The 576,716-nt window shown below is 40.7% G+C and overlaps 18 protein-coding genes, 1 long non-coding RNA gene and 1 pseudogene across 39 annotated transcripts in view; 11 read left to right on the top strand and 9 right to left on the bottom strand.

The window, feature by feature from the left end:
- LOC140362894 (glutaminase liver isoform, mitochondrial-like) overlaps positions 1 to 1,626 on the bottom strand; it is a 23,090-nt gene extending 21,464 nt beyond the window's left edge. For both annotated transcript variants that reach the window (XM_072449175.1, XM_072449176.1), the window contains exon 1: positions 1,300 to 1,626. In XM_072449175.1, the coding sequence (XP_072305276.1) occupies positions 1,300 to 1,499 (200 nt within the window). In that variant the 5' untranslated portion in view covers positions 1,500 to 1,626. The remainder of the gene's footprint in view (positions 1 to 1,299) is intronic.
- An 11,752-nt stretch (positions 1,627 to 13,378) lies between these two features.
- Positions 13,379 to 31,878, top strand: col2a1a (collagen, type II, alpha 1a). Of its 3 annotated transcripts, none has more exons than XM_072449172.1 (54): positions 13,379 to 13,733; positions 15,446 to 15,652; positions 16,295 to 16,311; positions 16,391 to 16,423; positions 16,919 to 16,951; positions 17,039 to 17,092; positions 17,215 to 17,316; positions 18,016 to 18,093; positions 18,420 to 18,464; positions 18,554 to 18,607; positions 18,687 to 18,740; positions 18,913 to 18,966; positions 19,046 to 19,099; positions 19,184 to 19,237; positions 19,496 to 19,540; positions 20,043 to 20,096; positions 20,186 to 20,230; positions 20,318 to 20,371; positions 21,238 to 21,336; positions 21,699 to 21,743; positions 21,826 to 21,924; positions 22,191 to 22,244; positions 22,322 to 22,429; positions 22,520 to 22,573; positions 23,132 to 23,230; positions 23,352 to 23,405; positions 23,736 to 23,834; positions 24,239 to 24,292; positions 24,367 to 24,420; positions 24,499 to 24,552; positions 24,621 to 24,674; positions 24,761 to 24,805; positions 24,922 to 25,020; positions 25,120 to 25,227; positions 25,364 to 25,417; positions 25,492 to 25,545; positions 25,621 to 25,674; positions 25,804 to 25,857; positions 25,942 to 26,049; positions 26,380 to 26,433; positions 27,123 to 27,176; positions 27,368 to 27,529; positions 27,684 to 27,791; positions 27,990 to 28,097; positions 28,207 to 28,260; positions 28,345 to 28,452; positions 28,526 to 28,579; positions 28,663 to 28,770; positions 28,858 to 28,911; positions 28,989 to 29,096; positions 29,211 to 29,499; positions 29,658 to 29,842; positions 29,924 to 30,157; positions 30,238 to 31,878. In XM_072449172.1, exons 1-54 carry the CDS (start codon positions 13,640 to 13,642, stop codon positions 30,382 to 30,384), a joined length of 4,461 nt encoding a protein of 1,486 aa, XP_072305273.1. In that variant the 5' UTR covers positions 13,379 to 13,639; the 3' UTR covers positions 30,385 to 31,878. The 3 variants fall into 3 exon arrangements, with proteins under 3 accessions (XP_072305273.1, XP_072305274.1, XP_072305275.1); XM_072449173.1 differs by having other exon boundaries at positions 27,368 to 27,533; positions 27,688 to 27,791; XM_072449174.1 differs by lacking the exon at positions 15,446 to 15,652 and having other exon boundaries at positions 13,380 to 13,733.
- Positions 31,879 to 32,546: 668 nt separating this feature from the next.
- Positions 32,547 to 39,577, bottom strand: aaas (achalasia, adrenocortical insufficiency, alacrimia). Its single transcript, XM_072449171.1, has 17 exons — positions 39,443 to 39,577; positions 38,386 to 38,513; positions 37,380 to 37,504; positions 37,254 to 37,309; positions 37,075 to 37,166; positions 36,784 to 36,830; positions 36,614 to 36,712; positions 36,048 to 36,191; positions 35,198 to 35,318; positions 35,004 to 35,128; positions 34,514 to 34,574; positions 34,342 to 34,432; positions 34,135 to 34,234; positions 33,983 to 34,050; positions 33,079 to 33,160; positions 32,893 to 32,977; positions 32,547 to 32,765 (listed from the first exon to the last, which is right to left on the bottom strand). Exons 2-17 carry the CDS (start codon positions 38,491 to 38,493, stop codon positions 32,610 to 32,612), a joined length of 1,560 nt encoding a protein of 519 aa, XP_072305272.1. The 5' UTR covers positions 38,494 to 38,513; positions 39,443 to 39,577; the 3' UTR covers positions 32,547 to 32,609.
- Positions 39,578 to 40,599: 1,022 nt separating this feature from the next.
- On the top strand, positions 40,600 to 53,373 carry map3k12 (mitogen-activated protein kinase kinase kinase 12). 2 transcript variants are annotated; one of them, XM_072449170.1, is made up of 14 exons: positions 40,600 to 40,861; positions 41,946 to 42,435; positions 43,202 to 43,385; positions 43,640 to 43,831; positions 46,432 to 46,590; positions 46,694 to 46,852; positions 47,859 to 47,967; positions 48,183 to 48,287; positions 48,362 to 48,483; positions 48,647 to 48,778; positions 49,165 to 49,879; positions 49,948 to 50,015; positions 50,610 to 50,889; positions 51,933 to 53,373. In XM_072449170.1, exons 2-14 carry the CDS (start codon positions 41,991 to 41,993, stop codon positions 52,074 to 52,076), a joined length of 2,814 nt encoding a protein of 937 aa, XP_072305271.1. In that variant the 5' UTR covers positions 40,600 to 40,861; positions 41,946 to 41,990; the 3' UTR covers positions 52,077 to 53,373. The 2 variants fall into 2 exon arrangements, with proteins under 2 accessions (XP_072305271.1, XP_072305270.1); XM_072449169.1 differs by having other exon boundaries at positions 48,183 to 48,292; positions 48,367 to 48,483.
- An 890-nt stretch (positions 53,374 to 54,263) lies between these two features.
- Positions 54,264 to 61,675, bottom strand: pcbp2 (poly(rC) binding protein 2). The gene is made up of 12 exons (XM_072449168.1): positions 61,491 to 61,675; positions 60,093 to 60,232; positions 59,985 to 60,017; positions 59,182 to 59,298; positions 58,598 to 58,729; positions 57,556 to 57,684; positions 56,880 to 56,954; positions 56,649 to 56,690; positions 56,285 to 56,357; positions 56,140 to 56,195; positions 55,660 to 55,829; positions 54,264 to 55,416 (listed from the first exon to the last, which is right to left on the bottom strand). Exons 2-12 carry the CDS (start codon positions 60,183 to 60,185, stop codon positions 55,380 to 55,382), a joined length of 957 nt encoding a protein of 318 aa, XP_072305269.1. The 5' UTR covers positions 60,186 to 60,232; positions 61,491 to 61,675; the 3' UTR covers positions 54,264 to 55,379.
- A 1,166-nt stretch (positions 61,676 to 62,841) lies between these two features.
- On the top strand, positions 62,842 to 207,000 carry LOC140362888 (6-phosphofructo-2-kinase/fructose-2,6-bisphosphatase 2-like). Of its 2 annotated transcripts, XM_072449166.1 has the most exons (16): positions 192,382 to 192,493; positions 192,979 to 193,059; positions 196,092 to 196,217; positions 198,263 to 198,359; positions 199,348 to 199,414; positions 199,482 to 199,556; positions 199,634 to 199,690; positions 200,142 to 200,266; positions 200,854 to 201,061; positions 202,328 to 202,474; positions 202,995 to 203,099; positions 203,182 to 203,311; positions 204,171 to 204,233; positions 204,311 to 204,375; positions 205,560 to 205,754; positions 206,697 to 207,000. In XM_072449166.1, exons 2-16 carry the CDS (start codon positions 193,002 to 193,004, stop codon positions 206,748 to 206,750), a joined length of 1,572 nt encoding a protein of 523 aa, XP_072305267.1. In that variant the 5' UTR covers positions 192,382 to 192,493; positions 192,979 to 193,001; the 3' UTR covers positions 206,751 to 207,000. The 2 variants fall into 2 exon arrangements, with proteins under 2 accessions (XP_072305268.1, XP_072305267.1); XM_072449167.1 differs by lacking the exons at positions 192,382 to 192,493; positions 192,979 to 193,059 and adding an exon at positions 62,842 to 62,847.
- Positions 78,843 to 186,864, top strand: dlgap4a (discs, large (Drosophila) homolog-associated protein 4a). 4 transcript variants are annotated; one of them, XM_072449162.1, is made up of 13 exons: positions 78,843 to 79,089; positions 99,626 to 99,815; positions 166,324 to 167,576; positions 168,533 to 168,768; positions 169,784 to 169,861; positions 170,949 to 171,087; positions 172,527 to 172,743; positions 179,308 to 179,774; positions 180,310 to 180,407; positions 182,680 to 183,092; positions 183,760 to 183,851; positions 184,012 to 184,164; positions 184,815 to 186,864. In XM_072449162.1, exons 3-13 carry the CDS (start codon positions 166,371 to 166,373, stop codon positions 185,034 to 185,036), a joined length of 3,321 nt encoding a protein of 1,106 aa, XP_072305263.1. In that variant the 5' UTR covers positions 78,843 to 79,089; positions 99,626 to 99,815; positions 166,324 to 166,370; the 3' UTR covers positions 185,037 to 186,864. The 4 variants fall into 4 exon arrangements, with proteins under 4 accessions (XP_072305263.1, XP_072305264.1, XP_072305262.1 ...); XM_072449163.1 differs by lacking the exon at positions 99,626 to 99,815 and having other exon boundaries at positions 166,324 to 167,564; XM_072449161.1 differs by lacking the exon at positions 99,626 to 99,815.
- A 2,923-nt stretch (positions 207,001 to 209,923) lies between the features above and the next one.
- On the top strand, positions 209,924 to 226,080 carry LOC140362885 (C4b-binding protein alpha chain-like). Its single transcript, XM_072449160.1, has 16 exons — positions 209,924 to 210,041; positions 210,115 to 210,294; positions 213,348 to 213,447; positions 213,631 to 213,704; positions 214,721 to 214,918; positions 216,543 to 216,737; positions 217,493 to 217,589; positions 217,668 to 217,741; positions 218,066 to 218,242; positions 219,834 to 220,031; positions 221,039 to 221,233; positions 221,432 to 221,528; positions 221,608 to 221,681; positions 223,042 to 223,218; positions 225,223 to 225,402; positions 225,912 to 226,080. The coding sequence occupies exons 1-16, from the start codon at positions 209,987 to 209,989 to the stop codon at positions 225,932 to 225,934; spliced, it is 2,094 nt and encodes a 697-aa protein (XP_072305261.1). The 5' UTR covers positions 209,924 to 209,986; the 3' UTR covers positions 225,935 to 226,080.
- Positions 226,081 to 228,446: 2,366 nt separating this feature from the next.
- On the bottom strand, positions 228,447 to 375,544 carry scube3 (signal peptide, CUB domain, EGF-like 3). 4 transcript variants are annotated; one of them, XM_072449156.1, is made up of 23 exons: positions 375,389 to 375,544; positions 347,264 to 347,386; positions 339,967 to 340,092; positions 316,624 to 316,779; positions 287,467 to 287,604; positions 282,828 to 282,944; positions 277,382 to 277,429; positions 269,543 to 269,659; positions 263,622 to 263,744; positions 253,951 to 254,067; positions 240,069 to 240,191; positions 239,869 to 239,985; positions 239,219 to 239,314; positions 238,636 to 238,752; positions 237,398 to 237,559; positions 236,617 to 236,820; positions 235,042 to 235,203; positions 234,370 to 234,537; positions 231,864 to 232,025; positions 230,601 to 230,798; positions 230,072 to 230,224; positions 229,915 to 229,994; positions 228,447 to 229,353 (listed from the first exon to the last, which is right to left on the bottom strand). In XM_072449156.1, the coding sequence occupies exons 1-23, from the start codon at positions 375,486 to 375,488 to the stop codon at positions 229,201 to 229,203; spliced, it is 3,060 nt and encodes a 1,019-aa protein (XP_072305257.1). In that variant the 5' UTR covers positions 375,489 to 375,544; the 3' UTR covers positions 228,447 to 229,200. The 4 variants fall into 4 exon arrangements, with proteins under 4 accessions (XP_072305257.1, XP_072305258.1, XP_072305259.1 ...); XM_072449157.1 differs by having other exon boundaries at positions 316,645 to 316,779; XM_072449158.1 differs by lacking the exon at positions 277,382 to 277,429.
- A 5,682-nt stretch (positions 375,545 to 381,226) lies between these two features.
- LOC140362578 (specifically androgen-regulated gene protein) lies at positions 381,227 to 391,902 on the bottom strand. The gene is made up of 5 exons (XM_072448662.1): positions 391,796 to 391,902; positions 387,347 to 387,489; positions 384,716 to 384,849; positions 384,272 to 384,327; positions 381,227 to 383,810 (listed from the first exon to the last, which is right to left on the bottom strand). The coding sequence occupies exons 2-5, from the start codon at positions 387,449 to 387,451 to the stop codon at positions 382,396 to 382,398; spliced, it is 1,710 nt and encodes a 569-aa protein (XP_072304763.1). The 5' UTR covers positions 387,452 to 387,489; positions 391,796 to 391,902; the 3' UTR covers positions 381,227 to 382,395.
- Positions 391,903 to 392,214: 312 nt separating this feature from the next.
- LOC140362405 (uncharacterized) lies at positions 392,215 to 393,996 on the top strand. Its single transcript, XR_011927084.1, has 3 exons — positions 392,215 to 392,282; positions 392,994 to 393,096; positions 393,328 to 393,996. It is a non-coding gene; the product is annotated as an uncharacterized lncRNA (long non-coding RNA).
- A 2,077-nt stretch (positions 393,997 to 396,073) lies between these two features.
- On the bottom strand, positions 396,074 to 466,240 carry LOC140362882 (ankyrin repeat and SAM domain-containing protein 1A-like). Of its 5 annotated transcripts, XM_072449148.1 has the most exons (28): positions 465,888 to 466,240; positions 455,764 to 455,844; positions 455,480 to 455,636; positions 454,231 to 454,293; positions 446,709 to 447,005; positions 444,331 to 444,406; positions 444,126 to 444,227; positions 443,970 to 444,056; positions 434,000 to 434,169; positions 433,632 to 433,694; positions 433,265 to 433,397; positions 432,378 to 432,424; positions 431,647 to 431,743; positions 423,461 to 423,939; positions 415,502 to 415,555; positions 414,614 to 414,683; positions 412,464 to 412,573; positions 405,997 to 406,095; positions 404,654 to 404,800; positions 404,059 to 404,166; positions 402,937 to 403,092; positions 402,728 to 402,865; positions 402,578 to 402,649; positions 402,084 to 402,170; positions 401,836 to 401,973; positions 400,871 to 401,053; positions 399,911 to 400,021; positions 396,074 to 398,325 (listed from the first exon to the last, which is right to left on the bottom strand). In XM_072449148.1, the coding sequence occupies exons 1-28, from the start codon at positions 466,085 to 466,087 to the stop codon at positions 398,209 to 398,211; spliced, it is 3,642 nt and encodes a 1,213-aa protein (XP_072305249.1). In that variant the 5' UTR covers positions 466,088 to 466,240; the 3' UTR covers positions 396,074 to 398,208. The 5 variants fall into 5 exon arrangements, with proteins under 5 accessions (XP_072305249.1, XP_072305251.1, XP_072305250.1 ...); XM_072449150.1 differs by lacking the exon at positions 399,911 to 400,021 and having other exon boundaries at positions 465,888 to 466,239; XM_072449149.1 differs by lacking the exon at positions 415,502 to 415,555 and having other exon boundaries at positions 465,888 to 466,239.
- Positions 466,241 to 466,819: 579 nt separating this feature from the next.
- taf11 (TAF11 RNA polymerase II, TATA box binding protein (TBP)-associated factor) lies at positions 466,820 to 469,985 on the top strand. 2 transcript variants are annotated; one of them, XM_072449154.1, is made up of 7 exons: positions 466,820 to 466,890; positions 468,818 to 469,012; positions 469,110 to 469,212; positions 469,345 to 469,441; positions 469,514 to 469,601; positions 469,675 to 469,771; positions 469,851 to 469,985. In XM_072449154.1, the coding sequence occupies exons 2-7, from the start codon at positions 468,857 to 468,859 to the stop codon at positions 469,979 to 469,981; spliced, it is 672 nt and encodes a 223-aa protein (XP_072305255.1). In that variant the 5' UTR covers positions 466,820 to 466,890; positions 468,818 to 468,856; the 3' UTR covers positions 469,982 to 469,985. The 2 variants fall into 2 exon arrangements, with proteins under 2 accessions (XP_072305255.1, XP_072305256.1); XM_072449155.1 differs by lacking the exon at positions 466,820 to 466,890 and having other exon boundaries at positions 468,778 to 469,012; positions 469,357 to 469,441.
- On the top strand, positions 467,326 to 468,421 carry LOC140362577 (centrosomal protein of 55 kDa-like). Its single transcript, XM_072448661.1, has one exon. The coding sequence runs from the start codon at positions 467,330 to 467,332 to the stop codon at positions 468,419 to 468,421; it is 1,092 nt and encodes a 363-aa protein (XP_072304762.1). The 5' UTR covers positions 467,326 to 467,329.
- A 1,346-nt stretch (positions 469,986 to 471,331) lies between the features above and the next one.
- On the bottom strand, positions 471,332 to 486,145 carry bltp3a (bridge-like lipid transfer protein family member 3A). The gene is made up of 21 exons (XM_072449147.1): positions 485,919 to 486,145; positions 485,258 to 485,420; positions 484,571 to 484,609; positions 484,399 to 484,490; positions 479,331 to 479,520; positions 478,686 to 478,826; positions 478,432 to 478,602; positions 478,171 to 478,351; positions 478,010 to 478,096; positions 477,570 to 477,722; positions 477,357 to 477,490; positions 476,416 to 476,557; positions 475,747 to 475,940; positions 474,217 to 475,367; positions 473,967 to 474,139; positions 473,749 to 473,894; positions 473,496 to 473,646; positions 473,154 to 473,407; positions 472,813 to 472,921; positions 472,679 to 472,752; positions 471,332 to 472,235 (listed from the first exon to the last, which is right to left on the bottom strand). The coding sequence occupies exons 1-21, from the start codon at positions 485,960 to 485,962 to the stop codon at positions 472,119 to 472,121; spliced, it is 3,906 nt and encodes a 1,301-aa protein (XP_072305248.1). The 5' UTR covers positions 485,963 to 486,145; the 3' UTR covers positions 471,332 to 472,118.
- Positions 486,146 to 487,286: 1,141 nt separating this feature from the next.
- Positions 487,287 to 493,388, top strand: LOC140362879 (protein ILRUN-like). The gene is made up of 5 exons (XM_072449146.1): positions 487,287 to 487,568; positions 488,491 to 488,645; positions 488,723 to 488,920; positions 490,304 to 490,593; positions 492,098 to 493,388. The coding sequence occupies exons 1-5, from the start codon at positions 487,411 to 487,413 to the stop codon at positions 492,131 to 492,133; spliced, it is 837 nt and encodes a 278-aa protein (XP_072305247.1). The 5' UTR covers positions 487,287 to 487,410; the 3' UTR covers positions 492,134 to 493,388.
- Positions 493,389 to 497,750: 4,362 nt separating this feature from the next.
- Positions 497,751 to 509,051, top strand: LOC140362878 (SAM pointed domain-containing Ets transcription factor-like; annotated as a pseudogene).
- Positions 509,052 to 509,360: 309 nt separating this feature from the next.
- On the bottom strand, positions 509,361 to 547,311 carry pacsin1a (protein kinase C and casein kinase substrate in neurons 1a). Of its 2 annotated transcripts, none has more exons than XM_072449145.1 (10): positions 547,231 to 547,311; positions 526,026 to 526,155; positions 522,266 to 522,422; positions 521,456 to 521,691; positions 520,642 to 520,797; positions 520,334 to 520,509; positions 517,852 to 517,972; positions 517,662 to 517,768; positions 512,093 to 512,289; positions 509,361 to 511,589 (listed from the first exon to the last, which is right to left on the bottom strand). In XM_072449145.1, the coding sequence occupies exons 2-10, from the start codon at positions 526,083 to 526,085 to the stop codon at positions 511,480 to 511,482; spliced, it is 1,320 nt and encodes a 439-aa protein (XP_072305246.1). In that variant the 5' UTR covers positions 526,086 to 526,155; positions 547,231 to 547,311; the 3' UTR covers positions 509,361 to 511,479. The 2 variants fall into 2 exon arrangements, with proteins under 2 accessions (XP_072305246.1, XP_072305245.1); XM_072449144.1 differs by lacking the exon at positions 547,231 to 547,311 and adding an exon at positions 529,459 to 529,662.
- Positions 547,312 to 555,718: 8,407 nt separating this feature from the next.
- smim29 (small integral membrane protein 29) lies at positions 555,719 to 560,464 on the top strand. The gene is made up of 6 exons (XM_072449143.1): positions 555,719 to 555,824; positions 556,428 to 556,709; positions 558,578 to 558,603; positions 558,695 to 558,800; positions 559,324 to 559,386; positions 559,452 to 560,464. The coding sequence occupies exons 2-6, from the start codon at positions 556,602 to 556,604 to the stop codon at positions 559,458 to 559,460; spliced, it is 312 nt and encodes a 103-aa protein (XP_072305244.1). The 5' UTR covers positions 555,719 to 555,824; positions 556,428 to 556,601; the 3' UTR covers positions 559,461 to 560,464.
- Positions 560,465 to 561,514: 1,050 nt separating this feature from the next.
- hmga1a (high mobility group AT-hook 1a) lies at positions 561,515 to 566,794 on the bottom strand. 4 transcript variants are annotated; one of them, XM_072449138.1, is made up of 5 exons: positions 566,639 to 566,794; positions 565,699 to 565,820; positions 564,917 to 564,994; positions 564,222 to 564,281; positions 561,515 to 563,265 (listed from the first exon to the last, which is right to left on the bottom strand). In XM_072449138.1, exons 2-5 carry the CDS (start codon positions 565,798 to 565,800, stop codon positions 563,200 to 563,202), a joined length of 306 nt encoding a protein of 101 aa, XP_072305239.1. In that variant the 5' UTR covers positions 565,801 to 565,820; positions 566,639 to 566,794; the 3' UTR covers positions 561,515 to 563,199. The 4 variants fall into 4 exon arrangements, with proteins under 4 accessions (XP_072305239.1, XP_072305242.1, XP_072305240.1 ...); XM_072449141.1 differs by having other exon boundaries at positions 565,717 to 565,820; XM_072449139.1 differs by lacking the exon at positions 566,639 to 566,794 and adding an exon at positions 566,413 to 566,571.
- Positions 566,795 to 576,716: the final 9,922 nt, after the last annotated feature.

The raw sequence follows: 576,716 nt of genomic DNA, 5'->3' as shown, positions 1-576,716 counted from the left end.
CATGTGTGTATACATTCAAACAGAGTAAAAACGTGTTAAATCATTATTACCATCATCACAATGCTATCATATATTGTTGTACATGTAGATGTAGTCATAATCTTAAAGTGGCAGTGTCTCCACTTGGGACAGAGATGCTGTGCTAAGGAGCCCACCTCTCGTCGGTCCTCCTACTACACTGTGGTGCTTTAAAACACAAGAAATGATCGAGGGGTGTATTTTCAGGACAGGACAACAGTTATGATATAGCAAAAGTGATATAAATGATGACAGTGATAATAGTACTAACGACAGCAACAACAACAACAACACATGTATGTGTTAATGACATGTTTGTGTGGCAGGGTGGTGGTTGTGTAGTTGTGTAGGAGTTGGCTCACAGACAAACATATAAAGGCCATGTTTGAGGTTTAATGGGCCACAGGCAAATATTGAGACAACTATAAATTGTCCATAATAATGCACTGGTTTTCACAATATCTGGAAAAAATAAATTATTTTCACATAAGAAGTTACATTGTAGAAAAACACTGGACACTCCTGGACGAATGAGGGATTACACCGACATAAGAATCTACAGTATAAATCAAATGTACTGTTTATTAGTGATCCTCTTTAGATACGTTTAGACTACATTAGGAGTCAATAAGATCATAGCTTAGTTTATGAAATATTTTTGCATATATTTTATGCATAATTCAGTTAAAAGTATTAAAATTACGTAACTTTTCTGTGGTCAGCCACCTGCTCGTCTCCATGGAGATGGTATTGCTTTGCTTGAAACGTTCCACAATATGGCATTAAATATATTTGATTTGTGGTTAATTATTAAACGTGTGTTTTTTTTATTGCTCAAAAATATCTTTATAATCATGCATCATTACTGTGAATGGGCTCGCTTCTCCACAGATCTGACCTGTAACTTGGCCTGGTGACGACACTAACCTGTGTCCATGGAGATGGTAATACAATATTGTGGAACATTCTAGGCACAACTCCATGCAACAAACCGGGGTCGAACCCTTCACTACGAAAAATTACAATCGGACATCTTTTGTAGTTTTGCAGTTTTAACAAATACAGTTTGATGTGGAGCAACTGTGACAAATACAAATCTACATTTCATCTATATTTTTATTTCTGGGTTTTATGCTTTATACTAAAATTAAATCATATTGTGACTTTGTACGAAGTCAGTTGAGTGTAACCTGTTGGTCCTTGTTCACACGTTGTTAATTGAGTGTTTTCAACATTTTTATGACAGATTAATCCTGGTGCAGACAGTTTGTTGTGACCTACTTGGTGCGTCCTTGGTCTTGGGAGCAGGTCTGATGCAGGGCTCGATGGGGGTGAGGAGGTGATGAAGGCAGAGGAGCAGGGAGCAGTATCCGGCACACCACTGAGCTACTCTCACATCCAAGCCTGGAACTGGCCCCTGCATTTTTGATCAGCTGCAGGAGTCCCGGGTTTGCTGTCCTCAGACTTTTCAGGCAGTGCATTGGGATGAAAAAAGTGTTGGCGAGTGAATGTCAAGAGAGCTGAATATAGACTCTTTTGTCCTTGTTTCCGCTGGAGAGGAGACTTGTGGCCAGAGCAGTTGGTCTTCAGTGAGTTTAAGCAGGTGGCGTTTTACAGTGATAGGATCAAATACACAGAGAGCTGGAGGCGGGACTCAGCCATATGACAGATACAGTCACCGGGGCAGCTGAGCGCAACATGACGAGGAGTTCACACTAGAGACACATGCTGGTTACGTTCGGTTTTGGCCTGTAATTAAATCAACTGAACTTATAATTATATGCATAATTCATGTTTTGTATGATAATAATTGATCAAATCCCAGATGGATCATTTAAAAGTGCACTATGTAACTTTTCTGGTAGGGGGTCTTCTACCTGCTTGTCTCTATGGAGCTGTATTAGCTTTGAATTTTCTGCAGAATGGCATTAAGCTTGTCTATCTTACATTTTTTCAATAACAGGTGTTTTAATATATACGTGTATATTTCAACCTGTGTGTTGGCCTTTATATTTAAGTAATCGTCTTTATATTATTTAGAAGGCATCTTAATATTAAATCATAAATCAAAACATAAAACTGGTTAACACACTAAACAGACAGTAGTTCCCAACCTTTTTCTCCCAGTGACCACTATTTTATCCGTGGATCCAAACATCCTTCTCCTGTACCTGAGAAACTCCCATCGTATGAGGAAAAACATCATTATTATCTGGTTAAAATAGAACAGCAATGATTATAATACTCAATAGACAAAATCCCATCAATTCATTAAAATTCATACGATCTAGTTTGAATCTCTTTCATAAGAACTCCTGGAACACACTGAGGATTTTTTCCTGACCCCCAAGTTGAGAATATCCTACTGTCTGAACTAAACACAGGAATCCAATCATGTGAAGTCAACTAGCTCATTGCACAAACTAAAATAATGTACTTTATAAATTGCCACAACAGGAGAAATAAGAAATATGAGCAAATAAGAAAAAAATGCACATGAGGAGAAAATAAACGTAAACTTTGAATAAAACTACGAGTACAAGGAATTTGCCAATATGTGTAGTCTTGTTGCCTCAAGCTTGTTACAATGAATATCCAGTCCAAGTGTAAAGTCACTTGTCCTCATCATCAACGTAGTCGTCTGTAAACACGGTGACGTTATAATACATTGACTCAACACTAAATATGACAGTGAATTGGGGTAAGGACTGGAGTGAGGGGCTTGATGCGTCCTCTTCCATGGCCCGTCAGTAATTTGGACTTGTTTTCTTGTACAATGGCGACACCGTGTGGTCACTATGCTGCATGTGCACTGGACGCACACGTGTAGTACCTGTGCTGTCCTGTGTGTGGCGCAGTGGCTCCAGGACCTGCTCTGTGTCAGGTCAGTGCATCTGAGCATCAGGGAGAGTGTCTGTGGCACTTGTTGTGTGGAGCTCACAGACTTGTGTCTGAGCTTTTGACTCGCTTTTGGCAGCATTCCTGAATCAGACATGAATCCTCAAAGAAAGATGTCCTGTTGTGCTTCCTGTCTTTGAAGTTAGCTCCTGTTAGCTCCACTTCCGTTTTGAATTGTATTAAACCTTTTTTGAGTTTACTTTGGAAGACTATCACTGTCTCAGCAGATTTATAGTCATATATTGTTGAACAATCTTTCAACGTGGACTGAACAATGTGCCTATCATTTAGGATGAAATAATAACATGGTTAATTCAATGGGGGAAAGTATTTAAAATAATGTGGTGTCAAGAGTATGCTTAAAAATCGACACTTTGGCCTCTTATTGTGTAGATCGGGGGTGTGAAACTGTGGCCATGAGGCTAGAAGTGGCGCTCAGACAATCTTTTCGAGGCCCTCAGTCCTCCTGGTAAATTGATGCACATTATCCTGAGAAGTATTTTTTACTACATATTTAACATCTTACATCTTGCTAACTTCAATAATCAATGTTTTGTTGTAGGACAGAACTGATATTAAGGTTTTGGGACTGAATTGCTCTATTGCTCTATGTTTCAATATGTGTCCCTCAATGAAAAAAGGTTTGGGCACCCTTGTTCTAGATGTTTGCTGGGACAGTAAAACAGTAAAGAAAAAGTATCTGACTTTTGAAAACACTCTTAAAATGAACAGGACCAAGAGCTGCTCTATAATAGATCATTCAGTAATTATTTGGCTCATAATGGTTCTCAATTATTTAAAAGATGTATTCATGTGCTGTCAAAAGTTAACCTATAGAGGAAGCATAGACTCCTGTTCTAAAACACTGTGTAGATTCATTAAAGTACATTTATACAGTGGCCTGAATATGATCTTATCCTAAGACCAGAGGCCTTGCTTCAGGCAGAACAAGCTCCATATCAATCAGAACTGACTTTAATGAACAGTATTTTCAATGGTGTGCTGTCCTTGATTGTAGTATTTCCTGTGGAGTAACATTTCACTCACAGCACAGACCGAACAGGGGCTGAGCCAGTGGTGGTCGTCTCCGTGTTTCTAAGTGGGACTCCTCCAAATGGGTGCTGCTCAGTGCTCACCCATGGCCTTCTTGTGCTACCTCTGCCAGTTGTAGCTTCTCTGTTTTCAGGAGAAAATGTTTTCCATTCCTGGGCCAATGAATGCCACCTTTGTCCCTTCAGCCTCCATCTTGTGTGAAAAAGCCCCCCTCGCCACACTCACCAAGCCTGCACAAACTTAACCTCTTCCCCCTCAGCTCGCACAGGAAAAGAAACATACCCAGACTGCGCTTTGATTTGTCCTCACTAATCTCAAGGTGTGGGGAGAGGCTCCGGGTCTTCAACACCAGCAGCTTAAAAGTGTGTTGGGGATGATGATGCTAATTTATAACACTGTAAAGACATTCTTGATCTTGACTAAACGCATGTCCCGAGCATCATAAGTGGAATGAAACTGTCCAATCACGGCCCAAACCCCAGCTCACTCCGAGCTTTCTCCTTTCTGCTGTGGTCCATGCAAAGCCTTGTAATTCTAATAAATGATCAGTCGGCTAAAATATGGTCGACTATAAGACGCCGTCGGCCGATTAATCGAGTGAATGACTAAAGGACTACAGCCCTATAATGTTCATGTCTTAAGTTCAACCTTTATTTTGTCACAAAGGGAGCTAATTATTAGGTTAATTTATATATATATACATATAGATTAATTTAGTCATTGATCACTCTTTTCTGAACCATACACAGACTCCAAAACGTGCAATGTTCAGAAAGAAGATGTTTTATGTATAACTACATCAAAATTACACAAGAGGCAAGTAAAATGTGTGTTTTTAACTGATGTTTTTGTTGTTTTAGATATAATCTTTGCAGACATTCTCCAGCAGCATCGCTTTAGCTTCACCTTAGTCAAATCAATGAATCTGTTATAGCCCACAGATTTGATTTTTTTTGTTCTAATTTATTATATGCCTCGGTTGTATGTTTTGAGTTTTTAGCATTGTAAAAATTGTGCTCACAAACACAGCACTCAAAATTGGGATTCAATTGGACTTTTGGACTCGACCAATTGAACCAGAACAAATAAAGTCTACATGAAGATTAAACTGGGCTCCAACCAGGACCAAGCAAGGACAAGTTTCAACCCAATCGCTGTCAGTGTGCCTTTGAAAATTGAGTGAGTGGCAGTTAGATATGTCTTAAACATTATTATAACCATAAATGTCACCAATATTATGCATAAAGTGCTTAATGTAGCCTAATAAAATGTTTGTTTTTAGGTCTGGGAGGCTCTGGTTCAAAGAGGACGCTGGTCAGGTGGATGTGTCATTGGGTCTCACTAAAGAGAGTAAAAGCATTCATTTAAAATACTCTCACATAATGCAAACTCTTGTCTGCCATTTTCATCCTTTAAGTCAAACTATAAAAATAGATTTTATTTTTTTCTCTTGTGCCACGCCCCTTAGTCGATTAATCAATGCACAGGGCATTTCTTTAATCAACCAGGAATTAACTCCATGGCTGCTTGATCCAACCAGATAATTAGAAACTAGACATAAAGGAATCTAATAGTATATATTATTATTTTTTAACTGATCTTTCCATTTTCAGATTGCCAACATCATCTGCTCAACCATAGCATCGTCACTGCACTATTCACTGCTCTCCCTAAGACTTGTCTTAGGGAGAGCAGTGACAAGTCTGAACCAGAGCAGGACCAGATTAGAGCCAGACCCTCACCTGGGTCAGTGTACCGGGACCTATCCACCCTGTAGACCCCTGGAGCCTGGCCTGGTACCGTCACTACCCTCTCATTCCCCTTCTCGACCCCCTCCGCTCCAGCAGCAGCAGCAGCAGCAGCAGCAGCAGCAGCTATCCCACTGCCCTGCCATCTCACAGCATTCCGCGGCCGCACACACAGAGCCCTATTGTGTGAGGAGCCGCCAGCAGGTAATATACAGTCAGAGGGCCCGAGAAAGAGGACATGTAACCAAACTGAACACTGGATTCTTAGTGTAAAATCAGGCTCTAAATACACATATGCCATATAGAAATCTTGAGACATAATGGGCTTGTTGTTATTCACTTCCACAAAGAAATGTCATTTGTTGATAACATTATTTGGTTGAACAGAAGCAAAGTGTAATACTTTTCTAAGTAATTATGTTATAACATAATTCAAATGCACATTGTTTGTCATTTCACAACAAATTGGCGGCTGGTTAATGAACAAAAAGAAAGTCTGAGAGTCCCTGCTTAGACTGCTGCCCCGGGCCCCGGCCCCGGATAAAGCAGAAGAAGATGGATGAATGGAAATATCAAAGATTATTTAATGTTGAGATGTCTACAAACTTCAGAACATGGTTATGAAAGAAAAATTACATTTATGAATTCATCTTTTCCCCATTTGTCCCATGATGAGCTGGTGAATGTATTTTACGTTACACTAGATCAGTGGTTCCCAAAGTGGGGTTCGGGACCCAGGTTTGTAAGATGACTTGGAACATGTTGATTTTATAATTATAACATACACTCAAATGTATAACTTGAAATTATCACAGATGACAATTTCATTTAGCTTGGGAAACCCCTGCACTACATTTCCATGACAATGTTACTGCTTTGTCTGGGATGTTGCACAGTATGGTATTGAACTTCTCCATGTCCGTGCCATGCAGAGAGCAGCTAACAGGCTTAGTTACAGGTCAGATCTGTGCAGAGGCGAGCTTGTTCACAGTAAGAATAGCTCTTTTTCAATGTATTATGTTTATTTTTAACAACAAAACACTGGTAACTGAATAAATGCAGGGTAGATGAGATTAGAGCTATACTGTGGAACTATTCATTTACAAACCATAATATTGTAAATATTGTAACAGTGGGTTAGCATTTATTTGAAACTACAATGACTTGGTCTGACTCAGCAAACTGTACCGTGTGAGAAGGCCGTGTCCACACCTCTATTGTCCGAGTGGTGCACACAAACATTATTGGTTCAGCTGGCTCTTTAAATTCTTCAAATATTTTTCTTGGTGGCGTCTAAACACCACTGTTTGTTGAGTGGTGCTGAAATTACTAAAGAAAAAACAAAAAAAGAGAGTGAGAGTTCACTTGTATCATAGTTTTATGTTGAACATTTGGACATTTATTTTGATGCACTTTTTAATTTGTTTCAATATATATAGTTTAATATCTACCAAGAGTTAATCATTTGACTTGGTAAGATGGCTTTTATCACCACAGCTACAACTGCTACTTCCAAGCTAAGGTTTGGGCCTGGTTAGCACTGGTTTGGGAGGTGCCACAGTGAGGCAGCAGTGGCTCCATTGCAAACTGTTGTGTTCTGATGGCTCGTGGTGGGTGGAGGGGCTGATGGAGCAGTCTGCCCCAGGGCAGCTGTGGCAGCTGTGGCTACACCACCACCAAGTATGGAGTGAATTAATCATGTAAAGCACTTTAGTTAAGGTTAAGGCACACTGGCATCTCCTCCAAAACCCGGGGGCCCATCTCAGGTCTGTGTGCTGGGCTCTTTACACGACGCGCTCCTTGCACTTTGGATTCAGGGGTTTCAGAACGATGAGAAATCTGGACTGTAGCCATAGCAATTAATGATTGAAAACTAAATATTATATCTTTTGGAAAAAAGTCTTGAAATGTATCTATAAACATAAATATAAAGGCACGTCACAAATCCAATTCATTACTATTACTACGGTAGTATTATTATAATTATTATTATAATGATTACTATTGCTACTACTGCTGGTACTACCACTACTTCTACTAACACTATTACTGTTTTTTCTTTGTTTTTTATATCCTAACCCAGAGTAACCAATGAGAAAAGCTGTGCCTCACGGTCAACTCCAGCACGACTGAGAATCCTTGCTGCCCTGGGCCAGTGAGCACAGGTGCCAGCTTCTAGGCAGGTGACGGATACTACTGCTACTACTCCTACTACTATTAATACTACTGCTACTACTCCTACTACTATTAATACTACTGCTACTACTCCTACTACTATTAATACTACTGCTACTACTCCTACTACTATTAATACTACTGCTACTGCCGCTACTACTATTAATACTACTGCTACTACTCCTACTACTATTAATACTACTGCTACTACTCCTACTACTATTAATACTACTGCTACTGCCGCTACTACTATTAATACTACTGCTACTACTCCTACTACTATTAATACTACTGCTACTACTCCTACTACTATTAATACTACTGCTACTACTCCTACTACTATTAATACTACTGCTACTACTCCTACTACTATTAATACTACTGCTACTGCCGCTACTACTATTAATACTACTGCTACTACTCCTACTACTATTAATACTACTGCTACTACTCCTACTACTATTAATACTACTGCTACTACTCCTACTACTATTAATACTACTGCTACTACTCCTACTACTATTAATACTACTGCTACTGCCGCTACTACTATTAATACTACTGCTACTACTCCTACTACTATTAATACTACTGCTACTACTCCTACTACTATTAATACTACTGCTACTACTCCTACTACTATTAATACTACTGCTACTGCCGCTACTACTATTAATACTACTGCTACTACTCCTACTACTATTAATACTACTGCTACTGCCGCTACTACTATTAATACTACTGCTACTACTCCTACTACTATTAATACTACTGCTACTACTCCTACTACTATTAATACTACTGCTACTACTCCTACTACTATTAATACTACTGCTACTGCCGCTACTACTATTAATACTACTGCTACTACTCCTACTACTATTAATACTACTGCTACTACTCCTACTACTATTAATACTACTGCTACTGCCGCTACTACTATTAATACTACTGCTACTACTCCTACTACTATTAATACTACTGCTACTGCCGCTACTACTATTAATACTACTGCTACTACTCCTACTACTATTAATACTACTGCTACTACTCCTACTACTATTAATACTACTGCTACTACTCCTACTACTATTAATACTACTGCTACTGCCGCTACTACTATTAATACTACTGCTACTACTCCTACTACTATTAATACTACTGCTACTACTCCTACTACTATTAATACTACTGCTACTGCCGCTACTACTATTAATACTACTGCTACTACTCCTACTACTATTAATACTACTGCTACTACTCCTACTACTATTAATACTACTGCTACTACTCCTACTACTATTAATACTACTGCTACTGCCGCTACTACTATTAATACTACTGCTACTACTCCTACTACTATTAATACTACTGCTACTACTCCTACTACTATTAATACTACTGCTACTGCCGCTACTACTATTAATACTACTGCTACTACTCCTACTACTATTAATACTACTGCTACTACTCCTACTACTATTAATACTACTGCTACTACTCCTACTACTATTAATACTACTGCTACTACTCCTACTACTATTAATACTACTGCTACTACTCCTACTACTATTAATACTACTGCTACTGCCGCTACTACTATTAATACTACTGCTACTACTCCTACTACTATTAATACTACTGCTACTACTCCTACTACTATTAATACTACTGCTACTACTCCCATTACTATTAATACTACTCCTACTGCCGCTACTACTATTAATACTACTGCTACTACTCCTACTACTATTAATACTACTGCTACTACTCCTACTACTATTAATACTACTGCTACTACTCCCATTACTATTAATACTACTGCTACTACTCCTACTACTATTAATACTACTGCTACTACTCCTACTACTATTAATACTACTGCTACTACTCCTACTACTATTAATACTACTGCTACTGCCGCTACTACTATTAATACTACTGCTACTACTCCTACTACTATTAATACTACTGCTACTACTCCTACTACTATTAATACTACTACTACTACTCCCATTACTATTAATACTACTCCTACTGCCGCTACTACTATTAATACTACTGCTACTGCCGCTACTACTATTAATACTGCTACTGCTACTGCTACTGCTACTACTACTGCTGCTACTGCTGCTATTAATACTACTGCTACTGCTACTACTACTACTACTGCTACTGCTACTGCTACTGCTACTACTACTGCTGCTACTGCTGCTGCATCTAGCACTACTATCTACCTGCAATTTTCTTTCTCCGTTACTATTTACTTGAAATTTACTTCACAAATTCCTTCAAAGTTGCCAGACCCTAAACAAATATTATCAAAACTCAAATGAAGACAAATATTCTAAAGTCACATAATAATAATAATGATTACACTTTTGTTGTGTATAATATATACTTTTTAAGATGTCAAATGTTATTTGCTTATTTGTGTCTTGATAGGTCAATGAACTGTGCTAAAAGGCCAAACGCTAAGATGGCGTCTCGAATGGTTCAGTTCTGTATGTGGAATGAGGGGGGCTCGGGAAAAGGTCGTGACCCTGGAATTACTGTGCCTCTGCGGATGACAAAGACCCCCTTTCAACCACATTCACCTGGGCCTATATGTGCAGGAGTACGAGAAGCATCACACACAGATTTACAGAATACCTGAGTTCAAAGCTCATTTCACCCTCTCACCATCTTTTATTGTGTATCAATAAATTAATTACATGGCGTTAAGTGTATTATTTGATTTCTCAGCTTATTGTCATTATTTAAATAAGTCACAAAAATATGTTGACAAGATCTAAAGAAGCAAAATGAAAAAATTAAAAAAAATGAAGAAGAAAAAAAATATTTGTTACAGCATGATTTTTACTTTTTCCAATGGCAAAGCTCTTCTTCTCAGAAAGAACATCAATAAAACTAAAACCATTTATTTGATTTGCTATTTATAATTTTGACAAAATGGTGCAGCCCACCCGTGCTTAACAAATTAAAGGTGCACTATGTAACTTTTATAGTGGAGGGTCCGACACCTGCTTAACTCCATGCATGGACATGTGATTGTTTCTCCTGGAATGTTCCACAGTATGGTATTAAATGTATCTATCTCCAAAGAGACAAGTAGGTGCCTCAACTAGACCAATTTACAGATCAGATCTGTGGAGAGGTGACCCTGCTCACAGTAAGAATGCTTATTTTTCTATATATTTTTGTGCAATAAAACACCTATAAATGAATACATGTGGAAGTGTGGAACTTTCCCGGCAAAACAATTACATCTCCATGGAAACAAGATCGCAGCAGTCCTTCCACATGAAAAGTTGCCTTGTGTGAGCCTAAAAGTTGCTATGATAGAAGTTTGTCAGTTGCCTTAAGAGCTACTAAGAATTAGGGTTAGTCTGTGCCTCCTCTGTCCTGTCTCTCCTCTGTCTCTCCTCTGTCCTCTGTCACTCCTCTGTCCTCTGTCTCTCCTCTGTCGCCTGTCTCTCCTCTGTCCCTCATTTGTCCCTCCTCTGTCCTCTGTCCTCTATCCCTCCTCTCTCTCTCCTCCATCTCTCCATTGTCTTTCCTCTGTCCCTCATCTGTCTCTCCTCTGTCTCCCCATTGTCCCTCCTCTGTCCCTCATCTGTCCCTCATCTGTCTCTCTTCTGTCTCTCGCCTGTCTCTCCTCTGTCCCTCATTTGTCCCTCCTCTGTCCTCTGTCCCTCCTCTGTCCTCTATCCCTCCTCTCTCTCTCCTCTGTCTCCCCATTGTCCCTCCTCTGTCCCTCATCTGTCTCTCTTCTGTCTCTCCTCTGTCCCTCCTCTGTCCCCGCCGTACGCGCTTCTGTCCTGGTTCCCCTTAAGCTCCCTGTAAATTTATAAGGTTTTGCTTTTATTTTTGGTAATGTCTTATGTCACCGGAAGTAACAGTGAAACAAAATCTACTTGAGTCAAAGAAAAGAGGCAAAGTAAAGTGATGCTACGGTTAACGGTGAAAACATAAAAAAACATGGTGAAAATGATAAAAACCCAAAGATCAAGCTACAGTCGACAGGAAAACAAGGCTGTATTATTGACCAATTTTAAATGTTTATTTTACAAATGTATGGAATACAGTTATGCTAATGTAATGAGCTAGTAACAGTGATTATACAGATAAAATGGTAACTATTCTTTATTTGTACTTGCCTAGCTCTGACATTGGTTGAATGACACGCCCCTTTTAGAATCTAACCTTTGAACTTGCTCTGCTACTGACCCTCATGTGACGATATAAAGCATATGCAAAACTGATGCGTGCCCATTAGATTCCTTTCCATTTTATTCCAATGTGCTTTAAAGACAATGAAACATAAACGCAGAGGTACGAGTTTAACATTGTTTAATCTCTTTGTTCTCAAGTGTGGGCCGTTCACAGCCAGTTGGTGGTCTCCTGTGCGCGCCCAGTCCCGTAGATGCACGGCTACCGAGCAACGACATCAGTGGAAATATCAAAGCCTAAAGAATGAAGCCTAAAGAATAAAGCTTTACGGCGGAAACGCTGAACATCACAGACAGAGAGGAAGATAAAGAAGAGTCAGCCCTGGAATAAAGCCGGTCGGACTCTGAAAAAGCAATGGAATAAGAACTTTTAAGGACTACGACAAAGTCTGAGGGGAAGAAGAACTTCTAAAGGATACAACAACAAAGACATCTCATGACCTCATGGGCTTTGTAACACCAAAGCAATGGATGAAGAACTTTTAAGGAATACGACAAAGTCTGAGGAATAAAGTCTGGCGGTAATGCAACGCTCGGATGCCAACCGCCACAAAACAACAACAACAACAACAACAACAACAATCTCTTTGTTGTGGGCCGTTCACAGCCAGTTTAAAATCTAATGCCAAGTTGAAAACCTTGCCAGGAATGTGACCGGTTGGTACAAAGCTGTTTTACTAATAGAAGGAAAGTTTTGGGATATCCTGGAACTATTATAGAAATTAGTACAATTCATATTTTGGTATCCTGCTTTGGGTGAAGTTGGGCCATTTATGTAAGACGCCACAATGAATGGATGTTGGGCACAATAATACATGAAACTGGGCATGTTATACCATAATAGTCATAATAATTCTTAATACACGTCGATAGGCCAGCGAAAGGGACACATTGACTTTACTGTCTGTCTGATTTAGAAACAGTGTGCAGGATTTTTTCCCCTAGTATATTTAGCATCACTTATGCCTTTTTCCTACGCACCTGCTACAGTATCTGATGTCCTGATATCTACTGTCTGTCTGATTGCCGTTTGTAATTCACTCGTATTAGCTTGTGGCTGCATTGAGGCCCAGTTTGGCCCTGGGGCTGATGCCCTTTCTGTAAAAGTGAAGGAGCATCCAATAGTCAGACCAGGCCACACAGGTCAGCAGAGGAAGGAGGGCCGGGACTTAAAAAAGTGCCTGGGAGAGGGAAGCTGCTGGCCGGAGCTGAGGGGAGGGAAAGGGCTTCAGGTTTCAGCCTCACAGGGGGTCAGGGGGAAGGACTGGCATCTCTGAATATACCAAGATCCATACAAGGCACAGTGGACATAAAACCGCGGTACTTGCCCTGACGCGGTGGGTGCAGAGTGGCAGCCGGGGCCCCGCTTCTTTTGGATTCCTCTTAGATTTGGGAGGTCGGTCCATGGTGCTTTAAGTCTCTGGATCTCACACCATACTCCACTGACTGACCATCGACTGGGCTCAACGTATCTTCACTTCTTACCCTGAGCTATTGCATGTCTAATATTTAGACATGTTTGGCTTTGTGGACTCACGGATTCTTCTGCTACTTGTAGCATCCCAAATAGTTTTACTCTCTGTGGTGAGATGTCAAGAGGAGGACGACCGTAAGTTTGATTTATTCTTGCTTTAATGTGTTTGTATTGTCACGTTTTTCATTTTGATTTATGTCTGCATTTGTGTTTGTTGATTTCTCTGTCCTTCTTGTCTATTTGTAAAGTCAAAGTCCTCTGTCTTATAGCCACCTGTTGTTGTGGCTGATTGACAGCTGTATAGCTCTAACATAACACAATTTATTAGTTTAATCTCCCAGCCTATAGAGCCTAAATAGTAGGCATGAGCATTCTATTGTAGTTTTATCTGCTCATTTTCCATGGATGAGTGAGGATGTCATATCTCACTGGTGTAACACAGAGGAGGGGAACAACAGACTGTATTCACCTCACGTAGCCTTCATTAAGTTATCAGACTTTTGCCAATTTAGTTTTTCCAAACGCTTAACCCTAATCCTTGCTGGAGTAGTTTAAGGACTGATTGTAGAAAGTTGTCCTGATTTCTGACAGAAGTTCCCATGAACAGTGAGGTTATTGTTACACTTTAGAGCCGCAGATTTGGCCCTCGCTGGGTGTGACTGCTGATGATGTGAAGTGATGAGGTCAGACAAGGCTTGACCTCAGTCCTACAGGCTCACAGGGAGCAGAGACACAAGACACACTCAGCAGGAGGTCAACAGATGAAGGTCTTATTTTTAGTAACACGGACAATACCTGCCTTACATTTACTCCTTACATTTCACAGCACCTGGCTCGGTGTCATAAAAAGACATTGACTTGTATCCAAGGACATTAATAGACTTTTTTGCTCTATGAGAAAAAATTAATTTTAATAACAAAAAGCCAAAGGAATACTGGGGAAATGTCACTGTTGCAATGCAATAAACAAGAATGGCAAAGAATCAAGTTATGCAAGATAACGTTGAACAAAAACATTGAAATATACTTTGCATGAAATAATTCAAATAAATGGTGTAGAATAAAAGGAATAGGAATAACATTATGATACAATCTAAGTCAAGTCAATCAAGTGTATATATATATATATATACTGTAGTATTATAATAAAACTGCTAAGTAGTGATACAGTTAGGATAATATTAAAGTATACATAACTTAGTTAAAACAGTCTTCACAATTCCCTGCCGTGTTTGAACTGGCACTTGATCCCAGTCTGAGTTCCAGATGGAGACTTTTCGAAGGACCCCATGTTTACTTAGGGCAGCAGCTTGTCAATTGGGCCCAGTATCTGGATGAGAGGGCCTCATTCATGCTCCCAGCAGGGCAGGCCCGGCAGGTCACATTTACCTACACCATGCGGAAAAACTGCAGACTGCTACTTTAGAAACAAAAGCTAACTGTTCTTAACTTACATTTTTATCAGATTTAGACAGTATAATATGGCTCCACAGGTATGAATGAATCATTGTCGCGTTCAAGTGTGTTTTGTTTTGTTTTTGCTTGCTTTGCTTGAAATGCACACTTTTGTCTATATTAACTCCTCTTTTATGCTGCTTTATTCATGTGTCCATTTAAAACAGGATAACCTCAACTTCTTACATACCTTGACCACCTTCTCTCGTAGCTCCTCCCCGTTTGCTTTGGCTCCTCCCTCATACCTTCTAACCCCCCCTCTCATCTCCTCTTCATAATTGCCCCTAAATACCCCCCTTTACCTCCACCCTTTCCACATATTTTAACATGCTCTGCCATTGTTCTGCCTCCCTCTCATCCGCCTCTGTTGCCCCCCCTGCTGGACGGTGCAGAGATGGCAGGCGGCTGCATCCAGGACGCGCAGCAGTACAATGATAAGGATGTGTGGAAGCCAGAGCCGTGTCGCATTTGCGTGTGCGACAGCGGAGCGGTGCTTTGCGATGAGATAATCTGTGAGGACGTCAAAGAGTGTGACGATCCCTTCATCCCGCCGGGAGAGTGCTGCCCCATCTGCCCCGCTGACGCAACTGCACCCATTGGTTGTAATTTATTTATTCACAAACTTATGAATAAATTACTGTCGCTTTCACCTCAAAAGGAAACATCACCTGGTATAAAAAAAAGTAAAGAGTGATAATCTAAGTGTTTCTCTCTCTCGCCTGTTTATCAAGTGGTGATGTTTTCTGTTTGGGTGTGTGCTTTGGATGGTTACCAGGGCTGCATCGTGCAAGAGCATTTCATTACAATGGAAATGGCCCCTGTGATGCGTGGACTGGTCCCCATTCAAAGCAATACAAACAGCTTTTACCCAACTTAACAAGCTGCTATGTACACAATGTTTGCTCTGATACTTGCTTTGTATTTGTGAGGGAATTCATTTGGATCCAGGCCTGAAACTATGCAAGACTTCCTGCATTAATCATTCAATTTAAGCGTGGTTCATGGTTAGAATTGAGAGTACGTTCAGCCAAAGAGAGATCCAGAAAAGATTTGCCAATTTATGCATCCAAAATAGATATTGCTGTTTTGTTCATTCATTTGTTTGCTCTGACAGTCACCATTGATATCATTTAGGAGGCTTCTTTTGGAAATGGTTCTCTACAGCTGATAATATCCATCACATGTTTCTTTGTTAATCTTATTTTTTTCTCTTTTTCTCATCATTTACCTGGCAACAACAGAAACGCTTGGTGCTAAGGTAGGTTTGTCCCTTACACACACACACTATATGCATAAAACAGCATAATAATAGCAATTTATGTGTGTGATATTTGCAGGGACAAAAGGGTGAACCAGGAGATATTGCAGATGTAAGTATAAGTACAATCAACAGTTCACAAATCATACCCACAATAATACGACGCAACCAAAACCATTAGAATAGCTTTCCTTTTACCGAAATGTACAGACTTTATGTAGGTCTACTCTTCAGTGCAGCTTCAGTTGACAAACGTACCTCCTGGTGCAGTGGGGTGACACTCCTCTTCTATTAGAAAGCTAATTAACAATGATAGGTCTAATTTGATATCTCGTTAGTGGAAAACTCTACATTCCTGCAACACAATGAACTCGATCAAATCCTCTTAGATCTCCTGAGCACCTGTCGCACAAATGCACACGTCAAAAAGAACAATGTCCGACTGAGCAGAGGTTAAGATGAGGTGATGTTTTTAGCCAAGCCAGACTTGTCTCTTCACATTCATGTTACAGTTTGTCGCCACGAAAGGATTTAGTTTACAGGGTTTTGAATCTGCACTACTTTACACACGCAACAGCCTCTCTAATTATACGTTTATGTTTTATAGGTTGTAGGACCAAAAGGACCAGCAGGGCCTATGGTAAGAAGATTTAATATTTCTTTGATTTAACACAATACATTGACTAAACTTTTCATTTGAAGTGACTGATTTTAATTAAACTTTCAGGGCCCATCAGGCGAACAAGGACCACGAGGCGGAGCTGGCCCCAAAGGTGATATGGTAAGAAATGAACACACAAGCTCAAGGATTTACCATTCATTTGGATCATTAAGGCGAATCGACCGTAGCTCCAGTTGTGTCGATGATCCTACTCCAGTCGATCCTTTACACTTTGTTCACAGGGAATTCCCGGACCCCGAGGAAGAGATGGAGAGCCTGGCATCCCTGGAAACCCCGGCGCCGCTGGCCCCCCCGGACCACCCGGACAACCAGGACTTGGAGGGGTGAGTCTGAATTCAAGAGCAAAAGACAGATCAGCACTTATTTTATAGTCTTCATTTCAAAACGCTGAGACTGTAACTTACGGTTAAGCAACTAGACAAGCGATTATTTCTATAGTGAATCGAGATTTTCAAATGTATTAATATCCAGATTAAGGTCAAATGATGTTGTGAAAAGGCTGTGTAATATTGATCAAAATCCCAATTGCTTATTCTTTTGCTGCAGTTTTTATGATAAAACTTTTTTAGCACATGTTTTAGAGTCAATTATTAAAATGGTCACAAATGATTTAGTAGTCAGTATTCTGATGAATGGTTGCAGTATGTGGTAATAATCTAGAGTGTCATTGGGGATTGCTGCAGTGGCCATTATCACTTCCCCTTAACGGTTCACACAGTAATTGTGTGAGTAATTAGTCTTTGTGGATTATCCTGAGCTAAATTACAAAGTAAACTACAACACACTCAAATGTGGCATCCATTAAAGTAACATTTTCTGTAGATGTTGTGCTGCAATTATTTAAAAGGAAATGTGCCATAACTCAAACTCAGAAAAGGTTGAAAACAATGTTTGAAAGTGTTTATTGTAATGCATTATGGCACTTACCAGTACAATTACCTATAAATAAGGCCTGATAGTTGCTCCATGATTCCTCAGAGGTCCCATGAGGCCAAAGTCTCATCAGAGTTTGTCTTTTACAGAACTTTGCTGCTCAGATGGCTGGAGGATTTGATGAGAAGGCTGGAGGTGCTCAGATGGGCGTGATGCAAGGACCGATGGTAAGAACATGTGGCATTCTCCATAATTCTTCATAAATATCTTTACTTTGAGGTCAAATTTAGCCAAGTGTTCCTCTTGCTCTTGAATACATCTCAGTGCTGTCCCCTTGTGGCTCTATTTCCTCACAGCATAGATGCCCATTTGGAAAAAAATATATATATTAGACTATTCAGAAATCAAGAAATGTACAAAAGTGATGACAATGTTTAAATCCAAAAATATGCTTTTTAATTGTTACTGTTATCTTACACAAGAGTAAAATTAACTTTGAATATTAAATGTTTTAATAATTAATATAATATATTCATATTTTTGTTTTCTCCAGGGACCTATGGGACCACGTGGACCCCCTGGACCTAGTGGAGCTCCTGTAAGAGCCAAACTTACAAACTGTTGAAAATAAAGTCATTGGTTTTTTTGTTACATTTGCTAAATATATTTTTGTCTTATTCCCCACAGGGACCTCAGGGTTTCCAGGGTTCACCTGGTGAGACCGGAGAGCCCGGACCTGCTGTAAGAACCAGAACACCTCCTTGAATATATCTATTTATCATCTCATTCATTAATTCATTCTATCATTATTGAATCGCAGGGACCAATGGGACCTCGTGGACCAGCTGGACCTTCTGGAAAACCAGGAAGTGATGTGAGTGTTTTCTCTTTCGACCTCAGTAAAAGCAGCATAACTCTGATATTTTCATTTCAATTCATATTTTGCTGACTTGAGTAATGTGCTGATCATATGAATGAATACTCTCTGATTTTTGTGGTTTCACACACATATTTACATAGACACATATTTGTTTGATTGCTTTTAGGGTGAGGCTGGAAAACCTGGCAAAGCTGGTGAGCGTGGACCTGCAGGGCCACAGGTAAGGACCTAAAGGTTCAATATCATTATCAGAATTCACTTTTGGTGAATCGAAGATAACAAAATCGTTTATCTCATAGGGAGCTCGCGGATTCCCTGGAACTCCTGGACTTCCTGGAATCAAAGGACACAGAGTAAATCACCTCATACTCTTTATATTATTAATTAATGTTAAATGTGATGAATGATGAATCTGATGCGTTGTGATGTGTTTCTAGGGTCACCCCGGTCTGGACGGAGCAAAGGGAGAAGATGGTGCTGCTGGAGCCAAGGTATGACTAAAACGTCTTTATTTGATAGTGACCATTAGAACCAAACATAATTGTGCTTTTAGGGAAGAAAGCTTTGTTTATTTGTAGAGCACAATGTGTAAAGTACAAAATATGTATTTAGTAGTGCAGACAAAATCATTTCAGTTATAGTTATAGCCTAGACTTGTACATTGTCAGAGTAGCGGCCTGTCTCACATGTCTTTTACTATTAAATTGTATTGTTTTGTACCTCATTTGTTATTATTTCTTCCTTTTTAGGGTGAGACTGGTTCTTCTGGAGAGAATGGAGCCCCTGGACCAATGGTGAGTTTGAATTTTGAAAACTTACAATACATTTTCATTAGTTACAGTGTGTTACTCTGGCGGATGACACAGTGTGATGGCATCAGGCATGAACAATAACAGACAGAAGTGCGTTCACATTTGCACATAAACTCTGTCACTATCCTCAGAGCTCTGCCTGGACTAAACTAAAAAGGCTCAAATCAAGACTGGAACAGGACCAAACCAAGTCCACACTTAAATGGAGTTTTGGGTTCCAGTTATTATGGAGCTCTGGTCAAGTCTTGTTTTAGTGTTGGGTTTAGTCCTGTTTTAGTCCCACCCTTAATCTTCTTTAGGACTAAACAGACACGGGGTGCATTCATATAGATATAATAATGATATTTATTTTTTTATGTGACAAACAATCATTTTCTAAAACTTGATAAACTGTTACAAAATGCTGATGATGATTTGGAGTCAGCTTTAGTGCATTAACAAACTAACAGATACACAGCTAAAGTGTATCTCTTCTTGTGTTTAGGGCCCCCGTGGTCTCCCCGGTGAGAGAGGTCGTCCCGGAGCCGCTGGAGCTGCTGTGAGTGAAACGATGTCCCCAAAACAATCACATTTAATCTTCACCTGTTTCACAAAGACTCAAGACATATTTATTTTTCTACATTTTAGGGAGCTCGTGGAAATGATGGCTTGCCTGGTCCTGCTGGTCCACCTGTAAGTGCCCAAATCAAATTCAACCGTTTCTGTGTTTTTCTTTTTAATGGAAATGAATAATAAGTAACACAATGTATTTGAATTCAGGGGCCTGTTGGGCCTGCTGGAGCGCCCGGTTTCCCAGGATCCCCAGGAGCTAAGGTTTGTTAAGGAACACATACGTATTATGCATTTTGTGGCTATTTAGTTTCACCATGATTTAATATTTTGTTCATTGTAAACGGCAGTATTGATCTAAAAGGACTTTCATTGTAGCAGCAGATTTACATGTGTGATTTATTATAACAATTTTGAACCCTACACATATCAATTTTCTGTGCACCTTGAATATAGAACAGTACAGGATTATTCAAACATGCACAAATGAACCAAAATGGTACTTTGAGTTAGCTAATGATGAGGGATCATCGTTATAACATGGTTAAAAGCTATAATATATGTCTTCTTTAGATTAATTTATATATTTCAGTTTTTAAATATGTCACTCATATCCAAAAGAAAAAGTGTAATTCATGTTTACCCATTCATCACTAAGCATGGGACAATATTTAAATATTGTGGCACAAATATCATGACAACACGTCACAGTACCTGTTAAAATAGCTGACAATTTCCCATCAAGAATAAGTTCTGTGTTTGAACAACTATTATAGAAGTGTTCTCTCCTGTAAGTGAAAACAACAATGAGCTCGAGGAGAAGATAAGTAGCTTTTTCCTGCAGAATCTGGTGAAGAAATGGTGATTATCACTATATTCATCAAATCCCACCACAAATCAGAATATTCTACAACAGGCCTCAAAAGGCAAAGCCTCCATCATCTAAATTCAACTTTACATGTCTTTATGTCTCCTGAAACTCTGCCTTTTAGAAATTAGAATTTAGATGGTCAAATGGTCAGAGATTTTAGCCACATATATAAACTTTTTGAATCTTATTTATACATTTTAGCCTTAGCAAGACAAATAAGATGAATATGATTGATAAAGTGTATTTTGTTGTTTCTTAGGGAGAAGCTGGCCCCACTGGCCTTCGTGGAACTGAGGGAGCACAGGGGCCCCGAGGAGAGGGTGGTACCCCTGGATCTCCTGGACCTGCTGGAGCATCTGTGAGTAACTGTTGTCACTGAGCATTTCATTTAAAATAGAAATAAACGCTGTTGTCCACTGTTTCTAAGTACAGTAGTACATTTGATTACTTAAGGGGACATGAGAGTACCCAGAAGTAGTCAAAAAAATGTATCCTAAAGTATACCTCCCAATCCCAATCCCAATCTCTATAGAAATGATTAGTTTTAGTAAATATGTGTTGGTTGAGATTGTAATCATCCTCATAATGTTTTACTTTACATTTATTTACCCTTAATTTGGAAGGAATAAAAGCTAATTGTGATTCCTAACGACCACTTGTTTAGTGTCTTGTCTTTGCCCGCATGAACCTCATCACATTTCCTCTGTTCTTGTGCTTTAGGGAAACCCTGGTACTGATGGTATTCCTGGAGCTAAAGGATCTGCTGTAAGTCTTTATCTCCTCTTTTTGTCCTGTGATATTTTAGTTTAGCTTTAAGCTTGGCCTGATTTTTTATTTTGTGTTTTAGGGTGCCTCTGGTATCGCTGGAGCTCCCGGTTTCCCAGGCCCTCGTGGACCACCCGGACCTCAGGGAGCCACCGGACCTCTGGGACCAAAAGGACAGTCTGTGAGTCTTTATGTCAACATTGCATCAAGAACAACCTCAGAAAATAATCATGTTTTTAAATACCTCTTTAAATGAACCCTATCATGTCTGTACTTGGACTAAACCAGTGTGAAACAGGCAGTTAACCAGATCCAAACAAGGTCTAATAACACAGCCAAACCAGCTGTAAACTAGCCAAAAGAATACCCTCAGGAGCAGCTAGTACAACTAAAGTTTCAGAAGCACTGACAATGATTTGGTATTAATCACACGTGTTCTCTTTTTAGGGAGAGCCTGGTCTTACTGGATTGAAAGGTGAAACTGGTCTCAAAGGAGAGCTCGTAAGTGTATTTTTTAAGATCTTAGATGTTAATGTCTCTTAATTCAGATTTTTAACTTAAATCTTGCTCTTCTCCAGGGCCCATCTGGTCCTCTAGGCCCCCCTGGTCCCACTGGTGAAGAGGGAAAGAGAGGAGCCAGAGGAGAACCTGGAGCAGCCGGACCCCTCGGACCTCCAGGAGAGCGAGTAAGCCATCATGAATACTCTAAATTATACATGTTTATGTATCTTTATATACACTGACAACATCTTGACCATTTCTTTGCTGTGTTTTAGGGTGCTCCTGGTAACCGTGGTTTCCCAGGTCAGGATGGTCTTGCTGGTGCTAAGGTGAGTCTAACCACAAAAGGACAAATTATAGAGACAAATGATCAACCCAGATTATGATCTTCTGGTGTTAGAATATTTAAAAACAAATATATTTTTGTAAACTTCAAAAATCCACACTGCATATTTTAGGGATTGACTTTACAAGCCACATCACATCTTTGTGGCTTAACACTTTACATTTGTAAACAGGTGAAAACATTATGGTTTTTACACTTATATACTACATTACAATCCATCATATAATTCCAATCTGTTCTCCAGCTCAGTTTAAACCTATTGAACCTATTCTGGAAGCCATTACAAATACATTTTAGACAGATGTCAAAGGTGTTTTCAAAACCGTGTTGGACACAAATGAACCTACTTCATATGATATTTTAGGAGTGAAACTTTTCTCTTGTTCTCTTTTGAGAACAGAAGTGTGTTAAGTCTCTAAATATATTTATAACATGAACACAAATTATACTATACATTAGTTATCTCTTAGTTATATTGAGCTCATAATGTTTCGGTGTCACTGTGTCATGGCTGGTAACTTATCTTGTCTCTCTTGGTTAGGGGGCCCCTGGAGATCGTGGTGTTGCTGGAGTGGCTGGACCCAAAGGTGCTACTGGAGACCCCGGCCGCACAGGAGAATCCGGCCTTCCTGGAGCCAGAGTACGTGCCGAGTTTAAATGTCTGTCCTGTGCTCATTTGTGCCCAGTTATAGTCAAGGGACAGCAGAGTTAAACCAAGAGCACGTTCAAGCACTAAATGTGTCCGCTGTTGTGTTCTGTAGGGTCTCACTGGACGTCCTGGAGATGCTGGTCCTCAGGGAAAAGTTGGATCTTCTGTAAGTTCATATCTTGTTTCAGGAGTCACTAGATACTGCATGTAGTTTAGCTCATTTTCACTTAATTATAAAATATGGTAGTTTTAGACGTTAAATTTGTTTAGATAAAAATGACTGAAGGAAAAATATGTAATGAAGCAATTAGTGTATATATGCAAATATTAAATATTTACCTGCACCACTGCAGACGAATGAAAACAGTTCTAGACAAATTCTAGGCTATGTTCAAACAGATGTGGTAAATAATTAAGATGCAGTGTAACAGTCAATAGTCAAATTTAGATAAAGAAAACCCCATGTACAGTATCTAACAGTGTTGTTTTCCTTCAGGGAGCTCCTGGTGAAGATGGCCGCCCTGGTCCTCCTGGTCCTCTGGGAGCTCGTGGACAGCCTGGAGTCATGGGATTCCCTGGACCCAAAGGAGCCAACGTAAGAGTCAGGGAGAATTGAAAGGATAAACTGTGACTTGTAGATTTGACCATTTCTGGCCGAAGACTACAAGGTATAATATGTTTTGAACACACTCTGTCCTGTAGTGATGGCTCTCCAGTTATTATTATTGTCTAGTAGTTAGCTCATTCCTTTAGTAGGAGGAGGGAGTGTTTACTAGTATAGCGACTACTACTAATATATGAATTAAACCACCATGTCATCTATTCAGCTTTCTGTTTTAGGGGCCATCTTTAGTACTTTTCAACAGTCATACATATATATATATATATTTATATTGTATTGCTATGGCAAAAGTGCTGATTGCTATGGTAACAGTCCTTGATAAACCCGGGCAGGTGTAATGTGACAACTCATACTTTTTCGTTTGTTATTATTTCTAGGGTGAACCTGGAAAACCTGGTGAGAAGGGACTTCTGGGTCGTACTGGCCTGAGAGTGAGTACAACTATAATATTGTGGAAATCAATTGTCAATCATCATTTGTAACTGGGGGGAATCTCTCTGAACAGGGTCTGTCTGGAAAAGATGGTGAGACTGGCCCCAGTGGACCTCCCGGACCTGCTGTGAGTCTTGCATCTAGCTTTGTCTTAATGACATTATCAAAAAGACGTAATGATAAACCAATACTATGATTATTACAGGGACCTGCTGGAGAGAGAGGAGAGCAAGGACAGTCTGGACCCCCTGGCTTCCAGGTACATGTGTGACCTGGAGTAATCTGCAGAAATCTAAGTGCATCAAAACTCACTGTGTTTGTGTGCAGGGTCTGCCCGGACCGACTGGAGCCCCTGGAGAAGGTGGAAAGCCTGGAGACCAGGTGGGTTAATAACAGGCTTTCTCATTCTTCATTCTCCACATAGGTGTATGGTACATGCAATGACCTGGTTCTAAATGTCTTTTTAGGGTCTTCCTGGAGAGGGTGGAGTTCCTGGTGCTGTTGGATCTAGAGTGAGTAAACACATTCTCACAAGTCTTTTCATACATGATTCTATCAATTTACAGAAATAGTGATAGTAAACAAATGCACCTGTCCCCTGACTCCATGCTGTCTCTCTGTTGAACAGGGTGAGCGTGGTTTCCCTGGTGAGAGAGGCGGAGCCGGAGCTCAGGGTCTGCAGGGACCTCGTGGACTTCCTGGAACTGCTGGAACTGATGGACCGAAGGTCAGAGGGGGTTTACTTTCCATTTATGTTATATTGTAGATCCTTCATAGAAAAGCTTCTGGGAAGTCAAGTACCGGTATTAACTTTTCTGTTTCATAGGGAGCTATTGGACCAGCTGGTGCTCAAGGTGCTCAAGGACCCCCTGGTCTGCAGGGAATGCCTGGAGAGAGAGGCACTGGTGGTATCCCAGGACCTAAAGGAGACAGAGTGAGTGCTAATGTTACTGTGGGCCTCTGGAAAGCACAGTTGTTTTTGGAGCAAAGATAAAGGCCTGCATTTGTAGCATTAACGGTACATGAGCTTTTAATGTTGCAAGTGATAAACTTCTGTTCTCTTTGATCAGGGAGACAATGGTGCAAAGGGACCTGAAGGAGCACCTGGAAAGGATGGATCTAGAGTAAGTGTTCTTCTTCTTGCTCATTTTCACAATGATCTCTGTGTCTTTCCATTCTTAATCTGTGATCTCCCCAGGGTTTGACTGGTCCTATTGGTCCTCCTGGTCCATCTGGTCCTAATGGCGCTAAGGTACGATTCTGCTGTTCTTTCCTGAATATAAATCCTATTTTGCTTTTCCAGCTTAACTCTTTCTCCTGTTAACAGGGTGAGACTGGACCTGGCGGCCCGAGCGGTGCTGGTGGAGCTCGTGGTGCCCCTGTAAGTACTTTACCATTACAGTAATACGTAGCTAAAATTATGTAGTCTATATGTGTTTAATAAAGACTAGTCTGAAGCTTTATTTAAAGACTGAACTAAAAACCAAATCTGTGCTGATGTCCTCTTCAGGGTGACCGTGGTGAGGTTGGTCCTCCTGGTCCTGCTGGTTTCGCTGGGCCACCTGTAAGTACAACTTCACTATTTATCACTACTACCGTCTGTCATTGTCTCTATGTTGTAAACTGTCATGTGTTATGTGTCTCACAGGGTGCAGATGGTCAGCCCGGAGCTAAAGGCGAGGTTGGAGAGGGTGGACAGAAGGGAGAAGCTGGCTCCTCTGGACCTCAGGGACCCTCCGGAGCTCCTGGACCAGTTGTAAGTAGTGGAGAGAAGTTTATTTGTCTTATTCACGTGTAATGAGCAAAACTTACACAAAGTTCAAAGTTGGCCTATATTTAAAGTAATTTGGTCATTATTGACATCTGAAGCAGTAATAGTATACAGTACCATTGCATCTATCCATGTCAAATTGCCAAAAGACACACATTAAAATCAGGTACAAAACTGTTATGTTCTATTTGGATATGATGTCTAATGACAATACAAATAATGATAATGGTCCTTGTCTTTAATTAATGATGTTTTTTGTGTATCCAGCATGTTGCCAAGAGGAAATCGTTTGAGTTTTGGTGTCTTTTTTTCTAGGGACCAACTGGTGTATCTGGACCTAAAGGAGCTCGTGGAGCTCAGGGCGCTCCTGTAAGTGTCACATTTTTTATAGTTGCTTTGTTGTGTAACGTGACTAAAAAACATCTGTAACTAATTTACCCAGTCAGTGATAGGACTGAAATGCCATCAGCAGCAGTTATTACCAGTTTATTTGGTGAGACAGTGCATGTTAATGAACATACATGCAATGTACATGCACAATGAAGGCAAGTGTCTGGCCCAACGACTCAACGGCAGTTTGCACTTGATCTGGTATTATCAGTGGCCCAGCATCCAAGTACTAACCAGATCCACACCTGCTCAGCTTCTGAGACAAGAGTATGTATTAGCAACAATTCTGAAATGTTCAAATAAAACCTGCAAAATATAAACTGTATTGCAAAAAACATTTCAAGCAGGAAAGTCCTAAATAACACGCTTGGGCACCTAAAAACACATGAAAGGAGAGAATGATGGATTTGTTAGGGAAAATGTCTGACACAGATGATGGTGAAGAGGATAAAAGAATGAGGAGGCTGATGGTGCTTCTGCAGTGGAGAGCAGGTGGAAGAGGGTTGCAGCTGAAAAGGAGTGATGAGCAATGACATTTAAATCAATCTGAGAGATGATTGGCTGAGATGCAAAGATAAAGACAGGTGATAGGATCCTGGTTAGAAAGAAGCATGTTTCGTTAAAGTCAAGTTAAAACTGTGTTTTCTAAAAAGTTATTTTCCTGACAGGGTTCTACTGGTTTCCCTGGTGCTGCTGGAAGAGTCGGATCTCCTGGACCTAATGTAAGTATAAGTTAAGACAATATACAAATAATAATGTGAAGCTTTTATTTATAACACACTTTTAATTCCACGCTATCTCAGTGTGCACAGAGTAAAATAAATGAATTAGCTGTTAAATGTTAAAAGAAAACTAAAATAGACTAAAATCAACAATTAAAAGATGTCTTTGCATCCACTTTACTCCATTTCAGGGCAACCCTGGACCTGTTGGGCCTCCTGGTCCTGGTGGTAAAGATGGACCTAAAGGTATTCGTGGTGATGCTGGACCCCCAGGCAGACAGGGAGACGCTGGTCTGCGTGGAGCAGCCGGAGCTCAGGGCGAGAAGGGAGAAGCTGGAGAGGATGGACCCCCTGTAAGTGCTTTTATCATACAGTAGGCACGCCTGTTTGCTTCAGCCGACTCCTGTTGATTTTTATATCTCATTATATCTCTAATCAAATGCTTGTAAGATGATACTATTTTGTTCATTTATAAGACGATAACAGACGCTGATGTCCTGTGTTTAGGGAGCTGATGGACCTTCAGGACCTCAGGGTTTGGCTGGATCTCGTGGTATTGTGGGTTTGCCTGGACAGCGTGGAGAGAGAGGCTTCCCTGGTCTGCCTGGACCTTCTGTAAGTGTCTATACAAACTGTAGCTTTAGTTTAAACCACATCATCCTAAAATATGATTGATAGTGAAATACAACTCATCAATATTTTTATTCTTGTTACTACACCAATTATAATATTTGTCATCATAGTTAACATTTTACAACTGCATGAATGAATGAATTGTACCTTTGCTTCACTACTGTCTGTGGTTGTGTTCAGGGTGAGCCTGGTAAACAGGGAGCCTCAGGAAGCGCCGGAGACCGTGGACCCCCTGGACCTGTCGGACCCCCTGGACTCTCAGGACCTTCTGGAGAGCCTGGAAGAGAGGTCAGATCAGGAGCCAAACATGAACTTGCATATTAGCAAATTAATAGGGCTCAAGTCTGGCATTTTGTTACAGTAGATTTATTGTTTACTGTTGTTTTTTAAACCTCAGGGAAATCCTGGATCAGATGGACCTCCTGGCAGAGATGGATCTACAGGAGTCAAGGTGGGTCACACAGTTTATCATTATTACCATTATCTATTATTGACAAGAATATTTATTGTTTACACTGACTCTGCTGTTCTTCAGGGAGAGCGTGGTAACACTGGACCTGCTGGAGCACCTGGTGCTCCTGGATCCCCCGGTGCACCAGGACCTGTGGGACCTCTGGGCAAACAGGGAGACAGAGGAGAGGCTGTAAGTATGATACCAAAAGTGTGAGGATAAAGATGATGACACATGCCAATACTAACTGTTGATGGTGATTCAGGGAGCTCAAGGACCTGCTGGACCCGCAGGACCTGCTGGAGCTAGAGGCATGGCTGTAAGTATCCTAGATTAACCATCAATATAATTTGTATTAATATTTTATTTTGGCTTTTTAAACATTTACAATCCATCCTGCAGGGACCTCAAGGACCCCGTGGAGACAAGGGCGAGGCTGGAGAGGCTGGAGAGAGAGGACAGAAGGGTCACCGTGGGTTCACTGGTCTGCAGGGTCTTCCTGGACCTCCTGTGAGTAAATGGGGCTTATAATTTCATTTGCTCTGCTGTCTTTCTTCTGTTATGTATCAGCTAATATTAATGTGCTTATAAACCCAGGGCCCCGCTGGAGATTCTGGGGCTTCTGGACCTGCCGGACCAAGTGGAGCTAAAGTGAGACAAAGAAAACAACTAGTAACTAAAATAGTCAGAGCACTTTCAAACAACTTGACCATTCTAATCCTGCTCAGGGCCCTGCCGGACCTTCTGGACCCGCTGGTAAAGATGGATCTAATGGACAGCCCGGTCCCATTGGACCTCCTGGACCCCGTGGCCGCTCTGGAGAGTCTGGTCCTGCTGTAAGTAACCAATTTTGACTGCTCTACGACTAAGATGGTTTTCAGTTTTAATCCAGAACAGTTGAGCAGACTTACAGTACTAACTGTACTAAACTCCTGCTCCTCTGCTCTTAGGGTCCTCCTGGTAACACCGGGCCCCCTGGTCCTCCTGGACCCCCTGGCCCTGGCATTGACATGTCTGCTTTCGCTGGTCTGGGTCAGACTGAGAAGTCTCCTGATCCTCTGAGGTACATGAGAGCCGATGAGGCCTCCACATCCCTCCGGCAGCACGACATCGAGGTGGACTCCACTCTCAAGTCCCTCAACAATCAGATTGAGAACCTGCGCAGCCCTGATGGCTCCCAGAAGAACCCATCCCGCTCTTGCAGGGACCTGAAGCTATGCCACCCCGAGTGGAAGAACGGTGAGTCCCGGGCTACACTAGCGCTGCTTAATGTCATGTTATGTAGAAAGTTTTTACTTTATGGCTATGTTCAGGAGAAAGTGCCATCAACATCACTTGGTTTAAGAGGTTTATAAATGCTTGATATGGAGTGAAGACTCATTTTACAATATCTTCAGGTGAATACTGGATCGATCCCAACCTCGGCAGCACAGCTGATGCTATCAAGGTCTTCTGCAATATGGAGACTGGAGAGACTTGCGTCAACCCAACTATCGCTAGTCTACCAAAGAAGAACTGGTGGACGGCCAAGAGCAAGGACCGCAAGCACATCTGGTTTGGAGATATGGATGGAGGATTCCAGGTACATAAATACAATATTATTTTTGTAATATTTGATGTTTCTCATGCTCAGAGTTTACTTATATGTGACATGCTCCTACAGTTCAGCTACGCTCAGAACAACCCCTTCGCCACCGTGCAGCTCAACTTCTTGAGGCTGTTGTCGACTGAAGCGTCTCAGAGCGTCACGTACCACTGCAAAAACAGCATCGCCTACATGGACCAAGCCTCAGGAAACCTGAAGAAGGCTCTGCTGCTCGGTGGCTCCAACGAGGTGGAGATCCGCGCAGAGGGCAACAGCCGCTTCACCTACAGTGTGCTGGAGGATGGCTGCAAGGTAAAGCAGTAACCAATAAGAGCAGTATTGCACTTATTATTGTAACCTGGTTTAACCTATGTTTTTGTTTCTACCTACAGAGACACACAGGCCGGTGGGGCAAGACTGTCTTTGAGTACAAAACAACAAAGACCTCTCGTCTGCCAATTCTGGACATTGCTCCTAAAGACATCGGAGGAGCTGATCAGGAGTTTGGAGTGGATCTAGGCGCAGTCTGCTTCTTGTAAAGTGAAAGATCACAAGCCCCTCCCAGACAAAAAATACAGGAAATAGATAAGCTCCACCATGAACTATTAAACCACATTCCGACAATAAAGAAGACTGGAAACTCCAAAGAAAATTGATACTTTTTCTGTCATAACGAAGTGCTCTCCAAGTTGTACTCCCTGGATGTTAGCACTGAAGGGCACGGGCAATATCTGTACATTAAACACCATTCTCTGTCAACCTACTTCCTGAGATCCAGTCATGTTTCCCATGGCAACTGTTGACGGGAATGAGCCAGAAGAAGAGGGACCAGGAGGAGTTACTGTTTGGAGAAACATGACTTGATGTCACTTATTTATTGTCTAACATTAACGGGCAGAGTTGAGGTAGGACTGGACAGATACATTTTGTAATTAAGCCACGGCCTTTTCCACTACAGGACAGCAGCACCGCCTTCGGGCCAGTCCTACCCCAGCTCCCTATGTCGCTCCTCAGATCAAAACGGCAGAAATCCAAAAGAAAGCCTTAACTGTGTATGATAAACCCTGTTCTGTTGTTGTAAAAGTGTGTGTTTATAAGCAGCCAGATTGTTATATTTGTGTCTATATGCACACCAACACTTTTTATGAAAGTGAGGTCTCATTGGGATGTATGTTTCAACTGCCTAGAATAAGACATTGTTACCCTGTTTCCAAGCAAATTTAGATTGTAAAATAATTAGAGACATTTTGCTGTTGTCATTCTTTTTAATGCTACCTCACGCTTAAAATCAAAGTGAATTTCATCCAAATTGTTTTTTTAGCCTGATAGTGAATCCGGCGGCTGCTATGCCAACTTTGCTTTGGGTCGCTCACTTTTTCATTTCTAAAAAGGTGCTATGAGTTTATTTTCCCTCCTCAAACCCTTCTCCCCTGTGTCCCACTAGCCTCACATCTTACACAGACACTCCACTCTGGACCAGGAGGGGGCGCACTTAGCTGACTAAGAGGGAGGGGTACAATAAATGACTTTTGCTGTCCAAAGCTGGTTGTGGGACTTGGAGGGCGGGCCTGAACCAAACTAGGGTGGCGTGTCTGTGTTTAAGTGAGGGCATGTACATTTTTTAATTAATTTTATTATGGTATTTTTTTTTTGTTTTTATTTTTTGTTACACTTCTATTTGATGTAAATTGGAAATAAAAGGAAAACACAACTAAGAAGGATGTTGATTTTTTGTATAAAACTGATATGGCGTGGGGACATAGTGCTTTTTTTCTATAGATTTATCCATGTTGTCATAGCTGTGATTGGGTGAATGAATGTGTGTGTTAATAGAAGTCTTGTACAAGCGTTCTTTCCTCTTCAAAATTAAGTACATTACTGTATGTTAGGTCAAAGATGATTGAAAACAAATACTGTGGCAATCATTCTGTAGAGTGACGTAATATCTACAACAGAGAAATCGTGCATCACTACTTGTCTGTTCTGTGGCCAGCTTTTCCGGTCTGTCCTGAGCAATAAAGTCTGACTTAAAAGAAGCATGCTTTCATTTACTCCCGATAGAATCATTTTGCAATAGCACAATTTTACACAATAACATGGCATATCACATCACTGAAGAAGTAAGGTTCACACTATTGGATAAATTAGACTTTTTTATGGTGATCATGGTGGTTATATTTCCAAAGATAGCAGTTATTTGATGCTTGCAGTAACAGAGCAAATGGTGGTGCATGAAAAAATGCATTAAAAAAAACATAGAAAATTTAGCTTTTCAACTTAAAAACAATCAGTGCATCTTAGGCCCATAGCCGTTTGCTGTATTTGGAAAAGACGAGAAGAGATTCAGACTCAGTACATACTGTTGTGTCCATGGGCAGGACTCACTCATTGACTAGCACTCTGGCCTCACAGAAGGAAGGTTCCAGGTTCGACTCCCGGGCTGAGAATTTGCATGTTTCTCCTTGTGTCTGAGTGAGTTTCCATCAACTCAAACCATGCATATGCAAATGCTCCAGTGAAGGTAGCCCTGACCAAACCTAGCTCCAGATTGGGATCTACAGGATGATAAAGTGTAGCTTAACCTTAATTCACTGTGATTGGCAGTCACATTTTTGTCAGTCAGCCACAAGGCAGATGAGGTCGCTCACTTACATGCTTCAAGACAGGAAAAAACGATTTACTGATTACTGTACCGGTAAACAGTATGTCATGTTTATTTTAGAAACTTTACAGTGAAAATAAGACATTTGCATTAGTGAATATTTTAGGAAAGCATTTCTGTGAAAAGTGACTGGTTGGCAAAGTCAGCTGGTCTTTCTTGGGGGCGTGGCAGTGATGGACTTCCATTGAGGCCAAAATGGGGAACATCAGCGCTCAAAAAATAGAAGGGAACATGGGTGATTTTTCCACTGGACCAACACTGAAAGAATAACAAAACAACTGTTTAAAGTAGCAGAAAAAACAAATCTAATCAATTATTTAGAAAGAATTTGTGAATCAATAATTCATAAAAGTGGATTTTATTTCAGGAAAAAAAGACTACTAACCACAGTGAGGAGAGCTCCATGTTGAAAATGTGGGTGAAATTGTATGAGCCTTGGTTCAGCTCCCGGCTCCCCCTGAACAAATCCACTAGGGGAAAAAAGAAAGAAAAGGAGGAAGGAAGTGAGTATAAATGAACTATAGCTCTCTTGGGATGGGAAGGAAATTTGAAAGTTGACAAAATGACAAACCAAGGCAGAAGCTCAAAGATGGGGCTGGTTCTGGTCTTGAACACTGCGATCATGGCAGGACGCTCTGCAGTTTGTGGGTCTCCTAAAGTCAATCATAAAGAATTGAGAAGAATTTACAAGAGCTGAAAATTCTCAGGCGTATTTCACACAGACCTTTCATTCATTTTCCTTTAAGATATTATTAAAATAATCTCGCACATGTGGCCTTTTTAAAGGAATTACATTTAAAAACTGAGAAAATTGAGGTGTGATTATGTTTTGCAACCACACATCTGAATTTCTCCAAAGGGGGATCAATATAGTATTTATTTATCCATCTGAAATTGGAAGTAATTACGAGGTAGAGGAAAGTAATGAAGTCCCAATTGTGATGCATACAAAACACCAGCAGGGGGCACAACAAGTATACAAGGGCTGCACTGTGGAAAAGGCTAAAAATAGAAGATGGTTAGCCTTGGACTGAAGTGGAAAATTACAAACTAATGATGTAGAAAAGTGCATTAGCGTGTTTTGATCTTGGCAAAAAGTAGGGCTTTAAAATGTATGTTTTGTGCAGTTTTTCAGGTGTTTAAGTGTTAAGGGAGTTAAGTAGATCATCACTGGCTTTGTTTTCATGCACACAAAAAAACAGACCATTATCCGATTTCTGGAGTAATCAGTTCCATCAGATGTGAGTAATCTGATTTCTTTCTTAGTGTTATGAAGAGGAAGATTAGGCACACACACAAAAAAGGCAAACTAATGTGGCAAAAACAAAAATGAAAGCGTTATTTAAAATACATTGCAGCTCGTCTTCTGACTAACTGACAAATGTCACTGGGTTTTTTGGATTATTCGAATTTTTAAGTTTTACAATTGAAATATAACCAAATATCAAATTAATTAGAACCAAGGAACAAAGTACCTTGCAGAAGCACGGCAAGTCTTTCCCCTTTAGGGTCCCAGGCCAAACACTGGATCTCACCGCCAACACTATCAGAGACAAAACATACACGCAAATGTTAAGGTACAAATATTCTCATACTCAGACATTCTTTTTCCAGAGAATCACAATACTTGTATGTATCTCCATCTTGTGTGTCGAAGGTCGTCTCTGAAAGGTCAGCCACAACAGTCGCTTCTTGTGGTCCACTGATGGGGCAGTTTGAAGACAGGCCTGAGGATATTTAAACATGTTAAAATCTATAGCTTGCATTGGCTGGTTAGAACAATCACAGATGTACAAATAAAACAGATATATAAAGCTCTAAATGACTAAATGACCTGGAGTGGCAGTGAATGTCAGGGCGTAGATGACACTTTCTCCTTGAACGGTGAAAAGAAGCCGACTTCCATCAGGACTCCAACATCCCGACTAAACGACAGAAAAGCAAGAGAAAGTGACTCAGAGGAAGGCTAAAGCTACAGGTAAAATAAACAAAGCGGAGATTATTACTTGGCAACGTCCTTTAACACAAGGCCACCGCTCACACGTCCACATTCTCGTCTCCCAAACCCTAAAAAATGCATAATAGCCGTTTCTCAGATGACACACAACATTCTATAGGGTAGAGAGTAGATGATGAGGGTAATTATCTTTTTTAATATGCACCAGTATGTTTGGTGTAAATGGATGAATGTAAGAGGAATAATAAATCTAATCAGTAATACAAATGATCAAGTTAAATATGACACATAATTACTTCATCGACAAATACATGATCGATAGAATAATATGCTTTGGGGTTCAATATGTATCATGATTAGGGCTGTAATAATTAAAACAATAATCAGGACTAACTGACTTAGACAGGCCAAATATGATATATGAATATAATATGATACAACCAGTATAATGATACTGTATTAGTTCCCGTCTGAGAGTGTGACGTAAGCAATTCACAACATTAAAAGGGAATCATCTTCACTTAAATATGTCCTCGTACCTGAACAGAGCCGCGGGCGTAGAAGCCAAAACATGGCTGCCATCCGGAGACCAGCAGAGAAAGGTGACTCCTCCTCCTCCCACTCGCTGCAGAGGCACACAGCTTTCTGCCGCCACGTCCCAAACCTGCCACAGTAAACGCAGTAAACGCCTCGTGCTCAGGTAACAGTAAGAACAGTAAGAACCTGCCCTTACCAACATGGCCGTGTCCATAGGTGATGCAGAGACCAGGAGCGATCCACTTGGAGACCAGGCGATGGAGGTGACAGGCGAGTGACCAGGGTGGGACAGGACTTGAGCACAACCAGAGGACGGCCTGGGGACGGGTCAGGAACAAGAGAAACAGGTTAATAATCAGACACAGTGATATATAATAAATTGTTACAGTATTACATTATTTAAACAATTTAGACAAGTTGGTTTGATGTGGCAGATCAGGCTCTTTTTGAATTCTTACATATTCAGCTTTATTGAACAAAGCAAACAGCTGCTCCAACTGTTCTGAATGAGTCCTTGAGAGGATTTTGTTAAAAAGAGCCATTATGGATTTCCTCCAGTGCATTGGGATGTCAATAATCCCCTATTAGTATTCAAGAAAAATATTTTAAATGTGTTTATGTGCGGAAAGCCCCTTGAGACGTACCATCTCATTGTCAAGAGGGTCCAAAACACACAGACAGAGCATTATACACACAATACAATAGACAGTATACAATACTTACAGTTTACATTACACAGACACAGATACAAGACAAACTTTCTCCCATTAATATCTCTCCTTTCGCCAGAGAACTTTTTATAACAAAGAATTTATAAAACAGAATTACATATGAATTTGCAGTCCCTCAATAGTCCAGGATGCATTGCAGAAAAAAGCACAAAAGGCAATCATCTGGACAGACTGATGATTTTAAAAACATTGTCCAGACTAAACATTTAGAATTCCCCTATGATATACATACAGGAATGGGAAGAACACTAATACACTGCAAAGAGACTTTCTATTCGAGTTACTTAAACCCAAACATAGCACATAGAGATGTACCTCGTTGACAAAGAGCATGGATCCACGTGCCACACCAGGATACAGCTGTGACAGGCCACAGCCAGCGCCGAGGCACACAGAGGCTTCCACTGCACCGCCGCCACGCTCCTCTGCAGGCGGTGCTTCAGCGTCGGCGTGTTGGCGCTGAGGACAGAGCGGGCACACAACAGCACCGTCAAAGAGAAGGACCAAACCAATCGAACAAGCGCCATGAAATGAGGAGAATTGCAAAGGGGTTGAAAGGAACATTTTGACAACGAGGTCAATTAAAACTAATAATAATAACTAGACATTTTGCATATTGTACTATAAGTCCAGTAATAAACACAGATCTTCATTTTAGGGTCTTTGAAGACAAATCCTTTGAAAAAACAATTACAAACAAAACGCTGGCTGGCTGCAAGGATTTGGGCAAGTTTAATTAAATAAATAAATAAGATGCAATTTAAGGAAAATGGTAAATAGTTATAGAAATTGTAACGGCCCTTTTTTAATATTCTAAGTCCAGTCATAAACTCCTGTCTTTACTTTAGGATCTGTGGAGACAAAACATTCAAACATTTGACCTTTTGGGATTGTAAATCTTGATAGAGTCGTCTAGAAGAGCAACAGCAAACTTGTCGGCGTGTGGGTGCCAGGCAAAGGCTCGCACGACACAGTCAGGCCTAACCAAACATTTAAAACATTAGTGTGAGAATTCCAGGTTATGGCAAATCTTAAAAGATGAGGGCCTTACCAATTTAAAACTTGTGAAAATTCAGCAATCATGTCTTCACTACTCAGCTATGAAAACAAAGATGACATTGATTATTGATAGTTTAGCATGTCCTGAGGGCTATTTTACTTATACTTTAAAGCTGCATGTGCATGGTTATATTATTGTGGGATATTCAGCAATAACATCTCCATTAACAATGATTTTCTTTGTACATTAAGACTTTTTAAATACATTATTGAAATATGTTGACCTGAGCCTTAGACAGTGCACCTTTAAAGTTTAGAAATATAAAATAGCAAACTTTATTACTGTAACATGAGGAAACAGGGATCCATAAAAAGAGACGATGCGCCTGAGCAGCGCAAGAAGACACGCTGAGCTCACCGCCAGACACTTGGGCACTAAAAAAGTATTGAAATACAATATACAATGCTTCATTTTAATGTTATTCTCTAATCTGTGGCCCTAGAATGCAGCTAATTGTTCACCTTCTGTGCCTGAGTTGGCTATTTCATTGAGCAGCCCAGTAGCTCCCCCATCTCTCCTGTATAAAGATTCATTAGTCTTTAATATTTAAATTCACATAGATATTGTGTGTGTTTTCTGCGTTGTACCAGGCCGACGCGCTCCTCATCCACAGCGTCTCCGAGTGATCCAGAAAAGCCGCTTTACTGCTGCTCTCAGTGCGACTGTGCAGCTTCAGAGAGTCTCGCGGGAAATACAAGTTCAAAAAATTGTCCTAAAAATGTAATGCATCATTAATTTAAGTGAACACAAAGACCAACTTTCAATGTAATCAATAGACTTTAGGGCTGATACATTATTATAGTTTATCAGCAGCTAGACTGTTGCCATACCAACGATTTAAAGCAATATATTATATATTTTGAATGGAACTCACTCTGCATGCAGGATGACAGAGGAAGTTGTAATCCATGAATAACAGACAACAAATATATTTTTGTTGAGTCAAAAAAAAAAAAGAAAAAGTTTTTGATCACTAAATTTGTTAGTTCAAAAACTGCTTCAATCACTTATTTCAGCTCTAGATGTCAGGTTTACTCAAAAGGAAATTTGAAAATAAAATTAATGGATGAAAGAGGACAGAAGTGGGAAGTATAAAGAAAGGTTGGTCAGGTCTAGGGATGTCACGATATCAAATGTTAGTGTTAAGATTATTGTGAGAAAAAAAAATCCCAATTTGACGATCATTCATGATTATTGAGACTGCTACTTCTGAAATATTTACAAAATTTAACTTTCTGAAAAACAAAAAATGACCAAAAAAAGGCTTATTCTTTGGACAATAGATTGAAATAAAAATACTTAGTTTTGCCTCAAAAAATTTCACAATTATAATCATTTGTTTTTTACGATTACATTGTTACATGAATAATCAAGATTACTGATTCAACTGATGATCTCGACATCCCTAGTGCGGGCAGTAGCTGGATTTGACCTATGATGCAGGTTTTGAGTTGATGGAGAAAACCCACTCAGAGGCCCAGGAGTCGCGCAACCTTCTCGCTATGAGGTGAGAGTGCTAACTGCTCTGCTACACTCCTGGATCACACTGAATACTTGAATACTACAATTCAAATTTGACAAAAGTAGCCTCACCTGGACAGTCTGGTCACTGTTGTGTCCCGACAGCAGCTCGTTGTTGGACTCGCACAGAGTGATGTTTCCTGAAGGCAGCGGAGGAGGAAACAGCGCCAGAGAGGACATCTTTAGACCCACAACAGGCCCTGAAAGACACAGACAAGTGATGTACGTGTGATCCAAATGGAGAGACATTCACACTTAATGCCTGGGCCACTTTTGATTGCACTGCAGACATTTAGGATGGATTATGCTACTGCTGCTGATGAATGTAAGCGTCTGACGTTTGCGTGAATAATGACATATTTCAAACAATTCATTTTTTTTTTTTTTTATAATTTGCACTGAAATGAAGCTATGGTCATGGTCAGTAACATCTCCAAGGAGACAAGTAGGTGGCAGATTAGAAAGGTTACTTGGTTCAACTTTAAACACAGTACTTTGATAGTTCTGTAACCCAACCCACGGTAAATATATTGCGGGTAGTTTCAGAGGGAACATCACTGCTTTATAGAACGTATCTGATTATATATTAGAAGGATATTTTCATAATCACATACTTTGAAGCGTGGCTGCCGTTACACATAGATTTTGTTCAGACTTAAGTGGCACAAATCATTTTTATAATTATAATCTTCTCTTTCGAACAATTATTACTCAAATTTCATGTTTAACCAGCCTTTTCCACGGTTTGGTTAGTTTATGACAATACAATGAGCAAAAAAGTGATTTTGTGGTGCTAATGTATAGAACTATGGAGGTGATATTTAGATTTTGGGATAGCTTTTATTAATGGAACACTTTACTCACACTTGTCAGAAGAAATGCAGTGATTGCCACAAGTCGTTTCAAAACTAACTGATTATAAGCTAAGTATTTCGTTTTATACTTGAAAGACATGGCCATTAATGTAAGGAATGTGACAGTGACACGTTTAATTTCAGTACTTTCAAATAACAACACTGCAGCTAATATTTTGTGATAGCTAAATTGCTACTGGCTAGTTTTAGTTGATAAGAATGTTGTTATATTTCAGTTGCCTCTTCGTCTCTCATCGCAGATCAATAAATCTTACCCCTTTCCGGCTCCGCTGTGTTTCTTGGTGTGGGTTTATTAAATGTACAGTTTTAAAAGAGACAAAACAAGAGCAGTTCAGACGAAACACATTTGAGTAGAGAAATCGCGCCGAGAAAGCAACTACAGCGAGCGAGATGGACAAAAAGAGTCGGCGCTGTTTTTGACAAACACGGCGGAAGAGGCAGAAACGCCCTCTTGTGGACTAAGTTAGAACTACAACCCTAAGCAACATTGGATTTTCGTTTTGCTTTTTAAATGTGCTTCCTCAAATGATGGGTCAATATAGACAAGTGTATTCATATGGTGCTTTGGGGATTAGAAAAAAATCTTTATTTTCTAAGACCATTGCCAGGGGTGGGTGCTCAGTTACATTTACTTGAGTAACTTGTTAAAGAAACTTGTATTTCTCAGAGTATTTTTCGAACGCACACTTTTTACGTTTTCTTGGGTAATATGTATAGTTTTTTCTTTTTTTTTAGTATTATCCTCGCTTGAGGTAAAGTTTCTGTTTGTCTACAACGGGGAGAGCTAGACATATGTGTTTGTGTTTGTATGATTTAGTTCTTTCACATTTCTCTGTCTTTCCTTTAAAAATACCGGATTTTGTGTTATTTCCCGATATGCTTTTTTGTCCTTCTAATTAACCTAGATTGACTTCAAATTTACTTGAGTTGTAGTTTCCCAAAATACGTTTTTATTCTTAGTTAATTAATTAACGTAATTTCTTGGACCACTACTTTGTACTTCTACTTGAGTAATATTATCATTAAATAACTATATTCCTACTTGAGTATATTTTGGCTACTTACCCACCGCTGAAAAAATGCAAAATCCAATGCAATTCAAATGCAAAATTGAATCTCACAATTTTAATCTCACAATTAATAAAATTACCTTTTCTCATTACACGAGCAGCCAGGCACTAGTAAGAGATTTATAAATTAATTCACTTATTAACTGACAACAAGTCTTGCACGTGTAAACACACATCAAAAATCAGGTCTAATCACGGGGTTATCTGATTGTTTTAGTTCTAAGTTTGCTGGCCATGTACATGTGCCCACTTAGGGAGGTAGGGTTGAACTCTGAGCATGTGTACTTTACGTGAGGGTAACAGCGCCCCCTCAGGCGAACGTTGCATTTCCGTGACGTCAATTCAGCACTGGGCAGGAGACAGCTCCCTCCCCCAAAACCCAGCGCGCTCCTCACGTTGCATGGCTCCGGTTATTGATAAAACGATTTTCCCACTGGGATCCATCCCAGAAACGTGAAACTCGTGGATTTAAGGGGCTGGATGTAGGTCTACTATACAAGATACAACGAAGCAGCCGAGGAACAAACAACGAACTGTCCACGAGAAATAGCAAGACGGAGCCCATCCTTGCACTTGACAACGCGACATCACCGGGGCAGAAAGGTATGGGAATGTCATAGTATACGCTTAAACCGCGATTGGAGCAGAAATCAGGTTGTGATAAGTGTGGGTTTATGTGTAAAGCCGCGGCTGCTGCTGCTGCCGCTGCTGCTGCCGCTCTCACTGCACCAATCAGACCAAGCATGCTCGACCAGCGCCGCACAAAGTGTGATTTCTGTAACCAGAAAATGTCTCTCATTATGATACATTTGCCCACATCAAGCAACGCACAGACGCTGCGGCAATCTGACTCGGACCATGTAGGACTGGACTGGACTGGGTTTAGGGCTCGTTATTCATGCACGTCGGCAGTGATGCTGCGAGTGTCATCGTCACATCCTCGGTTATTTAAAGATTGATCTTCCTGCGTAAGCGTGTGCGCGCGTGTGCACGCTGCACCCGACGAGGCCCAGCACTTGTTTATTGGCCGTTTTCACGCGGCTCTCGCTCAGCCGTGCACGCTGGTGCAGTACAGGACGCTGCTGCTGCTGCTGCTGCTGCTGTGTGTGGATGTACCACGGTGCTTTCGGTTTCTACATCACTGCTGTCTTCACACTCACGCACTGAACGGCGCTCATACTGTCGCTTGTTACGCAATTTGGCGTATCCTTCTGATGCACAGTGTCTTGATGCATGACGGACGAGAAATGGGGCAAAAGGGCCGTAAGAACAGTTAATAGTGAGGATGGGTGCACCCTCCAGTGACTGATTCATTCATAAAGCCCCTCTAGTGTGTGTGTCCCATTCACACACAAACACATGACTGCATATGCAGCTGTAAACAAGCGAACAAAACACAACTTTAGGCTAAAGCTGCACTTCAGCACCGAACAGCTCCTGGTTCACAGTCCAATACAACACCAATTATATAAAAAAAAATGTCAATCACGTGTTGGCTCATGGATAAGTGTAAATGTCATCACATTAAACTAAGTGCAGGAGAACATTCTCATTAGTGGCCCTTGATTTGAGGAACCACTGAGTTAAATTAGTTTTCAGCCTCTTCATGTGATGAACCCAGGAGGAACTTCTGTGTATTATGTTTGTTGCATACCTGTGACTAACTTTTATGTTTTACTAATTTCAGGTAGTTTCCTCATCTGACGCCGCTCCACTCTTCACCTCTGTGTTGATGAGTGGGACCTGTCTCCATGAGCCCCGTGCCCCCTCCCCCTCCCTCTCAGGCTTCAGCACGCCCCTCTCAGAGCCCTACCGCAGACTGGACGCTGGCACTCCCGCCCTCACACCCGAGACGGACCTGACCCCCACACAGTGTGTGCTGCGTAATGTCCTGTCCATAGACACCCAGGGCGCCCCCGGTGGCAGCAGCCCTACTCCCAGCGATGGACCTCAGTTTGATAACAGTGTGTTAACTCTGCATGAACATGAGGCGTGTCAATGTGGTGGAGCCGAGGCGGGACACAGCCCGGAGGCCAGTGCTGTCCGCAGACAGTCCGAGAGCTTCAGGCTGCAGGCCGGAAGTGGAGGCTTTTTGGAGGGACTGTTTGGCTGCCTCAAGCCTGTGTGGACCATGATCGGAAAGGCCTACTCCACTGAGCATAAACACAACCAAGAGGGTAAGTGATGTCTCTTTGTTAAAAAGAGGTAGATTAGGGTGAAAGAGCCGCTGTTGTGATGCATTGTCTTGGAGACGTACCAGCTTCTCTCAGTGCAGACAGTGTATATGCTGTCTCCATCATGTCCTGGGGCAGCAGACTTTAGCAGTGCACTTGTCACTCTGCTCTCTGAATGTGTGGAGTGCAGTCTTCTCTCTTCAGTGATCTGACTCCAACACTGCGTCTTATAAAGAATTGATCGGCCTGACTATTGAGAACGAATTCCTCTGAAGTGACTGTCTGTCTATGTCACATAGAGCCAATGTCTGTTTGACGGATCACAGGCAGATTAAGACACATCTTGTACTATTCTTTGTGCATTTGACTAGACAAGGTCCAACTACTAACCTTAGGTCATCGGTTATTGTCACATGGACTGTCACATTTCTGGTGCATTTAGAAAGTTATTGCCTTCAAGCAAACACGTACCGTAAGAGAGAAAGTTGTGTAGACCTTGGAATCCTACATGATAGGTAAGCAGCAGGTTGAAGGGTTGCAGGCAGCAATGCACCTGGAGTTACAGTAACTACAATTCATATTGGTAATTAAAATGTAACACATACATAAAAAAAAAAAACTTTGGTTGTTGTATTATTGACTAACCTAGACTCCTGTCCCTGAATACTTTGAAGCTGGATACTACAATATATTCTTGATCCTGTGGAGATCAGGTTGCTTCATTACTTTAACATTACTGAATTAATCAAACTGTTTGTCTTCTGTGCAGAGTCTTGGGAGATCCCGTTCGAGGAGATCTCTGACCTGCAGTGGGTGGGCAGCGGGGCACAGGGAGCAGTGTTTCTGGGAAAGTTTCACGGAGACGACGTGGCAGTGAAGAAAGTGAGGGACATAAAGGAGACCGAGATCAAGCACCTGCGTAAACTCAAGCACCCCAATATCATCACATTCAAGTAAGGACACTCATTACGCTTCCAGGGCAAGGAATGTAGGGGACCCAAATCTCACAGTATGGCAACTTCACTGGTGTAATATTTATTGCAGGCTCATGATAAGGTAGAAATGATATCTCAAGATTGATACTGAAAATTTTGTGTTGGTTTTAATGCTCTTTATCATATCACTGCAACAAAAAGAATATAGATGCCAATATAGATGCATCCCTTCTTATAATAATGCCCTATCTAATGGCTCTGTTTGTTTTTAGGGGTGTGTGCACGCAGGCGCCATGTTACTGTATCCTGATGGAGTACTGTGCCCAAGGCCAGCTGTACGAGGTGCTTCGAGCGGGACGTAAGATCACCCCGTCCCTCATGATAGACTGGTCCATGGGCATCGCAGGAGGAATGAACTACCTGCACCTACACAAGATTATCCACCGAGACCTGAAGTCCCCAAAGTAAGATTAGGTCGATGCACACAATTGAGCCTAGATCAGCAGCAGCACCACAACAAAAGAGAGAGAAAAAGTCACATTTAGAACCTCGACTGAACTAAGTTGGGTCCTAGTGTGCGTTCACCAATCAAAATATGGACGAAATCAGGACTAAACCAAAACCAGACTAAACCAGGACTAGAACTGGACCAAACCAAATCCACATTTTTCTCAAAATGATGTCAAACAAGGACCAAACCTGTACAAGTGACCAAACCAAGTCTACATTTAGACTCAAATGGTCTCAACTTAGGGCCAAATAACAGCAACTGTGAACTAAACAGCACAAAACTATGCTGCGAGTCCGACAAGGACAATCAGTTCTTTCAGCTTTCAAATGATTTACTATTGTTACTAAAGCACTTTTGGACTGATGGAGGAGTAAAGGGAACAAGACGAAACAACTGAACTTATCCGAAATATTTCCTTGATACTTACTTACTTAATCAGGGTGCGTTCATACTCGTTAAAAAATAGACAAAATCAGGATTAGAACAATCAATAAATCCATTTAACTTTACTCCTCCTGAGGGGCAATTTAAGCACTTTGAGCAGTTAAAGTTCAACCATAAATAGAAATATAGCCGCAAGCGGCAATGATCGGCCCTCGCTACGCCGCCGCCACGCCGCAAGAGGAGGGGGCGCTAACGCGCCCCAATTGTCCTTTTATTACGCCTACTGCTGAATCTGTGACGCTGTCACATCTTCTCCCCTTTGTTTTACCATCAAAAAGCAATTTTATTTTGAATTCTTGGCAAAATGTGCGGCTTTGCCGCACAGACACCGTGACTCTTTGAATGAAAATGTGGATAACTTTTGATGGTCTTGAAGATGAGTCTCACCAAATTTCAGGTTAATAGGGCTGACGCCCTGGGAGGAGTTTGTGAAAGTCTAAAGTGTAAACATGTTCTGGCGATTTCCCCATTGGAATAACATGAAAGGTTTCGGTCATCGTTACGGCAACGCCATAACAATTATGACATGAGTCATTGACTTTTTTGATGGGGATGCTAAAATTGAGTTGTGTGTCAAATTTCATATAATTTCGCAAAACTAAACATTTAACCTCCATATAAAATCTGTAGGGGGCGCTGTGGCGCCAAATGAATTTATTTCACTTCAAGTAGGTTTAGGGCAAAGAGTTTAACAACTGATTCTAATTTGACGCAATTCGGACTTTATCTGCGCAAACGGCAGAAATTTTAAATATGGGAGATTTCTGAAATTCTAGCTACAGTTTGCGGCTTCGCCGCACAGAGACCGTGAGAGGTATCAATGTAATTTGGATAACTTTTGATGTCCCACTCCTCAGTAGCATTTTCACCAAATTTCAGCTTTTTAGGGCCAACGCCCTGGGAGGAGTTCGTAAAAGTACGACGTTTGGAAAAACTCCGAAGTCATGTTTAGCCATTTTTGAAGCAATATGGCCGACATTTGGTTGGGCGGACGGCGTTGCCGTAATAATATTTTTTACTTCTCTTGTCACCATCTACCTCTGCGCCAAATTTCATGATTCTACGATCAGATTTTTTTTGGGTCATTTCCCATCTCTCAATGCATTTTTGGTACATTTGGGGGCGCTGACGCGCCAATTTTTTTAATTTTAGAAAAGGGAAATAGCCAGAATGTAGAGAGGCACGATTTTTAGAGGCGTGCAAATTTTTGTGACTTTTCGTCAATGTTCACTGGGTGAAAAATAGGGGGGTTGGTCCCGAGAAGAAGAAGAAGAAAGAAAGAAAGAATAATATTCCGATGCGAAAACAATGTTTCCCATTTTTCAAATATCATAAACTATACATTTTCGGAAAGCTCGCGCTTTCCTACCTCATGGTGTGGGTCCCTGGTCACTGACGGGTACTTTCGATAATTTTGAGTGGGCTCCGCCCACTTTGTGTTTTTGGCCCTCTATACAGTAATAATGTTCAATTTTTGCCTTACATGCTTATATGCACGGAACATGCAAGAGATGGGGAACGTATTCGTGAGCTACTTAGCGCAAATGAGTGCTTTATATGGGGATGACGACCGCGAAGCGGTCGTCATCCCAATGTAAAGTGCTCGTTTAGTGCGAACTTTTGCACGGGCTTCGCCCGTTTACAACGGTAATGTTCCATTTTCCTACAACTAATTAGTATGCACGGGGCGTGCATGAGTGGAGGAGTGCGTTAGTGAGTGTTTGGAAGTGGGCGAGCGCTTCGCGCTCGATTTTGTGCGCACTACGTGCGCACTTTCGCAGCCGTGCTTCGCACGGCCTTACGAGATTAATAGGCCTCTCGCCAGCTTGTGGCGCTCGGGCCTAATAACTCAATACAGCCTAACAGGACTCATCTGGAAGGGAAAAGACCAAATCAACTGCATGGGTTAAAAAACATCTATTTTTTTTAACATAAAACAACAAGAACAGACAAACTGACACCAAAACAAAATGTACATGTACCACAGTTTGAGAAACGCTGGTCTAGACTCAACAGATGCATTATAATAATACTACATTTTAAGAATCAGGCCCTTGAAAAGAAAGGCAAAAAAAGCATAAGTGAAAATGTTTTCGTTGTTTTTCGCAGCATGTTGATAACACACGATGATCTGGTGAAGATTTCTGATTTTGGCACTTCGAAAGAGCTGAGTGACAAAAGTACAAAAATGTCATTTGCTGGCACCGTGGCTTGGATGGCTCCCGAAGTAATAAGGAACGAGCCAGTCTCTGAGAAAGTGGACATTTGGTGAGTCAAACCATCATGAGAGAAAAACAGCCTCTTTTTATTAGCTTGGCTTGTCTCATGATTTTATTACCTGCTGTATTTACTCATGCGTCTCTTTCTGCAGGTCGTTTGGAGTAGTTCTGTGGGAGATGCTGACGGGAGAGGTTCCTTATAAAGACGTGGACTCCTCGGCCATCATTTGGGGCGTCGGGAACAACAGTCTGCAGCTGCCTGTTCCCGAGAGCTGTCCCGACGGCTTCAAGATCCTGCTCAGACAGTGCTGGTGAGTGACTCTATATCTGACTGGAAGAAAGACACGTTTTGGTTTAAAATTACACAACTTTCTATTGGTTTTGTAGTGTTTACTTGAGATGTGAGAAATGTAAAATGCAGTAGTGGAGAGAGTAAAAGTACAGTTACATGGCAAAAAAACAACAACTTAATTACGAATACAAGTAATATAATTTAAAATCAAAAAGTATGTATGAAAAATACTAATTACTTACTTTTCAAGCATTTTTTGTTGCATTTCATATCAGCATTTTAACCGTTTTAAGCTGAATTAAGATTTAAACTGCAATCCTCATATTCAAAACAGGCGATACAGGGCCGCAATTCTTTTGGTTTTCTTTGTAAGTAGAGCAGAGACAGAAAAGGCCGAGCATTGGAGCTGCTATCTAAGCTCGTAAAATTATATTGGCTAGAAGTGTAATACAAGCAGAGATGTAATGAAATGCAAATCTCACGGTACGTTATTATTATGATATAGGTTAACAGAATTGTAGAAATGATACTTCTCCTTTTAAAAGGCCTTGACAAGACTTTGGTATGAATAATTACAGTCATAAGTCAAAGAATCATGACGTAAACATGCTTAATAACATTATTTCTTAATCTTGTCTGCATTGAATTGGAGCAAAAGGATTATGGTCTATGTCTTTCTTCTGTTTCTTTAGCTGTGTTGCATTTGAGCAAAGAACTTTAACTTTTTACGAGATTATAGCCAGCAATGTCGATTCATTCCACTTGTGTTCTGAAAAATAGATCACAAAAAGGGTCCAGCAGAAACATCATCAAATAATATAACTTTTTAACATCTGTAACCTGAGTATGGTTGTAATATTACATAATCATTGGGGTTTGCACGCTTGCATAGAAGGTCTTGGATTCAGTTCCCGTTGCATGTGGCTCTGTGTCGAGTTTGTATGTTTTCAGTAGAACATAAGCTAATTTAGAAAGTACAGTTGATTTTTTTTGTTTTCTCTCATTTTTACCATTTGTTTCTGCAGGAATTGTAAACCAAGGAACAGGCCATCTTTTCGTCAGATCCTTCTTCACTTGGATATAGCATCCGCTGATGTTTTGTCCACACCTCAAGAGACTTACTTCAAGTCTCAGGTTTGTAACATGAGCACATTTACATATATGGATCACTCTGGTTACTTTGGTGCCCAGCAAACAGCATACAGAATACGCCCAGCACCTCCTAAACCAGGAAATAACCATATCATTCCTGATTGCTCAGCTAACTAAGCCTGTATTTTCCAGGCATTGGGTTGGGTAGTATGTATGATACACAGAAGGCCCTGTTAACAGAAGTGTGCTTTGAACAGGCTGAATGGAGAGAAGAAGTGAAGCAGCACTTCGAGAAAATTAAATCGGAGGGCACTTGTCTGCACCGACTGGACGAGGAGCTGATCAACCGCCGCCGAGAGGAGCTCAGGTCTAATATAAAGACAAGCAGACTGATCATATTGGACCAGGAGAGCACATTTTAATAACCGTCTCTAACCTTAGACATGCGCTGGACATCCGTGAGCACTACGAGAGGAAATTGGAGAGGGCCAACAACCTGTACATGGAGCTGAGTGCCGTCATGTTGCAGCTGGAGCTCAAGGAAAAGGAGCTGCAGAGGTAAAGTATCATCACTACTACTACTACTACTCTGGTTCAATTGTCTATTGTATATTATAAATATATCTGAATATATATAGTGTGTTTTGAAAGTGTGTGTGTGCGTGTGTGCATGTTATAGAGAAATGCATCGTTAACAGGATCTAATCTGGGTGTTTTGCAGAAGAGAGCAGTCTTTGGACAAGAAGTATCCAGGTTTGTTCAAGCACCACAGCTCTAGACAAAGCTCCACTAACTCCATGGACAAACTCATCAAGAAGAGGAATGTCCCACAGAAACTGCCGTCAGGAAAGAGGTAAGTCCCGTTTTATTCATGGGGCCAAAGTATGTTGCAGGGATGACACCTATTTAGTCAAATAAAAAGTTACTAGGCAATGCTGTACAATATATCACAGTTGACTCAAAATCACATTTTGAGTTGGTACAATTATCAAATCGCAAAGGCTACAATTATTTATATACAAGAAAATTTTGAAACTGTAGTTTGGACCTCTACAAACTAAAATGCATGTGATTCTAGTTTATCGGTACATTGTTCAGTCTTCTCTCAAATGTCAAAATACTCCTGGATGTGTTTACAATGTGCACTGCTTATCAGAGAAATTACAATTCGATTTATTTTTCCAAAACTGTGCTGTCCAACTAAGCGATTACAATAAACTATTTTTCTACGTATTCTAGGCCTGACATTCTGAAGTCTGAGGTGATCATTCCTAAGATGGATTCCTCTATGATGCAAGTGACAATCCCCACATGTCAGAACAGGACCTCTCCAAACCGTGCTCGGAGGGTAAAGACTCGGCACCGTAAGCCTGGGAAAGGTAGCAGCGGGGATCTGGCCGGTCTGAAGGCCAGTCAGTCCTCCCCTCATCGCGATGCCTCCTCCCAGGCCGACCCCTCCAGCACCGCCCCCTCACAGCACCTCCTGGAGCCCTCGGCTGCTCTCAGGGGTCTGAGCCACGAGCAGCAGCAGAGGCAGCTGTCCTCCTCCAGCCCCGACCTGATCAGCACCACGCTGGAGGCCGAGGCCCAGGGAAAAGGGGAGGGCTCTGGGGGGGCTCTTGAGCGCGGGGGCAGCTTGAGCGCCTCTGCAGGGCTGGGGGGCTCAGAGCTGGGGGCCGCTGCTCTGGATGACCTAACAGAAACACCTCCACGCAGTGACACTCCCAGTGAAGACCCCTCTTTCCCCTTCTCAAGCAGCCCCGACTCCCCGTGCGGGAGGGGGGCTGGAGTAGGCCGGGGGTCTCTAGGATCACCAAGACTACCTCACGATGGAGAGGACAAGGATGAGGGGACAAGCTCTGTCCGGATCCCACGAGGGGCGTCTGGAGGCATCGGGAGTCAGCACCTCACCCCTTCAGCCATCCTGTATCGCGCCGCCATCACACGCAAACAGGTACGAACACAGATCCACAGTGTCACAGAGTCTAACAGCACCGAGCACTGACGGCTTTTCTCACACAGAGGCGTGGAGTGTCATCAGAAGAGGAGGAGGGGGAGGTTGACAGTGAGGTTGAGTTGCCACGGAGACGGTGAGTAACTTGCTGTCCTTTTGTCACTGCATTATTCTTTCAATAATTTTCTCAGCTTCAACATCTATCCATTTCCACAACAATGAACTCCATAGTAATTTAAATACTCATTGCAGTGCATTCAAACAAAATGTATGGTTTTAAGTAAAACCACACTAAAACCAAGCCACCAACATATTAACATCACATCATTTAGTACTAGCGTTCAAGATAGGAGTGGTTCAAAATACTATTGTTAATCTGCTTATTTTGTGATGTGGTTGAATAAAAACAATACAGGATCAAATTAATGGTCAGTTTTAACATTTGTGTTTTTTCCATGTGTGTTTTACTCATGAAAGGACTATAAAATCATTCAATAATTATTTTATTGTTTGGTCAACTGAACAACTCAACATCTCAATCATCAGACAAATCAAAATTACCGTTTGGTCATGACCAGAGCTATATTTGTTTGTTTGTTTATTTGTTTGGTCGGGTTAGAGGGACTTTCAGTAGATTTTCAAAACTGATAACTCTAAATTGCGTTCATATGACGTACATCCTCCATGAATCTGCTGTGGTTTAAGTGTGTATCTCCTCCGTTCTGCGCAGACGTCCCACCAGTATCACCAAGTGCCAGTCGGTGTCCACATTCAGCTCAGAGAACTTGTCTGTTTCGGACGGGGAGGAGGGACACACCACAGACCACTCCCACAGCGGCACACCCGACGTGGTCAGTACCAACACGGACGACAGGCTGGACGATCGCAGTGACGACCTCCTCTCCCAAGGCTCCGAGATCCCGGCCGACAACACAGACGGGCTGTCAGAGCGAGAGGGCGCCGTGGGCCAGGCCAAAGCAACGCTGGACCTGGGGCAGAATTCAAATGAGGTGAGTGTTTTGGGGGTCGGTTGGGCTGACCTGGAACAAGAAATGCATGAGAAATGCATGCACAAAATATTCATGGTAGATACTGACAGGAAAAAAAAGGAAATACGGATGGCTGAAGCTTAATTTGTAGAAACGTTTGGTTCTGAAGCTGGTTGGTGCAAGTGCAGGTTGATATTGTGTCCTTGGGCAAGACTCTTCACTCATCACGCATTGTTTACATCCACTTGTGTAAGAAATGGTCAGTGTGTGTGAAGGTGTGAGGGTTTTTATTGACCAATGGTGATACAAAAGCAGCAGGTAAAGTGATCTATTTAGAATTTACCTGAGGTTGGTAGAGTAGATAAAACTATACTCAAGTAAGAGTAAAGTTACTTCAAAATTGTATTACTCAAGTAGAAGTACAAAGCAGTGGTCAAAAAAAAAAAACTCAAGTATGAGTAAAACCAGTTTTTGGGAGTATGAGACGAACTGTCTGGACATAACATCTGATTTATGATTTGAGTCACTGTTACATTGTGTTTGAAATGTAACTGAATACTTCCACCCACTGCAATTTAGAAAAGAAAAGGAAGGTGGAATTAGTTTCAACAAGATTACTGGCACTCCATACTTATTATTTTGCATATTGTACCTTGTCAAAGCTCATTATAGAAATTTGATTCATAAATAATTACAGATGAAAATGAAAACATATATACTATTCCAACTTTATGAACAACATGAGATGAATTTATAGTAAATATAGTTATGATATAGTTTAGTATAGTTATAATATAGTTTGAAATAATTAAATGATTAATTACAAAGGGACCACAAATCTAAATCAGCTATTAACAGGTCTATGTTTCCACAGAGTCAATATAACTGAGACTGTCCATACATAGTCAATTTATCTTGTCAAAACCTATTTTTGAAAATCCTACACGATGGGAATATTAAGATTTTGTAATTATAAGTAAGATACAACACATGGACAGGTGCAGTACTACAAGAAATACAATCAAAGTGATCAAAATAACCTTCTGTCTTTGGCTTCCATTTAGAGATTATGCGACGACTCTGACTGCGACAGCGCCGAGTTGGACCAGTCCGGCAGCGGTGAGCCCAGTCGCCCCCCGAGCGCCGGAGCCTGGGCCTCTCCCTCCCAAACACAGGTCTACCAGACCCCCCACACCGGACCCCTGTAACTCTGTGGCCCCCCAACAGAGACTGGAGCTGCCCTAGAGAAGAACCACAACAACACCACACACGCCAAACAATCTGTGCAGGACTGGACTGTTGCCACGGCGATTTTAAGCACTCACAAACTATAACGAGCCAAACGAAATAGTCTCTTCTGCTCCGATGAACAAGTAATAGATATTTGGCAGCTTTCTAACATCACATTAAGTGTCATTTACTTTCACTATATGGGTCATTTTTGCCAGAATTGTCACCATGTTGTCGAGTAAAGCGGAACTAATGTTCGTCTGATGTTCCCACACGGACATTTAATGCAATCGCAAATGAGACATGAAAACATGGTAAACGCGTCTGCTGCTCGACTGCAAAAACCATTCCATTCACGCACGCACAAATTACACTTTAGTCCTGAATACTTCGCCACTAATGCATCAAATACTAATGAATAATAATGTAAATAGATACTCATTCCATACCACATGACAAATATGTAACTTTATTTTATTTGTAAGATATTATATAAGACTAAACGGTATGCAGCCCCTGTGAACAAATGCATGACTATAAATGTTTATAATTTATGGTTCAGATGTGTCCGTTTTATATTTTGTGAGAGTTTACACTTTTTTAAATCCTGAAAGTATTCTGTTATTTTTGATTTTGTTAATAATAAATGTCGACACTGAAAAAAAATATATGTATCGAATGAAAATTACACCAAGTGTCATAATGCATATTTAGATGGTCTTGGTAAGCTTCTACCTAGGAATAAAACACACATAGGTTTTTATAGAGTTTATCGGATGTAAACAGGAAACTTGGGATTCATCAAAAGGAACTTGTACTAGAATTGTACTGAACTTACTGGAGGCCTTTTCCTGCAGAATGCATGTCTGAAGATGGTGCAACGGTGTCAGATGTTTTAAAATATGGTGCTCTACTGATGAACAAATGTTTCCTTTGGGTGAGCTTGATAAAAAACCCTTTACCCTTTAAGAGTTTTACAGAAGTAGCCAAAAGGCCCGACTAGAGCACTCTGTGGTTTCAAGTAGAAGAATATAAGTATCCTTTGGGTTTGAATAGACATGTTCTGTTTTTATACAGCATTGCACATCGTACCTGTAACATAGGAATTATATCAAAAAGCAAAAATACTATGAACAATAAATAATGTATTGGTTTAAAAAACGAAGTGTGATGTTTGTTTAAACAGAAGCCTTGTAATAGCTTCAGTTTGTGCTGTTGCTATGTCACTCAACGACAGATGGATGAGAAATAAATTACTATTTTCAACAACTTTAAGTTTGTGCAAATCTTGGAGTGTCACTTTATTGGTTGTGTTCAGACTTTATAACATGATTATTTCCCTCACTGATTGAGAACGGGAACTATCTTCTTGAAATTAAGGGCTACACAATATACTGCTAGAATTTAGATATTGCACAAACTAGATATATTGCAATAACACAAAGATTCTTCATCAGACAGGAATGTATTGTCTTCTAATGGAAAATGTTTTTTTTAAAAGGCAAATTTTATTGATGATTTAGCAGTCCAAAATTAACCTATTTTTCTGTAAAATGTTAACACACTACTTGGGCTGCTTCTGGTAGTACACACCCTGTAATCTAGTTGTATTAGTTTGATATAGTTAATATCCACATTTGTCCTATTTTGGGTTTAGTCCCAGTTTAGAACTACTTAACCCATGGTTTAAATCTATAAAAGATCAGGTTTTAGTGCTAATTGTTTACTTACATAATCCTGTTTTAGATCAAATTTAGATCTGGTGGTACTCAAGAGGGCCAAATATTTACTTGATCCTTGATGTGAAAAGTTTGAGAACCACTGGGCGTTGAGGAATTGAGATCAAGCCCGTTCTAATTGACAACGATCAGGTTTTTAAATGGAAAAGTCTATTCTGTTAGTAAATGCATGTGGTTTGAAGCAGAGTTCAGATTTTAGAGAAAGAACTTGAAATGACCATTTTCGTTATCCAGTCAACCAATTATGTGTTACAGTTGATCTTTGGCGGGGTACATCCGGGACAGGGGTCAGCTCGTTGCAGGGTTAACAAAGACACACAGACAAACATTCACTCTCACATTCATCCACTATGGCCAATTTACAGTTGCCAGTTTACCTAACACATAGATTCTATTTATTTGACTTTATAAAACCAATGAAGGCCATTTTAGCATTTCACATATTTTTATTTCTGCATTTCAATTCTTCAACAATTCAATTGCACCCAGATCTACAATAGTTTTGAAAACGTGCACAAAAATGTGTTTCTTCATCCTGCAAAGAATAATAAAAAATAAAAATCTGACCCAAGCAAAAACAGATAGCAGGAAACTAGTGTTATTTCTATATTTCTCATTCTAGTTTATCTTAATTTAATTCCTCATAATATATTTATAAAGACCAATAAGTCTCATGTTGAAGTTCTGCCCCGGTAGCATTCCCCAAACCCAGCAGTTAAAAAAAATATTTTCTCTATTTAAAACAAACATTTCAATGTTATTTTCATCATTATTGTGGTCTTGTAATTGCTGAAAAAGAAAATGTTTCCTCTCACTCTGGACCTCCGGCTGACGCACGGTCCATTCAAAAATCCATTACAACAACACTCAAAAGTCCTGATCAATAAAAAACAAGGTGGAAACAGGAATGACACAAAACAATTACTTTGCAGATTAGAGGTGAGACAAAAATGTTGCTTATTATTTCTCCTTAAAACTCCAACACAAGTTAAATTGCCTTCAGTATGATATTTCACCAGCATACAACTTCAACTGGAAAATCTTACACCTGCTTTCGCCTTCGCCCAATGCCTTATTCAAAAAGTACAACTCCAAATAGGTGTCAAATATCAATGCACTGTTACTGTGTAGACGTTGTGTATTAAATAAAAATAAATATTTAGTTAAAAGGAAAGAACAGTCTATCAATGTTATTATGTGTTTTTTCTTCATTTTTACATTTTCTAAGAAAAATCTGACATAAAAAACATTTTCAGATTTTTCTAAAACTTTTACCTATTATAAAGATCATACAGATATACAGCAAAAAATGAGAACACATTAGGAATTGGGTCTCTGGAAACTAAATGGTAAGGAATTTAAAAACATAATAAATAAATAAAATACCCATATTATAATGAGGAGAGGATGTGATTTCAACTCAGTATTACATGTATCCAAAGCAAAGGACAACAGTGAGTTTACTTGGTTTTTGCATTAATCGAGTGTGGGGCTTCGGTAAAAAGGAGATGGGTGACTTCAGGTGCAGATGAGACCTCCGTGTCAGTTGGCTGCCAGTCCAGTGGCTTCTGAGGACAGCCTGAGGAACATGCACACGTTTAGTCCATAAAACACCAATCCAACAATCAGAATGGTCTTCATCAAGCTGCAATACATCGTTACTTAGTTTGTCTGTTCATTCTGTACGTCAATTCTTCTAAATGTGTTTAAAATGTGAACTTTGAACCGAGCCCCATTATTAAAGCATTAATTAATCTAATTGCAATGACAATTATTGTGATTACGATTCGACTTGAAGTGCCTAAAACTCTGAGAGTTTTACCGGGCATTGATGAGGTACTCGGCCAGGCTGATGCTGGCGTGGGAGCCCGTGATGGTGACCTGCCGGTCAGTGGAGCCCTCCACTGGGTTGGCAATCTTGATCTGAGCCCCTGACATCTGACGGATCTCATTGATCTTTGCTCCTTGGCGTCCAATGATGCATCCAATGAGCTGGAAATGACGCGAACAGATAAATGAGACAAGAACCTCAGATATAAACACACAGAAATAGCTTTAATCTAAAAAGGTGATATTAATAATATTGCAATTGTTAAGAATATAAACCCAAATCTCATCTGGACTTCAAAATATTAAAAAGGACCTCAAAATTAGAATCATTTTATGTTATTGTGGTTAATGTTAGTCCATTCACGTTTTGGGCAAAAATTGGACCTCAACAAGACATTTAGAGGCACATTTTAGCACCTTCTGATGCTTTGAATCACTATCGCAATAAAGCAAGAAAATAAAGGTGACATACATCGTTTGGAATGGTTAGCTCATGAGAGCCCGTTTGTGCAGAGGCATCCATCCCAGCTGAAACAACACAAAGACAGCACATCAGAGAGTTGATTAGGAGGATTAGAATCAACAGCGTCACATTCTGTTTGGAGCGGCGCATGTACCCTGGAAGCCCTGGTTGCCATGTGCAATGGGAAAGGGGCTCTGCTGCATGGCCAGCTGGTGAAGTTTGGTGAGCTGTTCAAAAGAGTGACAGACAAACAGAAGGATTCGTGAGCACAAAGCCATCTTAATACCATCAGTAAATTGCATACTGTTAATCCCTTTAAATTGGTGTGATTATGGAAAGAACAGTGAAATGGCACGTGCTACTGGTAATTAGAATAAATTCAACTATAGTGGCGTTTCTAGAATGAATGCAAAAGGTAACTGGAAACAAAGAGAAAGGGGTGAATTAAGAGGGCGACATGGCTCCCCAGGACGGATGAGCAGATATATTGGATCACTTACAGAGGGCCCTTCACTTACATCAGGCTGTGGAATGGCGTGCTGCCCTTGGACAGCGTAAGCCTGCAAGGAGAGAAGAGCACTTAACCAGGCGTGTCAGGGCACTTCAATATCCATCAGCCCACAGCATTTGGTCCGCTAAAGGAACAAAGCCTGGAGTGGGCCGGACTACAATCGGCATTTCTAAAATAAAAAAGGTACTAATACAGTCTGCAAAAGGTCACATCAGAACTAACAGAAAAGTGTCCTTACCTGACCACCTGCGAAGATGACCGGGGAGCCTGAGGGTTTGGGTCTGTACGGGATAGTCACTCCTTTTGGTGGAGACTGAAACCAGAAACATCACAAAACAGAAATAGTAGCTGATGATTTGAATGAAAAATAATAATCGAGTGGTTAAGATTAATTTATTACATGCTGGTATATTGCACTTATACTATTTATAACTGATTTTCATTGGCAAGTGGTGTAGAATTTAATGCTGCCTTGTATAACTTTTCTGGTGGAGGGTACAATTTCTGCTGGTCTCCATTGCCGAGAATGTTCTACAGTCATCATATCGACTGAACTATACAGACTTAAAAAACACAACGAAAAAGGAGCTGTAACATTTTAGAGAAAACTTAGCGTAATTTGAACCGTTTCAGATCAATATTCTCCAGCTAGAAGCCTTTAGTCAACATAACATTTATTTGGTAAAAAGTTTATTTGAAAAATATGTAGAATCGCTGTCTAGTCACTACTACAATAGCGGCAGCCCTACATCGAATACCTCAATGTAGAACATTAAACGCAGCATGTAAGTTACACAGTGCCTCTTTGACGCCAAAAAAAAAAAAAGGTCTAAAAGTAAAATCATCCTGGTCTAGCACTTCTCACGGTAGAATTCACTAAAGTGATGACCAAAACGTGCTGTGAGTGGCAGTACCTCGAGCATGACGACACAGATCTGTTTGACACACTCGATGATGGACTGGGGGGTCCCTGCAACAGTGATGGCACGCTCTGTGGAGTTGGGCAACATGTCCCCTGCTACTTGTACCTGAGCTCCGGCCGACTGCAACAGCAACAACATGCAAAAAACGTTAGAAAGAGACATTTTTGAACACGGCACATCTTGCCTGGTAAAATCAATGGCAAGCTTGTAATACAAAACATCCATGAGATGAATTAGCTGAAACAATAAAATTATATAAAAGAAGGAAAAGTGGATAAACATGGTATAGATGAAGTCAGCATTTTGTCAGTCACTTTTTCCTGGCAAATGATGTGCATTTTAAGCACAAATAATATAAATAATAAAAGGTTGAGTCAAAATTGAGTCTTAACAGAGGTTGTTGACATCTCAGAAGAGTAAACTGTTCTGTAGATGTTGTAGCAAGAGATGCTAGTATTAGCATTAGGCTGTGGGACCACTTTATTCTCGTCTTTATATCTGTATTTAGCGCAATAGAACTCTTAAAGTCTGCCTTCGCTCTTGTAGTTGCTGAACAGCAGCACTTCTACATTAAAATTTGCCGTTGCCAGTTCACAGAAATCCCTACAGAGAACCGGTACTCTACAGATGCCGACTGCATCTATCCATGAGTGATGGAAAAGTGTGACTGTTCATTGCCATAGCATTTAACAATTCCAAACAACACATTCCCTTTCAAAGGGGCAAAAGTCCTCAAAATGGCACCTATAACAGGAAGCTGAAACCCATACATGGTGTCAGAATTGTGTTAGCAGACAAACTCTTGTTGATTTACTGTTATACTTTGGACAAGTGTCTGAATAATCTGTCGCCGCTTGAGAACACATTCCCAATCACTGATCAACGGCAGATTTTGTTGAATAAAACAAACAGGGACAGTGAACCTTGCGACGGATAAGAAATCAGTTTGAGAATGTGGACTGTTTGGATACTGTAATTGAACACTGGCCCAGTCGAGAGATGACGTCACCACATTTTAGAAGAGAGCACAAACCTCTCTGATCTCCTTGATCTTGCAGCCTCCTTTGCCAATGAGTGAGCCACACTGACTGGCAGGCACGACGAGACGCATGGTGACAGGAGGCTTGCTGGTGGCCGTACTGTTTGACATAGAGTTGCTTATGTCCTGGAAGTACAACAAATACCGATGTGAATTGGGCTTTCTCTAGCCGTTTTACAATTTATAACAAAGAATCAATGGATTTTTAATTTTTCCACACCAAGGGCCACCTTGCACCGCTTTCTTTTGAAACACATTTTAGCTAGAATACTTAAGCTTTCATTTGTTTGTATTGTGATTTATATGCATATGTCCATATAATTCATACACAAAGAAGGAATTCTTTGTGTATGAATTATGCACTTGACTTGCCTCTTGACTTCCCAAGTATCAACAAGGCGTCTGACTAAAACAGGGTTAAACTATGCCAAACTTAAGACTAAACAATGCCTAAATTTGGTATAATTCAGACTAAATGTTCAATCTTGAGTGAAATGTACTTTTGTAGGATTTGTTCACCCACCAAGGCAACTGCTGTTGTGATTTTGGGAGTAAAAATAAATGGAAATTGCTCTTGCCTCCTCGAGTTTCTCGATGATCATGGAGAAGGCTTTGAAGATGGAGGTGGTGGGCCCTGCCAGTGTTATGATCCGCTCGGGACAGTTGCCCTCTGAGATATTGATGCGAGCTCCACTCTACAGAGAAAACAGGATACACAAAATCTTATAAAAAAACAAGAAGAATTGTTACATCACATAACACACCAGTTAATGCGACTGAAACGGTAAAGATGAACCATTTCACCGTAATTTTTGTTTTTTTTTACAGTGGAGTGGACCCTATAAAATATTCTTATCTTTTGTCCATAAAAAACTGAACATGGATTTGGCATAACAACCAACACTTCTTCATTAAGTGTGAAATGTATTTAATAATTGGATTCCACCAGAAATATTATAGACGTAGAGCTGCACCAACTAATCAGATTAATCGCAATTTATAAATTACTGAAAATAATTGGGAAAAATATCAAAACGAAGTTGCCATTATCAGGATTATAGACTCAAACACATACAAATATATGTTCTATTAACAAAGACAGCGGCATTGTTAAATCAAAACGTCAAAATTCTGATTTTCGTCAATAATACACTTTATTTGTAAATATTCTCCATCTAGAAGCATTCAATCATCATTTTAAGGTTGATAATGTATTTAAAAAGTTGTCGACTATATCAAATTAACTCGCTGGGTGCTGGGACGTTATGACTTAAAACAATAGCAAACAGAGCAATAACCTCACAGGAAACATTTATATTTTATTAAATTGAGTTGCAGCCCAACATGAAGTATTGCATCATGCAAGTCAGCAGCCTCTTACCTCCTCTCTCATCTTCTTCACCGACTCGCCTTTCTGTAAAAATTTGAGTAAATGTTTTAACATTAAGAACCCCAACAAATAAAAACATTGATGTAAGTCAAACCATACTTTGCCAATAATGCTTCCGACCTCCTTCCCATGCATAAGAAGCCTGATAGTTAAGGTGACATTAAGTCCCCCTTCAACCAGACTGGATTCCATAGTTGACACTGTACTGGCCCACGAAATAAGTCTTTGGTCACTGGTAGCTGCAACAGATGAAACATCAAACAAGAATACAGTTAAGGAGACGTATTATGCTTTTACCCCAGTATTTAAATATTAAACGAGAAAATTAATAGATTATTATTTAAACTTTTGCTCAGTGTAAACGACAATATTGATCTAAAACAACTTAATAATTGATACTGTTCTTTGACTTCCTGTTCAAAACGGCAGAATTGAGAAGCCCCGCCTCTTCATAGTGAAATTTCCCTTTAACAAGCAGATGGTTTAAATGTGCACGATTTTATTGTTGAAAAATTGATGTGATCATTTTTAAACTCAATTTGTACTGCAAAGAGTCTTTTTTTTTAAATAATGCAGGTGATGATGTGTGAAACAGACATTTCCTAAAAACTCAAGCCTCACGTGCAGGACAATACCTGATTACTCGGCGATGCGTGAACCAATTGAATTAAAAGATGACGGTGAAGAAACACAATTAAACAGCTCATAATTTATATTTTACGTGCCGTTTCCCCTTTAACACAAACATCAACACGGCTGCAAGAACCTAAATGTGTGTTTACATGAAAAAGTGATCCTCGTATAATATACGTTATACGAGGATCACTTTTTCATGTACAGACTCAAGTAATTGCTCTGTTAAAATAAGAACATTAGCAGATAAAGCTGAAGAAAGAGCTGAACTCGTTGCGGTAAAGCACTGGCCCGAGTCCATTCATTCAGCATTAGCACAATGAGCCACTGTTCCCGAGCGGCGCCGTCTATGTGCTGGAGAAGATGCGGGGGACGAAGCGACGCACGTCTGGCTTTTTAAATCTATAAGTGGCGATTTATGCTTGAAAACGTCGCCGTGGTGTAATGCCTGAACGATGCATCCAGAAAGATTATCCACAGAGCTTAAGACATCCAGTTACGGAGCCAAATGCTATTGTGGGCAGAGCATCGCCGCTAGTCACGCAAATCAGATTTACGCTGTGCGAATCATCACAACAACTAAAGCAATATAGGTCAAATAAGCACGTGCAAAAGGTAGTAAACTGACTATTTCAATCGAGGACGTGGATCGTGTTCCCCTAAATGGGATACGCGACTAAAGATTGGCCATTCATTTCACTTGAGGGTAATTTTCCATTGAGCACGCTGTCGTTCCAGGAACTAGTCTGCGCCCGCTGCGGCCTAGAGCGCCCAGTGAAGCATTATGAGTTCCCCGCGTCCTTCAGTGCAAATCTGACGGGGGAAAAAACACACAAACGCGTTGTTTTGAAGCGGTGGTTTTACCTTTTGCGTCCCGTAGAAGGCGATCGGGGGATGGGTAGGGTGGAAGGGGAGAGGTTCGGGAGGGAGTTTAGAGAGGACCCGGGGAAGAGGGAAGAGACACCGCTGTTTCGGACTCCACTCTCTCCTCCTGTTCCAGAATCTGCACAAAAGACACAACACGATCAACTCTGACCCGGCATCAGGCACCAGGCACCAGGCTGCCCTCTGGTGGCGGAGGCCGGGAAGACAAGTCCCCGGAAAACACCCAAGAAAACATACACTTTCTGGAACTATTACAGCAATTTAAAACCCCTAAGATACATAAAGACTAACTATGAAGGTTATTTTGAGTTTTTATTCGGATTTTTTTTTTTTACATCGATTTTTTTTTTGACATCGAATTTTTTTTTGGCATTGTATTATTATTATTATTATTATTATTATTATTATTATTATTATTATATATATATTTTTTTTACATCGAATTAAAAAAAAATATTGTATTTATATACAGTGAATATTTTTACTAGATTTGATGTAATAAAAAAAAATGTCAAAAAAACTATTTCGTAATAAAAACACAAAATATCCTTCAAACTAACACATTTAACAAGAAAATCTGCAATGGCTGAAGCCATTGCTGGAGAGTCTGCGTCTCTCCCTCTTCCCCCATCTCCCTCTCCCTCCCTCTCTCCCTCTCCCCCTCCCTCTCTCTCACTCCCTCCCTCTCTCTCACTCCCTCCCTCTCTCCCTCCCTCTCTCTCTCCCTTATCTTGTGTTTTATATACATCCATGCAATAAATATACTCTAATGATATATTGCATCGATGTATGTAAAACACAAGATAATCTTACCTGTTGCTGACTGAGATCCCAAACTACTAAAGAATGAAGCCTAAAGAATAAAGTCTCACTCCCTCCCTCTCCCTCACTCCCTCCCTCTCTCTCTCCCCTCTCCCGCTCCCCCTCCCCCTCCCCCCCCCTCTCTCTCTCTTGCTCAACTGGCTCCGTCACAAAATTCTAAAGAATAAAGCCTAAAGAATAAAGTCTAAAGAATTCCGCAGACACTCAATGCCCAAATTCATTTAAATGGGGAAAACTAATACTTTTGAAAATTCGACAATTCTGCAAAAAGTACAAGTTTTTCAAATGTCAAAAGCAATAGCACACGTACTACTGCGAAAGCGATCATAATGAGGTGTAACATGTTGAAATCGGTTGAAACGTTAAGGAGTTGAAACTGGCTAAATGGAAAATCATGGAAAATATAATAATAAAAAATACGTGAAATACAAGAACATATAGTGCCTGCGTGACATCACACAGACACTCAATGATACATTTCAATTGATCTAGATGTGAAGTAGAAAAAAATGCTGTATATAAATGTATGAAATATGATACAATATGTTTTCTTGTTTACATTATTGACAATATTGAATGTACCGTGTTTTAATAAGTTGTCAGTGTCAGATATGTAAATGAATTAGAAAAGAATAGGTCTGCTATTGGACTGCTGCAGTTCTTACAAAGTAGAATTACCCATAAGGTGACAAAAAAGAGGATAAAATTAAGCAATTTAAATGCGTCTGTGCTTGTTGTCTTGCCATTGTGAGAAACGCAATTCGCAAAACCAGGCATGTTTGTATAGTCAACTGCAACATAAAAAGAAAAGGATGATAATATAACAACCAAAACAAAAGACATGCATGAAAAATAAAGTTTTAGAGCGAAAATATACTTTGATTTAATATAAATATAGGCTACACAATATACAGTATAACCTATATGACCAGAATAAAGGTGCAGAACTAGCAGTGCAAACGATGTAACTCAATCAACTATTTTTTAAATACTGGTCCACTGTCTATCTAATACAGGGAGTTGGATCTTGCACTTTTATTTTTTATTTTTGGATCTTGCACACCCATTTTTCACTTAGTTGAACAATATTTTAATACAACCATTAGATAGCGCCATTGAGTCACAGAGGCTACATTTTGTACAGTAAAACTAAACAGCATTTCTTCAGCGCAGGCCATCGTGGGGAGATGTTATTATAGTAATATAGATGTTGATGCACCATTCAGTTATAAAACATTTAAATAGCTCAATGAGTAACAGAAAAAAAGATGATTTACTAAAATGCTGACCATTCTGAGGTATAGTCACTATTCACACTAACATTTACAACAATTGGCCTGTTTGTGTGTGCCTTTTTCTACTGGCAAAGTCAAAATGTACTCTGTTTTGAGAATGTATTATATTTATATATTCAGTAAGCTTAAATGAGGATGTTGTATAGTAAATGCATTCCCTAATGTACACCTGAATTGCTGATATGTTATAAACTGTTGGTCAAAGGGGAGACATGAAGATTTAACCTTTTGACGACCTTGAAATAATGAGCTTATCCCTGCAGTGAATTGCTTAGACCATAATTAACCAGCTGACTAACATTTTATGCAGTTTTTTGATGGGTTGGGAACAATAATTGCTGATGTTCTTATCTCAGGTGAGGAAAGGACGGTAAAGGGTCGGAAAAAGGCTGTGGATAAGAATTTTTGTAAGGAGTGGGCATAAAACCATTGTGCTATTTGTATCTAAATCCTGTGAATACTCATGTTGTTGTGATTGCGTCAGTGGCTGTGCTAGTTTTGGTTTCACCACACAGACAGACCTCCTGCTGGTGCCCAGAGTCAGGACTAAACATGGAAAAGGGAGTTTCAGTTTCAGTTTTATGCGGCTAAAATGTGAGATGTGAGAAAAGCCTATGATAGTGTACAAATCAGACTCAACATGTTGATAACTGAAAGATTGTTTCTGCGATCGATTGTGTTTGCAATCGCAAACAGAAGTAATGGAACAAAGCATTGCTGAAAAAGGAGCTACTTTATAATATTAATTTTGACAAAGAAATCAAAGAATCAATAACAATAAAAGCAAAAAAAAAGCATGAATAAAATAATACAAATTACCATATTAAGAAGGTATGAAGAAGAAAACAATATAAAATAAAAGGGCAAATTTCCAGTGAATTTCAAAAATGCACGTGATTTAAATCTATTATGTATTTTTTTTTTAACTCAGTGTTAGTATTAATGGGAAAAAGGGGAATATAATATAAGATTGCTCTTTTTTCTTTAAATTCATTTTTGTTTTATTTTATAGTACTGTTTATGAAATAAGTAAATAAACACAGTATGATTAATTATGATTGATTTTCTTCTTTTTTTTCTCCTCTAATTATTTTACCTTTATTTTACATATCTCTCTTGTTCTGTAAATCACAAATTCCCATTGACCCGTACATACATACAACCTCTACCAAAACCTGTCCTCAACTTCAGGTTTCAAGCCACCGAGTCAGAAAATGCAATTTAGAAAGACATTTGTGCAAGAATAACCGAATCAAACCAATATGCTGCGTGCACAAAAACGAGATAGTTAAAATGGAGCAGTGTGGCCCTAAAACCACACGTTCATGGTCCGTTTGACAGAGTCTTCTGCTTCATGGTAATTAATCTTGTGCACATTCGAGCTCACACAACACAATTAGTCCATGTCACAGCCTGCTTTTGTCCCTGCCCAATGTCTGATTTTCTTGCTTTGTTAAACCCACTGTTATGTCACAAAGTGGTGGAGTGAACACAACATGGAGCAGGGTTCAGACACTTTCACCACATAAAGTATCCTCTTCTCACACAAACTTACTTCATTTCTTCTTTCCTCTTTGGTCCATGTTCTTGTGTCTGACGCAGGGTGGTCAAACGTTTAGTGTTGTCACCATACAAAAAGGTCAAACTTTATTTTGAAGAGAAAGGCTCGATATTCCACACTGATTTCAATGCCACAATGGTGTCATTTCCAATCATTATACTTTCTTTTTGCTACCATGTGGTCTTTGTGTTACCATGTGGTAACTGATTATTCTACATTTTAATACAATTTTCAGAGGCTTAGAAATCTATACTAAAATAGTATCATAACTATATATACAGATATTTACAGTCCTATGATCCTTCAGCATGCCACATGTTTCTAGATTTTAGATTAGATTCAACTTTATTGTCATTGCACAGAGTACAGGTACTAAGACAACGAAATGCAGTTAGCATCAACCAGAAGTGCAAAACAGCAGTTAAAGTGCAGAGTATGTAAAGTGAATCAGTGAATAAATACAGAATGTACAGTAGGGGGCAGTATGGGGTATGAGCAGTAAAAGTAGAAACTGACAGGAGGACTGGCAGCAGTAGAGGGAGGTGCAGATGATGAGTAAGAAGAGATGAAGAAGAATACACATAATATACAGTTCAGTGCAAGGTTCAGTGGCAGTCTACAGTCTCCGTATGTGCATGTCTGTGTGTGTGTGTGTGGGGGGAACATTGAGGTTGAGAGTTCAGCAGGATGACCGCTGCAGGGAGGAAGCTTTTCCTGAACCTGCTGGTCCGGGAACGGAGCGCCCTGTAGCGCCTTCCGGAGGGGAGGAGGGCAAACAGTTGGTGGCTGGGGTGAGAGCTGTCTCTGACGATGCTGCGCGCCCTCCGCAGGCACCTCTTGCTCTGGACAGTCTCAATGGAGGGGAGTGAGGAACCTGTGATGCGTTGGGCGGTTTTCACCACCCTCTGGAGTGACTTCCAGTCCGCAGCAGAGCAGCTGCCATACCATACTGAGACACAGTTGTTAAGGATGCTCTCGATGGTGCAGCGGTAAAAGTTCACCAAGATCAGAGGAGACAGATGGGCCTTCTTCAACCTTCTCAGGAAGAAGAGACGCTGGTGTGCCTTCTTGACCAGGGTTGAGGTGTTGAGAGACCAAGAGAGATCCTCAGAGATGTGGACACCCAGGAACTTGAAGCTGGTGACACGCTCAACCTCCGTCCCGTCGATAAGGATGGGTGTGTGTGTGCAACTCTTCTTCCTGAAGTCCACGATGAGCTCTTTGGTCTTCTTGGTATTGAGAGCCAGGTTGTTGGTGGCGCACCACTCTGCCAGATGCTGAACCTCTTCTCTATACGCCGTCTCATCGTTGTTGCTGATGAGGCCAACCACCGTTGTGTCGTCTGCAAACTTGACAATGGTATTAGAACCATGTACAGGTGTGCAGTCGTAGGTGAAGAGGGAGTAGAGGAGAGGACTCAGCACACAGCCCTGTGGGACGCCGGTGTTCAGGATGAGTGTAGAGGAAGTGTGGTTTTCCAGCCTAACAAACTGGGGTCTGTTGGTTAGAAAGTCCAGAACCCAGTTGCAGAGGGAAGCATCGATACCCAGGTCAATGAGTTTGGTAATCAGTTTGGAGGGGATGATGGTGTTGAATGCTGAGCTAAAGTCAATGAACAGCATTCTCACATAGGTGTTGTTATTGTCCAGGTGAGCAAGGGCGGAGTGTAGTGCCGTAGAGATGGCATCCTCCGTGCTCCTATTCTGGCGGTAGGCAAATTGGAAGGGGTCCAGTGTGGGTGGTAGGCAGGTTAATTTACCTTTAGAAAAAAAGGATAAATGGTACTTGATTGTAGCTCAGAAGGTGATGTATAACATGCACAACAACAACAACAACAACAACAACAACAACAACAACAACAACAACAAAACAAAATGAAATCAGGCGGAAATAATGCCCAAAAATGCTTTAGGTCCCCAAGGGGTAAGACTAACCACTCACAGAAATATTTTTCTTATAGAAATAATTATCCTTATTTATTTTAATAGTTGCAATATTGACTACTTTTAACCCGTCCCCAATAGTTAATTACTTAATATATAGTTAAACACTTTTGTTAATTTATAATATTTCGACTGTCAACTCTTTCAGTGCCTTTGTCCTGAATTTTCACTCACTGTACTTGCATTTTTTATCCCTATCTTCAGCAGTGACTGGATATTGACCAGTCTACATGGATTGCATGATAAGATAAGATAAGCCTTTATTTGTCCCACAATGGGGAAATTCCATTGTTGCAACACAGATTAGGTATAGGAGTATAATAAAAAAAATCAGATAACTTATAAAAAAAACACCCTTGTAGAAAAGCTCTTATAAAAAACTCTTATACTCTTAATAAAAATAATAATAACAATAATAACACTCTTATTTACAGCTCATGTAAATTAACATATTCATTCAAATATTCTATGGACAGAGAATATTGCACCAGGATGATTGACACTATGTCACAGTATTGCACATGATTATGACCAGTGTTGGGAAAGTTCACTTTCTACATGAACTAGTTCAGTTCATAGTTCATACATTTTAAAATGAACTAGTTCAGTTCATAGTTCATAATTCATTTTTTTTTTCTTCAAAAGTTCACAGCACCAAAAAATGAGCTAGTTCAGTTATTTTTTTCAATATTGTGCAATAATTGTTCTAAATTATTTCCACAGCCCATATACAACCACAGGCAGCAATTATTTTATTAGTTTAATGCTGAAAATATGTGCATACGTGCAGTCAGATTTCATCTTCATATCCAATTTTGAATTCTCACCCAGGATTTACACTCACATTGAAGGGACAGCCTTCCCCCATTTGTTGCTGTCCATTCAGCCCACACTAGCAGCAGTTAGGGAAAACTTGCTGGGCATAGTTTGCACAGAAATGTTAGATTGTTCCCATCCTCACTGACCTTATCTTAAAACTCACGTAAATGGTCGTAGAAGGACTCCTGCTGCTCTGTTGCCGTTCACAGACATCAGAATGAACGCGTTCATATTATCGTTCGTCAGCAGTAATACCGTTTGTTCAGTTCACGTTCACCAAAATTATGAACGCGTTCATGAACTTTCGTTCAATGAACGCGTTCAGGTACAAAACTGATTATGACAGTATTGCACATGGATATGGCAGTATTGCACATGATGAATGACACATGTTCAGGGCTAGCAGTGTTTGTTATAAAGTCTGACAGCAGCAGGAAGGAAAGACCTTAGAAACCTTTCCTTCACACAGCGAGGGTGGATCAGTCTCTCACTGAAGCTGCTCTCCAGAGCGGACAGAGTGTCCTGCAGGGGGTGAGATTCATGGTCCAGCATGGATGTGAATTTGGCCAAGACCCTTCTGTCCCCCACCTCCTGCACCGAGTCAAGAGCACAGCCCAGGACGGAGCTGGACTTCTTGATGACTTTGTCCAGCTTCCTCCTCTCCCTCTCTGTGATGCTGCTGCTCCAGCAGGCCACACTGTACAGGAGGGCTGATGCCACCACAGAGTCGTAGAATGTCTTCAGGAGTGGCTCTGTCACTCCAAAAGACTTCCTCAGGAGGTAGAGCCAACTCTGGCTCTTCCTGTACAATGTGTCTGTGTTATGAGTCCAGTCCAGTTTGTGGTTCAGATGAACATCCAGGTACTTGTATGAGTCCACTCTCTCAATGTCCCGTCCCTGGATGTTCACTGGTGAGGGGGCAGCAGAGTGGCGTCTGCTGAGTATTCTGATAGTATTCACTCAAGCACCATCATCATTAATTCCCCTGTGCTGCCTCTAAAACACTGTTTCTTTACAGTAATAAGGGTTTCTACATTCTATACTGTGCGTTAAAACCATGCACTATTGCTTGATGTGATAAATAAATTAGTCTAAATCCAATTCATTTTTCATGGCAGTAGATTTTCTTTGCTTATTAAAATGATTAAAAATTAATTATCTGATTTACAGCTTGATGAAACAGGCTAAGACTCTATTTCTGTAGGGAATTCTTTATTATTGGTTTGGTAAATTTGGAAATGGCTATTCTCAGTAAAATAGTTGTAACAAATGTATGTTTCACTCAAAAAACAAACACCAAATTTAGTAGAGTTGCATTTTTTATTTTTTATTACTTTTGTTTAGGGCTTTTCTTACATGGGATTATCACTGCAAATTGTCTGCATATGGCATATACATCTTTAATGTGGTTAATTTATTAATTTAAATATTTGCAATTGCAGACCATTATCCATTGCTTCCCCCTTTTGATCTCATATTCCCAATAGTCGTGTAAGAGTCTATCAAAGCAGTAAAAAACATTAAATGTAATTGAGCCAGAAAGACCGAACATCAGGAGAATAATAACAGTCAACAGCAATTTGTACCTACATTCAGAATACTAAGAGTAAACAAACCTGCTGGGGCTTAAAGGTGCACTGTGGAACTTTTCTGGTGCGGGGCCGCTGGAATGTTCTGGTATGGCATTCAACTTATCTATGTTCAACCTCTACATGCTGCCGTTAGGTCAGTTGATACACAGCAAAAATGTGTCCTCTCACAATTATGCAGACGGCACTCAGATCTATGTTTCACTGTCGGCAGGTGACTATGGACCAGTGGATTCACTCTGTCACTGCATCCAACAGATCAGTGTGTGGATGCAAAACAACTTTCTCCAGCTGAATTCAGACAAGACTGAAATCATCGTTTTTGGCCAAAGAAACAAAGAGAAAGTGTTAACAGTCACCTCCAGAGTCTCACTCTAAAACCTACAAACCAAATCTGGGAGTAATAATGGACTCAGACTTGAACTGTAACGGCCACGTCAAATCAATAACATCAGCAGCTTTTTACCATCTAAAAACATTCCAAAAGTTTAGTGTCTAAACCAGATTTGGTGTCTAAACCTGCGTTTGTCTCCAGTAGATTAGACTACTGTAACGGCCTGCTCACTGGCCTCTCCAAACGAGCTGTAAAACAGCTGCAGTACATCCAGAACGCTGCTGCTCGGGTCCTGACTAGAACCAGGAAGTATGATCACATTATTCCTGTTCTCAGGTCTCTGCACTGGGTCCTGTGGCTCAGAGAATAGACTTTAAAGCAGCTCGGCTTGTGTACAAGTCTCTCCATGGCCTAGCACCAAAGTACATCTCAGACATGTTAGTGTCATGTGAACCATCTCGGACTCTAAGGACCTCAGGGACCGGTCTCCTGCTGGTGCCAGAGTCAGGAATAAACATGGGGAATCTGTGTTTCAGTTTTATGCAGCTAAAATCTGGAACAGTCTTTCTGAAGATGTGAGACAGGCTTCTACTCCAACAATGTTCAAATCTAAGCTAAAAACAGTTTTGTTTAGCTGTGCATGTGACTGAAAGGATTTTCTTTGCACTCTTCTCTTTTATGTCCTCAACTGTTTTGTGATTTCTGTCATGTCTTTGTTATTTTTATGCATTTTCCCCCTGTTGTGTGAAACACTTTGGATTGCCTTGTGTATGACTTGTGCTCTTCAAATAAATGCACTGTGAGGCGGGCGCCACAGATTGGACTTGTAACTTGCCTGGTGGCATCACCTGCTTGTCTCCATGGAGATAGGTCGGTGTAATCCCTCATTCATTCTTGGTTCTCTTCTCCTCCTCCTCTCAACAGAGTGAAGAGAACCAAGAAGCAGGACAAAAGGGAAACTGAACAGAGAAGGAAGAGTGTTTCTATCCCTTATGTGTCTGGCCTGTCGGAAAAACTGCAGAGAATTTTTAGACAACACGAAGTCCCTGTTTATTTTAAACCAGGAAACACTTTAAGACAAAAACTGGTTCACCCAAAGGACAAATTGCCGACTCAAAAACAGAGCAATGTAGTTTATTCGATCCAATGCAGTGAAGAAAGTTGTAAAGAACGTTACATAGGTGAGACGAAACAGCCTCTACACAAGAGGCTTTATCAGCACAGAAGAAATACTAGTTCAGGACCTCAGAGCGCCGTGCATCTCCACCTTGAAGCCTCTAATCACTCGTTTGAAGACGGTGAGGTGAAGGTTTTAAGCAGGGAGAAAAGATGGTTTGAAAGAGGAGTCAAGGAAGCTATTTTTGTTAAAAAAGAAAGACCTTCTTTAAACAGAAATGGAGGGCTTAGGTTTAATCTTCCTGTTATCTATAATGGGTTACTGAACCCCTGGAAAGGTAAAGGACCAGGGAATTCAAATGCTAATCAGGTACTCAGGGTGTTTGAGCCAGGGTCTCACTAAGACAAAGAGGTTTTAACAGCCCATTAAGATTCTGAATAGGCTAGCTCGATAGATACAAGGGGGAGTTTCTGTTGAAACCAACAACTCTTTCTACTTCAGGAAGGCTCCTCCCAATGGGCGGGTCTTACCACAGAACAGTATTAATATCGGAGTTCTCGACCTAAATTCTGTTATTGACAATGACTCTTGGATGAGAGTTGAAACGTCTACTTTTTCAAACTGAGTCCCGATGACTACAACTGAAGCTTTTTCTACTATCTTCCATGGAGATAGATAACTTATTTCCATACTGTGGAACATTTTAGGCAAAGCACATTTCCATTACGGCTGCAAAGATTGATTGACTAATCGTGACTTGTTGACTGTAAAGAATAAACATTCAGTAATTGTGATTGATAATTGTTCATTGGTATATAACTCTAAAACACATGGCTTTTTATAACAAATAAGTGGCATTGTCAAATTGTCAAAAAACAAACAAGCCACAAAACCTGTCAATAATAGACTTAATTTGTAAATATTCTCTATCTAAAAGCCTTTGTTGATGATAAAGTTTCACTGCACAATAAAAATGATAGTTTAGGCAAAAAGAAACATGTTGCTGACAAGTCGATTACTAAAATAATCTATTGACATAGTGTACCTTTAATAGCACCACCAATCTAAATGTTGTATTCATGGGTTTCAAGCTATGGCAACTGTCTCCATATAGCAATTCAAATCAAAATAGAATATATTTTTTATTGGGAAAGATCCTTACAAAATCCTTAAAACCAGCACGGAATAATTTGCCCAAAACCCATGTTCAACCCTTTAGCTCCTGTGTGTACCGTTTATGTGTTCACGAGCAAGACACTTGGCCCTCCTCGCCTTCAGTGTTCGCTGGTGGATCAGTGAGTGTGATGTCTGTGGGCTGACACACATGCAGCTTTAGTGCCTGTATTTGCCTGAGCAGTGTGATGTTCTCTTCTCTCCCTAAAATGGAGATGCAGAGAGGCGCTGTGGGACTGAATCCTCTCCACAGGGGTGTGAACTGAACCAGGAGCCTGTGAACCAACGTCACTGCACTTCCTCTGCCATTTCAGACAGCACCCCAGGGCCCCCGCCACCAGCGCTGCCACGTGTACACTAACTGTCCACTCAGGGACCAAAGAGGGTGAAGCGCTAACTCTGTTTTAGGCCCATATTCTGCAAATAGGTTGCTCCCACAGAGGCAGATAATTGGCGTGATGTCTTAGGGGCACGAGCAGGAGGAGGGGGGAAAGTTTAATGCCAGGCCTCCACAGGAAGTAGCGGATCCTGAATGCCACTGGCCATGTTCTCGGGACGAAGGGTGGTTAGCAAATCACTGCGCGAGCCAATGGAAATGATACAGCAGGTTGGGGCTGATAATAGCTTCATGTGCAGAGCTGGAAGAAGAACACGGACACAATTACTGATCTTTTTTGACAACCTTGGTACTCAATGTGCTTTTAATCATGGGGCAGTCACACACAAAAACAGGCACATAGTGGATGGCTACATGAGGAGTTGGTGAAATATCTTGCCCAAGGACACAACAGATGCACTTGGATAAATAAATAAATAGTTTTAAAAAATCCACTCGGTTTTTTGTCCAAGAATCAGGTATTCAACTCTAATAGTTGTAGAGTTATGCCCTCTCCTTACAGTTGAGTGACTGTTTAGTGGTTATAGCCAGAGGCAGCACTTGTCCCTTGAGGGGCTTTTCACACAGAAAAAACAAAGGACACAGATATATGTACCAGACCTGTCTCTAGTGCCGCTTCACAGATTGAAATATTTTACTGTTATTTGTGAATGGATTTTAATATGGAGTATGCATTGATAATAATACCACACATAATACCAAACATACAATGCATAGCCTACATTGTGGCTGATGAGTTAATCTCCAGCTATAATGTTAATGTGGCTGCCTGTCTGGCCTGATACGTCTCCATTGTTGGATCACATTCAGAGAAATTAGTCACACTCTCATCCAATGGGCCTCAACGCTGAAGCTCCCAGGCTATTCTGTGTAAAGAGAGAGAGAGAGGGGGGAGAGAGAGAGAGAGAGAGGAGAGAGAGAGAGAGAGAGAGAGAGAGAGAGAGAGAGAGAGAGAGAGAGAGAGAGAGAAGAAAGAAAGAGAAGAGAAGAGAGGGACAGAGAGAGATAAGAGAGAGAAAGAGAGAGAGAGACAGACAGACAGACAGACAGAGAAACAGAGACAGACAGAAGAGAGATAAAGAGAGATAGAAGAGGGATAGAAGAGAGGAAGGAGAGAGAGAGGTATGAGAGAGAGGGATGAGAGAGAGGTAGAGCGAGAAAGAAGGGGAAGGATGGAAAAAAAAGGGAAAAGAGGGTGTAGGAGAAAGAGAAAGGAGACAATAGAGGAAGGGTTAGTGTTAGGGGCCAAAGAGGGGTAGAAAGAGAGAGAGAGAGAGAGCGAGAGAGAGAGAAAGAGAGAGAGAGAAAGAGAGAGAGAGACATATTGTCTTCTCTTGTCAGAGGGCTTAGACCACATTAGTCATACGTGCAGTCGCTGGTGGCAGAGGCTCGACCTTTTATTCCCTTTGTGAGCAAGAAAATGTTTTACATCAGTATTTTTGTGACATGTATTTTAGCTTTATTATTTTACAATAAGAGCAGTGTAATACGTTGAGAATGTAAGAACATTTGTATGTAAATGATGCACGTTGAGGAAGTAATAGGTCAAGCACTTCAACAATCCATTATTTTTACCAGGAAGACCGTTTATAACAATTCTATGTCACTTCCTAAAGGAAGGACATCTGGCTTTATCCGCTAAATAACCTGCAAAGTTGACTTTGAATGAAAATAGGTGTCATCATCGTGCTGCCCGGTGGCTGAGTGGTTAAGGCACAGCTCACACATGCCAGGTTCCAAGTGCAGCCGGCCATGTTGTGAGTTTGAATCCCGACAATGTGCTGCATGTCCTCCCTTCTCTCTCATCCCCCATTTCACACTGGCCTTTATTTAAAAAAAAGATATTACATTGATATATAAAATTGTACACGTTTCATTCCATTGCACCAAATGTTTGTCTGGACATTTCAGCGATTAAGGGACATTTACAACTGCAATTCTTCCAATAGAATCACAATAAATATGCAAATGCAATGTTAAGCCTAAATATATGCCCCTCTTTGCCATTTAATTATTTTATGTTGTTGTTAATAATTGAGAGTAATCTTAAGATGATCTATTTCAAATATATACATTCATTTAAAGCTGCTCGAGGTCTCCACAGATCTGACCTGTAACTTCTAGATAGAGAGTGACATTCAACAAACAACAAATGACTCTCCACCAGAAAAATGACAAAGCTTACCCTGAAAATATGAATGTTCACTTAATAAAAATGAGGTAGAACTTTTGCAGAGTCACTGATGTTTTTCTCAGTGGCGTCTGTCGGAGCAGCAGCTGGTACAAGGACGCTGAGGTCACAAGTGGATGTTGTAACGCACGACCCGAGCATGGTGACACTTTAAAAGGCAGAGCACTAAATGAATGTGGATCTACTTAACTCTAGGAACCTACAATCACAAACTCCTCTGATGCGTGCCATTATTTTGTTGTATTATTGTATATCTAATATGTAGCTATTGCTTTAAAGGGCTTATTGTTCCTCAAACGCCTGAAAAAATGAGCCCTAATTAAAAGTGATGCTGTACAAACAATTGGCTGGAACATTTGTGAAGCTGAGACTTAGTAGTTTTGGTCTCTGATGTCGGTTTTACTCTAATTATTGGAGGAGACAAGCTCTGCACAGAGGAAATCAGATTCTAAATTCTGCCTAGATTTTCTTTGCTAAATATATGAATGAGTAAAGCTGGTTTCAGGAGGGATCGGTTGATTGACAGCATTTGTTGGGTTTTGATCTTTTGTTTTTAAAAGCAGAAGGTAAATTCCCAAAAAAATAGTTTTAGGGACTAAAAAAGCAAAAACGTCCAAAGCTGAATTCATATACAAGTTTTAAGAATTTTAAATATTATTTTAGAGTCGTTTTTTTGAGTACAAACTGCGGAGAACCATCGTCTTACCCAGAGATCGTCACGTTATCCCGGCGGACATGCTCATTTTTACCCTCCATCCCTTTTAGGGAAATGGGAGGTTTTGTCTATAGGAGTTTTTGTTTATAAGAGTTCTTCTATTGAGAGTGTTTTTTAAACTTCCTATATTCTGTGATCCGTCCTTTTCCTCTGTATCTGCTACGTTGTATCAATTTCCCCATGTGTGGACAATAAAGGATTATCTTATCTTATCTTATCTTATCTGACCTTGATTCATCCCAGAATGATTGATTTGACTGGAAATAAGTGGGTAACAGCTTAGTTTTTTATTTTCAGCATATCAAGTGGTTTGAGAGTTCACTTTTATCAAATCAAATCGATTTATTTTTGTAAGGCCCAAAATCACAACAACAGTTGCCTCTGAGGGCCACAGGGAGAAATGAATCAACAATGTCTGTGGTGGCGATGAAGTCAGACAATGTCTGTGGTGGCGAGGGACGATGTCCCAGGGTCCTCTGTCCTTAGACTCTCCTTCTCGGCCAGGAAAAACTACAAAAAAACCTCTTTGGGGAAAAAAGCGTAGAAACCTAGAGGAGTTCCAGGAGTTTTATCAGACGTTCTATAGTGTAAAGGGTCCTGCATGGTCTTTCATATTAAGGAGTTTATGTTTTCAGTAAAGACTTTTGTTTCCACTGTAAAGGACTTTGGCAATGCAAAGTGTGTGTTTGAATGATTATTCACAGATAAACTTACCCAGTTTTATTACAGTCAAGCCCCTTTGTATTTTGAACCGAGCAAGTAGTGTTTATTCTGATCTCCAAATCTACTGTCTCAGTGGACTTGAGGTGTTGAGCCCTCAGAGATCTGTCCACAAAAAGGTCTAACCCAATGGCAACATGTTTAGCATTGAGCAGAACAGCATGGTCAGACCTTTAGAAGTAGCTCATTCATGTTTCAGAGTCCTATCACTGAGGAAATGCACCTCACCAGATTAGAGTGCGTTTTTCCTCAATTGATGAAGACAGAAGGAAAACAAATCCATCCTCGTCTCCAACATAGAGCTATTTACAGCGTTTACTGTTGAGCGGCATTGCACAGAAAGCAGACTACATCTCATTCTACCTGCATGCATAATATTCAGACATTAAGCCAAGTGTGGTCTTCTTCTCAGTGCTCTGGGGAATAAAAACAGCTGCTTCATGTTGTAAGAGTGTTTTTTGATGCATGAGAAAGAGCTGGAAGTGGTACAAAATCTCACCTGACAAAAACTTGATTGGTTAAAGTGTATGACAGGTTACAATATATTTATATTCAAGACTTTTAAGACATGTGTGAAAGATGTGACATACATATCCAGTTCTGTTAGCAACCATAAACAAGCCTAATGTATAAGCAGTGAAGTAAAACTATGAAAAATATGACGACTGAACAAAATAATGCTTAGAAAAAATTATATGCAAATTAAGTGATTGTTTTTTTTATTATGAATTATTATTAGAATTATTATTTTGTATGATTCGAAATATCAAACCAATGTGTCAATAAAAAGCTAGAAAGTCCCTTGTTTGATTACTGGGGGATTGGCCTTTATGTTTAAATGTTCTCCCAGTGTCTGCAGTTTATGGGAGCCTGGGTTCCTCTGTCACTAACAATATTTACAATACGATCCCCTCTGAGCCTGGACTCATCTTAAAAAGCAAAATAAATCAATTATTTTATGGACACTATTACGACTTTTTTATGGCGTACTATTGCACTGGGTTGGCCATAATTATGATAATAAATCCATGGTGATAATATCCACATAATGCACAAATGTACTTTTCCTTTAGACCAGTTTTATGTCACACTTGTTATTATAGCCTGTGTTCAATCACCACAAACTGCAAGCAAACTGTAAAAGCGACTGTCCAATCTCAGACAGGAAGGTGCCACCTCCAGTTCCATATTTCTCCTTTCTCTGGAGCTGGAGATGTATGACCACTGCATTTTACTGCTGCTCGGAACCTCTCTGCTCCTCTGCGCTTCATCTTACATTTATTTGTCACCAACTTTATTCAGCTAGATTTTGTATGCTGGATTCAAATAAAAGTAAATGCTGCATGGTCAGAAATAAATAGATTGGAGGATTTCAACGTAGTTTATTGTTTCTTTGTATATTTGCTCTGTTTGGTTCTGGATTTTTGGACAAACTTTATTGATCCGCAGGAACAATAACTTGGACACCACTGCTCACACACGTTGTAATAAAATAACCAGATGAACATAAATAAGTGGCAACAAAACATTAAAGATGAATAAAATAGGGAAAAAAGACATTTAAAATAAGGTTCCTGTTATTGTTTATTTTATTTGTAATTTCATTGTTATAATTGTTGTTTAGTCTTGTAATTGTGGTTAACTTTGTTTAGTGTTGTTGCTTTATTCCTTGCATCAAATGTGATATGATTATGGATTGATTTGTCACGAAAATGTTGAATAAAACAAGAAAAGAAAAGTCTAAGAAAATGCACCCTTCCTCATCCAACAGAAATCCCACTCTTCTCTATTTACATAACGTTATTTTTAGTCTCTTACTTATAAAATCAGTTCGAATCACACGAGCATCTCACCCTCTGTGTCACACGTAGGTCTATATGTGCTACACGTCCAGATTTTCACAAGACGTCACCGCCACGTCACGCACAGGACGTCTTTTTCACCTTCCACCTCTAAATAGTAGTTTCAAACGCCTCCTCACGGGCTGCCATCTGCTCTGGTTCATTCATAATCTGACAGGACGCGAGCGATTCCGCGCGGAACGCAATCTGAGCCCAATCAAACCCGCGCGCCCGCGAGAGGGGCTCAGATGGCGGAGCGCAACTTTTACAAGCCTAATTAAGAATCCGATTGAGCTGCTGCTGCTGCTGCTGCTGCTGCAACACGATCGTCTCCATTTGTTTTCCGTCCACGACTCCGCGACCCTGCCAATGCTCCTGTCTGTTTTTAATTCACGGTGCGCACTCCGACACCGCACACGCTCCGCGCCGCCGCCGCCGCTGCGTCTGCCCTGCGTGCGCATCGTGATTCACCAACCACCGTTTGCTCGTGAGCGTCTTTCTGGACTCCTCTCGTGAGTTCATACTCCTCCGACGCGGATCTGACTGTTCGTCGTGGGCCCTTGGATGCCCCCACCTCCACACCCCCCCCCCCCCCCACACACACCCCCCCCCCCCCACACACACACAACACCTCAATCCACCTCCTCTCTCTCTCTCTCTCTCTCTCTCTCTCTCTCTCTGTGTGTCTCTGTCTCTCTCTCCATCTCTCATCTCCATCCTCTTCTCTCTCCTCATCTCGCGTCTCGGCGGTGCGGCAGCTGCAAACCCGGCATCAGCCTCTTTCCCCCGTCGCCAACAACGATCGGACCTCAGCGCCGGCGGGACAGTGGATGGAAGATTGGACGTGACCGCAGCGGAATGACGCCATACATCTAAAAGGATAACGGGGAAATTACCGCGCGTCAGTCAGTCGTTCCCGGAGCGTCTTGTTTACCTTGCCAACAGCTGGTTACAGTGATAACGCGGCCGACATGGAAAGAGCTGGATAAAAAAAACAGAAAACTCTACTGTACATTGTATGAGCGACCCCGTCTGTGCTTGGTTCCACGCACACCGAAAAGGTAAGATTGTTAATGGCACGTTTACTGGCTTTTTACAGCGGGCGTTGCGGCTTTCCCTCAAAAAAGACGCACGGTTTTAAAACGTACATGAGCCTGCAGTGTGCCATAATGTCTGCCAATGTCTATAGCACCCTCACCTGAGAGAAAGCGCGTGAAGGAATTGTCATTTTACGCAGAGATGTCCTGTCAATCTTGTCTTTTCGTCATAAATCCAAGAGATAAACGGTTGCTAGGAACTCTTTCTACCCACAACTTAACTTTGATAACAGCTTAAGCTATGACAAATCGTTATTTCTCACCTCAAAATTATTCTCCTTGGACAATCTGAAAGAAAAACGTGTCTTCAGAGGACAAACTGGTGTTGGTTGGCTATTGCTGACCAGATTTTTTGAATCAATCATAACCATTACGCACGCAACGATTCAGGTGTTTCATCATACTGTGCATATGACACCATCCAATCCCTTTGAAACCACCACTGTCATGAATGTGTAAGAGGTAGATGCAGCCACAGTCTTTTATACCTCTGCGATTTTCATTAATAGATCTTGTCTCCATGTTTTTTTATTTGAGGCACTGTGTTGAAACAAAGGTATCAATTAAACGCTTATTTTAGTCCCCAAAAAATTGCCGTGTGGTTGAATGGCAGCACAAATCTGTTAAGAATGTCAGTGTAACAGGCAGTGATTGACAAGTGTGGCCGTTAAGTGTGGGCTCATTGCAGAAACAGCGATTATGTAATATTAATCCGAGTATGTTTTATATAGGAGCGCGTAGTGGGCATTACTCACAGTTACAGCCGGTGCTTGTGCAGGCTTGGGGGTGTCCTGTGTGAACGTAGGGTTATAAAAGTGTCAATGTCACCGGAGCTGTTTCAGAGTCACCGAAGGAGTGAGGAGTTTGGAAGGAAACCCACTGGAGCCGTGCCAGGGTGGTGGGTGTAAGAAAACGGGCTTAGTCAGACCGACTGTTGGCTCCGATCAGCTAACCTGTGCTGTGAAATGTATAATGACGCTAGGGGTGAATTGACACTCCGGATTATTCCAGAGAGGTTCTTAGAGTGTTAAAGTAGTCGTTGTAAGACTTACCTCTGTCTTTTAAGTAGGATTTTGTATGGGTTTGGACGTATTTTTTTTCAAATTCATTGCTTGTATTTCAGTTTATCAGCATTTGCTATTAGATTGAAGCTAAAATAATTGGTATTGTTCATCACTAGTTCACGCTTCCCTGTGATTGGTCAAATCCCTCGCTCAGAAACAAACCAATGACAAACCAATAAGAGTTGTTGGAGTCTGCGTCCTTATCATCTCACATTAAAATGACCTTTGATGTAAATAGTTCCCTTCAAGATTGCATTACTTCTTCACTCTCTCGATCTTTACCGTTTAAAATTTTAGGTTTGTGAAGCCAAACCTAAACAAATAATGATAAGGTTCCACATTTGTGTGTTTCTATTCTGGATGTTTCTTTCAAAAACGGTGAATCACCCACAGAGTAATGCAGGCTCTGCCCACCATTTGATTAGATGATGAGAAAAATCTAAAACCTCACGCTAAACACACTACATTCAATAATATACAAGGTGGGTAAGGACCCCAAGTACTAGAGTCACAGCTGCTCCACTTAACCAAGACCAATCCAGGCAAGAATAAGCCACAATCATTTGAACATAATACATTTATTTGCATAATGATTTGCCATGCGTGATAATGGCTGTCACTCTGCAACCCTCTCTATTTACCCACAACCGACACGTCTGCTCATCTGACCATCACTCACTCATACACACACCATATTCGTACAATATGGGTTAAGTGTCTTGCTCAAGCACACAACAACAGTCGAAGCTGAGATAGAACCACCAACTTATAAGATGGCCACATTAACATGGTATTAAAATGTGCCAGAATAAACCAAAAGACCAAACCAGACACCATGGTTACCCACAACCTTATCCTCTAAACGTATTTTTAGAGTTAACAGTTTCTAAACACATTCCCAGCATTATAATTATTCACCTAAATTAGTTTATAACAGTTAAAGCAACTATAGCAACCCTCACTACAGTAAACGATGTGATAAAAAAAGTGTTTTAATTAGAGGCAGACAGCGCACAGCAGTTCTATTTTGACAATAAGAGCTGCTTACTTGATACATTACTACATCAAAAGAACAGGCTACAGTCCCTTTAATGTATTTGCATATTGATTTGCCGGGAGTGTTAATGGTTGTCTCTCTCTGTTTACTCATTATTACATTTTCTTACAGACTGTATGGACTTTCAGGCTTATCCCAGTTTTAAAAACACACACAAGAAAGAGCTTTTTGAACCATGCAAAGGGCTAACCACTGTCTGTACAGGCCTGATAATGAGCTTGGTGGTGTTTGGAGATTTCCACTTATTTAAAACAGAAGAAAAGTCTTTGTGCATAACCTCGAGTTGCACCGCTTCCACATTACAAAGCTCTACGAAGTATGACTGCAGCGTTCACATGAGAAGAGAGAGAGCAGGGATGTCACAAGGTATCGCTCTAATTGGCATTTCACTTCTTTCTTGTTCCATCTTTATTTATTTTCTCATCCCTTTTATTTTCCTATAAGCCCCTGCCACATATCCAACGCAAACACTTCCCTCTGTAAATTGTGTGCATGGGGTCATTCGTCATACACAACAAGGTAATTACAGAGTGGTGGCTTCAGCAGATTTCCATGTCAGTCGTCATGCTACACTGTATAAGAGAAGGTTGTTTCAATGTGAGTGCTACTTCTGCAGAGGATTTAGTTTAAAATGAGACCTTTTATGTGATTTTTCTTCTCCAGTATATATACCTGATTTAGTTGTTTCGTTACTGGTTTTATTACCAATTAGAATCTTAGTATCAATTATATTTCCCTTTTTACAATAAATATGAATAGAATCCTTATAACTGGGTTTAGATCCTAGAATATGAATGCTGACTATTTTTAATGTAACATATATATACAATATCTGTCGGTGATATTATTATGACTAATGAATATCAGCAACAGATAGTATCAGATCAATTCTTATGTGAATGCTTTTTCCCCAAAGTTCCTCCTAAACTGCTCCACTATTCTACTATTCATAGTGTGTTGACGATATGTTAATGACATTGCGAAGATAGTTTGTTTATATGACACACATTTAGAAATACCGTATTTTCCGGACTATAAGTTGCACCAGCCAAAAAATGCATAATAGAGAAGAAAAAAACATATATAAGTTGCACTGGAGTGTGGGTGTCACATAAGTACAAGTGTGAAAATTGCAAATAATATCACATATAAGTTGCTCCGGAGTATAAGTATATAAATATAAGTATGAGTTGCACTCCGGCCAAAACTGGTGCGACTTATAGTCCGGAAAATACGGTACTATAATTTTTTGTTTTTGTATTTCTTTTTGTAGTTGACAAACTATGTCATACATATACAAATTACCTTGACCAAATGATCTGTATTCATAAGGTGCAACTGAATATTTTGTGACAGATGCTAACATATGGTTTATTTATGGGTCAATTTTTGGAACAAAGCTGAATGCTTTATTATTGGATCTGTTGAGGTGAAACACTTTAATGTGCACTACATATTTTTTTAATGCAGGGTCTGATATTTCTTTTCCTGGAATGTTTCACAGGATGACATTACATTTTCCAATCTCATGGAAACAAGCAGGTGACAGCACCAGGCGTACAGGTTATATCTGTGGAGAGGCAAGCTCGCTCATTAGAATTCATGTTTTTCCACCTGTATATACTTTAGGCCTGTGATTATGGCGACAGTCATTTGGTCAAGTTTTCATCCTTTGAAGGTCAGTGGTTCCAATCCCTCTCTTGGCAGAGCGGTAACGATCCACTGGCCACAGGTTGCCGGTGCAATTCCAACTTCCACTGATGAATACTGTTATTATGTCCTTGGGCAAGACACTTATCTCACCTCGTCCCAGTGTCTGCGTACACTGTGGGGGAACGGGTCCTTGATGTAAAGCACTTAAGGTAGAAAAGTGCTATAAATGTGACCATTTCCCATGACCATTTATCATACCAGCGTGAAAACCTGTCTGTATACACACTACCTCTGATCTCAAGAGGTCTAATGTCTAAAGACAGGACTAATATAAGACTAAACCAATCTAAGTGTAATTCAACTGGTACCCCAGAATTAACCCTAAATGGTGGAACTAAAAGAAAAACAAATATAATGTATTACTGGAAATACAAAGGCTCTTGAGTACCAGTCTATGCTGTTACTGCCCTTCATGATATATTTTTAGCACTGATACAGACTATTTTCAATCCCAGTTTTGGTTTCTTGACTCGCTTAAGTATTATGTCATAGAAAGCACAAGGCCCATTGCTCTAAATTGTTTCTGTATTTACCATAGCAACAGTGTTACTTCAGCTCAGAATAAGAGCGCTCTGAACTTAGCCATGTGTACACTTCCTCCTTATCACTGCGAGAGTGTCTTACTGCCCCATCTGCTGTGTTATTGTCTCGTCACTGTCTTCTCTTCACAGAAATGGCAAAAAATTCCACTTTTGACTTTAATCCCAAGCTCTTCTTGATCTCATTGGGGTAATTTTAGAAAGCAATGCCGGTCGTCTGTTTGACAACAGCTGGAAGTATTCGAAGTAGGAATTAGAAATAAAAGTTTTCAATGTAATGTTTGTCAAAAAGTAAAATTATGGTGCTGCTACTTTGACATAATTTCAATCTACCACCTTTCCTTCTAACTACAACTACTACCAATTAGTGGAAAAGCAGATCAAGTGAAGCTGTGGGCTCACAAAAATGTTCAAAAGTCTTAAAAACACAGGTGCTCTTCAAGGATCAGGCTGACAACTTGAGAAATACCGCACGTTGAAAGCTGAACACATACTGTTTGTCCTGAACAAAAGAGAACCAAGAATCAGCAGCGGCTGGTCCATTAAGGGCGCTGGGGCGCCGCCCCCCCTGTCAATGTACGTCAATTTCTTTTGTGTCTAAAAACAATATAATTTATTCAAAAATATGTTATATTCTTATTAGTGTAAATGTGTAAAATAATAATATATATCCATATATATATCTATAAATAGATATAGATTAGCGACTGATGGGCGCTCCAGAAAGCGCCCTTTTGAACGTAGTAGTTACGCCATGGAGCTACGCTTTTTACGCTAGAGACAGAGGCATGTGCGCGCGCCTATGCGAAAGTGCCACACACGCCGTGTTTTCCGTGTTTACGTCTTAAAACTGCATCTGCAGACGTCTGTGTACAAAAGGTACGTCCAAAATGACTCAGAATGAGCTACTCAACTGTTTGCTGGCTTTATTCGTGTTGAAAGCGGCTGATTTCGTATCGAGTCGAGACATGTGATCTGTCAAACTCCGTGCTACGTTACCATGACAACAAACACGCAGTTTTTTTTTTAGTTTATTACTTGCATAAGGCTAACGCTAAGTATTAAGTTTTCAAACTTTTTATCACATTTCCTCGTGGCGTGGATAAATCATTAGTCCTGCCACGTATCAATCATAAAACGCACCTACCGCTCACCTGCAGCCGCGTGCGGTTCGTCCCCACGTTTCCGCGTGCCTAAGCGCATGGATCTATCATAATATAGTTCCCTCAGTGTACGGGGCAAAATGAAGATGGAGAAAGACAGTTCGAGCTGACGCAGAAGTGGACAGAAATCTACGGGAGACGAGAGATGCGATGCGATCCTTGCGCTAATAAACAAACGTACGTGTGTGTTGTATCAGTCCGCACGGGGGAGTGCGCATGCGCACTTCCGCCTGCGTTCTCAAATCGCCAAAAAATCGTCCATTGCGCCTTTAACTTCTAACTTATCATTAACAAAAGTGGAAATAAAGTGTGTTTACTTAATTGATTCAGTTGTAAATGTGTATTTAAAATATGTATCCATACAGTCAATGTTAGAAATTTCGATTTTGGACATTTAAAAAAAACAAAAACACGGTCATGTCAAATAGCCCCCCTATAATTTGTACCACCAGCCGCCACTGCCAAGAAGAAAAGGCATCTCTATCCCGTCTCTATCATGTCTCTAGACTGTCTGAAAAACTACAAAAGATTTTTATCCACCACGAAATTCCTGTCTATATTAAACCGGGCAACAGTTCAAGTCAAAAACTGGTTCACCTCAAGGAAAAGATGCCTACACAAAAACAGCGTATTGTAGTATATTCTATCCAATGCAGTGAAGAAAGTTGTAAAGAGCGTTACAGGTGAGACTAAACAGCCCTTACACAAGAGGCTTTATCAGCACAGAAGACACGCAAAAACAAAGAGAACCCCTCTAAAAACAGAAATTGTTTTAATGTGAACTGTTTAATTTAATATGAATTTTCATACACACTAGTGTATTTTTGTTTTGAAGCATAGGGCAGGAGAAGCTCTGGTCATTCAGATGCGTATCAGCCACTCATCAGTGATGAGGGAGCAACAGTCAACTTACAATAGGATTTCGATAGCCCATTACAGGGCTGTTAGGATACAAAGAAGATTTGTTTAAAGCAAAACTGTAAACAGGCCATTATCAGGAGTTCAGACTAGGTCCATAGATTGAGAATTACTCTTTTTACTTGTTTTACGAAAGACATTGTCCAGATGTGTGTGTGTGAAAATATTTCCTCAGGTATGGACATGCAGGAAGTGATGGTAAAGTTGAGATGGGGAGGCTGAGGAGGCTAATAGTTGTGCTGCTGCGGTGGAGATTGGAGTACTTTGTGATGGCTTCAGAGGTGACTGTTTTAGAAAATAGCTTGATGAAAAGGCTTTTTACACTTGAATTGATCATTAAAAACTTCCATCTAGGTTTCATTTACTTTTTTAAAAACAAATGAATATACCTAATACTAAAGTGCATATCCCAGGTTAAACTTTACATTTCACTGAATCGTTTTTGTATTGAAGATGTTGCCTATTTTGCCCCAATTTGACATCTTTGGGTCAGTTGTTTCCAGTCGTCCTCGGAGGACGGATCTTACGACGACTGACATGTAAATTTACTTTAGGAACATTCAGTTCGGAATTCCTACTTAGAAACTCAGGCAACATTTCAGAACCCAGAGTTTATCCGAGTTAGTCAATCCAACATGGCTGCACACTGCTTTTGGACAAACTTTTACATCTAACAGTTAAAATATTGATAGAACTCCTGTTATTTTCTCATCATTCGCTCTCTACTGCCCCCTGCTGTGTGTGAACCTGCTCCTGTGCGGCCGTTGAGCCTAACGCATGCTAATGTTGCTAACGACAACATGGAGCTAATGACAACAAAAGCAAACAATCACATTCAAATGTTGATTTATAACTTACAGATGTAATCACACCGTCTGGGTTGATAAATGAACTTCATGGGATCAGTATGTTGTTTGATTTGAGTTATTACGGTCCACACACTTTTATGTATCACTCTTTTTCTCCCCTCGATTTGAAGCTGGAACACAGAAACTTGTCTCTCTGAGGTCTGAGCTCCGACCTCAGAGGACAACTGGAACCAGGCAAAAATCCACATAAATTACCCAATAGTTATGATTTGACCAATAACACCTGACAGCTATAAAAAATATTATTATGTTGTTAAAGTATTGTTAAACTGTCAGAAACATTTGTCAGTTGCGTTTGAATTGTTTCTGTATTTCAGATGGAATGTTGCTTATTGATGACGTTCTGGTTTAAAACTTAACTCTACTTCCTGTAACTTTTATTTTTCAAATGTTCTTTCCAAACAGCCACTGGTGTACAATTATGATAGATATTGACCACAGGGACTATCCCACCAAAAAAAAAGGTACTTAAAAAAACAGAAGAACCCCAAACAGGGGAACCAAGCACTTCCCGGGGGATATTCGAAACAATTTCAGATTTAAAAGAAAGGCTGCAGTAAATAGTATTTGGATATAACATATTCTTTGTAGTACATTTCACATCTTTAATGTTTGTTTCTAGGATCATGTTGGGAAAATATAATTAAAACAAGAACATATAACAGATTCATACTTTCCAAAGAAACTCCGGGGCACAATATAGGAGGTATTCAGAGTGTGAGACTACTCTTAGGGGGTACTCCACTGGTATATACAGTCTTGGATGGCTTCATTTCCCTCAGTTGTTGTGGTTTCTCCCTTGTGTCATTTTGCCAGGGCTGCTGTGCTGAGGAGACACTCTGACACATATTTGCATGTTAAGCTGAGCCCTCCACACCAGGGACAATTCATCTACACACTGCAATTAACCAGCGCGTCCCAAGTGATTAATCATGCCTCGTGTGTCCAATCCGGTAACAGCTGTTTGTTCTTGTCGAGATTCTCACACTCTTCGTCTGAGTAAGGACGGAATAATGGTTTTCTTAGGAATGTTTGGCATTAAATTAGTCTGAAAGCATCGGGGGAATAAATTGGGTGGTGGAGTACGATTGTTGTGCCAATAGAGCCATAATAAAAAGTAGAAACAAGAATGGTGGTATGAAGACAGGGTTGAATTAAAAGGACTGGATATGGACTTGGTGTCAACCTTCTGAGCAGAAAAGAATAGTTCCTTTGTTTGTGTGACTATATTTTTACTTTTCACCATTGACACTATTGCTGCCTATAAAGAAATAATTGTAAACGCATTTATAATCATCATTTCTGGACTATAGAGACTCTAAAACACATATGAAAATAGTGTTTATTTTTCTTCTATAATACACTTTATTCACAAATATTATCTATCTAGAAGCCTTCTGTCTCCAGATTTCAATATTTGGTGATATTGTTTTTAAAAATCGTTTGACTAGTCAACTAATGGGAAAAAATAACCGCTGACCAGTCGACAACTAAAATAATCATTAATGACTGCTCTAACTGACACATCTTGTTTGATTATGTTCTTTCAAGTCTGTTTGTAAAAAAATAAAAATGAAAGTGCTCCTGGTCATTTCTAAAATCAAGTGGAAAGTGGAAAGACAAGGGCTGCAAATGAAAACACATTAGTTGTGTTAGGCTTTGTAAAAAAGCAAATAAATTGCAAACAGATTGGAATTGTGTCTCTTGCAATGAAAAAATAATATATAAAAAGGGTTATAAATGTACTAGATTTATTTTAGACCTTCCACTACATTTTTAAAATTCTATCCTAAGGCGCTTGCTGTTGGCCAAAACAGATAAACAAGCACTGGTGTTTTAAGTAGAGTGCCCAATTATCAGACTCTCTGTGGACGCTGAATGCCTCTTACACCATAAGCCTGTACCCACAGTAGCTCGCATCCTTACTTTTTTATAATCTGGATGAAGCATGCTGCAATCATTTATATTTTCCTACCACCGTGCATGCAAATCAAGGGGGACTTTGTGTATTGACAGAAAACTGCTGACTTGGAAAGAACACTGATGAACAAACAGCAAAGACAAACTGGAAGGAAATAACTGCTGTTGTTTCATGTTTTGTTTTACATGAGCCATGATTGATCACATGAGCATCGATCCAAAGCTTTAAACGCCTCCAGGCACTCGCCACCACATTAATGTCACTGCTTTTTGATTATTCATTCAGTTATACTTCCATTCTGACACATACTACATGTGTCAGAATGTCTGTTTAAAATGTATATTACTTTTATCATATTATGTCTAAGGACTGTTGTTTTGACAGAGAGAGGCTAAACAGCATTGTTGTCACTGTCATTGATATGAAACAATTCTATTTGATTATATATCACAACATAATAGTAAGAACAGTAAAAGGGCACCACCACTTTTTTTTTTTTTTTTTTTTACACCAGACAGGAAACAAAGGGATTTAAGATGCACTAGGAGGGCAATATTGACCAAAAATATGATATCAGGATGTTAAAATGTGCCTGTAAATGGTTTGGTTGTGGTTTAAGTATCGCACCAAACATGAATGGACCAAAAAGTGCAGAAATATCACTTAATGCCCTTGTTTGGGAGATTTCTGTGTCTTTTTTAAAGTTGTTTTAATTATAGCAAATATACTTGACATTCTAATCTTGCATATCTCTAAAACAACAATTTGAATATAGTAAATGTTGCTATATGCATCTCCCACATCGAAGGTGCACTATGTATGTCCACAGAATGACAAAAACGACCCATCTTGCATTTATTTAATGTTATTCATGTGTGTATTTACTGCTCAAAAACATCAAGCAGGTGGTTCCATCATAGTGCACCTTTAAATCACAAGGTTGGATTTACTGTCAACAAATTGTAGGAATAGTATGCTATTGTCAATTGGCAGTGAAAGTAAATTTTGTGGTCAGTAAAAGTCAATTTTAGGTTTTCACTTTTGAAGCTCTAGTGCTGTCTTTGTGTCTTTGGGCAATGCACTACGTTACAGTTTACAATCACATTGATTTTGTATGTGCCTGCTTACGACAAGAAGGGCATCTGGCATAAAAATTGTACTATGAGACTGCTTTTGTTTGCCAAACTGAAAAAACATATAAGGCTAAAGAAGAAGACAATTTGTCCAGCTCTTCCTCATTTGCCACTGTCAAATAAAAACTAATCATGACAATCAGAGGTGGGAGATATATTGAAAAATATATAGTATTGCAATTGTTGATTTGGAGATATGCAAGATTAAAATAACAAATATATTGTCTATAATTACCGTAAAAGTACAAAATAAACCTCTATAGTTCTCTATATATAGCTGATTAAAAAGAAGTTCAATAAAATGAGGTTATAGACCTATTTCTGCACTTTTGTGGTTAATTTTACGCTCCGTTCATATTTTTGTGCAATATTTCAACTTCAACCAAGACATTCACAGCCACATTTTTTGCACATTCTTGATATGTTGTGAAAATATCTACTGAATATTGTTATCAAGATAGTAATTTTTGTCAGAATCGGCCACTCGTAAAATCACACCTCACTGTATCTTTTCACAACAAGCGTGGACACGAAACCTGGACACGAGACCATGGCCTGTAGCTGAAGAGCCGGGGTTGTGCGACTGTGACACTCTTCCCCCTCAGAGCGTCACATGGAGAGTTCTGGAAGCAGATCTGAAGATTAACAGAGGGAGATTGTGCCCGGAGGCCTCACTAATGATTATCCATCCACATGGACACTGGCGCTGCACGGCTGGGTCACAACCTCCAGCGCTCCCCCTCGGATGGACTCAGCCGCGGTTTGGCCAGATTGTTTTCACCTCCTGACACGCCTCGTCCCACATCGCTGCCGTGGCGACTGTGGCGGGTGTCAAACACATGTCAGACATATACAGAGAGATCAGGAGGAACATGGAGGAGACTTTAGTAATGATGGTGCCGGTTGGTTAAAGGCAAGATTTTCTTCTCTTGCCGTGAACAGTATTTGAAAGGCGACTATGGCTGCAGGAGAAAATGACTGAATGAAATGAAAAAATAACTTGACTTGTCAGAATTAAAATTTTGATTTGAGGAGTGAGCCAATTGTGTAGTAGTTTAGCCCTGACCAATCCTTTTTCTGTCTTGAATTGTATATATTCTCCTCATGCCGACAAATATAGCTGCACATGTAAAAAATGTAGTTATATCAAAACTATTATCAAAATACAAATTGGAGCATGTATATATATTACAAAAAAATACGTAACATTAAACATTGGTTTAGCATGCAGAACAGAATCATGTAGTATTCTTATTTTTATTTTTTTTTTTTAATGTTTACAGTACTTGTTTTGAAAATCACATTATATTGTGCATAAAAGACTTGTGTATGGAATGTTGTTTTCTTTAGTACTGAAATTCAGTTTGAAATTTGAGTATTGAGTAACACTACACATAATCAACTATTCCATATTTTTGGGTTAATTTTTAAAGGATATTTAAATACCAGCCTGTATAAGTGACTATGAATGATAGAATTGATGCATTTGTCTTGTATAATTTGTATTTTTTGTCATTTATAATTCATGTGATGAAATAATGTTTCATGCAATAGTCCCATATTCAAATTGCAAAAAGGACAGATCTTTTAGTAGAATTTGTTGTTGTAGTGTCAACATTCATTCATTTTTACCTTGAAATTGTTGCTATACTCATTTGGGCCCGGCAATACTTAACCTATAAATAGATATGTTCGACTCAAAGGTGCTCTAACTTTTCCAGTGGCGGGTCTGTTATCGGCACTTCCCCACGGAGACAGACTTACAGAAAAGTGTGTAGAGCTGCACAATATTGGAAATTATAGCGATATAGCAGTATCAATGTTGGAATACTTGAAGACTTTTTGATGCAATCATTTCATTTATATTAAAACAAATCAAACCGTGTTTAAATAAAAACTTAACAGAGAAAAAACACCACTCAATAATGGCAAATTTTTACTGAAAATGTTGTATAAAATTCATTTTAAAAACAGTAAAATTTTGTTAGATTAAAGACGTAATGTGACGTAAAGAAGCTGTATTGTGCAACTCTTAATAGTGTGCACCTTTTTTCTTGGTGATATCAGCCATCTTTCTGCAAATGAAATATTCAATTGCTGCATATTCTGCCTGTACAAAAAAAACTTTGCCACAGAAAGAAATAGAAACACGCTATAATATTTGGCAGGATCGCCTTTTTCTTTCACATTTTCACTGTGGAATAGTTTCAATAAGCTTCTGCAATATTAAAAGATTTATTTCCCTCCAGTGTTGTATTATTTTTCACTTGTTGATCTTGTGTTGATTATGGAGGGAGTGACCACTGCACAAAACCTTCTCCAGCTCGTCCCAAACGCTCTCTCTGGGGGTCACATCTGGAGTACATTAATTTCTTCTTCTCTAAGATGTTTTCTCTGCTCGATGCCAATGATTTGACCCTTCTCTAACACACTGACATCTTTTCCATGACCGTGGGATTTGTCTTCCCACATGATATTAGAAGCCACTCACGGCATAATTCGGGTTTAAATACCGTGTTGTAGCTGAAAGATCATCACCCTCAGCAGTTTTCCAGTAGGAGGAGAGGACCTACTGTATTTGCTTAGTTGAATCAAAGTGGCAACGTTTTTTTTGGACAGGCAGTGTGTTGTTTTATAGCAGAAAAGTAACTGAAATCTGTTTTTGGGATAGTAAACAACATACCGCCCACACACGAGTCACATGACCGCGAGGGGGCCAACAGCTGGAGAATCTAACACCTTTTACACCCACAACACACTGTAACACACTCTATTTGCTACTACTTAAGGAATTGCATGTTGTACTTTAGAAATGATACATGCTTTATTGGATTAAAAAATCTTTTTCTTGAAGGACAGAAAATGTCAGTGTGTGCCTCTTGCGCTGTGGTGGTTACTTCCAGTGCTTTTTAAATGATTTATCAGGAAAACACAGCTAAGAGAAGTCAATGTGGTGAGAACAGATTGTACTTTGTGGAAATATGCAACTTTTTTGGAGTGCATGGGCTTCTGTGTGAGTGTCTGTGGATCTTTGTGAACTGGAGATTAGGCTTACACTGCAGCAGGAAAGTCCAAAGCTCCCCATAGGCTTAATCCTGCCTTGAGACCTTATAGTATCGACAGTCCGAATACAGGCTGCATCGCTGCTCTTTAAAATGTTGACTTCAAACAAATGGAACATGTCATTCCTTTCCATTAAAATGTTATGTTAGTTTAAAGTTACAATAAACCTAAAGGTGCGCTATGTAACTTTTCTTGTCATCTTGTCTCCATGGAGATTTTGTTGCATTAGACTCAGACTTTGGACTTGATTTAGACAGGCTTTATTGATCTGCAAGGGAAATTACTTGTAATATATTAAAGGAATAATGGAGGATTTTGCCGATTTGAGATCTCAAACTGAAGTGCGCATGTGTGGGAGCTCACAAAAGCCTTGTTGCTACACGTGCGTTTGTTTATTAGCGCGGTGGATCGCATCGCATCTCTCGTCTCCCGTAGATTTCCGTCTCTTCTGAGCCAGCTCGAACTGTCTTTCTCTGTCTTAATTTTGTCTTGTACACTAAGGGAACTATATTATGATAGATCCATGCGCTTAGACACAGGGAAAGGTGCTGCTCTCCTTAGGACGAGCCAGAACGAGGCTGCAGGTGAGCAGTAGGTGCATCCTATGATTGACATGTGAATGAACTACTCGGCAGTCCACGCCACGAGGAAATGAAATGACTCAGATTTGGCGCCAAAAATTCCTCCATAATTCCTTTAACCAGATGAAAAAATAATGAAGTGGTAACAACATTTTAAATAATGAAATATAGCAAAAATATGGTCAAATAAGGTAAAACATAATAATAATAAAAGCATATAAAATATATCTATCTAAATATAAGGAGACATAGGTGTATTGACATTATGATATTTCTGACATAAGAGTTGTTGCACAGTGGTATGGATTATGGTAATGCATACTGAGGTCCTGGCAAAGATACTGAAGAACCCTCAGGCTCCTTGACCACTGTTGGAGGACCTAAGCTAGGAAAAAGAGTTAGACCATCCTTGGAGGGTGAGGAGGGAATCGTTTGTCTCCGTGGAGATAGGTACGTTTGTAATGCCAGTAATGCACTGTGTTCCAAACTGTCTGTCCCACTCTCCCTGCAGCTGGAGAACCGTTAGTGCTAGTGTCACCTTTAGCAGTGATGTAATCAGAAGTCTGTTACCTCGGTCCCTGTGGACTGACCAACAAAACCCTCATCGCCCTCCGACCTTCAGATAAACTGGTCTTTGACACCAGCTATACAAGCTTAGGCTCATGCTGTGACTTTAAAAAGAAGGTGCGACTTACTGGCACTATTGGAATTTATTGATTTAAGGCACAAATGACAAGCCAGTGATAGTTCTGCAGGTTGCAGTGATTGGCCGTTATACTTCATTAGGAAGACTTGATTACAGCAATTAGCTTAATTTGTGCTAATGCTATAGCACCTGCACAGGCCTCACATTCATTTACTTCAATAATCTGTTGGATAATAATAATAATAATAATAATAATAACAATAATAATAACAATAATAATAATAATAATAATAATAATAATAATAATAATAATAATAACAATAATAAATATAGCCGCAAGCGGCAATGATCGACCCTCGCCACGCCGCCGCCACGCCGCAAGAGGAGGGGGCGCTAACGCGCCCCAATTGTCCTTTTATTACGCCTACTGCTGAATCTGTGACGCTGTCACATCTTCTCCCCTTTGTTTTACCATCAAAAAGCTATTTTATTTTTTGAATTCTTGGCAAAATGTGCAGCTTTGCTGCACAGACACCGTGACTCTTTGAATGAAAATGTGGATAACTTTTGATGGTCCTGAAGATGAGTCTCACCAAATTTCAGGTTAATAGGGCTGACGCCCTGGGAGGAGTTTGTGAAAGTCTAAAGTGTAAACATGTTCTGGCGATTTCCCCATTGGAATAACATGAAAGGTTTCGGTCATCGTTACGGCAACGCCATAACAATTATGACATGGGTCTCATTGACTTTTTTGATGGGGATGCTAAAATTGAGTTGTGTGTCAAATTTCATATAATTTCGCAAAACTAAACATTTAACCTCCATATAAAATCTGTAGGGGGCGCTGTGGCGCCAAATGAATTTATTTCACTTCAAGTAGGTTTAGGGCAAAGAGTTTAACAACTGATTCTAATTTGACGCAATTCGGACTTTATCTGCGCAAACGGCAGAAATTTTAAATATGGGAGATTTCTGAAATTCTAGCTACAGTTTGCGGCTTCGCCGCACCGAGACCGTGAGAGGTATCAATGTAATTTGGATAACTTTTGATGTCCCACTCCTCAGTAGCATTTTCACCAAATTTCAGCTTTTTAGGGCCAACGCCCTGGGAGGAGTTCGTAAAAGTACGACGTTTGGAAAAACTCCGAAGTCATGTTTAGCCATTTTTGAAGCAATATGGCCGACATTTGGTTGGGCGGACGGCGTTGCCGTAATAATATTTTTTACTTCTCTTGTCACCATCTACCTCTGCGCCAAATTTCATGATTCTACGATCAGATTTTTTTTGGGTCATTTCCCATCTCTCAATGCATTTTTGGTACATTTGGGGGCGCTGACGCGCCAATTTTTTTTATTTTAGAAAAGGGAAATAGCCAGAATGTAGAGAGGCACGATTTTTAGAGATGTGAACATTTTTGTGACTTTTCGTCAATGTTCACTGGGTGAAAAATAGGGGGGTTGGTCCCGAGAAGAAGAAGAAGAAGAAGAAGAAGAAGAAGAAGAAGAAAGAATAATATTCCGATGCGAAAACAATGTTTCCCATTTTTCAAATATCATAAACTATACATTTTCGGAAAGCGCTCGCGCTTTCCTACCTCATGGTGTGGGTCCCTGGTCACTGACGGGTACTTTCGTTAATTTTGAGTGGGCTCCGCCCACTTTGTGTTTTTGGCCCTCTATACAGTAATAATGTTCAATTTTTGCATTACATGCTTATATGCACGGAACATGCAAGAGATGGGGAACGTATTCGTGAGGTACTTAGCGCAAATGAGTGCTTTATATGGGGATGACGACCGCTTCGCGGTCGTCATCTCAATGTAAAGTGCTCGTTTAGTGCGCACTTTTGCACGGGCTTCGCCCGTTTACAACGGTAATGTTCCATTTTCCTACTACTAATTAGTATGCACGGGGCGTGCATGAGTGAAGGAGTGCGTTAGTGAGTGTTTGGAAGTGGGCGAGCGCTTCGCGCTCGATTTCGTGCGCACTACGTGCGCACTTTCGCAGCCGTGCTTCGCACGGCCTTACGAGATTAATAGGCCTCTCGCCAGCTTGTGGCGCTCGGGCCTAATAATAATACAAATAAAAGCATATTTAGTTTTTTTTGGGGGTATTTTGACCTTTTATGGCCAAGCGATTTCCAATACTTGCTTGTCTCCATAGAGATGTTATTGCTTTGCATGGATGAAGTTTTAATTGCAAACAAACATGGATTCTTACCGTGAGTGCGGTCGCCTATTCACAGATCTAATAAGTAACTTTACCTCTCCATGGAGACAAGTGACAATATAATGCCATACTGAGGAACATTCCAGGCCATCTCAATGGAGACAGTGGTGGGCCATCCACCAGAAAGTGACGCCCATCAAGAACTGCAAAATCCAAACAACTAACTTGAGGTTAGTTGAGAACTTTTATTACAACATTATTCTCATTATTAATTTAAGTACATTTCCAGTTCTGCTCTTTCAGATGAATAGTGTGTCATCCTTAATCCAAACAGAGTAAATCCCTGTAGATTAAAAGGACAGAGTGGGCTTTATCTTGCGTTAATTAGCAGCAAAAGAGATTTGCATAAATATTTGGCCACACTGTATCCTTCGCCCTTCACTTAACATTAAACACAAAGGGTAAGCTTTACTTATCCCCTTAAGATGTTGTTTGGTAGATTAGATGTTCTGCATTATAATTGTAAAAAAAAAGTTAGTTCTTTGTGTATTCTTAGGCCATAGGCAATATATATGGTTTATCTTTAGTTTAGGTTAATTTAGTTGATGTTTGAGAATAATCACATTCATACTGCAAAGCTAAGTTATGCATTGTTCAAAAGGCACTCTAATTCACATCAATAATTGCTGAGTCTCTTCAACTGTTGTGAAATCATATTATGTCTCATGTAACCTTTGCCTTAGACTTGTACTTCTTGCATTGCATTACATTGCGGGTGAATGGAGTTTGAGGAACATTTTATAGTTTTATGCTGAACTATTCAGCAGTAAATATGTGTAAATATAACATTTACAAATGTATTTGCTGCAACAAAATTATATGTAATTTGTACCTAAATGATATGTAGTAATATGTTGCTAGAAATGAGCAATGTTACATTATCACATTTTGTGAGAAGAAACATCACGTTATTATAAATATTGTTTATTGAAATGACCAAACAATAGTGAATGGGTGACAGATTGTACCCTAGACCCCCATTTCTGTTCCATTTATACTCTATCCTCATACCTTAAACCAGAACAAAGAAAACAATAAGGCTGATAATAGTGTGCTAATGAGTGCTAGACAACCCATTAGAGGCATGAACGATAAATATCACTATGGCTCAGTGACAATTCACACCTTAGGTAGTTCAACAGACTTAACTAACAAAAGACACGCCTTACTATGAAAATCTGTGCATTAGTTTCAGTGCAGTTTGCTCCTCCCTTCAGACAGTCAGAGGAACTAAAGAAGTAACTTGGATGAGTGGCAAATTGTAATTACTATTCAAAAAAAAATTGTTCAACTGACTGCAACTGAATCTTTCTCTACAATGGAACCCTCCAGGACGAATGATTACACGGACTTCGCTCTTAAAAAAACGTTTGTCCAGTTGACACAGTTGTTTTCTGTGAAAATCAGTGAAATGTATAATTCATTGTATTCACAGGTATTAAAAGATTGTGACCAGATTTATTTTTCAGTCAATTTTTGGTACAGCCAGTTCTACATTTGGGGTTACTTTTTGGAATATGGATTACATTGAAATGAAACGATTTTATTTTGATCTGCTTATTTCTTTTAAATTAATCTTGACATCCTTTGTATAATGACATTGCAATCAACACAGCTAAGTTCCTTCTTGTTTAGCTACTATTGCAGTAGAGTTGCAGATGTGATGAATGAGCCCTGTCTCAGTCACAGTAGCGGCCACACAGGCAGAAACATTGTGCTCCTTTTCCTCTTTCCAGACTGTGCACTTAAATCACAGCAGCCACAGCAGGCCGCTCAAATTGCTTAAGATTCCCTCAAGCAGCATTGACCTGCGTTGTCTTTGTGCTCCTCGGTTGAAGCGCACTAGTCGATGAGTAGGTCACCCTGAGCTGTCTGCCGTAAATCCCCGTCGAGCGCAGTGCAAGGCTGGCAAGAATGGGCCTAAAGACCAGTGTCCACCTCTGTGCTTTCGGCTATTATTCTTAAGTTGTACAATTAAATGTTATCCTAAAGCTTGGATTATACAGCCGGCATGTAAAGTCCACACGGAAATGAGACGTGTAGAGTGCAGCGGAGAAGATGTTGGCAGTGTTTATATTCTGAGTGTGGTTCATGCGGTGTCGACAGTAGAAATCTGAGCGAGCTGCAAGGAAATCCTGCTCATTTCCACTGCTCATTTCCACGTGGACAACTGTCCGCATAGTTACACGTCTTTTGCGGACCTGGTGGACACGTCAAGCATAAACCTACCTTCAGTATAGTTTATTTAACCTTGTAAAACATTGATTGAAACCTCCTTTTCAAGGGTGACCTGTGGCAAAATGGGAAACTTGCAGCACACAATTAAAAGAAAAATGTACACATTAAAACAAAATAATTAAGAAACTAAATTTAAAAGAACAGACCATTTGATTCTCACTCTTTGTTTTTCAAAATAGAGTGAAGGTGTTCTACTATAGACGCTTGTGGGTCATCCAGAGCCAAAGATCGCACGTGTTAGTATTTTTGCATCCAAGTCCTGAGGTTGTGTTCCTTGCTGGTGAATCCAATTTTAATCGAGATCAAGATTCAGTCATTTCTAATAATCAATAACATGCTCAGGATTTTTAATTGAGAGGTCTACTGTCATCTGTCAATTCAGACTTTGGAGAAAGAAATGTATTAAATGGCATTGATCAACAGTCAATCTTATTTATGTTTGGGAAACTAATATTGAAAGTGATTTTATAGTTCTGTAATTTTATAGTCAAAATAAAATTCTAAATTGTGACTGACATTACAGGCATACTTTTCCCCCACAAACAATTGTCAGTAATATAATGAAGTTGCTTATTTTACAGAAAAGATTGGTTGTGTTCACAGTGTTTTGGTCCTGGTTTGATCTGAGTTTTGTCCTAATGTAGCCATGACTTGGTCCTGATTGTCCTGGTTTAGTTCAGGTTTAAATTCTGGTTTAGTCTGACTTTAATCCCAAGTTTGATGTGGTGTTTATATAACTGTGAACAGCCTTATGCGGTGTATAACAACATGTAGCTTGTGTTGCTTGATAATGCTAATTCAGCTTTGAGATGTGCTTCTTTTAAAAATAAATAGTCTTGGAAGGTCTGCAAGATTGATTGAAATGAAATAGAAATCGTGTATAGGGTTGCAATTAGTCATAACTTAAATAGTATAATGCCTTCTGTAAACACCAAATATCCTGTCTAATTAAGTATAAAGCCTTTTAATTGTAATTAAATATCTTTCCAAAAAGGTAAGGGCGATATTGCACAAAAGGTGGACTGTAAAATTAACTACAAAAATGCAGAAATACAATCTTTTAATTTATTTCAGAGAGTACACTGTTTGTTTGTTTGTTTGTTTCGGTGTGTGTGTGTGTGTTTGTTCATTCATTTTCAACCGCTTGTTCCTATTAGGGGTTGCGGGTGACTTTAGGCCTTATAGGTGCACTTTTAGGTTTTATTCTAGACTATACAGTATTCAAACGTTGCATATCTCCAAAACAACAACCACTGCATCATCTATCGCATCTCATGATTGATTCTCTTATAATATCACCATCACCAGTGTCCACCTCTGTGCTCCATGCTCCTGTAACTACTTGTCCTTGTTTGTGTTCCTTAAGGTTCCTTCATCATTGCATAATTCACAGCCGGAGCGGGGCGGCTGTAGATCGGCAGGTAATGGGCTAGCCAGAAGCGCAGAGGCTCATGGGAAAAGAGCAAGGGCAAATCCGCGGATGACTTGGGACATAGCTGCTCTCTCACTCCGCCCGGCAGGAACAAGTAAGAGCGCTCCCGGAGGATTGCAGTCTGGTACGTGACGTTTGGCCCCTGACAAAGAAAGCAGGAGTATGTAGTTCTTTTACCGCCACACGTTGTACAGGGATTTAGAAAGGAGGAGCACAGAAGGCTGGTTCAGATAAGATTTATAGCTAAAGGACATCTGTGATCAAGGCGGTTTCATCCAGGGTAATATGATGGTGGTGATAATGGATTTCATTGAGATAACTGCAGGCCCGTTTAAATGTCAACTTTGGTTTTTGCTGCCTGCATTTTTGTATTTTTTCATAATGTAAAGAAAGAACAGCATAGCACAGCATATCATATTCACAGAGTAAAATCAAATACACTGATAATGTTGCGTGATATTCCATCCATAGATCATATGTTTGGACAAAGAAAGAACTCATCAATCTTCATCTATTGTTTATGGGAATTTTTGGATATTTTGCAGTTTTGTTGACCAAATATATATACATATCTCTGTTATACTGAACCAGATGTAAAAACAAGGATGATCTGTAATTTTAAATCAATGTTATGGGACTAGATATGTCACAATATCTCATTTTAGTGTAATAGTGATCAATGAACCGATCCTTGTTTCATCAACCTCATCATATTTTAGTTATTCCCACATACAAGTTCTTATTATAACATTGCGTACATCACAAGCTGTTTGTGTATATGGCCCTCTTTAGATCTACAGCAGTGCATCCATAGGAACTACACCTGACGCAGCACAGGTGTGGCCCACATTCAGTCATGACTTCAGCACAAACAAACATTTGACAGCATTTTACTTCAAAAAGACAAAGTATGATTCAAAGGATAACAAGAAAGGAATGACAAAAGGTGATCTTAACCATTTATATTCAGTGGTGGAAAGTAATGAAGTACACAACTAGAAGTGCTGTTCTAAAGTGGTATCTTGAAGTCATTTTCACTGTGGATACTTTACTTTTTACTACATTTGAGAGCTGTACTTTCTACTCTACATTTCTGAACGGGACAAAAGTATTTTTCTTACGGTTTTAGAGCCAGTGAAATTGCTGTGGGGTTTATATTTTTAACATGTTCATGGAGACATTTTACCTACATATTTAGAGTTCCAAGTCTCAGATTTGAGCAAAGAAAAAAACGCTTTATAAATGACCAGGAAAATTGCTTCTGATGACTGATAATCAGGACAATCCTTTATCAAGTACAGAATTTAACAGTGAAATAGTTCTTTATCTGTGGGAATTGCACAAAGGTTTGATACTTTTACTTAAGTAGATTTTTAAATGTTATACTTTTGCATTCAATCAATCAATGACAATTTATTTGTAGAGAAAGTAACAAAAAAAGTAACACAATTTAGTGCTTTACAATAATAAAAACCCTTTAAATAATCACGATAAAATATATTTAAAATGTAAAAAATGTAAAATGCAGATCAAATTCTGTCGGTCACTGGTACATGGAAAATGTCCATTACAGTGAATCCATGTCCACTACAACATTGTAAGCTCTGGTTGTTGCTCTGTGCTAACAAGATTGATGTTCCGTCTTGGCTGTAGCTCCCGCTGTCTTGAATGCTTAATGTCTCCCTGGCCTGTCTGTCAGAGAGAGACCCAACGCGACGAAAGCTTCTAACTTTTCCACTTTCCAGAGGAATTTTTGGGATGCTAGCCTGCGTGTTAGCCGTGTAATAGTTTGGCCCACTGCGTCGCGTGCTTCCTCATTAGTATTTCAGTCAGGTCCTTCAGCACAACCTGTCATGCCACTATACCCTGCTCGAGCCGCGCTTTGCTTTGCCCGCCGCATTGTCCCGGGATGGCCACAGTGAGATTGCCAGCTCCTGTCTCCTCTCAAGGATGACTGAATTGAGGAGGACAGGCACAAAGCAAACGTCAAGTGAAAGATTGGTACAGAATAGAGAAAGAGCATTGCTGGTAGATGACATCGCTACATTCTACGTGAGTCTCATAGTGTTTTGTAGGTTGCGTTCTAGGGTTGTCAGATAATGTTTACCCAGATATTAAAGCTGGATACTCATTTGTGCTAAATTAGACAATATTGGAGCTTTCTTGCATAATAAAAAACAACTATTTTGTTATCATTGTGGTGTCGAATAACGGGCAATTCACTTAATATTGGAATTCAGCAATATATTTTGTTACATATTTTTGATTTGGGAAAGAGCCCCATAAAAACTTTCAAACCAGAAAGGAAACCCATGAATATAATTATATATTGGCCCCTGCATGCATCAGCAAACATTTCAATTGCTAGTATGTGGATTTTGTGGGGAATTATATAATGACATTTTTGTGTTTCATGAAAATACAAACTAGTTTCAATTGAAAATCATCAAATATAATTTTTTCTAAATACTGTGGCAGGTTGTTTTCCTGGTTTGAAAGCACTTCTCATGCCTTTAATTGGGAAAGCCTCTCCTGACATGGACGTAACAGTTAAAGGTGCCATAACATGCTTTTTTCACGTTTCGTAGTCTATCCTAAGTGTATAATTGATAATAATAAGGGTTGTGCAACACCCTTAACATAATAGTTAAGAAGTATCACCCATACCTTGGACCCCCTCACCAACCCGGAAATGCAAACGGCTTGGTTTGATATTCGCCCCCACCCTTGCGAAGAGCGATCTATATATATATATATATATATATATATATATATATATATATATATATATATATATATATATATATACATAAGTCTTATGTCCATCGCGCTCTTATTTCCTGGTTTTTCGGTATCGGATAGAACTTCTCTCCGTTTATTTTCCCGGTTGCTGCATCAACTGCCACATAAACCTTCACCATTGTGATAATAGTAAAGAGTGCGATATCATTAATGAAATTTTGGGCCTCTTTGAACGGTGTTTCGTCGTAAATCGAAGCAGAAAAACTCCGGGGCTTGTATGGGGAGACAGGGAGCATGGATCAGCGCGGAGCCGGGGGGAAGGGGGCGGGAGGCTACAGGCGGTAGCGGGAAGGGGAAGGGGGGTGGAGAGGGGGGAGGGGGAGGGGCGATGGTGACGCGTGCCTGTGGGTATGACGTGGTCTTGCATCCACCCCCCGTCTGTTTGGAGATTCGCAGAAAGGAAATAGTCTGTAATATAGCTAAAAACTGCGGGAATCAATCAAAAAAACACTCTGGGTACATATATGAAGCACAAATAGCAATGTAAGAAGGTTAAAAGTTCTGAAAAGTCGATTTTGCATGTTATGGGACCTTTAATAACAGGTAGCGTATTTGTTTATGTGCTCTTACAGTTTGATCTGGTGTATCCCAATTGCCTCCTTAAAAAGCAACAGATGTGTCCGTGCATAATCCAAGGACATATCTGCAGTTCAGATGAAAAGGGACATTATTCATGAGTTGAAATGTCCTTCCGTTGTCAGAACAAATGCCAACAAAACAACAAGGAAAAGAGGACAGGGACAGAGTTGTGGTTTAAAGGACTGCAATGTAAATTCTATTCTCAGTGGCAGAATATGCATGAAAATAACAGAGCGCTTTTACATTAAGACACAGTAAACTAATTGGTGGCGTACAGTCCTGTTGCTATGTTTTGTGTTATTATAACTTGACATTTGACACAAATTCAAAGTCTGGGCAAAAGTCATTTGCAGAAAAAATATTTAATAACAATCATTTCTGAAGTGAACTAGATTATTCTTTCATTGTCTAGTCAAATAAAGGTTCAAATATGGTGACTGAAAGCTTTGAGAAAGATCATTTACAAATATAGCGTATTATTGAGAAAAATCAGAAATGGTATCTTATTTTTTGCCATTCTCTTTGTTAGAAAAGGTCTTTTTCGCATGTGTTTCAGAGTCTGATTACAATGATCCAAGTGCAGATAGTCGATCAATTAATGGGGCCCCACATGCTTATATGTATTATATTCATATACAATCCTACAGTAAGTCTGCACATTGTAAAACCAATGTAAAGTGATTTTGAAGCTTACTGTAAGAGTTAAGTATTTGTAATTTCTTGTAAATACAAGGATTTGTAACTGGTATAAATATATGGTTGACAGTTAGTTGTCTTTAAATTGCTTTTACAGTCTGTGCCAAACATTTCACCTTTTCTCTGAATGCAGCAATTTCACCATTTGTCGTCTTTGTTTCGAAAATTTTTTACATTTTCATGGCTCAAAAAGTGCGTCCCATCAGATCAGGTCTCAACGAGGACAAACAGACAAGTGTAGTGCTTTGATCACTGAACCTCTGTGACTCCCTCAGCCACATTTTTTACACAAAAGTCTTTTAAAGCCGCTCTGCCTGAGGGTCTTTCTGCTCCTGCCTCTCCTTTATCTAGCTGCTCAAAGCATTCCAGCAAAAGTAAGTGTGTCTTTTACTGCCACTGAATAGGAGGAAAGGGCTAATTGTATAAGCAAAGTAAAAAGCTGAGTATGGAGGTGTTTATGCAGCCTTTCTCAGCCCGATTATCCTTTGTCCACTCTGAAGGCCGGCGGATAAACCCTTACTGCTCTGTCATCACTATTGGCCCTCATTTAATCAGACACTCCCAATGTGACAATAAGATGAAAGTGCACTTCTTTGCAAAGTCACCTGCTTATGTAATACTGTTCCAGCCGCTGCAGCACACTCATCTAAGAGCCTGATTCCAACCATTATGTACACAACAAAAAGGAATATCTGAATGAGTTTAGAATGACTTAATGTTTGTGTCTGCAGTATTGTTCGAATATGGAACATGGTTAGAAAATCTGCACACACAGCCTGGTACTGATACAAACGTTCAATCCCATTCATTTCAACGTGGCAGCAAAATGAAAAAACATTCATTTTAATGTTTCAGAGTCAGAGTCAGTAACTGTTCAATTCTTCAAGTAGGATTTGTGGTGCTTGATGAAATAAACCTAAAAACTGTTGAGACTATGTTTTTGTCCAGCATAAGGTTTCAGTGCTAATCCTAATGTTAATAATGTAAGCAAATACATGGAGCGCCAGAACCAGGTGGCTGGCAAAGTGTACAGAAACATCTGCGTACGGGCTGGAGACGCCAAGGACAAAGTGGGAAACACCTCCAAAGGTGGTGGAGAAGGACCGAGCCAAGATCCTGTGGGATGTCCAGATAAAGACTGACAGAATGGTAATGGCAAACCAACCGGACATAGAGGTGGTGGATAAACAGCAGAGGGAAGCCGTTGTGGTTGACGTGGCGACACCAAGTGATGGCAACAGCAGGAAAAAGGAACAGAGAGAAACTGGGAAATACTAAGGCCTCAGAGAGGAGCTGGAGAAGGTGTGGAAGGTGTGAAGATGAAAGGGGTGTCCATGGACATCGGAGCAACAGAACCGGGCATGGCCAGAGAGAAGATCATTAAAAGAATACATTTATAAAACAAAGAAAATAAACATATCAAATCCAAAATAAAAGTCACATTTTTCCATTGTCTGTGAAATTTGTCTATTCCAGAAGTGTTTTTTTCCGTTGTGCTTATCTCGGTTATGATGTCAGTTCAGTCCTCAATTGTCGGAGCAGTTTCTGTCCATTTTCTTTGTGATGGCCTTCTTCTCCGCTGACAGGAGTATGTTCCAAAACATATCCTTCCATTATGTCCATGGTGGAGATGATTACGATTATTAGGACTTTCATCATTTTGGGTTAGGGTGAACATTTGCAGCCCGTTGTCATGTGGTAAACTAATGGACATCTTCCTGCCAATGACCTCTCTTCACCAATCTCTCAAGGCTGAAGTGTGTTGCAAAGTCACAACAAAAGTATGCACTGATCAGAGATGTGATCGAACCGAAAATAAAAACAGTCACATCTTCACATTCTAGTGCCTGACCAATCTACCAAATGTATATTCTTTTTTGCTGATAACATTTTTACACTATTATTTCCTCTGACATGGCAGTTTATTGCTCAAATCCTCGTTTGTGTATTGGTTGTCCCCTGTCCTTGTTGTTGTCCTTGTTTCTGGCTGTTTGTTTCTATTGAACATTCATTCCTTCCCGCACTGACAAGCCGCCCTCTCATCTTAGATTTCACATTGACTTTACCCTTTTCCTTAACGTTGCACATTGCACCATTCTAATTACAGAGGCCCAAGGCTGCAGACTAATGTGTTGTTGGCATCTTACATTGGTAGGTGTGGAGAGAAAGAGAAGGAGGAGAGAGGAAGTGAAGAGTAAACACCTATCAGAAAATGTATTTAAAAATCGGGGAGGTAGGGGTTGGAAATTAGCGGGTTTAGTGGCTCCTGGGGGTAAACAGAGGAGGACGGACCCATTTGTCACTGACAGCACCTGAGCACACAACAAGTGAATGTTCTGTGGTCATAATGGAAACTAATGCCAGGCCAGAGTATAGGTTTACATCTATCACTAAAATTGCATTTTTTATTATTTTTTAATTGCACAGCAATAGATTCAAGCACAATTGTTATACTTTTAACACTACAATAACATTGTTTCTTCATCAAAAACATTTCTGGAGTTGTATTTAGCTCCATTCAGCTTGTTTCAGTAATCCTGTTTACAAGGTTGTCTCCCTCTGAGTCTCCCAAAAACACTTGGATTCAATTTCAATTGAATTGGTCTCGTGTGCTGTTTTTAAATCCATAAAGCATCGCCAGACTTTTTTTGAGCATTTCTGCCATCAAATCGTGTTTTTTATCATTGTGTGCTTATATTAGCATATAAGAGCAAACTGTGTTTTGTTTATCTCCTTATGGTAATTCCCCAAAAACCAAATCCTGAGGATGGAACGTCTATCTGATTATTTTGGGTTCTAACACATGAGATGCAAAGGTCTCAAGATAATATGTCATAAGTTACAGGAGCGGGGAAGGCTGTCACAGTGCTCAGAAAAGCACTAAAATAAATATAATTTTTATTTCTTGGTGAAGCCATAGTCAATTCTATAGAATTTCTCAAATATAAATAATCGGGGGGAATTATTTATTGAGCCCCAAATTCCTTATCTTGTTCTGGTGCTCCCTTCTTCACAAAGTGTCAACATTAGGTTACTGCCCATCAAAAAAGGTCTTCAATAGCCTTGCGTAGTGGAACCGTAGCTGTCCTTTAAGCAAATAAGGTTCTGCAATATAGACTAACAAACTAGCCAAAAATTGCACATGTTTTTGGCCAGCCATGTGGTCTGCCGCCGTATTGGTTCTAGTTGCTATGTAAACCAACTTTTGAAACCAGCCTTCTGGTCAAGACTCTTTACAGTAGAGGCTAGTTTTCATTTACACATTTCTTTCGCATACTTTCCTCGCCCATCATGTTGCAATGACGTATCTTTTATCTTTTAGGTTTTATTTTGAAATATATACTGTAGTTACGAGTAAGGCATTTACATGTTTTGGCAGGATTTGTTTGTGTGTTAAAATCTATTTGGAGGGCCAAGCGAGTTTTGCTTGAGATGCAAATAAAAACCTCTTGCAGGTTACATCCTGGTTGTGTATAACCTTTAATTGCAATTTTTAAACTGCTACCATTCAAACTGTGATTGTGATTCAATTGTGATTATCTTGGAGCACTAAACATTACACTGGCATATTAATAGTCTTTCACATCAACATCCATTTTGTGTTTTGCCATCCATCTACTTGTTGGATGTTGATCTACAGTGCTCCTGATTGATGGCGGGTGTCAGTCCTGCTCTGTTTATGTCACATTCCCATTGTTTTGCTTGTTGCCTACACATTAGTGATGTGTCCTGTTTTTACCACCGCCATTAGGGGGTCATACGTCTGAGAATTCACCACTAAATCGATGGCGACGCTCATCAGCGCAGGTTGTTTTGTTCTGGTTTGATTCATGGCATTGGAGCTGCATTGATTTGAGCTGCCTCTGTCCACACGAGGGCTCAATATGGGGCCGCCAATTACATTCAGGATGCTATTACTGCTTTGATTCTCTGGCAAGGTAAAACGCTGTTGTACACTCGACCACAGAAACTGCAACTTTGGAAAGAAAGAGAAAATGTGGTCCCATGGTATATGCGCTCTGACAACATTTTTGAACTGCTGCTTTGTGCATTTAATAAACTATTCTCCCCATAGGCATCTGATTTAATTTGTACAGCCTAGTAAGAATGTAATCGCATCAGCTGCAGTTAGCGTCACATTTCACAGGCTTGTTGTATTCCAGGGCACTTGACAACAGTTTATCTGTGCAATATTTGCTTTTGGATTGGATTTCTTTAAACAAGTAAGAAGGCCCGGTGGATATTATGAATTCAGGTTATGTATTCTCAACAGGTGTCGTAACTAAACACAAAACCAACAAATTATTGTTATAGCAAATTCAAATGATCAAATGATGCATCCATTTATTATCAGTAATAACTACACAGTTTATAATTTGTGTCTTTTTAAACATACTATGCAAGAACATACACGGTCTGACCAAAAAAGTGCTCAGCTGAGCAAATACAGTAGTACGAGCCTCCTACTGGATAAACTGCTTCAGGAGTGATGATCTTACACACTCTATTTAAACCTGACTGATGCGGTGAGTGGCTTCTCATTTCTGAAATAACCATGTGGAAGAAAACATGTAACATACACTACGACTAAACTAATTTGCAATGTCAAACATGTTTAAAACCAGTCAAGTCTATGTCCAATTTCAGTTCAGGACCGATGGAGTACCAGCGTTTAGCGCCGTGGACGGAGATATAACCAAAACACCCTATATACCAGCCACTGATAAAAGTATTTATTTGTGCCATTTAAAATAACTAACCCAACAGGAAATAAATAAGAATGCTAGCTTCATGCAACTTATACAGGATACAATTTTATATTTTAAAAACATAAATAGTAAGTCAAACATAAGCTCTCATAGTCGCTCAGATGTCCCTTTCTGTGCAATCACGGCCAACGCCACAAACGGAATAGCACTGGTAACAATAGCTGTAAGATTACCGCTTTAAGCCAATTCCTTCATTCTAATTTAGTGCACTCCCCTCAAGAAAGGCTCTTTGATTATTGCAATTGGAATAATGAAAAAAAAAAGTTTTCATCATTTGGCTGCTTTGTAATCCCCTCAATATCAAATCTCACTTAGAACTCACATCAGGGCTCAGCGCTACGATAGAAATGCCTTCAGCAATTGAATCATTTGCAGGCATTTTAGCTTCAACTCCAGGTCAAGGGCAGGCTGACAGATAAAAGTGTACGAGCTTCTTTTTTTAATTTAGCAAATCCATCAAAGTCTATAACACCAATATGCAAATACTGTAGTATGATATTATCATAATATTAATTTCAGTGTGTACAATATTGTGGAGAGGCAGAATTGTAGAAATTATACCCTTTTCTTTTAAAATGCTTTAAAATGCCTTGACAAGCTTTTGGTACAAATCATGTCATCATAAAAATAATTCCAAAGAATATGATATGAGGGTTCATATAAATACATTATATAAAGCTTTATATAAGATATGAAGTGCTTAATAACAGTTATTAGTCTATGTAGTTCCCTCTGTTTTCTTATATTATTATCTATATCTGAAAGCAAACTTATGAGCTTATAATTAATATATCATGACTATTCATGACATTTCAGTTATTGTTACATCCCTAATAACATTTATGGTACATGTTATACTATACTGGAGTTTTTGTTTAATTCATGCTTGGTCAAGTAATCTGAGCCTTCTCTTTCTCAATAGCTCAAATTGCTCTGTTTTTCCTTGTGATGTATTTCCGGAAGTCCAAGTCCAAAGAACCAAAAACCTTCACCAGAGTCTGTCTGATCATTACAGCGCTCATAGGCCCTTGGACCATAGCTCCGGACACGTGGTCCCAGTGGCATTTAAGGATGGATCAAATACAGAGGACACATTTATTTACAGGGACAATAAAGGCTAATCTCATATTGCCACACATAGACACATTTTAAAACCACCAGCATCTATTGCTTAAGCATATTTTTATTCCAACACCTTATTCTACACACGCTTTATTTGATCATATATTCTAATATTTGACTATATTATATTATATTATTAATTGTTTTATGTTGCATTATATCGCCAAAGCAAATTACTACTATTGTGCTGCCATTTGTAGCATATATTTTTCTGATACTGATTTTAATAGCTTCACATCTTAGTGCCCCAGCAGAGGGCGAATGCTTCACTGCGACACTGAAAATGTGATCTTTTTACATTATCTTTAACCTTTGGGTTAATTTTATTTAATATAACCATGTCAAAAGAAACCCTCTCTTACATACTGTATATTACCGTAAATGGCAAAGGGTAATCTACTATGTAATATTTTGAACATGACATTTTGAAATCACACATATCCCAATGTTTTAATATTTCTTGACCTTTCAACTGTGTGACTGACACATGTATCTAGAAGGTCCTGCAGTGTAATTAAGCAAAATCTACTCTTATCTGCGCTGCTTAAACAATAAAAGGTCACTGCTTATATTACATGACCCACTGGACGTATACGGCTCTCAATCCATTTATCACCATGAAGAACATACAGTAATAACCTTTTATGCTATAGACAGTGTGGGTAATATTTCTTGCTGAGGTTCAGGTGTATTGTTAATTGTATGGTCCATTGTGTGTATTTTTACTGTCCCAGAGCACAAAAACAAATATAGTCGATTTATTGGGAAATGTGACAAAAATGCCAATGCTAAATCAACTTTTGATATATCATATATATACTTAAAATAAAGAAATCTGTATTTAATGGATGACCCACATGGTTAAAGGGGACAAAGTCAACATTGCAAACATTGATATATTGTGAAAAAAAATCATTTCAATGATCGGATTTTGTTGCTACAGATGCCAGAATTTTAAGATAAAGATGTAGATGTTGGTTTTGATCTGCCAATCATAGTTTATTACTGTAATTTTGAAATCTTGTTTTTTTTTACAATGCATGCAACATGGAGAAAACCAAAAGTCTTTGTCTTTCCTCTCCTCTGTGTGCACATCTGGCGTGACAGTGGCTGGTGGTTCAGTGTGTGAGTGATGGAGTGCTCACAGCGGCTTGACCACAGTAATAAGAAGAGGCAAGGCTAATACCGCTGCTCCCTGCTCTGCAAGATGGATACGCACTCATGCTTTCACGCTAATGCAATAAAGTTAAAACAGTTTAGAGGTCACTTATATCACTTCATTTATCACAGTTTCTGACCACCTCGTCACTTCTGCCTCCAGATATAGCATGAGATTGGAGGAGACGTAAGCCCTTGGTCCACTGACATTGAAACAGTCAGAGATGTTTATTTATCCTCAGATGTTTGAAGTGCTTTGGTTGGTGCCCCTAGTCCCTGAATTGGTAAATATTTTCTTTGGTCAGTTTCAAAGTGTCTGTAATTTACAAACAATACGTCAATATTAGGCATTTTCCCTTTGGTCCTCTTACGCTTGCATTTCTTACAACCTAGCACAAACATTTAGATTCAGTTTTTATTTTTTATTTTTTGCTTATAATGATTAAACGTTGTTTGTTCAGCTATTTTATGCCTTTGTATGCCAGACAATTCACTTCATTCAACAGACAAGGCTTTGGGATTGACTTTCACTGCCTCTGAGATCAACCAGCACCTCTGATCTATGGTGTATTATGATTTAAGACTACTCTTGTCACTAAAATACAGTTGGCATAATTACATTTAATTACACACCACAATTTTGGTGGTGTAGAATGATGGTGGAATTGGTGGAATCATTTTACTTTCCTGCATTAAATGCATTCTGCCAAACAATAGCCACTTTGCAAATCTCATTGTTTGTTTTTTGATTGGTTTAGTTTAGGATCAGGTTTAGGACCAAGGGAAAAAAGCTCGTGGCAAAACTGCATTTGGGGGGAAATGACGTGGACAAGGAGTAATTGCTTGACTGTAAAGCCATATTGAGCCAAAACCCATCTAATTTACAAAGTTATAATTTGACAACTAAAAATATCAGGGTGATTGGAAATCACGTCTTTCATCTGTTGATAAGATGGTTCTGGAATGGGGGCATGACATACGCTGCTACAGACACTGAATATACTCAAACCCTGCAGTCCAAATATTTGCTGCTGAATTTCAAGACAACTTTATGCACATTTTTTTTATTTTTTTTTATTTTTTTTTTTGTGTTGTCATATTCCAGAGCTAGTTTAGCTTTAGTTTAGACCTAAACAAGACCTGTGAAAAATTGCTGGTAATTAATTAAATATTTGGGAAAAAAATATTTAATTTATTCATTCATATTTTGTCTTAGTTGGTACTTGGTTCTCGGCTCACTTGAGCAGAGCCTGGTTCAGGATGATTATAGCTGTCCACTTGAGAGCGAGGATGTTTAGCTCTCTTCAACACACTTAGGTCAAGAGTACGTGCCCCTAAACGTATAGTTAACATAAATATATTTAAAATGTTTCTGTAAATCTTGTGTACTAGTCTACAGAGCAAATGAATTATTACAAAAACTTGGACATCTTTTACTTGCACTGTGGCAAAAAGAAGGACATATTTGAGTCTGTATAAAGACTCATTCCTGCCTTTTAAGTATAAACAGTAGCACGGTGTCAGAGGTTACAGCAACTGGAGCACCTGTTGGAGATGTGTCGAGGCGAATTGCCGTGACAACATTCAAGAGCTCGATCAGATTTGGCTTCTCGGGATCACAGCCTCAGACAGCCTTTGATTCTGCAAATGTAAGAAATCAGAAAAGTACTACACATACAATTCAACCACATATTAAAGGCGGTATGGACGATTTTTCGGCGATTTGAGAACGCAGGCGGAAGTGCGCATGCGCCCTCCCCCGTGCGGACTGATACAACACACACGTACGTTTGTTTATTAGCGCAACGGAGCGCATCGCATCTCTCGTCTCCCGTAGATTTCTGCCCACTTCTGCGTCAGCTCGAACTGTCTTTTTCCGTCTTCATTTTGCCCCGTACACTGAGGGAACTATGTTATGATAGATCCATGCGCTTAGGCATGCGGAAACGTGGGGACGAGCCTGACGCGGCTGCAGGTGAGCGGTAGGTGCGTTTTATGATTGATACGTGGCAGGACTAATGATTTATCCACGCCACGAGGAAATATGATAAAAAAAATTGCTGAAAAAAATCGTCCATACCACCTTTAAGTATCTTGACACACTGGGGACATATTATATTCTGCTAAATATACTGTTTGTCCTGTTTGTATGTGATTCTTTTATTATTGATACTTATTCAAATGAGTATCTAGTTTCTGCATACGTTTTAGTATTGATTCTTATCTATATGAATTTTGTATACTTTTGACAACTTTAAGGGACTCATTCTGACTATTTCAGCCCTCAAATTGCCTATAGACAGTTAACTAACTTCAAAGCAGCTACTTTCATTTCCTTTTTTTATGTCTACAATGTGTTTTTTGCTTGGAATGCTTGGAAATTATTTGATTTTAATGATTGTTGCAAAAATGTGTTTCATCTTAAATAACAAAAAAAGTAAAATCAATTCATTTTAACACCCCAAAGAGCTTGTTTGACACAGGTGCATCTTCTAATGCAACATTTCTAGCATGTAGGACGTTAATGCATTTCACTAGTTCAAAGTGGAACAACCTACGAACACCCGCTCTTAATCTTCATCGTCGGTCTTCATCTGAACAGAAAATAAAACGCTTCACTCTTTCTTTGAACTTCCTCCTTTGAACATTTTGTAAGATATTAAGTTTTAAATTAAAAAAGAAATAACCAGGCGGTAATGCGACACTCGGCTGTCGACTGCCATAAAACAATAACAACAGTCTAAGGAATAAAGTCTGGCGGTAATGCAACACTCGGATGCCAACCGCCATAAAACAACAACAACAACAACAACAACAACAACAACATAACCAGACACTTACACCAGTTGCCACACTGCTTATGTTTCATACATGAAAGTTGTATTTTATTATTTTTATTAGATTTATGTTGTAGAATAAATTGAAGTAGCTCGAGGCTTGGGGGCAATTCAAAGTTTATTTACCATCACGACCTGGAGAACCCTGAACCCTCAAGACATTGTGATAGTATTGTACATTCAAGTCAAGTCAAGTCCAGCTATGCTTCTGTTGTCCAGCTATGCTTCTGTTGTCCAGCTATACTTCTGGATAAAACTCTGATGACGTGAACCCAGGAATGTTTCAAAACCTGTGATTTAGGAACACTAACCATATTTTGCATAATCTCGCCTGACCAGCCAGTCCTTCCTACATTCTGTTCAAATGCAGAAGTGTCTGGAATCGGACTATTGAGGGGCGTCAAAAAAACTCTCCAAGCATGAACCGGTCCAACCCCCGCCACTAAATGTCATGTGTCTCTCAAATGCTGAAGACATCGCTTAAATATTTTTGGAACATTCAGAACAAAATTTGAAACTTAATTTATCTCAGATTTACCGAGTTTAGTGCGTTTCTTGTTGACTCAGCAGAAGTCGGCAACGTTTCTCACTCTGTGTTATTTACATTTTTTCCACGTAAGCCACCATGTTTGTTTAGACACGATGCGTTTGTCTGATTGGTTAATCCGCCTTTCAATCACTCCCTTTGGAAATTGCAGCGACTGGGTTGGATTCCAGACCAAAACTTACGCTTATTTTCAAAGCATGTGGTCTTGGCTGGTCAGGCAATGTATAATCAACTTTTTTAAGAGCTTTTAACCATATTACGCTTCCCTTCATCATTCCTTCATTCGTGTATGCTGGAATAATCTTTTTTGTTCTGCATTTGAGGCACAATTTCTCTGATCATTCTTTTTCTCACTTGTCCTACACAATTCCACTGCTCCAAACTTACTTCATTCTTCCTATTCTTGTTGTTTTCTTTTCTCTGTGATACACATGTAGGTTTGAAAAGATTGAATAGCAATTTGGCAACCGCAAACTGTAGCTACGGCCCTGTCTGCATGGTCCGGCTTTATGTCACTTTATTGTTTTTATATTTACGGCGACATATTTTAAACAGCAGACGGGACTCGGCACTGCAGTTTTAAACCTGAAGTCAATAAACATGTTTCTATAGCTTTAGGTCTATGTAAAAAAAAAAAGACCCCTAAACTGTAATAATATTTGTAGCCCACAAGGCAGTATACTTGGACCTCTACTGTTTCTTTTTTATATTATTGATCTCCCTTCTGTGTTCCAATTTTCAATACTGTGGTCGTAATTGTCTTCCATACTGATTTTCTAAGCCAAAATGCAATGTATACATTATTTACAAAATGAAAATAATCAATCATCTGTTTGTCATACATCATTACATTGACCACTTTCCCCTCTTTTTCCCCACATATCACCACTTCTGTTGTAACTGCATTTTCGGTCGAGCGGGAACTCCGTCTGGTTTGAATATAAAAGGGGAAAAGTCTAAACATACTTTGAAATAGATTGATTTGTGTAAAATATCCAATGTTCATGTGACCAGCAAGTCAACAATACACCTATTCCCTGGACGGCACGAAAACGGCTTTTAGTCTGTGTAGAACTTCCTTTCTCTGGCGGTCGGCAGCCCTGTGTTAACTATTACAACCAGGAAGAAGGATTAGGTCGTATGGCGGCGCCCAGACGGGTTCTGGAATAAGGTGAATATGCCAGGAAAACGCACATATGTCTCCTTTAAAGGCACTTATTGCTTAAGCCAATGTTAAGACACAAATAACAATTCTATAGCAATTCTGTCATATGTGCAATTGCTGTTGGAATTCATGTGCAATTCATGTGCAATCTATGTGCTGTCGTGACACATATTCATGTGCAATTACTGTCGTGATCACATGAAATGGTATTTATGTATTTATTTATTCATTTGTCTATGGGAGTTTTTATTTATTTATAGGAGATCTTCTACTGAAAGTGTTTTTCAGACTTCCTATAAGTGATCTGTTCTTCTGTATCTACCTCTGTATCTACCTGCGTTGCACCAATGAAATTTCCCCATGTGGGACAATAAAGGAATATCTTATCTTATCTTATCTTAAATACAATGCACTCTCCATGTAGCCTTCATTTCCTCTCTAATCACCGACTGTGGCATTTTGGGTATTACATGACGTGAGTTGACAGTCCCTTAAACGCATTTGTCTCCCCATGCTGTGGATGTAAAGGATCAGGAGTGTGCCAGTGCGACGCCTTGATGTGGCTAAGCTGTGTGTCGCGCTGTCATGTCCACCGGTGCTGTGTGTGTTGTCATTGCAATGTTTTCTCTCTCTCTATTTCTTTTTCTGTCTTTCTTTGGCTCTCTCTCCTTCTTTCTATCTGTCTCTGCCTCTGGATTCTCATGGCTGTCGCTAACATTACCACAAAGGCTTAAAGATATCTACAATAATGGGAGAACAGACATTTTTCTTATATTTAAATGTAAAATATGCACGCTTAGTCAGCCCGATGAATGCTGTGACCTTCACTAACAGTCAAATATGTAAGCTACAAAACACATACCACTTACAATATGATGAATGCTTATTGATTTTCATGAAATTAGTCATGTAAGTGGCCAGCAAGAAAAAGTGGCATTGAGCTACACAAGCCTTTATGTCTACCATGTCTACCCTTCTACTTCTCACAGAAAATTTTCACTCTGCTTTAACAAAGGTGCTATTTTTATACATTTCAATGAAGCTTTTGAGGCTGTGAATCACTTTGATTGTTGGCCAAACATCAGTCTTAATTTTTCTTCAACTGTAACACAAATGCCAAACGGCACAAATCCGATTCCCATAAATTATAATATTAGATCCCACAAGGCAATAATATACTTGGACCTTTCCTTTTTATTGAGAATATTCAGCAATGGTTGTTTGAGAAGACCCAAATTGTTTTTAGAAAGGTGAAAAAGACAAGTATACAAGTATACTTTTAAAAATAAAAATAAATTATATATATATATATATATATATATATATATATATATATATATATATATATATATATATATATATATATATATTCAAAATTAAAGTCTTTAATCTAAAGTTTTAAAAAAAGAAAGAAACTACAACCTAACAACCCACATACATTTCAACTGATGTTCTTGAATAACCTAAAGAGAGCACACTTAAAATCTGTCCAAATAACTACAGCCAACACTTTTCTCTGTAACAATATTATGCCGTACTAGTCAGTAGCAAACACCTACCCAGCATGCAGTAGCCTTTTCTACTATTTCCTTAGGAAGAATTGCAAGCTCTTCAGGCAAAATAACATGTGACCTTTGTACCACATTGTCAGAAATATACAATCTATTCTTAACAATTCACTCGCCATCTTGTTGTCAATGGTCACAATCAGGTATTCAAACTTGAAAATACTATGCAAACATTTCACAAATTAAGTTTGCAGTTTGTTCACTCATCCACAGCTTCTCTCCAAAGATACAGTGAAGGTCTCGGGAGGACAAGGCCTATTTGTGCATGATTGACACTGGAAGAATTTCTTATGTAATACACAGAGAGTGCACGCAGGACATTGCCATCGCACGCCTTTTCTGTTGTCATTCGAGTTGAGAGGCACCTCCGAGGCTTTTTTCACCTTTTGGTTTTCCTCCTGGGGCGTATAATTCAGTGGCGCTGCTGTCACAAGCTGCACAGTGATAACAGGACTGGTATGACGCAGCAGGACAGAGAAGTGGCACTTATAATGAAGCAAAGTTCAAGGACAATATGGAGTTAGAATAGCTGTGCAGTTCACCGCATTTGCAATCATGATTAGAATTTTTGCTCCACTCAATTGCAAAAATGGTGTAATCGAAAAAATATAAAGTGTTTTTAATTATATAAATGCTTGTTCTACTCCTAAAGAACCGAGCTGTTACTCGTCTAATTAACAATGGCTTTGAAAACTTGAAATTATAAATAAATTATAATAAGACTGCAGTTTAGAAGCAAATGCTTCTAAACTGTTTTAATTGCATTATGTATTCATTTATTTAGGCTTTTTAAACTTAAAGAGTTCTTTGGCTTCTGTTTTTCTGTTAAGTCGAAAGTTAATCTGAAAATAAAAGTTTCTGTCTAAATAGGTAATCAATACTGCAGATGCTCACACTTTACACTTTAGAAGAACGGTTTCACTATAAATCGGTTCTTCCAGTTCAGATTTGACGGTATAAAAATAGTTTCATATGATTTACATTTTTCCCCCAAATAATACTTGTCTCTATAATCTAGCAGCCACTAGGAATGGCTTGCATGTTTTTTGGTGACACACAGTTCTTTACAAAGCTTTACGCACTCCTATATCAGAGCGTGTGTGCATGTTCAGAATCCCAGCCTGACTCTCATACATAATGCACTTTCATACTTTGCCAAAGAGAGCTGTCAAAACTGTGCAGCGCCTGAGTCTGTGGCCTACATTTCAAACTCCAGTTAGAGTTGGATGAAAACACGATAGAAAAATGTGACGATTACTGCTTTCAAGAGATACTGTTTATGTTTTAATAATTATAGGACCTCACAAATAATGTTACGGTAGGTATCGTTTATGCACTTGGTAAAGAAAGTTAGGTGTTAAATGTATTGCAATGTGAGTGAAGTGTCTTGCCTAGTGTGTCTTGGCACCTGGTGTCCCTGCGGTCTCCCATCCAAGTACTTAGCTTCCAGATCTGACGATATTGGGCTTTGTATTGTATGTATTTAATAGGGACAATACATGATAATGAACATCTGTTTTGAACAAATGTGAATATGGTGGATTATAGCTACAAAGATAATTGACGTCCGCTGTCCCTGGGTAGCTAACAAAACAAATACAACATACAACATTTGTACGTACTAACACAAAGAAATGTTAAATGACTTTGAATGATCACATGACTGCTTTGATTTTAGGCACAGTTTGCTTTACTGTGTAGCAGTTACAGTAACATACAGACATAGTGGTCTACACCTGCTCTTTAACGCTCCAGTGCCCTTCAGTCACTGCCTCGGTCTTGTTCTTCTGAATGTCCGTCTGTAGTTTGGCCCAGTCTCTTTCAGCGCAGAGAGACGACAAGAGCCGGGTTTTACTGTGTGAAGTCAGGCAGAAGGAGCAGCAGCCTGGTGCATTTGGAGCCACTCGAGTCACTTGTCTCGCCTCCATTTAAAAGACCATGCAGAATTAACCTGCCCGCGCTGCACAGGAGCAGAGCAAATCTTTTATTCTCACGCACCACTGACTCCACAAGATACACAAACAGAACGTTATATTCAAGCCTGCACAAGAACATGATAGAAAGACATTTCGAAAAACAGGCTAAAAGCTGATTTTCAGTTCTAGTTTATGTTCAATATCTCAGTAATTACTGGACCGACTCACAGGAATTAAAATCTGGCACAAAGTTGAAAAGCTAAACTATTTTTTTCACCTCAACTTCAACCCCAAAGTTGTGAAAGGACTTTAGGATATAAGATTAATATGGCCAATCTCTTAAAAATAATAATAAGATTCAACATTTGCATTGTAACAAAGTAAATCTCTCATAGATGCATGTATATAGGTTACTGCTCTCCACCTGAAATTCTATATCAAATATCAAATTCTAGAACGTGACCACAAGCTGCCAGATAACAACAACTAGCATGCTAACAACATACTTCCTGGCTCTATAATTAAATGCCGAACACATTTAGTGATTTAATTTTGACCCTAAGAGCTGCCTTTATAACATATCTGTGTTGTGCAAAACTGATTCTTCTCAACTGCGTGAGGGAAAAAATGTAGTACAGCTTCTTAAATATTTCCAGTGTTTCGAGTTTAGCCTCATTTCAAAGACCGTACAGCATTAACCATTTGCTCTGCTGCAGAATCTTACTTCCCCCAGAACCACAGCTCTCATAATAAACTCATAGCTCGAGCATTCAAAGCATGCCTCCTCCTAAGTCCCATCATGAATATGGATAGTAATGCGCTTTCCCCATATATCCAAGCCCAGGCCGCTGAACCGTATTGTCCCATATGAGCCCCGTCGCACTGTCACCAAATGAAGATATGCAGTTCATCTAATATTGAGCACCACCCTGGCTGCAATCCATAATTCATTATCTAAGTGAAGACAGTGAGGAGTAGATGAGATTTAAACGTGGCGGGAGGGGCCTGATTCATATAGACTCATATCAGCTCATTGCGAGGCCTGTGTCTTTGGTGTTTGAGTCGCACGAGGGGGGCACGAGTTCAAATCTCGTCATCCTGTGAGGCCACCTCTGCCTCGGAAGATATATGTACTGGGAGACATTCATTACTTAGGCTAATTAACAGCAGCACTTCAAAGCTGTTAATGTGCACAGTTTGACACTCTGCGATTGGGTTAATATCCTGTCTGAGGAATATAAACCAGAAGTTTCAAGTACAGCGGGGCCTAAAGGTAAAAGAGGCCATTTTGATTAAACGCAGATAAACAATAAATTATCTGTTATGTTTAATAACTGAGTCAAGAAGTGGTGAGGAGGCTGATGGTTCTGCTGCTGCTGCTGATGAGGAAATACAAAGACGGAGAGAAAGTGAGTTTTATTTGTGAACGTGGGTAGAGGTTATTGGTTGCAAGACAAAGCACGCTGTATGAAGCGCAACTGTCCCACCCAATGGTCAATTTCTCATACATTTTTGGCATGGATGTTTAGAAAAATGTGAAAAAAAGAGTTAAAAGCTATGTGCTAACTACTGTCCATTGTTTTAGTTTGTTTATAATGTCCATAATGCTGTTATTACGGCTTATAAAGTTTCAGAAACAGATTTTGAATAAAGTTATGGTGGTCACTGTCGAGCTCGGTTGACCAACAGTAACAGACAAAATAACAGGATAGAAGGACTTTGTAAATATTGGTTTAAATGTATTATTTGTCCACTTTTTTAGCATAATATCCTACTTTGTTATGTATTTCTCATCTACCATTCTCTTAAACTAACTTTTAAGACAAGAAATGCTTGGTTTGGTCCTGGTTTGAACACGGTTTGGTCCTGTTCCTAGTTTAGATCTGCTCTTGTAGGTGCGTTGAGTGTGAACACACCCATTGCCTTGTTATTACAGGTCTGTGCTCCGAAATACTTATATTTGCTGACATTTCATTTTTTTCACTGTAGAACTCAGAATTCAGTCTTGCCTCTGTTTATGCGTCTGTATTGTTTGCCTTATAGCCCTGTTTGGTCACAATAATGCAAAACCCAAACAAGCCCAAATGCAGCCATCTATCAGACTGCACCAGTGCCTTCACCCCATTCACACATGAATAATTCAGCTGATAAACCTGGGCCAATCTGAATTTAGATATTTACTCCACGTAGTTCATCCCAGTCAGCACTTTCCCTCTGCTCTCACTGAAAAACAATGCGTGCAACTGCAAAGGGTGCATATTTATGCATGCGTGCTGGAATCAGATGTGCAAAAGTTTCACACGTGTTCAAATCCTCCACATCAGTTTTGTGATGACACTAAACAGAGAAGGCTGCGCTGCAAAAAGGAAAATCTAGTCAAAGGGTAAAAGTTGTTTTGGTCCCATTTAGTTTTTGTAAAAGCAGTTTATAATGATCAGATCTGACCACTGTGAGCTGTCTGCATCTAATTGAATTCATTAGCTAGTTAGTTTGGGTTAAAGGTGCACAAACTTAGCTGGTGGGGTCTGCTACCTGCTACTTATTATGCATTTATTCATTTAGACATGCTTTAATTGCTCTAAAATACCTTGAAAAACATGCATCCTTCCTTTGAGCGAGGTCGCCTCTCAAAAGATCTGACATGTAAGTTGGCCTGGTGGCACTATAGGGAGGAAGATCATTTTAATGCCATACATACCAGTCAAAGCAGTGAATATCTATGGAGACAAACATACCTTGCATCAGAGAGTTTGCATATTCTACCCATTTAGATGCCGTTGTATAGGTTTTTGTCTCTATTTCAATGACATTTTTATACTTCAGTGCAGCGGAAGTATATAACCAACAATTATATATATAGTTGGTTATATACCCTTGATTACTTATCAATAATAAAAGAGGGATAATAGGCAAAAAGAAAGCATACAGTATGTACATTTTTTCTTCATATTGACTGATCTTGATTTTTGATTAGATTTGCCTTATTAAAAATAAAATTAGATGTCTTTCAGTATTTCCTGAACATAATAGTAAAGTCTGAACTCTTTTCCTGACAGAGGATTGACTGTAGATCAATCAAAAAGACTCAGCTGATCATTGATTTGAAATGACTGAATCTCAATCTCGATCAAAATTCAATTAATTGCACACCGGTAGAAAAAATCTTCTGAGATCAAGATCTTTTTTTTGTAACACATTCTTTATCTTCAATGTATATTTAAAGGACATTTTTGCTGCGCACACTCGACTACAGCAGATATTGTAGCTCTGCCGTGCCGGTATAAACAATGGCGGTGCCCTGCATTAGCATGCTAATTACACATGCTGCTGCATCTGCTCTGCGGCGCTGTGGGGGGCGAGAGGCGGTGCATTGTTTTGTCAGCACTTTGTTGTACTGATGATGGTATTTACTTTACTGCACAATTAATGTGACCAGGAACGGCAGACGGGTTAAAGGCTGCAAGTCATCAAAGACATTACCGTACATCTGTTTTCTTCATAAAGCAAGACACTACTGGTGAATAGGAAATATATTACGTTTAGAAACCTCTTCTGTGGTTTAGTTGTACAAATACGATTTTTAAAAATGCGTTACAAGTGTTTCATCATGTAATGTTTTCATAAATAAATTAGGTTTTTTATGTGTAAAATAGTCAAAATTGCACATATTTGGGACAAAACATTTACTGAGGGGATTTGAATATCTAATAAAATGTGTTCATTTTGTTGAATCTTTTATTGGTTTTATTTGTACATCCTGTGTTTGTTTGTTGTTTAAGACAGCAAAATGACCTAAAGATAAAAGAAAATTTAGACTGAGAATGCTTGAACAAATATCTACTGTTTTATCCCTGTTTATTCCAGAAAGTGACAGGATTAGGGTAAGGAAAACCACTCTGCTCCCTATTATTCATCCTGCTTATTTACGAGCTTTATACTGTATGATAAAAAGATAACAAAACAGCTGCTCCAAAGGAGTAGGAATAAAACTAATTATATCCCTGTTTTTCATGGCAAATATCACAACAGAACTGCTCTCCATATCTGTGCTGACTCATTTTCTGAGTCGTTTGAAAAGTTTTTGGAAGATAATTATCTGACACATATTTTGCTGTTTTTACTTCTTTAATTATTATTATTCAGAATTGTATTGCCACGTATATACTAATGTTTCACCTACTTTGTCTGGGTAATTTCCCCTGTGTATCAGTAAAGTAAAGGTGCACTCTACAGTATCTACAGTACCTGTACCTGGTTCACTTCTTCACTGCCTCATGGAAAGTACAGCATTAAACATATCTATTATCTTCTATCCACTTGAAAAGCCACATTGTGCAACATTTTTAATATTTCACACACACACACACACACACACACTTACACTTACACTTACACTTACACATTCATTTTTTAACAAACATTCGCTCACTAACCAGCAAGTCAGAGCTTTGCCAATGATTGTCAAAGTTTATACTGTTCTACTTATACTGTGTCTCTAGGCAAGACACTTGAGCCCACACGACACCATGAGCCTTTCAGAGTAAAAACCTGCCAATTCACCATACACTGGCCTTCCATGACAAAAACAAGACCGCAAACAGGAACTATTAAATCATAATTATCTCGTAACCCTGTCTCACACTTTACAATATTCTGTATTTTGAGGCAGAATGAACTCCTGTTTGTTTTTTAATGCTTTTTAAATGTGCTTTGCTAGACCTTGGACTCTAATAATATACACATTTGGGTACATCCTCCCTCTGGACATGACCTGATCTTGGGTGCACAGCGGTCTCTTGCCACTGGACATGTCACCCATCACCCATCAGTCAGTCTATAATTACTCTGTTTGTCCCAGTGAGAGACAGGCCCCACACAGCACTGACCTCCTCTTCACCTGCACCAGCCTCTGCCTCGAGAATCAAACCAGTGAGAGCAGGACAGGCACTTTTACACAGCCTTCTGCTCCACGTGTGCCCAAGAGGGGAACAATAACCTGGAAAGCTCTGTCCACTACCATTTGGAAAAACAAGACCTAGAAAAAAACTCATGTGGATTCTGTCTGCACTCAAAATGTTTCCTGATGTAGCAGCCCTTTTTATTATTGAAAATGTCTGGTTGTCAGTAAAAATGGGGCTCAAGTAACTCTACAGTAGACTAAGATTGTGCAATGCATGTTTTATTATGTAGTTAAATGTGCTTAAAGTGGTAGTAACTAAGTATTAGTTGCAGGAATATTATATTAGTAGCAGCAGTTTTCTTGTTCATTTGTATGAAATTTACACTCCATAAACAAATGTGTTGAACTAGTAGAAATGTGTCTTGGATCAGTACTAAAAGTGCATTTTGACATTACATTTTTATTGAGATGCTTTCCTCTTTTCAGACCAGTGTTTGTATGTTGTCATACCTTGACATGTTTTGACTGCTTGTCTGCCGTCATCCTCAGAAGAGTCTTTGACATGTCTTGCTGACTGATTTATACATTCTTTGCAGTCTTCCTTCCGGGAGAAGAAGGATTACAGCGCCCTCTGCAGTCTGACTGTGTCCCAAGTATGAGAAAGTAAGAATGCCCCTTTGTCTCGGTTAAGTGTACAAGAGCACATTTATGGTCAATGTGGTGTTTGTTGCCCTCTGTCCCGATAACCTTTCAGTTTTAGTCTAGTTTTGACAAAAATGGCAGGCTAATTGTGTCAACTAAATCCATATAGTTATGAAAATATATGTCTACTTTTAGTTTAACCATATGTTGAATTGTAAGCTGTGCCATTACTTCATGGGACATGTAAAGGCGTGTTGTGTTTGTTTCTGGTTTGGTGCTCTGAGATTTAAACAGGAAGACTTGTTTCTTTCATTAATGTATGTTTAATTTTCATCAGTTTCATCAGACAAAAACAACTTTAGTTGATATTAAAGTTGATTAGTCATAATTTGCAGTGTAACTGAACAACATGTACCAAAAATACATATTCAGAATAATAATTTTGAGTAACTGTATTCCTGTACATTTACCCTCTTTTTTTTTAGCAATGTTGAGCATACAGTTACTTTTCTGAAATCAGAGGAATACATTATGGTATTTGAGCACACAGTTTAGGCTTGAAATGTCACTGAATTGGTGATTAAAATAGAAAACAGCTCTTATAGTGAGAGCACATATAGTTTTTGTTCTCTAATCAGTGATAAAGGTTATCTTATCTTATAAATACATTTAAAACAAACGGTGAACACAAAAAAATAGTTTTATTCTTATGTTATATTTTATGTGTGTGTGTGTGTGTGTGTGTGTGCGAGTGTGTGTGTGTGTGCATGTGTATATATATATATATATATATATATATATATATATATATATATATATATATATACACACACACACACACATATTGTAAAATATATATACCACACTGAAAGAATATATTTTTGTAGACAAAATGAACACTGGTAGAAGCTACTCTGTGGAAGTTGTTAGTAAAGGTATCATTTGTTGGTTAAGTGATTCGACCTTTAGCTCAGTATTTGATGCATTACACCTTTGATGCACCTCTTATGAGTCATGTGTTTTCAGCAGACTGACAATCAGAGAAAATGTGTCTTGTTTGACTTGTGCCATTTCTAAAAGCATATTTCTGAACATTATTAGCTATTTCTGGCAGTGCCTAAACAAAAGTCTCTGCAGTAAATAATTGATAACCTCAGAGATGGCCTGTTGGTTTGTTTCAAAGATAATGCAGGAAGTTAGAATGTGGAACAACATGTGGAGTCACAGAATTAACTGAAAATACAATAACTGAACATGAAGCCTCGGGGCGTTCACTAATGGAAGCTGATAAAAGCAGAAAAGGCTAAAAATATTTATGAACAACGCAATTGTGCTGGTCAGACAGTCATAATTTCAGGCTGCTCAAAATCACATAAAAACAAACTAAATAAGAGAATCTGAAAACGCTGTGATGAAGTAAATGCTACAATGTCAAATGTAGAAATCTCAGCATCACAACTGATCGAATTAAGTGGTGCAGTGGGACATGTCTGTGCCGACCAACCAACAAGTCAGTAGTTTGACAATGGTTGTCAAAGCTTGTACTGCTGTTGTGTCTCTGGGCAAGACACTTCACCCACATTGTAGCCATAGCTGCTCTGGGGCAGACTAATGGAAGCGAGGTTGCCAATTTGACTCAATGACCCATCACCAGATCCCCACAAGCCAATGTGGGTGAAGTGTCTTGCCTAAGAACATAACAACAGTCCATGCCCCATGTGGAACCTGGTTTTGCCAGCAGTCTCCCATCCAACCACTGAGACCTTGCATTGACAAGGAGGTATGGTCACAAATAAGTTAAGCTCTTTGGGTCAAAATGAGACCACTGTACAATGTCAGAATCTATTTTTTGTTGTTATAACAGATCGTTATAAAATTTACTTTAAAAGAGAAGTGTGCATATGAAGTCCTTTCAGTCATATGCACAGCTAAACAACACATTTTTAGTCTAGATTTGAATTGAAGAAAAAGCTTCAGTTGTAGTCATCTGGACTCAGTTTAGAAAAAACATTGTCAGAGTAGAAGCCTGTCTCACATCTTCAGGAAGACTGTTCCAGCAGCTGCATAAAATTGAAACACCAATTCCCCATGTTTAGTCCTGACTCTGGCACCAGCAGGAGGCAGGTCCATGTTCAGTCCTGACTCTGGCACCAGCAGGAGGCAGGTCCATGTTTAGTCCTGACTCTGGCACCAGCAGGAGGCAGGTCCATGTTTAGTCCTGACTCTGGCACCAGCAGGAGGCAGGTCCGTGTTCAGTCCTGACTCTGGCACCAGCAGGAGGCAGGTCCGTGTTCAGTCCTGACTCTGGCACCAGCAGGAGGCAGGTCCGTGTTTAGTCCTGACTCTGGCACCAGCAGGAGGCAGGTCCGTGTTTAGTCCTGACTCTGGCACCAGCAGGAGGCAGGTCCGTGTTTAGTCCTGACTCTGGCACCAGCAGGAGGCAGGTCCGTGTTCAGTCCTGACTCTGGCACCAGCAGGAGGCAGGTCCGTGTTTAGTCCTGACTCTGGCACCAGCAGGAGGCCGGTCCATGTTTAGTCCTGACTCTGGGCACCAGCAGGAGGCCGGTCCATGTTTAGTCCTGACTCTGGGCACCAGCAGGAGGCCGGTCCATGTTTAGTCCTGACTCTGGGCACCAGCAGGAGGCCGGTCCATGTTTAGTCCTGACTCTGGCACCAGCAGGAGGCAGGTCCATGTTTAGTCCTGACTCTGGCACCAGCAGGAGGCTGGTCCATGTTTAGTCCTGACTCTGGCACCAGCAGGAGGCCGGTCCATGTTTAGTCCTGACTCTGGCACCAGCAGGAGGCAGGTCCATGTTCAGTCCTGACTCTGGCACCAGCAGGAGGCAGGTCCATGTTTAGTCCTGACTCTGGCACCAGCAGGAGGCAGGTCCATGTTTAGTCCTGACTCTGGCACCAGCAGGAGGCAGGTCCGTGTTCAGTCCTGACTCTGGCACCAGCAGGAGGCAGGTCCGTGTTCAGTCCTGACTCTGGCACCAGCAGGAGGCAGGTCCATGTTCAGTCCTGACTCTGGCACCAGCAGGAGGCAGGTCCGTGTTTAGTCCTGACTCTGGCACCAGCAGGAGGCAGGTCCGTGTTTAGTCCTGACTCTGGCACCAGCAGGAGGCAGGTCCGTGTTCAGTCCTGACTCTGGCACCAGCAGGAGGCAGGTCCGTGTTTAGTCCTGACTCTGGCACCAGCAGGAGGCCGGTCCATGTTTAGTCCTGACTCTGGGCAACAGCAGGAGGCCGGTCCATGTTTAGTCCTGACTCTGGGCACCAGCAGGAGGCCGGTCCATGTTTAGTCCTGACTCTGGGCACCAGCAGGAGGCCGGTCCATGTTTAGTCCTGACTCTGGCACCAGCAGGAGGCAGGTCCATGTTTAGTCCTGACTCTGGCACCAGCAGGAGGCTGGTCCATGTTTAGTCCTGACTCTGGCACCAGCAGGAGGCCGGTCCATGTTTAGTCCTGACTCTGGCACCAGCAGGAGGCCGGTCCATGTTTAGTCCTGACTCTGGCACCAGCAGGAGGCCAATCCGTGTTTAGTCCTGACTCTGGCACCAGCAGGAGGCCGGTCCTTGAGGTCCTCAGAGTCCGAGATGGTTCATATGACACTAACAAGATGTACTTTGGTGCTAGGCCATGGAGACACACTGTTTTTAGACGTAGCCGCTGGTGTAATTGATTCGACGTGGTTGCATGCATTCTTGTAAGCTTTATTGTGAAGGCAAAACTCAAAAAACTGAAAGTTGTACAAAGTGCTCATAAACTCATTGTGGTGAATGTAAGAGGATGGTCGAAACATGATGGGAATGTAGTATAAATTTGGATCACTGTAATGTTTTTCCGATGTTTTTGAGGCAGTAAAAATCAGGTACAGTGTCTTTAAATTCCATACTGTGAATGATTCCATGCAAAACTATTACATCAGTGAAGACAAGAGTGACTGACCCTCACCAGAAAATGTCTTTAACTTAAATGGCACTGTAACCATTGCATATTAAATCCACTGCCTTGGTTGCTAAGTTTTCTTGACTTTAAGTTGACTTGTTAACATGAAATGGAAGTGATGGAGCAGACAGTGTCAAATATACTTTGTTTTAGCTAAATGTTTCATAAATTATACAGTATACGGAGAGGTCAACCAAAGTTCTTCAATTTCATGAAAACAACCCTCCAGCTACTTTTGAGATCTGGTGCAGTGATGCATTTTGTACCGGAGGAAGGACAAGGAAATTAGCCCCCTCAATGTTATTAATGGTTATTATTACATAACATAATAATTAACATAATTATCGTCATAATGTCTCAAAATTAGCCCTGCTCCTCCCCTCCTCCTCTCCTAAACTATGGAAACTAAAGCGTTCAACAGAACTTTAGAGATAACAAATAGGCCTGCGCTGAGTTGTTAGGCTGGTTATAAACACAAGTCAAAGAGTCCCATGTGTAGCAGTGTGGTACATACATAAGTGATGTAGTTTGGTCATCAGTGTCAGTAAATCCATCTTCTTTTATAGTCGTCCAGCTTTACAGTAGATACCAAGATTCCGGCTCAAGATAAGGAGAAAGGTCTCGGGTGCAGCACTATAGTTGCCCACAAAGAATGTCACGGTATTAAATGTCAGTGTCAAAATGACCAAACCCAAACAGTGAAATCCTTAAAGGTGCTAGGGCTGCACAATTTTGGAAGAAATATCTGACTTATGTTTTGATCATAAGATTCTGTTCACATTTTAAATGACAAAAAGACTGAAATAAAATAATCTATGAACTGATGAATAAAATAATCATTTGTACAGATCTAAGCTACAAGGTTAGCAGCTGTGCAGAATAAGATGAGATGTTTTGTAGTTTTTGAAGAAAATGATGGTACATAAAACATGGCAACCGATTTGCTGATTGCGTCCTTTCAAATAAAGATTGTGATTCGAATGTGATGAATCTTGCTGCCTTAAGGTGCTGTACCTGATTTTTACCGTCTTAAAAACATAAAAAACAAATCAGTTTGCAGCAGTCAAAATGTATTTACCTAAGGCATTCTGAGTACTGTACTTTTACATTACAAATTTAGCATCAAGCTAAAGCTAAGAATCATTAGCATATTCAGAGTGCACTTCCTATGCAAACAGGGTCAGTATGAGAATGCTGCGGGCTAAGAGCTGCTTTTACAATAATATTGTAAAAGCAGCTCTTAGCGCTTAAGTAATATCTGTTTTGTTCAAGTATAAATACTTGAGCAAAACAGATTTTACTTAATCGGTAACAGCACCTTTAATTTACTTGTGAATAATGTGACCAGCTTTACAAAACCATTAGCATTAAACCAGTTTATCTCCATTGAGACGAGAATGCCGAGTTACAGTCTGTTCACGATAAGAATGCAGGTTTTACAAGGATCTTTTGAGCTTCGAAAACCCTTGAATGAATAATAGTCAAATGGATGAGTTTAATACTGAAGAACGTTCCAGGCACAGCAATAACTATAAAGATGTTACATGTGCACTTTTAAGGATAATGTAAGTTAGTTTATTTTCTTTTATTCTTCTGTATTTTCACAAAAATATTGACTATGTTTTCCATCCTCGCTGTGTCTCTTCCTTGCATAAAATGATAACGAAAGCTATTATCTTGTGTAATGGTGCGTTTTCTGGACGCCGGACTTTTGCGTGTTTGTTATGTCGTCTGCTGTCATGAAGCAGAGAGGAGAGGAAAGGACTCGGGCAGATTTGTCACATCTGACACCGGCTTTGCTCCAATAACCCGTGTCGATGCAGGTCAATGGAATCCAGTTCTGCACAACACAGCAGCTCACAGAATATCATGCCACGCCAACATAAACCAAATGGATTAGAAAACTAATGAACCGATTGGATGTACTGAGTTTCAGATGGCACCTTCTCAAGACCTGTGGAGATGAGGTATAGCTACATAACTGCAAAAAATATGAGTATATACATGTATTGGCATCTTGTTTTAGTCTAAATAGTTAAAATGAATTGAAATTAGAGCAAAAGAGCTCTCAAATCAGATGACCAGATTTGGAATAATAATACATACACATTTCTTTGCCAAACAGGAATACTGACTTTAGTCGTCAAAAGTAGGTATTAGAGTGTTCATATGACAACATTAATTTCCTTCAGCATTGTATAGTAACATCACACATTTGTCTATTTTGGTTGTTAGTTTGGAAATTGGAGAGTGGCAATCCTTCCCATTGATTACAACTTTTACACGGAGCCAATTAAACATGAAAGTAGACAGTTTTAACAAAAAATAATGGTTGTTGATCAGTTATTATCACTCAGATCTGATAGCTGGTTCCATTTACTCAAGTCAGTGTTTTGTTATAGTTTTGTTATAGTTTTGTTCCTTTATCCACATTTTCGGAGCATTATTGATCATCTGTATTTGCATAGTTAGTTTAAAGTAATCAGACACAACATACCGACCCTCACAATAACATTCATGGTCACATCAGTCTCTATCAAATCCTTTGGGACGATACAATTAACTATTCCTAACCGTGAGATTTATCTGTCACTGGTTTTTACATAATTTTTATCTGTGCCTCAATGAATAATTCATGTGAGAAGTGAGAACATGCTGCACTGTATACAGAGAGGAAGAGAGGGATGAGGAAGGGAGAGAGAGAGAGAGGGGGGAATGAGAGAGAGAGAGAGAGAGAGAGAGAGAGAGAGAGAGAGAGAGAAGAGGACGGAGAGAGTTAAAGAAAGGAGGGTTAGGGAAAGAGTGGAAGGGATAATGAGAGAGGGCGAGAAAGGGAGGAGAGACAAAATACGGAAAGAGAGAAGAATGTGTGTGAGTTAGGATGAGAGGAGAGAGATTCAGAGATAGATTAAGTGAGGGAAAGGGAAGAGGTGGAGATAGAGTAAAGGTAAGAGTGAAAGCGCAAGGGATGAGGGAGAAAGAGAGAATAAGAGAGTGTGAAGGAAAGAAGGGATAGAGGGAGAGTGGTGGTACGTAAGAACGGAGAGAGAGAGAATGAGAGTGAAGGGAAGGAAAGGATGGAGAGAGAGTAAAAGAACGAGAAAGGAGAACAAATCAGGTCATATGAGAGGAAAGAGAGAGAGGAAGAGAAGGGGTGAAGGAGAGAGAGAGGGGAAGAGAACAAGGGAGAATGAGAGAGGCAAAGAGAGAGGTAACACGAGAAGAGAGAGATATTCTTTTTGACAGTTTAAAACCTCAAATAAAGTTGTACATTATGTTTAGATGGAAATGCTAATGCTAATGAGTAAATAATTTGTAGCTCAGAGCTTAATAAAGTTCAGAGCTTGAACTAAAGACATAAGTCTTATGCTTTTGTGTGCGTAAACACCAAGATTTTTGACACAACCACCTTTAAATATTTCTCCGGACAAAACCACAGTGTCATCACAAAACATTCTCCTGAAACTGAACAGAAAACGCTGCAGAATTTCATAGTAAGTCATTAAAACAATGATTGTGTACGTCTTATGTAGTCTTGTGAAAGGTTTCGCTCCCGTCACGGACAAAAACTGTGAGATTTGCTGTACAATGTATTCAAGTCTGTTTTGTTGCTTTTCTGATCATCTTTTGAAATCAATACAATGTTGAGAGAAAAACAATCCACGCTGATTCGGAGCTAAGCCTCTGGTGTTTTGGGGCATTAGTCTTAACCTCCACAATTTCACCAAATCTCTGTTCCTCTGTGAGCGCTCGCTTTATTCTCCCTATATCTGCTTCTCTATGTTTAAGTGATTTGTGAGGGGAGCGTTCAGGCCATGTGCATTTTTTTGGAGAGTGGCAGGTCTAGTAATTGGTTTTGCAGTTGTGTTGTGTTTTTGTAAGACATTTTGTTTATTTATTGATTTGGAATTTGAGACTTTGTGGGTTTAGTAAAGCTAATATTTGTGTCATATTATCTACATGGTAACAATGGTCTTGGTGGTAGTAGTTGTAGTAGTGGTATCTATAGTGTGACACAAATCTTATTTTCATGGCCAGTCACAGCCCTCATCCCTTCCTTCTTCCTGTAGATTCAGCCATGCTCTGTAACACTCCTCGCCCATCTCCACCTCAGCAGCAGAACCTTTAGCCGCCACAGCTAATTGCACATTGTCTCCAGCGGCTGGAGTCTGAGACAGTGGCTGTCAAAGTTTTCACACCAAGTAGCGAGTATCACCAGATCTGAACCAGGGCTATAACAGGACTCTTCCACAGCTGAATTGGGGCAGCAGGTCTAAAATAGGACTGTGCCATTGTTACTGTAGTTGTATCCAAGAACTTACCCAATCTCTATTGTGAAAAATTGTCAAAAAGTATTTTTCTTTTTGCCAACTTTTCCTACAGATATTATTATTCAGTCAGTAATTTCAGGTGGATTTTATCGAGGAGGTTTGGAATAATATAGTGATTGCAGTAAAATACATTTGGCCTTTAAAAACATTGCTACACTTACTGACGTTTATAAATGGCACTTATAAGGCACACTAATAAATGCTTTTTGCAAATTGAACTGACAAAGGGCATTCAGAAGAGCCGTCTGCATGCCATCAGAATGAACACATACCACTCTTGTCTTGCCATGTTTTTACCATTGCATCTTCCTAACATGTCGGTGTAATCCCTCATTCGTCCAGGCGTGTTCCATAGTAGAAAAAGCTTCAGTTGTAGTCATCTGGACTCAGTTTGAAAAAATAGACGTTTCGACTCTCATCCAAGAGTCATTGTCAATAAAAGAATTTAGGTCAAGAACTCCGATATTAATACTGTTCTGTGGTAAGACCCGCCCATTGGGAGGAGCCTTCCTGAAGTAGAAAGAGTTGTTTGTTTCAACAGAAACTCCCCCTTGTATCTACCGAGCTAGCCTATTCAGAATCTTAATGGGCTATTAGAAACCTCTTTGTCTTTGTGAGACCCTGGCTCAACCACCCTGAGTACCTGATTAGCATCTGAATGTCCTTTACCTTTCCAGGGGTTCAGAATCCCATTATAAATAACAGGAAGATGAAACCTAAGCCCTCCATTTCTGTTTAAAGAAGGTCTTTCTTTTTTTAACAAAAATAGTTTCCTTGACTCCTCTTTCAAACCATCTTTTCTCCCTGCTTAAAACCTTCACCTCACCGTCTTCAAACGAGTGATTAGAGGCTTCAAGATGGAGATGCACGGCACTCTGTGGACCTGAACTAGTATTTCTTCTGTGCTGATAAAGCCTCTTGTGTAGAGGCTGTTTCGTCTCACCTATGTAACGTTCTTTACAACTTTCTTCACTGCATTGGATCGAATAAACTACATTGCTCTGTTTTTGAGTCGGCAACTTGTCCTTTGGGTGAACCAGTTTTTGTCTTAAAGTGTTTCCTGGTTTAAAATAAACAGGGACTTCGTGTTGTCTAAAAATTCTCTGCAGTTTTTCCGACAGGCCAGACACATAAGGGATAGAAACACCCTTCCTTCTCTGTTCAGTTTCCCTTTTCTCCTGCTTCTTGGTTCTCTTCACTCTGTTGAGAGCCCAAGCGGGGTAACCACAGGCTGAGAGGGCATTTCGGACATGTTTTTCCTCTTTCTTCTTGCCCTCTGAGCTGGTGGGCACACCTTGAGCTCTGTGTTGTAAGGTTCTGATCACACCCAGCTTATGCTGTAGTGGGTGGTTGGAACCAAAGAGCAAATACTGGTCCGTGTGTGTAGGTTTCCTATATACTTCTATTTGGAGTTTCCCGTCCTCTCCTCTGATCGTGGAACAATCAAGAAAGGCCAAGCGATTCTCCTTAGCGTCTTCTCTTGTAAACCTAATATGTGGGTCCACACCATTGATGTGATCAGAGAAGGTTTCCAGCTCTTGTTTCTTGATTGTTACAAAAGTATCATCGACATAGCGGAGCCACAGTTTTGGAGCTATGCCTGAGAATGAGGACAGTGCCTTCTTCTCAAAGTGCTCCATGTACAGGTTGGCCACTATGGGAGAGACGGGCGAGCCCATGGCACAGCCATGAATCTGTCTGTAAAATTGTCCCCGGAATTGAAAGTAAGTGGTGTTCAGACAGATGTCCAACAGTTTACATATGTGTTCAGGTGTCAGTTTGGTCCTTTCCTGTAGGGTGGTGTCTTCCTGCAGTCTGATCCTCACTGCTGCTACTGCATCAGTGGTCGGGATGCAGGTGAACAGGGACACAACATCATATGAAACCATGAGGTCATCTGGGTCCAGTTGGAGATGTTTCACTTTATCCACAAAGTTGTGCGTGTTTTCCACATGATGTTCCGAATTCCCCACAAGCGGAGCCAATATAGTTGTTAAATGCTTGGCCACATTGTAGGTGATGGAATCTGTGCTGCACACTATGGGTCTGAGTGGAACCTCCTTTTTGTGTATTTTTGGAAGGCCATAAATGCAAGGCATGGCTTCACCAGGATACAGTCTGTAATACAGAGGCCGGTCTATCGCTTCCTCTTTTTCCAGCCTTTGTAAACAGTCTATCACTTTCTTCTTGTAGCCACTGGTCGGATCTCTTTTCAAGCGCTCGTATGTGGTCGTGTCCTCGAGGAGGGTGTGGACTTTGGCTTCGTAATCAGCTGCGTTGAGAATCACAGTGCAACGTCCCTTGTCTGCTGGGAGGATGTTGATGCTATGATCTTTTTCCAGTGCTTTTCTCTCTTCAGATGTGATATTTGAAGGAGGTGGTTTGGCACTCTTCAGGGTCGCTGTGACACGTAACCTCAGGTCTGTAGCCTCCGATTCAGTCATTTTGTTGTTCCTAATTGCAGTTTCAGTGGCTGTGATGTAGTCCTCTGTAGGGATGTGTTTAGAGGTGACAGAAAAGTTGAGCCCTTTAGAGAGCACCTCCTTTTCTGCCTGTGTCAGGACACGATCTGATAGGTTCTTAATCCAATTGTTTTTGCTGGTCGCTAATTTGTCTGTCTCAGTCCTAATGTCTAGCTCGACCTCACCTGCATTCTTTTTGTTCAAAAGAATGTTGAACTTCTTGATTTGGCGTTCTTTGCTCTTCCTGTGCTGTGCTTCTTGTGCTGTCTGTGTAAAATCCAGCACTCTTTTGAAAGCTTCTTCAGGGAGTATGCTGGTTAATTTCTCCTGTAAAGTTCCTGTTCTGCCTTTCAATTTATCAATTCTGACGTTGTTTTCCTGGATCCTTTCACTGAGCATCTGCATGAGGCTCCTTCTCCAAATCTTCTCTGCTCTGTGTCCTCTGACCGGTGATTTGATCTGCAGGCTTTTCGGGATCATGTTGTTCTGTCTGCATCTAAGATTGAACCTCAAGTGATTCCTGTTGTCTGCTAGTTTCCTGGCTACAGATTCGAGTTCCCGAACTAAATCCAAGGTTTTTGGCCCAAAATTCTTGGAAATATGTCGGTGTAATCCCTCATTCGTCCAGGCGTGTTCCATAGTAGAAAAAGCTTCAGTTGTAGTCATCTGGACTCAGTTTGAAAAAATAGACGTTTCGACTCTCATCCAAGAGTCATTGTCAATAAAAGAATTTAGGTCGAGAACTCCGATATTAATACTGTTCTGTGGTAAGACCCGCCCATTGGGAGGAGCCTTCCTGAAGTAGAAAGAGTTGTTTGTTTCAACAGAAACTCCCCCTTGTATCTACCGAGCTAGCCTATTCAGAATCTTAATGGGCTATTAGAAACCTCTTTGTCTTTGTGAGACCCTGGCTCAACCACCCTGAGTACCTGATTAGCATCTGAATGTCCTTTACCTTTCCAGGGGTTCAGAATCCCATTATAAATAACAGGAAGATGAAACCTAAGCCCTCCATTTCTGTTTAAAGAAGGTCTTTCTTTTTTAACAAAAATAGCTTCCTTGACTCCTCTTTCAAACCATATTTTCTCCCTGCTTAAAACCTTCACATCACCGTCTTCAAACGAGTGATTAGAGGCTTCAAGATGGAGATGCACGGCACTCTGTGGACCTGAACTAGTATTTCTTCTGTGCTGATAAAGCCTCTTGTGTAGAGGCTGTTTCGTCTCACCTATGTAACGTTCTTTACAACTTTCTTCACTGCATTGGATCGAATAAACTACATTGCTCTGTTTTTGAGTCGGCAACTTGTCCTTTGGGTGAACCAGTTTTTGTCTTAAAGTGTTTCCTGGTTTAAAATAAACAGGGACTTCGTGTTGTCTAAAAATTCTCTGCAGTTTTTCCGACAGGCCAGACACATAAGGGATAGAAACACCCTTCCTTCTCTGTTCAGTTTCCCTTTTGTCCTGCTTCTTGGTTCTCTTCACTCTGTTGAAGCAGGGAGAAAAGATGGTTTGAAAGAGGAGTCAAGGAAGCTATTTTTGTTAAAAAAGAAAGACCTTCTTTAAACAGAAATGGAGGGCTTAGGTTTCATCTTCCTGTTATTTATAATGGGATTCTGAACCCCTGGAAAGGTAAAGGACATTCAGATGCTAATCAGGTACTCAGGGTGGTTGAGCCAGGGTCTCACAAAGACAAAGAGGTTTCTAATAGCCCATTAAGATTCTGAATAGGCTAGCTCGGTAGATACAAGGGGGAAGTTTCTGTTGAAACAAACAACTCTTTCTACTTCAGGAAGGCTCCTCCCAATGGGCGGGTCTTACCACAGAACAGTATTAATATCGGAGTTCTCGACCTAAATTCTTTTATTGACAATGACTCTTGGATGAGAGTCGAAACGTCTATTTTTTCAAACTGAGTCCAGATGACTACAACTGAAGCTTTTTCTACTATCTTCCTAACATGTTATTTTTTGCTAAAACAGTAATTGTGGTAGTTTATATACTGCAGGTTGCTGTAGTAATGACAAAGACTGAAAATCTCGTTTGAATTTAGTTTTGTTCCTGGACATAAAATGCACAGACGTCTCTTCATATTCTGCTTTCAGGTTTCAATCTTCCTCACTTAGCTTCAGTTTTCACATAGAAATCATTAACAGACTTTGGACTTGATGATGTGTTAAACCCTGGACATCTGCAGATTTCTTTATCATATGTTTTCACCGCGACTTATAGCGTCTTCAAATATACTTCATTACTGGCACTGTATGAGACATAGACTTTTCTTAAATATAGATTTGCATGAATACTTGCTATGGCTAAAAATACTATTCCTGGCTTAAATGTTCGTGATTTGATCTTTCATCTGATGAGCGTTTTGCACCGAAGCCAATTAAACAAAATGAGGTAGTCAGAAACATTGTGGAGAAGCCAGCGAAGTGAGACGAGAGTGTTGCTATTTTTGGATCATATGAATGGAACGACGTTTATGAATTTAAATAGGTGGGTTAAATTGGCAGCATTAACAGCAGTGGTGTTAATCCAACTGTCTGTGTGGATTTGCGTTGAACCTGAGCGTAATGTAATTGAGTCTAAACACAAATGAGTCACTCTGTTAATAGTTTGTTGAAGCGCTCGGATCCTGGCTTCAGAAATGTGCTGAAGAGAGACAAAATGATGGATGTGTTCAGGAACATTTGAAGATGGAGAGTTCCACAATATGGCCTTTAACTAGTCTATCTCCTTGGAGACATGCAAGTGATGCCACCAGGCCACATTAGAGGTCAGATCTGTGGAGAGTCAATACCACTCACACTAAGATACGTTTTTAGCAACATAACAGAACTCTATGTTACATTTTATATGTTTTATTATACGATCGGCTGTGTTTTTGGGACACTTAAATTAGCTCTTTTGTCAAATTGGTTTTCTCAGTTCATGTTACCTTTTGGTGTACATATTTTAGATAATTTTGTGTTGATTCTGTAAACTTATAACTACATTCCTGTTCATTAAATTACACTACTTTGTTTTACCTCATTATATCTTGACTGCCCTCTGTCACACATGTTACTGTAACATGTCTGGTCAGCTGATTCAAACAGATTTGGGCTCTGTCTTCCTACTTGGAGCAGTAGGACGACAGCGCAATCTGAAAAACTTCTTCTGAACCGTAACCCAGGTGTGTGTGAGAGGACACGCCCCCTCATCCGATTCACAGTCTGGTGAGCACGTCCATAGCTTCCTAGTCCAATTAGGTTCATTAGGTCTTAACGTTTTTCTAGTTTTTGAATTTCTTAGAGTCTGACCTGCCGCCCTCCTCGGAAGTGTCACTGGTACCCATATCTTTTCATATCTTTTTGGCTTCTCCAATCTAGTGATGGTACTTGTTGCTCAGCTGATTTGATACGTTACAGCAACATCAGGTGACACATCTGAGAGCAGCCCAAACAGGTCAAGGTATGACACTAAAATACTAATTATTATAAAGTAAAGATCTAACAAACCTAATCGTATTATGTCCATGGAAGAGGACATGTAATGGGCCCCTAACAAGTTACTTTAAAATTACATAGTGCAGTTAAGTACAGTTAAGTTACACAGTGCACAGCATGAGAGAAAAAGTGGAATATTGTATGCCTTATAGAATAACATGCAATCAAAAGTAGAAGTAGATGTACAGTATTTAAAATCTATCCGTCAAGGACCAAGTACAGTCTTCACTCAGGGTATTGACCGTCTGCATTCCCTCTACTCAAATCTTAAAACATTTCTAAAAGGGCATTAAGTTATCAAACATTACGTACAAATGCAGCGCATACATTGAACAATATTTAAACTCATGAGAGGTGATTGGTTGAGATGTAAAGGCAGGCTGTGATTGGCTGACAGCGCCCGACAATGGTCATCAGGAAGTAGAAATGCAGTACAATCCATCCACGCTTCAGCTTCATAAACACTACTTAGCGTCTAAGCACTAGAGCTAAAGTAGCAAGGCATGTGCTCTCTTCAAGAATGGCTGAATCCTTGTGTAGTGTAATGATATAACGGCGTGAACTTTGACCTCATAACCCAAAAGCACAAAAGAGATACAGATGGAGCTTGGAAGTGTGATTTAGCTGCATTTAATCTATTGATAACACTGGAGAGGCGGAGAAGGAGGGCAGGCGGTTGTGATGGCCTTGTGCGGATTGGCAGTGATGCAGGATTGATGGAGCTGTCCAGGGTCCTGACCTTTGAATGTAGCATCAAATAAGTCATCAAGCGCATCCTCCTGCACGGACGCACACCGCTGTTTGGAGGATTGTATGGGAAATGTGGAATATAGGGTTGTTGATGTGCAGGTGCACCAAGTTGCACGGTAACGTCTTATTTTATAGTGCATACATTGTTTTGATCTGGTTTATATGTCACATGGCTCATGTCTGTTATGTGTCAAAGAGCTTATTTTATACTTATTTTAGTATATTTATAGCTTTATATTTCATAACTTGACCTTTTGCATCTCGATACCATCAGATTTTGTTGCTATGACTAGAATTAATCATAGCTGTATAGAAATGTTTGTAAATTGATCAATTTCCATTTCATTTAAACTTCATTATATTTTACAATTATTATCAAATGGCAACTATAGTTGTTCTATTTATGGGTTTCAGGTTCATGTTACAACAATTTGGGAACTTTTCACCATTAAACAGATAAAATATATATAAAGGATATTTTGTTTTCCATTGTCAATTACGATGGCAATGGTCGTACTTTTTTTTAATTCTGAAGCCCAGGGTCGATGTCTAAAAGGCAAATCCATAAATGTCAAAACTGTGGCTTATGAACCCACAATGCTACACTAAAAATCTGGATTTGTTCTTGATTACTTTGAACTTGCCTCCCGATCTCAAAATAATGTTAATGTACATTTTTCATTTCAAGTTTTAAAAGGAAACAAACCTATACATTTTATCCTATTGAAATCTAAATTATTTTATTTGGATCAAAATAAAATAGGCTAATTTTGTGGGGGGAAAATGTGATATAATCCATTTTATCAGCTTCATTAGCCAGTCCCACATTCTGTTTAAATGTTGAAGGGTTTGAAAACAAATGAGTTTTTAGTGTTCCACACAACCTTCGTTATTTGAGATGTTCCAATAGTGAATAATCATCTCAAATATAAATTCAGAACAAAGTAAATAATTTATTTTACCTCAGATACGTCAGAGTTTAACAACTCAGACTCAACAAGCAGCTTGTTGAGTCTGTGTTTTTTCTCAGTCCTTTATGCGGACCATGAGTTTCTTTAATCTAGTACTAACACATTCAATGATTAAAGTACTGTAATGGTCAAAATACAAGCGAAGGTGCAAATTAAATAAAAGAAAATGTAGTCTCTTTTAACAGTTTCTCCTCCTGTAACTCTGTTTTTAAACTTGAGTCCTGCATGAGTTAGACCTGGTTTAGTTCTGGGTTGGGCCTGGTCTCGTCTCTGTCCTGTTCTCTGTAACAGTCAACTCCTGACATTCACCAAAGTAACGAACATTATTTGTCTCCTTTTTGCTTATCTTGAGAGATCCAGCGCTGTCCGCTGCGGATGCGTAACTTTCTGTTTAGCAACTTTAGCTTGTAACTACGTGATTACTGGGTTGGTGACCGCTGTTTTAACAATGTTTGATGCTTTTGGTCTTGGTTGAACATGCAGGTAACATTTAGTGCATATTATTTATTTATTTTAACTGTACCATTATAAACCATGCAATGGAGCATTACAATGAGCGTTTGAGGCTACACACCGTTGCAGAACATGGGCTCATGGTGTTGTGTCCTGTAACAGCAAAAGCCCCCCAGTCTTTTCCCTTGTCTAATCCTTGTTCCTATTCATCAGAAAGTCATTTGTGACGCTGCATTAAACCTCAGCGATGTCCACATTTGACAAACGATGATTACCTGGGGGAAATCGATGATCACCACACCACTATTAATGTCCTCTCCACAGGAACTGCATCCATCCACACTTTGAATTACCGCAGCCTAAAAGGGGAACCAACTCATTTCCCCAACAAGCTTTTTTGTCCAAGGTGATTTACTTTATCGCCATGGTGGCACAAAGACCACTCTAGTATCCAAGGCCTGTTTCTGACTTCAAAGAAGGGCTAGATAACAAAAGAGCTCTTGTCTTTAGTGCTGGACAATGGCGACCGCATGCGATTGTAATATGCTGCATAGGTATGAAGGGGAAGGCTGAGGAGGCTTTAATGTATGGAAGTGTTTATACTGGGTCACAGAAACAGTCACCGCGCGCTTATTGCTCTGGGCTCGCTGCCACGTGGAGAGGTGAGGTGCACTAAAGCTGAATACATAAATACACACAGAGGGCTGTGAGAAGTGACGTATTGTTACAAGGGTCATGCGGGGCCAGGCTCGCTGAAAGTAAATTGATCTGAATACAGTGGGACAATGTGCAGAAAATACAGTAATGATTTTCCTGATAATGAGAAAATTCTTTGCAGAAGAAATTATGCAGGAAACAGTCATCAACCATAAACGGAGATGAGTGGAGATGGAGCTGCATTTGCATATTACTATTACATTGTATTGGAAATACCTGCTCATACTCTGCTTAAAAATAAACAATTCAAGGACTGAAGAAGCCCCTCTCAGTAAAATGTTTGTTGTAGTCAAATGTATGTCATGGAGAGGAAACATCCAATTGCCCAAATAAATGCTGTATGGCTCAAAAAGATAAAAAAAAAAAAAAAAAAAAAAAGTATATGTGCTCCCTGTGTTTGTGTGGGGGTCCTCCAGGTACCCCAGTTCTCGCATTGACCAAAAACATGTACAATTCTTCAAGTGACATCACAACATCATCGAACTCCTATAGTTTGAACTCTAGGAAGGCAAAGCTCTCGATTTACCGGTCAATCTACGTTCCAACCCTCACCTATGGTCATGAGCTTTGGGTAATATGGTCATGAGCTTTGGGTAATGACCGAAAGGACAAGCGGTCGAAATGGCAAGTCAAGGCAAGGCAAGTTTATTTGTAGAGCACATTTCATACACAAGGCAATTCAAAGTGCTTCACACAGCAGGAAAAATGCATTCAAATTACAAAGAAATTACAGAAACAGAAATACAATAAAATTACTCGTGAACAAGACCCCGAGATACTTGAACTCCTCCACTTGGGGCAAGGACACCCCACCCACCTGGAGAGGGCAAGCCACCTTTTTCCGGTCGAGAACCATGGCCTCGGATTTGGAGGTGCTGATTCTCATCCCAGCCGCTTCACACTCGGCTGCAAACCGTCCCAGTGCATGTTGCAGGTCCGGGTTTGATGGAGCCATCAGGACAACATCGTCTGCAAACAGCAGAGATGAGATCCTGTGGTCCCCAAACCGGACACCCTCCGACCCCTGACTGCGCCTAGAAATTCTGTCCATAAAAATTATGAACAGAACCGGTGACAAAGGGCAGCCCTGGCGGAGTCCAACATGCACTGGGAACAGGTCTGACTTACTGCCGGCAATGCGAACACAGCTCCTGCTCCGGTCATACAGGGACCGGACAGCCCTGAGCAAAGGGCCCCGGACCCCGTACTCCCGGAGCACCCCCCAAAGGACACCCCGAGGGACACGGTCGAAAGCCTTCTCCAGATCCACAAAACACAAATGGACTGGTTGGGCAAACTCCCATGAACCCTCGAGCACCCGATGGAGGGTATAGAGCTGGTCCAGTGTTCCACGACCGGGACGAAAACCACTCTGCTCCTCCTGAATCCGAGGTTCGACTATCGGTCGGATTCTCCTCTCCAGTACCTTGGAATAGACCTTACCCGGGAGGCTGAGGAGTGTGATCCCTCTGTAGTTGGAACACACCCTCCGGTCCCCCTTCTTGAACAGAGGGACCACCACCCCGGTCTGCCAGTCCAGAGGCACGGTCCCCAAACGCCACGCGATGTTGCAGAGACGTGTCAACCAAGACAGTCCTACAACATCCAGATACTTTAGGTACTCAGGGCGGATCTCATCCACCCCCGGAGCCCTGCCACCGAGGAGTTTGCGAACAACCTCAGTGACTTCAGCTTGGGTGATGGATGAGCCAGCCACCGAGTCCCCGGTCTCCACTTCCTCTTCGGAAGACGTGACTGAGGGATTAAGGAGATCCTCAAAGTATTCCTTCCACCGTCCGACGACATCCCCAGTTGAGGTCAGCAGGCCTCCACCCGCACCGTAAACGGTGTTGGTGAGACACTGCTTCCCCCTCCTGAGGCGCCGGACGGTTTGCCAGAATTTCTTTGGTGCCGACCGATAGTCCTCCTCCATGGCCTCCCCGAACTCCTCCCAGGCCCGGGTTTTTGCCTCTGCGACAGCACGAGCCGCGGCTCGCTTGGCCTGCCGATACCCGTCGATGACCTCCGGAGACCTACAAGCCAGAGTGGCCTGATAGGCCTCCTTCTTCAGTCTGACGGCATCCCTTACTTCCGGTGTCCACCACCGGGTTCGGGGGTTGCCGCCACGACAGGCACCGGAGACCTTGCGACCACAGCTCCGAGCAGCCGCATCAACAATGGAGGCGGAGAACATGGTCCACTCGGACTCAATGTCCCCAACCTCCCCCGGGACATGGGAGAAGCTCTCCCGGAGGTGCGAGTTGAATACCCTACTGACAGAGGGCTCCACTAGACAGACCCTCACAATGCGCTTGGGTCTGCCAAGTCTGTCCGGCTTCCTCCTCCGCCAGCGGATCCAACTCACCACCAGGTGGTGATCGGTTGACAACTCTGCCCCTCTCTTCACCCGAGTGTCCAAGACACGCGGCCGGAGGTCTGATGACACGACAACAAAGTCGATCATTGACCTCCGGCCTAGGGTGTCCTGGTGCCATGTGCACTGATGGACACCCTTGTGCTTGAACATGGTGTTCGTTATGGACAATCCGTGGCTAGCACAGAAGTCCAATAACTGAACACCGCTCGGGTTCAGATCGGGGAAGCCGTTCTTCCCGATCACCCCTCTCCAGGTGTCACTGTCATTGCCCACGTGGGCGTTGAAGTCCCCCAGTAGAACAACGGAGTCCCCGGTCGGTGCACTGTCCAGTACCCCTCCCAAGGACTCCAAGAAGGCCGGGTACTCTGCACTGCTGTTCGGCCCGTAGGCCGCCACAACAGTGAGAGACCTGTCCCCCACCCGAAGGCGGAGGGACGCGACCCTCTCGTTCACCGGGGTAAACTCCAACACGTGGCGGCTGAGCTGAGGGGCTATCAGCAAGCTCACACCAGCCCGCCGCCTCTCCCCGCGGGCAACACCAGAGAAGTGGAGCGTCCAGCCCCTCTCGAGGAGATGGGTTCCAGAGCCCAAACTGTGCGTGGAGGTGAGGCCGACTATATCTAGTCGGTATCGCTCAACCTCCCGCACAAGCTCAGGCTCTTTCCCCCCCAGCGAGGTGACATTCCATGTCCCCAGAGTTAGTCTCTGTGTCTGGAGATCTGGTCGCCGAGGCCCCTGCCGTCGACTGCCGCCCAGATCTCTCTGCACCGGCCCCTTATGGATCCTCCTGCGGGTGGTGGGCCCACGGGAGGGCGGCCCCACGTCGCTCTTTCGGGCTGTGCCCGGCCGGGCCCCGTGGGGTAAGACCCGGCCACCAGGCGCTCGCCATGGGGCCAGGCCATCCCAGGCCTGGCTCCAGGATGGGGCCCCGGTGACGCCGATCCGGGCGACGTAAACGGCCTTGTTCGTGTCGTCGTCATAAGAGGCTTCTGAACCGATCTTTGTCTGACCCGTCACCTAGGACCTGTTTGCCTTTGGAGACCCTACCAGGGGCATGAAGCCCCCGACAACATAGCTCCCGGGATCATTCGGGCACCCCTCCACCACGTTAAGGTGTTGGTTCAAGGAGAGGTAAAAATTATCAATCCAACTGATTTTCTAAACTAATAAAATCACAAACAAAAGAGAAGAGTGCAAAGAAAAAAAAATTTCAGTCATATGCGCAGCTAAACAAAACTGTTTTTAGCTTAGATTTGAACATTGTCAGAGTAGAAGCCTGTCTCACATCTTCAGGAAGACCGAGCAGCAGCGTTCTGGATGTACTGCAGCTGTTTTACAACTCGTTTGGAGAGGCCAGTGAGCAGGCCGTTACAGTAGTCTAATCTACTGGAGACAAACGCATGGATAAGTCTCTCTAAATCTGGTTTTGACACTATATTTTTGATTTTGGCAATGTTTTTTAGATGGTAAAAAGCTGCTGATGTTATTGATTTGACGTGGCTATTAAAGTTCAAGTCTGAGTCCATTATTACCCCCAGATTTCTAACTTGGTTTGTAGGTTTTAGAGCGAGACTCTGGAGGTGACCGCTAACACTTTCTCTTTGTTTCTGTGGGCCAAAAACGATTATTTCAGTCTTGTCTGAGTTCAGCTGGAGAAAGTTGTTTTGCATCCACAAACTGATCTGTTGGATGCAGTGACAGAGTGAATCTACTGGTCCATAGTCACCTGCCGATAGTGAAACATAGATCTGAGTGTCGTCTGCATAATTGTGATAGGACACATTTTCACTGCGTATCAACTGACCTAACGGCAGCATGTAGAGGTTGAACAGAAGGGGACCCAGGACTAACCCTTGGGGCACTCCACAGGTCAGGGTCATGTGGTCTGAGACACAGCTACCAATTTCAACAAAGTACTTCCTGTCTTCCAGATAGGACCTTAACCAGTTTAAGGCAGTGCCAGTGATGCCCACCCAGTCCTCTAGTCTCTGTAAGAGGATCCCATGATCGACAGTGTCAAAAGCAGCACTCAGATCTAACAGAATTAAGACTGAGGCTTTGCCTGTGTCAGTGTTCAGGCGGATGTCATTTGTCACCTTGACAAGAGCAGTCTCAGTGCTGTGATGAGGTCTAAAACCTGACTGAAAAACATCCAATGAGTTGTTTATTAAGAGGAAATCTGTGAGCTGTTGGTAAACAACCTTTTCAAGGACTTTGCCCCAAAATGGCAGATTAGAGATGGGCCGGTAATGACTCAGTACTGCGGCATCAAGACTGCTCTTCTTTAGGAGAGGCTTTATGACCGCAGTTTTCAAAGACATTGGGAATGTTCCAGATTGAAGTGAATGGTGCTAACAAACTGTTCAGCACAGACTTTAGAAATCTGGTGGGTAACACATCAAGGCAGCATGTAGATGAACTCAGACTGGTGATGATCTCATGGACAGTTTTGTCAGTTACTGGTGCAAAGTGAGTTAGCTCTAAGTGTCTTGGTGGTTTTAGGGTAATTTTTTGCATTGTGGGATTTATAGCATTTTTAATGCCCTGAACTTTGTCATTAAAGAATAATGCAAACTCATTACACTTGGATGTGGAAATGAGTTCTAACGGCAGCTGAGCTGGAGGGTTTGTTAATCTGTTTACTGTGGCAAACAGGACACGCGAGTTGTTACTGCAGCTTCCAATTATTTCAGAAAAATATCTTTCCCTAGTTCTACATAAGATTAGGTTGTACATGTTCAGCTTTTCTTTGTAAATCTCTTTTTGAACCTGGAGCTTTGACTTGCGCCATTTCCGTTCGGCCCTGCGGCACTCCCTTTTCTGTGCCCTGACCGAATCATCATTTCTCCACGGCGCCTTCTGCTTATTTTTAACCATTTTAGCCTTTATAGGGGCGATGGTGTCCAGAACATTCAAAACACTAGATGTAACAGAGTTCAACAAATCATTTACATTAGAACATGAGACATTTTCAAAGTTTATCATTTCCATAAACAGTGCACCTGTGCCATCACTTATGTGTCTCCTCTGAACAACTGCAGGACCAACCGGAGGTTTGGGAGAAACAGACAGGTCAAAGAAGACACAGAAATGATCAGACAGAGCAACATCGATCACATTAACATTTGACATATTTACCCCCTTTGTAATTATGAGATCTAGAGTGTGTCCTTTGCTGTGGGTGGGGCCTCTCACATGCTGAGTAAGACTGAAGGTTTCAAGGACAGCATCAAGCTCTTTAGCGTTTCTGTCACAAATATTATCAACATGCACATTGAAATCACCTGTAATGACCAAACCATCAAAGTCTGTGCATATGACTGAAAGCATCTGCACCCTGAGTTTCCTCCGCAGGGTGGCTGGGCGCTCCCTTAGAGATAGAGTGAGGAGTTCATTCACACTGGAGGAGCTCGGAGTAGAGCCGCTACTCCTCCACGTCAAGAGGAGCAGCTAAGGTGGCTCGGGCATCTGTTCCGGAGCCTCCTGGGCGCCTCCCTGGGGAGGTGTTTCGGGCATGTCCCACCGGGAAGAGGCCCGGGAAGATCCAGGACACGCTGGAGGGACTATGTCTCTCGGCTGGCCTGGGAACGCCTCAGGAGGAGCTGGAGGAGTTGGAAGAAGTGTCTGAGGAGGAGGAAGTCTGGGAGTCCCTGCTTAGACTGCTGCCCCCGCGACCCGGCCCCGGATAAGCAGAAGATGGATATATTAAAAAGATTTTTTTTACTTGGTTTATGGTATTACAATATAAATATTGTGATAGCGGAAGGCTATCACAGGGTATTAGTATTGATCTGATATTTAAAAAAATATAGATATATTATATTTTGCAACCTTTTTTGTGGATCCATGTGTCATTCCCAGTTTGTCCTCAGTGCATCAGATGTGTCATTTTGACAGACTGTTGAGTAAAAAATGTAATAGAAGAGCATCTATATGTGGCAATATGTTTACACAATCATGGAACAAAAGATTGTATACTATCCCACATAAATACATGTTATTATTCCTTTCAAAAGTGCTATACCGTAATACATTTGCGGATACAAATATTGGATATTGGCATGAATTTTTTTTTATTTCGGACCATCTCTACAATCGTTAATCCTCATAGATGCTCCTGTCTGAACCTAGTTCAAGTTTCTCTGCAGGGAGAGGAACATTGGACAATCAGCTGTAATAAGTTGCTATTCCGTTACAATTAACTAAAACCCCATTTTTACAATGTTTTAAAGCAACTGGTCACATACTCTTCATAATATCATGACACATCTTTCCCCAGACACGATCATCACACAGAAAGGCTGAACCTGCTGTTAACCTCCTCACCATAATATCTGAGAGAATGCAAATGTCAGCTGCAAGTGCTCCTCTTGTTCCATATGAATAAGTTATCATCTCCTCAGAGCGTTGGGGTTGGTGGTCCGATAAGGCCCCCTGTGTGGAGTGTGTGATTAGTCTAGTATTTACTTAGGCATGATACAGAGATGTGAACACATGTCCTGCTGCATCACAAATACCACAGTTTCAGATATATTTGCCTCTGTATACTAAAATCTCTGAATGATTTAGGAAATATTCAGGCCATCTGTGCATTTATTTATTATGTTTGGATGAACTGCTACAGCTTTAAATATGGATCTACCAAAAAATCACATTTCTAATTCCATTTTACAGTATGTGGCAGTGAATTAAGTGCTATGTGTTATGTGATGTTTTATTCTGATGTTGTTAAATCATCTTGATTACTTAGAAAGACACAACTTAATGATACTGATGAGCGTTTTAAAAGTCGTGTGCTTATTTTGAATCTATAGTTGCTTAATGAACTGAGCGCAGAGCTCTCCCTCGCCTCGTTGGCTCACTGATGCCTTCACCTGACGTTCTCATTTCATTAAATATAAAGCACACACACGTGTTTTACATAGTCCTCTATCACAAACAACAGCACAAAGCACAATGCAAAACCATTAAGATTCAGCCCCGCTTCAAACACTTCTCTGTGGTTCCCTCTCGTCCGCTTACAGATGTTGTATGTACATTTAACAACCTCCTTGTCCATGTCCAGTAATGGCCCATCCATAGGCTGTGTGTATGATTGTGGGGAATTATCAGTATTTCCAAGCTCCAGGGTAATGTATTTCTTTGTTCCCCATCATTTGTCAGATGTGGCATCTAGTCTGCATGTTCAATAAAGTTAAAGAATATGTTTTAATGTTTTCAAAATATAGCTCTAAAAAGACTTAATAATAGAAACAGGTCCATTAACGGAGAACTCTTCAAGTGGTATTTCTCTGTATCAAGAAGCACATTTTCATGTGTTTTTACTGTTGAAATTATTGTTATTTGCCCTACACGTAACACAAGTAAGTACAGAGGAGTGGGTGGAGATAGGGTGTAGGGGAAAACTGAACATTACTGAACACTCAAGCCTTGAATGCAGGATTACACAAACATGCATCAATCAATTGAGAAACACATTATTTTCTTCTTGGAGCTTCTTTACCTATTTCATAAATACTTACGAAACACAAAAGAGAACGCAATGAACACATTAAACATTTAAAATTTGTCTGAGAAACAAATAGTACTTTAGTTAGTTGGGAAGAGTCGAACATTTACATGAACACAACCGCAACGCTTTGTTTTAATTTAATTTTAAAACAAACCCGAAATAGTATGATGATAAATTGAATCCCCGACGAACTATCTCAATCTGTTTATTTATTTTGTCTCGCCGCATGTCGAGACGCGGATGAGCTCTGAAATAGCAGCAAAACAGCAGTAGATGTTGCCATAGTGTCTTGCTGTGCGTTAGCAAAGCAATCACCAAAGAAGAGCAGAAAATAATACACCGTGGCAAGAACTGCTTTTACAGTTCCAGGGTTTGTGCGATAAGGAACGAGAGGAGGAGATAAAGTAGGGAGTAGGAAATAGGAAAGGAGACAAGGGCGTTGGGAGACAGGAGCTGGAGAGGTGGCAGGCAATAAAGCGGACCATCAATCTGCTAAATGAGTGTCCTTCCAGCGGTGGTGCAGGGGCGACTGAGCCTCAGAGTTCAGGCTTGTGCACGTGCTCAGTCTGAGCTGCGACAGGAGAGAGAAGATCAACAAATAAGAGGTCAGAGGGTCACAAAGCACACTGGATCAACTGCACAGCACACATATTTGTAATAGAGTACACAGCAACTATCAGGATATCAGGAGACGTTTAAGAAGACATAGTCAACTTTTCTGTTAGTAACAAGCTATATGTAGATCATTATTTTTTTCATTGTAAACCAAATCATTTATTTAAATTATTCAATAACAGAAATGTGACCACAGAGTTCTGTTGAGGTAAAGTTAATGCACACGTTATTGTTCCAATAATCCAAACAATAATCCCCTGTATAGTGCTGCTATCTTGGTAAAACAAGTCTCTCTGGTAAAACAACAAAAAAGAGAGATTCTGGGACATAATGGACTTTTTTTTTTTACAAAATGGAAAATTGACTTTTGCTTGGAACTTTACCCTTCAACATTTTACTTTTGACATGGACAAATTCACCAGACGCTGGGACAGATGGGACGGATACAAACAGGGACATACTGTATGCCAGTGTTCTTTTTGTTCTCATTGTGTGTTTCATCTTAAATTAAACGATTAAAAAACAAAAAAAAGATTCTGAATCTAAATAGAACTTTTTTTTTGTTAAAGAAAGGTATTCAAATATATACATATACTTAGAAAGCCCTCATAGGGACATTTTTTTTTTTTTTAATGGCCCAGAGTTAAAAAAAAAAAAAAAAAAGTAGTGAGTGGATGAAATTAATTAAGAATGATTTAATCTTGTTTTATGCTTTTACCTTTTGGTCAATACAATACATTACAGTTAAAATAAGAATAGGTAGATGTAAAAGTGTTCAGGGTCAGACTTCACTCAAGTGTTCACTGATATTGTAGCCTGTTGTGAAGTAAACTATTATTGTTGTTATATTTTGCCAAAGTCACATAAAATTAGAAATTCAACAGACATTGGATTATTTGTCTCTGTTAGAGTGGAACACTTTTCTGACCAGTTTGATCATTGGATACAACAAATGTAAAGTAAAAATGGTGCCAATGTGAAATATTATGACCATAGAACGTGGGTTGGCTATATTCCGTGATGGGAAATTTATTGCATGGAAAAAGGAATATTTTAATGGCATTGTAAAAAAACGGCCACAGAAACACATGCACGTATAAGACACCATTTTATTAGCACATAAAATGATGCCTTTCACATTTATGTAAATTCCACAGCGCAAGCCTCGTAACCTGTGGCATAACACTACATCAAAAATATGACTTTGTTCCCACCAGGATATGTTTATTCGTTTATTTATTATTTACATTTCATTTTTACAATGGTCAAGCCAACTGGTTTCAGTGCAGGTTTGCAGTACATTTACAGAGACCTTTTTGTGGTTGTTTTTTCATTGTTTGTTGATCAAAAATGTAAGATTTTATTTGGGCTGTAGATAGGACAATATATATTATCAATAAGTCAGTGAATTATCAATAAGTCAGAGAATTATCAATAAGTCAGTGAGTTTTTGTAGATTCAAGGTTGAAATTGTTGGAGTTCAACAAAATTGCAGCTTCACTTTCTTGATACAGTTTTTTTCTCTGAAAAAAAAAAGTTTCATTTTAAATGAAACAAAATGTTGTCCTTGGATTGTCAAAATGTCTGGAGGAAGGTTAAAAACCTTGTTGTCTCCCTTGAGATGTTTTTGTTTTCCTTTTAATATTCCCCAGTATGTCTTTAAGCCTATTTATCTTCATGTACTGAACGTGCGAGCAGTCTGCAAACTGAACAGACTGTTGCTTGGAGGCGACTTTAAAGATTAAACTTATTCATTCACTTTTGACGTCAGCCCTCAGCTGCATTTAACGCTCCACAGATAACAGTAATTTACTTACAGCGTGATTGCTTTTAGATCTATAGCGGCGCTCGTTGTCCCACACAGCTCCACAGTCTGTGCAGGACCACAAGGCCCGCCCGGAGAGACAGGAACACCCATGAGATTTAAAGACTGTCCAAGAGTCCCGCTGGCGGAGAGCCTTACCATGTACCTCACTGGTTTCTGTTTTGCAAACTGAAGAGAATTAAGTAATGTTAGGTTGTCCAACAATTAAGGTGGTTGAAAAATTTATAACAGATACAATTTGATAGATTGATTAACCATAGAACATTGTTTCATCAGTGAAACAAACTTGGTGTATTATTTAGCTTGCCTCGTGCTTGTTTCATTCAACTTGTTTACAAGGTCATTTACTATGTCTTCTCTCTGAGCCTCAGAAAACACCCATTTCAAATGTTCCAGTTTAGTGATGTCATAGGTGGAAAAAGATCTCCAGGGATGTTCTCTCATAAATCATTGACAGATTTGCCCTGAGCATCTCTGCTGTCAAATTGCATTCATTCATGGGCTTACATTAGCATGTTGGACAAACTAGCTTTTGTTTGTTTCCCCGTGGTAATTCCCTCTGCTGCCATTAGATGGAGTTAACAAAAGTCCTGATGAGGGAACTTCTTATGTTTAAAAAGTCATGTGTGGTTTTCAATAGGCATATTATTTTAAGTTCTTAAACATTTGATGCCAAACTACAGGTAAGAGCATGTTTAAAGGCAAATAGGGATACAAATTTTGTATAATGTGTTAAAACTATTTTATGTTGAAAGTTACACAAGCTAAATTATAAAGGATTTTCTAATCATCACTGTGGCACTGAAACAAGTATTAAGTGTGAATTCCTTTCCTTGAAAAATAATTGGATGTTTCAGTATGGCGACGTTACAGACAGCTCCATTCTAATCATATTGTTGATTTGCCTTTGAAAGATATTTATGTTGTCTTAAAAAAATGAATACTGTGAAGTAAATCAATAGACTCCCATGGAAACACTGGAAAATGTTGATAATCCACCTTTAACCAGGTGAACCAATGTGGACCACTTCTGTTACAATCTGGACCTACATGGCCCAGAGGCATTGTATTGCTGAATGTTTACAGTATTTCTGCATTTGTCTCTCCAAATAGATCTGATAGTATTTACCAGCTTAATTTCATCCATAGTGTCAGAAAAGCCATTGTGCACAGCTGCTATACATCAGCTTAACACACCATGTAAGCCCTCCAACAGATGTTCTAGTTTCCTTATGGACATTTATCCAATCATTTTAGCTCTGAGATGACTGCTGGTGCCACAGATAAATTAACTTGACACTGTACTGGCTTAAGCCCTTGCTGTCCATTATAATATCCTCCTTGCGATGTCTTGGTGGGTCCCTGGTTGTGGGTCTTGTGTTGGGATCACAGGCCAGCTGGAGAGGCCTGACTGACAGCAGGGTGATGGCAGCCGCTATGGAGGCACTCTGTCCCCACTGCAGCCCCCGACTGAGTCATCTCAGATACATCTCAAAGAGGCTCCAGCTCTTCAGTATTCAGGCATTATCATTTTGCCATTATTCATTATTATTATTGACGCCATGAGCAAATTACAGTGAAATCCTTAATGCACTTAAATTCTCATTGTCTCGATCAGTGTTTCTCAAAGTGGGGTCCCCCGAAAAATTTGCAACTGATATACAATCCCAAATATGCAATGTTTTTGATGGAAACAACTACACCAATAAACAGGAGACATACATTATTATAACTAATACTACAGATATGTGTTGTCTCTGCACAGCTGTTTGCTTTACAGTTTGAGGGATCTTAAGCAGCTCAGTGACCTCCCAAAGGGGTCTAGTCCTGTTTGGCTCCAGGTCAGCGAGATGATTGGACAAGAGTAAAGAGTACGAGCAAAAAAGAAAAAAGAAAATACATAAAAAGAAAATGTAAACAAAAAATAATAATTCCTCACAAACATTGGCTTGATCTTGTGATAAACTGCCATATATGTCTTGTTCATTTTATCTGTATATTAATGTGTTCTGTACGTGTTGTCCCCCCTGTCTGTAAATACCCCCCCCTTTTTTATTATGTTCAGCGTCTTTGGGTCACTGAAAAGCGCTATATAAATAAAAGTTATTATTATTATTATTATTATTATATTATTTCCAAACTTATCTAAATTGAGCTGACGAACTTAGCGAGACAAAGCTAGCACACGTTAGCAACAGATGCTATTTGCTATTTATTGATACATGGCTTCAAGTCTGAAAATATTATATTTCCAGTGCATAAAACATCTAACATTAGCCAGTACATTTAAAAGACTGTTGACTGCATTGGTATTTATTTGATGGACCTCAAACTGGCTTTAGGATTACCAAGTAATTTATCAAATCACCCTTTACCTCTTATTGCATTGTACATCTATAGGTGTAACATCTATAAGTTACTTCGCCCCAATCCAAATCCAATTTCTTTTAATAATACAGGGTATAGGTATATAAATTGCCTTGCCTCTACATGCGTCTCAACAAGACACCAAATTGGATCACTTTCTTGTCCTATTTTTTATCACTCACAGAACCAATTAACTGGAGATGTCTCTTGGCTCGTGTCCTGAGTGCTCTACAATGACACACTGATAAGTAGGGATGGTCCTATTTTTTATGAGATATATATATGATATGATACCATATGCATGATATGATATGCATATGATACCTGATATTTGCCTTTTTGAGGCCAATAACCAAAGTGTTTAATGTATGGCAAAGTGAACAAAAATATTGCAGTAAAGATTATTAATACATTTATAAAATATATATATAAATTGTTGTACTTTTTATACATATTTTATAAACATCCTATCATGCCTTAAAGGAGCACTTTCAATGTATCTGGTGGGGCTCAGCCACCTGCTTCTTGTCTCCATATGTTCCACAGTATGGCATTAACCTTATCTACCTTGCATTTGCTAATACTATACATATTAATACATACTGTAAAATACATACATAGATTGAAAAACATGCCTTCTGTACTGTTGTCGGTGTAATCCCTCATTCGTCCAGGCGTGTTCCATAGTAGAAAAAACTTCAGTTGTAGTCATCTGGACTCAGTTTGAAAAAATAGACGTTTCGACTCTCATCCAAGAGTCATTGTCAATAAAAGAATTTAGATCGAGAACTCCGATATTAATACTGTTCTGTGGTAAGACCCACCCATTGGGAGGAGCCTTCCTGAAGTAGAAAGAGTTGTTTGTTTCAACAGAAACTTCCCCCTTGTATCTACCGAGCTAGCCTATTCAGAATCTTAATGGGCTATTAGAATCCTCTTTGTCTTTGTGAGACCCTGGCTCAACCACCCTGAGTACCTGATTAGCATCTGAATGTCCTGGTCCTCTACCTTTCCAGGGGTTCAGTAACCCATTATAAATAACAGGAAGATTAAACCTTAGCCCTCCATTTCTGTTTAAAGAAGGTCTTTCTTTTTTAACAAAAATAGCTTCCTTGACTCCTCTTTCAAACCATCTTTTCTCCCTGCTTAAAACCTTCACATCACCGTCTTCAAACGAGTGATTAGAGGCTTCAAGATGGAGATGCACGGCGCTCTGAGGTCCTGAACTAGTATTTCTTCTGTGCTGATAAAGCCTCTTGTGTAGAGGCTGTTTCGTCTCACCTATGTACCGTTCTTTACAGCTTTCTTCACTGCATTGGATCGAATAAACTACATTGCTCTGTTTTTGAGTCGGCAACTTGTCCTTTGGGTGAACCAGTTTTTGTCTTAAAGTGTTTCCTGGTTTAAAATAAACAGGGACTTCGTGTTGTCTAAAAATTCTCTGCAGTTTTTCCGACAGGCCAGACACATAAGGGATAGAAACACCCTTCCTTCTCTGTTCAGTTTCCCTTTTGTCCTGCTTCTTGGTTCTCTTCACTTTGTTGAGAGCCCAAGCGGGGTAACCACAGGCTGAGAGGGCATTACGGACATGTTTTTCCTCTTTCTTCTTGCCCTCTGAGCTGGTGGGCACACCTTGAGCTCTGTGTTGTAAGGTTCTGATCACCCCCAGCTTATGCTGTAGTGGGTGGTTGGAACCAAAGAGCAGATACTGGTCCGTGTGTGTAGGTTTCCTATATACTTCTATTTGGAGTTCCCCGTCCTCTCCTCTGATCGTGGAACAATCAAGAAAGGCCAAGCGATTCTCCTTAGCGTCTTCTCTTGTAAACCTAATATGTGGGTCCACCGCATTGATGTGATCAGAGAAGGTTTCCAGTTCTTGTTTCTTGATTGTTACAAAAGTATCATCGACATAGCGGAGCCACAGTTTTGGAGCTATGCCTGAGAATGAGCACAGTGCCTTCTTCTCAAAGTGCTCCATGTACAGGTTGGCCACTATGGGAGAGACGGGCGAGCCCATGGCACAGCCATGAATCTGTCTGTAAAATTGTCCCCGGAATTGAAAGTAAGTGGTGTTCAGACAGATGTCCAACAGTTTACATATGTGTTCAGGTGTCAGTTTGGTCCTTTCCTGTAGGGTGGTGTCTTCCTGCAGTCTGATCCTCACTGCTGCTACTGCATCAGAGGTCGGGATGCAGGTGAACAGGGACACAACATCATATGAAACCATGAGGTCATCTGGGTCCAGTTGGAGATGTTTCACTTTATCCACAAAGTTGTGCGTGTTTTCCACATGATGTTCCGAATTCCCCACAAGCGGAGCCAATATAGTTGTTAAATGCTTGGCCACATTGTAGGTGATGGAATCTGTGCTGCACACTATGGGTCTGAGTGGAACCTCCTTTTTGTGTATTTTTGGGAGGCCATAAATGCAGGGCATCGCTTCACCAGGATACAGTCTGTAATACAGAGGCCGGTCTATCGCTTCCTCTTTTTCCAGCCTTTGTAAACAGTCTATCACTTTCTTCTTGTAGCCACTGGTCGGATCTCTTTTCAAGCGCTCGTATGTGGTTGTGTCCTCGAGGAGGGTGTGGACTTTGGCTTCGTAATCAGCTGCGTTGAGAATCACAGTGCAACGTCCCTTGTCTGCTGGGAGGATGTTGATGCTATGATCTTTTTCCAGTGCTGAAAGTGCTTTTCTCTCTTCAGATGTACATAGGCTGGAAAAAGAGGAAGCGATAGACCGGCCTCTGTATTACAGACTGTATCCTGGTGAAGCGATGCCCTGCATTTATGGCCTCCCAAAAATACACAAAAAGGAGGTTCCACTCAGACCCATAGTGTGCAGCACAGATTCCATCACTTACAATGTGGCCAAGCATTTAACAACTATATTGGCTCCGCTTGTGGGGAATTCGGAACATCATGTGGAAAACACGCACAACTTTGTGGATAAAGTGAAACATCTCCAACTGGACCCAGATGACCTCATGGTTTCATATGATGTGGTGTCCCTGTTCACCTGCATCCCGACCTCTGATGCAGTAGCAGCGGTGAGGATCAGACTGCAGGAAGACACCACCCTACAGGAAAGGACCAAACTGACACCTGAACACATATGTAAACTGTTGGACATCTGTCTGAACACCACTTACTTTCCATTCCGGGGACAATTTTACAGACAGATTCATGGCTGTGCCATGGGCTCGCCCGTCTCTCCCATAGTGGCCAACCTGTACATGGAGCACTTTGAGAAGAAGGCACTGTCCTCATTCTCAGGCATAGCCCCAAAACTATGGCTCCGCTATGTCGATGAAACTTTTGTAACAATTAAGAAACAAGAGCTGGAAACCTTCTCTGATCACATCAATGATGTGGACCCACATATCAGGTTTACAAGAGAAGACGCTAAGGAGAATCGCTTGGCCTTTCTTGATTGTTCCACGATCAGAGGAGAGGACGGGAAACTCCAAATAGAGGTATATAGGAAACCTACACACACGGACCAGTATCTGCTCTTTGGTTCCAACCACCCACTACAGCACAAGCTGGGTGTGATCAGAACCTTACAACACAGAGCTCAAGGTGTGCCCACCAGCTCAGAGGGCAAGAAGAAAGAGGAAAAACATGTCCGAAATGCCCTCTCAGCCTGTGGTTACCCCGCTTGGGCTCTCAACAGAGTGAAGAGAACCAAGAAGCAGGACAAAAGGGAAACTGAACAGAGAAGGAAGGGTGTTTCTATCCCTTATGTGTCTGGCCTGTCGGAAAAACTGCAGAGAATTTTTAGACAACACGAAGTCCCTGTTTATTTTAAACCAGGAAACACTTTAAGACAAAAACTGGTTCACCCTAAGGACAAATTGCCGACTCAAAAACAGAGCAATGTAGTTTATTCGATCCAATGCAGTGAAGAAAGCTGTAAAGAACGGTACATAGGAGAGACAAAATAGCCTCTACACAAGAGGCTCTATCAGCACAGAAGAAATACAAGTTCAGGACCACAGAGCTCCGTGCATCTCCATCTTGAAGCCTCTAATCACTCGTTTGAAGACGGTGAGGTGAAGGTTTTAAGCAGGGAGAAAAGATGGTTTGAAAGAGGAGTCAAGGAAGCTATTTTTGTTAAAAAAAAGAAAGACCTTCTTTAAACAGAAATGGAGGGCTAAGGTTTAATCTTCCTGTTATTTATAATGGGTTACTGAACCCCTGGAAAGGTAGAGGACCAGGACATTCAGATGCTAATCAGGTACTCAGGGTGGTTGAGCCAGGGTCTCACAAAGACAAAGAGGATTCTAATAGCCCATTAAGATTCTGAATAGGCTAGCTCGGTAGATACAAGGGGGAAGTTTCTGTTGAAACAAACAACTCTTTCTACTTCAGGAAGGCTCCTCCCAATGGGTGGGTCTTACCACAGAACAGTATTAATATCGGAGTTCTCGATCTAAATTCTTTTATTGACAATGACTCTTGGATGAGAGTCGAAACGTCTATTTTTTCAAACTGAGTCCAGATGACTACAACTGTAGTTTTTTCTACTTCTGTACTGTTCTTACTGGTTTCATCACCTACTGGAGATATAAATATTTAATGTCATACTGTGTAGCATGCAAAGCAATCATCTCATCAAAAATTGCGTATGTGCACTCTTAATTGCTCATTTAATTTCCATTAGAAACTGAAAACAGAAGGGAAAAAAATCTGCATAATTCTGTTAATTTTAATAATTCTGATAATTTATCTTGTTCATCTTCACCAAAAAAGTCTGACCTGGGTGAAAGTAATATTGTTGAGTTGCCTCCTGTCTGTAACCCTGAAGTTGGCCCTCTGTGGCACGTGCCTAATCCCACTGCAGCTGGAGGCGCTAATCCCTTCACACGCAGAGCACTGTAGCACTGTAGCACATTCATTTGAGCCAGAGGCCAATTTGGAAAACAGGGGTCGGCCTGTCTCAGCGAGGGATGTCAAAGTGTCACGTTTTAGACTTGTAATAATTGTGGAGAGAAACGTTGTGTTTTACAGTTCTCTCAGTTTTCTCGTTGTCTAATAGATTTGCTTGCCTATAATTTATGACCAGATTTGTTACAGTTGTTATTTTTGCCATGTGACCTGAAAATGTATTTATTGGTTTTAACTATAGATATTTAAATCAACAATGAATGATTCTCGCCCCAATCTCAGAAGTAGACTGTTTTAAAGCCCAAAGAATAGGGATAAAATCTTGGTCATAGTAGTTTTATGGAAATTATATGTTTCAAGTTGCTAATTTTATGTGAGGATTTTTCATGATCCTGTGATTCTGATTTGTGACAAAGGTGTGCTATTTTTATTATAGACCCTTTCACATATAAATCCATATAAATAAATAAATCCAGCCTCAGCGGGTTTACTGCTGGTGTAATAGTTAACTTTTATATATTCTAATAATCAAAGGGAATCGCTGCAAGCATAAAGTAGATTTAATGAAAAACCTGGATTTGAAAAGACAGTTTAGTTGAGTAAATCTAGAAATGTTATTTATTTTGGACGTTGTATTATGCTCTACTGTCAATATCTGCCCTGTTTTTCAATAAAAGCAAGTCACAATTAGAGCCGTCGGGAAAAAAAGCCAAACTGGAGAGAGCTCAAACCCAGAGGATAGATTAAATCCAGCCTTCAAAGAATTAACCCAAATCATATGAAAAAGCATGATGCCAGCGACAGATTAGCCTGACACTTAAAAACCAAACCAAGCCATTGTGTTGCTATTGTTGCGTCCTCTCCAGCTCTACTCCCTGTCCCTTCAGCCCATTACGGCTCCGACAGTGTTTTAAAGTCACATGCTGGAGGATTCAGCTCCTATAAAGCAAACGCGGTGGTTCCCCAGGGCCTCTGTCTGCGGCGTTACATGTGTGAGCGGTGCAATGTGGCGTGTGGTTTAGCATGCATGAGGCAGAGCACATGACTAGGTTAACACGTGCGGCTTATTGGGGTCTTTATGTCTTGTTTCGCCCGGGACCAACACAGTGTCAAAGTCGTTCTGTCAGAGAGAAGTTCACAGCGCTCGAGCCCAAAGCTTTGGACACGCTGCTATTACAAAGACTGAGCAATGCATTACTATCAGTTAACTAACCCATTTTAGTCTACATGTATTAATTCACATGTTTCTTCTTGGTGGTGGTTGATATTTTTGTTTGCGTAAATATTTTAATAGCTACATCATAGTCGCAGATTATCAAAATGAAGTGGGATTGACCTAAATTTGACCTCACATCACTTACATTATGCATTCACTCCGTCATATTTTAGCAATTTAACTTGATTGTTTTGTTATATAAAAGGTCTTCACTACAAATGTCCTAAAATGGCAACATAAGCGTGAAATTGTGAAACCAACAAAATTGTGAAACCAACAAAGTTCATCCCTATCCTGTAAAGGATAGGGATGAAAATGGTGTTTTTATAAAGGCTTTACTCTTTTCAACATGTGATTTATGTGAGATAGTTACTGTAAATATGTGTGGACTGAATGTTATATTAAGAAAAAAAATATTTCTATGGGATGTTTGACACAAATACCTATTTATACAAATAAAAGTGTTCTGAGCGTGGCACATGGACCTGTGCAGCCTTTGCTTTTATCCAAGCACATTGCCTACTTAAACACGCTAAAAGAAATTCCCTGCTGAGCCCTCCATGTACTAAATGGTTTCTGTAATTAAACATGGGCTGTTTAAGAGTGAGGGTATTGCACAGGGACTGCACAGTTCTGATGAGGATCCTAATGCTTCACTCAAATTAATATTTCAACCATCGAGAGACTGCACTATAGACTTAGAAAGATGTGAGAGAAGCAAAGTGAATGGAAGTGTTTGTATTTTTCTCCTGGTATGGTGAAGTTAGGATGGAGGTGGTTGTGGCACGTAGCTAAAATACAGTGTGATCCGTTTGAGAAGAGATTAGTTACTTTAGAGGCAAAGAAGCATTAGTTAAATGTGACAGAAGATAAATCCAGATTTTTAAAAGTCTTGGTTGAATGTTTTGCTTTGTAGTGGGAAAAGTCCCCAGGGAGTGTTCCTCACCCTCATGCTAAAAACATCATAATATTCCCACAATTCCCTGAGAAGTCGGAGCAGGATAAGCAGGTGTTCAGGCAGCTTGTTCCTCCAGAAGAGCCATCAGCCGCTGTTATGTAAAACCTCCCATCTGCTTCATCTGCCCAAACTGTTAATCACCATCTCCAACTTTCACAAGAAAATACCTTCAACACAGGGATTCATCGGGGGACTCATTTTCCACAGCTTTGTATTTAAAGTTTTATGATTTCAAAAAAGAAAAACATGCTACGATGTCTTCAGCACGATCCGTTTTGTGAAGAACGCTTGGGTTCACGTTTCAAAACCGTAAGAAAGAGTCAAGAATCTGGCGCAAAATCCTTATGGTCTTCTTACAGTGAACGTTACGAGAAAGGAGTGTTTCACTGGTGGCGCAATGGTTAAGAGCTTTGCACATGTGTGGTTTCTGCCACCGCGGCATTGTGGGTTTAAGAATGAAGAAAAGATTTAGGTTTGAGGCCAATGTCTGTCCTATGCAAGCTAAAATGTACAACTCTTGGATTTGCCTCTTGAGTTGTGTTCTCTTCCTCTTTCTCTTGACTTACTCTTAACTGAAGTGCATCGGCTGCTACACCAGCACCTCCTGTGGCATAACTTTGTCAGCGTGGCGAGCTCTTCTAAAGCCTTGCCAGACAGTGAGAATGACAGATTGTCTTTGTTCTCCAAGTGTTAATTCTGTCCCGAGGAAAGCACTTCCTTGGTTCTTCGTCCATCTTTATATTGTCAGTGCTCCCGGTCTCAGCGCGAATTTACTGTACATTTGTTTGAACGACAGAGCAAGATGGAGAGGGCTACTGCCAAAAAGGTGATTACTGAAGGAGACTGCAACGCCAATAGCAGCTGTACTGTATATTCACCTCCGGAACAAGGATCAGAGCTTGGATCAATGGTTATTTCTCTCTCCTCCCTCCCTCTCTCCCTTCCTCACTCATTTATCTCTCTCCTCTGCCTTCCTCCTTCCCACTCACCTTCTTTCGCTTCACGCTCTCCCTTTTCCCTGTTCTTCACACTCTCAATCTCTTTTACTCTATCTCTCTCTCTCTCTCTCTCTCTCTCTCTCTCTCTCTCTCTCTCTCTCTCTCTCTCTCTGCCCACCCAGTCTCCTCTCTTTCTCTTGCCCATCACCGCAGGCAGCACACATTTATTACAGGTCTACCAGTGGCTCATGGGACACCCACTTCAGACGCGCTTGTTAAAGGGTCTGAGGGAACACGGGGCTACGTGACATCACCTCCCAATGGAGCAATGAGGGGCTGTTCTCACAAAGTAGCAGCTATTTGTCAGAATGACTCCACTGTAGGATAAGTGCAGGTAATGGATAAGAAATGGGTAGATAGATCGAAATTGGCCCGTGTCTGAGACTTTGACTGAATTTGATTTGTAAAATAAAGTGTTATGCGTTTCTCACTCAGAAGGGTGAATTTGGGGTTGCAAAGCAGAATCATAGTTCAGGGGGAAATGCTTTTTCAATTGACCAACAAAGCCCTTCCCTTATAATAGAATACAACACAAAATGTATTTCTTTACTGATATATTTTATTTGGAGTCTCACAAGCAACAAACAAGTGCTAGATTTCAGATAGTAATATTAATAATGCATTGGATTTATATAGCGCCTTTTTTAACAACATTTGGTTTATTTTTATTATGATTACAGGGATGCTCCTATATCCCATCTGAGAGAGGCTTATACCGGTAATCACATCCTACAATCAGAAAACAACAAATATCATATCCATGGAACAATCAGTCCTTGACCTTGAACTGTTTAGTGTCTGAACCATGCAAATGAAACAGTCTTCACGTGTTTTTTTCCAATTCCCTTCACATAAATTGGCTTACTGTGACCTTGGTGCATATATTCTTTGACTATCTTTCTCGATTTGATGCACAGTGGCATTGTAATTCCTGACAAATATTAAGAAGGTTAAAGTTAGTAGCATATTCTTCCTTGTAGATTTGTGTGATCACATTTTTGAGCAATGGAAATATGCACATCACCAGTTTACTATTGGAATGTTTTGTTGTCGTTTTTGTTGTTGTTGACAGTTTAAGGATTTCAAATTGAGAAAATGTCCTTATGCGGAACGTGCCAAATCAATGCTGTGCTAAAATATGACCACTAAGCGTTCGACGGTAGATTTCATTTCATTTAAATTTTTATATGAGAATGTACAACAGGTAATACATTCCACATTAAGAACCCCATTCTTTACACAATGATGACAGGTAAGGTGATGCATCCATTACCAAGGTATTTCCACAGCTATAGATAAAGCTGTTTTGTTGAGGAAATAAAGCATGTTCCTGGTTATTAGCATGTTGGGTGTAGGCTGCAGGTTCTGGAGGCAGTGTTAGCATGTTCCAGGGTAAAGCGTAGCGTGGGAGCCTCACAGAACTACAGGGAGTTTGGTGCAGGTGTTGGTGGCATTGAAAACGTGCTGCTCTATTTGTCAGGACAAAGCTCTGAACAGTGACTCAGACGATACGAGTGGGACAAACTCTAAAGAGGGTTTGAAAATGAGAAGAAGTAAAAAATATGGGCGTTTAAAGTCAGAAGAGAGCTAGTGTACTATTACTACTACGGAACTTGGCTACTGTTGCATTTAAAAAACTTTCCAATTTTGGGAAAGGTGCATGAAACGTTTCTGCTAGAGGGTTTGCCACATGTTTGTCTGCACAGAGATGTTGTTGTGGATGGTTGTATATTGTGCTGTGACTTGGCTGTGCAATGGATGTGCAAGCAAACTTATGGTCATCAATATTTGCCATTAAAAACACTGAACTTCAATGAATTACTTTGTCTGAACAAGCAAAAGACCTGCGCTTATCGAGCTAAGTCAAAACTGGCTGAATGGTATACAACTGACAATAGTATAAAAAAGTATTAATATGCATGCAAAAATATTGATACTTAAAAATAGTCATACATTTTGTTCATATTTTTGTAATACATTGTTCATATTTTAGGTGGTTTTGCACATATATTTCCATATTTACATTAGTTCAAGAAGATATTGAAAGAAAATAATATATCTCAATGCATTTTACTACAAAACTCAATGGTATCGGTATCGGATTGATATTGTGATATTTGCCAAAGCATTACTTGATATTGGATTAGATCAAAAAATCAATGAGTGAGTCTATGTACTGCGGAGGGAGGGAAAGAAGTTGGCTTGTTAACTCAAAGCTTACAGGCTAAATCACGATAGGTCAGAAATATGTCAGAAGTAAATCAAACCCAATCCGTCTTTAAGTGAATGACGTACTTCACGGCTGTAATGGGCACGTTGTCTCAAAACTTTAGACTTTACCATAGACTTCCATTCAGTTTGCACTGTCCGAGCGCACGCAAAGGGCCGACAAGTGAACAAATAATTGATTGATGAAGGCAAAAGCTTTATCTACAGTGCTATTTCAAACAATTATACTTATTGTGAAGCTCAAATACAATGTTGAAGGTAGAAGTGTGGCAATGAGCTTTTATCATTCAGTGAGTCACTCTCTGGTGCTACAGAAAGCAGCTGTGTTCAATGAAAACATTTTATGACTCCAGCACTGTCATTGTACTGAGGTAAAGAACTATAAAGATGAGAAAATGTGTTTATTTCACCAGTATTTTGTTGGAATAGTGTTTTCTGTTGCTCATTGTATTATGTTGCACTCTTGTGAATGCAGTCTTATGTGGAGAATGACAGATATTACGCCTCATGAAGAGAAACAGAAGTATTAGCTCCATCTGTAATACCATTTGAAAAAAAAAATACCTTTTTGTTGAAGCGCTCTGTTCAAATGTAAGCAATAAACTCAGTCAAAATTCATTTCTCAACCATAAATCACAGTTTCTTCGTTGTCTTTATAACTTCATTAGGAGAAAATAGCTATGAAATATTGGATGATGCTTCTGGTTTTAAAACAGTATTAGGGGAGATTCATTGTTGCCCACAAATAGAACAAGAGCACACAAATAGCAAACCAGCAAACATGTTTATATAATGTCAGATGTGCAGAAATACTTGTGGCATGTAACCTTGCTACAACCTTTTTGTGACGGGCATGTTTTGTGTAGTGGATTATGTAATAGACTAGTGTGAGTCAAGCCTGCACACAAATAATGCATGAGAGCCCTTGAATGTAGCTGTGTTACTGTGTGTTACTGTGTCTCAAGACAGTTGTGGTTACTACTGCTCCCTCTGGTGGTCTATCATTTGGAACTGCACCTCTGAATTTACAGTAACCGCAATACTTCACAATCTCATGGCTTATACAAGTTTGGAATTTAGTTTTAGTTGAATTTTATGGCAAAGTTGTCATGCACAACAGAGAACAGTTTGGAAATTAAAAGGCCAAATCTGATATACAGTAATAAAATACAGGTAAAACACATGTTAGGTGAATTATATATTTTTAGGATTGCACGTTCTTATATTCATATACATTAACATTTTAGCCAAATATTTTCTGCCTTTTATCTGTGTTATGCTGACTGCTTATTTTCAACTAATTGTGGAATAGCATGGTGCTTATGTTTAAATGCTCTTTCTTTTTTTAAATTGTGATCAAATAATGCATGATAAATTCAACCAGGAAGCTGTATTTTCAACAAGGCCTATTGTGTAACCATCACAACCTTCAAAACCAATCACCTCAATCAGATCGGCCACACAGAGTTTCTGTGTTCCACAAAACTATGGGCAAGACGATACAGTTTATGTACGATAACAACTCAAATCATAAAACAATAATTTGAAAGTGAATTTGTGCTTTTGTTGTCATTAGTTCCATGACGTAAGCAGAAGTTATTTAAGTTTCCAAGTAGGATTTCTCTGTGTCCCAGCATACATTTATAAGTTGGAACCATACGTGAGTTTATCAATTCCACTCATAGATCAATCATGTCTTTTCCTGGTTGAATATATCTTGACTTTTAAACTTGGGGGTGAGGGAATTTATATAGCATTTTCTATTTAGTAACTATTCTGGATCATTGATGATTAAAAGTGTCCGTGATGTTTTGTTGTTGCAGGATGAGGCTGTAGACCTTCACTGACCTGATGCTCTGAGGGCTCCATCATGAAGGGCTTAGGAGCAAACCGCAGCCGCCACCTGTCCGACTCCTGCGAACCGCCCGGGTGCACCCAAAAAGCACTCTGCCCTTTGAGTCCTGACACGCATGGGACCTTCCTCCTCAGCCCCACCCTCAACCACTATGGCACCCTGGACCCTCACCTACATCAGTGCCCTCCCACCAGTCCACCAAATCTCACCCCGGATTGCCTGTTACAGTTTGGGCCTATGTCCAACAGCAATACGTTTCCGCGATTACATTTTACGACGCAAGGTGATCAGTCTGAATGCTCGCAAGCATGCATGGGTGGGGCTGGGACCATGGGGCAAGGTGGGAGGGCGTTGACTCAATCTTTATCGCTAGGAATGGGGCTTGGTATGGGGCTTTCTGGAGCACCTATGATCACCAGCGGATCGGCGACCATCTCCTCCGCAGCTGCTGCTAAAATGAACAGGCTTCCGGCAAACCTTTTGGACCAGCTGGAAAGACACTTGCCACTACATCGTGACGGGTTCAGCACCTTGCAATTCCACCGGGGTCGCATGTCCAAACAGCGCAGCGAGAGTCCGGGGAGAATCCGTCACCTGATGCATTCGGTTCAAAAACTTTTCGCCAAGTCACAGTCTTTGGAGAACTCGGCACTAAAGGGCAACGTGAACGGTCGTTCAATTAGCGGGTCGGGCTCTGGGGACGAAAGCGGGAGACAAAGCCGTAGGAGCAAGAGTAAAGATAGGGCTACTAAGTCTGAGATGCAGAGGCAGAGACTTCGGTCCACGGCGTTGGGAGGGCTTTGGGGTTCGGATGACGCTTTGGACATGGATGCTACCAAAGCTGGAACGCTCGCTATGGGTTACCGCAACCCGCTGACCATGATGACGCTGGGCAGGGCTGTTTCGGACAGCCAGGCAAGGCAAATCCCACAGGGCTACAACACCATATCCGCACATACGCTCAAGACCTCCAAAAGCAGCAGTGACCTCAAGTTTCTAGCGTGCCAGACGGTGCAGATGGGAGGATGCAAAGATGAGGAAGGGCGGTTCAGGGGCAGCAAAGATGATATGCTGGTGAAACGAGGTTCCTGGTCGACGCTGACGTTGACCCAGGCCAGGCAGGTGTTACAGAAGGGCTCTGCAACAGTCAACAGGACACTGCTCAAGACCAAGTCCTGTCACCAAGACATGACAAACCAGTTTCTTCAGGTAGGAGGGCCCGTGAGTATCCATTTCATCTTCATCTTTGCATGATATCACTGTTGCAGTTTGACCTGTACGCTTATGTTATTCTAGATTCATTAAATGTTGTGTACTTTATTTAAACAGTATTTCTTCAGTTCAATAAACCCAACAAAAACTAGTTTGTTTTTTTAGGGATGCAACGATACCAATTCCAGTATTGATAGCTGTGCTGAAAAATGTAATGGATTGGGTATCAATTTCCTACCCTCCAATACTGATCTGATTCTCCAATTATTATTTACAGCTCAGAACCTACAGAATTCAGTCATTATAAGTGTTCATTTTTAGTTGTTGTAAAGTTACTCTCATTGGTGTTCAAATAATACAAGCATTTTACAACGTTTTTATAGCATGTTGATGTAGTTTTAAGGAACGCATACTGGTATCGGTTGATTTCAGCAGACACTCAAACTCCAAGTATTGATATCGGTATCCAAACTATAAACACTGGATTGGTGCGCCCTTACCTTTATTTACAAATTTGTAGCTTTTTGTCACATAAATTTCCCTGTTAAAATCTGTCCAAGATATTCACCTATACACAAACCACATCAAAATTTAAACTACAGTAAACTAGGATAAAAACCCAGAACTAAACTTTTGGACTAACCCAGGAACAAGAATAGAACCAAACCAAGTCTACATCAGGACTAAACAGAGCTCAAACGAGGCACAAACCAGGAAGTATGAATGCATGAAAGATAATAGATAAGATTAGTAATGTTTGTGGTGTACTTAAATGTAACTTTACTACTAAAGTGTCAAATTGTGGCTGTGCTTATTTTAGTTAACGTTTGGATTTTCATTCCATTGGCATTATTGCTGTAATGCTTTATATATAATTTCCGTAAAGTGAAAATCCACATTTCTCAAGTCAAATATAGTAACTGCACATGATTCATATTCACACATGTTGCATGATCCAACACCAGGTCCCGTCCGGAGAATGGGCAGGTACCCTGGGTCACGGGCGAGGCAAGGGGAACGAGATCCCGTGTCGGAGGATGCGCAGTGGTAGCTATGTGAAAGCCATGGGGGACTTGGGGGACAGCGAGGACTCAGAGGGCAGTCCCAAACCATCTCCGAAGAGCGCAGCTCGGAGACAGAGTTACCTGAAGGCAACGCAGAGGTCCCTGAGCGAGCAGCAGCCACCACCGCCTCCTCGCAAGTGAGTAACTGCAGCTTGGGCTACCGTGGTTATCTGTTGCTGGAGTTCAGATGACATCACTGTGAATACTATTGTTGACTGTTATTAATATGTAGATGGAGGAAGAAGTAGAAAATGGAATGGAAATGCAAGTGTAGTGTGCAGGTAATTATCACTTTGGTGAGGACTACAATCTGTATAGTCTGTTACACGGGGGCCTTCCACCTTATGGGGACACATATTAGATCCCCATGACCTAAATTCTATAATTGCTGATCAACACCATGATTTAAAGTGAAGATATGGATTAAAGTCATACAGCCAATTGTTAAAATAGGTTACGGTCTGGGGTAAGGGTTAGGTTAGTCAAGGTCACTCTCCTGGAAATGAATGTCCCCAAGAATATCCTGATGACGATATTCAGGTGCAAATGAGAATGGACTGTGACAGAAAGGTGCAGAAACATAACTTAATACCCTTTCTAATTTCGAAAAACAATTGCTGATATTTCACCAATCTCTATTTCAACAATTACAAATAAAATTGTCCTCACACGTTGACTCTAAGCTGTTGTTTGCAGTGAATAGGTTCATTATCATGCTCTATATATCCAGGCAGAACAGCATTCTACTGTAATTTATGTCCCAAAGGTGCACAGCAGGTGGCAGTATCCTTTTGTAAACATCAACAATGTATTATTCAAAATGTCACACAAAGGTTTTAAAATGGGATGCAATAATACTGGAAATCTTAAATGTGTTGTGCTTGTTTACTTGCAGCAGTGTGTGTGTGTGTGTGTGTGTGTGTGTGTTACAATTGTTACACCAACTGATAAAGGAACACAAGCGCCTAAAACAAAGGATACACTGACTGCATTTATGAGACAAATCTTCTTTCTTAGCTTTCATGTATCTTCAGCTTCTCAACTGAATAAACTTTGAGAATAGGGAGCCAAAAGCATTATTGTTCATGTGGCACACCGGTGACAGCAGGTGAACATGTCCTGTTTATTCTACCCTCACACCCACACGGACAGGCCTCGTGGCTACGCCCTCATGCGGGAGGATTATAACTGGTCTCCTCTGCAAAGTGCATGCTCTATGCAGCAACTGAGGTCAGTGCTAACCCAGGGCCAGCAGTGTGACATGCACCCAACCCCACCTCACTGGACCAAACCTGTCAACACCTCCTCCTTTATTTGATGTTGGGCTGGGCGATATTTTGTCTGATTGAAAACTCATACAAATTGGTTTTAATATTAATTTCCTGAACATAGACAACAGATTAATCACAAATAATTGATTATTGAAATAATATTTAGTAATTTAGTAATTGAATAATTGTTATCTGGTTTATTCATAGACTCCAGAACATGACTTGTGCAGAGAGAAGAGCTTTTATGACTCAGACAGCGAGGTTATTACACAAAAAACACTGGGCAAAGAAATTTGTGCTTTTAATTAAAAACTTATTTAGTTGTAAATATACTCTGGGAAGAAGTTCTCAAACAGCATCATTTAAGCTTCATCTCAGTCAAAAAAAATAAAGAAGATATTTTGGAGTATCTGGATAACAATATTCAGATAATACATTCGTTTAGGTTTAATTATCAGACAAATGTGAAATATCTTTCAAATGAATCATAAACGTGCAGTAATATTACAACATAGCTTTTTAAAATTTTCATTATTAAATCAGCTTTTTTTGTGGCATTTTTTACCATAAACAATATACCTGAAATTCAAATCTTCAAAACAGCATTTATAATATTATCAACATATTGATATGTCCCACCTCTAACTCTTGATTAAGATTTGAGTAATTGCACAGCCCGAGTTTGTGGTATTCTTTTCTGTTTTTTGCATTTTCACGACCCTTAGTGTTGTGTTTTGGTTTTTCAAGCTTTGTAACACATAGCACACCCTGCGCACGTTTTGCTAACTCAAATCACAGCGGGGCATCAGAGGAAAGACAACTTGTCAGCACATTTTGATGCCTATAATAAAAGACACACATTAAGTAACTTTCGCTTTCCCCCATGCTGCTATTTTAAACACCAAAATAGCACGGCTGGCTGCTCTCTATTTAATGTTGAAATACCCACGGGAGTCTATTGTATAACCAAAGCGGTCCCTGGTGGTCTCGGTTAAGCGCAGTCCTGTGGTATTGTGATCAAGGCTGATGCTCATTTGCGTCCACAGCTCCCTGCCGTGTCTGAAAGAGTTGTCCACAAATCGGAGTCTGGACAACTTGGACTGCCTGGTGAGTCCAGTGGGAACGCAGCCGCGACACAGGAGCGAGTTCAGTTACTGCTCTGCTACGCTGGGCAGGGGCTCTCAGGTAAAACAACTCTTTACTTTCATTACTAAAGAAAAATGTAAGGTGCAGATTTCCTATTCATAACTTGAAGCTGTGTTATGTTGATATATTCCAAATGCATGGATTACTCTGCATTGTAGATCAAAGCCCTGAAACTATTTGTAAAGACAGCTTGTTCCGTTCATGTGACGTAATATGCTTTTTGCAGGTATTAAACTGTAACGTTCATAGTTTCACAATAGAAACAGGTCCATTGACATCCTGCTCTACAGAACTGATAAGCTTCTTTATTGTGCCATTTCACCGTAACAAGCAGAGCATTGTAATTCTATGATTTAGTTTTTGAAAATTGGCTCCCCTTGACATTTTAGAATCCTACATGGATTTTTCAAATAATTACAACTAAGTACAGGGATCTGGACAAAATAGGAGGTAGGTGGAAACAGAAATTATCCAAACACTTGACACCTCAGTTGCAAGACAATACAGGATTAAGTCAAGCATGTAGGAAGCAATGAAAATACAACTCTGGGTAAGGTAATGATAAGGAAACATGTAACAGAGTTAAGAGCTCATTAAAGTTGATTTTGTGCAATTCATCTCATTTAAAGCCATACAAAGTAGATATCATATGTTTACTTGATCAATAAACACTGCTGGAGGAACAATGGGGTCAGTGTTTTTCCTGGGACCACATGTGATTTAACACTATTTAAAAATAACACTTAAGTATGACTCTTAAGTTTTATTTGGATGATAATTATAAACATATTTATTTATTTTACATTGCTGGGAGAGACATTAGTGAGACATGTTTGTATGGGCCAAACAACACAGGGGCACAAAGGGGTCCAGCATTATGGAAATAGGGTCAAATGCCACTCCACAATTATGCCTGCAATAATAAATAAATATGGCCATCGACATCTTGCATCTTTTTATGCAGTCAGAGTCATCATAACCATTTCATACATATAATGAAAGGAAGAACACAGTGATCTCAATGGTTGTGTGCACCACGTCTACTGAAAGGTTTTATTAATACAATATACTTTCTTATGTTTGTGTAATATCTCATTCATCCATCCATTCATTCTATCGCAAATAAAATGTAATCCTTTCAACTGGACAAAAGTTTATAAGAGTTAATACTTTACAAAAGCCTTTGGGAAAGCAAATTACCCTTAGCTTAAATGTTGCAGTTTGCTACATGTTTAATACTTGCCCCAATCAAATGAATAAAATAAGAGTGAATATGTTTTGACTTTCGTTTTCTTCCACCTAGATGAATGCGAAACATACACTTAAACTCTCTTATATTAAACATGGGTGCAGTGTTTTGTTTCAATGTATCTTTTACACTGAAATGACAAATAAACTCTGATTCTGATTGATCCTCACTAGTTTAACCCTTTCCTCCATTACATGTAAAGTATATTTACACTGCCTGTATAACCCAGGTGTGTGCCCAGAGCTGCGGTTACTCTGTCCCGTACGGTGAGGTAGAGTCCCAGGCCGTGGAGGCTTTGGACCTGCCCGCTCCCACCTGTTTCCGCTCACGCAGCCACAGTTACCTGAGGGCCATCCAGGCCGGCTGCTCCCAGGACGACGACACTTCTGTGGACTCAGACTCTCCTCCGCCCACCGCCGCCAACTACTGCTACAGCTCCAGCACACGTGAGTATGACCTGGAGACAAACAGAAATGTAACTACAAGAGTCAATCAAATAAAAGGTGAATGTCATTTGGTATCACTAATATAGGAGTTCTGACGGTGGTACAGGTCGACAAAAAAGCCCAAATATTTCATGAACTGCAAGAGTAAAATGTTTAAGAATCATTATAGTTGAGGAAATTTGCTCATGAAGGGATGGAATAATAGTTTTATAGCACTAAAATAGATTTGGCTTTAGAAAACACTGATTGACAAAGAGTGGTATGTAAGACTTCTTCGTTTGTTTTTTTTTGCAAATAAACCCTTCCTGTTCTTCTCCTGACACCAAGGGATTTCTTCAGATATTAGCCGAACCATAACTCTATTGTTCAATTGCCTAATAAACAATTTTGTGAGGTTGTTGTGTTGATGTATAAAGAAAAGAGAATGCACACAGATATATTAGGCAAATAGTCCTACTAATAAGTCCCACATACAAATAAGCACCTTTGCACCTTATCAGCGTTGGAAAGTAAATAACTAATGTGTGTTCAGAATACTAACTAATAAGTGATTTTGAGTAACTGTATTTCGGTACAGTTACTCCTTTATTTGGTGTTCTTACTATTCTAAAATCAAAGGAATAGTAATAAGGAGTAATATTGCTGTACTTGAGCCAGCAATATAGGTCTTTAACTGCACAGTATTCACAGTAAGAAAAAAGAAAACAGCTCCTGTGGTGATATTCTGAAGCGGCTAATAGAACTGTAGATAATGTTTTTTAAAATGTCTTGACAAACGTTCCGTGGCAAGAGCAACATATAGCAAATAATTAACCTACCTTATAAACATGCTTAATATATTAACAGGTTTCTGCACTGAAATGGAGAAAACTTTAATGTTCTAACTATGTTCCTTGTTTTGTTTTAGCTGATGCTTCAACAAAACAATGTCTTTAATCCAGCTTGTAATTTGATATATGTAATGACGTCATCACTCTTACTTCCGGGTCCAGCCCTTTTCATTATAATGGCAGTTTGCTCCAGGATTATGTACACAGCAACACAACAATTATCAGTGAAGTCCAGTCTTCACCTACAGACCTGTTTTAGACGTAAACTAACTCAATTAAAATCTGGGCCTAAACTAAAAAGAATAATTCTAAAAAAACACCCACTGATATTATTTAGTGAAAAAAGTGTTCCGGTCTGTAATATATGTTTAATCAATCAGCTCAAACACCCTGTTTCTGCTGTTTGTGTAAAGGGAACATTTGGACCCCTGATCATAACAATCCTATTGTGTAGCCCGCAGTATGGGAAAATGGGACTTTTGACCTTATAAAATCACAATATTGTTATTTTTACATCCCTAACAATCAAATAATATAACTCAATGTGAAATCATCCATAATACAGTGCTCTGAATATATCAGAATATGTTACTGTACACTTTAATCCAGGTATTCACTGTTTCTTACTAACAAAGACATTGACAGGACAGGTGTGTTTTAACTCTATGTTGGACACGTTCATAACAACATTAAAGGTAAACTTAAACCAATCACTTTTACTTTTGGACGAGCTCAACGTCCGCCGCTGTCCAATCGAATCCGAGGGAAAAGCGTCGCACTCCAATCGCGGTTGTCAAGGGCGTGTACGTCAAATCTTTTCTTCATCACAGCGTCTGTGCGTCTCGCCGCTCCAGATCCCTCCTATGCCGTCTGCAGTCCGCGTGCTAAGCTTTAGAGGACATCGTTTGCGGATTTTCCAGTCGTCGACGCCACAGTAAGGGTTTTGCCACATCTCGAGCTCGTCTTTGTTTGCGGTGTGGGCGGCTTTTGTGCGCTGCGCCGATGATAATAGCAGGCTAAGCTAAGCGGCTAACGATAGTAGCAAACGTGGAGATAAACCTCAGTAGCGTTCAGACAATAAATGCGCCCAATAACGCGACTAATCTTCATATTAAGGTGACAAAGACAAAGACGTGTCCGTGTTTATCTGTTCTTATTCCCGTTTACCTCCCACTAATGCTCACCAGGCTCCGGTGAATGCAATTTGTGTGAAGTATCCTCATGTTACCAGCGTTAGCAAGCTAGCAGCAGCCTAGGCGTCAACTTCAGGAGGCGAAATGGGCATCTCGAACACCGGATATTCACCGTTAATAGTTTATTTTTTGACTAATGTTTTCATATAGTCAATTTTGAAAGCATCACGTTGAGTAATTTCCAGTAGAAGGTTTCGTCAAGTGCACGCCTCGACACACGAGGAGCATATGACACCTCAGTGACTGGAAAATTTTCCGAAAGATCTTTAATTATTCAGACTAAATCTAATCTGACTGAGCAATTTATGAAGAAATCAATTAATCTTGATCGTGTTAAACCAGCCTTTACACTCATTTTTGTCGTGGCATGTGATGCAGCTTGCAGGCATGAGGAATGAAGAAGGCAGACTGTGAGTCACTGTGTGTTAAACCTAAACAATTGCATCAAGTGTCATTTTCACTGGGAATAAGTGGATTTATGAGGCGTATTATAACCTTCTGATTACATGTTGTTTCCAGTTTTGTCATAATAAAGTCTTTATCTCGGCCCATATGGGAATCATCTCAGCTGAGTGTAACAAAGAGAGGTGGGACTGAGATATCCCATGAAATTGATAATGTAAATTGTTTTGGAAATGTGCTAAATATTCAAATTTTCTATCATCGATCATTAAATCTGATCAAAAATGACATCAAACTGAGCCGGTTAAAACAAATCAAACAAGAATATGATATTATATTCCTGCCCTTTCATGGTGAAATGTACGTTTCATTCTCGTTTTGTTCAGTTCAGATGGACAATGCAGTGTAACTCAACAAGCTCAACTAATACATTTTGGATGCATTTCAGATTCCTGATGCATTGTTGAAATCTGTCTGGACTGTCTGATTAATGTTATTGTGATTCTCCCCCTAAAAAAAACTCGGCCATTTGGGAATGAACTCCGCGACCTCTACCGCTACTTTACACAATCTCTTGTCCCCGACTGCAATGTCTTTTTAAATTTTAGATCTTCCTTTGTTTTCTCTCTTCTACGTCAAGCAGCCAAGGCTGGGGATGTGCGAAAACGATCATTTAAGTGATCAACTTGTCAAATTATTAATTACATTCAATAAATAAAGGTTGAAATATGCTGACTGAAACCTTCTAAATGAAGAATATTTACAAATGAAGGGTGTTATTGATAAAGATCAACATTAGTTTATTCATTTTGAATTAATATTGCATTTTAGAGTATGTATAGTCTTCTTTTCATTTTTTTCATAGTTTATGCACAATTGTTACAATTTTCGTTGTCATGGCATCCCTAGAATATTATAACCTTCAGATGACATCCCGTTGCCAGTACTGACAATAATAATGTTTTTATCTCAGCCCATATGGGAATCAACTTAGCAGTGACCTGAAGTATCTCAGCCTCACCAAATGTCAAATGTTCTCTTCTGCCATTTTTTTTTGGGGGGGGGCGGGCTGGCTATTTCAAGTCTACCTTTTTATTTTTTCAATCTCTTTTCTACTCCCAGCAGCAGTGTGTTGAAAGCTGGGGATGTGATCATCAAAATTAATAAGCTTCCTGTGTATTGTACTGTGCCGGAGGCTACTGCCTGGTGGTTAGGACATAAGCTTTTAGTAGAAACCCTCACCATCTGTGCATATATGAGCATCAAAAGAACTGCCCCTGTAAGCACAAAGCTTTTAAATATGTTTCACTTGTACTATTCTATCTGGCTTTAAATGCATTGTTTGACTGAGGTGTGGTCATAGTGTCTGTGGCTGGACAGACACTGAGTCATTCTCCACATCATTACACTCTTCCTCTTCGCTCTCGTTGATGAGCTCATGCGGCCTCTACCAACAGTTTCTAGTGTGCCGATGCCTACACTCGGCATGCACTTACAGCCTGTGGATTAAGGCTGAAGGATTTTGGATAAATATCTAAATTGTACCATTCTGATCCTTCTCACAAGTATTTACTGTTCGGATTAGATTTGTAATTTACGTTTTACAATCAAGATTCAGTTCACAGAGCAGTTTTAACATGTTCTGGAGTGTTTACAATTATGAAAAGACTGACGTGGAAACTTAAACTAATTTAAAAACATTGCGTTTCAGAACATTGGATTCAAATTTAGCTGAAATATAATTCAAGATTGACCTAAACCTGACTTAGTGTTTTGACTCAGTCCAGTGAGCCAGACAGACTCTCTTAGGATGTTAGTGTCCACAAATACCTTTTAAAGAAATCAATGTTGTAATGTAATTTTAAACAAAGCACTTAGACTCTCCAGTAAGTCCATTTCAGGTGGCTATAAATAGTCTGTAACTCTTAGCTATTTTTGGCTGTTCTTTTCTCAGATTTATGTAACTATCTATTTGTGATCATATTAATCATCTTTGTACTACTTTGACATTTTGATGAGCATTTTTTTGTGTTGCCATATCTCCGTAGCTAATCTTGTTCATTGCTCCTCTACTTCTTTTATGATTGTTGGCTCGTGTCCAGGCAAGCGCTCAAAGAATGATTCATAATAAAACGATCTTCCTTTTTTACAGCTCATAATCCAGGCCTGAGGTGTGTTGGCTGCTGCTGCTTCACAATTGAGGCTCTTGTTACAACTTATTTCAGATAATTTCATACAAAGGGCTTCATTCTTCCCTCTAATTATGAATGACATTCATTACCATCTCTTAATGTTGTGACCTGTCATCACATTGACACTTAACAATAGCATGAACCTTTAAACCGATATTTAGCTTTAGGCCTGATTTGGATTAGTAAAATGTATGATTTTGAAAGAACTTACAAAGTTCACTCTGTTCATCTGCCTGATCTGTAAGCATTAGATACTCTAAAATATATTATATATAACAGGCCATTAACTTTAAGGTCTACCTGGTCATTGATCGTAATTGTATCCTGCATAAGGGAGCATAGTCATAGTGCTGAAAACGATAGCCTTTTTAAGTCATAATCCTTTTATGACCCTCCATTGTTTATACACTATCCAAGTGTGGACATAGCATGCATTATGTGGCAGGAGCATTGTTAAAAAGCACCAACTACATGAACCATCATCCTCACCTCTGTTTCAATGCAGTCAATGTGACAACTGTACTAGATTCATGAGTTCATTTTTACACAAAAAACTACATCTCTTTCATACTGTGACCCTCTTCATAATATCACTGCAAATATGATATATTATATATATTATTTGCAAATCAACCCAAACATGTGAATTGAGATGGTTTTGAGAAAATCAAACATTTAAAATGTAAAACTGTTATATAAAGGTATAAATTATATCTCTATGACCTTAATATCTACCAGTGCTCTCTGTGAATGAACCGCAGGAGTAGGCAAAATGGTATAACATTTAAGTTAAATAGTTTTACTCCTATTGTTCGACCACAATTTAAATTATTTTAAACATTAAAATGCCCTTTATAATCATCCGACCTCCAAACTCTACCAAACATTTAAATTTGATTAAATGCACTGCCCTAGTTATTACTAGAATATGTTTCAAATTGTTAACATTCTGTTCGACTCCACAAAGCAGCTTGTGTTTAGACTAATGGGATGCGCCTGCTCTACTTTCTGCAGGATAGACGCCCGTGTAGTGAGTTGGCGTTTCTCCTGACGCAGAGCTGTCAGGGCACTGGCAGCAGAGTAAATACAGATTCTTCTGTTTGTGTGTGCTGCCAGTGGCTTTTAATGATTGTGACTCATTGGCTGATGACACCCACACAATTACAGGGTTCTGGGTCTCATTTGGAGTGATACTGCTACTGGAGGGGGAAAACATATCACATTTATACCATTTATTCGGAAATGTTGACACTTTAATTATATCTTTGTCAAGCGTATTTTAAACATTTGGTCAACACTGAGGCAGCATGTGACCAAGCAAGGAATGAGCTTAGCACAAGTTCAATAAGTTTGCACTGCGCAGGAATCCTAATACCAGGTTGTTTCTAGTTAAATGGGGGCCCTATGCAACATGGCTTTTTTTGAGACCTGTAGTTTACCCACATTTATGAAATGCATTTTTCTCCCACAATTAACCACACCAAAATAACATATATATTAAATGGTTTTGCTATTTAGTAGAAACTGTAGTATGTATAGTCTAGTCTCACATTTATTTATTTAATGAGGACAACGTCTAACAGTTGAAGTTTAAGTATCAGATTTCGGTAAAGGTGTTGTCCCTAGACGAGTGACAGTTCAGAGAAATACAAAAATTAAGACGGAAGAGAAAGTAAAAGGCCAGTGTTAAAAGTGCTCACAGACTTGTAGAAGCAAAGTGCAGCTTTATCTTTATTGTATTAATGATAAATCCTTTGAAGAGGGACAAAACGGGACACATGGCACCCATTTTCAGTTACTGCTGCAGAATAATACTTGTCAAACGTTATTCCACTGTTGTTGGTTTTTTTTAAAGCGGTGTTTGACAGAGTAAACATGGGGACAAAGGGAAACGACAAGCACCATTTTCCTTCTTTTGATGTCGCGCTGTCATTTTTGTGTCTGCAGTCAACAACAGGAAAGCCCCTCCTCCGGTCCCGCCCCGCACCACCTCCAAACCGCTCATCTCCGTCACGCTCCAGAGCAGCACTGAATCGGCCCAGGACACGTACTACGACCAGCAGGACCGCGGCAGTGAGGTCAACAGCCAATCGGGACGCAGCAACTCCTCGGACAGCCTCTGTAGCATCCGGACGGGCAGCCTGGCGAGAGGCGCCTACCCGACCGGCATCGTCACGCCCGCCGCCCCGGTGCCCATCCCGATTGCCACCACCATTGTACCCCCTGTTCCTGCCCCGCGAGACCTGCCCCCAAACACAACTGCCCCGACTACTGCGAGTACGGCCACGGCTACTACAGCTACTGCAACCACCTCCACCTCGACACAGTGCCAACATGACACCCTGACTCCCATCATCACCCTCGACGAACCGCCCACTGCTCCCAAAAGAAAGCTCTCATCTATTGGAATACAGGTAAATGGTGGCATGCACTTAATAAGCAGTGGTGGTACAAAGTACTAAAGTAAAACTACTGTACTTATCGGTATCTGTACTTGACTTAAGTAATTTTTAAAGCGTAATCTTACTTTTACTTCACTAATGTATTTTTTTAAATCTCAATTAATAAAATGATTATTTCTATTGTACATTGACTAATTGAAAAATACTAAAATCAGTTAGCGACAGCCCTTATGCTATATGATTATAAGTACTGTGATATGGATATTATTTGCAATATTTAATGTACTTTTTGACATAAATATGTTAATGCCTTAGTCAAACTGTGTCAAAAATCAAGGTTAATTTAGACTGAATAGAAAATTATGAACAAAAATAAGCTTTCTTCAAAGTTTTCATTTTAAAACGGTACATTTGGTGTTATTGTGATAATTTTATGTAATATTGCATCAGCCATCATTGCGATCTCAATAGTTTTATAATATTTGTATTGTGCAGCCCTGAATGATTACCGTACAACCAACTCCAATTCTTTTGAATTGTCTCTCAGGTGGATTGTATTTTGCCAGTTACAAGACAAGAACCGCCGCCCTTAACAGCACCTTTAAAATTTCAGTCTATTGGGGTTCAAGTGGAGAACGGCAGGCCGTAAGTACAAACTCCAACTGCAAACTTTATATTTAGAGATAGTATACTGACAATACTTGACTAATTATCCAAATCCTTAATCTCATCATAACAGAATGGTAAATTTGAAGTGTTTAATTTGCCTTTTTACAAACACTGTTTCTTGGCATTTTTCTGTATTCTTAGTTATTGCATAAACTCCCATGAGCTTGTAATCTTGTGTGCATTTTGGGTCAATTACATGGTCAGATTAGAGATACTTTGGTTTGAGAGATCTTCTAGAATCTAGTGTCATGCCTCGTTCCCTTTTAGTTGACTAATCGCTGCATGCTTTAGTCTTCTTAACAAGAACAAGAATATCCTTTTGTCTACCACCACCCTACTATAGTTCTTATTAATGTCATTTACAAGCCTTCAGAAAATAATGAAACGAAAACTCCCATTTTCACATTTCCAGTGTCCTGTAATGTCTCCTTTTATAATCGCATTTGTTTGACGGCCTCCTTCCTTTTCCTCTGCTCATTAACCCGGTCATATGTTCATTTCATGCCCCACCTATTATCAGACTAATTTCCTCCTGCCTTACACAATAACAATGTCCACGGCCTTCTCAGTCTTTAGTTACTGGTTTTTAAACTGGCATTCACTGCTGGTCCACTGACTTCTGGATTATTGTGTAATAATGATGAAAATGACTATTTACTCTTTTACAATCTCTCCATAAGTTTCACAATTATGACAAAATTGTGCCGTTGCCATAGCAGTTAACAATTCAAAGTATCCATATGATATGATTTTTCCCATTAATTCTAAAAAAAAAAATATTATTGAAAACAAATTATTTATTTTATAGTTTTGAACCTAAACAAAACAGACGTTTAATTCGTCTCATACAGCGTGAAATGATAATGACTTGAAGCTGTGCAATGGGCGAGAAGCCATTGTGAGTGATTGTGTAATGCATGGCCATATCCTATGCAGTTGCCATGATCACTGACTGACGAAAACTTCTTCTTTGGTGTTTTATGGCAGTTGGTATCCATAGTGTTACATTACCACCACCCACTGTAGTTGTAAAGCTTCAAAGCGCGTTCCCCACGCCGTGGACTCGCAGTGATAAGTGGTCACTCTCACTCACTCGTACTGTTTCACCAAAACTCCAAGACCGAGGAATCACACAAAAAATATCTACTAAAAGATCCTTGAATGATGAAAAGGCGACCTGTGAAACTGTCTCAAAATGTGTTTCTATAATAATTAAGAACTTTGAGAACTAATGGTAATGCATTATGCACTCACTCAATAAATATCTTTTAAGAGCTAATAGTCAATAAAGATAAAAGCTTTCATACAAAGTCTGAATTGAGTGGCCCTCTGTCTTTTATAGATATAAATGCATTTATTCATTACTGTTTTATATTTGCTTTTACTGGTTTTATTGTTTTTGAACTAGTAAGATTAAATGTATTTTTTTTTATTTTGTTTCATGCTCAGCACTTTGGAAACGGCTTGTTTCTAAAATGTGGATAAAGTGGATTTGGACAGATGATTATTTGGCAGTAGACCTGGATTATAAAAATCATTGACTATTAGAAATAAATTTCAATCTCGTGTTTGATGTCCCAACCCAAATTTCAAACAAAATAAAGTCCTCCAAATGGCACCCAGAAACAGGAGGCTGAGCCCATCAATAGGATTATATTTTTTGCAATCCATCAGCATGTGTAATGTAAATGTACGGCAGGGCTCGAGACTAAAGCGCTTCTGTCAAAAAGAGGGACGATCAGATTTTTTACACAGCATCAACACATTTATCATCCACTTTGTTAAGTGAGCTCTTTAAAGAGCTTTTAGTGTGCCATGCATGGATATAATTCCATTCTGTGCCAATGGCAGAGCCGCCTGCCTCTGCCTGTTTGTTACCCCCGTCTCCTTCACTCAGAGTGGAGGAACACTTGGAACACAGTTGGGCCACTGCAGTCACAGACATTTGGAATACTTTTAATCTTAAATAATAAAGAGCCCATGAGTTATGATACTTGTGTAATAATGTGCAGATCAACAGAAATGTGCTGGAAATACTTGGTTACAAATTTGAATAAACAATAGTGCTTTTTTGCAGTATTCTAATAGCCTTTTATAATACGGGGACAGTCTGGATTTAGTGAAAGTTTCTCAGAATTGACAGTTTACTTAATTCTTACTGTACATACTTTCTCTTTTTTCAAGATATTTACAATCTCTGCTTTGAATGCTACAAATGATTTGACTGTATATTTTTGTGCCCGTGCAGTCTGAGCAGAGACAACAGCATGGCCTCCAGACAAAACACAGAGACTGAGCCGCTGGAGCCGCAGGAGACCAACTGTGTCAACACCGGGAAACCAAACTGCACCACCACCACCACCACCACCAATGGACAGGACAAAACCTCTGAACAGCCCCTCCAAAAGACCAGGATATCCTCCCCTCCCGAGTCCCTGGACCCCGCGCTGGACCCCTCCTCTCTGCCTCCTCCCGACCCCAGCCTCCAATCGGACAACGGCAGCACGACGACCAACAGTGACGGCCCCCAGGCCAGTACGCCCACCTGCGCCCGGGACGGGAACTGGTTTCTCAAGCTCCTCCAGGCCGAGACGGGCCGCATGGAGGGCTGGTGTCAACAGATGGAGCAGGAGACCAAAGACAACCAGCTGTCGGAGGAAGGTACGGTCTGAAAGGGTTTGGTGAAGGTACTCGTTGTTGCAAGGCTGTGTTTTTGTCATTCTTGGCTAAATATGAGTTTTAATTGCCGTTGTGTGTACTATGTAACACACAACTTCTGATTAAGGATTCACCACCTGCTTTTCCATCACCACATAAACAAGCAGCTGACGATGTATTTTTTTCAGCAATAAAAATGCCTCTTATTGAATAAATGCAAGACGGATCACCAAACTGTGGAACATTGCAGGCAACCGGACTGTTGTCAGAGCGATTACCTATTTTTAAAACAAAATATTAACTCTTGAATGGGATAAAGTCCTCAAAAAAAAAATATATATATATATATATATAAAAGGTGTATAAGAGGAAGCTGAAACCCATCAATAAAACTGCAGCTACACTACAATCGCTCAACTCAAAAGCGCATCACTTGAATCCTCATCTGATCTTATTGAGTTTTGTTTAGCTCCAAGAAATATTCTCGTCTCCCATGCAGGCGTTTTGACAGACCTTTCTCTGCAGTGTCTGAAATATAAATGAACGTGAGTCAGGGTAGATGCTCCGCCCCTCAGTCTGGAGGAACAATCCAGTTTAAATCTTCTGTCTTATTTACTGCTTATGTTGCTCTTGATAATGAGCTTTATTGTGTGTATTGTATTTTTTGCAGTTCTGGGGACAATCCGAAGTGCAGTCGGCAGTGCTCAGCTCCTGATAGCACAGAAGTTTGAACAGTTCAGGGGCCTCTGCAATGAGAATCTGGTAAGTGCACACTGTGAACCCTATTTTGAGTCACCTTTGGACATGTAGATAAACCGTGTGACTGCAGCATATTGATGGTGCTTTATCTGGCTTTAGGTTGGCTAGTGCTAATGCCATATAATGTACAATTAACATTGTTATTAATTTGTCTCTCCACTAGAAAGTAGATGCCAACCCCAGGCCCACAGCACAGGACCTCGCAGGCTTCTGGGATTTGCTACAGCTCACAATAGAAGACATCAGTCTGAAGTTTGATGAGCTTTATCAGCTGAAGGCCAATAACTGGAAGCTTCCAGAGAAAACTGAAAAGAAGGTGATGCTTTGCACAACATGTGGGGAAATGTGATCTCTGATGACCAGTCTGTGTATAGTTATTGCATGTTATTTTACCATACCATGTATGGACAAATTTGGTACAATTTCAGGAGACGCTACAGACATAACTCATTGGTTTGTATGCACCTAAAGATGTATTATTTAATTTAATCAACTTGCATCCATAGCTTTATATGGGACATTTGTTTTGACTGATTGTGCAGAAGGATCTAATTCTAAGCCTGGTTTATGTCGTTTTAGCCCCAAAATGTAAGTGAGCTTGAATGTTTAGACTTAGTTTACTCAAATACTAAACACTAGACATCCAGAATCCCCTCTGTAAATGGTTTGTATCTAAATTGTCAACAAATGAAGATAAGATATTCCTTTATTGTCCCACATGGGGAAATTTCATTGATGCAACGCCGGTAAATACTGAAGAAAAGAACAGATAACTTGTAGGAAGTTTGAAAAACTAGCAAAGCATTTTGAAACTGGTTCCATCCAGTTTTCAGATTAATGTCTCAAATATATTCAATTACATCAAATCTTTTATTTAATATGAATACATGATTAACAATAGGTTTCAAATGGGATATCCCTACAACTAAACGCTCACTATCTGTATATCTGAATGTGATCGCGCAGGATGAAACCAAGCTTCCATCATCGGTGCCAAAGAAGCCGTGTAAGCCCAAACTGGCGGCGGGGAAAGACCGGAGCATGGACAGCGCCGTGGACAAGCAGCGGCAGGAAGCTCGCAAACGGCTGATGGCGGCGAAGCGCGCGGCGTCGGTGCGGCAGAACTCCGCCACAGAGAGCGCGGACAGCATCGAAATCTACGTCCCCGAGGCTCAGACGCGACTCTGAGGGCCAACCAGCGCTGATCACCGACGGCAACCCGCACGGGACATTTCACACGGACACATATTTGAGAACACAAGTCTATTGGATGCACCGAGGCTGATCCGAAAAAGACACGGGATCAAACGGCATCAAAAATGATCCATTCTAAGCAGATTACCATTCTGCCGCCATTGGACAGAACTCCATATGTTTAATACTATTGTTATTATAATAATTAACATATATCAAGACTTCTTACATGTGCAAATATCTTGGATAAGGACACTCTGTACCTTGTGAACTGACTCTTGGTATCCCTCTGCTGGGTCTATGGGCAGGCTGTCGGGCTGAGGACCATCTCCACTCTCAGGACACACATGCAGCAGGTGTACTCACTGTCCACAGTCTTCCTGTTCTCCGTTCCCGCTCTTTGTAATAGGCTGCCAATCACCGAAATGACAAGACAAGGCGACGTTTTCTTAGAGTTTAAAACGCAGACAACCAGAGGAAGGCAGTAGCATATATATATTATAAAGATCACACTATTACAATGTTTATTTTGTAAATGTTGTATACCAAGATTATTTGTTTAGAAAGAGGTCCGTGTTGAGTACCAAGGTAGTTTTTTATAGCTTAAATACATGTACTGTCATGACATATTAGCACTTGATGCAACAATCATCACTCCGCTCGTCTCCTCTTCCTCTCTTCACAAACACGCCCAGCGTCTGTGAAAAATAAGTCTTAAGTTTTTCTTTTTATTGCGACGACACGCGAGGAGTGACTGTTAGCCTGTGATCCACTGTGGAATGTATGAAATATTTGCGTTTTTAGTATGAACTTGATCACTGCACTCGACCCATTCATGCCCGATCAAGTCCTCTTGGCTCTTTCACCGGGGACCAAGACACAATCCATTCGTCATACGTGTTAGGCATTCCCAATCAGCTGGATGTTTGGGTGGGGGTTGTACGCTCCTCGAAAGGCAAATGAACAAGCAATAAGAAAATGTATTTGACCAATGCATAAAATAACAAATATATTCTTCGCTGCAGCATGAAGGTTTAGTGCAGGCGGCGGCCGTCCAAAGTCTCAGGATTCAAACTTCGACAATAAACCACTAACGAAGGATTATTTATTACGTTATTGAGCTAAAACATGAGGTGCTGGGGGAAATAAAGGCAGGGTTGTTTATCTGACTTAATTTGACTGCCAAATCAGTCTTCGGGCGGAAACTTTCCAGCAGCTTGAACTCCCACCCTTTGTATGAAATCTGTGGTACATTTTTTTTAATTTAAGTTTCATGTATGATTTCTTTGTCGCATATTGAAATAAAGGCCAACCTTAGCATGGTGTGGCCTTTTACGTAGAATATCTTATGGTGCTGTGAGGGCTTCAGGCTGTCCATAGCAGTGGTCTACATTTCATTGTTATTAAAATGATTTATTTAAAGCGAGTTTCTTTTTCAATCCATCCCATCATCGTTTTTACTTTTTTCATATCTTTATAAGCCGTCTATGAGTAAGCTTTGCCTCAAAATGATGACGCTGTTTCTGCTTGTTCTCAAATAGAAACACAAGTGCCAAGGGTACGGAAAGCAGGCAATGTGGATGACTCATAGATGCAGCTTTACTGTCAATGTTTTTCCATTTTAATAAGAGCTGGCTCGCCACCTACTGGTCAGCCATTGCATAACACTCAACACATGTCAATCATTTCTCAAGCAAACATGAAGGTCAACTGGGAATGCTGATACAACTTTTTTTTCACCTTTCTCCTTATTTGTATGACATCAGTTATGGACATGTACATTTCATTGTCCAAAATGATCATTAAACATCCCTTTGCTACATGTCCTGGTTGCCATTTTTGCACTCTTACTATTACATCTACCCACATTATTAAGGATGGTCCGACATAGATTGGAGCCAATACTGATATCCGATATTTGTCTTGCTGCTGTGGCCCACAAATGTGTTTGTAAAGTTAAAAAAATATATATATACTTTGGTTGAAATAATAACAAATTCTAAATATTTGTGTTCATTGTGTGAACATGTAGCCATATTTTTAGCCTAATTCCCCAATTTGTATTCCCTAACCCTGTTCAAAAAGACACATCTGATGCACGGAGACAGCTTTGAAAAAATATCGGTGCCAAATATTGGTTAAATGTTCAGTATTGGACCAGTATCTTGGAAAACCCTCTGATATCACCAATACCAATACTGGAGACGATACATCACCCATCCCTACACATTACAGTAGTGATATTAGCTGCTTAATGCACAAACAAAAAACATAAGTGATTTTACTGTAACTTTGTATTCATTGCAATGCATGGATTTTATTCACGGAATTATAAAAATCTATTTTACCAGTACAAGTTCAGGGTGTGTACTGTGCAACCTCATAACTGTGACATTGTAGACTTTTCTTATTTTAGGAGCTGGATCCCTTTATTCTTTATCCTGATTTTTCGAGGAGAGCATGGCCTGATCAGGTATATATAATAGACAGTTTGTTTACTAGTACTTCCTGTGTTTTAAAGGGCTACAAAAAGGACGATGAAAAGGTAAAATACTATGTTTAATGAATTATCTGTTTTTATAACCACCTGGATGAAGCAAAATTGTCTGGATTCACAACAGAAACCTAAACAGCACCAGATGCCATTTATCTTCCACATCCTTGGCTGCATACACCTGTAAATGTATACAAATGTGATAAAGGTAAAGCAAAAACTGATGTTTCAACTTGATGAAGAACTTCCATTTCTTTTCAGAACAAGCACACACTTTACAGATAAAGGTTTCCTAATTGTTATGGTGTATTAGTTAGGCACTGTGAGATTAGATTCCATTATCAGATTTTTTCAAATGTGGTTGCAATGTGGCATATTTATGTGTTAACTTAGAATTAAAGAGATATGCCACTCAGTTCAGCTGCATGTTTGATATAAGTTAAACCTATTACCTCAGTTCTTGTTGCTTTAAATTGAAGTCATTGGATCTTATTGAAACTGTTAAATAAAACATGGCTTAGAAAATATTTTGTTTTGAGTGTACCTGACACTACTAGAGTAGGCCTATTAGAGATATATTATGCCTATGTATAATATTTGAACATAGTGCACAGAGTGCAGAACCACAAGCCTCAAAGTGCCCAAGCCGTATATGTATATGTGTTGTGTGTGCGTGCGTGCGTGCGTGCGTATGTATGTGTGTGTGTGTATATATATATATATATATATATATATATATATATATATATATATATATATATATATATATATATATATATATATATATATATATATATATATATATATATATATATATACAGTATATGTGTGTAATAAGCTGCTACCTGTTGCTATTCATAGTCTCTGTGCTTTACCATCACACCTTCCACACCTTCTCCTCTCTGAGGCCTTGGTATCTCTCCTGTTTCTCATGTTCCTTTTTCCTGCTGTTGCCATCACAAATCGCCACATCAACTACAACGTCTTTCCTCTGCTGTTTCTGTCAGTCTGTATCTGGACGTCCCACAGGATCTTGGCTCGGTCATTCTCCACCACCTTTGGAGGTGTTTCCCACTTTGGGTCATGGTTTCCAGTGCATACTCCACACAGATGTTCCTGCACACCAGGGCTATTCAACATCAGGATCAGGGCCAAATCAGGCACTCCAAGGGGTTTAATCCGGCCCCCAATATAACAACAATACAAAAAATGGTTGTTTACTGGATTAATTCCCAGTGTGAACATTCTACTCTAAATATGAGAGAGCAGCGGAGGAGTGGGTCAGCCTGCCTCTGTCCCTCCTCTGTCTCTCCTCTGTCCCTCTTCTGTCTCTCCTCTGTCTCTCCTCTATCTCTCCTCTTTCTCTCCTCTTTCCTTCCTCTGTCTCTCGTGTCTCTCCTCTGTCTCTCCTCTGTCCCTCCTCTGTCTCTCCTCTGTCTCTCCTCTGTCCCTCCTCTGTCTCTCCTCTGTCCCTCCTCTGTCCCTAATCTGTCCCTCCTCTGTCCCTCCTCTGTCCCACCTCTGTCTCTCCTCTGTTCCTCCTCTCTGTCTCTCTTCTGTCTCTCCTCTCTGTCTCTCCTCTGTCTCTCTTCTGTCCCTCCTCTGTCTCTCCTCTGTCCCTCCTCTGTCTCTCCTCTGTCCCTCCTCTGTCTCTCCTCTGTCCCCGCCGCCCGCACTTCTGTCCTGGTTCCCTTCACGCTCCCTGTAAAGGTAAAAAACAAAATCACTTTTATTTTAGTAATATCCGGTATGACCAGAAGTAACAGTAAAACGAAAATCTGCTTGAGAGTCAAAGAAAATACTTATAGTAAAGTAAAGTAGAGTAAAGTAAGCTACGGATAACGGTGAAAACAGAAAATAACATTGTAAAACTTATGATTAACCCAAATATCAAACTACAGTCGACAGTGAAACAAGGTTTGTTATATGAATGAATGTATTATTGAGCAATTTTAAAATGTTTGTTTTACAAATGTATTGAAAACAGTCAGCTCTGACATTGGTTGAATGACACGAAATGGAAACAGTAAAAACTAATTTAACCATCTTTCTGGCCTTCTCAATTCAACTGGACACTACACGCCCCTTTTAGAATCTAACTTTTGAACTTGCTCTGCTCCTGACCGCTCATGTGACAATATAAAACATGTGAAAACAATGCGTGCGCATTTGATTCCTTTCCGTTTTGATCCCACGAGCTTTGAAGACAATGAAACATATACACAGCGGAATGAGTCACTGCTGTGTACAGTCAATTGAATTCAATTTATTTTTGTAATGCCCAAAATCATCTTTTATCTTAGACTTTATTCTTAAAGCCTAAAGAATAAAGCCTAAGATGTACGGTGGTAATCGCCGTGAAGTACCAAAGAAGAAGAGTCAGCTCTGGAATAAAGTCTGAAGAATAAAACCTAAAGAATATAGTTGGACGGGGAGACGAATAAAGTCCTAAGAATTAAGCCTACAGAATAAGGCCGTGGCTGCAGAGCCGCAGCGCAGTCAAATGGCCCAGCAGTTTCAGAAACCACGGCACTGCCATATAGCCTCATGGCTAACCCTAACCCTAACCTTAACCCTAACCATAACCATAACCCTATCCCTAACCTTAACCCTAACCTTAACCTTAACCCTAGCCATAACCCTAACCATAACCATAACCATAACCATAACCCTATCCCTAACCTTAACCCTAACCTTAACCTTAACCCTAGCCATAACCCTAACCCTAACCATAACCATAACCATAACCCTAACCCTAACCATAACCATAACCCTAACCATAACCCTAACCTTAACCTTAACCCTAGCCATAACCCTAACCATAACCATAACCATAACCATAACCCTAACCCTAACCATAACCCTATCCCTAACCTTAACCCTAACCTTAACCCTAACCTTAACCCTAACCTTAGCCATAACCCTAACCCTAACCCTAACCCTATCCCTAACCTTAACCCTAACCCTAACCCTATCCCTAACCTTAACCCTAACCTTAACCCTAACCCTAACCCTATCCCTAACCTTAACCCTAACCCTAACCTTAACCTTAACCTTGAGGAGCCGGGGCACAAAATAACATGGCAGTTTCGGCTGCGCGCCGCTGCGCTGTAGACACTCCCAAAGAATAAAGCCTAAGATGTACGGCAGTAACCGCTGTGAAGTTGTTGTTGTTGTTGTTGTTGTTGTTGTTTTATGGCGGTTGGCATCCAAGTGATGCATTACCGCCAGACTTTATTCCTCAGACTTTGTCGTATCCAAGTGTTGCATTATGTTGTTGTTGTTGTTGTTGTTGTTTTATGGCGGTTGACATCCGAGTGTTGCATTACCGCCAGACTTTATTCCTTAGACTTTGTCGTAGTCCTAAAAGTTCTTCTTCCAGTGCCTTGACTTCCAGTGCTTTGTCCTCAGACTCTGTCGTAGTCCGTAAAAGTACTCCGTCCATTGCTTTGGTGTTAAAAAGTCTACGCCGTGCGTCTACGAGCTGCCACTCGTAGACGCACGGCTACCAAGCATTAACGCCAGCTGTTGTTGTTGTTGTTGTTGTTTTATGGCGGTTGGCATCCGAGTGTTGCATTACCGCCAGACTTTATTCCTCAGACTTTTCGTCGACACTATATGTTGTTGTTGTTGTTGTTGTTGTTGTTTTATGGCGGTTGGCATCCGAGTGTTGCATTACCGCCAGACTTTATTCCTCAGACGTTTCGTAGTCCTCAGACTCTGTCGTAGCTTTCTGAGACGCACCTTAAGAAGAAAAGTCAGCTCTGGAATAAAGTCTAAAGAATAAAGTCTAAAGAATAGAGTCTAAAGAATAGAGTCTAAAGTCTAAAGAATAAAGTCTAAAGAATAAAGTCTGAACCGCCATAAAAACACCAAAGAAGAAGTCTAAAGAATAAAGTCTAAGACGTACAACTTCAGTAGGCGCGTAATAAACTAGAAAAGACTCATAGAGACTTGAATACCAACTGCCATAAAACGCCAAAGAAGAAGAAGGTCTAAATTATTACAGTCCTCACAACAATTTGTCTCTAAATTAAGGAAATACTCAAACTGCAAAGTGACTCACTTGAGAAACCCTGTTGTTGTACAAAAAAAGAATAAAGTCCGGCGGTAATGTGACACTTGGATACCAACTGCCATAAAACACAAAAGAAGAAGAAGCATCTCTCTCTATCTCTTTTTTCCTTTTTAATATAAAAAAAAAAAATTACATTGCGTAAAACACATACTTTGAAGACGTACAACTACAGTAGGAGGCGTAAATGCACCTTTTCATTTGGCTGCAAACTGCCATTAAAAGTAACACATCAACTGTCTGAGTGTGATGGTCGTGGACCCGCAGTGGTAAAAGTGATCCACAGTGACGAGAAGTGAGGTGAGTGCATCTTCTCCTTGAAACGCAGTATTTACAGCAGTGAATCACCAAATCTGCACAGTCCCAGAGTCCCAGAGGCTGTGAGGGGCTTTTTTATCTCCCAAGGGGGCACGCCAGAAAAGTTAAAGATGCTCTGTCTTAGGGCAAGACACTTCACCAACTTATGTGAATGGGAGAGTAAATAAAATGGATTAGCAGCCACATTTAAATGTTTCAGCCCCAGGGCACATGTGGCTGCTGAAGTTACCAACACCAACAGTGATCAGATAGTATGCTATAAATACAAACCATCAAAATATTAAGCTGTAAGAAATATTTATGCTCAAAAGTTTGTGCAAAGTAAGACGTCTAATCATATCAAGCGCTGAAAATAAATGATCATATAAAATCATATAAAAGCATCGTAGGTTTATTTTGAAACCAGACGCGGAAGTCCAGTGCTGCACATCCGGTCTGTGCTGCCTGTGGGCGGACCTCCAACATCCGTAAAGAGACGCAGTGGAGGCACCGAGCTGTAATAAACCTCTGATGTGCGCGTAATAAACTAGAAAAGACTCATAGAGACGCACCTGCAGCCCCGCGGTGAGTGCCATGACTTTAATCATCAGTTTTATTCTTTCTGGGCTTTATTTAAATACAGTAAATGTAAGAAGTTTGACGTCTGGACCGTAGCTGTCAAATGTTCACATAATGTTCTTGGACCGGGTCTTGGACTGTGTCATTGCAGATTACTGAAAAAAGTACAGTACCGATTATAAAGATTAACATCGACAATTACACACAATGTTTTATAAAGCGATACCAGTTAATAGTTAATAATACCACAATAGCAGTTAACAGTTAATACCATAGCTGATGCTCATTCAAATGCATTCAAAGGCTGTATATTATGTGGAGTCGGCTACTGTCATTCAAAAACACGCCATAACTAGTTTGAAATGTACGCCAAAGATGCTCATTAAAGTAATCTTGATTTAATCTGTGGACTGACCCTTCTGGCCAATCATCGCACTTAATTGTTTTGGCATAAACAAAAAAAGGCTTATGTAACTGTTTTTTCCCTTTAGTGTTGATTGTACAGTGGTGGACTATGGCAGGTGCAGGTGAGGGCCAGACTGAAGCCAAAAGGACCACGGAAAAGAAGTGCTGTAAGTTTGTAATAAAGCCTTACAATGAGTATGTATCTCTGTCTATTAGTTTTGTAAGAGTCCTGTGTCAATCAAGGTCATCATCCTTTGAATCCTAGTTAAATCATTATTGTGCTATATAGCTCTGGCTTAGTCTTATTTTGTCTTATTCTAAGGGGCCCTATGTAGAAGTGGAAGCTATATCAAAAACGGTATAATATCACAATTGTTTTAGAGGTATGATTCATTTTAATATCAGTACTGCCCACTCCTAGCACTATGTAACTTCTCTGGTGGGGGTCAATCATCTGCTTGTCTCCATGGAGATGCTACTGTTTGCTTTGCTTAGAATGTTCCGTATAATGGCATTATCCCATCAGTTAATCAATCAATATTTATTAACATTTCATTGTATTCCTGAGGGGCAATTTAAGTAGTCAATAATTGTTTTTTTGTTAGTTTTTCCCCCCAATTCTTTGACTAAGAAAATGGTCATTTCTATTGTAGATTGAGATCTTTAAAATCAACTTTTGACCAAATAAAGGTTGACATATGCTGACTGAAGGCTTTGATTTATATAATAGTTACAAATAAAGTGTATTATCCAAAATGGTTTATTCTTTTATGACATTTTAATTTAATAGTGCCACTCTCTTTTTTTTTTTTTGTCTGGATAGTTTAGATCACAATTAAAGTTTTCAAAATACAGCTAGTTTTAAAATCAATTCATCTCTATTAGTCTATTAATTGCTGCAGTCCTAAATAATATCTCATAGAGAAAGATAGTGTACACGCCTCCACAAAAAAAATACTGTACATAGTGCACCTTTATAATCCTGGTTTAGTCTTGTGTGGTTGAATAAATCATAAAGGGTGACAATGAAGTGTCTTTTGGTGATTTAATATAAATGTATAAAAAGTGTAAAAGTACAAATACATTTTCTCAAAGCTCAGAGAGTCTACTCAGAAGGAGTTGTGTGGGTCAAGCCCAAGAGCAACTGTTACATCTGACATTATACAGGATGACTGAAAACAATCGGTTCAGCTGTGGTTTTCCCTGTTGCTGGAAAGAGAAAATAACTATTTCCAAAGTCCAAATGCAGCCGAAGGGAAAAGAGAACTGAGAGTGTGATACAGTGAAATATAGATGGTCATGTGGTCATAGACAGGATAATAGACCCTGTTCCTCTTCTCAACATGCAGATAACTCTGAGCATTCTGTGCAGGAGCATACAAGGGTCAAACCTGACATGTGATTGGACTTAATATAAAATGAAATACAAAACATCACAAACAAATAATAAACCTAAAAGATTATAACAAGTGAGAATACTTTTCCAGTCACACTTGTTCTACAGTAGACCTGTTTTTAGTAATACTATACTACACATATCTCTGTAATGACCTTGATGTGCGTTGGTGATACCATGTTACTTTACTGAGGTACATTTGTGTGGGTACTAATCCTTATTTTGTCATGGTAACACTGCTCCAAGCAAAGGCATCAAGTAACAATAAACGCCTCAGGGTCATTTAATTATTAAACTCCAGAAATCTCTGCATTTTGAGAGTAGGCTTTCCCTTTCTAAAAGTGCATGTTAAGAATACCACGTCATGTCTGGTCTTGTCTGGTCTTTCAATCTTTTGGAGACACAAAGTAGGTATGTAAAAGGCTGGAATGAGTTCTGTCATAATATTGCATAGAAGAGTGGGGAAAAAGGCACATGCAAAAGACTTGACCCTTACTGAACTTAGATTTAGCAAAGGTTTGTATAACCATTGACATAATAAGTTAATAAAATATAACATGCGAATGAATGACAAGATGACCTTTCCAGAGTAAATGATTGCAGCGATCCGGTCACTCAAGCTAACTGAAGACACATACCAAAGGGTGCGGAAAAAAATAAAAATATGCTAAAGTCTATGACGAATGACTTAATACGTCATAAGGCGCTGGTACAGCTGGCAGCCCGGTGTAAACGCTCTCTCTTCTTTCTCACACTTATTGTGCTTTATCTCCTATATTTTGTAAATATAGTTAGTATATTTTTTCTATTTTACTGTACGATAGGGACACGCGCTGGAATATTTTTTTTAATTCAACTGTTTTTGACTTTTTTCGGCTGGATTTGAGCGTTTTTCGTTGCGTTCGTTGTGTTGTTGTGACGTGAGCTAGCTCCGAGCGAGCCCACCAGCCCCCCCCCCCCCCCCCGCGCCCTGCGGCCGCGCTAAAGTACGGCGTGTCCTCGGTACACGTTTATATACACGTTTATATGAAAGAGGAACTTCACGAACGATCGGGACACGCACTGGAATCGCTTTAAATTAACTTGTTTTGACTTTATTCGGCTGGATTGAGTGTTTTCGTCGTGTCGTTGCGATGTGTCTTGGCTCTGAGTCCCCCGGCCCCGCCCCCCGGCTCCGGCCCCGCCCCCCGGCTCCGGCCCCGCCCCCCGGCCGGCGCCGTACCGCGTTTACACAAAGGAGGAACTCATGAAACTGCGGAGAACAGTCGTCTTACCCGGAGATCGTCACGTTATCCCGTCGCAATACTGACCTAACCTAATACTGATGTGCAATTCTGTCGTATGTGCAATAGCTGTTGGAATTCATGTGCAATTCATGTGTAATTACTGTGAAATTCATGTGCAGTCTATGTGCTGTCGTGACACATATTCATGTGCAATTACTGTCGTGATCACATGCAATGGTATTTATTTATTTATTTGTCTATGGGAGTTTTTATTTATTTATAGGAGATCTTCTACTGAAAGTGTTTTTCAGACTTCCTATAAGTGATCTGTTCTTCTGTATCTACCTCTGTATCTACCTGCGTTGCAGCAATGAAATTTCCCCATCTGGGACAATAAAGGAATATCTTATCTTATCTTATCTTAATTGTTGTTCATATACAAATGAATGACAAGAGGAGCTTTCAAGAGTGACTGTAGTGGTTATGGATCTGTGAATGGAAACTGTATGGAGGATAGTCGTTGTAGGTCACAGTTATTTTCTTGTCATAAAGTATTTATTGTTTGTGTTCAATGCAGCATGGGCCTCCTACATGACCAACTCTCCCACCGTGATCGTTATGATCGGTTTGCCTGCCCGAGGAAAGACCTACATGTCCAAGAAACTAACGCGGTACCTCAATTGGATTGGAGTGCCAACCAAAGGTGTGTTCACGGGCCCACTTTCAGTCGCATTTAACCTAGAAAGTTTCTCCATTCTAATCACAATCAGTACAACTGCGTGCTGAGACCCGGAAGTGTTCTCTTAAACAGTGTGTAATTCTCTCTGTATCCAGCAGATGGTGCCAACACTCAGTTAGTCTTGGGGGAAACAGCAAAGATCCAAATGTTATTAAGTGTCTGCATCATAAAGCAGACACTATATGTTCTTGTATTCCCATTTATTTTTCCATGTCAGGATTTTTGACGCGTTTCAACTCCTTAACACTTTCACAGATTTTAACAATTGCTTTCACTGTCTTAGGGGGGCTATTGCTTTTGACATTTGTACATCTTGTACATTTTTTCAGTATTTGCTAATGCTAATTAGCATTAGCATTACCGTCTCTACAGGGAGGAGTGGGTGCAGCCGGGTCACTGAGGCTCTCTCTCCCTTTTTCCCTGCTCAGGTCTGCGTTCAGCACGATCTTGCAATTTGTCAGGACAAACAACTATTTGAGTCGCAAACTACACAATCATCAACTGTGAATTACCTTTAGACTTTAAAGATTAAAGTCTAAAGCATAAAGAGTGAAAACCTTTCAGACCATATCTGAATATTTGATTTAAAAAGGTGTTGTAGGGCACATAAAAGCTCATTTTGGTTATAATCTGACCTCAGCTGTCTAGTGTTCTACTGCACATAAAAAGGTATTTGAAACAAACATGCCACGGAAGTCCGCGAAATTCCATGGAATGCTCGAGTTTCTTATTCCTATTATTCCTATTCTTCATGTTCATACTATTCTTCATGTTCATACATAGACGCGATCGGCTCGGCCCGAACTCCAATAAAATTGAGCTTGCCACGTGGATCCACACGGCCCGGCGCTGCGCACCCAGGGGAAGAACAATAGACTCGAGCATTCCATGGAATGAACATTCCGTTCCATGGCTCGAGCCTAACAAGAATAACGTCTTTACTACACACATGTAGTACTTTTACACTAGAATGAACTTCAGCCATTGCACATTATCTAGTTTTATTTTGTTCTAAAACCTGAGATGACAAACTAAAGGTATTCAAGAGCATGGTAAAGGCCAATAATCCTACAAATAGTGCATAATAGTATTTTTCTTCATTCAAGTATTCTGACTCTGATAAAAAAAATAAAAAAGTGTTAACAGTGGTGATCCAGACGTTTATCAGGTTGTTCCACAGCTCTTCTCTTTACTTTTAAAAATATTGCATGGATGTTTTGCACAATGCTACACAAGTTGCTGCAAAAAACTACCAAAAAAAAAATGTGTCAGTGTTACAACCATGGCAACCGCGGAGTGAGGAATGAGGGCAAGTCTTAAGTCAACCAAGAATTTCATCAGTCGGCTACAGCCCAAGAGCTAACACTACTTTACCCATCCAGTCCCACTAAACGAGGCTAAACTAAACTAACCCCAGTACAGCTCAGTGACTGCCCACCTTAAAACCCCCTACCTCTCATCTTCTATGACTACAAAGAAGATACTGTATGTGGAAAATAATGATGACAATAAAACCTATACAAATTTATTTTGATATGTATTTCTAACAATTCAAGTGTTACATTTTACATTACCTGTCCATATTTATATAATTAATACATTTTATAAAGGTAACATAGTGCCTTATTACTGCATTCTTGCACTAATACACATGTTTATAGATTACGTTTGTCTTCTGTGTAATTTTAAATAACATTGACTTCTTTTAAAAGTCTATGTGGAGCTAGACTGAGGTTAGCTTTTATACCAGATGCCCTTCCTGTTGCAGTGGAGTTAAAAAGAAGGTGATGGTATCGCTACATCTAGTTCTTTGGGAAAATGCACATATGTCGCAGTCACTAAGTTGTTGAACCAGCTTTGGCCATTGTACCTGTTTTAGTTTCATGTGTTCTGAGGCTGTTTGCGTTACGTCACTGGAATGTAGAAAAACTGCTTTGACCAAAAACATTGACAGAGTTTATGATAATCCTTCTGCTCTCTTTACTTTGTCTTATGCCTATCGTTTGCAGTGTTTAATCTTGGAGTTTATAGAAGAGAAGCTGTCCAGTCGTATAAGTCGTACGATTTCTTCAGGCATGACAACAAAGAGGCCATGCAGATCAGAAAGTGAGTGTTCATTAGTAAGAAATGTCTCATTCATTAAGCATTGAATTCAATAAACACACCCTAAAGCTGCAAAAGAAATGAACATATTTCCAGTTAATTTCTAAGAATCAATTCATTTATTCTGGACCACGTATCGTATCAAGTTCCAAGTTTGGAGATTCATATGGTATCGTGGAGCCTGTATCGGGATATGTGTTATATATACCTAGAGATTAGATATTAGATTATAGATACCAGACCTAAAACGTGGTAACTTCCATCATAGCTTTTACACATTGCACAAATCTAGTTTATTTAACACCAAAAACACACACACACAAGAACAATATTTCCGTTTTGAAAATGATGTCGCGTCGCCACAATACTGAACGTTCAAACTCAAATTTTATTCTAAGGAAAATACCTGATAGACTTTTGTTATTAATCATGTTTTCGAGACTAGTTTTAGTATCGTTTAGTATCAGATTTTGGATACTTTTGCCAACCCTATTAACTTGTAATATCAGTAAAACAAAAGGTGCACCGCGTAACATTTCTGGTGGAGGATTCATCACCAGCTTGTCTCTGTTATTGCTTTGTCTGGAATGATTAAAGCGATCGATCTCCATCCAATTACAACATGTATAATTGATTAAATGGAAGACAAATAAGTTGAATGTGTTTACCGTGGCAAAGCAATAACAGAGACAGTTTAAGTTTAATCAGAGATAGCTCATATATTTCTCAGTTGAACGCACTGCTCTACAAAGCGTCATCTGTGGTTTTTTATGTAATCTGTGTTTTGCAAATGAACTTTTCAATAATGTTTTGTGTAAAACATTGTTGACTTCACATATGGCAGATGTTTACAGCCCTCATTTCACATGGTGTTCTTTCCATCTCTCGTGCGCTGTGCTGTTCAATATAATGACTCTGGTTCTGTTGATCTTTTATTAAACTGTCTGGAGCTGTAAATGTGATTACGTGACGTTTGCGCTTCTCTCCACAGACAGTGTGCCCTGGTCGCGCTGCAGGATGTCAAGTCTTATCTCAGTGAGGAAGGAGGACAGATCGCTGTAAGAATCAATAATTTCTTTTGTCGCGCAGTAGCATGCATTTTTGGAATGACTGCTTCTGTTTCAGGTGTTTGATGCGACTAACACGACAAGAGAGAGACGAGAGCTTATCCTAAACTTTGCCAAAGAGAATGCCTACAAGGTTAGCACTATAATAAATGGAATTAGTGTTGATTAATGTATCCAAAAACTGCATACAACATCCATCTTTTTCCGTAGGTTTTTTTTGTGGAGTCCGTTTGTGACGACCCGGACGTCATTGCAGAGAACATACTGGTACAGAATGTCTTTTATGCCTCTTTTAGGAATGATATCCAAAAATTGTGTGGAGCTTATATCAGGGTATAGTATTATTTATTGCTATTTTGAGTTAAAGAGCTTTAAGTGTGAAGAGTGACCTTAAATACCAATACACACTTTTATTAAATAACATTGTGAGGACAAACATTAGGACCCATTCACTATATAAAACTGTTTTTTTTGTTTTAGTTTTTTAAGAAATGTAATAAACTTGCGATTGAAAGCTGCACTATGTAACTTTTCCAGTGAAAAGTTTCAGCAAAGCGACATAATCTTGACCAGAAAAGTTACACAGTGGACTGCCCCATTATTATTATTATATGTAGTAAAAAAAATCATAATATTGTTAGACTTTTGATTTGTTTGATTTGGTATTTCACAGTCGTGCCAATATTATAAAGTTTCATGTTTTGGATCTTGAAAACAGGAAGTCAAGGTGTCCAGTCCAGATTATCCTGAAAAGAACAGAGAGAGCGTCATGGAAGACTTCCTGAAGAGAATCGAATGTTACAAAGTCACTTATCAACCTCTGGATCCTGACGAACATGACAAGTAAGCCACTAATACAAGTTAACAGCCTAATATAGTCTAATATAGTCTTTAAACTAATGTGCCTTTAAAAGAACTTTGATGCATTAAATGTAACAATATGAAAACAATTCTGGATTGTACTTTCAGACATTATCCACTAGAGGGCGATATATGCTTTCTTTCTTGAAACGTCTCATCATAAAGCAAACTACAGCGATTATAAGATAAGATAAGATAATCTTTTATTGTCCCACATGGGGAAATTCCATTGATGCAACGCAGATTATCTCAACTATTTCTAACTTCTTCTCAACTAACCTTAACCCTATGGATGAGGAATGATCCACACAATTGGATGTTTAGCGTATAATTATTACATTTTTAATTTAAAGATATGTTAAGTCACAATCAATATATTATTTATGGAGTTAATATTATGTTTATTATTTGCTGTTTAGCTGGATAGTGATTTATTAAAAAAAATACCAACCAGTGAATGCATGAAAACTGGCTCCTTCCTTCACTGACACATCATCCTAAAGTACATTTGACCTGTTGATGACCTGATACAAACACATTCATCTCCCCGTCTTTCTTTGATCCCACAGAAACCTGTCCTTCATCCAGGTCATCAACGTGGGCTGTCAGTTCCTGGTGAACAAAGTGCAGGACTACATCCAGAGTAAGATTGTGTATTACCTTATGAACATCCACGTGCACTCTCACTCCATCTACCTCTGTCGCCACGGAGAGAGCCACCACAACGTCCAGGGCCGCATCGGGGGCGACTCGGAGCTCACAGAGAACGGCAAACAGGTGCTCTTCGTTGACTGTGCATCATTACAAATACTACCAGTATTTGTCTACACCACAGAATTATAATTAAGTGGAATTCTGGCATGTCATTGTAATTAGGTGTAAAAATATGAGTGATATGAGTGTAAGTACATAATTCACAATCGTCCATTCTCACGGTTATCTGCTGTATCTGCCTTTAGCTTAGAGATGACACAGTTTGTGATTTAAAACAATTTAACTCAGTGTTTTAAACTGTTGAATTAATCATGCTTTTTCATAAAAAAAAAAGTGTTACTAAAATGACATAAAAACCAGTGCTAGTAATATTTTTCTTGCGTACGTTTTACTTATTACTTGGCTCCTTCTGGTACGACTTGCCTCTGCAGTTCTATTCTTAGTTTAATTTTAAGTTTAGAACTAGTTTAGTCACAGTTTTACGGACCCGGTTTTGATCTGGTGGTACTCAGAAAGTCAGATATTTGGTGGATAGAGCAGCCAAAATGAGTAGAAATAGAAGTAAAACATAGAGACACACATTTAGACATTATTCAAAATCTGATTTATGATTTATGTTGTTGGAATTGGATGGACAAAACATTAAATAATGCACAAAATCTGGCATTTTCAAAGGTCTGAAGTTCATATCATTTAATATTGTCAACATAAAGCTTTTGTCGCTTGTAGAGTTCTGCTACACTGTCAAATATATTATATAGTGACAGAACATTACTCGGAAAAGTACACACAAAAAAGTGACTTAAGTAAATATGAAAACGCCTAATCTAATTGAAATGTTTGGGTTAGATTTTTCAATGTTCAACCTAAAATTTGAACTACAAATGCGTGTCATTACATTGTATCTGTGATCACCATCAGTTGTAATCACGATCAGTTGTAATCACGATCAGTTGTAATCGCGATCAGTTGTAATCGTGATCAGTTGTAATCGCGATCAGTTGTAATCGTGATCAGTTGTAATCGCGATCAGTTGTAATCACGATCAGTTGTAATCGTGATCAGCTGTAATCGTGATCAGTTGTAATCACAATCAGTTGTAATCGTGATTACAAGTGATCACGATCAGTTGTAATCGTGATCAGTTGTAATCGCGATCAGTTGTAATCGTGATCAGTTGTAATCACAATCAGTTGTAATCGTGATCAGTTGTAATCGTGATCAGTTGTAATCACAATCAGTTGTAATCGTGATCAGTTGTAAACTTGATCCCATCCTGACCTCCCCTGGTAAATCTGAAATGCTGAAAAGTATTGGATTTCTTTTCAGTTTGCTGCAGAGCTCAAGGCGTTTGTGGAAGAACACCACCTCTCTAACCTGAAAGTGTGGACGAGTCAGCTCAGACGCACCATCCAGACCGCAGAGGAGCTCGGCGTCCCGTACGAGCAGTGGAAGATCCTCAACGAAATAGATGCTGTATGTACTCTGTTTTTAAGTTACGTGCACAAAAAGACTCACGTTTTTTCTATAAATGACTCTGTTTGATGGGAAAATGTCTTAATGATGAATATACTTATCATTGCTTTACATTGGCAATTTGTGAAGAAAACGTTGAAAATAGTATCAATCCCACAATTCATGAGTACACAATTTAGAACATAATTAAGAAAATAAAAGTGTTGTCATAGATTTGTGTTTGTTATTAAATCATAGCTTCTGTGTTAATTAGCCACGTTTATTGGCCCTTGTTTACAATATGGTTGTAATATGATAACAGTTATGTAATTACCTCTATGTATTTTACTTTTAATCAAATTTGAAACCTTGGCAACTCTGTGTGTTCTTTTGAGCAGAGTTCAGACAGATAAGGAAGTAAAATGATACAACTCAGACTAGAAAAGACCACATACTATCTTCAAATCTTAAATAAAATTATGTCCAAAAAAATGCCCTTCACATTTAGTTTTTTGTCTTGTCATTGTTCTGGTGTTTGTAGGGAACGTGTGAGGAAATGACATACAAGACGATTGAGGAAACGTATCCAGAAGAATATGCCATGAGAAGCCAGGACAAGTACCACTATCGCTATCCTGGAGGAGAGGTCAAGTCTTCACTTTTATTCTGTGTGTGTGAGTGAGCCGTGGTGAAAATAACTGTCTGTATTGTCTGTTGTATTTCTGTAGTCCTACCAAGACCTGGTTCAGCGTCTGGAGCCTGTCATTATGGAGCTGGAGCGACAGGGGAATGTGCTGGTCATCTGTCACCAGGCCGTCATGCGCTGCTTACTGGCCTACTTCCTGGACAAGAGCGCAGGTAAAACAGTAACTCAGAACAGGGGCTGCTCTGGGACACTTGTCCATTTGCTTATTTCCTGTGAATGTTGATTAATCTGCTTGTTTTTATTGACTAACGACTGTTTTCACCCTGCAAATAATTTAATTAAACCAAATTCAAGGTTTATGTGCAGATTATGCTCCATTGTGGCATTGTGGCTTTTTAAAAATACTTGAATTGCGTAGGTATTTTATAGGTATTTGGTATTTGAGTGCTTTATGCCTACTGCTGGCAATAGATTGAAGTGAAGAATTTTGAAAAGACAAATTAGTTGCATGACTGTTGTTGACATGGCGCATATTGTTGACATTTTTGACATATAGATACTTTGCTAAATGAATTGCTGAGATTATAAAAGGGAAGAATTAAAGGTGCACTATGTAACTTTCTGAAAGGTACAGCACCTGCCTGGAGAAGTTATGGTTTTGCCTGTAATGACATACAGGTCAGATCTGTGGAGAGGCGACCTCACTCATAGTAAGACGGCATGTTTTCCAAGGTATTTTTGAGCAGTGAAAACATGTGTAACACTTTAATGCCATACTGTGGAACATCCTTGGCTACCTGAAAAGTTCCATAGTGCACCTTTAGCTGTTTCCTTGTGTTAGTGTGACTGGAATGGGTTAAAGAAGTCAGTGTAAACTGTGTGGTTCTGGGTGGAAAAAGTCTCTGTATAATTAGACCTGGAGAGACAGTGCATCATCACAGGAAGTGGTCATCTGTTTACTTCAGGCTCCGTAAAAGCTGCAGTAGAAATAATGCACACCTCACTCAAAATGTGATTCACTGACATAAATGTTGTTTTAAATATGTCTTATTTGGATGTTTCTTGTCATAGACGAGCTCCCTTACTTGAAATGCTCCCTGCACAATGTCCTCAAACTGACCCCAGTGGCTTACGGTACGTTTACGTCATGCTCAAACTATGCTCAAATGCTGCTTTATTTTTGTTATAATGCGTGTGTTTTTTTGTAACAGGTTGTAAAGTAGACACGTTCGACTTAAAAGTTAAGGCTGTCAACACCCACAGGGAGAGACCGTTGGTAAGTGAGTGGCTTTTTCCATGATCTTATGTCTAAAATGAACAATGACAATGTAATACACATTTAACTAAAACAAGAAAATCATGTTTAAAGGCACAGTACCAGAATTGTACGTGTAAACAACATGAAAAACAGAACGAGGTCCTTTTAAAAAAGTGTTTGCAGTGATCCACATGTAACGCTCACTTACCTAGTGCATCTTCTGAAATATTCTGTGTGGAGCTTGTTACAACTCACTGAGCCCAGAGCGAGTCTTGTCATGGGAAAGCTATCAAACATTACCATGCTAATGGCAGACTTCCTGCGCTATAATGAGAGTCAGAGAAAGTGCATGAAATAGATGCTTTTAGAATCTATTTCGGCTGAATAGATGTTTCTACAATATAAGCTGGGCCAGACAAATACTTTATAACATCAGGTACAGGCCCTTTGGCTCTACAACCATAGAAGTAGATCTGGACAATGAATCCCACTGTTATCAAAATCAAATCATTTGCAGATTACAGTTATTGGCTTGATGTTTTAATGGACATGTCTACAGCCAATTCTGTGGAGTAAAAACAAGTCCTTTGGAGCAGAGTTCAGGCAGAACAACATGTATCATTTGCCATGACTGCTCGCCATTAGGCCACACCACAGGTTTGGATATCCACCAAAGACTTTGGGGTATTTATTTTAAAATCGATATCAATACGTGATACTGGTCTAACCTTATGAGTGAAGTCATCTCAACAAATATATGTGTTTTTATACACATCATTTCAAAAAGACTCAGCACACCAGACTCAGATGGATCAGCCCAATCTGAAGAAATGGCCTTAATACAGTTAGTGTCTGTAATGAAAACCTTGCCTAACAATTCACATATGATCATTAGTATCAATACTTGAATGATATCATTACCCATATTTTACTCAGTCAGTATCAATTATTGACTATTTGATGCCATACTTCCGTCCCTATGAGGCATGACTTAAATAGTTTCTGGGTCACAGTTGTGCATGGCTCCAGACAGAGTGGGTGTTCACACACTGGTGCAAAGCTCTTGTTAAACTGGGTGAGGAATATCCTGTTTACAAACTCAGCAACACTGTGGCTTTTGATTTATAGTTTCTATTACATTGTTTTTCAAATACTTTCGCTGCCATGAAAAACATCTGAGCAAAGACATGATTTAATTTCAGAAAAAAGCAGAGAACGAGGTTCGGCCCATTTTCCTCAGAAGGAACAGCTTCACTCCGCTGTCGTCCCAGGACCAGATCAAGAGACCCCGACTTTACAGTGCAGGCAACTACACTCAGGCTCGCATCGCTCACACGCCTACACTACCCAGCATGCAGTTCTGGGACGTCTCTGAACGCGCAGAGCTTCAGAGCCAGGTCAGTGACTAGTTGCTCAGGTTTGAAAAGCTGAGCCAATTTGTTCTTTATGATATATTATTTTCCCTTTTATTCACTGTTTTGACAGCGTAGCATTGGTATCAAAGTCAATCAAAGCCACCGAGCACAGGAAACGCACACATTCCTTTGAGTTGAGTGTATGGCCTTTTAAAAACATGGAGGAGCACTTTCTGAATGACCACTTAATGATGTCACAAGGTAGAGCACAGAGCATTTTCAGCTGTGGAGAGGGTGACTTAAACATGCTGGAGGAACTCTCAAACGTGCATAAAAGAAAGAGGATTGATTCCTGTCCTACAACCTGTAGCTGGAGTGCTCAGAATATTCCTGTTTTCACCTGCCCCCTTGCCCCGCCCACGTCCCCTGCTCCGTGTGATACATGTATCTAAAATGTCGCGCAGCCAGTTTTCCAAAATAAAAGCACGTACATGAAAATCTGCATCTTTTTACAGTGAAATGCCACTATAAAAAGGGCGGGGCTTATACATAAAGAGGCGGGGCTTATCAGTTCCACAGTTTTGAACAGGAAGTCAGTGGATCTGTTTCTATTATTAAGTCTTTATAAATTAATGTTGCGGTTTACAATGAACACAATTTTAAAGTATGATCTGCTGATATAGTTGTATTAAATACCTCTTTTACTGTTTTTTATGAATTATTGGTAGGTAAATACTATATAGATCACTGCAAAACCAAATTACGTTGACTTTGTGCTGTCTTTATGAGGAAACGACAGTCTAAAATGTGTTATTAAGTGTTTCTTTACTGAGTCCAGCCCTTCTAGGTATTTTTGTGGTCTGTGCGCTGAGCTAACCTTCTGCCACGGGTCCAATATTCTGTGCCAGTAAAAACAAACTGTCCGTGCCCCGTCGGTTCTGCCCTTTCCTTATTTTGCTTCATGTTTTCCCTCTCGTTTACCAGGAGACTCTGAATGGATTCACAGCAGCTGAAGCTTCCGACTCGGCTGGAACTTGAAGAGAAACAGAAAAGCTGTGTCTGTGTTTTTCAGCCTTCGCCGTTTGCACAGAACTAACACTACAAACGCTGACCAAATTATTATTGTAAATAGAATTAATGTAATATTTATGTTGAGCTGTGTTTAGCAAGAATGTACTATTTGAATTTGTTGTTTATTAATATATAAAGATATTCCTAGTGGCTTTATTTATGTTATGTTTTAATATTTTAGTGTTTTACTGTAGATGTATTTACTTTATTTTTTTCTCTACATTCCAATTTGTAATTTAAGTGTATATTTAAACAACAACAAAAAAATAGTAATATTATCATATTATTTAAAAGAGCAAGGTCTCATATATAGTCAAGATTATATTTTTCGAGTCTTTTGCCAAGCAGCAGGTGACTTCTTACTGAGCTTTCACCAAAAATAGTTATCAGGAGTTTGAATGGAGGCTTTGTGCGCTTTGCAAAGCGTCTGAATGTGGCTTTTCATCACTGAATGTTCTCTGTATTTGGACTGCACAGTAACATGTGCCAAATTGAAATCACAATTTGAATTGTTGCAATTATCAAATCACAAAAGTTGCAGTTATACAACAACTTATTCAGTCAATGATTTTTGTAAAGCCCCAAATCACAACAGCAGTTTGGTTTCAGAATGGTTGATGTTGTTGATGAAACAGTAGCGCTCCAAAGAGAATGAACTGAACGCAGGTGAACTAACCATTGGATATTGTTGATAAAGTGGGAGAAAGCAGAGGATAGAGCATAGTTACACCTACAACTGTGGGTTTGAGCCCTGTCCCTAACTGGCCTGGCCTTAAGCAATATTTTAGTGATTTGAAAGTAATTAAGGTTTAGGCCTTGCTACAAACATGTCCTGAAGTGCATGTGATTCTCTCAAATGTCAATGCTCTGAATCCTGATTTGAAAAGTAAAGTTGCCAATCAGGAAAATTGTTATTCAATTTAAATGTTTTCCCCAAAAATGGTGCAGCCCTTCTGTGTGTGCCTCACCAAACTCCCCAATGACTCAGTTTATTTCACTAAACCAAGCAATCAGAAAGTCCCCTTACAATCTGTACAATGTTGTGAACCCGATATATATGTGCCTTTGATCAAAAGGACCAACAGGAAATCATGTAATTGATTCATGTAAAATATGAATATTTGTCAATCTTAAATAATAATGGGAATTTGAATGTCACGTCTTTCTGCACAGAGTTTTGTACAAGTTACAAAAATAAAGTCAAAAACATTGTCATGAGAAAAGTGTGTAGCCCTCCTTTTTCTTGTTTATCATAAACCTTACAAATGTTTTTAGTGAATTTAGTCCGTTTCATTGCAAACATACAGATTGTTGTCAATTTACCTGGTTACAAACACATTTTACATTTATATTACTATTATTTCTCGCTACTATTAGTTTAAATACTATGCTATTTTCTGCATTAAACACACAATCTTTTGAAGCAACACTGATTTGACTTAAATGACAATAACTGCAGAGCGTGTATGTTTAATGCCATCTGGTCTAAAGTCTCTGTGACACAAAGCTGTGGATGAGACTTGGCTTGAGCACAGCTCACGCTAAAAGCAGCAGAATCATTGGCACAAACTGAAAAGCTGCTGCATCATCCAGGATTCCAGCAAGGGCAATGCAGACAGCGAAACACAATAGCACCATATCATATTCTTGCCTCAGTGACTTCATCAGGTGGGTAAATCTTCAGCATACAGTGATACACACACATTATCTAAATTATAAGCCACATTAGGTTCCCAGCATCAGTAAATGATTCATTAAATTGTGTTGAATTGAAATGGGAGCAGCAGGTAAACAAACATGCAGGGGGGATTTGTGATCTACTCGGTAAATACAAGCTTACTTTATCTGTCACTCATAAGAGGAGATTGAAGATGTATTGAAAAAAATGATAATAGTACTGTTTTGTTGTTTTAGATATATGCAAACATAGAATATCGAGTATAATCTATTGTTAAAATACCTTCTGAATATTGTTTTTGAGATATACAGTACATTTTTGACAATATCGCCCACTTATGAGGTTTGAAAGGACAATGTACAGAGACGTTAAGCTCATGAAAACGAGATTATTAAAAAGAGATTATAAACTTCTTTAGACATGAGTATATCCATCTGGGAGTGACACCATCACGTACAGAAGTAAGTAGAGTTACCAAAAAGTCTAGGTAAGACTACTGTCCAAATAATATTACTCCAGTGAAAGTACAAACAAGAAGAGACAAAAAAGTATTTGGGGAAGTACTGCTGCTCAAGAGTAATCGGGGAGTAACTGGATGTAACATGTAATTTATTAAGTTGATTCAATTATAAGAACAGAATATTAAATAATGAACTGAATCTGGCTTTTGATAAACCCCAATGATAATGATAAACCACAAAAACAAGAGCAGAATAATAATTGCTGAAAGAAACAAATGCTTAAATCAATGAATAGTATCAGTCTAAAGCTTTTGCCACTTGCCGACTTACTCACGGTGGGAAGAGGAATTAATCAATTTAAATAGACTTTCAATCATATTTTCTGCACAAAAGCCCTTTCAGTTTTAGTTCCCAAACATCCTTGGGATGATTATCTGAAAGTGTGTTTCTCAGAGCGTGACAGGTTGGACCACTCATTGAACTAAAATGCTGTTAAGATAAATATATTTAAAATTGTGGTAAAAAATATTAAATCTTCATCCCAGAATAGCAAATGGTTTAGGTTTATAATTGTATTTCATGTTTGTTATTGGCGACGACACACTAGGATTTTTTTTGGTTTGACAAATAAAAATGTATGACATAACTTTTATTTTGTTGAATTCATGTTTCGAGGGTCAGACAAATATAATACTAAAAAAAATTATATTTATTTTGTGTAAATATGTATACACTTTGGATGAGTGTGTGTCCCTATGATGTTGTGTCAACTTATCCCGACAAATAGCCACTTGATTGGTGTAAAACTACAATTTATATGTATAACAGATAAAAAACACATCAAATAAAGTCACAATTAGAAAATCATCAAAACCCGTCATAGGCACTTTTAGTTATGTCAGTTTGAAGGTTGCATGTGCAGTGGCCGATGCGGGTGTTTGTTTACTGTCTGTCCCTCCTCTGCCCTCCCTCTTTGTCCTTGTGCCAGTTCAACCATAAATAGCTTGATCCGCTCCTCCTGCGCCACTTTTCCGAGCGCGTTTACTTCAACAAGACGCTCAACTATGAAGACTTTATCACGGATTTTTTGCATTTTACCCTTCATCTTTCTTGTTTCAGGTAAAATACAATAATAAATAAGTGAATGCGTGTGGTTGTGATGGAATTTGAGCTGATGATGGTTTGTTTTTAGATGCAGCAGGGCAAGTTTGCCCGTCTCCGCCGCCAGATTTCTCCGGCGCCACTTTCATGGAATTATTCACTTCGAGCAAAGCGCTGTACAGGTGCGCGGAAGGATACGAGCCGTCCGGAGGCAGCCGGGTGGTGATGTGCTCCGGGGGACAATGGGGGCCCCTCACACTGCAGTGCAGAAGTACGTATGACACGCACAATATTCAACTCAACTCGTGTGTAGAAAAGGCTAGTGGTAAGAAAGAAGTTTTATTACTAGAGTAAAAGTACAGCTGGTCAAATAATACTCGAAATAGTATTAACTCAGAGTTCCAAAGTATTCGTTGTTGAAGTTACTTAAGTCTGTTGAAAGTAGCCTACTTTTTGTTGTGAATGTTAAAAGATATATATAACTTCTATTAGGATTTAACAATATGATATTATCACAATATTTATTTTAGGGTACAATATTTATTGCTATATTGTAGAGACTCTGAATTGTAGATATGCTACTTTTCCTTTTAAAAAGCCTTGACAATATCTTGGTCTGAATCATTACTGTCATTTTCTAAAGATTGAAGATATAAAAGGATGAGTGCAGGTCTTGCTTATCCCAAACGCTCTTTCTTCATGTTGTTCGCACTAAAATGGAGCAAAGGATCATGGTCCATGTCCACTTTGTTTTTTAGCTGTTGTTGCAACAAAACAGCACTTTTAAGCAAATGTTGGAACATATTGTGAAAGCCCACGTTAATAGTAATAGAGATTTTTACCACAATGAGAATCAGAATATCAGAATATGTTACATCCACTTCCATGTAAAGAATGAGTAGGTCTACATTAGAAACAGGAATTTAATCAGCCTATGTCTTGTATATTTACTATCTCAAAAACAAAAACAGGAGTATGACAAGTCAAGCCTATTATCTGCAGATAACAATAATCCAGTAATGGATTAAAGCCAAGATCTAGGAACAGCAAGGACACTGCAGAAGCCTCAAGCTATAGATATGTACAGTGTGTGTACAGTATATGGTGTGTACAGTATATAGTGTGTACAGTCTATGGTGTGTACAGTATATAGTGTGTACAGTCTATGGTGTGTACAGTATATAGTGTGTACAGTATATATGTGTGTACAGTATATATGTGTGTACAGTATAGGTGTGTACAGTATATAGTGTGTATAGTCTATGGTGTGTACAGTATATAGTGTGTACAGTCTATGGTGTGTACAGTATATAGTGTGTACAGTATATAGGTGTGTATAGTATAGGTGTGTACAGTATATAGTGTGTACAGTATATAGGTGTGTATAGTATAGGTGTTTACAGTATATAGGTGTGTACAGAATATAGGTGTGTACAGTATATAGGTGTGTTTAGTATAGGTGTGTATAGTATATAGGTGTGTACAGTATATAGGTGTGTACAGTAAATAGGTGTGTACAGTATAGGTGTGTATAGTATATAGTTTTGTACAGTATAGGTGTGTATAGTATATAAGTGTGTACAGTATAGGTGTGTACAGTATATAGGTGTGTACAGTATATAGGTGTGTTTAGTATAGGTGTGTAAAGTATATAGGTGTGTACAGTATATAGGTGTGTTTAGTATAGGTGTATATAGTATATAGGTGTGTACAGTATATAGGTGTGTACAGTATAGGTGTGTATAGTATATAGGTGTGTACAGTATAGGTGTGTATAGTATATAAGTGTGTACAGTATAGGTGTGTACAGTATATAGGTGTGTACAGTATATAGGTTTGTACAGTATATAGGTATGTAAAGTATATAGGTGTGTACAGTACATAGATGTGTACAGTATGAAGATGTGTACAGTACATAGATGAATACAGTATATAGATGTACACAGTATATAGAAGTGTACAGTATAAAGATGTACACAGTATATAGATATACAGAAAGAGAGACAGGGTGTGGTTTAGCCTATGTTCAGTTTGTAGATGCAGAATAGGCTATTATATTATCTGAAGGTGGCCAAAGTACTGCATTACATTATTTGAGTAATAGTACAGATTTGGCTTGTATAAGTCATTTGCTGCAGAAGTCCATGCTGTAAAAGAATAAATGATGTAAAATATTTGAGAAACAAGACACATATTTGGTTATAATAAGTACACTGGAAACAGGAATTCAACGTGTCTATTATGTTTATTTATTTCTTCCTGTATTTGGATAAACTGTAGCGATAAATAAAGAGATTAGAACGGAGGCCAGTGTGATAAAGTATGACTCCCAAATACAGTACAGATCCACAAAAACTGAGGCCTACTCTGTTTTTTATGGTTATTTCATATACCGGTGGTCTAAATGAGGGGTCCCCAACCACTGGGCCGGGGGGCATCTGTTACTGGGCCCCAGAAGCAAAAGTTATATATTAAAATGTACTTGTCTTTGTTTTATAGCCAAGCGCAATCTTCCTGTGTTTTACTATGAAAATGTAGAACCAAATACACATTAAGTATCAGCAATTACTTAATATTTAGAAGGGTTTGTATACATTTTACGCTGTTGTTAAAGGCCTTGCTCTCTTCAACCAGCCCCTGGATTTGTAAATGACTGGAAATGATTTAGTCTATGCTTCATTTGAGCAAGCAGAAAAATAGGCTACAAAATAATAACATTTTCCTAAAACAGAAGGAGAGGAGAGGCCCAATGCCATCTGGCTGCTGTCTAGACTCAACTATGTCCGGCTGTGATAAGGCTAAGAAGACTTTTTATTTTATTTAAAGACCAAACTGTCATATGTGCATATTCTTTGGTCGTACGCAATCACATTTTTTACACACTAACATACTTAGATACAATAAATATGGTTCCGGACGTCTGTAGGAGACAAGTTTTAGGGTTAAAGTGGTATAAAGTGCTTCTGTGTGCTTCCTGGAGGCTGTTGACAATTATCCACTGTGCACAGACTTCACACAGTTGTGCCAAATCTGGATCTACGCAGTGACTGAGTCTGTGACCCACTTTTTAATGCATAAAACTATTGAAAACCACATAGACAAAAAAATGTGAATTACGTTTTGAAAGTTTACTAATAAAAGCGGCTGGACTGATCATTTTGCAACAACTTGACAGGAAACATTTCTGTCAAAAGCCAAATCTCGTGAATGTTGATTAAAAACACTCATTATAACAGCATTCATTTGCAGACATTATATATAAATATCACGAGAATCTTACTAATCTTATCGATAGTAATATATATATAATTTTTTTTTTTACAGAGAAATCATGTGGCAATCCTGGAGAGCTGCTGAATGGATATTTTCAGTTCAACGGAGAAGCAGAGTTGGGCGCCAAGGCTTATCCTTTCTGTCAAGACGGGTGAGATTTGATTAAAGGTGCACTAAGTATCTTCTTTAGCTGGAATGTTTGACACTATGGCATTTCACTTACCGTATCTAATATTCATTCAGTGTTTTATTGCAAAAAGAAGCAAATAACATTGAGACGTAGTTACAATATGCACCTTTTATGAACAATGTCATGATACTTTTTTGTTGATAGATTTGCCCCCAAAGGACCAAAATTTATTGAATGTGGAAGTAAAGGCTGGTCCGAGCCACTCCCTACATGTGAAGGTGGGTCTCTGTTGTTCAAGTAGAGGTTTGTTTTCAAAAGAAGACTTGCACAATCCAGACTTACTCAGGCGGTGACAAACTACTAATTATATGTGACACATGTTGGAGCTTTATAATAAGTCATTCTATTCATTCAATGTCTATGATTAAATGTTGATGTATGAGATTTCATTGTCATATACCTGTATGACGCTTGATTTAAAAGACTTAAAAGGCTTGATCATGTATTACCCACATGATCTGGTGCAATGCAATGAACCACACTAGTCCTTTATGTGGCGTGTTCCTCAGAGTAAATCCTATAATCCCTCTGAGATCTTACAGTTGGAATTTATGATATATTTTAAACACATTAATAACTGGCGGACCAAAATAATCTTTGAAATGATGCTGCATTCATGTGATCTCGGAAACTCTAAAGATCCGACCTGCGACTTAGAAAATATTATACACTGATGGTTCCACTTTGTTAATGAAACGCACTTAAACCTTTTATATTAGTTACGGAAGTTTTGAGCGAAACAAAGTTTATTTTTATTTATTTATTTTATTTATTTTATTTATTTTATTTATTTTATTTATTTTATTTATTTTATTTATTTTATTTATTTTATTTTATTTTATTTTATTTTATTTATTTTATTTATTTTATTTATTTTATTTATTTTATTTATTTTATTTATTTTATTTATGTATGTATTTAGAAACTGAAGAAAAACAATGAAACATACATATATAGCCAACAGAAAAAACAGTACTGAAATTAAAATATATATCTAAATAGATATTATTATCGAGATTATTATCAAATGTATTTTTCTTTTAAACAAGCCAAGTGCAATCTTTTCTCACATATCCAAAAACATGTCACGGTATGAGCCCAAAATTGTACTACCGTAGTCTATTTCACAGAAAATATATCTGCTATTCCGCCTAACGTATTATTGCTGCACTGGAGTTTGATGCTTTTTACAGACAATTCCAAACCGCTCTGTGAATCACCATCTGTTTTTTAGAAGGTGCGGTCACAGTGACATGTCCTGCTCCTGAAGTGGCCGGCGCTAAGAAGGGCGTGGCTCGTGAGTATAAAGTGGGTGACGTGCTGTCGGTGACGTGCAACCCGGGTTTCCAGATGAAGGGAGACAAGCAGATCACGTGTGACTCTGACGGGAAATGGCAGCCCAATCCTCCTCAGTGTGTGCCCCCCAAAAATAGTGAGTAAAATGAGAAATGTGTGTGTTGATACTCTATACCAGTTTTGATAAACAATAAAACAAACATAAGATGCATTATTAAGACGTGAGTGTGAAGTGTGAACAAATCCACAAAGACAAATATCTTATCAAAATTGAGACTAAAATGGGACTAAACTGGACCAGACCAGAATTAAACCAGGATTAGAAGATGATTAACCCACATCTACACCAGGACTAAACTGGACTCAAACCTAGACCAAGTTTAAATTAAAATTAAGTTATTATTGTAGTATTGAGCCTTTACCCAGGACTCAAAATCAAGTTTGAAATAATGTCCTGACAAAACAAACCAACTAAATTATACTCAAATCATGATACAATGGTAGAAAAAGATTCAGTTGTAGTCATCTGGACTTTTCTTTTAGAAAAAAGAAAATTTTCGACTGTCATCCAAGAGTCATTCTCAATCTGCGAATTTAGACCAGGAACTCAGATATTTATCCTATTCTGTGGTCCGCCCGGTGGGCGGGGCTTACCACCAACAACCTTGATGACAAAGGTTGTTGGTTTCAACTGAAACTTCACCTCTTTGTTTCCTGTCAAACTAGCCTCTTGTTTACTATCAGTCCTTTAATGGGCTATTAGTCACTGCCCTTTTTGTCCCTGTCTCACTCTTTCTCCTCCCTGTGTACCTGATTAGCATCTGAATGCCCTGGACGTCTACCTCTCCAGGGATTCAAAATTCCATTATAAACAGCAGGAAGGTTAAATTCTTAACCCCCCATTCCTATTTAATGGTCTTTCTTTTTTTTCTTTTTTTACAAAAATAGCCTCTTTAACTCCTTTTTCAAACCATCTTTTTTCCCTGCTTAGAATCTTCTTTGATAGAGTGATTAGAGGCTTCAAGATGAAGATGCACAGCGCCCTGTGGTCCTGAGCTTGCATTTCTTCTGTGCTGATAGAGCCTCTTGTGCAGTGGCCGTTTAGTCAGTCCTATGTACCGCTCTTTACAATTTTCTTCACGGCATTGGATAGAATAAACTACATTGCTCTGTTTTTGGGTCGGCATCTTGTCCTTAGGGTGAACCTAAAGTGTTGCCTGGTTTAAAGTGTCTACAGAGCCGCGGCCGAAACTGCCATGTTATTTTGTGCCGCAGCTCCTGAAACTGCGGGGCTATTTGACCGCGCCGTTTTAGACCGCGCCGGGTTAGGGTTAAGGTTAAAGTTAGGGTCAGGGTTAAGGTTAGGGTCAGGGTTAGGGTTAAGGTTAGGGTCAAGGTTAGGGTCAGGGTTAGGGTTAAGGTTAGGGTCAGGGTTAGGGTTAGGGTTAAGGTTAGGGTCAGGGTTAGGGTTAGGGTTAAGGTTAGGGTCAGGGTTAGGGTTAGGGTCAGGGTTAGGGTCAGGGTTAGGGTTAAGGTTAGGGTTAGGGTTAAGGATTTATCTTCTGCTTCTTAATGCTGGGTCTTATGTATGAGTAGTGCTTAGTTATGGTTTATGTTGGTGTCTAGTGCTGGTTTAGACCTCAGTTTTAAATTGTTAGTTTTAACATTTCAAAAGAAAATTTACATTTTGACAAATAGTTTGGATCTATAAGATACACTGACTTACCGCCGTGTAAAAGAAAATATTCCTCCATCTTCAGCTCCAGGTCAGTGCGGTGTGCCAAACCCAGCAGGCTCAAATGCTTTTCTGGCCCCAAAATACAAAGCTCAGAAGTCCTTTTCTTCTGGGGACACGGTTTCCTACATGTGTGAGGTGGGTTACACCCCCAATGGAGGCAACAAGTATCGCAAATGCAGCAGAGGACAGTGGACGGCCCTGACACTCAAGTGCAGAAGTAAGTACAGCACTTTGTATAGTTGTATGTACATGAGTATTGCATCCTTTACTAGAGTAGGGAACATTTCTCTGTGCCTAAAGTGCATGGGATTACAGGCGATCATACAATTACAGATATACTAATAACTGCATGTAATCAGTTAAAAACAGGGGGGAATTTGGGGATTACATTTTATTTCATTGATATGAATGAAAGAATTTTACATTTTAAATCATAATTATTCATGGTTTAATTCTGACATCACTTGGTGTTGAAAAAGAGAGGCAGAATAAGTTTATTTGAAAGTAATGTATCTAAAGTGAAACGTTTTGTCCCCAAATAAAGATATTTTGGTTAGATGTGCACTCGCCCTCTTTTTGCACCTTTTCTGAAGTAAGTTAATTTACTATCAGTACAGGATCAGGGGCAGACAGAGAACATTCAACATATTGTGCTAAATATTCAAGTCAAGGTTTCAAGAAGAGTGGGAGCTTATGTATCTGCTGATTTTTGTCAGTGTTTTTCAATGACAACGAGACAAAGTATCACACTGTGTCATTCAGTCAAGGCCAGAGCTTCTGGAAAAGAAATAGACAATCTTCTCTAAAAAGGAACAACAGATTGAGTCACAGCTGTTGAATTATTATTGTGACAAGATGAAATGTTGTACTATTTACAGTACTAAATATTTCTAAAACTATGCCCAGAATCAACCAGAACTAACTAAATAATGACATTTTAGCTTCAAATGAAATCCTGTGTTACTGTTACAGGAAGGCTGTGTGGCTCTGCAGGAGAGCTCCTAAACGGACACTTCGACTACACCGGGGTTGAGTTTGGAGACCGCGCTGTCGCCGTGTGTAACGAGGGGTACGGTTCATCTGCCATATTTGGAGTTTCAACACTTTTATGAAGAGAATAAACCAATATCTCCTTGTGATTTTACAGGTATCAGCTGGTCGGACAGAGAACGAGAAACTGCCTGAGCAGAGGCTGGGATGGACATCTTCCAGTGTGTGACGGTAAAGCACATTTACACCAAGGACAGGGGAACTGGGCAAATGATGTAGAAACTAAGGAAATAGCTCTTTTTCTTTTGGTCATGTTGCTCTCTGTCTTATTTTGTTACATTTTTCTACATTTATTTTAATTGTAAAATGATAAAAATCCCCCAATCCCCACTCGTTTTGACAGACGACTGGTCAGGCAATAAATCTACCAGCATTATGAAATTATAGCTTCATAACATGGTGAAAATCAACCCTGAAAAGATTTAATATACAGCATGTGATGGAAAAATAATAATAAAGTAAATGTACAATGAGCAAAAAGCCTGTGTGTTTCAGTGATGGCGTGTGACGACCCCCCTAAAGTGTCCAACGCTGAGATCGTTGGTTACGCAGAAGCTCCGTATGCTTACAGGACTGTAGTGACCTACCGCTGCCTGGTGGGGGTGCGCCTGGGTCCAGCTGCCATTTGGTGCACAGAGAACGGGACGTGGAGCTCTCCTCCTCAGTGCAAAGGTCAAATATGTATTTATAATATACCAGACTTTACATATCGCTGCAGCAATACTTCTGTCAAGGCAGTGTTAAGATGATTGCAAGAAGAAACATTTAGATTTTCACAATTGCTGACTTTGAATGGGGAAAAAACAAGTGGAATCCACATTTACACTTCATTCAGAGAGATCCAAGGTTCCTTTTCACACTGCGATCCTGCTTCATAACAAACACTAGCCCACAATTTGAAATGTAATTTGTTTTTAATCATTTCCAGTGGCAAAAAAGTTATCTTTTTCAACTTGGTTGCATTTAATTGGATGGCGCTCTCTCTCGCCTCATGTGCTTTGGTTCATTGGCACATGTTCGTTTATAAATCATAATTTGGTTCTTCTTCAGTCATAGTTACAGTCACAGACTCATAAACCTCCTCTCGTCAGTCCCAGTGAGTCGGGCGTGTTAAGCTGCGCCTCGTCTGAAAGCTCGACCAGAGGCGGAGCTAAAAGATGAACTTCAAAGTGGTTAAAATCAGTGGTTAAAATCATCGGCACATTCATCAATGACACGCGACAAAATAGTCAGCTGGCTAATTAATGAAGATAATCATGAGCATCGAACGTTTTATTTTAATTTATTTGTAAATTCTAAATTCTATGCATGTCCTGACTATTATTATTCATTGTTGTGTGCTGCACCTTAACGCCAAAGCAAGCTCCCAGTTTGCCATTCTGTTCACTGAGAATGGCAATAAAGGAAAGTATGGGGTAAAGTATGGGGTAGAGTATTGGGGTAAAGTATTGGGTAGAGTATGGGGGTAGAGTATTGGGGTAAAGTATTGGGTAGAGTATTGGGGTAAAGTATGGGAGTAAAGTATGGGGGGTAAAGTATGGGGTAGAGTATTGGGGTAAAGTATTGGGTAGAGTATGGGGGTAAAGTATGGGGTAAAGTATGGGGTAGAGTATTGGGGTAAAGTATTGGGTAGAGTATTGGGGTAAAGTATTGGGTAGAGTATGGGGGTAAAGTATGGGGTAAAGTATGGGGTAAAAGTATGGGGTAAAGTATGGGGTAGAGTATTGGGGTAAAGTATTGGGTAGAGTATTGGGGTAAAGTATTGGGTAGAGTATTCGGGTAAAGTATGGGAGTAAAGTATGGGGGGTAAAGTATGGGGTAGAGTATTGGGGTAAAGTATTGGGTAGAGTATGGGGGTAAAGTATGGGGTAAAGTATGGGGTAAAAGTATGGGGTAGAGTATTGGGGTAAAGTATTGGGTAGAGTATGGGGGTAAAGTATGGGGTAAAGTATGGGGTAAAAGTATGGGGTAGAGTATTGGGGTAAAGTATGGGGGGTAAAGTATGGGGTAAAGTATGGGGGTAAAGTATGGGGGGTAAAGTATGGGGTAGAATATTGGGGTAAAGTATTGGGTAGAGTATGGGGGTAAAGTATGGGGTAAAGTATTGGGTAGAGTATTGGGGTAAAGTATTGGGTAGAGTATGGGGGTAAAGTATGGGGTAAATGTATTTGATATTCCGCCTAACGTATTATTGCTGCACTGGAGTTTGATGCTTTTTACAGACAATTCCAAACCGCTCTGTGAATCACCATCTGTTTTTTAGAAGGTGCGGTCACAGTGACATGTCCTGCTCCTGAAGTGGCCGGCGCTAAGAAGGGCGTGGCTCGTGAGTATAAAGTGGGTGACATGCTGTCGGTGACGTGCAACCCGGGTTTCCAGATGAAGGGAGACAAGCAGATCACGTGTGACTCTGACGGGAAATGGCAGCCCAATCCTCCTCAGTGTGTGCCCCCCAAAAATAGTGAGTAAAATGAGAAATGTGTGTGTTGATACTCTATACTAGTATTGATATACAATAAAACAAACATAAGATGCATTAGTAAGACAAAAAAAACATCAATACCAAGATACAGTATCAACGAATACAAAAACTACTGTCTCAGCTAGATCTTAAAATAGATTCAACAAGTCTTTGTACTAGTGTGAACGAATCCATAAAGGCAAATATCTTATCAAAATTGAGACTAAAATGGGACTAAACCTGGACCAGACCAGAATTAAACCCGGATTAGAAGATGATTAAACCACATCTACACCAGGACTTAACCGGACTCAAACCTATTCAAATGTAGTTATTATTGTAGTATTGAGCCTTTACCCAGGACTCAAAATCAAGTGTGAAATAATATCCTGACAAAACGAACTAACTAAATTATACTCAAATCATAATACAATGGGTATTTTAACACCAAATAGTAATTATTTCTGGAATTTGTGTTTTATACCTGCTTGAACTTACTAGTACAACCCAAATGGAAAGTAGCCGTGCTGATCGATATTTGGGAGACTTACTTCTACTAACGTTACTGGCATTGCATATTGTCCTTGTGTACATGGGCAAAACATGGGTTAAATGTGTGTTCTTATTATTAAGTGTCCATTTTCTATTATCTTTGGGCAGGATGAATCTTCTGCTTCTTAATGCTGGGTCTTATGTATGAGTAGTGCTTAGTTATGGTATATGATGGTGTCTACTGCTGGTTTAGACCTCAGTTTTAAATTGTTAGTTTTAACATCCATCCATCCATTTTCTACCGCTTGTTCCCTTTTGGGGTCGCAGGTGACTGGAGCCTATCCCAGTGACTTCGGGCCTTAGGCGGGGTACATCCTGGACAGTGGCCAACTTGTCGCAGGACTTTAATTTAGTTTTAACATTTGGAAAAAAAAATTACATTTTGACAAATTGTTTGGATCTATAAGATACACTGACTTACCGCCGTGTAAAAGAAAATATTCCTCCATCTTCAGCTCCAGGTCAGTGCGGTGTGCCAAACCCAGCAGGCTCAAATGCTTTTCTGGCCCCAAAATACAAAGCTCAGAAGTCCTTTTCTTATGGGGACACGGTTTCCTACATGTGTGAGGTGGGTTACACGCCCAATGGAGGCAACAAGTATCGCAAATGCAGCAGAGGACAGTGGACGGCCCTGACACTCAAGTGCAGAAGTAAGTACAGCACTTTGTATAGTTGTATGTACATGAGTATTGCATCCTTTACTAGAGTAGGGAACATTTCTCTGTGCCTAAAGTGCATGGGATTACAGGCGATCATACAATTACAAATATACTAATAACTGCAAGAAAACAATGTATTTTATCAGTACAAAAATACACTTCAAATGAAATCCTGTGTTACTGTTACAGGAAGGCTGTGTGGCTCTGCAGGAGAGCTCCTAAACGGACACTTCGACTACACCGGGGTTGAGTTTGGAGACCGCGCTGTCGCCGTGTGTAACGAGGGGTACGGTTCATCTGCCATATTTGGAGTTTCAACACTTTTTATGAAGAGAATAAACCAATATCTCCTTGTGATTTTACAGGTATCAGCTGGTCGGACAGAGAACAAGAAACTGCCTGAGCAGAGGCTGGGATGGACATCTTCCAGTGTGTGACGGTAAAGCACATTTACACCAAGGACAGGGGAACTGGGCAAATGATGTAGAAACTAAGGAAATAGCTCTTCTTTTTATTTTTGGTCATGTTGCTCTCTGTCTTATTTTGTTACATTTTTCTACCATCCATCCATCCATCCATCTTCTGCCGCTTTATCCGGGGCCGGGTCGCGGGGGCAGCAGTCTGAGCAGGGACTCCCAGACTTCCTTCTCCCCAGACACTTCCTCTAACTCCTCCGGGGGGATCCCGAGGCGTTCCCAGGCCAGCCGAGAGACATAGTCTCTCCAGCGTGTCCTGGGTCTTCCCCGGGGCCTCTTCCCGGTGGGACATGCCTGAAACACCTCCCGAGGGAGGCGCCCAGGAGGCATCCGAAACAGATGCCCGAGCCACCTCAGCTGGCTCCTCTCGACGTGGAGGAGCAGCGGCTCTACTCCGAGCTCCCCCCGTGTGGCCGAGCTCCTCACCTTATCTCTAAGGGAGCGCCCAGCCACCCGGCGGAGGAAACTCATTTCGACCGCTTGTATCCGCGATCTTGTTCTTTCGGTCACTACCCAAAGCTCATGACCATAGGTGAGGGTAGGAACGTAGACCGACCGGTAAATAGAGAGCTTTGCCTTTCGACTCAGCTCCCCCTTTACCACAACGGTCCGATGCAGCGACTGCATCACTGCAGCCGCTGCACCGATCCGCCTGTCGATCTCACGCTCCATCCTTCCCTCACTCGTGAACAAGACCCCGAGATACTTGAACTCCTCCACTTGGGGCAAGGACACCCCACCCACCTGGAGAGGGCAAGCCACCTTTTTCCGGTCGAGAACCATGGCCTCGGATTTGGAGGTGCTGATTCTCATCCCAGCCGCTTCACACTCGGCTGCAAACCGTCCCAGTGCATGTTGCAGGTCCGGGTTTGATGGAGCCATCAGGACAACATCGTCTGCAAACAGCAAAGATGAGATCCTGTGGTCCCCAAACCGGACACCCTCCGACCCCTGACTGCGCCTAGAAATTCTGTCCATAAAAATTATGAACAGAACCTACAGGACCGAGATTTAAGGCTGAAAGTACAAAAAACCCAGACATAATTTACATACAAGCAATACTACAACCATGTTTAAGTATGCTCCAACCACTGGGCAGCCTTCACATTTTTCTACATTTATTTTTATTGTAAAATGATAAAAATCCCCCAATCCCCACTCGTTTTGACAGACGACTGGTCAGGCAATAAATCTACCAGCATTATGAAATTATAGCTTCATAACATGGTGAAAATCAACCCTGAAAAGATTTAATATACAGCATGTGATGGAAAAATAATAATAAAGTAAATGTACAATGAGCAAAAAGCCTGTGTGTTTCAGTGATGGCGTGTGACGACCCCCCTAAAGTGTCCAACGCTGAGATCGTTGGTTACGCAGAAGCTCCGTATGCTTACAGGACTGTAGTGACCTACCGCTGCCTGGTGGGGGTGCGCCTGGGTCCCGCTGCCATTTGGTGCACAGAGAACGGGACGTGGAGCTCTCCTCCTCAGTGCAAAGGTCCATCCATCCATCCATTTTCTACCGCTTGTTCCCTTTCAGGGTCGCGGGTGACTGGAGCCTATCCCAGTGACTTCGGGCCTTAGGCGGGGTACACCCTGGACAGTGGCCAACTTGTCGCAGGGCCAACACAGAGACATAGACATTACAGACAGTTCACGCTCACATTCATTCACTAGGGCCAATTTAGAGTCACCAATTTTGCCTAACACATGCAAGTCTTCGGACGGTGGGAGGAAGCCGGAGAACCCGGAGAGAACCCACGGTAACACGGGGAGAACATGCAGACTCCACCCAGAGAGATCATGTGATGTTGGTCTGGTCCGGGAATCGAACCCACGATCTCCTTCTTGGGAGGCAAGAGCGCTAACCGCCTTCAGTGCAAAGGTCAAATATGTATTTATCATATGCCAGACTTTACATATCGCTGCAGCAATACTTCTGTCAAGGCAGTGTTAAAGTATGGGGTAAAGTATGGGGTAAAGGATGGGGTAAAGTGTGGGGTAAAGTATGGGGTAAAGTGTGGGGTAAAGTGTGGGGTAAAGTGTGGGGTAAAGTATGGGGTAAAGTGTGGGGTAAAGTATGGGGGTAAAATATGAGGTAAAGTATGGGGTAAAGTATGGGGTAAAGTGTGGGGTAAAATATGGGGGTAAAGTATGGGGGTAAAATGTGGGATAAAATATGGGGTAAAGTATGGGGTAAAGTATGGGGTAAAGTATGGGGTAAAGTATGGGGTAAAGTGTGGGGTAAAGTGTGGGGTAAAGTGTGGGGTAAAATATGGGGGTAAAGTATGGGGGTAAAATGTGGGATAAAATATGGGGTAAAGTATGGGGTAAAGTATGGGGTAAAGTATGGGGTAAAGTATGGGGTAAAGTGTGGGGTAAAGTGTGGGGTAAAATATGGTGGGTAAAGTATGGGGGTAAAATGTGGGATAAAATATGGGGTAAAGTATGGGGTAAAGTATGAGGTAAAGTGTGGGGTAAAGTGTGGGGTAAAGTATGGGGTAAAGTATGAGGTAAAGTGTGGGGTAAAGTGTGGGATAAAGTATGGGGTAAAGTATGGGGTAAAGTATGGGGTAAAGTATGGGGTAAAGTATGAGGTAAAGTGTGGGGTAAAGTGTGGGATAAAGTATGGGGTAAAGTATGGGGTAAAGTATGGGGGTAAAGTGTGGGGTGAAGTGTAGGGTAAAGTATGGGGCTAAAGTATGGGGGTAAAGTATGAGGTAAAGTGTGGGGGTAAAGTATGGGGGTAAAGTGTGGGGTAAAGTATGAGGTAAAGTGTGGGGGTAAAGTGTGGGGTAAAGTATGAGGTAAAGTGTGGGGTAAAGTATGGGATTAAAGTGTGGGATAAAATATGGGGGTAAAATATGGGGTCAAGTATGGGGCAAAGTGTGGGGTAAAATATGGGGGTAAAGTATGGGGGTAAATTATGGGGGCAAGTGGAAAGCCAACTTACCCAGGGTGCACTGCGTTCAGATCAGTGATGATTGATCGGATCTGCACAGGTCTTGCTTATCCTGTTTTTCATAGCCGATGTAAATTTTAAATACTACAGGTTTTACTAATATAAGTTAAAGGGTCAATTATAGTATTAGCGCTTTTGATTATAACTTAAAATCATCTTAAAACCATTAAGGCTAAAGTGGTCCCGGGTCCCTCTTTGAGCTAGGTTTTCCTTAATAGTCTGTGACCAGATTTATTTCATAAAATGATCCGATTTTTTTGGGAGCATGAATTGAAGTTACAAACTTACTTGTAATTGACACATCTTCTCGCAGTACGGGTGGACTTTAGTGACATCATCTCTATCCTTAATGCATCAGAAATGTGCTAAAAGTGCCTGTGTCACTTTATCCCATACTTTAGAAGATTACACCAGACATTTGTCGCCTTTTGAAGTTAGTCATTTTAATAGTTTCACTTACAGAGGATAAACATGATATTCTAATTTAGCTTTTAAAAATGTTTTCCCACCTATAACGCATTGTTTACTTTTCATACACAGATATGACTTGTCCCACTCCAAGCATCCCCAATGCATTGTGGGTAAGCAGTGAAAGAGGCCGATATCAGTTCCGTGACAGCCTCTACATCGAGTGTAAAGCGCGCTACAGTTTATCCGGGCCCAGCACCATCACCTGTGAGCAGAACGGACAGTGGGGTCCAGAATTGCCCAAATGCAAAGGTCAGAGGCCAGTGCTCATTGTTAGTCACTAAAATGTCTTTTAGGTTTTGTCAACAGCTGGAGATTACTATTATTGATTATATTATAGGCTTGTTTAAGTCAGCCAGATGCAATACTAATTTAGGCGAGTCGACCTTTTTAGGAAAAACACAAATATTGTTTGAAGTCATATTTCTCTTCAAACCAAACTGTTCAGTGAGAGCTTGGTTCTCTTGTCTGATGATTTTTTATCTCTTGACAAAATATCTGTAGTAAGGATGTCACAATATCACATTTGAGTACTGTAATGATAGTGAAAAGAAATGTATATAAAGTTAAGATGATTTAAACAGCCGGATAAATTACACTTTATATTTATGGTTAAGTTTTAGTCTAAATAAATCTTTTTTTGTTTGGCTTTTTTCTGAAAACGTCACATTGACTAAATATAATTAATTAAAAAAGTGAAACGGTCAAAAATGCCAAAATTCAATGTTGAACTTGTATAACTTCTTCTTCCTCTTTTCCAGCTCCACAGGATAATCACACGTAATCGACTCACACTTCAACCCACTGCTGACGCACAAATGTGTCCAAACTTCAGCTTAAGTACAGTATGTTTATTTCATAAGTGTCTTGAGTACTAACAAGTACAAACCTGTTGCATTTATCTTCTGTACACAGTAAAGATTTTTTTTTACAGTTGATAATGTTATGTGGATCTTTGCTAGACTACACGGTGAGTGAGCATTTTATGAACAAACAAGCTACAAGAAAATAAAAAACACCAATTCCATTCATTTTTAAAAAGACAAATACAAAATCCAGATTTTTTTTTACATGAGCAATAACAATTCAAGTGCAAATATCATCAACTCTGATACATCATAGCAAACTCTCTGAAAAAGGCAACATAACGTCAAGTTGCAGGAGATCGGGGAGGGCATCTGACATAAATGTGGAGCTTTCTAAATCTTCATTACTTGGCTCAATCCCCCACAAAGTTTCGATATCAAACTCCTTCTTTTAAGATGTGTTGCCAGTTTACCACCCACAGAACGTATGTACACACTTTAGGAGGACGAACACCAACAATACAAGTCAATGGGATTTCGATTTTTTTATGATGCCTTCAATGAAATGGAACAAAGACTTTAAATACTTAATTTTTACCCTGTTTTGGTCCTGTTTTAAAATCACAAAAATTATATTACAAAAAACAAACATTTTGATTTAATTTTGGAGGGCTTAATATTTGTAGGGAAGAGCGACCACAAGACACATCTGGTGCCGATCGCAGGGTTTCAGATGACAACTTTATACGGCCCTTACACTGAGGGGGAAATGCTGTTGTGTAGCTAATATCTAAAGTAACTGTTCAGGCTGAAATTTCAGTTCTATTGGCCAGATGTGGGTTGTATTTTTAGTTTACTACTCAGATCTTTCTATTTGAAGAAAGACTGGGTAATATAGCAATAAACTGTCAATTGTAATCTGATTTTTTTCGTTGTGATATAAACTATTTTGATGAACTTGTGATTCTGTGTTTTCTGTTTAATGTGCACTTTTCCTGCCTGAAGTAGCAGAACGCTTTAGTTACTCCATAATGGCAGATTAAAAGTATTTGTTTGGTATATTGTGGCCTTCCTCCAATTTGAAGTAAAGTACGTCAAAGTTTTGAATTAAGGTTATAAGTAACATTTGCCTCTACTTGCTTTGTTAAAGCAGTATATTTTTTTACTTCCAATTATTACATCATTATTTAGGTCACTTATTTTGACTTGAATACACTTTTTAGCTACTATACTTTACTCCTCCTCTGCCTGTGACAAAATTGTACCCAAGGTATTTAACTTTCCCCCCCGTTACAAACACCTAATCACAACTAATATTCTGTCATTTGAAACCGAGCAATAGCAACCAAACACTGGTGCAACTACATCCGGATTGACTTTGCCGCTTTCGAAATGACAACGGCAAACCGCTCCGGCCCTGTAATGGACAGGCTGTAGTGTCACACTGGCCCGGGGAGACGAGTTCTAGCATTGCACTTGCATTAGAAAAGCTGGTGTGCTGTAGAGTGACAGCTTCTAAATCTAGTGCACTAAACGTAAGCTACCACCTGGGGGCAGTCTTTGGAAGAGCTGGTGTCATTGGGATTGAACATTTCGTGAGTGCGGTCAACAGAGGGCGCACTCTTTGGACAAGGAACGGGTCGAAAGAAGATTTTACAAGGGGGTATTAAGGGTTAAAGGGAAATACCCTCGTCTATTTTTCTTATTTACACACTTGAAAACACATATACGGTTAGTACACGGATGAAAAATGTGACCTATTGTTTACGCACATGAGACGATATGGGACTGGAGCATAAAGTGACCGTTATAAGAAGCAGCAAACATAATGTCCCTCTCAGACATTTTCCATCTAGACATCACATTACATTGTTTGTGTGGCTCTCAAAAATACAACTGTTTCTCAAAAGTCCTTAGTTTACTCTGCAATCATAAAATAAAGTATCTGGTTTTATCTGACGAGGCAAGCAAAGGTAGACAATACAATACTGTGCAAAAGTTCTGTGAAATCCAGATATTTTTGTTGGATCTACTGCTGGATTCTGTACCATTGTAAGACAAGGGTCGGCTATAAACAATTAATGTTCAATTAATATGTTATCGGTCAATGCTTTGTTCAGATTCTATTCCATTTTGCCTGTTGATCACATTGTATTTCTGTTACAACAGTCCAAAAGGGAAATATATAATTAAATCATTAAATACAACATGTTTTAAGATTTGATCTGAAACTCATTGATGGCATGAATTCAGGAGTAAATATTTGATTCTAAGATGTCTGGTCATTATGTCTGACACCAGTGATTTTTGTTTCAATCAGATACTTAGTTATACAAGAATTGCGATATCGACCCAATATCAATGGGTTTTGTTTTAAAATGCATTCAAACTTATTATCTAGATCCACCCCAGTTTGAACTGATCAAAATGTATTTGTGCAGATAAACCAAAATATAATTGTGTTAAAAAAAAAAAGCTTGATGAAAAGAAATCTCAAATATGTCTGCGCATGAGAATCGACTCGGTCCATCTCTACTGGGCTCAGCTTCACTGTTAAAGGAAAGAACTAACCTGGTGAAGTCTGACTCTAGTTTAGAATTGGACCACTCTCTGTATCTATGTTAGTACGTTGAGACACGTGTTCATAGCCTTAACCCTGCTGACACTTGCACAGTATTGTAATGCTCTGGACAAAGGGATAGTGATCCACTGTTTGACAGCATTACTGTTGACTCTGCTCTAAGAGCTCTAGTTTAGTAAGGCTTTAACCTGGAGCGTATCTGCTACAAGGACTGAACAGCTCCGTTAGAGAAAAGCACATTTAGAAACTGATGTCCTCAGGGTTACAACACGTAAACGACACGCAACAGTCATACTTAAGGGTAGGAGTTGGAGACTCATTTAGGCAAACACAACATCAACCTCAAACCGCACGCACAGTCGCTCCAACTGAACAATGAACCACTTTGCATTTTTGTGGTTTCTTTGCACAAGACTTCACCAACCCAACCCACACATCCTCTATATCCACCAAATGCTTGAGCCCGGGGTTTACAGACCTGCCCCGAGAGAAACGTACAAAAACAATGGTCAGTCTCAGGTCTGCATAGTGTCTATTGTAAAAGCCGAAGAAAGCTCCAGCCTGTCTATGAGTGTGTGTTGTGAAAAATAAGAAGTCCTTAGAGGTGAGGGGCAGCCTGGGTCGTCGAGGGGCGGAGATGAGGCCGGGGTGGCAGAGGCCTTTTTACTTGTATGGTCGCAGAAACGCAGACACTTTGCTGCTGATGAGGCGAATGAAGGAGCGCGGGAGCATCTCGTTGGACTCCCGAGTGGTGTACTTAAAATAGTTGTTTGGGTGAGCCAGCACGTCAAAAAGAGTCTTAATAAGTTTTTTATCCTGTGGAGAAGAGACACAGATACATAGTGATTGCTTGCTAAAATGAGTCTAATAAGCATAAAACTTAGGAATGTGTTCAAACGTCTATTTAAACCCAAGTCCACGTTATTTCTATGGCATTATTTCTATGGCATTATTTATATAGCACAATTTAAAAACAAAGGCAGCGCCGTTGAAAAGAAAAGGCCTCTATAAGATCATAAGAACTGTAAAAACAAATCCCTGAGAAGCAATAAATGGTAAATAAAACTAGTAATAAAAACACATCTGACTTAAAAAGAAATAAAATAGGCAAAAGCAATAAGGGAAATAAAATAATAAAATAAAAGACAGAGCACTGCACAACATGCGTAACATTAGTCTTTGTATTTGAACTGTATCGTGCCTTTACAGTTGAATGAATTTACTTCAGGCACATGTAGTCACGCTGGTTGGTAGAATTAAAGTATAGAAAAGTCAACATTAATCTACCGTTCTATCTAGAAAACCATAAATACACAAATACATGCACATTTGCGTCCCATATCAGGCTTTTCGAAACTTAAGGATTTCTTATCTCACCTTAAGGATTTCTTGATGGTTTTCTGAGGCGTAGAGTCTTCCATCTCGTACGATGTCCTCTACGAGCTGTTCATAGTCCTCTGAACAGAGAATAAAATACAACTATTGTTATTATGCCCTAGAACCACCACATGTTGTGCAAAAGTGGTGTTAGTACCATCGTAGGTGACGTAGGGGATCTGGAAGCCGCGGGCGCTGTTGGCTTCGTTGGACTTGAAGTTGATCCACAGTCGTCTGGAGCGAGCGGTGAAGGCGATCGGTCGCTCGTACGTCTGACACGTCTCGTAGGTCGTGATGGAAGTCGCTGACCCTTTCAAGAGAAAACAAATTGTCAAAATATACAACTTCTACTTTAAAGGTGCACAATGTGACTTTTCTGGTGCGGGTCAGTGAGCTACTTGTCTCCATGGAAACACTACTGCTTCCCCATGATGATGATGATGATACTGTAGCATTATATGAATAGTGTACATGTTTTAGATTAAAACAATATTATTTTAACAATATTGATGCCCAAAATCTGCAAAAAACATTCATAAGGATGTTACTATTCAATTCCCCCTTCTTGTCAAATCAAACCAACTAGCACCTACTAAGGTCTGCGTAACCCCAGGGGCCCCCCACAATCCCAGGCCGTTTCTGCTTGTATTTACACAACCTGAGCCAAAGGAGGCGCTGCTACTCACAGTTTTTCCTCATCACTAGCACGTCCCCGCACTCGTCCTCTGAGGGCAGGAAGATCTCCGGCACCACAATGAGGATCTTGCGTTTGCTCGGGGGGTTAATGTTCCAGATGCACTCCACGTTGGCGGGATAATTCCCAGGATAGTTTGGTGACTCAATGTAACCCATGAACTCACCCATCTCTCCGCCACATTGCCTGTCTAGACGTACACAAACAAAAGTAATGAGATTCCAGCCTGTATTCAGACAACCTGTACATACAAAACAGTTATTTTCATGGGCTCGCTCTTGGGACAATCATATCCAAATAGAATTCTAAAACTACAATATCAAAACTACAACTAGAGGGAATATATATGTCCATGGGTTCCAGAGGGAAACATTATCACTGTTACTATAGTAATTGACCATTTAAAGCCAAATATATCATTTTGAAGTCAGAAGTTCTCAAAATGTTGCCTATAAACAGGAGGCTGTACTCATAAATATGAAAGTTTGATATTTTTGGGAATTATTTTGATCAATTTATGGGTTTCATCTTCCCTCTCTTTCAAATGATGTGTAAAAGATTATTTATAAAATTATTTGTTAATCTTGTGTTGAGGGGTGCACGGTGGCAAAGGCGGTTAGCGCTCTTGCCTCCCAAGAAGGAGATCATGGGTTCGATTCCCGGACCAGACCAACATAACATGATCTCGCTGGGTGGAGTCTGCATGTTCTCCCCGTGTTACCGTGGGTTCTCTCCGGGTTCTCCGGCTTCCTCCCACCATCCAAAGACATGCATGTGTTAGGTAAAAATTGGTAACTCTAAATTGGCCCTAGTGAATGAATGTGAGCGTGAACTGTCTGTCTGTCTGTCTGTCTGTCATGTCTATGTCTCTGTGTTGGCCCTGCGACAAGTTGGCCACTGTCCAGGGTGTACCCCGCCTAAGGCCCGAAGTCACTGGGATAGGCTCCAGTCACCCGCGACCCCGAAAGGGAACAAGCGGTAGAAAATGGATGGATGGATCTTGTGTTGTTTTTTTTAATTCCCTTTCGTACAAATTGAGACTCTCCACTGATCTGACTTGTAACCTGGTGCTGTCACCTGCTTTTCTCCATGAAGGTGCAAATGTTTAATGCTGTCCTGCGAGATATTCCAGCTAAAGCAATGGCATCTCCATGGTGACACACAGAACAGATACACAGGTCATTGATAGTGTTTTTAGCACTTGGTTTTGAGGCTTTTCCTTGGTAGCAAAGTGAAATATAAAAACATGACTCACTCTTGCACTGGGAGACACTGGTGGCCCCATCAAAGTCAGTGGTGGTGTTTCCAGGGCAGGTGATGCAGTAGTTCTGTCGGAATTCGGTCTGATATGTTCCCACGGGGCAGCGGATACACCTGTGCACTGACGTGTTGTAATAGTGGCCCGGGGAACACTGGACTGCAAGAAAATGAACACGAAATTGGTTGTTTTCTGCTCTGATATTGGAATGAGGATGCCACAGTCTCACATGAGGGCAGGAGCAAGTGCTTTTGTTTCAATTAGCTCAATTTGGTCACATGAAATATCCAGCTCAAATGTTGACTCTTAGCATTTATATTTGTGAAGAAGGATTATGCTACAATAAGCAACCACACATCACAATAACCATTAAAGAGCCTGTAGCCATGTTGACCCATGAATAAAGAACGCGTTTCAGCCCTGATGACAAATTCCCTCCTCTCGCTCTGATGTTGAACCATGACAGAGAAACAACTGTCCGGAAGGAGGTTCTCATCCAATAACATCTCTGATAAAACTGTCCTGCCCACTTTTCCCTCTGACAATTACTGTCCCGTGCTTCCATTCGTGTTGGATAATTAGAGAAAATATTAAACAGCCAAAAATGTTCAATGCTTGAAACAGCTTTTTAAGTTCTTTGTATGGCTAACCCTAACCCTAACCTTAACCCTAACCTTAACCCTAACCTTAACCCTAACCTTAACCTTAACCTTAACCCTAACCCTAACCCTAACCTTAACCCTAACCCTAACCCTAACCCTAACCCGCTTTTTAAGTTCTTTGTATGGCTAACCCTAACCTTAACCCTAACCTTAACCTTAACCCTAACCCTAACCCTAACCCTAACCCTAACCCTAACCCTAACCCTAACCTTAACCCTAACCCTAACCCTAACCTTAACCCTAACCCTAACCTTAACCTTAACCTTAACCTTAACACTAACCCTAACCCTAACCTTAACCTTAACCCTAACCTTAACCCTAACCTTAACCCTAACCTTAACCCTAACCTTAACCCTAACCCTAACCCTAACCCTAACCCTAACCTTAACCTTAACCTTAACCCTAACCCTAACCCTAACCCTAACCTTAACCCTAACCCTAACCCTAACCTTAACCTTAACCCTAACCTTAACCTTAACCTTAACCCTAACCTTAACCTTAACCTTAACCCTAACCTTAACCCTAACCCTAACCCTAACCTTAACCCTAACCCTAACCCTAACCCTAACCTTAACCTTAACCTTAACCCTAACCTTAACCTTAACCCTAACCTTAACCCTAACCCTAACCCTAACCCTAACCTTAACCTTAACCTTAACCCTAACCTTAACCCTAACCTTAACCCTAACCTTAACCCTAACCTTAACCCTAACCTTAACCTTAACCCTAACCTTAACCCTAACCTTAACCCTAACCTTAACCCGGCGCGGTCAAATAGCGGAGCAGTTTCAGGCGCCGCGGCTCTGCAGACACTCCCATATAAAAAATGTGGATTTATCTCATGCCTTAAAAATGTATGTAATGTATAATGTAATGTATTTGTAAATGTAATTAATGTAAAAATATCTTTATCCACTATATGGAGTGTGGATGTGTTTTTGAGAAGTAGAAGAGATTTGTGTCGACTATTTATTTAATTTATTTTTTATTGTGATTTTAAATGATCCAAATGGACGACAACAGAAAAGAAAAGGCATTAAAATAGAGATAGTTTTGAGCTCTTTTTGTGAATTTCATGGACCATTTAGTCTTTTAGTCAACCAAGAATGTATTTAGTCGATGACAGCCGTGATGATAATCAGGTATAAACACATTTTGTTAGAACGGTAGCGGGATGATAAGTTGAAGAAAACTAAATAATGAATAAATAAAACAGGCTTGTAAAGTTGTGATGTCATGTAAAAGAGTAAAGGACTGAAACAGCGTGAACGTTCAGGGATGGGCATCACATAAACATTACTCATGCACAATTGAAAAGGCTGAGACGCATTTGAACATGTCGAGATGTAATGAGACCAGTATGACTCAGGTCTGGAGAAGAATCAAATACGGTTATATTACACAACATGATACACAAAAGACTGGCAGCTCGGAAAGAAGGAATGTAATCGACTGTGAATCCCAGGCGCGACCTACGATTGCTTGGGTTGGTCAATGAATCAGAGTTATGAAGCAAGAAGCTGCTGGACGAGAGAAACTGGAGAGACTTATCACCACGACATTTCAAAATCGTATGTTTCTTTCCTTCATTCACTTCAATAAATCAGTGATATCAATCTTCTGATAGTTCAATAATAATAATTTATGTTTATATTGTTTGTATTTTGAATTGAATGCAAATTTTCGTGTTCTGTTAAGCACTGTGAATTACTACAAATTGTGCTCTACAAATCAACTTAGTAGTAATAAAATATGTGTTAAATGAATATGCAAATAATGTTAGGGCAGAAAGCTTTATTGTGGTGCTCCCAGAAAATGTGAAAGTGAAGAAGACGACAGACCTTTGACCTCGCAGTCGTGGAAGGAGCTGGCGCCTTCCCTCTTGGTGCCGAGTCCTCCTCCACAGGGGAAGCACAGGGTGCGGCCCAGATCCGGCTGATAAGTCCCTAGAGGACACGGCTGACACGGTTTGAAACCATCACTGGAGAAGAATCCTGTGGGACACTGGCCTGGACATGGAGAACCACAGCATGCTCAAAATAATATTCATACCTTCAAAAACGATGTGTTTATCAAATCAGACTTGACTTAAAAAACTAAACTCATTTTCCCCTTATTTACATTTTACTTTATATTAAAATACCCAATCTAAGAAAAAATATCATATCAAGCTCATCAAGCTCGGAGTATCCGGATACGTATTGTGAGTTAATAGGTAATACCCAGCCCAAGTACAGGGCTTCAAACCCGTCACGAGTGGCCAGGCCATTGGCCAACTAACGTTCTTCCAAATAGCACAATTAAGAAAGTTTGGATGTCACAAACCTAGAGACCACGATGATTGGTCAGAACCATGAGGTGTGGCCGGGCTGCAGAGGCACCGAATGTGCTTTGTATCATTTATGTCTGGAAGCCAACTCTACCTATGGTTCTACATAAAATAACCTGAACCTGAAAGGCTAAATTGGCCATTGACATAAACAAGTCGCCATGTCCCAGCCCCGGGGCCGCACCTGCACAGGAGGAGATGTTCCTGGCTCCCATGGGCCCGTGTCCATCGCTGCCGGGACAGAGGTCACAGGCCAGCTGCCCCTCCCTCTCCTGGAAGGTCCCGGGCGGGCAGGACACGCAGCGCTCCTGCTCTCCGTGGTAGTACGAGCCCGGAGAGCATCTGACTGAGAGAACAGCACGTGTTTAGTCAGAGGAAGACCCAGGTTTGTAACATCATAATCCTGTCAAAACGAATGTATAGGAGAGTTATAGGAGAGACAAAGAATAAAAACAACAAAACAACACTAGATTACTCATCACAAAAAATGTCTTAGTGTTTTGCCAAGTAAAACAAAGGTAATAAAAAAGTAGAATCTATTTAAATACATTATTGTTGCCATTTTCTATTTAATTAATTTTATGTTGATCTGAAGCAAATAACACAGGGCCAGATTTACTCAGACAAGTGCGAAATTGCAAGCAACTACTTAAAATGTGCTGTTTTGTGGGTTTGTTGCACCTGAGCTCCCCTCATAAACTGTGCATATTATCAACGGCACATATCTGATTTGTAAATGAGTTTACTGCCTGAGCAAACTCTGTGTCTCTGTTGCTTCTTTGGGAGAACTGACACATTTATGATTATTGACGATGAAGATGTTCACTAGTTTGGCCAACAACATGGTTAAAATCTTTATCCAGAGTTCACCTGATGCGCACGGACAGAGGGACGTGTTGGAAAACCTGCACATGGAGTTGGAGACGCCCGGGATGAGAGGAAGTTGAGGAAAAGCTGTGTCCAGACCTCGTGTGTCATCAATACTTTGTGTTCACACCTCAGTCTTTACAAAGGACTTTAAAAGGACACGGGACAGCTTCAACTGTACCAGGTCAATGCGATTCAGATGAGAATCCAGGCCAGTGTCGCAGGTAAAGTGCGTCATTATAACCTCTCCCCCTCCGTCAAACCAACACATTATTATTTTGTGTTTGTAAATGGGTCATATACAATCATTTGAAATCTTTTGTAACGCCACATTGACGTGTAAACGGCAATAGTCTGTTCTGTGCAAAAGTTCAACCGCCTTTTCCGACGTGCTACATTTCCACTCAGTTTGACTCCTGGTAGTCTCGATAAATCAGACAGTGGGCACAAAAATTATCATTTGCATTTACTCCGCCTCAAATTTTGCACGTTTTGCATATTCATTAGGTCCCATGTGCTAAATCTGTGCTGCAGCCTGAGAGAAGTTTTACCTGAACACTGTTTGCTCCAGTTTAGCACATGCAACCTGCTTTGCACCTGAGCAAACGCTTAGTAAATCTGCCACTTAAAGATGATCTATTCAAAATATATTAAATTGTAAATATCCAAAAGTAACATATCTATTTAAACAGGGTCAACATTTTACGTTTTTAGTGCACAAACATTGATACCCTTTAATAAAACATCATTTTCTTTGCATTTTTGACTGGTTGGTTGTCAATAAATGGAGCTCCTCGTCAGATTTGACTATGTATCAAGTATTTTAATACATAGCACCCATCTTAGGATCTCCATCTACATTAGACGAGGATTTAAAGCCTGTCGTCCTTACCACATCGCCCGCTGTCCCGCTCCCAGCCTGGACCACAGAGCTCATGGATGGGGTTGGCCTGGGGGAGTTTCTGAGCGACCTCGTACTCCAGTCCTGCCACTCGGATCAGGAAGCGCTCCTGGTTTATGGACTTCTTCAGAGCCTTGATGTACGTTTTCACCTGTTTCTCCATGCGCTGTCTGAGGCAACTGAGGTTACAACTCCCTGTTCACAAGTAACGGAAGGGACGGCAGGATTAGCTATAGGTTTCTATGGTATTGACACTGCGAATGTAATTGTGATGAATATGTGATCTACGTTCAGTTTCCTTGAGAATATACTTTTGCTTAGCCGTCATAATGAATCACATGCTTTTTAAAATGACGGTGTGGGTTGAGGTTTTGCATATTTTAGACCCAGTGGAGACGGGCTATATTTAGTTCTCGGCAAAAATCATCTTTGAGGGTCCCATTGTGTGCAAAATTCAGGCTTATAAAATTACTTTTCAACACATTTGTTATAACAGTTCAAATTTATAATCAATATAATCACTTTTTTTTTACCCGAGATACTGGCGCACTGATTAGAGAAGGCGTTTGAGGCAGAAAAGAATAAAAAGCAGTTAGTTTCAAAATGAGTTTCCACGGAGCAAAACCATTTTCAGAGCTTGAGATTAAAACTCAAGACAATATGAAACCTAATGATAATAATTGCACCTTCAAACTATAATTTTGAGTCAATTGTGTTCAGTTCTCAGTCCAAATTGTCCATTTAAACCTGCACTGGTTTACTGAGCACTGACCGGTGGTGTCCCCAGGTTTGACCTCTGCCTCCAGCTCCAGAGTGATGCGTGTCACTTCTTTGTTCGGCGAGTTTCGAGCCCGACGGCCTTTGGACTTTTTGGTCGAGTCACATTTGAGGTTGACAAATGTGACCAAGCAGTTACTACAGGGCTGCCCTGCTCCTGCGGACACAGACAAAAGTCATTAAAGATTCAGTGGCTGGGTTCCAGGGGACATTGGTATTCTACAGGTGGATCGTGTTGAGTTTAAGTGGAGACGGGGCCAAAATCTAAGCGCGTTGCATAAATATAACAGAAAAATGGATCATGTCACCAAGGACGTGTACAAGCTTGCTCACAGCATATCAACAATGGGACTAAAACATAGAAAAAATGCTTGATAAAGCCAGTGATTATGGCGTCCAAGGTGCTGCAAATAAGGTCCAAATGATTCTCTCTGACCCTAAACAATCTCTTTTTGCAGAGTTTGTCCTGCTGCCCTCCGGTCGCTGCTTCTGTCCTCCTCGGTTTAAGAAAAATAGGTCCAAGTTTGTTTGAATCTGCTGCATCTGCTGTATCTGTCTAGACCAGGACTAAAACAGGACTAAATTGAGCTCAAACCAGGACCAAACCAGTCCAGGAAGTAAGACTAGAGCTGGGTAGGACGCAGTTAGTTATATTTACATTTGAAAGCCATTGTACTTCTTGGAGTAGTGTTTGTAAATACTCCAAATTTAGAAATATTTAGTTTGAAGTAACTGGAGTAAGTATATTGACAATATAAATGTGTTTCTTGCACTGCCCCTAATTTAGTTTTTCCAATTATTGTGATCTATCCTTTGTAAATACCAGATTGTTTGCATTATTTAAGGTTTTGTCATTCCAATTACTTTAACTTCATACTATAAATCAGAAGCTATGTCCAGACAGTTTCTCTTACTTTCGTAGTTTCCCCAAATACTTTTTTACTCTTGGACTTGGACGACTACTTTGTACTTTCACTTAAGCAAGATAGTGTTTCACCAAAATAATACAGCTCGAGTAGAACTTTTGGCTACTAAACCACCTCTGAATAACACACATTGATTTTGATTGTACATATAAAAATACAATGAACTAGATGAAACAGTACTACTTCCCCCCAAGAGAGGGACATGATCACGTTCTAAATCCAAAAGCTGAAATCTCTGCAGTAAATGGCTGTACAAAGACTATTCTATTCCAAACAGTGTAGTTGTTTCTGTGTGTAGAAGACAGACCAGGTCCCAGCGTCCGCCCCCGGTCCTCAGTTCGAGCCGTCAGTTTGGGGTGCAGGTGGCACTTGGCATTTTTAATCTTGAAAGAAGCCGTTTGTTTCACTGGAGGGGCCAGAGTCTCTACAGACAAACACAGCACAGTGAGCACAGACTTCAGGAAACACCAGCGTTTCACTCTTTTCTACAATCACAATCAATTCTACAATCATGATTGGGTTTAAAGATTCATTATTCGAAGCAATTTAAGCAGCAGTGTCTCACAACAAGCATCAAATAAATACGAATGAATATCATGTTTTATTTTAGAAGCCAGTGACTAAGCAAAAAAGAACAGAAAAACAAACATTTATACCAGCATAATTCATAAACCTACCAGCTATTGTTGAAATTTCTAATACATTTCTAATAACTAAAAGATTTTAGTGTATTTTTACTCATTTTTATTGCATATTTCGTCCACATTGAGAGACAAATAAAGGTTTTCTTATATCGTTTTATCAGTATTTTGTGTCGTAAATAAGAATTGTTAGTGAAAGATGTCGTTTCAAATGCTGTCGTAGTAAGTTTGCAGAAAAATGGTACAAACCTATACAAGTCTGGCTGCTGCTGTTGAGTCTGGCTGGAGAACTCTTCCCTCGGAGGATTGGGATTCCACAGCTCACAGAATAACTGTTATCAGACTCTGACACACACAGGCAAAAAGCATCAGCACCACTCAAATTAAAGCACTGGGCATAAACACTATAACACTATAAATGTAAAATCCATTTGGATGGGAAGAAATGAAAAGGCACGGTTTTTAAAAGAATAATTAAAACACATTATTCATTATTAGTTAATATAATGTCATTTTCAACATCCAATATTAGTAGTTTTTAGTATCAGTACTTGTTGAAAAGTGTATCTACTGGTAGTTTCAATTTAGTATAAATTAGTATTGATTAGTATACAGCTACTTTTGACAAAAATAAAAACAAATCGTTATAATTCTTCAACAAAACAATACATTTTAAGCCTCAATTACACAATACTGTCAAAATTGTTGAATCCTAAAGAAAAAACATTTAATTTAATGTTATTAACCTTTATTTACCCAGGTTAAAAAACACATTGAAAGTGAAAATTGCAGCACTCAATCATTTACAGTAGATAAGAGACATTTAAGATAATTGTTCATAGGATTCTGGCTCTTCTACCTCAGTTCAGACTAAAGAGAACAGCACAGCATTAGTCTACCTGCGAGATAGTGAGCTTTGGAGGCACAAGTGAGTGAGCAGCTTTCCTTTTTGCCTGTTTTGCTGCAGGTCAGAGTCGCTTTAGGTGCAATAAGCCCAGGAGGACATTTCACCAACTCTGGAAAAGAAAAGTGAACATGTTACTCCAGTTACAACAGGGGAGGGGTCAGAACATCCAGCAGAGGGCAGTGCACCACATACCAATGCAGTCCTTCCTGTTCCAGTGGAGCTTGAATCCAGGAGGACAGGTACATTCATAGCTGCCCAGTGTGTTTATGCAGCCGTACTTACAGCCGCCCCGGTTTATACTGCACTCATCAATATCTGTAAAACATATCAGATGGCAGAATTAGTGCATGAACTTAATGTAACGTATGAAAGACGGAGCAAAGAGTTAGGAGAAGCAAGGACATGTAAACAGTCAAATAATTTGTTCAATAATAAAAAAACATGTTTTAGTTTAGACTTTATTCAACAACCAAGCACATTTAGGTTTGTAGATTTTGTTCTCAGTCCTGAAAAAAAGATGTGGGCAAGATATTGTACACGAAATACATTCAAACAGAAGATTGATTGTAGGATTTTTAAAATATTTCTATGTATTTGCCTCTAACTTGTTTAGAGGCAAATGCACAAAACATCTACCGTAGGCTGATTGTAGTGAAAGTGGTTCTAAAAACTAACTGCATAGCTTTATCAGATACAGCAGTATTTTGGGGTTTAAGGCAAGGCAAGGCAAGGCAAGGCAAGTTTATTTGTAGAGCACATTTCATACACAAGGCAATTCAAAGTGCTTCACACAGCAGGAAAAATGCATTCAAATCACAAATAAATTACAGAAATACAATAAAATTAACTAAATTAAAAATTATCAATCCAACTGATTTTCTAAACTAATAAAATCACAAACAAAAGAGAAGAGTGCAAAGAAAAAATCCCTTCAGTCATATGCGCAGCTAAACAAAACTGTTTTTAGCTTAGATTTGAACATTGTCAGAGTAGAAGCCTGTCTCACATCTTCAGGAAGACTGTTCCAGATTTTAGCTGCATAAAACTGAAACGCAGATTCCCCATGTTTTGTCCTGACTCTGGGCACCAGCAGGAGGCCGGTCCCTGAGGTCCTCAGAGTCCGAGATGGTTCATATGGCACTAACATGTCCTAGATGTACTTTGGTGCTAGGCCATGGAGAGACTTGTACACAAGCAGAGCTGCTTTAAAGTCTATTCTCTGAGCCACAGGGAGCCAGTGCAGAGACCTGAGAACAGGACTAATGTGATCATACTTCCTGGTTCTAGTCAGGACCCGAGCAGCAGCGTTCTGGATGTACTGCAGCTGTTTTACAGCTCGTTTGGAGAGGCCAGTGAGCAGGCCGTTACAGTAGTCTAATCTACTGGAGACAAACGCATGGATAAGTCTCTCTAAATCTGGTTTTGACACTACATTTTTGATTTCGGCAATGTTTTTTAGATGGTAAAAAGCTGCTGATGTTATTGATTTGACGTGGCTATTAAAGTTCAAGTCTGAGTCCATTATTACCCCCAGATTTCTAATTTGGTTTGTAGGTTTTAGAGCGAGACTCTGGAGGTGACCGCTAACACTTTCTCTTTGTTTCTGTGGGCCAAAAATGATTATTTCAGTCTTGTCTGAGTTCAGCTGGAGAAAGTTGTTTTGCATCCACAAACTGATCTGTTGGATGCAGTGACAGAGTGAATCTACTGGTCCATAGTCACCTGCCGATAGTGAAACATAGATCTGAGTGTCGTCTGCATAATTGTGATAGGACACATTTTCACTGCGTATCAACTGACCCAACGGCAGCATGTAGAGGTTGAACAGAAGGGGACCCAGGACTGACCCTTGGGGCACTCCACAGGTCAGGGTCATGTGGTCTGAGACACAGCTACCAATTTCAACAAAGTACTTCCTGTCTTCCAGATAGGACCTTAACCAGTTTAGGGCAGTGCCAGTGATGCCCACCCAGTCCTCTAGTCTCTGTAAGAGGATCCCATGATCGACAGTGTCAAAAGCAGCACTCAGATCTAACAGAATTAAGACTGAGGCTTTGTCCGTGTCAGTGTTCAGGCGGATGTCATTTGTCACCTTGACAAGAGCAGTCTCAGTGCTGTGATGAGGTCTAAAACCTGACTGAAAAACATCAAATGAGTTGTTTATTAAGAGGAAATCTGTGAGCTGTTGGTAAACAACCTTTTCAAGGACTTTGCCCCAAAATGGCAGATTAGAGATGGGCCGGTAATGACTCAGTACTGCGGCATCAAGACTGCTCTTCTTTAGGAGAGGCTTTATGACCGCAGTTTTCAAAGACATTGGGAATGTTCCAGATTGAAGCGATATGTTAACTATGTGAGTGAGTGGTGCTAACAAACTGTTCAGCACAGACTTTAGAAATCTGGTGGGTAACACATCAAGGCAGCATGTAGATGAACTCAGACTGGTGATGATCTCATGGACAGTTTTGTCAGTTACTGGTGCAAAGTGAGTTAGCTCTAAGTGTCTTGGTGGTTTTAGGGTAATTTTTTGCATTGTGGGATTTATAGCATTTTTAATGCCCTGAACTTTGTCATTAAAGAATAATGCAAACTCATTACACTTGGATGTGGAAATGAGTTCTAACCGCAGCTGAGCTGGAGGGTTTGTTAATCTGTTTACTGTGGCAAACAGGACACGCGAGTTGTTACTGCAGCTTCCAATTATTTCAGAAAAATATCTTTCCCTAGTTCTACATAAGATTAGGTTGTACATGTTCAGCTTTTCTTTGTAAATCTCTTTTTGAACCTGGAGCTTTGACTTGCGCCATTTCCGTTCGGCCCTGCGGCACTCCCTTTTCTGTGCCCTGACCGAATCATCATTTCTCCACGGCGCCTTCTGCTTATTTTTAACCATTTTAGCCTTTATAGGGGCGATGGTGTCTAGAACATTCAAAACACTAGATGTAACAGAGTTCAACAAATCATTTACATTAGAACATGAGACATTTTCAGAGTTTATCATTTCCATAAACAGTGCACCTGTGCCATCACTTATGTGTCTCCTCTGAACAACTGCAGGACCAACCGGAGGTTTGGGAGAAACAGACAGGTCAAAGAAGACACAGAAATGATCAGACAGAGCAACATCGATCACATTAACATTTGAAATATTTACCCCCTTTGTAATTATGAGATCTAGAGTGTGTCCTTTGCTGTGGGTGGGGCCTCTCACATGCTGAGTAAGACTGAAGGTTTCAAGGACAGCATCAAGCTCTTTAGCGTTTCTGTCACAAATATTATCAACATGCACATTGAAATCACCTGTAATGACCAAACCATCAAAGTCTGTGCATATGACTGAAAGCATCTCAGTAAAATCATCAATACAACTTTGGCAGTGCTGGGGAGGCTTGAATAAAACAATGAAGAGAATGGATGGAGACCGTTTTAGCTCCATTTTAAAGGATACATACTCAAATGATGAAAACACCCCAAAAGACAACCTGCGGGTAATTATTTCATCTCTAAAGACAGCACAGACTCCACCCCCTTTTTTGTTTTCTCGTGTCTCAGATTCAAACTTAAAGTTGGGTGGAGCAGATTCTATCAGAACTACATTTCCTGTGTTTTTGTCAAGCCATGTTTCAGTTAAAAACATAAAATCAAGATTATAAGAAGAAATAAAATTATTAATTAAGAGAGATTTGTTACATAAGGATCTGACATTTAGCACAGCAAGTTTCAGACTAGTTTCAGTGAGACTGGGCTTTATCTTTTCACAGGGAATATGAATCACATTTCTCAGATTGGGCCTGACTCGCATTTTGTTTTTCCATCTCTGTGATGATGTGACTACAGAAATTGCACTAGGGGGGGCTCTTTTTACATAGGGCCCCGGGTTGGTTTGATTTTTAATGTGACAATAAGTCCCGGCAACGCTGAGACCCAGTGCATCCTAGCTATGGGAGATACCAGGTGAAAGGCGAGGTTGGATGGGTGGTAGGGCTTTTGTAGCCAAGGAGAGTTTGAGACCAGGTGAGAGGCGAGGGGGGATGGGTGGTGGGGCTTTTGTTGGTGTAGTCGGTACTGACATAGCCCTTGCTATATTGGGCGTGAGTGGAGCCATCTTAATGCCTGATTTGATCAGACTTTCAAAATGGCTGGGAAGGCCCATGGGTGAGAGTGGAGATGAGAAGGAGAATGATGAATCTTTAGTGGGAGTAGATGTTGCAGGGGGAACCCAGGGCTGGTGTGAAGGCAGGGGCGATGACAGGGATGTTGTTGGGCTTGTCACAGATGGGTCCAAGGCCTTTGAAGATTGTTCCTTTGCTGGAGGCGGTGGAGGTGAATGTGGAGCAGCTGGAGCTGAATCCTTTGCTGGTGGTGGTGGAGCAGCTGCTGATGAATCCTTTGGTGGAGGCTGAGGTTGTGGTGCTTTTGATGTTGAAACATTGGCTCGGTCTCTGGCTGATGGAGCAGGAATTCTTCTCTCATTCCTCTCTTCTCTAACTATCTGCTCAGGACCCTGTCCAGGCCCAGTCCAATGCCTCAGAGCGTGGAGCAGGTTCTCTGTCAGCACCCTCACTCCACCTCTGCATAGGTGGGGGCCATTTCTCTTAAACAGGTCCTCTCGTTTCCAGAATAGATAGAAGTTCTCAATATAGTGTAGTCCTCTCGGGGAACACTCTTTGGACAGCCATGTGTTCAGCTGAAGAAGCCGGCTAAACTTGTTTATCCTCCTGTCGATGTTTGGAAGAGGTCCACTTATGAATGTTTTGATTTCCATTTTATCAAGCACGTCGAATAACTTCAAGAAGTCTTTTTTCAAAACTTCAGTCTGTTCCCGCCGCATGTCCACTGCACCCACGTGCACAATCAGCTGTTTAGCTCCTCCATGCTTAGCCATAATATTTGGAAAGAGTGACGTTATCTCAGAAACAGTGGCGCTTGGAAAAGAATGTGTGTTTATCTTTTCATGCGTCACGTGACTTATCGCGCCGTCCCCAACTAAAACAATCTGCGTGACCTTGGCTTGTGGCACAGTTCCTCCTTGCTGTATTTTGGCCACGTCATCTTTCCTTTTTTCATTTAATTCCATCTCTAAAAGTGGTAAAAATCTGTTGGTGAGCTGTATTTTAGGTGACTTCACGTTATCTTTGTATCGTTTAGGCTTTGCTCCAAGTTTGTTCCAAGAAACAGCCTGGTCTTTCTGGTTTTTAGACAGTTTTGGAAACGACACAGAGTCACTGCGGTTTAGGTTGAAAGTAGCAGTTTTTCTTGTAAAAAGTGTGCTCTTCTTACCATCGGTTGACACAGGAATGGTATCGTGAAGAACTTTTTCAGATTCCAAAACAAATATCCGTGTTTTCAGCTCATTAATTTCTTGTTGATATTTCCGACAGCGTTCACAGTCTTTCTCCCTTCTTCTCACGGACATGTCGCTGGCGTCAGATATGTCGTTAAAACTGGAAAAATGTTCTTAAAATCCTTGGTTTACTTGAAAAAGTCTAAAGCAAAAATGTTTGGAAGACAAAAACTGATTAAAAAGCAAAATAAATAAGGAAAGCAGCGATAGCAAGCGGAGCGAGCAAAAAAGCGTGTGCACTCTTCGGAAGCAGTTAACAGTGTATTATGAGTGCTTATGAAAGGTTATAATGTGTTTTCTAATCATTACTTCTTTTGGTGGGACAGAACCTGTGGCAAGTATTCATCAGTTTGTTTGCACTAGTAAAGTTTTAAAGTTTGTGAAGAAAGATTTAAAAATAAAAGAGGATGAAAATTACAGGATGCAGAGCTGAGATCTTAAACATAATCCAAACTCTGTGATGTCATCAAAAAGTGACGGGCCATCCAAAATGCAGGGACGATTTGAACACAAAAGACACATTTATCTGACCGTTTAAACAACAATTTAACACAATAAAGGTGTTATTATCAGATATTATTATTTGTCAAATCATAACTATCACATCTACTGCTCATGTCCAACCAGGAAGTAACATTATAAACTTCACCAAAAATTCACCCCAAAAAACGTGTATGTATGTAAATCATGTTCACTACGTTTGAGTGAAATGTGTAGTCTACTTACTAACACTCTCTTTCATGTATGTGTTTGTTTTGCTGGTTTATAAGTGTTCATAAGTATTTCACAACATGTACTGTTATTATGTGTATGTGACAAATACAAAGACCCACACCAAAGCTAAAGTAGTGCAGGTTTAGTCCGGCTTAGAAAGAAGAATCTGCTGGTTCATGCATAATGTTATCTGGGCCTATTCACTGTAGCAAAGAGGCAAGAAACACAGTGAACACATCATTCTCAGCACTACATATACATATTTTGTGGAGAATGAAGGGCAGACATTATATAGACTTGTACTATGTAAAAAATATTTCTAATAAAAGTGGATTTGCTGTGTAAAGTGACAGTCCTGCTCCCAGTACACATAAGTAAGCTTCAGTCAAACATCTCTACATGAGCCGCTTCTGGTTTCACTTGCTTAAGAAAAGAGTGGAAACTAGGGCTAAGCAATAAAAATCCAATCTCGTGTAATTCTCCCTCAAATTTGAAGATTTTCTCCACTCTTCTGGTGCCTCTAAAAGCTCAAAGTTTGGTCTTGTGCGTAACATTTTAGTACATACTCGTGCTTTATAGATGGGACCTCTGATTTGGGGATAAACCGCTATTTTGGGGGAATTATTATTATTATTTGTTGCTTTATTCAGTATTTCAGTGTTTAATGCAGCTGAATTCTCCAACACTTTTCCCAACACACGCCTCCTGTTGGTCAGAGAGAGAGTGACAGGTGGATTCAATCAACTTTCAGAACAAGCAGATGATTTATTTACCTCTTAAACAGGCAATTTTAAGATATTGTGAACATAAATCTTGATTAAGCCGAGACACTTTAGACGCATCTGTAGTTGACTTACATAAAGGTAAGAAAAACATTTATTAAACATATGTCATCATGTAATCATTTCATGTATAAATAAGAAATTGCCGAAATTGCACTAAAATGGATAGCGCCAGTTTTAAATGTTAAATTCATTTTGCTCACATGTTTAATCAAGAATTTGGATCTTGTTTAATTTGAGTAGATGAGATTTGATTGACTTTTTTCCTTTTTGTTAAACTTTGCTAAATCAGGCATATTAACATAATAATAATACTTTTGATGGATTATCCTTCAGTACAATCCATCATAAGTATTAATTTGGTGTTCATATGAGATACTTTAAGGGCTGATCTTTTTGTCTCTATGGGAGAAAAAAACATGTCCCATCCCATATAAATCTACAAATGCAACTTGATTAAATGAAACATCTTTAAGTGTAGATTTGACAATGTCGTTGTTTTGTGATGTGGATCCAACAAAATCGTAAGAAATTAACATTTTCTTTTGGCTTATTCCCCACTATAAAAGTTCAGGCGAAAACAACCTCACTGAAAACATCCGAGGTTTTGAAACGTACCCCACTTAAAAGCTCAGATAAGTCTATTTTACATTACGCAAGCTTTAAAACACGCCGCTCCTTTTCATACAGCGTCTTTCACAGTCAAACGCACAGAACTACTGCAGCTCGTGGAGAATTGCTATCACCTTTCTGTGGGCCCGCTGCGCCTCTCGAGCCGCTAAAAGCATCCGGGCTGCACATGTAATGAGTTTAGCGTTTTAAGGCGGCGGAGCAGTCGTGGTCGGCCCGGGGATGAGGGGGGAAGATAATGGCAGTGATTGATGATGTGGCTCGCTGATATGAAATGCTCGAAGGTTGTCTCATTCAATTATTCAGCGCGCACAAAGAGCCCGCGCGCGCCTCCGCCGTCCCGGGAGAGTGCTATGACTTCATCAGCTCTGCCAACGCGACGCCCCGGCCTGCCTGCAAATGTAGCACGAGATACGCTACTTATCCGCCCGCGTCACAGCAACGCAGTTTAGAAGACAAAGAACTTTTAATGAATATCCGATGGATGGGTGAGCTCATCTGCCAGTCGTTTGGAGCTTCTTTGAGTGGGAGAGGATAGATCCACGCTGACCTTTACAACATGTTTTTCTTTTTAAGACTAGACATTCGAAGACGAGACGGGAGGATTAAAAGTACAAGATGAACATCTCATGAGTCGTTTATGATGGTTGGATTACAGACAGGCGGCACATTTTAGGGAAATTTGAAATTAATTCATTCATATTGAGTTGATTTTGTGGCGTTCTTAGAGACAGCTGGACAGTTTGCACAATAATGTAACTGTGTTATTTTTAGTTATTTGTTAAATCATAAGTATTGGGTAATTAGTATGTATTTTGGAACCTGTTTACAAAATGGTTGCTAAATAACAGAAATTACCTCAATCTATGTCACATCTGCTGCTCACGTCCAACCAGGAAGTCACATTATTGTAACATTATAAACTTCACCAAAATGAACAGTAACAGTTATAGTAAAATCTAAATCTATAGAAAAATAAATAATGCTCACGATTGTGACATCAAATGTGATAATTCAATACTTTATTCAAAACTATTCTAACACTATAGATTGATAAATCCCAGTAGTGGCTCAGCTGAATATCAGGTTGTTGAACACATCTTTTTTGTTTACGTTTTAATGGTTTTGCATGTGCATATTTAGCACACCAGCAACAAGCATGGTGGATTTCCATGGTAAAGGACGTTTGTTGATGTTTCATCCCGAGCTCAATCATCTTCACTACATTTTACAAAAATGTGTAGTCGCACCTGCCATGTGCACTTTAAATTCAAAATCTGTCTCTTTTTATGCAGGGAAAGTTTAGTCTTATTCAAGACTAAATGTTTGATCTGTACTAAAAACACATATTTAGGTCAGTGATTGTAAGCCAGGAATTCTGGATCTTTTTTCTTGCGAGCCAAGGCAACAGGCTTTTTATAAAGACATAATGGGAAACACTTTTAATACAGCATATGGTCTGGAATTGTATTCCTCACGATTTATGATGGCTGTGATTGACAGGAGGATTAACCAATCGAAGAAACAAATGGTCCATCCATGGTGTGGCAACTTATGAGCAGTAAAAATATTACAGACGATTGAGAAACAATAAATCTGAGGTAAAAGAAATTATAAATTTAAATCTGAATGTTACAAGGATATTTGAGAGGAGACGTCTTCCGCATTTGAAACGTCTGTGATTGGAATAGATATAATTTATCCCTCAAGTAGAAACCTACTTTGATCAGTTCGGTATAATATATAATATATATAATACTTTAGGCAAGGCAAGTTTATTTGTAGGGCACAATTCGTACACAAGCCAATTCAAAGAGCTTCACACAAGAGGAAGAAAAATGCAATAAAGACATGACAGAAATCACAAAACATTAATTTCTTATAATTTAATTTAACAATTTTGCTGACATGAATCAAACGTTTTGTCCGTGATTAGTGATCCGCCAGATGGAAAACTAAATCTATTGGACCACACTGGCAGACACTCCACACACTCTTTCCCATATTTATTTGACATTGCCAGCGTGACAGGCGTTGGATTGATTCTTTCCCATGTCTGACCGTCCCTAGACGTCAGCGCGCTATCTACCTCTGCATATGTCTGTGCTGAGTGTATGTATCTTTTATGACTTTCTCGTCGACGCCTCCACCTTATGTGTGGCGCTTTTGTAACGACAGATACAGTCTCGTCTGCCCCCTTACTTTACAACTTATGAGTAGAAAAAAATAAAACTGAAAAAAATCACAGGATCTGCAAAATGGGAGGTTCAGACGCACCGATCACACTTTACATCCTCATCACATTTACAGGTAGATGATTAGTTTTATAAAACGCGCTCTGATGAGGTCCTTTAATCCCGATGTTTCCACAGTCTGCTCCCGCTCACACCTCGTCCCGGAGCGGACAACAACAAGTGTCTGTAAACACGCACAGAACTACGAGCTCTCCGTCTTATAGTAAGAATAATAGAGGTTCAGAGCCAAATGTGTCGTCTATCAGCCGTATCATGTGACGTGCTCAGACTGAGCCAGATGGCTTCCCAATCTATCCACAGAACGCACGGACGCGCTCGTTCACAGGTACGCACACGCTGGTGATTTACTCTACAAAAGTGATCATTTCATCCATCCATCCATTTTCTACCGCTTGTTCCCTTTCGGATTCGCGGGTGACTGGAGCCTATCCCAGTGACTTCGGGCCTTAGGCGGGGTTCATGCGTGCCTTAAATGTAAAAAGAGCCATGGGCCTGTGAAAGTTGTCTTGTTTTATTTTGCTGAGAAAATTTGCTTTTTGAAGCTGTACAGTTACAAATGGCTGCGTATGGAAAGTGAAAATGCAAAGCATCATAGTTTTGTCAAAGCAGCGTTTGAAAGTGGCACAACACATAAGCCGTCCTCGCTGCTCTCTTCTACACGTTTTCCTTCCTCAAACTGACCAAACTGCTCAGAGAATGAAAGCCTGCACCTACATCCGCTCGGTTTGGCTGTGTGCTGTGCCAGATGCACCGCTGCATGACGCGGACATTAACGCGTCTTATTTTGAATCAGCTCTTCTTGGAGCATTTCTTACGCTCGATATTCCCATTTTGCATATCTTCAAAACAACATTCACGATACTATCAAAAATGTGATATATATTACTCATCTCTGGGCTTGGTTCAATTAGCAGGTCAAAACTTGAAGTTTTTTTTTTATATTCCCATAGCCCATAGGCTTTGTTGGACAGTATGGGGCAAAGATCGGAGAGAGACATTCACATGCAAATTATCAGAGCCGTAAATAGAAAACTCTGAAGCCGGTGATGTGCTATGTGTGCTTGACCTAAACCCTAACTTCCATATTTCACCTGCACGGTTCAAATAAGGCGACGTGAAACTTGCTCTCTAGTTTTGTTATATTTATTGTCCAGGTGCCAAACAGTAAAAGTGGTGCGACAGGAGCAGAAGGCCTCTTTAGTGGAGCGGGGGATCATTTCTCCCCTCATGATGGACTATGATGGAGCGCAGAGAGCATTTAAGCAGGAGGAGATGTGCCGCCAAAACAGTCTCTTCAGAGCGCCAGGAAACAGACGCTAGTGATGAATGATTTCCTCTCCATTTTCTGTTGTTGAAAATTTCAGATAAACTCGGAGATTTATGGCACTCGGCGTCGCAGTTCCTCACTACAGGCCATAACCAAGGTTAGAGTGTCCCACTGTGTCGTTTATTAGTGGGAAATATGGCTGCCAAGCAACTCAAAGTGGTTTCATCATTGGGCCAACAGTAAACAGAGTCAGTCAGGACAGTAAATGTGTGATGGACACGGATACATGTTACAGAGTGTGTTTTGTACAAGTTTGCAAACAGATTTCTTTGTTTTGTAGCACCCACATCTCGGGTTCCGGGTTAGGGCTATTTTTCCCCATAGACTTTTCAAAAAGAAATCAACATTGTGAGTTTGAAAGCTGGGGACCAATCAAATACTATATGTGTTAACTAAGACAAGAGGAAACACACTTTAAACCACAAAGACCTCGCCTCCAGACTACGATACTATACTATACGATAAAACAGGCTTGTATCTGTGCAGTGTCACAGAGTCAGAGCCCGGCTCACACAAGCATCTGGCGGTCACTACTGTCCAGTCTGCTGTGTGGACAGTGATGCGGGGTCGGGCTCTATCTGTGTCACTGCATTTGTCACTTAAGCTTTCATGTACTGGACTCAACACCATGGTCCAAATTAGGCCTGCGTAGCATTTACTGCATAGCATACGCAGACTGAACCCACGATTAAGGACTGGACTGACATTAGGACGACTTTGAATTGAAAAAGGACAAATTTGACAAACTTTGGACTAAGTGGCCTGTTTATGTTGGACAGTGTGAGCCGTAAGCGCTTCATTGGACTTGTTTTGTCGCCTTTGTTTCTTTTGCTTCCTCTATCTGTGTCAAGTTCAGTGTTTGTTGTTCAGTTTTATATACGCTTAAATGCGGAAAAAGCAAAACACATAAAAATCCCCTTGCAACTAATTTACTGTGAAACTATAAATAGAAAACAATTTATCTCGGTTGAATTGTTCTACTTCCTATTTTCAGGTCCAAGCAACATTTCAATTTACGTAAGAAAAAGGCCACGCTGCAGTAATTACATTTATCAAATGGCTTGCATGCGACTTCGGCAGGCTAACCAAAACTTCTTTTTGCACCTTTATAAAAAAAACATTTCACTTACACTGTTCAGATCAATGCTCAACATCGACTTCTACACTACCATTTCATCATGTTCACCCAAGTGTGTACCTCCTTACCTCTTCTCCCTCTCAAGGTAAGAACGGAAGCCCAAGGCGGTAAAGACGGGTGATTAGCACTCCACTCCATCTTAGCTCTTTCCATCTTATCCGCGCAGACCCGAGCACAATTGCTATCTGCTAAAGCCTGATAGATGTGCCTGCTACTTCGCTTACTTTCAGAAAGGCCGATCGTCTCGTCTGAGTCCATTAAGTACAGCACAAAATGTCTGGGCTTTACATTATACTTATGCCGCTGCTTTCTGATTGATTTAGCGCCTTCCGGGTGGCCACCTGTTCCGTCTCATTTCAATGCGTCTGAAAGATCAACTCACCGGGACTAAAAACGGCGCTGAAAAAAGGTGATCCATCAAAATGAACACAGAGTAAGGTGATTTTTTTTTTTTAAATCCAAAGTGCTATGTTTTGCGTCACTGCTGGAATGTAATGAAACGCTGGGAGTAAATCATTTGAACAGCCACAGGAGGATAATTGTGATTTTAGAATGTGTTAAGAGGTGATGTCAAACTTGGAAGACGTCACACAAATGTGTTGACATCATCTATTGAATAACTGTATTTCATTATTAAAGGGATTGGATTAAAAGGAGAAGAATAAACAGCTTTAACTTATGGTAACAGAGGAAAAAAGGACCATTGTGTAACTTTTCTTGTATATATTATATTATAAAGATGTGTTTTTGAATTAATGAATTTGAGTATGTTCAATTCTTACTCATTGAGAGGAAAAAATATAATTCCAGCAATACTACTCAACATATCTCAAAAAGGGAAGTGGGAAGAAGTGTTAACTTATTGAATCCCGCCGCTTCCTCTGAGTTCAAAATTAAACTAATATCATACAGCTGACTTTAAGACAAAAGTCCTCTCAATTTGGTCTGGGATTCATCATGATTTATGTCTATCTTTTTTGTAATAAAAACAACAGAAATCAAATAAATGCAAGATAGATATGCTAAATGCCGTACTGTGCCTTTGATGAAGTTAAAGGCAAGTACTGTGCGTCGCATGTGCTTTTACTGCTTTGAAATGACACTGGAATTACTCATCAAAATAATGCTTTCATTTTCATTTGAACGCCTTTTATTTTTCAAGTTGCTGTACCTGATGTTTACCGTCTTAAAAACATGACAAACCGTCCAAAGTTATTTCTCACTATCATAATGCATTCTAAGCATCCTAATTATTTACTGCGATGAGGTTATAAGCACTTTTTTACGACAACAAGACAGAGTTTTCTTTATTACACAAAGCATCTAAACATCTAACAACCCAACAACAATCTCCACGAGAGAAAAAAAGTATTTACTATAAAGTATTTGTGTGATTAATTATTTTATTTAATATTTTAAAATACAATTTTTTTTTGTATTCTTTATTTTACTCTGACATACATTGTTTTACATTTTTATAAATTCCCTTTTTTAATTGTGTTTTAAACACCGCAAAGCACTTTGAATTGCAGTTTGTATGAATTGTGCTTTATAAATAAATTTGATTTGATAATGGTGTCAAAACCAAAGAAGATAACTTACAGTATAAGGAAAAAGATCTCTAACCACTGCTGGGAAAAAAAAAAACATTTATAATTGGAATTCCTATTTTAATCAAACTGCTATAATTGCGGTTAGAAGTGCATAGTTTTCGTTGGCAAATGGCAGTGAAAAGAGAAGATTCACTGCCCATTCGGTGAGAGGCGAGTGGGCTCAGCTGAAAAGGTTAGAGCTACTAGTGCATGTCATATTTAAATTAGATACTGTTATACGTAGCGGCTCCTGACGGCAAAAAGCATCTGCAATTAAAAGCCGTGTTCTTACCTCCGCAGTGCGCTAGGCCGTAGAGCACGTAGCCTTTACTGCACAGACACTGGAAACTGCCCGCTGAGTTCACACAGAAGTGGTCGCAGGTGCGGTCAAACGAACACTCGTCGATGTCTGCAACCAAAGAGAAAACATATTATAAAACTTCAATTCGACGACAGGCACTTTTCACACAATCCCCTTTTTTCTATATTTATTCCATTGTGAGTGCGAGCTGTTGTGGGTTGAAATCACATGTCACAACAACTACTTCAGAAAAGGACCAATTCTGTTTGCCGCTGTCATAGTTGACCTTCAGAGCTGGTGCGGCGGGTTTTCCATTCCGACGCTCCGGAATTGGAAAAGTATTTTGGAAATAACAAGCGGAAACAGGCGCCGTCAACAGGGCAGTGATTGCTTGACTTTAAAATAGGAGACTGAAGTTGACAGGTTTTGGTCCTTTTTCCCAACCCAGTCAAAAATGGACATAATATTACCCAACATTTATTTTAACTGTGTATTTGTTGTATTTTAACTGATTCCTGTCTGTTTGAGTAATCCTGTGTAATACTGAAGCTTGAGTGCACAGAGATCACCTGTTTTCACCTAACCCCGCCCACTTCAGCCCACAGCCGTTTTTATGCTGCATTCAGGTTTCCGAGATGCAATGTCGGGATTCCGATCCGTTGGGGCTTTAATCTCAGAAATTGGCGATTTTAATGAATTACTGAATTTGCTCTCGAAAAATGTTTAGTAAATCTGGCTCTTGTTAACATTTTCATAAGCTAAACAAACAAAACCATTTTTTACATAAGGTTGCATCTATATTTAAACAGTGTAGTATAGTATTTTCCCGCAAATCTGTTTATTTTATTAAATGGACAAATAGTAGATGCAAATGTAACGTTCAGCTAAAGAGCTCAGAAGTCAGGTCTAGAAGTCGGGCAGCAGCTTTTGACCCAATTTCCCCACGTTCTTTTCCCGACTCATGCAAGCGTTTATGTATAAACATATTATGTCCCTGAGGACCACGTGAACTCAGCCTTAAGGCCCATTTATGCTCCATGTTCCAGACGCATACGGATACAGGCAGAGCAGGGGGCCAAACATGGGCCCCAGATATTCTAATCCGGCCCGCAAAACATTTCTAATTGATATTTATTAATTTCCGATGGATATACAGCGTTTTTAATGCACAATGTCTTTAATGTACCACAGTCCTTTGCAGCAGTCTCCCCCGCGCTGCTCAGCGCTGCTGTGTGTGCTGCTGGAGCAAGTGCTGAGGGCTGAGAAGTGCAGACGCGCACATCTCAGCGAGGATAGAGACGTGTGGTTTTGGGAAACACATGGAAGAAGGAAAGGAGACGGTTTTGTGGACGTTAGAGCTGTGCTAAAAGCGGCGCTAGTGTGGAGCTAACAACAAGAAAACAAACATTCCTGTTCCTGCTGCTGATGCATGAATATGGACTTAGTCTTTCACCTTCTGCAGATTTGTGCAACAGTGTCCACATAGAACTATTACTAGGCCATATAAAGCTATTCATTTCTTATATTTTGATTGTTTTATTTTTTACGTTGTGTTCGGCTCGTGACCCAGCCTGAGCATTGAAATTTAGCCCAAAATGAGTTTGAGGCTTGTGTCAGTCCTCCGTGTGTGAGTTTCTGGTGGTCATTTAACAGAACACCGACATTAAAAACGGCTGGAATTATAAATAAAGCTATGGTGCTTGGAATGCAGAGATCTCTACATAGAAACATGTAGCATAAATGAGCTTTAATTGTGATTCAGACGTGAGGTAATACACAAATGTTCAAACATATGAAAACACTGACATAAACTACGGTGAAATGCTGCTATGAGGAGGCGAGGCCAGAGGAGGATGTGTTTTGCAGTGTGTAACCCATTGTTAAGATGTTTTAGATAAACACAATTTTAATAAGTATTTACATGTGATATAGCTTGTTGCGAAATAACAAAAAATGCATATTATGACTTTTTTTTCCTTCTTCTTTAATTTTAAAAATCAAATAAAACATATAATAGAACAGATCAGAACACGACCAGAGCGCAAAAAACAAAGTAAAAAGAACACAAGAAGCACAATCACAGCCATTCAAAAGGAAATAAGAATTGCACTTGGTCCAAAGTCTGTCAAATCTGTCCATTTCCAAATTAAATCTGTTTTCATTTGTCTGATGTTTGTTACTGTGTTGTTGGTCAGGTTTGTGTCATCCATTTCCTTGTGATGGCCTTTTATCCTGCTTCCAAAAGTATGTTCCAAAACTATTCATTTATTGTGTCCATGGCAGGAGTTTTGAGCCCCAAGATCATAATTCTAAAATTGAATGGAATGGCCACATGCAGTGTATTGTGAACTTCCCTTCAGTCCAAATGTTTGAGTGATTGTGTTTCCCTCCTGGCTGCAGCAGTTTCTCTAAAAGTTAGCATTTCCTTGTGAATATGTGGCCCTCCACTGGGATGTGCACCCATTTCCCACTCTTCATCTGACAAAACAAGATTACTTTCTCTTTACCATTTGTTTTTTTAATATATTTAGTAGTGTACCGGTACAGATTATTAATGCATTTAAATAATTTTGATATTATTCCCCTTGAAACTTCTGATTGAGCTCAATACATATTTCCGTCAGGGTTCAGGGTTACAATGGTCATTACTTTGTTTCATTTCTTGATTATAATAACTCTATGAAATAATACATATAAAAGCCCTTTCTCCAAGTCAAAGGATTTCTTCTACAACTCGTTTTAATTAATTTTCTTTTACAATCTAGTGAAAAACTTTTACACCTTTTGTTATCCAGACTTTGAATCTCAAGTTGGTGCTTAATGTCATCTTTAATGTTGCTGTACCTTTGAAGGACTCGGTGATGAACAGAAGTACGTGTCAAGTCCAGGCAGCAGCTGGGATGTGAGAGTGTCTCTTTGGCTCATTACACAAAGAAATGGGACTTTTATCTTCCGTGTGCTTATGAGGCAGAACCAGACACTATCAGAGATGATATTCAAGTATTTTACAGCAATTAAAACCAGTTCAATTCAAACAAGAAAGATTAAAGAATGCACAGTAAAGACTGCACTTTTGCACTGCACATCAAGACAAAGTGAAAACAAAAGTACAAATTGATCCAATCACACCAATTTATCTACCTGTTGACAGACAGCAGTAATGAGTTTCATTCACTTACATTTACTTGAGTAAAAAAAAAATAATATATAAATATATCAAAAAGCATTGTGTTGACCTTTGACCTAAATAAGCCTTGAGGCTTTTAATGTTGTTTTATTATTACATAGTTCATTCACTGGAAATACCCACATTTCCACATTGTTTTAAGTTTTGTATATCTGATTGCATCAGAATTAAAGAACAACATTATTTACTATCTCGGTATTGCATTATATTGCTGGCAATGTCGAATAAATAGTGAAAGAGTGTCTGGAATGCTATATATATATATATATATGGTCTGTAATTTCTTTGTGATTTTAATGCATTTTTCCAATTGTGAAGCACTTTGAATTGCCTTGTGTATCAAATGGCTCTACAAATAAACTTGCCTTGCCTTTTGTCACAGTCAAAGCTGCCACAGCTCAGAGCTGTGTTTTAGAGTCTTATTTTTATAAGACACTAAAACACTTAAGAAAAGACCTAACAAAGACAGTGGCATTATTGATTTAATTGATTTTCATCAATGAAATAAATATTCTCCATGTTGATGGCTTCAGTCACCATATTTAAACCTTTAAAGATGATTCTAAAAGTGTTAAGGAACAGCCCAGTTGATGTGACTATTACTTTGTTTTAATCAGTACTAGTTTTGATATCAATTTACTTTAGACAACCCTTCCTTACTTTTGTATTTACACACTCAGATTTGTATTCAAGTGTGTGAGAAACTAGACAATAGACAGAAAACAGCCCTATAATCTGTTGTGTTGAAATGTGTCTCATTAACAAGACATTTACGACCAAATAAACTAATCGCATCCTAATAATGGTGTTCAGAGCGTTGCATCTTGTCCAGCCGAACAACCAAGCAAAATCATGAAAATCTAACTGTCGACAAGGCCAAAAAGACAGCTCAACTTTCCACTGCTTAAGATTAAAGATAATACAATGACAAAAGGAAAGTCCTGATTTTACCTTTGCTGTGAAAATGATTCTGAAAATAGCATGGAAGGTTAGAAGGGTGATTCAGCGCCTGAGAGCTCTGCATAGTTAAATTAGGCGTAGTTATATTTCACATTTTTAAGAGCAATATTAAGGGAATTGCAGTTATTTGAGCTAGTTTTATGCGCCAGTTAGTTTTTAGTTTTTTTGTGCGCCAGTCAAAAGACCCTTGGGATTCCTTTGGTGTTAATTTGGTAGTGTCACATTTAAAGTGCAAAAAATACAAGGTCTGCTCGGTCACACATTCAGAACTTGGGATATTCTAATAAAGAAGTGACTAATTAAAGCGCAGCCGGGAAAAGGTTACTATTGTTTATACAGCGAGGAGGTGAGGGATGGCTGTGGCGGTCTCATTTGAGTCTGAGGAGGCGGAGGACGGCGTGGACGGAGTGTTGAGGAGCAGACAAGCCCCGTCCTGACTTATGGGTTATGGTCCAGTGGCAGCAGGAAGCACCGTGACTGTTTAAACCGAGATAAAGCCAGAGCGGAGTCAGTTTACACGCCTCGACACCTCACAAATCACCTGAAGCCTCATTTTGCAATTTCGACACAACAGCAAACTCTTTAGCAAAGCGTCAAATAAGAAATGTAACAAATTCAATGCTCGGAATACTAATCTAAAGCGAGTCGGTAACGCTTTAAAATAAGATTCCGTTGTAAACTATGTACAAGGCGTTAATGAGAACCAATTATTTGTTGATAAGCACTTTTTACTAGAATTTGTAGATGGCTTATAATACCATAGAAATGTTAATAGGCTATAAATGAAAAGCAGTGACGTGAGGTGACTTTTTCATTCAGGCAAGCAGAAAGTCCAGTTGTCACGAGACTTCAAATACAAACTCGATTTCGATACTTGATTCTCTAGATTTAAAATGCTCTTTTTTATGTGAGTAATGGCAGGTGCTATGATGCATTTTAAAAATGAATTAAATTGGCTTACACAGACTCAGTAAGGCACTGCCAGACATATTTCTCACAAACTGCTACGTTTTCACTTACAAAATTAGACTCACCTCAACAATGCATTAATTAACCCCAATTACTGATATAATTTGAACGAGCGACAGCTTTAACTAGTAACTACACAACAAACATAACCTTTAAAACATCTACACGTTACAACAGCCGTGATAAATCTCACCTGTCACTCCCAGATGCAAATCAAACCCCGTCTTTCCCGAATAGACACTGGATTAAGGTATTTGCCTGAAGTTGGGCCAAAACAGCCACCGATTCACTCACTTTTCATCAAATGTCCCGTTATTCCTTCATAAAATAGTCTTGTGTCAGACGAACGCTCCTCTGCTAAAGACAAACGCTGTCCTTTCTTTTCACTTGTCAGCCCGGGATCCTCCATTGCACCAAACTAGCTCACTATGTCATTAAAAGACATCCTGTATTTCTAACTAACTTCTAAATCATTAGAAACACAAACACAGCCTTAGCTACAAACAAAGACTTGTTGTTAAAGTCACTTGTTGAAAGTTTGTTCCTTCCTGCTGCACATGCTCAGTTTGGGCACAGGATCACTATCTGTTGATTATTTGGTTTTCATTCAGGATTATTCAGCGCGGTTTGATAATATAGCCGATCCAGAGCGCATGTGCAGAGCTCTAAAAGAAGCTGCTGTTCGCTCTGGGTCTAAAATGAACGGGCCTCTGAACACGGCCATGATGTGGGAGAACCGGAATCAAGCTTCCCGCGCAGAGTAGAGGCAACTGGTTTATTTGGATATATTTCGGAACAATATAAATATAGTTGTGACACACGGTAATTTTAGATTTGATCACTGACCGCACGCCACTGACGAAAAGCATGTGTGTGTTAATAAACCATGTACAAAATGAATGAAAGAGCATTAACAAGCTGTTTATTCAACTGTTTTCAATAACCAAGTGATAAATGTTAGTGCATGCATCTATTTAACTTGTAATTATTAATGCATTATAATAGTTTACTGAGGAACCTTATCTTAAGTCTTATACTCTGTTATACTCTGTTATACTCTCTTGTACTCTCTTGTACTCTCTTGTACTCTCTTGTACTCTTATACTGTGACATGCTTCAAAACAAAGTCAAACTAATTAAAGATGCAATACATATTTTTTCTGATGGGGGGAAGTTCCGCCACCTGTTTGTATCCGTGGAGATATTATTGCTTTTACTGAAATAATTATATTTATGAAACGTATCCGTCACCATGGACACAAACAAGTGATGCCACAAGGCCAACTTAGTATTTTCAGTTGTTGTTGTAATAAAAAGAAATGCCTGTAATTGAACAAATGTAAGATAGATACACCTTAAATGACCTACAATTCAAGTATTGTTTTGAATATAGGTTATATGACATATCTATAATATAAACTATCTGTATAATAATATAAAGATGGTAAAAAAGGCGAATGAGGACTTAAGTTTGCACGCCTTGACACTTGTATACACATAACCTACAGATACAGAGGAGGTGCTAACAAACTGCCACTGACTTCCCTGGAGACGCAGTATTAAAATGAGACTCTCGGAATGATGGTTTTTAATTTACTAAACGCCAGTCGTAAGAATTACTTTTTCAAGATATTTCAAAGCAACACAAAGAAGTGTAATCAAGTGGCCAACCCTCTCACAAGAAAGCTACAACATGCACCTATAATATTGTTCTAATTGCATGCTTTTTACAGGAACTATATTTTTCTTATTTGTTTTTGTCCAAAAATAGAAAGCAGTATTTACAGACGGCCGCCCGCAGCACTTATCGACCTCAGAATTTACCCCCCGACTATAATCTTCATCCATTCCCCGTGTGTCTGAAGGCTGTGTGAGAAAAATGACAGGAATGAGGTGAGAATGAGTGGCAGACAGACAGAGAGAAAGGAAAACAGAGAGAAGGAAAGGAGACGGAGCAAAAAGAAAAGGGGGACAAGGAGAGAGAGAGAGAGAGAGAGAGAGAGAGAGAGAGAGAGAGAGAGAGGAGCACCACTGCACTCACCACAACACAGACTCTATTACACATATTATCTCGGCTCAGACATTACTAAAACAAGGCCACAAGGTTGTTATCAGACCAAAATGTGCTGGTGTCACTGTAGAAACATTTTTTTTACTCATAGAAAAAATCAAATATGAATAGATTATAGGCACGATGAAGGCTGGGCAGCTCTGTATGTGGTAATTAATGTTCCTAACGCGGTTCTTTTCAGGGACAAAAACACCTTTAAATACCTCTCGAATTCAGCTAAATGTGCTGATAACTAAGTGAGTAATAAACATTTGGAAACAGATTTCAAACAAACAAATGAAAGGTATGTTGTTACCTCAGAGTGGATTGGCTCGTCGCAAACAAGTTTCCAAACATAACTTAGCGGCGGGAATGTGTAATTTTTCATTGTTCATGCCATTTTACTTCTACTTGTGTAATACTATTTTGTTACAGTTGTCTCCTTGAGTAAAATCATTGGCTACTATTTTTATTATTATTATTTTTTTGTGTAAAGCGTCTTTTTTCTATATTTTTTTTGTATTAAATCCCTCTTTGCACAATACTGTATGCTTTGTCTGTTATTTCAATTACTCAAATACAGTTGCTTTTAATTCAATCTTTTTTTAATTACTTTATAAATGTTTTCTTTCCATTCATTTTATGCTTCTCTACATTTTTCACGCCCATAAACACTGCAGGACAATAAGATGTTCTGATGTCATGGGAAACAGCTCATTTATACCTTCTATCAACCATTACATGACCAAGTAGGTAAAGCCATAACAAACACACTATAATTTACATTCCAACATGCAGAGACACACATTTTCTTACTCATTTTACATCTAATAAATTCTGCACTGTTTGAAAGGCGAATAAGGAAAAAGAACATCACGAAAAAATGCATTCAAAGTGAAAGAAATGACAAAAACAACAGTATTTTCATTGAGTAAATCTGATGTTTGTGATGGGATTTCGAGAGTATAATTTCATACATTGATGAGTAGCAGGCGGGATTATTGATTGACCACATCAATAAAAGAAGAGAATAGACAAAAAAACTGGTTTGTCATCTGTTTTTCCACTTGCAGAGAAGGCTTAGCTCACTTGCAGTTGGAGTGGCTTGTCTTCTCTCACCAGATGTTTCTCTAGCGGTTTGATTTATTCCCAAAAAGCAGCGGTTTGGAGTCCGGGGGCTGTAATTCTCCACACCTGGGTTGTGCCACGGTGAACTCTTTATTTGTCCTGTAGCTACTCAAGCGAGCCCCTGCTGAGAGATGGCTACCACCAACAGAAACAGGCGAGCCACAGGCCGGCGCTGGCTACAATACACCAGGAAAGAGCACGCGTGGAATAAGCCATTTTCGCCTCCTCAGACGCCTCAAACAGCCTTCAAAGATCATTTGTCCATCATGATCATTGTCTACGCCGTAATACGTTCACATTTATACTGTATTCTTAGGTTGTGGTCCTTGCAAGTGAAACTGTATTATTATAAATTAATCTATATCAAACATTTAAGCTTCATTGCATAAAAAGAAAAAGTACAGTCAGCATTGCTCACAAAGCACAAGGAACAAAAGTGCCAAAAGAAAGTGTTGAAGAAAAGTTTTTTAAAAATGCTATCTTCACAAATGCTGCTGACTTCATCTTTACAACACAGCGCGGCTTGTCAAGAAACACATTATGGGACATTATATAGCATCCGACAGAAGAAAATTGAATCTATAGGGATCGTGTTTAACTTATTCAAGCACAAATGGATTCTACCGAGGCATTAATCCTCAATGTCAGAGCTTGAACTGTATTTGGGCTTTTTTTTAATGACATATGACAATTATAAATCACTAGACGTGACACCATCAAACCGACAACAAACCAGAAAAGAGCAAATCTTGATATTTTAGTTAAACATATACATTTCATGGTGGAGAGTAAAGACCTATTTACCTTTATACTATCTTGATTACTTTTTGATACATTTACTTACTGCGTGTACTTTGCTGTAGCAACACTGAAAATTATTTATACTGTTGAATGATAAAAAGTTCTCAAAATGTCAAATTTAAAGTTTTGAAAGTTTAGGATTTGCCTTTGCTCTAGCGCAGGGGTGGGAAAACTACGGCCCGCGGACCACATACGGCCCGTTTGTCTTTATAATCCGGCCCGCCAAACATGGTAGGTAAAAAAAATTATAATATAGATATTTTTTTGCCCTTAGGCATCTTTCTGCACTTGCCTGTATTCGAATATGGCCCTCAGAGGAAACTAATTGCCCACCCCTGCTCTAGCGTGTCACAGGATCAAATCCCACTTTTCTAAACCGTTGGCAAAGGAAATCAAACGCCCCATAAAAGCATTTTTAAATAGTGTCATTACGTCTCCACTTTCCTCTAGAAGCACCTGCATGGATGCCCTTTTCCTCCCAGAGCGACACGTTGTATGGGCAGAAACGGCCACGCGTTGCTCGATCATTTGAGCTCCACAAAAAGCAGTGAAATCCAACTTATTTACCTTGACAGGTCCTTTCATTTGTCAGCAGCTTGTAGCCTTTCTTACAGCTGCACTCAAAGCTTCCCACTGTGTTTCGGCACACGTGGTCGCAGCCGCCGTTGTTCAGCCGGCACTCGTCGATATCTGCGGAAGGAAAATCATACACAGTCGGGATCAAAATAGAGTAGAGTGCATTTAACTGATTATAGACTCGAGCACTTGTGAAATAAATGACACAATTACGAAAAGTGTAAGTCAATGAAACAAATTATCTTATTATCATGGCACCTGGGAGTGGGTGGAATATATTGGAATTTTGTCCATAGAATTAAAATCCAAAAGAATGAGGGGAAAGACAATTGTTATTTGTCCTATTACGGTGATTTTCTGTTTTGTGGAGACATATTGCGAGAATACTTGTCGATAAAGAGATGGCAATGAACACATTCAAGCACTGCTTTTCTGTAGACCGTATTTGAAGATATACTATTTTCAAGTACTTTTGTCTTCTTATCGACACAAGAGCGAGCACTTTGAGCACTTAACGCTCTTTTTGTCTGTGTTTTCTGAGGCCGCACATTTCTACGATTAAGGCAATTATTATTCCACGTAAACACTCTACTTTACCAGACAAGTTAAAGGGCAAACACAGACGAAAATGTACCAAACCTCATGTATGTTTTTTGCTGTATATGGAACTACTTTTTAGATAGGGATTACATTATTTTGCCAGATCATGCAGGAGTCTGTTCTTTTACTTGTAAATCATCAATCTATTTTCAGATGACTTCACTTCTCCTTTCAGCGCCAACACAAAGTCAGCCCATCATGGCATTGTCCCGGCTCTGGCAGCGTCCCGGAATAATGATCTGAAATGAGGCGTCCGTCTGCAGAGAGGACCGTCATTATTTGGTTAAGAAGCATACATGCACTAAATGGAATACAACAAACTCTTTGCTTTGGTCTCCTCAGAAGTGCTTGGCCTGCAGCTCCTCTGTTTTCTGTTTTGCTCATGTCTTCTTTCAAGATTCTTCACTAATATAAGCCAGAGCCCTTTTCATCGCAGTTGTTGGAGTGACATCTCCAGTTGTACGACATGCGCACACGTCTGGGTAATGCGCTTCTCCAAACCCATCTGCTGCTCCCTCCATCTGTCAAGTAACTAAGACTTTTGTTTTCTCAAATCTGCTAATAAAACTGTGTGTTCGTCTCCTGGCTTTGGATTTGATTTTATTGGACACAGTATAAATAAAACACAGGCTCCGCTACAGTGCGCTGGTGCTTGATTTGAAGATACTTTGGCAACAACAATAGTGGATGATGGTAATATGAGGGGAAAACTGTCAAGCCAAGCAGATCGTTTCTGTGCAGCTGAATTGTTTTGGATCAATTCAGCCAAAAAGGGAAAGGTTTTGTCATGCTATTAATTCATAAGATAAGATAAGATATTCCTTTATTGTCCCACATGGGGAAATTTCATTGGTGCAACGCAGGTAGATACAGAGCTAGATACAGAAGAAAAGAACAGATCACTTATAGGAAGTCTGAAAAACACTTTCAGTAGAAGATCTCCTATAAATAATAATAATAATTTATAATAATAATATGAATTGCACATGAATTCCAACAGCAATTGCACATATGACAGAATTGCACATCAGTATTAGGTTAGGTCAGTATTGCGAGTGTTCAGTACTAACAGTTTTTGTTATAAAGTCTGACAGCAGCAGGAAGGAAAGACCTACGGAACCTTTCCTTCACACATCGAGGGTGGATCAGTCTCTCACTGAAGCTGCTCTCCAGAGCGGAGAGAGTGTCCTGCAGGGGGTGACACTCATGGTCCAGCATAGATGTGAATCTAGCCAGGACCCTCCTGTCCCCCACCTCCTGCACCGAGTCCAGAGCACAGCCCAGGACGGAGCTGGACTTCTTGATGACTCTGTCCAGCCTCTTCCTCTCCCTCTCTGTGATGCTGCTGCTCCAGCAGGCCACACCGTACAGGAGGGCCGATGCCACCACAGAGTCGTAGAAGGTCTTCAGGAGTGACCCTGTCACTCCAAAAGACCTGAGTCTCCTCAGGAGGTAGAGCCGACTCTGGCTCTTCCTGTACAGTGCGTCTGTGTTATGAGTCCAGTCCAGTTTGTGGTTCAGATGAACACCCAAGTACTTGTATGAGTCCACTCTCTCAATGTCCCGTCCCTGGATGTCCACTGGTGAGGGGGCAGTGGGGTGGCGTCTGCGGAAATCCACCACCATCTCCTTGGTCTTCCCCGCGTTGATGAGGAGGTGGTTCCGCTGACTCCAGTCCACAAAGTCCTGCGCCAGTCCTCTGTACTCCGCGTCATCGTCGTCCGTGATGAGTCCGATGATGGCAGAGTCGTCAGAGAACTTCTGCAGGACACAGCTGTCCGTGTCAGGTCTGAAGTCTGCAGTGTAAAGGGTGAAGAGAAAGGGCGCGAGGACAGTGCCCTGGGGCGCCCCCACACTGCAGGTCCGAGTGTCAGACACACAGTTCCGGGCTCTCACAAACGGGGTCGGTCTGTGAGGTAGTCCAGGATCCACTCTGCCAGGTCATACTCCACACCAGCCGTCTCCAGCTTGTCCCTCAGGAGCAGCGGCTGGATGGTGTTGAAGGCGCTGGAAAGATCGAAGAACAGAATCCTCACAGAGCTGCCAGGCTTCTCCAGGTGAGAGAGAGAGCGGTGCAGCAGGGAGATGACGGCGTCCTCCACTCCGATGCCAGACCGATATGCAAACTGCAGCGGGTCCATGGCTGAGCTCACGGTGGAGCGGAGGTGGTCCAGGACCAGCCGCTCCAGTGTCTTCATCAGGTGGGACGTGAGAGCCACTGGCCTGAAGCTGTTGAGGTCTTTGGGGCGCGGTGTCTTAGGCACAGGTACCAGACAGGAGGTCTTCCAGACCTGTGGTACCACCCTCAGCTTCAGGCTCATGTTGAAGACATGCTCCATAACTCCACACAGTTCATCTGCGCAGGACTTAAGGAGCCTGGGGCTGATGCCATCAGGTCCTGCTGCCTTCCTCACTTTAATCCTCTTCAGCTCACTCCTCACCTGTGCTGCTGTGACAGTCAGTGGTTGGCAGGGGGACCGTGTGCTGGGGGGATGGGTGAGTCCAGGCAAAGTGGGGAGCTGATGGTCCGGGGCAGATAAGTGAAGAGGAACAGATGCAGGGCATTGTCCAGCTGTGGAAGAGGGAGCATGCAGCTGTGCAGGGGGAGGGGCGGGTGACCGATCAAACCTCAAGAAGTGAGCATTTAAATCATTCACCCACTGTAGATCCCCCTCTGTCTGGGCAGGGGTGATTTTGAAGCCCGAGATGGTTTTCAGGCTCCTCCACACTCCCTGAATGTTCTTTTGCTGCAGCTGCTCCTCCATCCTCCTCTTGTAGCCGGCCTCAGCCTGCCTGATCTTCCTCCTCAGCTCCTTCTGCACAGTCCTCAGCTCCTCCTTGTTCCCTGACCTGAAGGCTCTCTTCTTCTCCTTCAGCAGAGCCTTCAGTTCACGGTTAATCCATGGCTTGTTGTTTGGAAAACACCGCACCGTCCGGGAGGGAACAATGTTCTCAAAACAGAAGTTGATGTAGTCCGTGATGCACTCTGTGATGGTGTTGATGTCCTCCCCATGTGGGTCATAAAGCTCAGTCCAGAGAGTGGTGCTGAAGCACTCCCTCAGAGCCTCCTCGCTCTCAGCAGACCACATCCTCACCTCACGGGACACCACAGGCTGCCTGCGCACGATGGGTTCATACACAGGCCTCAGATGTACAAGGTTGTGGTCCGAGCTGCCCAGGGGAGGGAGGGGGGAAGAGGAATAAGCCTCCTTGGTGTTGGCAAAAAACAAGTCCAATGTTCTATTCTCTCTGGTGGGGCAGGTAACATGCTGGGTGTATGTTGGTAGAACAGAAGAGGGAGAAGCGTGGTTAAAGTCACCAGAGATGAGGAAGAGAGCCTGTGGATGCTGTGTTTGCAGCCTACAAGTGCAGGAGTGCAGTGCTTCACAAGCATTTTCAGCATTGGCAGACGGGGCCACATAGACTGCGATCAAAATCACATGTGAGAACTCCCGGGGCAGATAATATGGCCTCATGCCAATAGCCAATAGTTCAATATTCTTGTTACATAGCTGCTCCCTCACTGTGCAGTGTTCGGGTTTGGACCAGCTCGTGTTCACATACACCGCCAGACCTCCACCTCTTTTCTTCCCGCATTCTCTCGTTCTGTCCGCCCGCAGCAGATGAAAGCTCGGAGCTAGCTCACGTCACAACAACACAACGAAAAACGCTCAAATCCAGCCGAAAAAAGTCAAAAACAGTTGAATAAAAAACTATTCCAGCGTGTGTCCCTATCGTGCAGTAAAATAGAAAAAATATACTAACTATATTTACAAAATATAGGAGATAAAGCACAATAAGTGTGAGATAGAAGAGAGAGCGTTTACTGTAAAAGTCTCAAAGTGTTGCTGATATATATTTAGGGAATACATCTTGTTGTTTAATGTACTCTTTATCTTGTCCAAGGTGCATCAAAGGGAAAATCAGTAGTTCTTCTTGGTTCAAATCATTTCAAATAGAATATTTAAGTAAGACCTTTGATTAATACAAATCACAAGTTTTAAAGATAGTACATCTTTATTCATCTGTAACGTTTAGATGTTTCATGCCAATTAGCATTAAACTAAATTGGTCATAAGATTATACTGCAGAGTTGATTATACTGCACATCAATGGCGTGCAGTGACTTTTATGGATGGGCAAGAAAACCTGGTATGTTAGTAAATATTTAGTGCATAATAGAAAAGTTAAAAACATTGTAATAAATTGCGAGGGTGGGCTTTATATCCGGGTCTCCCGCGTTAAAGGCAAACACCTATCTTAAGCAGTCATTTCAGTTCTAAGCTGTTTGGGAGAAACAAACAGTTGTTTTCCTGGGGCTATTGTGGTATCATTGGTTCCAACATATTTTTGTCTGAAGAAGAAGAAGCTTCTTGAGGCATCTTGGGCCAGACCCACCACCCTAACTTTGTCATGACTCCTTCAAAGTGTTGTTTTTCCCAGTCTTCCCAAACTAAACCAAGACTAAACCAGGTGCAGAACCAGAAAGTGCTGAGCACAAAATGCACAGCAGCACATCTCTGCTAATTAAATAAATAATAGAGGATTTTTGGCTTGGAGAGCCGAGTAGTTCTCCCACATGTCAATCATTCCCTGCGTGCTACTGCACACCTACAACCTCCTACTGTCTCGTTCCGAGGATAGCAGCACGTTTCCCTGGCTGCGCATGTGTGGTTGATATGCCGGTGGGTGTTTAGCAAGTTCCTTCAGTGTTCAGTACAAAAATAACGACTGTGTTTGAGCTCAGAAGAGACGGAAATCTGCGGGGACGAGAGCTGCGATCTGTCGAGCTAATAAACAAACGCACGTGTGGCAGCGGGGCTGTTGGTAATGAGGTTTGATGGTAGGCAGAGTCTTGGAAAGAACAGGGGGGGTGAGTGCGCATGCGCCTTTAAAAAAAAGGGACTATTATTCCTTTAACTTGACTTGAGGTCCATAAACAAGGGGAGGCAGCAGCAGGGCCACGGGAGCGGATGATCCCGAAGCGCACCCCCCAGACTGCTGACATGCATTACTCTGTCCTCTGTGATGGTTGTCACCCAGTGCAGGGTGTTTACAGGCAGAGATGTGCCTCCAGGTTTTGGACCTGGTTTACTCCCATTTTCGTCCCGGCAGACTGGGCCCAGGGACATACGCTCCACTCCCCTGGGATGAAAGCAAGCTCATACTCACATGAACAGGAGACAATTGTGGCACTTGCCCTGCAGCGAGTTCAGTCCCAGTTACCCAGGATTGGAGCATATGTCCTCACGATGGGATTGGGAAACACTGTTATGGACTACATTTCGATCACATTTGGCTGTGGACTTTACCTTTGCAGGTCTTGCGGTCGGGCTGCAGAGTGAAGCCCACGGGGCAGCTGCAGCGCACTCCTGTCACTGAGTCATGGCATGTGCTGTCGCATCCGCCATTGTTCACCGCACAAGTCTCTACAAAAACACAAACAAACATATTCAGAAACATTTTAAGGATTCACCACCTACTTTCCCCACTTCAGAAGTCATGCGGGTTATTCAGAGTCAGGAGAATTAGGAGGGTCATTCTTTGTCACAAGCCGCAGGTAGAAATAAAACGCCACATGAGTTTTCAGATAAGCAGCAGTGAGAATTGTAAGAAGAAAGCAGAAAAATAAAAGGTGTAGGAGAAGTTGTCAGTGAATAGTGGGTAGCTCCCGTACTATTTTTCTGGTCTAAGGCGGTATATTGTTACAGACATTTTTTTATCAAATAAACCAAACAAAATTAACTATCAAAATGAATGCCAAAACGTAGCAGAGCGAGAAAATAATTAGCCTTAGACGTTCATTATTAAATCACCTACAGCTCAACTGTTGACCAAGGTAAAACATAAAAACAATTAAAAAGTGCATAGTACAACAAATACTATGAGGTGGGAATATTCGAATACATGTTGTAAAATGTATTAGCCCCATTTGGTCGCGGTACACGTTGGACTAGTATTTGTAGGAGCTGAATGCCTCTCCTCTCTTCACCTCTATTTCCCGTTGCCTATATTTTCTTGTCAAATACAATGAACAGGGCCAGAAAATGTCTTTAAAAGTAGGTCTAAACTGTACAAAGTTTTGCCGTCTGCATGTTTGTCTTTGGTCAAGGTTGAATTATAAGCTCTGCACCCTTCTCGCCTTCAGCTATCACACCAATGTGGACCTTTTTGCAGCATCTGACAACACCTTCCAGCCATTTGAGGGATAAAAAAGCAATTTCATCTCCGTAACTCCTGTATTGGCCATTTGGAAAAGAAAAAAAAACTAGTCAGTCAGAATGGGACAGCGGCACTTTCCTGAAAGTGACAAATTTCAACACACGGACCATTTGTTTTCACCGAGAGTGCTTTAATAGTTTGCTTTATAGAAACGTATTCTTTTCCCCAAACAAGCGTGGAGCATTCACGTGGCTGTAGGGGTGAAGCATGCTCCTCGTCACTGTCAGGTAATAGCATGTGGATGCCATAAGTGTCAGCCTGGAGGTTTGACACGGGCAGAAAGATGGCAGGGCACACGTGGCAGAAAGCTGAGGAGATGCAGCTGCAGTAGTTTTTATGGCCAATGAAGATGGCTTTTGGGGAAACACTTCTCTCCACTTAAATACTAGAAAGTGCGGAGCCGGGAGCAGCAATAAAAGAGCAAGTAAAAGCTGCCAGGATTGATATGATGTGTCAATGTAAAGCAGGTGTTGAGACTCGAGAGAATTTTCAGGGTTTCTGGTTGTTATGGCGATGCACTTAAACAGGCTGGCATATTTTACAGCTGGATGTAAATTTCAAAAGGCATTTTATAAAAAAATTGCAGGGAAAGGTCACTAGATGATAATTCAGTTTGCTCAAGTCGCGTTTTAGCCTACAGCAGAGAGTTAATTATTGAGCTTAATACATGACATTTGTTAGATTACGTGTCTTTATTCGTACCCTTGGGTAAATTGGTTTTTAGTAATTAAGAGACATCAAACAGACATGCATACACAATATAAAAATAGACATTATGGATTAATCAATTAATTAATTACGCCGGGTGAGCTTCTTTAAGAGGACAATAGCTGCTGGGATGAAACCGTCTCTATATCTTTGGTCCTGCATTTTGGCACAACCGGTCTTTCCCCCGATTGGTGGAACCAAAACAGAGCGTTCAGGGGGCGGCTGAACGTTGTGACTGTTCTGATGTAATTAAGCTTGAAATGAGAAAATCTGGGGTGCAAATCTGTATCTTAATTCAAGCGGAATTGTTTTACAAACTTTGATAGCATTTTTGATACACTGTTAATGCAGAGGCCCTTTTTTTACATAGTCAACGTTTTCATACAACTTGGAATTAACCCTTTTCTGATCAGTTTGATGGTTGAGTGGGTAGCTTTACAGCACAAAGGTTGTTACTATGTTACCTCCAGGCTCTAAAACTCACAAACCAAGTTAGAAATGTATGAGTAGTAATGGACTTGATCTTAACAGTCACATTAAATCCATAACTTCAGCTGCATTTTGCCATAAAAACATTTCCAGAATTAAAGGTTTAGTGTCTAAACCAGACTTGGAGAGACTGTCTCCAGTAGATAAAACTACTGTAACAGCCTGCTCACTGGCCTCTCCAAACGAGCTGTAAAACAGCTGCAGTACATTCAGAACGCTGCTGCTCGGGTCCTAACTAGAACCAGAAAGTACCATCACATTAGTCCTGTTCTCAGGTCTCTGCACTGGCCTCTGTGCCTCAGAGAATAGCCTTAAAAGCAGCTTTGCTTGTGTACAAGTCTCTCCATGGCCTAGCAGCAAAGTACATCTCTATGCTATGCTAGTACCACTTCGTACTTTGTGAGCTCAGGGTCCGGCCTCCTGTTGCTTGTCAGGACAAAACATGGGGAAACAGCATTGGCCATAAGATAAGATAAGATAAGATATTCCTTTATTGTCCCACATGGGGAAATTTCATTGGTGCAACGCAGGTAGATATCCACCAGTCATTGCCTAATCCAAGCAGGGCTGGGCCTTAGAACTTGGATGGGAGACCACTGGAATGCCATGTGCCACAGTGGGCTGGTAGTGCATACTGTTGTTGTGTCCTTTGGCAAGACACTTCGGCCACCATTCCTCCAGTGTCTATGTATTCTGGTGTAATTTCATTTCTGTTTTCTGAAGCTCGTGAGACAGGCCCTTACACTGCCAGTGTTCAAGTCGAGGCTAAACACAGTTCTCTTTAGCCGTCTTTAAAACTGAAAGAAATTTCTCTGTACTTTCCTTTTTTTAAATAGATTTTAATATATGTAACTTTGAAGCACTTTGAATAACATTACAAATTGTAGTCTGCAAATAAATGTTTCTTGCTTGAAGCTTGCTCCAAGTTCCTCTACCACCCTGGGCATGGTTCTTCTCATGTCTGAGTGGTCAGGCCACAACCCAAAACATGCACACAATCCCCCAACTAAGTTAGTCCTCCTGACCAAGCCTAGCTAGGTCCCTGCAAGTTGTTGGAAGGGTCAAATGAGTCCCCAGTTTATATCATAATGTTAACTTTCAAATTTCTTAGCAAATAGTTTCAGCATCATGTAATACCTACAATACTTTTGTAGAAAAGAGCTTTAAAGTGCACTACCTGGTGGAGGGTCATAGCTAAGAATACATGTTATTCAATGTATATTTTCCAGCAATAAAACACTTTTAGTTAGCGGTAAATTAAAGCAAGAGTTTAATGGAGTGAAATAGTGCACCTTAAAGAGCTTGTATCTGACATTTTTGCATGTAATCCACTACAGAAACATTGTGAAAGCATCAATAGTAAGTGGAGATCTACAGTCTTAAAGCAACCGGAACTAACCGGTCAGAATGGGGAAAAGGAGACCACAGTGCTTTCTTTGCATCTCATTATAGAGTTGTTTATTTGCATGCTAATGTTTGTTAGCTTTACTGTGACGTAAAACTCATTCTGCGCTCAGACAGTTGTGAAAAGCATGTTTAAACTCATTACGGTGAATATGTCAGACAGTGTGAATGCATTAGGTAAGTTAGCGTTACATGTGGACAGCTACAAAAGTTTAACATGAACAAGTTCTGTTTTTCATTTTGCCTTTAGATCTACGCGGTAAATACACAAGACTGCTGCATGAACACTACAGACAATTTAGGAATGTACATTATTTTTGTCATTTCAATAATGCCCAATTACTTTGAATGTGTTAAACCTGCAAATAGCTCATTGGGACAGGCTCCAATCAAGTAAGGAAAATAAATGAACTTGAAATGTGTTTATAATCTGCTTGTTTCGAATCTTAAAAGTGAAAAACAAACTCTACCATTATCCCCTTGAACAAAACCTATATGTTTTGCTTGTCTAATTCGGTTTTGGTCTTTTGTAATGCTTCTGGCAGGGTTAAGGCCACAGCGCTGCACCCGCCTGGAGAGAGCAGACCTGTGGCTTGATATAATTGCAAAGTGTGAGAGGAGACGACTGGCAGAGCGAGACAGCACCGGGGCATGCCTTTGGAATCGCTTAGTCAGGCTCCATCTCACCAAAATGTAATGATCTACTGCTGCAGGAACTAAGATATATTTTTGACATGATGGTTTCCTGGGTATGTACATGGGTTGTGTCTTTTGGAATGGGACCCGCAATTAACCTCGTGCATGGGGCCTTTTGTAAATAAATAAAGGAGTGCACTATGCATTGGGTAACAGTGTCACTTTCATAGCTTTAGCCGCCATCTTTAATAGCAGGTTGCTATATCGAAAGTGTTGACAAATAGCACCACAAATGCACTGGGGCTGCACAATTTTGAGGGAAAAAAATCAAACAAAGAAAGAAAGCTATTTTATCAGCGATAACTATGTGTTCAAATGAAGATTAAGCTCACAATGGACATTTTAACACACAGGAGTGGTAACACTAAAGAGAACACTGAATATAACACAAATATAAGAATTGCGTGTATTCAGAACATGTGTGTAGCTCTATAAGACACTGGATGACCTAAATAATTGAGTGACTGTCAATATGAGTTTTCACAACTGCAACTCTTATAATAATAATTCATATTATATGTGTCCATCCATCCATTTTCTTCCGCTTATTTCTTCCGCTTATCCGGGGCAGGGTTTGCGGGGGCAGCAGTCTAAGCAGGGACTCCTAAACTTCCTCTCCCCAGACACTTCCTCCAACTCCTCCGGGGCGTTCCCAGGCCAGCCGAGAGACATAGTCCCTCCAGCGTGTCCTGGGTCTTCCCCGGGGCCTCTTAGTACATACATAATATACATATTATATGTATATTTGTTTAAATATTCATTCAATTGCAAATAACCTCCTCCATAGGAAAACTTTATTCTACATTGTATATAAATAACCTGCAGATCTGCCAAAGTGTAATTATACATTTACCGTAATTCAGTATTTCTTACATCCTTTTTACTCAAACATTTTTACTACTTCTTTAAATGTCACCATATTCAAACTTGTTTAAACTTTTTATATGTTTGCTATATTACACATATATGCTTTCAAATATAACTAGAACTTCATCTTTACTGCTGACCTCACCCACAGCATGTTTTACAGCTGCTCGTGAGCAGAGAAAGCAACATTTCAGGATGTGCTGTGCTAATATGTGCACACCACATGTCTCTGAATCTTACGACTGTGGTCCTGGAATGTAACACTATGCACAGTTGTATTGTTGATTATGCATTTAAATTAATGATTATAATTAATGATTGCATATATTTTAATATATGCACGTTTGATGTTTAGTACCATACTGTAGAACGCTTTGTAGGAAAAGCAATGTAGTTGCATAGAGACAACCAGGTTCTCCGTACCGTAAATTTTCCATAGTGCACCTTTAACCTTTGCGGGACAGATCCATTCATATCACAGTTTTTTATACTATATATAGAGTATAGAGTATCTCTGAAGAAATATGTCTGTAATTATTTCTGACCCTCTGAATAAGGCCAGTTACACAAAGCCATTCAAAGGCAGCATTTGCTGTCAGCAAGAAAAGTGAGTGTAAAATGGTGCAAATTCACCAGAATGTTCATAGATCTCTAGATTTATTTTCGTGCACTTTATAATCAACATTACTTTTATATCTTCAAACAAATAACACAATGATGTATAATGTACAGCCCTTAAGTCATGTCCAAAGGTTCAACAGTCAAGTCCACATAACATTTTCAACTAGGTAAAAAGTAAAAGTAGACTATTGAGACGGTTACATCTGTTTGAACAAATGTTCTTGACCAAACAACCATAATGCGAAATGACAGAACAAACACAGATATTCATACGAGTACGCGCCAAAAAAAAACTTGAGCGCCAAAAACCACAAAAATCATCAAACTGAACTCAAAAGCAACACATGTCTCCTGCTGGTTTTATTCCTATTTTAAGGCATTATAAAGAGGATAAAGTAGGACAGGAAACCCCTAAATTTGTAAATAGGTCAGACTTGGAGCGTGTAGCATGTAACTGGGTGCTAGTGTACTATACAGTGGTTAAGTTAAAGGAGAACAGACTGTTCCTCGGAGAATGGACCTGTTCCTGTTTCTACATACTGTAATTAAACTGTAAAACACTTACAAAGCACCTTAAAAAAGTCCTTCAAACAAGCTCATTTTGATAATGTTTCTTTTGTCTTAATTACACTTTAGAACTCTCAGATAATTGAATGAAAAGTAAAAATGAGATAAGCATTATTGATCAAAACAAAACATTATGACAGTTTATGTGGGGGAAAGCAGATGTTTTAATTATATCGACATGTTGCCATGGAAACTAGTTATATACTAATTAGTGTAAAATGCAGTAGTTATTTCTCTGTTCCAGTTGCAAGTCGTAAAAACAATGACATTACTTTGTACATAAAAACAAATGCAGATCCTATTAGGTTATTGTATTAACTCAGACATTGTTATTACATTTACAGTTGACAATGCAACGTCTGATAGTTCATTTCTGCTTTTGTAAACATTAGTGCCGTGTAGATGTTACCAACTTTAGCATAATAGTGCATTTATGGCTGCGGCGGCGGCTCAGGCAGGTTCAGGAGAGTAGAGAGCAAGCGGAAATAACCATCAATATTTCACGATTGGATTTTTTACTCATCATGAAACGCAGTATAGCCTTGTTGGATTTTTTTATTTGAAATGTTCTCAGAGTTTCCCAGTAGGATTTCCAAGTTTTAAGTCTGTTCCAATTTAAATGTACAATTTGGAACTGTGAAAATCTGACCTCTGAGGACGACTGGAACGCACCCACCGTATCTCAGGACAGAAAAAGCAATATAGTGCACTGCATGTGATTAATGGGACAATCGTTTGGGTTCACAGTTTACATTAGGTGCTGTTTTTTTGTTTGTTTTTTAAGATTTTTCTTTTCTCCCTTTCATAGTTTGTCAGGGATTGGTCCATAAACTATACACACTACTCCTGTGTCTTTTTAAAGGTGCACTATGTCACTTTTTCCGGTGGAGGGTCAGCTACCTGCTTAGTTTCTCTGGTTTGTTTCACAGTATGGCATTAATCATGTGTTTCTATAGAGACAAGCAGGTGAAATCACCAGGCAGAGTCAGATCTGTGGAGAGGTGATACCGCTAATAATGTAAGAAAGAATTCTAGATATTTTTTGCGCAATAAAAGCATCCGTGATTGAATAAATGCAAGATAAATATGCAGTACTATGGAACTTTTCAGGCAAAACAATAACATCTCCATGGAGACAAGTAGGTGGTGGACCAGTTTTCACCAGTAAAGTTACATAGTGCGCCTTTAACTGAAGATTATCTCCCAAGTTTTATACAATGAAAACCAAATTGCATTGACTTTATGCCGATAAAGTCGATTCTAAACTTGATGCATTTTGTTTCTTGTGAATGGGCTCAACATCAGCAGAGACATACAAAACATCTGAATTCTCAAACTCGATGCAAATTCAACCACAGTATTTTGCCCAACATCAATAATAACCTGGAGGTTTCTCAGAGTTTCTCAGACATGTGAACAGTTGTATAATGGTAATATGTGTCATGTTGTGGAGCAGCCTGTTCACACGTGTTGAAAAGGTGCAGCGTTTGTTATTGAGAGGGCGATGGCAGGAGGAAGGAAGGGTAAGAACACAGGGTCCCACGCCCACAGAGAGGAGCAGGACGGACCATATTTACCATTGGGGAACAGCTGGGGGGCTGCCTGGGACGGGACACTCCTCTCCCCTGCATGCACACACACACCCACACAAACACATGGGAAAAACGCCTTTATTCCACTCATCAAAAGTCCACAAATACCATGTTTTGTCACTGCAAAAACATACCTTTTCAATAGTTTTTACTCATTATTTAGCTGGTCAGTATACATTATGGATTTTTTTTTTCTGACTGGTTTGAATCCTTCTCATCTCAGGTCTCTCAATGGAGCAAGGCAGTTAAAACTCTTTCAAATGATTTTACTTCACTGACAATGTTGCTTGCTAAAAATGAAAATAAAAAAACTGACATCAAATACATTGAAACAAGTACACAAACTATTACCAATTAACCATAGAAATCATCTCCAATCAAAACTATTCAGATCTAGAGCGTGAATTTCAGTCATTTTAGGTCTACAAGAAAAACTATTGTCTTGCAATATAGCTTGACCTGACTCATGACATTGGTCTTGATGGTGACATTTCCAGGCAAAAGTGTTACCTTGGAACATGCAAACATGCAAACAAGTGAGCCACACATGAGTGCTTTGTGCAGGTCAGGGCTGAAGCTGTTAGTGCGAGCTGAAGAAGGAGCGTTAGTCTGCAAACAGATACGTGCAGAGGATGAGCCGACATACTTAGAATTACAAATGTACTAAAAGGACATTGCTGTACGTGTGAAAAGCTAACACGCACCAGAATGCATATTTATTTTATGTGTTCAGTCCTAGTGGAGAGCAGTGGTTTGTTGTACAAGTTTGAAGCAGGTAACTTTGCTATTTCACTAGTTTCTTTTAAACTTTTCAGTCCCAATGCCACAGAAAAGCACCTCAGCGTGCAGTCTTTCATATATAGATTTGGAATAAAAGTCAAAAAACATTTTGAAACAGACTCAGAATTGACTCATTGTAACATGTAATTATAGTGAGAGAAATACGAAAACAAACATATCATTGCCATTCATCTTGTAACAACAACTTGAATGGAAAATGTGCACCAACCACAGTAGGATATGTGCACAGTGTGGTACATACTGAATATTAAATATCTATTTGTCACATACAGTGGCACAAGACGCCTGACGGGCGTTCAGATCCTGCACAGAACAGAACCAGAGACTGTGGGTCAGGCTGACCTGACAACTAGACTCAGGAAGCACACACCGTGTTTACAGAGCAACAGCCATATACACAGACAGAGGTCCCAGAGCACCCACCCAGAGCACCCGTGGACCACCCGAACAGAGCGCCTGTTTACAGCAGGAGCACATGCATGCAGGCGCATGTGTTTATGCATGCTACCTGGGCTCTGTTGTGAAGATTCTCCCTTTGCTGCAGTGTTTAGCATGACATAACCTCCTCTTCAGATGATTGAGCTGCCGAGCATGTCTCCATCTGCCTGCGATTGGTGAATGTTTATGATTTGCCGTGCTAACACAGTGAGCACTTCCACATGAACAGCGCTGCTGGCGCATTTCTGAACCGGGAACAGAGATTTTATGTACAAACAAAAGTAATTGGGCTATGGTAAGTTCAGACAGAAATGTGCCTTGAAAGTTTGAGGAGATAATCATTGTTTCATTTGTTTGTGTGTTAGCATGTGAGAGCGAGCAGCGTGTGGCGGCCAGAAGTGACTGTGCCCAACCTGCTCTGAGCACATCGGAAACAAGACGGGTGGAAATACAACTAATACACAGAAAGGACCATTGTGTGTGTCAAAATAGATAAGACAATACTCATACTACTAATATTGCTACTACTAATACTAGTATTACTACTACAACAACTACTACTTATTTTTCTGCTCTTTTCCAAATAATAATGGTACTTGCGATTACTACAACTACCGTATAAGTACTACTACTGACATTGTTAATGCAATCACTGTTAGTATATTCATTTATTTCATCCTGCAAATGCATATTTCAGCAATTTTCATTTTGTCACCTTCTCTGCCACATGGATAAAAACGATTACGTACAGTGCGTATTTTACTCAAAGTATTCAAATAATCCTGGCTTTAGAATACGCAAACACCAATAAGAATAATGAGAAAAGCCAAGAGCGGGCAGACGATTGAGAAAGGAGGCAGTGATGTATGTACAGGCTGAATACACCATGAGCATCACTGCACCATTATCACAGCAATAATGACCGTCCTTTCAGCGTGTACCGTCACCATGGAAACCCCAACATTTCATTTGACGTCTCTGAATGCAACTTCATAGGTATTTGTGAGCACGTGCCTTTTTAGAGCATGTTGAATTAGATGCCGTGGAAAATATGCTCTCGAGGATGCAGACATTATTCAAGTCAGATTAAGCGGGAGGAAGGCACTCGGTGAGTCAATATGCTTTGAATTTACTGTGAGGAAGGCAAACTGGCATTTCTTATGACAACGTTTGACACTATGGAGCTGATAAATATAATCACAAGTCCATACTGTACACAGCTTCTTAAAGTTCCACAGACATCTCAACCTTTAAATCCTCTTTTATGCTCAATAATATAAATGGTTGTGATGTTTTTTTCAGCCAAAATGCCTTTTTATTTGAAGGGCTGAAATTAACCGTGAAAAAATATATAAAATATTTAAATTAAAAGGCATCGCAAGAGGAACAACAGGCATATATTTATATGTTGTGGTCTATACCGATAACAGTAATACATCAGTAGTTATCTGTATAAACTCTAGCAAAACATGCAGACATATCATTTAAAAATACAACAAGTTTATTTTATTCCATTTTTGCAGCTTTTGTCACTACAAACCTGTTTCAGTGCAATGCTTTATTTATTCCGCTTGAAAATGGGAACAAAGAGAACACTAAACCGTTTTATGGTTGAATTGCAAGCACAAGCTATTAGCAAATAAGCTGTACTTTTTTTCTCTTCACTTAATTACAGTAAAGTTTGAAGGAATCATGTGTGCAAAATATACTTGTAAACAACAGTTATGGACCTTGCTAATGAGCTTTTTATGCAAAACCCTGTCAGCGTTCTGAATAAGCTGCGATGTTTGGATGTAGTTAGTGGTTAAATGGTCACTCAGGAGCACTTGTTTTCAGCGGAGGTGCTTTACCAGAATCATTTAAGTGTCACTCTGTCTGTAAACGGTGCATTTGCAGAAGGTTACTTTTATTAATTGATTACAGTTTTGGCCGACCTAGGGCTCTCTTAAGTTGACCACAAAGCAGTCCTCACTCCGCAGTATTACTACGGTACATAATCTTTGCACAACCAGGCTACATTTGCACTTTTGGGAGAAGAAAAAAAACAAAACTGTGTGGGCTAAGAACATATAATTTGGTTGTGGGTAGCTGTGCGGCATGCCCTGGCCTGGTGGGGGACAGGGATAATGACTGTTGGCTGACCAAAGTTCCACAGGTCTGGCTTTGCTCAGGCCTGTGCTAATAAAGTTCATCAAAAACACTGGACTAATCAGCCATTTCAAACAACTCGGCCTTCAAAACTAACAGCCACTGAAACCAAAAAAGGCTCTTTCCTCCTGAAACTATGTCTGACTTTGCTGACGACTCATTTAAAAAAGCATCAAAGCAGCAACATTTTTACCAGTTTTACCATTTCATTGCTAAACTTATTATTCAACTTCTATTTATGAGTGTAACGTTGCTTCATGCATTTTAATCTGTGTATGTTGCAGTAATCCACGTGCACATCCTCCCCACACTATTGAAAAGGCCTTTTTATTGCATCTTCTACTTCAGTTGCATCTAGTTTAACATCCTTTACAATAGTTTTTCGCTTCATACAAACTGCTTCCTTCTTAAATTAACCAACAGATGCAGTCCTAGCGCCCTCTGCTTGGTCTTATCAACTTTCTGTTTACAAGCAACAGTTTGAGGACATTTGGACGTTCAAAAGACCATTTTGTTCTCAATTGTTAATCCGTTTTTCATAACTCTGAAAGCCATGGATGGACAAGCGTAAAGCCAACTTGGACTTTCCAGAAGCAAATTTCCAAAGCAAATAACATATTTTAATTATAGGTTGTACAGGAAATACCAAGGCTACGGTGAAAAAACTAGTTAAACATATAAATTCAAAATAAAAGACCTCGGTTGATACAAATTAGGAGCGGGAATCACAGGGTCCCACGATTCCATACAATCATAATATCATCATATACATTTGATTATCAATGAATTGCTCATGATATTCTGTGATAGATCATAGAACCAAAAATATATATACTTATGGCAATTCATTGTTACAGAAGCTCACAATACGCAGAACTGTATCACCAAATTGAATACCATAACACATCTATATTTTAACACACTCTACTACAAATGACTAAAACAAATGTTAGTATGGTTACTGGCTAGTACTTCATCATTCATCATCTGTTTTCTATGTTGTCTGATAGTTGTAAAACTGCAAATAAACTGTTCTTGTAAAATTAGCAAATAACAGGATTTCAGCTTTTCTAAAATGCACACATCTCTCGCTTGTTGTGCAAAATTATAGGTCTGGAGTGTGATAGCTTAAAATACGAGGAGAAACTGTCAGAAAGACAATATAATAACACAATGTTGTTAAGTGAAAAACTTTTTCTAAAATAAGTGTTGAGGCTGAAATAATAATGATTCCTCACACATTGATTAAATGTAAACCGCGAGTCCGATCCAATGGGTTGATTGTGTAATGCGATGTCTTTCTGCACGGCTAGGCATAGTAACATTTTATTTAATGCCATCGGGGCGTGCTCTCATGGATGACTGCCCCTGGCCAACACTTCCTACTGTACTCTGTAGTAACTCAATGATTCCCTCACTCAACTCAAGTCAACGCAGCCACACGACAAATGCCAAAGGAAGGTTAGGTCAGATGTGTGAGTTTGACCCAGTGAAAGCAGCGGAGCCATTGCCCTGGGTTCTGATCAAGAATATGTTTGACTGTTCACAGATGGAAGGGAAAGAGAGGAGGAAGAGGAGGAAGAGGAGGCCAAAGCAAGAAGCAGTGGGTTACGAAGCAGCATCGGCAGAGTGGGGAGCCTTTTGTCCTTCCATGTCACAGGTCAAAACTACTGTTCACCCTGTATTCTTAGCCTCAATGGTGAACCAAACCAAGAGACAAACTATGAATACAAAGTAGGCAACTTAAATACATAAAGCTTTACTGTTATTGCCCTTAAAATAAACCAGAATAAAACAAAATAAACCAAGACAAACAAAAAAAATCATTGTGGCACATCTACTACGTCAGATTTGTCGGTTTTAGCAAATCATAAAAGAAGTAAATGTATAAGTAATAAAAAAAAATGGTCAAAACAGAATGAATTAAACTGTAAAGAATGAATAAAAACTGATGAAGTAAAATAAAAATAACTGTCGGGACCCAACCTGTCTATGCTCCTCTCTCCGCTCGGCATTGTAAGTCGTCAGTATCAGGATGACCCACCTACACAAGTCTTTCCATCGCTGTGCAGGACAAACTTCATGTGGCACGAGCACTTGGGCCCATGGTCCGTCTCCTCGCAGATGTGCTGGCAGCCGCCGTTTCCATAGTTACATGTCACTTACAGAAAAGACAAACACAGATGCACAAGTTAGGGCAATGCATTAGGAGAAAGACAGTGGGGCCGAGACGCAATTAAAGTCAATACAAGACATTCAAGCAACCTGCATTTAGTTTACTACATATTACGATATATAGTAAACTAAATATATTTACTAATATTTATATTATGCTCAAAAAACATGGATTTAAAAGTGATTACCCGTATTTTCCGGAGTATAAGTTGCACCAGCCAAAAAAGGCAAAATAGAGAAGAAAAAAACATTTGCACTGGAGTATAAGTCGCATTTTTGGGGGACATTTATTTGATAAAATCCAAGACCAAGAACAGACATTTAATCTTGAAATAACATTTTAAATAATAATAGATTAGAGAACATGGTGAATAGGTGTACGTATGCTAACGTAACACCTTCAGCTACATGACGCACAGACAGAACTGTGGTGTCTGGTATGTTAACGTAACATATGAACAGTTCTTCAGATAACTATAGCATAAAGAACATGCTAACAAGTTTACCAAAGCATCAGTTTTACCCCAAATCACTAAATCCATTGAATTCTTCTTCCTCTGTGTCACTTCTAAACAACTCCACAAACTCAGGACGTAGAGGAAGTGATGATTCTTCTTCTGTGTCACTTAGAGTCTAGAGCGCCCTCTTGTGGTTGTCAATGTGAAAATAACGAACAATATCAGGTATAAGTCGCTCTGGAGTATAAGTCGCACACCGGCCAAAACTATGAAAAAAGCAGCTTATAGTCCGACAAATACAGTATTTATGTCACAATAATGTCATAAAAACCTAACATGGACAACCTTAAAAACAAACTGTATCTTCAAATTGCTATGGCGCTTTCTCCCCCTAAAATAATCATGACTTTTGATACTGATTGAGAAAGAAGCAGCAGGGAGCGCTTCATGGTTCTTTGTAAAACAGGTGAATCCGGTGCTCATTAGAGGTTGTGGCCGAATCATTATTCTCACATAACAGGTACAGTAGATGGTGCCAGTAAGACGGAGAGGCAGGCAAAGTACTCCAAGGCGCTGTCGAGGGCGATAATTGAAATGTTCCTAATCATGTTTCTGTTCCCTGCTCGGCATCAGAGCACTGGCACGGTGAAAATAAGCAGAGGGGAGCGCCGGCAACATCGTTATGTGATTATCTGTGATTGCCTCCCTTTAGAACTTTGTATCATTTAGATAATAAAACTCTTAAAACATGAAAGCAAACGTAACATGAAAGTCATATGGCGCGATGCTTAGGCTACTGTTGAAGCAGGAATATGCAAATGCACACCACGTTTTGTGCTAAATTATAGGTATAGTGTGTCTGATAGCTTAAATACAGCATAGTTCAAAGAGAAAATTGGGAAAATGTCAGCAAAATCCTATAATCTCAGGTGTCTTGCCATAACACATTTTTGTTCAGTGAAAAGCTATTTAAAGCGTATACTCCGGAGTCTATTGTAATTTACATGTAATTAAAATGGCGACATCGTGCAATTTCTTGAAGAGTTTTGGTCTTAGTCGAGCCGCACAGTTATTTAAAAGATTCACTGACTCTTTATTCCACTCTGCAGAAGCTAGAAAACACGTAACAGCAAATGTGTTTTTCATTCACTGCTCTTTGACAACCTTGGCCATTTTGAGTGTGAAATTCGAGCTCCACTTTTCCAGGTGACCCACATAAAATTCTGCCAAGACATCCTTCTGAACCTGCACTTAGGACCGCGCCATAATCAACACCGTTACTCTTTAAGTCAATAATAGGTACTTCTGAGGCCCACCTTCTGCGCATCTTATTATCCTGAATGCTGCTCTTGCGTTCATGTGTGAGGCTAATCTGGGAGTGCTGAAACATAGATGCAACGGGAGGTTTTAACCCTTGCACTTTTAACACACCTGTGATGACAAGCGGTGTGTCTGCTCCATAACAGCCCCGCGGCTCAAATACTCACATACTAATCAGTACAAAAACACCAGTATCGAAACTAGATACTCAACTGAGCGAATATCAATACAGAGGAAAAGCATCGAAACAAACGAATGAAAATCACAAAACAGGTGAAATTGTGACCATCCTGGATTGCGCTCACACACGCACAAATATATCATAAACACTGTGACTAAAACCAACTAAAAATGATAAATAATGAACTAAACCAGGACTAGAACCGAGCTAAAAGTGTACATCAGGAGTAAAACAAGACAAGAGCTCAAAACAAGACCAAACCAGGAAGAGTTGTCTTGGTCTTTATCAGAAGTATAACATGGTAATATCAAATACAACAATACTATTGTTGAAAATAACAATATATTGTTTTTTTTTAAAAAGCGTTTCATACTTTGGAGGAAGAAATCTGACTATTTTTTGTGTTAAAGGTGCAGTATTTAACTTTATGGTGGAGGGACGGCCTTTGATTGTATCCATGGAAAGACAATTCATGCCATACTGAGGAATATTCTAGGCAAAGTAATAACAGACAAACAGGTGTCAGACCCTTAAACGGTACGCTTGCATCTTTAAATGGCATTTATTAAAAATATGTATTTATTATGTTCAGGGAACCAATATTGAAAGTAATTCAATCAAGTCAAGACATATTACTGGAAAATTATAATCACTCAAAAGATTATATGTGTTTGTCATATTTCCATTCCTAATTAAACCTGTTCCTTATCAAAATTATTTTTCAGTATCTAGACACTTTTCCCGGGCCGTCACAGAAACACCCCAAACATAACAGTTCTGCTCAGCAACAGAAAACACGCCCTGTCCATCAAAGCACCCTCCTCTGGCTCACCCAAAACTCACCCAAAGCTCACTCATGGCTCAACCATGGCTCACCCAAGACTCACCCAAAGCTCACCCAAAGCTCACTCATGGCTCACCCAAGACTCACCCAAAGCTCACTCATGGCTCACCCAAAGCTCACCCAAGACTCACCCAAAGCTCACTCATGGCTCACCCAAGACTCACCCAAAGCTCAACCAAGGCTCACCCAAGACTCACCCAAAGCTCACCCAAGACTCACCCAAGACTCACCCAAGGCTCACCCAAAGCTCAACCAAGGCTCACCCAAGACTCACCCAAAGCTCACCCAAGACTCACCCAAGACTCACCCAAGGCTCACCCAAGACTCACCCAAGACTCACCCATGGCCCACCCATGGCTCATCCATGGCTCACCCAAAGCTCACCCATGGCTCACCCAAAGCTCATCCATGGCCCACCCATGGCTCATCCATGGCTCACCCAAAGCTCACCCATGGCTCACCCAAAGCTCATCCATGGCCCACCCATGGCTCATCCATGGCTCACCCAAAGCTCACCCATGGCTCACCCAAAGCTCATCCATGGCTCACCCAAAGCTCATCCATGGCTCACCCAAGGCTCACCCAAGGCTCATCCAAGGCTCATCCAAGGCTCACCCAAGGCTCACCCAAGGCTCACCCAAGGCTCACCCAAGGCTCACCCAAGGCTCACCCAAGGCCGACCTGACACGGAGCGAGGTGGAAATGTCAGGTCAGAAACAACAAACATGTGTATTAGAAGACGATGGCAGGGATAATGTTAAATTGTAAAGAACGACTCAAAAAAGTATCTGAGGAAACTACTACTAGTAAGTGACAGTAAGTCTTCAAAGTGCATTGCACACGGAGTAACTGTGGTGTGCAAGAATCCCAAACCATTAAAAGTTAAAGGTGACGCTAAGATTGCCCTTGGAGTGCTGAAGCCGGAGGAGGCACCGCAGAGCTCCAAATTAATTCAGTAGTGTCTTTTCACTGGACGCTGCTGGCTTCCACAGGCTTTTTTCATACACACATTGTTAGTTATGTGTGAACTCATGGTCTCGCAGCTTTCACAGTCTGTGACCGCACAAGCACAGCAGTGTGACGCACACATGTAAACTGCACTCAAGAAGACTCCAGCACACTCCAACACCAGGCGCAGTCGGAGCGAGGCGTTAAGCAGGAAAAAAGAACATTACTCTTTGTGTTGATTACATCATCCGTAAGGTCTCTGGATGATGTCCTGGAATATGTTACAAAACCCACTGTAATGGTAAAGGCAAAGGTATTCCGTATTCTGTAACTGAATACATGTTCAAAGTATTCTTCCCATCACACATTTACATAGTGTATATTTCACACGGTCCATAGCCTATTTTAAATCTGTTGCAAGCCATTTGTGTAGCTATTCATTATTCATCAGGCCTTCAGACCTCAGCACCTTTTCACAAGCCTAGAACTCCTTTGCACAATGAGTTTTCCCCTTGTTCTCTCCTCCGCTTCGTCTCCATCCTTCCTCCATCACTCCCTCGCTCTCCTCTATCTGTCCTCTATCTGTTCTCTCTCCCCCCCAAACCCCTCTCTCAATCTCTCACCTATTTCCTTATCCAATCCTGCCCCTCTTCCCATCTCACTCCTTTCCCTGATTTCTTCTCCTCTCCTCTTCTTTCTTCCCTCTCTTCTGCAGCCACAGGGGAATCCAAGCCCTCTCCTGGATGAGGCGACTTACATTTGCAGTCCTTCATGTTCCGGGTGAGCTGGAATCCAGGTCGGCACTCGCAGGAAATGCCACCCTTCTGCGTCTCTCGGCAAATGTGCGCGCAGCCGTGGTTCTTGTCCATACAGGTGGGGCCCTCCTTTGAGCCGTCTGCAAGAGAGAGAGGAGCCACACATCAGGACACGTCGGGATCGAACAAACGAGACCACAGGAAAGAATATCACAATATACATGTTCTGTTATTTTTTTTTGCAATCCATCAGAAATGTGTGTAATGTGTAACCATGACAAGACAGGTTCCTTTGTAAAGCACAACAAACAAAAAGGGATTAAATGCAATTCACAGAGTCAAAGTGAAATGTACGTATCAACAACATTGATATTATTTGTCATATGGTGTGAAAAAGGGATCGATATCAAAATAATGGTCTAAGCTATATTCGATATTACAACAAATGAAAAGGTTTTTATTAATGATTTTCCTTGTTCAGTCTAAATTAACCTTGATTTAGTCTTGGGTTTGTTTCTGTTTTTGAGTATTTTCTTTTACAAATAAATTAAGGCATGAGCATTTTGTTTTAATACACATTAAATTATTTTGTCAAAAAGTAGGTCGCAGTAATATTGATAGCGTAGTATCAATGAAACAATAAAATAATAATACAAATGTATACCATAATACATATATTTTAATGATAAAGAAGTTAAAGTAAATTATCTTTTGCAAACCTTTGAAAATGTGTCTCACTCTCATTATTCTATTGTTAAAAGAAATTCCCCTTGATAACAAAAATGAACATTATTTTGTTGTTGATTTTAGTATATACATGTAATAAAATATGTGTATAATAAGTTAAGGTTAGTAATAGCAAATCATATCATTATTCATTATTTTTTTACCACTCTCAGGATTTGAGAGCTTGTCTGAATATTTCAAAATGTGCAAGGAGAGGATAAAACCCGCAGCAGGAGACAATACAAGAACTGTAATTATAATTGGAGGTAATTCCCATAAAGAGGAGAAAGGCACTGCAGAATGAAGCTGGTCCAATGCCAACTGAGTTCAAAAGGCGTGTAATAAAAGCAGGAGTTTACACAGCATCGTAATGGCTGACTATTAAGAAGAATGACAAGGCAAAAGAAGAGCAGACCCAAGAATGGCACGACTCATTATGCGTCATGTAAAAGAATGGCAGTGGTTAACACCCGACTCGCTGTAATTATGGGGGGTTTCTTCATGCGTGCTCCGATTACCTCCATCAACCCAAAACATGCGCAGAAGGCTTTTTAATTCAGTGAAACATGAAAGTGGCTCACGGGTTGTTCTAGCTACAAACAGGCTTCTCCAGTATTAGGGCTGCAACGATCATTTGAATAATCATTATCATAATTGTTATCTAGACCAGGGATCCTTAACCTCTCTCCTCACAAGGACGGGTACAATCACAAGATGTTTTTTAGGGACTGGTTGAAGGGGCTGAGCCAGTCACAACAGCAAAAATGTGTGCAAACCTTTCTATAACTTTTAAAATACCTCATTACTTATGTTTGCCCTTTATAAGATTGGCTCAATATTACATGACATAGCAACGGACTATAATAAAAAGAATAATACATATAACATAGGTTGCATTTGCCTCTGGGGACCGGTAGCAGATGGCCCGCGGCCCGGTGGTTGGAGACCCCTGATCTAAACTATACAGACTCTAAAACACATACAAAATTACTTTTTTAAAAACAAGACAGAGGCATGATTCAATCAAAATGTCACTTAATTCGTTAATGTACTCTTTAATATCTAGAAGCCTTCAGTCACCACATTTCAACACAGCTGATAATGAACTTTAAACGGTTCTATGTAAAATAGAAATAATTGCTCGACTATCCAAAAGACAAATACCAGGTTCACTTGGATGGAACAATAGAAGATGCCTTTGTTTCATGAGGGTTGGATACAGTAAAACACACTGACATAGGTGCAACTAAAAAATCTGTTAATTGAAAATGTTTTATTAGAAAAAATGTCCTTAATAGTGTCTGTTTTTGAAGGTTCTCACAGTATGTGCAGTGGCCATCGAGGGACAAGAGAGACATTTGCAGGAAGATAACTCCTCACCACCTCTTCCATGATGAGAGCTCTTCTGAAGCTGACTCCAGGGGGCTCAGGAAACACATTTCTTAACATGACTCATTATGATGCTCCAATTTCTCTGTATAACTCATTTAACTTGAACTGCCTCTTTACTGTGTAGTGCGTCACAAAGGGCTTTTGCACTGGAGCCGAGCAGACTCATCTGTGATTGGGCTGTTTCAATCGTTAGACTAGTTGACTACTAAAATAAACATTATATTATGTATTTAAGTAATATTACTATGCACAAAAATCCCCACAGAGACAATAAAGTATACCTTGCCACTGTAGATATGAACAAGATAGTTTATTGCTGTTAAGGCTGCCATATTCTTTTCTTAATATTTTTTTTTTATCTTCGGCATTTTTGTTCCTTAGAAATCCTTTCTCATATTCACTTATATGCAGCAGTCTACCATTGGTACAGTGTTAAAGGTGCACTAGGTAACTTTTCTGAGGAGGACCTGCCAGTTTTCATGGATATTGTTATTGCTTTGCCTGGGATGTTCCACAGTGTGGCATTACTTCCTATAAACACAATATATTTACATTTCAAATACTTGTAAAAGTCAATTCTATAAATAATTCAAAGTCATAATAAACACCAACATCAAACTGAATAACATACATCAAACACATGACCATGTATCTATCTCCATGGAGACAGGTGTTGAAGTTAAAGTTCAGATCTGTGGAGAGGCAGCTCAACTCACAGTAAGAATAAAAACACTAGAAATAGAATAAATGAAAAATAGCCATGCAAAGGAAGTGTAACTGTGGTGTGACTGTGGTCTAACTGTGGTGTAACTGGTGTAACGGTAGCTACACCACAAATACACGACAGTTACATCACAGTTACACCACAGTTACACCACAGATACACGACAGTTACACCACAGATACTTTCACAGTTACAACACAGATACACCACAGCTACACCACAGTTACACCACAGATACACCACAGATACTTTCACAGTTACAACACAGATACACCACAGCTACACCACAGTTACAACACAGATACACCACAGCTACACCACAGTTACACCACAGATACACCACAGATACTTTCACAGTTACAACACAGATACACCACAGCTACACCACAGTTACACCACAGTTACACCACAGTTACACCACAGTTACATCACAGTTACACCACAGTTACACCACAGTTACACCACAGATACACCACAGATACACCACAGTTACACCACAGATACACCACAGATACACCACACATACACCACACATACACCACAGTTACACCACAGATACACCACAGATACTTTCACAGTTACACCACCGTTACACCACCGTTACACCACAGTTACACCACAGTTACACCACAGTTACATCACAGTTACACCACAGTTACACCACAGATACACCACAGATACACCACACATACACCACAGATACACCACATATACACCACAGTTACACCACACATACACCACATTTACACCACAGATACACCACAGATACACCACAGTTACACCACAGTTATACCACACATACACCACAGTTACACCACAGATACTTTCACAGTTACACCACCGTTACACCACCGTTACACCACAGTTACACCACAGTTACACCACAGTTACATCACAGTTACACCACAGTTACACCACAGATACACCACAGATACACCACACATACACCACAGATACACCACATATACACCACAGTTACACCACACATACACCACATTTACACCACAGATACACCACAGATACACCACAGTTACACCACAGTTATACCACACATACACCACAGTTACACCACACATACACCACAGTTACACCACAGTTACACCACAGATACACCACAGTTACACCATAGATACACCACAGATACACCACAGTTACACCACAGATACACCACAGATACACCACAGTTAGACCACAGATACACCACACATACACCACACATACACCACAGATACACCACAGTTACACCACAGTTACACCACAGATACACCACAGTTACACCACAGTTACACCACAGATACACCACAGTTACACCACAGATACACCACAGTTACACCACAGATACACCACAGATACACCACAGTTACACCACAGTTACACCACACATACACCACAGATACACCACACATACACCACACATACACCACAGATACACCACAGTTACACCACAGATACACCACAGTTACACCACAGATACACCACAGATACACCACAGTTACACCACAGTTACAACACACATACACCACAGTTACACCACAGATACACCACAGATACACCACAGATACACCACACATACACCACAGTTACACCACAGATACACCACAGATACACCACAGTTACACCACAGATACACCACAGTTACACCACAGATACACCACAGATACACCACAGTTACACCACACATACACCACAGTTACACCACAGATACACCACAGTTACACCACAGATACACCACAGATACACCACAGTTACACCACAGATACACCACAGATACACCACAGTTACACCACAGTTACACCACACATACACCACAGATACACCACACATACACCACAGTTACACCACAGATACACCACAGTTACACCACAGATACACCACAGTTACACCACAGTTACACCACAGATACACCACACATACACCACAGATACACCACAGATACACCACAGATACACCACACATACACCACAGATACACCACACATACACCACACATACACCACAGATACACCACAGTTACACCACAGATACACCACAGATACACCACAGTTACACCACAGATACACCACAGATACACCACAGTTACACCACAGATACACCACAGTTACACCACACATACACCACAGTTACACCACAGATACACCACAGTTACACCACAGATACACCACAGTTACACCACAGTTACACCACAGATACACCACAGATACACCACAGATACACCACAGTTACACCACAGTTACACCACACATACACCACAGATACACCACACATACACCACAGATACACCACAGTTACACCACAGATACACCACAGTTACACCACAGATACACCACAGATACACCACAGTTACACCACACATACACCACACATACACCACAGTTACACCACAGATACACCACACATACACCACAGATACACCACAGATACACCACAGATACACCACACATACACCACAGATACACCACACATACACCACACATACACCACAGATACACCACAGTTACACCACACATACACCACAGATACACCACACATACACCACAGTTACACCACAGATACACCACACATACACCACAGATACACCACAGTTACACCACAGATACACCACAGTTACACCACACATACACCACAGATACACCACACATACACCACAGATACACCACACATACACCACAGTTACACCACAGATACACCACAGTTACACCACAGATACACCACAGTTACACCACACATACACCACAGATACACCACACATACACCACAGATACACCACACATACACCACAGTTACACCACAGATACACCACACATACACCACAGATACACCACAGTTACACCACAGATACACCACAGTTACACCACACATACACCACAGATACACCACACATACACCACAGATACACCACACATACACCACAGTTACACCACAGTCACAGCACAGATACACCACAGATACACCACACATACACCACAGTTACACCACAGATACACCACAGTTACACCACAGATACACCACAGTTACACCACAGTTACACCACAGATACACCACACATACACCACAGATACACCACACATACACCACACATACACCACAGATACACCACAGTTACACCACAGTTACACCACAGATACACCACACATACACCACAGATACACCACACATACACCACACATACACCACACATACACCACAGATACACCACAGTTACACCACACATACACCACAGATACACCACACATACACCACAGATACACCACAGATACACCACAGTTACACCACACATACACCACAGATACACCACACATACACCACAGTTACACAGTGCACCTTTCACAGTTACATTCTCATCTGGTGTAAATAAGATATCAGCGCAGAACCTTTTGCTCATTTAATTAGCGAGGCAGACAAGTCACACACGGACGACACCCCGATGATTAACAGCAGGGCTAAATTTGTATCCGGTGAGCTGACTGATTATCACGTAGAGGGTGCAAGCTCACAGCAGCAAGCCACCAAATAATATGTGGTTAAATTTGTCTCTTTAAAAAAGGTTCAAAGGCTAAATTGCCATTCCCTCCTCTGTCTGAATGCAGAAGCGTTTGGGCTTATTTGAGACGTGGTGAACACAGCAGTGAAAGCTCAAATAATTTCAAAAAGTGACTAGAACAAGCTACAAAAAATAAAATAAAATAAATTACAACAAACGTGATCTAAAAATTGCAGTGGGTGCCTCCATCTTTGTTTTTGTGCCCTCTAGTGGTAACTTAACAGAACACAGCCTTGACGTTAGAGACAGTTGGACGTATAAATGAAGCTACGCAAAGAGCTGTTAACTTATGAAATCTGAGCATAAATGAGGGTTTAGAGTGTGAAGCTCTGTGTTGAGTCTGGGAGTATTTCTCTCATCGCAGGATATGGCTAATGCCTTGGCACAGGTTTCTTTTCAGAAAGATTCTCAGAAAAAATGTTATTCAGGTATTAATTGAAAGTAAAGTTGGTATGAACAACTAAAAACAACTTAATTAGATCTTTCTGCAAATAGTAAAACTACACGGTAGTATAAATTAAAGGTGGAATGGACGATTTTTTTCAGCAAATTTTTAATCATATTTCCTCGTGGCGTGGATAAATCATTAGTCCTGTCACGTATCAATCATAAAACGCACCTACCGATCAACTGCTGCGGCGTCAGGCTCGTCCCCACGTTTCCGCGTGCCTAAGCGCATGGATCTATCATAATATAGTTCCCTCAGTGTACAGGGCAAAATGAAGACGGAGAAAGACAGTTCGAGCTGACGCAGAAGTGGACTGAAATCTACGGGAGACGAGCGATGCGATGCGATCCGTTGCGCTAATAAACAAACGCACGTGTGTGTTGTATCGGTCCGCACGGGGGAGTGCGTTCTCAAATCGCCGAAAAATCGTCCATTGCGCCTTTTAAATAACTGCAATTTTGTGTTTGTATTGAGTAAATGAAGAAGAGTATTATTGCCTTATAAAGTAAAAATGCATGACTTTTAGACCAAAAAAAAACTGCTTAATTTTACCTGTTTTATTTGGTGCATACGTTTTATGGCTCAAGTCTTTAAAATGTTTGAGAAATAGTGCATGAATACACTGCAATTAATGTACGTCTAACATTCACAGAGGGGACAACATCCAAACCTTAAAGTCTTTTTTCTCTGACTGACGCAGATTAGTAGCTGTAAAATCCCTCTTTTGTTCAGGTGTTTTGTCAAATGTGTTCATCTTGACACTGTTTTAATAATCAAGACGATTCTCCTCAAATTAGTCGTGCCCAAAGGGAGAAGTTATAACAAACAGCTGTTGTTGCTGGTTCACACTTCTTCCACCCTCGTCGGGGAGAGCTACTGTTTCAGACACTGCTGACAGTGACTTGTGCTCCACAGGAGGAGCGCTCTCTATTCTAGATGAACGGCTCTTCACTGCCTGGATGAACTGTCTCTAGATGAACCTCCCTCTCTCCTCCTGAGTGGTTCTGGCTCCACATCTGCAAACTGAAGCACCTCAGCCTGTCCCTCCGGGGAGTCCGATCTCTCCTTTCGTACTTTTTCATGGGGATGCTGGGACATTTGCTAATTTCCTATGAACATTGTTTAATCTGTTTTTCGCTGTCGCCTTTCGAGGCAACTTCAGCAGTACAAGAATAACTAGAATAGAATCGAAACACTTTCACTCTTCCAGCTTGAGTTAAGGCCTGCTGAGGTCAAGTATACTCTCATTAGTATTTGACCGGCTTATGCACTTTTGAAAATGTATCTTCCACAACGAACTTCACTTAGCTGTAAATTAAGTTTAAATAAAGGTTTCACGTCAGAATGATTCATGTAAAGAACCTTAATAAAACCATGAAAGTGTACAAATAGTTACACCATTAACACTGTTCACTTCATATCTATAGAATCTTCTCTTGTAACAGTGACTTTGAGACTGATCTTTGACTTGTGTTGTGAAGCTTCCGTGTCGGACCAGAGCCACTCGCCTCATTAAAAACACATCTTTCTCCATTTTTCTTGCACGAACAGTCGAGGCGAGCGAGCGAGAGACGGCTCTATTAATGTCTCATCACACCTGCCATAGCACCCAAGGGTGTTTGAAGGTCTGAGGCTCTTAATTAGCCAACCTTTTTCAGCAAAAAGATTTGGGGATTTGCAGAGAACGTGTTAGCAAGGAATGTCACTATTAAAACTAAACATTAAGGCTGCACAATATGAGAAACAAGACAAATTATGTTTCGAGAGATTTTATTTCCTTATTTCCATTTCCTATTTACAAGACAAATGATCAGCTAAAGCAGGATTATTGGTGCGTCACAGCATTTGTTGTTTTCTGAACTCTGCTCCGAACAACACGTCTTCACTGACACTGAGGTTTGGTTGTAGACGCAATTTAAAAAAACTCAAGCTAATCATTCTCAATTAAAATCAGATTATTGCACAGTAAGCAAGATCAACCACGGTCGAATCTAAATTACAGTTTGAATGATGCAATTTTTCCTCCACAAACAACAACATATTCCATCTTTCTCTGCATAAAAAGTGCTAACACTGTAGTTTAGATCTATAATCACGTTCTGTCACTAACACAAATCATTTCAGCGGCCAACAAGTCAAACAAATATGGTGATTGAATGCTTCTACATGGAGAATATTTACTTAATTATTATTATTAATTATGAAAATAAGAAAAAGTATAACATTTTTGACATTTTGATTTAATAATGCCACTGTCTTTGTTAGATAAAGGTGATATTGTATGTCTGTCAATTAAGATGATCGGATTATGACTATTCATCTGAAATAGTGTAATTCTTTTATCAATTCAAGGCCTATTTCAGTGTTTTATCACTTCTCCTGGATGCGTTTGAAATGTGAACTTTGAACAGAATCCTATAACTAAAACATAAATCTCTAATAGCAATCACAATCAGAATTTTTCCCAAATCACGCAGCTCCGTACATTGTGCATAACCTTTAAACTTGTACCTGCCTTGAGTAAAAAGTGCCTTGACATCAGTCCAAACAGCTGTATTCATAATGAGTTATTTCTGTACATTAACTCGCCATCATAACCGTCTTTAATTACGCCCCTCTTGTTTTCCACTCGCCGCTGCCAGACCGCAGCGTGCCCTTTCCTGTGCGTTTCACTGATGTCAGAGGATAAGTGTGATGACAACTACATACTTTCCATCACCCTTAGTCGTGCCCAGAAGTGTCACTCAGCGCCCACTTATACCATCTGCAAAAACAACTAAAAAAACATTTAAAACAGACCTAAATTTAGCATCGTATAACTTTATTTGTGTTGACGAGTTAGAATGAATGTAATCAGTAGGTTTGAATTATTATTATGTGGTTTAAGATGTATTTATTTTTTACAGTTTAACATAAAACATCATAAAGGTGTTTTATTTCCTCTATTTCCTCACTACATCAGCCGGACAGACCCTGCCAAAACAGGCCGAAACAAACAAGTCAAAGAATTATTTAAAGCATATAAATATATACATGGATATAACTTTTCAAACGAGTTTGTGTTTTAAAATGTACATCTTTTCAAACCACATGAAGAAGAAGCAAAGCAGCAGGATGTCAAGTGTGTGAATGAGGAAGCAGCAGCTGATGCTCAAAGTTTGTTCTCCGCAAATCAGGAGCTATGATAATGCTGCAAAATATGATTACTCCTCCCCTGAAGTGCAATTTGGGGCTCGACAGTTTACTCCTGTTGAAAAGGTGTTGATAATAACAAGCAATTGTCATCTTGTCACATTGTAGATTTCCAGCGTCTCTCATTTGACAGATTTAAATTAGATTCACGCGCATGACAGAGGAAGAGGAAGTTTAGCGTGTCGTCCACTGACCAGAGGATTCTCACTTTTGTTCATCGGATCGAGAACAAAATTATCATTATTTTGATTGTTTGTAGCCACGAATATGGGAAAACCGATGGTCGATCAGCTTTGCCAACATTTTTTGGCCGATATGAAGTCACTGGGATAGGCTCCAGTCACCCGCGACCCCGAAAGGGAACAAGCGGTAGAAAATGGATGGATGGATGTAGGGACAATGTTCATAACTTTCTTCAAATGTAATTCTTTTAAGTTACTACACACAATGAAAGCCGCGCCTCATGCTCACGTGTTCAATCAAGCGTGATGCGTGATACATTCTTTAGGCTGGCTGGGCCCAATTAAATATCGACCAAGCAATATATCGGTCTGTAACAAAAATACTACATTCTAGGGCTGTAGTTGACGAAAGAAATGATTGACAAAATAAAAGTTCAAGCTTAAAGGGGAAATGGCAGTATGAAGTATCTATGATTTGGCCACGTTCTGTATATGTACAAAAAGTGCACTGACAAGACCACAGGACTACAAGAGAATACAAATATAGAAAACTAGAAAACTGCATATTTATCTGTAAAAAATGACAGACTACATACCCTTCTGCTGTTGTGAATAATATAATATATATAACAAATTAAAGTCGTCCAAGACACAGATCAATCGACTTGAGAATCAGAATCGGAAAAGTTTATTGTCATTGTCAATGAACAGAATTCAAAAACTATGAACTTGCTTTGGCATTAAAGTGCAACACACAACAATGAATGATAATAGAAGCTAAATATATCAAAAATGCAAGCATACAATTTAGAATTTACAATACATACACCTTAGAGTTGGTCAGAATAGTGCAAAAATGGTTATTGGTTTGAATAATTGTTAAAGTCCAATATTCAACCTTTAACTTTATACTTCCTTTGCTATTAATTCAAATTATTCAATCTTTTTATTCTTGGGAGTTTATTCATTCTTACTGTAATGCAAAGATACATGAAGTCACTTTTAGGGTGAGAGGTCAGCCACGTGTTTGTTTAGCCTGGGATGTTCCACAGTACGGCAGTATGGTAATAAACCAATTTATAAGTGTTTCATTGCCAAAAAAATACAAAAATAACCCTGAAAAACAAACTTAAAACTTGGCCTGAGGGATTCACCTGTTTTATGCAACAATGTGTACCTTTCCGAACAGGCGAAAACATCTCCATGGAGACGAGCCTCAGTGACAGACGTCTGGGACCACAAACTCTGCAATGACCTTCCATCTGAACACCGGGCGAGACTTCCAACACGCCGAGCGCCTTCAACCGTGTGAGCGAGCGCAGACGGAAATATGCAGAGCAGCGCTGTGAGTGAAGTGACCGTAAATGAAGAGCGTGAATGGAGCGCCGCTTTCAAGTACAACCGCTCGCAGAGATTTGAGGAAGAAAAGAAAGGAAAAAAAAAAAAAAAGAAATTCATCCAACCATTTCCTCTCCGCTGCAGTCAGAAACAGACATCTCCACTTAAGGACGGATTGAGTTTCCAGCTCGGCTTCCCCCGGCGGACCTGAGATCACTTACTATGGCTTTATTATGTGTTCCCGAAATTCACAGCGTTCCCCCTCCACTCCAATGCAACGGGACCATCCATCAATTGCATGTCGGGAAGGGAACCAAACGTATGGGCCCCGGTGCTGGTCTCGATGGACCAATAAAAGCCAAACGTGTTGACACAATGACCCTTTCACTCCACAACTATACGCACAGCTCTAGCGAGGCGGTTTCCTTCAATGGCAGCCAAGACTGCTTTTTCTTTTCCTTGTCATTTGCGAACGATGAGAAACAGAAAGAAAAACATCCTTTCGTCAGGAGGTGCCAGGGGAGAAATGACAAAAAGTAAATCATGTTTGCTTTGAAAAAAATGCTGACCCATGGAAACGGCAGGATGGAGTGGGTCCAATTTACTCCATTTGACTGTTATACAAGAGTCATTTGTAACGTGACATTATTACGATTTTCTGTATTTTTGAGTCAGATTTGGTTGTTTTTTCCCCCTAAACTACAAACATCTGTAAAGCAAAGAGCACTGGATGTATTTGTCCCGCCTCCTGTCACTGCCAGCCAATCACAAACTGCTATAAGCCTCTCAACGACGGATGGGACAAGACACAATTCCCAGGAAACGAGACGAGACAATGACTCTGCTTTTTGAACAAACGGCTTCTCAAGAGTCGTAACTCGGCAACGCGTCCACGGTAAATGTAAACACATGGAGGAAAAACACGTGTGCACAATCTTGGAGCAATTTTATCTTACGAGATTTTGTGGCTTGAGATCTTGTTCCATCCCCGACTCTCAACCGGATCAACTCTCAAGTCATCCTAGTGCTCGGAGTCAATATTGTTGCGACCATTTCAGCAGCAGCAGCAGCAGCAGGACCAGCGGCCTTCTCAGCCTCTCCATCTCCTCTCCCTTTTTTCTTTTGTAAAAATCAAACCACTCTCGATATATAAAAAAAACAAATAACAATTGTACTTGTTGTGTTTCTATTGACCGTATTGAGGAAGTTGCAGACTTTTTTTTTTTCATTTTGGCTAGTTTTATTGCACTAAAATGTATAAAAACTGTGTCCTTACTGTGAGAGGGTTTGTATCTCCCCAAAGTACTGCACGTTTTTCTCCAGAAAGTGACATACTTTTAATAAACCTTAAACTGACTTCACCTCACTCGAGATACACTTTTTAGTACATGAATTTGTAAATTACTTTGTGTCTTACTTAGTACTTCAGTAGCTTTTTCAACCCTGCAACTCCGACTTTGAGGACATTTCAAGCTCCTCTCCCCTTTTCCCAATAAAACATAACTCCGCTCATAGAAGCTAATAAAAATCTTTCACAAAGCGGCGCAGAGCTGGACAGGAAATAAGAAGCAGTCTTTGTGGAGGAAAGAAGAGGGGAGGGGAGCTTTTCAAACCGGCACACAGGCCCGACATTGACAGGCGTCGTCTGAACAACAGCAGTTGCGGTGAAGAAAAAAGGAACACTGCAATTAACCAAGAAAACATGTGGGAGTGTTTGAGTGCACAGTAGCCACAAGTGTGAGTGCGTGCAGCCCAGCCCGCTCCCCAGATCTGCAGCCAGAGCAGGAGACAGCGCAGAGCCTCTGTGTACCATTACAAACACTATTAGGCTAAAGATCACAGCCCACAGCTCAGGGCAAGTCCCGCTGCACAAATAAAACATTGTTTACACAGAAAATGATTACAGTGGAGCCAAGAAAACGGTGAACACTGCTACACGGTTTTCAAGTCCACTGGAGAAAATTGGTAAAAGAAGGTAAACATGGGGAGTACATCCTAAGAGGTTTGGAATGGGAAGGTAATAGATGTTTTTGGGACTGAACTCAAACATTTTACTTTCTGTAGGATTGCAAGATAATGCCGAAAGTTTTAACTCCAGCCACAAGGAGTCAGCGACGCATTGTTTTGTGAATACTTACAGTTGTACTTATTGAAGATGGATCTATTGACCTTATTCGGGCGCCGCCATTATCATTCAGGTTGTGTGATAATGGCGAGCAGACTTTTCTCCACTTCTTCACGCTTCACCGGGAAACGGCAAAAAAGCAGGTCAGTCGTAATCAAAAATAAAACAGGTTTGGCAGAATAATGTGGGCAGATTATTGACCCCTGTGCAAAGAAGGTTGAATCCATGTTCATGTTCATTGCAAGATAGGGACAATGAAGTCTACACTGGCAAAAATTGTAATCTTAAATAAGGTCTGGTATTAAAAAGTGTTTCAATTAAGTAATATTTATTAGGGTTTTTCCTCAAGTATCTTTTCCTTATTTTAATAAAACAATACATATTACGCTTGTTTAATTGTCAAAATATACTCCAATCAAGATAAATGCTACTTCATTTAAACACATATTCACTTATTATCTTATTTAAGCTCGCCTCTTTTTCCAGTGTATAATAAATGCTACTACTTTTGCATTAAATCCACTGGTAAAGAATGATTTGAGTCTTCCTTGTGCCAGTTCCTGGAAAGCCGTGATAAATGTATAATTAAATTCGAGTTAATTTACTTAGCACATTTAAATTAACTTCATCTGCCAATACAGAACAAACAACACCATACAACAGTAAATGAAGAACAGCAACACAGTAAACAGTTGGGTAAGTACCGTATTTTCTGCACTATAAGGCGCACTGGATTATAAGGCGCATGTCTATATTAGATCATTTTTATTATATAAGGTGCGCCAGACTATAAGGCGCATTAATAAACAAAACGTGTACCACACAAAATCGCTTCAAGGTCATCAAGCACAACCAGAATGAATCCGTATATAAGTCGTTTTTGGAGAAAATAAAAGGCTTGTAAGTGTGCCTTATAGTGGGGGAAATACGGTCATATCAGTTGGAGCTGGTTACTTATCGTTCACCATGTTGTGCCTTTTCTGACTTTTTATCAGACACATTTTGTCATTTTCCTTTCCAACAAGGACCCAAAACCCCCCCCAAAGACTTCAGCTTTCACAATCCATTTCCCGACACCACCACAACATCTGTATCCGAGCGCAGAGGTTGCACAGGAGCTTGAGGCTGTCTGTAAAACTGCCCAAAAGCCACAAGGAAAAACAAACAACAGTAAACTGCGCACAGCGGGGTAACGACTCTTTTACCAACGCGCTGACGAACTCCGCTCTCAGAGACATTTAACATTGGAATGCCGCCGTCCTGTGATCTAAACACAAAGGATCTGAGGAGGGCACTGTGGGAGCTTCTGGGGATTTTGTAGTGGGCCAAAGGGGACAAAAGAAGTGAAGTAGTTTGGTGTGGTTAAAGGTTTATGGTCTAGAGTGCACAGGGCCGTCTGAGGAGGGTTAACAGTCTGTCATATAGTTCCTAAAGGGGGAGACGAACTCTTGTTTGACTCGACTGGAGAACATTAAGCTTGGTTATGAACTGAAAAGAAGGGGCCTATGCGCAGAGCCACAACACTATTAAAGCAACATTCCTTCCTCTTAGATAATGGGCCCTTAAAAGTTTTAACAGGAGGATAAAAATGTCAGAGCATGGAAAGGAGAATGAGAAAGGAGCGGAGGCGGAAAGAGTAGTGACGATCTGGACTATTACAGGTTGTCAGAGATATCGAAACCCAGATGCGAATCGATACTGAACTAGTATTGTAACTATAGATACCCTTTTGAGCAGACGTCAGTAGTGATTTGTTTTTTAATTTATGGACAAAAATGTACCTTTTCTAAATAGTTTTAGAATAGACTTGGATCAAAATCAGCTCTAGTTTAAGATCATCTGATAAGATTAGAGGATTTACAGACTTTAAATTAGAACTAAACCTGGACTCGACCGGGACTAAACCAAAACTAGGTCTACCTCCTACCAAGAAGTGTGAACACGCCCTGAAAGGTACGATTATTTAGTCTTGAAGGTTGTTAAAACATATTCTAACTATCATTGTGGTATCGAAAATGTTATCAAATTTTGAGTATTTTTAAAGTTTTTTTAAATGACAAACAAAAATTCAAAATAAAAGCTAATCATTTAATAAGTAGCTATGATGAGAAGGCACCAACAAAATGAGTAAGGGAAGGCAAATACTAAAATGTATTTTTAGGCGCCAAAGAAGATGCTATTGTCGTTATTGTAATTTAAACAATTTTATTATTTCAGATTTTTGACATACTCATTTGAGCAGGTATAAATACTATGACCTCGGCCGTGAGATTACATCATATGTTATAATTATGATGATGGTCAAGGAGACAGAAGATCAGCGTTTAGGACTACTGCATTAAAGTGAATAAAGTTGCCTGTTCTTTTCATTTTCTAAAGTGGTATTCAGTATATTCAGAGTATTGAAATAGAGTGACACGGTGACACCATTCTGCAGTCCACAGCAGTGAGAGTGTTGGAGTGGGCAGCTGGTCAGGCAGTGCAGAGTTTGGCCCCTGACATGGAGTCTGCTGAGGGTCCCACAGGCTCTGCTCTGGCTCTGCTTTGGCTCTCCTCTGGCTCTGCTCATTTGAGTCGATTTCAGAGAGAATCACGAGCCACAAAAAAAGCCCAGAGAGATGTGCCAAGGATAGAGGCACGGCACAGAGGGAGGGCAAAGGTACAACTATAGAACCCTTTTGTAGATGGATATAGAGAAACAATTTACTTCACCGACCAATTACAAATGATGTGTGTGTTTTAATCAGGTGTAAACAGGGGATAAAGTGTATCATTCTAAACTACATCTGCTTCTGTGTTTGGGAGCACATACTGTTCAATGTGCACAAGTTATGTTAAACCTTAACAGAAACAGACATTAAAGTAAGGGATAGGGGGCGTTCACACTTTCAGAAACATTACATCAATAACTGGGACTACAGTGGAACTAAACCTGGATTAAACCAGGACTAACATATTTTCACATTTTGACATATAATAATAATTGTTTTGGATTTACAAGACAAAATCACAGGAATGTACAAAAATAGACACATGATTTACACACACATACATTATATAAAAACTACAAAGTGATTGTAAATAATACAGTGTGTTTTTGACGCCTGTATTGCTCATATAATCATGTATGAAGTCATTACTGAGTGGATTTGCATAATGTATGCGTGTTGCCTGGTGTTGCGGCAGCGACAGTTGTGTGCGCCGGCTGCTGTGGACATGCTTCCGTCCTCTCATGCTGCTCTGGCCTGACCAAGGGCACACGACATGGGAGGAGTCCCAGAGGAGCCGCGCCCTTTTCCCCGTCTCCCAGCCAACATCACAACCTCCTCTGATGCTAATGCCAAGTGATAAGTGACAGCACTACAGGAGTTTGGATGGAACGGTGGTGTATAAATGACACAAGATGACCTTCAATGGTTGAAAAGAATTCTCAATTTTTCAATCAAAAGCGCAATTAAATTATTGAGATCACAAATATTTGGTTAAAAGATAGTCAAGATTTTTTCAGGTCACACATCTAAACAGCCCCACCCACTTCAAACTTTGCCATTGTTTAATCTTTATCTTAAAAAGCAGGACTAATGTCCATAAAGTGGTTGTTTTCAGTTAAAAACACAATTTTCACAACTTGACGTAGGACTTGCCCTTTATGACTTGAGACTTGACTGTGATTTGATCCTAAAGACTTGGAATGACTTGGGCTTTACAGGCTAATTATATTTCTAAATAACTATATTATGTGTAAATACGTTGCATTTGTGTTTAAGGAGCCATGTGCTCCTCATAGTTTCAGTTTCAGAAAAGCAGCGCTTCAGCAGAGAACTGTGTGAATGTGAGTCTTTGGTTGGGCCATTACATTATTACAACTTTTCTGGACCACATTCTCTCTGTGAGCACAGGCATCTCCAGAAAGAACTGACGTGAAAAGGGTAAGGCCCCAGTTAAGGTTATTTTTTGGTAAAGACAGATTGCGTGAGACCTTCTGTCTTTACCAAAAAAGAACCTTTATTTGGCGTAGCCCTAAAATGACCTAGTAAGCTATTGTCAAAGTTCTCATTCAAAACTATCCAATTTCAGATTCGTATTTACTGTAATTAATCCAATACTTGTGGGCAACAGCGCAAAATTCAAAGTGACTTAATGTAACCCTGGTTCTTTGACAACAGTGAGGTGTTTCATTTTGGGCATCGCATTGGCCATTCTTTGGATGGTCACGCATGGTATTTATACATTTCTGGAGCCAGAATGCATGCAGTTTGCAAGCCCAGTGGTTGAGCAGGGGCGAATGGGAGTTTACAGGGGCTGGGGCATCATAGGGGAACCACTCACTGGAAAACCTCCGACCTTCACACAAATGTACATTTGTCTACAGTCATCCCCCAGGCTGTGGAGACAAGCAGCTCATGTTTAAAAGGTTTTTTGTTCATTGTTTTCAGGGAAGAGGACCCTCAATTGAAACTACAAATAATTAAAAAAAAAAAAAAAACTAAATAGGCATCACATTTAAAATGTATTGGTTTCAGGATCAAAACAACAATTCTTGCAACTGCCGTGTAAAGTCATTCACTAAGCTCTAAGATTGATTTTGGCAGGATGATTAGGCAACACTTGCATGTAAATAACACTGTAAGTAACTTGACGTGACCAGATGACTTGGACTTGCTTGTGACTTGGACATTAAGACTTGAGACATGAGATTTGCACATAGGTGACTTACTCCCACGGTCTGGAAAAAAAAAAAATTGGCAAAATGTTTTAATAACTTGGCAGTTCATCAAGTTTCAGACAATTTATACATCTTGTGCTCATTACTAACCACAGAGCAATTAGTTTGGATATATATTCATCGTCATTGTTGCGCTCCAAACAAATAATAAGGACTCAAACTTTATTATTATTATGATTATTATTTATAATTATGATCGTGACAGTTTTAAAAGCTAAATTAAGCCATTTTAAGTCAATTTATGCTCCTAAAAAGTAAAGTGCTTTCCTATGTTCACATTAAAATGACTTGTAATAATAGTAATCGGTCTAATAGAAGCTTACCACCACTGAGAATGGAGTGAGTGAATAATGCAGAGGAAAGCGCTGGGTGTCCTGAAAGGCAGTATGTAAATCCAATTATTATAAGATAAAATCTCAATATTAACAAATCCAAAAATATATTCAAAAGCAGTGGTCCATTATCTATCCAAATTAATTCTATACTATCAGATCTTAAACAAAACATCAAAATCATGTTTAGCTTTTGTTTGTTATTAGGGATGGTGTTGGGCTTGTGGTTTTCCCTTGTTATGCCCTCTATAGATACAGTATAGATTACATAACTTACATAAGACTAATAATCAACATAACATTTGTGCTGCAAGAAACACTTTCCCCCAGAACGATTCATAACCTAGTTCTAGCTTAGTCCAACAACAATTTATTGTTTTTTGCTATACATAAATGAATAATAGAAAATGGTACAACATATTACATTCCGTGTTATACTGTATATGGCTGAAATTCAACACGTATTGCTTGTTTTTCTAATGCCCAGTCCTGGTGGCAGTGGACGGACACAGAATCTCTCTCTGGTCAGAAGTCAATGCACCAGAGGCACAGGCTCAGAGATAGCAGCAGGAGCACGGGGCGTTCCCTCTGCTCCACTTCCCCAGAATAGGAAAAGAGCTGGTTATACGGCTGGCTGCAGAGCAATGGAGCAGCCACTTGTGCACTTGTAAAAACAGTAGTGTGGCCAGGGCACAGACAGGCAGGCAGGCCCACTGAGAGGCAGCGAGAGGGGAGCCACACGGAATACCAAAATACTGCAGAATACTAGCAACAGAATTAGAAAAACGCCAGAGCAATGCAGCAAAAACAAAACGCACCTAAACTATCAGTTTTTTCATGTTTTTCATTAAAGGTGCACTGCATAACTTTCCTGATGGAGAGTACACGATCGGCTTATCTCCATGGACATGTTATTGCTTTGACTTGAATATTCCGCTGTGTGGCATTAAACAAACCTACATAACTCCTTGTCAGTGTGTGTCCGTGTCAGCCTGGTGTGGGTGAAAACTTTCTGTTGATTCAATGGGAAACACAACTCTTCTCCTCTTTTATGATATTTCCTGGCAAATTATATGTATTTTAAGTACAACTGATTCAAGCTGAGGCACAATTGAGTTTTAATGTAAGTTTTTGATGTTGCGATACTCAAGAACAAGCAATTGGTTTGTAGTTGTAGTTGTTAAAACACTAGTAACACGGTAGCGTTTAGCCTGCGGCTACAATTAGCATTCTGGTATATTTATATAAATATATATTTATGAGAGATGACCCTGCTCACAGTTCAAATGAATGTTTTTTGTTAGAAAAAAAACAAAAACAAACAAACACCTGCAATGAAATAAACACCTTTAGGTTAGTGCTCTCGCTTCACAGGAAGAAGGTCTTGGGATCAATTTCCGATCCCGCATGGACCTTTCTGTGTAGAGTTTGTATGTTCTCCCTGTGTCTGCGTAGGTTTCCTCCGGGCTACCACTAAAAGCATGTGGCCTCCGTGTGGCCCGGAGTCCCCTGCAAAAGAGATTGTGAATCGCAGTGGAACTTTCCTGGTTAAATAAAGGTCAATAAATAACATCTACATGGAGACAAGCAATGGTCCCTTAGCAACTGTGAAACTGCTTAATTGCTGTTCAAACTTGTTCTGCACTTTAGACAAGGGGCTCACCATCAAATACTGAGTCTCTTCCAAATTTTCATCCCCATTTATTCTTCTTACTGACAAAAATTAAAAATAAAAATCTTGACAAAATGGTTATGTCACAAAGGAGCCAACAACAATGAATGTAGTGTGTTGGTATTATTTGGATACATGCGTGAGAGGATGTGATTAACTAAACAAGGGGCGAACAACTCTCCAGGGAGCTTGGGAAAGTTGTAAACACAAGACAAAGTTTTATTGACAGTGGATGAATCCTGCAAAGACAGTTCCAAGCATTTTGAGCTAACATAATCATAGGAGCAGAGAGCGAAATGAGAAACAGAACTTCAACATGTGGAGCTGGTTTTAACAATTTATAACGTGCCGTGAACTTTTACTTTGGACAATAAAGCCAAAATACGTCTTCATTTACAGTGTGACAGGATCAAAACTTGAAGAGACTGCTTTATCTCAATGTCATAATAGGTTTCAATTTAATATAACAACCGAGGCTTGTTTTTAAATTTACACACCATTCTCGCAACCTTTCTTCATTAAAATAGCAAACTGAAGATAAAGATCGTGGGACAATTTATGTTTCTTGACATTTTATTGCATTGTATAAATTTATTGCACATCTAAACGCACACATTTTATTTCAGTGACAGAATGTATCAAGTCCAAAACCGTAAAGGTTTGAACATACAGCTTTAAGGCAGCACGTGTCACTGCAAAGTCGTTTCTTCTATGGTTCTATCGCTTTTATGCTTTTAGAATGCAGACATGTTGACCTGGTTTATGGTTCATATCCATGATAACTGGGTCCATCCTCTTGAAACTATTTAGAATTATTTTTCACACACACATACACCAACGTAAATGTAATGATTTTGTGCATCTTAACTTGGGATATTCCTTGCAGAAACAGTGAATCTCCCATAGTTATAGAGGCCCGTACTTACAGTTTTTGTAGTGTTCTAACACTGTCACAACTGCAAACACTATAGGGGGTGAATTGTCATGTCTCGGTGCCAGATGCCCTGCCCGATGAGTACGAGAATATTTACCGTATTTCCCACACTATAGGGCTATTTTTGATAATTTTTCATATATAAGGTGAATTAAGCGAAACAAAACGTGCACCACAAAAAATCGCTTCGAGGTCAGTAAGCACAACCGGAATGAATCCATATAAAGGGCGCACAAGATTATAAGAAAATTGAGAAAATTAAAGGCTTTTAAGTTCGCCTTATAGTGTGGAAAATACGGTAACCACTAACATTCAAATTTCAATTTTGATAATACTAAAATCACTTTTTGTTTAGAATATAATTGCTAAAGATATAGATCAAGACCATTCTAAAACTATTCAAGAAAGGTCAAATTTTGTCCTTTCACTTTCTGATTATCTAGTCTCAATACTAGTTCTGACAGTATCGATTGGTATCTGGGAATAAACATTTTTTAACAACTCAAATGACTACTTAAGTAAGACGTGGACCCTATTGAAAATGATATGGATTGATTTATGCAGCTATCAACAATGCAACGTACTGTAAATATCAATGTTCTTACTGGAATATGCTGGCTACATGTAATTAATGTTCCCTTAAGACATTGTATTTTTATGAGTCCATGGAGAGGGAAATCTCATGCCAAATCAATGAAACTGATTCGGCATGAGATTTCCCTCTCCATGGACTCATAAAAATACAATCTTGTTGCTGTATATTTTGATATGTGATCCAACTAAGGACTTATACATTCAGTATGCCCATTTTTTCATTCTGACCACCACCATACAAGCAATGGTGAGTGGTAGTGTGGCAAAGAGGAGAAAGTTAAGCTATTCCTGCTTGTTACCATGGCATACATTTAAGTTTCTAATTGTTTTAGCAGATAGCACATGGATTTAACTTATAGGTGTTACTTAAGGTCGCTGAGGTAAGTGATCGAGCATACAGCAAAAACATACAAGTTTAAATTTATGGATATGGGTTCGACTTGAAAAAATTCCTGAATTCCAATGCACTGAATCCACTCTCCCATGCACGTATATTCAATATTTATGTCTCTTATGTCTTCTTATATAAAAGGGACGATAAATCAAAGCCGGGGTTGACTTTTTGACCCAAATGGCATTACTATCAGCCACTAAGCACCGTTGGCTGGCCTTTCAAAGACGCCATGCCTCGACGAGAAGAAATATTTGGGGGAAAATAAATGAAGTGTTACACATCGGCCGGACCAGACGAGCGGGGTTAGGGGGGAGAGGGGCAGGCTGGAGACTTGTCATTAGCTGTGCGGATAGCAGACCCCCACAGTCTAATTGGCACCAGCTCGGCGTTAACAAGCGACTCCAGCGGCAGCGGGACAGAGAACACAGGGTCCCGTCAGACCCCGCCCCTCACTGATGCACGCTCAACCTGCCAAACAGCACCTGACCCACCCGACCCGGAGAGGAGAGGCTTTTAATGAACAATAAAGCACCAAGGACCGGCCTTTTTTAGGCTTTACTCGCTATGAGGATTTATATTTTGAACATTATTAATACAAAAAAGACTTTGTTTACGCTGGTAGATTCTCGGGCTGTAAAGGTGAACCGGTTATTTGATATAGTGATTATTTAGGTCAAAATATACTCATGAGAACTTAACTTAACTTAGATTGTGAGAATTTTAGAAACAATTTTTATTTATCCAGTAAGTTGATTGAAGGGGGAAAAAAATCAAATTTACATTGACTACCTGGTCATTTTAAATGTTAAAAGTTATTTCAATTCAACCTACAAAGTAAACCTAAACGCAGAGCAACATACAAATAAACGGAGGATTTCACAATTGTTTGGTTGTGGCACTAAAATTAGATACAGTGACATTTTTAGTAGATAGAATAGATCGAAAAGAAAGTCTGAGAATTATGATGAATTCCCACTGAAAATGTTGAATAAGAAGAGGAATTTACAGTGGGCTATTTGGATTAGTGCCAGAAGCCTCACCAGCAGCAGAGATCGAACCACAAACCTCTGGGTTAGCCACAGTGGCCTTACATATACTGCCATGTTGTTGTTTTAATTATTATTTTTGGCTGTTTTTGACAAGCAGAATGAAATTGGGGTAAAGAGTGGGGAGAGGCATTCAGTAAAACATCAGAGGGAGCCATCGCTGAGCTTGTGTAGCACTTGAAGCTTTATCCAAGACCTAGAATTCACAAACAGCGACACAATTGGCCAGTGGTGCAGACCCAGATAGATCAGTGAGGGGCTGATGAATTTTTGTAAACTCAAATGTTGCAACAATCCAGCTTCTTGTGCAAGGGAAGTAAACTAGGACAACGTGAGAAATCCTGCGAGGGACACAAGTATAATCCCCACACTGTACACCCTGGAGGTTGTATAAAACATCCTATTTAACACTTCTTCTTAGGCAAAGTTGGCATTATAATGGCGTTCCCTCAACATTAGCTCGATTAGAGTTGTATTTTGATTGATTCCTGAATGTTTGAGCATCTGTTCTGACCTGCATTGAAGCTCCAAACATTCAGTTTGTATTTACTTGTAAATAATTAAAAGATTCTGACTCCGAGTAAAGTTGAAAATGTTGCATAGCCGTTTTTCAACAAGGCTGAGCTAAATAATATGTCTGTTTGCCGTAACCCGACCGACCCAGTATGAAACTAGCCAACTGAAAAAAAAATATAAGCATTTTGTTGAAAAAAACGTCAAAATCTTTTATTTTTAAATTATTTCGCCAACTCACTGACCGGTCTTTCCTAAACCGCCGTATTGAATGTTGTTCAAACTATCTTACATCCCAAAGGACTGATAACGCACTGCGCAACACATGTGCGTCTTCATATTCATTCCTCCACATGCATCTGTAACATAACAGAACGCACATAAATGTCGTTCTATTGCCTTTTATATGTTGGTTTGTCTCTGTTGGCGCCACTCAAGTGTCCATAGTATATGTCACGCTCTATCACGGTGTGAAATTTGACTTACGCAATGCATTCTGGGATTGAAACACGCCCAGCAGCGTCATCACAACAAACATGGCAAATGCCCGTGTCCCCCGCATGTAGTGGCGCACAAAAGATCGAGTCAAAAAATTGCTAAATTTTGATATTTTTTTTACCTTCAAAGTAAAAAAAAAAATGAGAATTTGCCTACCGTCCGACCCACTTGAAAATGTTGACTCGGGTTACAGCAAACAGACCATTTATTCGGGGTAGCCTAATAAAAAACCTTGTTGCAGTGAAGTGATCTATGGACCTGTTTTTATTATTAAGCCTTTTTAGATCTTTATTGTGGTTTACTATGAACAAAATGTAAAATAATGATCTACATACGCATTTTATAGTTTAGCTTCATATGTCTTTTCTAACGTTACACTGACATTCTTTTTTTTCAATGATTTTTCGGCTCCGTTCTTTTCCAATAACCAGACTGGGCCCTTTCCTGAAACTCTCCTCCTCCTCCACTGAGCCACAGTCGTAATAAGAGCAGTAATAATAAGCAGATGAGCCTGTCTGTTAGCTTTTCAAAATATCGTCCCGCTGATGTGTTGAGTGAAGGAAGTTTGCAGATTCATGGCGTCTTTAATCTCTTCACCCCAAATGGGACTCATCTGGAAGCAATAAAGACTAAATTAATATGAAAAACGGCACATTAAAAAGGACCTCGGGGTGATTTTTCAAAGGAGACAGAGGATGTGACTGGATCATCCCGCGTAGAGATCTGACACGGAGCTGATTTAGTAGTAGCACTTTGAAACATCCGATCTAACCGTCGGGTCCGCTCGAATAACACCGCGCTTATGAAACGTCAACATTGACAGTTCACGGGGCCAGGAAAGGAGCACCTCGTTCTGGACTCTTTCAGGATTTCTTCTGAACATCGGGGCCGAATAGTTCCCAGCATTCAGTATGTTTTTTAGCAGGGATGTGTCTCACGGTTTTAAGTTATAGTGATTCAAATGTTTTGTGTTTTAAAGTGATTTTGAGGAAAAGCAATTTGACGTCTTTGTGTTGTACTAAAGTAATACTCGAGATTGGGCAATATATCGAATTACTGTTGTTGTTTTGAGAGTGTTTTTAATAACTCAAATGCTGCAAAAGGAGCAGATCAAAAACCAAAATGGAACAAAGTTATGTTGTAAAAGAGTATAAAGTGATTTTTCGGCACTTTGGCGATTGTCTTTCACATTTTAAACCTGAACTAATATATTTGTAGGTAAGTTTTAGCACATTTCTCTTAGATTGCCAATTTGTTTAAATAGGAATACTCCCCCAAAAAAACTTCAACAAGTAAATTTTTCTAATATGACTTAATTATGTAATAAGAATTAACTTAAAGAAGACATATTATGCTTTTTGTTCTTGGGTATTTAGGATTAATCTAAACTGTAACAAACGTAGATCCACAATATTGATCTTACACTGCCTACAGTAATAATAGAAACATGTTCATTGACTTCCTGTACAAGCAACAGATTTTTTATTACTGGAAAATGACCATGTGTTTTGTGTTTATTCTTAGGTCAGAACAGTGAGGAAGGTGAGCTCATGAAAGTCGATTTTACATATCCCCTTTAGTGTTAGGTGTTTGCCAGTTTAAATCACATTTCACAGACAGTATGTACTTAATGAGGTAGTTACATGTATCAGCTGTAGTATAAAAGTGTTGAATTGATCAGAAATCAGAAAACAATGTGATTTTGCTGTTCTTTTGCCAGATGCCATTCCTGTGAAGACTTACAAACACTTGACCCACTTCGACACAGTCACCAGCTGTTAAATAGATTGGCTGGGTACATTGTACAGTATATGCAGTAAGTGTGGTGGCATTTCATTTTTGGAAGTCTGCAAAAGTAATAATTCATGAATCTTAAAAACAGAAGGAAACAACAAATACTGTCACGTCTTCCGTCTTTATACTATATTGCCATGCTCAAGCATGTTGTTGTTTGTCTCAGTGTGATAGATCACATTTGTCATCACACTCCCACTCATCCAACAAGAGAAGATACGTACAGTCTATTTGGGTTACAAAGGTAAACTGTATAATTGTGTGTGATAAAAAAACAACAACCTGAAAGGTTGAACAACCTGTCAGGAGCAGAGGACGAGCACAGGGAGCATCTCCACACCATGAGTAACCATTAGGTTTGAAGGTAACCAGGGAAAAAAGGTGCAAAAATAGGAAAAGAAAATATAACTGTGCGAGAGAAGACGGTTTGTCACTCATGCAAGTACATATATATAACTGAAGAAAGATATATATGAAATATATGAGGTACCATTGTAGATGCATTGGAACGGCTTAATATTACAGTAACACTAAATTTTCTGTACCAAGTTCACACAGAAATGGGGTACAGTAGTATTGGAGTGTTGGCAGGTTTGGAATAGTGATAGGAATAGAAGTAGCACATTTTTATGATTGTCAGAGAACAAGTCTTGGCCAGGATCATAAGATCATAAAACTTAATGGGACTTTAGTGGCTAAGGTTAGATAAATAATCGTAATATAATTTAAAGGGTAAACTCAGTAAGTCCACATACAAGAACACCTTGACATCTCATTTTCCCCTGTTGTTGTGCAGTGGCCCTTGTAACCTCTGGGAGCTGATGTAAAGCCTATAGAGCTGTGGTGCGTTCACTGTCACTGCTCCATCCCGTAGGAATGCTCAGTAAACAGGAGGTGTGTCTGCCGCCGGCCCGCTCTTTAATTGTTTTCTCTGCAGTAATTCCCCCGTAGGCGCACTCCACTCCACACATAACTCCAAAACGCTGCCAAGCATTGCGCCGCTTCAATTTACCAGTGTGCAAAGAAAACAAAAAGCATTTATCCCTGATTTCTTTTATCCTCTCAGACCTGGGGATGCTTGTGCTGCTCTGCTTTTCATTCTGGCTTGTTAGGGCTCATCCTGCGCTACAAAAGGACTTAGAAGAGCAGAAGTCATGAACTCTTTTAAAAGGCTTTGATAAGGAATAATTGGCTCCAAAGCTGCATCACCGGCCAAATATTTAACCTCCTTAGTCACTGAAGCACTGATTCACAAAGCAGCTACAAGTTTATACACAGATCTGTTGTAGTCTGTGAAGATGTACTGCACTTTAGAATGTCAGACACTTCCAGGAGAAATTGTGGTGTGATTGTATGTTATGTGTAATGCATCCAGGCCTTGTTTGAGGGCTAACCACTCTGCCAATATGCATCATCTCTAGTACAATAACGGTTCTGACTATGGTTTATAATGATGTTTATGTGCACATGATAGAAGTAAACAACAATGTAATCTAACTATTATACTATTATGTAAAATGGTGGAATAGTGAATAGCACTCATGCCTCAGAGCAAGACCCTTGTGAATGTGATGACCAGCACATGTGATGACCAGCACATGTGATGACCAGCACATGTGATGACCAGCACATGTGATGACCAGCACATGTGATGACCAGCACATGTGATGACCAGCACATGTAGGACTTCACTTTGGGGACATGCTCTGTTCATGTTGGTGGGTTTAGTCTACGTAAAGCAGGATCATTCTGCAGCTACAACCTGATCTCCTGACCACAAACTTCCATCCTTAGATACACTGACGAGTCAAATGCAGAGAAGAATTTCATGGATAATTAAGTCTACAACACCTTAACCATTTGTTTTTGAGGAGATTTCGTTAATCCTCAATAAGCTAGTGTTCAGAAAGAAAAATAAATAGTCATATTTACATTCCTACGGTTAAAAGGATGTGTTGTCCTGAGAGCTGCACTGCTCAAATATTTAGGCTTGTTAGTCGTTTTAAAAAGTTGCTTTCATGTACCTCTGATACAAATCACAGGCTTTTGTTTCTGTCTGCTTCTACAAACACAGTGGAGATGCCTTATGTGTCCCCAAGTACCCGCAAACACCTTTAACAATGCTGCACAATCCTTTTAAAGCTGCTGACTGATCAAACAAGACAGGGCAACAGAGCACAAACAGCAAGCAGCACAAACATTATCACAACAGAACAGGTCCTAACTATTGGAAAAACAATATATCTATACATTCTTATATAAGCAAAGCTCTAGTTAAGCTCAAGCCAATCAAAGCTTACTTCATTTATCTTCCACCCAATTATTTCTCACCATTCATTCGTCTCCTCTCCTTCTTTTTGCAGTTCTAGCTACTTCAAGAAGACACTCTTACCTAACTCATGCTTTGTGACTAAATTAAAAACATAACATTGGCTTAAACTCATGTGATAAACAAAAATTCATGTGCCGTTGTGACACATATTCATGTGGAATTACTGTCATGACCACATGCAATGGTATTTATGTATTTATTTATTATTTATTTTTATCTTTATTATTTTTCCCCTCCATCCCTTGTTGGGTAATGGGAGGTTTTGTCTATGGGAGTTTTTGTTTATAGGAGATCTTCTACTGAGAGTGTTTTTCAAACTTCCTATAAGTGATCTGTTCTTTTCTTCTGTGTCTACCTCTGTATCTACCTGCGTTGCATCAATGAAATTTCCCCATGACAAAAAAGGAATATCTTATCTTAAACGCATATGTCTTATGTATTCGAGGTACTATTATTATTGTACTGTATAATTTAGTTCTATGCAAAACAAGGGTATAATATGCAGCAAAGGCACATTTCACCAAACTCCTGATGGATTGCAAACATACATTTGTACTATCAGCTCTTATATACAATTAAGTACAAACAGTAATAAAAACTGCATGCAGTAAATGTTCAGGGGGGTAAAGGAGTGTGGTGCGTTGGTTGGAGACTTACACTTGCTGTGCAGGGACTGACCTTTGGGCCTCTGGATGCACGTGTGCTGGTTGTCGCTCAGGAGGAAGCCCTCTCGACAGCGACACTCATAACTGCCCATCATGTTCACGCAGATCTGCTGACAGCCGCCGTTCCCCTCCGAGCACTCGTCCACATCTGCACAAGTCAAAGATAAAATTAATGAATTAGTCAGCGTTGGTGAGATTCAATGTTTGTACTATTCTTATTGTATTACAGTGTATTTTATCAACACTGCCTTCCAAAAACAGTTATAGGACAGTTATTTATGGGTGTGTGGAGGCTTTTATTGTAATGAGATGATAAGACAACAGGTGGCAACACTAAACAAGGACAAAAGTGGCTCCAAACTAACCAAGGACAAAGCCAAGCTCTTTTAGTTTGAGCCAGTTCTGCCAAACAATCTGAAATATTTATGAAGAGAAACATTTCATAAATCCAAACTTGACTTGAGAACTAACTTTTCTAACTTTTTTGTGAAACTTTTTATGTAAAGTAAAAAAATAAATGAAAACTAAATAAATAGAGCAGTCATAGAGTGACATTAACAACTAGAAATAAAAAAAACAAAAACAAAAACAGTCACATTTCTTCCTCTAAAGTCTGAAGCTGGTCATTATATTATTAGAAATGACTGAATGACTGCGACTAACTGCCCGGCCGAAGCTCATTATACGTGCTGGACTTACAGTAAGTCATTAGTCAACAGTCAAGGTCAGGCCAGAGCTGACCGTGAATCTGACCCGCGCTGGCGACATCTGTCTTAATGCTTCTGTGACAGAGCAGCGCACTCCAGAGCGCTGTGAAAATGCACATGTAGAACAATGTGTCTGCGAGCGCGAAATCTGATCCTCCTGGGCTTCGGTACCTGCTGATGACGAGCGCCTGTCAACCGCACGACGGAGGAGACGAGGAACGAGAGAGTGGAGGAGGTGAGGAGGGAGAGAAAGAGAGGGGCAGGATACGAGGAAAGAGAGAGCGAGGAGGAGACAAGGAAGGAGAGCAAGGAAGACAAAAGGAAAGAGAGCGAGGAGGAGACGAGGAAGGATAGAGGAGAAAGAGAGCGAGGAGGAGATAAGGAAGGAGAGAGGAGAAAGAGAGCGAGGAGGAGACAAGGAAGGATAGAGGAGAAAGAGAGTGAGGAGGAGACAAGGAAGGAGAGAGGAGAAAGAGAGCGAGGAGGAGACAAGGAAGGAGAGAGGAGAAAGAGAGAGAGAGGAGGAGACAAGGAAGGAGAGAGGAGAGAGAGAGGTGGCGGGTAAAAAGGAGAAAGTTATGAGTATGTAGGAAAGGAAGTAAGGAGAGAGAAAGTAGATGAAAGAGGGGGAAGAGATGAGACGAGACGAGAGAAAATGGGAGATTAGAGGAGGCAAAGAATGAGAGCGGGACGAGAAAGAAAAGGAAAGGAAAGGGGCAAGGAAATTAGGAGGGTAGGTAGGAGGAAAATAATGAGGGTACGGAAGGAGAGAGGAGACAAAAAAGGAGAGAAGAGAGGAGAGTAGGAGATAGAAGACAAGGAGCCAGGAAGAAGAATGGAAAACAAAAAGGAGAGAGTGGAGAGGAGAAAGACAGAGTGAGGAGAGGTAATGTGCGGGTAAAGAAATAAAAGAGCAGGGTGATTAGGAGAGATAGATAGGTATAGGGGATAGACGACAAGGAGGGAGAAAGTAGAGAGAAAGGGGAGTAGATGAGAGGAAGGTAGAGAGAAGATAAAAGGGAGAGGAGACAAGAAAGCAAAGTGGAGGAGAGAAGAGAAGAGGAGAGAAGAGAAGAGGAGAAGAGGAGAGAAGAGAAGAGGAGAAGAGGAGAGAAGAGAAGAGGAGAAGAGGAGAAGAGGAGAGAGGAGAAGAGGAGAGAAGAGAAGAGAAGAGAAGAGAGAAGAGAAGATAAGAGGAGAGAAGAGAAGAGGAGAAGAGGAGAGAAGAGAAGAGGAGAAGAGGAGAGAAGAGGAGAGAAGAGAAGAGAAGAGAAGAGAAGAGAAGAGAGAAGAGAAGATAAGAGGAGAGAAGAGAAGAGGAGAAGAGGAGAGAAGAGAAGAGGAGAAGAGGAGAGAAGAGGAGAGAAGAGAAGAGGAGAGAAGAGAAGAGGAGAGAAGAGGAGAGGAGAAGAGGAGAGAAGAGAAGAGAAGAGGAAAGAAGACAAGAGAAGAGGAGAGGAGACAAGAGAACAGAAGAGAAGAAAAGAGGAGAGAAGAGGAGAGGAGAGAAGACGAGAGAAGACAAGAGGAGAGAAGAGGAGAGAAGAGAAGAGAAGAGGAGAGGACAGGACAGAAGAGGAGAGAAGAGGAGAGAAGAGGAGAGAAGACAAGAGCAGCGGAGAGGAGAGAAGAGGAGAGAAGAGGAGAGGACAGAAGAGGAGAGAAGAGGAGAGAAGAGAAGAGGAGAGAAGAGGAGAGGACAGAAGAGGAGAGAAGAGGAGAGAAGAGGAGAGAAGAAGAGAGAAGACAAGCCTATCCATCTCAATAGAATGAAGTGGCCATTTGACTACCCAGACTGCATCTCTTCTAAATGCATTGTACACCTCCAGCTAAAACGTTTCCCCCTGAGGCTTAACAGCGCGGCGACAGGACCAACGACAGGACCAAATTGCGGCGCTATTACATTTGCGGCGCTGTTTTTGTTTTCTTTTCTAATGGAAGCTATTTCACATTGTCACTTTTGCCACGCTCCGTTGTGGGCTCCGGGGCCCGTGTGCGTGACACTTCTGGAGGTGACTCAGTAAATCCCACCTGACCCCTGGAGACGAGGGCCCCGGCAGGGACAAGGGCCCCGGCAGGAACGTATATGAAGTCCTTTTTACTTTCTTTTGAATAAACCATCATGCGCGTCTAATTGACTGTGTATTTGCGCCCGTCAGATTGAGTTTCCTGCTGGAATTCTCAGCCAGCGATAAGACGGAAAATATACTTTGATTCTGTCCTGTTTTCTTCACCGCGATGAAGAACGTGTAAATACAAGTACAAGTACAAGTACAAGAGCAGGTACATGAAGCTGGCCAGGCATGTTCATATATAATAGTAGAGGTACAGGATTACACTTTATCTGCAGAAACGTGCATTCGTTTGCATTCTAGATACATATAATGCGGGTATTTACTGTGACTAATTGAATAATTGATGACTCATTATAAAATCAATATTGTGCCCTGGTGTTTTGCAGATGTGAGCTGTAAACAGGCTGAATATTATAATCTGAATATTATAGTCCTCATTTCAGTTGTGAAAAATGTGAAACTAAATATGGATCAGAACTAGATCAAGATTAGAGGCTAAAGCAGAATTGATACTACAAATAATCAGATAATGGTCAGTTGAAAATGACATAATGTATTTAAGATCCAGGAGCTAAATGTGTCGTGTGTTCATGATATCGAGAACATTTATGTTATTTAGGAGCAAAAGACAAGTTGTCCAAGTAGCTTTTCAGTTCAGAAAAGTTGAACATTTTAGCTTCGTGGCTATTATTGGTATATTATTGATATATTCCTTTGGTCTAACTTAGTAAAACATCTTACGAGACATGATAGATACATATTTTAGTAGTTGACAGTTAAATAATCTGTGGAGGCAGGCAAAATATATAACTTGTGCTTTAGTCATTCAGTCATTATTTTAAGAATCACACTACCAGATTCATATTTATAGCAGCTAAAATGTCAAACTCTCTCCTGCATTAAAACATTCATTTCACGATAAAAATGTGCTAAATTTGAGCCATAATCCATCCATCCATTTTCTACCGCTTGTTCCCTTTCGGGGTCGCGGGTGACTGGAGCCTATCCCAGTGACTTTGGGCCTTAGGCGGGGTACAGCCTGGACAGTGGCCACAGAACTATATCTATTCATGTTAGAAATATATGTGCTGAATTGTCTGAGTCGGAGTTGAACTTGGACGAACGAGCAGGACCGATATGAGTCAAAGTGAACATGTGGAGGAGTCGTGTGAAGTATGTGTCCCCCCTGCGTCCCCCCCCCCCCCCCCGCGTCCCCCCCAGCGCCGCAGCCTCTCATCTCTCCCTCACAGCAGCAGCAGCAGCAGCGGCGGTGGCGGCGGCGGCGGTGGCCACAGTGAGCGTGGCTTTGAGCTCGGCCAGCCACCTGCATCTGCACCTTTACTGATAAACCTTCAGCTCGCGGTGATAAAGTCTGCCCTCCAAACCTCCAGCGGGGGGACGCACGGCCGCACGCACACATGTCAAACAGGCAGGACAAGCACCGGGTCCCAACACATCAATAAAGATCCAGCTTCCTGATTCCTGCAGCGTTCCAAAAGAGCCGGCTCTCCATATAAAGCGCTCGCTGCAGAAAATGGAAGCCAAATTGAAATAAAATAAAAGTTCGACAAAATGTAACATCCTCTGCTCAACATGAAGTCTCCATATGGTGCACTTTTAATCAAACTTCTTGGCCCTGTTTGTGTTGTGTTGGTTTACAGAATAGTCAATATTTCTGTGCTCTGTCAAATATTAATGCTCCAAGACTTGTTTATTGTGAACGGAATCTTGAGTAAATATGAAGCGTAAGTACATCACAAATATTCAGTTCTTATCATGGTCCTAATACAGTTAATAGAAGAAGAATACAACACGAACACAAACTGAATGTATGGTTCTGGTGGCATTGAAAGAATAAATGGGCGTTGGAGCGATCCTCTGGAGAAAAAGTCTTCTTAATCAGGTTAAAAGGCTTATGTCTTGGGTCTTCACTCCCGGAGATGAAGAGAGAAGGTTCAAACAGGAGATTAAGCGTCTGGGCGGGTGAGCAGGGGCCGCAGTATCCATAGAATATATATTTAACATTTGCCCTTGTGCAAAGTTTCACACACATTCAGATGCTAAACAGACTTGGACCTTTCTGATGACTTCATAGAGGGATTTAAAGCTTGATTTATCACTTTGTCTTGACAAGAGAACGGCATTTTGCTGAATGTTGCAGTTTTAGAGCAGCTTATGTTCCACAACACTGTTAGAAACTTGATTTAAATATTGAGGAATCGGCTCAATACTCAATGCTGGTTTAGTTAAACAAGGATAACTTTATACTGTTGTGCAATTTTCAACACAAAATAATGCTTCTTTTTATGTTACCAAGTGGTTTTATACTAGTTCTGATACAGTTAAAGATAATGTTCTGGAAAGGTCAAATGTTGTCTTTGTACATTTCAAATAAGTATCTTTTTTCGTTACAGATTTAAGTATCGGTTCATTTCAATACTCAAAAACCTGAAATACATCCATTAAAGCCAGATGATGAAAAAGTGTAATGTAATAAATCCTTCAAAATCGGTCAACAGTAATATGATGTAGAGTTTTAGGGCTGCGATTATTGTGAGAAAAAACATGAGGATATAACAATTAATCACAATTATTGACACAAATAAAACAAAAGCGAAATCCTTCATTTTGTTTTATTTTAATACATAACTGTTCCAATAATGTGTGAGCAGCTTTGTGAAATCAAACTATCGAAATGCTGTTTTGGAGTACAGATTTAACTGAAATGCTTATATAATAGTTTAATTTTACAGTTTTATTGTGATTATTGACTCACCGAACATGACAATAGAAAGGTCTACATAAGTGCAGAAATATTACTTAAGTTTATCCTTATTATTCCTTATTTAAAAGCAGCTCTTTTTGCATGAATGTTATTATATTTTAAATGATATACTCGATATACTCAACATTCCCAATATTCTTGATATTTTGGTCATCTTCCACCTCCAGAGGGAAAAGAAAATGTGTTCATAGTATTTAAACAACTGGATCAAATGTAAAAGAGATCTTTATTAAGACTAAAAATACTTTTAGGAAGCATTATTTATTCATTGAATTATTCATTTATAAAAAAATAAATAATTTTGTCACAGCAAAATTCTATCATTAACTGTGCAGATGGTGTTTTTTTTTATTTCTATTGAACTTGCTTTTCTTTGTCTCTTTGTGCTGTCTTGGCTAATCATGTTGGAGGAAGTTGAAATAAGAACAGCACAGAATCCTAAACATAATTTTCCTCATTTATCTAAATAAAAGAGACCGAACAAAGCACTTTAAAGAGATGTTTTCACTGGTAAACACCGTGATTATTGTGTGTGATATATTACTATTTCCAACAAAGCGGCTTGATGTAGAAAAGCGGCTGTCAAGAGTTGTCCAAACATGTTTCATCTCATTCCTTTACCTGGACTTGGGCTCAACACAGAAACTAAACTGGATTATGGCTCAATTCAATCACTTCCATTGTTTTCACCGACTCTGACAAATGAAATCTGTCCTGCTGTTCTGGCCAGTAACCATTATTTGTTGCGATGTCCCACAAATTGAAGTAAAGTTCACAAACTCACTTCTCTCTTTTGTAAAAAATATATTTATCTAATCTATAATGCTATATTTTTAGTACTTTTTAGGATTAGTGTGACTTGTGAACATGCACCCGCCTCATAATAGTTTATCTTAGAATAGTTTTATCATTCTATATCAGACATGTCAGAGATGATTTATTACTTTTAAAAGATGTCAAGGTAATAAATCACCTCTTAATTATTGTCTGATATATAAATGAAACGATAAAACTACACAGACTCCGCTTTTGCTTCATTTAACTCACTAATGACACGTTTAATCGATCAATACAACTTATTTTATTTAGATTGTGAGGATTTCTTTGGGACTTTGAATGAGTTAGCTGAAGAGTTGGGTGTTAAAAGTACTTTTCTGTATAAATTGTAGTTCCATCCATCCATCCATCCATCTTCTGCCGCTTTATCCGGGGCCGGGTCGCGGGGGCAGCAGTCTGAGCAGGGACTCCCAGACTTCCTTCTCCCCAGACACTTCCTCTAACTCCTCCGGGGGGATCCCGAGGCGTTCCCAGGCCAGCCGAGAGACATAGTCTCTCCAGCGTGTCCTGGGTCTTCCCCGGGGCCTCTTCCCGGTGGGACATGCCTGAAACACCTCCCGAGGGAGGCGCCCAGGAGGCATCCGGAACAGATGCCCGAGCCACCTCAGCTGGCTCCTCTCGACGTGGAGGAGCAGCGGCTCTACTCCGAGCTCCCCCCGTGTGGCCGAGCTCCTCACCTTATCTCTAAGGGAGCGCCCAGCCACCCGGCGGAGGAAACTCATTTCGACCGCTTGTATCCGCGATTTTGTTCTTTCGGTCACTACCCAAAGCTCATGACCATAGGTGAGGGTAGGAACGTAGACCGACCGGTAAATAGAGAGCTTTGCCTTTCGGCTCAGCTCCCTCTTTACCACAACGGTCCGATGCAGCGACTGCATCACTGCAGCCGCTGCACCGATCCGCCTGTCGATCTCACGCTCCATCCTTCCCTCACTCGTGAACAAGACCCCGAGATACTTGAACTCCTCCACTTGGGGCAAGGACACCCCACCCACCTGGAGAGGGCAAGCCACCTTTTTCCGGTCGAGAACCATGGCCTCGGATTTGGAGGTGCTGATTCTCATCCCAGCCGCTTCACACTCGGCTGCAAACCGTCCCAGTGCATGTTGCAGGTCCGGGTTTGATGGAGCCATCAGGACAACATCGTCTGCAAACAGCAGAGATGAGATCCTGTGGTCCCCAAACCGGACACCCTCCGACCCCTGACTGCGCCTAGAAATTCTGTCCATAAAAATTATGAACAGAACCGGTGACACAGGGCATGAAATTCTGTGTGGTTGAAGCTGTTTGATCATAGTTTGGGGCAGATGCTTTAATCGGCCAAGAATTGTTTTAGTACAGCCTTAAATCACAAAATATATTGTTTTTTCACATTCTTCTATATTGGAACGATTAAAATAATATCGATATTAGCAGTGATTTATGCTTGTATATCACTATTGCAGAATAGGATACACAGATGGTTTGAAGTTCATGTATAATGTCTAATAATATAAGGCAAAATCGTCAAATTGACCAAGAACATTTGGCCTCTTTTGTTACCCTCAGACGCACAGGACTGGAAGACGCTCTGATGCCGTTCAAAACCCGGTAAGAGCTCATTGTGGGACATCATGCGCACATCTGATGAGTGTTCGTCTTTCGTCTCCGGAATGACAGACACGATTGACAGCGTGCAGACTTTGAAACGCTTATTAGTCCCAGCTCTTCCTGCGCGTTAGCCGCCAGGTCTTCTGCGTCCAATAGGAAAAGAGATCCACGTTCACTGGGCGGACGTGTGCGTGTTTACCGGAGCCTTTCATTTGCAGATCAATAACGACATTTAAAAGTGACGGAAATCGAACTAATGCGGATTCAACTGTCCGTCTTTGGGTTAGGGTTGTCAGAAAATGAAATCCCATTCATTAATAGGACAAAATGTTACCTTTTCTAAACAGTTTTATCATCTTTACGAGGACTGAATCACATGGGAACCTAAAGAAAGTCCTATTATTTTGTGTTGCAAAAAACCAGCACAAAAAAGAGCACTTAAATACATAATTGCGGTATCAAAATTAGCACAAAATTAGCACAGAAAATTGGACTTGGCTGCATTCACACTTGTCCTGGTTTAATCCCAGTTTAGTAGACTTGGTTTGGTCCTGTTTCAGTCCTGGTTCATGGTCTAGTCCAGATTTAGCTCAGTTCCAGTTTTGATGAGTGTAAAAGCGTGAATGCAGCCTAAAAAAAAACACTAATAAGTACATCTGAAAAATGTATTTACTACAATTGTGATTATTCAGGTCACAGTAAAATAGCAAGAACTACAACTAAATAATCACTTAAGAACCAACATTTTGTCGTTTTACTTTATATTGTCCAAAAAACACACCTTAAAGTAAGCGTCTTTTAATCTGTGTCCTTTTTTAACATTGACCTAATGTATTTTTTTAGCATGAGCAATAGTAATGTGACTATGGGAATGTTTCGATAGTCGTGAATAAGACAAAGGCAAGCTTGTTTGTATTCGTGCACAAGGCAATTCAAAGAGCTTCACACGACAGGAGGAAAATGCATCAAAATCACAAAGACATGACAGAAATCACAAAACCTTCATTTCTATTCATTCAAATTTAAACAATTTTGCTGACAGGAATCAAACGTTTTGTCCGTGCTTAGTGATCCGCCAGATGGAAAACCAAATCTATTGGACCACATTGGCAGACAATCCACACACTCTTTCCCATATTTATTTGACATTGCCAGCGTGACAGGCGTCTCTGGGATGGGCACATCCATGGATTCTAAATAATAATAAGACTAAACTGTAACATTGTAACATTTCTAGTATGTGCAGCGCATGTTAATACAAAACCTTTTTATTCTAATGCTGATCAAATCTTTGGTAATCTTTAAGTAAGCATTACGCCATTTATATTGTTTAAAATTCAATCAAACATCTACATAATATTTATAATTACCCCCAATATTATCACTTAAATTCATTTAAAATGCTATTATCAAGGTTTTGTACAACAGACACTTTCAACACAAAACAGGAGTACTTTGTGAACTAGTTCTGCTAAAGCTAAAGATCATTATAAAACTGTTCGGGAAAGGCCAAATTGTGTTATTTTCATAATTTTTTTAGTACCAAATGACTGTCAAGTTGTGATTAGTATCTGATTTTTGATACTTTTGACAATCCTAATTAATTACGCCTCAACAAAGCTAATTTCTAAGAGACGAAATGAATGCAAAATACAGAATCTGGTCTGGAAGTCCTCTCAGAACAAAGTGACAGCAGTATTTGGATGGAGGCGGCGTGAGTGGGGACTACGGGCTTGAGTTCCCCCACAGCGGTGCCAACGGGCTCAGGTGGTTCAGTTCATTTCACTGAGACCAGGACAGAGCGATGCTGACAGGAGGAAAGTGTTATTATGGCCAACACAGCACAAGAGTAAATCTGGTTTTGCACTTATCACGTTAGCCTCCTCTCGCTGCATCGAGGGAGTCTTGTCCAAAGCTTATGTGTGACAACAGCCAGCATTACACACATTAGTGCATTTCATCAGAACAAATGCTGTTACCTCCAAGGAGTCAAAGGAGGTAAAGTCTGCGACGTGCGGTAGGGTCTTTTTGCAAGTTGGTTTTGCGTTAGGTTTATATTATGTGAAGTATTTACCGTGGATGCCCTCCCTAAAAAAGGTAGACAATGTAGGGCTGATAACAGTATATTTGAACTAACATTGTAACGATGATGAATGTTGGTGTGCGATATGTTCTATCCCAGTTTAATCCCAGTAAAACTCTTTTCTAAATGTACAATATCATGAAAAAGCATAAAAAATAGCAGAACAAAAAACTCGAGTAGCTCAAAGAAATAACAAGAAAAAAGGGCATAGGATAAATATTGTTCCGCTTCTAATTTATTGAAGGATACGTTGCTATAGTAACAGACCGTGCGACTTAACCTAGATTCAAAGTTCAAGAATGTGTCATTGTCAAAGGGATGAAGGATCTCGCGCTGCAGTGTGATGTGCAGATACAGTATACTGCACTTGTAGAATGAAAATGGCACTGGAAACACCACAGAGAAGCTGCGATGCGCTGTAACCTCTTAAGTCAGAACAACATCGCAGTTTTGTGGCTTACATTTGTCTGTCAGTTGGTCCGGGAGACACTAACTCCAGCTTTAAGTCGATAAATAAACAGCTGCTTTTATTGGAATTCTTAACACTGCTTTTGTTCTTCAGTAAATGACACTTTACCAGAGCCAATAACACTGTTCTTTCACTATTTTGAGTGTGTGTCGACCTGCTCGATTATGGAAAACATATATCAACCATGATCAGTCACATTAATTCAAAAGAGAGAGAATGGGGAGGAAGCTTAAAATGAAGAGAACGGACAGATGACATGAAAGTAGGCGTCGGCTCTCACAGAAAATATATTCGATGCAGAAAGTTACAATCTGTGAGCAACTTCTCCTCTCCCGGGAACACATACTTGCTCATTGAACGCACTCAGATCAGAGCAATAATCACGACTGTAGTTGAAACTGATTCATTGCCCGGCTCCAAGTGCTTGTAGTCAATCACACAGGAATGCTTTTTGGACAAAGTTACAGCGCTCCCTGTGTGTAGTCAGACCTTCTTTAATTACAACTTTTCCACATCAAACACTGAGTCAATAATCCACCAGTGGTTTCCTTTTTGATTACTCGACCTTACAACATGGCCGCCTGTACACGGAGCGTCAACTCGGCACCGTTTGTAATTCCCAGACCAGAAAAGGACAAAACAATGATATCTAAAAGCCTATTTTAAACAGCAGTAACCGACCCTAACCTTTTCTTCACGTGACACTTTCAGAACTCAATGGTGGTATCTTTGGGGAGGGGTGAAGCAAAGGGCGTTCATTTCCCTACAGACTGAGCGGGGAATTGTGCCGTAGTAAATCAATACAAACTGAATCAGGGTCGGTCAATAGAAACCAAAAGAACATTTAAGTTGAGTGTGCAACCTCAGATTGTGCAGGCAGGGATAAAAAGGCCTTGTGTAGAGCCTTCACTGAAAACAAGTATTATTTACCACTAGAGCTGGCTGTATTCAAATGGTTGAGTGTACATTGAGTAAAATATCCTGTGTACATTGAGTAAAATATCCTGTGTACATTGAGTAAAATATCCTGTGTACATTGAGTAAAATATCCTGTGTACATTGAGTAAAATATCCTGTGTACATTGAGTGAAATATCCTGTGTACATTGAGTAAAATATCCTGTGTACATTGAGTAAAATATCCTGTGTTCATTGAGTGAAATATCCTGTGTACATTGAGTGAAATATCCTGTGTACATTGAGTGAAATATCCTGTGTACATTGAGTAAAATATCCTGTGTACATTGAGTGAAATATCCTGTGAACATTGAGTGAAATATCCTGTGTACATTGAGTAAAATATCCTGTGTACATTGAGTGAAATATCCTGTGTACATTGAGTGAAATATCCTGTGTACATTGAGTAAAATATCCTGTGTACATTGAGTGAAATATCCTGTGTACATTGAGTGAAATATCCTGTGTACATTGAGTAAAATATCCTGTGTACATTGAGTGAAATATCCTTTGTACATTGAGTTAAATATCCTGTGTACATTGAGTAAAATATCCTGTGTACAATGAGTGAAATATCCTGTGTACATTGAATAAAATATCCTGTGTACATTGAGTGAAATATCCTGTGTACATTGAGTAAAATATCCTGTGTACATTGAGTGAAATATCCTGTGTATATTCTGTGTACATTGAGAGAAATATCCTGTGTACATTGAGTGAAATATCCTGTGTACATTGAGTAAAATATCCTGTGTAGATTGAGTTAAATATCCTGTGTACATTGAGTGAAATATCCTGTGTACATTGAGTGAAATATCCTGTGTACATTGAGTGAAATATCCTGTGTACATTGAGTGAAATATCCTGTGTACATTGAGTAAAATATCCTGTGTACATTGAGTAAAATATCCTGTATACATTGAGTAAAATATCCTGTGTACATTGAGTGAAATATTCTGTGTACATTGAGAGAAATATCCTGTGTACATTGAGTAAAATATCCTGTGTACATTGAGTGAAATATCCTGTGTACATTGAGTAAAATATCCTGTGTACATTGAGTGAAATATCCTGTGTACATTGAGTAAAATATCCTGTATACATTGAGTAAAATATCCTGTGTACATTGAGTGAAATATCCTGTGTACATTGAGTGAAATATCCTGTGTACATTGAGTAAAATATCCTGTGTACATTGAGTAAAATATCCTGTGTTCATTGAGTGAAATATCCTGTGTACATTGAGTGAAATATCCTGTGTACATTGAGTGAAATATCCTGTGTACATTGAGTAAAATATCCTGTGTACATTGAGTGAAATATCCTGTGAACATTGAGTGAAATATCCTGTGTACATTGAGTAAAATATCCTGTGTACATTGAGTGAAATATCCTGTGTACATTGAGTGAAATATCCTGTGTACATTGAGTGAAATATCCTGTGTACATTGAGTAAAATATCCTGTGTACATTGAGTGAAATATCCTGTGTACATTGAGTGAAATATCCTGTGTACATTGAGTAAAATATCCTGTGTACATTGAGTGAAATATCCTTTGTACATTGAGTTAAATATCCTGTGTACATTGAGTAAAATATCCTGTGTACAATGAGTGAAATATCCTGTGTACATTGAATAAAATATCCTGTGTACATTGAGTGAAATATCCTGTGTACATTGAGTAAAATATCCTGTGTACATTGAGTGAAATATCCTGTGTATATTCTGTGTACATTGAGAGAAATATCCTGTGTACATTGAGTGAAATATCCTGTGTACATTGAGTAAAATATCCTGTGTAGATTGAGTTAAATATCCTGTGTACATTGAGTGAAATATCCTGTGTACATTGAGTGAAATATCCTGTGTACATTGAGTGAAATATCCTGTGTACATTGAGTGAAATATCCTGTGTACATTGAGTAAAATATCCTGTGTACATTGAGTAAAATATCCTGTATACATTGAGTAAAATATCCTGTGTACATTGAGTGAAATATTCTGTGTACATTGAGAGAAATATCCTGTGTACATTGAGTAAAATATCCTGTGTACATTGAGTGAAATATCCTGTGTACATTGAGTAAAATATCCTGTGTACATTGAGTGAAATATCCTGTGTACATTGAGTAAAATATCCTGTGTACATTGAGTGAAATATCCTGTGTACATTGAGTGAAATATTCTGTGTACATTGAGTAAAATATCCTGTGTACATTGAGTGAAATATCCTGTGTACATTGAGTGAAATATCCTGTGTACATTGAGTAAAATATCCTGTGTACATTGAGTGAAATATCCTGTGTATATTGAGTGAAATATCCTGTGTACATTGAGTAAAATATCCTGTGTACATTGAGTGAAATATCCTGTGTACATTGAGTAAAATATCCTGTGTACATTGAGTGAAATATCCTGTGTACATTGAGTAAAATATCCTGTGTACATTGAGTGAAATATCCTGTGTACATTGAGTGAAATATCCTGTGTACATTGAGTAAAATATCCTGTGTACATTGAGTGAAATATCCTGTGTACATTGAGTAAAATATCCTGTGTACATTGAGTGAAATATCCTGTGTACATTGAGTAAAATATCCTGTGTACATTGAGTAAAATATCCTGTGTACATTGAGTAAAATATCCTGTATACATTGAGTAAAATATCCTGTGTACATTGAGTAAAATATCCTGTGTACATTGAGTGAAATGTCATAACTTAAGCCAATGTAAATGTGTGTAGCAAATGGAAATGTCATTCTGTTGGACTTTTCTCCATTCCAAATACATTATCTTTGTTTAAAATTGTAAATCGCTACGACAACAGTCCAAATTCCTCATCATTCTGCAGCACATTGATTAACATACTCTGATTAGCCCTATTGTCCCATTTGAAACAGATTAGCCCTATTGTTGGGTCTGATTTGGGCTTGAGGATGGAGGTGTGAATTGGTGATGAATTGTACCTTTTGTATTCGTACTAAAAGATAGATTGTGTGGAAGGAGGTCCGTTATCTGCTTGTCTCCATGGAGATGCTTGTAATGTTCCACAGTACGACAATATTCCGGTTATTATATTGCTAAAATATACCATATATATATAACAGTTGATTTGTTTAGCGGGACATGTATTCATAAATAGATAATATCACATTTTAAGGGGAAATAAACAACATATATATTGTCAAACAAGATAATGACAGGCACATTTTAGCATATTCCTGTTTTAATATTTTTGAAACAATGAAAAATGTTGTGTCCTTAAAGCCAAACCCTATTCTCCTCTCCACAGATCTGGCCTGTAACTTAATCTGGTGGCGATGGAAATGGCTACATGTAACGACACACAGTGGAACATTCAAGCCAAAGCGATAAACATCTGGACGTTAGAAAAGTTCCACCACCTTTGAAATGACAATTCTTGTGTTTTAGACGTTCATGTCGAGCTTCATTCACACGCCCATTCGCTTGAAAACATAAAACGCAGACAGAATATGTTTGGACAGCTTATTAAACCAGTTAAACCGATGATAAGAAAAGATTTGGGTTTCATGGGACCTCAACCAAAACACGGGGGTCATAAATGTGGGACGGCGGCGTGCTACAGCGGGGAACTAATAGCCTCGCTGCATCTGGCTTTCATTGTAAAGAGGATGTGTGTTTTGGATTAAATTGACATTGATTCCTCTGTTTTTCCTAAGACTCTCCAAATCCTCTCGAGCTCCGGACGGCGAGCGGAGCCGCGAGGTGATTAACTTTTTCTCCCCATCACCTCCGCTTTGACAGTTACAAAGGGGGATTCTTCTTCGTTGCCGTGGCGAGAACAGAGACTCTAAATTATACAGTGAATGGCATGTGTGTTTGGTGCGTGATGGCTGCATCGCTTCCACCTTTCTGCGTTCCTGACACGTCTCCGATGGGGTTTAGGCCGGCGCGGCAGCAGTAGCATGAGGTCTTCATGCTCCGGCGCTTTCGCTATCATTATGCTGCCAACGACGGGCAATTACGAGGCGGAGTCGTGTGGCACGCGCGGCCGAGGGCAAAACAAAGGCGACGACAACAAGGGGCGAGTGCGCAGTGGCATGACAACAGGAGGAGACGGAGCGTACAGGTGATACTGGATCCCAGCAATCCGAGGGAGGCACGTGTATGCTACGCTCGTCTGGAGAGGATGTAAGAGAGGTTTTAGAGGAATTACAACGTGGGGCTGTATAGCGATTGTCAGGAACTCGGGAACATCAGTATTTGAGAAAAGACAGAGATTTGCCATGAATATCAGAAGATCATGTAGAGGTCAACGTTAAAAAAATGATTTTGTTCCAAGCAGAGGACAGTCGACTATCGAAATACTTGCAGCTTTTGTGATTTAACAATTGCTCAAAGTCAAAGTGTGTTTTCGATTCGATTGCGATATAGTTATAATGGCTCACGTGTATTTATTATATTTATTGACTGCTACGCTAATATGAAAGTTGTTATGTAATGATGAGCTGACTGTGTGGACGATTTGGTCGTGAGAGCAGCTTTAGAACTGTTTTATCAGATGGAAAAGTGAAGCAAAGTGGACCACTCCTGCACAGCCAATCAGCTCTCACCCAAAAGCATCATATTGTGACGCACGTGACACTTTCTGACAAGTTTTCAATTGATAGAATGTTTTCTAATTCCCAATTTAAAAAAAAAACAATACAACATTATTTTATTGTTCCCTTCCCCGTGAAATTTGGACTCATGCTGCATTGCCCCCCTAAATTTAAAGTAATCAATGTTTAATTTGATGAGTGTCTGATTTTCGCAAAAGAAAAATCAGCTTTGAAAATATGCGTATAGTGGGGGAAAACAGATTGTCTTTATAAATGTGAAAAAGGAGGGGTAATGCAGCTTAAAGTAATGAATTAAATGTGTTGTTCTGACCAGATGGTGCGACCGACCGGCTGCTCCACAGGAACCGTTTCAACAGCTACTGACTGACTGGTCTTACTCCACTGAGACTTGAAAACACGTGTTTTTAAATGTTTGTAACAATAGTTATTTCAAAAAACAGTGTCCAGATGACTACAACTGAATCTTTTTCTAAGATGGAACCCTCCTGGACGATGCAGATTTGTGTCAAGTACAGAATGAAATTCAGCAGCTCACACTGCACACTTGCTCACACACTAAAATTATATAATTGTGAACGTTTTAGAAGCAAAAATAACTCAAGCTGCACTTCAAAAAGTAAACCCAAAGTTAAAGAGCTCTTCTATTTGCTCTTTACTTTTTTCCTTCAGAAAGTTTGATTTCATAAAGCTGTGGCAATGTGAATGAAGAATTTCACAGTTGTTTAGTCTAGGTGGCAATAATTATGAATAGTTCATAACTCTAAAAATGATGTATGATTAAACTGTGACTAAACATGGAAATAAATCAGGACTGCACCAAGATTAAACTGGGTCTAGAACCGGACTAAACCAAGTCAGGACCAAACTGGGCTCAAACCAGGACCAAACTGGGGACAAACCAGGACCAAACTGGGGACAAACCAGGACCAAACTGGGGAAAAACCAGGACCAAACTGGGCTCAAACCAGCACGAAACTGGGCTCAAACCAGCACGAAACTGGGCTCAAACCAACACTAAACTGGACTCAAACCAGGACCAAACGAGGCTCAAACCAACACTAAACTGGGCTCAAACCAGCACTAAATTGGACTCAAACCAGCACTAAACTGGGCTCAAACCAACACTAAACTGGACTCAAACCAGGACCAAACTGGGCTCAAACCAGCACTAAACTGGGCTCAAACCAACACTAAACTGGACTCAAACCAGGACCAAACGAGGCTCAAACCAACACTAAACTGGGCTCAAACCAGAACTAAATTGGACTCAAACCAGCACTAAACTGGGCTCAAACCAACACTAAACTGGACTCAAACCAGGACCAAACTGGGCTCAAACCAGGACCAAACTGGGCTCAAACCAGCACTAAACTGGGCTCAAACCAACACTAAACTGGACTCAAACCAGGACCAAACAAGGCTCAAACCAACACTAAACTGGGCTCAAACCAGCACTACATTGGACTCAAACCAGCACTAAACTGGACTCAAACCAGGACTAAACTGGGCTCAAACCAACACTAAACTGGACTCAAACCAGGACCAAACAAGGCTCAAACCAACACTAAACTGGGCTCAAACCAGCACTACATTGGACTCAAACCAGCACTAAACTGGACTCAAACCAGGACTAAACTGGGCTCAAACCAACACTAAACTGGACTCAAACCAGGACCAAACAAGGCTCAAACCAACACTAAACTGGGCTCAAACTAGCACTACATTGGACTCAAACCAGCACTAAACTGGACTCAAACCAGGACCAAACGAGGCTCAAACCAGCACTAAACTGGGCTCAAACCAGCACTAAACTGGACTCAAACCAGCACTAAACTGGACTCAAACCAGGACCAGACTGGGCTCAAACCAGGACCAAACTGGGCTCAAACCAGGACCAAACTGGGCTCAAACCAGGACCAAACTGGGGACAAACACTACGTGAGAGAAATCACCTTCACAAACACAGCAGCACATTCACTCGAGGAAGTAACAATGATAATTCAGTTTGAACTTTGTGGATCAAGTGGAAGTCTTACGTGTGCAGCTCTGGGCCCATCAGGGGGCCATGAGCTGTAAACCAGGGGCCGACGGGACTCCGAGCTCAGGGGTCCAAACCCGCCTCAGGCCCCGCAGAGGAATCCACAGTCTGAACCTAAATCCACGGCTCTGTGCTTCCTTCCTCCTACTGTTTGTGCAGAGGATTACAGCAGAGCCGCGGCGTTAGAACCACCTACAATAAATCATCCAGAGTAATTCAAAGGGAGCCGGCCGGGTCTGCCAAGGTTAAAGGTGCACTGTGAAACTTTTCTGGTGATGGGTTCGTCCCCTGTCTCCGTGAAGAACTTTTAAATGTCTAAATTTTGGAATGGCAACAACTGGAGGCAAAAGTGAAGAGAAACATAATGGAATTTCAATGGAAAAACTGGGATTGACTACAGAATATTCCAATGATTAAAAATTAAGTTTTTTTTTGCAAATGGAAACCACTCAGATGCATGTGAGTGGCTCAAAAACATTTACAATTGTATTTGGGCTTATATGTTTATTTAACTGAAGCTTATGGTAAATACAGGTATTTTTGAGGCAAACTACAGATTTTAGGATTTACAGTGTATCATTTTATCTTGAAATATATTAGATACTTTGCCACAAATACTTCTGTATAGCTAAAATAACAAAAAAAAAGCTATAAAATTTTACTTTTTCATCTTCTGTAATAGAAATGCAAACTAACTGACACTTTTACCCTGGAAATGGCTTACATTTCTTATTTCTTTAAGTCTAACGATTAACGTTCATATCTGGAATGTCTGGAATGTTCCACAGTATGGCATTAAACGTATCTATCATGCATAATATTAAATTACATACCGTGAAACATTCCAGGCAAAGCAATAACCTCTCCATGGACACAAACAGGTCGCAGACTCTCCAATCGAAAAGTTACTTGGAGCAAATTTGAATTAAAAAGAATGCCATTTTCTCTCTTTGGAAGCCATTTGAAAAACTTCAGAGTCATTCAGCGTCACTTAAAATGTCAAACTTCAGTGATTATTGGGATTAACTATTGCAATTTCAGTTCAGAGATCAGAAATCACTTGTAATGGCTGACTTTCTCCTCCTCTGTTGACTAGACTTGCTCTTATCCTTTAATCCTCTCCACTTTCTTACATTTTGGATTGGAAACCTTGAGAATCTTGTGATAATTACGACTCCATTGTATTGTAATCTTGACATTTTTACAGTCAAATCGTGTTTTCGGTTTCAACCAGTTTCATGCCATAAATGTATTTATTGACTAACTGCATGAAATAGTTAAGTGCAAATTTCCACTTAAAGTCGGTGTCAATGTCAAAGTCGATTTCTAAAGCACACTTAACAACTTTAAAATCCCAAAGTGCTGCACAGACAAGGCCAAAAAGATGATGATAAACAACGTTGACCTGACAGTGGACAGTCCTCAATAAACACACTGTAGAATCCTAAAGCACAAATGCACAAAATACTTCTCAAAATGTAGATTCAAAACAACAAAAGTACACGATTTCAGTCAATATATGCTTCCGTTTGTTTTTGTTTTAATGCAGGTTTATGCCCAATGTAGAAAGTTTACCCACCCACTCTTCTTATTGAGTGAGTGACAGGTGGCTTTAACCAATCACAGTGAAGTGCGAACCCTCAGAAGACTTTTGTTATTTATCAAAATCGTGAGTTCGATTCCAGATTCTGACAATTTACTACATGTTCTCTCTCATCCCCCGTTTCACACAGTCTTTCCTGTCAATAAAGCCAAAACAAGTAAATATACTACTAATAATACTAATAATAATACTTGAATCGTGATCAAATTGGAATCTTGGCAATAGAAAAGTGTAATATGAGTTATTTGTGTGGCATCTCACATACCTAAAGTGCACTATGTAACTTGTCTGGTGCTTTACTCCATAGAGTACATGTTATTGCTTTACTTGGATCACCCCACATTATGGCATTGAACGTCTCTAGCTTGCATTTATCCAGCTCTCCACATAGATCTGACCTGTAACTTGACCTGCTGGCACCCCCTGCTTATCTTTAGGAAGATAACATTCCGTGCAAAGCAATAACATCTCCATGGAGACGAGCAGGTGTCAGGTCCTTCATCTGAAAAGTTAGCGGGGTTATTAAAAATGCCATTACTTTTCCAATGTCTCCATGACCGCACTGAAATAAAATAAATAGGTATTTCATAGTTTGGCCAGAGTGACTTGATAGTATTTGTTGTTTTCACACTGACAACCACAAGAGGGCGCTCTAGGCTCTAAGCGACGCAGAAGAAGAATCTGCTCTTCTTCTACCTCTGGAGTTTGTGGAGTTGTTTAGAAGTGACACAGAGGAAGAAGAATTCAATGGATTTAGTGATTTGGGGTAAAACTGATGCTTTGGTAAACTTGTTCTTTATGCTATAGTTATCTGAATAACTGTTAATATGTTACATTAACATACCAGACACTTACCACAGTTTGTTGTCTGTGCGTCATGTAGCTGAAGGTGTTAGCGTTAGCATACGTACACTGCATTTCAAGATGAAAAGTCTGTTCTTGGTCTTAGATTTTATAAAATACATTTCCCCAAAAATGTGACTTATGTGACACTTAAGTCTGTTTTTTTCTTCTCTATTATGCATTTTTGGCTGGTGCGACTTATGCTCCAAAAAAAACGGTAATATGTTTTCTTCCCTTTCTTCTCAGAACAACGCATGCAGTTTCCGATCGTTCTTCTCTCTCAGAGGAAAGATAACAAAGGGATCGATGAAGGCTACAGAAGGCTCACGTTGCATTACACACCTGCACGTCAGCCCCGCCCCGCCCGCCCTGCCCCGCACAGCCCTGCCCCGCACAGCCAATGGGCCACAGCACGGCAGCCAGCGCTAAACGACTTGGTTCATGGTTCTGTTTTACACTGCAGGTACAAGACGCAGGACGGAGCAGGTACAGGAGGGTTTATCCATGTTTTTCTACCGCAGTGTTGTCCAGCGGTGATCATGCTGCGTTTGTCTGCTGCTGGAGTCATGTATTACTTATGTCGCCTAAACGGTTTGTCCTCACCAAACCGAAAAGCGTGCGGAATAAAAAGCGGTGCAAGGAAGTCCTTTGTATAAGTGACGCCATCAGCAAAGCAGCATCTGCTGTTCATTTGAAAGGAAGAAATACTGCATATTTGTTAGATGGAAAATATTTTTTTTTTAATCTAATGTAACTTTTGTATTGTTTTGTTTTGTTGTACTTCAAAACAGCTTAATGCCGTTAGTTAATTTCATTCTTACATGTAGCGAAGTCTGTTTTCTCAATTAGCATTTCTGTCAAGCAGAAACAGCAACAGACTAATTATCTACCCTTTGTTCTTATTTGATTCAAGACTTTGTAGCTATTATCATCACTTAATTGACACTAAAGATAAAAGCCCAGCCTCTTATGTCCGTTCACACGACTGTCAAGCTGATGTACTATATTTAACTACAGCATGTTTTTCCTTCATTTCATAGGCGAGCTTTGAGTAATATAGTCTGCGTTAGGCTATTATGTACAGCACACCAGTGAAATATTAAACCATGGGAAAGAGGTGCTGGACGGCGCTCCGAGGGTCAAACGCTCGTAAATTCATCCGTTTTCACCTGTCTTACTCACCTACTTTCCGCTTTCCCAATACATTTTAGAGGAATATCAGGTTTGGCAAGCGAGGACATTACTAATTGTGCCGCAGCGGTCTAATAAGTGGTCCACCCCAGCTCTGAAAACATACATTACCATCGCCGATAGCAACATTAGATACACGGAGGAGGGAAACGAACGTGGCGGGACACAGGGTGAAACTTGACAGGTGCAGGTTAAGTTCTGCCGACACATTGTATAAAACTGAACTACGCAAGAAAAAAAATCAATGGCGATGTGACAAAGGAAGCTGGAGCAGAAATACAGTTATGAAAAAGCTTGTATGTACTTATTAATGATGAAAACTATCATCAAGGTCGATCGCATCCACCTCTAACCTCACAATCCATCTGAATAAACACACTTTGTCATCGTGCTGTTTTTGCCGACTACTTTCAAAACCCTCAGCCTCTCCATCGCCTTGTTTTCTACTACTAAGTGCACTTTCTTTACTCATTTTTGAACATTTCTCTCCATTGCACCGCGTTGCTGCACTACAGCACGTTTACTCTTTCACTTAATCATGTGTAGCACTTGCATCATTTGTTAGTTGCTTGTTTTTCCGTGTCAAACGAAATCTCCTGCCAAACCTAATAAGTTTGGATTTGATGAAATCTTACGCCGCTCGTGGTGTGGTTGAACAGCACACGTCACACATATGAGTTTGAATTCGGCTCGTGACAATTTGCTGCATGTCTTTCCGGAGACTTGTCCCTATTTTACGCAGCACTGTTTTGTTAAAAAATCCTATGAGACAAAAAATCTGTTTAAAAAAAATGTTCTAAACGTTTTTTAAGGGATTGGGTCCATCATTATTCACCTTCTCAGAGTTCATTTGGGACATTAAATTAAACATTTCTGTGGATAGATCCAGTAATTAAAGATATATTGATTATAACAGCTGATATATGAACAAGCCAATTCTACCAAGGCTCTTTAAAAAGTACTGTATGTAGAATTCTAACTTAATCAAATATTGCTATTGCTGATAATGATTGAACATGTTCTAATCATAGCAAGAGGTTTGTGTGTCCAATACTTTATATAGATGAAGGCACTGGCAACCCAGAGATTGCAGTTCCTTGTTTAAACCAATAAGAGCACAGGCTTCGTCTCCCTTTGAATAATATATACTCACTAGTTAATAAACCAACATATTCCAAAAAATGTTCACAGACGCAGCATGTAAAAACACAACACTATCTTATTTCTGGGGTTACGGCTGGTAATCTGATTCCTTTCTGATAGTTCACACCCGTGCAGGTTTTAACAAGGAAAATTACATATAAAATAGAGTCAATTAATGTGACAAAGACAAAAATAAAAGGTGAAAATTGGTTAAACAAATTCATTAAACCCACTAATTAACTGACACGCATTCTCAGGTGATAATCACGTTTCTCTTGATGTAAACGCACAGCGGAAATCTGTTGGGTAATCTGATTATTCTAGTGATCTGATTATTCTAGTGATCTGATTATTCTAGTTATCTGATTGTTCTAGTGATCAGATGCAAATGTAGCCGCGGTCTCACTCACCCAGACAGTTGTGCCCGTCGTGTGCCAGCCGAAAGCCGTCGTAGCACGTGCACCTGTAGTTCCCGGGGATGTTGATGCACTCGTGAACACATCCTCCATTATACTCTGTGGCGCACTCATCCACATCTGCAAAACAACAAGCGTTTTGTGAGGAATACATTAGCAAAGAAAACACTGCGGCGAACAAAATTACCAAAGCAGGTTTTAAATAGTGAGCCTAATTAGAGCATTGTGGGAAATGATGTAGAATTGAAAAGGCCTGATGGGTTATTTTGTTCATTAGAGCTGTTCAGTTTGTAGTGGGCAAACTTGAAACAAAAACAGGAGAAATAAATGACTTCAGCGGTTGCTAATGTGGTTCGGTCGGATGCTACAAACAAGTGAATGTTCTTTTGTTTTTCTGACATGTTCAAAGTGCTTCAAGGAGGACGTGTTTTGCACAAAGATTCAGCACTGCATTTACCTTTGCACTCATACATGTTCCACTGATGTAGACTTTTGGGAGACTGCGCTACACAACGCACAGTCCTGAGTGTATAATATATAAAGTGATGTTCTCAAACTTGTATTGCAGCAAGAATGTCCTGGATTTGATTCCCAGACTATGTGGGGCACTTCAGGGCGGAGTTTGTATGTTTCAATAGATTTCACTGTTAACCTAAAACATGTACATTAGACTAATTCATGTGCATATAACTGATGAAAATAGAGTGTTTATTTTACCATTATTGTTAGTATTATCTTGTCTTACGCTAGCTGTTTTTTATTTTATTTTTATCTTTATTTATTTTTCCCCTACATTTATTTTCTGTCTATAGGAGTTTCTGTTTATAAGAGTTTTGTTTATAAGAGTTCTTCTATTAAGCGTGTTTTTTAAATATCCTATAAGTTATCTGTCCTTTTCCTCTGTATCTACCTGTGTTGCAACAATGAAATTTCCCCATGTGTGGACAATAAAGTATTATCTTATCTTAATCCTTCAGGTACTCATGCTCCTGACAATAAAGACAATAAAGTTACCTTAAACTGAATAGCTACAGTTGCAGTAGGGCTAGGCCATATGACCAAAAAAAAGTTACCACTTTTTTCCCGTTATATTGTTCAATAACCATAGTCAGTTATTAAAAACAAATAAAAAAGGCTTTGAATTAAAACAAAAATCCTAAACATAACCCGCATAACCATTGCCCTTTGACACAAAAAATCAGTCAACTTTCTTCCGATGTGGGCGATAAACCAAAAAATGTATTTCACAAGTTCTATTTTATCACAGTTCAAAACATTCAGCGATCAATCTTCTTTCACTTGTCCGAGCCGGGTCGTGGGGGCAGCAGGACGACGTAGTATCTTCTTATTGCCTTGAAGAGGTAAATAGAGTCATCTACTTCTTCTAACAGCTCACACTTCATTGCAATTGGTACAAGCCGCCACTCACTCACTCGGGCTTGTTTACGCTGACCACTGTGAGGTGTGGGCGGCAGTGTTGTACCTGAACGCGTTCATTGAACGAAAGTTCATGAACCTGTTCATAATTTTGGTGAACGTGAACTGAACGAACGGCATTACTGCTGAAGAACGAAACTGTGACGCGTTCATTCTGGTGTCTGTGAACGGCAAATTCGTTATTTTTATTTTCGTTCAATAAAGTGTCAGATTTCTGGAGACTTCCAGGCGATAAACACAACGTTATGTTGCCCAAAAAGAGCCCGTGTCTGGCAAGTGTGAGAGCTCCAGTTGTAGAGGCGATAGATCGATAGTGTCGCACCGCACTGCGCATGCGCATCAAAACAAAAAGCAGCATGGACGCGACCGCAACGTGAAGTCATCAGAGCAGCAGGAGTCGCCCTGTTACGACCAGTTACGTGAGTTTTATGATAAGGTCGGTGAGGATGGAACAATCTAACATTTCTGTGCAAACTTTGCCCAGCAGTTTTCCCTCATGTTTTTGAGAATATACTGTGGGGCTGAAAGCTGCTACTACTACTACTACTACTACTACTACTACTACTACTACTACTACTACTACTACTACTACTACTACTACTACTACTACTACTACTACTACTACTACTACTACTACTACTACTACTACTACTACTACTACTAATGCTGCTAGTGTGGACTGAATGAACAGCACATGGGGGAAGTCTGTCCCTTAAATGTGAGTGTAAATCCTGGGTAAGGATTCAAAATTGGATATTAAGATGAAATCTGACACATAGTTTCAGTATTAAACTAATAAAATAATTGCTGCCTGTGGTTGTATTTGGGCTGTGGAAATAATTTAGAACAATTATTGCATAATATTGAAAAAAAGAACTGAACTAGTTCATTTTTTGGAGCTGTGAACTTAGTTCAAAGTTTTTAATCATGAACTATGGACTGAACTAGTTCATTTTAAAATGTGTGAACTATGAACTGAACTAGTTCATGTAGAAAGTGAACTTTCCCAACACTGGTGGGCGGGACCAAAAATGTCTCTGAGCATAAAGCTGCATTCACGTGAAAACGACTGAATCACGATATAGCGAAATTACCAAAATAACATTGTGTCACAGGAAGTAGATCACGAAGACGAAGAGGATTGGCTCTAGACTTCTCACATAAAACGCTCCAAGCTGATCATTTGACACTTAAAAATAACCGATCCTCGATTAAAATGTGATTAAACCTTTATGACGAACCCCTCCTGCTGCTTCTAACTCATCTACTACACCCACGCACCGCGCTCGTCACGGAAACCAAACGTTGTCAACCATATTCTTGCATACATTCCCGGTGTGACGGCAGACGTTAACTGTGCGTAAACCTGCTTCTTTTACAGGCCGTGACATTATTGACACGAGCGACTTAGCCAAAGTCAAAACTTAATATAGCTCCGTATTGATTTTCCCCATGATAAATCGATGTAACCTTAAAGCCTCATACCTCACGGTGCTCCTACAGCAGAGATGGGAGACAGAGAGGCTGCAGATTGCTGTGACAGGCTGAGTGGAGTTGTCTGTTACGGTTACAATGACGGCTGTGGGGACCGCGTGCCCGAGAGCCCCGTACGCGCTGGATAGAGAACAGAGCATCCCTCCACTCAGCACTTACAAGCCCATTTAGGCCCGTGATCCTCTGTTTTCGAGGCAGCTTCACACGGGACTTAATTGGATTTGACAGCGCAGGGATGGGGTTGAAACAATGAAAAAGCCCCCGTCAGCCGACTATCTCGCCACAAAATCACTGTCCCACTTCTTTTGAAATGCACGACGCCCACAAAGTGTCGCGGCGTCGCAGGGTTGCCTCTCGAACACAAAAAAAAGTGCAGAATGGGCCTGTACAATGCACTTGTCATGTCTGAAAATGTCAGTGAACAATGATGTATTCCTATCGTACAAGAAGGTGATGGACAGATAGAGCTCTGACAAAGGCTGAGCAGTGAGAGGCATTCTGATAAAGGGAACATATCAGTCCAGGATAAAGACTTCTAGAGAAAATGTGAAGTGAAATAAGATTTATAATGGAAGGCTTGAGGTTTATAGCCAATCTGTAGGTCAGCATTTTGTTTCTTGGAGCAGAGATCAGAAAAAAATGTGACTATTACATAATCGATTGATAAATATGAGGGAAATATTATAGCCCAGCCCGAAAAAAAAAAACTGTTGTAGTTCAGAAGTGGCTTTGTGATGCATATTGTTGACAGACAGGCTAAATTGTATTTAAAAACTTGCAAAGTAGGTTGTCCGTCCCTGGGTAATAAAAGTGTACCCTGGAGTAAATACACTCATTCTGTCTTTGAAGAGGACAAAATATTGTGCTAAATCCGTATGCGTCTTGCTCTGGAGGTGTTAATAGCTGTGCCTTTGTCTCTTGTTGGCAATATAAAACCTTTAGCACCTGGAAAATGATCATTTTGACTTTCAGAAGTTTGATTAATCGCATGTCGACCCAAAAAACTATGTATTTAAGCAACGAACGATGCCCTGGTATGTTGTCCTGAATGTAACCACGTTAACAAGACACACAAAAGTTCAAAAGATATCTTAGAGCTCCTCAAAAGAATCACTTCCAAATGAGACCAAAAATGTCAATACCAATAAAATGATGTGGGCAAAAACGACAAGATTCTGAAGCGCTAGGAGACATTCTGTGCATTTAAACGTCCTTTATTTGAGACACATTCCTTCCATTTGATAATAAGTAATACAAATAAGTCTTATTTGTGAGTCTGTACGTTCAGTCTAAAGTACAAGGAGAGAGAGTCGGTCAGATGTAACTGCAGACGTTAACAGCATTTTGCAGATATCGCATGTATTTGGGTGGGTTTTCTCCAGGCTTCTGTTTCCCCCACATCAACAAATCATCCAGTTACGGTCCTGACCAAGCCAAGCTCAAGATCTGGAGCTTGGCACTGCTCCTGACAGGTTGCCCCGGTGATATTGAAGGATGGGTCAAATGCAAAGGGCAAATTAGATCTGTGTTTCAAAGTAAATGGTCTGTTTAGCACTGGTTTAGTCTCCACACCTGGTCAAAACTGGGACTAAAACCACGACTAAACCTTCAATCGGGAACAAAGTATCCATCAGGACTAAACCAAACGACCAAAAACACATGATGAGAGTGAAAACAACCTGTAAGTGTTTTGTGAAAAGCTTATTTAATTCCAAGGTTAGCATTTCACCGCTGAAGACCTTGTTTTAGCTCAATAATCAAACTATGACGAGAGAAAAGAGAGACCGAGCGGTGCTGCGAAAATAACAAGCTTCATTTTACAAACTCTTACATTTCAATCCTGGAGCTCACGTTCCAATCAAACACAAATAACCGAGCTGAGGCCGATAAAGTAATAACGTGGAAGCCCGTCTGAGCGCCTGCCGGAGCACCTCGTGGCCTCGCGCTAAATAACTTCAGAAAGAGCGACTGTTCGTTGCAATCAGCCGGCACGCTCATCAACTCCCACCGCTACCGATACCGAAATAATTAAACATTCCTTCTGCTTTTGACTCTGGGTTAGTGAGTAAATCATCCTTGAGCGGCCATCCACCAGCCTTCAGTTCAAATCAAATCCGCGCACATATTTTGCACTCGATTCAATAAAGAAAACGTTTGTAACCACCGGCAGACGGCCATGGAAAACACGCGGCCCAGTGAATGAAAGAATAATAGCGGTGAGAGAAAAAAGAAATGGAGAATTACAGGTTTGTAATAGGACTCGTATAAACTGTGGGATGTAATGATCGAGGGAAAACTTGGGGGCGCACGGGAGGAGAGGATAGAAAAACAATTTAGTCACATAGTTTAAGGGAATCTGGGAGTGAAGGTTGTCAAGAAAGGCAAAGGAAAATGTAAGTAGGCCAAAGAAAAACTCTCAAAATGTAGCAAGAAATATATAAGAGGAGACTTAAAATGACTTGACATCTCCTCTGCAATGTCAACAGGTTTAACAGATACAAGCCCCAGTATGTATATATAGGACATATATAGGATATGTATGTATATATAGGACATTTGGTTGTATTTATGAGGACATTTTCGCAATATCCCCGATTTCAATTTTGATTCCACTTTTTCCACTTCCATTTTCTGCCGTTCTTATCAAAACGCACCCAACTCTATCGCAGAGAAATGTAATTGTGTTTGTTTATTTCTTGTTTATCATTTCCCACGCGGGGCCAGGACAGGCATAAAGCATTCAAAGTCATCTTTATTAAAACCCAGATGGTAAACAGTGTTTTTTCACACATTGATAGAAAAAAAAAAAAAAAAAAACCTTTGCCGTTTAGTATACGTTACGTTTTGGCAGAGATCTCGTCCCTTCTTAAATCTCCCCTGAAACATGTGTCGGACGTTTACTGCTTCATTTGGTCTTGTCGACATGGAACACGCTGCACCTGGCTCTCCGCTTTCCCCGCGCCTCCTCTCGTTCGCAGGAGCCGAGTCGCTAATGAGTTACTCGGAGACGGATAGAAGCTCTTATCGCGCTCTTATCCCGGCTGTCACTGGCCCGGAGGCGCCACGTCAAAGAGATAAGCGGCAAATCAACCCAAATATGACCGTTTTTAATTCGGTGTCAAACATTTAACAGCAACTGGATATGTCGACGTATATTTTAACAACTACTTTACAAAAGCCTCTTGTACAACACATATTAACACATATTTAGTCCATTTATTCACGTTAAGCCAATGTTTACTAAAGATAATGCATTTTGTATGACCACTGCGACTTTTGGAGCGCATTATTTATTACTTTTTAACAATAGTACATTTAGAAAAGGATTTACTGTGATTATACTTCTTTATGTTTGTTGGGGCCAGTCGTATAAAGAAGTTATAAAGAAGTTAAACATTTTCTGTAGCAATATATCGCACTTTGCAGTAGTTGTAGTATTTGTATTATATGTTTTGGTATGAGTTCTAGTATGAGCATGTATATTTCTAGGTCATTATTAAGGATTATTAAGTTAATCAATAATTATTCAGGTCAAAATATAATCAAAGAACCAAAAAATAATAATACATACAATTTTTTCGAAGCAAATTTAAGTATTTTGTGTTCAATCTATTGCCCAAAAATAGACTGGAATGTTAAAAAACTTTCGTTATCTGGCTGTTTTTGTCACATTTCACTTTATTTTGTTTGGTCACTGTCTCAGTAATTGTGAATAATCGTTAAATTGTGATGTTTTTTTCTCACAATAATCTATATAATTTAACACTAACATTTGATATCGTCGTGGAAGTACATTGTGAATTCTAAAGTAAAACCACACAAAGAGATATTTCAGTATTAGTCTAGTAACAAACGGCATCTGCAGTAAAGCACCAGACTAAATGAAATACTCAAACACAAACTCTGCATTTATTTGATTTCTCACACATTATTTTTTGCTTTCCCTTTGTTTAATCTTGTTTTATATTTCATGCTGCAATTTGTTTAATGTGTTGTTCACTGACAAAGGCAATGAAGCCGTTTCAGATTCAGATTGGAGGAAGAAAAGCGCTACAAAAATGTCACCCTTAAGAATACCAGCAAAACATCAGTCATCGTTGCTCTGGATACGAAACATATTCAGACTTTGACAACAATCATAAGATAAGATAAGATAATCCTTTATTGTCCACACATGGGGAAATTTCATTGATACAATGCAGTAGATACAGAGGAAAAGGACAGATCACAGAATATAGGAAGTTTAAAAAACACTCAATTCAAACGTAACACTAGGATTGCACTTTTGATGACATTCGAAGATGTTTCGCAGTTTATTTTAGCGTTTAGCTGCACTTATAGGAGCGGTTGAAAGGCGTACCTTCACAATGCTTGCCGTCTCCTTTGTACCCGGACTTGCAGATACATTTGTAGGACTTGAGGGTGTTCTGGCAGATGGCGTCGATGCTGCAGTTGTCAATGGCCTCGGCGCACTCGTCCACATCTGCAGGAGGAGGGGCAAAAGCAGAGGAAAACATGAAGAGCAATATTGAAGGTTCAGGCAAGTATACAACGCTGCCAGTGTGTGAAGAATAAACTACAGAAACCTTTTGCTGCCACGGAACAAAAGGTGGACTCAAATGTGCAGATTGTGATCGTAAATCCCGCTTCCACAAAATAAAGGCTTGAGTTTGTCAAGACTGACATTGCTAAGATCAGACAGTATCTTGCATAATATGTGATGTGTCCGGGATTGTTGTTCCTTTTGACAACGTAAAGGTATCTGCGTCTGACCTGTGCTCTGATTGTTTTTATTTTGAAAACGACTTCTGAGCTATTTCACACAAAAATAGTCATTTTTACTCATCCAAAGTCTGAACTCTTCTCAAAACCTCAAGCTTTTACTGACAGACGACCGGCTGTAGACCTTTCTATGTGTGTAACGGACAATTTGAATGTGACAATATCTCACTTCAATTAAAATGTGATTCACTACGCAGCTCTACTACTGTGCGTGCCTTTATTTGTATGTTAATTTCAACCAATCAGATGCCCTTCCCTATGCAAACAGCAGCGCAGGACTTCAGTCTTTCTTTGACTTCTTAAAATGCCATTTTCTTATATGTTTATCTTCAGAACAGGCAAATAAACTATGGAAATCACTGCCAAACCCTTTTGAGGTTTATACTTTGAAAAAAACAATTCTAAATATTGATTACAGTCATTATTTAATCACCGGCTTTTGGACCTACAGTGAAATTAAAAGTCCTCTGCTTATAAGAGTAAAGAGGTTTGCCTTCATGAAGCCTCCATTCCGTGTTAATCCCAGATGACTAGTCCAGGTGTAAAGGATTACCTCCACAGAGCACAGGAGAGGGCCAGCTTAGCACGGTTTACACAGCCTCCCATTGGACCAGTGTTATCAGCGCCCGGAGCAGGAGCCAGCTGATAACGCTGCAGAATGACCACTAACACAAAGCTGCGGCTTAGCAAACCCACCCCATTACTGATCACAAAGTACTGCAGCATCAAGCTAATGGCTCTATAAGTAGAAGTTAAGACAGTTATTTTAGATCAGAATATTTGTGGGGTTTTACTGCCGGGGTTGAAGAAGCTGTGAATTTAACTATGTATTTTTGTAACTCTATTATGTTGCTTTCTTTCTTTTGTCCATTTTTTTGGGTAATGTATGCTGCGGTCTACTGTTTACTGAGTGTTTTCCCATTTTAGTCACAATATTAAGTTTTATTGTTACGATTATTGTGGGAAAAACATCACGATTTAACGATTATTCACAATCGCTGAAAAGTTTTTGTTTTTTTCAATCCCATTGTGCAACACTTTATTAATCCTTGATCTGGTGACAAAATAAAGTGAGTGTATTTTTGGAACTATAATTGAATTAAAAACATCGATTTTGCTTCTAAATTAGTCATGCTCATTGTGTTTTTAATTATCACAAAGTTTTAAATAATCACGATTATTGATTAACGAAACCATCTTGACATCCAACGTTTGAATATAATAAAACATAAATATGATGATCAGACAAAGATCGGTTCAGAAGCCTCTTATGACGACGACACAATCAAGGCAGTTCACGTCGCCCGGATCGGCGTCACCGGGGCCCCATCCTGGAGCCAGGCCTGGGATGGGTGCTCCATGGCGAGCGCCTGGTGGCCGGGTCTTACCCCACGGGGCCCGGCCGGGCACAGCCCGAAAGAGCGACGTGGGGCCGCCCTCCCGTGGGCCCACCACCCGCAGGAGGATCCATAGGGGGCCGGTGCAGAGAGATCTGGGCGGCAGTCGACGGCAGGGGCCTCGGCGACCAGATCTCCGGACACAGAGACTAACTCTGGGGACATGGAATGTCACCTCGCTGGGGGGGAAAGAGCCTGAGCTTGTGCGGGAGGTTGAGCGATACCGACTAGATATAGTCGGCCTCACCTCCACGCACAGTTTGGGCTCTGGAACCCATCTCCTCGAGAGGGGCTGGACGCTCCACTTCTCTGGTGTTGCCCGCGGGGAGAGGCGGCGGGCTGGTGTGGGCTTGCTGATAGCCCCTCAGCTCAGCCGCCACGTGTTGGAGTTTACCCCGGTGAACGAGAGGGTCGCGTCCCTCCGCCTTCGGGTGGGGGACAGGTCTCTCACTGTTGTGGCGGCCTACGGGCCGAACAGCAGTGCAGAGTACCCGGCCTTCTTGGAGTCCTTGGGAGGGGTACTGGACAGTGCACCGACCGGGGACTCCGTTGTTCTACTGGGGGACTTCAACGCCCACGTGGGCAATGACAGTGACACCTGGAGAGGGGTGATCGGGAAGAACGGCTTCCCCGATCTGAACCCGAGCGGTGTTCAGTTATTGGACTTCTGTGCTAGCCACGGATTGTCCATAACGAACACCATGTTCAAGCACAAGGGTGTCCATCAGTGCACGTGGCACCAGGACACCCTAGGCCGGAGGTCAATGATCGACTTAGTTGTCGTGTCATCAGACCTCCGGCCGCGTGTCTTGGACACTCGGGTGAAGAGAGGGGCAGAGTTGTCAACCGATCACCACCTGGTGGTGAGTTGGATCCGCTGGCGGAGGAGGAAGCCGGACAGACTTGGCAGACCCAAGCGCATTGTGAGGGTCTGTTGGGAACGTCTAGTGGAGCCCTCTGTCAGTAGGGTATTCAACTCGCACCTCCGGGAGAGCTTCTCCCATGTCCCGGGGGAGGCTGGGGACATTGAGTCCGAGTGGACCATGTTCTCCGCCTCCATTGTTGATGCGGCTGCTCGGAGCTGTGGTCGCAAGGTCTCCGGTGCCTGTCGTGGCGGCAACCCCCGAACCCGGTGGTGGACACCGGAAGTAAGGGATGCCGTCAGACTAAAGAAGGAGGCCTATCAGGCCACTCTGGCTTGTAGGTCTCCGGAGGTCATCGACGGGTATCGGCAGGCCAAGCGAGCCGCGGCTCGTGCTGTCGCAGAGGCAAAAACCCGGGCCTGGGAGGAGTTCGGGGAGGCCATGGAGGAGGACTATCGGTCGGCACCAAAGAAATTCTGGCAAACCGTCCGGCGCCTCAGGAAGGGGAAGCAGTGTCTCACAAACACCGTTTACGGTGCGGGTGGAGGCCTGCTGACCTCGACTGGGGATGTCGTCGGACGGTGGAAGGAATACTTTGAGGATCTCCTTAATCCCTCAGTCACGTCTTCTGAAGAGGAAGTAGAGACCGGGGACTCGGAGGCTGGCTCATCCATCACCCAAGCTGAAGTCACTGAGGTTGTCCGCAAACTCCTCGGTGGCAGGGCTCCGGGGGTGGATGAGATCCGCCCTGAGTACCTAAAGTATCTGGATGTTGTAGGACTGTCTTGGTTGACACGTCTCTGCAACATCGCGTGGCGTTCGGGGACCGTGCCTCTGGACTGGCAGACCGGGGTGGTGGTCCCTCTGTTCAAGAAGGGGGACCGGAGGGTGTGTTCCAACTACAGAGGGATCACACTCCTCAGCCTCCCGGGTAAGGTCTATTCCAAGGTACTGGAGAGGAGAATCCGACCGATAGTCGAACCTCGGATTCAGGAGGAGCAGAGTGGTTTTCGTCCCGGTCGTGGAACACTGGACCAGCTCTATACCCTCCATCGGGTGCTCGAGGGTTCATGGGAGTTTGCCCAACCAGTCCACATGTGCTTTGTGGATCTGGAGAAGGCTTTTGACCGTGTCCCTCGGGGTGTCCTTTGGGGGGTGCTCCGGGAGTACGGGGTCCGGGGCCCTTTGCTCAGGGCTGTCCGGTCCCTGTATGACCGGAGCAGGAGCTGTGTTCGCATTGCCGGCAGTAAGTCAGACCTGTTCCCAGTGCATGTTGGACTCCGCCAGGGCTGCCCTGTGTCACCGGTTCTGTTCATAATTTTTATGGACAGAATTTCTAGGCGCAGTCAGGGGTCGGAGGGGGTCCGGTTTGGGGACCACAGGATCTCATCTCTGCTGTTTGCAGACGATGTTGTCCTGATGGCTCCATCAAACCCGGACCTGCAACATGCACTGGGACGGTTTGCAGCCGAGTGTGAAGCGGCTGGGATGAGAATCAGCACCTCCAAATCCGAGGCCATGGTTCTCGACCGGAAAAAGGTGGCTTGCCCTCTCCAGGTGGGTGGGGTGTCCTTGCCCCAAGTGGAGGAGTTCAAGTATCTCGGGGTCTTGTTCACGAGTGAGGGAAGGATGGAGCGTGAGATCGACAGGCGGATCGGTGCAGCGGCTGCAGTGATGCAGTCGCTGCATCGGACCGTTGTGGTAAAGAGGGAGCTGAGCCGAAAGGCAAAGCTCTCTATTTACCGGTCGGTCTACGTTCCTACCCTCACCTATGGTCATGAGCTTTGGGTAGTGACCGAAAGAACAAGATCGCGGATACAAGCGGTCGAAATGAGTTTCCTCCGCCGGGTGGCTGGGCGCTCCCTTAGAGATAAGGTGAGGAGCTCGGAGTAGAGCCGCTGCTCCTCCACGTCGAGAGGAGCCAGCTGAGGTGGCTCGGGCATCTGTTCCGGATGCCTCCTGGGCGCCTCCCTCGGGAGGTGTTTCAGGCATGTCCCACCGGGAAGAGGCCCCGGGGAAGACCCAGGACACGCTGGAGAGACTATGTCTCTCGGCTGGCCTGGGAACGCCTCGGGATCCCCCCGGAGGAGTTAGAGGAAGTGTCTGGGGAGAAGGAAGTCTGGGAGTCCCTGCTCAGACTGCTGCCCCCGCGACCCGGCCCCGGATAAAGCGGCAGAAGATGGATGGATGGATAAATATGATGATACTACAATATATTAAAAACTTACAAAGAGAGGTTTCTGGTGGAAAAAGTAGTGAAGTATTGTCAAAATGCTCGGCCATAAGATTTTTGTGTTGACGAAAACACTGGCAAAAAGTATTTTGTGTAGTATTAACTTTTCCGATTTCTAAATATTTTTAAAACTAATATGAGTAAAGTAGTAGCCAAAAAAACCCAAATAAATAACTTCAAAATACTAATATCTCAACTAATACAAATAAATAAATAAAAAATACAAGTGCAAAGTGTTGGAAAATGTTACTCGAGTAAATGTAAGTAATGACTCCAGCCTCTGTCAGTCTTTTCTCTGTAGGATACATATTGATACAGCTGACTCTGCAGAACACGGCAAAACAACTAAAGCTAAAAGTCCACATTTCATTTTGACTTTGTTTCAATACAGCCTGTGGTGGATCAATTAGAGACTGTCACAATTTATCTTGAATGTGTATTTTGCTGCGTAGAAACAAGCAGCAAAGATATCACAGGCAGTTCTGTGGCATGGATTCCACAAAGCCACTTAAGCGCTGCAGCCTCCCTCGAGTCCAATATTGATTTATATTATGTGAGAACAATGAGAAACCCTGTGTGGAGCGGCCTGGGCCTGTTCTGTCTCCCCACATAAGAGGAAGTGTTTTTCAATAGCGCAGGCATTAATCATGTCTAAATATCTATCTTATTGTCAGTGTTCTCAGAGCCAAGTCTGGGCTGTAGTTAATATTCATTATGACACAAGTCGGAGGAATCCTCTTTTCATCTTCTTATTAATGTTTCCAGATGGAGCGCTTTATCTTTCCACGCTGCGAGGCCCGTTCACCTCGCGCAGATGTAGGACAGATAAGGCAACGCTACACTTACACGAGCGTCAAAACAGCAGACACAGGATAGATATGTGTTATTTTGTCGGTGTGTGAGGGCATAGGACTGTCAGGATAACTAATCTGAAGCACAGTCTAATGTCCATGGAAATAATGACAATAAATCTTTGTGCCACTTTCCTCACCAACCATATTGTAAAACAAACAAAAGCTGCACTAAATAAATCAGATTCTGGACGTAAGGGCATTCTACAATCTGCACTAAACTCTGTAAAATGAATGGTCACAATTGTAAAACCATGTAATACAATTGCTAACTCTTATTCTCACTAAAAATATGATCAAAAATGCATGAGATTCTTGGATTAGTACAGCAGTTCTTATTTAAAATGTCTCTCAAATGTAGAAGCTGACAGCTGACAGTGAAACCAGAAGCACTTCTTTAAAGTCTGTCTAACTCGTCCCCAGCTGTCACAAACCCTTTGGCACATTGTTCATATCCACGTGCAGCTTTAAAGCCGCTTTTTAACACAGTGAAGTGAGACTGAGGTGGGCCGCCCAAACACGGCCAATCAGAGCGCTGCTTTCAGCTCGTATTTGTGGGTTTATGACAAATAAAACACTATTAGTTGCAGACAGCTTGGAACAGTCTCATTTTTTTCACAAAGTGCTGATTTTACTTTGGTGGAAATCACAAACTTCAGTCAGAAAGTCTTCTACCCCATCGTTAATAATGAAAATGTACACTCAATAATTCATCTATGAAAAGAAGAATCTCATGTATTGATTGTAAACATGCTGCTCTAATATACACTGTACATGAATAATACTATGTTTTTTATGAATTTTCCCTCCGATATTTGTTCAGGTAATTTGTGTAGTCAAATAAGTCTGTTAATGTTCACATCTCAGAACCAAAATAGCTTTGGACTTGCTCCAATGTTCCCCGCTTCAATCCATTTTCTTCAAACTGGACTTTTTTCTCCCAAACTCTTGTCTGGCAGCTTTAACAAGTTATTGATACAGATCCAACAGACAGATGGACAACAAACAGTTGAGTGGCTGCGAACCCCAGATGCCTTTTCTATGGAAATAAACATGTCATAATCAATATCGACTTCGCTCCATTCCAGAAGAGGCGCTCCCTTGAAGAACGCCCTGCTAATTGACTGCTGCCCCAGTTATAAAAAGATTTTGTTTTTCATCGAAGCATTTCTTTCATTCTTTTGTGCTGGAGAATTGTGGCCACGGAGGAAAAGTTACAGCAGCCAACTCTTTGAATAAACAAAATCAAAACAACAAAACTGCGACTGCGTCTTCATGATTTCTGTAAATTTGGGGCCAACGTCGGTCTGAAACTCCATGATTTTCTCCCGGTCAAACAAATATGCTGCGAGTTTACGCTCTAGTCCCTCAGAAGGCTCCATGTTCTTCCAGAAAGTGCGTCTTCAAAATGTGATAATACTGTCTAGTGGATGCTGCGCTGCTTATTTGGAGAAGGAAACCGAATCGTCTTCGTCTCGCACACACACAAACTCAATCCGGGTCGCAGAGTGTCAACAGGAGCGAAACAGGGCTGTGTCATAGAGGTTAGCAACGGGAAACAAGTACTGGGGTGAAACCTTTCTGATTCTGACAAATGTATCCTCCCATTGAAGCATGTGATCGGTTTGTAATAGACTAGTTAAATGCCATAAAGTGCCATTTCATCCAGAACTTAAGCTCATGCTGCAACAGTTCGAAGACGCCGCGGCGGCTTCACGATAATAACGAGGGCTCAGATTTATATAGACTCTCCAGTTTGCACGCTCCACAAACTTCTTTAAGCACTTTACAGCAGTTCTAATTTCTTCACTGCTCGGTCTCCAGTTTGTGGTGGTAATCTTCTTCTACTTTGGTCGGCAGAAGTATTGAAAATCCGTTACGAATCAATACTAACACCAAACACAAACTGTATACTCAAGTATCAAGTACGCAAGTATCAATACTCAAATTAATCCCAAAACAGGACAAAATTGGCTCTTTCCTGAACAATTTTTGAGCTTTTTCAGAACTGGTATAAGACCACAGAGGAACATAAAGACAGTATTATTTTGTCTATTACTGTCAATGGTATTTAAAAATGACCATTGTGATATTGAAATGGGTATTGGGTATCGAGCCCGTTCCTTAATAATCAAAATTGAGTATGAAGTAGAAGTAAATTGACATGAGAGTGAGGAGTGAAGGTGTCATAGACTTCTGTAAAGTACTTAAGGAAGTTTGTGGAGCTTGATAAGTCCGTATAAATCTGAGCTCATTCTCGTTATTCTCATTGAGCCGTGGTGGAGTCTTCAAAATCCTGCAAGACGACACCACCGTCTACGGCTGCCCTAAAAACACAATCAGTCATAACTATCAGAAACAATAGAAGTCAAATATGTCATGGAGTTATCAGAAATGTCCATGTGGGTTTGCATGTTTTTGCCTTGTTCTGGGGGAAGTTTGGACTGTGTAATCCACTTCAGATCAACCTGAAACTTACACACTGGGCAAAGATCCTCCAAGTAAAGTAGTCGTGACCAAACTATCAATAAAGCAGTTACTCACTCTTTAAAATCAAACCAACAATCTATATCATATGTTCACAAGGGCTGTTTTCGGCTTGTTGTGCATCGCCTAAATGTCGCAGGAAAAGGCTTTTTCTCTTCCTTTTTTCTTCTAAATTATTCAAATCTCACACAAAGCCTACTTTGTACACAACAAAGTAAGAGTAAACAACGTCTTCATACTTGAAAAGGCAGATTAAACTGTCCAGTCAGTATCAAAACTCCAGTTAAGTGGCTCCATGCTTTCTCCTTTCTGCTGTCGTTGGCGTGGGTGAAATGGCAAAGCATTTGGACCACCATTTCTTTATTTTCTTGTGCCGTTAAGAGCTAAATGAAGCAGTCTGTTACTTCTGAAAGCCCACACTTCACCGTGATTGGTTGAATCCAGATGTCATTCACTCAAAGCCCTTCAGAGGTTGACCAATAGGACGAGTGGGTGGGAAAGTGTCTGTGTACAAGCAGATATCTGTTCAAATCTATTAAATACAAAAATGGCGAATCATCCAAATTGCAGATCATCACAGGAATCAGATCACAGTTTGATTGTTATCACCATATTGCCCAGCCCTCTGCTGTGATCATAGAATTCTTTATAATAATCCTAAAAAGCAAGCTGACAAACAGATATTTGGGTTGACGAAGAAGACACCATCACCCGATTATTTGATTAAACTTAAGATCTACAGTCCTAATGTACACTTGCTCTAATAACTAAAGTATCCAAACATATCTTGATTAAGTCGGTCCCAGAGCAGTCAGAGCTCTTGTGATTGTTGTGCTCTGCTGCATGTAAAATGTATCAGAAACCTCCAAGGAACAGATACCTGATCCAAATATGGAATCAAAGCGGGCAATGGAGAATAAAAGTAGTCTCTCCTGGTGTTCCATGTAAATTATTCATACGAGCGTAATGCAAATTTGGAGGAGAACGGTTGTACTCCTTGTCTTTTCCGTTGGTCTTCACCTAATCCACGACGACAGAAGCCACAGAGGTAAAGCCAGGCCTCATGACAAGAGGATTGGCGGCTCATTTACCACTTTGGCCTTTGTGTCGTTAGGCAAGACACATCATTTAATACCTTGATTGGGGTCACACCGTCCTTACCTCTCTTTGATTTCTTGCCTGCTTCAATGAAACAACGCCAAAACAAAAATGTCAAGCAGGAAGACAATATTTCCTCCTCGTGATGACCTCCAGTCACTCGTCTGCCGCTGTCGGCCAATCACAGCCTGTGACATTTCCACTCAGTCAATCCTCTCATTTAACCTGTTCTCTCAATTATTTCCTCCGCCGTGTCGCCACAGCAGCAGAAGAAGAAGCATCAGGCTGCTCAACTTCTCCACCTTCTCCACCTTCTTTAGCTGCACGGACGCAATTATGTCAACTTGGACCGGGAAAAATGGTACTTAAAATAATGTGGTAAAAACTGGTGCCCCAACAATTATTCCTCACACCTCACTCATTTGTCTGTTTCGTTGGAATAAAATCCCAAACGCCCTTTGCCTTAGTGAGCTGATTAGTATCAATATTGTCAAACATGTCAAGCATTTTCACTTGAAAATGTGTAAATCCTTTAGTCAATCTGCTTTATTTACCCAGATTGTGTATCAACTCTCTCTGGCCTAAGTGCGTTGTTTACTTAAAAGTGGAACGTTGGGAAGGATTTCATGGCTACAGAACTGAATAAATAGTCTTTATTATCATTTAATACACTTTTTGGGTTGAAACTACGAACGTCCTCAGGTGGAAAGTTTGGAAAGTTACTCTCCAGACCCATTAGTGAGTTGGACTTTGCTTTTTACTCTAAAGTGCTCACCACATGTAAAGGCCGGGCGGCTGCTCTGGGACCCTGTCAGAGGCGCCTTTCCGGCCCTGATTTATGGGATGTCCCGGGATAAGCAGGGTATTTAGCCGGGCCGGGCTGAGGAGGAGAGAGAGAGGTTTGGAGCGGGAGGTGCGCAGTTCAAATACAGGGTAATGTTGACTTTTGAGTGTTGAGACTCTTGTTTGCATTGCCCCAAAATCTGCCCCATCACCTTTCCTTCAGAAACAGAAATAGAACATGAGAGCAGGGACCCTCTTAAGCCCCGAATAACAGACAAATATATCCCTATGAGGTGGAGCCGCTGATGCGTGCAGGCAGGAGATAGACCAAGGACGCGATCAAACTAGAAACGTTTCAACGTTCAAACGTATGACAAAGCACCTCTGTGTTGCACTTTACATCAAAGCTATGCACTGTTTGTTTCTATGACAATGACAATTAAATCATAAATTGAATTAAAGAAGAAAAATAGAGGAAATGACGTTTTGTAACCAAACATACTCACAGGTTTATTATTTGTATTTATTGATGTTGTATCCATTTCAATTCTTACAGCTATTAGTTCATCAATCATCTGTCACGATAAATGAATTAACCCCCTCATAATTATTATTTATTTATTTATTTTGTTAATTTCTTTATCAAACTCCATGATACGTAAACCTATATGAATTACATTCTACAACCTACAGAAACTAAATATTCCAAAATTGAATTTGAAGGAAGTGAATCATTCAAATTTGTCATTTGACATAATTTTGATGTCTTTATACCTTTAATAAGTGTTGGAACATTAATATTAGTTTTGTATAACATCACAATGCTTGAATTTGTCAAATTTTACAGCTACTTTTTGTTGTTTGGACCAAGTTAGCAGGAAGCTGGTGGGCCAACAAATATTGGTCAGAGGGCCGCATTTGGCCCCCGGGCCGCAGTTTGGACATGCCTGCCTTAAGTGAATTATTTGGTTAGTCAAAATTGTATATTATTTGAGTCTTGAAAATTATTCAAAGTCAACTTAAATGTAAATAGTTTTTTTTTTTTTTTTTTAATCTGGATGTCACTATAACCTGATATTAAAGTGCAGAAAGTTTAAAGTCATTCATAAAGTTGGTAACATACTAAAAGAGCGGTAAAGTATTCAAATAGAATAAACAAGACTGAAAAGAGATTTGAACAAAACAAAAACAACAAAAAAGTGCATTATGCTTGTTCAAGTCATTTAGAGTTCAGGAGTCAAACGATGTTGGGATAAAAGACGGTTAGATTTGCAGTTGGAGATGCAGTAACATGTTGTACTCTGAGGAATAAATAAGAAATAAATAAATGGAAAATAAAGGATTTCACTGTTGTTTTGTCCGGGTTTTAATCATAAAACCGTGTTGTTTCTTCACAGTCCGTAACACTATTTATTTGTATCGTGACGACGCCACAGCTTGTAGTTCCTCCTATCATTTACATTAATCGTTTCACCCTTTAAAACTTGACTTTGCAGATAAACTTTCCTCTTTGTGACCCGCTGCGCCCCTGGAGGAAGGGTGCTGGGTTCACTTCTATTAAAGAGCTCCCGGGACTCTAGTGTTTGCCATAGTGTTTAATTACAAAGAACATGTGTATTACTGGCTCTTAGCACATGGTTAGAAGGAGCTGGTCTGCGGTCGCACAGGCGGGGGCTGAGGCGGCATAATTACTGCAGGTACAGAGCTGCAGGAGAACGCTGCACTGTGTCAACACTAATAATACACCACAAATGCCATGCTATACAGTATGTGCAGCACAACAAGCAGATACCATACAGAAGCGTGTTTGCAAATGTAGCCACTGTTACTGCAACCGCTGCTGAGACTCGCATTATTACCACCAATTACATCAACCATTAAGCTGCTGTTTCTATACGACCAAGACGAGATGTACCGGAACCGCATGGGCCTTAGATCATTACACTTTTCTGCATGGGCCTTAGATAATGGAGGCATATTACACTTTTTTCTAGTATTAAAGTATTTATTCATTCATTCATTTTCTACCGCTTGTTCCCTTTGGGGGTCGCAGGTGACTGGAGCCTATCCCAGTGACTTTGGGCCTTAGGCGGGGTATTAAGGTATTATTTATGATAAAAAAATAGCTTATCATTTCACATCGTGTTCATTGCAAATCATAATAATTGATCCAAAATTACTTTAGGCTGTGGTCGACTGAAGAATTTCTTGGTCGGCTAAAGACGTGCTCTGCCGATTGATGAGTCGACTAAAAGGGGAGTGGAAAAAGCTCTTAAAACTATCCAGTATCTCTATAATCTGAGCGTGTATCTGACCCAACTGGACTCGAAAGATTACAACGGCATGGAAGATCACACAAAAACACAAATGTATGCAGAAAAGTACTAGGAAACAACTAAACGATTAAAGGCCGACAGATCTAAAAACCACAGAGCTGATTTCCGCCTCTATCTTATGCTACGGATGCTACGTCGCTCCAGACGTTATCATGACAAAGTGCCAGGCTCATTCATCTGCCCATGGACTCTACTTCTGTCTAAAAAAGTGTGCAGTCCAGGGCAAATGAAGAACAATAGAACATGCATGAACCCCTCAATACAACTGGGAGTTAATGCTGAGGGGAAAGCATCAGAAGTATTAAATGATCGATACGTACTGCACAGGCATGAGTTAAAATTAGGGCCTGTGCTTGATATTGTTTTAAAGTGCAAAGGACAGGACCTCTGCTCACTGGCTGTGTCCCTGTCCCGGCTCTCGGCAGCTCTCCGGCGCAGACTTGCTAACCTCCTAAAAACTGTCCTGATGAAACACAGACGTCAACATGCGCTCAGGATTTAGCAGGCGGCCCCCCCCTGTGCCCGAACCGCCCGCGGCTAATGAAGGGACACTCTGTTGGCCGGACTGCGTCTCCAGAAAGTTGTGAATAAAAATATCAACTGCTTCCATCGGGGATATTTACTCTCATCCTTCACACACTCTAAATGTTTAGGAAGTACGACCGCGGACTGATGCCGGGCTCTCCGAAACTCTGATCACGACTTCAAACCGGTCCCTCCCGCCTGGAGTCCACCGCGAAGAAAACCTCACATTTATCTGGGCCCAGAATGGACAAGAAAATGCAAACTGCCAATTTCAGGACACCGCTAACATGTTATGCAAGACATTAAGTACCATGGTTTAATGAATACAGGACTAATGCAAGGGAAGCATCGTTCATTTTAATGATACTATGTGACGGCAGTGACATAAAGAGCGGGAGTCCACTTATGACTGAATTTATATGGCTGCTTCAGTGCTGTATTAGCGTAAATGTCTACTAACAAAATGTCACCTTTAACAGTTCCGTTTTCAAACTATTATTGAAGCTATGTCTGCTAAAGAAAGAAATGGCACCTCTTTTGATTCAAAATAGCCACAGCTAATCCGTTTTTTCATTCACCAAAGAGATACAAACACTCTTTATTGTGAGTTGTCAAGAAATGTACACTAAATCTAGTATAGAAAAATTGACAATGTTGGACCTTTTTGGCTTTTGCATGATCTGTATCTGAATGTCTGATATATAAATTTAATCTATGACACACATGGATCATTATTTTTAATTTAAATCTCATTATTCAGTTGGAGGTCTGGTTGAAAACAGAGGGGCTGATTTCCGTCATCGTGCGCGTCATTCCTACACCTGAGTGCCGGACTGTTGGATCATGCCGCTGAGCGTGAGTGTGAAGAGCTGCAGTTCACTGAATCCCACTTGTATAACCACTTTTGAAAAATAAAAACAGTAGACAGAAATAAGTACAGAGCAGTGAGTGTGTACGGGGGGAAACAGAAACTTTCTGAGCAATGAATGTCCCTTGAATGTGGGACAATGAAGAATACTCACACGCATGATTTACTCTACAACTGTCGAGTGGGTATATGAGAAGGAGAATGCATAAACTATTATTTGATTTAAACTGTAGTATCATGACAACGCTAGACAGGGGACGGTACTATGGGGGTCTTGCCTGAGGACACAACTAAAACCTGTCAACCACACGTTCTCAGGTTGGTGGGCAAAAGCTTAATCCACTGCTATAGCCCCCAGCACAAAACAATCAGTGCTTAAGTTTCTATATAGCAATAGCGCAAGAATATACATTAATAAAGGAAACTGACTGAACATTGTATGTATACCTTCTTCTATGTACTTAAAAACGTAACATTCTTACTTACTTACTGGATGTTTAGCACAACCTTGTATAAGTGGCATTCAGGAAATGTGCAAATTTCGTTAAGTTAAGTTAACCTGAAACGACACGGTGAGATGGCCCTCGATGGGTTTCTTGTGTCATATAACAGACAACAAGAGGCTGGGATGTGTCTGTAAACAGCAAGTGTCATTTATAAAACATTTCTCAAGGTAACTCAGCTTTATGAATAGTTAATCTGCCTTCTGTCAGTCTGGTCACAACTGAGCAGAGGGTGAAAAATAGCTACACTTTCAAACATGTATATCCTGATTTGTACGTGTACTTCTTTGTTTATAATTATATGGTTAGTATAAGTCAGGTAAAAGGTAAAAAAAACTGAAAAACGTTGAGTAATTAATTATTTTTAAAAGACACAAGAACTTGTTATTTTTTGTTGTTGTTTTTTTTAGATAGTTTTATTGACTTTATTTTGCTCCAGAACAAGCTCTCAAAACCCACAACCGACTCTAATTGCTGGTGAATCACTGACTTCCTGGTGCAGCTGGGGAAAAATGTCTCAAACACTCGGACTATCAGCGCAGGGACTCCTCAGGGCTGTGTACTTTCTCCTCTGCTCTTCTCCCACTACACCAACTGCAACAACCCCAGCCACGATTCCGTAAAACTGACTCCAGCCTCATCGGGCTCATCTCTAAAGCCGGTATGTCTGTAACTGCTGCTTTCCTGTTTTCTGACAATGCTTACACTCAAAAACCTGAACATTTTCACACACAAAAAACAGTATAGCAACAAAACGCATTGGCCTAACTTCCGCACTCCCATTCTCTCACAACAAAATAATAAAGTTATAACACGAATACAATAACACAGGACCACACTCATCCACTGCACCGTTATTTCACTCTGCTTCCCTCTGGATGCCGATACAAGACTCTCGGATGGAAGATTTGAAAATTGTCTCATTCCTACAAAAAGCATGTACAATAGGCTCCTTCCTTCCGTGGGACTTAATAACATCAGCCTGCCCAGGGACGACAGGAGGAAATTAGCTTGAGCTATAGCCTGGTACATTCATCTCGCCGGATAAGGTTAATGTATATTGTGCACTGTCCCTGGCTCAAATAAATAAACTAATTATAGTCATTAACACTATGAACAAACTGTAAAGTCATGTAAATGTAAGTGATGCTTGATGTGTGCGTCTTTTCTGTGAAATGACGATCCCTTGTGAAATGATACGACTATGAGGACAAATTTCCCTGCGGAGACAGTAAAATAACTAACTAACTAACTGACTAACTAACTGCAGAAGGGAGCTGGACCGACTGGTTTCCTGGTCCAGTGGAAACGACCACAAGCTCAACGTCCTGAAGACAGTGGAGATGATTTTGGCCTTAAGGAAAGTCCCAGCCCCCGTCCCTCCCTGCTGAGAAGGGGATCGGCTCCAGGGCTCTGGGACGTGCAGGTCGGATCACTGCTGACCCTTCTCACCCTGGACATGGACTAATTGAGCCACTCCCCTCAGGCAGGAGGACCAGAAACTCCTGCCACAAGAACAGTTTCTTTCCGTCTGCCTTTGGACTGATAAACATTTATGACACTTGACACTTTAAAGAACTCACTTCAACAATACTTTGCACAGCTTGTTTTCCACTGTTGTTTGGTCTATGGTTTTATAGTCAGCCTTGTTTATATTCAACACCTTATTGTTTGCATATTTTATCATAGTATAATTTACCATTAGCATGAGTTGTTTTATGCATTTCATCGAAGCAAATCCCTAGTTTTGACAATGGCACTTATGCAACTTATTCTGAATCTGAAATAGTCTCAAAATTTGAAAGGCTTGATTTAAAGTGTAGAGTTGCAGTACAATGGAAAGCTATTTAATGACAAACTACTTTCATGTATAGCAAGAGCAGTAAAACAATAACAAGTAACAATAGCTTTTATGTGCACTACTGGTTATAGTAGTCATTCTGCCTAATATGTAACTTTACAACCATTGCTCTGACCCTTAATGCACTGTAATCCATCCATCCATCTTCTGCCGCTTTATCCGGGGCCGGGTCGCGGGGGCAGCAGTCTGAGCAGGGACTCCCAGACTTCCTTCTCCCCAGACACTTCCTCTAACTCCTCCGGGGGGATCCCGAGGCGTTCCCAGGCCAGCCGAGAGACATAGTCTCTCCAGCGTGTCCTGGGTCTTCCCCGGGGCCTCTTCCCAGTGGGACATGCCTGAAACACCTCCCGAGCGAGGCGCCCAGGAGGCATCCGGAACAGATACCCGAGCCACCTCAGCTGGCTCCTCTCGACGTGGAGGAGCAGCGGCTCTACTCCGAGCTCCCCCCGTGTGGCCGAGCTCCTCACCCTATCTCTAAGGGAGCGCCAAGCCACACGGCGGAGGAAACTCATTTCGACCGCTTGTATCCGCGATCTTGTTCTTTCGGTCACTACCCAAAGCTCATGACCATAGGTGAGGGTTGGAACGTAGACCGACCGGTAAATAGAGAGCTTTGCCTTTCGGCTCAGCTCCCTCTTCACCACAACGGTCCGATGCAGCGACTGCATCACTGCAGTCGCTGCACCGATCCGCCTGTCGATCTCACGCTCCATCCTTCCCTCACTCGTGAACAAGACCCCGAGATACTTGAACTCCTCCACTTGGGGCAATCTTAATGCACTGTAATGACTGCATATTTTACATTCTATTTTGAGTGTGTCATCTTTTGATTTTGATGTGATCCTATATCCTCACAGTGAAAGACGGATTTGCATTCATTGTAACAAGAAAAGTGACAAATCACCACAACAAAGTGCGTACTTCTCCTTTTAGCTCCTTCTGCCTGTGGAGCATCTGGAGCCGTGTCGGAGCCGTGAGTCAGAGCTCTGGACCTCCTCCTGAAGGACTTATTACTGCAGTCATTATGTGAATCATAAAGTACAATAGAGGCCAAGCACAGGCCAGCAGCACCATCCAAACACAGCCTTTTCTCTGAACACTGGAGATTATAAAAGCAGAGTGGCATAAGGCTATAGTCCTCCAGATACTGACCGAGCTGCTGGCTCACGTGGCACTGCGGTCGCCCAGTGCCTCTGACGCCCGATTCATCTATCCCTCCTGTGTCCTATTGTTTCAAGGTATTTCTGACTTGAATAATCCAATTTTACTTTATTTTGTAGCATTTTTTCTTCTACAATGACAGTGATAATTTGGCTAAGATTAATATTCGGATTCATTTTTACATATCATGCGCGGTAGCCTTGCCTATTTGCAGTGCATGTACTTCAGTTAATAGCTCCCTGGTCGTACTCTGCTACATGGGCTCTGCAAAGGCGGTACTTAGTCCTCCTTATATTTATACAACCGGAGCAAAGTGACATGACACACCAATTACATTCAGTGGTTACTTATGCCAGATACAGTAGCGACTGGCAGCTTGGCAATTACAGCTACAAGTGTGATATTTTTAGTTGTTTCCTGTCAAACCCAGGTATAAAGTCAATGGGGCTCTGTGTGCAGGCTACATTAACTACATAGGCTCCACAAATGTGAGGTTTATTCGGCAGGACCAGGCGCGTGCTCCGCTGTATGCGCAATGGTTAAATGCTGACAGGAGCCAAAAGCACTTCCTACACACGGCTCACATATGCACACAGGATATGTTTAATAGGCTTTTACTTATAAAGGCTCCAGGGGCTCAGAACTACTCTGTTATTGCAATAGGGGAAATATAGACTTTCATTATCAGTATGCATAAAAAATAAGGTACAGGTTTGAATATTTTACTGTAGGAATTAAAGCGAAGTGGCAGCGGTGCAGTGGAATGGGCATTTGCATAGCAACGAGACGGTGGCTAGTTCAAACCCTGCCTGGTGAATGCTACAGTTGTATAGTGGTATAATTGACAAAATAACATTCATCCTGGTTTTATTTTGTGTAATGTATTGTTTTATGGCCATTTTATCTCAATATTTGTTGATCTATTTGTGTTTTTGTATGTTTTGTGTTTGAGTAATGGAAATCTGCAGTAAAAGGGAAGAAATTAGTGGTTTAGGGTCAAGGTCACCGCAACATTTAAAGTGATTGTGTTTTGGAAAAAGTAAGAGAATTACAATTAGCAAAACTAAATCGATATCAAAACTGTAGCTGAAAAAAATAATCTTTCATATCAAGTCTTCAGTGTTCCTTCCAAGCAATGAGATGAAAGGTGAAAGATTCTGCTGAACATTTATTGTATTGCACATATTTGGGAAATCTGAAACTGAAAAAAGTTCATTTAAATTCCTTGCTTCATTTTGTTGCCACATTAGATTAAAAATAAATATTACAAATGTGTATTTTTTATATTTTCTTCTTTAAACTTGATCTGACTGATAATTAGCATAAAAATTCAAATTGTACTTAATTTTTTAACGGCCTGGAATTACAATCCATCAAACTCTTGTACCAGTGCAGGATTGGAGTATTTAGTGTCGACTTTGGGGGTGATTTTTTATGTCCCTATGAGAGAAAACAGCCTTTAACATTACATTGTACGTGTTCCATTTAAATATATGGATGCAATGATTAAATGAATATATACAACACATTTAGGTGCAGAAAAAAGCTGAAAACTGAAAAAAAGCCACATCTATTTCTATTTAAACTCACTCGCGCACTGAGGACACGTGGGCACACAGACCGCATGGAAGAGCATTGAAACTAATTTTTAATTGGCTGATGCTGATGAACTAAATGAAAAAAGAAACAAAATATCCTGATATCACCAATGGCGATATTAGCACTGATAAATTGAGCATCTCTGAGTCTTTCTGTAACTAATTCATACACATTATTTCCATCAGTGCTGAGAGAGCCATGTAATGCAATGACGTTCCCATCATTATAAGTGATATGAAAAATCTGACCTTATTTCATTCCAAATTACTTCCCGTAGACCGAAAAGTTTTCATTTTTTCCTTTCATTAATTATGTCCAGAGATCCGTGTACACAAACCAGCCTCAAGATATATAATTGCATTTCCACAAGCACATTCAAATTACAGCTACAACTTTACATCTTTAAAGTTGACAATAAATTATGTTATTTTGTATTCACTTTATTGAGGAAGTATCCAATGTGTGAAACCATCTTTCCCCGCACACACTGGCCAGTAACCCCCAAAATAAATACCTTTAAATCAACTTGCTGCTTTGGGGTAGTTTGGGTTGGATTTTTCCATTACTAAGCAAAATAAGAGCATTTCCTTTGACTTGCAGCAGCAGTGTCTAAAGCTGGAGCTGGTCATCAGGAATGTAAACACATGCAGTCTGTAAACAAGGAGATTTCTGACCCTCATCTGCAACAGCACTGACCACTGCAGACGCACTAAGGACGTCCCACCTTGACCCCCCCAAAACACCCCATTACAAGGACACTTATACTTTCTACCAACATCATCTTGAATACATTTTACTCATTTAAAGATTGTATATGGAGAGTTTGAACCAAATACACCTCAAATATGTGTAATAGTACATGAGTTACACCTCTTGAGAAGCTGTTTTCCCAAAATGCAGTGCTACAACGACAACAATTGTGAGGTCATGTGTTTATTATAAATGATGTCAAAATCTCATCTCATCTTGTGGAAACAGTTTCTCATGCTTCGATTACTGGTGATCTCAGGTTCAAATAAAGTATACATTTTACTGCATATTAAAACATGTATTACTGTAATTCTGTTATTCTTTATCGATTAATGTCATTTCTGATTCTGAGATAGATAGAGTTCTTTATAGATACATTTTTGCATGATGTAAAAGTTTTGTAATTTGGGTCTAAAGCTGATTATCCAATAAGAAAGCAGAATGAGGTCCCTGCTTTGGGTTGCCAGATCCTACGACTAAAACCAGTTCAACTTCACAATAAAGACTAAAACCTGTAAAATACTCCTGGGATTCTAGCTTCAGTTGTCATAATATTGCCAGCTTCTTTCTTTCACTATGACAACAGTAACCAACCACATCCAGGACTAGAACAGGCAATGAGGTGGACACGTTTTGCCCAATGACACAACAACAGTAGACATAACGGGTACTGTTCCATTTAAAAAGCTGAAGAATGAACCCGACTTACTATGTGCCAGTGCCCAAGAAAGGCACAGAGAGACATCACAACCTCTGAGGCTCGACATGTGGGGGTGAGCGTGTCATCCTCCCCCGAATCAGCAGGATGCAGCGAGCACAGTGAACAAAGGCCACTGACGGGGCCAAGAGTCAGAGAAAGACTGAGGCGCTGCTAATTTTAACCACACGCCACGTACAGCATCACAGGCCTCATTGGGAGCATATTGTTCACATTAAAGCGTTGTAAATAAACAGGCTCTGAAGTCGCACAGGGAGCACATGCAGCTCTCAGACTCCGCCTCTGAGAATAAGCCGTTAAACTTGACGACTGTATTCACGATCTTCCATTGCATTCACATTTCCGCACTTCAAGAGTTAGGGTTAAGTGTCAAATAATCATCGCGGGAGCACTGCAGGGAGAAGAGGGCTTTGTATGATGAATGTAAGACTTGTAAACTGAAAATGTGCTGTCTGGTAAGAATAGGTTTTTGGCTTTGCTCCTGGAGTTTGATTAAAGCTGAAGTGTCCATCTTTTTTCCTCATAAATAAGTAAATTCTGTCTTTCTTCAGTCGCATTGTAAAAGCAGGACTTTTTGACCCGGTAGATAGATTGTAATTGCCATTTCCTCTTTTCGTGGCTTTAAAATCAGGTAGCCAAATATTTTATAAACATTCAGAACCAACTTTCTATACAATAAAACGTTTTACATGATATAGAAGTTATTTTTTTATTCAATTTTATATTTGTTGTTTTTTCAAAACACAACCGAACCACACATTTTGGGCCGTATCCAACTCGTGTTTGTGTCTTCGATGTACCGCATCTCAATTTAATCTGAACAAAGACAGACGCAGATGACGATTTTACATTTTGTTCATTGTAAACCTCAATATTGATCTGAGTCATAAATGAGTCATTCTGAACACTACATGTATGACTGGGAGAGTGACTTATTTCTAAATAATTGATATCAGTGGGAGGACATAGGGGATAGGTGAAACCGAAATTAACTTAAAAAACAACAACGGCTTCATCTTTTTTCTTATTGTGAGTATAACAACACCATTTTGCTTGGTGCGTTCAATAAACATTAATGTTTATTGAACATGTCCATGAACAATCCATATGTTTATATGGATTGTGACTGTTGTTAATAGGCTGCAGAATACATCTTTTACACCACAAGACGGCTGCAGAAAACGTCTCAAAAAGGTCTGTCTGACTCGGCTGGCATTTGTCGAGCTCGAGTGCCCTCCCTGTGTTTATGTGGCTACACTTTCTTCCCCCTACTGTTCAAACAGAGGCCGCAATGGCTTTCTGTTCATCTGATTTATTCCTCACTACTCCTTTTAATGCTTCACCAAATACTAAATCGTATTTAAGTAACATAAATACACCCAACGCGTCGATGGCGCTGGCGTACGATTGCAAAAGAAGTCTCGCGCATTTCACACGTTTCTGACTGCGAAACATAAACACTTAGATCTCTGCTAAACTCGTGGCGTATCCATTTTAGAGGCCTTGAGAAATCGACGTGATTTCTTGAGAGCTGCGTTTTTGACACTGCGCCGCGGAGAGGAAAAACAGCCTTCTTCTGCATTCCGCTCGACAGCATGAGAGCGAGCGAGTGTCCGGAATAAAGGCGCTCTGGATCTGCCCGTTAACTTGATCGAGCTCCATATGCCCGTTCACGTCTGCATACTTAAATACACCGGAGCATCTATCAAGAGTGAAAGAACGGATGCCGTCATTGGAAACTATCTTGCCCGTAAATCGTTCAAGTCTTTTCTAGTTATTCACGCGTTGGATGAAACTGAAACGCCGGTTCATCTCCTGTCACCGTCAGTCGATGTCGATTATGGCTGGGAAATATGGTGATAAACGTGTAATTGTGATCTCATTTATGTGATGATTTGCTATTTTGATGATTGTGATTCAGTAATGCAGCTTGATGATGAAACACAGATACTTTTCCAAAACCAGCTCCTCCTATTGGTCAACCTGCCTGAGGCTCAGTGTGAGTGACATGTGGAATTAACTCATCAATCATAATGAAAGATGACCTCTCAGAACAAGCAGATGACTTTATTTACCATTTAAAAGCAACATAAAGATACTAAGTGTACATGAATTGTCAGAAAATCCAAAAACTGGCTCCAAGAAATACATTTGGCAGATCGTCTAACCCAATTTATAGTTGGATCCAGACCACTATTCATTCACGCAGTGGTAAGCTACTTCGATAGCCACAGCTGCCTTGGGGCTGATGGACAAAAAACATGGCTTTCACTCTGTTTTTTCGTGACCAGTCCGTCCCTCCTACATTATAATAAAATTCAGAAGAGTCTGGAATCAATCATAAAGCGTGAAAAAACTAGCACGTGTTTCTCAAATGCAAAAAAAATACATCACCTTGGAATATTCTCATATCGCATTCAGAACAAAATATATAACTTCTTTTACCTCAGATACGTAGCCTCCATGTTTGAACAAACCGTGCGTTTCTCTGATGGAACAACCCGCCTATCAATCACGCGATATAAAATTGGGCAGATGGGACATGATTCCAGACATGATTCCAGACCAAACACCAAACAGGCCAGGAGGGTAAACAACAGCACGCACAGGTCGGAGTCAAGCATCTTCTGTTCCGCATAAGTAAAACATTCAGCCTCCGCAACCTCCCCGTCCCTCCATTGTTTGCGTTTCTACCTGCGCGCTGAACCTGATCCAGTCCATAAACTTGACCATTTCATTTTACTCCTTTGCCTGTGTCTATTTAAGTCTATTCTGGTTGAAATGCTAAAATCCATCGTACTCTCACTGGCTCTGTAATATCTTGTACAGTGGCAGTGGAGCAGCCCTCGTGAGGAAAAGGTGATGTCGGTGTGGTAAAGCAAAGCTGGATTGATCTCCTCCTCCTCATCTTCAGCGAGTGACCGAGGGCTGCCCTGAGGCTCCACCTGCACAGGGACTTACACGACGCTGCAGCTGCGCACACCAAAGAGAGGCTGCTTTTTTTAAAATATGATTTGTGGAGTATTCGCAGGTTCTCTTCAGTTTTCCACATCTGCTAAAGACGTGTTATGTGACTGATTGTAGAGTGAAGGGCTAACTGGTTATTCAGCACACAATGTTCTATAGAATGTATATAGTAAATAGTAAATAAGGCCAAATCTGAAACGGGGACGGAGACGGGTTTAAATGTCATACTTCATTGCGTATTTAGTATTTGAGTAAACTACGGAATCTTACTGAAAAGGTTTTTGCCTCTTTTATGGCTCAAGCCTTGAATTCGATATCCACAAAGCCAATACGATTCACCAGTACAATTCGTCAAGGCTGTCTAAAACTGTAAAGTTGTTGTAGTTGTTAAGGGCTGATCTTTATGTCTCAATGGGGGAGATGCATTTTCAGAAAACAACCTTTGAGGTTATAATGACCCATATAGATGATGGATGCAAAAAATAAAGGATGCAAGTGGATTAGCATCTTTAGGAGCAGACTGGACAGGTTTGGGAGAACTAAGTGCCCCAAAAAATGTGATTAAAAATGTTGCCTGCAGTGTCTCGCCTTGAACTGGATGCCTAAGAAAATGAATATATGTATGATGAGGCTGTTCCGGTTTGGAAGGTCTGCCACTATTTGTCTCTATGGAGATGTTATTGCTTTGCCTTAAACTTATCTTATAATTATTCTACTACAAAGTTGGTGTTTTTTACTATCTTGGAAAAAAGATTTTGAAAAGTTCTTCTGAGCTGGCTTGCCTCTCCACAGAGCTGACCATCACCAGAACCGAAATCACCAGAAAAAGATGAAAGAATCAAGTTTGAGAGTCAAGGAGAAGTCATCTTTCACTCGACGTCTACCATTTTACACCCGCTGGAGTCATTTCGCCAAGACCTCCAACTCCATCGTTTTGACGGAGAGCGTTTTGAATCTGCTTGTATAATGGCATAGGCCGTCTGTACGGGGGATAAGCGGAACAACTCGACAAATACCGACGCCAAAGCCTGTCAGGACTTAGGGCAAAGCTGGGAAAAAAAAAGAAAAAAGCACCCGCCGGAGAAAATGAGCCAAGTCAAGGTGATGAAAGAGCCCGTGCCAAAAGAGGTGTCAGAAAGTGAAGAGACTGGTCATGTTCCGAGCGCCGCATTAGCTGTCATCTTTATGCTGTTTTCTTTTCTGCTTAAAAGATCAATGCTCCAGGCAAATGTAGAAGCTGTTGCTTTTAAGTGCTTCCACTAAACTGACTATTTAAGAACCACCCATAGATTTTTTGACTTTGAGTGGCCCAATTGCAAGAGCACGGGAAAAGTTGGAGCGCTGTATAAATTGCTAACTATATGCGGCGTGATCTGCAATTTTCTTTATGTAGCGCCGTGTAATGTCAAGCGCGATCGGTCTTGAAACATATTACCATTAAAAACAGTTTAATATTAAAGCTATTTTGGTGAAAACAAGAGCTTGAGGGTATATTTCGGAACAGGAGCTTAGAAAAGTAGTGTTTTTATGTCTGCATGTTCCTACCCTGAATCTAAAACATGACAATTCTGCAGAGAAAATCCCAGCATATTAAATGTCATGCATTCTCCACGGGCAAGACACTTTAGTAGACACCTTGCTTATGTGAGTAAGAAGCCACGATAAAGCCGAACAGAAAACAGAACTGCCTAAACAAATAACCATCACGCAGCCAAACCAAAATACGCACTTGTTACATTTTAATTAGTAACCATATGTGCCGATGTGTTATTTCAGTGCCTCCACGCCAGATGTGTCCCGCAGTCGGAGAAATTATCTCGAGACGTTCGCAAGTTATATACCCCGTCTTCATTACCGTTCTTTAAAAACGTTCAACTCCTTTCTGAGCTGGCTCTACATGCAAGCGTGAAGAGAAGAAAGTGAGCCTTGCATTATGTGACAAAAAGTAGGCAGGACAAGTGTGGAGAAGGAGCCAGGAGCCGAGAGGAGCTGCACAGATTTAAAGGGCTGAAAACATATAAATAGCAGTGGGCCTGACAGCGGGGCTACTGACACAGTGGCTCTGTGGCAGACAGCTTATGGCCGGCCGACATAGTAAAACGCTACTTCATTAAGCCCAAAGGGAAGGAAGGCCCGGACAAAGCAAACAAAGCAGAGAAGAGGAGAAAAGGAAGGGTAAATGAGTGTTGGGGGTGCACTGGAGGGGGTAAGCTGAACGGGGGTCTGTTTAGAGGGTCTGGGGAGAGCATGTAAAAAGGTAAGGCTTATAGTATATACCTTCCCTTACTATAGAAATGTTCCCATGTATACTGCAAAGAACAAAGGGTTTTACAAATACAATCCACACCTTTTTTTTTCCCACAGTGAAGCTTTCGAAACATCAAATGGAAACATCAAATGCAATGTCTCAATATGATATTTTGTAGTAGATTTTGGGGTGGCAAAATGTTTAAGCTCAGTATTCTTGGGGCGGGTTCAGGTTTGGTCCAGACGTGGACTCAATTTGGACTCGATTCAACGCATCAAAATTGTGACCAAACCCGAAAGCAAACCCGGAGTAGGTCAGGACTGAACAAGCAGGACCAGAGCATCTCAATACTACAGTACAGCGTGTGCATAGGGAATGAACGGCGTTGTTTCACAGCCCATTATGTTTGCGCCGAGCAAATCAATACGCATTCTGCTTTCCATCAAAAAGACAAATTCCTCCCAAACGAATGTGAAGAAATGCTTCGCAAGAGAACAAGAAATTAAATATCAATACCATTTTCTGTACCGTATTTCTATCTCCTGCACTGCTCTGACTCGGAGCAAAAGCCAGTCAGTTCCCACACTCTCCGGCGACGCCTGGATGTGGCTTGGGCGTCAGTGGCACCCGAAGGAGCAGGCCGGAGCAGAGGTTACTCCAACACATGTCAGCCCCACACCAACCGTTGCCTTGGTGCGCCACAGGCTTCAGCTGAGAGAGGAGAGAGGAGTGATTTGCCGTGACGCGCTCCGGCCTAACTTTGCCTCTCTCTTGGCCTGTTGCAGCTGACTCGGTAGCGCTCGTCTCACCGTCTGACAATTTGAGATCTCCAAACCGCTCTTCGTTTTTTCCCTTCCTCCGTCGTCTCGAGTCTATTTGCGATCATTCCACCGCCGAGACACGCCATTCGTTTGATTAAAAAAGGTGCTTGACAACAAAACGCGCTGGAGAAATATTGAGCGGGATTTCTATACTTCCTGGTTTGGACAGGCTTTCATCTTTAGGTATTTTTGTACGTGTTTAGAGCTGGATGTGTGTCAGGTTTAAGGAGTGTTCACACATACAAATTGGGACACAGCCCGGATTTAAACCTGGACTACATCAGGACTAAACCAAGATGAAAACATGTGAATTGAGCCTTAATTACTTCAAACGGTCCTTATCCTGGATTAGCCCTGGAATAGTCGAGATCTACTTAGTTTAGTCCAGGTCCAGTCTTGCTTTTGAACTGGTTTAATCAAGACTTGAGCTCATTTTAGTTCCTTTAGTTTAGTACTAAAGCAACATTTGGACTGAACCCGGATAAATAAAAGGTCTTGTTTTGACATGCTTTCTCAGTTCAGTCGTTTTGCATTGGTTTACAACTGGTTTAGTCACAGTTTTGGCAGAATTTCGCCACATTTTTGACTTATATCGAGGTATTTACAGAGCCGACAACTTCCCGTGGCAGTGGAGTTGATCAAAAGTTGGAGATCCACGACAAACACATCAGCCCCCGCGATAAACAGGAACCAGAAAGAAGGATATCAAGTGGACGGCGAGCATGTCCCCGGCTCGGACCTAAACAGGTGCACGCCATTAAAACGCCCCGGGACTTTATACAGCGCCATTCCACGCTGCAACAAGTGTGTAATCGATGTTGTGGAAAATAAAGTGAGAAAAAAGTACTTCTAATTGCAAAATGTAAATATTGAGTTTTCCCACAAGCGGGGGCAGACCACCCAGGATGCAAAACAGTCCACCCACCCCCTTTTCTCCCTTTTTTTTTTTGCCTTGTCGACCGCCCTAGAGATGTGTCTTTTTGTGTGCGAAACATCACCAACCACAATCAACACAGGGCAAGCATGATGTGTCCTTGCATGCAAATACTTCTGGCAGCCGTGGCTTTGTGAGAGAATTTAAGTGATGAAAAGCTGCAGGAGGAGGAGGCAGGCGTGCCAAAGTGCCAGCCTAAAATGGACCGTCCTATTTGGGTTTAAGGCAGTTTGGGAGTCCTGGGTCGGCAGTGTCGGCTGCCTGGAGCAGCAGCACTGTAGCAGCAGTGTCAGGGAGGCTGTCTCCTGTATGTGTGTTGCACTCTGGTGTCAAATAGTTGTCTGGACTGTGGCAAATGCCTGCTCCGAGCCGCAGCACAATGACTTTGCTGAATAAGACATTAAACATAACTGCGAACACTGATTAAAACATCAAAGACAGTTCATTTTTGCATTAAATTAACACATAGGCTATTTTCTCTATGAGGGCACATTTATAGATAAGCCTCATCAGACATTTGGAAGTAAATCAGGGGGAAAAGGGAAGTTACTTAGACACATGAAAGACAAGATGTACGTTTTGCGTGCGCGTTTTTTTTTTTTTTTTTTTTTTTTTTTTTTTTAAGGCTTCTCGTGATGTAACGGTTTCACTAAATAAACCCAAGGACAGATCAAGCTGAAATTGTCATGCAAAAACTTACCTTGAGTGCTTTTACTTCCTGAAGCTGACTGCTGGACAAAGGCGACCAGGCAGAGGCTCACAAATCCCAGACTTGCGCGTATCAAGCCGCGCGCGTACATCTTAACTTTCCCCTCAGTTCAAACACTTTCAATGGAAAAAAAAAACAAATCAAATATTGAGAAGAAATCTGCGATGCTCACGGGCGCGTGCGAAGACGACCACGGCGCCTCTCTTCTTCTTTTCTCCCCTTATTGTCTTCTCGCTTCTTTTATCTTTGGGATTTGAGTTCCAAGTGCTCGGGATCGAGAGCAGCGCGAGGAGACAGCGGCAGCTCCTTCACTGGGACCATGTTTCTGTCCACAACGATGTCAGTCTAAGAAAGAGCGTGAGAGGGAGAGAGAGAGAGAGAGGGAACAAGAGAGATGCAGTGGAGGAGCGGCGGGGGAAAGGGGGAGGAGACGTAGGAGAGGCTGAAGAAGCGCTTCTAATCTGGGGCTCCTGCCGGGGCTCCTGCCGCTCCGCCGTGACGGGCTCTTTACGCACAGGTGGCGCACGGACCCGGGGCCAGCGGAACAGCAGCCAATCAGCAGTCTGCCCGAACCTGTCCGTTCTCCCCGTTCCCAGCATGCACCCGTTTCAATTGGGGTCCTTGAGCAATTTGGTCCCGTGAACCTATTATAGACATATGCACATGAAAGGCTTTGGAATAAAGTCCTGCTGATACAGAGCATTGCGCTGCAGGAATGGACACAGCTGCTGCTGCATGTGAATGCAGAGCACTGCGCGTGTGGACAAGGGCCATTGTACACACATTATTCAGATGGCAGACTGAAAGCTCTGTGATTGTTACAAATCAAATGGAAACAGCAAGAAGTAAGAACATTTGTACTTTTGTCCTAAAAGGAAGAAGTATAATAGGGGCTACAACAATCATATGTGTTAACAATGATGTTCTTTCCAATGAAATCACTGAATGTGATGTTTATGTTGCACCGAATCACCAAAGCAAGTTCCTATGTTTGTGAATTCTGTGCAGTATCAATGGCAACAACCCTTTTCTGATTCTGATTCACCATCAGGTCAGAATGAGGACAAATATAAGTGATGACACTATAATAAAGGGTTGGGCTTTGTGTCATGGGTCAATAATGCAGCCACCAGAACAGCAGAATGAGATTATTGGGAGGGCATCTGGCCTAACAACCAATGCCAATCATTATTTACATTAAATGCATCTTTGAAGGAATATATTGGAAATGATTGTGCTATTGCTGTTTGACTAAGTTATGGGTGTGATAATGATGCCTGCGCGTGTGTGTATATATCTAGATATAAATGCATACTAAAGCAGTGTCAGTATGTCAGTTACAGGTGTTCTTATTGAGAAAAATTCGAATCGTCTCAGATAGTTACTGCATTCTGTCTCATCCCCATTTCACGCTCAGCTGTCTTGTCTAAAGAAGCCTATAGGCCAAAAATCCAATGAAAAAAAGAAAATCATGCATTTGTTCTGTGGGCTGAGTCGCCCCTCCACGGATCAGGCCTGTAACCTGACCTGGTGATGTCGCCTGCTTCTTCCCATGGAGATATGTTTAATGCCATACTGTGGAATACACCAGGACAAGCCGTAACATCTCCAAGCAGGTGGCGGGACCTAGTGCAGCGTAAAAACGGATGATTCCCTTCTGATGTGATCTTTCCGAGAAACAGGACAATAATAAAGCTGTGTACATTTCAGTTTATGCACAACACCACCAGCACAGATCCAGAGCGTGAAGAGAAATGAGGCTTGGGGAGTTACATGAATCAAAACAGCTTCTCACATTAGGAGCAGTGCGGCCCACTGAGCTACTGTGCCATATTTCTCTGGCATTGACATATGAAGCGTTTGTTTTTGGGGGAGCACAGGCTGTGAAGCAGAGACATTTTTATTCCCACACCTGCCACCCCCCCTCTCTACATTATCACCTCAATTAGTCAGCTGTGTTTGTGTTTCAACGATAGGCACATTCGACTCTATAATTATCTCGCCCACTCCTGAGACTCATTTTTTTTCTCAATCAAATATTATTAAGACGCCACAATGAGGATGATTGGAGATAACCACTTTCTACTGAGAATTTGAAATACACAAGCTGGTAACCTGCAAGGTCTGATGCCAGGAAGAAGGCTCAGTATCTTCCATCTTATGTACACTGGGGTTTCTATGGATAAATTAACACGTTTCCAAATCTTCCTCTCAGGGTTTGGCCGCCTCTGGGTCTCAATGAAGATGTTCAGAGGAACAACAGTGACCTTCTGAATATCCCACTTTGCATCTACAGAAGAAGAAAAATACATGTAAATCCACAGCACAAAGTCAAGCAGTTCAGTGTAATTAAAATAACATCCGTCTGGGATATGGAAATATCCTATGTCCCAGTGTCCAAATCTCTGGATAATTGTGAGCACTTGTATAACCAAATGAGCTCAGAGGCACTTGGGGAGTTAGAGAAAGTCAGAACTGGGCTGCAGCAGCAGTCACACTGAGGGATCACTGCACTTTTCATGGAAACACATCATTAAAGACACAGGAGCGAGAGCGGCCATCACAGAGCGCACCAAAACGGCCTATTTTTACACCAACAGAAACACTGGGGAAACCCAGCCAATGTTTAATTTATGACACCCGGCGTGGAGAGGACTCAACACGATGTGAGGAGGAGTGCGTGCAAGGTGGAAAGAGCAGTGAGCTGCCTTCATGGATAATAAGTCAAATGAAATGGCATCATGCCCATTTATAGATACACTGAGCCCCGCAGGATATTTTCTATAGAGGGGCCGTGTGCTCACAGGATTGGGCTTTAAAATTGTGTCCACACTCAGTAATAATATACATTACACCATAAAACTTAAGGTTTACTTCATAAAAGGCTGATGGATGGTACTACTGAAGTCAGTATGCAAAATGGATTACGGCTTGAAATCTCTTTGCAGCAACTAGTTGTTTGTAGAAGTGCAGTTCTTGGCTACTTTGATTTGAAGTCTGGAATACCAGTGCCACAAATGCTAGAGCAGCTGTTGGTGCAAGATAAATGTAAGATGGATGCATGTAGCGGGCTAGCACAGCAGCACAAAGCATGCAGATGCAGACAGGAGCGTGGAGCCCTGCAGAGAGCATGTGCTCCTCCAGATGGCCATGTGCACAGACACCAGCTCTGATCCTCATTTACTTTTTCCACTTTGACATTTATACTCCCCAATTGTCTGAAAGATTTATGTGTGAAAATGCCAAGCCACTGTGTTCCAAACTTTCTCCTTTCTCCTCCCTTCTCTCTGCTCTCCAAAGGGGCGGCCCATGTGGGATTGCCCACTCCACCACAGGCCCAGCAGGAGCTCTTGGTTCACTCCATGCCAGCTCTACAGGGGAGCAGAGTGGCTCACTGAGTTCCACATTTTAGTACAGGAATCCCAGAGAAGGCTGCGGGCTTGCCCCAGGAATGCCTCCTGACCACAGCAACAGTCAAAAGCGCTAACAGCCAGCAGGGAAGGAAGCAAGAAAACAGTTATCTGATCGAAAAGGGAAATGTGGTGTCAAGCATTAAGGCTTAGAAACTGAAGGATTTCTATTTGACAGGCTCTTATTCTGGGTGAATGATTGTGCCCTCCTGGTGTTTCTGAACCGACGTTTGTTAAAGCCAATGAATTGCAGTTCAGACACAGAGGCAGTACATTTGAAAACAACCATTAGATTATTTAACTATAACAAAGTGAGGAATTAAGAAACAAGATGCTGTCTTCTTGTCAATCATTGCCTCTAATGTCTCCGACTCAAAAGGGTAAGTCTCTAATACAGTTTGGGTCATAGGTCTTGGAGGCTTTAATGAAGTTCAAGAGACAAAGGAAAACCAAATGCGGCCCTCAGACCAATTTTTGTTGGCCCTCCAGCTTCCTGCTATGTTGGCCCAAACAACAAAAAGTAGTACTTTTTACTGTGAAATTGGGAACATTCAGGCATATTGATGTTATACAAACCTAATATTAATGTTCTAGGTATAATTAAAGGTGTGGAGGCTCATCGCAATGACGTCAAATGCAACATTTCGAATGATTCACTGTCATTCAACAAATTCGACATTGTCAAGTTGTTTGTGGCCCTCTGCCCCGTTTAAGTGTCAAAATGCGGCCCTTGGTGAAAAAAGTTTAGACACTGTTCTAGATGTATTATTATTTTTATTCAAACAACAAAACAAAAAAAATGTATTACATAGTAGAATAACAAAAACATTCAGACAATTGTAGACATGTACAGACATTCTGAATATATTATTATACGACTGTGGCATCTAATAGTAAAGGTAAAGTCAGATAACCCTGACAGAGCTTGTCACAGCCCTCTTGCACTAATCCCTGCACACTTGAAAGAGGCTGTTGCTGAAACAGACAGTTGTTTTGTCTGTCTTCCTCAGAGCTTTATGTGTATGTTGTGTATGTAGGTGAGCACAGCCGTGTAGAACAGGAGCAGGGCACGGGGGAAGTCCCATGAGCTCATTGTCTTGCCTGATAGCACTGCAGCTACGCCTACCTGCCCCATCCACGAGCTCTCCAGGGAGTGTCTGCGAGGGGCATGTGGAGCCCTAAAACCCACAAACGTTTCAAGCAAAGCCAAGATAAAGATAACATTTAAGACATGTTTTGCTTACAAAAGCCAGGAAAATGCCAGCAGTCAAATTAAACCCATATCACACACACTGAGGAGCAGTGAGTTTAGGGGCACGGTGACACTTGGATGAGTAAAGTCTTCCAGAAAGCCCCGACACACAGAGATACAATGGCATGAATCATTTCCTCCAGAGGGAAAGAACAGTGTTATTTTTCTTCCAAATCATCAAAATCTTTACTGCAATTTCTGTGACTGTTTACGCAAGCTTACGAGATTAAAGTCAAAGTGGTGGAGTGTGTTCAAATGCAGTTACTTTTTGTGAATAATTAATGAACATTGAACAAGAAGCAGGTTTCTATCAAACTATTTTTAATTCTGCAACATTTCAGGGGATTGTCGGAATGTAACTTTTCAGAAAGTCCGCATGAGGAAAAAAAGGCACTGCAAATACTGGATTTAAGATATAGGACCTATGTATATCTTACCTGTACAATACACTATATGGGAGTATTTTCCCACATATCGGTATCGGTCTGATACTGAAGATTCCACCGATATTTTTTCCAAGCGGATCCAGTCTCTTCTCTTTTGTCCTCAGTCCATCAGATTAAAAAATGAACTAAAAGAGCTAATAATATGGCTGTATGTTTACAAAATCATACAACTAATTATATTTTCTTAATCCCAGAGAATACTACTACTGCAGCACATACTTGAATCTAAAAATTGTAATATTGGTATCGGCAAATATCGGTTAACAGCCACAGATGCAAGAAAAACATTGGTATTGGCTCCAAAAACGGGGGAGAAAATCTATATCGGGCCATCCCAAAGAACCCCTAATATGGTGATAGATATGAGCAGTTATAGTTATGTAGGTTACAGTTGTACTACAGTTGTACACAATAATTTTACCTCTATTTTCAACTGATACAATGTTAACGTTGTTTGATATGACAGATGCAGGCAATTCAAACCATTCTTCTTTTTTTCCTCTTTATTGACAAAAAATAATAATAAGATAGCTGCATTGTATATTTACAGGGAAGTGTATTTTCACACGAATCTACACTGCCCTCTAGTGATTAAAACCCGGAAGTGTTGCACTAGTTACTGGAAGCATAGACTCATGATCTCGATTCAAATAAAAAACATAACATTTGCAATACAATTTTTTTAATGATATGATTTTTTTTTACAAAAAGAAAAAAAAGAAAAATGGTTGATGGTTGGTCATCAGCTTCACTATATTAATGACTTAATCTTGCATCAAATATATTAATTACCAAGTGTGATTGAATTCCCTCAACTTTGACCACTTAAAAAACTATGATTTTACTTAATCATAAAAAGACAAGGTCAGAAATTATGTTACAATTAGTCAAAAACATCAAAAACTTACCATTTCTGATTTTTCTATCTGTTACGGCGTAAACAAAATATATTATCTGTCATTGTTTTAAAAGTGGTTTAATAAGATTACACCAACTACATTGAGCCAAACCCGTTGTCAGTGTCGAACAGAGTGAGTCTCATTCCCTGCAGCTGGTTTGAGGCTGGTGACGTGAGCAGTGAAAGTTCCTCCAGTGTCGCCAGTCCTTGTCAGTCAGGTCTGAGTCTCCAGTGCACGAAGAGATAGTTCACATACCAACAACATCCCAGCAAAGCACCAAGACTAACCACACAGAAATGCAATCATCTGCTTTACTGTCAAAACAAGACATTACCACCTTTTGTACAATTATGGAGCTAACTGGCAAGAAAATGCATGTCAAATGGTTGAGCTGGTGAGAGAATAGTCTCCTAAAGTCACTTACAAATACTAAAATATTGAGATTTAAATTTCAAACAGTGATGGAAACAGAATAGAGAAGGTAAAATGCAACATTTCCCAAATTTTTTAGCTTTTTCTAAACACATTATGAGAAATAATAGTGTTGCATGAGAGGATGAACCTGAATGTGATGAACAAGTCACACCAGTTTCTAATCTTAGTAAAACTATTACCGGTCGTATATAATGTGTGTGTATGCAAAGTAAACCTGCTGTTTAGCACTTCTCAGCCTCCCCTGACTTTCTGACAGTGTTTTCACGTCCACTGCACTAAATACTAGAAAATACTTCATAAAATGAACATTAAGTGTTTTTATAACCTCCTTTGCCTTTTCATAGTAAGCAGGAGGGAAGAGGGTGATAATCTATTGTACATTCAACTTTTAAACCTCTGATTTTGATTAAAATTATACAAAAATATACACTTCACTATGTGATTACAGAACAATTAACAGATTATTTTGATATAAAAGTCATAGTATTTACATTTTGGTTGCTGTTATAAAAGCTTTAATGCTAATGTTATTTCACCACCAGTGTAAGTTTGCAGCTCAGTCTCTGAGCAGCCCCAGTTTCTTGAGCGCGTCACGTCGAGACTCCTCGTCCTGTGCTCGGGGACAGATGAGCACGCTTATGCCCTGAGAGCGCGGCAGCTTCTTGGAACTGTCAGAGAGCTGAGAGCTGGAAGGAGGGTGCTTCTCAAGGCCAGCCTCTGTTCTGGCCACGCCTCCAGCACCAGAGAAGTCTTTCCTGCTCCCCAGAGAGGCCGGCCGTGGGCGACTGTTACGCAACTGGCCCAGAGTCTGCTTGTCCTGGCCCAGGGACTCCATGTAGCTGCTCAGACCCAGGCCCGAGCGCTCCAGTGTGGCTGACTTTACTCCACTAGCTGCTAATGAATTGCGCTTCTTGTGTGGAGAGCCCTGGTCCCTCATCCCTAATGACATCTCCTCCCCTGGGTCACTGAAGGCAGCCGGCACAGGGATGATGTCAGGAAGAGCCTGGACAGGAGGGGTGGCAGAGGGGGTCTGAGCCGAGGCTGGGACACTTGTGTGCCCAGGTGGGCTGCTGTAGACACTGTGGTAAGGCACAGGAGGAGCAGACTTAGGAGGCGTGGGGCTGAGGGGAGAGGCAGGGGCCCACGACCTTCTGGTCTGGAAAAGTTTAGAAGCTGAGCCTGAATCTTCTGATTCTTCACTTTTAAGAAGACCAAGTTTTCTCAGAGCCTCCATGCGCACTTTCTGAGGGTCCATTGGCGGCCAGTCCGTCGCGCCTGAAGAAGGATGTCCCATGGTGCTCTCGTGGCCTCCTGTGGATTTGTAGGGTTTTAGGATAATATTTGATGGGAGCTTTTTGGGTTTGGGGGCAACAGCCGGTGGACTTTTAGGTTCCACTGGCCCAGGTGAAGCTTCTGTCTGAGCACCGGAGGGGTTTGAGGGTGGAGGTACCGACACTTCTACAGCAAGCTTTTCCTGAGGGGTGGGGCTTACAGGGGTGTGGTCTACAGGGGCTGGACGGATAGGGGCAGGATTTACAGTGGTAGCGTTTACAGGAGCACTACCGATAGGGCTGGAGCCTACATGGGTGGGACTGAGAGAGGTGGGGCTTAACGGGCTGCTCGCCGACACCCTCCGTCTGAACGCCTCCAGGTTAATGGTTGGTTTGGGAGCAGGGGCGGACGCTGCACTGACCATCTGAGGAGAAGGAGGAGGCACGGGTTCATCCATGAAGTCAGACGGAGGAGGAATGACAGAAAGCTCAGCCTCTGCAGTGGCTCTCTGTGGGTCTCCACCAGAGGATGAACTGAGCTCTGTGCTGAGGGGAGCGGGGACAGGCGTTGTGCTCCCGGAGGCCGACACTGGAGCTGCAGGTTTGGGGTCAGGAGGGATGTGTGAAGGGACATCACTTGTGTCAGGAGCAGAGGAGTGTGGAAACGAGACTGCGTTGTCAGGTACACCGGTCAAATTAGCTACAAGAGAAAAGAGAAACAATCATTTGAGCGTGGCAGAATAATTGTGAGACAACAATAGCTGATTTAAATGTTATTTATACTCCAAAAAGCAATAAATACACTTCGCTTTTTAGGTTAACCCAAACAAGACCATAAATCCTACAGTTTGATGTGACAAAGCTGGTTAATTCAAAGCAACAGTGGGTCACTTTCTGGAGGTGGCATGAGGTATAATATAGAGAGAACGTGGGTTTGGGTGTCACCTTATGTTCTACTGTTTAATTCATGACCTTTACTATAAATGAAGAATTTATGATCTAAAATTAAGATTTGTTCACATTATTTTGGTAGAACATAAGCATTAGATAAAATTTATGTTTTTATAACAAAATGATGATTTATTATGAAAAAAATCCAACTCAAAGTAGAATTTTCATACACATGGCTGCTGGAACTGCATGTTGGTTACTACAGGTTACCATGGCGACGGTCTCTCTTGTCCTTATTATAACTCAATGGTGGAAAGTCACCTTGCCTTGAAATCCAGAATGATCTCTATATTTCTGCTTAAAAGGGAAAAATAAATATCACAGGGACTGAAAAACAAAGGTTTGTACAGTAAGTTTTGAATCTGACTGGAGGCGTGACGGGAGGGCGGGGCACCACACTCACTATGAGTGTTCACTATCTGAACATTTACTATGGACATACATACGTTTTATGCCACACTGCAGAATAAGTAAGAGTCAGGTTTGTGGAGATGAACGTTCACCCACAAAAAATTTTCAAAATGTTTTTATGATTGTGTGTGAAACAATGATGACACACATTATATACAAGCTTCCACATGCTTTCACATTTGGATATGCTTCTTCATACTTCAGTCATAATCTAAAATGTGGAATAGTGGAATAATCTCTAACATAAAATTACCTGAGTCTGGTTCATCGTTGGAGAAGCCACTGTCTTCATGAATATCCAACGACTCGATGGTTTCTTCCAGATACGTGAGACAGGCCTTTTCCTCCGGAGACAGGTGCCCCATACTGTCCTCGCTCTGTGCAGGGAAACAGCACTTCAATACAACACAGCGACACACAGTTATGCTTCATGAGACAATTACTTTATTGTCTGTGCATAAGGAACTTTTTTACGTAATTAATTAATTTTTAAGTAATACAACTTGTCCAGAGCAGTGAGAACCGCAATGCAGCACCTTCAACCCTTTTCTAAACCTCCAGAGGATCCTGGACAGGAGTGAAAACCTGAGAAACACATTCAGGCACAAAAAGACAAGTCCTACATCGAAGGGAATCAAACCAGAGACCTTCTAGCCACTTTCGTGTTCAAGGATTAAAATGTAGAGAAATGTGCTCATGTCTTTTGCACACACAGGTGTCAGGTGAACACTGACAGCTTCTTCCCTCAGGACACAAAGTGCCTGAACCCTGCAGGCTCCTCTGACAAGCAGCAGCCACTAACTCTTATTGCATAATACTGTACAGTATAAAGCAGAAGACAGGTGCACAAGCTGCTCGTCTTCTGGAGAGGTTATTTATCTCCTCTCATTAAATGTACCTTAAATGGACCACTCGTTTTTATGTAAAGAATACATGCAAGAACAAATGCAAGATAGATATTGTGGAACATTCCAGGCAAAGTAATACATGCAGGGGCCTTAATACCACCACGGTTTATGCTCCAATGAACACTTAGTTTCACTCATGTAGGAAGACGACAATGAAACATTGCTTTTCATCACTTTTTGTTTCATAATAATTGGATAAGCAATTTGTGCCTTGGTCTTGCCCTCCTGTTTAATGGAATAATGTATCTTCTTAGTATTTGACCCATAATTCAACATGAGCTGTTCATGAGCTTCAGCTTCCTGTTTGTAATGTTTGCTTAATCCGAAGATATTATATTATAATAATATATATATATTATATTGTTCATTTTCATTGGTAACTAGGGCGACAATATTGGGATTTAGCAGTAGGCGTGTGCCAAAAATACGGAAATATCTATATATAGTTTTGATATAATATCCTGAATTATTTTGTGACCACGTTTACAATTCTGTTGCTTGTTTGAAGAAAGGAAACTTCTTAAAGCAAATCATTTGACATTTTGAGTGTTTTGATGATTAAAAAGTGTATTTAATTTTGAGTTTGTGCAGGTCGTGGTTTACCAAAGAAACATGTTTCTTTAAAAATGATATTCTACAATATATCATGAGCAATATATTGATTATTGCATGTATCACAAAGTTCATCAAATTGTGAGGGACCCACTGTGATTCCCAGCATTAATTAGCAGTGTCCATGTCATTCACTCTATATGTATGCATACATGTATGCATACATATGCATGTGTGGACAATAAAAGAATATCTTATCTTAAACATGTTTGCATACATGTTTGCATACATACATGTTGAGTGTTTTTGAGAGTGAACGGATGAAAATTAGCTAATGTATACAATCCGGCGTGTTTACATCGTGTGTATCATGTATGTGTATCATGTATGTGTATCATGTATGTGTATTATGTATGTGTATCATGTATGTGTATCATGTATGTGTATCATGTATGTGTATTATGTATGTGTATCATGTATGTGTATTATGTATGTGTATCATGTATGTGTATCATGTATGTGTATCATGTATGTGTATTATGTATGTGTATCATGTATGTGTATCATGTATGTGTATTATGTATGTGTATCATGTATGTGTATTATGTATGTGTATCATGTATGTGTATTATGTATGTGTATTATGTATGTGTATTATGTATGTGTATCATGTATGTGTATCATGTATGTGTATTATGTATGTGTATCATGTATGTGTATTATGTATGTGTATTATGTATGTGTATTATGTATGTGTATCATGTATGTGTATCATGTATGTGTATTATGTATGTGTATCATGTATGTGTATCATGTATGTGTATCATGTATGTGTATTATGTATGTGTATCATGTATGTGTATCATGTATGTGTATCATGTATGTGTATTATGTATGTGTAGCATGTATGTGTATCATGTATGTGTATCATGTATGTGTATCATGTATGTGTATCATGTATGTGTATCATGTATGTGTATTATGTATGTGTATCATGTATGTGTATCATGTATGTGTATTATGTATGTGTATTATGTATGTGTATCATGTATGTGTATCATGTATGTGTATTATGTATGTGTATCATGTATGTGTATCATGTATGTGTATCATGTATGTGTATTATGTATGTGTATCATGTATGTGTATCATGTATGTGTATTATGTATGTGTATCATGTATGTGTATCATGTATCTGTATCATGTATGTGTATCATGTATGTGTATCATGTATGTGTATTATGTATGTGTATCATGTATGTGTATCATGTATGTGTATTATGTATGTGTATCATGTATGTGTATCATGTATGTGTATTATGTATGTGTATCATGTATGTGTATCATGTATCTGTATCATGTATGTTCATTAACATGCACTCAAACAAATATAAAATCATATCAGAGCACTCACACAGACAGAGTTGACGCTGATGACACTGTCACAGCTGCGAGCGCTGTCCATGTTACTGAGGGTTTCCACGGAGACGGCGCGGGGCCAGGTGTCACTGTTAGGCATCTCACTGAGCGCGCCTGCAGCACTCTGCGCCTGCTGCACTCTGCGCCTGCTGCTGCACTCTGCTCCTGCTGCTGCACTCTGCGCCTGCTGCTGCACTCTGCTCCTGCTGCTGCACTCTGCGCCTGCTGCTGCACTCTGCTCCTGCTGCTGCACTCTGCTCCTGCTGCACTCTGCTCCTGCTGCTGCACTCTGCTCCTGCTGCTGCACTCTGCTCCTGCTGCTGCACTCTGCTCCTGCTGCTGCACTCTGCTCCTGCTGCTGCACTCTGCGCCTGCTGCTGCACTCTGCTCCTGCTGCTGCACTCTGCGCCTGCTGCTGCACTCTGCTCCTGCTGCTGCACTCTGCTCCTGCTGCACTCTGCTCCTGCTGCTGCACTCTGCTCCTGCTGCTGCACTCTGCTCCTGCTGCTGCACTCTGCTCCTGCTGCTGCACTCTGCTCCTGCTGCTGCACTCTGCTCCTGCTGCTGCACTCTGCTCCTGCTGCTGCACTCTGCTCCTGCTGCTGCACTCTGCGCCTGCTGCTGCACTCTGCTCCTGCTGCTGCACTCTGCTCCTGCTGCACTCTGTGCCGGCTCCTCCACCTGCAAGAACACAAATAGATTTTTTAAGGCTTCTTATCAATGTTCCACAGAATGGGTTTCAACTTTATTTTTAAGCTCAATAAACTGAAATGTGACAATTTTAGCAGCAAAATTAAATATTTCCTCAAAAAGGTAAACGTAAATTTAAAGTGCTTTTTAATCTTGCAGTTTATGTCAAGTTACATTTCTTAAGGCAGGTCACACATTGAGGAGCGGAAATGTGTTAAGAAAACAAGGAGGAAAGAAAATGTTGGATTTTATTGTTGTTTTGGCCGTGATGTAAATAATCGTGAATAATCGTTAAATCGCTATATTTATTCTCACAATAATCGTTACGCTAAAATTTTAATTTGTGACAAACCTCGTGTCCTCAATAGTTTTATGCTGCCAGCGCCGACCTGCTGCATTTGCCTCTCAACCAATCATGAACGAGCTATTCATACGCATGCACTCTCTCTCCTGTTTGCCCTGCCCATCAAGCGTCTCCACCGCAGCAGCAGGACCGGCCGCCTCTTCAGCCTTCCCATCCACCGTCTATTTATTGAGTGATATTTTTTCCTGCTGAATCAATCAATCTCGACCTGATTTCACAAATTGTCGGAGTCGAAAGGCCAACGTTTCTCCTTTCATTAAACAAACTCCTTCAAACTATTCTCTGGGTCCAGCCTAAGCCTATCACTGCAGCCGTGGACCTTATTCATCACGGCTTTGTTTCCTGTTTAGAAGGTGATATTTGAGGACTTTGAGGAGCCAAAACATACAATATTTCATTTTGAATTGATATTTGCTACAGATTTGCTTTGTGTTGTGTATTTGTGTCTTGTCATTCAAGAAATACTCATTTCTATTATAATCTACAATGATTTCAAGATTTTTATGATTCCAGTCGCAAACACACATGTTTTGTGAGTTTCGTGGCGCATTTGAGAGGACAGAGGATAAGTGGTCTTAATCACCGGGGATTTCCTGCTCACTGCACATAAATAACAGCTCTGGCATGTGAAAAACAACCAACAAACAACCCAGATACCTGCACTGTGTAATTCCTGCTTAGAGTAAATCAATAAAACAAATACTGTGACTAAATTATACAGTAAAACGACTGCATATTTTATGGATGAAATTAAATAATCATTGTTTTTTATGAATATGTTGAATATTGTCACAGTATTTCTGACAGTTCAAACTGTTCAAATTTGGGTAGGACTGAAATCATTTGCATGAACTGTCTAATCCCAGGCATTTCATCACACTTTTTGACATCTAAACTAATGGGTTATTAGCATTAGCAGGTTCATGCTTAATTAGATCCTTCTGGAGACATTCAAGGTTCATTGTTGCAGAAGAATTTATAAGTGATCTGAATTAGCGTTACGTCATTTCAAAGCACAATTTTGATTTGATTGCAATTAACCTCACACGTTTAAAATCAGTGAATATAGCTCAAATGTTTCGAAAAATCAAAAAGACTAATGCAAAATCCAAATGAGGACAAAATGAATGCTCACGTTTACTGCGATTTGTCCCACATCATCCAGAGAAATGCCTTTTACTGCAAGTTTAAAACCCTCTTCCATTATAACCTCAGTGACGAACGTCCCGCTGCGAGACAGACTTGACCTAAAGGTTCCAACACTTAATGAAGGCGTGGTGGCACTTTAAAACCTCACTTTTTGATTAGATTAACAGCACTGACCAGCGCTCTCACTCTTTGACCTTCCATGCACGGTCTATGTATGGTCGATGACAAAAGTTTGGACACTGCTGACTTAAACCCTGTTAAAAATCTTTTCTTTGGGCATTACTCAAGCAAACAAATTGAAAAATGAGGTGACCTGATCTGCGACAAAGGTAAAGTCCGAGTCCTGAACCACTCCAGTGATAACATCTCTAACATCTACAGGCTTTTGTACATGGCTCTTTCATCATACTTTCTGCACAATCAGATCCAGAGGGAGTTCAATGGAGCAGGGAGCGAGGCATTGTTATCTTAAACCCCTATGATTACGCCTTCTCTACTGTTCTTCATGGCTGCGGGGGATTCTGCGTGCCTATTTTATTAGACTATCAGAGGCTTCTCAATACAGTAGCGAAAGACAATTGTGAAGTACTTCTGAAAGCGACATTGCTTTGAAATACTGCGGAACTGTTTCAAATCGGAAAGAAAATTTACTTTCGGCCAGATGACACGTAATCATTCACAGAATAGCTAATATAACGCTTGTACATTTATTTAACATTCGCTTGAACTTTTATGGTTGAATCAACTTTTTCATTGACATTTTAGTAACTGATTTGGTTCCAAAATTGCTTAAATTAATGTGACTGAAATACTTATTAATTATGAATTTGTAGTGCCCATTTCGACAATTTTCCAGATTTATTTCAGTTCAAATAAAGCTTTATGAGTATTTCATTTCGGCAGCAAGTTGGCTCAAACAAAGTATCGGCCTCTGCAGGACCAACAGCCGATATACCCTAAAAAGTGCAAATATTGGCCAATTTATATATTGTTCTATATCTACAACTTATCAATAATTCGTAACTCTAAAGTACGCTATGTGTGGAGAGAAGAGGCTTTATGACACAGATAGGACAGTAATTACATCAAAATGACATACACATAACATATTGTGCTATAAATTTGTCAAGATGATCACACAATCCACCACATTATCGCTGTTTGGATCAAATTTAGGTGAAAATGCATGAATTAGAATACATTTTTTGCAGAACTAAACATACACACTAATACATGTGAAGAGAAGCATCATGAATGTGCTGGTGTATAAATAGTGTAGTTTTCAAATGACTTTTCAAATCCTCAAACTGCAAATAGTTGAAATAATTGAATAATAGAATAAATAATTCAGCTGACAGACCCTCGCTGACTGTTTCAAAAGTAATCACATATATTACAAGAGACAACATTACATTCCCTAAAAACTAAAGCTGATTTCACTGTTAACGCCTTGATAAAAGCAAAAACAAGAGATTCTTTTTAGGTATAAGTTCTGAGCACCTGTAATGCTGTTTGTGCACTGTTGACATAAACAGTTCCAGGAGCAGAGGGAAAAGTCACTCGTCAGCCCATATTGACATGTTTAGTGGAAACAAAGGCTGGTAGTCAGAGCCAGTGCAGGACTCCCAGTAAAACCCTTTACAAGGTGCTAATTACTGTTCCTCCCATTAGACCTGAAGTTTCCCAGGCAAAGTAAAGCCCGGGCCAACACCTCTGCATAGCTCACTACACCCAAAGCTGAGTCAGGACTTTAATAGAAGGAGGAATGCCACTTTGCTTGCTTTCTGGTCCTTGTTCATTCTCATATTCGTAGAAGCATTTGTGATCAGACACACAGACTGAAACAGAAGGGCAATAAATGTCCCTTATCATTGACTGGAATTGAAAATGGGAAACATTATACTGTTTACTGGTGCTCATAAAAGGGCCAAATCATGTGTGAGGTATGTAATGTGACCAAGGACAGTCAATGCAAGTTTAATGATTAACACAAACAAGTTCACTGCTTCAACTGTTGTGCAAGAAAAAGCAGAACTGAATGTTTGGTAATAACATGCTTCCAGTTCCTCCAAACGTCCAACCCAAAGACAAAATAGCAGAGGGCTTTTTAATAATTGTAGGAAACACTGAAAAGAGACTTAGATCACACATTACTGCATTAGAGAGTAGGTCAACAAGGTAATGAACAAGAAACACGAATCAGGAAAGAAGACAAAACAAATCAGTCATTACTTACCAAACAGAAAAGAGACTTGACGTGTGGAAATGTCTATAAATCAGTCCATAACTGCGGTGGGGGACATTGTGGCTTCCTGTCGCGCCCTTTCTTCATAAGAAAGTAAAGCAGAAGTGACAGAGCAGGTGGAAAGTAATGGGCTCAGGCCATGGATGTATTATATTATCTGGATAGGGTACGCCCCCTCTGCCTCTGGCTCCAAATTGAGTAGTGGCCACTTCGCAGAATGCAGCCTTTTGGTCGGACCATTTCAGGAGTTCGGCCTCTAAAATTACCAAACATGCTAAATTGTTTTTAGTCTAAAAATAAAATAGAAGGAATTTCACTCTTCAACTGTTTCTAAAATACTTAAAAAACACATTTTTAACCTTCCGGTGAACGGTGTACGCGCACCGAGCGCGCACTTGACCCTCGTGAACGAGCCTCCGGAGAACATGTGACGGAAACTAAACACAAACAAGAAGAAAGTGACGAGATGAGACCACGATACACGTAAGTTGTGTTTGTATGTCATTCCTCACGTTTTCATCGTTCCATATGAAGTGTTAAACAACAATTACACAGTTAACACAAGTTAACACGAGCTAACGTAAGCTAAAGTTTAGCTACACAAAGAAGCAACAACACGTCGTGATGGCTCGTGCTTCTGCAAATAAATAACTAATTATTTCTCCTACTAAATGTTCTAAGAGACAAGAGGTTATGCACAGATCAAGGAAAACTAGAGAAAGAAGGGAAATAAAGTGATGTTTGTATTATGTGCTATAAAAAACTACCAATAATTCAAATATAACCTGCTGAAATGGGTCATATCTTACACATATAAATGTAAACGTATGTAAAAGTGACAGTGCTGTACTTACATTGGCTGAGACCACATTTAAGGTTTTATTACCCATTTAATAATGAAGTGTGCTGTGTTTAAACAGCAAAGCACACGCTTGTTTTCTATAGGAATGTCATGGATTTACTTCCATGGAATATGTAGAGATTTAGCAAACATGTCAGTTATGTTCTAACTTCTAAGGTTTAAACTTATGCATAAATAAATGACTTTTGGTTCTAGCTTTAAAAATTAAGGTGAAAAGAGGAACTTTTGTGTTACAGAGCGAAATGTAAATCTGTCAATAACATATTCCAGCTTTTCTCTGTTAAATGTGCAGAATATATCAATGTTCTAATGAGTATCTTTCTCATCTTCAGTGCTGACCAGTGAGTTTAGTCTGTCTGTGCTGACCAGAGCTCTACAGGTCACTGCAGACACAGAGTGATCTCAAGTAAACTCCTGACGACTCCAAAGCAAAAGGTATTTTAATAATAACTTCTGCCTCGACTAAAAGTAAACAGTGTAGAATCAGTATTTTGAATTTATAAAATGTCTGTTTTGTTATGACCAAAAAAACTAAATGATAATTGTTCTTCAAAAGAGCCACTGCTGTGTCACATGTGTCTGTGAAGCAGCTTCAGGACAAACATATGAAGTGTATGTTATATGACTTGTATAATCTAAAGCTGTGACATGTTCTGTTTGTCTCAGTCATTCGATGGAGCTGAACGGTGCAGTTACTGAAGTACAGAAGACTGCGTAGCCATGGAAACAAAGTCTTGTTAAATACTGAGATATTCAGTATTTAACGCAATAATGTCACATTCATGTGCATATAACTGATGTAAAAAGAATGTTTATTTTACCATTATTATTAGTATTATTTTGTCTTACGCTGTTTTTACTTTATCTTTATTTCCCCCTCCATTCTTTATTAAGGTATGAGAGGTTCTGTCTAGAGGAGTTTTTGTTTATAAGAGTTATTCTATTAAGATCGATCTATTAAGAGTGTTTTTTAAACTTCCTATAAGTTTTCTGTCCTTTTCCTCTGGATCTACTGTGTTGCAACAACAAAATTTCCTCATGTGTGGACAATAAAGGAATATCTTATTTTATTCAGTTTGTTCTATTTGACTTATACAGGTTGTTTTATCATTGTTAATATTTTTATGTTGCACTGAATCACCAAAGCAAGTTCCACTGTTTGTGAATTCTGTTCTTTGACAATGGAATAAACCTTTTCTGATTATATTAATGATGATAATAATAATGAACATTACATAGACTCCAAAACCCCTTAATAAGGGACTCCCACATTGTAGCTTTAAAACTCATTGGAGCTTTAAAACTCAACTAAAACTGGCTAAAATCAATTTATCATTTGTAGTTATAATCAGATTTGCATTTATTGAACAAGTTCATTCATGTTCATTATTTGTATTAAATACATGAATAAACAAATGTGTTTTGTATTTATTAAAGATTGACATGATATAAAAAAACGACACAAAAGGAAACTGAATATAATTAAATACTGCTTAACTCAATTATGTAACAGAATCGATGATTATATTTTATATTTCTTCTCATCTGATTAAAAAAAATGCATATTGGCCAAATTATATTATGTAAATAAATAACTGAAAAGTTAATAACAAAATAAATACCCAAACCAAAAACTACAGAAAATGATGAGGACGTTATTCCACCTCTAAATGTAATTCATTGTCATTAAACCAGACTTTTTATCTTAACACTTCTTTATAATTCTCTTAAATATCAGAGCTTTACAATATGATACATGTATATTTATAGATGGATATAACAATCCATCATTATACGTTACGTGAACAGAATATTTCAAGCCGAATTATTCCAAAAGTCTGTGTTGACTTCTCAGTCTTTCACGCTGCTGTGACGTGCGCGCTCCCGACGCCAAAGCCTCACGGCGATGACGTCACAAAAGTGGGAGGAGATATACCACTGTTCAGGAAGTAATGCGGAACTAAAAAACTTTTTTGGAACCATGCGCCAATGAGCAGCTCCATAGGTTTCAATGGCGGCCATCTTGGCTTCCGGGGGCTTGGCTCAGGCTGAGCCAATCGCATCCGTCGGGATTTACGTCCGGCCAATCAGAGAAGGCGCGCGCACGAAACGCAATCTTTAGCCAATCAGACAATGGTTCAGGCGTGCGCTTCCTGGTTCTAAGACTAAATAAAGTACTCAAGTCTGTAAGAGTAATGTTACTTCAAAATAAGTGGTGGTGTTTCAGAATCAGAAAAGGTTTATTGACATTGATTAAAAATCACTGGCTAGGAACTTACTTTGGTGATTTGGTTCAACATACAACTATGAACAATAATGAAGCAAAATATATCAAATAAGGCATGCATTAAAAAATAAATCAATCTATTTACTAATAAGATAAAAATAGACTTTATATGTACACAAATATACAGTTAATTACAATAAATTACTAAAGAGTAATAAAGTATTATTTAAAAAAAGAATTCCAAAAACTATTCAGAGCACAATTTCTTCAAAATGTTACTCAAGTTATTCAATTAACGTAACTGGAATTACTCACCTCTGCAAACAATCCCACAGATGCATTAAACAGATAAGCATCAATGCTTTTTAGACTTCATTTTACGCCTTACCTGTTTGAGCTGTCTGTCTGTTTCCCAGAAAATAGGCTGCATTACTGTTCTAGTTTAACGTTTTCCTAATTTAAGAGGGCGGGGCCTATATAACTATGGGAGATTCATCATTTTTGAAAGAAACATTCAAACTTATTATTAGTCACAAATATTGTATATGCATTATTTGTTTAGGATTGGCATCATAAACTTCAACTGTCAGCAATCAAGTCTTTGGTGTTGAATAACGGCACTACTTTTTGTAGCTATTGTTTCCTGTTTGTTCGTCTGTTTAGGCTGTCAGGGAAGATTAGGTTTGCAGTGATTAAGAGCCATCAGACACTCATCAGAAATCATTGAACTTTGTGTGTATTTTTGTTTCATGTAATTAAAGAGATACAAACATAAATATTCTAAATGGCACAGAAGATTTCACCATAGAAATCTGAGCCGTCTCTAGCTCCATGTTAATGTTCATGATCAATCAAGGATCATTGGCATAATGTGCATGGCATTTTTACATTTTTTATTGGTACATTTGGTATTTCCCAGTGACAGTGGGTTGATCTGCATGACTGCGTTAGAAGAATGTAAAGAGATTCATGCAGTGCAGTCTAGAAAGCTTGATAGGAGCGCAGAGCCAGGTATCAATCATTAGTTGCATGCTTAGAATGAGCAGAATTCTTGTCATTGTTACGTTGCAGATTAACCATATCAAGGAAATGGGTTTGGCAAAATAATTTTGTTTGCTTTTAGGGCTGAAAAATATCTCAGGTTTAATATAATGTGAATATCAAAAACAAATAATGAGTCACAAATTACTTCAGCCATTTAATCATTGTACAATTATGAAAATAATCATAAAAAAGACTGGAAGCCCAATGTGATATGTACAATCTTTTTTTAAGTGAGGTCCCTCTGCTGAGTCACTTTCCTCAGCCTTATTTAATCACAGGGTATTTATTCACGATATGTGTAACTCTGTTATGACATAGTCCTTTCTCTTTTTTGACAAATGTAAAAATTACATACATACATATACATATAGATATCTATAAAATAAAAATCATTCAAGTATCAAAATACAGAGCACTATAATCATTTACAATATTAATCTGACCCTTGATATCATCAGAAATGTCCCAAATATCTCCACATTTTTAGCAATGTGCAAAAGCGAAATGCGACCAGGCTGATGGTAAAGGCGCCAGTGTAAGTGTTAAATACTGGCCCATGTACCGCTTCACTACAGTATGTGTACCATAAACACATCAGCTGATCAGTACCTTTAACAGTCGACAAACTGGAGACATGATGTGGCCTATTGTTGTACCAGCCTGCATGGCAGGTTTGTGATTAACTTCAGATAATCTAAATATAAAGGAGCAGTGTACCACGCCTGATCCAGTTTCTGCTCTGGGACAGGCCATTGTCCTATGAACAATTAAAACATACAAAAATATTGAAAATCAAATAAAAGCCACCCTGTCTCAGATACAGGTCTGTGGTGTCAGTTCCTCTGCCCATTGTCCTCAGAGTTTGGTTAGAAGTTTGTGCAAGAGTACACTTGAGAAGATCACAGTTACATGATGTGTTACACTGAAGAACATGGTTCAGCTCAGAAAATATGCAATGGATGCAGGACAGTTGGCATAAAGTATGTACCAAAACGTTCACCTTTTCTCTGCTACATGATTTGTACTGAAACACAAATGTCCTTTGCCTATTGCCACTTCCTCTTTCCCAGGTTTTGCATTCTAACCTGTTTGTACTGTACATCCTCCAAATAAACAAGTTTGTCTTTGTCCCAGAGAATACGTTAAGCATGTTATTTTGACTGTAGTTTGTTAAATAGGTTCATGTGGAGTGATACGGCTCCTCTTGTATGTCCCGGCACTGAAATGCTCTTCTGCAGAAGTAGGTTACTTCCCATAAATGCCCTACATCCAGCACTGCAGCAGGCTCATTCCTCTGTCTGCGGGGGCGGCCAGCTCAGCTACAGGGCAGGGACGACACACGCACAAAGCATCCAGGTTAAAATAACATCACACTGATGCTCAAACGCAGCATGACTCACAGCACGTCCATAACGATTAACTCTTTTCAGACGACAGTAAATGATTAACATACAAAACAAAAGGCAATGTAAGCAGGTGACAAAAGAGGCAGATTTTGTAAACAGAAACAAAAGAGAAAGTATGGGCAAACAACATACCCTTGAAAGAAAGTGATAGATTTGAAAAAGTGCTAAATCCAAAGCAAACGTGAATCTCATTGAGGGCAGAGGCCATCAATCAACAGTTTGAGCCTACATACTTTGGCTACCATCATTGCTACCAAGATATTTAGCTACACATAGGCCACGTCACAGTGCTCAAATCGTCAACTTTTTTTTTGTATGCTTTAAAGACTGCATGGACTTGAGGACTTTGGACTGTGATCAGAACCAGCCCGTGCAGATTCACAGTTTCCCCGGTAAACACGTCCAGCCAAGCATAGGAAGAAGAGTAGCGGAAGTGGTTACATTTGCATTCTCATACAGTCAGCGGCTGAGATCGGACGAAAATCCTCAAAGCGGACGTCTTCTGGCGAATCAACAGGAGCGTGGAGGAGAAGGAAAAACGTCGTCACGCTTGATTGCTTTGTTATACTGGAATCATCTGACATAAAGCTACGGTAAAGATAGATTTTGGACAGGCAGCAAGCTTGTGAAGGAACAACACACGCTGGAAGGAACTGAAAAGGTGCAGAATTGTCAGGTAGTGATTAGTTTTTTAAAAAAAGGAAGCGTTGGTGGCAGTTTTGCAGTAACCAAGCACCAAGTAGGAAGTAGTATGGTAGTTCAGGATCCAGCCAAAAGACACAGGTAAAGTCACATTGAAAGGAAGGCACAGAGAAGGTGGGCAGACCAGGAGAGAGCGGGGGGGGCAGGCGAGGTGAGGGAGGGGTCCACTCAGAATATAGTGGTCTCGTACTTAGTGCTAATAGTGCGTTTGGACTCCTTGGGGTCGACGAGCCACGTGGCGCTGTTTTGGGACTGAGAATCTCCCTCCTGGTCCACGTGATCTCCCTGGAAAAAGGAACAGAAAAGATCGGAATTATTGAAACGTCCAAGCAGAATTTAATTTATCATTTTTATTCTTAGAGATGCACTATGTAGCTTTTGAGAGGTTTGCTTGACTCCATGGAGATTAGTGGATTAAAAAAGATGATCTGATGTGTCGGACTGACTAACTGCACTTACAGGTAGGAGGATGTCAAGATTATTAGGTTAATTGATAATCGTGATTTTTCATGTCACATTATAACTGTAAAAAACAAAAAACATATATAAATGTGACAATTTTAGAAGCTGTATAATTTAAAGCCCAAAAATAGAGAGAGAAGAACTTTTTATATGGCTGTTTTAGTCACATTTAACTTTATTTTGTCGTTGGTCACAAATTTAAGGAATAGTAACACAGGAATTCATTTGAAAGATACACATAGAAGTACTAGTAAAAGGGAGATTAAACATATGATTCACTACAAAAACTCCAGCTACCTCACTCCACACCCTCTCCTTTCTACTATTGTCCACATAACACTTTTATAATCGTATTAAAATTATTTGTCAACTGGTAAAAAATGTCGACTAAGACACAATCGACAAAATGCAAAAGAGAAAAAACGACTAAAATACTACGGTCCTATTTTTGTATTGGTCACCTCTCCACAGATCTGACCTGTTACTTGGTCTGGTGGTGTCAGCTGCTTGTCTCTCTTTTAATGCTATACTGTGGAACATTCTAGCCAAAGCAATAACTGCTCCACGGAGGCAAGCAAAGTTATATAGTGCACCTGAAAATGATTTGCATTTCACACAATAAAGCAAATACACATGCATTTTCTTTTCTACAAAACATTTTTGCTTCCCCGGAACAAAATAACTTCTTGTGATTAACTGAAATTTAGAAAATAAAAAAGGTAAGAAGAAGCCAATAGTAGAACAGTTACCTAAAAATCAATGTTCTGTCTTTACAAAAATGCACCAGTGAATTATGTTTTTATGGTATTACTTCAAACGGACAGAAGAGGGCGTAGATGTTCAGAAAAATAAGACATTACATTTAGCACAAGAGACACAGACAGAAAGACACACCAGTGAAAGACGAGTTGGTAGTTAGGACAGGAGTTTGTGAGTTTGTCTCATTTCTGATAACTCGTCTTACACATTAGTTAATTAGAATCAAATACAGTTTAGTCAAAATTATCCAAAAACTATCAAAGACTATGACCACTTTACAAACTATGAGAGTTCATCTTCTCTTACATGTTTTTCATCTCATTTTGTATAATTATAACTAACTTATGGTGGGGTTCTAATCAATATCTAACTTCTATCGCCATGGAGACTAGCAGGAGACGACAACGGGTGACGTTACGATCTGTGCAGCTCACAGTAAGAACGCATGCTGATCAAGGTCATGGAAAAAGATTCAAATGTAATCATCTGGACATTATCATCTGTTTAGCAATAAAATATCAGTGAATGCAATAAGAGGCGGCGGACGCTACACCAGTGAACTCTCCTCTCTGCGCCACAGCTTTAAGAAATGAGAAGAGAGGTCTTTGAGGAGGCAAGTGATCAGAAATGTGATAAGTGGAAGCAGCACCTGAGCTGCAGAAGTGGCAGAAGTGTCAGAAGGGAGCAGCGGCAGAGCTGAAGGACGGTGGGAGGAGCAGGTGTAACAGTAACAGCAGCGACTGTCGAGAGGAGGAGAGTCCTGAGGGAGACAGAGCACCACGAGTGAGACGAGGGAGCGACCGGAGGAGGAGCAGAACAAACACAAGGCACCGACGGACGAAGACGAGCAGAGAGACACGTGTAATGTGAGCGGTGGGACAAGTGCGGCGGAAAGAAGTGAGGAGAATGTCGAAAAGGTGAGGAGAGAAAGTGATGTTCACACAGTACGACCAGCACATTTAGAAAAGGTGGGTTTTGTCCAGATTGCATGTCAAAGAAAAATGAATAAATAATACACAAAAAAATACAACATACATTTCTTTTTCACTCTTTCTAGTATAAATGGTAGAAGTATCATTGTCGTGTATAGAAAATTCAGAAGTAGGAAATGATGAAATAAACACTGAAATGTAGATGATCTTGTGCTTTTATTTAATTTCCACTAGCTCTTCTAACTACTGATTGTTGTTTTTTACTGTAAAAAGTCTGTTTTCTTTGTAATGTCTCAGAAGTGTTGTCATGTAATGTGTCTATTGTTGTCTGTATTGAATGTTTAATGTTTTTACCTCCTTTAGGACAACGGGCTCAATTTTGCCGTTTTTATTCATGTTGAAGCTGCAACTAATAAGCCCTGTTCTAATTCAAATAAATATAACACAAAATAAATACATTTGCTGGTCTGCCCTTCTGCGCTGATGCAAATTAAACTTAAAGAGCTTATAGACTTATAGATTATTCTGCTTCATATATTCATGGGCTTCAGCTTCCTATTATCAGAACATTTTGAGGACTTCTCAGCATTCAGCGCATGGCATATTTTGTCTTGCCTATTTCTATGGCAACGATCCACATTTTGTATCCTTCTGAAAGGCGTGGATACTGGACTTACTGCAGATCTGCGCACGCTGCCTCTGGGCTTTGGCACCGGTCGGGTGGACTTGGTTTCCACGATCTCGGCGGTGGAGGCCAGAGGGATGTGTTGGTGCTGTCTGGTCCTTTGCGCCTGCAGAGCGAGCTGATAGGCCACTTCGAACGCCTGGCCCAGTGTGAGGATAATCTCATAGGTCAGGTTCTGGAGCACACGGAGGAGAAGGGTCAGAGGCACCGAAATGACCGCAGCAAAGACTGTTGGTTTGTATCTTTTGTGACTAAATTTAGTTAGTTTTTAGGATCGGATATTGTTATCAGTTCATAACACTTTGCAGGATTGGGTTTCTAATTGCATATCGGTTTAGTTAATATTCTAGTTGGGCATATACATTGATGTAAAAACACAATTAATGGACTTTGTAGGTCCAGAACATCTGATAATGTTTATAACATAGTTACAAACAGTTTGTTACAGTTTTATGGTAATAAGTGCTATTTTCTGTCACTCTGAAACCCCCTTTTAACCAAATAAAAGCATGTTTTCTTTTATGTTAAATGTTTTTTATTGCACTAAAAATGTATAAACACCTGTGTCCATATTCCTTTAGCTATCTCCATGAAGAATGCTCTAAAATATGGTTTTAACTTTCTATTTCCATGGAATCTGCTACCAATCTTTCCACCTCCAGAAAGTGACACGGTGTCACTTTCTGGAGCATTGAAAAGCATTGAAAAAGATGGATTCTGGATGGGTGAATCTCTAGTTGTCAGTAGTAATGCATTAATGATGTTTTTTGTTGTGATAATCATTCCCTCCTTTGGCTCATCCAAACTCCTTTAGACTAACCACAATAACACATATTTCACATAAACAGGTCTGTGAAGAGTCTCGCTCAAAGTGGAGGAATATCTACCAACGGCAGGTCCGCAGAAGTTTAACACAACATTCACAACTGCATTGTGAGACTTTATCAAACACCTTACCACATCCACAGTGCTGAACACGTGGCAGTAGTGGTGGTTGGTCTGCAGATCTTTTGTGATGTAGGCAAACGTGCACAGGTCCTCCGGGTCCTGCGCTGCGCACGAGATATTTCTAATCTCATGTTCAGCGATGATGTTCTAGAAGGAAAATACAGCTTTACAGCCTTTAACAATACACACAAATAAGAAATATGCAATAAAATGATCTATTTTTTTTTGCGGATATGACGAGAAACGGTCGTTCTTACCTTATTGGCCGCATCAATAAACTTGACTCCCTTGTATGTTATTGAGAGAACGATGATTGGCACTTTTCTTAGTTGCTCTGTTGACCTCTGGAGAGAGACACAACGCGGTCAGAACACCAAACTGGACAAGAACTGAACTTGTACAGACAGTCACAATAACAAAGTTGACGGTGCGATATATTGCTACAGAAAATATCATGATAAACGACGATGTTGAAACTACTTTATCCCAGAGAACACTTTTATAAATGAACAATACTGTTAAAAGACGTGAGCTGCAACAAATAATAAAACAAATTCAAAATATTTAGAAGTTGGTTATCTGATTTTACTCCAATAAAAAAATTAACAAAATATTCCCCACTAGTGCAATGCGTACACAAGCGAAATATTGAAAAATTATCGTTCCATTTTAATTCAGTGATGTAATAATGCAGTAATTATTGTGACAAGGCTGTTTTTAGTTGTAGAAAAAAGGGAAATATGCAACCGACCCTCATTTTGGCACATGCATCCTGGGTGGACTCCGTACCCCTTAGATCCTTGATAAGCATGGAACCCAAGTACTGCAAAGAATAGACATAAGAATAAAACATAAGGCATCTGCGGTACAGTTCATTAAAGCGACAGAGAAACAAACGTACACTGGCTTCATAGGCACAGGATTCAAAGATGAGTTTCTCAGGTTGATGATGCCAGTTCTGCACGGGAGCGTACGGCGCAGCTGAACTCGGCGGCCGAAGTGTCAAACGAGGCTCATGATACCGCTCGTCTGGCCTTTCCTGAAAAGAAACGTGTTTTAAACAACTTTTTTGTGGTAAACAGTAGAGAGAAGCAAGATTTAAATATCGACCTGCGTTTTTTGCCGATGTCTTTGGGGAAGTTCGAAGTCTGCGTCTGAACTTTTCTTTCTGTCTCCTGTCGGCAGCAGCGGGTCCATGGAGTGTCCACTGTACGAGTCCATTTGACTGCGCGGAGAAGACGACTGGGACCCTGGAAGGTCAAGGCACTGCAGGGGAGGGAAGGGTTAATACTTCTGTGTCAGAATCCTGTCGCAGCTTTTTTTTAAAGTTTTGGCCAGGGTACAACTTATACTTATACCCTGGGGCAACTTATATGTGTTTTTTTCTTCTCTATTAAGCATTTTTTGGCTAGTGCGACTTATACTCCAGTCCGACTTATAGTCCGGAAAATACGGTACTTGGTTGCTGGTTGCTAGGTAACAGTTAAGGAATTGCCTCTACCTATGACACACCTGCAGCTCATGTCCAACCAGGAAGTACAATAATAAATGTCACAAAAATTGTAAAACTGGGCAAAACTAGGCTTTTTTTTTCATTACAATCTTAACTGTAGAAATGTTCACTAAGGTTTAGGGCAGTGGTTCTTAACGTGGGTTCAATCGAACCCCAGGGGTTCAGTGAGTCAATCTCAGGGGTTCGGCGGAGGTCAAGACACACATCCGACTCATATGATTCGTGATGACATGCCCCTTTTGCCCTATCTGTGCTGCAGGGAATTTGGTGCGCTTAGTAGTCGACTTGTGACTGGCGTGATGGTACGTCCTGTGATTTCTTTCTTAATATAACTACTATAATATAATATCTTTGCGAGCAATCCTTTTCAAGGATGCTGGACATAAAAAAGAAGAAAAGGAACAGGCTTTGTTGCGAAAATGACATGAGAGTGGCACTTGAAGCCGCGCATTTCTGAACTGGTCTCTGAAGGGCAACAGCAGAAGTCACACTGATTTGCAGTAAATATTCATTATTATGTTGTTTTTTGCGTGAAAATCATGTTTTAATTATATACCTATGTTTTGAATCATATTTTATTTTTCCAATTAAGAAGGGTTCGGTGAATGCACTTATGAAACTGGTGGGGTTCAGTACCTCCACAAAGGTTAAGAATCACTGGTTTAGGGACATGTGTAGTCTAAGCTGTCAATATGCACTTAAAGATGAAACGTTCTTACCCTGATCTGAGAGAGTCGTGGAGGTTTTACGGGCGGCTCCTCGTATGGCCGTTCTGCTAAAGAGGCGATGATTCGTTTCCTATGGCCCAATAATGTGATCTTTAAAACCTGTAAAACACGCTTGGATGAGAACAATTGACAGGCTAAGTAAAAAAAACACAGAAAAACTCATGTTCCGCCATGTGTCAAAGCAATTAAGACTCACAGAACGGACTGACAAAAGAGCACCGACTTCTTTCAGATCAACAGGTGAAGCATTAAACAATGTTATTCGGAAGTGACAAACATTATTAAGTTCACTCTGAATGACACAGACATTTTAGTGAAGACATTTTCCCACATATGAATGACGCTTCAAATTAACAGCCATGATTGGTTCGACACTACACTGAAAAGAACCTTATTCTCGCTCAACTGAGAAAAACTATTGTGATAAAACTCTTAAAACCCCAAGAGACCCTTTTTAACTTCTGAGTTTGACTTCAGTCTTCAGGAAGTTGAAGCGAGACTGAAATCCAACGTTTTGGGAGCAGAATATGACCACAATGTCACCCCCCGATGCCTTTGATGGCGTTGTCGCTCCAGTGAGACTCACATTGACAATCTCCAGCTCCCACAGGTTTTTGACACAGTCTAAAGTGCGATATCCGCTGGACAGAAAGTTGGGCAAGTACTCCTGAAGGCCGAGGTTCTCCAGCCACGACGAGAGGGAGCAGCTGCCGTCACAACCAAACGCTTTCACCTGCACAAGACAAGCACTCAGTTACAATAAAGCAACAGAACGGGACACACAGCCCAAAGCAGTTGTGAATAAAAGTGTATTCGGAGTGTAGGAGTCGAGCAATCAGTCAAGTTCTTATATTGGAATTATGTGAATCACAGGAGAAAGGAGAAGGCTTGGAGTGTTAGTGAGATTTGGCAGGGAATTGTTGTTTAATGAGCCTTTCTAAAGATAAATACATTGTTTACTGGTCGTTTTCCGTATAAATATTTGTAATTGGGTGAACTCAGATACAGGGTCTGATCATACTTAAGGGTTTTGGGGTTCTGGGGACACAACCTAAGAGCAAAAGAAAGTAGCAATGATACAAGTAATGAGAAATAGTAATAATTGCACCATATGGTTAAACATAGATAAAGTTATGGCATAACAAGTCCAACATAAGCATCCCAAAGTCGCCCAAAGTTGTTCAAATTTGTCCATTTTCAGGTCAAGTCTGAAGGTCATTTTTTCCATGTCTGATGTCTGTTATAATGTCAGTCCAGTCCTTGATTGTCGGGGGCGTTTGTGTCATCCATTTCCTTGTGATGGCATTTTTTCCTGCTGTCAAAATTTATATTCCAAAGATGTCCATCTATTGTGTCCATGGCAGGAGTTCTGAGACCCAAGTACTTAGTTCTGAAATCTAATGGGATGGTAACGTCAAATACAGTCCATGTTGATTTCAGTCCAGTATTTTTGAGCAACAGGACAGTCCCAGAACACGTGATAGTGGTTTGCCTCCTGCTGCCACAGTTTCTCCAACAGTCAGCATTTCCCTGTGAGTAATGGGCACTTTGACATGGTGCAATGAGGTAACGTGACACATTTTCCCAACAGAATTCCCTCCAGACATGTGATTTTGACTTAAAAGTTAAAAGAGATTTAGCCATCTCAATGCGTTGTCCTCTTTTAATGTCCAGAGCATGTCTTTAGTCAACCCAGATTTGTTTTGGTCAACTACAGCTCTAGTGAATTAAAGATATAAGGGATTCTATATCATTAATTACTAAACATTTTTGAACAACTTTTGGACTCGGCCTTGGTATTTCAGGCTGAATTAGTTTAAATGAATGGTTGATGAACAGTGAAAACATATGTATAATTAAAGCAATTCAAGCCATTTCGAAATCTTTCACAAAGTTGTATTATTTTAGACGCCTACAGGGCAATAATACCTTTGGTAATGATCGCGCTGCGTGGAGGATTTTCTTGCGGTGGCTTGCGTCGGTGATTCCAATCTCCCTCAAGTCCTGGTCCTCCATGACATTGTTCCCCTGCAGAAACATCACAGTCTGTTAGGTGACTTCACATTTGCAAACGAACAAATCGAATTACGTTATGTTAAATCTACGGACGAAACAAAACCAATGCCGTCACACAGTTTGCATTGATTAGGAAGAACGCTACGATTGCAGAAAAAGGGTCAATTACTCCTGGCTGAAAGAGACCTTGAAACTCTTTCCAACCCAGCAAATGTAACGAGGGGGACGTGTCAATAACCACTCAACGGTCTTCAGTTTGTGGAGGAGGGGGAGGCGTCTGGGGAGGAGGCGGTCAACCCAGTCTTTGGTTACAAGAAGGATCGCCACGGAGACACTGTGGCAGGTCACGGATAATGGAGACGCGAGCGATAAATCAATGCAGGAGCCTGAGGAGTGGTCAGCAATACGAGCTGGTGGTCTGCGGCGCTAAAGCTGACGGAAGCTAGCAGCATCGCGAGAGGGAGGCGTCTCGGGAGTGTGAAGCTTTCAGTGCTACATGACGTTAGCTTAGTAACCGAATGAGTTTTATAGTTAGGATCTTTTCTTCTAAACTAGCACTATTAGCCGCATAGCCTGATGGACAAAGAGTACGGCCGCACAGTGCAAAAAAATAAAACTACATTAGCCCCAAATATTTATCCTGGTGTGGTTTTGACACATATTTATTTTCTCATTGTACATAATATTATAAATCACTTAAACTGCTATTTACATGCCATTTATTCTGTCCATATGCTGCACTGTACACAACCATGGTCATATCCACTTATTGTACATGAGTTTTTGTTGCTCTATTTATGTATTTATCTTGTCTTTATTGCATGTTTTTATTCACTATCTTATGAGAATTAGATTAGTTTGCCTTACCACCTAATTATTAGCTTTTTTCCAGTGCCATTTTCTCATTCTACCAGTACATTTTTCTTTAACTTTATTTTTGTGTGTGCTATTAATGGCTGTGTTGCATTTGGTTTACTCTCAGAAACGGTGCCGCTTGTTTCTACTGTAATTCTCTCTCCTGTAATGCTCTGTGTGAAAACGCGTGCATATGATGATGTTGACTAAAGGGAGAGTTATAGGGAGAGCCCGGCTAAACTTGAACACTAGTTCTGTGGAGGCGTGGTCAAATCTAAAGTGTGATCTGGCTCCAAGAAAATCGAAAACATTTGGCACATCACCCACCCCCTAGAATGTTTATCTGGCTCCTATAATAAAGTACTTCAGCGCCAGGAGCCAAATCTCAGCCTCAGGGACAAACTGACGCTTCAGGGCTAATGGTGCAAGGTAAAAATGATGCTTACTCGAGCATCCTATGTACTGTACACAGCTGGAGCATAGGCCTCTGGACTGAAGCCATCTGACATGCTTCATACAGGCAAATATAAAAAACAAATACTTCAATGACTGATTGGATTTTTAGTAGTACAGTTTAAATAAATTCACATTTATTTTGTGGGTTGGTGGTAAATATACAAAACTGCATGTAGACATTACACTCTGTTTGAAGTATGACAGAAATAAATGCAATTCAGGAAAAAACAAGACAATACTATCATCCTGCAAACAATATCGCAATAAACAGTGTAAACAGTCATAATGTTCTATGGAATTTTAAATGCTAAATGCAAGTAGTAGTAGCAGTAGTAGTAGCAGCAGCAGCAGCAGCAGCAGCAGCAGCAGCAGCAGCAGTAGCAGCAGCAGTAGCAGTAGCAGTAGCAGTAGCAGTAGCAGTAGCAGTAGCAGTAGTAGTAGCAGTAGTAGTAGCAGTAGTAGTAGTAGTAGTAGTAGTAGTAGTAGTAGTAGTAGTAGTAGTAGTAGTAGCAGCAGCAGCAGTAGCAGTAGTATTAGTCGCAGTAGCAGTAGCAGCAGTAGTAGCAATAGTAGTAGCAATAGCAGTAGCAATAGTACAATAGTAGTAGTAGTAGTAGTATTAGTCGCAGTAGCAGCAGTAGTAGCAATAGTAGTAGCAATAGCAGTAGCAATAGTACAATAGTAGCAGTAGCAGTAGTAGTAGTAGTAGCAGTAGTAGTAGCAGTAGTAGCAGCAGTAGTAGCAGCAGTAGTAGCAGCAGTAGTAGTAGTAGCAGTAGTAGTAGTCCACATGCCATGGCTTAATACCACCATAGCTTTTATGAAGAACCTTGACCATTCCCCTAGTATAAAATCAATATACGATTTAAAATACACAGTACATCTTCCCTTGGAGCGACGGGTGCTTCATGCAGATGACATGGCCTTCAAAACGGGGGCCAAACGGGGGCCAATCATCAACACTCAAAAGATCTCCAGACTATTACAGCCCGCTCTGATAAATATATCTCCATAAGCCTTGGAGAAACATGACAGGGACAAATCAGTGGGGAAAGTTGAGATTATCTGGCTTTACACAGAGCACCAAGACGTTCTGACACCCACATACATTATATACATTCAGTACAACTAGCGCCCTATAAAGTACTTGGTTTTGTGCCTAGCTTAGAGCAGCCCATCCATCTCCCATTCCTCTGTCGTCTTATTAAAATGCAGCGTCCTCTCTGCCCTATCCACGAGTCCCCGAGGTTTTAAGACGCTGAATCCAGGCCGCAGTCTGAGGGGAACAGATCATTGCTTTTAACTTTCTGAAAGACTTTTATCAGTACTTTGAAACAGACGCTGGTAGTACAGGCCTCAGGAGGGCTTCAAAGTAAACCGTGACAAAGGAAAAGTTGAATTCAGTCCAAAGCCATGTATTTATGTGATTATTGCCTTAAAAGAAATAAGAATAACAAAAAATATAGCCGCAAGCGGCAATGATCGGCCCTCGCCACGCCGCCGCCACGCCGCCGCCACGCCGCAAGAGGAGCCCCAATTGTCCTTTTATTACGCCTACTGCTGAATCTGTGACGCTGTCACATCTTCTCCCCTTTGTTTTACCATCAAAAAGCTATTTTATTTTGAATTCTTGGCAAAATGTGCGGCTTTGCCGCACAGACACCGTGACTCTTTGAATGAAAATGTGGATAACTTTTGATGGTCTTGAAGATGAGTCTCACCAAATTTCAGGTTAATAGGGCTGACGCCCTGGGAGGAGTTTGTGAAAGTCTAAAGTGTAAACATGAAAGGTTTCGGTCATCGTTACGGCAACGCCATAACAATTATGACATGAGTCATTGACTTTTTTGATGGGGATGCTAAAATTGAGTTGTGTGTCAAATTTCATATAATTTCGCAAAACTAAACATTTAACCTCCATATAAAATCTGTAGGGGGCGCTGTGGCGCCAAATGAATTTATTTCACTTCAAGTAGGTTTAGGGCAAAGAGTTTAACAACTGATTCTAATTTGACGCAATTCGGACTTTATCTGCGCAAACGGCAGAAATTTTAAATATGGGAGATTTCTGAAATTCTAGCTACAGTTTGCGGCTTCGCCGCTCAGAGACCGTGAGAGGTATCAATGTAATTTGGATAACTTTTGATGTCCCACTCCTCAGTAGCATTTTCACCAAATTTCAGCTTTTTAGGGCCAACGCCCTGGGAGGAGTTCGTAAAAGTACGACGTTTGGAAAAACTCCGAAGTCATGTTTAGCCATTTTTGAAGCAATATGGCCGACATTTGGTTGGGCGGACGGCATTGCCGTAATAATATTTTTTACTTCTCTTGTCACCATCTACCTCTGCGCCAAATTTCATGATTCTACGATCAGATTTTTTTTGGGTCATTTCCCATCTCTCAATGCATTTTTGGTACATTTGGTGGCGCTGACGCGCCAATTTTTTTTATTTTAGAAAAGGGAAATAGCCAGAATGTAGAGAGGCACGATTTTTAGAGGTGTGCAAATTTTTGTGACTTTTCGTCAATGTTCACTGGGTGAAAAATAGGGGGGTTGGTCCCGAGAAGAAGAAAGAAAGAAAGAAAGAAAGAAAGAAAGAAAGAAAGAATAATATTCCGATGCGAAAACAATGTTTCCCATTTTTCAAATATCATAAACTATACATTTTCGGAAAGCGCTCGCGCTTTCCTACCTCATGGTGTGGGTCCCTGGTCACTGACGGGTACTTTCGATAATTTTGAGTGGGCTCCGCCCACTTTGTGTTTTTGGCCCTCTATACATGCTTATATGCACGGAACATGCAAGAGATGGGGAACGTATTCGTGAGCTACTTAGCGCAAATGAGTGCTTTATATGGGGATGTAAAGTGCTCGTTTAGTGCGAACTTTTGCACGGGCTTCGCCCGTTTACAACGGTAATGTTCCATTTTCCTACAACTAATTAGTATGCACGGGGCGTGCATGAGTGGAGGAGTGCGTTAGTGAGTGTTTGGAAGTGGGCGAGCGCTTCGCGCTCGATTTCGTGCGCACTACGTGCGCACTTTCGCAGCCGTGCTTCGCACGGCCTTACGAGATTAATAGGCCTCTCGCCAGCTTGTGGCGCTCGGGCCTAATAAACAGCATTTGTACGGGTCTAAACCAGGTCTAAAAAAAGGACTGTGCTATTCCATTAGTAGTTCTGAATAAGGATGAAAAACAAAATATGAATAAAATGAACTCTAAAAAATAAGGTACACTATGTAACTTCCATCATCTGCTCGTCTGGAGGTGTTACTTACAGGTCAGATCTGCGGAGAGGCGAGCTCATTCACAGTAAGAACGCATGCTTTTTGTGGTATTCTTCAGCAATAAAAACAACTGTAATTGAATAAACACAAGCTAGAGCAATTCATGTTGAACAATTCAGGCAATGCAATGACCCTCCACCAAAAAGTGACATAGTACTACTTTAAGCAAACATTAGAACCGCAGAGGACCCCCGAGGACCATCAGAAAGAGCTTGCATGCCACAGTTTGAGAACCACTGCTTTACACTACGTCATGGCAACAGCAGCCAAAGTAAACAAACACACTAACACAGGCTCGCACAGAAGTTGCGTGTCACTACATGTGATTGGTAAACAGTCCTCTTCACTCGTCAGTATAAATCATCTGCTCCAACACTGTCACTATTGATCTGACGGTGGCGCTGCAGGCGACACATCACAGCAGTTTGTTCGCCCGAGTAAACACGCTTTAATTAGTCGCTGCGCTAAGAGCTGGCCACTGCCCATACGGTCAACTGGCACGAGTTCAGACGAGGGACTGGCACTGTTTAGAACGCTTTACGTTTTAGACATAGACAGCTTTTTATTTTGTGTTGCTGGGTGATTTGGCAAGAAAAGAAAAATCAACAAAACAGTGAGGTCTAAGTAAGTAAGTCATTTATATTCCTTACGTATTTTGTCATTCGATTTTACTTGTCTTGATTGATTCAGTCTGCCAATGTGGTAATTGTGGGAGGATTGCACCCACAATGGTCTTGTTTAGAGGCAAGTGCTTCACTGATCACCACCGTTGAATCCAAATGTATTAAAAACATCCTCCTGACATGTCCTGAAGGACGGGCCAAACGCAAAAAAACAATTCCCCAGTGAAAATCAATAAACCTAACCTTAAATGTTACTGTGTTTTACTACAATGTGAATAGTTAATAGGGGCTAATTGACTTAAAAAGTACAATTATAGAGTTAAAGACCATCCTTTTAAAAGACTACCATCATGAAAGTTACAATGTAGTCGCAAAACTGTTTGAAAATGAAGAGAACATTTGCTTTGCAAAAGATGAACCAGAGAGTGAAAGACAGTAGAAGATTAAGCCTCGAGATCGACTTCAATGGTTTGAGAGCAGAGAGAGAGAGAGAGAGTTATATAAAGTGGATTAAAAACTTTTTCCAGGTATTATTCAGGCTCCTATCAGTCCTGTACGGCCGCCTCAGCCCATGTAGAATGAGTCCGGGTGATACAAGCACAGGATTATTTCTGGCTTTGACATAGTATCCAACACTTTTGTTCCGTTGAGCACTGTGGGAAGATTATGAACATGTTTGCAATTTTGAGAGCGAGGATGACTTTTAAAACTACACTCGAGTTTGCAGAGATGCTTTAGTCTTTTGAAAGTCCTTTACAAGGAGGAGTTACTGTATATGACCGAAAGAAATGCAAACTTGAGTCTGTGACAGCTGCTTCATCTGAAATGTGCAGCCCTCCAGCTGGGGCTGTTCTCTCCCTTTAAACCTGATCTCTGCTGATCTGCAGCAGTGAGTGAGCTGCAGACAGCTCTGTAATAACATCTCACTGCTCACTGAGATGCTCCTCAGTATCAGATGTGCTCAGGACACTGCTCTAATGTAATGACTAAATGGAGACATGCAGTCTGCGACTGGAGCATAATCATGTCAAAGCATGTATTGTTATATATCTGGCAACATTTAAACTTTTTAAACATTCAAGATTAGCTATTCTAAACATGCTGACATGGATGACAATGTATACTTATATAAACAGAAGATAAAGAAGAAGAAGACTTACCATGTAATGCAGGTCATCAAAGCCGTTGAGCAGCAGTTTGCTCTCGTACTGGGGCAGACCCACGTGCTCCAGCCAGTCGCCCACAGGCTGCTCCAGGAGGCGGCCTGCACCTGCCGACAGGGGGAAGCGCTTGAGCAGAGAGAAGCCTTTGAGGCGATAACAGCGGCACTCGGACGGTGAGATGTGGCATTGCCACATCATTCTCGGCCAACACAGCCGAGCACAACAGAGCGGCAGGGCAGACAGCGTGACAGAGAGGGGCAGCACCCGCGGGACAGCGGGGGCTGCACAAAGTCACCCACGAGTCCAAACTCAAACAGAAGAGAATACACACTATCTCCAGCTAACACACCATATTCTGTTTAAAACAACTTTAAACTTTACAAAACATGAAGTCCAAGTCAACACTGACACAAACACAGGACTGATGTCTCAAGCACCACTCCAAAATACTGAAGATTTAACTAGAGTGGTTATTAATCGACAACTTGCTGAAAATGACGGTATCACAAGTATGCAAGTCACTGCAGTACACGTTTAAGAATGTCATGTTTCAAAATAATATAGTTTGTAGATTATTTCTCCATCAATTTCCAAGTCTTCAACTTTCCCGTTGAGAAGAATAATCCATGCGTGTCTCCAATCAGGTATGAGAGTTTAAGAAGTAATTAGTCCCCAAAACAGACTCTCCTGGAGCAGCATTCCTCAGTTCATCCCAGGTCCTCCCAGTTTAGCTCCAGAAGCCACTCCTTCAGGAAAACACAGGCTCACCGCAGCAGGGATGGATGCAGTAGTGCCCTTCTATTGTCCTGACTGCTCATAATTCTGCTGCCTGCAACCCCCTCTCCTCTCTCTCCTCCCCCTCTCACTACTTTCTCTCTCCCTTCTCCTCCCTCTCCTCTCCCTCTCCTCTCCCTCCCTCTCCCTCCCTCTCGCTTCCTATAGCACTGCAGGTGGTTGCTGCTCCTCCGGCTTTACGTCACACATTAGTGGCAGGCGTTTGTAAAAGGCGTTCAAACTTCATCATCAATGTGGAATCTCACGTTCACATTGAATCTACAACAAATCCTGACGTGTGCTCGGCCGGTACAACAGCTAAAAACTGCAGTGGTCCCAGTTCTCCTCAAGCTACAAAGCCAGACGAGCTCACCCGCAGACAAACATTGTAGTAAATATTTAAGGAGGTAATATTTATGGAGTTTGCTCCATTGCAGAATATAACAACCGGAGGACATGAACAAAACACCACAATGTCTACAGCATTGCTTCAATAAATGTACACGCTGTCAAAGCAAAGGAGATACTAAAAGTGACGGGAAAATCAAGAGCTATGGAGTCATTACTCAGCTTGAACAGCCCGAATCGATCAAATCTGCCCAATAACAGTCAATAACATCCAAATGTCCTCAGTTATACTTATTCACAATATTAAACGATATTAACAGTGGCTAACACAGACTAATTCATACTACCACAGACACTGGACATGAAAAATCCATCCCTAATTACAATTTATTAATAAACTATTGTGTTTAAAGGGGCTTGTTTTCATGTAATTAAGTACAGTAATGTTAGTTCTGCCCTTGTACAGATATGCTGTAAAAACATCTTCTATTACGACAGACGTGCGCCCTCTGCATCTAATTATCGAGTGTTTTATTCCCCGCCATCAGGGAGCGCGCCGTTAGCATGCTAATGTTTGTTACCTTTACCGTGAAGGGAAATTCTGCTGTGGCGCTGAAAGTTGATGAAAGCGCTTGTAAACTCATTGCGGTGAATAATTACGGCGCTCGGAATGCATTACGTGAGCTAATAATACATTTGAACGGCTGCAATTGGTTTAAAGTCAACTGTTTTGCACAACTTTGATATTCTTTAACATGAGTAAATAGAAAAAAATATATAAGAATAAAGTTAGCGAAAGTAATATCAGATTCATATGATATTTGAACATTTAAAGTACAGCGTTTTATTCTTAATGAGACCCAATGAAGATGGAATATTACATTTTAAAGACAGTTATAAAGACAGTTATATCATCAAATTAACTGGAGCAATGACATGTTAAATTTGATCAAACATTCAGCTCTTTAATGTCTACACAATAGTACTTTGTAGAAAAATCCTGATTGTACTGTGTTGTACTGTACCTGGGGTAGCGTACTGCTGATCACGGGAAAAATCAATGCCTGCACCAATCAGTGTCATGATCTTCTCGATCTGTGGGGAAAGACAGAGGCGGGTTTAGGGTGTTTAGGGTGCAGGGACGGGCACTAAAATGTCCTGGGATAACCTCCACCACTCACAAGAAAATGCCCCGAAACCTGAAGAATCCACAAATGGTTTCTCAAGCTTACAAAAGACAAGTCATGCCAGAGAAATATTACACGGTTTTGTTTTTTTTAAACCAATGTCAGCAATAGAATAAGCAACCTATTGAAATTATGCCCCGAAAGCAGATAATACAACAAAGTACCTCAGTTTAAGGCTCTCAATGCCAACCCAAGTTATTAGAAAAATGAAAAAGCAATAGATGACATTTGATCTATTTACAGATATTACCATGCTTTGTCCATCCATTCCCAGCCTTTTATTTGCCCAAATGTTTGCATGCAGTGATCATTTTATTGTATTTTGAGCTTCTATTAAAACACTTTTTCCAATTTTATACATGTCAAGTCTTTTTTTATGCAGTGACATTACGACCGCAGGGATTTACATAATGTGATTGACAGTGGAGGTGTTGCACTTGTCAGCTACTGTCAATAAAAGACTTTGGCAGCTTCATTTTGCAAAGTTTGCAGAATACACCATTGAATCATGGGAATGAAAGTTACACAGTGCAACGTTTAACATTCTATAAGGCAATGTTTTGAATGACAGAAACACAGCTGTCAGAATCCTTAAAATGAAATGGAGAAATGAATAATCGTTGTCTCGATTATGCCATTTCAAAAGGTTAACTCCCACCGACCAAAATGCCCCAAAAGGGAGACGCGTTAATCCCCAAAAGATCCAGGAGAATATGGCGGTCTTACACTGTCAACAGAATCAGGAGTCCCTGGTTGTGTGGTGAGTGATGTGGTCGTTGTCTGCAAAGATGTGCAGACACAGTCAACATTATGTAATACACAAAACACCTCTCTCGTTAAGGTTTATAAGACCCTCGGTAATGACTATCATCAAATCTAACGCTATGAGTACGAGTAAACTGCATCATCTGCCTTGTAAGTGGGACAATAATTAACAGACAAAATACAATCAGGGCTTATTCTTAATCAATTGTCTGCAACTCTTCACAAAACATACAGTTTAGCAGCACATTCTCGCTCAAAAACAGTGGCTTCCTTCATCTAATGCGATATCTCCTCTTCTCTCGAACAAGAAACATCACGTCCTCTTTCAAATAGTCCAGAAATCTCCTCAAAAAGGCTCCGACCTGAGCGATAGATTCACATTTGTACAAACCTCAATATGAGAGAATTTCCCCAATAATTCTGAATGTAGTAACTCTATTTTAAAACTTACAGTATCAGCTCCATGAGATCAATCACATTCTGCAGTAGTATAATATATGCCTAAAAACATCAATAAACCAAGCCTTTTGCAGCTATTTGAACATAGATCTTGCTCAGTTTTGTTTTTTCCTTCTATGCTTCCCCGCTGCTGAATCCCTCATCCATGCCTTCATCTCCTCCCGCCTCGACTACTGCAACTCCCTCCTCACTGGCATCTCCTCCCATTCCCTCCATAGACTCCAAATGGTCCAAAACTCCGCTGCCCGCCTCCTCACCCACACCCGGTCCCGTGATCACATCACTCCGTTCTCCGCTCTCTCCACTGGCTCCCAATCAAGCAGCGCATAAACTTTAAAATACTCCTCCTCACCTTCAAAGCTCTTCACCACCTTGCCCCCCCCTACCTGTCTGACCTCCTCATCCCCCACCGCCCCTCCCGAGCTCTCCGATCCTCCTCCTCTCTCACCCTGACTGCACCAACATCCCGACTCAAAACTTTTGGCGACAGAGCATTCTCCCGAACAGCACCCCGACTCTGGAACTCCCTCCCCCGACCTGTCCGCCACTCTCCCTCACTCACAACATTCAAATCCCGCCTCAAAACATACCTCTTCACCCAAGCCTATGACCTCCCCTACCCCTAGCCTCCTCTACCCCATTGCCTACTCTTCTACCCCCTGTTACATCCCCATCTTTTTCTCTCTACTTCTTCTGTCTTGTTCATTTTATCTGTATATTACTGTGTATTGTACGTGTTGTCCCCCCCTGTCTGTGAATACCCCCCCCCCTTTTTTACTATGTTCAGCGTCTTTGGGTCACTGAAAAGCGCTATATAAATAAAAGTTATTATTATTATTATGATAAGATGATGTAATTACCTAAAATCAATAATGCTGTTATTGATTTTAGGTAATGAAACTCTTGAAGAAACAACAGAACTATTCTACATAAGAAGACTGTCGACGGAAAACAGAGACTATTATGTTATGTCGAGCATGGTGACAATTTACGGACAAACACTTATCGTGAATATATCATTAAATTCTTTTATATAGAATGAGGCGCCAATGAGATTAAAAGCAGCGTCTGTAATTTGTAAAACCGCTCGTAAAATGTATTCTTATCACAAAGGCCCAAAACATAGCCCGACAGTTCGGTTCCCTTAAGGTAAAATGCAGCAGAAGTACACGGTTCTGCGGTGTACGCAACGAGGATTATAAAGACGTGGAAAAAGTGGAGTTGTTTTTGTGCTGGAGGAGAAAGAGCGGACACAGACGGCGCTGCGATGGAGAGCGGTCTTTTGTGTGGCTCGTACAAAAGAAAGGGCCAAGAGTCACTGAGGAGGAGTCGCAAGGTCAACAGCCGGAGAACAGGCAACGGCCAGAGATGGATCTATATTTAGTTTGATTAAAAAAAAACAGCATGCGGTTATATTGACTTAAAAACAGAAGACCTCCAGGTGTCTAGCTTCGACATAACACATCTAAAACCAAGCGCAGATGACCACGTTGTAAACTTGTAAGCAGGATTATTGTTTAGTGAGAGTAAAGCTAAAAAAAGAACAACTTCGGACACTTCACTTATATTTAAATGCTTGGATTCGTCATTTCTCTGGGAACAAGGCGAAAGTAACAGCTTTTCAGATAAATGCACCTCCTCTCCTTTATCCTTGGGTGCTCTTTAACACTCTCAGGCCGACTGTTTGAATAAGAATTAGTTGTAAATGTTTTCCTGGTAAAATAAATAATTAAAATGTTCTCGTGTTTGCTGTTGTCCCATAGAAATCTAAATCAAATGACACAATCGACCAACTAAACGACTAATTCTTACTTATATATATTATATAAGTTATAATAACTTATATATATTTATCAATGGCATAAAAATGACTGCTCCAAGTGTTTTTGAGGTGCAGACAGCATCATAACAAGTTCAACAAAGTACATTTTGCACTACACACCGTTCTCTGAGACAAACAAATCAACACTTGAGTTGTTTCTAAATCTCCGATCACAAAATGTCTCCTCCGAGTTTGAAAGGGGAGTAATTATTTGATTCAAGAGGCTGAGAAAGAACATTGTGGGCGAGCGAAAAGACATCTGCCAGTTCTTGTTGTGTGTGAAATAAAGGCTGCTGCAGTGAGCGCGTGCCCGAGCCCCGTGGCCCCAAATCAACAAGCTGGCACCGTCACAAGAGCGCCAGGGAAAAACAGCCCACTATTGAGCGGCATCAAGGGGTCCCAAATGCACTCGCGTATAGAAAGAGGCGGGCAACTCTTCAATGCCACCCCGCTTAGGACAAAGCACTGTCAGCACCGGCCACAAATGAAGCCAAAACGGTCGTCTAAAATGAAATATACACACATAGAGGACACAAACGGGTGGGGAGGGGTGGCTGATACGCAGGGAATTAAAAACAATACTATGTTTTCGGTTTGTGTGACATCCAGACTAGTGTAGACACAATTCTAACATTTCAAAGTTGATATTTTTCTAAAACTAGTCAGGAAAATGTCCAACTTTGTCCTGATCATGTATTTTTTTTTGCTCATACGAGTTTCTATTTTCTCTTTTAAAGGATTTATGGCCTGAAGGCTTTTTTAGTCAGGACAGTTTAGTTTGAAATGGGGAGAAGAAAAGGGAGGCCATGCATCAAACTGTCAAATTGAGCTCACGGCGCTGCGGCCAGCCTAATCCATATAATGAAAAGCTGTTTTGCAAACCATCTTGCCTGTAAATGTGGACTGTAAATTTAAACACAAACATTTCTATTCTTCTAATTTATTTACCACTCTTTGTTTTACTGTAGTTTTTGCAGTTTTTTTTTGTCAGTTTTCTTATTACAGACGATGCACACAATATTTTTATGTTGCAATACCTTCAAAACAAACATTGCCTCTATCTGTTAGTGAAAAGAATACATAATAACCAAAATACAACTAAAACTAGTATCAAAACTAGACAGAGTTAGGACCAGATGAGGACCTGCCCTGTAGAGCTTTGTCCTGAGCATTATCAGAACTAAATAAATGGTTCTTATTTTGTATAGATCAGATTCAGGGTTTAAATAATTGATAAAGTGACAAGGCAACTGTCTATTTGAACAACGCTCAACTTGATGAACAAAAACCTGTGAGGGGGGAGTTAAGTGGAAGCCCCATGCGGCTCTGTCCTGCTGTGGTGGAGAAAAGGCTGCCGCTGCCATCCAAATAAACACAAAGCCCACGTTTGGTTTGATCTGTTGGAGCGAAACTGTGTCCTCTCCACCATCCAAGTAAAAGAGCTTCTAATAAAGTCAATTCAAAGAAAAAGGGTGAGAATTAAGTGATGTTACATGCTGGGTTTGAAGACAAATAAATGTACCGAGCAAATTACAGAGTCACTCTCTGTTATTATTCAAAACACATTTATCTCCACAAGTAACATCATCAAACTTAATTATGTCCAGGTAAAATCCAAGTTTGAACTGCCAAACATGACTCCAATGAATTCAAATGTATAAGGTCTGCTAGAAACACTGCATTCAATTGTATAAATACCAAAAACAACTGCTGCGGAAATATCCAATCAGAGAAAACGCGAGAGATTTCTCTCGTTGCTCGATTCGTTCTTGAAAGGTTGACAAGATTAACAAGCTCCGCCGCCTGTAGGAAGATAAATACTTACAAAAGCTGGCTTCATATCGCAGCCGTGGCCAAGTGCAGATTGAAAATAAAGTTTGGAGTGCAAGAGTGAGGTTCTTCTATACGGCAGCCGGCTTCTCCTCTGCGTTTGTCATCTTCAGCCTGATCCCAGCACCAACACCAGCGGCCCGTATTAGCATAGGGCTTTTTACACTCCAGCTAACACGCCCCGCACACAGAGCAACTTAAATAGAGGGATGCACAGGCCAAGACCTCATGCAAGTCAAATGTACTCAGAACTAGAGTATGCAGGAGCCGGGAGAAGGAGCGAGTAGCAGGGACAGACTGTGAGAACTTGGAGAAAAGAAGAAAGGTGTTTTGTGTTTTTACAGTGCACTAGAGCTGGGTTTAGTCCAAAGACGCTTTTGCCAAATGCTGGCACAACTCAGCAAAGTGTTTCTAATTGAGCGGTCGTGAACAAGACACCTGGCTTCCATGCGTTTTCACTCCGTTACTAGTGTAAGCACAATTACAGTTGCAGTCACGTTAAATACACCGATGAGACATATTCAAAATGATATATAATTGTTGTTGTTTTCAATATCAAGCGTATTTGTAATCATTAAAAAGGCTGCAGAAATAGTGATGAAGTGTTATTTTTGCACTTTTTTGGTTGATTTTTATATTTGTGCAATATATTATTACCTACTTAGTCTTTATTACCGCTTATAAGTATGATGTAAGTACATTTTGGTACATTAATTATAATCCTAATAGACTAAGGCTCTTGTTAATGGTTTGTACCACATGGATGTTGTACAGAAACGTTCAAACATAAAACTATTAACCAGTAATAAGGAATTTATTACAAGGAAAGTGTTTATAAAAGTCTAATAAGAAGCGGAATAAGGTTATAAACATTGACTTAACCATTTACATCATGAGTAGCTTGTTAGATGTTAATAAGTGTACCCTACAATAAAGTAATATTAATAATACATTTTATTTATATTGCACTTTACGTTTCAAAGAAGTGCTATAGCAAGTGAATTAAGTTCAAAATGTACATTTCAGATGAATTGCCATAATATTGCCTGCATATTATCAACTGGATCATGCCAAATATATATATTTTTCTTTGTATTAATATCACTGCCCCACAGTGAAGATAAATTGTAATTACCACAGTTTTAATTTGAACCTTTCACTAGTTGAGCAGTATTATTTCGCAGAGGGTGACAGAGGAGTTACAACAGAACTATGACCAATCACAGTTGAGGCAGTGACTGAAAGCAGATTTCAATTTCCTCCGGCTTCATTAAAGAGAGTGCACTCCAGGTTTCAGCCAATCAAAGTTTAACTACTGTTCCCTCGCGGCTCCCATTTACCATTCACTCCAGCAGCAGTCGAATGAATATTTCCATTTCAACTCAGCGCGGCTTTATTTATTCTCTGAAGAATGAAGTCTCGAGGACGGAGGTTCTCAAACTTCAAGTACCACTTCTTTTCTGTTTTATAAGGACTGCCATGAAACTAAATCTGATCCATAACAGGTCTGAAACAGCACAACATGTGGTCCAAACCGGGACTAAACTGGGAGTAAACTAAGCTTGACAAAAGTAATAACGCAGACCTTTCAAGATACTCAAAGAACTTCACATTGCATCATTCACTTACTCCACAGTACGTGTTTGTAGTAGTGCAGCACAATATACTGCAGTCGAATTGAAATCACAATTTGAGCTGATTTGGTTTAAAAAAAAAGTCACATTCACAAAAAAAAAGTTCACATTTTAAACACACCCAGGAGACGAAAAGTTACCTAAGAAAAGCATGTATTTCAGAAAATGTTTGTACAGATCAACAAAGTAAAAAAAAAGTACACATTAGAACCACGATTGTCTGAACGACGATAAAAAAAAAAGGCTGTAGTTTAAACAATTGCCAAATACATACTGTACAAAGTCAAAGTCTAACCATCAGACGACATAAAAGCATTAATAGTGATCTTTAAAAATGTAAAATGTATCGACCGTTGTCTTGTATTTGTTCTGTAAATGACACCCGCTGGGAGAAAGTACTCATAAATAACTAACAGTGGTCACAAAACCCACTTCCCCAATAAGCCTTAAAGCGCATTAGAGAACTTAACACGGGTCGAGAAGGATCCAATATCACACAGGTTTAGCTGCCACATCAATGTCAATCAAAAGTGAAATAAACAGGTTTAAAGTCCCATTCTGAGCTCAATAGAATCGTGTTTCTGGATTAGTGAAGTTACACGCAAATCAACAAGTATATCACTTTACAGCTGAGGTCATACAATTATAAATACTACCATGCTAATACATAAATAATGAATGAATTTGTCTGTGTCACGTTTAAACAACCATCTCGTCTTTGGTTTATAAGATGGAATATAAAAGAGAAAAAACCTCCTGCAGGGTAGAGATTAATCAGACTTGACTTGATTATCGTGAATATAAAGTACGGTCGACTATTAAAATAATCGCAATCATATTGTTGATCATCGTTAAGTGGATTATACTATATATAACATGCAAAAAGACCTTTTATAACAAAGACGGCAACATGACGAACAAAAAAGAAACAACAATGTGTGATTTTCACCAGTGAACGTGCATTTTATATACGTATGAACCATCAGTCACCATTTTTCTACTTTTATTTGGTTAAATATGTATTCTTAAACATGAATCGACTATAGAAATAATCACTGACTGGTCAAATACTAAAATAGTTCGTAATAATGAGTTGCAGTTAGATTATTCAAGTCACGGTAACACAAAAAGATGATAATTCTGATCATTTTAGTAGAGAAATTAAGTGTTTTTATTTCAAATTGAGTCTAAAAAATGTATTTAAATGTACCTGACTGACTTTGTGACCAGCTTTATAAAATTAAACTTTCTGATGGACAAACTTGAGGAATAGTAATAGCAGTATTAAGGATTTGGTCACGTCACGTTATTGTGACTCATCATTAATCATGTAGTTATGAAAACTGAACAAATGAGAATTTCAGAATCAAAATAAATCAGAATATTCAGAACGCGACATCACAACTATTATGACGAGCCAGACTCTGTGTGGACTTTACTGCTCGTCTTCTTCAGAGCCTCGTGTCTTCGTCTGCTGCTTCACAGAGCTCCAGACAAAAGAGGAAATCTGCCATTTGTTTGCTCTTTCCAAATACCAAACACGCTCTGCTCATCGCTCCTTTCATTTCTATAATCTTCTCTTAGCACGGCTCTATTCAACTGTTTATCTATGAGCAAGACAAAAGGACCGACGGCGATACCGTTCAGCGCTCGAAAATGGAAAACCAATAGACGACATCAACATTTTCAGCAGAACAGATGACATTATTAAAGTTGAGTTGGCGAGAGTCAAAACGCTGTGGAGTCAAAGGTTCCACGGTGCATTTCATTTGGTGCACACAAATGTTTTAATGCGGTATTAGCGATGGATAAGCTGACGCACGACTAACAAACGGCGCTTTGTGAGGGAAACGATGAGGAATCTGGGACAACACGCTCGGCACATACTTTTGAAAACACGCTCACATTCTCATTGATTGACATTGATTAAGCTTATCAAAACCCGACTCGGATTGTTTTTTATAGTCAACAAGTCGATTAATCGCCGCAGAACTAGTTTAGAATTGGTTTTCAAGAGATGTTTTAGTTAAATAAAGAATAAAAATATCCCCAAAAATCAACACTTTTTTTTCCGTCAAAACTTCTGAAAAAAATATTGTCTGAATTCAAGTTAAAATTTCAATTATTTTTAGTGTCCAGCTACCATTCATACTAAATGTGTTGTCAATTAAATACCTCGTCCCATTCCGAGGTGAAGGAGGGAGACTTCTCCAGCCTCTTCTTCCCGGTGCTACAGTTGGACACGGACTCGCTGCGATTGCCCAGTCCTCCGTCTTCTTCATTCGGGGGCGACACCAGGAGATCCGAGTCCGATTTGGACAGACTCCTGGCCAGCTTCAGGTCCCCGGGCGGGCGCGTCCAGCCGGCAGACGCTCCCGCTGCTCCTGAGTCTTTGGGTTCCTTGTTCACAGTGGCGTAAATAGCTTTGGGGTCACAGTCCGTCAGGATGGCCGCCATGTTGGGGCGGCTCGGCGACGATGAGGAAGGGGGCGCTGCGGGCGCTTCCCGTTTTGGCTTCGGGGACGGGCTCTGATTGGCCGGCGCCGCACCTGGGATTCTGAACGGCTCCTCTCGGCAGTCGATGACGGGAGATGATCCGTGGAGGAGGCCGGTGAACTGTTCCGGGAATCCTGCTCCCTGGGTTTGGTTTGGGTCTGGACAGAAAGAGGAAATAACAGAGAAAATGAGCGGAGAGAGAAGTGGACGCGTTGTGAAAAGTGGACTTCTGACTGGAAGGGCAGAGACTTGGAGCGGCACTAAAACCTCCCACACAAGCGCAGAAACAGATCTGTAATTGTTTCCAACCAGGAGGAGCCGTGAGAGACCGGGGGAGAGAATAAGAGGATGTATGCTGACTTAAGAAATAACAAAATTCCTAACACAGCTTGGAGTCACAGCTGTATGCTTATGTCAGGGTTGATCTGTGCATTTTCAGAGAGATTAATAGGTTGATTTCGATCACAAGGGACGTAAAATACAAGGAGTAAAGGCAAGTGCGGAGAGACATCCTGTATTTTCCGCACTATAAGGCGCACCGTAGTATAAGGCGCATTAAGCGAAACAAAACGAGTACCACACAAAATCGCTTCGGGGTCAGCAAGCACAACCAGAATTAATCCATATATAAAGGCACCTTGGATTGTTTTTTGAGAAAATTAAAAGCTTTTAGGTGCGCCTTATAGTGCGGAAAATACGGTAATGAAGTCTTGACAATAAAATGATACAAAAATGCACAAAAACATGATCAGTTAGGAAAAAGGAGCTTATTACACGTCATCTATTACTAGTAGAGTGAGTGATGCGTTATAATAAATAAGAATACAAAACTATACTAAAATGAACGAGCAAAAGCAGTTCCACTTACATCAGCTGTCCAGTCCAAACAAACCAGGGTCTTTACTGAACGCCAAGCACAAGCTGGACCATTTCTCGTCCCTCGTCCTCCAAAGTCACGTCCAAACACTCCTCTTTCCCATCGTCGCCTATCAGACAAACCTCGACTCTCCCCGGTCTGGCTCTGTACTTGCTAACCTCTTCTTCTCCGAGGCGGACTGTTGTTGTTGCCTGTCGCGTGTCACTCAACCTCCTCTGTTTCTCCTTTCTAATTCTAGCCTCGTAATGGCGGCTGTGGAATGGAAATTTGAATCGGCCAATCCTCCTCGCGCCTGATAATTAGGCCTAGTGACACATGGGGAGGTGATGTGTGTGTGTGCGCAGACTGTCTGAGCAGAGGGGACAGGGTCAGGGTGTTTGGTGACAAGAATCTAGAACAGGAAACACCATTTTGCCCTTTAAAGTGTTTAAGATGATTAGAAAATGCACCGTCAATGTGTGAAGGGAGATGTGGGACATGGTGGTATGAGAAGAGGTGCGGAGTAGCCAAAAACCAACAAACAAACACCACATTTAAACTGGGACACAACAGGGAACTAAACCTGGACAAGACGGGCGCTGAACCGGGTCTAGAACAGGGCCGAACCAAGTCTACATACAAGTCTTAGAAAAAGGTTTGGATGAGGGACTACGTCGACTATTTGAAGTACTCCGACACAGTACTTCAAGTGAAAATAAAATGCAGACAATCGCAAAAAAAATATCCACTAAATGTATAAGCAACATTTGATTTTGTTTTGTATTCTTGCAACCGGAAAGCCAATTCTGTTATTTCCAGTAACGTTAAAGTAGGGTTCAAATTCAGCTAACTTTGTCAATTTTTGACAGCCTATTTCATTGTGCAGCTAAACGTTTTACTCAAGTAGGACTATGATAACAATACTGTAAAAAAAAAAAAAAACACTTTACAATAACTACACTTATTCCTGCCTCAGTAAAGTGTGATGATTTAATTCATAGTGAACAAATAGTTTGTTAAAAATGATTAAGGCTTAGTAACTAACCCTAACTAACCCTCTAAAGTTAAATATGAATAATGTACCCTGTTTTTCTTTAAAGCATTTAAGAGGATCAAAAACATGTCAGGTTCATCTGTGACGTGAAAGTGCCAACACCACGTGGTGCCAGAAGACAAGCGGTGGAAAGTGTAGTGTAGGTGTTTGGATGTCCCACTGGCACATGTGCCCTCATTCACCCTATTACACATCCAAACACCCACTCTCAGTTTAGATCCAAACACCCACCCTCAGTTTAGATCCAAACACCCACCCTCAGTTTAGATCCAAACACCCACCCTCAGTTTAGATCCAAACACCCACCCTCAGTTTAGATCCAAACACCCACCCTCAGCTTGGCAGGAGCGAGTGCCGACGCCCTGTGAGCACATCGCGGAGCTGCCAGTGCTCACAGTTAACCCCGAACAGGCCAGACACAAGTAATGTTTGTAAAAGCTTCAGCAGCGGTGGGTACTTTTACTTTTACTGAGTTACTTTTTTCTAGGAGCATACTTTTACTAATTGAGTAATAGTTTAACAGCACTTTAGCTTGAGTAAAGGTTTGCAACACTTCACTGTGAGAAAGTCTACAAGTGACAAAGGTTTCATGTTCACAATATTAAATGTGTTTGAACAATTGTATTTCGTGCACCGCTCCTTCAGATGATATCTAGTTGCTTATTTGTGTGTTTGTTGCTTATTTGTGTGTTTATTCTCTGAAAATACTATTCTTTCATCCACTATTTAATGTTTTGTTTTTCTATTCAAATTCAAATTATAAATCAGGTGTCAGGTCCAGACAGTTACTCACTCTGAGTCATTTCTTGGACAACCACTTTGCTTTTCTACTTGAGTAATATTATTTTGAATTAATGGTATAACTTTAATACTCACCTCAGGAATTTAGTTTTCAATTGGGTCTAATAAAGCATTAAAGGTTAACTAAATCAAGAGTAAACTGGGACACATCCAGGTCTGAATAACGTGTGAAACATGACTAAACATACATGCATCAGGAATCAACACAGACTCTACTGAAATAAGTACATAGTGTAAATTAACTGAAGAAATACATCTAATAACTAAAAAAATCTGACAATACTATCCAGCAACTATATCTACATTTAAGATCAGATAGTTGAGCGTTACTTCTACACCAGGATGAACTTTTCCCCCAGCATTATTTGAGCTTTCAGGCTGATGTCATCTCATATCTTTACAACGCGGTCATGTTTGTTTTTGCGAACGCTGGCCAACATCGCCATCGACATCGTCTCCACGCCAAGTCCTGCTCTGCTAGTGGAACAATCTGATGTTTTTCTAAGTGATATGAAGCGTTTCACGGGGGGCTGACCGCTGTGGCGGGTTTGAGTCTCAGCCGTGCGATGTGCTGTCAACGCTTCAGAAATGACACTGGTTTATGAGAGCCAGTAAAACACATGTTTGGCAGTATTCACTTGAACAGGTGTGTTCTGTCTTTAGCCGCTGTGGACATCTGCTGCAGTGCCATATTTGTCATTATAGTAATGCCAAAAGGACATTCATAAGACTCACTATGTAAAGAGACTATAAATGTACTGCGAGTATCCATCTGCTGTGGACAGAACTATTTAAATGTTGTTTTTTAGAAGTCATATTTGTGTAGTGATGAGATATTTTAGGTCAAAAGCTTCTCCACATATTTGTAAAAAGTCATTATTACACACAAAAGGAAATATAACAATAGTTACAGTGGAAGAAATTATAGTAAATGTAGTAGAAGTAACAGTAATAGAATATATAAACTTTGTTGTGTCCTTGGGAAAGACACTGGCTATGTTTACATGCACGCTAATCTGATTTCTGGTGTTTGACTGTGATTACTGAAATACGCCTGTGCAGGGAAAATTATGCACAGAAAAGGGGAAACTAACATGACAAAGATAAAAATCATATTATTAGGCCCGAGCCCCAGCAGGGGGAGGGCCTATTGCTCCCGCAACGCTGCCGAAGGCAGCGTTGCAACTGTCTGACCAAACATGCGGGCGCAGCCCGCATGTTTGGTACCCCGTCGCCCCTGGCAAGTACAGTGAACTAGCCCATGCCGAAGGCATGGATCATGCATACTTACTCCTGCTATGACAGAAAGCGCTGCATTCCTCCAAAAACCCTTCTGGCATCGTCCCGTATGCGAGAATCCATGCCGCAGGCATGGGCCATGCTTGTATCTGCTCAAATCAATGGAAGTCTATGGGGAGTGGGCGGGGCATCCCGACGGAATAGGGAGTGACGAGCGCGTAAGCGCTCGTAATGATAATTCCACCCCATGGCGGCATCGGGAAGGCTTAGAGCTTTCAAACGATGTATCATTTGTTGTTATAGTAAAAACGGCTATATTGTTTTTGCTAAAAATATTATTATTATTATTTTTCTTGTTCTTCTTCAGCGCTTTGATCTCTAATTTGACCCCCTGAACATGCTCAAAAACTCACCAAACTTTGCCCAAAATTCAGAATCGGTGAAAAATTTTATTTTTTCTGGGCCATTTTTTTTTTCGTTAAAAAATGGCGCGACAGCGCCACCGACAAAAGTCAAAATACATTGCGCCTATGGGAGACGCCCCGAGGTCAACTTTGGCGTAAAGCTACGAAATTCGGGACACGCATTCTTCTCGTGAGGATAAACAAAAAAAAACATTGTGGCCACGCCCCCAAACTTACCCTATGGCCGCCATCTTCCTTTGAAAATGAAAACAAGCTGAGTTAGCCATTTTGTTTACGTCAAACTTTGACGAACTCCTCCTAGGGCGTTTTGCCCACCGACTTCAAAATCGGCGTACGTCCTCTGGACAAGTGGGGCATCTAAAGTTATTCAATTTTTTGAGATACCTTTTACGGTCTGTGTGCGGCGCAGCCGCAAAGTTGGACAACTTATTTTGGAATATTGCAGGTCTAAAAATTGCTCCCATTTGATCAAAACCAGTCCGATTAGGACCAAATTTGAATCAGTTGTTAAACTTTCTAGTTTGGACCAGTTTAGGCTGACAAAATTGAAATGGGCGCGATAGCGCCCCCTACAGAGTGACCTTTAAATTAACATTGAAGGTCAAAAATTAGTTTTACCAAAATGTTCTAAACTTTACCCAAAATTCTATTTTGGCGTCCCGATCAAAAAAGCCAATCAGACAAATGCCTTATTTTTTACGGCGTAGTCGTAGCGATGACAGAAACCTCCCATGTTATCCCTATGGGAAAACCGCAAAATCTCTCAAATATCCACATTTTTATGTTTCACACTTTAACGAACTCCTCCTAGTGCGTTTTTCTCACGAACCTCAAAATCGGTGTACGTTCTCTAGACAAGTGGGGCATCTAAAGTTATCCAAATTTTAAGGATAACTTTTACGGTCTCTGTGCGACGGAGCCGCAAACGTTTCCCAGAATTCTGACTATTTGGCCTTCAGAGTGGCCTATAAACAAGAGTTTTTCCAAATGACATGATATTTTGAACAAAATTCTAATTTGCCATCCTGATCATAAAAGTATGAGAGCCAAAGTCATATTTTGTACGGCGTAACCGTAGCGTTGACAGAAACATCCCATGTTATCCTTATGGGAAAATCCTAGAATCGCTCAAATCACCACATTTTTACACTTCACACTTTAACAAACTCCTCCTAGGGCGATAGCCCGATCAAGTTCATATTTGGAGAATATCATCTACACAAGCGGGCCATCAAAACTTACCCATATTTTGATTCTAAGTGCTACGGTCTCTGTGTGGCGGACCCGCAAATATATGTCAGAAATGGGAAAACAGCGAAATCTCTAAAATGACCACATTTTTACGCTTCACACTTTTACAAACTCCTCCTAGGGCGATTGCCCGATCAAGCTCATATTTGGGGGAAATCATCTACACAAACGGGGCATCAAAAGTTAGTCATATTTTGATTTTAGGTGGTACGGTCTCTGTGCCGTGGAGCTGCAAATATACTGTCACAAATGGGAAAAACGCCAAATCCTTGAAATGTTCACATTTACGCTTCACACTTTAACAAACTCCTCCGTGGGCAATAGCTCGATCAAGCTTTACTTTGGGAAATATCATCTACACAAGCGCGGCATCAAAAGTTATCCATAATTTTATTCCAAGTGCTACGGTCTCTGTGCGGCGGCGCAGCAAATTTGACTGACACTTGTGTTGATTTGCACTGGATTGGCCATGTCCAATGTGTCGCCGTCTGTCAAGTTCTTTTTTTATTCAACACACAATAAGGGCGCCATCTTTATCAAGTCGAAAGCGCAGAGTCGGAAGGCCGGCGGCCCGCGAGGGCCGTTGGATGCCGCTTGCGGCTTTAATTGTGCTTTGTCTTTTCCACCATTTATGCAGGTCACTGATTATTCCATTTGATTTTACTGGTCAATGTACCACTGACCACACCTCTTCAGTCACAATGGGATTAGCTACCACAGGAAAGGGCATCCGGCTTAAACTCCTGCAAAAGCACCAAGCTACAAATTCATATCATCAGTTTACTTCGACTCTCTGCACCATTCATTTCATATTAGGCGTATATTCTCCTCAAACGCTGACCTTACACCTGCAGAGGAGGCGTGGAGGAGCACGTGGGGCACAAACTGGGGCTCAGGAGGAACAAACACACCGTCATCACTTTGTCTGAGGTTATATTTAGACTGTGCTGTGTTCAGGTGCAGAACATGCTGGTTTAACACAAGAGCAACGTTACATCAGGGTGAGTGGGTCGTGGTTAGGGATGGGTGATACTGGGGAACATCAGGGGGAGTGGGCCGTGGTTAGGATGGGTGATACTGGGGAACATCAGGGGGAGTGGGTCGTGGTTAGGGATGGGTGATACTGGGGAACATCAGGGGGAGTGGGTCGTGGTTAGGGATGGGCGATACTGGGGAACATCAGGGGGAGTGGGTCGTGGTTAGGGATGGGCGATACTGGGGAACATCAGGGGGAGTGGGTCGTGGTTAGGGATGGGCGATACTGGGGAACATCAGGGGGAGTGGGTCGTGGTTAGGGATCATACTGGGGAACATCAGGGGGAGTGGGTCGTGGTTAGGGATGGGTGATACTGGGGAACATCAGGGGGAGTGGGTCGTGGTTAGGGATGGGTGATACTGGGGAATATCAGGGGGAGTGGGGAAAAAAGTGGTAATAGTTACAATAATGATAAAAAAAAAAAAGTAAAAGTATTAATTAGAAAATCTGATTTTGTTATATATATATTTTTTAAAGTCAACTTAAATAATTTGTGAATTTAATTATAATATATTGATATCTGCAATTATTGATCATCATCCACAAACGCAAGGTAAATATTGAATATCTTTTATTGGACAGTTCTGGATACTATAGTGCAATTGTATCAATTATGGAAATATTAACATAAACCAGGAAATAGCAAGTTCAATGACTCTAAATTGTATCAATAGGCTATATTTAAAATGTCATCACATGACCATGGACACGGCCTATCGGTCAAAGAATGCGTGCCAATCTTCTTACTTGACACGATTCCTTCTGAATTCAGATATAACTACGGCGTGTGTCAGCTGAAAGCCAGCCATGGACAACACGGCATATCCAGCTTTAGCTTGGGATGAGAATGTCCAATGGGAACTCTGGCATCTGATCAAGGATTCTCTTACACACTGGCACAGAGAGGAGCGTGCCCACTGGCCAGGCAATGTCAATCAGCCTGCTCTCGACAAGCCAAATTCTCTGTGCAGCTTGGAGATGCCACCCATGCATTTCGCTGGCAGGCCTAATCCACAAATCACCCACAAATTCAAATGTACTCTCCATATTCTGTGCTTTTGATATTCGCTGCATGTTTTTTTTTTTCTCTGTCCAGTCTAATGGATCCGGTCCAATTTTCCTTCTCATTCACACAGCTCTTCTCTGCAGCGAATGGTACAGAATATTCCCAGTATCAGAGAAGAGGGCAGTGTGCGCACTCACCTCCTTCTGACACTCGCGGGCCGATCCGAGCGGGAGGGTGCAGGCTCTCTCTCATCCTGCAGGGGGCTTTGATGTTGTTGGGAGCATTGAGTTTACCCTGGAGGGACACAAACCAGAGGGTAAACACTCACAAAACTATGAGCAAAGAATTCAAGGATTAATTATTACTATTACGATTAATATCAAGAACATAATTTACATTTTAGTATTTTTAAAAGGTGCACTTTTAATATGGAACTTTTCTGCTACCTGCTCGTCTCCGTGGAGATGTTATTGTTTTGCATGTGAATTCGAGTGAATTCGACTGAGCACAGTTGTCTCTCCACATACCTGGCCTATAACTGTACCCGCTTGTCTCCATGGAGATAGGTTAATAAGTTAATGCTAAACTGTGGAACATTCCAGGCGAAGCAATAACATAATCTGAAGGGACAAGAAAGTCGCATGGTGCACTTTTAATGCATTGTATTAATGTATATTGTAAGGTGTCTGATTATATTTATGCCAACGTTACATTATTAAACTTGAAATGGAATTATTTTTTTCTTCTTCTGGGTAATACTGTGTTTTGTGTGTGTGTTTAGCTAGTTTTGTGTATCTTTTGTTTTGTCCTTTGTTTTGTCTCTTGTCGGCAAAGAAAACTCAACTATAAAGAAATAACACTTCAAATGGAAACATTTACCAGCTATGTAACGTTGGAATGTATAAAATAAGTAAAAAGGAGAAAACACCTGAGGTAGGACATTATTGGAAGACGGTAGTGTACTCGTAGTGTCGTCTGAAAAAACAAAAACAGGTTTATAGTATAATTGTATGGTCTTAAAAATAGCACAGTATAAGAATAACATCTATCAACCAAATCAAATATTAAGTCAACATTACCATTAAATATTTAGAGGCTCTAACCTTTTCTAGTGCCATCCAGGGCAAAAACAGGACTATTCTAGGTCTAAACTATGGCTTAAATTGGAATCCGCCCACCACAATTGTACACATATCACAGTTTGAGAAACACGAGTTAAACAGAGTGGAGTGTTTGCCAAAGGATACAATGGCAACTGTTAATCTGCCTCAAACGTCTTTACGAACTGAACGTCATACATTTTGTGCATGATGAATTAGTTGTGGAGTAAAAATGAATTATACTGAGGGGGATTTTTTTTTTTAGTTTAACATTTTACAGCAAGGAAGGATGACAACAAGCGCAAGCATTTTATTAATAAGTCATAAATTGCTGAAGGGGAAGTGTTCATAACATCGACATCAGCGGCTAAAATCAAAGTCTCGTGTAAATTATGTTCAGTTTAGTAAAAAAAAAGAATGTGAAAAACAATTCAGCCCAAAAGAAAAATGATGGGAGAAAGTGACGCAGTTAGGCCTTGGACTGGACCATATCTTTAAAAATAATAATCTAAATTAATATGGCTTTCAATTTAAATTTCTTGAACATAAACAAAACAGACTTTTAATCATTTAATGAGAATGATCAAATATTTCAAAAGACAATTTGAGATGAATGGAACTTGATCATGATAAAAAATGTGAATGTTTGCACGGCCCCGCGCAAACAATGTCAACAATAGATGTATAAAAAAGAATAAAAAATTATCTTCTTTACCTTTATGTGGCAGTGAGTCTTGACTTGGAGGAGGGACTTTGGTCTGTGCGGTCTGTAATAATTCATAAGTGTGGTCCTCGTATTCTTCCACCTGCTCTCCTCTCTCGTCAATACTGCTGTTAGTGTACAGAGCCTGAGGGGAAACAACGGAGGAAAACAACTGTTAAAACTGTTACCTGGTAGTTTTATAAGACCAAAAATACATGTTTAATCAGATAGTATTATTAACAGTATGTGTACTATCCATTTTGGTTTATTGGTTTTCATTAGAGATATGTCCGTCACACAGATGTTGAGTAAAAAAAGGGACAAAACAGACATTTACAATAGTGAGATTTAATGAAACAAAGACTGTAAATGTCCTTACCTCTGAGATGACCTCCTCCTCTTGACAAACACCAGGATGCGACAAAGTGCCAAGTCGTTCTTTCTACGCAATAAAAATATGTGCGTTCAGTTTAAATGTATTTGTAAAAAAACAAAACACAGATGGACAAAATAGGTCGCTATCTCCCCCCAGTGGCAGCGAAGCACACTGCGCAACAGGTTTAGGGAAATTGGCTGTGTTCATGTGATGTCTTTACAATCTAAAAGCAACTGAACAAATTATATTCCTATATTATAATATTCTATATAACTTAAAAATTAAATCTAGAATAACATCGGCCTCTGCCCTTCAGCTGAATTCTTGTTGTCACCATATTTCAAAAGGTAAAATAGGGACAAATGGCTCACCTTTCCGGCCTCACTGTCGGGCCGCCCTGAGTCCCGGTCTGAGGACTTGCCGCTGGTCAGACTGTCCAGAGAGTGGCAGGAGGTGGCCTCAAACAGCGCCTCGTACGGACACTCCTCCTCTGGTCCCGGGGCCAGCCCAGAGATCAGCTCACTCATCTTCTCCAAGTCACCTACACAACACAACAACAGCGAGTTATTCATTTATCATTTCAGTTTCTGTTTGCAATTTGGCTGATGTTATGGTGTCCTATCGATTTGTAGAATACTGTATCTGTAACATTTTAACATTCAAAAATAACTTATTTACTCTTGAGTCATGGCTGGGAGATATAGCAAAGAAATGTATCACAATGGTTGTTTTGAAGATATATCAAGAATATCGACTGTAATCAAAAATATAGCCGCAAGCGGCAATGATCGGCCCTCGCCACGCCGCCGCCACCACGCCGCAAGAGGAGGGGGCGCTAACGCGCCCCAATTGTCCTTTTATTACGCCTACTGCTGAATCTGTGATGCTGTCACATCTTCTCCCCTTTGTTTTACCATCAAAAAGCTATTTTATTTTGAATTCTTGGCAAAATGTGCGGCTTTGCCGCACAGACACCGTGACTCTTTGAATGAAAATGTGGATAACTTTTGATGGTCTTGAAGATGAGTCTCACCAAATTTCAGGTTAATAGGGCTGACGCCCTGGGAGGAGTTTGTGAAAGTCTAAAGTGTAAACATGAAAGGTTTCGGTCATCGTTACGGCAACGCCATAACAATTATGACATGAGTCATTGACTTTTTTGATGGGGATGCTAAAATTGAGTTGTGTGTCAAATTTCATATAATTTCGCAAAACTAAACATTTAACCTCCATATAAAATCTGTAGGGGGCGCTGTGGCGCCAAATGAATTTATTTCACTTCAAGTAGGTTTAGGGCAAAGAGTTTAACAACTGATTCTAATTTGACGCAATTCGGACTTTATCTGCGCAAACGGCAGAAATTTTAAATATGGGAGATTTCTGAAACCGTGAGAGGTATCAATGTAATTTGGATAACTTTTGATGTCCCACTCCTCAGTAGCATTTTCACCAAATTTCAGCTTTTTAGGGCCAACGCCCTGGGAGGAGTTCGTAAAAGTACGACGTTTGGAAAAACTCCGAAGTCATGTTTAGCCATTTTTGAAGCAATATGGCCGACATTTGGTTGGGCGGACGGCGTTGCCGTGATAATATTTTTTACTTCTCTTGTCACCATCTACCTCTGCGCCAAATTTCATGATTCTACGATCAGATTTTTTTTGGGTCATTTCCCATCTCTCAATAAATTTTTGGTACATTTGGGGGCGCTGACGCGCCAATTTTTTTTTTATTTTAGAAAAGGGAAATAGCCAGAATGTAGAGAGGCACGATTTTTAGAGGTGTGAACATTTTTGTGACTTTTCGTCAATGTTCACTGGGTGAAAAATAGGGGGGTTGGTCCCGAGAAGAAGAAGAAGAAGAAGAATTAAAGCCGCAAGCGGCATCCAACGGCCCTCGCGGGCCGCCGGCCTTCCGACTCTGTGCTTTCGACTTGATAAAGATGGCGCCCTTATTGTGTGTGAATTAGAAAAGAACTTGACAGACGGGGACACATTGGACATGGCCAATCCAGTGCAAATCAACACAAGTGTCAGTCAAATTTGCTGCGCCGCCGCACAGAGACCGCAGCACTCTGAATATAAATATGGATAACTTTTGATGCCCCTCTTGTGTAGATGATATTTCCCAAAGTAAAGCTTGATCGGACTATTGCCCACGGAGGAGTTTGTTAAAGTGTGAAGCGTAAATGTGAACATTTCAAAGATTTCGCTGTTTTCCCATTTCTGACATATATTTGCGGGTCCGCCACACAGAGACCGTAGCACTTAGAATCAAAATATGGATAAGTTTTGATGCCCCGCTTGTGTAGATGATATTCTCCAAATATGAACTTGATCGGACAATCGCCCTAGGAGGAGTTCGTTAAAGTGTGAAGCGTAAAAATGTGGTGATTTGAGCAATTCTATGATTTTCCCATAAGGATAACATGGGATGTTTCTGTCATCGCTACGTTTACGCCGTACAAAATATGACTTTGGCTCTCATACTTTTGTGATCAGGATGGCAAATTAGAATTTTGTTCAAAATATCATGTCATTTGGAAAAACTCTATTGTTTATAGGCCACTCTGAAGGCCAAATAGTCAGAATTCTGGGAAACGTTTGCGGCTCCGTCGCACAGAGACCGTAAAAGCTATCCTTAAAATTTGGATAACTTTAGATGCCCCACTTGTCTAGAGGACGTACACCAATTTTGAGGTTGGTGGGCAAAACGCACTAGGAGGAGTTTGTTAAAGTGTAAAACATAAAAATGTTGTAATTTGAGCGATTTTGTGGTTTTCCCATAGGGATAACATGGGAGGTTTCTGTCATCGCTACGACTACGCCATAAAAATTTAGGCATTTTTGTGATTGGCTTTTGTGATCGGGACGGCAAAATAGAATTTTGGGTAAAGTTTAGACAATTTTGGTAAAACTATTTTTTGACCTTCAATGTTAATTTAAAGGTCACTCTGTAGGGGGCGCTATCGCGGCCATTTCAATTTTGTCAGCCTAAACTGGTCCAAACTAGAAAGTTTAACAACTGATTCAAATTTGGTCATAATCGGACTGGTTTTGATCAAATGGGAGCAATTTTTAGATCTGCAATATTCCAAAATAAGTTGTCCAACTTTGCGGCTGCGCCGCACACAGACCGTAGAAGGTATCTCAAAAAATTGGATAACTTTAGATGCCCCACTTGTCCAGAGGACGTACGCCGATTTTGAAGTCGGTGGGCAAAACGCCCTAGGAGGAGTTCGTCAAAGTTTGATGTGAACAAAATGGCTAACATAGCGTGTTTTCATTTTCAAAGGAAGATGGCGGCCATAGGGTAAGTCTGGGGGCGTGGCCACAATGATTTTTTTTGTTTGTCCTCACGAGAGGAATGCGTGTCCCGAATTTCGTAGCTTTACGCCAAAGTTGACCTCGGGGCGTCTCCCATAGGCTCAATGTATTTTGACTTTTGTCGGTGGCGCTGTCGCGCCATTTTTTAACGAAAAAAAAAATGGCCCAGAAAAGATAAAAATTTTCGCCGATTCTGAATTTTGGGCAAAGTTTGGTGAGTTTTTGAGCATGTTCAGGGGGTCAAATTAGAGATCAAAGCGATGAAGAACAAGAAAAATAATAATAAATATAGCCGCAAGCGGCAATGATCGGCCCTCGCCACGCCGCCGCCACACCGCCGCCACACCGCCGCCACGCCGCAAGAGGAGGGGGCGCTAACGCGCCCCAATTGTTCTTTTATCACGCCTACTGCTGAATCTGTGACGCTGTCACATGTTCTCCCCTTTGTTTTACCATCAAAAAGCAATTTTATTTTGAATTCTTGGCAAAATGTGCGGCTTTGCCGCACAGACACCGTGACTCTTTGAATGAAAATGTGGATAACTTTTGATGGTCCTGTAGATGAGTCTCACCAAATTTCAGGTTAATAGGGCTGACGCCCTGGGAGGAGTTTGTGAAAGTCTAAAGTGTAAACATGTTCTGGCCCCATTGGAATAACATGGGAGGTTTCGGTCATCGTTACGGCAACGCCATAACAATTATGACATGGGTCTCATTGACTTTTTTGATGGGGATGCTAAAATTGAGTTATGTGTCAAATTTCATATAATTTCGCAAAACTAAACATTTAACCTCCATATAAAATCTGTAGGGGGCGCTGTGGCGCCAAATGAATTTATTTCACTTCAAGTAGGTTTAGGGCAAAGAGTTTAACAACTGATTCTAATTTGACGCAATTCGGACTTTATCTGCGCAAACGGCAGAAATTTTAAATATGGGAGATTTCTGAAATTTTAGTTACAGTTTGCGGCTTCGCCGCACAGAGACCGTGAGAGGTATCAATGTAATTTGGATAACTTTTGATGTCCCACTCCTCAGTAGCATTTTCACCAAATTTCAGCTTTTTAGGGCCAACGCCCTGGGAGGAGTTCGTAAAAGTACGACGTTTGGAAAGACTCCGAAGTCATGTTTAGCCATTTTTGAAGCAATATGGCCGACATTTGGTTCGGGGGACGGCGTTGCCGTAATAATATTTTTTACTTCTCTTGTCACCATCTACCTCTGCGCCAAATTTCATGATTCTACGATCAGATTTTTTTTGGGTCATTTCCCATCTCTCAATGCATTTTTGGTACATTTGGTGGCGCTGACGCGCCAATTTTTTTTATTTTAGAAAAGGGAAATAGCCAGAATGTAGAGAGGCACGATTTTTAGAGGTGTGCAAATTTTTGTGACTTTTCGTCAATGTTCACTGGGTGAAAAATAGGGGGGTTGGTCCCGAGAAGAAGAAGAAAGAAAGAAAGAAAGAAAGAAAGAATAATATTCCGATGCGAAAACAATGTTTCCCATTTTTCAAATATCATAAACTATACATTTTCGGAAAGCGCTCGCGCTTTCCTACCTCATGGTGTGGGTCCCTGGTCACTGACGGGTACTTTCGATAATTTTGAGTGGGCTCCGCCCACTTTGTGTTTTTGGCCCTCTATACAGTAATAATGTTCAATTTTTGCATTACATGCTTATATGCACGGAACATGCAAGAGATGGGGAACGTATTCGTGAGCTACTTAGCGCAAATGAGTGCTTTATATGGGGATGACGACCGCTTCGCGGTCGTCATCCCAATGTAAAGTGCTCGTTTAGTGCGAACTTTTGCACGGGCTTCGCCCGTTTACAACGGTAATGTTCCATTTTCCTACAACTAATTAGTATGCACGGGGCGTGCATGAGTGGAGGAGTGCGTTAGTGAGTGTTTGGAAGTGGGCGAGCGCTTCGCGCTCGATTTCGTGCGCACTACGTGCGCACTTTCGCAGCCGTGCTTCGCACGGCCTTACGAGATTAATAGGCCTCTCGCCAGCTTGTGGCGCTCGGGCCTAAATATAGCCGCAAGCGGCAATGATCGGCCCTCGCCACGCCGCCGCCACGCCGCAAGAGGAGGGGGCGCTAACGCGCCCCAATTGTCCTTTTATTGCGCCTACTGCTGAATCTGTGACGCTGTCACATCTTCTCCCCTTTGTTTTACCATCAAAAAGCAATTTTATTTTGAATTCTTGGCACAATGTGCGGCTTTGCCGCACAGACACCGTGACTCTTTGAATAAAAATGTGGATAACTTTTGATGGTCCACCCCTGAAGATGAGTCTCACCAAATTTCAGGTTAATAGGGCTAACGCCCTAAGAGGAGTTTGTGAAAGTCTAAAGTGTAAACATGTTCTGGCGATTTCCCCATTGGAATAACATGGAAGGTTTCGGTCATCGTTACGGCAACGCCATAACAATTATGACATGGCTCTCATTGACTTTTTTGATGGGGATGCTAAAATTGAGTTGTGTGTCAAATTTCATATAATTTCGCAAAACTAAACATTTAACCTCCATATAAAATCTGTAGGGGGCGCTGTGGCGCCAAATGAATTTATTTCACTTCAAGTGGGTTTAGGGCAAAGAGTTTAACAACTGATTCTAATTTGACGCAATTCGGACTTTATCTGCGCAAACGGCAGAAATTTTAAATATGGGAGATTTCTGAAATTCTAGCTACAGTTTGCGGCTTCGCCGCACAGAGACCGTGAGAGGTATCAATGTAATTTGGATAACTTTTGATGTCCCACTCCTCAGTAGCATTTTCACCAAATTTCAGCTTTTTAGGGCCAACGCCCTGGGAGGAGTTCGTAAAAGTACGACGTTTGGAAAAACTCCGAAGTCATGTTTAGCCATTTTTGAAGCAATATGGCCGACATTTGGTTGGGCGGACGGCGTTGCCGTAATAATATTTTTTACTTCTCTTGTCACCATCTACCTCTGCGCCAAATTTCATGATTCTACGATCAGATTTTTTTTGGGTCATTTCCCATCTCTCAATGCATTTTTGGTACATTTGGGGGCGCTGACGCGCCAATTTTTTTTATTTTAGAAAAGGGAAATAGCCAGAATGTAGAGAGGCACGATTTTTAGAGGTGTGCAAATTTTTGTGACTTTTCGTCAATGTTCACTGGATGAAAAATAGGGGGGTTGGTCCCGAGAAGAAGAAGAAGAAGAAGAAATATAGCCGCAAGCGGCAATGATCGGCCCTCGCCACGCCGCCGCCACACCGCCGCCACGCCGCAAGAGGAGGGGGCGCTAACGCGCCCCAATTGTCCTTTTATTACGCTAAACATAACTAAACATTTAACCTCCATATAAAATCTGTAGGGGGCGCTGTGGCGCCAAATGAATTTATTTCACTTCAAGTAGGTTTAGGACAAAGAGTTTAACAACTGATTCTAATTTGACGCAATTCGGACTTTATCTGCGCAAACGGCAGAAATGTTAAATTTGGGAGATTTCTGAAATTCTAGCTAAAGTTTGCGGCTTTGCCGCACAGAGACCGTGACAGGTATCAATGTAATTTGGATAACTTTTGATGTCCCACTCCTCAGTAGCATTTTCACCAAATTTCAGCTTTTTAGGGCCAACGCCCTGGGAGGAGTTCGTAAAAGTACGACGTTTGGAAAAACTCCGAAGTCATGTTTAGCCATTTTTGAAGCAATATGGCCGACATTTGGTTCGGGGGACGGCGTTGCCGTAATAATATTTTTTACTTCTCTTGTCACCATCTACCTCTGCGCCAAATTTCATGATTCTACGATCAGATTTTTTTTGGGTCATTTCCCATCTCTCAATGCATTTTTGGTACATTTGGTGGCGCTGACGCGCCAATTTTTTTTATTTTAGAAAAGGGAAATAGCCAGAATGTAGAGAGGCACGATTTTTAGAGGTGTGCAAATTTTTGTGACTTTTCATCAATGTTCACTGGGTGAAAAATAGGGGGGTTGGTCCCGAGAAGAAGAAGAAAGAAAGAAAGAATAATATTCCGATGCGAAAACAATGTTTCCCATTTTTCAAATATCATAAACTATACATTTTCGGAAAGCGCTCGCGCTTTCCTACCTCATGGTGTGGGTCCCTGGTCACTGACGGGTACTTTCATTAATTTTGAGTGGGCTCCGCCCACTTTGTGTTTTTGGCCCTCTATACAGTAATAATGTTCAATTTTTGCATTACATGCTTATATGCACGGAACATGCAAGAGATGGGGAACGTATTCGTGAGCTACTTAGCGCAAATGAGTGCTTTATATGGGGATGACGACCGCTTCGCGGTCGTCATCTCAATGTAAAGTGCTCGTTTAGTGCGAACTTTTGCACGGGCTTCGCCCGTTTACAACGGTAATGTTCCATTTTCCTACAACTAATTAGTATGCACGGGGCGTGCATGAGTGGAGGAGTGCGTTAGTGAGTGTTTGGAAGTGGGCGAGCGCTTCGCGCTCGATTTCGTGCGCACTACGTGCGCACTTTCGCAGCCGTGCTTCGCACGGCCTTACGAGATTAATAGGCCTCTCGCCAGCTTGTGGCGCTCGGGCCTAATAAAAATAATAATATTTTTAGCAAAAACAATATAGCCGTTTCCAGTATAACAACAAATTATACATCGTTTGAAAGCTCTAAGCCTTCCCGATGCCGCCATGGGGTGGAATCATCATTACGAGCGCTTACGCGCTCGTCACTCCCTATTCCGTCGGGATGCCCCGCCCACTCCCCATAGACTTCCATTGATTTGAGCAGATACAAGCATGGCCCATGCCTGCGGCATGGATTCTCGCGTACGGGACGATGCCAGGAGGGTTTTTGGAGGAATGCAGCGCTTCGCGCTGCTGTTGTCAACAATTAGTGAATGGGCTACGCCCATTCACTAATTGTTGACTATTTCTGTCATAGCAGGAGTAAGTATGCATGATCCATGCCTTCGGCATGGGCTAGTTCACTGTACTTGCCAGGGGCGACGGGGTACCAAACATGCGGGCTGCGCCCGCATGTTTGGTCAGACAGTTGCAACGCTGCCTTCGGCAGCGTTTTCGGGAGCAATAGGCCCTCCGCCCTGCTGGGGCTCGGGCCTAATAATATTCCGATGCGAAAACAATGTTTCCCATTTTTCAAATATCATAAACTATACATTTTCGGAAAGCGCTCGCGCTTTCCTACCTCATGGTGTGGGTCCCTGGTCACTGACGGGTACTTTCGTTAATTTTGAGTGGGCTCCGCCCACTTTGTGTTTTTGGCCCTCTATACAGTAATAATGTTCAATTTTTGCATTACATGCTTATATGCACGGAACATGCAAGAGATGGGGAACGTATTCGTGAGCTACTTAGCGCAAATGAGTGCTTTATATGGGGATGACGACCGCTTCGCGGTCGTCATCTCAATGTAAAGTGCTCGTTTAGTGCGCACTTTTGCACGGGCTACGCCCGTTTACAACGGTAATGTTCCATTTTCCTACTACTAATTAGTATGCACGGGGCGTGCATGAGTGAAGGAGTGCGTTAGTGAGTGTTTGGAAGTGGGCGAGCGCTTCGCGCTCGATTTCGTGCGCACTTTCGCAGCCGTGCTTCGCACGGCCTTACGAGATTAATAGGCCTCTCGCCAGCTTGTGGCGCTCGGGCCTAACTATTAAAAATGAGGTCAAAAAGACAGCAAATAGAATAGAACCTACAAGTGTTATCTTCCAATCAAGGGTATAAAGTGATATTTCTGTCCTTTTCCGATTCATTTTAAGTTTCCATTGACGTTTTGTGCTCGACTCGAACACATTCCTTGTGAAACTATTGTCTGAATATTGTTATTGAGCTAATGCCATCCAATATCAAAATACTCAAATTTGTCGATATTGCCAAGCCCTGCTCTTGGTGCTTTTATAAGATAAGATAAGATAAGATATTCCTTTATTGTCCCACATGGGGAAATTTCATTGGTGCAACGCAGGTAGATACAGAGGTAGATCCAGAAGAACAGATCACTTATAGGAAGTCTGAAAAACACTTTCAGTAGAAGATCTCCTATAAATAAATAAAAACTCCCATAGACAAATAAATAAATAAATACCATTGCATGTGATCACGACAGTAATTGCACATGAATATGTGTCACTACAGCACATAGATTGCACATGAATTTCACAGTAATTGCACATATGACAGAATTGCACATCAGTATTAGGTTAGGTCAGTATTGCGACGGGATAACGTGACGATCTCCGGGTAAGACGACAGTTCTCCGCAGTTTCATGAGTTCCTCCTTTGTGGAAACGCGGTACGGCGCCGGCCGGGGGGCGGGGCCGGAGCCGGGGGGCGGGGCCGGAGCCGGGGGGCGGGGCCGGAGCCGGGGGACTCAGAGCCAAAACACATCGCAACGACACGACGAAAACACACAATCCAGCCGAATAAAGTCAAAACAAGTTAATTTAAAGCGATTCCAGTGCGTGTCCCGATCGTTCGTGAAGTTCCTCTTTCATATAAACGTGTATATAAACGTGTACCGACGACACGCCGTACTTTAGCGCGGCCGCAGGGCGCGGGGGGGGGGGGCTGGTGGGCTCGCTCGGAGCTAGCTCACGTCACAACAACACAACGAACGCAACGAAAAACGCTCAAATCCAGCCGGAAAAAGTCAAAAACAGTTGAATTAAAAAACTATTCCAGCGCGTGTCCCTATCGTACAGTAAAATAGAAAAAATATACTAATTATATTTACAAAATATAGGAGATAAAGCACAATAAGTGTGAGAAAGAAGAGAGAGCGTTTACACCGGGCTGCCAGCTGTACCAGCGCCTTATGACGATGATTTTATTGGTTTGGTTTTAGTTTATTAGTTTTACAGAACGTAGAGAAACTCAACCTAGTCTAGTCCTCTCAGCGTAATACTCGCTGTGGAACATTATGACATTTTGTGAACTAAAAATGATTATTTAACAAATCCTGACAAAAGGTAAAACAAAAACAATTGACAGGTCATGACTAAAAGTAAATGATTATAGTCTTACTTGTTTTCCTGGGACTGGGGCTCTCCTGAGGCGGGGGAATCGGCGGTGGAGGGAGATCTATTTCTGGACGTTTCCCTGACACGTGACCTGGGAATTTAAATCATGAACATTATCACAGTAAATATTCATCCCATATATTCGCCTGCCACAGTGTACCTTGAATTAGAGCAGCGATCTCCCTGCTTTTCTGTGAGGGCATGTCCTTGACGATGTCCAGCGCTGTCAGGCCTTTCTGGTCCACCATGCGCACGTCGACACCTGGCACATTTCAGAAGCGTGAGGTCGATTAAGACAACGAACTTGCGTTAAAACAGACTTCAGGATGACATTTGGGGCCGCTGTGATGCAAACACCGTCTGACCTGCCATGAGGAGCTTCTGTACGACATCATTCTTTCCAAATAAGGCCGCTTCATGTAGGGCACTGCCTTTCTCCGTCTGTGGATATAGCACGTACGTAATGGTCAGTTCAAAGTAACAGAGTGTACAGAAAAAACACTGTAAAAGATTGAAAACTTCAAACTGTTTGACTGAAATGTATATTCAAAGCAGTTCCAGTTTTGACTAGGGTATGCAGTAAAATAAATGATTGGTTGGTTAATGAGTGTCACTAATGGACACAAAGAATTACTAGTAACAGCATCTTTAACCATTGGAGCTTTAATCTGTCTTTTCGTTTTATCTATTTCTTTCTTTTTTGGCCTGCAGGCTTTATTGGACGAGACCGTAAAGAGTGAAATGAGGATATGACTGGGGAAGGACACAAATTGCGAGAAAAAATTAGAGTTTAATAAGTTTAATATTCATCTATTATTGAATTTGTATTACTAGTACAAATCTTCAGTAGTTCACACTAGCTTTACAAACCCGTTCAAAAAGAAATGATGGCATTATAGCATGTACCAGAGTAAAAAGTTAATGTCAGCGTGATTCCAGTAAAGTCGACTTCATCTTACACTGGAGACAGATTTAGGTGATACCAGATTCTCTAGTAAAACCTCAGATAAACTGCCATATAAGGGCCTGTGCCAGTAAAACATTGGTTTGAGGTTTAGAAATCAAAGCCGTTTATTATCCAGCTCACAGGGTCATTCTAATTGAAACCTGCAGGATGTGCGGCCTAAAGGACACAGCATAGACTCTTTTCTTTCTCATAAAAAGAGGACAGACTTGAAAGCGTCTTGAGAAAGATGGATGGTGCCGTAAAATCCACAGGGGCCACCAGGGGGAGCCGGACATCTTCACGTATTACATTTTATATTGATCTTAGACATTTAAGCTTCTTTAGGAGGAAGTTGTGAGAAGAAGTGCTGCGAGTTTAGGTTTGCTAATGATGATTTAGTAGTGTGTGTGTGTGTGTGTGTGTGTGTGTGTGTGCGTGTGTGTGTGCGAAATGTCATCTAAAATCATGTGAATGTAAATAAATACACATGATTGTGTTTCGTTTAGAGGAAATGGGTCGAAAATGTTAAAACTCCTGGATTTGGTTAATGAAACTTGACTCGAACTTGACAGAAAAATTGCAATTGAATATTTTTTTTCGACATTGTGCAGTCCTACAGTTTGTTTTAATTTAGAGTCAGTGGTATTCTGGCTCTAGACCTCCTTTAGTCCTGCATTAGCCTCGGTTTATCCCAGTGGTAAACCTAAAGTCATGGTTCATCCCTGGTTTAGCCCTTGCACAAGTCTGATAAAGATGTGGAATAATGCTGGTCTACGGCTACATTAGTCGAGCTTTAGATATGGTTAGCCCTCTGTTCAGCTGTATTTGGTCCTTTTTCATTCAATCATGGATTCCAAATCGGGTATTTTCAAAAAATAAATTAAAAAAAGGGAGAAAGAAACAAACACCAAATAGTACAAAATAACATTTTGGTCATTTTTAGTGTAAAACCTTTACTCGAGTATGGCTGAACTGTAAAATACTCAATAAGTTTAAGATTTCTTATTGTCAGACCTGTGTATTAGAGTCGTACCTTGACATATTTCTAGAGACACATTATGTTAGCACAATTCTTATTATTTTAAATAAAACATATCAATGGAGACATATTATGCTTTTTTTTTTTACTTAGAGCAGAACTATGATGTCACGATATCACATTTTAGTGTTATTATTGTGAGAAAAAAACATCACAATTGAACAATTATTCAGGATTATTGAGACTGTGACCAAACAACAGTGAAACCTTTCATTTTCTTTCATTCCCATTGTTACTATTCCTCAAGTTTGAGACCGTCTTTATGAAATTGTACTTTCTTACAGACAAAATAAAGTAAATATGACAACAATAGACAGATACAATGAAATTCTTTACATTTAGGACTATTTTACATTTAGGACTATTTTTATGAACAAAAAATACTTCAAAAAATGGTCACGATTATTATTTTTTGGTTCTTGTGATTATATTGTGACCCGAATAATCACGATTATTGATTAACCTGATAATCTTAGTCTTCATATGTGACGTTTCACTGCAACAGCAGCAGATTTACAGCTATATGACATTTTAGAACCCTACATGTAACACTCAAAGTCTCAATTTTTTAGAATGATTAAATACAAGCATGTAGGCAGGGATAGGGGGAAGGTGAAAACAAGGTATTTCAGAGCACTCTAGCCTCAGTTGCAGGACAATACAGGATTACACAAACATACAGTAATCAATCAAAAATACAGGAAATGAGCCTGTTAAAAGCTGATTTTGCCTAATGCGCCTCGTTGAACCTCTCTCACCTCATAGTTGATGTCCATGCCGGCGTTGAGCAGCACCTCCACCACGGGCAGGTGACCGTTGCGGGACGCCAGGTGCAGCGGCGTGTGCTTTTTGGCGTTGCAGCTGAGCAGATTGGGGTGAGCGCTGAGCAGTAGTCGGACAACCTCCAAACGGCCGTAGAGCGCCGCCAGGTCCAGGGGCGTCTCAAATTTGTTGTTCCTCATGGTGGGGTCGGTCAGCTCCTCCAAAAGCAGCCGGACGACCTGTGTGTGACCGTACTGAGCCGCGCAGTGCAGGGGGGTCTCGTTGTCGTTGTTCTGGCGAGCGAAATGTGAGTAAGTCAAACAACAGTGACATTAAAAACTTCAGCCGGATGTGCAACGCGGTCTCATCAAAGCTATTCCAAATATGTTGGGACTCGTGTTGTCGAAATACTAATATAAACTAAAAAAAATTTTTTACCGGATTTTGATACAAAGGAAAAGGATTAATACTAAAAACATAATTATAGCCTATTAATTTCAATACAAACTGACAGATGTACATTTTGTCCTAGTTCTGATGTAGAGCAATGACACTTTTCAAGAAAGTTTCGGTTGTTCTTCATTTCCCCCCCCTCCCCCTCTCAGTATACTTGGAATTGCTTTTTACCGTATTTCTTTTAGTTATAAGAAAGTAACACCTGTGACTTAAAGGAAACCTGTAAAACCACCACTGAAAACAAGGTAATGAGTGTAGGTGAATGGATTGAAAAGCATGATGTCGGAACATACTGGAAGAACAAGGCGCACATTTAGCACACAGCCTTTCGGTCGTTCGAGAAAGAATTTTTTGAAGCGTCAGCGCCTCAAACGTGCAATCACAACCATGGCTCTGCCTGGAGTGCAGCGGAAAATGACAACTCTGTGAATCTATATTTAAACGTAAAAACTATAATAGGTCCAGGCTGATGGACGTCCTTGTTGTTGTACTGATAACGGCAGAATGTGAAGAGCTGCCAGCTGCGCCACGGGACACAAAGCATCATGGGAAAGGTCAAAGTGTGTCATACTAGGAGATATATAGGCCCAATATCTTTGTTGATATTCAGAATATTCACGATTTATAACCTGCAATAGGACAAAGGGGCTTTGGTTGGAGGGATTGGGTCTCATCTGAAACTATATGGTGTATGTCTCTCCCTGTTCTTTACCCCATTCCAAGGTGCTCGTGGTTCTGTCAAAAAAGACTTGAAGCCAAACTAAATAATGATGAAGAATATCCATACTTCAAGGCGCAATGGACGATTTTTCAGCAATTTGAGAGCGCAGGCGCAAGTGCGCATGCGCTCTCACCGTGCGGACTGATACAACACACACGTGCGTTTGTTTATCAGCGCGACGGATCGCATCGCATCTCTCGTCTCCCGTAGATTTCCGTCTACTTCTGAGACAGCTCGAACTGTCTTTCTCCGTCTTCATTTTGTCCCGTACACCGAGGGAACTATATTATGATAGATCAATGCGCTTAGAAACGCAAAAATGTGCTGCTCGAGGGGACGAGCCCGCACGCGGCTGCAGATGAGCGCTAGGTGCGTTTTGATTGATACGTGGCAGGACTAATCGGCAGTCCACGCCACGAGGAACTAAGACTCAGATTTGGGCCAAAAAAATCGTCCATTCAACCTTTAAACTCATCTAGACTAGTATTTATTTTATTTTTGTATCAGTTAAAATGTCTTTATATACCCTAACTACCAACTTTCTTAACCAGAAAAAAGATAAAGCATGTTAGAACAACGCAAAATATATATACAGTATGTTTTAGCCATCCCTGCGACTACATTCTGAATGAACAGGAGACAATGGATGAATGGATATTAATCTCAAACAAATAAATAAAAAAATCAACAGGGAAATAAACAGTTCACAATGATCATCTATTCTAAATGAATATATCTTGTGGCTGTCTTATTGTCTGTCTTATTTGTCCATGATCATACATCCTACACTTCAGGGTGATTTCTCGAGGATTGCACAAGCATTTTAAACTATGTGCTTCTCTGTACACAGTTGAAGACATGATATTGTAGAATCAGCTGTTGTTGCAAAGCAGGTCTCAGCCTGAACAGAAGTGGGAGGAAAGCCTCAGTAGAACTTGTTTTGTCTGAGGATATTTGATTACCTAAAAGAAAATATCATAAGCGGTGGTGGAACAGTCAGATGTCTGGAAATGTAGGAATAAAACAAGAAATGTCTTTGTAAAATGTACATCTAGGTATATACGAAGCTAGTACGTGTTGTATTTTGTTTGTTGTTATCATGACAATATTGCCACATGATGCCACCGTTTTGTAATTTCCTTTTATTTCTGTTAAATAAGAAAAAATAAAGAGAGGATTTATGTTTTAAAAAAAGGGAAGGGGGGGATAAGATTTAGCTAATACCACATCCAGAATTTCTTGTAAAGTGCTCATGTGGATGACTTCAGAGGACAGAAACCAGCATGATTCACCTCCTTTAGAACGCACTTCTTCTGAGCTCAGACAGTAATTCTTCACGACAAAAAAGAGCATATTTTCTTCCCCCAACCTACATGACACGACGCTCATGCGCTTAAATCAAAAGTACAGGCATAGAAACATACAGTGGACTGGACTCATCTGGTCCAGGTTCATTGACCTGGAGTGATTTGTGGCTTTGTTGGGTTCAACGCTGCTGAACATCCTACTGAAATGTCACACTAATAGAAATATGTCTAACGTGACTCAGTAAGTTGCACATAATCCTGCTAGCGTCATTCAGTATGTGTGGTGGAGTTCAACGCAAGAAAAACACTATTCAAAAGACAGAATCATTTTAAATCCCCAAATGTATAATGTAATTTCAGTTCTGCTCACTGTCATTCCACCAAAGGGTCTGAAAAGAATCAAACTCCCAATTTGAATCATTGCACAACTGGATATTAACCAATATTTGACATCTACATTCATCACAATCACAATCACAATCGTGTCAGTTGCAGAATACAATCAGGTATGCCAAATTTAGATGTGAAACGCAGCAAGAATCCAGAGAAAATATACAATAATATGTCAAGCAGTATGTTTTCTAGTTGCTTTCTCTGAAACATCAGATACTTTTTTTCACATCGTGCAAAAAATGGTTCACGCAAACCCTTTAAACTGTTTTAATCAAGACGATATATTCAATATTCTCATTTTGCATATCTCCAAAACAACTATTGCTACATTATCATTTTTTACATTCTTTACATGGTATAATCTGCAAACTAAAGCCATTTGGTTCATTGCCATTTGTGACAGAACAGCTCTTAATAGATTCACATTCGCGTAACATAATTCTTGACAGTGACTCTAAACCACACTAAATCCGTTTCAGATAACACGCTCCATCTTTTACCTGCGTGTGAAAGATAAAACCCATTTCCCCTCATGCGTGACCCACCAGCCTGTTCTATTCTCCCTGTCAAACATTTCAAAATGCTCAAAATCAACAGCGAGATGGAGAAAACTGGGATGCTGCGTTTCCTGTGGGAGCGAGGAGACGGTAACGCGTTGTGACTAGCAGCCCGTGTCACGTGAGTGGCAGGCTGGCAGCGGAGGGGGCGAGGCAGGGCTTATGTGGCCGTGTCTGCCCCTGTAGCAGCTGGAGCAGAGCTGGGTGGTGGTGCCATGGTGGAGGGGCGGGCTTCGGCAGCTGTTATGGCGCGTATGCCAAAGGGTTAGCCGCGCTCACTCACGGCACACAGCGCCCACTGTCAGGCTCAATCGGATACGTGCACTCACAGAGACGGCTTCCTCACCATTCAGATGCAGATGCACCGTGAGGCTGCATGATATGACTGTGCCGTTTGATAATCATGATCAATATGACTTAGTTGAACAGTTTTTGCAATATTTCAAAGCATCACCAATGACTGAAATAAAAGCATGGTTGGTTTTTAGATATATTGATATAAGGGGTGTGAAATTCTCAAAATTGGCATTACATATTGGCCCAAGAATATTGACCCTGACAACTCCGGGGTCTAAAATATATCTAAAACTATCTTTGTGTCTTTACGCGGAACAGTCTGGATATACACTGCAAAACCATGTTGGCATCTTATTATTTCATTTTAACATTAATAATCATATTAATAACCTTGCACATTAAATGCATGCTTTTTTAAAATTGTATTTGTGGAATAACTGCCTCAACTGTCAACAAAGATGCAATTTATGTTCCAATGTGAATACAAATAATATCTGTATTCGCCATAAAAAACTAAACTTAAGTTTCAATAGTACAAATCCATCTTGAAAAACATTTTAACACTTTAATTCTAAACGGACTGGCCTCTCCACAGACCTGACTCTATGCTTGGCATGGCACCTGCTTGTCTCAATGGATGTTATTACTGCTCCACCGTAAGGTTTATAATGCTGGAGAATATTCCATATCATAACTCAATCTCTGGATTAGTTTTGCATGTTTGTTCATTGTTTTCTGTTGCACCAAATCTCCAAAGCAAAGGCTTATAGTTTGTGAATGTTGTTGCCTGACAGTGGCCATAAAACCTTTCTGATTTGGTTCTGATTGTAGGTGGTGTGCCCCAAACCATCACCACAGTGTTCTGCAGCGGGATTTAAAATAACTCTGACAAATAAGTGCAATTGCACTAAAATTAAAAATAAGAACTAAAACAAGAATGGCTCAAAAGCAAAGGATAAACGTACAAGTGAGAAAGCTTTAAGCCAGTCTAAATTGCAAACAACAAAAATAAATATGATCAAAATAAGTATAAATTAGAAAGCTCATCTGACATCAAAATCTAAATATGTACCGCCTGCAGGTCTTCACACTCCTCATTGAAACATATTTGAAGCATGTTTTCTCAAAGGCACTCGACTCACACTACACAGTGTCATACATTCCTGGGTGAAGAGACTTTGCAGCCCGGTAATAAGATGAATGTCTGACTGGCTTCCTGCCACGCACTATAATTCTCTAAACAGGGAAACTTTCTCCTTTTACAGGAAAGATTACAACTGCCACACGCTTTCCATTTAATTAACCGTTTTGAGATACGGCAAAGTAAAAGACCTGATTTAAAAATATCCATTCACTTCTTCTCCTAAGTATGTAAATGGTAAAAGAGAAAAGAATATAATTCTGATGTCAATTAACAAGATCTTCCCAAGAGGGCGTTCCAAATCTGTGACTGCAGTTTCTTGGCAGGTAAAGGAAGAGCATAAATAAGCACTCTGCCACATTGTGAAAGGAAAGACCTGAGACGATAATAAGGTAACCACGTCCAAAGCAATGACTTATTCCACCGCTGTCAAACCGGAGACATTTTAGCCTGAGAGATTGTACAGTAAGACGTGCCAGTTTTACCTCCATAAAGCATGTTGTGGCGGTAAGGTGCGGCTGGAGGTTCTGAACGGACAAAGTGCCGCAGTGTCCGGACACATGGCTCACGAGAACTCAGATGAACTTACATAATAGACAAGTGTGGTCTATATGAGAGATTAGACATAGGATACAGGATACGACTGGAAGTGAACGAGCAGGAAATAAATCGAGTAAAAATGAATAAAATATGCAGTTAATCTGAAGTTGTAGGTTTTAGAAAGTGATTGTGAGACAAACAAGCGTTGAAAAATGTCCTTGTGTCTGTGGTCTGCCAACTTTGTGTCACGTCTTAAAATTGCAGACGATTTAAAAATCCAAGTGGAGCCGACTTTAGACACCATCGACCAGTAAATCTATGGTATCTAAGCTATTTAATACGTTCAGTCGAGCTCAAAATCTTCTATTTATGAACAAATGTACCTTAAATCAAACAACAAAACGTCATTTATCTATTAAATAATACAACTGCAACACATTTTGATCAGTTTACTTATTCCCAAATAGGAAAGATTTGCTGAGATGGCTGTAATATCATTTTCGCATGCATTTTTAAACAAACAAAGCAAGGAAATCAATTATTTGTTGTATTCAAATGGCTTGAATCCTCTCATCACACTTTCTCTGACCACAATCCAAGCGTAGGGCAGCCACAGTTATACCACATTTCTGTTTTATTCATAACAACACATTAAATATTAACCACCAAGAGCCAGGTAGTGGCCCCAAAAACGTCACTCGTCATAGGTCATATTTATGCCAAGACATCCTAAATAATCCCTGTGGGCAGCAAGACATAATCCAGATGCAGTGTACGAAATGCTCAAGGCAGGATTCACATTATATGGAGGCAGAGTTTGAAGAAAAGCCGGCCTCCCCTCCACACAACACTAAGAAGATTAAAGCAGGGGTAATATGACAGTGTTCAAAAATAGTATGCGGCCGCCAGGATTTGCCAGTCAGGACGGGTTTCCAGCTCAGCCTGCAGAAAACACAATCATGGTGCTCCAAATGTTCACGCGGGCGTTGAAGTGCAGATGAGACACTGCAAAAGTGGCATCTGGGCACTCGGTTACACCAGTGATGTCAACGTGGGAGACTGGGATTGTTCATTCTAAAGTTTATGTCACAGCACTGTTACAGAAACACATTTATTACTTCTAAATCTTGGATAATTATTATTTCTTTGGACTACAAAGGATACAAGCAGTGCACCAATAATATTAGTATAATGTAAATACTTTATATTCGGGCTGTTTTGTGATTTCTGTCATATTTTTCCTGTTTTGTGAAGCACTTTGAATTGCCGGGTGTAAGAATTGTGCTCTACAAATAAACTTGCCTTGCCTAGTCGATTATAGAAAAATAATTGTAGTATTTTGATCATCGTAATTGTTATCTGGGAAATACAGACTCTAAAACACACGCAAAAAAACTATTTACAACAAAGACAAATTAGGTATTATTACATCAAAATGCCAAAAAACAATAAACAATCTGATTTTCATAAATAACAAACTTAATTTTATACATCTCATTTATCTTGAGGACTAATCCCCATGTTTTACGACTGAAAATGGTTTTAACTTGAGATCATTTTCAAGAGGGCTGTCGAATAGTATAAAATAGTACAAAGTTAATACATTCCTAAATATGTTGATGTGTGATTTCTTGTGCAATCCTCGTATACCGTAGTTCCTGTAGACTATGATCAGCATTTCATACAAAAAGCTATAATTAATTCATAAAATAGACTAATATGCTAATCTGTGGTTACTAAACCCTTCATAGTGACTTTTAAATGCCACACAGGCTGTGGCAGCAGTATTGACCGTGTGGTTTGGACCAGTCAATACTTTACCCTGGCGCTGCCTGGACAGTGCCAATATTATTTTGGCTTGCAGTATCTTTTTCAAAAATCTATTATTTTGTTTAAACCTTTTCTAGCCCGATGACTAAAATGCTGACATTCACTTACAGTTCCACATCACACCTTCCAGTTTATAAGTAAACGATTACATCTATGTTAAAGAAGTTCCCCAAAAGTGCAGCACCAAAGCACACCAGAGCAAAGCAAGCCACAGCAGCCGAAAGCAGAAGGAGCGCTGGAAAAGCATAGGTTTGTTTGCGTAGCACTGGTACACACCTTGGCATTAATATAGGGGTCAAAGGGCCCACAGCGCTTGGACTCTTTTTGGTCTACAGAGCTCTGAGGAAGACAGAGGCGTGGGACTCGAGTTGAAAACAAGCAACAAATAAAACAAATGGTGATCAACAAATGGGTCAAACTAAAATGGAGGAAAAACAAGTTAATACACATGACATGAGGAGAGAGAGATGGCACACAATAAGATGCAAATGTAATTATGAAGTCTTCTCATTGGCTTATGTAAGGCTCAACACAGTGAGTCATTTCTCTGTCAGCGCTGCACTGTGCAGTGAGAAACATGATCAAACACATGGTTAAGACTGTTAAAAGAGCAGGCACAAGTCTATGCAAAAGCACATCAGGTTATACAGACGTGATGCGTATGTTAATTTTAGACATATCACACGGTGCGGACGTGCCATGCTGAAAGACTTCTGGATATAATACTTATCTTTACCTTTACAGGAAAGCATTCTAATCACATAATTTTACTAGTTATATCTCAAAAACATAAGATAAATGGAAAGTGAATGCATTTCAGTTCAGTGATCATTGTAATTATGATCATACAGCGCAAAGAGGCAAATCCAGCTGATATAATTATGCCATAAACTGAAATATAGGGCAATGATTAAAAACATGGAACTAATCGTTTCTAATCGTAAGTTTAATAGAAATAATTGTAAATGTGTCTTATTAATTGTAAATGTATTTTATTAATTGTAGATGTATTTTATCAATCCTAAATATATTTTATTCACCGTAATTGCTAACTGGAAAATATATAGCCTCTAAAACACGTGCAAAAAGACATTTTGTAACAAAGACGGTGGTGTATTTCTAATTTCATAAATAATATGCTTCATTCGTAAATATTATCTATATAGAAGCCTTCAGTCATCATATTTCTACTTTTTTGGTTAGGTTAGGTTAAAAACATCTTTAAAAATGTCAAGAAACAATTGCTAGTTGATTACTAAAACAATTGTTGGTTTGGCAAAAATGTATTCATCACTTATAAAATGATCAATGTTTTGCAGGCAATAACAACATGTATTTTTCTTGCATTTGTATGTGATTAAAAATGTACATTATTTAGCTTAATCTTTTACACAACACATTACAGAAGATTGGCTTGCTTTTTGGAGTAGAATTACTGAAATTATTATCTTTCCCACCGTACTCTTTCTAAACTAGCAGCACATTCAACTCAAAGTTAAACGGACACAGAAAACCCCAGCCAAACCTGTTCGTTGAGCTTGGGATGCGAGGGCCCCTGGTGAATGAGGAGCCGCACTATCTGTTGGTCTCCCTTCCAGGCGGCCAGGTGCAGCGGGTAACAGCCCTTGTTGTCCGCGATGTTGGTCAAGGCCTCGTTTCTCAGCAGCGCCTCCACCACCTCACTATACACGGGGATCAATACGCCGGGTTGAAAAAGACCACAATAATAAATGCACCGTCGATAGCTTTACGTTCCCGGCGGGACGGTCCACAGCCGGCCCGTTAAGTGAATGCGCCGCAGTGATTTACCTGTGTCCGTTGAGAGCGGCGTGGTGCAGGGGAGTGTAGCCCGTGCTGTCAACGCAGTTCACGTTGGGGCCTCTCCAGATGCTGTGCGAGAGGAAGAACAGAAGGTTGAAAGGTTAGATTTTTGATCATTCTTTTGTCTATACATTATTAGGGACGCAAACAAAATATTGAATAAAATATCACATGTTTGCGATTGTGATTAGCAGAGCTGTCACAATTACTAATATTATCTTATGTAGTCATTTGGACCCAGATGCAGCTGAAGTGAAGCCGTTGGAGGATCCTGGTGCAGCACATTGTGGACTAAAGAGTGTTTTCATCAAATACACTGAATTCACACATGATTTTTATGCAATTGCGGCTCAAGCTCATGGCATGTTTTGGGACCTATGAATAGACCACTTATTGATCATTCAATAACAATTGGCAATTAGTTCAATAATCAATTAGTTGCGATTAACTTGTTGCATGGACAAACAGCTGTATTGTTTGTTAATAAATGGCAGATCAATGTTACAGAATCAGAATTAGAAAAAGGCTTATTGCCATTGTCATTGAACAAAGTTTGTGCAACATAAAACAATAACATCTATAACGTCAAATAAGGCATGCTTGAATTAAGAATTTACTAATAATTAATTATTACCTTAAGTTATTGTGATAATTTGAATTAGATATGAATTTCAGAATATGTAGCAGGGTCAACAAGTTTTATACATATAGTATGAGACAATCTTTTGTTATTTTGTATTTGTTATGTTTTATCACATAAATAAATGCAGCCTTTGTGATTAGACATTTTTTCCACAGCCAATTCAAATTAAATGTTGAAATATTGAGGGGGCAGTGAGCAGGGTGAAACAGAGGTTAGGAGAGTAGAGACTTGACTCCAGCATTTTTCATAAAACAACTCTCATTAGCCATAGTGCTGGATATTATGAGTCTTTATTTAAAACACGCCTCACACAAACACAGCCAGTCCCTTTGTAAAGCCAATATACTGTTGCAGTCGTAGATTTGCACCGATCAGTTCTTTAGATTCATTCAACATCAAAATGAGAGCAGCTGATGCAGCTAAGCTCTTGATACATTCAATGATATTTTCACATTTTACTTCCTGCATTACAACTTAGTCACTGACAGCCTGCTCTGCAATGCCACCAGTTCAAAGCTTGTATAAACAAGCACTAAAGGTGTTCGATAAGAAAACGATGACACATCATGATTGAATTATTGTCAAGGAATACAAAACGTCACCCTGTTAGTCTAGTCTAATGTAGGTGGAAGGTTTTAGTGAGATCATGTGATGAGGCAGTAGTCAGGAAACAATGCTATTTGTTTGTTTGTTTGGTTCGACAAACCGGATTGTAGCCATTCATACACTCGCATACTGTTGTACATGTTTTTAGTGGTACATGTTTTTAGTGGTACATGTTTTTAGTGGTAGGGCAAATCTACGCAGACCCCGGGTCACCTGGGAATCGATCCCAAGTTGTGAAGCGGGAGCACTAAACGCTACACTACCGTGTCGCCGAGGGGGAGTAGCACACTGGGACACTTTAAATTCAACCTCAACAAGTGGCAAAAAGATCACAAATAGAAATGAGTATGTGAGCAATAGGGAGGGAAAAGCACTCTCAGGCCTTTTACAAACCATACAGAGTCCACAAAGTAGATAAATATGCCATTATCATCTGGTATTATTAATCGATCACACAACAATATCCAATTTTGATTTTTCTACAAACTTTAAAATTGTGAATAGATTTGCCATTTATGTTTAAACAGTTGGATTCGTTTCAGAGTGTGCACTGAAAGCACGCCCAGGAGCAATAACATTTGACAGAAGAGTAAAAACTGAACTGCTAAACTAATCCCACGTATTGAACATGTTTGTATAGGTCTAACCTACAGCGTTCTCATCTCTTATACACCGAGATCGCGCGGCATAAAAGCATTCGCTCAAATACATTCACTGACAGCGTGGCATAAAATGGAGCGTCACTGAGGAGAACCTCTCAGATCAAGGCTATCGAGTCGATGTTTAACACTGACAGTCCTTCAGGTTCAGGAGGAAATGGAGGCCGGCCTTAAGTGCCGACCAGAATCAAGTTGCAGCAGTTTCCATTTTGGCAAAGCGTCATCGTATGTGTCAAAGAGGAGCGAGGGAGCAAGGGAGGGAGGAGAAGGAGCGAGCGGCTGGAAGGATGGAGCTGATAAAAGATGTTGAGATGTGAAAAAGCTTAGCACTGTGTAAATAAATCATGTTGAGGAAATCCCAGCACTGGTGAACCAAATCTAAAGGAGAATTGTAGACAGGAGAGAAGAGAGGCCAGCAGAACAGCTCAGACCATGAAACGAACATGAACCAAGGAGCCTTTTTGATAAATGCCTCATCTGATTGATTGATTTTGCATTTGAATCCAGTATGAACGGATATTAAAAGTCTGGAAAGGTTGTAATACAAGAAAACACATGTCATTTTTAAAATATAGTGATAGAATATGACGCAAGACTTCAATTCTACCACTTGGATAATTACCGTATGTTCAGATATTAAATTGCATTGAACAGTTTATATCATGTTATATTTGATTATGTTTTTTGTGTAAAAGCTTAAACTATTACTGCGGTATTTTTTTGTTTTTTTATATAAATCATTAGCATTTTGGTATTTGACTCTTTAACCCTCTACTCTGGGACTCTTACAGAGGCAGCTGCTGTTAAAATTGAATTGAAATATTTTTGTAGTGGCACATGATCATGTCCCGATTATTTCATTTGCATCTGAGTGACCAAATACAAGACATTGAAAGAGCTAATATAACAGCATGTCCCAATAGTGTGATGGCAACAGAGAGATAAGAGACTGACACAGGACACACTCATGGTGATGTGTTCTGAAATAGTCATGGCTGTTTGTGCCCTTACGACTATCTCCCTTAACGTTGTGAGAGGAGCAGCGTACAATTACGCAGTCAGAGGTGTCTCATTAAACGAGTGTCTCACAGAGCTCTTTGGACAACACAACAATGGAGCTGACAACAGGCAGTGCTGAACCAGAGCGCTCAGACTGAGGCCGTTCTCACAGTGGAGACTCCTTTTAGCCGGGCTGCTGTAAATAAAGACACAGCACATCAAAAGCAGGGCGTTTGAACAGGAAATACAGCAATGGGAAACTGTGAGAGGAGGAAATGCTTGGGATTGATACATTTGAGTTTGCAAAGGGAAGAATGTGAGAGTGACAATTAGAAGGGCTCCAGAGACTCGCAGGGTCTGGTCAGAGTCTCATACTGTAGATAAAAGCACAGAGCTCTCCATGTTGCCCCAGATTCACAGTTATGCAACAGAGTGCAGCAACAGCCCATAAACAAATTAACATTAACTGAGCACAACTGCAGAGCTTCAGTCGGCACAGGCGATCACCACGGAGCAGACCCAGCCAATTGCATCTGATGAATAAACAACATAACAGAGGTATTGCAGGGATTTCCATCAAGTATTTCTGTTACAGGCAACAACACAGAATAAAGCACAGGCAAAGATTTATGATCCTTCTGCACAAACAGAAATTCAACCCATGCCCCTCATCACGCCCCTAAATTGGCCGTGATGTGTGTGGTCTGCAGCAGGTGTCCCGTCGTCCCCTCAGCTCTTTACCATCACGGCACCAGGGCCGTGAGTCAGACTTCATCCTCTTACTCTCTCCACCGGCCGTACGACAGGCGCAGCTTAGGGCACACAGCGGGGCTGCATGGATTTAGTTTGGGAGAGGACACATTCATGTGAACGGACAGAGGAATTCCTATTTGAAAGACTGTGCTAATCCTTAATTTCCCTGAGGGAATATCAGCGTGATGAAGTTGAAGTTTGAAAGAGATTCTGGAGGGCTGTAATCATAAAACCTGGGAGAGAGAGACAGAACACGACTGTTTAGTCTTTGTTACATTTTGATAAATGAGTTCTAAAATATCACTGCTATTACTAACAGTGGAGGAACGCTTTTACAGCTACATTGCTGTGACACATGGAACAGTCAGAATGTATTAGGTCATAGCTTTTTGTTTTTGTTCTTACGTTAAAACTAAACTCTGTAAGTAGAGGCTTGTCCATCAGCAGCATTGTGATGAATAAAACTGTTTGACATTATAAAACCCTGTTGTTGTGGTCATGCCAGGCCAGAGCCTCCAGGTGCAGAGCCGGTGTCATATAAAGAGATTTTGCAGCAGAGCGTTAGAGCTGTGTCCACATTGTGGATTAGACATGTCCAGGGCACTGAGCCCAGCTTGGACTGGCACACGCCAGGCACAGGACGGGTCATTACAATGGACAAAGCTGAGCATGCTACAACCACTCTGCAAAGACCAGAGCAGGAACAGGGACGTTTATTAAAGTAAGTAAACATAATGTTACATAATGTCAGACTGACATCACACAGTACAAAGACAGAGAAAGTGTAAATAAAGTGAAATGTTCAACATTGTGTTGCCGTGAAGGGGTGAAAAGTTGGTTAGTGACCACTGATCTGTGGGGACGAACAAAGAGACAGCACTGTCCATTACAAAGACTATGGAGGCTTTCCCCATTCTTCACCCTCTCACGAGAGCGTAGAAATCCAGGTAATACTGAATTATTGAAGAATGCTTAGTCAGGCTAAGGCAGCTAACAAAGTCGTTTTTCTCCTCACAAAGCTGGGTAGGCTAGTATTTTCTATGATGACTTGGCCAATCTGCTTCCTGTGCAGGTCTGCTGGGGCACAGGGAGTGTGTTTGTCATTTAGCAGAGCAGTGAGGCCCAGCAGGTGGTCTCCAGACACAGAGAGAGGGAGACGCCAACACAAAGCAGGAGCATGCATCTGCAAGTGACCACCTCAGCAGTGAAAGCAGGAACAGATTTGGTCAAACCAACAAAAGTGCACCATTTTATAATCTCAACTATAACGACATTGGGAGTGTTGTGGTAGAGAGGGTGGGGCCAGGCCTTTAGTTGTGGGAGTATTTTGTAAAGAAAGAGCTCTAACAGACCTCACAGGGGAGCACCACCTCAGCAGCGTCAGCAACCAATTGTTTCTTTGTTATTCTAAACTTTGACAAAAGAGGAAAAACAGACACAAACAGACCCACTACACATGTCTGTTTGTTTACAGACCGATAACATTCTACACTGAGCAATGTTAATCCATACAGTAAATTCAATGATTTGTCTAAGTTCATTAGAAAAAGGTGACAGAAATTAAAATGTTGGCCATTTCAGTGGCTCGGCTGCTAACTAAGATCACTTCAGTAGCAGTTGTATTTCCCACCGGCTCAGGCAAAATATGAGATGTGGGGACAAATGTACACAAGATTTTTCTGGTCCCATTTGAAAGTTCTGATTAAATTTAATTTAGGGATTCTTGGTTTTGTCCTGCTTTTGATAGGAATTCAATTTGACCAGAGTTTGTTGGTTTGGCTGATTTAGTGTCCTTAATAAAAAAATAAATTGCACTTTCAATGCCACGAGGTAGCACACATTCCCTTGAATTCCTGTCAACAGACTCTATCAAGCGGCGACAGAAATATGCAGACAGTAGTTGAACATTGATGGACGGAGCATTAGTCAGCGTGAATGGCCCTGTTGCGTTCACATATGTGGAATTCATCACTCATTCTGGGAGAAGCTCAGCCTGCCGTCCACAATTCCACCAACAGTTGTCCCAAACATTGTACACAGAGGAAAACAACACAATTTCAGATGCTCCAGGAATGCCAACATGGTGGTGTTAGATTTCCCAGCTTCCCCATTGGCTCTCTCCCGCGACAGGTCAAAGGTCAGCTGTTAAAACGCCAATGCAAGGAATTCCACGTAGGCCCTAAGCTGTTATTCAGACTGTTGGCATATCTTCTGCCAAGACTGTTATCTGATGGACATGTTATAACATTGCAAAAAAAATATGAACTTTCATCAAATCTGGGTTGCGCTGAAAAGATAAAAAATCCCCCAGAATGAACAGAAAGAATACTGGCTCATTTATGTGTAACAGAATGACAACAAGTTTATGTGGAACTATTTTAAAGATGTCTTCAAATAAATTAAAAGATTTCAATCACTTATTATACATGTCCCATTTGTTTCTGCCTACAGCAAAGGAAAACATTTACTATGCTGTGCTGGTGTTCCAGTTCAGCCAAAATAACATGTTATTTAAAAAAATCTAAAATAATTACGGCATTCTCTTTACTCTATGATGACTTGGCCAATCTGCTTGCACACATTATCATAAAAACAGATTAAATACCGGCAATATCTATATAAACGTGTAGATTCTCTAAATGAGAATGATGTACCCATAACGTCTTAGTCTCAGTTAGGTCAATGTTAAGCTTGATTTTTTTTTACATCTACTGCAGAATAATAAATAATTCAAAATCCAAGTATAATATATACTGTAGCATAGCTTATGATGTCTACATAGCATATAGTCTTAGGTATCGCATGTTTTTATCATTGCGAGTGCTCTCACAGAATACGGTTTCTCTGTAAAAGACAAACAGAAAAGCTGAGAACGTGGGAGACGACTCATCCGTCTAAGCTCCCTGTGCGTCTGTCCATGCATTCCTTTGTTAATTTTTCCCTCAGTGAACCGGCCAGCACTGTCCCTGCTCCCTGCTCAACTGACCCAACCTCCGGAACAACATCTGCATCTGCTCGGAGAAAAGCCCAACCGGAAGTACTGAAACTCTTTTGGCAACACCAGAGGACCAGAGGACCAGAATCAGCCTCAGGTGGGATCACAGACGTTTGTACTATAGTGAGAGTACAGTTACTGCAATACAGGACTGGAATAATATTAGGTGTAATCAAAAATAATGGCTCAAGTAAAAGTAAAGCAAAAAATGAATACAAATCTTGCCAATATTGTGTGGAATTTTGTTGTTTTATGACACTTGTATAAGTACTGTGATATACTGTATGTATTCCCAAATGTATTCCAAATGTTATTCAAGATAATGTAACTGAGTCAATTTTAGACCACAAGAACAAATTCAGAAGAGTGATTTAATGATACAGATTCAGAAAGAGATCATGATAAATTATAATATGGAAACTACTTTATGCCTCTGCTCGGACACAGTAATCTTAAAGCAGAATAACCACTAAATAACCACTAAACTCTTTTCTAAATGTACAACAACTAATAAAAAAGCACAGTGACACATTTTGGTACTTAAATAGTAAATATTTAGTCGTAACTAAAGTCTTATCGTAGTACAATAAATTTACTACAAATTAGCACAAAGAAAATGTACATTATATATATATTTTTTCATGTATTGAATGATAAGTCAATATAGTGATCATGGTGGCAGGCCTAGTGGATCTAACATTACTCTCCATCCGTTTGGCTGAGGGAAAGTACAGTATGCTAAACCCGTACCAACTGTATAAACAACAAAAATGCAGTGTCCGGGTTTGACAACTGAAGCTGACCCCGTGTGGGTTTGACCATGACCTTTCGGTGGCGTCCATCTCATTGAAGTGCTGTGTGGCAAATGTTTAGGGGCGGCTCAGGGCGGCTGTGGTGTTAAACAAGCCGGGGTCAGTCCCATGTGTCCCTCGGCAACCGCTGCAGAAGCATCCTCCTGAGAATGCCGGCATTCCACGGAGCAGAGCTGGTTACAAAAACAGCACAAGTTCTGACAAGCAGCCCATTCCTGAGCAACAACGCAAAAAAGTGTATTAAGAGAGCTCAGAACTCCTACGACACTCGGGACAACCAAATAAATTAGTGTTGTTAATGCAAGATAATAAGTGAGGGCTTTGTGTGTTCTGGAAAACAGCTTTAATCTGTCAACTTGACAAAAGGATTTTATTATTACAGAGATTGAGTGTTGGGGAGTGCGACATCTGATTCTGAAGTCTAGACACAATCACTAATAGGGGTCAAAGTTAAATGAGGTGATTCAATGTTTATGTCGTGTCAGTTCATTAAATGCTATCGCCCTATACTTTGTACTACACATTTGTTGTTAAAGCAATTCTGGAAAACAAACTTTGTAGAGCATTGGTTTGTTTCATAAAATATAATATATCATAATGACAAATATGGACAAGGATTTTGCCTAGTTTTGTTCTTGAATCTGAGCACATACATTACAGTAAGATTCGAGATACATTAATTTCTAATTGTCAATGAAAAGCCTGGGTGTTGAGGTTTACAGACAAATCTGTGACAGTATTTGGTTTAGAGCATAGTTTGCATTAGGGCTGTAGTCAAATAAAGAATATCTTGGTCGACTAAAGAATATGAAGTATTTCTATGACCGGGCGACGTGTCTGACTCAAAGTAAACTGATAAGACCACAAGATCAAGCAATTACAAATATTTATACAACAAAAAAAACTGTGTATTTATCTGTAAAAAGGCAGAATAAACTCCAAATTCACACCAACTCACTCCAAGCCTTCTCCTTCCTGCTGTCCATATCCCTCATTATCCCAATAAAATAATTAGTCAACTAAACATCCCTATTTTACAGAATGTTAGGTCATAACTCATGACAATTCCAATCCAAGTGCATCTGAAGTTTAGATTATATCAGTTCAAATTCACTAAAATCCCTGTTTTGGGCATAATAACACGATGCATTATTTGACAAAGACGGGGTGAGAAAGTGAGAGAGAATTCCCCCACACAGAAACCAATCTCTCTTGACAGGATTAAAACACAACTGCAAACACTGGATGATAACTGTTATTGGTGGCAACATACAGCACAACAGTCAACAAAGTCTTTGGAGATGAACCCACTCTGATCTTGTTCTTCACATATTACGCAAAGTATATCAAAAACAATAACAGCCTTACAACAGTCTTTACCTGTGTGACTAAGTGAAAGCCTTACTCATTCGCCACATCACTAACTAATTCAGTTCCTTAAAGCTTAAGACAATGATTCCCCTGGGTTGCCATTGCCAAACACTGATTGCTTCAGTCAGAAGAGATGACACAATGGGCCCGTCAGTCCAACCGATCTGCAGCAGTAGATGAGACTAGCCGTGACTGCATGACATTACTGAATTGGATTTCCGATTAGGAAGGTTTAATGCAATTATCTTGAGTACACTGGCGGACAGACTAAGTAACACACAGTGATGCTTGAATGCTTCACCTCCAGGCATCGTAGCGACTCTGTTCTTCAAGATGGAGGTGGTTTGAGCACTGTTCCCGTGGGAGCAATAATCTGTTTTGATTGACAGTCAGTGCATCTGCATGTGATCAGTATTAAAATCAGGCCGGAGAAAGCAACATGCATTAATCATGTAACCTTGTTGGCTACAACTTGACAATGACTGTGTAACCACCTTAGTGCAAGAAGTGAAGAGGTTTTGAAGGACTGGGCATACATATTCTAGCATTCATTTTGAAGAAGTGTGCAGACAAATGCAGTAGTGTTGTGAAAATAGCATTTCTTATAGAGATAGTGTCAAAAGAAACCTAGGGCTGACAATACTATATATATATAATAAAAGACCTGATCCTGATGCCTGTCTTCAAGTCAATAATTCTATAGTAAAAATGCATTACAAAGTAGTATCACATATATTACTGACACCCATAAACAATTCACAAACATGACAATCTTAACTTTGATTGTGCCTGTTGTAGCTCATCTGGCAGGTCTACAGTTTGATTTAGGAGTTCATTTGAGCCACTAATATTAAAGATGAAACTAGTGAGCAAACCGCTGCAACCTTGGATGTGGTATGCAAATGTACAATCATGAAAACCACTACAAAAAGCCACAGTCTTCCATTATCGGACACTGCATTGATAACCTCAATCAATCCGTGCTCATGATGGACTGATCGGTTACTGTGAGCCTCCCTGAACCACATACTGGTGTATCGGGCATCCAAGGGCCAAGGTACTTTATGCAACTCATGGCTGAAGCTAACAAAGACGCAGCAGCCTTCACGTTGTACAGTGTCAAGCCAAATGAACGTGTTTACAAGTGGCATTAAGACGCACAACGAGCTTTACGCACAGCCAAGCGCATAAACGCACACGTAACATCCAACTCTCCGCGTCCTCGTGTGTTCCCCGTCATCTTTTCCTCCGTGTTTCCCATGTGGGACCCTTACCTAAGCAGACTGGAGAGTGTGTGAGACGAGGAGGTGCCGCCACCGCCGCTGTTGCCGCTGTTGCCGCTGTTGCCGCTTCCCCCGGTGCCAGAAGATCCGCCGCTAGCGCCAGCCGACTGCCTCTTCCCCGATAAAAGCTTCTCCACGGCGGCCAGGTTTCCCGTGCGAGCCGCTTCGAGTAGCTCCTGCTCCTTCCCCATCGCGAATCTCAGACACAAATCAGAGAAATGCGCGGGGAAGAGGACGGGAAGACCGGGTTTAGGTTGTGGTTTGGAGTGAAATTCCTCTAGGATTCCCCGTGTTTCCTCGGTGCGTCCTCGGTAGTGGCTGAAAGGGGGGAAAGCGGCGTCCGTCCTCGTCCGTCCTCGTCCGCCGCTCTTTTCCTTCTGCCTGGATCAATCCGCTGCTCGTATCCACTAGAGAAAAGTTTGGTGCGGCAGAGCTCAGGACCACGGACGAGCAAACTTCCTCTGACCAGCTCCCCGAGCTTGGTCCGTCACTTCCTTGAAACTAGCCTTTCTTTCTGCATCTCCAACGCGAAGCCTCACTGCGCTCATCCCGTGCTCCTCTCCCCCGCCCTGGGGTGCACAGGCAGAGGAAAGGTGGCGCTGAGGTCAGTTTGTTCAAAAACAGTCGTTTAGCGAGGGGTTTTCTTGTTAGTGTTAAAACTGTCTTTCAATCGCTCATTGTCAAATAAAACGTACAAATAAAAACTTTTGATACTCGTCCTCAGCTCACTCAAACACCAGCGCAGTGTAGACAATTATTTGATTCAAACTATTTATTTTATTGTTGTTATAAATATGACTGTCTTCTTATTCTATAGCAAATTGTTTTGTAACAAAAAAGAAGTGATGAGGCCAACGATTGGCGTTGTGTTGTGTTTGAGTAACAATAAAGTTATTTGAAACCGGAAGCGGAAGCAAGCAGAAAAAAAGGATAACACGGTTCTTCTTCATCTTCTTTGGTGCTTTGTTTGTGGTGATTCCGGACTTTATTTCAGGTAATTCGTATCTCCGTCCGACTTTATTGTTTAGACTTTATTCCAGAGCTGATTCTTCTTCTTATTTGGTGCTTCACGGTGGTTCCGGACTTTATTCTTGGTAATTTGTCTCCCCGTCCGACTTTATTCTTTAGACTCGCTGGCATAGTCGAAGGGAATAAATAATAAAGTCTAAAACATTGCGTTAATATAACACTATGAATACCAACCGCCCTAAAACACCCCCAAAGAAGAAGAGGAAGCGCGATCATGCTGTGTGACGTCATCACAACAACAGCCTTTGCACTTATGACATCGCTTTGCTTAATGACGTCACTTTGCGTTATGGGTATTAAAGCCATGTTAGTAGGTGGCGGTAAATAACATTTGGATACCAACCGCCGTGAAGCTCCAAAAAAGAAGAAAACTTCATTCTCTTGACTTTACTCTCTTCAAAACAATGGCAGCTGCTCGGGCTGGGATCGTAAATGGCAAATTGAAAAGACAAAATGCATTTTTGTTGAAGACACTGAATGAGCAGACTCGTTCTCACATGGACCACAACAGGATCATAGAGAAATTACTTGCCCACCAACCTTCATCCCCAGAGTTTGAAGCAGAGGGCACAAACTGTATGCCACTTCTGATGCCAAAGGAGCCGTCTGATGGTGTGAACATTAGACTACTACTTTGTTTCGCCAGCGAGATCGACAAAATTAAGCACGAGCTTGTGAGCATACAGAACCTGGAGAGCAGCGCTGAAAAGAAACAGGAGTGTAATGTCGATGTGCAGGCCATTATTACAAAGCTCCAAAACCAACTCATCGATGCCCTTGAGAAAAATAAGCAGTGGATGGATTATGACCAGCAGAGGGAGGCCTACGTGAAGTCCATAATATCCACAATGTTGTGGATGGAGAAGCGTCTGGATGAAGTCCGTGAAGCCCAGGTGGAGTTGTTATCAGATGAAAAGAAGAAGAATAAACTAGTGGAACGTTTGTATGAAGGACTGATGCAGAAAAGCAGCAAGAAGGTGGACGTACTGAAAAAACGGGTCCATCTCCTGCAGCGGGAGTGCAGAGAAAAGCAGTGTGAAGTGGATCAACTCCGGCAGCATCTGCAGTGTGACAAAGATGCACAGAACTCAGACCTCCACGTGAAGCTGGACAAGGAGAGGCACAAGTCTGCTACGTCAGAGCGGCAGTCGGGTCTGCAGAAGTTCTTCATCAATCTCCATCACCGTACTCGGAGGCAGATGGCAAAGTTTAGAAGAAGGATGTGGATTTTTGACGAGAGAGAGAAGAACGGTTTATATCTAGAGGAGCAGCTTGAAGTTGTCCAAAGGCAAACCGAAGAGGAAGAAGGCACTGAACAGGCTGACCACACGGACCAGAACAGGGCTCATCGCTCAGACCCTCCTCCTAAAACCCGTAGCTCCCCTTACAAAAGTTTGATGGATGACAGTTTCATAGAGTGTCCTATGTGCCACGCCATCTATCCCACAAGTCAGTACAAGAAGCTCATCGGCCACCTGGACTACAGCCAAAACTGATCAAAGACATGTCATATCTCAAAAATGTATTGTATATAACTGTAAAAGAAAAAATAAATAAATAAATCTGTGAACAACTTTAACTGCTTGGAATTTGCTTCAAAATCATTGCATTTGCATTATTGGTGATCAACCCATGAAACTGAGATAAGGGTTTTTAGAGAGTTTAACGTGTAATTTATTTCATAGTTTACATGTAGACTTCGAAATCCTGTCTAATTGGCTGTTGTTGTTGTTGTTGTTGTTGTTGTTGTTGTCGGCATCAGGCCGAGCATCAAGCTGCATACAAAGTGAGTGCAGATTGAATTGAACCATGCCGTATGAATCATAGTTTAGTTCGCAATGAATAATAGCATGTCCATAACGTCCCTTTTTGTCTGATGTTATCCCTTGCAGGATTCACTGTGGAAAGTGATTCTGTGGGCTTTGTCAAGAATGGCAGACCCAGCCAGGATAAAACCTGAAGACATTCCTGAAAAAATATCAACCTCCACACTCAAGGAAGAGAAGTCCGATTATAAACAAGAAAATGTCCAAGGAGCAGCCAAGCCTTCTGAAGAGATCAAGCAGCCTCAATCAAGTGTCAAAATGGTATGTTTTTTCTATTACATTTAATGTTTAGATTAGTGAGTATTGTGCAATGGATATTTTGATGAATATATATTTTATCCTGTGAACATTGCTCAAGGAACCACCTGCTGAAGATGAGGACAAGGGCAGCTCTGGTCAGCCTCCTTCTAAAAGACAGAAGGTAGAGGCAAGCCCTGCTCCGGGCGCAGCTCCAGCTCAAAGTCCATCTCAAGGCCCGGCTCAAGGCCCGGCTCAAGGTCCATCTCAAGGCCCGGCTCAAGGTCCATCTCAAGGCCCGGCTCAAGGCCCGGCTCAAGGTCCATCTCAAGGCCCGGCTCAAGGTCCATCTCAAGGTCCATCTCAAGACCCCGCTCAAGGCGCTGCACTGGCCCCAGACAAGAAAAAGGAGAAGCGCCAGAAAGTAGACGAGGATGAGATTCAGAAGATGCAGTATGTTTTCCAGGTTATACAATTTATATTCTTAATTATTTAGTTTTAAAATGATCATTGGTTTTGTGTTAGGGTTTTGGTTTCATCCTTTTCTGAGGAGCAACTGAATCGTTATGAAATGTACAGACGATCTGCCTTCCCTAAAGCTGCTATTAAGAGGGTAAGAGTTGAATTTAAATCTTCCTGTGTTTCATCTTCTAAATGTAATCAAATGTCTTTGTCATTATTTTCAGCTCATTCAATCCATAACGGGATCATCTGTATCACAGAATGTGGTCATTGCCATGTCTGGTATATCAAAGGTTTTTGCTGGGGAAATAGTTGAAGAAGGTCAGTGGTAAAGCTAATGGAACAACACAAGAAATATAATAAACATGAACGTGTAATTGACTCTGATCTGCCCTCTCAGCTTTAGACGTCTGTGAGAAATGGGGAGACACGCCACCGCTTCAGCCCAAACACATGAGGGAGGCCGTGAGGAGGTTGAAAAGTCGTGAGCAGATCCCAAACACAAAGCATAAAAATATAATTTTTCATTGATGAATAGCAAGTTTGCATGTAACAGTGTTTGTTTATTAATTATGTTTTATTTTGATGAATAGTATTTTGTGATTAGAAAATGTGAGTTATGTTCATCATCAAACAGTTCTAATAAATGTCATTTTACAACATAACAAAGCACTGGTTTTGCAGTTGTCTTTTGTGACAGAAGTATTTAAAAAAGATATGTAACTGTGTAATAACTAATAAGTTCAAAGTGAAATTATTTCTCACAGTAACCAGTGTTATTTTTTTAACATTTATTTTCCCCTTGAAAAGAAATTCTACATAGTACATTTGGTTCACAGAACCAATTATATATATTGGTCACATAAAATAAACAATGAAAACATAAAAATAACACACAATTGTTAAAACACTGTCAACATATTCTGCATATTTGCATCAAATATTGAGACTTAACAATAATTTGATATTGTACAAGTGCAAAAAAAGTCATCTCACACAGAACAGTTCAGTTAGTGCTCTTCTTTAGTGACAAGCTCAAATGAGATTTTGCACTTTTGATTGTGTGAACGTGTAAAAAGCTGGCCTGCCTTAGTGTGCAAAGGAAGCCTAAAGCACCAGTTTGTTCAAATAAATGGGAATGCTACATCATATTTAGATTAAACTTCTAGTAGGTAGCTACATGTTAAATCCAGCATAGAGCTTAAATTGTACCTGTATCACTTGAATGTACAATGCCAAACTCAATTATTATTTTCTGGCAATATTTTGTGTAAATTCTGGATTTTTTTATTTTCTTTTGTAGCATCTCGTTTTGCGATTCAACATAATAGGAACAAACATATACTGTTTATGATAAATCCATATTTTGAGATTCTATTGCTTTTATGCTTTGTACATTACATTCCACAAAGAATGTAAGTCATTCATTTAAAGGCAAAAGGAGATGAAACTTCAGATGCATGTTCAGTTAGCACAGCAGACCACTAGGGGTCTCCAGATAACCATGATAAATCCTAGTGACAGTTGAGGAAATCACTGTGGTCATAAATAATATGCAACTAATCAGATTAATCGCTGCACAAGAGTAACATTTCCGCAAATTAAAGCTTGAATGATATTTTCTATTAACATTGTCCATGTCAGTTTATCCAATGAAAGAACAAACAAAAAGGAAGGAAATAAATAAAACATAAAAAAAATAATTGGCATCTTGAGTAATGAAAACAGGGTGATGGAAGTTAACTGGCAGACTTCTAGTACAACAAAGCAAGTGGCCGTGGCCATCAATATGGCGGCATGCTGTACTTACATATGATTTTAATACAACTTTAAAAGTGCATGAAAAAAATAAATACTTCAAAATAAAACCATTATGTTAATACTAGTTCTGACTACATATACGAAACATGTGTTCAGCACATAAACCTGGTTTGTAACTATAATCCAAACTTCCACTGACCCAGTTACAAAACTAAAGCTGCTGTGCAACCTGGTGTCTACAGCTTAAAGGCATGTGTTTGGAGGTCATTAAACCAAAGAGCACATCATTTCACACTAAAAAGAACACCAAACTATGTCACAACTTCTAAGTAAAAAGTCAACACTGAGGAATGAAAGTGTGCATGAGTGGATAAGAGTGAATTCATTTGTGGTGATAAGTCCGCCAGTGCAGATATGACGTCCACCCGTCTCCTGGAGGCGGGTGAAAAAAAGTGCAATCTTTTTCCTACTTTTAGCTTTTTACCACACATTACAAAGAAGTACCAGACTGAACAGCTATCTTAGATTAGTTAAAAATAAACACATTCTATGGAAGAAATAACAATTTCAAGTCAGTGCACTTAGTCGCACACTAAAACTGTAAAGCTTAACATGCATCATTTTCAGTAGGTTTGTTGTTTCTGACGTTTGTTTTAGAAATGCATTTACGTCAATGAGGACAAAATGAGAGGGAAATGCTACTTTAGAGTTACATAAATTAGTAATGAGTGAGATTTAAAGCTCCTAAAACACTCACACCTTTAACTTACTATGATATTGTTACATATGTACTGTGAGGAAATCAAGATGAGGCCTAGAATGTAGTACCACTTTTCCCACACCCCATATGCTGGTTGATAAAAGTAATAAGCAGCAAAAGTTTCTTCTGGGGCCGAGGAACAGAAGCTTACAGAGTGAAAGTGGGGTCGTATTTCCTGACCTCCAACAGGAGGCGATCTCTGTCATTGAGCGCCTGAGTGAGAGCCGCCTGCACATCAGAGAGCTGATCTTCTGAGGTTTGATCCTGCAAAATCATTCACAAAGTCACCAACATTCTGAATAATACATAATCTCACTTAAACATTTGAGAGATGACTGAAATATAGTGATCAACTATGCATTTAAAAACATGGTTGTAGAGATCTAAATTGCAGGAACAACAAGATTTTTTCCATAAAGAGAATATTTTGTTATCTATTGTCATTCTCTTATCTAAAATAAAGGCAGCCTTTGAGGCTTGATAGTGATATATTGTGCAGCCCTATTCTGCACTATCACAGTGCAGATATCATGTTCTGAAAGACAGCAGCAGGTGTAAATACGACTCCATTACACAAACTGGTGTCATTAAATGCAGTGAGCATGAATTAAGCACGTGTGAACAGTGGTTAAAGGTAGGCGAAGATGGGTAGTTAAACAAGATCAGACACATCCTGAGCAAATATAGAAAAATGCATTCTTTTTGACCTGGTTCTGCTGAGGAACGTCGTCCTGCTCGGAGCCTGGGACATCTGTGGTGGATTTGAGTTTTGTGCTTTCAGCTAAAAAAGGCAGCAGTTTTAGTAAGATTTTGTCATTATACAATATATTTAGATACACACCTTTGACTCTCAGGATGCCATCGCCGCCTCGCTCGAGCAGCAGCTGATCGACAATGAACGTAGCTGGAACGGGCTGTGGAGCCGTGGGATAGATTCTTGGACCATCATCCTAAAACACATTGCAATTTGTCTCAATTTTCTCTACCGTTTAGATAGATTTTGATTGCATCACACATATATAACAGGAATCTATGTATCTATCTCTAGGAATCAGGTTCAACATTTGTACATTTTCTTTCTATTAACAATTCCAAAATACTGTACTTGTTCCTATTTGGCAGTTTGAAATTGTACCATTCATTACAAACACAACCTATAACAATGACTGAACTAGGCATTACCTTTATAGTGACGGTGATGTTATTCATGTGAAGTTTTAAGGGTTGGCTGTCAACCGCAAATTCGTCCTCCAGAAAAGGGCCGATGTTGGCGAGTGTAGATGATAACAACTCCACATGGCAGTCCTTCAAACTCATGTTCATGAAGCTCACACAGTCAGCGGCGTGCTCCACAGCAGAAGCACCCATCTCTGTCCTGAGAGTTACGGCAGGAACCTTTCTGGGCTTGTTCTGTTTCTGTAGCACTGCAATGGGAACTGAGACCAGAGCATGCATATTAGAGCTATAAAGTGATGCCAAATTATAATAATGTATTAATAACAAAATTCACAACAGAAAAAATACCTTGTACTAGCCCAGCCTGGATGTCTGAACTCCTAATATTACCCAAATGTAGAGGGATAAGATTATGAACTTCTGCAACAACAGTTTGATCCTCTCCCTTTGCTTCCATGGTGCAGGCAATCCCCCTCAGAACAAGCATGAATGCTGAGGCCTGTGGAAACAAAACACATCATGTCAGATAAGATGACCATTTTTATTTTCACTATGTTCATTAATATCTAAAGCTTTGGAAACTAAGTCAAACACGCCTTACCATATCTTGTGAAACATCCTCGATGCTTTGGGACAGAGAGCTGCTGAGATCAGCAGACGAGCCTCCGTCTGTGCCTGGGGCCGGGCTGCCTCGACTGCCTGGATTAACGCCGGCATGATTTGGACGCATGGACTCTATACCTGACTCTGCAACGACAGGCGCGTTACATTTTCACTGTAACACATGAATGTGAAAACATCCGATTCTGCTTTAAGCACCTGAGCCGATTAGAACTACAAAACCATAACTGAGGTCACTATCAACAGAGAGGTTTTCGTCAGGCAGGCTGCCGTCCAGAATCGCACTGTCAAAGGAATGCTGAGAGGGCGACTGCTTCATGGAGCGCAGACTGAGAGCTGGAGACGACTGCTCTGACTGCTGGACCAGCTCCCTGTGCAGCACAGACAGTAGTCAGGGGATACTTAGTGAAAACACATGGCTCAGGCACAGGACAGGATTAACACTTACGTTGCTGGACTGAACAACTTGCTCATCCCTGAGCCACGGCTCAACATGCTGAAGGCATCTTTTGTGATGGAAAATGCTCCTTTGGTCAGGTCCAGGGAGGCACTGAGGGCATCTTTGGTAACGTCCTTGGTGACATTAATGGCGCTGGACAGTTCTCCCTCAAGGCTGAAGGTGGACGGTTCACGGGACAGTGCGGGGGACTGGACAGATGATAGAGCAGGTGACAGGGCAGGAGTGAGTGTGTCCAGCCCATCCTCCTGTAGACCCTCCTCCACAGCCTCACACGCTTCCTCTACTGCCCCGTCCTGCACGTCCTGATCCAAGCCCACTTCTCCAACGCTGGCAGAGGAGATCCCGTTCTCCTCTGGGACCAGGTCCGAGATGTGGTGCGAGGGAGAGAGGTCCGACTCGCTGATGCTGGGGCTGTCGGTCTCTGGAGTGTGGGGCACCTCCGGCTCTGGCTCAGTACTCACTGGAGGCAACAGCAGCCCCACTTCAGCAGAATCTACGAGTAGAGCCAAACACGCCGTTAAGGCGTCTAGTTTGTCTTCCTTGGCCTTTTTCACCTCCTTGGTATCTCGCCCCAGCTCTGCTCCTAAACGTGACATTGAGTCTTTCATTCTCAGCAAAGCGACGTACTGATAATGGTTGAGCCACATTTTCACTGGGGTGATAGCATGCACCAGAAAGTGAAAAGAGGCAAAAGCATCATTTTCATTTCGCCCTTCGCTTTGACAGGCAAAAGCCGATGGCCTGCACATCCACACTGACCCGGTTAAAGGCTCCACAAACGGCTGAGTCCTGCCTTTTGGAGATCTGCGTGCGCCATCAAAACCCAGTGTGATCCGGGACAGACTCATAGACCAGATATCTTGGGATCGCTGCTGTTTTTGATCCAAAGGCTGCGGCTGAGTTTGCTGTGAGTGTTTGAGGAAGACAGGTGGAAGAGGGTGAAAGGCAGTTGGATCTTTATGGTCTGAAGCGTTGAAGAAATGGCTGGCAGTAAAGTTGTTGCAGATGCTGCTGAGGTCAGCTCTGGTGCCGTGAGGACAGTGGCGAGTATTGCTAACTACCATTTGAGGCATGGAAACAGACAAAGACTGTGGACGCTCTGGATGGTCCAAAATAGATGAATCAAGTGGAATTACCATCTGAAAAGAACAAGAAAACACTAATCAGTTGGATGTGATACAACAGCAGAATATGCTTTGCGAGAAATATTATAATGTTTTTTTCTGACAAATATGGATCAAGATGCAGTTGATGGTGCGTATGTACTGTATGTAAACATAAATTAAAGTATTTATTCTGTGACTTTCAAAAAAACCTTTTAACAAATGGCATTTGTAGTCACACCCTGGTCACTGAACAAAGGGACACTTAAATTGTCTTCTTTTATATCTTGAGGCCCAGGCCGGTGTTGTCTCTGGCTGAATATGTGGCGTGTGTGCGTGTGCGTGTGCGCGTGTGTTGGGACAATACAGTTTATATCATTCTACCGTATCTTTCTGTGATATTTAAAACCTTTACCTTTAGTTGTGCGGTATCCATGCGAATATCTACATGCTCCTCTGTCTTGCTGCTGTCTTGTAAATGATAAAACGCTTTAACTTGATCTAAAGTGTGGAGAAGGCCTCGTGAGAACAGATTGATCCATAGAACACTGGCCGGGTCCACACACAGCTGAATGCCGTTCAGCTGCGCATACAGGCTTGACATTGGCACTGAAACCAAAGAGGGAAAAACATTTATCACAAACAAACCGTACGAATATAAAATCAAGGTCACATATATTGTGCTTATTCTGCATTTTTAAATATTACATATTTGTAACACAGTGCACTCTGTAACTTTTCTGAAGAAGAGTTCGCCACCTCCTTGTCTCCATTTGCATTTGAGATTCCTTTGCACAGAATGTTCCACAGTTTGGTATAAAACTGATATAGCATTTATTGAATTACCGGTGTACTAATGTTTTTATTGCATGAAAATACATACAAATACATGTATTCTCATTGTGAGCAGTCTCGTCTTTTCAAGGATCTGACCTAAAACTTGATTCATACAGCAGAACTTTCCAGGCAAAGCAAAAACATCTCCATGGAGACAAGAAAGCGGTTAGATTTATGCATTTCCGTGGCAAGAGACTTAACTGTTATTCTACCCAAAAGCATTAAAATAATGTCGAAAGTGTTTTACCTTCTAAATTAGAGTTGTCTGGAAAGTAGTACTCTGTAAACTGCAGATGAATTGCTGGTACGTTGTCGGGCAAATGGAGAGCTTTTCGATTGCAACAAATAAAAGACTGCGTTCGTTTGTTTTGACGGCCTCTTGTAGACACCTAAGTGTAAAAGGGCAGAAGAAAGACAAGAACAAACAATGACTCTAACATCCTGTTACGTAAGGAAAGCTTTCAACACCTGTGCATGTAATTAATAAAAAGAGGAAATGAAAGTGAAAAGTTGTGGGGTACTTTTTTTAACAAATGCATAAATATCTATCTTGGGTTACTAATGTACAATTAAAGCGGTTGTTTCTTAACCTTCGCACTGAAACAGGATTGAAATTAGACGAGTTAGTAGACTATTTGATTCTATTTCTGGTCACCAAAATAAAGAGTCCTTTGTTGCCTCTGGGATATAAGTGAGGCTAATCTCTCACACACCACCTGTACATTTGGGTTAATTCTGTCCTTGGCACATGACACAAAATGCCAAGAGAAAATCAATCACAGGGTTTTTAGAGCAGATATACCACAAAAATACTATTTCTTATGTATTATTTATTTATCTAGTTTTTGTATTTGTTTTGTATTACTGTATTCTATCATATTTTTACACTGTTTTTATCGTCCTATTTGTGAAGCACTTACAAATAAATCTTGTTTTATTTTGAGAACACTTCACGATCACTGCATGGTGGCTGAGATTCGGGCCTTTCACTGCGGAGTTTGCATGTTCCAAAAACATGTCCCATGGCACTTAACCATTGAAAATGAGAGTTGTACACTGAATTACCCGTGCTTTGATTCAATGGGGCTTTCCTTTTGGTCTCCCTTGAGGGACATAATGCTCTAGGCCTTTATTACAGTACAGCATCTGTTGGGGGAAGTAAATCTAATAATGTTGAATGAGCCTTGCCTGGTGAATGTCAAAGTCATCCATTCTGATCACCACCGAACTCGACCGCAGCCTTTTCAACGAGGACCCTGAAGAGGCAGTGTTTCTGTTGGGTGTCGGCTCTGACGCTGAGGACCTGGGAGTAGACTGTTTATCTAAGGTGTCAACAAAAAAAAGGTTATATTTATATTTTCCAAAGTAAAGAAGTCAATACATGTTTTCTTAAGTCAATACCTTGTCCTGTTCTGGCAGGAGAGCCCTCAGTGATTGGCCCAGGAAAACCAGAGGCCTCAGCTCTCCTCTGAAAGTCCTGAAGCAGCTTCCCTGTCCACTGCGCCTGGGCCTCCATGGCTGCATTGTGGCGCTCCCAGTGTTTACATCCATCAGCTGAAAGAAGAGTAACCATTATTGAGAAAAATATGACTATCTATTAAGTTGTAACAAGTCAGTGCCCAATGAGCTTAGAGGCTTGTTAGTTACTCTACATTGTAAACCTGAGGAATTCTACCCAGAGTAATGGGACTAGTTTCTCTCATGGTCTCCCTGCAATTATTCTGCTTGACTAGTAATCCTTCTGTCTGTTGTGAATGGAGGCTGTGTTAGTGTGAAAGCACTACTGTGCCTTGGGGCAAACTGATTCAATAATAAAGAAAAGGGGCAGTTGTTCGTCTTACCAGGCCTGTGGATGGGGTAGAAGTCAAAGCCCAGCTTCTTGAAGGTGAGCTGCATGGAGCCCTGTGAGCCCGGTGGGGGCGGCTCGTCTGTTTGGTGTCACATGACAGCAGTTAAGCACCCCACGATGGTCGGTCCATTTGAGTATTTAATTTGAGCTTACCTTCATCTGCTGAAGAACTATCATTGCATATGTGCAGGTCCAGTCGAGATATGAAAGTGTGATAAGAGGACTCTTTAACATTGTACAAATCAAAGTATTGACTCATACTGTTGGGGCTGCCAGTGGAAGTAGGAGGGGGCTCCGTCCAGAAACTATGCATCCCAGGAGATATCGGAACAGCCTACAAAATGAATTAAAAAAAATAATAAACCACCTGCAAGGAATCAGTATTGTGTTTGTTAAATAAAAAGTGTATGGCACCTGCAATGATTCAGCAGTCATGTTTTTTCTCTGCTTAGCAGACTTTTCCATTGCCTCGCTGAGAGATTTGGCATAATGGATGATGGCTTTGAGTTGAGAATCCGTCAGGACCCACAAAAGATCGTCCAGAATAAAAAACAGTTTGGATGCAAGCACGTTACAGTCCTTTATCTAAATGAAATATAAGACTGGTTTAGTAAATATATTCAGTCAATATGTAAGCATTATATTTGTGGCATTTGTTCCAAACATACTCTGCGTTTCAGTGCAATACGGATGCGACCCTGGTTGGTGATTAACCGCAGTGGTGTGCTGCTCAGGTCCTGATCATTGCTCTCGATGGCATCGGCCTCAATCCGCAGACTCTGCCAGTTTATTTCTTTAAAGGTTAAAACCTGCACACATTGGACAGTATAATGCAGATCTTAAAGATGGAATGGACAATTTTTTGGTGCCAAATCTGAGTCTCATTTCCTCGTGGCGTGGACTGCCGATTAGTCCTGCCACGTATCAATCATAGAACGCACCTACCGCTCACCGGCAGCCTCGTTCTGGCTCGTCCCCAGGAGAGCAGCGCATTTACTGTGTCTAAGCGCATGGATCTATCATAATATAGTTCCCTCAGGCTACAGGACAAAATTAAGACAGAGAAAGACAGTTCGAGCTGGCTCAGAAGAGACGGAAATCTACAGAGAAGAGCGATGCGATGCGATCCGTTGCGCTAATAAACAAACGCACGTGTGGCCGCGAGGCTTTTCTCTGCTTTTCTCTGCCTCCGCACGGGAATGCCCATGCGCACTTCCGCTTGAGTTCTCAAATCGGTGAAAAATCATCCATTACGCCTTTAACATGTATTTAGAGTCTCAATCTGATAGCACATTTGTGAAAGAGTGAAATACCTCTCCTCTCTTGGGGTCGGAGACGCGGGTGTATCGGAGGTCACTGCGCTGCCATTTGGGGTTGAGGCTGCTGCCTTGGAGCTGCCACAGTTCAAACGAGGCATGAAAGGCACGAGCCTGAACCTTGATGATGATTGAGTTGATTCTGATGGACATGCCCTCCACCACCTTCTCTGCAAAGCCATACTCACTGTGGAAACAAAATCAATTAAAGCCGCAAGCGGCATCCAACGGCCCTCGCGGGCCTTCCGACTCTGCGCTTTCGACTTGATAAAGATGGCGCCCTTATTGTGTGGTGGATTAAAAAAGAACTTGACAGACGGCGACACATTGGACATGGCCAATCCAGCGCAAATCAACACAAGTGTCAGTCAAATTTGCTGCGCCGCCGCACAGAGACCGTAAAAGTTATCCTTAAAATTTGGATAACTTTAGATGCCCCACTTGTGTAGATAATTTTCCCCAAATATGAGTTTGATTGGACAATCGCACTAGGAGGAGTTTGTTAAAGTGTGAAGCGTAAAAATGTGGTCATTTTAGAGATTTCACTGTTTTCCCATTTGTGACATATATTTGCGGGTCCGCCACACAGAGACCGTAGCACTTAGAATCAAAATATGGATAACTTTTGATGCCCCGCTTGTGTAGATGATTTTCCCCAAATATGAACTTGATCGGACAATCGCCCTAGGAGGAGTTTGTTAAAGTGTGAAGCGTAAAAATGTGGTGATTTGAGCAATTTTGCGATTTTCCCATAAGGATTACATGGGATGTTTCTGTCATCGCTACGGTTACGCCGTACAAAATATGACTTTGGCTCTCATACTTGTATGATCAAGATGACAAATTAGAATTTTGTGCAAAATATCATGTCATTTGGAAAAACTCTATTGTTTATAGGCCACTCTGAAGGCCAAATAGTCAGAATTCTGGGAAACGTTTGCGGCTCCGTCGCACAGACACCGTAAAAGTTATCCTTAAAATTTGGATAACTTTAGATGCACCACTTGTCTAGAGGACGTACACCGATTTTGAGGTTGGTGGGCAAAACGCACTAGGAGGAGTTCGTTAAAGTGTGAAACAGAAAAATGTGGATATTCGAGAGATTTAGTGGTTTTCCCATAGGGATAACATGGGAGGTTTCTGTCATCGCTACGACTACGCCGTAAAAATTAAGGCATAAGTTTGATTGGTCTTTTTCTCGGGACCCTAAAATAGAATTTTGGGCAAAGTTTTGAACATTTGTGTAAAACCAGTTTTTGTCCATCAATGTTCATTCAAAGGCCACTCTGTAGGGGGCGCTATCGCGCCCATTTCAATTTTGTCATCCTAAACTGGTCCAAAATTGAAAGTTTAACAACTGATTCAAATTTGGTCCTAATCGGACTCGTTTTGATCAAATGGGAGCAATTTTTAGATTAGCAATATCTCAAAATAAGTTGTCCAACTTTGCGGCTGCGCCGCACACAGACCGTAAAAGGTATCTCAAAAATTTGGATAACTTTAGATGCCCCACTTGTCTAGAGGACGTTCACCAATTTTGAAGTTGGTGGGCAAAACGCCCTAGGAGGAGTTCGTCAAAGTTTGACGTGAACAAAATAGCTGACTCAGCGTGTTTTCATGTTCAAAGGAAGATCGCGGCCATAGGGTATGTCTGGGGGCGTGGCCACAATTATATATATTTTTTGTCCTCACGAGAGGAATGCGTGTCCCGAATTTCGTAGCTCTACGGCAAAGTTGACCCCGGGGCGTCTCCCATAGGCGCAATGTATTTTGACTTTTGTCGGTGGCGCTGTCGCGCCATTTTTTGACGAAAAAAAAAATGGCCCAGAAAAAACTAAATTTTTCGCCGATTCTGAATTTTGGGCAAAGTTTGGTGAGTTTTTGAGCATGTTCAGGGGGTCAAATTAGAGCTCAAAGCGCAGAGGAAGAACAATAAAAAATATAGCCGCAAGCGGCAATGATCGACCCTCGCCACGCCGCCGCCACACCGCCGCCACGCCGCAAGAGGAGGGGGCGCTAACGCGCCCCAATTGTCCTTTTATTACGCCTACTGCTGAATCTGTGACGCTGTCACATCTTCTCCCCTTTGTTTTACCATCAAAAAGCTATTTTATTTTGAATTCTTGGCAAAATGTGCGGCTTTGCCGCACAGACACCGTGACTCTATGAATGAAAATGTGGATAACTTTTGATGGTCCACCCCTGAAGATGAGTCTCACCAAATTTCAGGTTAATAGGGCTGACGCCCTGGGAGGAGCGATGTTCTGGCGATTTCCCCATTGGAATAACATGAAAGGTTTCGGTCATCGTTACGGCAACGCCATAACAATTATGACATGGGTCTCATTGACTTTTTTGATGGGGATGCTAAAATTGAGTTGTGTGTCAAATTTCATATAATTTCGCAAAACTAAACATTTAACCTCCATATAAAATCTGTAGGGGGCGCTGTGGCGCCAAATGAATTTATTTCACTTCAAGTAGGTTTAGGGCAAAGAGTTTAACAACTGATTCTAATTTGACGCAATTCGGACTTTATCTGCGCAAACGGCAGAAATTTTAAATATGGGAGATTTCTGAAATTCTAGCTACAGTTTGCGGCTTCGCCGCACAGAGACCGTGAGAGGTATCAATGTAATTTGGATAACTTTTGATGTCCCACTCCTCAGTAGCATTTTCACCAAATTTCAGCTTTTTAGGGCCAACGCCCTGGGAGGGGTTCGTAAAAGTACGACGTTTGGAAAAACTCCGAAGTCATGTTTAGCCATTTTTGAAGCAATATGGCCGACATTTGGTTGGGCGGACGGCGTTGCCGTAATAATATTTTTTACTTCTCTTGTCACCATCTACCTCGGCGCCAAATTTCATGATTCTACGATCAGATTTTTTTTGGGTCATTTCCCATCTCTCAATGCATTTTTGGTACATTTGGGGGCGCTGACGCGCCAATTTTTTTTTATTTTAGAAAAGGGAAATAGCCAGAATGTAGAGAGGCACGATTTTTAGAGGTGTGAACATTTTTGTGACTTTTCGTCAATGTTCACTGGGTGAAAAATAGGGGGGTTGGTCCCGAGAAGAAGAAGAAAGAATAATATTCCGATGCGAAAACAATGTTTCCCATTTTTCAAATATCATAAACTAAACATTTTCGGAAAGCGCTCGCGCTTTCCTACCTCATGGTGTGGGTCCCTGGTCACTGACGGGTACTTTCGATAATTTTGAGTGGGCTCCGCCCACTTTGTGTTTTTGGCCCTCTATACAGTAATAATGTTCAATTTTTGCATTACATGCTTATATAAGATAAGATAAGATAAGATATTCCTTTATTGTCCCACATGGGGAAATTTCATTGGTGCAACGCAGGAAGATACAGAGGTAGATCCACAAGAACAGATCACTTATAGGAAGTCTGAAAAACACTTTCAGTAGAAGATCTCCTATAAATAAATAAAAACTACCATAGACAAATAAATAAATACCATTGCATGTGATCCCGACAGTAATTGCACATGAATATGTGTCACGACAGCACATGAATTCCAACAGCAATTGCACATATGACAGAATTGCACATCAGTATTAGGTTAGGTCAGTATTGCGACGGGATAACGTGACGATCTCCGGGTAAGACGACTGTTCTCCGCAGTTTCATGAGTTCCTCCTTTGTGGAAACGCGGTACGGCGCCGGCCGGGGGGCGGGGCCGGAGCCGGGGGGCGGGGCCGGAGCCAAGACACATCGCCACGACACGACGAAAACACTCAATCCAGCCGAATAAAGTCAAAACAAGTTAATTTAAAGCGATTCCAGTGCGTGTCCCGATCGTTCGTGAAGTTCCTCTTTCATATAAACGTGTATATAAACGTGTACCGACGACACGCCGTACTTTAGCGCGGCCGGAGGGCGCGGGGGGGGCTGATGGGCTCGCTCGGAGCTAGCTCACGTCACAACAACACGATGAAAAACGCTCAAATCCAGCCGAAAAAAGTCCAAAACAGTTGAATTAAAAAACTATTCCAGCGCGTGTCCCTATCGTACAGTAAAATAGAAAAAATATACAAACTATATTTACAAAATATAGGAGATAAAGCACAATAAGTGTGAGAAAAAAGAGAGAGCGTTTACACCGGGCTGCCAGCTGTACCAGCGCCTTATGACGTATGTATTATATGCACGGAACATGCAAGAGATGGGGAACGTATTCGTGAGCTACTTAGCGCAAATGAGTGCTTTATATGGGCGGTCGTCATCCCAATGTAAAGTGCTCGTTTAGTGCAAACTTTTGCACGGGCTTCGCCCGTTTACAACGGTAATGTTCCATTTTCCTACAACTAATTAGCATGCACGGGGCGTGCATGAGTGGAGGAGTGCGTTAGTGAGTGTTTGGAAGTGGGCGAGCGCTTCGCGCTCGATTTCGTGCGCACTTTCGCAGCCGTGCTTCGCACGGCCTTACGAGACTAATAGGCCTCTCGCCAGCTTGTGGCGCTCGGGCCTAATAATATTTTTAGCAAAAACAATATAGCCGTTTCCACTATAACAACAAATTATACATCGTTTGAAAGCTCTAAGCCTTCCCGATGCCGCCATGGGGTGGAATCATCATTACAAGCGCTTACGCGCTCGTCACTCCCTATTCCGTCGGGATGCCCCGCCCACTCCCCATAGACTTCCATTGATTTGAGCAGATACAAGCATGGCCCATGCCTGCGGCATGGATTCTCGCGTACGGGACGATGCCAGGAGGGTTTTTGGAGGAATGCAGCGCTTCGCGCTGCTGTTGTCAACAATGAGTGAATGGGCTACGCCCATTCACTCATTGTTGACTATTTCTGTCATAGCAGGAGTAAGTATGCATGATCCATGCCTTCGGCATGGGCTAGTTCACTGTACTTGCCAGGGGCGACGGGGTACCAAACATGCGGGCTGCGCCCGCATGTTTGGTCAGACAGTTGCAATTGAGCAATAGGCCCTCCGCCCTACTGGGGCTCGGGCCTAATTATAACAACACTTAACAGACAAACTAACAAAAATATGACAAAGACCTCCATATGCTTTCTTCAGACGTACCTCTGACCTGCTGTAAGTGCAATTGGAGATGGACCGTTAGGTGGACGTGGTTCTTCGCACGTTCTCATTTCTACCTCCACTTTGTCCAAGAACTACACAACATAACACCACAATCGTGTTAAAAAACATTGACAAAAATATCAACAAAGAACATATTGACAAAGATTCTTACCAGACAAATTGGGCTTGTTTTTAGCTTTGTCCATTGTATCTAAAAATAGCAAGACACAGAGGACAAAAAGGTCAGTGAAGATGTGTTTGTGCCCTCGGCAGAAGACACCGGCTCCCACTGTGCTGCCCATATCCTGACAATGAGTACTTTGTGACTGCTTCTGATTCAGTGACAATACTCGGACATTACAGGATGCATGTCAAATGTACTGGTATTCCATTCTATTACAACTATTTAAGTAGTCGTATATGTATGTATTATGTCATTTCCTACAAGGCTTCAAAATGAGATGCAGGTGGGTCATAGTATTTTGGGGGATTATCTCGATGACACATGCAATCCAGAAATGTACTAAAATATGCCTGAAAATGTATATCAGTAGTGAATACAACATAAATGTATTTTAAACCGTTAAGTAGTAGGGGTTAGGGTTAGTGGGGTTAGTAGTACCGGTAGTTAAGTACCGCATTAAACAGGACAGTAAAACTAAACAAGCTTGTTATATGTTTTATTCTTAAACTGCTCATTTCGCAGCCTTTTTAATAGCTCTCATTGACGCTCAAAAACTACAATTTCAATACATCTATCTATCCACACTGATTACAAAACATTACATTTAGCACAATGTGGTCTTTGAGGTAAACATGTTTCTGCTCCAGGATCAGGTTTGACGAGTCAGAGACGTACCCTTATAGCAGCTTTGTTGCAGTAAACCCGAGTGACAGCCAGCCAGGTGGGCAGGTCGAGCATGTTCTGCAGGACCTCCTCATCTAACTCCAGGTTGGACAGCTGGCCTTCCCCTTTGAGAGTGCTCAGGTTGATCTTGTCAGGGGACAGATTCTTGGTAAACCTAAAGAGAAAGTAGAAAACATAAATATTGAAGTTGAGAGCAATAAAACTGGATCTGTCAGAGGAATGTAAAAGCATTGTACACTACACTAAACTGCAACAACTGACACTTAATACACAATTTCTGTTTAAAGAGGTATGTGGTAGAGAAACATTTATTCAGAAATAAATCCATGACAAAAAGTAATTTTGTAGTAAACAAAGACACAGTAAATTGGTGTATTGGTTTTCAGTTTTAATCCATGAACCTCTGATGTAGGTTATTCCCACATCTATGAACACAATTCCCATACATTTTAAATCAGAATAACACAGGGGTTATAACACTGTGATCCACAGCACAGGACAGCATGGTGTCGTGAGATACACAGTCATAACTACGTGTTAGCTTGAAGCAGAGGCAAATAAAGAGGTTTTTCATGGATGTAGATATAGCACACACAGTCTGAAGGAGATGTAGATCTACGAGTCAAGCGGCTAACAGGCTAACAAGACTCACCGTGACAAATGTTTCAGAATCTGCTTTTTGATGATCCCGGCCATCCTCTCTTAGCGCCGGTGTAACCGTGATAAGCAGCTTTATTTGTTCAATAAGAAACACTAGGTCTGAAGACATGAACACAGTGCCCAGATGTAGCAGAGCGCATCTTGTTAGCTGCTGCTTTACAACTCAGCCTCTACTGATCCTGCTGCCGGAGACTCAGCGGACAGAGACGAGCCCCTGCACCGCCTGCGCCTGCACCGAGCACGGCCATCGAGCACCACTACCGAGCACCGAGCCCTGCAGGAACCACGGCCACACAACAGCACCATCTGCTGGACACACGAGGGAAACACATGGCCTTGATCAGGACTTCAATCACGAGAGGGTTTGATATATATATATATATATATATATATATATATATATATATATATATATATATATATATATATATATATATATATATATATATATATATACCCACCTCCAGGATAGAGAAGTGTGGTCGGGTGGTGACTAAGAGAGGGAAGGTAGTCCACACAGAGGGGGTCTCACTCCCAGAAGGAACGATAGCAGACATTGAGGAAGTTTTTTAAAACGTGCGTCTGAAAGTTTATTTCTCTTTGGCGCAAGTCTCCCTGTCAGTAGCAGCGCAGTGCGCATGCTCACAACACGCCGAGCTCTGGGATTGCGGTGACGAGATGAGAAGAAAAAGATGATGACGTAACGTGTCGGTGTAATCCCTCACTCGTCCAGTAGGGTTCCATTGTAGAAAAAGGTTCAGTGGTAGTCATCTGGACTCAGTTTTAGAAACGTTTGTTTTTTTCTAAAACTGAGTCCAGATGACTACAACTGAACATGACGTAACCATGATTTAGGCATTACTGTGGCAACGTTACTGAGCCCAGGTGACGCACATAAGATGTACAACTACAGTAGGTGGCGTTAAATGCACCTTTTCAGTTGGCTGCCAACCGCCATTAAAAGCAACACAACAACAACGTTACACCTTACAGTCCCCACAGTCCGGAGTTAACGCTGAGTACGAGTACCCATCATATAATATATACATATATATATATATATATATATATATATATATATATATATATACATACATATATATATATATATATATATATATATATGATATATATTTATTATATATATTTAGACAAAACGCGGTAAAATGCTCGACCTTCTTTCTGTTTTTGCGCTTTAACTTTACGTTTTAAGCCATCTTTTAATTGTTGTCATAATTTGTTGTCCCGTACACAAAATAATTTATCTTTCATGAAAATCATTTGGAAAACCCTGTGTTTATTTTAGTCCCAGATTACGCACAGTTACGCAGATAGCGTCGGATTGCGTTGTGAGTTTGGTCATGTGACCTGTGCACTGGGCCTCGCACATGCGCACTGGGCTTTGTAGTTGAGTTGTTATGACAAGCTGAGGCCTCGGACTAAATTAGGTGCGAAGCCCCGAGCTTTGTCGGGCAAAATCCGCAATGGAGGGCATGGACCTGGACCTGGACCAAGAACTGTTGCAGAAGTTCAGCTGCATGGGCACCACAGACAAAGACATACTGATCTCAGAGTTTCAGAGGCTGCTCGGGTTTCAGCTCAACCCTGCCGGATGCGCCTTCTTCCTGGACATGACGAACTGGTGAGTCCGGGGTCTGTGCGGCCTGTGGCTGAAGTGTGCGAGTTTAGAGCTTTTCCTGCGGCTGCTTCTACTCAAATGCTTTGTTGGGCAAAGGGGATTGTTTCTTGATTCCTTGACACGTGTCTATATCGTGATCTTTGTCAAAGTCTCCAGGTTTAATGATGGCTAATGACGTTAAACTCGGAGCTGAGTCAGACTCAGCCTTTACGAACAACACTTGCATCATTTGAGCCATGTCGCACAATTCACTGAGTTTAATGTTACATACACGGTGTTTTATTGTATTAAAGACAGGTATGTAGTATTTAGTTTATTCTGTTGAAATATCATGAGGCCCGTGACTTTCATTTTATCCCCAGATCACAAAGCAGTATCATCGTTCTCAAGTATCATTCTTAGTTATTTTATTTATAATACAAGCTATAAAATAATACATTTATCCAACACAATGGTTGAAATAATATATATGTTTGAAGCTTCTATTGCTTTAAAATGTAGTATTGAGTTCGTATTATGCTTGAACTGTAATTACATAACCGAGGCGAGTATGGCGAATGACTCAATCTGTTACACTCAATTACGATTTGTGTCTCTTCTACTTTTCTTGTGTATTAACTCAAAATAGGCTAGTGTGAGCTTTTACTGGCCAAGAATGAAAAATAATTTCAAAATCAAATAATGTTCTCTTTATTAGTGGTAGGATTTAAATGTGGTATGAGTTTAATGCTTAAATATTCAAGTAGAATATGGTGCCCGTGTATGAGTTTAGAAGCAGTGCTGTGTGTATTAATGTCACGTGACACATTCTGCAGCCCTCTTCTAAAAATAAATCTCTGCTTTCTACTGTAAATGGCCACTGGGTCACGTGAATCTGCCCTGGATGTGCTCCACATCATTTCAACTTACCCTTTCTCTTCAACAGGAATCTACAGGCTGCTATAGGAGCATACTACGACTTTGAAAGTCCTAATATCAGTGCACCATGTATGTCGTTAGTGAAAGACGTGACCATTGGGGAGGGTGAATCCATTCCTCCTGACACGCCCTTTATTAAAACCTGGAGGATACAAAACACAGGTAGGTAAACACTCAGATACCGCTCTCTTTTGATTGGTCTCATTATTCTATTTACTGCATTGTCCCTGTTTCCTCAGGCCCTGAGTCGTGGCCTCCTGGAGTATCCCTGAAGTATGTGGGAGGAGATCAGTTTGGTCATGTAAACATGATGATGGTGCGCTCTCTAAATCCTCAAGAGATCGTGGACGTCAGTGTCCAGATGCAGAGCCCGTCATCTCCAGGCATGTACCAGGGCCAGTGGAGAATGTGCACCGCTACAGGACTTTACTTTGGAGGTGAGAAAAGAAAATATATTTGGCTTTAAAAAGTTCAGAAATGTTGATTAGACCTTGATTAATATATATTATATATATAATGTTACTGTTATGTTGGTCCGCTCCATCACTCATCTCACTTTCTTCATGTGCAGCAAGTTTTTATCCTATAAAAAGGAACGTTCATTTGCACAAGACTTTTGAGTCTGATCACAGAAAACTATTTATTTTGATCAGCCCACACCAACAATAGATTATCACTGGTCACACTTTTAAGAATCATCTAATGTGGGCCAACAATGCCGGTTGAAATAATGAAATAAAGCAGCATCTACTCATCATCGTTTGGAGCGATTGTGACTGGAGCTTTATGTCATGCATCTCAAGTGGCACTGTAGGTTTACCTTGCTTTACCTTATTGTGAGTCAGTATGTCACTTGTCACAAATCATTGTTTAACTTAAAAACTACTTTGAACAGCTGTTTTCTCACCCCTGATCTTTGGTCTCTGATTGTTCCATTTGAGTGATTGTCAATCACAGTTTTGACTCTATATTGGTTTTTCCATTGGAGCATCCTTAATATTCCCCAGAGCACAACACATCCAATGATTGTACACTTTACTCTTCATTGAAATGTAAATCTAGAGAGTCCAGATCAATGGTAGTCAAATTACATATCTATCAATATCTCAAAAACTTGAGTCCTCTACTATAAAGCTTTATTAAAGGGTTCACCCTGGTTCAGCAGTACTACGAAGCGTGATCACTTTCTATCAGGGAAGATCTCTATGGTAACGGGCCCTAAACTCATAACCTGCTCCGGACCAGGTTCAGTTCCAGAATAAGACCGTAATCCATCTGAACAATGGAGCTGACAGTGTGCGAAGAGGAAGAGGGGAAAGCGAGAGGAGCGTGGAAAAATGAGGAAGTGCATAAGCAACGGCGCAAGTGGAATGATATTTGAACACATTTATCTTATGTAGATTACGACAAAATTGTTTAATCATACTCTGTGACAGTAAATACACACTATTATAATCTGTAAAGATTTTAAAACACTAATTGTGTCTTGACACGCAGCTTGGCACAGACATAAGAAGTGTTGTTTCTTTCCATGGGATTGTGTCATTCAGTCTGGTTTATCTATGAATGATATTCAAATTAACTTTCTCTGTGATGTAAATGTTAATTGGCTGTGAAGTGTTGACTCTGAATGAACGCTTCACCTGTCTGGGTTAGGCTATTTGCGTGAGAGAAACATTTTGACGATGGTTTCAAAGCGGGGGCCAAAGCATATTATCACCATACTTATAGTGGTGTTTTAGGTATTTATAGTGGTATTACAGATTCACTTTTCTCTAAACTGGTACAAACCCTTTCCTGATCATACTTTTTCTTTACAGACGTCATTTGGGTGATATTGAGTGTGGAAGTTGGAGGTCTTCTCGGAGTCACGCAGCAGCTCTCATCTTTCCAGGCAGAGTTCAACACTCAGCCTCATCGAAACCTGGAAGATTACAACCCTTTCGCGTCGCCGCAGAAGGGCAAATGTGTGAATGGCAACAACAGCAGTCCCCTCGACAACAGAGAGCTCACACAACCACAGCAAGATCAGAATGGACTTTCACACCCCTCTGTGGAGTTAGTAGCAAATAATCTGCAAAGCAATCTATCGTTAGTCTCTTCAAACCAGGTAAGAAAGGTTTGAAATAAGATTTTCTTAATTTTATTGATGCCTGTCAAGTGAGTTCATCAACATTCCTATGGGGTGTGAAACTAAACAAGGCACTGCTCTGTCTGGAGCTCTGTTATTCATGCGAGACCTTTATCTGAGCTTTGTTTCAACAGCAGTCTGACCACAGAGAACTGGTTTTGTTGGAATTACAATAGGCGAGCCGTTCTGTGCCATTAAATATGTCCCTTTTAAGATCACAAGCCAGCAGTTTCAATCAGAATCAGATTTTCTACCATGGACCACTCCAGGACGACAGACTCGATATAATTAAGATAAAAATAATTTGGCCATAGAATCTGAAATTTGCAGTAATTTACTATTTCTAGTCTTTTGAACTGAAACTAAATCCGCAGTTAATATCTAGATCAGAACAAGACCAGACCAGGACCATATAGCAGCTAAAGTGGGCTCAACTTATCCTAAAAGTAAGGCTGGATACTTTAAATGTGCATGTACAGTCATGACAAAATGCTACTGCCCGATGCCTGGCGGACCCTTGCAACTTGCATTCTAGTGACTTTATTTCCATGTTTTTTCTAAGAAGCCGCACTTTTCTCGGTCGCTCCCCCTTCCAGTTTTCTGCTTCCAGTGAATGCAAATGAACTTTGAAGCTCTGTACTTTGATCCCTTTGGTCTTCAAGTCATCCTTAAAAGAACAATAGAGGATTTTTCGCCGAGTTAAGAACTCAAGCGCACACTCACCGCCCTGTTGTTTCCAAGAGGCCGCCTCCCATCAAACCTCGTGTGGAAGCACACAACAGCCCCGCTGCTACACGTGCGTTTGTTTATTAGTGCGACGGATCGCATCTCCCATCTCCGCAGATTTCCGTCTCTTTTGAGCTCGAAATCAGTCTTTCTCTGTCGTCATTTTTATACTGAACACTGAAGGAACTCGTTAAACACAGATCACGCAGATCAACCGCACATGTGCAGCCAGGGAAACGTGCTGCTATCCTGGGAACGAGGCTGCAGGTGTGCAGTGGCACGCAGGGAATGATAGACATGTGGGAGAACTACTTTGCTGTCCACGCCACGAGGAAATGAGACTCGGATTGCGTGCCAAAAAATCTGTATTATTCCTTAAGTCATGCACTTTCTCATGGCTCTTTCATACTCTTATATTGTAAATGAATAGTCTAAAGGTTTTATCTGCATGTTCTCTTTGTGCTTCTGCTTGTTCTCAATTGACCTACCTGGATAAATAAAGGCTAAATGGAGAAGAGTAAAATAGAAGGGCACACCACTGTGAGTCTAGAAAATGATTATTATAGAAATAGGTACCAGGAAAAAGTACATTTTCAGGTTCAGAAAGTTTATTTTTAAGTGTAGCCAGTCTGACCTAAAAGTGGCACGCTTTATCCTCCTAAATCTTTATCTTTAGAAGTTCTCGCCCTGTGTTGCTTATTCATGTTGCATATATATATTTCAATAGATTAAAACACTGCATTTATTATGCCCACAGGGTTTAAAGGAGCCCTTTTCCTCCGGCCAATCCTAAACCATGGGACGAAGTGACATTAAAGGAGGAGCTGGAGGAGAAATTCAGAACTCTAAATTTATGCAAACGTCAGTCTCCACTCGAGGTTCACCAGGACTGACCTGACAGCGTGCAGCTCACCCAGTCCCACACCCACAGTTTGCGCGAGTGAATGCTATGCTCAAAAACGAGTGCTCTGAGTGATTACTTTTTCTCTGGATTTTTTTAGTTTTGTGAGTTGAATGACGGTGGAAACGTGTAATTGTAAAATGTGTGTATTCAGTATGCGTGTATCTTTAAAAGTTTAGGAGGAAAGCCATTTCTTTTGCCAATTGATTAAGTCTGCTTTCACATTTGGCATATTTATTAAAATGATTTTCTTTTACAATTTTTGGTATTTTGAATATTCTATAATGGTATGATGGTAATCATCCTTAATCTTTTAAATTTGTCAATATAATGGAATCTTCTATGGTTTTATCACTGCTATTGCATAATAAGTAACATTACGTGCATTTGTCAGTTTGTCTTAAGTTGATATTAGATCAAAAGTATGGATTTGCATATCACAATTTTTCTCCACTAGATCCATTAAGACAAACTAAGTAATTCTATATTTTCTTTTTCAATCCATGGTACTTAGCATATTCAATATAGTCAATGTTTTATATTCTGTACAATTTAGGAAGAATAATTGACCACATCCCTTTGTCTAATACTTCATCTGTCAGTATTAAAGACATTACAAATATCAACTATAGAAAAATGTATAGTCTACCATTATGTTAGTTGCAACATTTAGGCCAAGCGTTTTTAAACTGTACTCATCCTGAAATGGCCTTTTGAATTGTAAGTTATCATTTTAATTTGAATGTATGAGGAATGTAGGCGATTACATTGTTTATCTATATGGCCTTTTTAATTTGTCTTGGGTATATTTAAAATGATTTGTACAAAGTTGTCCATGTAAACTGCACAGATTAAAGAAATGTATGCACGATTGTGCTCCAGAATATTGCCTAAGCAGCGGCAGCTGTCACAACGGAAAACCATTATTCAGATTGACAACAAATCATTTTTAATCTTTTGACATGATGCAAACCCAACAATAACCAAACGACAATGTTTCCAGTCCATGTTGATAACAATCATCTTAAAGCAGAATAAATTGGTTTGTTCACTTCATTCAAGTGCAGAAGAGTGGATACATATGAAAGCTTTTCCTGTATGTTTGATGAATGTTTGTATGATTAAATTATCCCTCAAAACAAAATAACTACTTATTTTTTCATATGATTGAACTACACCTTTGTAATGATACGCTATTTTATTCCTCATATTTTCAGTGCAGTTTCGTAGATTAACAGCCTCTACACTTCAAGATCGTACGTTCATTCAGTAACTCAACATTGGCCTCAGCTAGAGGCCCGTGAAACACCTTCACCCAGGCACTGAGAGTGAAGTGCCTTGCCAAAGGACACACAATAAGAACGATTGTGACAGGCAACCCAAAAACGTTTTTGTGTGAACTTAATCATCTCACATTAAATAGGCGCTGACTTTAGAGGAGGGCTTGAAGATAAACATTAACAAAAACTATTCACCCTGATCAGAAATATCCCACACATGACCATGCAGTGGTACCTGTACCACAGTTTGACAAACACTGTTCTTGTAACTAACAGTGGCCCCTGAACAAGTGGGGCTTCTTCTAGTGAACCCATTTATTTGTTGTGGAGTTATAGACGAGGTTGTCCGACAAGCTCGCCACAGACACATCATGTTTCGTGCTGATAAGTTAAACTCTTGTCTTTGGGAAGCTTTTTTGACTGTGCTCTGCCGCAGAAGGAACAGTCCCTCTGCTATGTGCCATCACACTCTTGAACCAAAGGACACTCACCAACACTCTCCCATACTGACTTTATTCATTTGTATGTGTGATGAATGTTAGATACAGAATGATGTCTGATTTTATGGGACTAGCTGCAGATTTTAATATTTTTTTAATTTAACCAGAAAAGTCCCACATATACCATCTCTTTTTCAGGGCAGTCCTGGCCCCAGAGGGGAGGAGCCTGTTGTACATGTTTTTTAGTGGAAAGCTACGCATACACGGGGAGAACAAGCAAACTCCACACACAGCCCCACCAAGGAATCCATAACAGGAGCTCTGCTGTAAAGTAATATGTAAATCATATATCTGTTTTACAAACAATCATGTTTTATCTTATCTTAACTGTTGTGGAAGTTCCCAAAACAATTTAAAGAAGAAAAACAATCCTGTATGTAAACCAATCTCACTGTTTGTCAATTGTTTTACGTTACAAAATAATTTGTCATTTAAAGCATTTTTGATTAACAAAATTCTCGAGTCAATACCGATTAGACTAAAGCAAAATATTGTGCCTGTTTTTCTCCAATTTGACCATTTTGGTGTACTTCCTGGCTGGACATGGCCAGCAAATGTGACATAGTTCCACTCCAATCCAACTTTATTTGTATAGCACATTTTACCAACACAAAGTCTCCAAAGTGCTGTTCAGAGTACAAAACAAACACAAGCAAAATATGTTTAAAAATTGTTTTTAAAAAAAAGTGTATTTCCACAATTTTGCAACTATATTGTAAACAATGGCCAAATATTTTTTAATTACCTGTATACAATTAGGGATAACAATTACACCTGATAAAGTATTGTTATTACTGTCATAAAAAGGTGTAGGTTTCGTGCAAACTTTCTCTACATTTGTGATGGAAAGGTGCATTTTGATGACATCACAGAGGCAGAGGTATTCTTTTGTGGAACTCAGCACTACTTCCTGTAATTTTGTATATTTCATTTGTAGCATTTTCTTCACAAACTGCAACTTGACTGATTAAATCTATGATAATTATTTGCTAAGGAACTATCTCACCTAACAACATCATCATTTGAAAAACATGAGTATCTGTTATATGGACTTTAAGTTGCTTAAAATACCTAATTTGACTTCCAACCCATCTGAGCGCTTTACTGTTGACTTAAGAGCTATTAACAGCACCTCCAGTCAGTATTAAGCAGCATACAGAACACCTTTCTGTCTCCACTCGTATTTAAACTTCAACTAAAGTAAGTTTAGACCACAGGTGTGTGAGGAACCCAGAGGAAATGCTCCTGCTCTGACCTTCTACTCAAACTTCATCAAGACTGAAGAACAGCTACTTCCAGAAGCAGGTAAGACTGAGCCAATTGTTGCTGATGATGGGATGAAGCACATTGAGTTTCAACATCTTCCTTCCTATTTGTATAATTGAAGAATGGGCCAAAACAGTACCTTTCCTTATTAATACGATAATAAGTTCAGAGCCGGGGAAAGAACACTTTTGCAATGAACAGAGTTTTATCATCAGCTACACAGGCTCTTAAATTAAATCTAAAGTTATGTCAACATGCACCTTTTATAAATTGTGTTGACACACTTTTCAAACCCATGCACTTCACTTTAGCACAGCTCCAGAACATTGGCCCGGATCCAAAACTCTGGACCAGTTCAGTGATAATTGCAAAAGATGCCCTTTTATTTTTGTACAGAATTCTGCAAAATTATCCATTGCCTCAATTCTGACTCCTAATGTGTTTGTCTCCCAATGGAAAAGAAAGTTTAAATATAAATTGAGTGCCTGTGTCTCAGATATTCATCAAAATAGTTCAATATCTCAATTCGACCAATACTGACCTATGAAATGTTGCAGTTAGACATTTATTCATTTGGTTAGAAGACCAACAAGCTAACCAGTAAAAATATGCTATTCTAATGTGTCTGGCCAACACGATGTACTGGACTGAATCAGTTTATGTCCAGCTGACAAATGTGGCTTTAATAAACATTATCCTGATTGTCTTGCAGAGTATTTTGGCCTTTTGGACTGTTCAGGGACTGAAGGTGGAAATGAACAACTTAACCTGGCACAAGCATCTTTCTGTTTTCATGTGCATTGTCCCTGATAAAGAAAGAAAATAAATAAAGTCAATTAGTGCTGTTATATACCGTATAATGCAGTATTAATTCAGTGCACAAAGTGTAGTTATTCAAATAAATAATCACAGTTTTTCTGTTACCATAAAACAAAAGATAGCACTGGTTGTCGTGTGGGCAGATTCAAGAGCCGAGGCTGGATTTTGTTTTATGAATACTTAACTCCAATGAGAATCTGAGTTTTTGAACAGTTTTTGTACACTACTTTGTAATCAAACAAACAATACATACAAGAATCAAATATTATCGTCACTTTAAATGGTTTTATCCCTCAAAAAATAGATTTAGGGGGAAGAGTGGCCATAAGTGTATATTAAATCATAACACTGACTTCATACATTGTGTTTTAAATGTAGCTCATTGATGTCAGTGGCTTGAACAAAGGCTTTAGTTTGACTAAACCGTGATGACTGATTCATTAAGTGAAACGGGCCAGAGTCAACAGCACAGACCCATGTCATGTTTACTGAAGGATTGCTTCTGTTAAGCCAATGAGACATCATCAACGCCTCACTCTCTCAAAAACACTTTCTTTTCAAAAGGCAATGCTGTGGGACAACTTATGCATTTAGTCGTGTTTGAAATGACACCACAACCTCAGAGGAAAAATGGAGCATGTCACTCGAATATATATAATCACGTTCCCCATATTTACATTAGTGTACACCATATAAACATTACAGGAATAATAACCTCTGGCATTGGTGTGTGACATTGTTGAAAGAGAACCACATGTTTTAGCATTTCCATTGTTTGTATTGTTGTAATTGTCGGATTATTTATTCAATCATTTTTCTGAGAAGCTAGGTGCGGTTGTGATTAAATATGAATGCTAACACTTTCTAATAACTACGCTTTAAACAGCATTAATAAAGCATATACAGAGATTTAATTTGCAATTAAAACATAGTTTATTAAGAGTTATTAAGGCTTAGTAACAACTTAATGAATAAACCTAACACCTTAATTTTGTAGTTACTAATCCTTGATCATTCTTAATTTGTTCATTATAAATTAAGTCTTTGCTCATGCTTTTCATGGGCTAATTAATGCTAGGGTATCTAATTTTTGCTCAAGAGTATGTATTCAAATGATCGTTAATATTCACATTTTCAGGGGCGTGCTCTAAAACTGCTTCTTTCAATCAAATGAAACTGAGGTGGACCACCTAAACACAGCCAATCAGAGCGCTGCTTTCAGCTCTTATTTCCATATAGACAAGAAATAAAACACTTTAGTATTACAGGTATGCAAAGGATACAAAAGGTTTACAACAGCAAAAATACAAAAATAGTAGGTTCCCCAGCTTTAATAAAGCGGGAACCAACACTTCATTTGTAAAGAACAAATAGTTTATTAGGAATGATTCCTGCTTAGTAACTATTTATTAGTTAACCTTTATTTAACCAGGTAAGAACCCGAAGAGCTTGAGACCTCTTTTACAAGGGTGACCTGAACTACTTGATTAATACCCTAACCATATTTTTTAAGGGTAATTAAGGTGCAGTTATTATAAAATAATAAGTTGTATATACATTCAGAAGAAATTAAGAATTTTCTGATTTTATCTTCAGCATGGGAAGTCCCAAGAGCCACTCAAGCTTTCACCACAAGCTTGCACTATTCCATGAGCGACCACAGACAGACCAATGCGTCGGGGAGCTGTTCACCTGAGGGCCAGAACCACCACTACATGCAGATTTACAAGACTGAATCGAGCTCCCCAGACCAATCACACTGCTGCGTTTCAGAGAGCATTGGGACAGAGGAGCGGTGTCTGGAGCAGATGCAAAGTCTGGTGGTGGGAGAGGTCCTCAAAGATGTGGACACAGCGTGCAAACTGCTCAGCATCTCCCAAGGTACATAATGCAAATCCAGCAGGAGACAAAGATGACCTTCACAAGTGTGTCATCTGCAAACAGAGCTGCTCACCAAGCGCTTATGAAGAAGTCATTGTTAATGTCGTGGCTACAATAGGGATATGATGTTTAGGTGGATGTCTTCCACATGAATTCCAATTTATGGGTTAAATGAATAATTAAACTGTATTAATTAATTAAACTGTAAAATAATTGACTATTAGTTTCCAACAACGCCACCCTGGATTGGTGCCAGGGACACATACACAAGTAAGGCAAGCGCAAATTCTTTGATTGAGTGGACCAGGAGACTCAGATATAGGAAAACAAGTTCAATTTATTAAATTTAAAGACAGAATAAATAAAACATTTGAATTTTTTTAATAATAAAACTACTACTACTCTCATTCACACCTCTAAAACAGTAGACACATTTAAACAATTCACCGAAATAACAAAAGTAAAATAAAACAGCAGCCCAGATTGTCCCTTAAGGCACTTAGCCCAATTACCCTACCAGGAGGTGGCGCTGGTCCTTAGCAGCAGGCCTGGGACCCGGTACAGTCCCACAGTCCAGCTGGGTGCCAGAGCCGACACTCAAAAACTTCAAACGTTGATATGTTACAGTCTGTCAATGTAGAATGGGGCCGGTGCGAACGTGCCTGAACCCACCAAGGGCACTTGGAGGGAAGTTCTGGGTTTGGGGTTGGAGGAGAGACCCGCAGGGTTACCAATCCGGTGCTCGAATCTGCACTATGCGCGCTGTGGCTGAGAGGAATCCCGCCGCACAAAGCCTGCACGTAACGTCACGCACTACAAACAGTGCTAAATTAGAGCGAGTTTGATTACAATATAAATCTATGGAAGAGAGGCAGCTTACCGGGGCGTTAAACCTGGGGAGCGTGCGGCACGAGTCATACAGCAAGGTTTGAGCAGGGTTTGGTGAGCGCACGATGCGCAAACCAACCTGGTTAGCACGCTGGTGTGATCGCTGGCTTTAAGCCTAAACTTTGGGGTGTTTTTGGGGCAATCAGAACGAATGCTCCGGTCCTCATGCCGCTTGCATTGCTCCCCGGTAGCGGGTGACGTCAGAGGCGAGAAGGGCCAGCGCAGGTGAAGAAGCCTCCTTTTAAAGGCCCAGGTCACAGGCCATAGGCTGTCAGGGTTTATGAGGGCCTACTGCCACATTCTACCCCTCCTCCTTGCATCGTCGCCCCAACGATGAACTTTCCAACCTGTCTACCAAGCAACAGGAGACTACGTTTTACATGTCCAATGTGGACCGTGGCAAGTTATGCGGATTCGGGTGGCAACCAGCGGTGGGGCGCTTGGACCGACGCGCGCCAGAGTTGACCGGTGATGAAGGCTCTGGTTCCCACGTGGGTGTGTCCACTGTAGGTATCTCCGGCTCAGTAGAGACCGGAGTCAAAGGAGGTTGACTACCCGCGGTTTGGTTTAGAAGCGAAGGCAATTGGTGTTCAGAGACAATCCACAAGTCTACATCGCTAAACGGCTCTTCAGATAGTTGGCGAGTAGCTCCTGGTTGGTCGTCCTCCTGGGTCACCCCAGTTAGGTCGGTACCAACCAGGGCCTTCCGCAAAGACCGGTGGACAGTTTTGACTTTTGTCTGGTCATGGGTAGGTGCAATGGTGTACACCGCTCCCCCTTCATGAGCTCTCGCAACAACATAAGGAATGGAAGACCACAAGTCCTGCGTTTTACAGCGGCCACGGACGCCTGTATTACGCAGTAGAACTGTATCTCCATCCTTCAACAGTTCATCACGAATGTCCCGGTCATGGTGAGCCTTCCTACGTCCTGCTGCAGTTCTCAAGCGTTCCTTCGTCCCTTCAAAAGCAAGCTGTAGGCGGGTTTGATGTTCCAAGATCCACTCATGATGATGCCCCGCCACAGGATCGACCACCTGACCCAGCAGGAAGTCGACTGGGAGCCTAGGCTCCTGGCCGAACATCAGGAAAAATGGGGATTCCCCAGTAGACTGGTGCGGTGTGGTGTTATACGCATAAAGGACTTGAGGCAGGCAAGAACACCAATCGAAGTGGGCAGGGTGCAAATTGTGCAACGTGCGATTAAATCGCTCACACTGCCCATTCCCGGACGGATGGTAAGGGGTTGTCCGTGATTTAGCAATATTGTATAGACCGCAAAGCTGTTGCATGACCAAATTCTCAAAGCTGCGCCCCTGGTCAGAATGAATTCTTGCTGGCACCCCGAACTTTAAAAAACACTCTGAGACCAAGATCTGCGCGACAGTCAACGCCCGCTGGTCACGAGTTGGAAACGCCTGCGTATATTTACTGAACACGTCTGTAATGACCAATACATTTTCGACACCTCTCGTGGACGGTTCCAACAGAGTGAAATCAAGGGCAATAATTTCATAGGGCCGTGAGGCCAAAAGGTGACCCATCGGTGCCCGAGCTGGGGGCCTAGAGTCCTTAGCTGTCTGACAACGGATGCACTGCCGGCACCACTGGCTAACTGCCTTCGACATCCCCGGCCAGTAGCACCATGCTCGCAAGAGTGCCAAGGTCCTCTCCACCCCTTGATGGCCGTGATCATTGTGTAATTGGGTCAGTACTTCCTCGATCATGGTGACTGGCAACAACAGCTGAAACACAGCCTCGCCACCATCAGGGCGAAAGATCTTTCGATAAAGTATACCCTCCCTTTCCACTAACCTGTCCCACTGCCGAAGCAGTACCATGGCGGGAGGTGATAAGCGTTTTCTCTCCTCAGGGCCTGGTTCTCGGTTTTGTCTCCAAAAGACTGCTACCTCCTGAATCACAGGATCTAAACTCTGAAGGGCTCGAACGTCAACCGACGAGCGACCCGACAGTGCGGACACCACAGCCTGCGTTACTTCCACAGGCCGTGGGTACAACAATTGTAAGGAAGGTGGCACCGTGATATCCGGAACAAGAGCGGCCATGTTTAGTGGGTCACAGTCTTGTTGGCGAGACAAAGCGTCGGTGTTACGGTTGTTTCGACCTGATCTATATCTCAACTCAAAATCGAAGGATGCGAGCTGCGACGCCCAACGCTGCTCGACAGCCCCGAGTTTTGCCGTTGAAAGGTGCCTTAACGGGTTATTGTCGGTGTATACGACGCACCTATGTCCCAACAAATATTCCCTGAATTTTTCAGTCATGGCCCACTTTAGGGCCAAGAGTTCAAGCTTCATTGAACTGTAGTTTGACATGTTCTGTTCTGTCACTCGTAGCCCTCGACTGGCATAAGCTAGGGTCTCACTTTGCCTCCATGCTCTTGCGAAAGCACAGCGCCCAGGCCACTGTGACTTGCATCTACTTCGAGGATAAACGTAAGGTAAAATCCGGGAATGCAAGCACTGGGGCGCTGGTGAGTCGCTCCTTTAAGCCATCAAAGCTTGCCTGACACTCCTGGTCCCATCCCTCCAGGCTACACCTGGAAGACTTTCGCTTAAATTTACCTACCAACTCTGCCACTCTCCGATGCAACGGCGCGGTAAGGTTGGCGAACCCTTCTACAAACCGGCGATAGTAACTCGCAAATCCAATAAATGAGCGGAGCTCGGACACTGTAGTGGGAACCGGCCAATCAGCCACTGCCTGGATCTTCCCGGGGTCAGTGGCAACTCCCTTATCTGAAATTATGTGCCCCAGGTAGCTTACTTCCCGACGAAAGAAACTACATTTACTTAGTTTCACTTTAAGACCTTCTTGATGTAACCTACTCAGAACGCCATCTAGCCTCCCCAAATGCTGCCCCACATCGGATGAGAAGACTATGATGTCGTCGAGATAGAGAAGCAGCGACTGCCCCTGCTGACTCCCAAAGATTCGCTGCATTAACCTTTGAAAGGTGCTCGGAGCGTTGCACAGGCCAAAGGGCATTCGATTCCATTCGAACAAGCCAAATGGAGTGCAAAAAGCCGTTTTCGGCCGGTCCTTTTCAGAAACTGGCACTTGATTATATCCGCTTGCCAGATCTAAAGTGGAGAACCAACGCGCACCGGTGAGAGAGTCAAGAGACTCCTCAATACGTGGGAGCGGGAACGCATCCTTCCTGGTTTTACAATTTAATTGTCGGTAATCTACGCAGAGTCTCAAGGTGCCATCCTTTTTACGAACCAGTACGATCGGCGAGGCATAAGGACTCGAGCTCTCTCGGATCACTTGTGCCTCCAGCAGTTGGTTAATATGATCCTTCACAACCTCATATTCTGAGGGTGGAATACGTCGATGCCGCTGTCGAATAGGGATATCGTCGGACAAAGGGATCTCATGGGAAATTAAGTTTGTGCAGCCAAGGTCTTGATTGTGGGCGGAGAAGACCGAGGCATGTTGCCGAAGGAGTAAACGGGCACCAACTTGTTCTTCAGGAGGTAAATGAGACAGGTCAAGTAGCTCAATCTGGTCGAGGACCGGAGAGCTTATACTTTGGCATGCTACTTGAGCGGCAATGGACGACACCTCGACAACACCCGACGGCAAGCTGACAACCCGAGCACTGTCCAGAGTACCGATAACAGTGCGGGGATACAAAAACACATCTGCTACGCCTACGTTCACTACTGGAATGTACGCTGTGCCCCGTTCCACACGTACCAGAGCTGGCGATGCCATAAGGCCTGCAGGTAACCCAGCCTCTGGTGGCTTAAACAATACAGTCCCCTCCGAGAGCTCCTGTGAACAAGTGGCAGTAACCAACTTTATTGCACCACCCGGAACGCGACAGGCCCGCTTTCCTCGGACCCGAACGCGGCCCAGCTTAGGTGCCGACTGCACACTGGCGACATGACACTTCTGCATAGCTTCCACAAGGACGGTAGGGAGTGAGCTGGATGATTCTCCAAAGTGGCCGAAGAGCTCGAGGTAACATTTCCGGATATTGTTCATCCCGAGCACACCGGGGACCTGAGTTGAAGTCTGTCCAGGTGGATCTCTAACTACCAAGACGCCACAATGGTGCATTAATTTACCACAAAGGCTGACTTCGACCTCAAGATAGCCAACATATGGGATGGCCAAACCATTGGCGGCCTTAAGTTCCAGCCAATGGCAGGCCTTAAGACGCTCCTCACCCCAAGGCTCGAAGTTCTTCTGAAAGAAACTTTCGGTCACATTTGAGACCATCGAGCCTGTGTCAACAAGACATGGTACGGTGGCGCCACCCATCCCAACGTCGATATGTGGACACGAGGAAATTAACTTATCAGCATCTTCTAGCCCTACCCAAGGATTATTCGAGCCAATAGATGCCCCACCCGATTTGTGACTCTGGAACACGGTGGGCACTAGTTTTCCGACAGCTGGCGCGGTTGTGGGTGACCGCGTGCAGAGGACCGTAGATGGGATTGGACCGGTGGCCCATCACATTCCCTTGCAATGTGGCCTGGCTGTTGACAGTGTAGGCAAATTATTGGACCTGTTCGTGGTGAACGACCACGATGACGAGGCTGAGAAGTCTGTAAGCGGGCAATACTCTGTGTCAGTGCATCTAACTGTGCCTGCTGACGTCTCAGGAGTTCCTTCACCTCTGCTACCTCGGATGGCGGATTTTGGCCCGACCGCTGGTAGCCACCCTGCACCGCATATTGAATTCCACAGGCTGAGGGAACAGAATTACTTCGGCCCCGCATGGCCACAGTCAGCCCCTCACGCTCCCACCGGATAGCCTCACCCCTGACGTCAATTAGTGTTGCCCCAGGAGACTGACGCACATATTGCTTAAGGTCACGCCTAAGAGCACCATCGAGAACCTGTTCAACGAATTGATCGCGCAAGAGGATTTCAGAATTTACAATATTGCTTGGAGCACGCTGTTTAACTCTCTCCATCAAGGACATTAGAACAAGCGAATACTCTAACAGCCCTTCGCCTTCATGCTGTCTACGTGAGAAAAATGCCTCTTGCAATGCTACATACGATTCTGAACATCCATACAGGTCCTGCAAAATGGCAGTAATTTTGGTTGGGTCACTCCGTTCTTCAGCGGGGCGATACTTTATCTCCTCGCGGGCCTCTCCTTCTAAATGGTCAAATAAGAAAAACGCCTGATCACCTGTGGACAAATGCCGACCTCTCATACATGCTTGGGCTTCTTCTAACCACTCACTCAAACCGATACCGCTTCGGCCTCGAAAGATAGGGCATTTAGGGTCACGTGGGATGAAAACTAGTCTATCGGGACCTGGATTGCCACACACCATGGGTGGTTCCATAGCCCGAGCAGACGGTCCGGGACTAGCACCTGAAGCATCAGAGTGCTCTTGGCGCAGTCTTTCATTGTCTGCTTTCAATTGTTTAACTAATTCCTGTAACTCGCGCATTTGTTCTTCCATATTTTACAACGGGCAATTTACAACCAAAATGGGGACAATGCTGTTGCTGTATTATTCACAATACCCTAAACACAATGTACCCAAGACAGGAGGAACAATTTAGGCACAATATTAGCATTAACGGCAATATGTTATCAACACAGGACAAGAATAGCTCTAAGTGTTAATAGTTTAAGGCACAGGAGAAACAGATGAAAACAAAACTCACAATTTATAACTGAACACTGCAAACAAATAACATGCGAGTAAATATCAAAATGATCTTTAAACCACACACACATTAGGCACCCCCAATCACTGGAATAACAGCAACCACCAAAAGCTAAATGGATGCACTAAATAACCCAACCTAAAGTTAAATCACCCAATTCTAAGTCTCGGTCCAACTCAATCGCATCCTGCCAACGAACGCCAAAATGTCGTGGCTACAATAGGGATATGATGTTTAGGTGGATGTCTTCCACATGAATTCCAATTTATGGGTTAAATGAATAATTATTGACTGTATTAGTTTCCAACAACGCCACCCTGGATTGGTGCCAGGGACACATACACAAGTAAGGCAAGCGCAAATTCTTTGATTGAGTGGACCAGGAGACTCAGATATAGGAAAACAAGTTCAATTTATTAAATTTAAAGACAGAATAAATAAAACATTTGTATTTTTTTAATAATAAAACTACTGCTACTCTCATTCACACATTCACACCTCTAAAACAGTAGACACATTTAAACAATTCACCGAAATAACAAAAGTAAAATAAAACAGCAGCCCAGATTGTCCCTTAAGGCACTTAGCCCAATTACCCTACCAGGAGGTGGCGCTGGTCCTTAGCAGCAGGCCTGGGACCCGGTACAGTCCCACAGTCCAGCTGGGTGCCAGAGCCGACACTCAAAAACTTCAAACGTTGATATGTTACAGTCTGTCAATGTAGAATGGGGCCGGTGCGAACGTGCCTGAACCCACCAAGGGCACTTGGAGGGAAGTTCTGGGTTTGGGGTTGGAGGAGAGACCCGCAGGGTTACCAATCCGGTGCTCGAATCTGCACTATGCGCGCTGTGGCTGGGAGGAATCCCGCCGCACAAAGCCTGCACGTAACGTCACGCACTACAAACAGTGCTAAATTAGAGTGAGTTTGATTACAATATAAATCTATGGAAGAGAGGCAGCTTACCGGGGCGTTAAACCTGGGGAGCGTGCGGCACGAGTCATACAGCAAGGTTTGAGCAGGGTTTGGTGAGCGCACGATGCGCAAACCAACCTGGTTAGCACGCTGGTGTGATCGCTGGCTTTAAGCCTAAACTTTGGGGTGTTTTTGGGGCGATCAGAACGAATGCTCCGGTCCTCGTGCCGCTTGCACTGCTCCCCGGTAGCGGGTGACGTCAGAGGCGAGAAGGGCCAGCGCAGGTGAAGAAGCCTCCTTTTAAAGGCCCAGGTCACAGGCCATAGGCTGTCAGGGGTTATGAGGGCCTACTGCCACATTAAGACTGACAAAAGCTCATTGTGGGGGTGATTATTTTGACTGCAGGAGGCTAACTGTTGCATAAAGCATAATACACAGCAGAATGAAGTAAGTTAGAGTGGTTGTACTTCTGTCGCCACAGTAGTTTTTCAACAACGAAATGCATGTGACTCTTGTTTTGCAGTTTGTATTTTAAAATGTATCACCGTGGCGTGAACTGACTCTCGGTTGCATATCCACCAGTAGTAATTTATATGTACGACAGGTATAAATACACCAAGTAAAGTCAAAATTAGAAAACCTGCCATACGCACTTTACCGTACCTAGTTAAGTATTCCACATAAGTACTGTTACCTTCTCTTTGATGTATTTCTAAAACCTTTGACAACACAAAAAGACGTGTAATGACTGTCCTGTCCGTCAGACCCCATGGGCTGGAGCTGGCTGCAGGTGCAGAAGTGGCTGCTGTGGACAGAACACATGTAACATCTGCCCAGGCTGAGGGCGCTGTTCTGGGGCCTGAGCGGCCGAGACCTCTGCTTCATGTCCGAGGCTCAGTTCAGACAACACTCTGCTCAGTTTGGAGACATGCTCCACGCACACTTGGAAATCTGGAAATCAGGTACACGGGAAAAGTCTAAAAGAAATTCAAACCACCAGCAGAGATAATGGGCCCATCACAATCATGCATCGACTTCATGGAATGAGCAGTGTAACAATATTTTGGGGATTAAATATGTATTGTGTGTACCATTTTGTTGAAGAATTGATCTCAAATAGTTTAACAGTTTTTTAATAACCATTGATTTTTTAACAAATTTGATGCAAGGCTTTGCAGATGTGAGCGTGGTCTTCATTTTTTCTTACGTTCAGTATTATGTAACAATGTGTGCCAAATCGACTGATGTTTGAACAGTTACAGGGAATATTATACTTTCAAAAGTGCTGCAACATAAAGCTCTCTGTAAGGTAGAAAATATTTATCCATTTATACTCACATAGACACACAAGTATAAATCATTTTTCAGCAACAATCATACAATCAACCCTACATGTAGAAAATGAAAAATGAAGTGGAAAAATAGTAAGACTCTAGATAAGTGGACTCTTGGGCACGATATTTAATATGTCTTGCCTCCAACAACTGCACACACTGGTAGCACTGCAATGAAAATAAAAGTTAAATGTGTTGCCCAATGACATGAAATAATATTGATTTTATTTTATTTCATAGGCAGAAAATATATAAACTTTAGATATATTAATAACTGTCACGGCCCCTATATACAATCTTTTGGGGCACTTTCTGAACAGTTCCATTACAAAAACTGTCTTGTGATCATTTGAAGACTGTACTTGCAGTTCATGGTCAGTAATAAACTAATGTATAAAATAAATTATTTAATTACTGTAATAATCATTTGTCAAGAATTATATTTAAAATATGCTTTGACTTTACAGCTGTGGCCATGAAGGAGCTGTGCACACCAGTGGACAATACACCAGGTAATCATATGTCTTTTATATATTGTAAAGCATTTAATGATGCACTTTGTAACTTTTCTGGGAGTCCCAAACTGCCACTGCTCATCTGTTATTGCTTTGCCCAAAATGTTCCACAGTCAAAGCAGTAACAACTCAATAGAAGTGGCAGACCCTCCACTAGACAGGTTACACAGTGCACCTTTAAAGTAAATATTCCAACGTGTTTTGCTTGACACTGCAGAAAGCTCCTGTGCAGAAAGCTCCTGTGCAGAAAGCTCCTGTGCAGACAATCTGTATGGTCATATCAACCAGCCAATCCATCTGTGGCAGTTCCTCCAAGAGTTGCTCCTCAGGCCGAACTACAGCCACTACATCCGCTGGCTCAACAAAGAAAAGGGTGAGGAGAGAGAGTTTCTGAGTGTTATTCAGTATTTATTTTGCTATTCATTAACCATTACATACAAATAAATGACTATAGTGGACTAAAGAGCAGGCAGAAAAAGAAAACTGCTTACAATTTCATTGAATGAACTCGTAACCTCCAGATACTCCAGATACTCCTGATCATGAACCTAGATCAAGACCTGGCAAAGAGACTCTGGACAGTGTAAACACTGATTAAATATGTATATATATATATATATATTTTTTTTTTTACAGATGAAATATATATAATATATTATTTAACATCATAGAATACCGTGTGCATTTAGGCCTCTACAGGAGTCTTTGAAGCACTAATTTAAAAATATGATAACGTTTTAGTATATATATACATTTTCTAGTCCTCATAAATAGGCAAGTGTGTAAATCCCCAGCTGAGCAGGTTTTACTTTGCAATTAAAACTGGAGGTTTTGCTCTCAGAACTTTTGACAGTTTGTCAAAAATGACCTGAATAAGGCAGAGCTGTGCAGCACATTTAGGTATTGAGTTGACCCCAATTACAAATGTAGCAATAGTAAGTGTCATATTGTCTATTAGGGTTGTGTTTGTTTGTCATGCAGGTTTTTCATCTAAAACACTACATTTAGGTTTCATGTGTTATTTTGATGTGATTCCTGCCCTGGCTGAGTCATAAAAAAAATTATATATTAAATTAGTTGACGATTATTTCAATCATCGATTATTTGCGATTAACGTTAGACCTTCACCACCACATTAACTTAACGCATTAACTGTGTCCACATTTAAACATGTGAAGAGAACAATAAACATTTACTGCAAGGATAATCTATCATGAACTCAAAGGGCTTGAATTCAGAATAATTGATTGGATTGAGGGTTTTTTTTTTTGTACTTTTTTGTTGGTGATTCAATTAGCCATCTGAACTGAGAGAATATTGATATCATTACAGGTCTGACATACTTTCAAGAAGCATGTCAGAAACAGCTTTAAAATAGTCTAGTACTCACGGTCCATGAAGTAAATGAATAGTTAGAAGTCATTAAACCAATCTCGATACCTTTTTGCAGTATATAAATAAATACATCGTATTTACTGTATGAAGTCCATTTACCCCTCTCTCTTAATTTCTTGAAGGTATCTTTAAAATCGAAGACTCAGCTCACGTGGCACGGCTTTGGGGCATGAGGAAGAACCGTCCTGCCATGAACTATGACAAACTGAGCCGCTCCATCCGCCAGTACTACAAGAAGGGCATCATCCGAAAACCTGACATGTCCCGCAGACTCGTGTACCAGTTTGTGAAACCTGTATAACCAAGAAGGAACTCAATGTTGACTATGAAAACAGACAGCAAGGAAGATCACTGTTGTGATGCACTCCTGGCTATGTGGAGCTGTAGACATGCCTTTATTCATCAAGGCTCTTGTTTTGGTAAGGGAAATGTGTTTTTTGGTAAGGTTCATTTTTGGGGGAATTTATTGGTGCAATAATGAGGTTATTTTGGAAGGTATAATAAATGATTTGTCTATTTTATCACCACTCAATCTATGTGTCACACACAACACACATACACACGTTCTACCTTTTTAACAGCTTTTTTCCCTTTCAAATCAATATTGCAATATTGACACCACCACAAAAAATTTGCTTCAGGTTTTTCATCACTTGTCATAAGTGTGATAATAATTATCTTTATGCATATTTAAATGAACGTCTTGTTAACATCGAGATGAACAGGCACTACACCAGTTAGGAGATAGAGTACATCACTAACTATGAACATACATTTTCTAGAACGCTAAAATAGGGCTGTGTTAGCCCATGTGCATAAGGAAGAGATCATAAACATAAAAAAGCATTTACAGATACACCTTTTACTGCCTCAACATGGTTAGGTCTCAATTCAACTCAACACAGTTGTACAGTTACAATAGAATATACTCTTAAATTACATCATCATGTACAAATCTGATAGCGTGGGGTAGCGGCACGCCTTTATGGTACACTGACAACCTCATTGCAATGAAATCCATGTTATGCTTCCTATTACTTAATATGGGTTTCCATTGCTGTTATTTTAATGAACACATTTACATGTATAACACTACATTTGTCTTAATAGTCAATCACTTGCAGTTTTTGTGAATTTTTTCCATTACATTTACACAACTCATACACACTGGAGGATATGTGCCCCAAAGATTTGCCTGCTGTGCGTTGTGCATGTTAAGTGTAGAGTGAATGTGTGTGTGAACATATGTAGATACCTATGTAGGAGGTTGAATGGTACAAGTCCTTTTTGCTAGGCTGGACAGCTTTAATCTAAGACACAACTTGTGAGCTGGTGATGCGTTCTCCTTAAGTGTGACACACGCACAGACCTGGTGAATCCTAACACTGAGCTCAAAACTGCACGATCGGGGAAAACCTCAAGACGAAAAGGCAATCTCTCGTCTGCAAAGTTAGTCAGAGATTTTGGTGCCCTGTACTGCCATTTGAAGTAACTGAGTTTTGATGACTAGTGTGCTGCTACAACATCATTTTTATGAAGCTATTTGCACTGTGTGGTATTTTACGTGTCATTGCACAGTGCTCTAGGGATAAAAAAAATTAAGGTGTCTAAGGGGCGGCTACAAGTTGATTTATGCTGAAGCTGTGATGTGATGTGGAGTTATTGCATGGAGGGAAAACAGAACAGTGATGGGGACAAGTCATTCTTTGGCTCAGCAAGTAAACGGGCCACAAAACGATATGCCAGCCAGGGCTTCAGGGGCTTCACATGTCATAGGGAGCCATGTTGATTCAGTATGTGCTCCCTCAAGCCCGCACACTTGTACATTCATGTCCTGAGAGGCTGGGTCGGACAGTTCAGTCCGGCTCTTGTTTTGGAAGAAAAGCACTGCTCAAAAGCCTCCTCTCAAATGCAACCTCAAGAAGATGATCCAACCTCAGTCTGAGGGCATTGTTTTAGCGGAAGAAAACAAGTGTTACTGAACCAAGAATTGTGCCCATCTGTAACATCATGGGGATGGAGTTAACTGGTGATGCTAAAATCATAATAAAATAAAATATACAAGTCAGTTTGTCATCAGGCTTACTCTGATTGAACAAAACATGAGCATGTCTCGAGGATGTGATGGCCAAAGTGAACGCTGCCTTCGGAGTTGAAGTGTTGCATCAGGTTGTAGCCCACAGGGTTCTTTGCATAGCACATGCTGCTATGCAATCGGAGAAACAGTTAACACATAGCACTGCACACACCGGAAAAAAGGTTGGACCAAATCACATAAAACAAAACAAAAGAGGATACTGTCGGTGGTACTTCAACACTACACAGCATTCCTGATGTAAGAATGACAATTGACCACACAGCATTAGATTTGTTACACAAAAATGGCATCACATTGTATATACACAATGCAGGTTAGAGAAGCTTTTTCTTGTTCAATGGGATCATAATTATAATATCTGCCCATTTTCACAGTAAGCTGTAGACATTAAATACAGCTACACAGAGAAGCAGATGTGTCCTGCACTGTATTGGTGTTAGAGTGTATATACTGAATACAGGCTGCTCCTGTTCGCGTTAGGTCCACCCACCCAGATGATGGATAAATTAGAGGATACATATACTATTGTCTTTTGGGTTACTAAGTTTTATTAGCAGGAATGCTTGGCGCTTCTGTTGGGCAGGGGATGTGTTGCTCATACTGTCTCTGGCTATGTGCAGTGCGATTGGACAGAACAGTTTGAGCTGCTTCCAATGGCGTGTCCTTCTCTAGTCACATGACTAGATGGGCTCCACATAATTGGCTGGGTACAGTCCTTCCCGGCCGTTGTCCAAACGTCCTCTACACCAGCCCTGCTCGTCTTCGTCCTCAGTCTTGGTCAGCTCGTCACCTGGGAATCAAAACACTCTTGTTTAATTAACACTGTAAGATATAGAATAAAAATGAGTTATAGCCATGAAAAGCAATACAATAGAAAACATTATGTATATTATTTCTGCATTGAAAACAGTATGGACTCACTGAGTAGCAGTTCAAATAACATATTCATTCAGTCATTATCAGTCAATGGTATGTTATGGTACTAAATGACTATATTGTTTTTTTCTTCAGTTGAGTATTATTGTGACGTTGAGGTTAGCGAGCAGCTGCGTGATCCTCAATTGTAGAAATCGGTTGGCCTAAATCCTCAATCAACCACTTCCCTGCAGCGCTAGTGTTAATTGGCTGTTGGCTGTGTGTAATTTGTTACCCACAAGGCTTTCATTACTGATCACTGCTATCTCCTTTAGCGGAAGCCATCTTTAGACAAAGCCAAGGTTAGTGCATTCTGACCACCACTGGCCATCTTTAAAGGGCATTAATAATTCATGTGAGCGGACTATCGATGATTACCTGCTTTGAAGGTGAGCTCGTCCTGTTCCTGTCCTTCATAGTCGTACAGGGCGCGCACACGGACCCCTCGGCCGGTGCTGGAGTCGTCCTCAAAGGAGTTGCCGTTACCTCCGTTTTCGTTGCCTGAGTTTGTGGTGGGCTGCTCATCGTCGGACCATTCGGTTGAGTAGGCCTGGTTCTTCTCATAGCTGCTCACACTGCGGGAGGAGGAGAGGTGTCAGTTACAGCTGGGTTCTGTATTGAGGACTGTAATAATGTTATATTTAGGAGGTTTGGATACTGGTTAGCAATCACTGCAAGGTGTCGGGTCAATCATATGTTTAAGTAAGTGACAATAATGAGGTGGCCGACTAATCTGCATATTAATAAGAAATGCACTCCAATAAATCCCCCCGATTTAGCAGAACAATTAACACAAGTTAGACTAAACGCAAATAGCTTATGGAGTGAAAAGGCACTGGTAAACCTAGTTCTGAATAAATATACACTTCACGAGCCGTAATTACACACACCACAAGGTTAACTTGTTACACTGAAAACTAAAACATACTAAGAACACAAAAAAACCCTGCACAAACATGTTTAAACATGCTATGAGCATGTTTAAAAATGCTCATAGCATACAGCTATGAGCATGTTTAGAGCTCATAGCTCTATGCTATGAGCTCTAAACATGAAAACACTCGTATTCACACAGGATTACTCACGTTTAAGGAACAAACACTATCATTTAGATGTTAAAGAAAGTCCGTGGACCCAGATGCACGGAGCTGCAGCCATTGCTTCTCTCTATTGTGTGTGTACTATCGCGTCCCTCTAGTCATGTAACAAGGCATAGTGTCAATTAAATTAAGTCAATTAAACTGAAATAATAGAAAAATAAACAAGAATAAAGGGGTTCTACAGAGAGTCTTTTATATTGCCGCCCGCAGATTTGCTTTGCAAATTTGACCACTAGGTGTCTGCACTGTCCTGGGCAGCTGGATAAGATGAACCACCGGGCGAGTGTAGGTCCTTCACTTGAACTATAGCTGTCCTCACACAGCTGCTCCAGGAATCACAGTCTTTACTGTCCCGACCTGCCAGAGGGCTCAGGGGGTTTTCTCCTTTTGTCACCTCTGCCATGTTTGTAAGGTGGAGAGGTAGTGTTGAATAAAGAGCTTCCAGAAGTGAACTGCCAAAACTTGTGCTCTGACTCAGGATAAACCACCTGAGGAAGAGATGAGTCTGGTCACTGGTCACTGCTTCCATGTTAGGCAGGAGGTCAAGGTAGAAGTCTTGTGTAGTGAGGCATTTGTACAGAATGCCCCACCTCTTCTCGGTGCATCGGCCCACTTTAACAAGCATGGGCCCAAAACAGTCAACGCTTTAGAATAAAATTCAGTTCTGAAGAGCCTCAAATCAGAGGGAAGCAGATCGGCCATCTTTGGCACTTGAGGAGTGCCTCTCCACTTTCTACATTCCTCACAGTTATTGTGCCTCTTAACTGCTTCCCTGCCCCTTAAAATCCAGTATTTCTGGCGTAGCTCTGCAAACACGCGATTAGCTCCAGGGTGGTGCAGCTGATTGTTGTAGTGCTGAATCAGGATCTTGGAGACTGGGTGAGAGATGACAGGAGAATGGGATGCAGCACATCTGGCTGAGAGTCTACGGGCCAAAAATATTTGGAAAAAAAAATAAACTGTAGTCAAACCAGAAAACTGCTGTACTCCTCAGATCCTCTGTCTCTTTGACCGTACTCACTGGCTTCTCTGGCCACAGGTCAGATGAGTGGAGGAGAAAGGAGGGTCCTTGGCTCCATCTGTTTGCTCCAGCTTGTTGCGTCAGTGTTCTCCCTCTTGTGATGTCCACTGCCGGGTTTGAGGCAGAATTGATGTAGCGCCAGGTATTAGTGTCCGTCAGCTCCTGTATCTCTGCTACTGTTGTGCTGTTTACTCAGCCTTTCCTCAAAAAAGTCAACCTAAATGTCAAGTACTTTTTTATCTAGTTGTTTCTGTCAAATTGATCATTCTTATTGTTGATTTCATAAAGCAGGTCACATGTTGAGGAGCTGTAATATGTTAATAGAAAACAAAAACAGGAAAGAAAAATGTAGATTTTATTGTTTTGGTTGTGAAGTTAATAATCTCGAATAATCCTTTAATCGCGATGTTTTTTAAACAATAATCGTTAGACTAAAATTAGAAATCATGACATCCCTTCTGCGAAAGTGGCACAGCATGGGCTGCATGTTGTGTCGAATTGGAGCACCTGCCACTAGATGGTCAGGTCTATGTCCACTTTGTCTCGCCACAGGAAGGGTAGAAGGGGCTGTCCTCTTCCAGAAGGCCAACCTGGTGAAATTCCTTTCACATCGCTGCAGATGGCCACTGGATGCCCTCTGAACCTGAGCAGGACTCCCAAGAGGCTGGGCCTCTGCGTAGGGCCAGGAAGGAGGTTGTCATTCAGGCTCTGTCCATTGAATTTGAAGGGGCAGTTAAAGACTATTCGATGTTTCTGATTGAGCTGGACCATGTGGTGAGGAATAAACCATGAATAGTTGCTTTTTTCAACCTTGGCTGGGGGAATGGGTTTGACATATCCAGCTTCAATGAGTGTTTTAATGGCAATTTTCTGACCTACGTAACTGTGGCAGCACCACCTCTTTTGATGCATGAAGTGGTGGGAGATGCTGTTTCCACAGTAATGGAGGGGCATACCTGTTCACACTATCCACCATTACTCTTGTGGTCTTCTCCTCCAGTATGCAAACTGCCTCTGCAAGATATCCAATTGCCACAGTTTCTCCACATGTTTAAGGAGCTCAACTTCTGGAGGGGTGCAAATGGTGAAAAGGCACTGCTGTGGGAACAGTTGATGGCATAAGAGGCTTGCAGGGCCTTGAAGAGTCCATCCAAGTAGGGGGGCTGAGATGTACCAATTCCACTGGAGTCAAATGTGGATAATTTGACCCAATCAGCAGCAGCGGCTGGACATGCTTGATAGTAGGCAGTGGAATGTCACTAAGTTGTCGATATTCCTCCAGAGCTTGGATGGGATAAGTGTGGCAGGTGAGGTTCAGTTCTCTGGCAGTGAAAGCTTTGTTTATCTTGTAGCACTTGCCTGGCACTGAAATTGGAGTCACTGTGAAGGACACAGTAGCTCCATGTATAGTACAGACTTCCTGCCGGACGGTACGGATTGTGAGCTCTTCTGCCTATCTACAAAGACCCAACTGAAGAGCAGTCTCATTCAGAAGTATTGTGCGCTCTGACCCATTATCTAGTATGGCGTAGGTTTCAAGTACCTGGTTACCGCTCTGGAGGATGCCTCAACTGAGCTTGAGTAGAACGTGGCAGCTACTTGGCCGGACAGTGTACAGAGTCTCTGACACAGAACTAACTAGACAACTGCTGTAGTATTTTGACTGGCATTCACATCATGGTGCACGTCCAGCTGCTTCCTCTCACACTGTATACACTTGGTTTTGAGGTTTCACTTGGCAGCCTGGTGCTCACACCACATCTCCAGCGGTTGTTTGTCCTGATCCACTGTGTCTTCTGCTCCACTGAGAGTTTAAAGTTGCTGCACTGGTTCAGAAAGTGCTGCATTGCGTCACAGAAGGGACAGTACTTTTTAGGCTTGTCATAATTCACCTCCTTTTGTGGTGGTGCTGGAGCTGTTTTCTTTGCTGAATCAATGGATTCACTGCCAAGTAGAATGGTGGTAGATCTCTGGGGCTTGTAGTCATGACACTGGTCTCTCTGTGGCTGGGTTACTGCTGTGTTGATCTCCACTAACTTGGACTCTCACCTCTTATTCAAGCCAGTCAGCCAGGTCAAAAATGATTGGAGTGGGAGTATGAATAGGGTTTAAAAATCTGTGGAAGTTGGCACTTAGGTCATTTGGTAACTTAGTTAAAGGAATAATAGATGATTTTTCGCCGATTTGAGAACTCAAGCGACTGTTAGTCCCTTTTTGAAAAGTGCGCATGCGCAGACTCACCCCAATGCAGAAGCATGCAACAGCCTCGCTGCTACACGTGTGTTTGTTTATTAGCGCAACGAATTGCATCGCATCTCTCGCCCTTGCAGATTTCCGTCTCTTTTGAGCTCGAACACAGTCTTCCTCTGCCGTCCTTCAGCCTGTACTCTGAAGGATCTCGCTAAACACACACCGGCATATCAACCACGCATGCGCAGCCAGGGAAACGTGCTGCTATGCTGGGGACGAGCCTGTAGGTGTACTGTAGGTGCGTCCTATGATTGACATGTGAATGAACTACTCGGCTGTCCACGCCACGAGGAAATGAGACTCAGATTTGGCGCCAAAAAATCCTCCATAATTCCTTTAAGAGGCGAGAGACTTGTGAGCCGCACTTCAGTTCAGTCGAAACTTGGCTTCCCAGTTAATGCAGCATCCCAACCAGTGCCCGGACCTGAGAGTAAATGACTTAAATAATTGAATGTCCCGGTTTCTTATGTTGGGCCTGTCCATTCGATTGGAGATCCTCTTCAACGTGAGTTGCTGGGGTTGGCCCTGCTCTGTGTGGGCGTTCCTCAGCAGGTTCTCTCTCATGTGGTTTGAACATTTTGACTGCAGTGGTGGCTTACATAGATATCTCCGGTCATAAGTCACTTGGGCATATGACAGGAGACATCTATCTGGCTCGAAGGACCATAAATTGTATTGAGTATTGTAATAACAAGAAATTTAGGAGGTTTGGTTAGCAATCACTGCAGCACAGCAATATATTCAGGTGAGGTAAATGTCCACGTCCAACTTCCTTTAATGTCAGGGGTGTTAAATTAACTAACAGAACACTTAACACAAGTTACATTAAACGCAAGCATCTTATGGAGGTATGCAAATATGAAAAGGCACTGTTTAACCATGTTCTGAATAAATATACACTTCACAAGCTGTAACAAGGCTAACTTGTTACATTGTTACTACTCAGATGCACGGAGCTGCAGCCATTGCTTCTCTCTATTGTGAGTGTACTATCGCGTCCCTTTAGTCATGTAACAAGGCATAGCACGCAGACATTTAACAAACTGAAATAATACATTTAAAACAACAACAACAACAACAACAACAACAACAACAACATCAACGACTAAATGGTTTCTACAGAGTCTTTTGTACATTCACAGTGTCATCAATACAAATACAATCACACACACAGATGGTCTATACAGTGACAGTGCTTTGTATCAGTCTTCATCACTCCCTGACCTGTTCAAAGTAGAGTATGTTAGTAATCCGTTACCTTGGCATAAGCGTAGTGATTAACAGCCAATATGGGGGAATGCAAACTGTCAATCTTTCAATCTTCAGCTTATTCTACTAGACAACCTAATATCCCTTATCAAAGTTTCTGTCTGAAAATCAAGTCATCAGTTTTTATATTTCATTCACTTTTCTAACAGGGCTTATGTGCATAACTAGTCTATTCCTTTTCACAATAACATGCGTCAGAAATATTTAAAATCGATCTGGCTGTTTCTGTTTTGCTGCAATGTCATATACACCATCACCAGCCAAAGCAATTATCTACACATCGACTTGAAAAATAAAGTAGATTTACCTGCTGCGGTCACCAGGTGGCGCCACATGATCTGTGCTAGGAGTGGGTGGGGCTCCATCTGGTTTCTTTTTCTTTGGAGGAGCAGCAGCAGCATCTGGGTTGTATTCCTAATAATGATAATTCAAAATATTCAATCAGACCCTAAATGAATCTTGATCTTATTTGCAGTCGTAGTTATTTGGCGCAGTACCTCAAATACAGGCCAGTTCATATGCATTCCAGGTCCATGGTTGTTGCTGAACCACTTGAGGTCCTCTTGTGAGTTTGCAGCCAGGATGGTGCGTTCCAGTTCTCTGTATATTGTGGAATAGCTGTATGGGAAAAGGAGGAGTAATCAGTGACAATGAAGGCACCATACGGTTGACTCTGTGCCAGTTTGGCAAATGAGTGCTGCTCATTTTCAACAAGACCCATCTATAACTGGGCCAGAGCAAAACCAAAATGGTAGAGAGACATTTCACTCAGGTGGAAACAAATAAGTGCAAACCTGAAGAGTACTTAAAACATACCTAATATATGTATTTACTTGCTTTATCGCTTATTTACTTAATATATTAAAGGGGCACAGTGTAAATGTTAAGGTAGCAGGTCCGAAACCTTGTTTTCTTCATGGAGATGTTGCTGTTTTGCGTAAAATGTGTCACAAAATTACACAAAAACAAAAGATGCATACAAGCAGGTGGCGAACCCTCTACCAGAAAACTGACACCGTGCTCCTTTAACAAAGGAAGTTTATTTTTGCTTCCAGTTTCCTTGGCTTTGTTTCCTTTTTTGCCCAGTGTTTCTAGACGCAAATGCTTCTAATTTTGTGTATGCTGTTCACAAAACACTCGAACACCCCAGTTACTTGAACTCAACTCAAGTAACTGGGGTGGGAAATGTGAAATACCGACTTGTACAAGGACCCAACAACAGTATATGCTCCGGCATGATTCCAACCGACAAAAGGCATGATGACACTTTCACAGAGTCAAGACAAGGGTCATTATTCCACAATGTTCCAATGTGGTATTGTCAAAAACAAATGCTGATTTGAATTTGTGAGAGGATGTCCATATTTTTACCCACACACACACCACAAAGTTTACATAGTAACAATAGTCATTTCACTGTAGATTTTTACTTTCAAATCAATTGATGTTTTGTTCTTTGCAGTTCCAAATTGTCAGCTTTTGAAATAAAGGCCGACACTTTATGTATGTCATTCACATTTGAGTTTGCTCCACCTTTTAACATCTCTTTGGGATGAATTTATTTCATCCACTTCCTTCTGAGGAGACAAGCCTGTGGTACCACCAGGCCAAATTACAAATCAGATCTGTGGAGAGGTGACTCCGCTGGCAGCTCACAGTAATAATGCGTGTTTTTTTTTTATTTTTGAGATAGATAGAAGAATGAGTTCCATATTGTGGAACATTCGAGACAAAGCAACAGCATCTCCATGGAGACAAGCGGGTGATGAAACCCAAACAGAAAATTGATGCACCTTGGAAAAATGGGTCTGTAGTAGAAGTAAAATGCTGTGAGCAATGTTAAGTAGTAGTTAAGTTCAATGTCCATAGAATGTGACGTTGTTGCCGTTGGGGCTGTGTTTGTTCCATCTTGGAAGTAAAGCAACAGAAAACATGACAAGCTGCCACTGCGAACAAAATCCACTTTGACAGAAACCATGTTGCCTGAAACATCAATTAATTAGTGTTGGAAGTCTGAGCAGTGATGAGAAGGAAAAAAGTGTTTGGATGGGCTTTTTCTGCAGTGAACTGTTACACAAATCTAATTAATTATAGACAAATGAAGGATACATTGTTTTGAATAACAGCTGTTCAGTAAAGCTCCAGGACAAACGTTTAAGATCACTTCGCAATACAATCAGAACTGAACCCGGGATGCCATTAACGGCCATTGCCTGAGGACAAATCATCAGAGCACTTTTGGGTTTAAATACAAGCTGGTTTTAGTCAAAGGATCAGGCAATACTGTTACCACATTATAACGTAATTTTTCCTTCAGCGACAGTTTGAATTTAAATGATGCAATAATATTCTTACATTCAAAACACCAGCTCATGCTCTTGTCATTGTGTTTCCTGTTGTAAATATGTTATTGTCTGTGCTCTTTCAGTAGATAACCTTGAGGGGGGGCAAGAGCATCCACAATTAACAGAAGTAAATCAAACCTGTAAATGCTATTATTTATGTCACACAAGCACACTGCATTACAAGTAAGGCCAAAGATTATATTTCCACAATCACTGCCCTGTACAGGCTTCTCCAACTAACACAACAATAGTTAACTCTAAGCCAGGGGTGTCCTTTTTAACTATGATGACTCTCTATTAAATCTATTTTTTAACTGTATATTTTAAAAGAATTTGGTCCAATCACAAAACGAATGAACAATATCAAACACATTGACACATTTTTTGTTTAAAATTACCATGGCAACAATTCATTTTTGCAGTGAGGGTTCTGAGTCAGTGGCATAGTTATTTTGAGGGTCCTGACCTCATCCATACACAGAAAAACCTTTGTGAAAAACCCTTGTATGCCTGCCATTTTGAATGTAATTTTTTGTAATTCTGACATGATTGAAATAAGAAATTGAGAAGAAATGAATAATAATGAAACAACACCAGAGTGAATCTAGAGTTATCGTCTTTGAGCCGGGCTTACCTTTGGTTCTCAGTGAGGTTCAGATGGCGCTTGATGTCCAGCAGAGCCTCTTTCAGGAAGTTGAGTCTCCGGACTTCGTGCTGCTGACACTGGTCAAACACCTGCTCCATGCTCTCCATGTACTGAGGGGTGCACTTGTTCAGCTCCTCCAGAGACTTCTCGTACTTCTCCTTGGCCTAAAAACACACACACACATACAGGACATTATACTCTTCCTGTCAGAATTTGAGTCTTTATTTATGACCACACAATGCTGTTGGCTTTTGCGTTTGATTTCCAAAAAGCTCAAAACTAGACTTAAATCCTACCTTCTGCATATCCTGTTTGCATTTGTCGACTTTCTCGTGGAGTTTCTTCTGCTGGTCGGGTGTAACAGAGGCCTCCGTCTTCCCATTGGCCTCTCTGGCTGCAGCCAGCTTCTCCTCCTTACAAGCCATGTGGTAGGCTTTCTTTGCCGTCTCCATCTGTGGAACCAGTCACAGCCGCTCAGACAGCTCGAAATCACAACATCATCAATCATCAACACTATTTATGGGTCATGAGTAATAAGTACATTCAATTCAATATATACTCCAAATAACTAAACGTATCATACTTTTCATATGGCTGTAAATAATAAATAACCTTTCATTTGATTTCATGAAGCTGCTCACAGTATTAGAATGAAAGACAATTAGAATTTCACATGTGTTTTGCTTTTTTGTTGTTGTGAATATTCATGAATAGTGTATAATAATATATTGTGATGCTGCTTCTCACAATAACCGTAACATAAAATTTTATATTGTGACCTCCCTATATACTGCTGTGATCCTACATTTAGGCAGAAGTGTCCTGTAATAACACCACGATTCATGGAAAGAGTTCAATCGGCCAAATCAGGTTGTTTTACAAAAGCCTGTACAATTTGAAACATGAAAAACCAATACATTTTCAAACAAGTAAACCAATGTTGTTTGCCTTCTCTGACACATTCTCCGCTCCAGGCACTTCTTTAAATATATGCGTAAGTAAGTGCATTTGCATAAAACTAAAAACACAGTAAAGTGCTCTTCAAATGTGCTCTGTTCCACCAACTATAGACATACAAACAACTGATTTTACTTTATGAATATTCCTCACCTCCTTGAGCTTCTTGGCCCATGGTTTCTGGGCCTTCTTAAAGCCCTCGTCTGCCTCCTTGGCCTCCTTGAAGCCTCCGATGATCTGTTTGTGGTAGGCTTCTTTCTGCCAGTTCTTCACTTTCTCCACGTCGTCGTTCACCAGGTTGTTCTTCACGTCTTGGTGCAGCTCGCTCACCTTCTCCGCTTCAGTCATCACCCCCAGCCAGGCCCGCTCCACTGAGCCATACTGTGGCCCTGTGCGACGGAAACAACCAGCAGTCAATGACCTGTCTACAGCTACGTTTTGGGGAAATAGCGAGTATAGGTTTCGTTCACAACATTGAAGAACTTTATATATTTCAAATGAAGGGAAAGGGCCTGTATTTGTGGGTTTCTTTCTGTTTTCTGCAATATTTTGAGGCCTTTTTTTCATTCAAAATATATAATACTGTTTTGAACTGTTAATCGCAATGGCCAAGTCCTAATATTTCATCATTCTGAAACCCATGCATATCTCAATGGCCAATTCATCTTACAAATATTGAACGATATGAGGCTTTGTTAAAGAATCAGTCCTTTAACTCTTGTGACAAACTTCTTTCAGTTGAGAACAATAAATCCTGTGTGATTTAATAATACCACTTCTTGTTTTGACAGTGAAAAAAAAAAAAAAGCATTTCCCCATTCATGTCCTGACTGAGAATAACCCCGGCCATTGAATTCTACGCCCCATTTAAAATATGGACAGCTTAGAATCCTATTGTGGTGTCTCCCTCAAAAGGCTGTTAAATGTAGTGGTAATGTGAAGTAAAGAATACATCTAGCTGACCTTTCTCGATGAGCTGCCTCCACCTCTTGCCCCAGGTGGTCAGCTGGTCTCCGTAGGACTTCTCGATCTTGGAGCGCTCCTGCAGGCAGCTCATGAGGTCGTTGCACAGTCGATGTCCGTCATCGAGCCTTTTGACGGCACGTTTGTAGTTCCCCACCTGAGCAACGAAAAGTCAGGGGGAAAATGTATTTATTATCTTGAAAAGAATATTCAGACGATATTTTCACAATGATCAGGAATGTGCTAAAATGTGCTTAGAAATGTATCGGTTGAGGTTCAAGGTTCAACAGACCACAATAGAAATCACATAAGGGAAAAAATATCACCCTGTTTGAGAGATTAAACTTGATATTTGTCTCTTTTTGTTTTAATTATAGACAATATACTCCAATATATTCCAATTCGGCATATTTCCAAAACAGTAATTGTGATATTAGCAATTAGTCGCTGTATCTCCCGCTTCTCTTACTTTGCTTTGTACCTTAAATTCTTAGCCTTTTCTAATAACGTTTTATTGATGTGTAAAAAGCATTGAACACACATTATTGATCAAATAATAACGAGAATCAACAATCACTTGCCAAAATGATCACACATTTGAGCGAATAATATCAGTGAGCCTTTCCAGTGACAACACACGCGCTGATGATGTCATTGGAACAAAAGACAAATCAGAATGGTCATAAATAAAAACATTAAAAAGGATTTGACAACAGTTAAAGCCTTTAGTTTTTATTGCAGAACTGATGCTTCCTTTTATGTTTCCACCTTAAGCGAGGCGCCCTTAAAACAATAATTGCGTGGCTCCGCCTCTGTGCAGCCTGCAGGGGGCGTTTGCTCATGGTGCATGATAAAGGGAGGAGGGAGAGGGGGCTGGGCTCCTGCCTGTGCATGTGGAGTTATGCAATGACATGAGCAAGTGTATGTGTGAGTATTTGGAGTGTGTGTGTGCGCTTTAATCCTCTTGAGTGGTGTAATGCAGACAGATTCTCAGAGATCCACACGAGGAAAAAAACTGAAATAAACACTGGCTTCATGTCCAGCACCAGCCCAGACACACCCAGGCCGTCTGTCTGGTCCACGAATGCGCCACTAGTCAAACAGGTGTATTTATATGCAACAACACCAAGGCGCAGGTGGACTGACAATGCAGCCGTGTTCCCCACTACTACAATCTATTCAACAATGTGTTTGTGTGAGTGTGGCGGCGTGTGGAGGAGCTGTGGGCAGGTGCTGATGGTCAAAGGGCCTCACAACGCTCCATGACTGACCCTCTTTGTGAGAACAGCAAACAGCCATGGCACAAAGACCACTGTGTACTGAGGGAACTCATTTACACTCATTTGGTCAAAGTGCACGCAGAAACGCCCCGACGAGAGTGATGTTATGTTTATGATCTACACGAGGGTCAAGGAATTATATAGAATTATAGAATTACACACAATTATGAAACTGTAGGGAATTATGAATAAGTAAAGCAATCTGGACGAAAGTTATAAGTTGGGTTGACGTTCATTGCAAGTGGAAAGATATTAATTTGCAATGTGGACTTTTCTAGGGCAGAGTTTGTGGAAAAAAGGTGTTTATGCTAAATTAGGATTCAGTTCAATTTGACAAAAGACTGAAAAATGATGTATAAACTTAACTAACACAAGACTCACATGGATTGCAAAACATGTGGAACTGCAGAATTATCCCATTTATTTTTGTAAAAGCAAAATAATACATCTGGTTGTAGAGGACATTCCACTGACAAAAACAAAAAGCTTTTATGATTCCATAATTGCCACATTTCATATTGCGATTTTAGTAAGTGTAATAAGTAGTGAACTAAGTAAAGTGTGTGTGTAAACGAGTGGCAAATAGTTATTTATCTAATTCTAGGACAATGGACATCATAATCATACATAAACAAAGCATGTGTCAAGATTACACATTTCTGAGGATTGTTACAGGTCAGGTCTGTGGAGAGGCGACCCTTCTAACAGGAAGAATGCATTTTTTAAGAGCGATATTTTTGAGCAACAATAATATTGTGTGATAGAAGAGGAAAATTTTTTTAAATGGTCCCTCATCTGTCTGAAGAGTGGGCCCAGCTCGCCTCCGACGGTCCCTCATCTGCCTGAAGAGTGGGTCCAGTTCGCCTCAGTCGGTCCCTCATCTGCCTGAAGAGTGGGTCCAGCTCCAGTCTCCTCGTGTCCGTCTGTCCGTCTGTGAGAATCGGATCTCTCCTTCACTGGAACTCCTCCAGGTTTCTACGCTTTTTTCCCAAAGAGGTTTTTTTTGTAGTTTTTCCTGGCCGAGAAGGAGAGTCTAAGGACAGAGGACCTGGGACATCGTCCCTCGCCACCACAGACATTGTCTGACTCCATCGCCACCACAGACATTGTTGATTCATTTCTCCCTGTGGCCCTCAGAGGCAACTGTTGTTGTGATTTTGGGCCTTACAAAAATAAATTGATTTGATTTGATTTGATTAAAACCAGACTGTGGAACATTCCAGGCAATGCAATAATCTGGACAAAAGCTGACAGATCTCCACCAGAAAAGCTGCTCCTTAAAGGATTATTGAAAATCTGCCATCGATCATTGAAATGAAGTGTGTGGACAGGGCTCTGGACTTCTGTTTAAACTGCTGCTCCTGTGAGCCAACGCTGGATAAAGTGGAAGAAAACGGATGAATGGACCAAAGAAATGACCCGAGTATTAAAGTCACTATCTCCCATACTCTGTCCACTCTGACCTCGAGTCCACAGCTTTGACTTTTATGTTAAGAAGATGAGATATGACCCTTAGCACATGATTCACTCAGCTACAATCATTCTAACCAAACAAGACTTGAGAATGTTCTTTTGACGTCCTTCTACGTTCAAAAGACTGTTACTGGATTACCACTCTTTTTCACATTTGCCTGTGTGAGAATTCAAACTGAAATTCAAGTATTGATTTGGGGAATATCTGATTAGGTTTATATGAAAAATAGACTCTATTCACCTAAATATGTTGTGTTCACTTCAAGAGCTTTAGGAGGTCATATTTTAGATGGAGGCCAATATATTTCAATGGGAGGCTGATGGTTTTAGAAAGAAATGACCATTACTGAAAATACTCAACTATAATATTCAACCAGATTATTATTTGTTTGAGATTCAACTGACAACAATCACACATTTGGGAGTGAATAATGCCACCGCATTTGGAGGTAATTCAACTTAGCTTTTTCTGACATTGAAGAAATTTGTGACAGCTTTTGTTCCATATGGCTATAGGATTACAGAGGTATTAACATAAACCAAGACAAAACATCTCCATTTTGAACTCCTAATGACATGCTCAGTCCATCAAATAATTGATTAAATGGGGAATGGCACTGGTAAAACCTCTACATTTTTGGGGGATCTTGTTAAACTGCATTTTAAACTATTCAGTCACTCCCTAAATTCCAGCAACTCACTCCATACTTTCTTTCATTTCTTTCTTTATCTTTATAATAACTGGTCGACTACTATAACATTTGATCGACTAAAATTCCATTGATTAAACCAAAGTAAACTAAAGTAAACTGAAGTACTACAACCCTTTTAAAGATTAAATTCTATAATAGAGTGCATATCATAATTTTACATCAGTCTGCCAGGAAAAGTAGACAAATAAAAGTGTAAAATAGCAGGAAGTGGAGTTGAATTCTAAAACAGAATCCGAACTTGCTCCGGTGGTCTGGTGAAATGGTTAGTTCTACATGAGTTTGTAGTATCAGTACCTCCCAAAAGCTGTCCATGGCGTCGTCAAAACCCGCACATTCATCGTAGGAGCCCGACATTTTCTTGGATGAGGCAAAGTACTCTGATGTCTAAATCTGTCCTCTGCAGAAGAAATGGGATCCTCCGGCACTGCAAGACAAAAGTGGGGCATTTAGTCACACAAAGCATAAAAAGGCACCAAAAACATTACAAGAGCATTAGGTGTCACGATTCTCTTCATGGAACCTGTTCGTGGCTGCACAATAACAGCAGCGTCAAAGTGTTTGGAGAGAGGTGGAAAGTAACAAAGTACAAAAGTAAAAGTACTGTATCTGTAGTTTACTTATGTACATTTTACAAGTGCACACTTTTTACTTTTACTTCACGTTTTGAGAGCAGGTATGAGAAGTTTCTCCTCCACTACATTTCGACTGAACTAAAACGAACTGAAAATTTTTCGCATCTTCACAGGGAAAATACATAAATAAATAAATCATACTTGCAAAAATAAGATTAAATTGCTTCAAAATCAACACAATCCTTTTTATCCCTTCCAAAATCACTACATTTAACACTTCAACAGTTCTCAAAATCAGTGTGAAATACTTTTTTTACTCAAAGTATATTTTTCACTGTGAGCTTCTTTACTTTTACTTAAGTAGAATGTTGTATGTGATATTTGTAGTTTTCCTTTGGCATTTTTTGCTCAGCAGTAGTACTTTTAGCAGTACTTTTACTTAATTACCATTGCAGTGCTCATTACTTATCTATGGGCTCACACTAGTCCCGGTTTGGTCTTGGTTTTAGTCCTCACGGACACTCATCTGGTTTAGTCTAGTCCAGGTTTAGTTCCAGTTTGAGTTTTCCATTGAAACAGGGTGAATCAGTTGTTAATAGAAACTTGATATTTCTGTTATAATGTTTACAATCACTAATGTTACGGTGGTTTCATTTTTTAGCGTTAGCTGCAAGGCAATGTCAAAATATATGTATGCTATATGAGAAAAAGTGTGCCTGGAGCGTGGTGCGGGGGACTCTTTTCTTGGTGTGTCCTAGAAAAGCCGCCGCAGAGACAGCCGCCTCACAACGCTGACCCCGAACCCATTCTCACTAAAAACACCCGTGTTCTGACACATCGCAGCCGAGAGATCCGGGAACAAAAGCCGCACAAATTCATTCAGTCAGTTCAGCAGGCCAGAAAAACCCGTACGGAGGACCTCATCTGACGACACTGCAAGCGGGAAAAATGAACTGTTCACTTTAAAAACACATATTACAGTGTCCAAAGCAAATATTATAGGTTTTAATTGGAATTTTGAGGGTTTGGCAATTGTCAGCTGCTTGTCTCCATGGAGATGTTATTGCTATTCCTTAAATGTTCCACAGTATGGCATTAAACTTAACTAGTATTACAATGTATTCAATAACATATATTTCTATTGCGGAAACATACTTGATCCTGTGATGCCGGCTAAGTTTAATGCCATACTATGGAACATTCCAGACAATCTCTATGGAGACAAGAAGGTGGCAAAGGTTACACAATGCACCTTTAAACCATCTAAAATGTATATGTTAGATTAATATAAACGTTATAGGAATAAGGCGGCTTAAAATATGTTCTATTATTATTATTACTTTGTTATTTATTTTGGATATTTGCTGTGTGTAGATTTTTCTTTTTTTTTTTTCTTTAGATTTTGTTAATAGAAACATATTACATGTAGATCAGGACATCTTTCTAGTTTCACGCTTAACATTATAACATATAATTTTGCTTCATTGACAGCAATTCTAACTTAAAATGAATCGATTTTAAACCAAACAATCTAGACTTACTAACAAATTCACCCTAAACTAACAAAAAAACACATGATTGAACTCTTGAAGATTTTGTAACTACAGTAAACAACACATTTTTGCTGCAAGACGAATAACATATGAAAACTGTGCGTTGCCAGTGCAGGATTCCCCCAGCATTTAACGTGATTTACGGCAGTCTGACAGCAGCTCGATTTTTCTCCACCAATAGACACTATATTGGTATTGAGCCTTGTTTGAAGAATCATCCATTTTGATCACCTCACTTTTGTCTCGACAGGAAACGAATCCATCTGAATGATTCACAATTGATCACCAGTCGGTAGTTTTAATATGCAGACCTCAAAAAAAGTTTGGACACCCACGCTTTAGACCTTAAAATAGTTTTAAAAAAACATCCAGGTGCGTGGTGAACACAGTGTTCCTTCTTAAAGGCTGGAAATTATGTAGCAAATCAACACAAAAAAAATAAAATTGGCTGGTGTTGTGACGGCTGTAATCCTCTACAGCAAAAACACATTCTCATGTTCAATATGGATAGTCACAGACACATAAAGACATGGTATGATGCAGAAACAGGCAGCGCTTTTAAGCGGTGTCTCCTAATCTGAGCTAGAAAGAAGAAAAACAATCTGCCCTTTTTGTCCATATCAGCGAACCACCAATTAGCGTGTGGCTTTGGGACTGTAACACCTAGTGACATTAAAGCCGCTAAGCCTCGGGCAAAAGGCCAGAGAGCCAGAGAGCCAGAGAGACAGAGAGCTAGAGAGCTAGAGAGCCAGAGAGCCAGAGAGACAGAGAGCTAGAGAGCTAGAGAGCTAGAGAGCCAGAGAGACAGAGAGCCAGAGAGCCAGAGAGCCAGAGAGCCAGAGAGACAGAGAGACAGAGAGCCAGAGAGACAGAGAGCCAGAGAGACAGAGAGCCAGAGAGACAGAGAGCTAGAGAGCTAGAGAGCTAGAGAGCTAGAGAGCCAGAGAGCCAGAGAGCCAGAGAGCCAGAGAGCCAGAGAGCCAGAGAGCCAGAGAGCCAGAGAGCCAGAGAGCCAGAGAGCCAGAGAATCTGAGAGCTAGAGAGACAGAGAGCCAGAGCTAGAGAGACAGAGAGCCAGAGAGCCAGAGAGACAGAGAGCCAGAGAGCCAGAGAGACAGAGAGCCAGAGAGCCAGAGAACCTGAGAGCTAGAGAGACAGAGAGCCAGAGAGACAGAGCTAGAGAGACAGAGAGAAAGAGAGAGACAGAGGGATAGAGAGCCAGAGAGCCAGAGAGTCAGAGAGACAGAGAGAAAGAGAGCCAGAGAGGCAGAGATGCAAAACAGAGCAATGTATGTAATGTATAACTATCTCACATTATGTTGCAGTTTTCTGCCCTGAAGAGCAGCACATCTGTGTAGACTGTTTCTATGATGATGTTGCGAGTAGTTGAAAACATAACATGACTTGTATCACCAACTGCATTCATTGGAAAGATTCAAGTTTATTAAGCTTATTTTCTGTGAACGATGGTTAATTGATGATGTTTCATTGTTGAAAATGTTGTTGTAAATTAACTGAATTGAACTGAAATTGAAGCATGCATAAATGAATAATACCATGCTCTTTAGAACTTTAAATATTGGAACAAAGATGCCCACATACCTTCTCCATCTTGGCAAAATAGGAAAACCAAGATGAAATTTGAAATAACTCCAGTAATAGATTCCTGGTGTTGTAATGAATGGTACAATCCAACGGCCTCTTATCTTAGATATCCAAAGAAAGTTGATCAAGGTGAATTTTGCAGCTTGGACCTGTCCTTCCAAAGCGATAAGTCTGATCACAGCAGCATGCCTCAAAGGCTGGGGATAATCCTGCAGTGTGCCACTTGAATAGCTGCGGGGGGAGGGGCCAGCGAGGACGAGCACAGGACGCCATTGTGTCATTCTATAGTGACCACATACTCATAATGAAGCTAATTTGCATGCATTAGTAGAATAGGCTTCTCCATTATCAGTGAGGTGGGAAACTAGCTTTTTAGTGTGTGCAAGAATATTTTTAGTTTCTCGTTTCTAATCTGCGCTCAAATGTTCTAAACTGTTAAAAAGTTTTATCTGCAAAGGATAATAAGTTTAGACATACATCATTTTGAAATGTTGGACCCTTCTGGATGTTCTGTTTGCAAGAAGAATTGCAGGCCATGACAGTAAAGGACATGTGCATTATGTTTGCAAAAAATAATTCAATATCAATCAAATATCAATGCATGATGAAAAAACTGCATGAATATTCCAAAATGTGTAGATTTTTCAGCATGAGTCAGCATGTGAATTATACTTGTGAATACAGTAACTATCGGTTTCTACGCACTAAAAACCCATTAGTACATCAGTGTTCTATTTCAGAAAAGACTTTTCTATAATATGACAGATTGTAAAAAATGACTTATGGCATCATGGACAGAGCATTTACCCCTAAACTTAACAAACTCAACAGTCAGCTCGAGTCTCGTAGCCTCATATTCAGTAAAAGTGAGCAGATGAAGCAGATATAAGTGAAAGCGCCTGTTTGCACACATGACAATGGCTCTGCAGCACGACCTGAGCAAAGTGTTGCAGCTTTGTCCAGTCCTGAATGGAGAGCACCACACACACATAAGCCTGTTAGAGTAAGAAGATTTTCAGAGATGAACTAACTTTACTCCAGCGTCTTTTCATCCCCACCGCCCTGGACTGAGCAGCGCTTATGAAAACATGGCCTACAATCGGACTCGCACCAAAACAAGAAGAGAAGAATAAACATAACCAATGACCTCGTGTAATATTTCATGTTTATGTGCGGTTTGTGATGGATCAGACTTGGATGCTGTTTGATAAGCTCAGCAGGTCGAGGTCTGTCACTGACGTCACAAACCAGACATGGAGATGTAGAGATATAGAGGAAAAACATATCTGCGTGCACCAGTTATGACTTATATAATGCCTGTCCAAAAAAAATATATATAGTGAAAGCTCTAATCTTTCACTGTGGCATAGTTTTTTTCCAGCAGGAGGCTTGTACTTCTGCGTTTGCTTAGTTGAATCCAATGGAGACTTTTTTTCAGACAGGCAGTGTATGAATTAATAGTTTTGACTAGTCTACATATTTACTTGCCTGACCCGCCAGACCCGCCCACATTCTGTTTGAATGCGTAAGGGTCTGGAATTGGAGTCAGAGCCAATGAAATCGTCGGTAATCCATTTACCAACCAATCCCAGTTCGAGGTTTTAACGCGTCACACTGAGAGACGGAAGTAGCGCTTTCCACCCCCGTTCCAAAACATTCAAGATGGCCGACCCGGCACGTGACCCGGCTCGTGACCCGGCTCGTGACCCGGCTCGTGACCCGGCTCGTGACCGAGTGTTTACTTCTGCTCTCGCTTTGGTTTGAACAATTAGGAAAGTAGCCGTGATGAACGTGCGTTAGATGCGGTTATACGAAGGGCGTCATCGTGATTCAGAAGACATTTTCTGCGTTCGGGGACGGATGACGCGGGACACGCCTTGTTGACATGGGCTACGTAATATCCGGTTAAGCGTGTGGCGTTTTTGGCGTCACTTCTGGGTTAATGTGTCTCTGCTCTAAACTCCGCCCTAGAAATTGAACCGCAGCGGTCGAGCCCCAGACCCACACACAGTTTTGATAAGTGGTTTGCCAAAACGTGTTGGGAATGGCTGGTCATGCAACATATTCACTATATTAAGACATTTATTAAGATACAATACGGATTAATAAAGGTATGACTCATATTATTGATAATCCTGATCAACATAAGAAAAAATAAAGGGGTGCATGGGTGGCATTATCGAAAAGGTCAAACCATCATTTTCTTTTGACTGTAGATACAGTCTGAAACCGAGGAAACGCCCTCTATCCTCCTTTGTGGAGCAAGCAATCTGTTCATTTTAATGTCGAAGAGCTGCTCTGTCACCCACTGTTCAATAACAACAACAACAACAACAACAACAAGAGCAAAGTTTAGCCAAAAAAAAAGTCCAACGTGTTCAAATTGGTAAAAATATGCGCGCTCACAAAAGCCGCGGGCGACATTACACCACATTACTAGCGTAGAGTAGAACAATCCGTTTACTTTACTGAGGTACGTCTTAAAACAGGGAATACATTTTGTTTCCCATGAATCAGCAGACAGTTTTCACTCACACAAGACCACGCCCCCACAACTATTGTCTCTTCAGCATACATTGTTTTATCTACTTCCTCTAAAATATCACACTGCACTCCGATTGGTTCGAGCCACCTCACTCCAAATACATCAAAGGCTGATGTCATGGATGTCACAGTCCCTCCATATTGTGTGATCACAGAGAGGCCATATTGTGATCCACTTGGAGGTGTGGTGCAGTGTGGGACTGTAGCAGGATGTTGCCAGGAGACAAGGAGCGAGTTACTAAGCCCCGCACCATGTGGCCAGAGCTTTAGAGACAACAGGAAACATGACGGTGCGTGCGGAGTGTCTAACAAGGGACTGATGAGAAGCCCTGGAGGACACAAGATGAGCGAGGAGATATGTAAGTGATGAGGCACGAGAAGAGGCTGTTCACCGTGTGTTCTGGGTTTAAAAGAAACATAATTTGAGAAGTGTGATTGAAAGTTTTCAAAGTCACATATGATCGTATTTACCATATTTAGTTAGCTTCAACATTGTCAGTTGTTATATGGCCAAAAGACATCAGCATATCTTTTCTGATTCATCATCGTCACTAATATATGCATCAACAACAGGAAGCCCGAGAGCCACATAAATATAGTAACACAAGAAGGACACGCAGACAAGAAAAATAAATAGTAATTTAAAGCTCCACAGACAATACAAGATGCAAAAGGCAATGCAAACACTTCTGGTTGAATATCTGCTTGTCTCCTTAGAGAGAAGTGATCGTTTTGCCTGGAATGTTCCACCGTATGTCAATAAAAGAGACAAAATGCATGTGTTTCAAGGTGTTTTTTTGAGGAATAAAAACACCTGCAAGATCAATAAGAGCTAAGCTTTACTGTGGAACATTCAAGGCAAAGTGATGACATATTTACTGAGATACCAGCTGCAGAGTATTCGTGAAAAAGAGGGTCGTTCTCATTGGGTTTTCCTTGTATACAGCAATGATATTAAAAAAAGAATCATCACCAGGAAAAGTGACAGTGAAATGGCACTATTTTAAAACAACTGAACCAACTGCAATCTCCAAATACATCCACACGGGCATAAATGAAGCTGCGTTCAGTGACATTGAGGGCTGTGGCGCGCTTGTGTTTATTCCTGCTTGTTTACAGCTCGCAGGGCACAGAACACAGAGTTTAATGTGCGCTGACGTGAAGGCCCAGACCGGGAGTTTGGAGCCGCCGCTCGAGAACACAAAATCCCCATCTCGTTCTGCCTTTATCGTAATTGCTAATGTTACACCAACCAGCCATGGAAAAGTGCTTAAGCGACAGAAGGACCAAGATGATTGTATTATGCACAACTGACTGAGCTTTTGATGAGCTTTTTCACCCAGTTATAACGTCGTTTTCTCGTCAACTTCGTGGTATTTCTGTGTCAATCGCACGTTCATCCATTTTAGCAAGGTCGTCTCCCTGATGTGAGGTGTTTCTCAAAATACTCATATGTCATGTACGTGCTAGAATATAGTCCAGGTTATAATTAAGATATGGGGGGGAATTTTAGGCAATTTTTTAGATTTGAATCATTGGTTTACTTGGTCTGGACAGTGCGTGATCTCTTCTATTTTGGGAAACACACTAAAATACTAGGTTTCAACTGTCTACGCATTCAACAAAGCATACTATCTGTTCAGTGTTTACATAACCTAATAAATCTAATACAAACCAAGTGATAGTGAGAGCCAAGTTGAAATAATACAACTTCTCCAAACATATCGATCTGAAAGTCTGAAAGTCACTATTCAGTCAACTTTTAGTCAATACGTTTCTTAACATTTCTAGACTTTATACTAGACTGTATATTTTTGTTTTCTCAAAGCCAAGGCTGGAACTCAAAACCTTCAGACAGGATGTCACGATGAACCATAGACAAATGCCATTAACGTACTTTCATTAAACACCTCAAACCAAACAGGAAGTACTTTTTAATGTTCAATTATTTTTAAAAATGTAATTTAGTAGACAGTAAGATATCTGTAAAAGTAAAAAAGTATTCATTGTAAAATGTACTCAGGTAAAGTACAAATACCGACAAATTATTTATACTTTGTTACTTTCCATCCCTGAATATGAATAATTAGTATCTAGTGTCAATACTAGTTTTTGTAATGATTGTCTGGGTATTGATGTTTTTGAAAACCCTCAATCTATAAATAATATAAGAGAATGGAGTCCAAATACTTTACAGTAAAATAAGAGGAAATAGAAGATGACAGTGCCTGTTTTGAGCATTATGTGTGGTTATTTTTAAATCTAAGCAAGATAAAACGGTATGACTCAGCGCTGCCTCTGGTGGGGCCGTGGGTTGTTGCGCACACATCATTTTGGTGCATGGCTATTGCCTGAGAAGGATTTCCCTTCCTTCTGCTGCTTCTGTTTAATCAATACCCATTTTTTGATAAGTGAGAGAGGCGCTGCTGATACTCCCACAGGCCCGGGCGACACACCAAGACGCCATTTGATGTTACTGAAGATATCAAAGTGGAAAAATGGTGCTTGTCCAGGAGGGGCCTGAGCAGAAGAGGAGCGCAGCAAAAAGACAAACATTTTCCAGTTGGGTGTGACTGTAATATAAGACTGTCCTGAGTTCTCAGTTGATGAATAATTGATCTAATTTTCAGAATACTTGATAAATAATCAAACAAAATGCCAATGAGTGCTTTATAAACAAAAAAAAAGAGGCAGAGCTGTTCTCTAACAGTTTTGGCCGCGGTGCAACTTATACTTGTATTTATATACTTATATACTACTTATATACTTATACTATATTCCGGAGTGACTTATATGTGATATTATTAGTTATTTTCACACTTGCAACCGCATTTCATACTCCAATGCGACTTAAATATGTTTTTTTCTCGATTATGCATTTTTTGGCTGGTGCGATTTATACTGTGTACTATCACCATAATCCAGCACTGAGAGAAATGTAGCCTGGAAAACATGTTTTATTTATAAAGAAGAATGACAGTGGCTTTAAAGCCCTTGTGTTGGTTGTGTGTGAGTTTCTCATCGATCCAGTCCTGCTGACCTAAACTAGCGACAGTCGTATTGATTGACAGTTTAATCCAATCTATTAAGTGTTTTTTCTTGCTCCTTCAGTGCTTTTCCACTTGGAGATTTAACCATTGTGCTTTTGTTGCTTGATGTGAGAATATATTGCATTCGATAAAATTACATACATTATGATATTTTGTGGTTATATTTTTGTTGCATCTACTAAACTGTCGACAACGTTTACAGGTTAGTTTATTGTTGGCTGTAAATTGCAAACTGAAGATGGCCAATGGTAAAATGTAACTTTTATTTATCCAGGTCGATTGAGAGCTAATTCTCATTGAAAAATGGTCAAAAGGCCGCAGCAAATCAATGCACAAATCAAAGTATAAGGGACGTTGAATGAACGTTGACAACTTCCTTTAGCCAATATGTGTGATCTCTCTCACTGACATGCTTGTATAAAAGAGTTATATAAAAGAGAGATTAAACATAATCCAATATAAAGTGCATTAATCGAATTACAAAGGATGTTGTAATGCAGGTTATTTTCTCTCTAAACAACAAAATATACAGTCTTTTTATGAAAATATCTGCTAACTTCTGATTTTAACTGCAAAAATGTATTGGATTCTTGTATTAGTTTAGTCCAAATGTTAATGTTAATGTTCCCTGAAATGTGCTCTGAGAACTGAATCCTGATAAAGCCAAATTAAATCATAATACTTTTTTCTCTGAACATTAAGCAGCCCTGTAGTAGAGGAGTCAACCCAAGCACCTGCCATGTAATCATATGTAAATCTGTGGTTATATCTTCATCCGTTTGATTAAAACAACCCAAAATGTCCCATATTGATTGAGCACATCATAAAACCCTACAACAGAAACAATCACAATCAGCAGAGTCTTTATGCATCACTGGTCCATCCGTAAAAATGAAAGTTGCCAGTACAAATCTCTCATGAGAGCGGTCTGCCCACGTCCGCTCGAGCTGTGATTTAATACAGTGTCCTGAGCCGTGCCACCGCAGTGGTTATGTAATGAACGGCCTCTCGCCACTAGCCCCCGATGATGAGAGCAGCGAGGAGGAGACGGGGCAAAATGGCAGATCGAGCTCCAGCCTGAATGAATGGAGAAGCAGGCAGAGCGTGACACACAGGCGTGTGAGTGGCTGCTGAGGAAGGAGGATCCAAGATGGAGAATATGGGTTTAGGTCCACAGTGCAGCCAGACAAGAGGCTGTGACTGCAACCGTTTGTTTTCAGACTCGCAGAAGAAAGGGAAGTAGTTTGAAACCAATCATAGTAGATTTCTATGGGAAATATTCAAATGAAATGTTTAAGCTGATTAAATATATTTCTGCCAACTTTATTTCATTATTCCAATTTATGCAGTGCCACATTTGACCTGATCTCAAGCTTTCTGATGGAAGACAGAAGGCGTATTGATTAGTAATATAAAAAAGGAACATAATGTTCAATCTGATTAATAAGCACTGTGTCGTAGCAACAAGGTCCATTATCCCAATATTCTTTAAGAGAATGATTACATTTACAGATAACTATAATATTGTCCCTAATCCACATCTCAGTTAAACCTGGAATACGTTATATTATATTCAAGAGCGAGTAACCCCATGTCAGGGGAGACGAAGCAGGCGTGTGTTCATGTCTCTGATGGGGGGTCCATAACCAGCTTGTCTCCATGGAGATGTCACTGCTTTACCATGTTTCACAGTATGGCCTTAGATCATGCAATTACTTCATCAGTGTTTTTTATTGCTCACATTTTTATTGTGAGTGGGCTCGTCTTTCCACAGAGCTGTGATTTGACCTGGTGACATCATCCACTTGTCTCCTGGAGTGTCCAGAACGTCCAGACTAAACAATAACATCTAAATAGACACAAGACGGTCCACACGAGAAGTCACAAACAACATCCCAATACGGCTGTCTCAAAATGTCCAACAAATGACTAGCGGAAGCTGAGAAGTTGACCAACTTTCTTCAAACATCAGAAAAGGAAGAATGAAAGCAAACCTTGGTCAAGAGAGAAATCGAGCCAGTCAAATGCTAATCAAATACTGAACAGCTGTGAAGGAGAAGTCTGCAGAGAAGAATATGTTGGAGCGGTTGCTTAGCAGGTTAAGAGCTGCAAGTGAGAACAACTGTCTTAGAATAGGCCGTGACGAGGCGATCAGGTAAACGGAGGCAGATCTGTTTCACGTCACACCTCACTTCAGGCAGAACCAATGTAGCTCAGGGCAGCGTCTCAAACCAGAACCTTCAGATTTAAATTGCAATGTTGCGATTTCCAAAAAAACAGATGACAACCATTCGACCATTCCTGGATCAATGATCGATTGCACCGAATCAAAAAAGAAAGAAGCACAAATGATGAGACTGCCCATTTACGATATCATGTTTCGGTAAACGATCTCACCATGCAATAGCAACACTTTGCACCTCACACTTCCCCACATTTGAATTAAACATTAAAGACCTGTGGAGGGCTGTGATGTCATCTTGCGACACGAGTCCAATAACAAGTCAATGCGGCCGTTCAAACATGCGCTCGCTCGTGCCGTTAATCTGCTGAATGTTGATTGGCTGTCGTTACAGGAGGAGAGTGAATTTACCAGAGGGGCGGTGAGAGAGTGATGACATGATGTGAAAAAGTGTCGGCCCGTGCAGGAGCAGCAGGAGCAGCAGGAGCAACAGTTAGTGTGGAGGTGCGCGTCACGTGAAGGGGCAGACTAAGCACCTTAAAGTCCTATGTTTATACCCGTACTAATACCCACAGTCCAGCACAGAGCCTGAGACACTACACCACACATAAATACAACAGCAATGGAAAGTAGGCTAAAACTGGGACGAAAAGTGAATATGGGAGAGTAACTCACTTGAGAAGCGTTACAGACGAGTTTTTCAATAGTATGCATGAAAAGACCACAGCAACAGGATTTAGACGTTACAAAAACGTGTGAAAATGTCCAAGAAGTACAATAAAAGTGATGTTCTATGTGCTTTCCACAAACGTATTTTGGTCTCGCGCGTCAGAACGGTAAATATTGTGCTCTTATTTGTTACTTTACTGACCTCTTGTGGCTGGAATGCATCTCGCAGTGTTGGAGAATCCCAAAGTCTACATTTGACTCAAAGAATGTGTTGATATAGGGATTTCTGTTGTATTCTGAAATGAATCGAGGGTATTTCTGTGATACTATATCTTAATGTAAATGTGTATGGGTTTGTGTATGTCTTAAATCAGCGCTGGAGGACAGATGGAAGCGGCGAGTGCATGGGAGTGATGCAAGCCGAGTGCTGGAGAAGTGACTCAGCAACGGCATCTAACTTCTTCTCTCCTCCTCCTCCTCCTCCTCTCTCTACTACCCGATCCTCTCTCCTTCTTCTCTTTGCCCTCTCTCTCACCTTCTCTTTCCTCTCCCTTTTTCTGTACGCCTTTGCCCTTCCTTCCCTCCCCATCGTCACTGCTCGTCATTTCCTCCGTGCTCACTTTGTCTCTCCTCACTCTCCCACGATCTCTTCCCCTCTCTCTACCTCCTCTGCTCGTTCTTCCCTCTCCCCGATCCTCCTGCTTTCTCCCCCCTACCCTCTTTTCAATTTATTTTCCTCCTGCAGTATCTTCTTTGCTTCCTGCTTCCGAAGAGTGCACACGCTTTTTTGCTCGCTCCGCTTGCTATCGCTGCTTTCCTTATTTATTTTGCTTTTTAATCAGTTTTTGTCTTCCAAACATTTTTGCTTTAGACTTTTTCAAGTAAACCAAGGATTTTAAGAACATTTTTCCAGTTTTAACGACATATCTGACGCCAGCGACATGTCCGTGAGAAGAAGTGAGAAAGACTGTGAACGCTGTCGGAAATATCAACAAGAAATTAATGAGCTGAAAACACGGATATTTGTTTTGGAATCTGAAAAAGTTCTTCACGATACCATTCCTGTGTCAACCGACGGTAAGAAGAGCACACTTTTTACAAGAAAAACTGCTACTTTCAACCTAAACCGCAGTGACTCTGTGTCGTTTCCAAAACTGTCTAAAAACCAGAAAGACCAGGCTGTTTCTTGGAACAAACTTGGAGCAAAGCCTAAACGATACAAAGATAACGTGAAGTCACCTAAAATACAGCTCACCAACAGATTTTTACCACTTTCAGAGATGGAATTAAATGAAAAAAGGAAAGATGACGTGGCCAAAATACAGCGAGGAGGAACTGTGCCACAAGCCAAGGTCACGCAGATTGTTTTAGTTGGGGACGGCGCGATAAGTCACGTGACGCATGAAAAGATAAACACACATTCTTTTCCAAGCGCCACTGTTTCTGAGATAACGTCACTCCTTCCAAATATTATGGCTAAGCATGGAGGAGCTAAACAGCTGATTGTGCACGTGGGTGCAGTGGACATGCGGCGGGAACAGACTGAAGTTTTGAAAAAAGACTTCTTGAAGTCATTCGACGTGCTTGATAAAATGGAAATCAAAACTTTCATAAGTGGACCTCTTCCAAACATCGACAGGAGGATAAACAAGTTTAGCCGGCTTCTTCAGCTGAACACATGGCTGTCCAAAGAGTGCTCCCCGAGAGGACTACACTACATTGAGAACTTCTATCTATTCTGGAAACGAGAGGACCTGTTTAAGAGAAATGGCCCCCACCTATGCAGAGGTGGAGTGAGGGTGCTGACAGAGAACCTGCTCCACGCTCTGAGGCATTGGACTGGGCCTGGACAGGGTCCTGAGCAGATAGTTAGAGAAGAGAGGAATGAGAGAAGAATTCCTGCTCCCTCAGCCAGAGACCGAGCCAATGTTTCAACATCAAAAGCACCACAACCTCAGCCTCCACCAAAGGATTCATCAGCAGCTGCTCCACCACCACCAGCAAAGGATTCAGCTCCAGCTGCTCCACATTCACCTCCACCGCCTCCAGCAAAGGAACAATCTTCAAAGGCCTTGGACCCATCTGTGACAAGCCCAACAACATCCCTGTCATCGCCCCTGCCTTCACACCAGCCCTGGGTTCCCCCTGCAACATCTACTCCCACTAAAGATTCATCATTCTCCTTCTCATCTCCACTCTCACCCATGGGCCTTCCCAGCCATTTTGAAAGTCTGATCATATCAGGCATTAAGATGGCTCCACTCACGCCCAATATAGCAAGGGCTATGCCGACTACACCAACAAAAGCCCCACCACCCATCCCCCCTCGCCTCTCACCTGGTCCCAAACTCTCCTTGGCTACAAAAGCCCCACCACCCATCCAACCTCGCCTTTTACCTGGTATCTCCCATAGCTAGGATGCACTGGGTCTCAGCGTTGCCGGGACTTATTGTAACATTAAAAATCAAACCAACCCGGGGCCCTATGTAAAAAGAGACCCCCCTAGTGCTATTTCTGTAGTCACATCATCACACAGATGGAAAAACAAAATGCGAGTCAGGCCCAATCTGAGAAATGTGATTCATATTCCCTGTGAAAAGATAAAGCCCAGTCCCACTGAAACTAGTCTGAAACTTGCTGTGCTAAATGTCAGATCCTTATGTAACAAATCTCTCTTAATTAATAATTTTATTTCTTCTTATAATCTTGATTTTATGTTTTTAACTGAAACATGGCTTGACAAAAACACAGGAAATGTAGTTCTGATAGAATCTGCTCCACCCAACTTTAAGTTTGAATCTGAAACACGAGAAAACAAAAAGGGGGTGGAGTCTGTGCTGTCTTTAGAGATGAAATAATTACCCGCAGGTTGTCTTTTGGGGTATTTTCATCATTTGAGTATGTATCCTTTAAAATGGAGCTAAAACGGTCTCCATCCATTCTCTTCATTGTTTTATACAAGCCTCCCCAGCACTGCCAAAGTTTTATTGATGATTTTACTGAGATGCTTTCAGTCACATGCACAGACTTTGATGGTTTGGTCATTACAGGTGATTTCAATGTGCATGTTGATAATGTTTGTGACAGAAACGCTAAAGAGCTTGATGCTGTCCTTGAAACCTTCAGTCTTACTCAGCATGTGAGAGGCCCCACCCACAGCAAAGGACACACTCTAGATCTCATAATTACAAAGGGGGTAAATATTTCAAATATTAATGTGATCGATGTTGCTCTGTCTGATCATTTCTGTGTCTTCTTTGACCTGTCTGTTTCTCCCCAACCTCCGGTTGGTCCTGCAGTTGTTCAGAGGAGACACATAAGTGATGGCACAGGTGCACTGTTTATGGAAATGATAAACTTTGAAAATGTCTCATGTTCTAATGTAAATGATTTGTTGAACTCTGTTACATCTAGTGTTTTGAATGTTCTGGACACCATCGCCCCTATAAAGGCTAAAATGGTTAAAAATAAGCAGAAGGCGCCGTGGAGAAATGATGATTCGGTCAGGGCACAGAAAAGGGAGTGCCGCAGGGCCGAACGGAAATGGCGCAAGTCAAAGCTCCAGGTTCAAAAAGAGATTTACAAAGAAAAGCTGAACATGTACAACCTAATCTTATGTAGAACTAGGGAAAGATATTTTTATGAAATAATTGGAAGCTGCAGTAACAACTCGCGTGTCATGTTTGCTACAGTAAACAGATTAACAAACCCTCCAGCTCAGCTGCCGTTAGAACTCATTTCCACATCCAAGTGTAATGAGTTTGCATTATTCTTTAATGACAAAGTTCAGGGCATTAAAAATGCTATAAATCCCACAATGCAAAAAATTACCCTAAAACCACCAAGACACTTAGAGCTAACTCACTTTGCACCAGTAACTGACAAAACTGTCCATGAGATCATCACCAGTCTGAGTTCATCTACATGCTGCCTTGATGTGTTACCCACCAGATTTCTAAAGTCTGTGCTGAACAGTTTGTTAGCACCATTCACTCACATAGTTAACATGTCGCTTCAATCTGGAACATTCCCAATGTCTTTGAAAACTGCGGTCATAAAGCCTCTCCTAAAGAAGAGCTGTCTTGATGCCGCAGTACTGAGTCATTACCGGCCCATCTCTAATCTGCCATTTTTGGGCAAAGTCCTTGAAAAGGTTGTTTACCAACAGCTCACAGATTTCCTCTTAATAAACAACTCATTTGATGTTTTTCAGTCAGGTTTTAGACCTCATCACAGCACTGAGACTGCTCTTGTCAAGGTGACAAATGACATCCGCCTGAACACTGACACGGGCAAAGCCTCAGTCTTAATTCTGTTAGATCTGAGTGCTGCTTTTGACACTGTCGATCATGGGATCCTCTTACAGAGACTAGAGGACTGGGTGGGCATCACTGGCACTGCCCTAAACTGGTTAAGGTCCTATCTGGAAGACAGGAAGTACTTTGTTGAAATTGGTAGCTGTGTCTCAGACCACATGACCCTGACCTGTGGAGTGCCCCAAGGGTCAGTCCTGGGTCCCCTTCTGTTCAACCTCTACATGCTGCCGTTGGGTCAGTTGATACGCAGTGAAAATGTGTCCTATCACAATTATGCAGACGACACTCAGATCTATGTTTCACTATCGGCAGGTGACTATGGACCAGTAGATTCACTCTGTCACTGCATCCAACAGATCAGTTTGTGGATGCAAAACAACTTTCTCCAGCTGAACTCAGACAAGACTGAAATAATTGTTTTTGGCCCACAGAAACAAAGAGAAAGTGTTAGCGGTCACCTCCAGAGTCTCGCTCTAAAACCTACAAACCAAATTAGAAATCTGGGGGTAATAATGGACTCAGACTTTAATAGCCACGTCAAATCAATAACATCAGCAGCTTTTTACCATCTAAAAAACATTGCCAAAATCAAAAATATAGTGTCAAAACCAGATTTAGAGAGACTTATCCATGCGTTTATCTCCAGTAGATTAGACTACTGTAACGGCCTGCTCACTGGCCTCTCCAAACGAGTTGTAAAACAGCTGCAGTACATCCAGAACGCTGCTGCTCGGGTCCTGACTAGAACCAGGAAGTATGATCACATTAGTCCTGTTCTCAGGTCTCTGCACTGGCTCCTGTGGCTCAGAGAATAGACTTTAAAGCAGCTCTGCTTGTGTACAAGTCTCTCCATGGCCTAGCACCAAAGTACATCTCAGACATGTTAGTGCCATATGAACCATCTCGCACTCTGAGGACCTCAGGGACCGGCCTCCTGCTGGTGCCCAGAGTCAGGACAAAACATGGGGAATCTGCGTTTCAGTTTTATGCAGCTAAAACCTGGAACAGTCTTCCTGAAGATGTGAGACAGGCTTCAACTCTGACAATGTTCAAATCTAAGCTAAAAACAGTTTTGTTTAGCTGCGCATATGACTGAAAGGATTTTTTCTTTGCACTCTTCTCTTTTGTTTGTGATTTTATTAGTTTAGAAAATCAGTTGGATTGATAATTTTTAATTTAGTTAATTTTATTGTATTTCTGTTTCTGTAATTTCTTTGTGATTTGAATGCATTTTTCCTGCTGTGAAGCACTTTGAATTGCCTTGTGTATGAAATGTGCTCTACAAATAAACTTGCCTTGCCTTGCCTTCTTTGTCCTCTCATCCCTCGCCCCTTTTTTCTCCTCTCTCATTCTTCTCCTCCCTCTCTCTCTCTCTTTATCACTCCTCTCTTTGTCTTTTCAATACTCTCCTCTCCTCACACCTTCTCCTCTTTTTTTATCTTTGTACTCCTCTCCTCCTCTTCTTTCTCTATCATGCGTCTCTATTTCCTCTCACTCTCACCTCTCTCCAATTCTATCCTTCTCTTTTCTCTTCTTTGTCTCCTCTCTTCCCCTCCTCTCCTCTCTTTCCTTCTCACCTCTTTTTAGTCCCCCCTCCTCATACTCTAACCTCTCTCTTATAACTATTTCTCTTCCCCCTAACTCTCTCTTCTTCCTCTTCTTTTTACCCTCCTCTCCTTTTTTACGCTCCTCATCCTTCTCCCTCCTATCTTCTCCCCTTGTTTTGCCCTCTTCTCTTTTCTTCTTCTTCTCCTCTCCTACTCCTCTTTTCTCTTCTCCCCTCCACTCCCCTCCCTCTACATTGATCCTTCTCTCTCTTCTTTCTCCTATCTTTACTTCTCCCCTCCTCTTCTTATCTCTCTCCTATCCTCACGCTGTACAGTTAGCCTCCTTTTTTCTCTCCTCCCTCTCTCCCCTCTCCTCCTCTTTTCTCTCCTCCCTCTCTCCCCTCTCCTCTTCTTTTCTCTCCCCCCTCTCCTCCCCTTTTCTCTCCCCCTCTCCTTCCCTTTTCTCTTCTCCCTCTCCCCCTCTCCTCCCTCTCTCCTCCTCTTTTCTCTCCTCCCTCTTTCCCCTCTCCTCCCCTTTTCTCTCCTCCCTCTCCTTCCTCTTTTCTCTCCTCCCTCTTTCCCCTCTCCTCCCCTTTTCTCTCCTCCCTCTCCTTCCCTTTTCTCTTCTCCCTCTCCCCCCTCTCCTCCTCTTTTTTCTCCTCCCCTCTTTCCCATCTCCTCCTCTTTTCTCTCCTCCCTCTCTCCCCTCTCCTCCTCTTTTCTCTCCTCCCTCTCTCCCCTCTTCTCCTCTTTTCTCTCCTCCCTCTCCTCCTCTTTTCTCTCCTCCCTCTCCTCTTTTCTCTCCTCCCTCTCTCCCCTCTCCCCCTCTTTTCTCTCCTCTCTCCTCCTCTTTTCTCTCCTCCCTCTCTCCCCTCTCCTCCCCTTTTCTCTCCTCCCTCTCTCCCCTCTCCTCCTCTTTTCTCTCTTCCCTCTATCCCCTCTCCTCCTCTTTTCTCTCCTCCCTCTCTCCCCTCTCCCCCTCTTTTCTCTCCTCCCTCTCCTCCTCTTTTCTCTCCTCTCTCCTCCTCTTTTCTCTCCTCCCTCTCTCCCCTCTCCTCCTCTTTTCTCTCCTCCCTCTCTCCCCTCTCCCCCTCTTTTCTCTCCTCCCTCTCCTCCTCTTTTCTTTCCTCCCTCTCCTCCTCTTTTCTCTCCTCCCTCTCTCCCCTCTCCTCCTCTTTTCTCTCCTCCCTCTCTCCCCTCTCCTCTTTCAGACTTATTCTTGGCTCAAACTAAACTTGGGTTTCTTCAGGCGCTCGTGTTGACAGATATTTGCCAGTTGGACCACTGCGTCTCTGGTGGTGGGTGAGCCTTGCCTGAGCAGTGTGTTGTGGGTAAGTACGAAAAAGAGGGAGAAATAAGAAACAGCGCTACAGTAAATATTCAGTACAACACTCTGCTGAACCCTGACATATGCCTCAGCTCCATGATGAACGAGTTTGGCTGAAACTGAAATGATGTTGTGAAAGTTTTTTTTTTCCTTCTTCTTCCCCCATTTTGTTTGTTTTGCTTGTGCTTTTATTTGATCCCCTCTTCTGTTGTTGTTATTTTGTTGTTGAGTTTGTGTTGTTCTATGTTCTGATGAAAAATAAAATAGTAAAATATATATAGTTTTCTTATTTAAAAGTGCACAGCGTAGCTTTCATCTGATAGAGTTTCTTTACATGACCATGTGCTCTTCTGATAGTTCAGATAAAGTTCAAGATCATTTTAGTAAAGATACTTTTTAGCATGGATTAGTATTCTTCAATACTTTTGAAGGCAGGCTCCAGCCTGTCTCTGTGAAAATGTCATTGCTTTGTCTGGAATGTTCCACAATGGGACATTAACAGAATGTTCCACAGCGTGGCATTAAACCAATGTCCGTGCTGCTCTGTGGCACACATGCATGCTGTGAGCAGGCCGCATGCAGCGTGAGTTTGAATCTGTTTCTGACACTTTGCTGCATGTCCTTCCCCAGCCTCATCGCCGTTTCATGCTACACTGTCTAATAAAGACTATGGTCCAAAAAATCCTTTAAGAAATAAAAGACAAAAACCATGTCAATCCAATCAATGTGTTATAAAAATGGAAATACATTTTTAGATAAGTGTAATTACATAGAGAAGATTATATCATAATATAATATTTAATATTATCATATAAAAGTGGCAGAAATGCTGTGAACTCCCGGATCTCGGCTCGTGGAAATGTTCTCAAACTGGACCCCATGAAAATGTATTAGTGACATTCCAGGCAAAGCACTACAGTGAACCCTCGCTATATCGCGGTTCACTTTTCACGGTCTCGCTGCTTCACGGATTTTCATCATGCATTGTGTTCTGCATTCTGATTGGCTAAACAGTCTCTCCGCGTCTTTTCTACCTGTGTGTCAATAACGTTATGGATTAATATGTACACGTACGTAAAACCGCTTGCCAAATTGAAGTTTGCGAGGCCGGTGAGAGCGGCGCGCGTGAGCTTCAATGTTTTATGGAGTATTTCATTGTATAATAACTGTAAAAAAAATAAAGGTTTCTACTTCACGGATTTCGCCTATCGCTGGTTCTTTTTGGAACGTAACCCCCACGATAAACGAGGGTTCACTGTATTGTAATGGAACAAGCAGCTGGCAAACCCTCCATTAGAAAAGGTATTCCACCAATCTGCACATATTTTAATGATTCAAAAATTCCTCATAGAGTAATTTTGACAAACTTTTGAAATCCATTGTAAAATGATTTGTCATAATTACTTAATTATATAATTACATAATTCAAAACCATTTAAAAACTCTATTCTTGATCCGAGCTACCAACACACTTCCAAATTATCACTTTCTGACAAACTGTTTCTTTTAAACAAATGAGCTCAGAAGCACTTCTGAACAGGCTCACAACGGGATGTGGGCTTTGCCTGTAATTGTAGATGTCAAACCCAGAGTAAGACACACAAGACAAATCCAATGAGCAGGGCTAAAATAAGCAGCAAAATGAGCGCCCATCGACAGACTGGCCACACTCATGTATTATTGAGAGTGTTGGCAACGAGCTATTCATTGGGCTAACGACTCATTTGTTCAGACGGATTAGACAGAAGCACGTGCTTGTTGCTATTTTGTGTTTAACTGTCACTTCATTAAAAATATAATACATTTTAGGAGAGACACATTCTTTCCTCCATGGAGATGTTGTTTTGCCTAGAATGTTCCACACATTTTTAAGCAGTCGACGCCACTAAACCAAGTGTTTTCTGGCAATAAAAAGCCTGAGTCAAGCAGGTGAAGGACCCTCCAGTGACAATGAGAATAGCCCTGGAACCAACCACTAATGTCTTTGTTCTGGTAAAAAAAACATTGCATGGTTTTGTCCACCGACTACGTCCGTGATCACCACAGAAATGACTCAAAATCTTCCGAAAGATTCACAAGAAGAAGAATCACAAAAAGTCATGTGGTGTTAATAAGAACAGTTTGCAAGTCTTACCTTCTCCACCAATGGGAAGTCAGGTTTCCATACACCTGCAGTGAGGGATCACCTATGGACAAGGAAAGAAGCAAGAGTTGAGATATTGCACAAGAAATATTCCAACACATGTGACAAAACAAGTAAAATAGATGAACTGCAGAGAGCGGATGTGGAAATGGTTCACTACATGCGCATATGAAATGGCGAAAAGAACTATCTGAAAATTTGGATGTAGGTTTGTTGTCCAGTCATTGGCCTCAGCGAACCGTCTTTTGGGCTTTGCAGTAGGTTTCCCTGTTTTACCTCTCATCAAGTGTGAATGAATTTAGTGCTTATTGTGTTGAGTGTCTGAGGAAAATGCACCAGAGTTTGAGAACATCTTCTATTCTGTTTTAAGATAACACAGGCAACGTAAGGATTCAAACTTTTGTTACTCTGGTTATCATTGTGAGACATTGGAGACATTCATCCAGGATACTAATACTTCTCATTTTAGATGTTGCTCAAACATTTTCAACCTTTCAATTTGCTGCCCACGTGTAGTAAAAACAATCCTACACAACTCGATTAGATTTAAAGCTTGTGTGGGCGTGAGGGAACGATTGTATAACACGGCACTGAATTCAATAAAGATGGCAAAGTTTTAATAAACTCTTGTACGTTCTATGATAACATTAGCGGATCCCCTGATAGTGAAATGATCTGGATCTCTCATGAGTTATTCTACTTCTGCTCTGGCGGATACATCAATATTTCAGTACCCAATTGCCCTAATGCCCTGTAATAAATTCACTCATTCTGAATTTACAATTGCTCACTATGACGTCTCACAAATGCATTCAAGTTTCGATACAAGACATTTAATAATTTACAATGTCATTTCAACCAATGAGTGGATAAGATAAAAACTAGGAAGATCCACTGTAGAATATTTAACATAGCTACTCTATACTCAAAATGATAGAATCTTATCTGATGACTTTTATGACCTTACTTCCTTATCTCATGATTAAATTATAGTAAAAGGCTGAGTGATTGACCAAGACTTTAAGAAATCATGGAAAAATAATATGATTGCTGTTATTTTTTTCAATGACATTCAATCATGTTATACTTGGTTAACACGGTCTAAATCAAGGCGCAATAGTGACTATAAGAATCTTATCTGACTTATCGTAACAAATGTCATAGATGTAACAATATTTTGGGGGCTCGGTATGTATTTTGTGCCTTTTCTTTGCACTAGTGGAGGACTTTGTTACTTTTGTGGTAAGATTTGAGTTGTAAAGGGATACTACAGGTCTAAGTGTCTCATTTTGAACAGGTTAGAATAGTCAATAGTCATTTCTGGAATGATCCTGTATTACAGTTATGTGTTTATATTTTCTGTAGCAATATATCACACTTAACACTTTTAAAAATACCTTTGAGGGTGGCTTTACTGTTACACTGTCTTTTTAGAGTTTAAAAGAAGACATGTCTTTCTGAGCCACTCGTCAATACAATTCCTATGACTTTCTGAGCCACTCGTCAATACAATACTTAGACGCTGTCAGTTGTTCAGAAAGTTCAACAAAAGACTTTGGAAAAAGTACAGCATCGTCTAGATGTTGCTGAGTATGAATATGCGGGAAAACATTTGGCAAGTCATATATACAATGAAAATAAAATAGGTGCAAGTATAGAGCCTTGGGGTACTCCAACTTGACATCCTAGATATGAAGATTGAATATCACTGAGTGACACATTATTTGGCTTTAGCGAGAGGTGGTCGTCAGAATTTTAATTTGGCCTGGAGACAGTGGGAGTGCAGATCTTGTGTCAGGTTAATAACATAATGAGAGGAAAACACTGACATGTTATGGAAAAACTGTGTTCTTGAGTTCCATCAGGATAAAACAGCAGAGAAACAAGAAACATAGAAGAAATACTATGCATGAATTAAATATGTCTATACTGTACTACCAGCTTCAGAAAAAACTTTAATTGTGTTGTTTTTAAGAGCAAAAATCTGGACATCTTTTTTAATGGCTTTTCACAGATGTGTTCAAATATATTTAAACAAGGAAAGATCTGAGCAATTAACAACTGAGGTAAAAAAGACGAAAAAAAGGTTTCAAAGTCATCTGGACAAAGTTGTTCTTAATTGTCCAGATAACTGTACCTTTGTAACTGTAACTTTTCCACAATGGACCACCCCTAGACCAATGAGGGATTACACAGATTTACACATGAAATAGGTATAAACATTGACTTCTTGACTCCCATTTTTAAGGATAATGTCATTCACAGGCTTTTCAACGCCTCTCAAAGGGCCACACTGTTGCATTATTCATCCACACTCAATGGTGGGAAACCACTTATGTAGCCACAGCTGCCCTGAGGCAGGCCACAGTTGCCCTGAGGCAGGCCACAGCTGCCCTGAAGCAGACCGACACACACACACACACACACACACACCTTACACCACTACACCAGTGGCGAGCACAAACAATCATAAGACCTCTGGTAATGCATTGGTTTTATCTTTCAATGGTGAGGGTAACGTTACACACGCAGTACGTTTTAGCTGTGCCCCTGTTTTGGTGTCGGAAATGTCTCCGATGTCGGGCCTCACAGGCTTTCACACCTCGTAACAGAACACTATCTCTTCTCTTAACAGTGGACCAGGCACCTTTAACCCTTTCTTCAGCAATCACTCCAAAGGACAACAACACAAACCCACTGCTTCACACACATGGGCCAGTCTGTCCCTGGGTATCTGCTCCAGGTCAGACATGTCCATCACAGCTGAGAAAAACGCACTGTCAATAAATACAAGTGTGACATATACCTGGTGTTTTCACTTGGCCTGAGTGTTGCTAACCTCTGTGTGGAGGATGTCCATATGAGCGATCATAGCTGTGTTTTATTTGAATTGAACTTTTCTCCTGAGCCTGTGCCCTCAAACATCAGGTCTCAGAGGCGCATTATCACTGCAAATACAGCCGTCCAATTTTCTGCTGTTTTTGATCCTCATTTGTTTATGAATTGGCTTGATGTGGACAGTTTAATTAATTCCTTTAACAGCCAATGTTTATCCATTTTTGATCAGGTGGCACCTGTAAAACCCACTGTGTCATCACAGAAAAAAGCTTGTCCTTGGATAAATGAAGATATCCTAAACCTAAAGAGACTATGTCGGAAAACTGAGCGTCTGTGGAAAACCTACAGTCTTGAGGTCCATAGGTTACACCTCAGAGATCTTGTATCATCTTACAATGAAATGATGGAAAGTTCCAGATCTGATTACTTCCGCCAGCTAATAACATCCAACAAGAAAAACCCCAAAGTGTTGTTTGACACTATAAATTCTATTGTTTGTCCTTCAGCTGCAGTGACTCCTGTTTTCTGCAAAGCTGACAGCAATGAATTCCTCAGGTTCTTTATCGATAAGATCAAGATGATCAAAGACCAAATCCCACTCCCATTGTCTGATAAACCTGTTTCTGTGGAGCCTGTTTCCCAAAACTGGTCTTCTTTTAAGCCTGTCACTCTAGAAGACATCTCAGCTCTGGTGACCAAGATGAAACCCTCCTCTCGTACATCAGATGCCCTTCCCTGCAGGCTCTTCCTCAAAGTGTTTGATGTTATTGGCCCCTGGGTTACCAAAATGGTAAATCTCTCTCTTTCTACCGGTGTGTTTCCTGGTCCATTTAAACATGCCATAGTAGAGCCATTACTGAAAAAAACAAACTTGGACCCGACAGACCCCAAAAGTTTCAGACCCATATCAAAGCTCCCGTTCATGTCCAGGATCCTAGAGAAGGTGGCCTCTGAACAATTGTCAGATTTCCTTGATCAGTCAAACATTCATGACTCTTTTCAATCTGGTTTCCGCAAACATCATTCTACGGAAACCGCATTGTTGAAAGTGTCCAGTGACATTATGATGTCTGCTGATTCTGGGAAATGCACGGTTTTAGTTCTGTTGGATCTGTCTGCAGCCTTTGACACTGTCGACCATCATATCCTGTTGAACAGACTGAGGGACCTGATTGGACTATCAGGGTCAGTTCTTCATTGGTTTTCCTGATATTTATCCGGTCGGAGCTTTAGTGTTGCTGCAAACCAAATAATGTCCGACTCAGCTGATCTGTTGTGTGGAGTTCCTCAGGGCTCCGTCTTGGGTCCAGTCCTATTTCTGCTTTATATAATTCCCCTGGGAATGATCATTAAAGAGTTTAGTGATGTGTCCTATCACCTGTTCGCTGACGATATTCAGCTATATTGCTCTTTTAAACCTTCTGAGATCCAGAAGCTGAACTCCTTGGTCAGTTGTTTAGTGCAAATAAAACAATGGCTGAGTCAAAACTCCTTGCAGCTAAATGCTGACAAAACAGAAACTCTGATTATTGCCCCTGATGATGCCATTCCAGGGATAAACTAGTACTTGGGTGTTTTAGGCCAGACTGCTAAACCAAGTCTTAGAAACTTGGGTGTTGTCTTTGACAAAGACATGTCTTTAGAGCACCACTCCAAGCTGTTGACGAGGAAAATCTCTAAGCTCAGGAAAATGGTGTCTCAAAATGATCTGGAAGTTATAATTCATGAATTTGTGTCTTCACGTTTAAACTATTGTAATAGCTTATTTTCCTGTCTTAACAAGAAGGAACTCTCTCGTCTGCAGCTGGTCCAGAACTCTGCAGCGAGGATCTTAACCCGCACAAATAGAAGGGCCCACATTTCACCCATTCTTAAAGCCCTTCACTGGCTGCCGGTCTCCTACCGGATACAGTTTAAAATTCTTGTTTTAACTTTTAGAGCTTTAAATGGTCAGGTCCCATCGTACATCAGCGATCTGATTAAACCGTACACTCCCTCTCGCTCACTAAGGTCCTTGGACCAGAAACTGTTGTTGGTTCCTCGCACCCGTTTTCGGACCAGAGGAGACCGATCCTTCCAGGCTGTTGCCCCCAAACTCTGGAACGATCTTCCGCTCCCCCTACGGTCACTGGACTCAGTTACTGCTTTTAAGGGTCAACTTAAAACCTTTTTATTTAGTCAAGCCTTTTAAATGCACTTGTTTTACGGACTGATTTTACTGTATATTGTTGTATATGTATTGTTCACTGTAAGTTTTTTGTGTTTTTATTGTTTTATTCTGTGTTTTGTGAAGCACTTTGTGACCTCTGTCTGTGAAAGGTGCTATATAAATAAAATTTACTCACTTACTTACTTACTTACTTACATATGAAAGTAGTGCTTTTGTACAATACAATCAAAGATAGCGTTACCTTTGGCTTGTGTACAATTTGGAATAATCTTCTTTTGTCTATCAGAGAATCCTTAACACTTTACTACCTTACAATTTCCTATAATCTGCAAATAACTATTACATTTGCAGATGCCCATTAGTATGTATTGCTGACTAATTTAGTAAATAAACATGTAGATATGTTTGATTAAATGCCGAGCAGATGCCCTTCATAGCACTATCCATGTGTTTATGTTCAAAATTGGCAAAAGGTCTGCTTGTCATGTTGCCAAAGCTGAACTATGGTGCGTTTAGAGTCAGAGACCCTCCCTGTTATAGTATAGTAAGACACTGTGCACTTGACTGTTTGTTGATTTAACTTTCAGGCTTCGGCTCAGGAATAAAAGGCAGTAATTGGAATGCAGACAAACCAACTTACCTTTGACCATTAGTTTTGTGAGCATTACTAAATATGCAAACTGGTGACTATACTACAATTGTGTGAAAAAGAGTACTTAGGTGCTGTCCAGTAGTCAAATGGACTCAGAAGCAGCATTGCAGGCTCTGTGCTGCTGGCCTCTGCGTCGCAAGATTGATTCCTGGCCTGACAATTTGCTGAATGTCCTCCTTGCTCTCTGCCCAATTTCACGCTACACTATACTGTGTAATTACGCCTACGAGTCAAAAAATAGAGAACTAGGTTTCACTAAAATGGAAGTTGGAGAAGGGTTTTGAACGCCATTGTCGTATGGAATTGGCTCACAAGTGCAGTCTATGCTTGGTATTCACAACTGCAGTGCTAACTTGTAAATAAACAAACCAGATAAACATTAAAAGCACTATTATGGTCATTGAGCAGTAGTGGAAAAGACTTTGGGACCAGTAAAGCCGAAAACTCTGTTAATGAATTGCAAGGGCTCCTTTACGTCCCCGATGCTGCAATTCAATTGGATTAGTCCCCTGACAGAATCATCTCCTCACTGCGGCCTCCTGTCCCGCTCTCTGCGTCTCCCGGGGGCACCTTGTACACTGACGAGCACTACCTTCAGCACCATGGACAGCGCACACGCACGCGTCCACACGAGGCCTCCCGCTCACGTGCTGTGGCCCACAACGTCACAGCAACATACAAATGCAGCAACCTATAGGCGCAGAGTGAGATCCTTGGAGATAAACACAGAATCTACCCAGAACGGCGCGTAACATGGTCAAAGAGAAACGAGCAAAAGCGCAAATGTCACGTCCCCCTTTCACCCAGGATACATTTCAGCTCCACAGCAGGTTTAATGAATGATTTAAAACAACAACAAAGCACCTAATCCCGTGCAGAAAATCGAGATGCTCCTCCTCTGTTGCTGCTGGTGGTTTATCAGAGGAGAAACACAATGACGCTATGGCTCCTCGCAGTGGTTTGTAGCGAGCGAATTACATAACGTCAGAGAAGACTGCTCTCATTTATATTCGTGACCATTTCACCGACCACCGACGCTTGGATGGAGCAGAAGAGACCCCTGGCATCCTTAAGCAAACATGAATGTCTACTTTGTTTATCAACGGACAACAGAAACACGTCCTGCTTGAGTTTAGTTTAGGTTACATCCGTTACAAGAACGGTATGACAGCGTTCCACTCGTGTGTTACTGCTGTTTACTCATTAATGTTTGATAAGGATACGCTCTAGTGCCACGCAATCGGTCACACAGGTCTCATAATAGTTGTATAGTGAAGGCATTACCTCTTGATCCTTGCTTTCAAATGTCAGTGAACGTAAAACCCGCAAATGGATCCATAATGATGAGAGACGATGCTCCATATCAGATCGGGACGCAATAGAAAACATACCATGAAAAAAATGACGCATGCATGATGAGAACCTAGTTGCAAAGCAGCTTGTGACTTAACTGTTAATATGGTGAAGATGGAGATGGATGTGTGCAGTTGAGCCGAGGTGACAGATTTACTGCGCTGCGTCGTCCTCTGCTCGAAGGATGCTCGTCTCTGCTCGCGCCAGTGCAGCAATGTGTGCAACAAGACTCACCAGAAGCGATGCTGCAGACCTGCTTCCAATGGCGCCGCGGGTGCTCGAGCTCTGGTCTTGCCCACAAACGCCAGCTCTCCAAAAGAAGTCAAGAATGTCTCTCCCTTGCAGTGACAGAAGGTGACCCTACTCTCGCTGCAAAACTCTGCATCCACCACTAGCGGATCACGATGCACACGCAGCAGCAGCAGCAGCAGCAGCAGCAAGGGGGAGCTCCAGTCCACGCACGTCTGGGGGGGGAAGGCCCGTGCACGGCCCATTCAGAGAGCGAAGAGGACACAGAGGAGGAGAGACGATGCCCGGACACACGCATCCGGACTTATTTTAATCCCTCTTCGAAGCATTGACTCTTTGTAGTTGAAGAGAAAAACATCTCTCCCTTTGCTGGGGGTTGATTCGTTGTGTTCTAGCAAAGTGAAAGAGGATTTTTTCTAATACAAGCAATACAACGCAAAGCAATACAATTTTCAACAACATCATCCTTGTACTTGAGATGATGTTGGGCATTTAATAGATAGGGAACATTAAAATATAAATTTAGCTTCTCACTAGCAGTGTTTTCATGCACACAAAGAAATCTAGTTGAGTTGTTTATTGTCAGATGTATTATGTGCATGAAACACACACCGAAAATGACATGAAATTACTGTGTAATCTGATAATTCTAGTCGTCAGATGTTTACTGTGCATACCCACTCTGCTACAAGGTCCATTATATAAATGTAATATTATACACATAAGCTCATGAATGCTGGACCTGTTTTGGCCGCTTTAGTGGGTTATGTTCTTAGGCCAAGACATTGTTTTCCAAATACAGCCAAACATATGGAAACTATAGCCTCTATATGGAAACCTAATCTCAAAACCCAGGCCCATAAAATGGGCATTCATAATAAACACAGGACTCAACGTGACAGTGACATCTAGTGTAAAGATCTGGAAAGAACAATATTTGCTTGAGTAGTCATTTATCCAAACATCTTATATCTTATTAACTAGAATTAATCTTACATATTGACATTTGTCAGCGCAACGAACCTTTATACGTCCATAATAAAGAAAAAGGAAAGCGAGAGGGGAAAACAATTTTGCCATAAATATAAGGCAATAGATCTATGATGGCGCAAATAATATTATATTGTACTGTAAGAAAAGCAACCTGCCAATCAGGTATTTAAATATGTATTTGAACGGCATTAACAAACGTCAAAATAACAGAAGTTTACTGTGATAACATGACAGGAAGTGTCTTTGCAGAGTGGCGTAAACTTCCGGAAACATTATCCAGAAGAGGAAAACGCATTTGCACCATACTTAGATGATTTGCACACTTGCACCGTGAGTCGCTATTTTACTTATCATACGCTATTTCACCACGCCAAATTTATATAATCTGTTTAGTTAAGATGTTTTATTTGTATGTGCTAAAATGACGCAGCTCACAAATACAATGTCTAAGGTTTAGCGGAAGTCAAAGCTATAACGGCATTTACGTACGCATGGCTTTACTTCTGTCACCTGTCAGATGTTATGCGTTTTACAGGTTAATAGTAGCCAAATATATATATATATATATATATATATATATATATATATATATTTGCTGATTTGTTGCCTACTTTTAATGATCAGTTCAGAGTGAATGAAGCAGGGATAGAGTGTGGAGTGTTGTGTTTATTATGAGCTGGTAACTATTTAACTGAGATCACAAGACTAGAAGTGCCAAAAATGGCGCATACAAGCCTATTTTAAGCATTTAAAATATTAAGAACATGATAAATATACACAATGTGGCATTATGGAGGTCACTATGTTATTCACAATGGCAGAAACAGTTTTAATATTTTAACCCTGCATTTATTCACCATCAGTTACATGATAATGTCTGTCCTTTCACTTTCTTGCGTTGTGTTTAATGCATGTTATTTGGGTCTGTTGTAGTTTTTGTTCAGATTACTGAGGACAGGGACACCATGTGGGAGTCACATGAGTGTGGAGAGGATGAGCCGTGAGCAGGGGCCACTCCAGGGGAGAGTTCCAGCCTAGTGACTACTCTGAGGGGGCCGGCCTACATGAGTGGGCCCCTCCAGCCCTACTTTGTCCTCAGCATAAGCAATGAACAGCACAACTGAGCCTCCTGCCGTCATCAGCGGGGATGGGGCAGTCACCTATGTCCTAGTGCCATTTTTCCTCATCACCATCATTGGCATAGCTGCAGCTGTGGTGAGTGCTCTGGTGTCATTGGAAAGGGACGTTTAGATCCTTGAATGTGGTAGTGTTATACTCCATAACAGGGACAAGAGCAGTTATCATTATCTATTACATGAAGGGCTGGGCAATATGACAGAAAATGAATCACAATCTTTCATTCACATATTAAATGGTTACAATGTTATAAATATGACTTTTGATGTTAATTTCAGTGTTCTCCCTTTGGTGTTTGAGGGTTGTCCTTTAGGGGGTGCTCTGAGAGTACGGGGTCCGGGGCTCTTTGCTTAGGGCTGTCCGGTCCCTGTATGACCAGAGCACGAGCTGTGTTCGCATTGCCGGCAGTAAGTCAGACCTGTTCCCAGTGCATGTTGGACTCCGCCAGGGCTGCCCTTTGTCACCGGTTCTGTTCATAGTTTTTATGGACAGAATTTCTAGGCGCAGTCAGGGGTCGGAGGGTGTCCAGTTTGGGGACCACAGGATCTCATCTCTGCTGTTTGCAGACGATGTTGTCCTGATGGCTCCATCAAACCCCGACCTGCAACATGCACTGGGACGGTTTGCAGCCGAGTGCGAAGCGGCTGGGATGAGAATCAGTACCTCCAAATCCGAGGCCATGGTTCTCGACCGGAAAAAGGTGGCTTGCCCTCTTCAGGTGGGTGGGGTGTCCTTGCCCCAAGTGGAGGAGTTCAAGTATCTCGGGGTCTTGTTCACGAGTGAGAGACGGATGGAACGTGAGATTGACGGGTGGATCGGTGCAGCGGCTGCATTGGACTGTTGTGGTGAAGAAGGAGCTGAGTCGAATGGCAAAGCTCTCGATTTACCCGTCAATCTACGTTCCTGCCCTCACCTATGGTCATGAGCTTTGGGTGATGACCAAAAGGACAAGATTGCGGATACAAGCGGTCGAAATGAGTTTCCTCCGCCGGGCTGCTGGGCGCTCCCTTAGAGATAGGGTGAGGAGCTCAGTCAGAGTAGAGCCGCTGCTCCTCCACGTAAAGAGGAGCCAGCTGAAGTGGCTCGGGCATCTATTCTGTTCTGCCTTCTGGGTACCTCCTTGCGGCACGTCCCACTGGGAAGAGGCTGGAGGGACTATGTCTCTCGGCTGGCCTGGGAATGCCTCAGGAGGAGCTGGAGGAAGTGACTGGGGTGAGGGTAGTCTGGGAGCCCCTGCTTAGTCCCCAACGAAAGAAGATTGATGGATGTTAATTTCAGGAATATAAACAAAGAAGACTACTGAACATTGCCATTTAACACCATAAATATAGTGACATTTCTACCTCCAAAATCTGAACTGCTTGCTTACTGAATGTACCTCACAGATAATCTTATCATTGACTATTTGAAATGAAGGTTAAAGCCCCAGAATGTAATATTTTAGCCAAAGAATAGACTGCCTTGAGCAGCCTTCACCTGCTTGTTTCCATGGAAATGTTGTTCTTTAGGCTATGATATTCCACATCATAAAATGCCTCTATCTTCATGGAGAATGGTCAGAAGTTTTTGTTTTTTTTGGTTTTAACTATCTATTTCCATGGAATGATGCAGGTGATGTTTCACCTCCAGAAAGTTACATATTGTTACTTCAGCTCATTGTGTCTGCTCCCCATCTATGCTCTCTAAAAAACATCACGTTTTACAGAGGATATAGATGGAGGGCAGCTCAGGTAGTATGTTTTTAACTATGAAAAAAGGAGGCTTTCCTGTTTTGAGATTAAATTCAAACTGTGAAACCCTCATATTGGCCATTTCACTTCATCTGAAAAAATGACAACATCAAATTCTCCAAACAACTTAAACAATCATGTTGCTGCACGGTCATTACCAACAAAATGTATGCATGTCTTAAATTAAATGTGTGATCTGCTCTTTATTTGTTCCAGGCCATGTACATCCGAAAGAAAAGGAGGTAGGACGCTTGCTGTGTGTTTAAAATGCATTTGACTTGGCATCCCTGTTGCAGTCATTTAACTGTAGCGCTGTTTCCTTGTACTGGTCAGACTTGACAGATTACGCCATCAGCTGTTGCCTGTGTACTCCTACGACCCGTCAGAGGAGCTGAATGAAGCTGAACAGGAGATGCTCTGGAGAGAAGAGGACACAAAGGTATGCACACACTCCACATGTAAGCACAAAACAATTACTCACATCCTCTGGCAATTAAGCCACACAAATGGGTTAATGTGTGCACAAACACTGTAGAAGTGATGTAATTACACACACAAAAACATGCTCAAGACCGTGAAGAAGAAAAGGAAGTCGAGGGATTATGTCCAGGGGAATTTTCAAGAGGGAATTTTCAGGTGACAACATATTCTTGCTGCAACAATTTAAAGTTCAAAGAAAACAAACACAAATCAGCAAATAAATAAAATGTATATATGAAATAATAAATTGGGCCGACTTATTTGAGGAACAAAATGACAGGAAATAGTTTGTTGACGGCATTGGTTTTGGTTTTTATTTAGATCATCAGCCAACTCTGATCCATCAAAGATCAGATATATCATATTATCAGCAGCTTTGCTACTTTGCAAAAAGAAAAATACTGTATATATTTGCACATGTATTCATAATTTGTTATTTGTATCATGAGTTTTTCAAATATTTTAACTTTTTGTATTTCCAGATTGTACAAGGCTGGGCCAAAAACTATCACCAACAGCGCCCTCTCCTGACCAAAGATGTTAAGGCATGAACTAGTTCTATTGCAAATTTACTTGAACACCTCCAATACAGTTTACCCTTCTTATTTAGGTGCAGTGAAGCTACTGAAATATATAAACCCTGCTTCGATCCTCATGCTCGGGACCTATTGCTGTAAGAGAATGTGTCATCTTTTAGTTTCTGACGCCAATATTTGTGGCAAATGTATTTATTACAATATTTATTAAGTTTATTTTTATGATATTTGGAAACATATCACTGGAGAGCCTGAGTGTCTAATATGTTTATAATGCAATAGTGTATCAATAGCGACTCTTTAATGTAAACATACCATTTGTGGAATTCAATTGATCCAGATCTTTCGAGCAGTGCCAGCGGTTGTATTCCATGTTCATGTCTCGCAGTCGTTGAACTTTTATTTCACTTTGATGAGTCAACTTCATACATCCTTTTTGTTCGACATCCCAATGGTATGTGAGACCAGATGGTAGTGAATTATACCCACCTACGAGACACATTTATTTCTAAAATGAGTGGTGACTAGTATCAGAAATATGTCCTGTTTAGAAGGCATGGCACAAGCTCAAAGTTACTTCTCACTAAAGAATGCCATTGACCTGTCAGTAGCAAAACTCAGGAACTTGAAAAGTGTTCTAAATAAAGGAATGGTGCAGTACTTTGACAGGATTATAGAAAGGAAATAAAAGAAATAGAAATTAAAGTGAGATAATTTTAGTGTTTCTGTTGCACGGTGTAACTTTCTCTTTGAGGAGTCATATGTTTGTTTCCATGGAGAAGTTACTGAAGTTTACATGAATGTTCCACAGTATGACATTATACTTTCCATCTGTGAAGACGTTTAGGGGTGTGCCGTGGGGACATATCGAACCCCAACAGGAAAGTTACATGGTGCCACTTTAAAGTTAAGTCAGAATGTCAGTATATTCACAATTCACATACATTGGCTACTGATTCTACAGAATGTTTTCACCTGCTGTAAATCACAAGTTAAATTATTTATTTATCAGTGGTTGAATTGTACGCTGAAAATGCTGTCATAATTCTCATTTTGACTTGTCGTTCAATAAATGAGCAGAACGATATTTTAGGTTCGATATTTATTGTGTATATCATTTGTTTGTACTAGTGTGGTTTTATTTTATGTAGTATGGAGTTGTTGAGGGTCAAATAATGAACATCTATGACGTACCAGTGGTTCATATGACAGTATTATTCCAGATCTTAAACGTGCTAAACCATGTAGACGTGACTACAGTAGTTCTAGCCAAACGGAAGAAAGATTTGCATAAAATGTACTATAAATTCAGTTAAAAGTTACTGGTGCCATTTATTCATGTTCTGATATGGTTCATTTTGAAAAGGTTGTGTTCTGATTAACATGCTTTAATTTAATTTTACACTGTAGGAACCTTTTTTTTTTTTCCTCCAGTCCCCATTCGATGCACGTTCACACAGGGCAGGAACTAGGGACTGGGGCCACACTCCTGCTCTGGGGCTTTTTGGTCATTTACATAAACTTTATTGTAAAATGTTTCATTCCTTTGCTTAAACTTTTTTCTCCTCAAGAGTAATGACGTGGACACAGTGGCTCCAAAAAATACAACCAGTTTGTAAATATTAATTCTGAATCATTGGGTTTTATTGTCAAATGCAGTGAGCTTTTTGTGTTTTCATTTTAAAGCCAGCTGCTGTGACTGTTGGGGAGCTGGGGGTTCTAGGGACATGGGTCTTTATCCTTTGCAAAAACATTGTTACACTGTATCGGGTCTTGAACATATTTAATTTATTGTAACAGCCCCAGATGTTTAATATACCGTATTTTCCGGACTATAAGTCACACCTTTTTTCATAGTTTTGCCAGGTGCGACTTATACTTATACTCCGGAGCGACTAATGTGTGATATTTTTTTCACACTTGCAACTGCATTTCATACTCCAATGTGACTTGTTTTTTTTTCTCCATTATGCATTTTTGGCTGGTGCGACTTAGTCTGGAAAATACGGTATTTACATTACCTTTATGTTCAATAGGGATAGTAACCCTGGACAGTTTAGTGAAGGACTACTCACCAAAACAGCTGGATAAACACTTCACCCCCTCAAACCAAACCTGGATATAAAGTAAACCCAAATGACAAAGAAAATTTCTCTTTATTGACCATTTCTGATACAAATTGTTGTAGGGCACCATAGAAATATAGACATTGTACATTTATATACGTGTACATTAAAAAATGATCCCATCTAATGCATCCTTAATGGTTGATAATTGCAAATTGGAGAATGTAAGAAATGAATTGAATATACAATCAATGTGATATGGAAGTGCCAACACACAGTGGCCAGAGGATCAGTGAACAACCAAATCAATGAAAAGCACATTTGTCCATGAAAAATCAGAAAACATTTCAGTGCACCAGATTTTTTATTTTTAAAAAGGATAAAACACACACACACACACACACCTACTAAACTACCACAGTCAGCGAACACAGTTGCCAAGCTGACAGGTCTCCCTGACTTGCTTCACACATTTAAAAATCACCTGTCTGCAAGCTCCGTTTATGAAGGAGTCAAAAAATAAAATACCTGTTGCGTACAGTAAAAACAAAAGAAAGTCACAACTATGCAGAGATGACGCTTCCGACTCACGCCACAGGTTACATCATAACAGAAGACCAGTTAATGCAATATTAGGTCAAATAAGCTGTTGAGTGAGGTATGAAGATTCTAGGCCGAGTTATCGCCTGTTTGCAGTTTTCCGGGTTTTGTCTTTGAGGTTGTAGCAGCTTAGGTGTGGGAGAAAACCCAGTGAAGTGGATTGTGGCCAAAGATTCCCTGACACAGAAACACATCCTTTACCTGTTGCTCACAATGCAAGAACAACAATGTGCTAAGCAAAGACAGAAGGACCAAGCTTGGCGAAGCAGAGCTAAAATGGAATGAAAAACAGTTAGAGATAGTAGTGCCACAAAAATCCTCACAAACAGCCTCTTTGTTTTAGCAGTTGCAATAAAAGATTGAACGAGCGCTTGGAAATTAACAGCATTTGTAAAGGCTCCCTGAAGAAAACAATATACTGATGCTCCCAGCCTAGAGCTCTGACAAGATATCCTTAATACATATGTTAAAGATTAGTCATCATACATAACACGCATGTTACCCAAACATAGAACTACTACGTTTGTATTGTTAATCTAGTCCAATCAATCTCGCCACTATAAGCATAGACTGAAGGGTTTATGAAACTATTGGCCTACAGGAATTCAGGGAATTACCTGTAAGTTGATAAATTTGCTCAACCGTGAGAGGGAGATATATTTGACAGGAAAAGACACGTCTCTACCATCGGTGATCTACTTTCATCTTAAAGTTTTGAAGTATACAATGCAAACAGATTGGTTAAAACCACTTCACACAACGCACACGTAATTTTAGGCAAAATTCACCTTTGTCCAGTACAAAACATGAAAACTATACGTCCTACCATCTCAAATGCAGGTAAAACAAAAAAACAGTAAGCAGAAAAATAATGATTCAGGAGAATAAAAGTCCAGGTTCCACAGAGCAGAATGTTTGTCCAGTATAAAAGACTTGACATACAGAGAAAAGGGCTGTTGACTTGAATGTTATTTCTTAGATCTATGCTTAAGCAAGGTCCATTGTTCTATCCAGTGCTACTGCATGATTTTATGTACGTGTTAAACCCTCCAGTGGTAGCAGGGTTTTTGGTGAACATGGTGGCACTGGTGTTGGAAAATACAGCCCAGTTCTTGTTAACAGTAAGTCAGTATGTTGAGTGAGGTAGCATGCGAGATTACTGTTCTTCCTCCTCCTCCTCTTCTTCCTCAGATGATTCCTTGGATGCCTTTTCTTCGACCTCCTTCAAGAGAAAATAAGTTTTAATCAAACTACTCCCACGAGAAAATGCTTTTGAAAATTGTGCACGGGCTGTCAACATTTAGTACAATGGACGCTGTGATTCATGTCTCAAACATTACCGCTATAACTCCACGAGCCAAACGGCGTGGAAAAAACCCCTTTGATAAAACCACCATAACATTAAAAACCCATGGGAAGAGTGAGCCATCTGCAGTCAAAGTGATTCATAGGGCCAATGAGTCACTACACAAGTTTGCTTATGCCAAAACAAGTTCATTCATAAAATTTCAGAGCCTCTTCAGTAGAGTAACTTTAGGTCACTCGTGTGTGACTAATGTAATCCAGACTGGACGACTCATTGAACTAAAATGCAGTTAAAATATTTAGAATTTAACTTTTTGTTTGTAAATGACACCACACTAAGAAATTATCCAGCAAAAAACTATTGTCACAATTTTTGGTATTTGACAAATAAAAATAAATGAATGAGAGCAACTTTATTTTGTTGAATTAAAGTCAAGAGTCATTTCTTTGTGTAAATTATGCATAAACTGACTGGAATAAGTGTCCCTGGTGTGATGTCACTTCCTGTCATTTTTTCCCTTTACATATTTTTCCAAATTTTCTCCACAAATACCTACTCTATTGGTGTAAAACTATACTTTATATGTAGAAACGGGTACAAATACACCAAATAAAGTCAAAATTTGAAAATCATAACCTGTCATATAGCTAGAGTACGCCCAGACTATGCACATGACTAACAAGACGACGCTCTAACAAACATGTTTTTAATGAAAAAAAAAAAAAAAGGAATAACTTCAGGCCCTTTGAAAAGGCTGTAATGGGTAAAGAGACTAGTCAGAAAGGAAGCTAGTCATGCAAATAGATTCCAAACATAATTCAATTGGGAAAGGAATGGCATAACACATGTGAGCAGTCAGGTAGGGTGCTTACCTCCTTCTTGGGCCTTCCTCTGCGCTTCGCTCCTGCCGCTGGAGCAGTTGTAGTAGCCTTCTGCGAAACAAATACATACAATGTTAACACTGAACAATCTTTGATATACAGTTATCACAAGCCTATCACTAGTGCTGCCTCTGTTTGCCTGGAGATGGCAGCAGTATCTCAGTAATAAGCCAGATGGAACGGGGCACTGGGTTCATTGGCCATTATCTGGAAGGCCGACAGGACACACAGGGCACTCCAGTTCGCCGGCCACCTGGTTTGAGGCTCAGAGACAGCTGGTCGTACTGGGCAAAACACGCCGCAGCCGAAAACAATGCAACCAAATCTATATCATCCATGTGCAGTCAGTCTATCCGTCTCTCCAAACAGCAGCGAAAAGCACACGGGGAGCTGAAGGGTACGCGCGGGAGAAAAATCAGTAGTTGCCATGGAGACGACAGGCAGAGAAGAACTAGGGCTGTGTGCTGGTGGGGGCGGGGTGTGTGTGGGGGGGTGCTCTTAGTGTCAGCTTGGTAACAGTCTTGCGGCCTCTGCACCTGCACTGCACATGACAAGATACAGGAAGCAGGAGGACAGGAAGTACACAAGCGTGCATCATCCAGGGCTTTAACAACTCAACTATCTCCAGTGACAGTTAAAGACTCCAGTCAAAATGTGTGTGATTAGGCGTTTGTTGCAGGACTCACCTTCTTGCCGCTTGCTTTATTTTTGCTGCCCTTTGGTCGACCTCTTGGCCTCTTTGGAGTTGGGGATCCGCTGGACTCCTGAGAATTAGAAATAAAAAAAGACCATCAAAATTGGCACATGTTCACCAGCTCATAAAATAAACATATCAGTGTGTTCAAGGAACTATGCTTTTCTTATGAAGGAGCACGTCAGAATAGCAGGTTACCATGGTTTGCAATGAAAACAAAGTGCCCCACTCATTGCTGTTCTTTTGATTTGATATAAAAAGCATTAAGACAAAAAAGTGCCAGTTTGAGTAGAGTTGTACATCATGTCATGGCTGACTCATCTTTTATCACATTTCTACAGTTTCAAACTGCAGCTCGTTTCAACTGGGGAATTCAATACTAAAACACATGTTGAGTGACAGCTATACGAGCCAACCTGTTCTTTGACTCTGCCATGTCATCCATTAAACGGTGAACAGAGGTGGGCAGAGAGGAGGTTAAAACCGGTTTAAAGGTGTTGAGTTACAGGTTGCTTACAAACCAGGGAGACACAGGAAGTGTGTAGTCTACATTTACACCAATCATGAGGTTAGTAGATGGTCACAGGGGCTTGTTGAAGCCATATGTTCGGTCTCCAGTTTACCAAAGGGGCTTAAGAGAACAGGCACTTAATGAAAGAGATAGGCTTTACCTGCACTGTGGCTTATGGAGATAGTCCTGAGGGTCTTATAACCTTTGTTCGCCAATGCATGACTTAGAAACTGACACACTTTCTCTGAAATGCCAGGAATTACAGGTTGTGGGGGTCTTACCTGCGGCTGCTTGCGGGGTCTTCCACGCCCCCTCTTCTCAGTTGCCTCCTTCTCCTTCGGTGAGACTGTCCCCTTGTCGCTCATGGCTGCTTAGCTTCTCAGACCTAGGACATAAATCACACTGTTCTGGCGGGTTGCACGGGAGAAAGGCGCACGCACACCGGGCTAACTGCAGCCAACACTTGACCACGACCAAGCCCAGATGTACACACGTTTAAGCCAATTAATCCTCGCTTATATCCCGGTCTATTTATGTCACGCGCGCCATGTTGCACAACCTAGTGTGCCAGACAAGCCGGCTTCAGTGATGAGCTAACTCCCGGCAGGCGGCGAGAGGCCGCGGCGGGCTGCGTAAAGCGGCCGAACGAGATGCGCTCTCGGCGGATCGAGCACGAGTCCAGGCCCGGTGTCTGGTCCCGGAACCGCGGGCCTGTGCGCACTGCTGCATCACGGAGGCAGAGTGTGCTCCGACACACAATGGCCGCTGTGTGCCGCCGACACAGCGGAGGTTTAAACCGGAGCTTTGGCAGGGAAGCGACGGACGAGCTGGAGAAGGCGCAGGTTTGGTTTCGCTTTTTGCGGCGGAACGCAAGCCGCGCGCAGAGCAACAAAGACGGCTCCCGTTTAGCAAACTGCAGCCACCATCACAAACACAATGGCCCCTCGAGCATGCAAATGAATGGAACTGACATTTACCGTCCGCAATAAAAGTTAAAGAGATTTGAAGACGAATGGTTTCCTCACAGTTGGTTATTCCCGATTGAAAGCCTTGCACCCATCCATAGGCTACAGGCTTAAATCGTCAGACACCGCGCAGCCCGCCCATTTAAAAGACCCGGCCATGCAGTCCGTCCCAACCACGGGATTCAAATAGAAATCAGAGCAAATTAAGAGGTAAAAAAAATATATTTAAAATGTTTACCCGAACGTTGAGTTTATTCCAACGACGTCCTAAAAATAGCGTGCGCGTCTCGTCTCCGGCAGATAAAGGAAAAAGGCGCCAGCCAGGAGGAGTTTGGGGGCAATTTAAAGACCCGCCTTCACGGGAGCAGAAACACTGGAGGGCGGAGATATGATAAATGGGCCACCAACAGCACGAGAGCGGCCCAGCCCCCCTAAGGTGGCCCTCCCAGCCCCCCTCACGCAGGCCTGTGTCCAGGTTTGATTTGACTCTCCAAAAATACACGCGCAACAGTTTTACGCACAAAAGCCAAGAGCAGAGACAGCATCATGTAAGCAAAACTCTGTTGCTGATAACATACTCCAGCTCTGCACACCCACGTCTCTATGGTGATGGGTAAAATGGTGAGTCAACCATGTCCTCCCCCAATATAAACAGTGTCCACTTCTATTTCGTTCACATTGTAGCTTTTCCTAAACAGAGTAGGTGCATTTCAGTGTGCAATATCCTACAGGTAAGGATGAGGTCAGGAAAGTGCAATATCCTACAGTTATGGATAAGGTCATGAAAGTGCAATATCCTACAGTTATGGATAAGGTCATGAAAGAGCAATATCCTACAGTTATGGATAAGGTCATGAAAGTGCAATATTCTACAGTTATGGATAAGGTCAGGAAAGTGCAATATTCTACAGTTATGGATAAGGTCAGGAAAGAGCAATATCCTACAGTTATGGATAAGGTCAGGAAAGAGCAATATCCTACAGTTATGGATAAGGTCAGGAAAGAGCAATATCCTACAGTTATGGATAAGGTCAGGAAAGTGCAATATTCTACAGTTATGGATAAGGTCAGAAAAATTCAATATTCTACAGTTATGGATAAGGTCAGGAAAGAGCAATATCCTACAGTTATGGATAAGGTCAGGAAAGTGCAATATTCTACAGTTATGGATAAGGTCAGAACAGTGCAATATCCTACAGTTATGGATAAGGTCAGGAAAGTGCAATATTCTACAGTTATGGATAAGGTCAGGAAAGAGCAATATCCTACAGTTATGGATAAGGTCAGGAAAGTGCAATATTCTACAGTTATGGATAAGGTCAGAAAAGTGCAATATTCTACAGTTATGGATAAGGTCAGGAAAGAGCAATATTCTACAGTTATGGATAAGGTCAGGAAAGTGCAATATTCTACAGTTATGGATAAGGTCAGAAAAGTGCAATATCCTACAGTTATGGATAAGGTCAGAACAGTGCAATATCCTACAGTTATGGATAAGGTCAGGAAAGTGCAATATTCTACAGTTAATAAGGTCAGGAAAGTGCAATATTCTACAGTTATGGATAAGGTCAGGAAAGAGCAATATCCTACAGTTATGGATAAGGTCATGAAAGTGCAATATTCTACAGTTATGGATAAGGTCATGAAAGTGCAATATTCTACAGTTATGGATAAGGTCAGGGAAGTGCAATATCCTACAGTTATGGATAAGGTCATGAAAGTGCAATATTCTACAGTTATGGATAAGGTCATGAAAGTGCAATATTCTACAGTTATGGATAAGGTCAGGGAAGTGAAATATCCTACAGTTATGGATAAGGTCATGAAAGAGCAATATCCTACAGTTATGGATAAGGTCATGAAAGTGCAATATTCTACAGTTATGGATAAGGTCAGGAAAGTGCAATATTCTACAGTTATGGATAAGGTCAGGAAAGTGCAATATTCTACAGTTATGGATAAGGTCAGGAAAGAGCAATATCCTACAGTTATGGATAGGGTCAGAAAAGTGCAATATCCTACAGTTATGGATAAGGTCATGAAAGTGCAATATTCTACAGTTATGGATAAGGTCAGGAAAGTGCAATATTCTACAGTTATGGATAAGGTCAGGAAAGTGCAATATTCTACAGTTATGGATAAGGTCAGGAAAGAGCAATATCCTACAGTTATGGATAAGGTCAGAAAAGTGCAATATCCTACAGTTATGGATAAGGTCAGGAAAGTGCAATATTCTACAGTTATGGATAAGGTCATGAAAGTGCAATATTCTACAGTTATGGATAAGGTCATGAAAGTGCAATATCCTACAGTTATGGATAAGGTATGAAAGTGCAATATTCTACAGTTATGGATAAGGTCAGGAAAGTGCAATATTCTACAGTTATGGATAAGGTCATGAAAGTGCAATATCCTACAGTTATGGATAAGGTCATGAAAGTGCAGTATCCTACAGTTATGGATAAGGTCAGGAAAGTGCAATATTCTACAGTTATGGATAAGGTCAGGAAAGTGCAATATTCTACAGTTATGGATAAGGTCATGAAAGTGCAATATTCTACAGTTATGGATAAGGTCAGGAAAGAGCAATATCCTACAGTTATGGATAAGGTCAGAAAAGTGCAATATCCTACAGTTATGGATAAGGTCATGAAAGTGCAATATTCTACAGTTATGGATAAGGTCAGGAAAGTGCAATATTCTACAGTTATGGATAAGGTCAGGAAAGTGCAATATTCTACAGTTATGGATAAGGTCAGGAAAGAGCAATATCCTACAGTTATGGATAAGGTCAGAAAAGTGCAATATCCTACAGTTATGGATACGGTCAGGAAAGTGCAATATTCTACAGTTATGGATAAGGTCATGAAAGTGCAATATTCTACAGTTATGGATAAGGTCATGAAAGTGCAATATCCTACAGTTATGGATAAGGTCATGAAAGTGCAATATTCTACAGTTATGGATAAGGTCAGGAAAGTGCAATATTCTACAGTTATGGATAAGGTCAGGAAAGTGCAATATTCTACAGTTATGGATAAGGTCAGGAAAGAGCAATATCCTACAGTTATGGATAAGGTCAGAAAAGTGCAATATCCTACAGTTATGGATACGGTCAGGAAAGTGCAATATTCTACAGTTATGGATAAGGTCATGAAAGTGCAATATTCTACAGTTATGGATAAGGTCATGAAAGTGCAATATCCTACAGTTATGGATAAGGTATGAAAGTGCAATATTCTACAGTTATGGATAAGGTCAGGAAAGTGCAATATTCTACAGTTATGGATAAGGTCATGAAAGTGCAATATCCTACAGTTATGGATAAGGTCATGAAAGTGCAGTATCCTACAGTTATGGATAAGGTCAGGAAAGTGCAATATTCTACAGTTATGGATAAGGTCAGGGAAGTGCAATATCCTACAGTTATGGATAAGGTCATGAAAGTGTGCAATATCCTACAGTTATGGATAAGGTCAGGAAAGTGTGCAATATCATACAGTTATGGATAAGGTCAGGAAAGTGTGCAATATCCTACAGTTATGGATGAGGTCAGGAAAGTGTGCAATATCCTACAGTTATGGATAAGGTGTTGCATTGTAGCAACACATGATTACATGGAGAGAGGTCTAAAGGAAACTATAAGCCTATTTGCCACTGTTTATACAATTAAAGTTACAGTGCAAACCTTTCCACATACACATTCCAATGATAATATTCAACCACACATTGAGTGGAGAAAAGAAAGTAGATCGATTATGAGCCTACAATATCTACAATTTGAGCTCCAACACTTGACTTCCTGGGCAGCACCTATATATAGATTTGTAATAGTTTTTTTTTAGCCTGCATATCAATAATCAAACAGACAGCAAAGGGCCAATTCTTTAGTTAAAAATATTCCCAAATCGCAACCAAAAAGACATAGTATAATGTAGTAAATTATGTCTATGCCACTGGTTCTTTAAATGTTGCAATAGTGATATTTTTTGCCTCATTATTGCTCATTGTTGTATGTTGCACAGACGTTCTTCGCCTGTGAATGTTGACAATGCCAATAAACCTTTTCTGATTCCGATTGTTCCCGAGCGACACTTTCACGTCATCAAAGAGCTATTTTTGTTAACCTTTTTTCTGTTCTGTTTCACATTATTTGGCCTAACTATGACTAAAATAGAGACTTTTAATGCATTAAAGATATCTATATAAAATATGCAATTAAACACATCTCATTAGCACTCATTCAGCTGTGACACACAATGTTGAGTTAGTCGCTTATTTTTTGTTCTTATATTTGTGGATCTGGGGTCACTTGCTTTTGGCTGTTTTTCAAAGGCTTGGTTGCTTGTTGCTCTCTGAAAACCTGGCAACCCTGATGCCCATGTGTCTAATCTGAACTGCTCTCAAAAGACTGCACAGAAATTCATGCAAAAAATATGCAAGTTAGACTAAACTCATGGTTCACCACAAAATCTTCAGCTAACTTCTTCCACTTCTAATTTTTTTTGCAGTTTTCCCATATAAATCCTATTAATATAAATAAAAGAATGAGTCAACTAGACACCTTAGACAAATAAATCGACTAAACAACCCTACACACTTTACATCTTTGGAGCTATAATAACCTTCAATATGTTACAGAAATACAATCAACATTAAATTGAAGTGGATTTGTATCAAAAGTTATCAGTTATTACCATGACTCATCCAACCAAACACTCTATACAGCAAAGAATACAGTTTTAAATAGAGCGGCATCCTTTGCTCTAAGTCTGGGTCAGTTAATGAGTAATCTAACTTGCATACCACCCACTTACATTTGTATGGGCTCAAATTCCTCTTGTCTCTGTCAGGTGTTGTCTGTCTTTGCATTTGAAAGAGATAAGCATCTAAACCTTTTGCTTTGGGGGTTGGCATTTGTTTATTAGAACAGACCGAACCTGTGCGAGTTGGGACCCCCCCCCCCCCCCCCCCCCCCCCCCCCGATATACTACATGATTATGACTGCGAAATATGATATGTGTGTAGTTTGGTGCCACTGTACGCGTTCCATCCTAGAGAGCAGAATGAGATGGCGTACAGGGCATGAATGAAGGAGAGCTTTTCTCAATGACTCCAATGTTCTGCTCAGCATGTGCTTGCCTGGCATGCCGACCCTCTCCCACCCCTCTCTCACCCCTGCTTCTCACTCTATTCACTTCCTTCCTCTCTGTCTTCCCCAAATACTTGAGGCCCATCCCCCACAGCCTCACACGTCCCTGCCATACCCAGCCCGCAGCATGCGGAGGGTGAAGAAGAGGGATTAGGCCTGGGATATGGCCAAAAAAATAAATAAAAATGAATCAGATTTTCCTTTTTTATTTTATTTTTTATTTGTATTTATTTAAGAAAATATCAAAATATATTATTCTATGAATGTAAACCAAACATATGCAAAATATTAATTTCATTTTACTCTGAATGCAGCATTTTGAGGATATTTTACCATTCAAAAGACATTTTTTTGTTTTAAATTGTTAATTGCTATAGCAACAGTCATTACTCTGAAACCCTTGGTCAGATATTCATACAATGTCATAACTCTGCTCCAAACAAAATTCTTTAACTGACAACTACAATAGGACTATGTACTTTCAGTTTTTAAATTGGAATGTTTTTTTTTCCTGAATTACATATATGACAAAAATGTAAGATATTTTTTCTTCATATTTAATTGTTCCTGAGTTTTTTTTTCTTCTCAGAACAAATGTGACTTCTGAGGGAATGAGGGATTACTTTATAAAGACATAGACACTTCAGTTTAGTTGGACAATACATGTTTGGACTTCTGAAATAAATTACCGTGGCAACCTTCATTTGAACACCATACTCTGCTATACGCTGTCCCATTAAGCAATGTGACTAATCAGCTTTATGTCAGTAACCATTACCCATCACATCACTGTTCTACCGGTTTTAATGAAAGGAGACATGCAAAATGCAGAGGATTTAAAGCGACAATCAGATTTTAAAGCACATACGCCACTCCATATGATTTGCAAGACAAAAATAACCGACTCAGATCCTCCTGTAAAACTACAGACTTGCTAATCAAAGTGAGGCAATTTGAATGTAAATGCTAATCAAATCTAGCAGGAGACAAACACCATATCAGATGTCCTCTTCAGTGAACTCGGGGCAGACTGAATCCTATTAAACACTGGAGAGACGAGGGGGGGTCTTGACCCACTTTGGCATGCTCACCCCTCCCCCACCCCATGTCCTTCTGCCCTTTCTTCACTCTGGTGTGCATCCACAAGCATACAGCGCACACAGAGCTCATGCACCCATTGTATTTTTAGTATTCATCAACCACAAACGTCCACCATGCAAAGTGATTCACAGATGTGGACACAAAACATCCTATTCCTGCCCGGGATTCCCCTTTTTTTTTCTCCTTTCTTTTTTTTTGGGCTGTTGGATGAGCCTGGACATGACTAAAACACACACACACACACACACACACACAAAACACACACACAAAACACACACACACACACACACCAGAGAAAAAATGGCGGGAGAGAGAGAGAGGGACAGAAGTGGATTGGATTGGGGAGGAGTGCAAAGGAAAAGTGTGGGAGCTGAAGTTGAAAGGCAAGGCAAGGTGGGTGGGAAGAGAGAGGGAGACGCATGGGGCAGACGGGAGGATGGAGTGAGGGTGGGGTAGGTGCTACTTGGAGGGGTGGACAGAGGTTAGTGGGCTGGGGATGGGCTCTTATGAGTAGTATCTTAGTCACACAAACAGAGGAAGTAGCGCGTGCAACCTGTTTAGTGAACACACAGCTCTGTATTTAGTTTGGAGACTCATATTCACAGTATAATAGCAGCATTTAGCTCCACTGGTCACTGAATCACTCTTCCACTCTCCCTTTTTTAAATAGCTTAACCCGGCCACTTCCTGAGACATTTGGACCAGGATCTACAACACATATAAGTTATAATGCGTGAGTCAGTCCAGGAATATTTGGACAGAGAAAATAGTGCCATATGTCTGATTCAGTGTCATTTAAGGGCACGTGTGTATAATGGTGGTTTGTATGGCATATGCCTTATTACATGGCACAATTGCATTATTTATGGTATGTAACTGTATAATATTCTCATTCATGGTGGAAAATTCACTTTGACTTGACCTCTGCACAAAAGGGGCAAGGTCAGCTATGGTTCAGTGAAGCTGACAGATTAGTGCCTGGAGGACCTCTTCATTTGAACAATATATTCAATTCAATTTGTGAAGGCTAAGACAGCTCATCTTTGCCCTTCACGAGGAGGCTATAAAGACCAATGGATATGTAGTGAGGAATCCTCTTCTGTACTTTATTGTAACAGCCATAGAAGACTGGGTGTGTTCACTGAGACCATCTGGTGGCAAAAGTTGGACATGCTATAAAATGCTATTTATTTGGTATTGTGATTTAACTCTAATGTCTTCACCTAAATAGCATTACCTCTACAATCAGCCGGGGATAATGTGGTCAGATGCGTTTGTGAGCTGTTCTGTGGTTTGTTCAGGTGTTATGGAGATGTCCAGCAGAGGGCAGTGTTAGATAAGAGAAAGTGTCAGGGACAGGTACAAGACATTATACAAACATAAATTTATCAAATGTTACTTTCAAACGTGTTTGGACAGAAATGAAAGTAGCTTCTATCTGAAACGATTGGACAATGTTTAAATCAACATGCATTTACAAACCACAACAAGAACAAACTCTGACTCTTGATTGGTCTGACCCTCGTCAGGTTTGCGTCCCTCCAAAGCGGCGCACGTGGGGGTCGTGTCAGTGTGACGGATGAGCGTGTCGTGAGCTGGAGAGTAATAAATGGGAGTCACCTTGTGACGTGCATCTGGACGTCCAACGCTCCTCGCGCTGTCCCAGCTGATTGATCAAACGGGAAGGGCCCGCCTGCCCACTTTGGGCCCGTCACACGGGGCTTGGCAGCAGCAGTCTCCGGAGACAGCGCCGGGCCGCGCCACATCTGTGCGTCTCTTAAAGCAGCGCGGTCAGAGAAGACTTTATCACGGCTTTATTTCCGCTGGGAATAAGCAGCGCCAGCCTCCGAGCACAGAGCTGATGAGAAGTACAACAAATAAGAGGGCGGCTTTACAGAGGAGGATGAGAGGTTTAGAAAGTCTCCACAAAGCAGGTGCTTGGCTCAGACCACTCTGGAGTCACTCCAGCATTTGTCTTATTGATTGCAGTTTGACTGGCTCCCCACCGGAACTGGAGGAGAGAACTCATGTTTCCAGTCAACAGTAAATATAATTGGTCTGAACAACGACAAGACACTATTTCAAACTATGATGAGGGCAAGTGTTTATCTGGGGAAATATGGCTGACTCTAAAACATTTAAGTTTAATATGTTTAACAAATAAAACAATAAAAAGGTACCAAAGCAACTCGTGGTACGGCCAAAGGATATATTTGTCACTCAGCCTCTTGTCTAACAAATGAGTGCAGTGCAAAGAACAGTTCAATGTATAACTTATTACCCAACAAAAGTCAGCATTGATGGGAGACAATGATGGTTTGTGAGGGAAACTATTTCGAAATGGAGACTCCATTTCGAGGCTGATTCCATTGGAGAGGCTGATGAGGCTGATGGTTCAACTGCTGCAGTGGAGGTGGTGATGGATAAAGACATTTATAGAAAGTTACGGCCTAGTTTCCATAAAACGACTGACTAAAATGAGCCCCAATTAAAACTGAGGCTGTTCCAGAACCCTCTGGAATACAATCTATTGGCTGGACTCTTTGTGAAGCTGAGACTCAAATGTCTGATTTACTCATTATAAGTGGGAACAAGCTCTGCCCAGAATAAAATCCAATATCAAATCCTGCCTAGATTTTCTTTGGTAAATATATGAAGGGGTAAAGCTGCTGTTGGGTGGTATAGACTCAGACAGTTGATTGAGCATTTGTTGAGTTTTGACAATTTCTCTCTTAAAGTTAAAGCAAATTTATCCCAAAATATATATGGACCAAACAGAAACCACATGAAAGTCCTATTAAATCTTTTTGATCTTTTGAGTAATTTTTATGTGTTCGGAGTACAGACTGACCCGCATTCAAGCAAGAATGTTTGATTTGACTGAAAATAAGCTAATTTACAGGCGCTCGGTAGATAGCTTTTATCAGATGATGGTCAAAATGGAATAAATTAGGGAAAAATCAATCATCCCGCCGGCGGGAAGCTAGAATTATAAAGCCATGACATATGTTGTAATACAAGTGACAGACGCGTGTCTTCCTATGGCAGAAAATATTTCCCATCTTGAGTTGTAAAGCTGGATTCTTGCTGAAAACACTTGTAATCCCTCTCCAGACTGGCCCTGCATAAGTCACAGGTTGTGGCGGGACGTCCCAAAGTGGTGATCAGTTGACAGCTTGGCTCTGTGTCACCAGGATGTGCGTCTCTGGCCTTGACCATAGCGCAGTGTTGAGTGTCTTTGAGTCGTGGTGTCAGATCGCGCCGCGTCGATGAGTGATTGGTCTGCTGAAGATGGACTGTGAAGCTGCCACCCGCGGGGGGCCGTGGAGACGGATGGATCCATTTGAAATGCAGAGGGGCTCCACTGCCACATTAACTATTTAAGTGTGGTTATCTCTGGATAATGGTGCGCCAGCAGCTCTGGAACAAACTATAAAACACAGCCTATAGGTGTGGGCTTGATGCTAATGTGGTTGTGTGGGAAACAAGCCGTGCTCCAGACTCAGTGATACATCCTGCAACATGGAAATGGGAGAGGGAGACGCATGAGGAATGTAAATTGTCCTGCTCAGGTACACAATGGCAGTATGCACACCTGCACCTATTCTAGTCTCCACGGAGATGCTATTGCTTTGTCTGGAATGTTCCACTGTATGGCATTAAACAATTTCATCTTGTATTTGTTCACTTGCAGGCACACACATTGCTACTCTGAGTGAGTTTGCCTCTCCACGTGAAAATTGGCCCGGTGGGGTCACTTGGTCATCTCCATGGAGAAAGATAAGTTTAAAATAACTCGCACTTGCAGCTTTACTTCCATCTGTGAACAGCACACCTGAAGCTCACAGGAGCAGGTCCTGGGGCCCGCATAGGAGCAGATTTGGACAGAGTTCATTTTATCACACCTTCACCAAGCTCTGAAGTGAGGCATCTCTGATGCTCATTTTAAAAAGGGAAGAGTTTATTGCTGAAGACCCTTGCCATCACTGACAGTGAAAATGTATTTTCATCTTTCTTTTTCCAATCTATACAATGGAACATTTCATCTCAATGGAGACAAGCA

This window comes from Eucyclogobius newberryi, unplaced genomic scaffold (genome assembly GCF_026437365.1).
Source record: "Eucyclogobius newberryi isolate DKJ021-1_F unplaced genomic scaffold, fEucNew1.0.hap1 SCAF_17, whole genome shotgun sequence".
Lineage (NCBI taxonomy): Eukaryota > Metazoa > Chordata > Actinopteri > Gobiiformes > Gobiidae > Eucyclogobius > Eucyclogobius newberryi.
This window is presented reverse-complemented; position numbering and strand designations above follow the sequence as displayed.

Coding starts and splice junctions, on each gene's coding strand:
- col2a1a (XM_072449172.1), top strand. CDS start 13,640: ATGTTTGGCTTTGTGGACTCACGGATTCTTCTGCTACTTGTAGCATCC. Junction 20,231..20,317: donor CTGGTCCTGCTGGTCCACCT/GTAAGTGCCCAA, acceptor ATTTGAATTCAG/GGGCCTGTTGGGCCTGCTGG. Junction 29,843..29,923: donor ATATGGATGGAGGATTCCAG/GTACATAAATAC, acceptor ATGCTCCTACAG/TTCAGCTACGCTCAGAACAA.
- aaas (XM_072449171.1), bottom strand. CDS start 38,493: ATGTCCTCTCTGGCGCTGTTTCCTCCTCCGCTGCCTTCAGGAAACATC. Junction 37,167..37,253: donor AGCCAACTCAGGCACAGAAG/GTGAACAATTAG, acceptor ATACTTTTTTAG/TGCCCAAGTGTCTGGCGGTG. Junction 33,161..33,982: donor ACTTGCCGTGCTTCTGCAAG/GTACTTTGTTCC, acceptor GATTGACTTTAG/GAGACCCACAAACTGCAGAG.
- map3k12 (XM_072449170.1), top strand. CDS start 41,991: ATGAGTGGGACCTGTCTCCATGAGCCCCGTGCCCCCTCCCCCTCCCTC. Junction 46,591..46,693: donor TCTGAGAAAGTGGACATTTG/GTGAGTCAAACC, acceptor CTCTTTCTGCAG/GTCGTTTGGAGTAGTTCTGT. Junction 49,880..49,947: donor CCGCCATCACACGCAAACAG/GTACGAACACAG, acceptor TTTCTCACACAG/AGGCGTGGAGTGTCATCAGA.
- pcbp2 (XM_072449168.1), bottom strand. CDS start 60,185: ATGGAATCCAGTCTGGTTGAAGGGGGACTTAATGTCACCTTAACTATC. Junction 56,955..57,555: donor TCTGTGTCGTCATGCTCGAG/GTACTGCCACTC, acceptor TTCTGGTTTCAG/TCTCCACCAAAAGGAGTGAC. Junction 56,691..56,879: donor TCATCTTCGCAGGTGGTCAG/GTAAGGACACTT, acceptor CTCTCCTTGCAG/GCTTACGCTGTCCAAGGGCA.
- dlgap4a (XM_072449161.1), top strand. CDS start 166,371: ATGAAGGGCTTAGGAGCAAACCGCAGCCGCCACCTGTCCGACTCCTGC. Junction 171,088..172,526: donor CGCTGGGCAGGGGCTCTCAG/GTAAAACAACTC, acceptor TGTATAACCCAG/GTGTGTGCCCAGAGCTGCGG. Junction 183,852..184,011: donor GCCTCTGCAATGAGAATCTG/GTAAGTGCACAC, acceptor TCTCTCCACTAG/AAAGTAGATGCCAACCCCAG.
- LOC140362888 (XM_072449166.1), top strand. CDS start 193,002: ATGGCAGGTGCAGGTGAGGGCCAGACTGAAGCCAAAAGGACCACGGAA. Junction 203,312..204,170: donor CTTCCTGGACAAGAGCGCAG/GTAAAACAGTAA, acceptor TTCTTGTCATAG/ACGAGCTCCCTTACTTGAAA. Junction 204,376..205,559: donor CCCACAGGGAGAGACCGTTG/GTAAGTGAGTGG, acceptor ATTTAATTTCAG/AAAAAAGCAGAGAACGAGGT.
- LOC140362885 (XM_072449160.1), top strand. CDS start 209,987: ATGAAGACTTTATCACGGATTTTTTGCATTTTACCCTTCATCTTTCTT. Junction 214,919..216,542: donor GTGTGTGCCCCCCAAAAATA/GTGAGTAAAATG, acceptor CTCCATCTTCAG/CTCCAGGTCAGTGCGGTGTG. Junction 221,234..221,431: donor CCTGACACTCAAGTGCAGAA/GTAAGTACAGCA, acceptor TTACTGTTACAG/GAAGGCTGTGTGGCTCTGCA.
- scube3 (XM_072449156.1), bottom strand. CDS start 375,488: ATGTACGCGCGCGGCTTGATACGCGCAAGTCTGGGATTTGTGAGCCTC. Junction 237,560..238,635: donor GGGGCGGACGCTGGGACCTG/GTCTGTCTTCTA, acceptor CTGTGTCCGCAG/GAGCAGGGCAGCCCTGTAGT. Junction 232,026..234,369: donor CCACGACTGCGAGGTCAAAG/GTCTGTCGTCTT, acceptor ATTTTCTTGCAG/TCCAGTGTTCCCCGGGCCAC.
- LOC140362578 (XM_072448662.1), bottom strand. CDS start 387,451: ATGCCTAACAGTGACACCTGGCCCCGCGCCGTCTCCGTGGAAACCCTC. Junction 384,850..387,346: donor TCAGCGTCAACTCTGTCTGT/GTGAGTGCTCTG, acceptor TTCCCTGCACAG/AGCGAGGACAGTATGGGGCA. Junction 383,811..384,271: donor CAAGAGAGACCGTCGCCATG/GTAACCTGTAGT, acceptor TTTCTCTTGTAG/CTAATTTGACCGGTGTACCT.
- LOC140362882 (XM_072449148.1), bottom strand. CDS start 466,087: ATGGGGAAGGAGCAGGAGCTACTCGAAGCGGCTCGCACGGGAAACCTG. Junction 447,006..454,230: donor ACCCCTATATTAATGCCAAG/GTGTGTACCAGT, acceptor TTCGCTCGCCAG/AACAACGACAACGAGACCCC. Junction 412,574..414,613: donor TCAGCAGTACGCTACCCCAG/GTACAGTACAAC, acceptor CCCTGTCGGCAG/GTGCAGGCCGCCTCCTGGAG.
- LOC140362577 (XM_072448661.1), top strand. CDS start 467,330: ATGGCAGCTGCTCGGGCTGGGATCGTAAATGGCAAATTGAAAAGACAA.
- taf11 (XM_072449154.1), top strand. CDS start 468,857: ATGGCAGACCCAGCCAGGATAAAACCTGAAGACATTCCTGAAAAAATA. Junction 469,602..469,674: donor CTAAAGCTGCTATTAAGAGG/GTAAGAGTTGAA, acceptor CATTATTTTCAG/CTCATTCAATCCATAACGGG. Junction 469,772..469,850: donor TGGGGAAATAGTTGAAGAAG/GTCAGTGGTAAA, acceptor CTGCCCTCTCAG/CTTTAGACGTCTGTGAGAAA.
- bltp3a (XM_072449147.1), bottom strand. CDS start 485,962: ATGGCCGGGATCATCAAAAAGCAGATTCTGAAACATTTGTCACG. Junction 485,421..485,918: donor ATTCTGAAACATTTGTCACG/GTGAGTCTTGTT, acceptor CTTTCTCTTTAG/GTTTACCAAGAATCTGTCCC. Junction 473,895..473,966: donor TGTAGTTCTAATCGGCTCAG/GTGCTTAAAGCA, acceptor CTGTCGTTGCAG/AGTCAGGTATAGAGTCCATG.
- LOC140362879 (XM_072449146.1), top strand. CDS start 487,411: ATGGAGGGCATGGACCTGGACCTGGACCAAGAACTGTTGCAGAAGTTC. Junction 488,646..488,722: donor CTGGAGGATACAAAACACAG/GTAGGTAAACAC, acceptor CTGTTTCCTCAG/GCCCTGAGTCGTGGCCTCCT. Junction 488,921..490,303: donor TACAGGACTTTACTTTGGAG/GTGAGAAAAGAA, acceptor TTTTCTTTACAG/ACGTCATTTGGGTGATATTG.
- pacsin1a (XM_072449145.1), bottom strand. CDS start 526,085: ATGTCGGGCTCCTACGATGAATGTGCGGGTTTTGACGACGCCATGGAC. Junction 517,973..520,333: donor AACCTCACTGAGAACCAAAG/GTAAGCCCGGCT, acceptor TTTCCCATACAG/CTATTCCACAATATACAGAG. Junction 512,290..517,661: donor CCACCTGGTGACCGCAGCAG/GTAAATCTACTT, acceptor CTCCTCCCGCAG/TGTGAGCAGCTATGAGAAGA.
- smim29 (XM_072449143.1), top strand. CDS start 556,602: ATGAACAGCACAACTGAGCCTCCTGCCGTCATCAGCGGGGATGGGGCA. Junction 556,710..558,577: donor TTGGCATAGCTGCAGCTGTG/GTGAGTGCTCTG, acceptor TATTTGTTCCAG/GCCATGTACATCCGAAAGAA. Junction 558,801..559,323: donor GGAGAGAAGAGGACACAAAG/GTATGCACACAC, acceptor TTGTATTTCCAG/ATTGTACAAGGCTGGGCCAA.
- hmga1a (XM_072449138.1), bottom strand. CDS start 565,800: ATGAGCGACAAGGGGACAGTCTCACCGAAGGAGAAGGAGGCAACTGAG. Junction 564,995..565,698: donor AGGTAAGACCCCCACAACCT/GTAATTCCTGGC, acceptor TCTAATTCTCAG/GAGTCCAGCGGATCCCCAAC. Junction 564,282..564,916: donor ATAAAGCAAGCGGCAAGAAG/GTGAGTCCTGCA, acceptor TTTGTTTCGCAG/AAGGCTACTACAACTGCTCC.